The 576,716-nt window shown below is 45.9% G+C and overlaps 1 protein-coding gene across 1 annotated transcript; it reads right to left on the bottom strand.

Annotated features, from left to right (window-relative positions):
• Positions 1-136,667: 136,667 nt before the first annotated feature.
• Positions 136,668-562,961, bottom strand: TBPL2 (TATA-box binding protein like 2). Its single transcript, XM_078662091.1, has 7 exons — positions 562,878-562,961; positions 470,607-471,049; positions 434,122-434,209; positions 408,370-408,461; positions 294,190-294,357; positions 215,369-215,463; positions 136,668-136,998 (listed from the first exon to the last, which is right to left on the bottom strand). Exons 1-7 carry the CDS (start codon positions 562,926-562,928, stop codon positions 136,919-136,921), a joined length of 1,017 nt encoding a protein of 338 aa, XP_078518217.1. The 5' UTR covers positions 562,929-562,961; the 3' UTR covers positions 136,668-136,918.
• Positions 562,962-576,716: the final 13,755 nt, after the last annotated feature.

The following is a 576,716-nucleotide window of genomic DNA, read 5'->3' as shown; positions in this document are numbered from 1 at the left end:
AAATGCGACCTGTCTTGCAGCCAGCGACCTCTGAAAACCCTGCTGCCTTCCAGAAAGACTCCAATCTCCCGTGGACAGCAGACCTGTCCAGAAGAAACCGTCTTCAAGGGCTCAGGATCCAGCAGGAACCGCAATCCCTGCCCACTCTGCAACCGACGCCCACGGCCTAAGTCTGAGTGGCTCACCTGTGCAGTAAAGTCTCCCCAGTGATCCTGACCTCATGTCCAGCTTTAGCTGATCTCCCCTGATCTTCTTGGCGGTGCCTGCAGAGTGAATCCAGAGGCCCCTCCCGACCGCAACCGGCTCCTGTAAAAAGACTCTGAAATCGAAAGGCACTCCTGCACCTGACGCCCCAGGCCTTGGTAATCTGAACTGACGGTGCCCCTATGATCCCCTACATCTCTACTTACCTCTGCTGTAGGTGTCCCTCCTGCAACCTCCGGTGCCACACCTGCAGCTTGTTTGCCAAAAGAAGAATCCCTATTGAAAAGCAAAGGGCACCCAACGTCAAAATTGCACCCTGCACCTGGCCGCCCCCGGTGCCAAAGGTGGTGTATGTTTGGTGCTGCATTTTGTCCCCGTGCTTAACCTAACCCCCAAACCCCTGCAACTGATCTACTTACCTTCAAGCAGTTTGGCACCAGGCACCCCCAGTCTCTATTGGAAAGCATTGGGCCAAACTAAGATTTTGACCTCTCCAGCCAGCCGCCCCTGTGTCGTTGGTGGTGCAGTTTTGGTACTCACCTGAACCTTGCCCCATGCTGACTTTTGGTCCCAAAACTGGAAATGTAAGTGCATTACTTACCTATTTAACCTCAATATTGTTTTTCCCATAGGATAATATTGAATTGTGCTGAAAAACGTCTGTGTTGATCATTCGAAGTGAAAAGTATTTTTATTTCAAAGCGTCCATACCTTATTGTGAAGATCTTGGGCTTCAAATAAAATACAAAGTATATATTTCAAAAATTGGTCTGAATTTCGTTCTTGAGTCATGTGTCAATTATTAATCACTGTTGTGCAATAAATATCTTACACTCCTCTGGCTACTCCCCCACCCTACCACTAACATAGCACTTTGGGTTTTAAATTGACCCCTGTACACTTTTGGAGAACCCATGGACTCTGTGCACAGTACAACAACCTAGCGATAATACCATATACAGAGCAATCTTCCTACAAGCGTCTTGTGAATGTGGTGATTAGTTGTTGTTGAAGTTGTTATCAGGTCTGTTGTGGCCTTAGATCCTGGCATATATAGTAATGTGCAGAAGACACTGTGTTGTATTTGTCTGCTGGGTTTGTGGAATTTGTTGTGAGACATCATCGAGGGCCCAATTGAGACAGGGAACTTTGTGTGAATGGGGCAGTTGTGAATAGTGTGGTGGACGTTTTTGCGCAGAATGGAAACTATACTGATTCAGGTGATTTCCGACTGGTCGAGGTTCCATTTGAGAATGTGTGTGCTCTTCGATGAATTGAATTCTATCAATCCTTTAGTGAATCATACAAGTCTTGTTTAAGAAAAAGTGTGTGAAGAATTTGTGAAGGATGGTGAGCTGCTGGGTGGAGCAAGAGTGATGTCAGATCGTACCGCACTGGGAAAGGTGTAACACGGCACTGAGATTAGTTGGATTTATTATTTGGCATTGGATTGTTGTTGGTGGTAATACTGCTGTGGAACTCGAGAAATCTTGAATTAGAAGGTGCATTATACCTTTTCAAGGAAAAGGAAAAATGAGAGGGTTTAGAGCGATCAGCGATATTGTCATGTCCTTTAGGTTAGTCCCAGCATGTACATACCGATTACATACATTTTGTCCCATCCACAAGACATAACGGTCTTACACAGGTGACCTTTTACCTAGTAACTTACTTCTGTCTCTCTGACATCAGGCTCTTGGTACCATATCTTAATCCCCGTACCTGACGTACATAAACATGTCCCCAGGCACGGTAGATGTATTCTGTACAAGGCTAACCACTTGTTTTCATCCATGGCCAACAGCTAGCTGTGCATGATCATGTTTGTTTAGAAAAGGATTAGCAGGGGATTAGTGGATGGTTTCAAAACATATAAATTCTAGAAAAACCCCGGAGTGCCCACTTTAGAATAAAAGACCCTCACTCCCCCTTAGACAGGCAGAGGCGAATTTCTTCCGAACTGGACCGAGACTTTGCATGCTGATCCTTCAACAGGCAGAGACCTGACTTCCCTCACACGGTGCCATCCTCAACGCAGAGACGGGGTCCTTCATTCAGAACCATCAGGTGAGGTGTTAGCACTTCCCCAGGGAATTCTTGGCTCCATTAGGACATATCCTAGCACTTACACACACATGCTTCACCTCCACCTCTATGCTAGGCACAGTTAGGTTGGCTACGCATCGTAGGAGTACGCCAATGCTATTGTTTTATATAATATGCTTTTATTATTCTTATTAGCACTATTGTAGAAATGTATCTAATTTTACGATATTGGTACTAGCGATTACATTTGTCTGCTCCTGTCTTTTGATTGTCGCAGCTGACATGTTTCATACTAGACGGACGCTTGACCAATAAATAATTTTTGAAACTGTTCCAATCGTCATTCTTTGTATTCTGAGAAAAGCAAGCAGGAGTGACTGAGCGAAAGATACAGTATTGTTTCCACGATACCTGAGGAATCAGGGTTGTCATGTTCAGTGGTTGCCAGAAACTACACACACCACTGTAGAATACAGGGGGATGGTAGTAGCACTGTAGAGCTAGCTGGTCCAATGGCTGACTCATCCAGTGGGGGTGTCCAGAGTCTGTCTGCACACCAAACCCCCAGTTTAGGTCATCCAAAATACCCAGGTCCTAGGAACTACATGACAATATGATTCAAGGAGATGCAGGTGTTCCTACTAGGATGGGCAAAGAGGCGCCACCTAATATATGGTAACAAATGTAGGGCTCCATAGTATTGTTTGGTTTAAAAATTGGCACAAGATCACTGTGAAAGAACGTTCATTGACATGTCCATGCTGTGGTACATTCAAATTGAGAATAATTGATCATTTGAGGGGTATGTTGTTTGCGATGAAGCCGTTGACTAGACCTACACAGTTTGAACCACTTAATGCTTGGGAATGGGCAGCACATGTAAAAATGAGAGACCAATACAAATGGAGAATGACAAAGCAATTTGTACATTTGCAAATGCGAGATGGGATGAACAACAAATGAGATGGAGAGTAGATATGATTGAGGGAGCGAGATTGTACCCAGCATTGGTGACTGATGGAGGTGATATGGAGAAAGAGAGAAAGAGAAGCAGAAAAGACAGAAAGGGAAAAGGGCATGAAGACAGCGATAGTGATACTAGTGATAGCTTGTTGGATGTATTGTTGACAGAACGTCCACATCCATGTAACCAGTCATTCCCCTGAAGTGGGAGAAGTCCAGATGCTACCAGTAATATTGGAAATTCTTCGGCACCAATGGCTCCTGGTCCTGGTGTCGTGAGGGTTATATCGACAGGCGATGTCCAAACTAGAGTGAGGGAGCATATGAGAACGTGTGCCCCAAAGCCTCAGGGCATTGCAATACTAGTTCTGTCTCAAAGATTCCGGATGCTCTTACGGTACAGGTCACCATTGGTCCCATTGTTCCAATCATTGATCCAAATTTAGCTGGGAATGAAACTCAAAGAACATCCGTTGCTATAGAGTGAGGGACATCACAGGAAAGAACAGAGTGTCCAAAGACGAGATTTGTTCCATTAACCCAGATGAATGCAATTACCCCTTCACTGCGACTACAGATCTTTCTGCAGTCCAGACTGGGTTAGGACACATAAGGTCTTTTCCTGGATTGGCAGGTATGGATTCACCTGTAAGGGAAACACTTACTGGAGTGCGTATCAGTATGACATTGAGAAACTTTTTTTATGCAGAAGACACCTGAGAGTCACCATATATTTGAAGTTTTAGATTTAGAGATGTGGTTGAAAGAATGTGGCAATGCTAATGAGAGTCAGATCACTGAACCGAGTCAGGGAACTATAAAGTCAGCTGTAAAGGTAGACTTGATTGACATGGTCAAATTGAAAACAGAATTGAATAAAATGATAAGTGGGAGTCTTGATTTTAAATCAAATCGATTCCTATCAATCAAGAGAACTGGTGTTCATGGCCAAAGATGTTACCTGGAGATGAGACAAGCTCATGAGAAATTACACGAACTAGCTAAAAAATATGATGTTGATGTAAGACGAACAAAGTCTTTGCAGAAGAGCCATAGGTTCCATTTCAGTGACCGGGATGTTGATGATTTGAGAACACCCGGACCGAAAAATCAAATTACGGAATTAATTGCAGGCATTCGAACTTAGAGTTCATTAGATAAGTGGGAGAAGACAAATGGTCTAGGAGAAAGGGTTCTAAGAGAGCAGCAGGAGAACCATCTCCTTTCGGGGAAAGAGTTACAGGAGTTGGAGCTTATCCGCTACGAGAAGTGTCTAGTGGGGTTATGTACATGTACCTCGGAGTAGAGGTGATCTTGCCGCATGGTGTCGTGTTCCTCAAGGGTATACAGAGAGCCTGTCTATCTTTAACCAGATTCTGAAGATGAATCTCAAGTCCTTGATTATGCCCTGTAATTCAGTCCTGGTGCAGTATATTGATGACCTTCTGGTTGCTTGCAAAACTGATACCATTACCCTGTTGAACCATTTGGCTGAGAATGGACATAAAGTGTACCCAAACAGGTTGTGGTACTGTATGACAGAGGTCCTATATTTGGGACATCTCATTGAGAAAGGTGTGAGAAAGGTGTCACAAGAAAGAATCTCGGCGATCATGCAAATGATTCTGCCTCGCACGTAGAAGTAAGTCTGGATGTTTCTGGGAATAGTTGACTACTGTCGCCAGTGAATACCCAGCTTTTCCCTAGTGGCCAAACCTCTGCCGAGATTGACATACAAAGATGTATCTGATCTGGTGCCCTGGGACAATGACTGAATACATTCCGAGAGTTGAGAGAGAGTGCTCCTGCGCTGGGAATGCCAGAATACAACAAAGCGTTTTTGCTCTTTTACCATGAAAGTGAGGGTTGTGCTCTCTCAGTGTCAACTCTCTCAGTGTTAACTCAGAGCCATAGAAATGCCCGTACATCAGTAGCTTATTTTTCAGCTACTTTAGATCTAGTAGCATCTGTGGTACCCAGATGTCTCAAATCCGTTGCAGCAACAGGTGTCTGCATAGAGAGATGCAAAGGCATCGTTATGGGTCACCCTTTAACTGTCTATGTTCTGCATACTGTGGAATTGCTATTAACAAGGACACATACTCAAGGCTTGACTAACAGTAGGCTTACAAGTAGGGCTCCTGGTTTTCTGTTTAAACGGATTTTTACATATAAATACAGTCGTAAAACTATTTTTCCTTTGTATTTATATTTAAAAATGGCAAAATACTAGTAAAACTGCATGGATGAGGTCGCCTTCTGGCATGTGCCAATCAGTGAGGAAGCATACCTCGGGTGCATGTTCAAGATATTTCCTTCTCTATTACATTCTAGTCTCGGTTTGTTAGCTGATCTAAAAATAAAGCTCCTCCTGCAGGGGAATCGCATCACAGAGTTGGCCTGAAAGTGTTTCAAAAACTTTAAGGACAAAGAAATAAAGATCAGACTTTGGAGGGCATCTGAGCCGCGGATCAGAAGCCGCCGTCGCTGCTCGCAGTCTGAGTTAAATTGTTTAAGGGAGTAGACGGGAGAGCATTGTTAGTGCATACTAATGCACCTCCATTGACTTATTTTCAGCAGCATCATTCCTTTTACGGACGCCTTTTGTCCGTAATTCTGGGCTGTTCCCCTGCGATTAGCCCCAGGAGTTAAAAAGTTCTTGGGACCAGCTCGCACTTCGCACTCCTCTTTGTAACTCCACGGGATGCAACACCCCCTCCCCGACCTCGCACAGGCTGTGGACAGCCCATTGTCATTCTGACTTCAGATGATTATCACATTTAGAATAATAATGGGCCGTCTACCTTTAACATAACATGTGCACCGCAAGTGAGTGTCTGAGGTGAGTGTAATTTGCCAATGATGTTCACTGATAGCCCAACATAAGTCAAGTACATCAATCCCCCATTACCTTCCCTGTTGCCAGGGGCTGTTTTTCGGCATCCAGCAATTAAAAATCAGTGGGGGTTCGATGTTGAGAGCACATCCAGTTTAGGAGCTCTGTAGATTTTAGTACTTGCTCAGGGCTGTTTGATTTTATTTTTAATCCAATGACAAGCAGTTTAAAAGAGAACAGGGGCCCTGAATGAACTATGGCTACCAAAGCACCGGTAAGGAAACATAAAAAAAAAAAATGACTATGAAAATGCAGACGTGTTTACTGTGGGAATTGCAGCTCATGTATGTAGCATGGCACTCGAAAGTTGGACCAATTAATACTGTGATACTAACAAATGCAATGCATTTCTTGTATATGATAGAAATAGTGCAGCACTAAGGTTACTCAATGCCTTCAACTTCAAGTGTAGAAAGGCATTTTATTTTCGCTGTGTTTTCAATTTAAATAAATGTGCAAAAATACTAGCTGTAGCATCATATTTTGCTTGTGGCAAAAATAAATGTGGGTAAATACAGAAAAAATGCCCAAAAAATAAATATGGATAAATACAGACGGAAATGACAAAAAAGATAAATACCATAAAACCGGGAGCCCTACTTACAAGGTAAGAGCAGGTGATTTTGGCTGCTAAAAACATAACCTTGAAACAATGTTCTGTGGTAAATCCTGCAACCTTTTTAACTTTGCCTGATTGTGGTGGGGATGGAAATAAAAGAGAACATGACTACTCGATGTCACTGAACAATGCACCAAACCTTGTCCTGACATTACTGACGAGCCATAAGCTGAGCCTGGCCAAATACTGTTTGTGGATGTCTCTTGTTTAAAGGATCATGAGGGAATCTTGAGGTCTACCTATGCTGTCTGTACTGTTTCGAGGATAGCGGAAGGTACTTGGTTTCAAGGAGTATTCTCCGCATGAGTGACTGAATTATTTGCCCCTACACATGCATGCTGTGTTTCAGACCAGCTCAGAGTTGCCATATTAACTGACAGTCAATATGGGTTCAGTGTGGTGCATGATTTCAGGTAGTTATGGTCTCAGAGGGGTGCAATGACCTCAACGGGGTCAACAATCCTCACTGGAGAAGCTGTGAGAAAACTATTGGATGCTTTACTGATGCCTCAAGAAATTGCTGTTGTTAAGTGTCCTGCCAACTATAATTGGGAACCGTTACTCTGATGAAGTTGCACATTACTGTACACTGAATGCTTGCTTTTTCAACAGAGAAAACATAAACAAAAGAACAGATGAGACCAATTTCAACGTTTTGATGACAGTTGCTGATACCTGGGTTGAGGTGAAGAGATTGCAAGAGGAAGTGTCTGAGGAAAAGCAATTGGGTTTGACCAAAGCAGGGTGTGTGAAAAGAGATGGCAGCATTTGGGTTTCAGGCCATGCAAGACCAGTGTTGCCTAACAGTATGTTGTACCTGACGGGCGAGACATATTCATGGGCCTACGCATGTAGGAAGGGATGCGATGGTGAGGTTGTTCAGGCAAACATGGTTTAAATCAAAGTTCCGAGTGATGGCTGAGGCATTGTGTCATAGGTGTGTTTACTGTCAGCAAATGAATGCGGTAAAGAGAAATGTCATATTGGGAGGCCAGGAGCACCTTTTAACAGGATGCAGTTGGACTTTGTCGAGATGCCTGTGTGTAATGGATTGAGATGCATTTTGGTGATGGTGTGCATATTCTCTTGTTGGGTGGAAGCTTATCCTACTAGAAGGAGTGACAGTCTCACTGTAGCTAAGTTACTGCTGAAGGAACTCATTCCGAGGTTCGGATTTCCAACTACCTGTCAGGATTTCCTTAGTCAGAGTCCAGAACAGGAAACCTCGACCTCAACGCAAGGGTTGCATCTCCTCAGGGTGGAAGAAAAGACATCGGATGACCATCCTGATGTGCAACCAGTGTTTGAGAGTTATACAGGACTCAGCAGGAAATCAAACATGGCGGAGCAGAACGGACGCAGCCACTACTGGTCAGCAGTCTAGTGTCTGCTCTGCGCGTGAGCATCAAAGCAAACAAGGTGCGCGTTCGTAATTCGAACTGCGCACTTCAACTGTGTTCCGGCAGACAAGCACGTTCTGCTTTGAGCTCCGTGCCGGAATAGAAAACCAAAGTTCGAGAATCTTGTCACAGACCTTCAGAGGAAGTCCACAGTGTTTTCCGAAGCAACCAAGTATCGCATGCGCAACGAGGGATGCCTTTGCAGCTGACTTGAGGAGAAGCAGTATCCAGTCAGGCTTGTTCGTTATTTTTTCCTTAAAGTGAAATTATCCTAGAGAACTTTAGTTAAAAGACATTTTTTCCTGGGATTAGCATTTCAAAGACAACGTAAACCGGAACATTCAGAGTTTGACATTCACTGCAGTTTGAGTCCTTATTCTAAATTGTCAGTCAAGAAAGCCGCTGAAGCACAGTTGAACTTATGAGCCCCTTCACGCTACAATCAGGTAATGAGTGGTAGCAATTTTCAGGAGAGTGTAGGAGTTGAGCGTAATATTTTCAGGTGGGTGTAATTTCATGTAAATCTGTTTTCTCCTTTCAGCATTGAAGTAGCCAGAGGGATTAAAACAGCCATTATAATACAAGAGAGAAGCAAAGACCTAAAACACTAGGGGTAATTGTGGTTTTCCAAAGATAATGTTTATAGTCTAAAGAGTATTCAGGAAAGTGTGTTCTATAAAATATTGTTTTCCTTCAGGTATAGTCAAGAAGACGCCCCGACCCACGACAGAAGAATTGTCAACCAATTCCATTGAGGTCGTCTCTCTTTTTGTCTCTCCACTTCCCCTTTCCCCCCCGTTTCGAGCATTACCTGGAATTATAAAACATTCGGGTGGTGTCTGAGGCGGAGGGGCGTTGGGTACATCGTCGGCTCCTGTGGATGTTCCAAGCACCTTGACAGATTGAAGTGCCACGTATATCCACCCGAGTCGAGATGGCAGAGGGGTTAGATTTAAAAGCCCTAGCAGGAATACTAGAGGGCTTACAGAGTCAGTTATCTCGGTCAGCTGAGGAGAACAGAAGCCTTAGAGAGGAAGTTAAAAGATCCCAACAAGAAACTCATCATATTAAAGTAAAAATGGATGAACTCCTGGCCGGTACTACTCCATTGCCGGGGTTGGATCCTAGTCGTAGAACGTCCGCAGAGGCAGCTACGCAGGTGATACATTCGGTGGCCCCAATTGTTCCATTGGCTAATCCTGAAAGGTTCACAGGGGACCCCCACAAGGCCCAGATATTTCTGACCCAGTGCTCCTTACATTTCTTATGTAGGTCTGTGGTCTTTAAAGAAGATCAGACCAAGGTAGCGTTCATGCTGTCTTACCTGAGCGGTGACGCAGCCGCATGGTCAATGCCACTAGTATCTCGAAACGACCCGGCCTTGTACGATTTCCAACTATTTAAGAAGGAGTTCTTGCGAATTTTTGACCGAAGGACGGCTAATCAAGCAACTGATAACGAGTTACTAGACCTCAAGCAAGGGAGCCGTGATCTGGTTGCTTATATTGCGCAATTTAACAAACTGATTGTGGAAACCGACTGGCCAGAGGCAAAACGGTCTGCTATCTTTTATCGAGGTCTAAAGGATGAGTTGAAGGATGCCCTAGCGCAGATACCAAAACGACCCCAGGAAATCTCCGAGCTAATCGATTTGGTTCTTCAAATTGAACATCGATTGTCTGAAAGACGTTCTGAAAAGAAAAAAGATTTCCGACTTTTTGTTCCCAGGTTAGACCGCATCAAATCCGAAAGTGTTAAGCCGGATCAAACCACAGGAGAAGAACCTATGCAGATTGGTTCCATCAGAGGCCCTCTTACCAAAGAGGAAAAAGAGAAGAGGAGGTCGCAGAATTTGTGCATGTATTGCGGAGGTTCAGGGCACTTTGTGAAAGAGTGTCCAAAAAGATTCAAAAGCAGTGTGGGGTTAAAAGACAGGTCCCACCAGTGAATGGGGTTGCCCTGGTGGGAGGTACTGAGGAACTTACGCGAGAGCCTCAGCAATTAGTCAACACCCTACAATCAGCCGCACCGCATCTAACAGTTTCATGTACCATACGATTTGGAGCTCGAGGAAATCAGGGAGCATCGGTCATGATAGATTCGGGCGCTACCGGAAATTTTTGTGACATAAAATACGCACAAGAAATTGGTATAAAGGCCATGAGGAAGAAACAGTGTGAGGCGGTCAAAGCGGTGGATGGTACTAACCTCACCTCTGGTCCAATAACTGAAGAAACAGAGACGCTTGAATTGATTGGGTTACAGGGCCATCGTGAGTACATACGATTTAACCTTATTGACGCTCCACAGTTTCAATTAATCCTGGGCCTTCCGTGGTTGTCCGAACACAATCCGACCATTGATTGGGAAAGAAGAACAGTTACTATGGATTCGGAATACTGTCAGAAATATTGTCTCCAGGCAACAAGTAAACAACCAGAGGGATCACCAGCTAAGGAACTCGCCCAAATCACGAACAACATTTGTGTATTGGAAACTCGAGAAATTCCCAAAGAATATGACGATTTAGCCAGCGTGTTTGACAAGAAAAATGCCGAGAGACTTCCTGAGCATCGTGAATACGATTGTAAAATCGAGTTAGAGCCCGGAGCTAAACTTCCATGTAGTCGCATATACGCCTTAACGGAGTCAGAGAATGTCCATCTAAAGGAGTATTTGGATGAATATCTGAAGAATGGGTTCATCAGGCCTTCCCAATCCCCGGTGTCATCGCCTCTGTTTTTTCGATCAAAAAAGGATGGCACCTTGCGTACCTGCATAGACTACAGAGCCTTGAATCAAGTGACCGTAAAGAACAGATATCCTTTGCCCCTTATATCACAGCTTCTAGATCAGGTCAAAGGAGCTAGGATTTATACTAAGCTCGACTTAAGAGGGGCATACCATTTGGTGAGGGTTGCCGAAGGCGACGAATGGAAAACTGCCTTCAGAACCAAATATGGCCTGTACGAATATCAAGTGATGCCATATGGTCTATGCAATGCACCAGCAGCGTTTCAACATCTAGTCAATGATGTGCTTAGCGAATTCCTTGATCGTGTTGCCGTTGTCTACATAGATGACATCCTAATCTTTTCCAACTGCATGGAAGATCATGTGAAACATGTCAGAGCCATTTTGAAAAAACTTTTGGACAATAACTTATTCGTCAAACTAGAAAAGTGTGTGTTCCATTCAGAGCAGGTGGAATTTTTAGGATTTGTGTTATCCCCAGAAGGAGTCGCTATGGATCCTACCAAAGTGCAAGCCATTCAGGATTGGCCGTCACCACGAAATGTAAAGGGAATACAAAGCTTCCTCGGGTTTGCCAATTTCTACCGGAGGTTCATACCAAATTTCTCCACCTTGGCCTCTCCTATCACTCAGTTGTTAAGGAAGGGCAAAAGATTTGAATGGTCACCAGAGGCAGAAGAGGCATTCCAGTGTTTAAAGAAAACCTTTGTGACGGCCCCTATTTTGGTGCACCCAGATCCTGAACAGGCTTTCTATGTTGAAACCGACGCTTCCGATTTCGCTACAGGAGGAATCTTATCACAGAGAAGCAAACTGACAGGGCAACTTCATCCAGTGGCATATCGATCCCGGAAATTGTCAGAATGCGAAATTAATTATTCCATAGCTGACAAAGAACTGCTGGCTGTAAAAGAAGCGTTCCAGGATTGGAGACACTATTTGTTGGGAGCCAGGCATTGTGTGACCGTCTATACAGATCATCGTAACTTACAGTTTTTAAAGTCAGCAAAGACACTTACTCCCAGACAGTTAAGATGGTCATTATACTTCTCGGAATTTGACTTTGTCATCACATACAAACCAGGAGTGAAAAATGGGAAAGCAGACGCCTTGTCTCGAATTGGGTCTACAGATACAGTGAAAGAGACTACAGAGGAACCCATAATTCCGCAAAATAAAATTATTGGAGCCATTCATTCTAGTGAATTCACCACCGAAATTTTGAAAACTCAGTCTGATGATCAGCTGAGTAATTGGGCAAGAGAAGATGACAGAAGAAAACTAGTGGATGGTCTTCCATACCATGAAGGGAAGTTGTACCTTCCAACCGAAGAAATGCAAGAGAAAGCTATGAAGAACTGTCACGACGATCGTCTGGCGGGTCATAAAGGACCCACGAAAACTTTGGATTTGGTCAAGAGATACTTTTGGTGGCCAAAAATGTCGGCTCAGGTGAGACAGTATGTAAGAACATGTGAGTTATGCATAAAAGGGAAACCCAATCGACAAGCCCCACAAGGGTTGTTGCAACCTTTGCCTAATGCACCCTACCCCTGGCATACCGTCTCATTAGATCTGATTGTAGATCTCCCTAGCAGTCAGGGTCACACCGCTATCTTAGTGTTGGTAGATTCCTTTTCCAAAATGAGTCACTTTGTTCCGCTAAAAGCTGTGCCCACTGCTTCTCAGCTGGTTCAAGTGTTTAATCAACATGTGGTCCGAGCTCATGGGATCCCGCAGATAGTTATCTCTGATAGGGGGACACAATTTGTATCGAAATTTTGGAAGAAATTCATGCAAAATTTGGGAATTGACTCTCGCTATTCTACCAGTTACCACCCAGAAACCGATGGTCAGACAGAGAGAGTCAATCAAGAACTGGAACAATATCTGAGGCTCTACTTGATGGAACAGGAGGGTAATTGGTCAGATCTGTTGTGGACTGCAGAGTTTGCTTACAACAATGCAGTACACAGTTCCACAGGTTACACCCCTTTTTTCTTAAACTCAGGAAAACATCCTAGTTTAGTGTTAGGATCAAAAGATGATTCAGTCCCTGCCATTTCCAATCTAATGCATGATTTAAAAAACACTTACAGGAAGGCTCTAGAGAATCTGTCGAAAGCTAAGGCATCCTACAAAAATCAAGCTGATAAAAAGAGAAGAGAGGGAACCAAATTTGAAGTGGGAAATCAAGTGTGGCTTTCCACTAAACATTTGAAATTGAAGGGGAACAGGAAATTCCAACCCAGATTTATTGGTCCTTTTAAAGTTCAAAAAATCATAAATCCAGTAGCGGTCAAGTTGCAGCTCCCTAGTTCACTAAAAATTCATTCCACCTTTCATGTATCACTGCTCAAGAAAAATCCACCCAATGTTAGACTTAAAAAAAAACCGCTAGCCATTACTATGGAGTCAGAGGAAGAGTTCGAAGTAAGTAGGATCTTAGATTCTAAAATCTCTAGAAATCAGCTACATTATTTAGTTGACTGGAAGGGTTATGGGCCTGAAGAAAGATCATGGGAGCCCTCTTCCAATGTGCACGCACCCAGACTGATAAAGCAATTCCATTTGGCAAATCCTACTAAACCCACATTGGGAGGGTCCCCTTTGGAGGGAGGTACTGTCAGGATTTCCTTAGTCAGAGTCCAGAACAGGAAACCTCGACCTCAACGCAAGGGTTGCATCTCCTCAGGGTGGAAGAAAAGACATCGGATGACCATCCTGATGTGCAACCAGTGTTTGAGAGTTATACAGGACTCAGCAGGAAATCAAACATGGCAGAGCAGAACGGACGCAGCCACTACTGGTCAGCAGTCTAGTGTCTGCTCTGCGCGTGAGCATCAAAGCAAACAAGGTGCGCGTTCGTAATTCGAACTGCGCACTTCAACTGTGTTCCGGCAGACAAGCACGTTCTGCTTTGAGCTCCGTGCCGGAATAGAAAACCAAAGTTCGAGAATCTTGTCACAGACCTTCAGAGGAAGTCCACAGTGTTTTCCGAAGCAACCAAGTATCGCATGCGCAACGAGGGATGCCTTTGCAGCTGACTTGAGGAGAAGCAGTATCCAGTCAGGCTTGTTCGTTATTTTTTCCTTAAAGTGAAATTATCCTAGAGAACTTTAGTTAAAAGACATTTTTTCCTGGGATTAGCATTTCAAAGACAACGTAAACCGGAACATTCAGAGTTTGACATTCACTGCAGTTTGAGTCCTTATTCTAAATTGTCAGTCAAGAAAGCCGCTGAAGCACAGTTGAACTTATGAGCCCCTTCACGCTACAATCAGGTAATGAGTGGTAGCAATTTTCAGGAGAGTGTAGCAGTTGAGCGTAATATTTTCAGGTGGGTGTAATTTCATGTAAATCTGTTTTCTCCTTTCAGCATTGAAGTAGCCAGAGGGATTAAAACAGCCATTATAATACAAGAGAGAAGCAAAGACCTAAAACACTAGGGGTAATTGTGGTTTTCCAAAGATAATGTTTATAGTCTAAAGAGTATTCAGGAAAGTGTGTTCTATAAAATATTGTTTTCCTTCAGGTATAGTCAAGAAGACGCCCCGACCCACGACAGAAGAATTGTCAACCAATTCCATTGAGGTCGTCTCTCTTTTTGTCTCTCCACTTCCCCTTTCCCCCCCGTTTCGAGCATTACCTGGAATTATAAAACATTCGGGTGGTGTCTGAGGCGGAGGGGCGTTGGGTACATCGTCGGCTCCTGTGGATGTTCCAAGCACCTTGACACTACCTTGGAGTTTGCTCTCATTTAAATAATGAGATTGTTATGTGCAGCATTACAGGTGGAGCAAAGATTGCATTGCAGTTATAGTCCAGAGGCTTCAGATTTTGTAGAACAGATAAATGGCACTTTGAAATCTAGGTTGGCTAAAGTATGTGCTTCAACATATTTGAAAGGACCCGATGCTTTGCCTCTTGTGCTGATAAGATGCCATATGAGATCGCTATGGGGAAAGCTAGGAGATCACCTGCTGTGCCTGCCAACATGCTTGTGAACATATCAGATTATTTGGTGCTCGATTACTGTAAGGGGTTAGCTGACATAGTTAATTTGGTGTTTCACCAGGTTGAAGCAGCAACAGCACCATCAGATCATGAGCAATTTCAGGACCTCACCGCCAGAGACTGGCTTATTAAATCAATTGGAAAGAACAGAGCGGCTGACCAAGGTTATGCACAAAATATTTCAATGTATGATATCTGAGTCCGTATGTTGTGCACGTCACGTCCAGAGTATGCCGCACCAATACTCTCCTGCATTGCAGATCCCAAAGTTCATGTATATAAGGACGGTGCACCAAAAAAGGAGTGCTCATGAGCTCCAATTCACATTCCCAAGTTCTTTTATTAAATTTCAGTAAAAACAAATTCCTCAGCCAACGCGTTTCGTTCACATTGAACTTCGTCAGGGCTCTCAAGAAGAGGGGAATTTCATGCGAATAAACCCATCATTGGTATGTAGTGAGGATTTGAAGCATCATCATTTCACAATGGGCCACACAGAGAATGGCGGCCACTAAATAGATAAAGTAGTAAGCGTCCGTTCTAGAGTAAATACCCAAATAGGTTCCCGCAGTATGATATCTTTGGGAGGGTCCGACCCAAATCTTGGCCGCCCGTGTAAGTAAAGAAAGTTCAGTCCACTCCTTTCACTACCCAAGGCAGAAGCAGCAACTGCAGGCCAACCCAGCAAAGCAACAACACAGTAAAGGGGCAGTGCTCCCCCTGGCATTTCTTCCAGCTCTTATTCTTGGCAGGTTTCTTGATCCAAAAGAGTTCTAAAATTTTGGGGTTTGGGCCCCACTATTTATACTCAGTTTCTCTTTGTTCTCTTGGGTAGAGAGTGTCTGCGCTCAGTCCAAATCAGTTTGGTCCTCTCTAGCCCAGTTTACCAGCAGGAGGTGGAGACAGCATTGTCCAAGGCAGACCAGGCCTATTCAGGTGCAAGGAAATCTCCTTCCACTACTCTAAATGCAACCCAGGTCAATTCAACCCAGCCCTGATTCATCCAGGAAAGGCAGGAAACACCCTAACCCCCAGTGGCTGTCTGAAGAGAATTCACATCCCCAGCCCCTGTCACTCCAAAGCCAGACAACCAACTCACAACCCAAGAGGCACACAGTATAGCTAAGCAAGAAAATACCCACTCCCTAGAATTTGTATTTTCAAACACTCAACTTAAAAATCATGTTTACTAAAAGATGCATTTTTGCATTCTGAGTTCAGGCATACTAAACTCCATTTCTCCATCTTGTCACAATGGAAAGGTATACTTTTACGATGTTACAACGTGTCTCCCATTCTATCCCATGGGACAGATAGCCTTTCAATAGAGTAAAACTAAATACACTGTATTTCACTCTCAGAACATGTCACACACACCAGTACATGTCATACTTTTCACTTGCACCTTGGCCTACCTTAGGGAGTACCTTTGGCCTAACTTAGGGGTGTCTTACATGTAAGAAAAGGGAAGCTAAGGGCCTGGCACGCAGGTACACTTGCCAGGTCGGCATGGCAGTCACAACTGCGCACAAACACTGCAGTGGCAGGTTTGAGAACCCTTTGAAGGGCAGCTTGTGTGGGTGGCATAATTAGTACTGCAGGCCCACTAGCAGCATTTGATTTACAGGCCCTGTACACACACAGTGCACTATACTAGGGACTTAGTAGTAAATCAAATAAGCCGAACATTGAAACACTAATCCATTTACATAATTTACCTGGAGAGCATATGCACTTTAGCACTGAATAGCACTGGTAAAGTGCCCAGAGTTCTAAAACCAACAAAACAGGGTCAAAAACAGGAGGCCAAAAAGCAAAATGTCTAGGGGTAAACCCGCTGAAAAAGCCAAGTCTAACACAACTCCCTCCCAGCCTAAAGCCAGGGTACAGTAATCAATCCCTTGATGGACTTCCCTGCTTAAGGAAAAAGAACATAGACCTGGCCCACAGGGCACATTCTAGTTCTACGCCTTGCTAAACCCAGTTGGATTCCTCTGACATACTCTCAGGGCCCACTAAGCTAACCCATGGGGAACCCTTCTGTGGACACCATCTGTGCAGCACCTAACCATAGCCTGCTCACAGGTGTGTCCCAGCAGGCAGACAGTACCCACATGGCCAACACAGTGGTGTGGCACAGTCCACCCATGGGGTGTGACTCCGGTCCCCTCCCCAGGGGCACCTCTGTCCACCAGAACAGCAAGCCACAGAGGCCACTGACATCTGTCAGTGCAGAGAGCCAGGCCTCATGTGTCTCAGGGCCCTCTAACCTCGGTGGCGTTAGAGAGAGGGGGTGGTAGCCCCAGGTGCGTGGCACCCTTTGTCCACTCTCCCTCCTGCCAGTTTAGGGATGGTATCCTGACACTGGCCCACTAGTCCAGGGTCTGTACCCTGCAACTGGACAGGACAATGGGGTGGACTCTCCTATTCCCTGTTCTCCCCGCTAGAATCCTGTACACTCTACTGTGGAGAGGTACCCTACCAGCCATATGCCCTTATACCTGTGTTCCTTTAATTTAACTCATCAAATTTCTTCATGGTTGAGCTAACCTCTAGACCAAGTCCTACCCCCACATGTAATTCATGGAATTTCTTCCCCTGTCAATGCACCAAACTGTCAGGTAGTGCCAAAAGGCAGGGCAGGCCTGGTGTCAGGTTCCTCTGTGTGTGCAGGAGGCAAAGTCATTTGAAATGTGATTTGGCCTGGGTACAGCCTCACCCTAGTCATCCTGCCAGGATGGCCCAGCCTGTCCACACCACTAGCCCCCTTTGTGTTACTGCCTGAAAGCAAGAATCAAACCCCAACATCAGAGCCATTTTCTGTCATGTTAGCCAGGACACTGGCAGATATCACAACTGTTTGGGACAAACAAGTGCCAACTTTCTAAGTGTAAAAAGAACAATTGATGGGCAGAATGCAGAACAATGTCAAACATTCACCCTAGTACAGAGATCTGGGCCTAAATCCATCGTTTGTTTGCTCACCATGCCATTCCAGTTTGGACCCAGCCATATGCAAATCAGTCTTGACCCTGCCCCCAATGGTAACAGTCCAGCCCGAACTACCAGGCCTGGTCCTCCCTGGACTGGAAACATTTTCAGAATTCTAACTTAAAATCCAACTTTACCATTAAGGAAGATTTTAAATTACAATTCATTTGAGTATAAACAGCATATCTCTATCTACTCCCTATCAAAATATAGCACATATTAAATAATGAGGTAACTGAGCATTAGTCAATGGGACTTTTGGAGTTTTTCACTACCAGGGCATGTAAAACTTACACACATCCTACTTTTTAAATACAATGCACCTTGCCCTATGAGCCTTTACGGCCTACCTTGGGGGTAACTCATATATATTAAAAAGGAAGGTTTAGGCCTGGAAAAAGTTTTATTTTGCCATGTTGAAATTACAGTTTAAAACTACACCTCAGGCTGCAGTAGCAAGCCTGAGACATGTTTTAAACTGCTACTATAGTGGGTGGCACAATGCGTGCTGCTGCCCTCTAGTAACATTTAATTTACATACCCTGGGTACATGTAATATTATCTACTGGGGACTTACAAGTAAATTAAATGGAGCAATCAGGTGTAGGCCAATTTTACCATGTTTCAGATAAAGAGCGCAAACACGTTAGTACTGGTTAGCAGTGGTAAGTGCACAGAGGCAAAAGGTTTGAAGGAATACCAGATGTCATGTTTAACATGTGTCTCCCCACCTGAGTGCAGGAAGAACTACTCAACCCCAGAAGAACCTGGAAACACTGTCAGCTTTGGCACGGTCAGTTCCAGAGAAAAAGTCCATTCCCTACGGAGAGATGGACCACCTCAGTAGCTTTGGATTCTCACCCTTCATCTTCAGTAGCCGTCCGAGAGGTTAGTGGTCTGTCTGAACCCAGAAGAGAGAGTCCCAAACACAAAACTTTGCCATTGCTCAGACTAATGCAAAGGCTTCCCTTGCGATTGAACTCCACCTCTGTTCCTGGGAAATAACCACTGGCTGGTGAAAGCTACAGGTTGCCTAGACACTCTTCGGTCTGCTGTGAGAGCACAGCCACTATGCCATGCTCTGATGCATCTGTCTGGACAACTAATTCCTAAGGGGCCTTGTGCACTAGAGCTGTTCACATGACCTCCTTTAAGCTGTCAAAAGCTTTCTGGCACACCTTCGTTCAGATCACCACATTGGGCTGCTTCTTAGAAGTCGGCTCTGTCAAGGGGCGACAATGGTGTTATACCCTTTGTCACATTTCCTGTAGTAACCGGTGAGGCCTAAGAGGTCTCTCACCAAGCCAGGATGGTCTGGATTTTGGCATAGAGAGGTGGTACCTTGCCCCTACCGACTTGGTGGCCCAAGTAAACCCCATATCCCTTCCCTATCTTGCACTTACTGCCCTTGATAGTCATGCCTGCCTTCTGCGGGGCATGAAGCAGTTCCTTGAGGTGGAACAGGTGGTCTTCCCAGCTGGAGTTGGATACCGCAATGTTGTAAGCAAACAACAGACATGGCAAGAGGAAGTCCCATTTCCACCTCAAGGGCTCTGACTGGCCCATGATATACGCAAAGGGGAACCACTTCAGTGTTGTCTCAAGAGGTCTTGGCTTCCTCCTTTACTCAGTAGGCTGGGCTGTGCCAACCCTGGTACAATGTGACAGCTAATTAACAGAGCTATGTGAAGCACTGGTAATTATTCTCTCTGTGTGGGGAGGCCTTTGTTCCATCTGCTGGGAAGCAGTTTAATTAACTTGGCCAGCAGGGTTATAAAAGACCTGGGGCCATATGTATCAAGCCTTTTTTCCGTTTGCAAACGGGCAGATTCTCAGAATCTGGCCGTTTGAGAATTAGAAAAAGCCTTTTGGGATGTATCATCCCAAAAGGCCATTGCAAAATAGAGAATTGCAAAATTTCTGACTCTCTATTATGAGAATGCAATTAAGGAATTGCAAATTGCGATTCCTTAAATGCAGTTCTGGAAGCACCAGAAATTTGCTTTTTGGCCTTAAGGAATTGCAAATTACCACCAACTTTAAGTTGGTGGTAAATTGCGATTTTCTTTAAGAAAACACTTTTTGATTTTTTAAAAGTGCCATATGTCGCACATATATGCCCTTAGGGCAGGTATGTGCGCAAAATGTGCACACATGCATATTTCAGGGGTGCAACATGGTGTCCTTTTGGCACCCTTGCAACCCAGACGATGCATTCTCATTTTGAGATTCTCTAATTGGTAATCGCAAATTGAGAATGTCTTCCCATTCATTCATATGGGCTGCCTAGCCCATAGTGAATGGGAATTTATTCCTTATTTGCAAATCTCAATGTGCGATTCTCAAATAAGGAATATGTAGGATTCTCAAACATTTTTGCAAATCGTACATACATTGCATTTTGCGATTCTCTGATTGCGATTAGCTATAAATTGCAATTTGAGAATCGCAAAATTATTTTTTGATACATATGGCCCCTGGACACTGATCCTGAGCACAGCCAGAGAAATATGAAAATTCTGGGCGACCTATAAAGTGTACATGTTATATCTTGGGACCTGTTCATTCAAACTGGGTGCACATGTTTCAACCCTGTTTCATACCTTACGGGACTTTGCACGCCTAAGGGAAGCAAAACTACACTCTAAGGCATATTTTCGCTGTGTGTATAATACAGTGTCACTGCAAATAAAACAGTAAACCCTGCCTACCTTACCTAGGAGTGCCCACTAATATTATGAGGCTCATCCCAGTTTAAAACCTGACCGTAAAGAGTCCGCTCTTTGCCAATTTATCTGTGTGCAGTTGCTGGGCTGCCACAACTGTAGTCTCACACGCACAGCCAGCACATGTGTAACCAGCCACTTGCTCTTTACCCTTGCTGCGTCACAGTGGCCTTATCTTAATAGGTGGACACAGGCGGTATACATGTGCAGTAAATTTACCATGTGATTACTGTGGGTGAGATGCAAGTAGTGAGACTCATAACAAAAAGTCTAAACCAGGTGATTAAAAAGCAAACCTATGGGTGTATTAAATGGATGGAACTCAATCGCACACCCCCCTTTGGCTTGTCACCAGGCCAGCTCAAGTAGGTCCCCAAGGGCACGAATGTCCTCTCCTGTAGGTTCCAGGGCGTTACCCTCAGGCTTTGCCTCTTGCACCATGGAAGTCTTTCGAGCAGGTTTCAAACAGCCCCTCCCTTCCTCTTTTTGGCAGGCACCATTTTTCAGGCTCCAGGTCCTCTTGATTTCCCTCTTGGGCTGTCGTGGACCATGTGGTCAGTACACCCACTCAGGCAACTCTAACATCTCCTAGTGGGATTGGAGCTCCATCTCCATCCAGATGCTGTGCTCTATGTGGGTACCAAGCAAACAATCCACAGGCATGACTGGACTCACAGCTACCCTTAAGGAACCTGAGACACCCCCATTCAAAGCAAACCTTAGACACAGGATAGTGACTCTCATTGTTGTCAGCTACTTCAACCTGGTGGAATCAGTTGGGAATTACCTGCTTTGAGGACCCCAGATGACACATGACAGTAGTCATGCTGGCTCATTTGTCTCTCAGAGCCTCCACCCAATGGACATTTATAGTGACCTACTGCATATACCTTTTAGTATTGCTAGGCATGTGAGCCTTTGGCACCATTTCTCAGTCACCCAGGTGCACCAGGGTAACCTCTGCACTTCACGCCACACTAACCTGGTACCTTCTCCCAAGCACTGCACTGGCCATTCCCTGTGGCTTCCACCAATGAGGGACTGATGTCTCTTAGGACAATTAGGGTCCTCCTTGACATGCCCGTACCTGTAGTACTCGTAGCATTTAGGGGGGAAAACTCCTGAGGACTACTTCTCAGGATAGCAACGTATCTTTTGGTCAGGTTGTGATTGGGAAACCTTCACCTGGGAAGGTGTTTGGGCTTTTTGAGAACTCTATTTTTCATTTTTGTCCCCTGCCTATTTCTTCTGATGGGGACCCTGTCCAGTCTTTTGGTGATCCCCCATGTCCTTTCTAGGACACTCTAATTCTGATCCAGATGTCTGCTTCCTTTGAAAGCTCTCTGGGTGTAGTGAGCTTACTAGCAATAAAGTGTTGGCGCTACTCTGTAAAGCAAGTATTAAGCATGTGCTCCCTCAAGATCAGGTTAAATCACCCATCAACATCCCTCACATTGTTGCCCTTCACCCAACCATTCAGTGCCTCACAGGAGTCCTCCACAAAACCCACCCAAGACTGGTTAAACAGTTTGTGACTTTATATCTCTGGGGTAAGAGCAAACCTGGTGAAAAGGGTGGCTGTCATATGTGCATTGACGCCTACTTCAGCTACCTCTAGGGTCAGTAAGGTATCCCTTCCAAACGAGGGCATGTGCTTCTATAGCCTAGCCCCCCAACCCTCCTAGGAGACCCTATGCAAATGGAGGGCTACGTCATAGGCTGCTAGCCTTTTATCAATATCACCCCTACCCCATAATTAAGGCACCAGGTATTTTGGGATATGGAGCTTTCTGTCTCCATTTAGACACTGTACTGTCTTTGCCACCATTGCTGGACCCTGGGAGCTATTTGGTTTTGAGGTCCAGATCCTTTTGACTCATTTCTTTAACCAGTAAAATTTTATTTTCCTCCAGGGTAAGTATCCTTTCCTCCAGGACCCTCTTTGCAACAGCTTCCTCTTTGGCTGCTTCCATTTTTAGTTTTCCCAGCTACAATTGAAACTACTTCTCAGCTCTTCTGTCCTCCAGTTTCTTTCAGGGACAGGTTTCGGGAGGAGATGCTGCCTGCCTGCTCTGTCTCAAGCAGGTGGCCTCACTCTTGTGGTCCCTCCTCTCTCTCCTCTGAGGACATGGTCAGGAGATTTTCATCTCCCTCCTCTTTTTCTTCCTCCTCCTCCTCCTGCTTCTCCACATCCTCATCCTCCTCTTGCTCATGAGCTGTAAACACCACCTGGTGGGCCTCCTCCTAGGCGCTGAAGGTATTCCGAAGGCTTTCTTTGAGCTCCTATTTACTGGTAGCCCCTGCTCCCTTCAAAATCTTTTCAGCTCGGCCACAGTGTAGATACAGGGACTATGTAAGTCCCATTGAAAGAGTTACCTTCCAAGTCTGGCACGGTGGGGTGGAGGAGGCTGTGAGGAGGAAGCTGATCTGTTGTTGCTGTAGTGGAAAGTGCAGGTCTCCCAATGCTGATCGTCGCTGGCGGTAGCTAGTGGCACAAAGAGCAGGTCTCAGTGGAACTTATTGTTACCAGCTGTCAATGGCCGCAGAGTCTTGGTGCGTATGGGCCTGTTTGCGGTTGTTACAAGCCCACATTTCAGGATTTTCACCTGAGACCTGCCAAGGGCTAAGGGCCTGGGGAGGCACCTCTTGGGGATCAGGAATCACTCCAGCACAGGCCAGCAGGGCTCAGGCAGGTCCAGTTGGATGTCAAGGCAGGTCCAGGTGCAGCAGGTCAGCTAGGCAGTTGCAGGGTGGCCTCCAAAGCCTGTTAGGTTCCTGTAGCTCACACAGGAGGTCTGCCAACTGACCCTTGGATTCACTCTGGTTAGCCTGTGATGAAGGTAAACAGGTCCAGTCTTCCTTCTCGGACAGCAAGACAGTCCTTTAAGCAGCATTGCCGTTATCTGGTAGTAGAACAGTTCTTCTCCTGTAACATCCATAGGTTCAGGAGTGTTCTGATGAGTGGTTCTGGAAATCCAATATTTATTCCAGGTGCCAACCTTGTTTGTGTGTAGACTCTTTATCCTACCCCCACATCTAGTTCAGGAAAGTTCTTCTCCTGTTAAGGCTCCAAACTGTCTGGCAGTGACAAAAGGCAGGGCAAGCCTAGTGTTGGGTTCCTTTGTGTGTGCAGGAGACTGAGGGCTCATCCTGTCTGCACCTAAGCCTCCTTTTATTACTGTCTGAAAGCAATTCACAAACTCCAACATTAGAGCCTCTCACCGTCATGTGACCCCGAACACTGGCAGAGGCTCAAGAAAGTGTCAACTTTCTTAAAAGTGGCATTTACAGTATTATAACTTAAAATCCGACCTTATCATTAAAGAGGATTTTAAATTTCAATTAATTTGCGTGTAAACAGCATATCTCTATCTGCTCCCAATCGTAAGTTAGCACTATTCTTTTTTTCCTATACAAGTACTGTACAAATCATTTCTCTTTTCCAGACACAGCAGGACATATAAAGTATAAAGTTATCACTTATTAATTGTAATAAGGTAACCCAGTGTTAGCCAACGGGAGAGAAAGGCCTTGCAACAGTAAAAAAACTTTTTCACTTCCAGGACATGTAATGTACACAGTCCTACTTTTTAAAAATAAAATGCACCCTGTCCTATAAGCCTAATGGGCCTTACTTAAGGGTGACTTATAAGTATTAAAAAGGAAGGTACATATTCCAATCATGGCTAGGCCTATTTTACCCTGTTTTAGGGAGATAGCGCAAGCCCTGTAGAACTGATGAACAGTGGTAAAGTGCACAGAGTCCTAAAGTCAAAAACACAAATTCAGCAAAACAGGAGAGGTGAAGGTGAAAAGTTTGGGGAATATCATACCAAGGTTGTTAGGTCTAATACTGACCCATGCCTGGGAGAGTACCGCTGACTTAATGAGTTTGTCATGCCCTGGCCTCGCACAAAATCCATGAGGCTTCCTAACAAACTTAGACGACATTACCCAATTATTCAAACCTGACTAAAGAGTCACAGGACACCAAAACAGGTAAGCAGCACACACACAGGACCCGTAGACACTGGTGAGTGTGGTCAAATTTGACCCAACTTCACTGCCCTGTGACCTGCCTGTAAAACAACCAATTAATGGGCCTAATGATCCCGGGAGTTCACTACCCGCCCAAAAACCCTGGAGAGAACATCAATTCAATTTACTCCCAATGGTCCCTTTAGGGAACTAGCTCTCTTTATAGTGCACTAAAAAGAAGTACACGGTGTAGAGGGTCCAGTGGGTCCCCATTGGCTTACAGAGGCTAAAGTAGATAATACTAATAGTCTCTTTTGTGGTAGTGTGGGAGAGCAGTTAGGCTTATCAGAGGGTATTGCTAAGCATTTGTTGTAATCACTGAGGCAATAAATGAAACACACTCAAAGAATAAATCCGATACCAAATTAGAAAAATTGCAGTTCTTTTTATGTATTTCGTAAAACCAAGAACTTCATTAAAAAACAAGTACTGTTTTTGTTAGAGATTTTCACAGGTAAGTAAAATGTTCAAACCTTTCTGCTTTTACGCACAATGCAATCCTATGGTAGGAAAAGTCAGAGATGCATAAAGGTAGGTAGAGTCGGTTTCAAGGGTTCACCTTCAGGGTTCAGAGTTGTAGTGGACCAAGGTCCAAAGTACTAAGAGCAATTCTTTGAGAACTGCTCGGATTTTACTGGGAGCTGGGTGTTGGTGAGGTTGTAGCTGTGCGCACAGGGGGACTTGGGGACAAGCCTGAGAGCTTCCAAACGGGGGACTCAGGGTGCAAGGGGTCTAGAAGTAAGGGAGCACAACTGTTTTTTCGGTACCCTGGTGTGGCAGCTCAGGTGCAGAGTGGTTATGGTGACTGGGTTGGTGCTCAAAGACGCCCCTTGCGGTTCAAAGCAAACAGCTGGCAGGGGCAAAATCAGGAACGCTGGGCCACTCACAAAGTGGGTCTCAGTGATGCCGACGTTCTTAGATGGCTGCTTGGTTGTGGTGCAGTGGGAATCTGGACTGGACTCTCACTGTTGGTGTTTGGTGCAGGGCGTCGGGTACACCAGGGGTTGATGCTGCACGGCTCTGGTTGGTCCTGGTGTATTCACACTCGTTTGGAAGACAGATCTGACCTTTCAGAGCACCGCTACCTTCTCCGGGTTATCTGCAGGGTCGGTCGTGCCAGGGAGCTGCTAGGTGATGGACCGGACCCTGCTTGTCGTGCCTACAGACTTCAGGGGAGTATCTCCTCTACTGTAAGGGACACTGTAGGCAATGTTCGAAGTGCTGGCAGCCTGCCAAGGCTTTGGTACTCCTTCAACTTGCAGGATGAGACATTGTGTCGTGATTGTCGAGAGAGTTGTGAGCAGGCAGAGTTTCAAGCCAAAAGTATCAGCTCTTCTGCTGTTTTTGCCAGGAAGTGACTCTTCTTTATCCTTCTTTTGTGGATCCATCTAATCTGAGTTCTTGAGTTCAAGGGTGCAACCTAAATAATCAATTTAAGAGGGTTATAGGGGAGTTACAGGTAGTATCCAATGGTCTACCTACCTTTAGGGTGTCTACACGCTCTATATGACTATTGCCTTTGAGAAGTGGGCATAACCCTGACCCCAGAATACTAATCCTGCTCGAATCAAGATGAGGTAATCTGAAGAGTGGGGTCCACTTCAGCTGGGGTGGTGCCTGCTGAAGGGGGGCACACCTCCTAATCTTACTCATTTTCTTGCCTGTCTTGCCACCAAAAAGTGGGGTCAGAACAGGAGTGTAGGCATCTCCACTATCTGGAGAGTCCTGGGTTGCATAAAAAGACAGCAGGCCCTTTGAAGCTGCCTGCCCTGGAAACGCTTATCAAGCAGGGAGGAGGGGTAAACACCTCTGCCAAGAGCAGGCATTCTTCCTGGCCTATGAGAATGCAGGCTCTCAACTCAGGAGGTCAGAAAGTATGTCTTGGGTGGCTGGCTGGTTCAGAACAGTCAGTCAGCACATTAGCAGTCGGTAGGTTTTGAGGGGGCATCTCTAAAGTGCTCTCAGGGTGCATTTCCTAATACATCCAACACAGGGCCGGACTGGGAACCAAAACCGGCCCTGGCAAAGTGCTCGGCCGCCCCCCCTACCCCCCTTCACGGGGTTGGGGGTGCTGTCGAGCTCTTTGCCAGGGCCGGTTTTCGGCCGATTATGTTACAGGGCAGATTTTTCAGCTATGCTGCAAAAACGGCCTTGTAACAAAATCGGCCCTCAGGGGCCCAAAACCGGCCCCACCCGTGCGGCGCACTGGGGGATTGCCCGGTGCCCGCTACGGCCAGTCCGGCCCTGATCCAACAGTGGCATCAGTGTTTGTTTATTAAGACGAGATGTTGGGTACAGTGAAGCCATCATGTAGCTGGGGAAGTCGTAATCATGGGTGGCCAGCCCATGGACTCGTTATGGCTTCCCTGTGCACTTGTGGTATTCGAGGGTGAGCTTAGACATCACAGGGACACATCCACTCATGCAGATATGCCCAAACATGGGTATAGTGTACCCTGCCTAAGGGCTGTTAGACCTGCTGTGGGGGTGATTTACATATAACAAATACAGTGCTGGGTAGGAATGACACACAGGGATGTGTGCCATGTTGGATCGTCATTTTTCTCTGCAACAAGATACGCAGGCTGCGATGACAGTTTGCATGAGCTTGGTGAGGGGTCCCTTTGAGTTACACAATTCGTGGTGCAGCCTTTAGGCACCCTCTTTAGTTTCAATGCCCTATGTACCAGGAGTACCACTTACCAGGGACTTACATGGAGCCTAAAGTGGTGCCAATTGTGGAACAATGGTATAGTTTTAAGGAAAGAACACTGGTGCTGGGAACCTACTTAGCAGGAACCCAGAATGCTTTCAGTCACAGTTGCATCAGATACCATTCAAAAAGTAAGGAGTAACCATGTCAAAAGGGGCACTTTCCTACACAACCCCCACCCAAACGAAAGAGGATGAAACTAACCTTTCCCAAGAGAGTCTTCATTGTCTAAGTAGAAGAACCTGGAAAGGCCAACTCCATTGGCATGGTCCGTCCTAGGTCTGTTTTCCACTGTAAAGTCCATTCCTTGTAGGGAGATGGACCACCTAAAAAGTTTTGGGGTTTCACCTTTTATCTGCATCTGGCAACTGACAGGTCAGTGGTCGGTTTGGGCAAGGAAGTGAGTACCAAACAGGTATGATCTCAGCTTCTTCAGGGACCAAAGCGCAGCAACGCCTCCCTCTCAATGGCACTCAAACACTGTTCTCTTGAGAGTAATCTCCTACTTGTAAAAGCAACAGGCTTGTCATGGCCATCATCATTGGTTTGGCATAGAACTGCTCCTATCCCTTGTTCAGAGGCATCAGTCTGCACAATGAACTGTCTAGACTAGTTATCTGAAGCTTTGAGAATGAGTGCGGAGCACATTGCCTTTTTCAGGGTGTCAAATGTCTTTTGACAACTAACTGTCTAGTTGACCTTTTTATGCATTTTCTTGGAGCTGAGTTCTACCACAATGGAACCATACCCCTTCACAAACCTTCTGTAATACACAGTCAAGCCAAGGAATGCCCTGACCTGGGTCCGAATGGTTGGAGCTTCTCAGTCCAGAATTGATTATATCTTGGGCTGTAAAGGCCTCCACCTGCCAAGTGTCCCAAGTATACAACTGTGCCCTGCCCTATCTGGCACTTGGATGCCTTGATAGGTAGGCCTGCAGTCTGCAGGGCCTGCAAAACCTTGCCATGGTAGATCAGGGAATTGTGCCAGATGGAACTATAGACAGCAATATCATCTAGATAAGCTGCCCTAAAAGCTTCTAACCGAGCAAGGACTTGGTTCACCGACCTTTGGAAGGTAGCAATGGCATTCTTTAATCCAAATGGCATAACAGTGAACTGATAATGGCGATCTAGTGTGGAGAATTCTAGTTTCTCTTTTGCTTCTGGGGTTAGGCCAATCTGCCAGTATGCTGAGATTAAGTGAAAGGTATTGAAAAATTTGGCTGCTCACAATTTGTCTATCAACTCATCAGGGTATGGGATGAGCATCTGTCTTAGTGACAGCATTGAGACCTCTGTAGTCCACACAAAACCTAATTTCTGGTATCCCATCCTTGGAGTGAGGTTTGGGGACTAAGACCACGGGGCTAGCCCAGGGGCTGTCAGAGGGTTCTATAAACCCTAGCTCCAACTTCTTGCTGACTTCAGCTTTGATGCTTTCTTTCACATGGTCAGACTGTTGATAGATCTTGTGTTTGACAGGCAAGCTGTCTCCGGTGTCTACGTCAAAGGTACACCAGTGTGTCTGCCCAAGAGTTAAGGGTAAGAGCCCAGCATACTGCTCCAGGAATTACCTGCAGTCTGCTTGCTGTGGGCAGAGAGGGTGTCCGGATAGGGGATAGGCCACTCCATCTACTGACCCATATTTGGGACTGCTGGAGAGGAGGTCAGGGAAAGGTTCACTCTCTGCTTCCTGATCCTCATCAGTGATCATCAGCATGGTCACTTCACCCCTGTCATGGAGAAGCTTTAGGAGATTCACATGTATGTCGTTCTTGGAGGTACTGGTAGTATCCGGGTCCACCAGGTAGGTGGTTTCACCTTTCCTCTCAAGGATATGGTAGGGACCACTCAATTTGTCCTGGAGGGCCGTATGTGCCACATGATCCAATACCCATACCTTCAGCCCTGGTTGGAACTCCACCAGGGCAGCCATTTGGTCATACCAGAGTTTTTGAAGCTCTTGGCTGGTCTCTAGGTTCTTGTTTGCTTTGCCCATGTATTCTACCATCCTGGAACGTAGGCCTATCACATAGTCCACAATATCTTCTTTAGGCTCTTTGAGAGGTCTCTCCCAGCCCTGCTTAACCAGACAAAGTGATCCCCTCCAATGTTCCCTCTAATTTTTTTCCTCTGTGTGCGGCACTGTAAGGTCTTTGTGCGCTGCAGCCAAGGATATGTGCCCGGAACCAGTCCGCTTGTGTGGGTGCAGCATCTAAAGAAAGGGGCGCGGCCAATCTTAAAGTGAAAATGCCTATGGGGTTCTTTTACACAAAGTGTAATAAAAATAAAGAAAGAAAGCTAGCTTTTGTAGTGCGCCCGCTGAAGTAAAAGTGGTTGTGCTGTGAATTAAATAAATAAATAAAGAAGTGCAGCAACTAAAAGTGATATTGGCCTGCGTTGTAAATTAAATAAATAAATAAGCACAGCTGCTACAGTGAAAGCGGACCACGCCGTAAATTAAATAAATAAGCGCAGCTGCTATAGTTAAAACGGGCTGCACTGGAAATGAAAAAATACATGAGTAAATGACATGATATAAAAGGTGGCGGCGTGCTGCGACATCGTGGGTGTAATAGGGGAGATCATTAAAGAAAACAGTGCTCACCCACTAGATAAAGCAGACCATGTAACAACACAAGTAAAAATTCCAGTCATTATGGGAGGATACAAATGCAGACAAGGCGGTACCAAGGAGGGACTACTAAGCCTATTTACGAATGAAAAGCGACGATTTTGAAATGTAACTTAGAACTTTGGGTACTTCAACTCCTTAATAAACTGTCTGTTACTTATCCTGGCTATTATTTGCTTTCCTCTTCTTGTGTTTGTACCTTTCTTGGTGTATAGCCTCTTTTTCATTATTTTGACTGGATGACTTATATCCTTCCACTGCTCAAAATAATGGGTCTTCTTTTTCATTAAGCACTCTATGAGGGTGCTTGTTTTTTCTTTCTTGCTTTGTCTCATGTGCTGATTCCCCCTTTCACATTCCTTCCCTTTTGTTGCTTCCCTTTAGAATGACCCCATCTGTTCCTCAATTGCTCTCCTACCGCTAATGGCACTTTAAATAAAATTGTTTAACTTTCATTGTTTTTTTTAGAGCTGTGCAGCTACTCTTTGCTGGAGGGCGACTTTGCGTTCCAAAAGTCGTTTTTACACACCTCTGTTATTCCTCGCCCACACATTGTTGCTTCTTCCCTGAGAACCTGCCCAACAATTTTCTCATTTTTCTTTTGGGGGGGGGGAGGTCGGGGGGGGGGCAGCAACTGCAATATACTGTTGTGCCACGCTGCATTCCAAAAAGCACTTTAACCCTAATTAAATGTATTATTTTAGTTACCAGTCCAAGTAGTGTTTACTATTTTAGGTTACTAAATAAAAATAATAAAATGGCGTTTCATTCTGTAGGAATGTCATGTGGGTGGATATGGAATGATATCGCTACATTATCGCATCTTTCATGTTTTTTTGTTTTTTTTAAGATGCTCCTCACCTTCGGCAAAAAGCTTTGGAAAAAGTCAGTTGACAAACAAGACAACAACTATTTTCTGTGCCAATGCTTGTTTGTTGTGAAAGGTATTTCATTTGCACACAGTCCCAGTGAGTCAGAGGGAGCGCTGGCACAGATTTGCTGATTTATATCCCCTCGAGGCTATCTATTTCTTGTGTCTACTGATGATCGCCTTCTGAGATTAGTGTCAGAAAGAACGTTGGCATCCTTGTCTTTAACCGTGCAAGCTGCGGGGCTGATTGTGAACCCTTTGAGGTAGAATCCTTGTTAATTGCAGCGCACAGGGGCGCCGAAATGATCATGAATACTAACACAAAGGGTCACAATCGGCCCCGTAGCTGTACAATTAAGAAACGAAAAGCAGAGTCTACAACACAGCGTGTGCTAAAGCACACGTTGTGTTGGAGACACTGTTTTTCCTTTCTTAACAGTGCAAGCTGCGGGGCTGATTGTGAACCCTTTGAGGTAGTATTCTTGTTGATTGCAGCGCAAACGGGCGCCGCACTTAACATGAATACGGTCTTGGAGATGCAGGGGCTAAGAAGGTGTGAAAAAACAGCAAACCTCATTAATGTGCAAGTACTTGGGTGCGACTGTTGGGTGCCGTGAAGCTGTCTCAGCCTGGGGGTCCACACATGAGGGGAGGGGAAGGGGGGAGAGGGGCGAGGGGGGGGGCCGAAGCAGAAGTTAGAAGCACTTTGAGCACAATGGGCTCCTCCTCTGCCTCCCGCCTGGATTTCGCGCCGCTCGCGTTTTAAAAGCGGCGGCGCGAACGGTCTGGAAGGGGTGTGCGCGCTAAATCCTGGACACTGCGCGCTCCAGGTGACCATCGTGGGCGCGCGCCCACGCGCGCAGCTTAGTGGGAACAGTGATCCCCTCACAGAATTGTCAAGCAGAAGTTCAAAGGGGGTAAGTGGGAATCCTACTACCTTCTGTGACATCACTCTGTAAGCGAAAGTAGACATGACAAAAGGACATCCCATCTCTTTCTGAGTTTTTCAGGGAGTTCCATTGATGGTCTTGTTAAATCTCTCAACAAGGCCATTGGTTTGTGGGTGATATGGGATAGTGAATTTATAGGTCACTCAACACTCAGCCCACATGTGCTTCAGGTAGCCAGGCATGAAGTTTGTACCTCTGTATCACAGAAAGAATGTCCATGGGTCTGAATACAGCGAACCTACTACCTTTGAAGATGCGATGTGAAAAACAACACAGGATAAAAATGTGTAACCAATCCTGGAATTCTCCTAAGAAATAAGGATACCCATCAGTCACCACACGGTACCACCCGTCATCATCTGGGACACCTTTTGGACCTTCCCATTGTGAGACATCAATGATGAATTAGGACTAGATGGAATGTCCTACATCAAATTATGACTCACCGTGCGGTCTTTCTGATGTTGACTAATAGTCTGGTGTGATGGGTAAAACAAAAAATTGCAGTGCATGTGAAAGTGAAAGAGTGAATTAATATTGGGTGAATGAGCAACACTCCATTTTATTATTTTTACTCAATTCCCCAAGTTTAAAAACAGAGCAAAAAAGAGCAGTTTTAAACAAATATCTGCCCAGATAGAGTATAGGTCGACATGTTTCAGCAATAAAAATGGACCCTATTGTCCTTGCCTTCCTCAGGACCTTTGATAATGATTACTACTGCAACGTACAGAGTGAACAAAATAGTGTTAAGAATTACCATACTTGGATAAACAAGGGCCTATTCTAGCTCTTAATGCCTCCCAAGGGTGTATACCATTCAAATTATTATTATTATTATTCGTTCTTATATAGCGCTCGATTACCTGCAGGCATCTAGGCGCTTGCCTTGGGAACCCGTCCTGGCTTTTTCCCTGTGAGATACCCGTAATGGGCATCACCAAGGTGAAAGCCAGGCATCCCGCCGCAGGGGGGGCCGTAGTGGAGATTAAGCAGGCTAATGCCCAGAGCTGCAGAGTGTGAACCCATGATTCGAGTAGGCACCGAAACGAGAATTATCGAGTCCGTGGATATTTGGGCTCAAGACCCTGCCGCGTCAGGAATTGAACCCTGGTCCCGGGTCTGACCTCTGCTTCAGGGTCTGCCTCCTCTAACCAGTGAGCCACACTTCTCCACAAATCCACAAATCCCCCAGATCTGACCAAGTAGATACTCCAGCTCTCCTAATAGGTACAGCCAACCCATCTTTAAGGCACGGGGGGTCCCTGGTGAGTCCCAAACAGGGGCATGGTCCGAGTAATAGCTTATCCCGCACCTAATCCTTACTTTAAGCCAGGTTTCAAGTGCATTCCTTAGGACCTTCAAACGAACTTTCTTAAAAAACGTTGGTGACCCAAATTTATAAAGAAACCCTTCTGTACTGTCACCCCCTCGTTCTTAACCAACTCTCCAAGCAATGATCCCCATGCAGAACCTGCCGGGTTAGCCAAAAGCATTCGGGTGGCTTTAAATTGAAATGCTACCAGATACCAGCTGATAACTGGAAGGGCAAGCCCGCCCTTAACCAGCCGCCGCCTTAGTTTCTTCCACGACAGTCTCACTCCTTTGTCCCCCCATACAAAACTCCCGATCTTACTCTGTATCTTCTTAATACCCTGCTTTGGGAATGTCAAGAGGATGGCATAAAAAATATAGGTCAGTTTAGGAAGGATGGTCATCTTGACCAAGTTTACCATACCAAGTATGCTTAAGGGGAGGTTCTTCCATCTTGCAAACAGACAATCTAATTCCATGGTAACTCTCCCCAGATTCTTGCAACTGAAATATTGGCTTGAGGCGGAGATCGGGGGATAAGGGGTGATTGGGATACAGAGCTTCTTTGTTTATCATCGCAATCCGCTGAAGAAAGAAGTCTCAACCTGGTATAGGAAACTGGTGGAAGCAGACGATCAGAATATCCCAACACAGGCCTCCGCATGGAATCAATCTCCCTTTGAGTCCACCATAGGGGATCTCCTAGAACCTTTCTTAATACTTCTTTATAAATACACAAAATCTGCCCGTTTAAAGAAGAATCACTTCTTTGTGACCAACAGAATATACTACACCCCAGCAAAAATTGCGAAGTTTGTGTCCACCCCTGTGCCGAAATGCTACAGATGTATGGCCCCTAAACCAGAAGACATCCATGTTTTTTTTAATTGTCCGGCATTGGACCCGTTCTGGGAAGGGATTGGGAATTGTCTTCATAAGATGTTTGATTTGAACGTAGTGGTAAATATGTCCCTGGTCGGGTTTTGCCGATGACTGCATTTCAACAAAGGGCTTGGCAGTGAAAGACAGAGGACTATTGCTATGTCTCATTTTGCTGGCCCGTAGGGAAATTTGTGAAAAGTGGAAAGATACCAGCCCCCCAAGAACGGAAGAGTGGCTCTAATCAGCATTGGCAATGGCCCGCCTTGACCGTGTTGGTTCCAGCAGCACCCAGATTAATTTTTGGCAACCCTTTGTGAGCATGGGCCAGGACTTAAGGCTGCTTAGGTAATTAACAGCGTTTGCACCCGTTCCTATGATTACACCTTTACTCCGGTAAAAGGAGTTGGTCGGGAGACCTAAGCAATTGCAGTTGGCCGGAGGGAGCCCAGAGATGTAACAATGGCTGTAACACTCTGCTATACGCTTATAGGTGAGATGAGGACAAAAACAAACAAACAATTATCATAGAATAGTTCCCAAAGTAGAGAGACCCAATACTTCTGGTTAAACCTCCTCACCCTACAGGCTCTCTCGAAAGTTATATTCCAATTTGGTGATATCATCACCCTCGGTATACTTTGGGACAATCCCTTTGGGGATTTTAGGATCAAAGGTTTCCTCTCTGTCCCTAGGTATTATGTTACTGCCACCATTCATGGGTGCTAAACCCATGTCTTCCCTTTCTGTTTTTTATGGCGAGTATCCTGTCCTCCAGGGCTATTCTCCAGGTCAATCTTTCAAGAAGAACCTCCTCATCTGAGAGTTCTTCATTGTACCGTGAGCAACCTGCGCCATCATCGCTAGAGGCAGGTGCCCATGACACATTGGGTCAGTTGCCGGGTACAGGTACCACAACGTCTTGAAGTGAGGGAAGATCTGTATTGTCCTCCTCACTCACTCCACCCTGATGTTCAGGGTCAGTGGCCTAATCCGCATGACGGGCCAGCTCATACTCTGCCAACAACTTCTGAAGCGTTGTAGTGGTAGGGTGTGAGCCAATGTTTATCTTGTATGCATTACATAGGGTCCTCAACTGTGGGTATTTAAGCTGCAGTTAAGGATTAAGGTCAAGCTACTTAGCCACATTCTCTAGGGTACTCATTATCACACTAAAATTGGGACCTTTTTGGAGCTACAAAAATCCTAACTCAAGTTTTTTAGTCCTAACTATAATACTTTTTACATTCTAAACAGTTTTAAACTTCAGGGATTTAACTAAGGCTATAACAGTTAATGTTCAGAATTTAGAAAAATCGACCGATCAAGAAAAATGCAATTTTAACTAAAGGCAATTTTTTTTATTTAGTCTTGTAGTCACTCATTGACCAAGTGGTATCAGCAAACACTAAGTCATAGACCCATCACTGAGCTGCAAATGTAGGAAGCTGGCTCTTTATATAGTGCCCTAAAAAGAAGTAAACTGTGTGGAGCGTCCAGTGGGTCCCCAATTGGCTTGAAGAGGCTAAAGTAGATAATATAAATGCTCTCTTTTGTGGTAGTGTGGGCGAGCAGTTAGGCTTATCAGAGGGTAGTGATAAGCATTTGTTGTACTCACAAAGCCAATAAATGAGACACACACTCAAAGAGTAAATCCAAGACCAAATTAGAAAAAGACGTTCTTTTTATATATTTTGTAAAATCAAGAACTTAGTTCAAAAGCAAGTCATGTTTTTGTTAGAAATTTTCACAAGTAAGTAAAACGTTCAAACCAGTGCTCCTTTATGCACAATGGAATCCTATGGGAAGAAAAATCAGAGATGCATAAAGGTAGGTAAAGTCAGTTTCAGGGGTTCACCTTCAAGGTTCGGAGTTGTATTTGCCAAGGTCCAAAGTACTACCAGCAGTTCTTTGGGAACTGCCCGGATTTTACCAGGAGCAGGGTGTTGGTGAGGTTGTAGCTGTGCATGCTACATTGAAGAGGGGGGACCTGGGAATAGGCTGCACAGGGCGACTTGGGGACAAGTCAGAGAGCTTCCTAATGGGGACTTAGGTCTTAAGGGTTCTCGGAGCAAAGCGGTGCAGCTGGTTCTTCAGTACCCAGGCCTGGTGACTCAGTGCATAGTGGGTAGGGCAGCTGGGCTGGTGCGCAGAGATGCTTTTTGCGGTTTGAGGCAAACAGCTGGCAGGGGCAAAATCAGGATAGTGGGCCACTCAAGAAGGGTGTCCCAGTGATCCTGACGTCCCTTGATGGCTGCTCGCTTGTGGTGCACTGGGAATCCGGACTGGACTCTCAATTTTGGTGTTTGGTGCAGAGCATCCAGTACCTTGGGAGTTGGTGCTGCATGGACCCGGTTGGTCCTGGTGTCTTCACACTCAGTGGGTGTCAAGAATGAACCATATTTAAGGCAATATCAATCAATCAATCAATCAAAGACATTTGTAGAGCGCACTACTTACCCGGAGGGTCTCAAGGCGCTTGGGGGGGGGGGGGGGCGCTGCTACTGCTCGAACAGCCAGGTCTTGAGCTTCTTCCTGAAGGAGAGGTGGTCTTGGGTCAGGCGCAGGTCGGTCGGGAGGGAGTTCCAGGTCTTGGCGGCCAGGTAGGAGAAGGACCTTCCTCCTGTTGTCGCTCTTCGGATGCGGGGGACGGCGGCGAGGGCGTGGTTGGTCGATCGGAGGTGGCGTTTGGGGGCGTAGAAGTTGAGGCGGTTGTTGAGGTAGCTCGGGCCTTGGTCATGTAGGGCTTTGTGTGCGTGGGTGAGGAGACGGAAGGTGATTCTCTTGTTGACGGGGAGCCAGTGCAGGTCTCTCAGATGTCCTGAGATGTGGCTGCGTCGGGGGATGTCGAGGATCAGTCTGGCTGAGGCATTCTGGATCCGCTGGAGTCTCTTCTGGAGCTTGGCGGTGGTTCCGGCGTAGAGGGCGTTGCCGTAGTCCAGTCGGCTGGTGACGAGGGCCTGGGTGACCGTCTTCCTGGTCTCGGTGGGGATCCACCGGAAGATCTTCCGTAGCATGCGCAGGATGTTAAAGCAGGATGCGGAGACGGCGTTGACTTGTCTGGTCATGGAGAGGGTGGAGTCCAGGATGAAGCCCTGGTTGCGTGCGTGGTCTGTCGGTTTGGGTGCGGTGCCCAGGGCGGGGGGCCACCAGGAGTCGTCCCAGGCGGAGGGCGAGGAGCCCAGGATGAGGCCTTCCGTCTTGTCTGAGTTCAGTTTCAGGCGGCTGGTCGTCATCCACTCGGCTACTTCTTTCATCCCTTCATGGAGGTCGGCTCTGGCGGCGGCGGGGTCGTTGGTCAGGGAGAGGATCAGCTGGGTGTCGTCGGCGTAGGAGATGATGTTGAGGTTGTGTTGGCGTGCGATGGCCGCGAGGGGGCTCATGTAGACGTTGTAGAGGGTGGGGCTCAGCGAGGATCCTTGAGGGACGCCGCAGATGACTTCGGTGGCCTCTGACTTGTACGGTGGTAGACGGACTCTCTGTGTTCTTCCGTCGAGGAAGGAGATGATCCATTCCAGTGCCTTCTCCTGGATTCCGACGTTGCTGAGGCGCTGCACTAGGGTGCGGTGGCAGACAGTGTCGAATGCCGCGGAGAGGTCTAGGAGGATGAGGGCCGCTGTTTCTCCGTTGTCGAGCAGGGTTCTGATGTCGTCGGTGGCTGCGATGAGGGCGGTCTCGGTGCTGTGGTTGGCATGGAAGCCAGACTGTGAGGGGTCGAGGGATCCATTAGTCTCGAGGAAGGCGGCCAGCTGTTTGTTGACGGTCTTCTCGATGACTTTGGCTGGAAACGGGAGGAGCGAGATGGGGCGGTAATTCTTGAGTTCGGTGGGGTCCGCTGTAGGTTTCTTGAGTAGGGCGCTGAGTTCGGCGTGCTTCCAGCTCTCCGGGAAGGTGGCGGTGTCGAAGGATGTGTTGATGATGTCCCGCAGGTGGGGTGCGATGACAGCGTCGGCCTTGTTGAAGACGTGGTGAGGGCAGGGGTCGGATGGGGATCCGGAGTGGATGGAGTTCATCATGCGCACGGTGTCTTCGGTGCAGATCGGAGTTCAGGCGCGGAGGGTGGTGGTGGGGGGCGGTGGTTCGGTCGTGGCGTGCGTCGGTTGAGTGCTGAAGCTGTTGTGTATGTCCGCAATCTTGTTGTGGAAGTAGGAGGCGAGGGAGTTGCAGAGGTCTTGCGACGGGGTGATGTCGTTGTTTCCGGCGTTGGGGCTGGAGAGCTCTTTCACGATGTTGAAGAGTTCCTTGCAGTTGTGTGCGTTGATGTCCAGCCGGTCCTTGAATGCAGTTTTCTTGGTGGCGCGGATCAGTTGGTGGTGCTTCCGGGTGGCAAGCTTGAGGGTGGTCATGTTGTCCGGTGTTGGTCCCCTTCTCCAGACTTTCTCGAGGGCTCTGCAGTTCTTCTTGGAGCTCTTGGCACCAATCTGTCTTTTACCATGTGCTGGTGCCCTTTTGGCAGCCCAGCTCAAACTCAGGCACACTTGCACCATGGTGCAAGGGTGCCTGTGTTGCATGCATAATTTGTTTATGCAGGAAAGTGCATCTTCCTGCACAAAACCAATCATGCAAGGCATTTTTCTCTTTGTATGTGTGCTGCATAGAAAGAGGAACAGACAAGTGGAGAAGCGTGGCTCAGTGGTTAGAGGCGGCAGACCCGGAAGCTGAGATCAGCCGTGGACCAGGGTTCGATTCCCCGTCTCGGCGGGTCTCGGGCACAAAAATTCCACGGACTCGACAATTCTCGCTCCGGTGCCTACTCGACTCACGGGGTCACACTCTGCGACTCTGGGCAATAGCTTGCTTAATCTCCACTACGGCCCCTCGCGGCGGGATGCCTGGCTTTCACCTTGTGGATACCCTGCCGGGGTATCTCACAGGGGAATACCAGGACGGGTTCCCTAAGCAAGCGCCTTGAGACCCCTGGGTGATTAGTGCGCTATATAAATCGAAACACATTTACAAGGAGAAATTGAGATATTTCTCCTTGTTATGCCTCCCCTGAGAAGGTGTAAGTTATTGCAGCATCCCAAGGTTTACAAGTTTTTGTAAATCTGGGAATGCGTCAAAATCCATGGGATTTGCATGGAAACAGCCATGCAACGCCCATGAAACGCCTACCCAGGGCAGAGTAACGCATCAATTTGTTCTGTGTTGCTTTACTACAGATTTATGAAACCACTCAGAGGCACGCAAAGGGGCTTAGTGGGTCTTCACAAATCTGACTTGGAGGTTTGCGTCAACATGTTACATATTGCGTGGTGCAAACGTGAAGCAACCCTCTGGTAAATAAGGCCCTCACTTCCTTTCCTCCAAAGCACACCTCCAAAACATTTTGCACATCTGAGTGGTATTTAGGTGTGCAATAGTATTATTTTTTTATCATAAATACCATATCACTATGCAGAGAATCAGGATTTGTGTACTTTTCTGAAAGGTGAATTGCAATCTCTGTAGTTGAAAATTCAGAAGGATGACAGATTTTCCAATGTCTTGAATTTAGGCTATGGTGAGGATTTGGGGAATTTGAGCGTGGGCTCCCTGTAGCTGTAGGTTAATACCCACAAATATGGGAGCCTGGCCAGGGCAGGGACCAGCAAAGATGCAAATGCACTAGGCTCCGGGTGTTGGGCTCCTGCTAAACCCCATGAAGGCAACTACCGTAGGCTATTCTCATTTGGCTTAAACTCAGATCGACCCTAGAAGTTGGTAGCAGTGTGCTGTGTTTACCAGGGAAAAAAGCACTGAGTTTGACACCTAGGATAAGGGGCAATCGAGAAACGAACACAACAGTTTCCAAGATTGTCGCCACAGGATTCGTAAGGCAGACTCAGCCACTGTGCACAGCCAGTGGCGTAACGAAACTTGAGGGGGCCCCCCTGCAAAGCTCATGGAGGGGGCTCCCCAGCAGCCTGGCCCACCTCCTACAGTATATCATCTCGACATCTCAGTCCATCAATTCCTCAGGTTAAACTCACAAGTGGTAGAAGTACCGCGTTTATCACAGATAGGTATATATACACATTGGTCCTCGTAGAATGCTCTAAGGCATTTGATAAAGGAAGCTCTAAGGTTTGGAGGGTGAATGGCCAAACTGCCGGAATGTCTTCCAAGAATAACTAATACATGACAGAGACATACATGAGAAATGAGAGCACAGCAAACATTATATCAGCCAAACTTAAAGCCACATTAAAGACTTTAGAATGTCACTAATGATGTAAATAGGATTTAGTACGACAATGGTTAACTAAAGTAGATAAACAAATTAAAGCGGTAAGTGAATTAAGGAAACATTGCCTATTACAGGGCTCATGATGTTCATCAATATATACTGACTCCGTTAGAGCCCCAATGTGAGATTAGACAATCACCAGTAGAAATACTAAAATCTAGAATAAAGCAGCCAAATTACCGGCAATTCACAACCAAAACCTGTACCCGCACCAATGGGACAGTGATAGCAGTTCAAATCCACAGCTACTTCACATTTAAAGGGACACCGCCTGCTTCACCCCTTCAAGCACTTTCATTGGCAATTAGCCGGGTCTGGTGGCTCAGTGCACTAACGCTTCCACTGCAGGGGCCTGTGTTCGACCTCATGGTCAGAGGTTCAAATCCCGGTGGGTCCTCTCAGCCTTTCATCCATCTGAGGTTGATAAAATGAGTACCATTGAGGTGGGTAATAAGAAACATCTGTTAATCAGCACAAGATACCTCCAGGTGAACGTGTGCTTTACAAATACACATGTTATGTTATAGTAGCAGCACTTAGCATCTACTACGGTGCATCACATTCAAAGGGACAGTGCGCACTTGACGCTTAGCACACTTTTAACTGAACACCCCGGGCACGTCTCTACATACCTGCAATGCTTTCCACAGACCTGCAGAAGCACTTTTCTGAAGAATTTGATTACATTTAGTGGGGAAGAGCAAGAGCCAGTAGTCTCAGCAGGCATCCGCCACTGCTGATGGGGCAGTACGAATTATGCCGATCTCTGCGAGTCTGCTGCACGTGCGGTGGAATAGTGAAAACACAAACAGATCTAAGAGCATCTTCTAGGACACGAAGCAGCACTTCTCAACGGAACTTTATGGGGCAGTATCAATACAACCAACTGACTCCACAGCATTTCGTGGGACAGCATAGACAGATCCCATAGCATTTCACGGGACAGTATACAAATGTATCCCAGAATATTCCATAGGCCCTACAAAGAGAACCTTGCACCACCAGACCTAAGATCATTCCACGGGGCAGTACAAACAGATCCCTGAGCATTCCACAGGGCAGTAGCACCAACAAAACTAACACCATTCCTGGGGCAGTAAAAGCAGATCCCTGAGCATTCCACGGGGCAGTTGCACCACCAGATCTAAGAGCATTCCACGGGGCAGTACAAACAGACCCCTGAGCATTCCACTGGGCAGTAGCACCAACAGTTCTAAAAGCATTCCACAGGACAGAACAAACATATCCCTGACCATTCCATTGGACAGTACAAACATATCCCTGAGCATCCCATGGGTCAGTACAAACATATCCCTGAGAATTCCAAGGGGGTACAAACATATCCCTGAGCATTTTATGGGGCAGTACAACCAGTTCCCAGAACAATTCTTTGGACAGTATCAACAGATTCCAAAGAATTTCGTGTGGCAGTACAAACAGATCCAAACAAATTAGAAAGTCCCAAACGTTTCATGGGATAATATAGGCACACCCAAACAGATCTCTAATAATTTCATAGGACAGAACCGCATTTCTAAAAAGACACACAGCATTCCAATGTGAAGTGCATACACAAATCAGACAGTACATACATAAATCCGTGCAGACTTCGTAACATTTCATAGGCAGTTCATACAGGTCCTAAAGCATTTCATGGACAGTGGCGACACTTCTGAACCCTACCCCATAGCGCCTAAAAGGAGAGTGCAGCATTTCTCAAGGGACACCAGAGCGTTAAATGGACCGTACCAGCACTTCTAGCCAGATCACCACAAGGGACAGTGCCAGCCACTCAGACGTTTTAAGACATGGGCAAAGTGGGCTCTGGCCCAGGGCACCAGCCTTTTTAGGGGGCTCCTTTTAGAGCCAGCTCTGCTATGTCTTACCCTGATGATCTCAAGTAATTCTTAAACACATTTTTTAAATCCCATTTTCCTTTAATTTATTTGGAATGTGGTTGATAGTTACGCCCCTGTCATGTTGAAAATGTCACTCATAATTACACTGAAATTATGAAAATGTCACACATCGCAATCTGAAACCTTGGCCGCTATGCTAAGTCTACCACACACAGCACATTTGAACATCATAAAATTCCATGCCACAGAACTCTACTATAAATAATTTAACCCTACAACATTCCATACCACATAATTGCAATCCTAAAAATTAAAAAAACACATATTTCCACTTCACACCATACCACATAATTCCAATCACATAATAACATTCCACACAACGTAATACCACTCCAAACCACATAATTATACTCCAAAGAACACAATTCAACAGCGCACACTTCCTAGTCACACAAATTGAACTCTACACATTTCCATTCCACACCACATAATTCAACAAACTACATAATTCAAACCAACAACACAACTACACAACACACCACATACATCTAATCTACACCACAAAATTCCACACCATGCTACAATATTTACCAGCACAGCACATAAGTAAACACCACTACACTCACAATACCATTGCAGATAATATCTCTCCAAGACACACAATCCCACTCCATGACACACAATCTCACTCCATGACACACAATCCCACTCCACATAATTCTAGTACACTCAATACCACACAATTACTATCCACATAATTACACTGCACACCATGCCACTTTATTTCACTACACAGATCCAATCTACACGACACAATTCCACAACTAACTATTCCAATCCAAACCATATATGACTTGCATATATGCAAATGCATATATTGCAAAACCATATATTGCAAATGCTTGTTTACCTTCCAATGCCTTCCAGCGGATCCTGTTCCTGGAGGAAGTTGCAATCCTTCTCCGGCCCCTGTCAACTCTCCTCTGTGCTGCCTCATCCAAAGCTTCTCAGAGGCTGTGCCCTGTGGAGAATTCTATCTCTGAGGGCCCACACCCCCATCCTTTCAGGGTCCGGAGCAGTGCCCTGCCCTGTGGTGAATGCTGTCTCTGGGGCCCCCACCCCCATCCTTGTCAGGGACCTGAGCAGTGCCCTGCCTGTGGTGAATGCTGTCTCTGGGGCCCCCACCCCCTTCCTTCTCAGGGTCTGACTCCTAAGCAGTGCCCTGCCCTGTGGCGAATACTGTCTCTAGCGCTCCCACCCTCACCCTTCTCAGGGTCCTGAGCAGTGCCCTGCCCTGTGGTGAATGCTGTCTCTGAGGCCCCCACCACCTTCCTTCTCAGGGTCCTGAGCAGTGCCCTGCTGTGAATGCTGTCTCTGGGGCCCCCACCACCTTCCTTCTCAGGGTCTGACACCTGAGCAGTGCCCTGCCCTGTCATGAATGCTGTCTCTGGGGCCCCCACCCTCTTCCTTCTCAGGGTCTGACTCCTGAGCAGTGCCCTTCCCTGTGATAAATGCTGTCTTTGGGCCCCCACCCTCTTCCTTCTCATGTTCTGACTCCTGAGCAGTGCCCTACCCTCTGGTGAATGCTGTCTCTGGGGCCCCCACCCTCATCCTTCTCAGGGTCTGACTCCTGAGCAGTGCCCTGCCCTGTGGTGAATTCTCTCTCCTCTGAAGACCCCCACCCCTATCCTAGTCAGGGTCCTGACCAGTACCCTGCCCTGTGGTGAATGCTGTCTCTGGGGCCCCCACCTCCACCCTTCTCAGGGTCTGACTCCTAAGCAGTGCCCTGCCCTGTGGTGAATGCTGTCTCTGGGGCCCCCACCCCCTTCCTTCTCAGGGTCCTGAGCAGTGCCCTGCCCTGTGGTGAATGCTGTCTCTGGGGACCCCACCCTTCTCAGGGTCCTGAGCAGTGATCTGCCCTGTGGTGAATGCTGTCTCCGGGGCCCCCACCCTTCTCAGGGTCCTGAGCAGTGCCCTGCCCTGTGGTGAATGCTGTCTCTGGGGCCCCCACCCCCACCCTTCTCAGGGTCCTGAGCAGTGCCCTGCCCTGTGGTGAATGCTGTCTCTGGGGCCCCCAACCCCATCCTTGTCAGGTTCCTGACCAGTGCCCTGCCCTGTGGTGAATGCTGTCTCTGGGGCCCCCACCTCCACCCTTCTCAGGGTTTGACTCCTGAGCAGTGCCCTGTCCTGTGGTGAATGCTGTCTCTGGGGCCCCCACTCCCTTCCTTCTCAGGGTCTGACTCCTGAGCAGTGCCCTGCCCTGTGGTGAATGCAGTCTCTGGGGCCCCCAACCCCACCCTTGTCAGGTTCCTGACCAGTGCCATGCCCTGTGGTGAATGCTGTCTCTGGGGCCCCCACCTCCACCCTTCTCAGGGTCTGACTCCTGAGCAGTGCCCTGTCCTGTGGTGAATGCTGTCTCTGGGGCCCCCACCCCCTTCCTTTTCAGGGTCTGACTCCTGAGCAGTGCCCTGCCCTGTGGCGAATGCTGTCTCTGGGGCCCCCACCCTTCTCAGGGTCCGGAGCAGTGCCCTGCCCTGTGGTGAATGCTGTCTCTGGGGCCCCCACCCCCTTCCTTCTCAGGGTCCTGAGCAGTGCCCTGCCCTGTGGTGAATGCTGTCTCTGGGGCCCCCACCCTTCTCAGGGTCCTGAGCAGTGCCCTGCCCTGTGGTGAATGCTGTCTCTGGGGCCCCACCCCCATCCTTCTCAGGGTCTGACTCCTGAACATCGCCCTGCCCTGCGGTGAATGCTGTCTCTGGGGCCCCCACCCCCTTCCTTCTCAGGGTCCTGAGCAGTGCCCTGTCCTGTGGGAAATGCTCTCTCTGGGGCCTCCACCCCCATCCTTTGGCCTGGCCTCTCTGACTGAAGAGAAACAATTTAACTTGTTACTTTGTTTCTCTTCAGTCCTGGGCCAGAGCTGTAGGCTGCTTGAGAGAGAGGAGCAAGCCAAAGAGCTGAGGGGGCCCCCTTCATTTACTGCAGAGTGCCCCCCCACCACAGGGGCTGGGGGGGTGTTTGTTACACCCCTGGCAAGGTGCAAGGCTAAAGGGTCCCAAGGCCTCCTGCACCAAGTCCCTCTGTGTGCCCCCCCCCCATTCACACAGAGTTCTATCATCTCTCTCTCTCCCCTCTGCATTGCTTCGTCCTTTGAACTGCCCTTTGACCTCTCCTGGTTGCCACTCTCTTGAATGTTTCTTTTTGCACTCCAGCCTCTCTAGCTGTCAAGAAACTAAAGCTATTAAACCTGCCCGGACAAAAGGCTGAAGCTAAACAGACCTGATGCGCAATGCTCAGGCCTGTGCTTCAGCACTCGCTTCAGTGTGGGCCCGAGGGGGCCCCTTCAAATGTAGGGAAGCCTGTCCCACCCCCACTGCGGGGGGGCTGCGGTGGGGCTTTGTTACGCCCCTGTGTACAGCATGTTGAATCGGAGCAGTTACGCTCACCCGAGGAAAAAACACTATTCACAGCACACACACAGGCCTGGGTGAGTTAAGTCCTGAATGACCCTTCCTGCTTTCAGTTCACGGCCTGGAGGGTGGCTAGGAGGAGAGGCCCAGAAATTCACAACGGATATAGCGGATGCTGATGATTCTGCTGAACTTTTGGGATCTGTCAGTCAGAGAAGCCAACGAGGGGAAACTTCTCGCTTCTGAGTTGATTTTGGCACCTTAATGAGTGAGCCTGGCATTCATAGGGCAAGATGTAACATTCTCAGCCGATAAAGGGCGTGAAAGTCAGCGCCCAAATCTTATTGGAATGATGACAAAGAATAATAGGCTAAGAATCCGAATCTGTTAGCCACATGGCGCCTAACATACAGCCAGGCGGAGGTATAATCAGGGGCGTAGCCTGGGAGGGAGGGGGGGGGGGGGGGGGGTTACACGCCATAATATTTGAGGGGCATATTATCAAGGAACGGCGTTAAAATTATCGCCGATTTAGTGGCAGGAAACTGCAGCTAAAATGGCGATAATGGGCTTGATAATATCCCGTAGAGAATTCCAATAGAAGCCCATGTTAACACCAGAACACGGGCTTCTATTGGAATTCTCAAGGGCATATTATCAAGCCCATTATCCCTGTTTTAGCTGCAGTTTCCTGCTGCTAAAGTGGCCATAATTGTAACGCTGTTCCTTGATAATATGCCCCTGTATTTTCTGAAAAATAGTAGGGTACAGGTGCTTTCAGTCGGGTATTGTGAGATGTCATGGCCATAGTCAATTTTATTGTACGAATATTTAAAACCTTTACAAGCAAGCAAAGCAATCAAGAGTATTCACGATACAGATTTAAAAAAACACATTATAAGAACAAACAGCGCTAAGTTCAGGACAGAAAAGATTCAGCTGAGCCGTACTTTATCAAGACAAAACAGGTAAAAAAGCAGGACAAACCTTTGACACAATTGAAGGAACAATTAGCAAAATGTGCAGAGCACCGTCCCATTGCTGCAATCAGCACTAAGAAGAGAAATGTCACAGAATGATCTTGCTCTCAGACTGACCTAATGCAGGACCAAGCAGTACAATTTAGAGAGTGCCAGTGCAAAGAGGGGTTGTGAACGATGGCATACTGTAAAAACACTAGACAACGTCCAGTGCCAAACAAATGGAGCAGCGGATTTGGTCGTCTAAGACAGTGTGCAAAAGTGCCTTTATGGCAATAACTGTGAATAAACTGTGAATAAATCTTTATTGTTTAAGTTATTTAAAACCATAACAATGTCATAATACAAATATGGTATCCCTGTAAAATTATTTAAAAGTTTTTAAAATAGAAAAAAAACCAAGAAAAAACATGTTAATTATTTATCCTAAAAACCGGAAGCAGTATCCTTATCATGAGGCCAATTTAAAGTTTGTTCATAATTTTGCAACATCATATTGTTGTCGAGTTGTGATTTTTGCACGTAGCGACATATAAAACTTTTAAACATTTTTATAAGATTGCAAATAAAGTTCTAAACATTATTGTTTTGGAAGTGCCACATAGTTTTTCTCATAAAATAAAATAATAGGAATGTCATCATTTTACAGGTCAGCTGAGGGTCTGTAGTGCCAAGTCCTCTAATTATTGCAGATCTACAAGTACGAGTTCCTCTGTCATTAAAAGCCTTTTTTAGTAGAGCAACGCGTTTCGTTTTTAGGCTGGGGCAGACACATATTGGATAATATCTTGGCATGTTACACCACATAAGCTACAAGATTTGACGCCGGTATACTTCCATGATGGTTGTTCAGCCAGGCTTGGTAATACCCCGACTCTAGTTGCCATTAGCTTGCGTTTCAAGTGGGGCGAGTATGTTGCGCCGAGATATTCCGCCGGTCGGAGTGATGTATAGGATTGCAGAACCATCAGCCATGGGATCTTTTTGCTAAGGTACCTTTATCTTCCAATAATGATTGTAGTTGTGCTGCCTTGTTTGTTAAGCTACGGAAGATTCGCCCATAGATCCATCGTCTCGGTGTCATTCAACCCCATTTTCAAGAATTTGCCGTAGCTTGAGTTTGGATCATCCTGGCCTTGCCACAGAGTGTCATTTAATATATTAGATCTATTCTGCCACAGTTTATACCAAGTTTTGATCACAGCATATTTTCTCCCAATTTCCTGCTTGATAAGGCTGAATTCCAGTCGGACCTGTGCCGGAGCTGCTGACTGTGGTAGACTGAAGACTTTTTTGTAGGCCTTTATTTGTAGAGAGTCTAGGATTTTTCCATTTTTACCATTTAACACTATGCTTGCATTGGTTATTGCAGGTAGTAGCTTCGCGGCCATCTCTGAAATTAGTGTCGTGAATGAAGGACCATATAGCTTCTTTGCGATAGCACAAAAAGCATAAATCATTCCATTTCCCTTTTTTTCAAGATATTGTTTCTGAAATTGAAAGTTTAGTCTTTTGTCTATGTATACCCCTGAGTACTTATAGGTACTTACTATTCCAAGGCACGTCTCTCCCATTTTGAATTGATACTGATAGCGTGTGCAGTTGATGAGTGACATAGTTTTTGTTTTAGTATTGTTAATTTTAAGTGCGCTGGTATTAGCAAACATCGGGAGTACATTAAGTGCTCTTTGTAGGCCTACTCGGGTCAGGCTGAACAACACTATATAGTCTGCATACGAGAGATGAGTTATGGGCAATGTTCCCAAACGCGGTGGATGTGTATTTGCTTGATCCAGTCGGGTGAGAGGTCTGCCATAAAGAGGTTAAATAAATGGGGGGCTAATACACAGCCTTGTTTTAATCCAATCTCAGTTTGTATCTTTTTGGATAATTTAGTACCATTCACCATTTTCACACGGACCCACGTGCACATGTACAGTTGTATAATGGGACGTAATATTGTTTCCGGGAGACCCAGATTCTGTAATATGGTCCATAGTAACCCACGATTCACGCGATCAAATGCGGATTTGAAGTCTATAAAACACAATTGTAGTGGTCTTCGCTGGCGTTTGCACTTATCAGCTATTGTGGCAAGAGCTAAAATATTTGTTGTAGTGCCATATCCTTTGCGGAATTCGATTTGGTTTCATGGAATCAGCCCATATGTATTTGACAATTCTACCATGTCCTCCAGGATTAGTGAGGCAAAATATTTCGCTTCCACGTCCATAAGTGCAATTAACCGATAATTTGCCGGATCTGCCCTGTCACCTCCCTTGAAGATCGGATTAATGATTGACCCCTTCCAGGTTGTGGGGAGGGTATTTGCTAAACTGATTTCATTGTAGAGACCTGATAGCGATTTTGCCCAATAGTTGGGATCAGCCCTGAATATGGCCTGGGCGATAACATTTGGGCCTGGGGCCCCATCATTGCGACCCTTTTTTATTATTCTGGCAATATCTTCTACTGTGTGGCATTGACTTTCCATGGTAAGTGATGGTACCGAGATCTTGTGATCCGGGGCGATTCTTCCCTGAGAGTTCTGGGATAGGAGTTTGGCTGTTAACATTGATTGCACATTTTGTGGATGATTGTTGGAACCGGAGGTCTCTGGTTGGCACAGGTAGGCACTTGTGACAAGCAGGGACCCTCACTTCCAGTCAGGGCAAGGGAACTACTCCTTCGAATAACCCCTGCTTACCCTCTAGGTAGTGTGGCGCGAGCAGACAAGGCTAATCCTCAGGGCGATAGTAAGTTAAGCATTTATGATCACACACAGTAAACCCACTGAATCACCACAAATGGACACCAGTCGTATGGTTGTATCAAAAATACGTATACTTTATATAAAAGATAGATTCAAGCAGGATTATCACAAGACCATATAACGTTTAGCGATTTGAGGCCACCAGATTGCAATAGACAAGTTAGTCTTTGAATGTTCGTTGTTCAGCGAGGTACGATGACAGGGAAATAAGAAGGTTGCGGACCCTGTATCCGATATGAACTCGAGACGGAGTTCAAGTGTACCCTGCTTGTGGAAGTCCGAGGCGTTTCAGGCGTGGCTACTGGTGAGGGCGGACCCAGGACGAGGCCAACGGTTCTCCAGAGGATCTCTCCGGCTCGGTCCCCCGGCTCGGTCCCCGGCGGGGGAGCAGGACTGTGGAGGGTTGCGGCGATCCGGGGTCGGTGCAGCTAACGGGGCGAGGCGCCGTTCAGGCCTGCGGGACGTACTACTTCTTAGCACGCCGGGTCGTACTCGTGGATCTGTGAGGGGCATCGCGTTCTCGGGCAGACGGGTGCAGCACCAGGCTTCCGGTACCACTGTACGGGGAGCCCTTTCTTGAGGTGTGGCACGAGCCTTGGTATGCAGGAGGGCAAAGCGAGACAGTCGGGTACGTTGCGACGTACTGACCATCCGAGGCTATGGAATGCGCTCCGTGCAGATTCCGGCTGGAGAAGATGAGAGACGCACAATGCGCTCCGTTAGCGGCGAGGTGACAGGAGAGCGGGCGGTTCGGCACTGGAGCGGAGAGCGACTCAGGGATGAGCGGGGCTCTCTGCGGCGGGGCGACCAGGCTCCGAGCGGTCACTACCTGGGAGGGGGCGAAGGCACCCGAGTCACAACTCTGGCGAGGGAATAAGAACTAAGGCCCAACAGCAGACTGGCACAAGCAGAATAGAACCCAATGGTCCTGGGGTTCCGTTCAGGGGGCACGCTCTCGATGAAGCCCTTGGAGATCGTTTCAGGCACAAGTCTACAAAGTCCTTTCTGGTCCTTTCCTCTCCGTTCTCAGCAAGGCACCACTGCAGGCCAGTCTTACAGGATACAGACTGGTTTCTGTCCTTCAGCTTCTCTGGATCTGATTTGTAAGGAGCGGAGCTCCTATATTTATACTGCGTTTCTTTTGTCTTTGCAGGCCAGGGGGCCTGAGCCTAGTTCAACCCGGTTTTTGAGCACTCTGTTGACAGGAAGCTGCCGTCTTCTTTCAGGGTGCAGGGCAGGGACATCAGACGCTCCGCAGGAGGGGGAGCCAGCATGGTGGTGGTGGAGCACAACCCTACTCAGAGTCAAGGACTACTCCGCCGACCCATCCTGGTGTAAGCACCCCATTCACCACCTGGAGCCCCCGACTGTCCCCGGGAATCTCCCAGCCCTGTCACTCACACAAACCCAGACAGCAGATACACATCCTGGCAGAGGCGGGCTGAACAGTTAGGCCAGCAAAGGCTAACTTTCTAAAAGTAGCATTTGCAAACACAGGATATTAAAATAAACCTTACTGAAGGAAGTATTTTATTATTCTGAGTTCAGGCATATTAAACTCAACGTGCTACCGTGTTCCCTGAGCCTTCCGGGACTATAGCGTGTAATAGTTCCGGCAGCTCATCTTGGCCTAAGAGAACAGGTAGCCCTTCAATAGTGAAGAACGAAGAGGGCGGTAATTCACTACTAGGACATACCATACTCTAGGCTTGTCCTACCTTACGCTTACAATGCACCCTGCCCGTAGGCCTACTATAGGGGTGACTCATATGAAGGTTAGGGAAGGTTCAGGGACTGGCAAGTGTGGGCACTTGCTCAGTCAGCGTAACAGTACGAGACCGTACTCGGGGTCTGCAATGGCGGACCCGAGACACATCTTACGAGGCCGCTTCGGTGGGTGGCGTAACCAGCGCTGCAGGCCCACTAGCAGCATTTGTATCCACAAGCCTCGGCACTCCTCGTGCACTTTACTGGGGACTGACAGTAAACCAAATAAGCCAATCGTGGAAATCAATTATATATACACTTTCACATTGGGAGCACTTGCACTGCGGCACGGATTGGCCGTGGCGCAGTGCCCTGAGCATCGAATACCAGCAAAACACCTGAGGCACATCAGCAAAAAGTGGAAGGGAGACTCACGCCAAGGTGCCAGGTCTAACAATGATGTATGATCTTCAAATATTTTATTTAGATGGACTGCCCATACATTCTCTGATACCGAGGCATTGTTGATCACTTTTTTTGATCTTATTGTGCCATTTACTAATTCCCAAAAGAGCCTGTTGTTTGCTTGTTTGGCACTAAAAAGTAGCTTCGTCCAGAGGGTCTCCTGTTGCGCTTTCTGATCCTTCCAGATTTGGATTTTATACAGCCTCTTTATAATCTTTATATCCCGCCATGTGTGATTTGGGACTTTTTGTGTATTATTTTTCCTCACCATCTTTCTCAGCTCTTTTCTTAGCGAGTAGGCCTTCCTGGACATGTTTACATCGGGCTTGAACATTCTAGTCTGTGCATAATTAATTTTAGGTGCCTGAATCAATAGTGCATTCGCGAAGATGGACCAGCTCTCTACTGGGTTTTTGCCCGATGATTTCTTAGATTCAAATATTTCTTTTGCTAATGCTGTCAATTCAGGTAGGGTTTCTGCTGACGATCCTATTCTTTTCAGATTTGTTGTAGTCAATTAACCCATCTCTATGGGGGCAGATGATGTTTTTGATGGTCTGTTTCCAGTTCGAATACCTGATATGAGTGATCACTTCGAGTAGAATATTTTGTCTTATATTTCTTCACGTGAGCGAGTAAAGGAAGCTTTAAGATTGTATAATCTAAGATTGACTGCGCGTGGGCACCCTGATAGGTCCACCGCGGAGGGGTGTCATCTTTAGTTCTACCATTTAAGACTCGCAAGCCTAGATGTTCTAGAGTCAGGACCAGCTTTTGCCCATTTAAGTCATGTCTCTTTATTAATGAGGATGATTGTGGAGGAACAGACCATTGCTCGTTGTCCGCTATCAGCTGGTCATCATCATCTGGTGTATGGATTAAATATGAATTGCAGTCGCCGGTTATTCTTATCTCCCACGCTGGGTTTTCAAATCTTATAGAAGTGACTAACAACAGCAGTTTTTCAGATTGTGCCTCTTTTTTCTAGCGTTTGGATGAAAGTAGAGATTTATTAATATTACTGTTGTTTGATTTTTAGGCCCCTGGACCATTTAAATTACTTGTAGGTCTGATGTCGTCCTCGGTAGTTGTTCTGTTTTTATATTTAGAACAGTTGATATATATGTTGCTAAGCCACCCTTCGGCCTTCCATATTTGTGTGTTCTGGTTGCCTTTACTTGGTGGAGTGTATAGTTAGCCACATCCTTACACTCCATCATCAGCGTCGGATTGGTAACGCGGGCATTCGGGCAATGCCCGAGGGGCCGGTGTCTGAGTGCTGCTGTGGGCCTCTTTTTTTAGCAGTCTGGAGGGCTATTTGGGCGCTGTCTCTATTGTTCGAATACAGCCAGCGGCCCAGTGGGTGTCTGAGTGGCCTTTCTAGAAGCAGATGGGCGCTCATTACCTCCGTTTAGCAGAGGTATCACTCCCATTGTCTCGCGGGCCGGCCCATTAATGTGTGCACATACTGAGCGGGGGCAGGGGGCCTGAGTAGAAGTGGCCTCACTTGTTTCACCTGTGTAAACTAACGCGTGCATTTTTTACCCCCTCCCTAAAGTTTTTTTATAAGATTACACCAATGTAGTGATATGAGGAGTGTTTATGCAAATGTAGGCCTTTTTTTTTTTTGACTGCCCGGGCCAATTTTCATTCTTAATCCAACCCTGTCCATCATCCATGTTTCTTGGAGGGCGATTATGTCATAATACTCCCAATATGCTGGGGCATTATCTTCCTCTAGTTCCTTTTTTGCACCAGCGATATTCTAAGATAGAAATTTTACGATACTATTATTGGTGCTTTTGCCCTTTGTGGCAAGTCATTCTGTTTTCCGAACATTTAAGGCTGTAGCCATCCAATTCCATTCGTTACCATCTTGCTGTGTGGTGGAACTCCCCGTAACATCTTTAGCGGGGTTTATTTTTCCTCTAGCATTTTGTAGTACTGAATATACTGGGACGTTCTGTCGTTCTTCTTTTGGATTCTTTGGTGCAGTTAGTAGAGGTGAGGGATATCGTCTCTATGTTGGTCTCGTCATTGTACTACTATTTCTTCGTTTTTCCAGGTCAATAGTGTTTTTTCCATGCTACTATTTTCTTCTTTATCGATGAATTCAATTGACAGCAGGTCTGAATTGGTCAAATGCTTTAAGGTAGAAATTTCAGCTATTAGTCTTAATAAGTTCCCTCTATTGAGGAGATCTTGTTGCCCCTGAGAGATATAGTGGGGGGTCAATATTATCTGTTTGTTCCAAATATTTTCTTGATTGTTTCCCAATGGTTTAACTATAGGTGCCGAGCATTGAAGTACCTCTCTTTGACTGAATCCACGTCTATCGCCTGGTCGCTTATTGATTTTGATTATACATTTTTATTTGGGTACGTCTTCTAACAGAGATTTTGTGTGCTCCCTCTCAGTGATGCCCTTTATTTGCACTGGGTTGTTCCTAACATCAGATGATTGCTTCACTGGAATAAGTTGTGATACCTCTCTTTGATTACTTCCATGTCTGTCACCTATTTGTGTATTGATTTTAATTATCAATTTTTCCTTCAACACCTCTTCTTTTGGGAAGTTTCTTAGCTCCATCTCAGTAATGCCCTTTCTTTCCACTGCGTTACTCCTAAAATCCGATGATCGCTTCTCTTGAGTCCGTTCTGATACCTCTCTTTGTTTCTTTCCTGAGATATCCCCTGTTGATTTATTGATTTTGATTGTGTAGTTTTCCTTCTTTTCCACCTCATGTGGGGCGTGTCTTTGCTCCATCTCTGGGGTGCCCATTGTTTGCACAGGATTATTCCTGATAGTGGGTGGTCGCTTCGCGCGAGTTCGTTCCGATGAACATAGGTTTTTAATTTGATTTGTTTGCATCATATTAAGGGCCATATGTAGGTAAATGGCATTTACCGATTTGTAAATACCGAATTTTACCGATTCGGTATTTAAAAATCGGTAAATGCTATGTAAGTATTTTTACCCAAATACTTACCGAATCGGTAACATTCGGTAATTACCGAATCGGTATTTACCGATTCGGTAATTGCCATTGATTCTTATGGGCCTTGAGGCCCATAGGAACCAATGGCAATTACCGAATTGGTAAATACCGATTCGGTAAAATTACCGATTTTACAAGGGGGGCAGGGTGTCACTTTGACACCCTGTTGCACCCCGAATTCAGGCTTGTGTGCCATGAGACACACATACATGCCCTTAGGGCGTGTATGTGTGCCACATGGCACAGGTGTAAATGCACAGATGTGCATGTACACAGGAATTCGTTATCTACCATCAAATAGAATTTGATGGTAAATAACGAATTATTAAGGGCCTGTGGCACTGTTTTCAGTGCCACCTACATCCCATATTACCGAATCTGTAAATTTACCGATTCTGTAATTTACAGAATCGGTAAATTTACCGATTCGGTAAATTTACAGATTCGGTAATATTTTGGCCCCCTACATCTGAAACTCCAAATACCGGTCGGTAACGGCCGAAATCGGCCGTTACCGACCGGTATTTGGTCACCTACATATGGCCCTAAGTGATTTGTCCGTTTGTGTATTATGACTTAATGAGGTCAACAGGGTGTAATCTCCTTGTTGACGCTCTTCCTCTACTGTAGACCTTTGTTCTATTTGTGTACATAGCATTTCAGGAACTGTATTCAGTTTTTTGGTTTCGAAAATATGGAACCATTTCCTACTGGTATTTATATCTTGTATTGTGTTAGGATTGTTCTTTCTGGATTTCCTTGCTCTTTTTCTCTGTCTCTTGGTTTGCCGGCATATCTCTGTTTTGCCTTGCCCATCTTGTAAGGCCTGCTCAGCATTTGCCTGGGCCACGTTTTTGTCTATGATTCTTATCCCATCGATGCTCATCTTAGGTTGATCCTTCCCGGAATTACTGTTATTATTATTGAGACTTTCGGCTTTAGTAGAGATCATTGATGTTTCAGCCATGATTGGTACATTTGTGTAACCAGTAATAGAACTTTGTAGGTTTAGTTTTGAAGTCTTACTTATACGATTTGTTTGTTTCCCCTCCATCGTTGATCTTTTTCCTTTCATTTAGAATGCTTGTTAAAATCGTTGGAACATTGCTTAGCTTATCGATTATTGGGCCACATACACAATCTTTGCCTACTACTGCGTTTATTTCTTGCTCCTTAATAGTCAGATCCGCTAGCATTTCCAATTTTGTATTAATTCCTACGATATATGAGGCGATTATATTCATCAGGTCAATCTGGGTATCGAACTTGTAAACTCCATCTTCCTACCTTGCCCTAACGTGAAGTTATATTTATAAGATGTTATAAATAAACTCCCATTCTATCCTATGGGACGGATAGCCTTCCTATAGCGCAAATCAAAATAAACTGTATTTCACTATCAGGACATGTCTCACACACCAGTACATGTCCACATGTCTCACACACCAGTACATGTCCTACCTTTCACATACACTGTACCCTGCCCACAGGGGTACCTTGGGCCTACCATAGGTGTGACTCACATGCAATAAAAGGGAAGGTTATGGCCTGGCAAGTGGGTGCACTTGCCAGGTCTTGGGTAAGTATCAGGGACCCCCTGTTAAGGATCGACTCCTGGGTCAGGGAAACAATAGTTTTTTGAGAAAGTATACACCCAGGCAGACTTTAGCTACAAGAAACTGGCTAATTCGCAACACATTTTGTGAACAACATATGATAAATAAACAAGGAATAAAACAACAATTAGTACAATAGACTGTTATGATATCAAAAACATATTTTTTAATCTCGATTTTTAAAAAAAAGGGTTAGTAAATATCACTGTGTGTATATGATGTATACAATAGAATATTTGATACATTAATTATGAATGACAATTCCATGATACATTATTAAAACCAAAGAGAGAAAAAATGATTAAAAATTAATCTTTTCGTTTAAAAATATTTCTCCAAATATTGATAGACTTGGGCTGTGTCAACGCGTTTCGACAAATCTTTTATCTTCATCAGGACTTTAGAATTTGCAGCCACTTTTTTCTAGACAGAATGAAACAGAATTTTAGATACATGTATGGCCACAGCTTTACAGGTTAAAATCAGCAACTTTTGTTTTGACTAACCAACGGTGACCAACAAATAACAACAACAGTCCATTGCCTATTTTTGTATTCAGTTAAGAGTATCATGCGTTAACTCTAAAAAACGTCAATTAGGATTCATTTTCTTAGCCAGACTTGTGTTTGCATGTGAATGATAGTACAGAATCGCAGAAACCACAGAGTGCATTCATTTTGGTAGTGGTAACATTCCTATATACATATTCCAGCAGAACCAGATAAGTGAACATTTTCTTAAGAGAGGGGAAGAAAAAGGTACATTTCCATCTACAAGAGTAACGTAACACTTGGAAGCTTATTATTATTGGACAAGATTAAGAATTCATTATGCTTGCTTGTCATTCCAATCTCTTATCTATCGTTTATATATTAGAGTGTCTGTTAAACAAAAAACCATTAGTTATCTATTTTTCGTCTATTAGCTGTATATGTGTTCATTTCTTCACTTTATTTCTCATTTCTAAAAGAGTGGGGACAGCATAACCGCTATAATCATTTACCGTTTTTGCTGCAGCTATTCAGCGCGATACCAACTCCCTATTTACTCTAGGTCCATTTTAACCATTCTCCTATTATCTCTAAAAATGTCTTACCCACAAGGAGATGTTAATAGCCACCTTCCACCATAACCTTTTTGATGACTGCGCAAAAGTGATGTTGGGAGTGAGGCACCTTCCTTCTATTAGGTGTGGACGGTATGTGATATCTGTTTTATAAAAAAGAGACACCTTGCACTTGCCAGGTCAACATGCCAGTAAAAACTTCACACAGACACGACAGTGGCTGGTCTGAGTACCCTTTAAAAGGCTGCTTGTGTGGGTGACACAATAGGTGCTGCAGGCCCACTAGCAGCATTTGATATACCGGCCCTGGGGTGACACAGTGCACTGTACTAGGGGACTTAGTAGCAAATCAAATAAGCCAATCATGACAACGCTGATCCATAAACTCAATTTACAGGGAAATTATGTGCACTTTAGCCCTGATCAGTGATGGTAAAGTGCCCAGAATCATAAAACCAACAAAAACAGGTCATAAACAAGAGGCCAAAAAGTAAAACGACTGGGGATAAACCTGCTGAAAAGCCAGGTCTAACACGTCTTTTTTTCCTTTCCCTTACCACTGCTCATCCCCCCCCCACCCCCCTCTGCCGGCGCTTTTTTCCAGCTTTATGCCTTTTTTGCTCCTCGGCGCTATCTTTTTCACCTTCCTTTTTTCTATTTCTGTTTTCTTGTCACTTTCTCTCTTTTCTCCTTATTTGTGCCTTTTTACCCTCAAGACCCGGACCCGACCACCTCAGATGCATCCTCCCAAACAACTGCTCCCTCAAAAGACACGCCATGCAGATCTGGGACCTGCTTGACTCCATCTCCCCTATGTCACCTTCCTTACAGAAACCTGGATGAACTCCAGCTCAGTCCTGGGCATCGCAACCCAGACGAACACAAAATCATCCACAAGGACCGTGTCAACTATCCGGGCGAAGGCATAACCATCGTACACAAAGACACCGTCCTCCTCATAAACAAGTCTGACGACCACTTACCCGACATGGAGCACCCCCACTTCTAGATCCAGACCAATTTGAACACCATCCTCCATGGCACCCTTGTCTACAGATCTCCCGGACCCCGCCCACCCTTTAGCCTAGCCATAATCGACTTCACAGCTCACTAAGCTCTCGCCTCAGTGGACTACATCCTCCTCAGCAACTTCAATTCCCACCTGGACAACCTCGAAGACCACAATACCTCATCCCTACTGCAGAACCTCACCACCATCAGACTCAAATAACTGCTCACAACGCCAACACACTTACCAGGACACATGCTGGACCCCATCTTCTCCGCAAGCAACATCTCAGTTAGCCACATCTCCGAGCCACACTGGACCGACCACCACTGCGTCCAATTCTCCTTCACCAAACCCACCATACACCACCATGCCACAGCAGTCCTCCCAGAAGCTCGGTTCACCACCTCCCTCAGTAAGACCCCACCACAGACATGTACGGACACCAACACCTCAGTACGCAACCTCCACCACTGGATCTCAGACTGCGCCAACACACTCACCCGGACACATGCTCGACCCCATCTTCTCCGCAAGCAACACCTCAGTTAGCCACATCTCCGAGCCACACTGGACCGACCACCACTGCGTCCACTACTTCACCAAACCCACCATACACCACCATGCCCACAGCAGTCCTCCCAGAAGCTCGGTTCACCACCTCCCTCAGTAAGACCCCACCACAGACCTGTACGGACACCAACACCTCAGTACGCAAACTCCACCACTGGATCTCAGACTGCACCAACACACTAGCTCCCCTCAGGAAAGCCTCAGTCAAGCAGCTCTCCAAGAAAGCCAGCTGGTTGTCCCCTGCCCTCCAAAAGTCCTGGTGCACATGCAGACTACTCGAGAAAAGATGGAGGAGCAGCAAGATCATGGTAGACCATGCAGCTTTTAAAACCACAGACACCACACACCACACACCACAACCTCATCAGAACAATAAAGAAAGCAGCCATAAAGGAATGTGCCAACACACTCAACAGCAAAGACCCTCACACCGCCAAAACCAACCTCCACGAAGGAATGAAGGCCGTCGCTGAATGGATGAGGAACAGCCGACTGAAGCTGAACTCGGACAAGACGGAGGTCCTCATCCTCGACTCCACCCCTTCAGCCTGGGACGACTCCTGGTGGCCGACATCACTGGGAACAGCCCCGACACCCACTGACCACGCCGCATCCTGGGGGTCATCCTCGACTCCACCCTCTCTATGACTAATCAGGTCAACGCCATCGCCTCATCCTGCTTCAACACCTTACGAATGCTCTGCAGGATCTTCAAGTGGATCCCCACCGAAACAAGAAGAACAGTCACCCAGGCCCTCGTCTCCAGTAGGCTGGACTATGGAAACGCCCTCTACGCAGGAACATCAACAAGCTCCTGAGACAGCTACAACGCATCCAGAATGCCTCAGCACGACTGAGCCTTGACATCCCCCGCCGCAGCCACATTACACCCCACCTCAGAGACCTACACTGGCTCCCCGTCAACAAGAGGATAACCTTCAAGCTCCTCATCCACGCACACAAGGACCTCCTCAACGCTGGCCCAGCGTACCTTCAACAGATGACTCCGCTTCTACGCCCCTACCCGCAAGCTCCGCTCCGCCGGCCTTGCCCTCGCCACAGTCCCGCGCATCTGAAGAACAACCACCGGCGACAGATCCTTCTCCACCTCGCAGCCAAGAACTGGAACACCCTCCCCACCAACTTATGCCAGACCCAAGATCTCCTGGCCTTCAGCAGCCTTCTCAAGACCTGGCTCTTTTCGATCAGTAGCAGCACTGTTGGAAACGGAGGTCTCTGGTTGGCACAGGTATGCACTAGTGACAAGCAGGTGTCAAAAGCCAAAACTACGTCGTTCCTTACCTTGAGCTGAGACTGAAGATCTTGAACGACGTAGAAGTTTTCGCAGAGACGCAAGGGACCAACTTCCCAGAAATCTAACTATAAACTAACTGTTTTCAAATTACACAGCTAAGAATAAACCTAGACTTAAGGGAGGAGGGCCGGTACTGGACGTGATGAGATGAAGGAGGGGTTCTGCTGTCGACCTGTAGAACAATGAGTAAGCGTTATTTTACCATGGGTTCTTGATTAGGTATCTTGGCCCCTAGTTCCCTCCCTTTGCCCTAAAGCGCTTAGTCCCTTTCCACCCTCACGTTCTAGTATCCTACCTGCGATCAGTGCAAACTGTCCTTCGTCCAGTATTTCTTGTTGTAGATTGAGTGGAAGTCGTGGAGTCGTGAAGTGAAGTAGAAGAAGTTCCTTGAAGATGCGTTGACGTCACGCTCCCAGGAACTAAATAGAACAAAAGGGGATATTACTAGTGATCTATAACTCGTTTTATCTAAATTCCCCTTCTAGACTCGAACTTACTTGACTTTTTGAAAGATTGTTGTAGAAGAAGCGAATCTTTAATCTCTTGTGTTCAAAACCTGTTGCAACACATAAAAGATGCTCCTACACTCTTCCAATAAACTCCCCAAAATCTAGAGCATATTAATATACATTGATTTCTCAATACCAAATTAGGGCATCACATTACAATATTCACTTCTTGTAATGTTTACAAACTAGAACCACAATCAGAATGAAATAGCAGGTTAATTCTCAAGGGTAACATAAAATGAAAGTTGTCTTGCTTCCTGAAATGTCTGCATTAAGTTTGAAATAGTCTCTGAGAACAAGTTTCTAAAATCGAGTTCGCTAGTCCTTGCTCGGTCTTTCTTGCGTTGGGCGCCAAAAAAATAGAAGAAGCAGAAAGTACTTAACTAGTGTCTGTTTCCTCTTTCAGGCGTTGCTCCTCGGATAGCCTACTGATGTCCGATGACTCAGGGAGTGGCTGGCGTCGAAATCCCTGAAGACGCGATGAGACAGGAAGCGCGATCCTTCAGGTATGCGGGCAGGAGGCAAAGCGCTTCGAGAAACTTGGGTGCGGTTTAAATAGGAAACCGCACCCAAAATTACGTGCGCACGCACGCATCTGCAACTCTGAAAGCCGAACGCGGCTTTCAGAAACCGAGCGTCTTTCCCTTGTGCGCACACAAGCGGCAGCGGCTGCAACTCCGAGAGCTGAACGTGGCTCTTGGAAGTTAAAGCTCCCCTCTTGTGAGCCTAAAGCGACTCAGGGTCTAAGGAAGGAAAGGTTAAATAAGCATTCACAATAAGCAAATCTCTAATGTAACATACTGAATGTTCAATGTTAAAACATTACCTTAATGAAACTAACATCAAACAATCATTACTATTGAGGTGCAGGTGCACGGGACAGGGGTGGGTTTTAAGAAAACAATTAACCCCTGACATCCCTACTCCGGGGGTCGAGGTGAACCATGACAGTACTCCCTCCTCAAGATCCCCCCCAAAACGGGTAGGATGGGTTTTGGTTTATCGGGATGACGAGCATGGAATGATTTTACTAATCTAGGAGCATTTTTCAGATTCTCCAAAGGTTCCCATGATCTTTCCTCAGGACCGTATCCCTTCCAATCAACCAGATAAAACAATTTCCCTCGAATTCTCTTGGAATCTAAGATTGATTTTACCTCGAATTCGGAGTCTCCATCTATAGTTAAAGAAGATGGGGGCTGGATAATTCGAGTCTTTGGATGAAAGGGTTTGACCAAAGACACATGAAACACAGGATGGATTCTGTATTTTGAGGGAAGAGTTAATCTGACACATACGGGATTTATAACCTTTTCAATTACAAAAGGGCCGATAAATCTTGGGTTAAATTTGCGATTTCCCTTAATTCTCAGATGTTTGGTGCTTAACCAAACCTTATCTCCAGAAGAATAAGATGGTTGTACGGTTCTGTGTTTGTCTGCAGATCTTTTCTGAGTTTCTTTAGCTTGTGCAAGCTTGAACGCTGCTTGTTCTTGGATAGATGATAGTTTAGAAACATAACTTGTAATAGCTGGTACAGTATCTAGTGTCTTTATCTCCTCAGGGAAATTTTTGGGATGGTAACCATAATTACAAAAGAATGGGGACATTCCTAGAGAAGTATGATTTACGTTATTGTAAGCAAATTCCAATTGACTGATTAATTCTGACCATTCTTCCTCTGCACTTGTTAACATACAGCGAATAAACTGTTCAATGGTTTGATTGGTGCATTCAGTTAAACCATCCGTTTGAGGATGGTAACTTGAAGACAGGCGGACTTCCATGTTTAAAAGAGTACTCAAATTCTGCCAAACTCGGGAAATAAACTGAGACCCTCTATCGGAAATAACTACCGAAGGAATACCATGTAATCGAATTACATTTGTCATTACCAGATGAGCTAATTCCAAAGCTGTAGGTAATTTCTTTAAGGGAACAAAATGAGCCATACGTGAAAACTGGTCAACTATAGTCAGGATAGTAGAATAACCTTTTCTGGTAATAGGAAGTTCCACAATAAAATCCAAAGAAATTGTGTGCCAAGGTTGGGGTGGAATTGGGAGTGGAGTTAACAGACCACTTGGAGCTTGATGTAAGGGTTTGTTTTGAATACAAACACTACAAGTTTCAACAAAAGCTTGTACATCCTTAAACATGGAAGGCCACCAGAAAGTTCTTTTGATTAATTCGTATGTCTTCATCGCACTAGGATGAGCAGTCAAAGAAGTGTCATGGTGGAAATGAAATATCTCTTCCCTGATCTTTACAGTGGGTACAAAAACGAGATCTTGCATAAAAATCAAATCATCTCTTTGCTGAAGAAGAGGGTACTTCTTTTTCCACTCGTCAAGTCCTTTAGAGGTTAGTTCTCTTTTGATATCAGAAATCACAGGATAACAGGATAAACCAGCTTGAAAGCGAGAGATTGGAATAACTGGTTGACTTTCGTGGGAAGATTCAGTTTGTTCAGATAAATTGTACCCAATTCTAGATAAGGCATCAGCTTTCAAATTTTCTTTTCCAGGACGGTACGTGATCACGAAATTATAATCATTAAAGAACATAGACCACCTCAACTGTCTAGCGGATAAAGCCTTTACAGATCTTAATGCTTGAAGATTCCTATGATCTGTGTATATTGTGACTGGGTGTCGAGCACCGAGCAGGTAATGACGCCATTCTTCAAAAACTGCTTTTATTGCTAAAAGTTCTTTATCGGCTATGGCATAGTTCAATTCAGCTTCGGAGAGCTTCCTAGAGTAGAAGGCTATGGGATGCATTTGGCCTGTGTCAGTATTTCTTTGAGATAGGATTCCCCCAAGCGCCAACTGCGAGGCATCAGCTTCAACGATAAAAGGCTGACTGGGGTCTGGGTGGCTCAAGATGGGGGCTGTGGTAAATCTTTTCTTCAATTCTAAGAAGGCCAATTCTGCCTGGTCTGTCCAGACGAATCTTGCTCCTTTACGCAACAATTTGGTAATGGGAGTAATGATCTGGGAGAAATCTTGGATGAAACGGCGGTAGAAATTTGCAAACCCCAAAAAACTCTGAACCTGTTTCACAGAAGAAGGGCTAGGCCAAGAATTTACAGCTTCCACCTTCTTGGGGTCCATTTCAATACCGTTAGGGCTGATGATATATCCTAGAAAATCCACTCTTGAAACGTGAAATAGACTTTTCTCCAGTTTTACGAATAAAGAGTTGGAAAGCAATTTTTGAAGAATAGCCCGAACCTGCTGTACATGTTCTCTTTCAGAGTTGGAAAAAATCAAGATGTCATCTATGTAGACAACGCAACATACATCTAAGAACTCGTGTAAAACTTCATTTATAAAAAATTGGAAGGCAGCAGGGGCATTACAAAGTCCGAAAGGCATTACTTGATATTCGAAAAGGCCGAATTTGGTTCTGAATGCAGTCTTCCATTCGTCGCCTTTTCTGACTCTAACAAGATGATAAGCCCCGCGTAAGTCCAATTTAGTATAAATAGTGGCCTTTTTAACTTGATCTAATAACGTTGGAATCAGAGGTAAAGGGTACCTGTTCTTTATGGTCACGTTATTCAGAGCCCTGTAATCGATGCACGAGCGCAATTCCCCCCCTTTTTTAGGAATAAAAAAGAGAGCAGAAGACACCGGCGACTTGGAATGCCGGATGAACCCGTTAGCCAAGAATTCATCTAGGTACTCCCTAAGGTGTAGATTTTCTTTCTCTGTTAATGCGTAAATTCTGCTACAGGGCAAGGTTGCTCCGGGAACTAGGTCTATCCTGCAATCAAAATCCCTGTGAGGAGGAAGTGTGTTAGCTTTCTTTTTATCAAAGACGTCGGAGAGGTCTGAATAAACAGAAGGAACTCCTTCAAACATTAAAACACTAGTAGATTCTGTACAAAAGTCATGTCCTTGAATTACATCCTCATTCTTTTTTAAAAGAAAACATTGATCTTGGCAAAGAGAGGACTTAAAAGTCAAAGTCTTGGATTCCCAGTCTATCTGAGGATTGTGTGAAACCAACCAAGGAATTCCCAATATTAGTCTGAATTGAGGTGCATCGATTAAGTCAAAAGTTATTCTTTCTCTATGGATCGGTGAACAATCCATTTCTAAAACCTCGGATTGTCTACTGATGGGCCCGGACGTTAACTCTTTCCCATCTACTGCTCTCACTATCTCTGGATGATCCTTTAGGACGGATTTGAAACCTAACTGGGAGAAGAAATGAGAGTCTATAAAATTTCCTGTTGCTCCTGAATCTATGACTGCTTCAACTCTTTTTCCAGGAGATGGGGAAAATAAACTCTTTAATTCTACAAGGATACAGAAGTGCTTACAACTGGATGGTGGAGCAATAGAGGCCAAATTAGAAACAGTACTCGACAAACTGACCTCTTCATTAGCCGAGCTTTCTAGTTTTCCGAAGGCTGTTGAACTGCCGCTATATCAGAGGTTTTAGTCTTACTTTTAATGGGACGAGTAGGGCAATCTTTAACAAAATGACCTGTTTTCCCACAATATAGGCATTGATTCATCTTTCGCCTCTTTTCTTTTTCTTCCTTAGATAGGGGACCCCTAACTGTTCCTATTTGCATAGGTTCCGCCGCCTCAACTCTAGAAGAGACCTCACGAGGCGTAGAACCTCTTTCCTTGACGAATAACAATTTGTTGTCGCTCTTTCCTTTTTCTCCCTTTCTTTCGATTAAACGGTTATTCAGTTTAACCACTAAATCTATGAAATCAGTTATATCATCAGGAGGTTCCAGAATTTGTGTCACCATATCTTTTAGCTCGTCCCTCAAGCCTCTGTAAAAGATAGAAACCCTTTTATCATAAGGCCATTTGGCCTCAAGAACTAAGCGATTAAACTGAGAAATATAATGGAGTAAATCTGAAGATCCTTGTTTCAAACCTAACAACTCGTTATCAGCGGATTGAACAAAAACGTGTTTTGCGAATATCTTTTTTAAGGCTCGCTCAAAATTAGCCAAATTGTAGAGAATCGGGTCATCGCTCTCTACAAAGGGAATAGACCAAAGGGCAGCATCTCCTCCAAAATAAGATAACATGAAAGCTATCTTGGAAGAATCATCTGGAAAGGCCGTTTTCTTTGCCATAAAATGTAGATGACACTGTTGCAAAAATATCGAAAATTTATTACAATCTCCTGAAAACCTTTCTGGAGGTGCTAAAGGAGTGGGCACCGGGGTGACTACCTGAATTTGAGTGGAGGTTCCGGACTCGGAAGTAGAGCTCTGAAAGGTTGCAGGTGACAAAATGGGCTTCCGTTGAATAGAATCCTGTAAAGCTGACATATCCCTACGTAAAGATGTGTTCTCATCTCGAAGATCCTTCAAAATGGCTGCTATATCCTGCAAGGTTACTTGGTCCATTGCGTCTGGGCGAAAATATGTTCGTGGGCTTTGCCTTCTGTCAAAAGCCAAAACTACGTCGTTCCTTACCTTGAGCTGAGACTGAAGATCTTGAACGACGTAGAAGTTTTCGCAGAGACGCAAGGGACCAACTTCCCAGAAATCTAACTATAAACTAACTGTTTTCAAATTACACAGCTAAGAATAAACCTAGACTTAAGGGAGGAGGGCCGGTACTGGACGTGATGAGATGAAGGAGGGGTTCTGCTGTCGACCTGTAGAACAATGAGTAAGCGTTATTTTACCATGGGTTCTTGATTAGGTATCTTGGCCCCTAGTTCCCTCCCTTTGCCCTAAAGCGCTTAGTCCCTTTCCACCCTCACGTTCTAGTATCCTACCTGCGATCAGTGCAAACTGTCCTTCGTCCAGTATTTCTTGTTGTAGATTGAGTGGAAGTCGTGGAGTCGTGAAGTGAAGTAGAAGAAGTTCCTTGAAGATGCGTTGACGTCACGCTCCCAGGAACTAAATAGAACAAAAAGGGATATTACTAGTGATCTATAACTCGTTTTATCTAAATTCCCCTTCTAGACTCGAACTTACTTGACTTTTTGAAAGATTGTTGTAGAAGAAGCGAATCTTTAATCTCTTGTGTTCAAAACCTGTTGCAGCACATAAAAGATGCTCCTACACTCTTCCAATAAACTCCCCAAAATCTAGAGCATATTAATATACATTGATTTCTCAATACCAAATTAGGGCATCACATTACAATATTCACTTCTTGTAATGTTTACAAACTAGAACCACAATCAGAATGAAATAGCAGGTTAATTCTCAAGGGTAACATAAAATGAAAGTTGTCTTGCTTCCTGAAATGTCTGCATTAAGTTTGAAATAGTCTCTGAGAACAAGTTTCTAAAATCGAGTTCGCTAGTCCTTGCTCGGTCTTTCTTGCGTTGGGCGCCAAAAAAATAGAAGAAGCAGAAAGTACTTAACTAGTGTCTGTTTCCTCTTTCAGGCGTTGCTCCTCGGATAGCCTACTGATGTCCGATGACTCAGGGAGTGGCTGGCGTCGAAATCCCTGAAGACGCGATGAGACAGGAAGCGCGATCCTTCAGGTATGCGGGCAGGAGGCAAAGCGCTTCGAGAAACTTGGGTGCGGTTTAAATAGGAAACCGCACCCAAAATTACGTGCGCACGCACGCATCTGCAACTCTGAAAGCCGAACGCGGCTTTCAGAAACCGAGCGTCTTTCCCTTGTGCGCACACAAGCGGCAGCGGCTGCAACTCCGAGAGCTGAACGTGGCTCTTGGAAGTTAAAGCTCCCCTCTTGTGAGCCTAAAGCGACTCAGGGTCTAAGGAAGGAAAGGTTAAATAAGCATTCACAATAAGCAAATCTCTAATGTAACATACTGAATGTTCAATGTTAAAACATTACCTTAATGAAACTAACATCAAACAATCATTACTATTGAGGTGCAGGTGCACGGGACAGGGGTGGGTTTTAAGAAAACAATTAACCCCTGACATCCCTACTCCGGGGGTCGAGGTGAACCATGACAGCAGGGACCCTCAGCTCCACGTCAGGGCGAGGGAACTACTCCTTCGAATAACCCCTGCTCACCCTCTAGGTAGTGTGGCGCGAGCAGACAAGGCTAATCCTCAGGGCGATAGTAAGTTAAGCATTTATGATCACACACAGTAAACCCACTGACCCACCACAAATGGACACCAGTCATGTAGTTGTATCAAAAATACGTATACTTTATATAAAAGATAGATTCAAGCAGGATTATCACAAGACCATGTAACGTTTAGCGATTTGAGGCCACCAGATTACAATAGGCAAGCTTAGTCTTTAAATGTTCGTTGTTCAGCAAGGTACGATGACAGGGAAATAAGAACATTGCGGACCCTGGATCCGATATGAACTCGGGACGGAGTTGACGTGTACCTTGTTTGTAGAGCAGCCGCAGGGGGCGCGGACAGCCGGCTCCTGAAGGTCCCACGGCCCAGGAGGAAGCAGACCTCGAGGGGGATGCCCTGGAGCCTACCGGGGAACAGATCGCCGAACTGGGAGACCTACCTGAGCTGACCCATTGGCAGCAGGAAGGGGGTCTCTCCATGGAGGAATTCTGCAAGGAGCAGAGAGAGTGCCCTTCTCTCGTGGGGATGCGGCAGCAGGCTGCAGACCAGGCCAATGGTGTTCAGTCCGGAAAACACTTGATCTACTGGGAGAACGATCTCCTGTATTCAGAGCCTAAGGCTGCTGAACCTCGGTCAGCCCGTGTGCTGGTGGTACCTCAGAAGTTCAGAGCCTTCCTACTGGGTTTGGCTCACGATGTGCCGTTAGCAGGACATCTGGGGATGGACAAGACCTATGACAGGCTTGTCGCCCACTTTTACTGGCCCCAGATGCACAGGAGCTCAGATGCTCACTGTAGGACCTGCCCAACTTGCCAAGCCGGTGGTAAGTGTGGAGGGAAGAACAAGGCTCCCCTCCAACCATTCCCCGTCGTCAGTACCCCATTCCAACGAGTGGGAATTGACATTGTGGGGCCTCTGGACCCCAAGACAGCCATGGGCAACAGGTTCATCTTGGTCTTGGTGGACCATGCCACCCGGTACCCTGAAGCCATCCCTCTGAGGACAGTGACGGCCCCCATGGTGGGACGAGCGCTGATGGGAATTTTCTCTCGAGTAGGATTCCCTCTAGAGGTGGTGTCTGACAGAGATACCAATTTCATATCGAAATATATGAAGTCCCTTTGGCAAGAGTGTGGTGTAACGTACAAGTTCACCACCCCTTACCATCCCCAAGGAAACGGGTTGGTTGAAAGATTCAACCGAACCTTGAAAGGCATGATCATGGGCCTAGAAGGACCAATGAGGCGTAAGTGGGACGTCCTCTTGCCATGCCTACTGTTTGCGTACCGAGAGGTGCCGCAGAAGTCGCTCGGGTTCAGTCCCTTCGAGCTTCTGTACGGTCACCCGGTCCGAGGACCTCGGAGTCTGGTTCGGGAAGGCTGGGAGCAATCTCCCAGGAAACCTCCCCAGAATGTATATAGCTACATGCTGGCCTTCCGAAACCAGACCAGGCGATTCAGGAAACTTGCTGAGGCAAACCTGGAAGCCAGCCAGGAAGAGATGAAGCTGTGGTACGACCAGAATGCCACTCTGGTGGAGCTTCAGCCTGGACAAAAGGTGTGGGTCTTGGCCCCAGTGGAGCCCTGTGCACTTCAGGATAAGTGGACGGGTCCATTTGAGGTTGTGGAGCGCAAGAGTCCTGTCACCTACCTGGTGAACTTGCAAGCTCCCAGGAACCCTTTGAGGGTCCTACATGTTAACCGCCTTAAGCCCCACTTGGAGAGGTCCGAAGTGGGCATGCTGTTGGCAACTGATGATGGAATGGAGGAGGAGACCGAGCCTCTTCCGGACCTCTTGGTGGACTCCGAGCGAGACGGGTCAGCGGATGGAGTTAACCTCTCACCCTCCTTGACCCCTGAGCAGCAGAGTGATTGCCGCCAGCTGCTGGGGCAATTCTCTGACTTGTTCTCCCTGGTTCCGGGTGTCACAGATTGGTGCGTCCATGATGTGGACACGGGAGACAGCTTGCCGGTGAAGCACAAGGCTTACCGTGTGAGTGACAGGGTATGAGCCTGCATCAAAGAGGAAGTCTCAAAGATGTTTGCTCTTGGGGTGATTGAGTCCTCCAGCAGTCCTTGGGCCAGCCCAGTGGTCTTGGTCCCGAAGGCTACGACGCAGGGAGTCACACCCGAACTACGGTTCTGTGTGGACTATCGAGGACTCAATTCGGTCACGAAGACTGACGCGCACCCCATCCCCAGAGCTGATGAGCTCATCGATCGGTTGGGTGCTGCCCGGTACCTCAGTACGTTTGACTTAACGTCTGGGTACTGGCAGATCGCCTTAACTGACGGGGCCCTAGAGAGGTCAGCGTTTTCAACCCCAGATGGGCACTACCAATTCTGGGTTATGCCCTTCGGGATGAAAAACACCCCTGCCACCTTCCAGAGGTTGGTCAACCGGGTGTTGGTTGGACTCGACGCGTTCAGTGCCGCCAACCTGGACGATATCGCAGTGTTCAGCAGTACGTGGGAAGAACACTTGCACCACCTGTGGGAAGTGTTGGCGGCTCTGCGCAAGGCAGGCCTCACGATCAAGGCAAGCAAGTGTCAGATCGGGCAGGGTTCGGTGGTGTATTTGGGACACCAAGTTGGGGGCGGCCAGGTGGCGCCCCTTCAACCCAAAATTCAGACCATCCTGGCTTGGGAAGCCCCCAAGACCCAAACGGAGGTGAGGGCCTTCCTCGGACTCACCGGGTATTACAGGAGGTTCGTCAAGGGATACAGCACCATCGTTACCCCCTTGACCGAGCTGACTTCGAAGAAGCAGCCCCGGAAAGTGATCTGGACTGACGCCTGTCAGGTAGCATTCGACACCCTGAAGACGGCCATGTGCACGGCGCCCGTGCTCCTGGCTCCTGATTTCTCCAAAGAGTTCTTAGTGCAGACAGACGCTTCAGAGCATGGGATTGGGGCTGTCCTCTCACAGATGACTGAGGCCTTCATCAGTCGGAGGTTACTTCCACGGGAACAGAAGTGGAGTGCGATTGAGCGAGAAGCTTTTGCTGTGGTCTGGGCCCTGAAGAAGCTAAGACCCTACTTGTTTGGGTCTCACTTCCGAGTTCAGACATACCACAGGCCCCTCAGATGGTTGATGCAAATGAGGGGTGAGAACCCGAAACTGTTGAGGTGGTCCATTTCTCTACAGAGTATGGACTTTACGGTGGAACACCGCCCTGGCATAGACCACGCCAATGCTGACGGTCTGTCAAGGTTTTTCCGCCTTAGTGATGAGGAACTCCCTGGGCAAGGGTAGTTCTCCCCACATTTCAGCTGGAGGGGGCACATGTTAGACCTGGCACCTTGGCGTGAGTCTCCCTTCCACTTTTTGCTGATGTGCCTCAGATGTTTTGCTGGTGTTCGATCCGTGCCGCAGTGCAAGTGCTCCCAATGTAAAGTGTATGTGTAATTGATTTCCACGATTGGCTTATTTGGGTTACTGTCAGTCCCTAGTAAAGTGCACGAGGAGTGCCGGGGCTTGTAGATACAAATGCTAGCTAGTGGCGCTGGTTGCGCCACCCACAGAAGCGGCCTCGTAAGATATGACTCGGGTCCGCCATTGCAGACCCCGCGTACAGTCTCGTACTGTCACGCTGACTGCACAAGTGCCCACACTTGCCAGTCCCTGAACCTTCCCTAACCTCCATATCAGTCACCCCTATGGTAGGCCTACGGGCAGGGTGCATTGAAGCGTAAGGTAGGACAAGCCTGGAGTGTAGCATGTCCTCATAGTGAATTACCGCCCTTTTCGTTCTTCACTATGGAAGGGCTACCGGTTCTCTTAGGCCAAGATGAGCTGTCGGAACTATTACACGCTATAGTCCCGGCAGGCTCAGGGAACACGGTAGCATGTCGAGTTTAGTATGCCTGAACTCAGAATAATAAAATACTTCCTTTAGTAAGGTTTTATTTAATATCCTGTGTTTGCAAATGCTACTTTTAGAAAGATAGCCTTTGCGCGCCTAACTATTTAGCCCGCCTCTGCCAGGATGTGTATCTGTTGTCTGGGTTTGTGTGAGTGACAGGGCTGGGAGATTCCCGGGGACAGTTGGGACCCCCAGGTGGTGAATAGGGTGCTTACACCAGGATGGGTGGGCGGAGTAGTCCTTGACTCTGAGTAGGGTTGTGCTCCACCACCACAATGCTGGCTCCACCTCCTGCGGAGTGTCTGATGTCTCTGCCCTGCACTCTGAAAGAAGACGGCAGCTTCCTATAAACAGAGTACTCCAAAACCGGGTTGAACTAGGCTCAGGCCCCCTGGCCTGCAAAGACAAAAGAATCGCAGTATAAATATAGGAGCTCCGCTCCTTACAAATCAGATCCAGTTTTGACCACGACAAACCTCTGCCTGACTAGAAGGACCAAGAGAAGCTTAAGGACGGAAACCGGTCTGAATCCTGTAAGACTGGCCTGCAGTGGTGCCTTGCTGAGAACGGAGAGGAAAGGACCAGAAAGGACTTTGTAGACTTGTGCCTGAAACTATCTCCAATGGCTTGATCGAGAGCTTGCCCCCTGAACGGAACCCCAGGACCATTGGGTTCTATCTGCTTGTGCCCGTCTGCTGTTAGGCCTTAGTTCTTATTCCCTCGCCGGAGTTGTGACTCGGGTGCCTTCGCCCCCTCCCAAGTCGTAACAGCTCGGAGCCTGGTCGCCCCGCCTAGAGAGCCCCGCTCATCCCTGAGTCACTCTCCGCTTCAGTGCCGGGCCGCCCGCTCTCCTGTCACCTCGCCGCTAATGGAGCGCGTTGTGCACCTCTCATCTTCTCCCACCGGAATCTGCACGGAGCGCATTCCATAGCCTCGGACGGTCCGTACGTCGTAACGTACCCGACTGTCTCGCTTTGCCCTCCTGCATACCAAGACTCGTGCCGCACCTCAAGACAGGCTTCCCCGTACAGTGGTACCGGAAGCCTGGTGTTGCACCCATCTGCCGTAGAACGCGACGAGATCCACGAGTATGACCAGGCGTGCTAAGAAGTAGTACGTCCCGCAGGCCTGAACGGCGCCACGCCCCGTGAGCTGCATCGACCCCGGATCACCGCAACCCTCCACAGTCCTGCTCCTCCACCTCGCACCTCGAGGGGGACCTGAGCCGGAGAGATCCTCTGGAGAACCGTTGGCCTCGTCCGGAGTCCGCTCTCACCAGCGGCGCCTGAAACGCCTTGGACTTCTACAAGCAAGGTACACGTGAACTCCGTCCCGAGTTCATATCGGATCCAGGGTCCGCAACGTTCTTATTTCCCTAGTCATCGTACCTTGCTGAACAACGAACATTTAAAGACTAAGCTTGCCTATTGTAATCTGGTGGCCTTAAATCGCTAAACGTTACATGGTCTTGTGATAATCCTGCTTGAATCTATCTTTTATATAAAGTATACGTATTTTTGATACAACTACACGACTGGTGTCCATTTGTGGTGGGTCAGTGGGTTTACTGTGTGTGATCATAAATGCTTAACTTACTATCGCCCTGAGGATTAGCCTTGTCTGCTCGTGCCACACTACCTAGAGGTTGAGCAGGGGTTATTCGAAGGAGTAGTTCCCTCGCCCTGACGTGGAGCTGAGGGTCCCTGCTTGTCACAAGTGCATACCTGTGCCAACCAGAGACCTCCGGTTCCAACAAGCACGTTTCCCTCCCCCGCGCCTTGACACCCTCACAGGTATGTAGCGCACTTAACAAATGTCCTGATTGATTGAACTCTTCACCGTGGTCAAAGAATTTGCCAAACCCAGCTCAGAGACAGCAGACATTCTCCCCTCTCAAGACCTCTGTGACAACCTCACCACCTTCTTCCACCGCAAGATCAAAGAGATCTACGACAGCTTTGCAACCCAAGACTCACCCACCCCACCCGCAACCACTACGCCCAATGGATCCAGCCCCCAGCAGGTCTTGACCAACTGGACTACACTCACCTCTGACGACACCCTCAGGATTATGAAGAGCATCCACTCCAGAGCCCCCTCGGATGCCTGCCCTTACTACATCTTCAACATAGCCGGCACCCGCACTCTGCCACACCATCAATGTTCCATCGAGTCTGCAAACTTCCCGGAAGACTGGAAGAACGCAGAGATTTAACCCCTGCTGAAGAAACCCTCAGCCGACTGGAAGGACCTCAAGAATTACAGACCCATCTCTCTGCTCCACTTCCCAACCAAACTCATTGAAAAAGTCATCAACACCCAACTCTCTGAGTTCATCGAAACAAACAACATGATATACCTCTCCCAATTGGGCTTCAGAAGTAACCACAGCATCAAGACTGCTCTACTTGCCGCTACAGACGACCTCCGCACCCTCCTTGACTGAGGCGAGACTGCAGCCCAATTCTCCTGGACCGCTCAGCTGCCTTCAACATCATCTCCCACCTCTGAGATATTTGCGCAAGACTCCATGACTCCGGCATCCATGACAAGGCCCTGAATGGATGCCCTCCTTCCTCGCTGGCCGAACGCAGAGAGTGGGTCTTCCCACTGTTCCACTCACAACCCACAGGGATCAGCTGTGGAGTGCCTCAGGGATCCTCCCTGAGCCCCACCTTCTTCATCTACATGGCCCCGCTTTCAGCCATCGTCAGAAGCCCAGACTCAACATTGTCTCCTACGCCAATGGCACCCAGCTGATTCTCCCCCCTCACTGACAAACCCACAGCCGCCAAGAGCAACTTCCACAACAGGATGAAGGCAGTTGCCACCTGAATGAAGGACAGCTGCCTCAAGCTTAATTCAAAGAACATCGAAGTCCTCATCCTGGGCTCCTCCCCCTCCGCCTAGGACAACTCTTGGTGGCCCGCAGCTCTCAGAATCCCCCCCACACCCATGGACCACGCAAGAGTCCTCATTCTCAATGAACCACCAAATAAATGCAGTCTCCTCCTCCTGCTTCCACACACTCTGCCTTCTTTATAAGATCTTCAAGTGGATCTCCACTGAGTCCAGGAAAGTGGTCACCCATGCGCCTGTCAGCAGCAGACTAGACTACAGCAAGACACTCTATGTTGGCACCACCCAGAAACTCTGGATGGCGGCGAAACTGCAGACCGTCCAGAACACCTCCGCCAAACTCATCCTGAACATCCCACATTGTAATTACATCACCGGCCATCTGAGAGACCTTCACTGGCTACCTGTCAACAAAAGAATCACCTTCAAGCTTCTTACGCACACCTACAAAGCCCCCCACAATGCCGGACCGGCATACCTCCACCCCCGCAGCTCCTTCAACACTCCCACCAAACATCTCCACTCCGCCCAATAGACCCTGGCCATCATCATCATCCTTCTCCTACCTTGTGGCGCCGCGGCCAGGGCGACTGACACTGGAAGCTGGGGATCACGGTTCGATCCCCGGCTCCGGCGGCAGGTTAGCCCAGCACCATGTGACTCTGGGCAATAGCTCGCTTAATCTTCCCGACGGCCCCCAGCGCCTAGAGACCCTTACGGGTGATTGTGCGCTTTACAAATGTGGACTTTACTTTACTTTACCTTGCTGCAAAGACCTGGAACTCCCTGCCTCTGCACCTCAGGCAATGACTATCACGGCCGCAATTCAGGAATATTCTCAAGACCCGGCTCTTCGACTGAACCGCAGACCCCCCCATCACACTAAGCACCTTAAGACCTTCACGGGTGAGTAGTCATCATTAATGAGATCACTGATTGATTGATTGGTTGAACCATCCGGAGAAACTTGACAGTTTTGATATGTAGTAATGAGTTAAAAGGATTCAGGCTAGCAATAACTGCCTGCAAGCAGGTGCGAACTTCAAGTCGGATGAAGTTGGGACGGAGTAAAGGATTCGCCTTTGCTGCAGCAATGAAGGGCAGATACATAGGATGTGGATTAGAGTTTCTTTTCCTTGGCCACAAAGATGCCATCTTGTGTCGTGGGGTACTGAGTGACGCCATGCAAGAGATGAGCACACAGGAGATTCCGCTCACCCAGTCTTAATGCCAAAAGTCTAGCCTTAATCCACAAAGGGTAAATACAGGTGATATAATTCTGCTGCTTGCTGGAGAAATAGGAATTGATAACTGACCATGCCTTAGAGCACTTACTTAGTGACAGTTTTTTTTACCGTAGATGTTAGTTTCTTGAAAACCTGATGAGAAAGATGTTTGCTCCAAGCCACAGTCAATGAGAATTCAGACAGTTTGTTATCAAGATGTTGCCTGAATGACGATGTTGGACCGGTGCCCTCAAATTCGCACCAGATTTGGCCATGCATGGAATCTACTGGTGTAAAACTGAGCCTGTGGCAGAAGTTAAGGAAACAGCAGCCCCTGGCCCAGTGCTGTTTTGTAATGCTGTACTTGAGTCTCACTTGCGCTGGTGATTCTCCCTTTGGAAGGTGGAGAACAGCTTTGTAAAGTCAGGTAATCAGTTTGTCTACTGTCCTAGCCTCCCAGCTCAGGGTAATTTCACTCCTATGGGTTAGTGCGGGGATGACCTTTGCTTTCATCACCTGGAGAAGGGGGTCAAGGCTTGGTCCTCGTAGTTTCAAGGCGACAACTTAAAGAGCATACATTAAGCTAGAACCTCTGATGTTTATCGAACCCAGGTGAGATGTGAAGGATCCTTTACTGTCTAGGAGGATGCCCAGATATAATCTTTCTGGGGTGGAGCCATACACCATTAAGCTACCACCTGCTATGACAGGTTAATTTTGGCCTGAATGTGACTGTCCTATTTTTTGTTTGATTGATTTCCAGCCTGCTCCTGACAGTATAGGCATGCAGGGTGAAAAGCTTCTACTGAAGGCAGATCTTTGTCTGGCTGAGGAGCACAAGACCATCTGCATATAGCAAATGGGTCATACATTGGCCACCCATTTTGGGCGGGTGGCAATTTGCTTCACCAAGGCGTTTCAACAAGCATGCAGACTTGCTTCAGCACAGAATTTGTAGGGATCTTCCTTGAGATACAAGAGCCATCTCCTTGTTAGACCTGCACCCTGGAGTTAGTATACAGCTGTGTAGGTGGCCAGAGGGTCAGACACAAAAAGGTCGGGTTCAAAGAAAAAACTTTTATTAGCAGGACTCCTGCTGTTCAACAAATGCTTCTAAGGAATAGGTTCTAAGTTCAATAAAACAAATGGAGTAGTCCAGGTTGGGTTTTTGGATATTCAGACCGCTTCTTGTCCAGGGCGTCTTAGGTCTTGTCTTCCAGCCCCCTGGGTTTGTTCCAGCCGGCCTCCAAAGAAGGGAAAAGAAAAGAAAAGAAAGGGCCGGGATTAGCTTGGGTCGGCCCTTCTCTACTTTTACTTGTGCCACATTTACCCAGCGTTTGTGTGGGGATGGGAAAGGGTCAGGGGTGTGTATATTGTGTGGGGAATTGCCAACAAGAACCAGTGCATCAATTATTCATGCCCCCCCCACCGACCCCACCAAAACGATCCCCTTAGGGCCACTTGCCTTGGGCCACGACCCGGAAGCAGGGCCGTGGCGTTGGGACCCGGGGCGTCCTCTCCCTTCCTTGGGCCGCCAGGTATGAAAGTGTTGTACAGTAACGCTGGGCCTTCCGGGTCTCCAATGGGCCGCTCCTCGCACTTCTTGTCCTCCGCTCCTCTCTGCTCCTTGTACGTGCCGTCTGCTTCTCCTTGCCTCCTCGGTTCCGCTCCGCTGCTCTCTGTTTTCGAACTGCGCCGCCATCCAGTGTTTGTTTCCTCGTTCTTATGGTCCTCCTCTAGTGTTGATGCTCTGACGTCACCAAGCACAACTAGACCGCGGGCTGTTTCCAGTCTTTTTCTAACGTCCCAGCCCATTTCTTCATACTTCCGGTCCGCCGGTTCCTCGTCTTCCGTCTCACAAGCTGTTAAATTGTTCTCGACAAGGCACCTGGCTGACACCAGCCCCGCAGTTTGTGACAAAAGGGGACCTCTTGTTATGCTGTCAAAAGCGGCTTTGAAGTCCACAAAGCAGGACTAAAGCACCCTTTTATTTCTGATTGATGTGTCGCACATGAGGGCCAATGCTATCAGAGTTGAGGTAGTACCTAATTTATCGCTAAAGCTGCATTGATTTCTTGGAATGATCTGGCATTTCGCTGCCCAGGCTCTAAGATCATAGAGTAACAAGCTGGCGTAAAGTTTGGCATCATTGTCGGTTAGGGCAATGAGATATCAGTTGGATTTCACCAAAATTTTGTACATACACACAGACAAAAACACACTCACACACATACATACACTCTTCCCTCTTGGTTTAGAAGGTCCTCAAATTATTGGGTATTTTACAAAATATTGTGTTTTTTCTCTTAGTACACCTACCAATCCAGTTTCCTTTCCCTTTCCACTGCCCCTTAGGCTCCTCTCATGCACCCTGCTTTGTATTTAAACATTTTATGCCAGCCTGATTGTCCGAAAATCTGAAGTTCACCCCCCAATCTTATTGACAAAGCTACGCCGCTGGGTATAATTGTAGTGGCTGGCAACCACAGGCACAATAACTTTAAACGTAAGACTTGGCTTCTGGCATGGCTAGTCTGGCACTTTAGCTATTGGCCATGGTGACAAATCAATCAAAAAAATCCATCCAAAAGTGGCCTCAATTAAGGACGTACTACAGGCCCAGAAATCTGTTTTGCCAAATGTGTAAAAGGGAGAGGAAGTCATTAAATCTTCTGAAGCTATTGAGACCCCTGACTTTCTGGCACCTATTAAAAAAGGTGACATACCGACGCTGTATCTGGATTTCAAAAAGACTTTAAACAGGCACTTGGCTCATTCTCTTCAAATAACTGAAGTGTGACTAGATCATGTATAGAACTCCTTGGCTGACTATGACCATGAAGAGGACTGTTAGACGTGGCCTCCTTGGTGTAGTTTTCTTTGACTTTTTGCCTCTACCTCCTATGTTTTTGATGCTGTGCTGGATTTAGTTTTTGCTGGCTTAGTTGCTTTGGGTACTTTGCCACTGCTGATCAGTGTCAACGTGCAAGTGCTCCCTGTATATATTGATACTGTGGCTGGTTCTCCCTGATTGGCAGATTTGTTTACCAGTAGGTCCCTAGTAAGGTGCACTACTCGTGCCAGGGCTGCTAAGTCAAATGCTATTAGTGGGCCTGCAGCACTGATTGTGCAACCCACATGAGTAGCCCTAAAAAGGTGTCACAGGCCTGCCACCGCAGTGCCTGCGCGCATTTTGCTAACTGCCATGTTGACTTGGCAAGTGCAACCACATCCCTTTCCTTACACATAGGACACCCCTATGAAAGGCCCAAAGTACCCCCCTGGGCAGGGTGCAGTGTATGTGAAAGGTAGGACATGTACTGGTGTGTGTACCATGTCCTGATAGTGAAATACTGCCAATTTAGTTTTTCACTATTGAAAGGCTAATGTGCCCATAGGACAGAATGGGAAATGCTGTGTGACATTTTACAAGCATATCTTCCCGTATGAGTGAAATGGAAATTGGAGTCTGGTACCCTGAACTCAGAATTCAATAACACATCTTTTAGTAAGGATGGTTTTTTAATTCTGTGTTTGAAAATAGCACTTTTAGAAGGTGGCTATTTTCTTGTTCAACCTTTCTGTGTGCCTCTGCCTGGGTGTTGATTGACTGTCTGGCTTTGAAGTGATAGGGGCTGGAGTGGCTCCAGGAGTCTGGGTGAGTCAGCCTTGGCCGAATAGGCCAATCTGCATTTGGAGTAGTGGGAGGAGTAGTACCTGTCCCTGACTACGGCTGTGCCTGTCTTCCACAAAAGACTGTCTCCACCTCCTGCGGTGCATCTGAAGACCCTGGCCCACATTGACAAAGAACTTGTGCACTGGCAGAGTGCACCCAGAACTGGTTCGGACTGGGTTCAGGACCCCTTACACCTAGAGAACAAAGACATATATATTTGAGCTGAAACCCCTGATACTTTAGATCATCCTGGAATCAAGAAGAACCTTTGATGAGGAGAAGAGCGGAAGACACTGAGAAGAAGGACTGCCCTTTCTGTTTGTTCTGGGGCTGACCTGCAGTTGCTATTCTGCCAAAGGAAGGAAGAGGACTTTGCTGTGTGCTGTGTCCCCTACTTGAAAGGAAATCTCCAAGGGCCTGAGGAGAGCTGGCCTACTGTTGTGGAAACTCAGCAACACCAAAGTTTCCAAGATCTCTGTAACACTGTGTGCGTGTGTCTGGACACAGTGCATAACCTTCGTGAAGCCCGTCATTACTAAGAAAAGCTTCACTTGTGAGATCGCCTCTATGCCACTGAGTGTGTGTGCCAACACCCAGCTTGTGACTGCGAGCAGTTTTGCAGAAGTGAATCTGATCAAATTGCAGCGTGTCCCGTCACCGCCGCTGGCCCAAGTCATCAGCGAAGTGAAAGCCATGCTGTGCTCCTCGGCAGCGAGGCGTTGCCTGGCAACTGGGAATCGCCCAAGACGTGCCCACCGAAGAGGGAGCCGCCCAACAGGACCTCAGTGCCGAGCCAGAGAGGGAAGCCGCGCTTGAGTGCGGGAAGGCTGTCCCTCTTCCCCCGTGAAGCGTCCTCGGGAAGAGGACTCACGTCCAGGAACCAACTAAGGTGCAGACAGCAGCGAGATACCGGCTCCCCAGGTAACGTGCAGATCAACACTGCCACTTGCGTGTTGCCTTGGGTGGGTTTGGAATCGGCGAGAACTGTTTTGGGCATTGGTCTGGTTGGTGGACCTGCCCAGGAAATGTGCGAGTGTGATCGAAGCCTAATATCTGAGCGGCCGCATATTGTGTGGCCGTGGGCCTATTACGTGATAGCAGGGCTGTTGTGGTCTGGTTAGTGGGCCTGCCGGGGACTGTGCAAGCCTTTACCTAAGTGGTGGGGTCTCCCTTCTTAAAGCAATACGTACGGCCCGTACAGGCACATCAGAAGAGTTGTGGCACCAAGGCCTGTTCCTCGGAATCTGTTTGTTTCAGCATTTGGGGGCATACTTTTGCAATCACTGACCATGGAGCCAGCAGGCTTGTGGGCGAAAGTCCCCCAGCCACAAGAGCCCCGCGTGCAGATACTTAGGAGAACTGATTGGTGATATTTTATTTGATTAATACAAGGAATACAGAAACTATAAGTTTGTTTTTAGTATTAAATCTTTTTATTGAAAAAGCAGCTCGCACATGAACAATAATACTCTGCGGACCATGAATATGCAATACAACGGAAGAGGCATTGAAATGCTATGACAGCTACGGTTAAACAGCCCCAGAGACCCGCCAGGCCCTCCCCCTCCCGGGAGAACTATAGAGTCGAGTCTGCAACAAGAAGAAAAAACAATACCCTAATCCAACCCCCAGCCCCCACCCCCGTCTGCCCCCCAATCTAACCAACCCACCTCCCCCGTTCCAGGTCCAGAATCCACACACATGCAAACATCCATCCACACCAGAGCATCTCAAGGATCAACCTGTGACAGGCGTAGCAAACGCAGATACCGGGGACATGTCACCTCTCTGAATTCTGTAGCCAACAGGGAAAGGAACGGCTGCCACAGTTCTGCGTACTTGGACCCTTCCCCAGCTTTAATTTTGGATAATTTTTCCATGCCTAGCACTGACCAAAGGCGAACAAAACACCCCTGGAATGTGGGAATGTGTGTGGTGTGCCAGAAAGATAAAACGTTCTGAACTGCAGAGCCCAGGGCTATAGCAATAAGTCTACCCCTACGCGATTTCAACGGGTAAGTTAGAGCATTCGGCAGACCCAGTAGGACTGAAGCAGGGAACCTTGGGATTTCTGTATCAAAGTGTGCATTTACCTCGTCCAGAACCAGTTTCCAATATCCCTGGATCTGGGCACATTCCCATAACAGGTGAACTAACGTACCCTTTTCACCACAGCCCCGCCAACAGGTGGCATCCTTCGTGGGGTCCATTTCGTGCAGCCTCTCCGGAGTGTAATACTAATATGTCACTAGTTTGGTAAAGGTGTCTGTCAGTCCCATGTGGTAAGCTGAGTGTCTTGCTTGGTAGTAGATGCCCTCCCATTCCTTGCCACTGAGCATCCGACCTAGTTCCCTCTCCCAGCGGGCCCTGCTTGGATTATTCACATGAGCGAACCGCTCCAGCAACATGCGGTATAGGTCTGAGATGAGCCGTTTGTCCGTCGTCCACGTGATCAGCCAATATTCATAAGGGCTAAGCTTTCGATCCGCCTCTGCCCGTACCTGAGCATTGAGTGCCCAGTGCCGCACTTGCAGATAACGGAGCCACTCCGTCTCCGGCAGACCATACTCCCGCCGTAGACACTCGAAGGGGGCTATCCCCTCCCTCGTGTACAAATGGAACAAGTATCTGCACCCTGCCAGACGCCACCTGGCAAAGGCCTGAGTGTCTCGTCCCGGCCCGAAATCTTGGTTTTCTATCAGCGGTGTAAGTGGGGACGGAAATGTGGTCAACTCGTGCTTCGTATTAGTCTGGTCCCAGACTTCCATGGGCACTCGCGTGACAAACGAAGCATATAGATTAGCAGGATGCTGCGCCTTGTAAAGGAAGGGGACTTCCAGTAGTGGTCGGCCCGCCACTGCCTGGTCTTGGAAGAGCCAATGTTTTTCTGACTCCCACCTGCTCCATTCCACCAAGGTCCGGAGTTGGGCCGCCTGGTAGTAGAGCCGCAGATCCGGGAGACCCAGGCCCCCTTTCTCCAGCGGCAGCATGGCCAGTCTGAGCTTAATTCGCGGGCGTTTGCCATTCCAAATGAATTGGGCGAGTTCTGACTGTGTCTGTCTGATCCATCCCTCCGGGGGACAGAGCGGGATAGCATGAAAGATATATAGAATTTGCGGCAAGATGTTCATTTTTACGGCAGCTACCCTACCCAGCCAGGACAGAGGAAGATGCCTCCATCTGCCGAGCTCCGTGCGAAGCGTCTGACGCAACCTGGCATAGTTGATACGCACCGTTCCTTGCAGAGTGTTCGCCAACTGGATTCTCAAGGATGGGAGAAACTCCGACGCCCACCAGAAGGGGAAATGTGCCTGCAAGTAGGCTCGCGACTGCCCATCGAGCGAGAGATCTAGAGCCACCTTTTTCGACATGTTAACCTTGAAGCCTGCCGCTCCAGCAAAACCCTCCAGGATCTCCGCACATGCCGACAGTGAGGCCTTGGGGGAGCCTAGTGAGAGAAGGACATCGTCCGCATATAAGCTTATCGTGTGTACATACGCACCAAACTTAATCCCCTGCACCCGCGGGTCTGTTCTCAATGCCTGTGCCAATGGCTCCATAAAAAGCGCGAACAACAGCGGCGACAGTGGACACCCTGCCGCATCCCCCGTTCAATGGGAAAATGCGGCAAGGAGCACCAGTTGACCCTCACCGCCGCTGTGGGGAAGGTATAACAGTTCAGCACCCAAGTTCTGAACTTCACTCCTATCCCTGCTTTTATCAGGACTCGCTCCAAATATGGCCAGTGGACCCGGTCAAATGCTTTTTCTGCGTCAATCCCGAGCATCATGTATTCCCCGTCGGTGCATGTGGCCTTCTCTATCAGATGCAGGGCCCTTTTGGTGTTGTCAACCGTTTGGCGCTCTGGGATAAATCCCGCTTGATCTGGCTCTATCAGCCCCTGCATAAACGGTGCCAACCGTGCAGCCAGAATGCCAGTGTAAATTTTAAGATCGACATTAAGGAGAGATATGGGGCGATACGCCCCACATTGTATGCGGTCTTTTCCCGGTTTGGGGATGACCGAAATGGTGGCATCTAGTAGGTCCCGCGAATTGCTCCGGGTTCCTCAAATGAATTCAATAAAGCTGTCAATAGTGGTGCTACCTGGGGGCAGAAAGTTTTGTAGAAAATTGCTGTGAACCCATCCGGGCCCAGGGCCTTAGCCAACTTAAGGCGTGAGATCGCCGAAATGACCTCTGAAGGTCGAATTTTACCGTCCAGAAGTTCAGCTTGGTCCTTTGACAGGGCCGGGAGGGAGACCGACTCTAGAAAGGCCTCACTGTTTGCGGGATCGAGCTGTGCCCCCGCATAGAGGGAAGTATAAAAGTCCCCGAAAACCTTTGCTGTAGCACCATCGTCAGTGTTGCGCACCCCATCCCGTGTGGCGATCTCTTGTACCATGTGCCGCTGTTGAATTTCCCAGAGCGCTCGTCCCAACAGGCGCCCGCACCTGTCCTCCCGGTGTAGTACCTGTGCCATGTCCTTAGCGCCGCAAATTCTGCCCTGTCCTGGTCCAAGGCCGCCAACTGTTGTCGTATTTGGCAGAGTTGTTTCCACACCGTAGGCGCTCATGTCCTCTGGTGCATCTGCTCTAGCTCCCTCGTCCTTAACGTCAATTCCTCGCGTTTGTGCGCCCTCTCTGAATTTCCCGTTGCTGAGACCGCTATAAATCCCCCGCGTAGAACAGCCTTGAGCGCCGCCCAGTGTGTAGCCAGAGATGTGTCTGCGGTGCGATGATGTGATAAATAGTTTTTTATAGTCCCTTTGATTCTCTCTACAGTGTCCTTGCGGTGTAGCAATGTATCGCGCAGTCTACAGCAACGCGCAGCTCTAGTCACTGGTGGGAAGGAGAACACCACCGCTAACGGTGCGTGGTCTGAGAGCACCGCAGCACCAAACTCTACCTCTGTCGCCAGTGCTCTGAGTGATGTGGAGGATAGAAAATATTCTAATCTCGCGTAGGTTTTCTGGGCATTAGAGTAATAGGAATAGTCCCGGGTGAAAGCTGCGACAGAGGTCAACTAACCCCATCTCCTCCAATCTGGCCAGCCCCTCTCGGGATAAGGTACCTGCCTGCATGGTGCACTGCCCTGACCTGTCCAATAGATTGTCAAACACTAGGTTCAGGTCCCCGATCAAAACATGCCTGTCTGGTGCAGCCGCTGCCTCAGTAAGTGCCTGATGGAAGAATTTCTCCTGTCCCTCATTGGGTGCGTAGACTGAGCTAACAGTGAAGGAGATATCCCCCAGTGAAAAGCTATAGGAGAGTAATCTGCCTCGTGTTTCCGCCACCTTCCTCCCAACCCTCCCCCTAAAGTGCTGGGCCACCAAAATCGTCACCCCTGCAGTCTTATTGGGCCCCGAGGAGAAGAACTGAAGCGGGAAGCAGCGCGACTTCATCCTGAAGCAGTCTTTGGCTAGGAGGTGCGTTTCCTGAAATAGACAAATATCGGCCTTTGAATTCTCCAGGAAAGAGAGGACTGCCCGCCGCTTCACGGGGTTGTTTAGGCCCCAGACATTCAGGGTAAGAAGACGCAATTCAGTCGCTGGCATAATCAATCATCAACCCCGGATTCTCTGTGTCCCTGTGTAGGGATGCATCTACACTCCAGCAATCGTTCGCCACTTGCCTCAGCCCGTCCCACACACATACACTCATTCGTGGACCTGGAACCCCCCTCCCCCAATTAACCTACCCCCAAGTACTCGCAGTTTAGCAATAAGAAGATCCCCCCCCAACAAAAAGGATATAGTCAACAACATTGTCCATCCTCCGGAGATGGGTGGTAGAAGGTAACACCGGGGTAGTCTGTCAGATCGAAGAGTACCCTCCCCCCCGCCGACAGCATACTACTGGAAGCATAGAAGACCCTGCCAGAATGAGCTATCCCCAAAGTCAACTGGGATGAGACGCCTCGGCACCCGATGACATTGCCTCCACCGCTGCCCTCTGGCCATCTTTGATCTCTGCTGCCGGCGGCTTCCGGACCCGACGTCTTCTGTACTGTTGTCGCCAACGCGGTCTTCCATTATCTGCCTCTGTTGTAGGCCCCTCCACCTCTTCCGTTTCAACTGGCAGCTCGAGACCCAGTAATCAACATGCTTCCGTCAGAGACCGGTTGATGCAGTTTATTATCATTTTTGAAAATCAGACAGAAGGGATGACCCCAGCTGTAGGAAATGTTCTGTTGCTGAAGGTAGGTCGTGACGGGCTTGAAGCAGCGTTGTTTCTGCAGGGTAAGGGCGGACAAATCTTGAAATAGGACAGGGGACTGCCCCTGAAAGGACAGAGGGTGCTTCTGTTGCACTTTCAACAATATCTCTTCTTTGGTGCGAAAGTCCTGCATGCAAGCGAGAATGTCCATTGGTTGGGCAGAGGTGGTGCGCGGGGAACCCACCCTATGTACGTGGTCAATCCTTATTTCTGTTTCTGCTGGGCATCCCAGGATGTGGGGAAACAGCGCTCCGGTGAAGCCAAAGAGGTCCCTGGTGTCCTCAGTCATCGTTACACCCCGGATACGGACATTATAGCGACGGGAGCGATTCTCCAAATCTTCCACATGTGACTGGAGATCCACTTGCTGGTCGTGAATCCGGACTATCTCCTGACGGAACGCCTCCATTTCGGTATCCCTGGAATCACTCTTCGTCTCCAGGTCCGCCACCCGTTCTCCTATGCCATCCACATCTTTGGGGACGTCCTTGATTTCCTACGCAAACTCCTTCTGAAGGGCATGTATGTCCCCCCGCAGAGTGGTGAAGAGCGACTCCAGGAACTCTTTAGTGATCGGTTCCGCGCCCTCCGCCTGTTCCGACATTGTCGGGCTGCGTTGGTTGCCATGCCCATGGCCTGTTGAGCTGTCTGGGCCTTAGCGAAAAGGTCTTTGACTGTTTTCTCCTTCCTCACCCTCGTGGTGGACATCCCTGGGCTCCAGTGACACCGGATTCCGCTAGGGCCTTGCTCGCTGCCTAGGCCCACCAGGTGCTGCGGCCCTCCTCCTGCACCCTCACAACCGCCGTCTCACCGAGAGATCCACAGCCGCTCACTCATAAGGGGATTTCTTCAAGTTGCGCCACCGGCTTCAGAGGGGGCCAGGCCTGCTTCGCTGTAGTGGCACTAGGCCCAGGCTTGGGCTCGCGTGGTGCCCTTTCTAGGCCGCCCCAGAGAATCTTCCCCGTACCCCAGCTCCTCTGCTCCTCTGGGCTTCCGCACGCGCCCTTGTAGCTCCAGGCGTCTGCTCTCAAATCTGCCCTTGCCGTTCACCGGTGGCCCTGATCCCACTCGGCCAAGTCCAGACGTCTGTTCCTCCCCACGAGGGTCGGGGGACTAACATCTGCTCCCCGCTTTACCGCCGGGACATCTCCTGCAGGGCCGCGTTGCTGATGACCCCCCCGCGGGTGAAACCAGGTGCCTCAGGCTCCACGGCCGCCGAATTGCAAATAGCTCCTTCCCGTGACCCTCAGGGCTCCCCTCGCTCCTGCCACCTGCTATCCACTCTCCGCTACCAAGGGACCGGGGAGATTGGTAGTCCGGGTCACCTCCGCCCTACCCCGTCACAAAATGGCGGCTCACCTCTGTTTTGCCGCTGGAGTGCCCGCGCTGCCTCTGGTGTCTCCCAACGCGCTGGGCAGCCGCCGCGATCCGCTTCCCAGCAGGCAGGCCGCTGGATAGAGCTGCCGCCGCTGCCCCAGAGCGTTCCCCAGGTCTTCTCGCTCAGCGGCCTCCCGCACTCATAAGATGGCGGGCAGCCGGATTGCCATCTCCTCCGCGGCCAAAGTCTGGCGGCTGGCCGCAAGCCGCACCGTCGATCGCCCCCTCGTGGGCCACTGCTCCCGTTACTGCCTCCGGACCGTCACCCGTGCAGGCACCTGGTCAGGCGGGCACCACAGCGCTGTGTCTTCCGTGGCTCACGCCAGCCTCCACGTCCGTCTCGCCAGCCGCCGGCCGCGTCGATCCTCCCCAGCTCACCAAGCACCTGTTTCCTGCTGCTCCCCGTGTTCTCGGGGGTGAACCCACTAAAACCGGGCGCCGATGATCGCTATTTGGGGCCCAGGGCCTGTGCTAAATCTGGCTGTCGGCGGGAGCTCCGGGAAGGCGCATCCGATCAAGTCACCATCTTGGCCACGCCCCTCTATAAGTTTGTTTTTTTATGAATACCTTCCAAAGAACATTTCAAAGAATAACTTCCATTGTGTATGTTGGATTTTTGTTGTTTTGGTCTTGTGAAACTTTGATAAAAGTACTGTATTTTTCTAAACCTGTGTGGTGTACATTTGTGGTGTTATCACTGTGTTACTCAGCGTGTTGGTACAAAAACTTTACACATTGCCTTGAAGATAAACCTGTCTGCTCGTGCAAAGCTACCATGGGGGTGAGCATGGGTTATCTTGAGTGTGTTTCCCCCTTACTCTGACTAGAGCCAACTAGAGACCCCCATTTCTAACAAGGACCAACAGGCCATTTGGATTAATGCCCCAAAACAACAGCACCAAATGCTGCTAGATAAGATTGATGACTCTGAGAATCGCTCACAGCATAATAAGATCCGCAACTGTGGCCTTTCCTAAGATGTAGCTTGTCGTGTATTGGTGCCTTAGCTCGGCAATGAATACACAGGAGCCAGGTACCGGTTTATATCTCTTTATTACTAAGGGTGCTCAGGGTGCCTCTTGCGTCCGTCCTCTTCGTCGTCCTGATGTTAAGTGTCCTCTTCCTGTCTGCCCACAGGAAGTCGTGTCCAGTGACCTGGACGCTGCCCCGTGGCCCACAGGGTCCTAGTGCCCTGGGATGGTGGTCAAGTCACCACATCTCCCCCTTTGTTGCAAACAGAATGTTTTTGTCCCATGTGCAAGTCCTTGGCCCAGGGAGAGAGAGAGAGAGAGAGAGAGAGAGAGAGAGAGAGAGAGAGAGAGAGAGAGAGAGAGAGAGAGAGAGAGAGAGAGAGAGAGAGAGAGAGAGAGAGAGAGAGAGAGAGAGAGAGAGAGAGAGAGAGAGAGAGAGAGAGAGAGAGAGAGAGAGAGAGAGAGAGAGAGAAGTCTCTACATTTCTTCCAGTAGTCTTCTTGTCTTCTTGCACTCCCTTTTTGGTCTTTGTTCTCTGCTCTGTTCTTGTCCTCCGTTTTCCTCTTTTGTTAGTACTGTCTCCCTTTTTGGTCTTTGTTCTTGTTCCCTGTCTTCAGTTGTTATTGCACGTTCTTCTTCCTCCACTTTCATTTCCTTGAAGTGGGAGCTGTTCCTTGTTATTTTCCTGTTGTCTGAAGCTGCAGTCACCATTGACCCCTTCACATTAGTCACAACCAGCGGGTCTCTTGAGAATGGACTGTCCGACTTCCTTTGTTGTTTCTGTCGCACTACCACCAGATCCCCTTCAGCCAGCTGGTGTTCTGTTGCATTTCTCCTTTTGTCGGCATATTCTTTCATTTTTTGTTTTGCTTTGTGATCTCTGGCCGCAATGTCACTTCTGGTCGTGTTTTCCGTTACCTCTATCTGAGGTAACCTTGTTCTGCTCGATCTCCCCAGCACCAGCTCTGCTGGGCACTTGCCGGTGGAGCTGTGAGGGGTGTTCCTGTAGTCTCTGAGTACTTGACAGAGCGCTTGTCCGATAGATATTTGCGTCAACTTCGCTCGCATGATGGCTTTCTTTATTGTCCCCATGAATCGTTCTGCCATTCCATTGGCCTGTGGCCACAGGGGAGTTATTTTCCGATGTTTTATCCCCAGGTATTCCAGGAATCTGCGGAATTCCTCTCCCGAGAATGGAGGACCGTCGTCCGTTTTCAGTGTTTGTGGGGAGCCCCAGGCGGCAAATATGTCATCTAGCACTGGTAGCGTAGCACTTGCCGACGTCGACGATACTTCTCTTACTATTGGAAACCTCGAGAATTCGTCAATGACCACTAGTAGGTATTTTCCATTCTCCAGTGGCCCATAGAAGTCTGTTGCCAGCTCTGTCCATACTGCAGGTGGCAGTTCCGACATCTTTAGTGGTGTCTGTTTGGCGGGAGGTCCTGTTACTTGACAGGTGTGGCAGTGCGATATCTCTTCCTCTACCATGTTGTCCAAACCCGGGAACCAGACTTTTTCTCTCAGCATCTTCTTTGTCGCCACAATGCCTCGATGCGACTCATGTGCTAGTTCAACTGTTCTCTTTCTGAGCCGACGTGGTATTACAATTCTTGAGCCCCTCATTAATATTCCTTTCTCTGTTTCCGACAGCTCTTCGCTTATCTTTTTGAAAGCCAGCAGTTCCTCTTTATTGACTCCTTCCTCTGTGATGGTGTTGCTGTTGATGTGTCTCCACCTCTGCTGCCGTACCACCACTCCAACGGCTTTCAGTGTCGGGTCTCCTTTTGTTTCTCGCTCTAGTTCTTCATTTGTTATGGATGCCGGAGTGCTCTGTCTCACGATGAAGTTCAGATATTCCTCTGCCATCGTGGTGCCCCCTTTTTGATAGGGAAGCGGATGCCGTGACATGTAGTCCGCTGGATTTTGATCCTTCCCTGGTTTATGGACAATCGTGAAGTTGTAGTCCATCAACCTTATTCCCCATCGTTCAATTCTTGGTGGTATCTTTGCCTTTGGGTTTCCATAGATTGTCACTAGCGCTTGATGATCTGTTACGATCGTGAACGGCTTTCCGTATATGAACATGTGATAGTGCTCACATGCCCATACAACCGCCAGGCTCTCCTTTTCTGGTTGAGAGTATGCCCTTTCAATGTCTGACAAGCTCTTGCTTCCATACGCCACTATCTGTCGCGGCGAGTCTTTTCCTGGCTTGTGTTGGGCTAGTATCGCACCAAGGCCTACCGGGCTGGCATCCACTGTCAGTTCGGTGCAAAGTCTCGGGTCAAAGTAGGCTAGGTGGTCCACTGCCGTTACTGATGCCCTTATTTCTTCGAACGCCCTTTGACACTCTGTTGTCCAGTCAAATGCTTGGCCCTGCTTCGTCAGTTCTCTCAACGGCGTACTCACTGTCGCAAAGTCCTTTATGTATCTCGCGCAGTAGCTGGCAAGACCGAGGAATGAGCGCACGTCAGCGACATCTTTTGGTTCTTTTGCCTTTTCAAGGGTGTCTATTTTGCCCCGATCTGGTCTCATTCCTTTCTTTGAAAAGACGTGTCCGAAGAATACTAGTTCTTCCCTGCCTAGCTCGCATTTTTTTTGCGTTTACGGTCAGGCCCACCTCTACTAGCTGTGAGCACACCTCTCTCAACGCCTTATCATGTTCGTCATCACATCTGCCAAACACCAGGATATCATCACTATAGTTCAGACTGTTTTTGATCGGTCTTATTATTTGCCTTATTGTTTCCTGGAAGATCTCTGCTGCTGACGATATTCCGAAGCTTAGCCTCTTGTAGCGAAATAATCCGAGGTGCGTGGAGAAGGTCGTGATGTATCTGGACTGTTGGTCCAGCTCCAGCTGGTGGTACCCTTTGCATAGGTCGAGCTTGGAGAATTTCCTCATTCCGGTCAGGCGACTTATCATGTCATCTAGGTGCGGCCCTGGGTGTCGTTCTAGTTCTATGGCTGTGTTGGGTATTCTCATGTCCACACATATTCTTATCTGCGCAGCGTCCTTTTTAGGCACCGCCACTATTGGGGATACCCATGGCGTTGGCCCCTCTGCTGGCTCGATGATGTCCTGTTCTAGTAGTGCCTTTATTTCTTCCTCTACCTGAGGTTGTAGATGAATGGGCACCCTTCTATGATGCTGGGCCATAGGCCTGACCGATTCATTTATGTGTAGAGTTATTTGTCTTCCCTTTAGCTTTCCAAGTCCTTTCGTTAGTGACGGGTACTCTTGTAGGATGTTTTCTCTGTCTGACATGTGGTACATCATTTTTAGTAGGCCCATTATCTTGGCCGTTACGTTGCTCAGTAGGCATGGTGCAGGAATGTCTCCTCGTAGCACGTGTATGTCTTCCGTGACAGTCTTGCCCTTGTGCGTCATGGTGTCCGTGAATTTTCCCATGTTTGTTACTGGGTTCTGTGCGCCCCATGTGAATACTTTGACGTTTGACGGTCTAAGTGGAGGTTTCTTCTTCATCTTATCATATTCTGTGGCACACATGATGTTACATGTGGCCCCACTATCTAGCACAAATTCTGTTTGATGGGGCCCTACGTCGATGGTCACCCAATCCGTCTTTTTTATAGACTTCCTATCCACTAATCGGATGTGCTCCTCCTCCTGCCCTTCCTCTGTGGACATGAGGTAAAGGCGTTCTTCCTTTCCCGCCGTTCTTTGGTCCTCATCTTCGTCTTCCGACCCTGCCGACGAGCTCCTTTCGGTCGCTTCCATGTGATGTACATGTTTGTTTGTTGTCACTCTTTGTTTTCCTCTTTCATTTCTGAAATGTGCCCCTTGACACATGGTGGCAAAATGGCCAGTTTTGTTGCATTTTCTGCATGTCTGACCAAATGCCGGGCATGCTCCTCGGTGTGGAAAGTCCAAACCGCACCTGTAGCATTGAGAGCCTTCTTTCGAGCCCTCTTTCCTTGCTCCTTGTTCCTTTGATCCTTTCTTCCAGTTGCCCGTCTTGCGGGTGTCTGTCATCCGGTGTAGATGTTCTCCCTTTCGAGCCATCTGCCTGGCTTGCACCATTGCCCTAGCTTCCGCTCTTGCCAAATCTAGAATCTTTTCTACACTCGTCGGTTCTTTAAGTAGTCTTGTGCGAAATTCTGTGTCGCGACAGCCTTCCATCAATCTTAGGCGAAGGGCCTGTTCATTGTCAAAGTTCTCAAATTCGCAATGAGCCACTAGTTTTCTCAGCCTTGTTGCGAAATCATCCATTGACTCGTCCTGCTGTTGAAACGCCATGTTGAAATTGTATCTCTCAAAATCGGCGTTCCTTTGGGGATCGAACTTTGTCGTCAAGCATTTGATCAGCTTGTCATAAGTTTTTATTTCGCTCGGGGGCAGTGTTATGAGGAGGTCCTCCACTTCATCCCCCGCAAGGTTCAGGAATAGTCCTAGTTTCTTTCCGTCTACCACATCAGTCGCCTCCACATAGAGCTCGAACTTCACAATCCACTTCTCCCATCGAATTCCCACTTGTGGTTCTGACACGCTGAACGGTAGTGGTGTGCGATACTGCGCACTGTGCTTTGTTTCTGGCATTTTCTCTTTCTTTGGCCTTTTGTTGCCTTTGTACTGTTATTCCTTTTTTTTTTCTTTTTGCCTTTCACCTGGCAGCCTTTGACTTCCTCTTGTAATTTCTCTTTGTCTATTGTATTTTATTGTTTTTTCTTTTTCTGTAGTCCTTACGTTTCTTTTCCTTTCTTCTTTGACTACTTTGTCACTCAATTCGGAGCTTTTTCTACTCCTTTTCCTCTTTTCCGGCGTTTTGCCTGTTTCCAAAATGGCCGCCCGTTATTCTGACCTTCTTATTGGCCCGGGCGCCTGACTTCAAGATGGCCGCCAAGTCTCGCGATCTTTCGCGCTCACTGCAACGTTGCCTGGCTTCAAAATGGCCGCGCAGCTGTGCAGCTTTTCTATTGGCCCAGACCGCCTGACCCCAAGATGGCCGCCTATTTTCTTTCCTTCGCGCTCTTTCCTGCAGCGCTTACCCGATCAGGCGGGGGTCTCAGCCGGCAATCTTTCCCGCCGTCCTTTTTCAGTCGGGGTGGGCTCCCGCTTCAACGATGAGTTCCTCTTCCCCAGACAGCGATGCAGGGTGGGCTCCTGTATTCCAGTTCTCCTTTGTCGTGCGAGGGACGCACACGTGTGGATCTTCAAACCGCCTCGTCGCCAGTTGTCGTGTATTGGTGCCTTAGCTCGGCAATGAATACACAGGAGCCAGGTACCGGTTTATATCTCTTCATTACTAAGGGTGCTCAGGGTGCCTCTTGCGTCCGTCCTCTTCGTCGTCCTGATGTTAAGTGTCCTCTTCCTGTCTGCCCACAGGAAGTCGTGTCCAGTGACCTGGACGCTGCCCCGTGGCCCACAGGGTCCTAGTGCCCTGGGATGGTGGTCAAGTCACCACATAGCTCCACCTGACTTGGAATCCTATGTGCATGTCCTGTTCAGACTCTTGCGGAAAATACCGGAAGATAACCTTAATTATCTAGATCGAATGCATAGAGTACACTCGACGTTCCAACAACAGGGAAATCTTCTACCATATGACACTTGTGCATTAATACCAAGAGAAAGAAAGAATTCTCTCCGAGGACCCGAGAACAACTGCTTTTTAGGGGCGACATGATCACATTCTTTCACGTTGGCCAAGTGAAGGGAATACAAAGAAATCACCTCCCTCCTCCAAAAGGACAAAAATCCCAAATAGAAGGGGCTCCCATTTGCCTTTTCTTAAAAAAAAAAGCTCCATGTAGTACCAGAGGTAAGAAGTGTGAGAGGCTTTGGGTCTTCCAACTACAGCTCCCGCACTACAAAAAAACTAACGGAACAATCCAGATGACATCGGGGAGGATGGTTCTTTCAAACGTCAAAATCAACTCGCAAAAAAAGCCAACAGCTCTGCCGCCAATTTGAAAGAGGAAGTCGCCCTTAAACCTCCGAAGATTATAAGCTTGCCTGCCATTTCTGTGCATACAGATGGCAACCTCCAGCTCCTTCAAATGATCACCAACAACACAGATCTAATCTTTGTAGAATTTAAAAAGAAAGTGGGGGCCGACGCTACATTCTCCGAGCTAGCCCCTCATTCCCACCTTAGAATTTTGCCGCTCCATGATGATTTTAATATTGCACTGATACGACAATCAAATGAGCTACTTGTTTGCTCACTGTATGTTTATTACCACTAGTTACTGTTTTTGGTCTAGTTGTACTTTTTTCCTATTTTAATGCAAGCATGTTGATACCTCATAGATGGAACATGCAATTGCAGCTTTAACGTTCCGGCATAGGGCAAAACACTCAAGAGGGAGAGCTGGGAACTCGTTCGCATACTTCCTCAAACATGTCATTTTCTTTTATTTAATACTAGCAGCCCGTCCCGACGGGATGTACGTCGTTACAACGCATGCTTTTACAACGCATGCCTTTACGACGCAAAATTTACAACGCAAGTCGTTACAACGACTTGCGTTGGGGGGGGCGCTGGATAGTGAATAGTTTAATTTACTATTCCAACTCCAATCCCCGTGGATAGTAGGGAAGGTGTTGGATAGTAAATTAAAACTATTCCCTATCCTAGAGCGCCCCCCAGCGCAAGTCGTTGTAAAAGTTGCGTTGTAATAATTGCGTCGTAAAGGTACTTCCTTGTAAAAGTTGCGTTGTAAACGCTGTTCCCCGTCCCGACGTTGTCCGGGTATGAATTGCTGCCCGCCAGTAGTATATTGTTTTGTAGGATTTCGTTTAGATAGCATTTCTTATCTGTGACAGGCCTGTGAAACGCTCCGATTCACAGTGCACCGCTGATGCACTTAAGAGTGCGCGTCCAGTAGTGTGTGAACTGAGTTTCCCTACTTTATTTTTCCTTGCAATATTATATAGCGCGAACTCGACAACAAGGCATGAGCACAATTTACATTGCAGAAGAACACATTCATTTGTGGTAGGCACGGGGAGACAAAGCGATTTGCCTGGAATCACATGATGTTGAGCTGATGCCGAGATTCGAACGTAGCTCCCCAGCTCCCCAGCTCTAAAGTTCACAATTTTAGAACTTGTGGCGGGAGGTGTGTCTAAAAGTGTATGTCGGTGCTGGCCATCAATGAGAGAGACCTGTGCATTTTTCAAATTGGTGGTGAAAAAATATGAGTATGTTGCTGGAGATGTGGGCCGCCGTGCCACCAATGTACTTACCGGGGGAGGGTAAACACCCATTATTCCGCAACTTTCTTTCCGCATACCATCACTCCGCATACTTTCATTACGAAAGTACCATGACTCCGCAATGCCATTATAACGCATGGTATTACATTTTATATGCTTTTACCACGCATACATTTACAACGAAAATTCGTTGTAATGGCATGAATGGTAAAAGCATGTTTTTTTAAATGTTTGGATAAGGTAAGTATGGGTATAGGGGTATATGTTTTGGGGTGGTTGGGTATTTTAAGGGTTCAGATATAGTGTTTGGTTATGGGGTACAGGGGTAGTTTTAGGTTTTAGGGATAGGTATGGGTTTTTGGGTACAGGGGTATTTTTAGGGTTCAGGGCTAGGTTTGAGTTTTGGGGTATAGGGGTATTTTTAGGGTTCAGGGGTAGGTTTGGGTTTTGATGTACAGGGGTATTTTAAGGGTTCAGGGCTAGGTTTGGGTTACAGGGGTATTTTTAGGGTTCCGGGCTAGGTTTGGGTTTTGGGGTACAGGGGTATTTTAGGGTTCAGGGGTAGGTTTGGGTTTTGGGGTACAGGGTTATTTTTAGGGTTCAGGGCTAGGTTTGGGTTTTGGGGTACAGGGGTATTTTTAGGGTTCAGGGGTAGGTTTGGGCTTTGGGGTACAGGGGTATTTTAAGGGTTCAAGGCTAGGTTTGGGTTTTGGGGTACAGGGGTATTTTAGGGTTCAGGGGTAGGTTTGGGTTTTGGGGTACAGTGGTATTTTTAGGGTTCAGGGCTAGGTTTGGGTTTTGTGGTCAGGGGTATTTTTAGGGTTCAGGGGTAGGTTTGGGTTTTGAGGTACAGGGGTATTTATAGGGTTCAGGGCTAGGTTTGGGTTTTCGGGTACAGGGGTATTTTTAGGGTTTAGGGATAGGTTTGGGTTTTGGGGTACAGGGTATATTTATAGGGTTAAGATGGGTTAGTGTTTAAGGGTGTTGGGGTATTTTAAGGAGTACGGGTGGGTTATGATTATGGGGTGCAGGGGTATTTAAAGGGAGCAGGGTGGGATTAGCACACGATATGAGACATGGCATGAAGGGCGGAACGTACCACACGCCCCCAGCGTTTGTCACGCCCCCAGCACACGCCCACAGCACAACGCAGACACACCCACAAGGGACTACTTTACATGCCACTTAACTAAAACGAGAGGGGTAAACAAAAGGTTGGAGCTTTCTATAAACACTAAATACATAGATAAGAAAGGAAGATCAGTTGAAATGAATTTCACAATTGGAAAGGATAAGGGGCGATTTTTCGCTAGTCTCTTTTTACAGCTGGCACAATACACCTCTGGGGATTTTATAATTGTGGATGATTTTAAAACAGTCATGCACCTTACTAAGGACTGATATCACATGGGGAAGATTGTTGTCCTTCACCCCAGGAATTGAATACCTAAACCGTATGGATATTTGGGGTCTTCAATATGACAATGATTGAAATTACACATTCTATTCCAATTTCCACAAATCCTTCTCAAGGATTGACAATTTTTTAATTTCGAGGGATTTGAAACAAAGATTCTTGGACTCTTCTATCGGGGTTTTAAACACTGTCAGATCATGCACCCACATGTACAGCTGTAAACTCCCCCCCCCCCCCCTCTGAAACTTCATCAACGCCAAATAAAATAGATTTACGGGGCCCCACCCTTAGGAAATACATTAAAGAATCAATAGAAAGATAGCTTATAGGGAACGTCAATAGCAAGGTTGAATATTTTACACTTATGGAGGCGGCTAATGCAGTGATGTGGGGAGAGCTGATCTCACACCCAGCGGCATTTGAAAGGCTCGTCAAACAGAAGAACGCAGATTTAAAACTGCAACTCTACGTAGATGAGGCTCACCACAAGCAATGTCACTCTCTGAAATCACTCAGGGAACTACACAAATTCAGAGGATATTTAGAGCAGCTGCTTCTGAGAAATGCAGCGAAACAACTCCTATATATTTAGCATATTACAAAAAGGGACCAAAGCATACAGATTATTGAATATAAACTAAGGCAGACTCACACAAAATCATATCAGAGAGATAGAGTATGACAAGGGCAACAAGTACTCAGCCCCCCTCCCCCCCCCCCCCCGAAATCCTTACGATGTTTCAGACCTATTACTCTATCAGCTTTCAACACCAAAGTCTTTACCCAGTTAAGCAAGAAAAGTATCTTTGGAGCTTTAATACTACGGACCTCCGAGATGAATTTTAAGCACTGGAAGAGGATATTTCAGTTGATGAGGTCAGGGTGGCTGTCAAAGGACTACCTAGCTGAAAGGCCCATCATCAAATAGCTTCCCAACTTCATTTTATGAAGCATATGGCTCTCTTCTGGCTGACAATCTCTCAGAAGTATTTAATTACTTTCAGACATCCTAGATTGTGATCGAAGTTGATAACCACTACTTTACCCACCGCAGCCCATAACCTCCACATAACAACCTGCTGTGTGCTCCCTGATTTTCCATATGCTCAAAGCAAGTGGTAAATGGAACATTACGTCCGCCAGAATTGGAGAGAAGCTGTGTAAAATGAGCCAGTGAATCCGGATTATGTAGACTATTTCCCACTTTCCCAGGAGTTAAACTTGTGATTCACAGTTAACTCATGGGAAGATACAGGTGATAATCATTCATTCAGGCCCCGGTATTTCCCCCATGGAGTTACCAGGTAACTCATAATGAGGCCCTGGGAAAGGGAGTGGGTGGCTTTACATATACTAAAACCACAGCAGCTGTTCCAATAGTAAGAATTTTTTTAAAAAGATTGTGGAACGACATAGGATTACCAGGTATCAAGACTTATAATTGATCATGATGACCCACAGAGTGTTTGGAAATTAAGGGCAAAATAGGACAGAACACGTTTCTATACTGAAAATTAACTTGTAGAACACAACTAAATACCAAGTTTAGTTCGTAGATCAAACAGCTGACACAAAACGGATCTTGAAGAGCCCTTTCACTACTCACAGGTATTGACTCCACACTTTAAAAATCTACACTCGAATGCCCACCAAACGAGGGAAATTGGTTAAAAGCCAAAACAAACTGTGAAAAGCAGAATACTGCATAACCATAACATTGTCTAACGTGATCTTTTCCCAGAAATGAAAAAGTGATAGCTGTCCTCAACCCTTACGGGCTTCACCTGACCTTGCTTTTAGCCAAAATGATAAACAGGCACCAGAGTGGGTTGAGAAAAAAGACTCATCTAGGCGGTTCCGAATTAAGAAATTAGACCCCTGGGCCACAGCACAGTAGAAAATGATTTTTAAAAAACACATCCAAAAAGGTGGACGCAAATTCTTCAATAAACTTGTTTTAAATGTTGAACCCTGTACAAAAATCCCACTCTGTACTGTCATGAGATTTTGACCAAAGCAACCATCTGATTGTGGGAGCTCTCATGCTGTAGAAGCACATCCTCATTCTATTCATGTATAACTAGCATGTGCAATGCAATCGGTCTCGCCTTTGAGACCTTATATGTATTTAACTATGCAGCACATTAGCCTGGGTGCTGAAACATCTACTGTTCTTTAACATGGGGGAGAGTAAGCACCAAACTGCTTGACACGCCAGGTATGGGAACACAGAGAGAAATATTGCCTTTCAGCTGAAATGTTATAGTCCAAAGCTCTGTTTTTAATCTAAAATCAGGGCCTTCGGTGGTCATATCACTGAAGATTTTTAAAAAAATATTGTCTAGGGGTGCTCGTGGAAGACAATTTCTATGAACTGTAATCTAGAGAATGCTAAAGTGATTCCGGGATTTTGCAGGCCACGGCTGGTTGTTTTCTAACAAGTAAGTTAAATAGAGGCAGTTGCAAGGAAAAAAAAACCTGAAAGTCCCCAAGCAGAAAGCAATTGTGTTTTTTTCCTGACCTTTACTTGTTGTTTTCTATCAAGACAATAAATAGAGGCAGTTGAACAAGCTGAAAGCAATTCTGGTATTTTACTGACCTCTACTGGTCATTTTCAATCAAAACAGTTAAATAGAGGCAGTTGAACAGAAAAAAGTCTCTATGCTGAAGCAGACAAGTCCTAGGGCTGATCTCCAAAGCCCACAAAGTACATACACATATAAGTATAAACTAAAGTATATACAAGGTCTCGAATGCTCGACCTAAAAAACGGATCTGCCATTTGTTAAGAAAAATGGATCTAGTGTGGAACAATGTGACCATATTGCGCTGCATGGATGTGTATAACATAAAGTAGGGCATTACAAGTAGCTGCCCACGATTTTGGAGGTCGCAAAAGCACAGCAGTTAGTAAATTTGTTTTACAGTATTTGTACTGCACACTGCACACTGAATTGCGTCTGGGAGGGTAGAGAGAAAAGCTGGTAGAGCACCAAGGGCTGACCAATTAGAACAAGTTGGCTTTCAGTTTGCTGAAGGATAGGAAGTTGTTGGAGTATCACGGGTGAAGAGAGCAGCTGTTCACAGGTATGAAACACCACAAGAAGTGTCCCTCCTCTGGATTTGCAATTGGATTTCAGAATATGAGGAGGTTAACGTTTGTGGAGTTAAAGGGCCTGACTGGTGCATATGTTTTTTTTGTATTTTGTCTTGTAGGTATACAGAGGCTCAGCCAATTATGCATTCGAAGGTGAGGTGATCTGATCGTTTATTTTGACTGTAAGTCAGCAGAGAGCTCGGCGGTGGTTAATGGTGTGTTGACTTTTTATCAGCCAGTGTATGGAAGTATATTATGTAGGCTGGCAGGCCGTAGCATAGACAGTTGCAATAGTCCAGGCAAGAGTTAACCAGAAAGTCTACCATAGTAATGTGGTGTGCTTTAGGAATGAAAGAGTCTTGTTGAACAGTTTAAGTTGGTAAAAGGCTGGCTTTACAACGCCTCCAATTTGAGAGTCATGGCTGTGCCCCAGAGGGTGCCGAAGTTTCTTACATTGTTATGGAGTGGCACATGATCATAGAAGAGGATGGCTGCACGTCAGAGGGATTCATTATGTTTCAGGAGGTATGGGAGACATAGAATCAAAATTTTAATTTTGGAGCCTGTGGGAAAATGACTTTTTCGGTATGGTCACCACCTAAATAATGTAGAACAGATATATAGTAAGTTCTCCGCTGACTGTTGAGCCTACATGGCCCCTCTGGCAGCTGCACGTTACGCAACAAAATGGTTGTGTCATGTTGCTGTGTATGTTTGGTCGAACAATGTTCTCCAGTTGGACATTGTATTTTGATTTCTTGGGGGTTCACAGCGGGTGCCACACACACACATTGCTTTGAGATTATAGACCTGAATTGGGCCAACGCACGGAAATTAAAACACATTAGAGGCGCACATGTCAGTGACCCATCACTATAACTTCACCACTTGGAATGTTCGTGGGATGGGATCAATTCATACACAACATGGAATACGTGCACAATTGGCCAGGCGTAAGGCACACATAGTCTTTTTACAGGAGACCCATCTGTCTGCCTCGGAGGTGGCTAAACTTGAAAAGAAATGGAGGGGACAACTATTTTGCACAACATACTCAGGGTTTGCATGGGGAGCTGCGATCTGGATCAGGGTGGGGGTCCCTTTTGTCGCACAAGATACGCATATAGACCTCAATGGTAGATACACCCTGGTTGGGGCATGCTGCATGGCATACAAGTGGTGCCTGGGAGTCTCTACGCCCCGAAAACTGAGCAAGACACTTTTCTTACCAAGGTGCAGGCAGCACTTGCGAATTGGATCACATACCCCTGGATAGTGGGTGGAGACTTTAATGCAGTCTTGGACACCAACTTGGATTGGTCCCATCCCCCACTGCGAGGTGTGACCTCAATACGACAGGCTAGAGCCCCTCAGATGTGGTCTCAGGGATGGTCACTGAGGGATGCATGGCATAGTCGTAACATAGGTATGAGAGAATATTCATACTATTCCCATGTATGCATGAATTGCATACATGGATAAACCACATATTTTGCAAACCGTCATTACTCCAGCGAATCACCCACACAACCTACATTGGTTAAACACTTTCAAAATATAATTTACTGGAAGTAACTTTTTCTTGGGGTGAGTTCCCACTTCTGTCCCCACTTGGAGACCTGATCCCCGCTTTCTAGAAGACAGCGTTTTTCGTAACACTATGTCTTCGACCATCGATAACTATTTTACAAATAATACTGATAGAGCCTCCTCTACAATGATAGAATGGGAAGCATTTAAAGTGATCATACGAGAGACAGTTATTGGCTCTGTAGTGGGAGCATGCCAAACTGTTACCCGGGATCTAAGCGGGTGGAGGGGAGCCTGGGTGCACTGGAGTGTGAGGCAGCTCAGAGTGCAGACGGGGCAAAAGAACTCCAGGATTCCTGCAAAGACTGTGCAGAACCTCTTGAGCAGCTGTGGGTCATATATTTTCGTGCATATACACAGGCAGTACACAGCGAGGCGGACAGACCGGGCACTCTGTTAGCGCATTTGATTTGGAATGCTCCCCCATCTACAGCAATACTTGAGATTGTCACCACGACGTAAAACTGTGTAACCAACCAGAATTAAATTAGTAAGGCCTTCTATGATTATTATAAGTCTCTTTACTAGATCACACACCAGGTGGACCAGCAGGCGATTGAAAGCTTCCTGGACACAGTGCGCTTGCCCCAAGCAATGGCGGATGACAGAGTTTTTTGCACGCAGCATCTATAACAGTTGTCAAAATTCACATTGCCATTAGGAATCTCCCTACTAACAAGACCCCAAGCCAGGATGGCCTCCCGCTAGAGCAGGGTCACTACTTCCCACCACAGTGCAGGCTCTGGTGACCTCGCTACCAAACCCTGGCAGAGACCACACTGACATTTTCGCATATACACTACTCTCATTGCTTAATACGGATTACAAAATACTCAGCAAAATACTTGGCAGTCACCTCCTCCCACTATTACCGAGATTAATACACTTCGATCAATATGGTTTCGTTCCCGCGCACAGTACCTCTCTAAATATACACAAACTCTACCACGTCACATCCGCCTGCCCGGAGACTCTCCCTGGTGCGGGATGTTTATCGCTTGACCTTTGCCACGCCTTCGACACACTGGGCTGGGATTACATGTTGGCCACTCATTAGAGATTTGGGATCCCCACCAAGTTCATTCAGTGGATTAAAGTGTTGTACACTTCCCCTACTGCTCCAGTGCGTACGGGAGCCCATATATCACAGACCTATAATATACAAAGGGGCACGAGACAGGGATGTTCCCTCTCACCTATGTTGTCTGTGCTTGAACACCTTGCATGTCGTATACGCACTGACTCGGTAGACTGGGGTATCTCTATTGACCATGCAGTCCATGCATTGTCACTGTATGCGGATGACATGATCTACTCTAAAGATCTACGGGAAAAACTGTATATGGTTGCTCGCACCTTTGCCCAGTTTGAATCCCTCACAGGCTTGCCCTAAATTTCGTGAAATCACATGCATTCCCCTTTAGGGATGATTTCCATCTTCAAGCCATCCCCTTTGGTGAACATGAGATAGCTGTGGCCCACCACTAATTTCTGGTATCTTGGGATACAGATATATAGAGACCCACATGAACTACTGGATGGAAACCTACAGAAGGCAATTGTCTTGCTGCATTCTCAGGTTGTTTTCTGAGCATCGCTCCCTCTTACGGTTGCAGGACGACTGGCAATTTCCAAGACGGTGATGTTGGTGGAGCGCAAAGTGATTTGCATACTGCACCGTAGCGAGCGAGCGCAGCAAGAGAGGCCAAAACCCCATAGGGGGGGTTTGAAGGGGTGCAGTTTGCATGCAGCTCTTACATGACAGTAAATAGCTTGCTGTTGTATGTTAGAATTTTAACTTGGAAACTGCAAGTAACAAAAGGATCTCTCTGACAAAATCAGTGACTCACTGACCTATTTACATCATATGCATTTTGTGATCTGCATCATGTATATGTTCATCATGTGGTCATGCTGAAAGTAAAAAAATAATTACACCACTTTTAAAAAACATAGGATCGACGTGTCTTTGTAAAGTACATATTCAGTCTCCTGCAGTGGGTTACATGTTTCACACAAAAACCACTATGCTTGATGAAAACATTCACCACACCATCGTCAGCCAGAAGTAAATATTTAGTAGCTGCCCAGTGCATGGACCGCTCCCGCCCTGCCCCTGTGAAGACGCTGGACGTCTCTCACGGATGTATGACGTTATAACGCATACTTTTACTCCGCAGATCATTACAACGCGACTTTTACTCCGCATACCGTTACAACGCATAGCGCCTTGGGGCGCTGGATAGTGGTAAGTATAATTTACTATTCTAACTCCAGTCCCCGTGGACCCTAGGGAAGGTGTTGGATAGTAAATTATACTTATTCCCTATCCTAGAGCGCCCCCCAGCGCAATGCGTTGTAATGGTATGCGGAGTAATGGTCGCGTTGTAATGGGTCTGCGGAGTAAAAGATCCGTTGTAACGGGTGTATACCGTCTCTCACCCATTGAAGCTTCCTGAGATCTTACCACTGGGAGTGAGACCTACCCCTCTCACCTCCCTCGTTTGACTCATCCATACAGGCATGGGCATTGCCTCCTATAGACCCCAGTAGGTTCACCAGCTTGAAATACCCCGATCGCCCTTCAAAAAAAGGTTTATTTGTTGTTAAAGGCACCAGCATTCCCAACCACTGCTCCACCCTTCTTAGAGAGTTAAGACAGGTGAGAGTTAGGGGTGAGAGGGGTGCTGAGCGTCTTCACCCATTCATATGGCCCTATAAATTAACATAACTAGCGCAGACGGATAAGAAAGTGCGCTGCATTCACATAATACGACCGACATGCCACGTACTGACAAGTGGCCATAAACCTATATGTGTCACTTACTGTATTTGTGCCTCGCTTAAATTACACATACCGCGCCTAACATTCAGCATGTGACGCAGTTCTATACATCATAAAATACTATGCACAAACAAATGGGAAACATCCTTTACAATGCAACTTTTACCACGCAGTGCCTTTACGACGAGACTTTTACAACGCAAACCATTACAACGCATTGCGCCGGGGGGCGCTGTAGGATAGGGAATAGGTTTAATTTACTATCCAACATCTTCCCTACTATCCACGGGGACTGGAGTTGGAATAGTAAATTAAACTATTCACTATCCAGCGCCCCAAAGCACTATGCGTTGTAAAGGCATGCGTTGTAAAAACAGCGTTGTAAAGGCATGCGATGTAAAAGCATGCGTTGTAATGTCATACATCCCAAACAAATACATCATGCAGAGCAGAGGCAGTTTGGGAATCAAATATGGCGAATGAAGGCTCATTGGAATGTGGTTGTGACATCCAGCTCTTCCTGTGACGGAAGAAGAATAGAAACAAGAGCTATGGACCCTGTGCTAAAATCAAATTAATGACGCCATTAAAATACACGTACTTACTGCTTGCAAAGTGCCCCTTTTGGTTGCAGAGACATCAGAATTAAATCAGGGCCGATTTGAGTGGCGGGGCATTTGTTCAGCAAACTGAGAGGCCGTCTCTTGTCCAAAAAGGAAATATGTTCTGTATTTACATATTAACATATAATACTGCAGTTTTTAGGGCTCGGACTCCTCCCCCTGGGGGAGGAGTTTCGAGATCCTAATGTTATAAGAAAAAAAAGAAGAAGAAGAAGAAGGGCCTTGGTGAGAGGAATTCCAGACATTCCTTAGCGTTTTCTGTCATCTGGCCAGTGATTCGTCTTCCTTGTGTTTTTGTTTTAATAGGCTTGAAGTGATAGGGTAAATGTAGTTTTGTTCCGCCATTTTGGGCATATTTCGTGCGTGCTTGCGCAAAGAAGTACATAAATTATAATTAGGAGCTGTCAGGGTGCCTCCATTAGTGAATCCAGATGGCCGGGCGCGTTCACAATTCAGCAGCGCTCTGCGCGCAGCTGCTGCATGCCAGGCCGGGAAAGGGCTTCATTAGTTCAAGAACAAGACATGGGCTGTTCTTTTAATCTCAGTTTCATCCACAGATTTATTGGCGTGTGTTTTAAAGAGGCTGAAGGGAAATCCGCCCAGCAGACCGGGGATTCGGCTCCAGTGTTTTACTTCTGTGCAGTGGCTGCTGCAGCCCCTCTGCCTGGTTTATAGCACTGCATTCCGAATATGCAAATGCGCTATTCAGCAGACAGTTTTTATGGCTGAATTTCTGTAGCAACACAGGGGATGCGCGTTTACTGGGGCAGGTTAGCAGTGCATTCCGCAGATAAAATCCGGGTTTCCAACAGCCTGAAGGATCTGCCTGGAAAGCAGTTAATGCTTAACAGTGCTTAATTTGTAAAATAAGAAGTGCCGGTGCTAAAGATTTCTCAGAAGCCTGCGGTCAGTGCTATTAAAGGTCGAGGTGGGGAATACTATGAAAGGAGTGGCGGTGGCTTAAATTCACAAAGTGACAATAACATATTTTTCATCCCTACTTATGTTTCTGTACTTATTTTAATTGTAAACCAGGAAGCCTTAGTTTTAATCTGATCTATGTCCATTTTTCGGGAAGGCAGGGTTTCGGGTTGTAAACTATGTTTTTCGTATCACACTGCCCCTAATGTGATGACGTCGGCGGCGGTTCTCTTTTTGTGTATTTCAAGTTCCTTGTCCACACATTAAAGGTATTTTTTGTCTTTAAGAGTGGATTGGATTTGGGAAATAAGTGTGGAGGAGTCAGAGATTGAAGTTTGGGTGTTGGGACAGTTACAATCACACTAAAGATAATTTAAATGCGAAGAGGTCAGCAGGGGGCAAGAACTGACGTGGCCATGACATTAATAATCAAAGGAAAAGAGTTTGGCTGGGGAAGCCCCCTGCAGTATCTTAGGGGGTGCAAGTGGTGAAAATAGATGGCGAGATGCCTGGCGCCTGAAACATCTGCATCGAAAGTGAAATCACAGCCACCGAGTAAACTCGCACGCCATCGACATGTCAAGGCATGATAAACCCGGAGAAAGGAGGCGGCAGGATCTGAGAGTCCACCGGCCACCCCACCACACCTCGGCTCGTGTGATGACTCCGCAAACAGCTGCTACGAACGTCCGCTGCACTTGAGGCCCCTTGATGTGGTCGACTCTTCTCACGTACATTAGATAATAAAATCAGTGACCATTTACACCCGACTGAACGGTCTCTTGCCACGTCTAAGCAGTTCTTAGTAACACATTTCAATAGCATTCGACCCATGAAGGATAAAAGACTGAGTTGGCCTTCAAGCTATCCAACACTGTCAGTTGCCAGTAGATCTCTGTATCAGGCGCCAAACCGCCCCCCCCCCCCCAGATATCTAACCAGCTAAGTAATGCACGTGTTTTGGGTCCCTATGTTTCGTAGTGTTTTTTTTATTGTTTCCTGGGTGTAGTCTCTTTATTCGCACTTCTGACTGGCCACAAGGAAGCTGATTAAAGTTAAAGTTTGCTAATAAAAACAATGTGTGGCCGTGCTGTTACGTGGGAGAGTGTTCCATCACAGTGCAGCTTTAAAAAAATCCTATAAAAGTCGAAATTTTCATATTGGCTTTGGATATACGCAATTACCTTCTGCCTGCACCCTGCGATGTTACATATACACAGTGTAGCGTGCTACCCATGCAGGCACACACTTCAGCGCCAGACATGGGGATACTAAGCGCTAAATAAATGTCGAAATGCAATGCAATACAATACGATGTATATGTGTGGGCCAGACAGAAGTGGCAATCTGGTTTGCAGGGTGTTTTTTTTTTACTGAATGTTGCGGAGACATGTTTGCCCTAACGCCGCCTCTGGTAGTTCTTGCTAACATTTGGAACATTCTATGGGCTTTGCATTTTCCCTTCGCTCTGCTAAGGTGCTTGTTTCCCTTTATAATTCCAATACTTTTTTTGTTCGAGTCTTTATTCATCCATATGTTACTTTCCAGTGCGAGCCCTTGCCCAGGTGTTTTTGTGGTGTGTCTAAGGCCCGGTTTCTCTTTGCCAGCCTTGACAAGTGTCGAAGGTGTTTCTGGATATTTGCTGGGCCCCATTACCTTGGAGGAGTGTGGCAGGACCGGATGTTAGCTGGGAACACTGGCTGGACCGGTGGCGACTGCAGCCGCGTCTTGAGGACGCGGATTTTATTTACAAACAAGGGGAATATTTTGAACTGCCTTCCTTCCTCAGATTTCCAGTCTGCTCTTGAATGGTTATTAGCATTTTACAATGTTTACCCTACTTATTTTATTGCTATGAGTTTGGAGCACGGCTGAGGTTAAGTTAAACTAAAGGCCCTGCACTGGCCCCTGACGTTTTACAGCCTTCTCCGGGTCGGGCAGTGGCATTTTACTTGCACACGGTACCCACGGGGCACCTGATCATGTGAAAGTTAAATTCCACTTCCCGGGCCAGGGCAGGAAAAAACTGGAAGAACGGCAGGGGCCAGTTCAGGGGCATTAACTTAACCCAGCCGGACATTAGGTGGAGCCGAAGCTACCACGCCGGTAACTGTCACGTCGCGCCACCCACGAGCCTCCACGCCAAAGGGGAAAAAAATTAGCAGAGTTGTTAGTGGGTTATGGCTGCTACTTACATTTACTCGTAGTGGTGGGTGGCCGCCTTGCCTGCATGCCTCTATTCGATAGGCGGCGTAGGCCTGCTGCTTCTGCCTAAACTCGATCTCGGGGCTGGGCTAACCACTGCAACTGCTAGCGACTCGAGGCGTGGTGCGTGCAAGGAGTGGCATCTTGAAAAAAAAATCGACATACGCTGCCTTCCGCACAGCTTCCGCTGCAGACCCCAATCAAAACCCCCCTGTCCAATCAGTGTCCCGCCCACCGGCAGGAGCTGCTGCCTAAACAAAAGCAAGTTCAAAATGCGCATCGTGACCGTCATGACTGAATCACTGTGTGTGTGGATCTGAATATATATATTGGATTCATTCATTGACTTCACCCGCACCGAATACATTATGAGTCTGAATGTCTGGCCAGTGTCTGATGCGCCGAGTCACTGAGGTAAATTAATTTTTTAAAACTGTCTAGTTTACAGCAACGCCACATTCACACTGCCATATGACGTGCTGTCATTTGCAGACAGGTGGTGTTATGTAGACCCGGCCCTGATAAATTAGTGCCGGTGCTAAGCACCGGCACAAATTAAGCACTGATGCTTAACCAGAAAAGGAAGTTTCCTGCATAAGGCGAATTGCTTTGCACCAATCTGCCCGTCTGTCTTTCCGTAGGACTGTTTGTCCGTCCAGACAAGTGTCTGTCTGGTGGAGGGGTAGGTGGTTAGCAAGACCTGCTGTTTTTCAAGGTGCGGGCTGATGAGGGCAATTGAAGCAAGATTGAAGCAGCAAGCACGCACACATGTAACCAAAATATTGTTTTTTTTGTATTGCTGGTCAACATCCCCCTCCGCGGGGCCTGCCCACGGCGGGCTGGCCGAGCATGCTACGCTCAAGTGTAAGTTGATGTCCAACAAAGCAAGACGGAAGTTCAACGCCATATAACAATAGAAATCTGGATATGGCACGAACCACACTTAACCTCCAGGCAAATTAAGTTACCACGCATCAGAAATGTACGTCAGAGGGGTATAGCAAGTAACCCCAGGCAGAACAAGCCGCTCTGAAGTGTCGAAAGACAAGGGCCTTCAATGTTGTGCAACAATAAAATAAGACGTCAACAGTTGTCCCCGTTTTTCACTGTTTCCAAATGTAATAACCGGATAATGGGATGTGCTTAAAACAAGTTTGTTTGGCAGTAAAAACAAAACATATTCTCTGAAAAAATATCTCTGTATTAATTATAATGCATATATATATTGCAACTACAGTAGCTTTTCTTCTCACAGTGGAGGCGTTACTAAACGCAAGTTACTGAAAACAGCGCCTGCAGGTATGTGCAATGAAAGCTGGCACCAGCAGCCGGCTGAGGAATGCAAAATATTGTTTATAATTTTGAAAATGCTCCAGAGAGGGTATATAAAAGCCAGCATGTCACTAATGGATTTTGGTGCACTCTGCGCTCACTGTGAGGAGAAAGACTACACCCGTGTCAATGAGCCCTTAATGCAACATAATTTGGACTAATGAGGGCTTGAAAACCAGGCAAGCCTGTGTGGCATGCTAACATAGAAAACATCCTTCATTCCGCGAGTAATGTTTACAACAGTAATTCAGTTTGTATACAGCGCCTTCTTCTAAAGGCCCGCAGCTTCGCTGTGCTATAGATATAGTAAAAAGACTGCTGATTACCATTACGTGACCAGCTCAGATTCTATCGACTTTATAAGGATAAACCGCAGTGCGAACTTACTGACATTCAACTTGTGACTTGCAGACTGCTCACAATATGAAATACAGTGGATGTGGTGGCGTACAAAATACATTTCACGGAGACTGGTGTAATATGGGAAATATTTCACAGATCCATGTTAAGGTTTCATCGGCATAATTACAGACCCGTACCACTTACTTAGCTTTACCATTGGCAATTGGTTCTTCAACGTTCTATTCATGGAAGGTAAACAAACGGGTGCATTCTCCTTCCAGCCAATGCCACTGTCAGCTGTACTTTGCAGAAAGCGGCTTTAACAAACTCCCTGCTTTTTCTAATATTCTACATACATATCTGCGTAATTATTTTTCTCTCCTTTTATTGCTGCCAGCCAGTAATTAACGTTGTCTTTATAAACCTGTCCTGGCACAATTTAAATGTCTCAAAAATAAATATGTGTAACACGTTCGTATAATATATATATATATATATATATATATATATATATATATATATATATATATATATATATATCCATGAATTTATTTTAAAAAGCAAAAATCGGTGCAGGTCAAAGTTGTGATTCATAAAAATGTCCTGGTGTAATAACAGAACTTTACTTTTCTTGTAACATATATTTCTTTTCAATAAAGTGTTCGAACAAATGACACATAAAGCATTGTAGAAGTTCCAAGCTAAAGGTCTTACAATAGCTTGTATATTCCTTTATTTTCTTGTGCGCTCTTGTATTGTAGACATGCTTGGCAATGCTTTGGGGCAAAGAATATCATATATACAAATACGTGTACATCTCATAAACGTGTAAAACTCGCTACAACTGAGGATAAGCTGTTTTTTGCCCAAAAGAAATGGGAGCCTGCATTTTTCCACAACATCCTTTTTCACCATAAACAATGCAAACCCCAAAGCTAGTGTTCACACGCATGATTGTTGCATAGCACCCCCCCCCAACTCCAACCCCACAAAACAGTTATAAAAAAATAGCATTTAAACAAAATAGGTCAAACATTTTATTTACACGTTTTGCAAAACATCTGTTCGCCTGTGAAATATACATTCAAAGAACTGGTTCTGCAAATAACCGTGCTGAAAGGCGGAGCAGCAGAAGTAGATTTCCGTTCTTGACTTAAATTCTATTCTTCCGAGCTCTGGGAGAAACCCCGAATGGAATCTAGGTATCCTGCTAGTTGCAGCGTTTGCGCGATGGCAAAAGAGGAAGTGTGCTAAGTTTTATTGTTTTTATTTTTTATAAAGTAAAGAACATTGGTAGGAAAGTTTGTAGAACTCCCCAAGTCTAGCAACTCGGAACACATACTTTGATTATGTCGTTTTTAGAACAGTCTGCCAAAGAAATCATTTCACAACTTGTAAATGCAGTTTGAGAGTTGAGACTGCAGTTTGAGACTGCAGTTTGAGAGTTGAGAGTGCAGTTTGAGAGTGCAGAGTGCAGTTTGAGAGTGCAGAATCAGAGTGCAGTTTGAGAGTGCAGTTTGAGAGTGCAGTTTGAGAGTGCAGTTTGAGAGTGCAGTTTGAGAGTGCAGTTTGAGAGTGCAGTTTGAGAGTTCAGTTTGAGTGCAGTTTGAGAGTGCAGTTTGAGAGTGCAGTTTGAGTGCAGTTTGAGAGTGCAGTTTGAGAGTGCAGATTGCAGATTGAGAGTTGAGAGTGCACGTTGAAAGTGCAGTTTGAGATTTGAGAGTGCAGTTTGAGAGTTGAGAGTGCAGTTTGAGAGTTGAGAGTGCAGTTTGAGAGTTGAGAGTGCAGTTTGAGAGTTGAGAGTGCAGTTTCAGATTTGAGAGTGCAGTTTCAGAGTTGAGAGTGCAGACTGAGTGCATAGTGACAGTGAGTGCAGACTGAGTGCAGAGTGACAGTGAGTGCAGAGTGACAGTGAGTGTAGAGTGACAGTGAGTGCAGAGTGACAGTGAGTGCAGAGTGACAGTGAGTGCAGAGTGACAGTGAGTGCAGAGTGAGTGCAGAGTGAGTGCAGAGTGACAGTGAGTGCAGAGTGACAGTGAGTGCAGAGTGACAGTGAGTGCAGAGTGAGTGCAGAGTGAGTGCAGAGTGAGTGCAGAGTGAGTGCAGAGTGAGTGCAGAGTGGCAGTGAGTGCAGAGTGACAGTGAGTGCAGAGTGACAGTGAGTGCAGAGTGACAGTAGAGTGCAGAGTGACTGTAGAGTGCAGAGTGACTGTAGAGTGCAGAGTGACTGTAGAGTGCAGAGTGACTGTAGAGTGCAGAGTGACTGTAGAGTGCAGAGTGGCAGTGAGTGCAGAGTGACAGTGAGTGCAGAGTGACAGTGAGTGCAGAGTGACAGTGAGTGCAGAGTGGCAGTGAGTGCAGAGTGACAGTGAGTGCAGAGTGACAGTGAGTGCAGAGTGACAGTGAGTGCAGAGTGACAGTGAGTGCAGAGTGACAGTGAGTGCAGAGTGACAGTGAGTGCAGAGTGGCAGTGAGTGCAGAGTGGCAGTGAGTGCAGAGTGGCAGTGAGTGCAGAGTGGCAGTGAGTGCAGAGTGACAGTGAGTGCAGAGTGGCAGTGAGGGCAGAGTGGCAGTGAGGGCAGAGTGGCAGTGAGTGCAGAGTGACAGTGAGCGCAGAGTGACAGTAAGCGCAGAGTGACAGTAAGTGCAGAGTGACAGCAGAGTGACAGTGAGTGCAGAGTGGCAGTGAGTGCAGAGTGGCAGTGAGTGCAGAGTGACAGCAGAGTGACAGTGAGTGCAGAGTGACAGCAGAGTGACAGTGAGTGCAGAGTGACAGTGAGTGCAGAGTGGCAGTGAGTGCAGAGTTGCAGTGAGTGCAGAGTGGCAGTGAGTGCAGAGTGACAGTGAGTGCAGAGTGACAGTGAGTGCAGAGTGACAGTGAGTGCAGAGTGACAGTGAGTGCAGAGTGGCAGTGAGTGCAGAGTGACAGTGAGTGCAGAGTGACAGTGAGTGCAGAGTGACTGTAGAGTGCAGAGTGACTGTAGAGTGCAGAGTGACTGTAGAGTGCAGAGTGACAGTGAGTGCAGAGTGACAGTGAGTGCAGAGTGACAGTGAGTGCAGAGTGACAGTGAGTGCAGAGTGACAGTGAGTGCGAGTGCAGAGTGACAGTGAGTGCAGAGTGACAGTGAGTGCAGAGTGACAGTGAGTGCAGAGTGACAGTGAGTGCAGAGTGACAGTGAGTGCAGAGTGACAGTGAGTGCAGAGTGACAGTGAGTGCAGAGTGACAGTGAGTGCAGAGTGAGTGCAGAGTGAGTGCAGAGTGAGTGACAGTGAGTGCAGAGTGACAGTGAGTGCAGAGTGACAGTGAGTGCAGAGTGACAGTGAGTGCAGAGTGACAGTGAGTGCAGAGTGACAGTGAGTGCAGAGTGACAGTGAGTGCAGAGTGACAGTGAGTGACAGTGAGTGCAGAGTGACAGTGAGTGCAGAGTGACAGTGAGTGCAGAGTGACAGTGAGTGCAGAGTGACAGTGAGTGCAGAGTGACAGTGAGTGCAGTGACAGTGAGTGCAGAGTGACTGCAGAGACAGTGTGTCAGGGTGCACATTGTGTGAGTGTGCAGAATGAGTGTGCAGGGTAAACAGTGTGTGACTATGCAGGGTGACATTGGGAGTGTGCGGGTGAGCAGTGTGTGAATGTGTAGGGGCAGTGTGTGAGTGTGCAGAAAACACCACACACACACACATACACCACACACACATAACGCACACACAAACCACACACCTCAGTCTCTCAACACCACACACTTGTCACCACTCAACACAACACACTCACCACCACACTCACTCCCCAGGCTCACCCCCACAGACTCACCACCACACACTCACCAGCACACAGAAAACAACACACACAACAACACACCCCCAGCCGTCAATGAATGCTTTCACCATGCACAAACACCAACAACCATCATCCATCTGTGCACGCTTTTACCAAGCACACACCCACCAGCCGTCAGTGCACCCTTCCACCAGGCACACACACCTCCAGCCGGCAGTGCACTTTTCCACCAAGCAATCGCAGTATGGTACACTTTACTTTTAAACATATTCATATAAAGCACAGCATGCCACCATTGGTAAAATTACAATTCAACCAAGATACTTCCACTACACACCACATGCACACACTCCATAACACATGGCAAAAAGACATTGGCATTTACAATGCCATTAGCTCAAACTCAAATAAATCCGAGCCCGATTGCATTTCTAATGCTTGTTATATTTTAATATTCAGCACACAGGACAGTGCTGCGCTGATGCAAGCCTACGATCAGTGACCCTGGCACCGATGGGGCATCAGGACAGGTGGGCAGAGGTGGCAATGCAGACACCGGGGGCACAGAGGGCAGTGCAATTTATGTAACAACAGTAAGTAAGAAGAACTAACTGAGATACTCACTAAAAAGAGACTAGTACTACTGTCTGCTTTGACTACCTTGTTGGGATGCGTGCTGCCGTGCTGTAGTTCACTCCCGGGCTCCGACTAGCACAAAGACACACTGTTTAGCTGCTCTTCTAGGCTGGAGAACAATCCCCCTCGCCAGCGTGCCTTTTAATAGCCCATACCTGCAGGGAAGGGTAAACAGACATAATATCGACTACAAAATATCGAATGGACATAATGTCGAGTCCAAAATATAGGCTGGACAAAATATCGAATGGACAGAATATAGACATCAAAAATATCGTTTTGAAGGTAAGTAATGTAATATCGAATGTTAAAAATATAGAAAGTTAAAATATCGAAGTATATAATATAGGTTATTAAAATGATCGAATTTTTAATAATATCGAATTTTTTATAGTGTTTGTTATGTTATTATATGTGTGAAAAGTGTGTATTTATGTTATAATTAATTTTAATTAATGAATTTTGCTTTTTTAATTTTTGTGTAATTTAATTCTGTAGCAGGTTGTGGGTTTATAGGGGAATAGGGTGGGAAGTAATTTAATTATAATTAATTAAATATGTAAATTTATATATTGGTATTCATTTTTAATTAATTGTTAATTAATTTATATTTGGTAATTAATTAAATTTTAATTGGCAATTAATGTTAATTAATTGATTAATTGTTAATTATATTAATTTTACTAATTTATTTTCTGTAGCGGGTTGTGGGTTTATAGGGGAATTGGGTGGGAAGTAATTTATTTATAATTAATTAAATATGTAAAAATATTTATTGGTATTTTTTTAGAATTAATTGTTAGTTAATTTTTTATGGGTAATTAATGAAATTTTAATTGCCAATTAATTTTATTTAATTGATTAATTGCTAATTCTGTTAATTTTACAAATGTATTTTCTGTAGCGGGTTATGAGTTTATAGGGGAATAGGGTGGGAAGTAATTTATTCATAATTAATTAAATAATTGAATTTATTTAATTGTATTTAATTTGAATTAATTGTTAATTAATTTTTAATTGTTAATTAATTGTTAATTTGTAATTAATTTGAATAGGTAACTAATAGTAACAATTAATTGTAACTTCTAATTTTAATTGATTAATTATTATATTATATTAAATTGGTAATTACTTATAATTAATTTTTGATAGATATTAATTTATATGTTTTTTACATAATATAAGAAGTATTTACTTTCTCTACTGTTGCACCCACTGGAGTGGGAATTGTAATTGTTACCTCTGCGCTATCAAACGCTTTCTCTACTGTTGCACTCACTGGAGTGGGAATAGTAATTTTTACCCCTACGCTATCCAACGCTTTCCCTACTGTTGCACCCAATGGAGTGGGAATAGTAATTTTTACCTCTACGCTATCCAACGCTTTCCCTACTGTTGCACTCTTTGGAGTGGGAATAGTAATTTTTACCCCTATGCTATCCAACAATTTCCCTACTGTTGCACCCACTGGAGTGGGAATAGTAATTTTTACCCCTACGCTATCCAACGCTTTCCCTACTGTTGCACTCACTGGAGTGGGAATAGTAATTTTTACCCCTACGCTATCCAACGTTTTCCCTACTGTTGCACCCTTTGGAGTGGGAATAGTAATTTTTACCTCTACGCTATCCAACGCTTTCCCTACTGTTGCACTCTTTGGAGTGGGAATAGTAATTTTAACCCCTACGCTATCCAAAGCTTTCCCTACTGTTGCACTCTTTGGAGTGGGAATAGTAATTTTTACCCCTACGCTATCCAACGCTTTCCCTACTGTTGCACTCTTTGGAGTTGGAATAGTAATTTTTACCCCTACGCTATCCAACGCTTTCCCTAATGTTGCACCCACTGGAGTGGGAATAGTAATTTTTACCCCTACGCTATCCAACGCTTTCCCTAATGTTGCACTCTTTGGAGTGGGAATAGTAATTTTTACCCCTACGCTATCCAACGCTTTCCCTACTGTTGCACTCTCTGGAGTGGGAATAGTAATTTTTACGCTTCCGCTATCCTACGGTAATAATATTGGATATTATTTAATTATATTATGTTACTACATATATATGTTTTAACAAATATGATTGTAATTTTTTTTATTATAACTTTCATTAATTATTTAATTATTATAAGGTAATTTAAGTATTTTTAAGTATATTTTAGTAATTAATTTTTAATATTAATTTAATTTAACATTGTTTTTAATAAAGTCAATATTTTTATAAACTATATTTTTGTAAACGATATTTTTTACTCGATATTTTTGTACTTACCTGTTTGTAGATACAAAGTCGATATTCTGTCTGTGGATATTTTGTCACCGATATTTTTGATAGTCGATATTATGTCCCTTGATATTATGTCAGTGATCCGCTGGGAAGAGCCGAGAAGCGTGGCAGTAGGGAGCCGAGGAGGTAGGTGATGCAGCTCGGTGCCGGGGCGACTACTGGGTGTTGGTATGCCTATGACCGGTGATTTAACGGATGTGAGCAGATTTTGGATGGGGTCCCTGGAGTGCTGGCTGTGGAGTGTTTGGGGGTGTTGGACGGGGATGGAAGGCCCAGGAGTGGTTGCCGCACAGAAGAGAGGTGTGTAATGGGCAGGCTGGTTGTCCCATTAGGGTGTTTGCAGAAAGCTGAGTGGATTTTGAATTGGAGTCTTTGAAGGGGTGCTGAATGGGGCTTGGAAGGTAATTGGCGATGAGGGGAAGGGGCTGCATGGTGCAGAGTGTGTATCTGATGCAGGTGGGATTGGCTTATTGGAGGGTGCTCAGCTGGGTATTTCACTCGTGCAGGCTTCTCTGTGTTTGGGTATGATGAAGTGAAGATGGATGCCGCTCGGTTGTCTCTTCCACGCCTCCAGTGCAAATATAGCCCCTGTCTGGCAACTGCCACCACTAGGCACTTGAACCCGTGCTCTGGTTCTCTGGTGCTCTGGTCCAGGGCTCCCTGACTACTGAGTCAGTAGTCAGAGAGCCCTGGACCAGAGCCACGTGGAGGAGTGGTGTAGAGGGAGAGTGAAGTGGAGGCCCTGATTACAAATTGCGCTGGAAAGGGAGGGGGCTTTAGGAATAAATAAAATGGATGAAGAGAGAGCCAAGAAGCAATGGGATGGTTGCGAGGGTGGGAAAAGCAACACTGGGAGTGGGAGAGGTTTTCAGGGGAGAAGCTGTCCTCCTGATGTCATGCAATATTCTACAGCTTGAGTGGCTCTTCATGCTTCTGAGAGGTGAGCAATGAAAGCACTTAAGGCTTTCACCAATAGTGGGGGAGTCACAATCGCCCCGTCTGTCTCTGATCGCTCTCTCTCCTTCCCTTCTCACTCTGATTGTGTCTTGGCATGACGGCATCGCCGTCCTCGTTCTGAGCTCCTCCACTTCACTCTCCCTCTACACCACTCCTCCACGTGCCTCTGGTCCAGGGCTCCCTGACTACTGACTCAGTAGTCAGGGAGCCCTGGACCAGAGGCACGTACTGACACTCAAACTGGTTGCCTGGAAACCTACCCGCAGGCTGGCATCAGACATGGGTGTTTACACGGGTTCAAGTGCCTAGTGGTGCCAGTTGCCAGAGAGGGGCTATATTCGCACCGGAGGCGAGGAAGAGACAACCGAGCGGCATCCATCTTCACTTCATCATACCCAAACACAGAGAAGCCTGCACGAGTGAAATACCCGGCTGAGCACCCTCCAATAAGCCAATCCCACCTGCATCAGATACACACTCTGCACCATGTAGCCCCTTCCCCTCACCGCCCATTACCTTCCAAGCCCCATTCAGCACCCCTTCAAAGACTCCAATCCAAAATCCACTCAGCTTTCTGCAAACACCCTAATGGGACAACCAGCCTGCCCATTACACACCTCTCTTCTGTGCAGCAACCACTCCTGGGCCTTCCATCCCCGTCCAACACCCCCAAACACTCCACAGCCAGCACTCCAGGGACTCCATCCAAAATCCGCTCACATCCGTTAAATCACCGGTCATAGGCATACCAACACCCAGTAGTCGCCCCGGCACCTAGCTGCATCACCTACCTCCTCGGCTCCCTACTACCACGCTTCTCGGCTCTTCCCTGCAGGTATGGGCTATTAAAAGGCGCGCTGGCGAGGGGAATTGTACTCCAGCCTAGAAGAGCAGCTAAACAGTGTGTCTTTGTGCTAGTCCAAGCCCGGGAGTGAACTAGTAGAGAAGTGTGGCTCAATGGTTAGAGCGGCAGACCCTGATGCAGTAGTCTGGCCGGGACCAGGGTTCAATTCATGCCTCGGCGGGTCTCGGGCTCAATTTCCTCGGACCTGATAATTCTCGCCTCGGTGCCTATTCTAATCATGAGTCCCACTCTGCACCTCTGGGCAATAGCTTGCTTAATCTCTACAACGGCCCCAACAACGCTGAGGATGCCTGATTTCACCTTGGGGGTGCCCAGGAGTGGGCTCCTCACAGGGAAAGGCCAGGAAGGGTTCCTCGGCGGTATTCGTACAAGCGCCGAGATGCCTACGGGTAGTCGTGCGCTATACAAGTGCATAATCATTTCATTTCATTTCAACTACAGCACGGCAGCACGCATCCCAACAAGGTAGTCAAAGCAGACAGTAGTACTAGTCTCTTTTTAGTGAGTATCTCAGTTAGTTCTTCTTACTTACTGTTGTTACATAAATTGCACTGCCCTCTGTGCCCCCGGTGTCTGCATTGCCACCTCTGCCCACCTGTCCTGATGCCCCCTCGGTGCCAGGGTCACTGATCGTAGGCTTGCATCAGCGCAGCAGTGTCCTCTGTGCTGAATATTAAAATATAAAAACTGCAGTATTATATGTTAATATGTAAATACAGAACATATTTCCTTTTTGGACAAGAGACGGCCTCTCAGTTTGCTGGACAAATGCCCCGCCACTCAAATCGGCCCTGATTTAATACTGATGTCTCTGCAACCAAAGGGGCACTTTGCAAGCAGTAAGTACGTGTTTTATAATGGCTTCATTAATTTGATTTTAGCACAGGGTCCATAGCTCTTGTTTCTATTCTTCTTCCGTCACAGGAAGAGCTGGATGTCACAACCACATTCCAATGAGCCTTCATTCGCCATATTTGATTCCCAAACTGACTCTGCTCTTCATGATGTATTTGTTTGTGCATAGTATTTTATGATGTATAGAACTGCGTCACATGCTGAATGTTAGGCGCGGTATGTGTAATTTAAGCGAGGCACAAATACAGTAAGTGACACATATAGGTTTATGGCCACTTGTCAGTACGTGGCATGTCGGTCGTATTATGTGAATGCAGCGCACTTTCTTATCCGTCTGCGCTAGTTATGTTAATTTATAGGGCCAATGATGATTTGCGTCAGAAGTGAACTCAGCACACAAACAAAACACATTATTACTACAAGTGCAGCGAGATTGGTAATAGAAGGCACAGTGGTGCACAACTCAGTCTGACACCAGCACCATGCAGACTCCCAGACAGCTACCGTCACGTGTTCCCAAATGGAAAAAAAAGCATAAGAGGAAAAGCGGGCAATAGGGTGTTGTGTCCGTTTGCATTCTTCTGCTCCAGTCAGTATTAAAGAACAATTAGTTAGGCGAGTTCTAGAGCCTGTTTACGAGGGGCCAATAAAGGGTAGGGCATAGCCTCCCCTGTCGGATACTTATGAATGGGTGAAGACGCTCAGCACCCCTAACTCTCACCCGTCTTAACTCTCTAAGAAGGGTGGAGCAGAGGTTGGGGATGCTGGTGCCTTTAACAACACATAAACCTTTTTTGAAGGGCGATCGGGGTATTTCAAGCTGGTGAACCTACTGGGGTCTATAGGAGGCAATGCCATGCCTGTATGGATGAGTCAAACGAGGGAGGTGAGAGGGGTAGGTCTCACTCCCAGTGGTAAGATCTCAGGAAGCTTCAATGGGTGAGAGACGTCCAGCGTCTTCACAGGGGCAGGGCGGGAGCGGTCCATGCACAGGGCAGCTACTAAATATTTACTTCTGGCTGACGATGGTGTGGTGAATGTTTTCATCAAGCATAGTGGTTTTTGTGTGAAACATCTAACCCACTGCAGGAGACTGAATATGTACTTTACAAAGACACGTCGATCCTATGTTTTTTAAAAGTGGTGTAATTATTTTTTTACTTTCAGCATGACCACATGATGCACTTGCACTTCGCTATATAAAACAAAAAATAGAAACATCAGTTGTTGGCCTATATATGTAGGAGCATTGGCAGTCTGCCAGACTATGTTTGTGGTCCCAGTAGTGAAATAGCAGCAGGCGGCAGCGCAGAAGGTTAATGTGCCTGCTGCAAAGAACATTTACCTGATGAGATCACAAAATGCATATGATGTAAATAGGTCAGTGAGTCACTGCTTTTGTCAGAGAGATCCTTTTGTTACTTGCAGTTTCTAAGTTAAAATCCTAACATACAACGGCGAGCTATTAACTGTCATGTAAGAACTGCATGCAAACTGCAAGGAAAAAATTGGAGCTTTATGTTTTTTCCCCACAGTCTCTGTTTGATTACCCTAGTGTTTCAAAAATAAATTGTTATTGTTGTAAGGTGTGGTTCCCAATGCTTTGTGAAGGCTGTTTCCCAACTGCTGTGCAACTTCTTCTACTCTTAGAGCTGAGATTTTCATGAAAGTCTTATAGTCTGAATTCAGCACCTGAGCGTAATAGGACGGAATGTATGAAGCTCTGTGGTTATACTAAATAAGCAGCTACCTAAGTTATGCCATCTATTAATGTTATAACTGCACTTTCACAATTGCTTTATTAACCTTCCTGCTTTCTCAAATTTGCTTGAAAATGCACGATTTTTCTTCTTTTTTTCAAAATTTTCTTGAAGGGGGGGGGTAACCCCCCCAAAACCCCCTATGGGATTCGGCCTCGCTCGCTGCGCTCGCTCGCTGCGGTGCAGTATGCAAATCACTTTGCGGCTCACCACTTTCAAATGTCACCAGCCGCCCCTGGAACCTTCTACTTCTTTATCAGTCTACAAGTAATGAGTCCTAGCTCAACTTTCCGTGTACTGAACACACTTCTGGTTGAATTTAATATGGGACGCAGGTCGTCGTCATATTAGCTTAGCGAAGCTGTAGCTCCCATCTGATGCTGGAGGGATGGGGCACCAAACTTTCGTACATACATTTTGGTGGGGCCATTACAATGGCTCTCATATTGGTTGGCGGGACAAAACCTGCAACAAATAGCTTACACACCCCGGATGATAGACCAGGGGAAGCTTCATAGACTGTTGTGTCCAGGGCTACCAGTCCCAACGTCGGCCCCTGTGTTACTCAAGACTGCACTCACTTACTGGAACCAAGCCCTGAAATACACTGCACACACCACCACCTACGCTTCAAAAGTACCATTCATCGGCCTTCCCACCCCCATGTGCACGCTAACGTGATATGGACTTTCTCCATGGGCATTGTTGGACATCTCAGAAGTGGGAGAATTGTTCAGTGATGGAATAACACAGACTTTATACACGAACAAGGGGTCACAGGTGCGCTCTTCATGGTATATGCCAGTCTGGTGCAATACATCAAGCAACATTGGGCACTGGAAGGGACTGAACTGGACACAAATGAACTAGTTAATTCACTATACTTGATGGGGACTGGCAGAAATTTGATTCCATGGCTTTATCGTATTATCTACTCACACCAACCCTCACCTCTTTCACCAGTACGGCACAAATGGGAGAGAGATATCAATAGAACACTCCTAGACAAAGAGTGGAAGACAATATTAGAATACCCCAAGTAGGTATCCCGCAACTCATGACTCAAATTCATACAATACATGATAACACAGCGTGCATACCTCACACCGCATAGGTTACACTCCATTTTCCCCAACACTACAGCGGCATGTCCCAGGTGCCCCGAACAAGATGCAGATTTGCTTCACATGCTCGGGACAGCCCCAATATTGGTGCCAGGTCACGTCGGCCCTGGGGGGCTAGTAGGAGGCACATCGTGGCACACAGTTGAAAGTTACCCTCTCTGTCTCTACCCACGGGACAAGGGTAATGGAGTCCAGGCGAAGTTTGCAGACCTAGCACTTATTTTGGCCAAACGTAGCATCACCATGCGGTGGAAATCTGCTGCCGCACCCAGGGTATTGGCATGGAAAGAAGAAGATAATGCACTGAGGACTAGCAGAGAGTCGTGCTCTTTGCCGGGAAGAGCGCCGGGGCCTACGTATTAAGTCCTATAGCAATGAGCTGGGACCTTGTACTATATTGTTTCAAGGCTTCAGAAACCTTAAACACCTAGTGACATGCCATTATAACACTCGCACAGCTCTGGACCATGTTGGTTATGAATTGGCTAATTGTTGTTGGCCTGCCCACCTTTCCCCTTTGCCCTCCCCATTTCTACACACAAACTTAGCAACACAGTGGGTGTCATAATTTTTTCCCGATGTCTTCCACCCCACGAAGTCAAACAGATGGGTACCCAAGCCACCTTCCCCCCACTACTAAACATGATCACCTAAGCAGGTCTCTTATGGAATCAGAGTCTACTGGATGCGCCCGTCGCTAGTGGAAGGGGGAGCGTCATGTAGTGTTAGTCTCAGTTAATTGTTATATTCCTAAAACCGGGCTGAATTATTACAGGCAACCACAACTGTTCCAACATGGTACCTGTCATTATGTTCTCTCTGCTGTATTAGACGCTGACTCTCACTAATTCCACAGTACGTTGTTACCAAATGTGACACAGTGTACTCACTGATATTGTATATGTATGTTATTACATTGAATGATGCACTTTGAAAAACCCAATAAAATGTGTTAAAAAAAAATATATATATATTAAGTTCGAATCCCCTAAGGACAAGATGGAAGAGGAAATCTGGCAGGCTGCACCAGACCTAGAACAGACGGCACAAATGGCATAGACTGTCTTCTCAGAATTTTCCCAACTCACATCCAATCAAGTTTTATACCTATTCCAAGCTGCTAAGTGTGGCTCCCCACTGGATCCGTGTTCCCTTTATGTGCTCAAACTGGTACATGAGATTTTGGTCAAAAACCTAAGCACTATATTCAGCCTGATGTTCAAAACAGACCAGTTTCCCAAAGCATGAAAGGTGGCTTCCATACTGCTTCCTATAAAAAAAAAAAACTAGTTTAAGCCCTATGGATCCTAATAACTTTCACCCTATCCCACATCTTCCGCTGTCTACCAAGCTAGTAGAAAAAGCCATGAATAATCAGCTATCTGACTTTATTCAAGCCAATCAGTTGTTAGATCCCACGCAGTAGGGCTTCAGAAGTGGCCACAGTACTGAATATGATCTGATTAGAGTTTCTGAAGAGATCAGTGAGGCCCTGGATGCTGGAGGCAAAGCTGCCCATGTTCTGTTGGACCTTCCGTCAGCGTTTGATACAGTCAGTGTCAGGGACTGTACAGGACTATGTCAGGAACACAGGCAGGGACTTAAGCAGGGACTGGGTAGAAAAAGTACCGTGCCAGAAAGAGTAGTACAGTGCTGCCCAGGATCACACAGGGAGTCAGAGGAGAAATCCAAAGAGGAAGCCTGTACAGTGAACAAGATGGCTAAGACTCAGAGAGGAAGGGCACTCACAAGGTAATTTAGCATTCAGACTAACTACACCCAGGATGGACGTGCAAGACAAATACATAATACAACATTAACAATAAAGGGAATATGGGGTAAAGCACTCAGGAGCTCCACACTGTAAGACTGAAGCTCCGTAAGTTCCTCACCCACAATTGCTGTTACAGATACTGACTGAAAATACCCACATAAAGGATATGCATGCAAAGGCAGGGTCTGTGGAGCTTATACCTGTGGTGATGTTATAACTGTAACTCAAAGACAATACTCACAGTGAACAAGAAAAAACACCTAGGTAGTCAGCTGTGCCCTCGGATCCTGGCGATGAAACAGGAACACGCAAGGCAGTAACAGCAAAGGGGTAGAACTAAATATAAGCAGAATAGACAAGGAGCTAGCAAGGAGGAGTGCTTAACAGGAAAGAAAGGAATTCACAGTGTAGACTTGGCAGAAAGCAGGTAACAAACATACAAGGAAACCGAAGCAAGACAGCAGATTAGAAAGCGAGCAAACTAGAACTGGAACCAAGGAAATGGGAAGAAAGGCAGGCACTGGAAAGGAATATACAGAAAGGGAGGCTACAAGGGTATACTAGAATAGTGCAGGTTAAGCATTCAGGAAAACAAATTAGCATAGAAGGCAGTGCAGGGGCAGGAACAGGAATTATTCTAAGGCTCAGGAGTCAAGGTCGCATTGCAGGCAGTGGTGGTTTAGGAACTGGGAATTACTAAAGCTTCAGGAGTCAAGGTAGCACTGCAGGCAGTGTGTGGCGCAGTGGCGAAGCAGACCAGGACAAGTATGGGTGGTTTATGCTTGGTAAGGTTTATTTAAAAGGCAAAACAAAGGATTATGGGACTTGTAGTCAGTCTCTATGGCTTTCCTATTCTTCTGCAGACACTTCCTCAGTTGAATGGCCCTCTTGGTTGGTGTTCTCAGTCAGTGTAGAAGAGGCCTGAACAGATGTCAGGAAACAGAAAACAAAACAAAGAAAGGGACATAAGGAAATTGGCCTGGGAAGCCAGGGGATGTAGAGTGGAGGGTACAAACACCACTACCTTCCCCAGTTGTGCTCGTGCAGACGGACGATAGTACGCAGCGTTTTTATGCCCCAAAGAGACGGTTGCCGTTACCCCATTACACCCCCTCCCTTGCCTTCCTCAAGTGCGCGGCCCCAGGAAAGGCGGAAACGCCCACGTACCTTGTGCAGCCACGTCCCTCCTGGGTTGTGGCTGGAGTCCTCGCGTTGCCAGCTAGGGTCTGGCTGCCTGTCTGTTCCTCCGACAGCTTCTTCTGCGTGGCCGGGTTCCTCCTGGATCCTCGAGTCCGAATCCTCTTGCCCAGTTCCTACGTCGTCTCGTGGCGGTACCAGGAAAGTCCTCACCAGCGTCTCCTCCCGACTGACGGTGCGGCTTGGTCCAAACAAACGACTTCCTTCTCCGGCGTCTCCAGTCTTAAAGCTCTGGTAGTCACATGACTCCGTCACATGACACGGAAATCCCGGTGGGTTAAAGGCACAGTACTCTCTTGGGATAGTCTGGAAACAGAGAAGAGGAGATGGAGAAAGGTAAGGGGGAAAATGCTCTGTTGCATTGTCCAAGGCATCCAGATTAGGTACATCCGAGGGGTCCATGGTATGCGCGTCCTCACACACCCGTACCCCAGTTTGTTCATGATTGGGGAACAAGGGAAGACGGGAAAGGAAGTCAGCGTTGCCATTGTCGGTTCCTTTGCGATGTATCACTTCAAAAGAGAAGGGTTAGAGAGAAAGGAACCACCTTAGAATCCTTGGATTGTTCCCCTTATTGCGGCTCATCCAGAGCAATGGGGCATGGTCTGTATACAGGAGAAAGTGGGTACCTTCTAGGTAGTACCTGAGTTTGTCCACGGCCCACTTAATGGCCAGCCACTCCTTTTCAATTATGGGATATCGCTGCTCCCGGGGGAAAAGTTTGCGACTGATAAAAAGTATGGGGTGTTCTGTGCCTTCAGCAGACGTTTGTGAAAATACGGCGCCTAACCCGTGTTCGGAAGCATCCGTGTGTAACAGAAATTGTTTGGAAAAATAAGGAGAGCGTAGTACGGGGGCAGTGGTTATGGCCATTTTCAAATCTAGGAAGGCCTTCCTTGCAACTGGACTGGGATGTAAGAGATTCTTGGCCTTCACATTCTTCTGAAACAAGTCAGTAAGTGGGGTGGCTAACTCAGAATTTTGAGGTATAAATCTTCTATAGTAACCCAGATGTCCCAGGAAGGCCCTCACCTCTTTCTTTGTGGACGGAAAAGGAGCTTCTACTATAGCTTTGACTTTCTCTGACTGAGGCTAAATGATTCCGTTGCTTAAGAGGTATCCTAGATATTTCACTTTTGGGAATCCTGCTCTAGATTTTTTTGCATTTACATGTAACCCTGCTGTTTGGAGGGATTAGAGAACCTGAGAGCAATGACGGAGATGGGTTTCCCAATCTGGGCTAAAGATGACAATATCGTCAAGGTAGGCTGACGAATAGTCCTGGTGGTGTCTCAGTACCCGGTTCATGAGACGTTGGAACGTAGCAGGTGCCCAGTGTAATCCAAAGGGTAGTACTGTAAATTCATATAAGCCTGTGGGTGTGGCAAAGGCAGTTTTTTCCTGGTCTTTTGGCTTAAGGGGTACCTGCCAATAACCTTTGGTCAGGTCGAGAGCGGTTATATACTGAGCCTCACCTAGTTTTTCTATTAGCTCATCAACTCTTGGGATGAGATATGAGTCGTACTTTGAGATTGCATTGACAGCGCAAAAGTCAATACAAAAAAGTACTGATCCGTCTGGTTTTGGCACCAATACTATAGGGGAGGGCCAGTCGCTCTTTGATGGTTTTATTACCCCTAATTCTAGCATACATTTTACTTCCTGTTCTATGGCTTGTCTCCTTGCTGCTAGAATACGGTAGGGTTTCAGTTTGACAGTTTTCCCTGGTTGTGTATCAATAGCATGTTCAGCTAATGTGGTTCTTCCTGGTAAGTCGGAAAAGGGCTGTTGGAAAGGAACCAACGCCTCATGAAGGGTTCTGTTCTGTTCTTGGGTTAAGTCTGGATTGACAACCAAATGTCCCAGGGTGGTCTCGCATTGGGATAGTGTTTCCACTTGGTCCACATCTCGGGAAGGGGGCCCTAGCCATTTTTTAAGGAGGTTCATATGGTAAAGCTGGTTTTTCCTAGGTTTGATTTGGACCCTGTAGGAGGTTAGTCCAACCTTCTCTACAATTTTGTAAGGTCCTTGCCAACCTGCTCGAGTTTTTGTTATAGGAGAAGGCAGAAGGACTAATACCCAGTCTCCCACCTGCAAGTGTCGCCACTTTTTCCCCCTATTATATAGTAGCTGTTGTTTGACTTGGGCCCTATCAAGATTAGAGTCCGCAAACTCCCTTAATTTGTGTAGTCTAGATCGAAGACCCTGTGTATAGTCAAGAAAAGATTTCGTCTCTTCCTCTTTTTCCTGTCCCCGTACCTCCTTTGTGATTTCTAGGAGACTTCGTGGTTCTCTTCCGTATAGGAGTTGGAAGGGGGAACATCCTAAACTAGCTTGAACCTGGCTTCTCACCACATATAAGGCTAAGGGAAGCAACAAGTCCCACTCTTTGCCTTCCACAGTGAGGAGTTTTTTCAGTGTTCGTTTTAAGGTGGCATTGTATCGCTCACAGAGGCCGTCTGTCTGAGGGTGGTAGACAGACGTTTTGATATGTGAGATATCTAAGGACTTACAGATTTGTGCCATAAGCTTGGAAACAAAGGGAGTCTCCTGGTCAGTGAGAAATTCCCGGGGGAAACCAACCCGGGAGAACATTTCCAGCAGCTTCTCAGATATGTTTCGGGTTGTGGGGGTCCTTAGAGGGAAGGCTTTGGGATATCTTGTGGCATAATCGACCACGACCAAGGCATAGATGTGACCCTTCTTGGTACGCGGAAGAGGCCCAATAAGGTCCATTCCAACTCTTTCAAATGGCTTGCCCTCATCCGGGAGAGGCTGTAATGGGACTGCAGGTGGTTTATATGGGTTCTTTCTTTGGCAGACCTCACACTCCTGACAGACCGGGTGACATGGGAAAAGATCCCCGGCCAGTAAAAATGTTGTAGTAACATTAGGGTAGTCTTCTGGGCCCCCCTATGTCCGGCCAATAGATGTGAGTGAGCAAAAAAAAGGACCTGCTCTCTGAAAGCTTGAGGGACTAGTAGTTGAGGAGCATCCCCTAGTTTCCTGATCCTATATAGTAATCCGTTAAGTATTTGGAAGGATGGATAGGTAACCTGGTTTGTCTGGCCTGTGCGTTGGGCCTGATCCATTGATACTCTAAGGGTCGGGTCATTTGCTTGTGCGTATCCAAAGCTTTTATCTCCTAACCAGGGGGCTTGTGTCAGGAGACTAGGGTGCGTGGCTACTGATGAGGGACAACCAGCCCCCTGAAGCTTGCCTCTTAGCATAAAGAGAAAGGAAGGATTATCCAGCAGCCCTATTATCATCTGTTCAGGTAGAGTAGGAACAACCCCAAGTCTGATGTCTATGGTTTGTCCAGATGGGAGGGTCACAGGAATATGAATTAGGGGATACACTTTGACGTCCCCATGTACGCACCTTATAGGTACTGTCTCTGGGGTTTTATCCTGAAGAGGGGCTATAATCGACTGAAGGATTACTGATTGCTTTCAACCTGAGTCAAGCAGTGCTCTCACCCACACCCAGTTTACCTGTGCACTTACATGGAAACTTGGCCCCATTTCTGCGGAGTATAGGATGGAACGTGGAATGCACCCAATATCCATGGGTTCTTCTTGTGGTTTCTTTCTTGGACAGTTCCTTGGGATATGTCCCCACTCTCCACACTCAAAGCATTGTGCGTTATGAAATGGAGGTGGTTCTAAGTGGAAAGGCCGGGATTTTACTGTCTCTACTGCGGGTTTCACAGGTTTATTCTCTTGTTTCCCTGTAACACATGTCTGCTTTGTGGTTTTATCTGCATCCCAAGGTAAGGCCCTAGGTTGTGCCCTATAAAATGTTGTTGCCATCTCTACCGCTTGTTCTGGACTTAGGTGGTGATGTTGTTTGAGCCACCTTTGGATAGGATATGGCAGGGCCTCAAGGAACTGTTCTAGATAGATCATTGCCATTATGTCGTCTTTTGAGTTTATCTGTGGTTTCAGTCACTTGTCTGCTGCGGCTTTTAGTTTAAAATACAGGGTTTTTGGATTGTCGGAGGCAGTACCCCTTTATTTTCTAAACTTCACCCTATAAGCTTCTGCGTCCATTCCCATATGGTCTAAAATCAGCTCCTTTATTTCTGCATAGGCTGTGTTACCATTAGGGTTGGCCACTTGGTAAGCGGCTTGAGCTTCTTCCGTAAGGAGAGGGGCTAGAAAAAACGGCCATTTTGCTTCGGGCCACCGAAAGGCCCTTGCTGCTCTTTCGAAATTAAGGAGAAACGCGTTGGGGTCTTCTCCTGCAACATAGTTTTGTAGAGACACATTAGGGCCAGTTCCCACCCGTATCTATAACTGAGTTGTCAGTTCTCTGCGGTCGTCTGCTACTTTGAGCATTTGGTCGGCATGATTTGCAAAATTGTCTTTCATGAGTTCCCGGTCGGCCTGGGCAGAGGTCATTTGCTTTTCTACTGCCCATTCTAGCTTCTCCTGGCCTCTTATTAGTTGCTGTATAAGATTTTCCATGGTGAGGCAACCGTGATGCCACTTCTGACACCACGTGTGGCGCAGTGGAACAGCAGACCAGGAAAAGTATGGGTGGTTTATGATTGGTAAGGTTTATTTAAAAGGCAACACAAAGGATTATGGGACTTGTAGTCAGTCTCTATGTCTTTCCTATTCTTCTGCAGACACTTCCTCAGTTAAATGGCCCTCGTAGTTTGTGTTCTCAGTCAGTGTAGAAGAGGCCGGAACAGATGTCTGGAAACAGAAAACAAAACAAAGAAAGGGACCTAAGGAAATTGGCCTGGTTTTGCAATAAGCGTCGCGGGAAGCCAGGGGGTGTAGAGTGGAGGGTACAAACACCACTACCTTCACCAGTTGTGCTCGTATGCTTGTGCAGACGGACGGTAGTACGCGGCGTTTTTATGCCCCAAAGAGACGGTTGCCGTTACCCCTTTACACCCCCTTCCTTGCCTTCCTCAAGTGCGCGGCCCCAGGAAAGGCGGAAACGCCCACGTACCTTGTGCAGCCACGTCCCTCCTGGGCCGTGGCTGGAGTCCTCGCGTTGCCAGCTAGGGTCTGGCTGCCCGTCTGTTCCTCGGACGGCTTTTTCTGCATGGCCGGGTTTCTCCTGGATCCTTGAGTCCGAATCCTCTTGCCCAGTTCCTACGTCTTCTCGTGGCGGTACCAGGAAAGTCCTCACCAGCGTCTCCTCCCGACTCGCGGTGCGGCTTGGGCCAAACGAACGACTTCCTTCTCCGGCGTCTCCAGTCTTAAAGCTCTGGTAGTCACATGACTCCGTCACATGACTCTGAAATCCCGGCGGGTTAAAGGCACACTACTCTCTTGGGATAGTCTGGAAACAGAGAAGAGGAGACGGAGAAAGGTAAGGGGGAAAATGCTCTGTTGGATTGTCCAAGGCATCCGGATTAGGTACATCCGAGGGGTCCATGGTATGCGCGTCCTCACACAGTGCTAGTTCCGGAACAGGGAATTACTAAAGCTTCAAGAGTCAAGGTAGCACTGCACGCAGTGCTAGTTCAGGAACAGGAAAATTACTAAAGCTTCAGGAGTCAAGGAAGTACTGCAGGTAGTACTGGTTCAAGGAAACAGGAAATAGCTACAGCTTGGAAACAAGGAGTCAAACGAGCACTGCAAGCAGTGCAAATCAGGAACAAGAAATAGATAAAGCCCAGCAACAGCAACAAAGAATGACTATAGCTCAGGAACTCAGGAAACATGGTAGCACTGCAGGCAGTGCTAATTCCGGTGCAAGGAATAGTCATAGCACAGGAACTCAGGAAACGAGGTAGCACTGCAGGCAGTGCTAATTCAGGCACAAGGAATAGATATAGCTCAGGAATCAAGGAATATCAAAAGGTCAGGAAACAAGGATCGGTCTCCCTGGAAAAAATGCTACAATGACCAACACTGGGCTGAAGGAAGCTGGGGCTTAAAAGAGCTCACAGTATTCATGCGCATCAGGTGTGAGCAGGCTAGCAGCAGCCAGCCACAGGTCAGCTGAATTCCTACACCCATCCTTGGCCTGCAGGGGTGGAGACAAAACAGTGAGAAGGGGATTATAGTTAATGGAGTTTCCAGCATGAGCAGACTGTCAGGCTTGAGCTACGTTGCGCCTGCCTAATATGAATAAGACTACATATCCCAAGAGCCTCATGGTTAGGAAGTGTATAATGCTGCCTCGCGCCATTGGCCAATGCACGTAATTCTGCTTCCTGGTTTGCTTCACTCGTTGAATCCTGCCGAGTGAGTACTGTCGGCCGTTTCCTGGAACTCTGATCTGGATATCTTTTACTGTACCAAGGCGGAGGTGAGAGGAACGACGAGAGCGTCAGAAGTGTAAGACTGGAAGCCTTTCTTTCTCTTTGATTTCTTTCTGGCATGTAGCGGAGAGCGGAGTTCCTCAACTCTCGCTCCTGCCAGTGACTCTTTGTTTACTAGGCGGAAATTAGAGGTGGCCACCTCAAGTTACCATGCTAGTATATGCGCTATAGCAATTGTGTACTGTTGCGGAGCGTCGTGGTAATCCACTACACGCTGCCGTAAGGATACGTTTTGGAATAGCTCTGAGGATGCCCGGAACGGGGTGGTGGCCGCAACTACCCATTTTCCGGTCAGAGCTGGATGTGGTCTTCACTTTGGATTTAGTTCAGAGCGGAACACAGTGGTGGATGTAACTACGTGTTACCGTTTCATTTATTGCACAAAAGAACAGATTGTTGGGAGCCTGGGCGGAACGGTGTGGTGGTCGCAACTACCCGTTTCCGTGCAGACTATTTTTCTTTGTTTCGTTTTGTGCCTAACTCATCTCAGAAGAGATTTCTAGGAAGCTGGCCTTATGGGAACAGATCTTTCATATAATTTGCCTGTTACATTTTTCTTCGTTTTCAAAGGGAAAAAGACATTTCAAGGATGCTGTCAGCAGGGTAAAGAGGGATATATTCTTCTTACATGACCCCTTAAGCAACTGTTAGTAATATTGAACATGTCATAGCATGCCATGTATAATTCCTGCTTTTCTTGATGTGCTTTGTTCTTAGGAGCCCCTCCCCGAGTACTTATAGAAGCCTCATGTTTTACAGATTGGATGTTCACGAGTATTTAACAGGTATTCAGGGTTTTTATCGAGATCACATGAGAGTAGTTGTGTTATGCTTGCTTGATTTATACATTGTGTTGTTTTGTCATTTCAGATCCTTTCTCCCTGCTGACCCTTCCCCTTTCCTTTTGTCCCTCGCTTGACAGTGCGAACACCCTGTGTTTTTACCATTAGGGTGTTGGTAAAGTCAGGAGGTGGACTATTATCTCAACATCCGGATCCCGCGGAGCGTATTCTGACACAGACTGGCTTCCACAAAACCCGACAAGGGTTGGGAATGGATGTCAATTCCCAAATGATGTACAAATGCCTCAAAGTCGGGATTTGCATACAGGGGAGTGTCTGGAAGCATATTAGAATACTGGAAAGCCCCACAATTCGGCCCACTGGTGGTGGGAATGAGAGCATAGGGAGTGAATTGTGACAGTCAGTCATGACCTGCTGATTGACCGTCTCAACAAGATCAGAGTTAAAGTTACAGCTATGACTTTGTTGCTTTCCTTTATTTAGGTATGTGAACAATCTGAGCGCTTGACTTGTTTATCTTGGATCGCTTTTCATTGCCTTGTGGGGTCCCACAGGGGTCCAGCTCAGCCCCACATTGTTTTGTGGTAAATCTGTTTATTGACATTTCATAGTAACACAGCAAGAGCAAAATAACAGTAGCATCCATGTTATAATCACAAAAGCGTCCCCCCAATCATGGAATAGCTCTAATTCTATTGAGCATATGGTGTGCCAGGAAAGGAGAATCAAAGTAAATACATTGGGGGTTATTTCTCCATATCAAATGTGATGCAAGTACCAGAGGGTACATGAAAGGGCATGAAATCCAAGAGTGTTATGTCACATGTCTGAACAGTGGGAGTAGGATACAACAGAATGAGGACTAAGTAAGCTGAAGGACGGGAGAATTAACTGTTAGTGACATGCTGCTGCTTGCTCTCCATCGAGTACCAATCCACGTGTATTGCATGTGCAAGAGATTACTCGTAGGTATGTGCTAGCTCATTAACTGACCCAGGTAGGCGTCTTCCCCAAATACATCTCCGAGGGTGTAGTGGCAGAAGAGCATTGCCAAATGTACCGTTACAGCAGTCTGATCCCCTTCCCCTGCAGAGAAATCCACAGAGACTGCATCTAACTTCTGCAGATCTGCTAGAATGTTTTCCCATTTGTCAGCCAAGGGGAATTTGCGGAGGCCAAGCAGGTCCTCCCTGTGTAGGGCGACACTATCGCTCAGCCCCACATTGGTTACGTATGTGTGTCATCTCTGGCCTTTACTAATAAGAGCCTATGGTTGTTCGCTTACTTGCTATGCGGATGACAGGCACATTGTCATGTCATTAGCTAATCATGATAATCAGAATCTAGATTCCATGATTGCATGTTGCTCGTCAGTAAATGGATGGGCACCTCTGCTTAAAACTAATTTCAAGGAAGACAGAAGGAATCCTTTTTTGAACCCAGACTTCCTTCTGGTCACCATTCTGATGACCAGGGTAATTAGGCACTACCCTACACCTGTGCAACAAGTGAAAAACCTATGCATCCAAATGGTCTGTAAACTCACCTTCGCTTACCACGTTAATTCAGTCACCGCATCCACTTTTGTCACCCTGAGGATGATTAAAAACATTCTCCACTACATCCCCTCCAACTCTCAAAAAACTGTTGTCACATCACTGGTATAATCCAAACTTGATTATTGTAACATGCTCTATCTAACCATGCAGCAACAGCACCTGAACAAGTTGCAAATGTTACAAAATGCTGCTGCCAGGTTGCTATCTGAGATTTCCAAATTGAAATCAGTAACCATGGGCATTCAGAATCTCCACTGGCTTCCGGTTAGACACCACATTAAGTTTAAGGCCCTCTGTACCGCCTGTAAGACACTCTGTAAAACAGGTCCTTACTACCTGAAGCACAACTTTAAATGGTACGAGCCAAAGAGAACGCGTCATTCATTGGTTGCCTAAATCCTGGTTGTTGCTACATTTAAGCAAGCCAACTGGGTGGTAGAAGCTTTCTCTCTGGCACTTCCAAGGCTTGGAATCGGTTGCCCTTTTACATCAGATCCTCTTCTAATCTGCTTGCCTTCAGGAAAGAGCTGAACACCTGGCTTTTCAGAAACTAGGCCCTTCCTTCATTCTGTGTTTAAACCAGAGCTAGTGCCAGGACACCTTAGGTAATTGAGCACTCTACAAATATTTTTAACATACCATAACGTTTTGCCTGATATTTGACGTGATTTCAACTAGAAGTGCTCTGGGTTCCTGCTATCCAGGCCCCCAGTGCCAGAACTCTTTCCCAAAACTGTGCAATTGCTTACCCAATTGCCAATACCTTTAGTTCCCTCTGACAGTCCCTAGTAAATGGTATAACTGGTACCTAGGGCCTGATGTACTAAAGAGGGTTCCCCAGGGCTGCAGCACGAATTGTGCCGCCCTAAGGGACCCCTCACCAAGCTCATGCAAATTTGCCACTGCAGGCTGCGTGTCTTGGTGCAGACAAACATGAAAATACGACAAGTCACACATCCTGTGTGCCATGCCTGCCGACACTGCATGCAGTATAAGTAAATCACCCCTACCGTGGGCCTTACTGCCCTAGGTCAGGGTGCACAATACTACATGTGAGTGCATACCTGCATGCACGGATATGCCCCTGTGCTGGTCAGTACTATTACTGCTAGTACAAGTGATCAGGGAAGCCATTTTGAAAGAATGTACTGGACACTGGTGAGAACGAAATCCCAAGCTACAAGAGGACTTAACTGAAAATATGGATGTTTGGTATCAAACATCTCATATTAAAAAAACATGCTGATGCCAGTGTCACAATTAGCTATACATGCACACAGAGGGCACCTTAGAGGTGTCTCCTGAAAACCTACCAGCCACTGTTTTGCTGACTGGCTGATTTTCGCCAGCCTGCCACCAGAGACAAGTTTCTGACCCCCGAGGGGGAGGGCCTTTGCTCTCAGGGAACCATAAACCGATCCTGCGTGGGTCGGGGGTGATTTGACCTCCTCCCACAGGATGGCCTGCAAATTAGCATTCCAAGGCAAAAGAGCTTCAGGGGCCTAACGCCATCGATATGCAAATCTGGTTTCTCTCAGAGGAGAGGAAGTCGTCCCCCTTTCTCCAGAGCCATTTGGCATCTGGACCGGTAGGAAAATGAGCTAGTTCAATAGACGTGTCCACCCTCAGGCTAGTGCCATCCCTAAGGTGGGATACCTAAAGGTGAGGTGAATTTTCAAAGTTAGCCATCGTGGTGATGGCAACATCATGAAATCTAGGACAGGGTATAACCACCTCCCAAAGTAAGTGGTAATCTATGGGGCATAGTGATCCCAAGGGAAGGTAGCCCATTGGCTCCTATTCTAAACTCGCCTAACATCCCTAAATTCAGTATCCTGACAAGAAGAAGAAGACTCGAACAGCCACAAAAGCAAGAAAGGCAGAAGAAGCTACTGACTTGGCACCAGCACTGTTGGCCTGGTCGCCTATTCTCAACAACTGCACCAAAGTCATCTCGCCATGCAAGCTGCTGATCCTCCAAAGCCTGGTAGAACTGCCTGCACTTCTTCAATTACACAGGAACTCCTGTGGAACAGCGGAGCGGTTTCCCTGCTTCTTACCAAAGGCTGAGTTGTGAGGCTCCAAGACCGGGAAGTACCTACTGCACCCGAGCCACCGAGCCTGAGCTGAAGTGACTCCAGACTCTAAGGCCACCTTGGATCTCCCCACTGTGGACTTTCCGACGCCGCTTGCACTATCTGGTTGCAGGCCCTACCTCCCACAACCACTCCGGGTGACAAAAATCCCACTCATAAAGACACCTCTGCATCCTTCGCACCAGGCCCACGGATAAGAGGACCAAAGGTGCCTCCCTCGTCCCTGAGCATCATGAGGTCTGAGCCTTCCTCCAGTTGATTCAGCCCGGTTGGACTCCCAGTAGCATCTGTTCACAAAGGCCAATTCCCATCGACTTGAATTGGGCCTCCAAAGCGGTTTTGCACCACTGCACCAGGCTGCCCTCGTGTTGCTGGAGGGGATTTGCTGGTGCGGCCTCGGACCTAACACCATACACACCTCAAGTCCCTGAGGGTGGTCTTGGTTTTCCTTTTATAGGATAACATTGCAGCCTCTGACAAATGCACTAAGTTCAGACTATATAAATGCAATCTTATTTCTCTTGAAAAATGTACTTACCTGATCAAATTGATTCTGGTGCTGAAACATATATAAAGATATGTTATTTTTATACATTGGTGTGGATCTCCTTATTGAGTTGTGTGCATCATTTATTGATTGTTGTGCGTATTTGCAGATCTCTAACACTCCTCTCTGATAAACTTAAGGCTGCTCGACCACAATACCCCCTAAAAGAGCACCTTGGGGTTGCTAAAGCAAGTCTCTTTTCCACTCCTAAGAGAATACCCAGACTCTTTGCCCAGTTTATCTCGTTTTAATATACTACATAAAGAGCCAGCTTCCTATATAGCCATTGGTTGAAGGCAATTTGGTCCCATCAAGGTTTAAAATCTTTGCGGTCCTTTTGAATTATTTTGTGGAGCCTGTAATTCTAAGGTACAACAGAGTGTCATCAATGTAGGAGTGGAATTGGAATGCATATGATCCACGAGAGGTTTCAAAGAAATGTTAAAGAGGAAGGGAAAGAGTGGAGAATTCTGTGAGAACCTACAATTCACTGGGAGTACAGAGCTGAACTCTAGGCTGACTGCTTTGGAAGAATTTGAACCAGAGACGGGCTAGGTTGAAGATGGTAAAATAAAATGTCATGGTCCACCGTGCCAAAGGCGGCAGAAAGATCGATAATGATAAGTATGCAGAGTGATCCCCTGTTGACAGATGGAGGATGTCACCCAGACATTCAGGAGGGCTGTTCCATATTTATGTTAACGGTGCTTAAGACCTAATTTGTAAAGTGCTAAGGACATTTTTGGTGCCAATATTTTTTGTAGTGGCAGGTGAAGTGTAGCATTCCAAAAGTGGTTTGCTTTATAGCCTCATGAAAAGTGCACATTTTTTCGATGCCCCATTAACTGACAGAAGTATATTAACTGGAGAGTAAATAATGACATCAAAACATCAATATAGAAAAATATTTATAAGCTTCATATTTTCTATTAACAAAATTAGTCTGCTTTCATTTATTTTTAAGTGCATAAATATCTTTGCAAGTACTATGCATACTTGGCAGGCACAAAATGTGAAAAGTAATAAAGAATTCTTTACAAAGGACTGTACAATAAAAGGAATACTCATGCGAGATTGAAGAACGTTTTAAACAGTATTTTAGGAAGTTAAACAACAATATTCGCCGTTCAACTTGATAGAGATAACCGGTCGCTGTTCCTTCGTAACAGTTATTTTAAGCAGCTTTCTTAAAACCTTTCAGAATAGGGTAGATGTTTTCAAATGCTTCATATATTTCAGAGCGCTCCTTTGCACCTAAAACAGTTGATAAAAAATTGGTATTATTATGACGACCTAGTAATTAAAACGCATTTATTTAGTAGAAACATTGATAGATTATAAATAATAGACAGAAAGCCATTGTTTCTAATGGAACTGTTTTGTCATTCCAAAAGTGTGCTTGTGGTTAACATTTATCACATGACAAAAACGTTTCCACGTGCCCACTTCAGATTGTAAACATGTACAATTATTTGCTAAATAAAAATCAATATAGATGTTTACCTTACAGCAATTTCTTATATAAAGTTAGGACATAAATCTAATAATTGACTTTTATGGCTGAATATGTTAATTATGATTTTTTATTAAAAAAATAGAAATGCAGAGACAAACACTGAGAAAGACAATAGACTTTTATTTGAATTTGCGTATAGAGTATTGTATTTAAAACCAATGATGGAGGAGGAAACGTATGATAACGTTCCACTACCAGAAGTTACAGCGTTTGTTTTCTGTAATGCAGCAGTAAATAACAGGCCTACACATACACATAAAACGTAGGTTGTACAGTTTGTCCTTTTTTGACCAGCACTCTTTTGCACTGCATTCATGCTTCCTGTACCTGCACCGTTTAGCCGTGCATCATTCTCAAAATATTGCCAGAATTAAATACGATGATGGAAGTGCAATGCAGCTTCGAATGGCTGACCTTAAGCCATTTCTCGTGAAAATATCACAGTTTTAACCCCTTAGCTGCTGAGGCTTCCGCCCTCCCCTCCCCCAGTGCTGAGCCGTTTTTTTGGGCTGGTAGTACTTTGCACTCAAGCCCTCAGAACTTATTTCACCAAATGCACCCAGGCCAAATCTGAGTCTTGTTTTCCGGGGATTCTAAAGACATCAACGGTTTGTAGATTTTCCAAGTGGAAACCGGTAAAATGGCAAAAAACAGCATTCATTTTTGGGGGTCAAATGGAAAAAAGGAGATGTGCAAGAAAGTGTAGTTTTTAAATATGGGGCCAGCAAAAGGTGTCCTTTAAAAAGACCACAATTCTGCCAGGTTCCAGGAATAAGCAGAGTTGCAAAAACACATTTCTACCACATTTTTTCTAAGTGGTAGTCTATTGTTCCTATTTTTTGTGTTTTTTACTTGCAGATTGTTGTGGAAACCTGTGAAACCTAATTATGAAGTAGACAAACTTTTTAGTTCAACTTTGAATTAGATTGTATTTTTGTCCCCTTTTATAAAACATTACCATTTGTGTAGCTCGCTCATGTTTTTCCCCCAAAAACTATTTGTTGAAATTAAAAAATAATGAAAATAAAAACAGAAAAAAGACATTGCTGATTATGTTTTTATCTGTCATGTTTGACCCAAAAGTAATATGAAGTGACCCTTCGGCCACAGGGATAGATAGTATTTGTTGGTTGTCCAAAAAACATGCTATAATGGATTGATGTTTAATGGTTAATAATTTTTTGTCTGTCTATGTTTTTTTTTTAATGAATATCCTTGTCTGCTCCCATTTGTCTCGAGTGTTGGACATTAATAATTCTAATGTGCAGTGGGTAAAGGGAGAAATTGAGTACACTGGAGCCTTGTGAGGCTTGCAGACTTTCATGAGACTGCCTTTGGGAGAGGATATTGGCGCCTGTGCCAATACCATCTACTGTGGCAGATTTGGACGTTAGAAAAACCACAGAGTGGACAATCAGTGGTAATGGAGAGAGGTAAAACCACACTGTCTCTGTGCCTCAGAATTAAAAGTGGCACACGTTTAACATCTAAAGGAGTGTGGTGCCAATGAACAAAATGAAGAACTAACCATTAAGCCATACATGTTGGACCGGAGGCGTCTATACCAAGCTACTGTATACAAGTGAGGCTAACTCCTTAATGGTGGTTACTAAACGCTAATGCTTTAGAGAAACAAATCCTGGTGGCAATCAGAGAAATATTAAGGCAAGTGCAAAGAGACGTTTTAAGGCATGGGCAAAGTGAGCTCTGGCCCAGGGCACTAGTCATTCAGGGGTCCCCCAGATAGAGCCAGCTCTGTTCTGCAGTCTTTCCCCGATGACCTTGAATAATTCTTCAACAGATTTTTTAAATCCTGTTTTCCTTTAATTTACTTTTATTGTGGGTGATGTGTGGGAGTCTATTACAGACATTTTACAGAGAACAGTTGTGTTTATATTTTATTGTAGCATCCATAAAAACGTTTCTTTTGGATCAAAACAGGACCTCACATATGAGAAATGGGAGGATGTCACAGAGATTAATTGTAGTAATATTAGTGAGCTGCTGCTGTGTTACAATATTGAAAACACGTAAGAACTTTGAGGAGTGTGCCTGAGCACTGTCAGTTACCTGGACAAAGAGGTCATAACTGAGCTGAAACTGGATCATAAAATCAAAGCTGTTCCGAACAGGGGTCCCTGTGGAAACAAGTCTATTTATCTACGGTAATGGAACATTTCAGGGATAAGAGGCAAGTAAAATTATCCTGAATGGGATTCATTCATTGAGTGACATCACATTCTCCTTTTGCAAGAAACCAGGTGTGGTGACTCGGGACGAAGCACAGAGACGGTACTTGTACTCAACAAGTGCTTTATTGGTCTAAACACCCTTTTCCGATATGGTACAGGTCTATATTATGGTAGAGGGGGCTCCGATGTCTTCTTGGGCGATTCCCTGCCCCTTGGTGAGATCCGTTCTCTCCTTCTGCACTCCCGTGCAAGGTCGTCAGGTCGAGGATCAGTCTTGGGGAAGGCGTGTAAGAAAACAAAAAAAACAAAGGACTCTGTTTGAGTGGGTTGCTCAACAACTCAAATGCTAGTGAGGGAGGGTAGGTGAGGAAACACTCAGTGCGCGGTCCGTATTTACAAGTGAGGTGTGCTCGGGGTGGGGGTACTGGGATAGACGGAACGGGGTGTCTATCGTGGCGGTCTTCCCCTTTTGCCCACCCAACCCTTGAAACGATTGCATACCAGCGCTAGCCACGCTCCTCCTGGAACGTGGCTGGGCGACCCACGGGGACGTTGGCCTACTCGCTCCGATGCATCTTCAGGCTCCTCTCCTCCTCCTTCGTATTCCGTCTGCTTCGGACCTCTCTCCACGCTCGCGTTCACTCAGACTCCTCCTCCGGTGTACACACACACCGCTCTCTCTCGGCTTCCTGGTTTTGACGGTCCAGCCCCTACCACGTCATCGGTCAAGGCGGGGTTCTGAGTGAACTCTCCCCAGTTAAAGAAACAGTGTTTTTTTCTATCGTCTTCGGGAGAGTGTAAGAAACTCGGGTCAGTCCAATCATCCTGTGGTTGAGAAAGAAAAGGAGAGACTTTGTAGTTGTCCTGACTTCCGGCCTCACTGTTTGATGTCCCGCGCGTAGCCAGTCCGCCCCTGTCACACACCACCCCCCTTGGATTCTCCCGATTGGGGAGAGGAAACCTAGGGCCAGATGTAGGAGCCCAAATACCGGTCGGTAACGGCCGATTTCGGCCGTTACCGACCGGTATTTGGGTTTTAAGATGTAGGGGCATGTAATTTTAAGAATCGGTAATTTTACCGATTCTGTAAATATACCGATTCTGTAATATACCGAATCGGTAAATTTACCGAATCGGTAAATCCATATGTAGCTCTCACTCCTGACAGTGCCACAGGCCCTTAAGAGTCGGATTTTACCACACAATCCTATTGTGTGGTAAAATACCGAATTCAGGTGTGCATGCACATCTGTGCATGCACACCTGTGCAATGTGACACACAGACATGCCCTTAGGGCATGTATGTGTGCCACATGTCACACAAGCCTGTACTTGGGGTGCTAGAGGGTGTCACAGTGACACCCCCTGCACCCTTGCAGGATTTGGTATTTACCGATTCGGTAAATACCAAATCGGTATTGCCCATTGATTCCTATGGGCTTCAAGGCCCATAGGAATCAATGGGCAATACCGATTCGGTATTTACCGAATCGGTATATACCGAATCTTACAGATTCGGTATTCCTGAATTTGGAATTACCTAAATCTGCCCCCTTCCCATTTACAGACTCTTAAATACCGAATCGGTAAAATTCGGTATTTAAGAGTCTGTAAATGGGAATTACCTACATCTAGCCCCTAGAGAGGTAGTCTGCACTGCCATTTTCTGTCCCTTTTCGGTGTTTCACTGTGAATGAGAATGGTTGAAGGGAAAGGAACCAGCGAAGGACTCTTGGATTTAGAGAGATGTTTCTACTCATCCACTGGAGGGGTGCATGATCAGTGAATAGGGTGAATGGGTTTCCCTCGAGATGATATCCCAGCTTGTCTACAGCCCATTTTATTGCCAGGTATTCCTTCTCTACCGTTGGATATTTCAATTCCCGGGGGAAAAGCTTCCTGCTTATGTATAGGATGGGATGTTCTATACCCTCAGGTGAAAGCTGTGACATGACAGCCCCTCTCCCATAGTCCGAGGCGTCTGTGTGGAGTATGAAGGGCCGGTTGAAGTCAGGGGAGGACAACACAGGACTGGTGGTTATGACCTTTTTTAGTGCATTAAATTCTTTCCACATTTGCTGCATGGGATGTAAGAGGACCTGGGCTTTCACATTTTGTTTAAGAGTGTCTGTCAGAGGGGCTGCTACTTCAGAAAATTGGGGGATGAAATGGCGATAGTACCCGATCAAACCCAAGAAGGCTCTCATTTCTCTCCTATTACCAGGGAAGGGAGTTTCAGCGATGGCTATGATTTTCTCAATCTGGGGCTCTATCATACCATGTCCTAACACGTAGCCTATGTATTTAACTTTTTGGTATGCAACTCTCGATTTCTTTGAGTTCATATGTAACCCGGCTTGTTCTAGTATACCTAGGATGGTTTGGAGGTGGCGTAAATGAGTCTCCCAGTCTGGGCTGAACACGACGAAGTCGTCTAGGTAGGCTGATGTGAATGACTGATGTTCCCGGAGGATGGTGTTCATGAGCCGTGTGAGGAGGAACCCGCTGCTGACCCCAGTTTGAGTCCTTACCTCGACATTGCCGATGACGAGACTCCCGCAGCCACCCAGGGGTTAACTAACCCGGACTCCTCTCCTACACAGGAAGAGGAACGCCCCAGGACGGAAAAGGACCAATCGGAACTGGCCCAGGGGGTTGGGCTGGCTCCTCAAAGGAGGAAGCAGGAACAGGACGGAGCGCGCGAGGAGCAGGAAGGAGAAAGCCGGGAGCAGACCGAGGACGCGGAAGAAAAACCCCGACCCGAAGACCGAACGTCCAGCAGCACAGACTTCAGCAGCATTGAAGAAGAAGACGCATGACTCGATACCTGGACTGAAGACTGGTGGACGCCCCCGGAGGAGGCCTACACGCCGCTGTAACTCTTGAGAGTTACAGCACTCACGGTACGTGCACCGGGAGAGGGGTGGGAAGGAGGCGAGGGAGAGAAGGTGTTGTTTTTGATACGTTAAATATTCCCAAGGAGCGGCAATTGTATTTTTGTTGTATTTAGGGTGGGGGGGTTTGGCTTTGTGGCTTACGGAACCCCGAGCAGGAAACCACAGAGAAAGTAACCCATTTTGTTTTCATTGTTTTGTAGAGTGCAAGGGACCTGCGAACCAGTTCCGGTCCAGAGTTAACATGCATGTGGGATTTAAATCCTCATTTACTTTAAAGTGACCCTTGACGTTAAAAGAGACAAAAAATTCAAGGATATTTTCTTTATGGCATTAGAGGAATCTCTGACTTTGTTATAATCCACTGCCCCACACTGCCCCTTAGCACGTTCACTTGGGTGTGTTCTTACCCCTTTTTCTTTCCTGGTGACGGACCTATCATTTCATCAGCCTCTTATTGTAGAACCTAAATTCTTACGTCACCCATCTCTTCTTTCTCTTGGGTACCCCGGGGACGTTACACCATTCACCTGGAGGGAGATCATCTTGAAGAACGGGAGAAAGAAGACCACCAACCACCACCTGTTTATTATTTTATTTACCTTTTGTTGATCTTCAATAAACCAAGCCATCATTGATCCACGTATAAGACCTCCTCGATTCTTTTTCCGCACGTCCCTCTCACACTTGGTGTCAGAAGTGGGATCTGGGAAAATGGAGGCAGCATTTCAGAAGATGGCGAAAGGACAAGAAAAGCTGGGACGCATGATGGAGAAATTTTTAGCCGTCGCAGAAGAAGATAGAGAAAAGCTCCACAAAACTCTTTCCACGCAAAGTCAGGCTCAAGAAACCGTTATTGGGAAGTTGGCAGAAACCCTCAGTCAATCCAGAGGGCATACCGGACTACCCTCAGTAGTTCTCCAGAAGTATGTAGAAGGAGAAGACCCTGATTTTTTTTTCTCAAACTTTGAGAGGATGGCCCGAGCCTCCAAGTGGAGCCTGGATAAATGGGGACAATATCTGGGTCCACTCCTTTCAGGAGACTTGCAATCTGCGTATCAAGCCGTTAACCCACAGGGCCTCACTCCTAATGATGAGGTAAAGAAGAATATACTAGAGAGATTAGGGATCGAGGAAGATACCTACAGGATTAAGTTAAGACAAATCAGGTAAAGGCCTCAAGAAACCCCCAGAGCTCTCGCGTATCGTATTCGAGACATGGCTGATAGATGGTTAAAGCCTCAAACAGCAACTAAGGATGAGATCATGGAAAAGATCTATCTAGAGCAATATCTAACATCATAATACCCACATGTACAAAAGTGGGTTCGTCAACACACAGGACTGACTCTAGAAAGGGCCATCGACATAGCTAGTGCCTTCAATAGGGCACAAGAATTGCAAGATGGAAAAGAAGAGCACCATTGGAAACATTCGAGTAGCACCCCTGTCCGTCTCACAAGACAACCAACCCCTTCCAAGTCAGAGCTTATCACCATCATGCCCAGTCCTTTACCGATACCGGTTAAAACACCGCCCCAACATGGTCCCCAATGCAACAACTGTGGGGGTTTTGGGCATATAGCGAGGATATGTCCCCAGAAGGAAGAGCCCATGTAGGTCGGTCTTATTCGTAACTATTATTGCACTCCTTCTGGTTCCAGCCCTCCCTATCATAAAGACGTGCTAGTCAATGGTGAAAGACGGCAGGCTTTAGTAGACACTGGCTGTTTTCATAGTGTAATGCGGCCCCAAGAATTCCCATGAGGAGTCACACAGACCAAGGGGGTTGTTAATAGTCAATGCGTACATGGGGATGAACGACAATACCCCACTACAGACGTTCAGGTACAACATGATCCCTTTGCCGATGCTCTTCCGGTACGAGTAGGCCTTATCCCAAGACTACCAGAGGCTTTGGTGTTAGGAAATGATTACACTCATATGCCCAGTTTGGTGAGGGAAACAAGGATTGAGGGTGAGGAATGGACTGGCCCTTTCGCACATGAATCGGATTCTGGATACCCCAAAAGCAAACCCAAAAAGACAGGAAAACAAAAAAAAAGGGAGAAAAAGAATTGGAATAGAATGGTTCTGGCTAAAAACCCCTAGGGAAATATTTGCCAACATGTTAAGAAGTTTCTGCCTGCTCAGAGAGGATCCTACTTTACGGGAAGCATGGAACAGAGCAGACGAAAAGGAAGACACGAAAAAAGTAGGTCCCTGGTTTCTCCAATAAAGGGGGTTACTATACAGGAGGGGTGGGAAGGACATGCCTCTCCTGCTTCTAGTTCCCCAACAGTATGAAGAAAAAGTTTTGTTTCTGGCCCATAGTCATCTATTGGGTGGACATTTCGGAGAAGAAAGAAAACAAAAAAACTATACTAGAAAACTTCTATTGGCCAGGCATTTACCAACAGATTCGCCGATGCTGCAAAGAGTGCGCGATATGCAAAAAAAAATAGCAGAGTCCTACCCCAGAGAGTCCCTTTACAACCCTTACCTCTCATCCAAGAGCCCTTTTCTAGAGTAGGGATGGACATTATAGGGCCCTTGCTTCCCTCCCGTAGTGGATGCCGGTTTGTTTTGGTTATAGTAGACTATGCTACTCGCTTCCCAGAAGCTGTGGCCTTACGTCAGCCAAATGCAGGGCAGATAGCTAAAGCAATGATCAATATATTCTCCCGGGTGGGATTTCCCCGAGAAATCATTACTGATCAGGGAACTCCCTTCACTTCTCGCCTGATGAAACAAGTCTGTACAATATTAAACATCAAACAGATTCGTACAGCAGCATATCATCCCCAAACTGATGGGTTGGTAGAACGATACAACGCCACCCTAAAAACAACCCTTAAGAAATTACAAAATCTTGAAACCCGTAAGTGGGAAGATATTATTGCTTCTAGCTCTTTTTGCTATCCGCAGTAAGAAACAACGTAGTACAGGGTATTCCCCCTTTGATTTGCTTTATGGTAGGCAACCCCGCACTCTTCTGGATATCTTAAAAGAAGAGTGGGAAGAAGAGCCAGAAGGGGCAAAACCCCTACCTCAATACGTACTCAATCTAAAAACTCAGTTGGGACAGATTCACAGTATAGTCACCTCTCATATGGAACAAGCTCAAGCTGCACAAAAAGTTCAATTCGATAGAAAGGCTAAAGAACGCAGTCTTGACATAGGGGATTATGTTCTCCTAATGATGCCCTCATCGGATCACAAACTGTTGGGACAGTGGCAGGGACCGTTTCAAGTTGTGGAAAAGGTTACACCAGTAACCTACCGCCTGGAATTAGACCCCAAAAAGAAAGCAAACACCCAAATCTATCATATAAATTTATTGAAAAAATAGGAGGGGCCGTTCCAGCTTTCCGAGGAATCCCTCAACAAACAACGCCCTCATCCCAACAAAGCATTGACAGTCATCTACCCCTGAACCAGAGACAAGAATTAAAGGCTCGGTTACTTTCTTTACAAAACGTCTTTTCCACAGACCCAGGGAAAACCAGTCTGATAGAGCATGTCATCTCCACTCCCCCAGACAAACAAGTAAAGTTATGACCCTATCGTATCCCTGAATCCAGAAGACAAGCAATAGAACAGGAAGTACAGAAAATGCTGAGTATGGGTATCATCGAACCATCTACTAGTGAATGGAACTCACCCATAGTACTGGTGCCCAAACCCGATGGGTCCATCAGAGTTTGCATCGACTTTCGGGAGGTCAACAAGATCTCCCAATTCGACTCCTACCCCCTTCCGAGAGTCGATGAGATGGTAGAACGGTTGGGCACTGCTCGTTACATTAGCACTTTAGATCTCTGTAAGGGCTACTGGCAGGTGCCCTTAAGACTAGAAGACCGCATGAAAACCGCTTTTTCTACTCCCAGTGGCTTATACCACTTTACTGTTCTTCCCTTCGGTCTTCATGGGGCTTCTGCCACGTTCCAACGCTTGATGAATGAAGTCTTGAGACCTCGTGCCTCATTTGCAGCAGCTTATATCGATGATATTGTCATACACAGCTCATCATGGGAAGAGCACCTGGTCCATCTGACCAAAGTTGTACAAGCCCTACGAGACAGTGGTCTTACTATAAACCCTGCCAAGAGCAAGTTAGCAGCACGATCCGTGAAATATCTGGGTTACCTCCTGGGTGAAGGTTATATCAAACCACAAGAGGAAAAGATAGCGACCATAAAACCATCACCTTTCCCCGGACAAAGAAAGATCTGAGAGCCTTCCTTGGGGTTCTGGGATACCACAGACAGTTTATTCCTAATTTTTCCCAACAGGTTGCCCCCTTGATAGATCTCCTTCAAAAAAAATTAAAGACAGAACAAGAGTTAAGACACCCCACTCCATTCCTTAAACAAGCTTTTTTCCAACTGAAACAAGCCCTTATGTCCAAACCGGTCCTTATGAGCCCCAACTATTCTAGACCGTTTATATTACAGACGGATGCATCTGCTACCAGTCTTGGGGCCGTACTGTCGCAGATCGACCTCCAAGGAAACGAAAGACCCATTCTTTTTATCAGCAGGAAGCTATTTGCCAGGGAGAAAAGATACGCAGTCATTGAAAAAGAGGCCCTTGCTATTAAGTCGGCAATAGAGTCACTTAGATCCTACCTAGAAGGAAGGGAGTTTACATTGTACACTGATAAAGCCCCGCTGGAATGGCTATCGAGGAATAAAGGACACAATGACAGAATATTAAGATGGTTCCTTGCACTACAACCGTATAGATTCCATACTTATCATAGGAAGGGAAAAGATCAGGCACATGCTGACTACTTGTCCAGATACCCTCTTGATCCTTTTCTTGCTAGCAAGAAAGTTAGGGTAGAGGGATGTGAGGAGGAACCCGCTGCTGACCCTAGTTTGAGCCCTTACCTCGACATTGCCTATGACGAGACTCCCACAGCCACCCAGAGGTTAACTAACCCGGACTCCTCTCCTACACAGGAAGAGGAACGCCCGAGGACAGAAAAGGACTAATCGGAACTGGCCCAGGGGGCGGGGCTGGCTCCTCAAAGGAGGAAGCAGGGACAGGACAGAGCGCGCAAGGAGAAGGAAGGAAAAAGCCGGGAGCAAACCGAGGATGCTGAAGAAAAACCCGAAGACCCGAAGACCAAACATCCAGCAGCACAGACTTCAGCAGCATTGAAGAAGAAGACGCGGGACCCAATACCTGGACTGAAGACTGGTGGGAGCCCCGGGAGGACGCCTACACGCCGCCGTAACTCTGGAGAGTTACGGCACTCGCGGTACATGCACCGGGAGAGGGGTGGGAAGGGGGTGAGGGAGGGGTTGTTTTTGGTACGTTAAATATTCCCAAGGAGCGGGAATTGTATTTCTGTTATATTTAGGGTGGGGGGGGTTGGCTTGTGGCGTACAGAACCCCGAGCAGGAAACCACAGAGAAAGTAACCCATTTTGTTTTGCATTGTTTCGTAAAGTGCAAGGGACCCGCAAACCAACCGACACAGGGCAGTTCCCGTCCAGAGTTAACATGCATGTGGGATTTAAATCCTCATTTACTTTAAAATGACCCTTGATGTTAAAAGAGACAAACAATTCATGGATATTTTCTTTATGGCATTAGAGGAATCTCTGCCTTTGTTATAATCCACTGCTCCACACTGCCCCTTAGTACGTTCACTTGGGTGTGTTCTTACCCCTTTTTCTTTCCTGGTGACGGCCCTATCATTTCATCAGCATCTTATTGTGGAACCCAAATACTTACGTCAACCATCTCTTCTTTCTCTTCGGTACTCCGGGGACGTTACACCATTCACGTGGAGAGACATCATCTCGAAGAACGGGAGAAAGAAGACCACCAACCACCACCTTTTTATTATTTTATTTACCTTGTGTTGATCTTCAATAAACCAAGCCACATTGATCCACGTATAAGACCTCCTCGATTCTTTTTCCGCCCATCCCTCTCACAAGCCGTTGAAACGTTACCGGAGCCCCATGAAGTCCAAAGGGGAGCACGTTAAATTCAAATAGCCCGTCTGGGGTAGCAAAAGCGGTCTTCATCCGGTCCTCTTCTCTAAGGGGCACCTGCCAGTAACCTTTGGTCAGGTCTAAGGTGGTTATATATTTTGCTTCTCCTAGTTTTTCAATGAGTTTGTCTATCCTCAGGATAGGCTAGGCATCAAAGGAGGATATGTCATTAAGGGCGGGAAGTCCATACAGATGCGGGTGCTCCCATCTGGTTTTGGCACCATAACTATTGGGGAAGACAACTCGCTTCTCGATGGTTTTATGACTCCCAAACGTAACATCTCCTGTACCTCTTTCTTGATTGCTGCTCTTTTTGCCTCAGGTATGCGGAAGGGGCATTGTTTTATGAGCTTCCCCGGTGTTGTTTCAATTCGATGTTCGATCATTGTGGTTTTTCCCGGAATATTGGAGAACAATGAGGCGAAGGGTCTTATAGTGTTCTGGAGGTCTTTCATTTCTTGTTCTCTGAGGTCTTCATTGATCACTAATTCGTCTAGGGTAGATGAAGAGAGGGGGAGTGTCGTTAGGGTGAGGTGGGTTGCTTTTGGCAGGGGTCCAACCACTTTTTCAAGAGGTTTATGTGGTATGTCTGTATCCTCCGAGGCGCCACTTGTATCTTGTAACTGGTTTTCCCTTTAGTCCCGACGACTTTATAGGGACCCATCCACTCTGCTTGAAACTTCTCTGTACTTGATGATAACAATACCAGGACCCAATCATTAATTTCCATCTTTCTCCATTTCTTCCCTCGGTCGTAATACGCTTTCTGTTTACCTTGATTCTTCTCCAGGTTGGAACATGCTAAGTCCCTCAGTTTTCCTAATTTTGATTTTAGCACCTGGCTGTATTCCAACATACCACGTTCTTCCTCCTCCTCCTCTCTCTCCCAAGCATCTTTAGTCATCTCCAATAATTACTGTGGTTGGCGCCCATACAGCATTTCAAAGCATTTCAAAGGACGAAGACCCTAAACTGCTTTGTTTTTGACCCCTGATAACATAAAGTGCGAGAGGTAATAATTGGTCCCATTCTCTCCCGTTGACTTCAAGCATTTTCTTTAGGGTGGACTTGAGGGTACCATTATACCTTTCGACGAGTCCGTCGGTTTGTGGGTGGTAGACAGATGTTCTTATCTGCCTCAGATTTAACAACCCACAAACTTCCCTCATTAGTTTTGACACGAAAGGGGTGCCCTGCTCTGTTAGCATCTCTTTGGGGAACCCTAGTCGATGAACAGCTCCAGGAATTTTTCAGAAATCAGGTGCGTAGTTGGAGCTCTCAAAGGAAACGCTTCTGGAAATCTAGTGGCTTAATCTATAATTACTAGAGCATATTGGATCCCACGTCCGGTCTTAGGTCGAGGTCCTATCAGGTCCATTCCTACTCTCTCGCATAGAGTTCCTATTATGGGGAGAGGTTGTAGAGGTACAGCTGAGGGGTGATGCGTGTTTCGCTTCTGACATATGTCGCATGCTTGGCAATGGGTTTTTATATCCCTATATATCCCAGGCCCAAAAAAATGTCTTAAGATATTCGTAGTCGGCTTTTCACTCCCCAAGCGTTAAATAAGGAAGCATCATTCGCTTGGGTGAATCTGAAACTTTTGTCCAGGGTCCAGGGCTCAGGGGTTATCAGTGCTGGCAAGGGAGTGTTGGATTTCGGTCTCAGGGGAACCTGGGGATGTGATTTGGGCTGGCCCTGTAAGGTATGTAAGAATAGGTCTAAAAATCTAGGGTTGTCTGTCCCTATAATCAATCCTTCGGGCAAATTATCCATCACCCCCACCCGTATGACATAAATCCTCCCATCGGACAGATCTAGGGGTATGGTCGCAACGGGGTAGTGGTTGACTTCGCCATGAACACATCTAATGTGCACCATGGTATCAGGGATCACCTAGCTGGGTTTTATAAACACCCCCTGTATTACAGATTGTCGGCAACCTGAGTCTAGCAGGGCTTTTATCTCTTTCCCATTCACCCGTACACTCACGTGATATGCGCTCCCCAACTCACCGGTGTAAAGAACCGATTAAGGTATGTATCACTTCCATCGGCTCTTCTGCTGGTTTTCTCTGGGGCAGAGTCTGGCGATATGCCCCCATGCCCCACACTCAAAGCATTGGGGCCCTCTAAAGGAGGGGACTTCTGGTCTGTTTGTTCTGGGTTTGACGGTTTCCATCACCATGCGGGGTTTCTTCTCAAATTTGGGTTTGTTTGGTTTTTTACGTTCTCCTACATACAGTTTTGGCTGGGCTCTAGAAAAGGTAGTGGCCATGTCAATGGCTTGTTCCGGCGTAAGATGTGAGTGCTGCTGCAGCCATTTCTGCGTGTTAAAAGGAAGAGCGTCAAGGTACTGCTCGAGATAGATCTTATTCATGATTTCTTCCTTGCTGCTTGTATTTGGTGTTAGCCACTTATCCGCGGCCATTTTCAATCGGAAAAAGAGGGTTTTGAGGTTTACCCTGGGTAACCCTCGTTCCCTACGGAACCTCACCCAATATGCCTCTGAGTCTAATCCTAGGTGATCAAGTATCACCTGTTTTATTTCGTTGTATGGGGTGTTTTCGTCTGCATTGGCCACCTGGTAGGCGGCTTGGGCCTCCCCGGTTAATAAGGGGGCTAGAAAGAACGGCCACTTCTCCATTGGCCAGCTACAGGCCCGGGCAGCTCGTTCAAAATTTAACAAGAAAGCGTCAGGGTCTTCCCCTGACGTATACTTCTGTAGTGAAATCCCGAGGGTCCTGAGTGGGGGTTTCGTTCTTCCGGAGGTACAGGGTGGGAGGGATCTCTCATCATCTTATGTAAGCCCTCGATCTGGGCGGAGATGGTAGCTTTGAACGTGTCTCTGTCTGCCTGGGCAGGGGTGAGGTGTTGCTCTACTACCCATCCGAGCTGTTCTTGGCCCTTCACGAGGTTTTGGATTAGGGTGTCCATCTTAATATTGCAGATGGCGGTCAGACTGCCTGCATTCTCCACTAGTTGTGGTGACTCGGGACGAAGCACAGAGACGGTACTGGTACTCAACAAGTGCTTTATTGGTCTGAACACCCTTTTCCGATATGGTACAGGTCTATAATATGGTAGAGGGGGCTCCGATATCTTCTTGGGCGATTCCCTGCCCCTCGGTGAGATCCGTCCTCTCCAGTGCAGGGTCACCAGGTCGAGAACCCGTCTTGGGGAAGGCGTGTAAGAAAACAAAAAAAAAAGGACTGAGTGGGTTGCTCAACAACTCAAATGCTAGTGAGGGAGGGTAGATGAGGAAACACTCAGTGCGCGGTGCATATTTATAAGTGAGGTGTGCTCGGGGCGGGGGTACCGGGATAGAAGGAATGGGGTGTCTATCGTGGCGGTCTTCCCCTTTTGCCCACCCAACCCGTGAAACGATTGCGTACCTGCGCTAGCCACGCTCCTCCTGGAACGTGGTTTGTCGACCCACAGGGACGTTGGCCTCCTGGCTCCGACGCGCCTTCATGCTCCTCTCCTCCTTCTTCGTATTCCGTCTGCTTCGGACCTCTCTCCACGCTCGCGTTCACTCCTCCTCCTCCTCCGGTGTACACACACACCGCTCTCTCTCGGCTTCCTGGTTTTGACGGTCCAGCCCCTTCCACGTTATCGTTCAAGGCGGGGTTCTGAGTGAGCTCTCCCCAGTTAAAGAAACAGTGTTCTTTTCCATCGTCCTCGGGAGAGTGTAAGAAACTTGGGTCAGTCCAATCATCCTGTGGTTGAGAAAGAAAAGGAGAGACTTTGTAGTTTTCCTGACTTCCGGCCTCACTGTTTGATGTCCCGCTCATAGCCAGTCCGCCCCTGTCACACCAGGGTAACAGAAGTGATAGTTAGAACAGGACATTTATCGTTTTCATCAAATGCTACACCTTCAAAGGCAGGTAGAGCTTCTGGAGGTCTGCTAATTTGGCTAATGAATGGATGTGTTCAATAGTGCCAAGATTATTTCTACCTACTGTAAAGACATTCTGGCTATTGTAATTACTTGTGGCATTCCTTTTTAGACCAGACAAATTGCCATTATGAAGGTCTATATTTTTTACCTTCCGGATAACTCTCAAATAGGCCCTATAGACCAACTGTCCATAATGCTTGATCAACTACACCCTTCATGTCCCAAAAAAGTTGCTAGTGACTATAATACAGCAATCGTACTTGGGGAAACTCTGCCTACTTTAACTAGTGAAGAGGATGAGGCAAGTTGTGTGCCTCTCTTAACAGCTGACCCCCGGTTTAAGCAAACAAAGGTTGCTGAGCAAATCATTGATATACTGGTAACGCAAGGGCTCAGGGCATTAAATGGCCACACAGTATCTGATACCTCCTGCAAACCCACCTTTAGAAGTAGCCTGTATTCCTACAATATTGATTGTCTATTTTTTACATCAAGATTTGGTCCCACATGGTTGTTATGGACGTGGTGTAAAGAGTGGATAGTGACCATGAAGCCCTTTGTGCACATCTGTAACTCGTTCTTTTCATAAACACCCCAATAAAACAAGAAACACCATTAAATACTATTATTTTAACACATAACTGCCAGAAAGTAAACTGGGCTAGGATTTCCAATAATGACATAACCCGGATTTCCATTTACCAGAGCTTCCTAAAACTACTGAGAGCTCTCGAACTAATGGACTAAAACTTTACTGGCTTCATCAGCCTTCACTGCAAGTGGTCTGCTCAACTGAAACAACATTTCACCAAAGGATGGATGGATTACACCTCTGGCACTCATCCTAGCTGGTTTACCATGGAATGTTGAGCAGCTAAATAAGAACTGTTTAAAGCCTTATGGAATGGGGATCATGGAGAGATAAAGGGGGCAAAATCCTATAAGGCAACTTTACAAACTTGCAGAAAATCGTGGGTGAAAGCTCAGTGGGATGACCTTACTGATTCCCTTCATAACAAACACATGAGGATGTTCTGAAGGATCAAGTCAAACGGAGTTGCTTCTTAGATATCCAACCTGATACAATTGTTCAACCACAATTATGGGTGTCTCATTTCTCAGAGCTTTAAGGAGCACGTAATAGCTCTCCTGACTCCCGATAGTGAAATGAAAATTATTTAGGTCGACCCCTTAAATGACAAAGATAAAGAGGTCCCTATGGTTTTTGTGCTGGCTGAAACCGAACAGGCCTTGTCCCAGTCAAAAAGGGAAAAAGCTCCAGGACTAGATGGCATCCCAGGGGATTTGTACCTGTCTGAACCGGCCGTTTGGGTCCTGTACAGAAACATTCTTAGCAACACAATTCTGAGAGATGGAGATATCCTCTCTCTTGGTGGGGACCGATTATTGTCCCTATCTTCAAAAAGGGGAGTCGGGATCTTCCAACTAACTCCAGGACAATCAGTTTTATCAACACTAGCAAAACATCTTCTGCAGGCAAGTCCTCTCAAGACCCTTGGACTAGACCTCAGACTATCATATTCCCTCAGACTTCCAAAAAGATTTCAGGGGCAGGGTTAGCATAATGGATCAGGTGTTCCTCTTCGAGAAAATTTGTTGGAAATATGTCGACTTGAAGCAGGGTCACCTATACTTGGCCTTCATGGATTTGAGGGCCGCTTTTGAACTTGTCCCTAGGGAAAAATCTATGGAGGGTCCAAAGGAATTATAGCAGTCTGGCAGACTTATTCAGAATCTTAGTCTCCACTCAGAAACGTACGCACAGGTAAGGTGGCATAATGACCAAGATCTCACACCAAGAATCCCAATCAAAAGTGGAATATGGCATGTGTGCATTTTAGCCCCTACATGATTTCGTTTATATATTGACAGTGAACTGGACTGTCTTGACAGTTGCATTTATGATGCCCCAAAATCAGCAGGCTCCAGTACCCCTGTACTTATGTTCGCAGATGACCCGCTTCTACTTTGTAGAATTCCCATGTGCTTGCAGGTCCTTTGCGATAAGGTTGCGTCCTTCTGTGTAGCCAGAGGACTAGAGATAAATACCTCAACATCTAAATTTATGGCCATTAGGCCTCACCATTCCTTCAAGGGCAAGATATTTGTTGAGGGTGTCCTAATCGACACATCACAGGTTTCAATTATTTAGGTATCAGATTGGTGGAGAACAGCTCTTGGGGCCCACAGATTGAGAAAAGCAGATCCATACTGCAACATAGGGCACCCGCTATCCTAAGGAAGTCAAAGTTGTGCAATTTCATCCGTGCTTCAAGTATAGAGGGCTTTGGCTATTGCTGGAGCAAGCTATGGCACAGAGCTATGGGGTAATGCTGATACCACCCAATTGGTTCTTGTGGAAAATAAATTCTGTAGATCCATGCTTGATTTGCCCCAAGCACCCCCTTGGTACCCATTTGCTTCCATTTAGCATTGAATAAGGTTGACTCTGTAGTACCCGTAAAGATGCTGAAGTACTGGATACAAATCTGAACAACAGTTGAATTTGTCCTCTATCGCCTTATCAAACTTTTTCAGCTAGACAGGAGGGCTAGTACTCCATGTTTTAACAATATTAAAACCCTTTGCACTTTGATCAAAATGAAAGACATCTGGAACACTCCATTGGCAATACGTACAGGAATAGTGAATGGAGTGAAGAGAAGCTCCGGGAGTGTACCTTAAACTTTGCAATGACCTTAAGGAGAGGACTTTACTGCAAATGTTGTCCTGCATAAATGTACCCCTTGCTTTGACCCCTTCTTAGGTAGGATCCTCCCCGGTTATGTTAAAAACCTATATATTAGGTTTAGATATGGCAATCTTCCTCTCAAATTATAAACACCAAAATGGGGCACAGAATCCAATTCTTCCACTGGTTGTCCTTTTTGCCTGATGATTCTGGAGTTAGAGGATCATTTATTGTTCTCCTGCCCAAGATACCCGACCACAAGAAAAAGGTGGATTGCCCCCATTTGCAGGTTATTAGGCATAACTCATTAATGGGAGGCTGCCAGGTTCATGAGGTGTGACACTACGGAACAACTTGTTTTTTAAACCTCTTGAGATCTACTCTGGGCCTGGAGAATTAGCTCAGGGAAACTTGATAAAACCACCGATAACCCTCCCCCCAAAAACAAGCATTTGCAATGCAATAGGTCTCGCATTAGGAAAGTTTGAGCTATTGGTATTGTAAGTGACACGTTTTTCATTTATGTGTTGGTTTTGAAAAAAGCGAAATGATTAGCTTTGTCATTTACAATGCCAATAGTTTTAACTTTCGCAAATGTGACACCTATAGCATTTGTAATGCAATATGTGTTGTATTTACGTGACTTAGATGTATTGAAATTACAAATTACAATGGCTTTTACATTTTTTAATACTTAAATAAAAGTTATTGTAATTTATAATGGCAATAGCTTAAACTTTTGTAAATAATTTTTGTGAAGATTATGTTAATTGTATTTTATTGTGACGAAAATCCAAGCACAGAAGTGAAATATTAACATCTTTTTGTGACTTTTGTAATGAAGCTTGAAACATTGAGAGAACATATTTGAACCAGTTGTTGTTGAATGGTTGCACAGATTGATGCTGTGGTGGTGCTGAGTGATGTTGTGGTGGCGACGAGTGATGCGGTGGCGTTCAGTGATGCTGTGGTAGCGCCTAGTGATGTTGTATTTCCCCTGCGTGATGCTGTGGTGGTGCTGAATGATGCTGTGGTGAAGCAATAGATAGATAGAGTGAGTGCGATAGATAGAGTGAGGGTGATAGATAGATAGAGTGAGGGCAATAGATAGAGTGAGGGTAATAGACAGAGTGAGGGCGATAGACAGAGTGAGGGCGATAGACAGAGGGAGGGCGATAGATAGAGTGAGGGCGATAGATAGATAGAGTGAGGGCAATAGATAGAGTGAGGGCGATAGATAGAGATAGATAGATAGATAGATAGATAGATAGATAGATAGATAGAGTGAGGGCAAAAGATAGATAGCCAGATATATAGAGTGAGTGCGATAGATAGGCAGAGAGTGAGGGCGATAGATAGACAGATAGAGTGTATTTATGTTGCATTGAGTAGTGTAAGTATGAGGTGTGTAATTATATGGCACTGAGTGGTATTATGTGGAGTGTATTAACGTTGCATTGAGAAGAGTGTAATTATATGGCGTGTAATTATGTGGCACTGAGTGGTAATATGGAGAGTGTATGTTGTATTCAGTAGAGTGTAATTATGTGGTGTGTAATTATGTGGCACTGAGTGGTATTTGGAGTGTATGTTGCATTGAGTGCAGTGTAATTATGTAGCATATAATTATGTGGCACTGAGTGGTATTGTGTGGAGTGTGTGTTGCATTCAGTAGAGTAATTATGTGGCGTGTAATTATGTGGCACAGAGTGGTATTTGGAGTGTATGTTGCATTGAGTGCAGTGTAATTATGTAGCGTGTAATTAGGTGGCACTGGGTGGTTTTTGGAGTGTATGTTACGTTGAGCGCAGTGTAATTATGTAGCATATAATTATGTGGCACTGAGTGGTATTGTGTGGAGTGTATGTTGTATTCAGTAGAGTTTAATTGTGTGGCATGTAATTATGTGGCACTGAGTGGTATTGTGTGGAGTGTGTGTTGCATTCAGTAGAGTGTAATTATGTGGTGTGTAATTATGTGGCACTGAGCGGTATTTGTAGTGTATGTTGCATTGAATGCAGTGTAATTATGCTGCATGTAACTATGTGGCACTGAGTGGTATTTGGAGAGTATGTTGCATTGAGAGCTGTGTAATTATGTGGCGTGTAATTATGTGGCAGTGGGTGGGATTTGGAGTGTATGTTGCATTGAGTGCAGTGTAATTATGTGGCGTGTAATTATGTGGCACAGAGTGGTATTTGGAGTGTATGTTGCATTGACCGCAGTGTAATTATGTGGTGTGTAATTAGGTGGCACTGAGTGATATTTGGAGTGTATGGTGCGTTGAGCGCAGTGTAATTATGTAGCATATAATTATGTGGCACTGAGTGGTATTGTGTGGAGTGTATGTAGTATTCAGTAGAGTGTAAATGTGTGGCGTGTAATTATGTGGCACTGTGTGGTATTGTTTGGAGTGTATGTTGCATTGATTTCAGTGTAATTATGTAGCATATAATTATGTGGCGCTGAGTGGTATTGTGTGGAGTGTGTGTTGCATTCAGTAGAGTAATTATGTGGCATGTATTTATGTGGAACTGATTGGTCTTTGGAGTGCATGTTGCGTTGAGCGCAGTGTAATTATGTATCATATAATTATGTGGCACTGAGTGGTATTGTGTGGAGTGTATGTTGTATTTAGTAGAAAGTAATTGTGTGGCATGTAATTATGTGGCACTGAGTGATATTGTGTGGAGTGTGTGTTGCATTTAGTAGAGTGTAATTATGTGGTGTGTAATTATGTGGCACTGAGTGGTATTTGTAGTGTATGTTGCATTGAATGCAGTGTAATTATGCTGCATATAACTATGTGGCACAGAGTGGTATTTGGAGTGTATGTTGCATTGAGCGCAGTGTAATTATGTGGTGTGTAATTAGGTGGCACTGAGTGGTATTTGGAGTGTATGGTGCATTGAGCGCAGTGTAATTATGTAGCATATAATTATGTGGCACTGAGTGGTATTATATGGAGTGTATGTTGTATTCAGTAGAGTGTAATTGTGTGGCGTGTAATTATGTGGCACTGTGTGGTATTGTTTGGAGTGTATGTTGCATTGAGTGCAGTGTAATTATGTAGCATATAATTATGTGGCGCTGAGTGGTATTGTGTGGAGTGTGTGTTGCATTCAGTAGAGTGTAAGTATGTGGTGTGTAATTATGTGGCGCTGAGTGGTATTTGGAGTGTATGTTGCATTGAGTGCAGTGTAATTATGTGGCTTGTAATTATATGGCACTGAGTCGTATTTGGAGTGTATGTTGCATAGAGTGCAGTGTAATTATGTGGCGTGTAATTATTTGGCACTGAGTGGTATTTGGAGTGTATGTTGCGTTGAGTGCAGTGTAATTGTGTGGCGTGTAATTATGTGGCACTCGGTGGTATTGATTTGAATGTATGTTGCAGTGTAATTATTTAGAATATAATTATGTGGCACTGAGTGGTATTGTGTGGAGTGTATGTTGTATTCAGTAGAGCATAATTGTGTGTTGTGTAATTATGTGGCACTGAGTGGTATTGTTTAGAGTGTACGTTGCATTGAGTGTAGTGTAATTATGTAGCGTATAATTATGTGGCACTGAATGGTATTGTGTGAAGTGTGTGTTGCACTCAGTAGAGTGTAATTATGTGGTGTGTAATTATGTGGTTCTGAGTGGTATTTGGAGTGTATGTTGCAATGAGTGCAGTGTAATTATGTGGTGTGTAATTATGTGGCACTGAGTGGTATTGTTTGGAGTGTATGTTGCATTGAGTGCATTGTGATTATGTAGCATATAATTATGTGGCACTGAGTGGTATTGTGTGGAGTGTGTGGTGCATTCAGTAGAGTGTAATTATGTGGTCTGTATTTATGTGGCACTGAGCGGTATTTGTAGTGTATGTTGCATTGAGTGCGGTGTAATTATGTTGCATATAACTATGTGGCACTGAGTGGTATTTGGAGTGTATGTTGCATTGAGAGAGAGCTGTGTAATTATGTGGCATGTAATTATGTGGCAGTGGGTGGGATTTGGAGTGTATGTTGCATTGAGAGCAGTGTAATTATGTGGCGTGTAATTATGTGGCACAGAGTGGGATTTGGAGTGTATGCTGCATTGAGCGCAGTGTAATTATATGGTGTGTAATTAGGTGGCACTGAGTGGTATTTGGAATGTATGGTGCGTTGAGCGCAGTGTAATTATGTAGCATATAATTATGTGGCACTGAGTGGTATTGTGTGGAGTGTATGTTGTATTCAGTAGAGTGTAATTGTGTGGCGTGTAATTATGTGGCACTGTGTGGTATTGTTTGGAATGTATGTTGCATTGAGTGCAGTGTAGTTATGGAGCATATAATTATGTGGCGCTGAGTGGTATTGTGTGGAGTGTGTGTTGCATTCAGTAGAGTAATTATGTGGCATGTATTTATGTGGAACTGAGTGGTCTTTGGAGTGTATGTTCCATTGAGTGCAGTGTAATTATGTAGCATATAATTATGTGGCACTGAGTGGTCTTTGGAGTGTATGTTGCATTGAGTGCAGTGTAATTATGTAGCATATAATTATGTTGCTCTGAGTGGTATTGTGTGGAGTGTGTGTTGCATTCAGTAGAGTGTAATTATGTGGTGTGTAATGATGTGGTGCTGAGTGGTATTTGGAGTGTATGTTGCATTGAGTGCAGTGTAATTATATGGCGTGTAATTATATGGCACTGAGTGATATTTGTAGTGTATGTTGCATTGAGTGCAGTGTAATTATGTGGCGTGTAACTATGTGGCACTGAGTGGTATTTAGAGTGTATATTGCGTTGAGTGCAGTGTAATTATGTGGTGTGTACTTATGTGGCACTGAGTGGTATTTGGAGTGTATGTTGCATTGAGTGCATTGTAATTGTGTGGCGTGTAATTATGTGGCACTGAGTGGTATTGTTTAGAGTGTATGTTGCATTGAGTGCAGTGTAATTATCTAGCGTATATTTATGTGGCACTGAGTGGTATTGTGTGGAGTGTGTGTTGCATTCAGTAGAGTGTAATTATGTGGTGTGTAATTATGTGGCACTGAGTGGTATTTGGAGTGTGTTGCGTTGAGAGCAGTGTAATTATGTGGCGTGTAATTAGGTGGCACTGAGTGGTATTTGGAGTGTATGTTGCATTGAGCGCAGTGTAATTATGTAGCATATAATTATATGGCACTGAGTGGTATTGTGTGGAGTGTATGTTGTATTCAGTAGAGCATAATTGTGTGCTGTGTAATTATGTGGCACTGAGTGGTATTGTTTAGAGTGTATGTTGCATTGAGTGCAGTGTAATTATGTAGCGTATAATTATGTGGCACTGAATGGTATTGTGTGAAGTGTGTGTTGCATTCAGTATAGTGTAATTATGTGGTGTGTAATTATGTGGTTCTGAGTGGTATTTGGAGTGTATGTTGCAATGAGTGCAGTGTAATTATGTGGCGTGTAATTATGTGGCACTGAGTTGTATTTGGATTGTATGTTGCATTGAGCGCTGTGTAATTGTGTGGCATGTAATTATGTGGCACTGAGAGGTATTGTTTGGAGTGTGTGTTGCATTGAGTGTAGTGTAATTATATAGCATACAATTATGTGGCACTGAGTGGTATTGTGTGGAGTGTGGTGCATTCAGTAGAGTGTAATTATGTGGTGTGTAATTATGTGGCACTGAGCGTTATTTGTAGTGTATGTTGCATTGAGTGCAGTGTAATTATGTTGCATATAACTATGTGTCACTGAGTGGTATTTGGAGTGTATGTTGCATTGAGAGCTGTGTAATTATGTTGCGTGTAATTATGTGGAAGTGGGTGGGATTTGGAGTATATGTTGTATTGAGTGCAGTGTAATTATGTGGTGTGTAATTATGTGGCACTGAGTGGTATTGTTTGGAGTGTATGTTGCATTGAGTGCATTGTGATTATGTAGCATATAATTATGTGGCACTGAGTGGTATTGTGTGGAGTGTGTGGTGCATTCAGTAGAGTGTAATTATGTGGTCTGTAATTATGTGGCACTGAGCGGTATTTGTAGTGTATGTTGCATTGAGTGCGGTGTAATTATGTTGCATATAACTATGTGGCACTGAGTGGTATTTGGAGTGTATGTTGCATTGAGAGAGAGCTGTGTAATTATGTGGCATGTAATTATGTGGCAGTGGGTGGGATTTGGAGTGTATGTTGCATTGAGAGCAGTGTAATTATGTGGCGTGTAATTATGTGGCACAGAGTGGGATTTGGAGTGTATGCTGCATTGAGCGCAGTGTAATTATATGGTGTGTAATTAGGTGGCACTGAGTGGTATTTGGAATGTATGGTGCGTTGAGCGCAGTGTAATTATGTAGCATATAATTATGTGGCACTGAGTGGTATTGTGTGGAGTGTATGTTGTATTCAGTAGAGTGTAATTGTGTGGCGTGTAATTATGTGGCACTGTGTGGTATTGTTTGGAATGTATGTTGCATTGAGTGCAGTGTAGTTATGGAGCATATAATTATGTGGCGCTGAGTGGTATTGTGTGGAGTGTGTGTTGCATTCAGTAGAGTAATTATGTGGCATGTATTTATGTGGAACTGAGTGGTCTTTGGAGTGTATGTTCCATTGAGTGCAGTGTAATTATGTAGCATATAATTATGTGGCACTGAGTGGTCTTTGGAGTGTATGTTGCATTGAGTGCAGTGTAATTATGTAGCATATAATTATGTTGCTCTGAGTGGTATTGTGTGGAGTGTGTGTTGCATTCAGTAGAGTGTAATTATGTGGTGTGTAATGATGTGGTGCTGAGTGGTATTTGGAGTGTATGTTGCATTGAGTGCAGTGTAATTATATGGCGTGTAATTATATGGCACTGAGTGATATTTGTAGTGTATGTTGCATTGAGTGCAGTGTAATTATGTGGCGTGTAACTATGTGGCACTGAGTGGTATTTAGAGTGTATATTGCGTTGAGTGCAGTGTAATTATGTGGTGTGTACTTATGTGGCACTGAGTGGTATTTGGAGTGTATGTTGCATTGAGTGCATTGTAATTGTGTGGCGTGTAATTATGTGGCACTGAGTGGTATTGTTTAGAGTGTATGTTGCATTGAGTGCAGTGTAATTATCTAGCGTATATTTATGTGGCACTGAGTGGTATTGTGTGGAGTGTGTGTTGCATTCAGTAGAGTGTAATTATGTGGTGTGTAATTATGTGGCACTGAGTGGTATTTGGAGTGTGTTGCGTTGAGAGCAGTGTAATTATGTGGCGTGTAATTAGGTGGCACTGAGTGGTATTTGGAGTGTATGTTGCATTGAGCGCAGTGTAATTATGTAGCATATAATTATATGGCACTGAGTGGTATTGTGTGGAGTGTATGTTGTATTCAGTAGAGCATAATTGTGTGCTGTGTAATTATGTGGCACTGAGTGGTATTGTTTAGAGTGTATGTTGCATTGAGTGCAGTGTAATTATGTAGCGTATAATTATGTGGCACTGAATGGTATTGTGTGAAGTGTGTGTTGCATTCAGTATAGTGTAATTATGTGGTGTGTAATTATGTGGTTCTGAGTGGTATTTGGAGTGTATGTTGCAATGAGTGCAGTGTAATTATGTGGCGTGTAATTATGTGGCACTGAGTTGTATTTGGATTGTATGTTGCATTGAGCGCTGTGTAATTGTGTGGCATGTAATTATGTGGCACTGAGAGGTATTGTTTGGAGTGTGTGTTGCATTGAGTGTAGTGTAATTATATAGCATACAATTATGTGGCACTGAGTGGTATTGTGTGGAGTGTGGTGCATTCAGTAGAGTGTAATTATGTGGTGTGTAATTATGTGGCACTGAGCGTTATTTGTAGTGTATGTTGCATTGAGTGCAGTGTAATTATGTTGCATATAACTATGTGTCACTGAGTGGTATTTGGAGTGTATGTTGCATTGAGAGCTGTGTAATTATGTTGCGTGTAATTAGGTGGCACTGAGTGGTATTTGGAGTGTATGTTGCATTGAGCGCAGTGTAATTATGTGGCGTGTAATTAGGTGGCACTGAGTGGTATTTGGAGTGTCTGTTGCGTTGGGCGCAGTGTAATTATGTAGCATATAATTATGTGGCACTGAGTGGTATTGTGTGGAGTGTGTGATGCATTCAGTAGAGTGTCATTATGTGGTGTGTAATTATGTGGCGCTGAGTGGTATTTGGAGTGTATATTGCGTTGAGTGCAGTGTAATTATGTGGCGTGTAATTAGGTGGCACTGATTGGTATTTGGAGTGTATGTTGCGTTGAGCGCAGTGTAATTATGTGGCACTGAGTGGTATTGTGTGGAGTGTATGTTGTATTCAGTAGAGTGTATTTGTGTGGCGTGTAACTATGTGGCACTGTGTGGTATTGTTTGGAGTGTATGTTGCATTGAGTGCAGTGTAATTTTGTAGCATATAATTATGTGGTGCTGAGTAGTATTGTGTGGAGTGTGTGTTGCATTCAGTAGAGTAATTATGTGGCGTGTATTTATGTGGAACTGAGTGGTCTTTGGAGTGTATGTTGCATTGAGTGCAGTGTAATTATGTAGCATATAATTATGTGGCACTGAGTGGTATTGTGTGAAGTGTGCGGTGCATTCAGTAGAGTGTAATTATATGGTGTGTAATTATGTGGCACTGAGAGGTATTTGTAGTGTATGTTGCATTGAGTGCAGTGTAATTATGTTGCATATAACTATGTGGCACTGAGTGGTATTTGGAGTGTATGTTGCATTGAGAGCTGTGTAATTATGTGGCGTGTAATTATGTGGCAGTGGGTGGGATTTGGAGTATATGTTGTATTGAGTGCAGCATAATTATGTGGCGTGTAATTATGTGGCACTGAGTGGTATTATGTGGAGTGTATGTTGTATTCAGTAGAGTGTAATTGTGTGGCCTGTAACTAATTATGTGGCACTGTGTGGTATTGTTTGGAGTGTATGTTGCATTGAGTGCAGTGTAATGATGTAGCATATAATTATGTGGTGCTGAGTGGTATTGTGTGGAGTGTATGTTGCATTGAGTGCAGTGTAATTATGTGGCGTGTAATTATAGGGCACTGAGAGGTATTTGGAGTGTATGTTGCATTGAGTGCAGTGTAAATATGTGGCTTGTAACTATGTGGCACTGAGTGGTATTTGGAGTGTATGTTGCATTGAGAGCTGTGTAATTATGTGGCGTGTAATTATGTGGCAGTGGGTGGGATTTGGAGTATATGTTGTATTGAGTGCAGTATAATTATGTGGCGTGTAATTATGTGGCACTGAGTGGTATTATTTGGAGTGTATGTTGTATTCAGTAGAGTGTAATTGTGTGGCGTGTAATTATGTGGCACTGTGTGTTATTGTTTGGAGTGTTAGTTGCATTGAGTGCAGTGTAATTATGTAGCATATAATTATGTGGTGCTGAGTGGTATTGTGTGGAGTGTGTGTTGCATTCAGTAGAGTAATTATGTGGCGTGTATTTATGTGGAACTGAGTGGTCTTTGGAGTGTAAGTTGCATTGAGTGCACTGTAATTATGTAGCATATAATTATGTGGCACTGAGTGGTATTGTGTGGAGTGTGTGGTGCATTCAGTAGAGTGTAATTATATGGTGTGTAATTATTTGGCACTGAGCGGTATTTGTAGTGTATGTTGCATTGAGTGCAGTGTAATTATGTTGCATATAACTATGTGGCACTGAGTGGTATTTGGAGTGTATGTTGCATTGAGAGCTGTGTAATTTTGTGGCGTGTAATTATGTGGCAGTGGGTGGGATTTGGAGTATATGTTGTATTGACCCCTGTGCCCTCGCAGTTGACCCCTGTGCCTTTGCAGGCGGTCGCTCCCTCCACGCTGCTGCTGCTCGCCTGCCTGCCTGCCTACCTGCTGCTCTGCCGCTCGCTCGCCTGCCTGCGGTCTCAGCTGCTGCCTGGCCGCTCCCTTGATCGCCGAGACCTCCGCTCACCCCCCCCACGCCGCTACCCTCTGCTTCTTCCTCGGGCTCGCCTTCTGCCCGCAGCTTGCCGCCTCTGCCCCCGCTCCTCACCGGCCCCGGTCACCTCCGTGATTCCCGCCGCTGACCCGTAGCTCCGCCTCCCCTCCTCTCCCATTGGTCCTCCCGCCTCCCGCCTCCCGGCCGACCCTCCCTACTTATGAGGCCCGCTCAGCGACCGCGCAGCGGGAGCACCGAATGAGCGCCGAAGGTGCGCCAAAGGTAAGCCGGTCTGCGCCCGTCTGCGCCTGGACCGCGCCCAGTGCCAGGACCCCTGGCCCCCGCAGACCCCAGCCCACCCGCCGGACCTACGACGCCACCGAACTCTACGCACTCAACGCCGGAAGAACCCCGGGATGCTACCAAGCCACCCCGAGACGCACCCACGGACCCTTCTGCTGCAACTCCTGCAAGTTCACCTGCATCCAGACCTCCACTACACCAGCACCGACCAAGACCAAGACGAGCAACAGCCACAGCCACCTGAAATGCATCTTGCTCAACACCCGCTCCGTCCACAGACACGCCATCGAGATTTGGAACCTGCTCGACTCCACAACCCCAGACGTCGCCTTCTTCACGGAAACCTGGATGAACGCTTCTTCAGCGCCCGACATCACCATCGCCATCCCAGAGTATGTTGCGTTGAGCGCAGTGTAATTATGTAGCATATAATTATGTGGCACTGAGTGGTATTGTGTGGAGTGTATGTTGTATTCAGTAGATCATAACTGTGTGCTGTGTAATTATGTGGCACTGAGTGGTATTGTTTAGAGTGTATGTTGCATTGAGTGCAGTGTAATTATGTAGCGTATAATTATGTGGCACTGAGTGGTATTGTGTGAAGTGTGTGTTGCATTCAGTAGAGTTTCATTATGTGGCGTGTAATTATGTGGCACTGAGTGGTATTTGGATTGTATGTTGCATTAAGTGCAGTGTAATTATGTGGCATATAATTATGTGGCACTGAGTGGTATTGTGTGGAGTGTGTGTTGAATTCAGTAGAGTGTAATTATGCGGTGTGTAATTATGTGGCACTGAGTGGTATTTGGAGTGTATGTTGTATTGAGTGTGTGAGGGTGCAGAGTGTGTCAGGGTGCAGTGTGTGTGAGGGTGCAGTGTGTGTGAGGGTGCAGTGTGTGTGAGGGTGCAGAGTGTGTGAGGGTGCAGAGTGTGTGAGGGTGCAGAGTGTGTGAGGGTGCAGAGTGTGTGAGGGTGCAGAGTATGTGAGGGTGCAGAGTGTGTGAGGGTGCAGAGTGTGTGAGGGTGCAGAGTATGTGAGGGTGCAGAGTGTGTGAGGGTGCAGAGTGTGTGTGGGTGCAGAGTGTGTGTGGGTGCAGTGTGTGTGAGGGTGCAGAGTGTGTGAGGGTGCAGAGTGTGTGAGGATGCAGTGTGTGTGTGGGTGCAGAGTCTGTTTGGGCGCAGCAATGTTAGTTGTACAGAGTAGGAAACCTTTGAAATTGCATAGAAAAGGCTCTGTGTGAATGTAAAATGTTTTTTAACGTACTGCCTGCGAACCAGGAAGTCTGTGACTGAGATGCAACCACTTTGTGAGGCTGCTATGTTTTGTTATGCTATGCTATGTTTTGTTTTGCTATCCTATGCTTTGTTTTGTTATGCTATGCGTTGTTCTGTTTTGTTATGCTATGCTTTGTTATGCTATGCTATGTTTTGTTGTGTTTTGCTATGTTATGCTATGTTTTGTTGTGTTTTATTATGCTATGCTTTGTTTTGCTATGCTATGTTTTGTTATGCTATGTTTTGTTATGCTATGTTTTGTTATGCTATGCTATGTTTTGTTGTGTTTTGTTATGCTATGCTATGTTTTGCTATGCTATATGTATTGTTTTGTTATACTATGCTTTGCTATGCTATGTTTTGTAATGCTATGCTATGTTTTGTTGTGCTTTGTTATGCTTTGTTTTGTTGTGTTTTGCTATGTTTTGTTATGCTATGTTTTGTTATGCTATGCTTTGTTTTGTTATGTTATGCTATTGTAGTGTAGTTCCTATATTCCCAATAGGCTCTGCGCATTGGAATAATATATTCAGCAGTGTAGACGTAGGACTGAGGTTAACTAGGTCTCTACTGACTATATTAGACTTAAGGTTTGCCAGCTAGCTCAGAGGTCACTAGAAACTTTCTCGAATGTTCAAGAAGGAATTAACTTTCCTGATTAGACAAGAAGGGATTAGCTTCCGACAACCATATAACATGACAACTTTGCTCCCTCAGAATAAGAGTGTATCTCTAGAGTTGTGTGAAAACAATAGACAGCTATTTCACTCAGTCAAATGTGCGTACTTAGTTTCACCAGAATGCAGAGAAAAGAGAGACGGGCGTTTTCAATAAAAAGGTGTAATTTATTGAGCAGTCTTCTTCCTCATACAAGAGAAATGAATTGCCACAATTGCGATACTCATAGTAAAGTAAAGTGCGTACAGTAAAAGGAGGATTATAAAATAATACTGTAAAAGCATTGATATGGTTTCTTAGCATTATGATACTTTAAAATAGATAAAATATATATACATATATACATTGACTAACGTACTCAACGGGTGCTTCTAAATACGCCTACCCCTGTGTACCTGACCTAAGCCTAATACGTGGGAAGGAGTAAATAAGTAGCAGTTTAAGTTAAGTTGGGTTTTGCCAAGAATCTGACTCAAAAATTCTCTTTAAGGGTTTAGTCAGCTCCGTACCTGGGTAATTAGAAAGCAGGAGGTCTTGTATCTCTCTCTCAGGACTCGATATCCCAGTAACCCGCGAAGGTATTGTAGTGTAGTTCCTATTATCCCAATAGGCTCTGCGCATTGGAATAATACCTTCAATAGTATAGACCTAGGACGGAGGTTAACTAGGTCTTCTACTGACGATATTAGACTTAAAGTTTTGTGTTTGCCAGCTAGCTCAGAGTTCACTAGAAACTTTCTCGAATAGGCAAGGAGGATTTTAACCTCCCTGGATAGACAAGAAGGGATTTAGTTTCTGACAACCATAGAACATGACAACTTTGCTCTCCCCGAATCAAGAGTGTATCTCTAGAGTCGTGTGAAAACAAAAGACAACTTATTTTACTCAGTCAGTTCAGTGCATTCTTAGTTTCACCAGATTGTAGAGAAAAGGAAGAGACGGGCGTGTTCAATAAAAGATGTTATTATTGATCAGTCTCTTTTCTCGTACAAGAGAAATGAATCGATATTATTGCAATACTTATGGTTAAGTAAAGTGCATACAATAAAAGCAGAATTATAAAATAATACTGTAAAAACATTGATATGGTTTCTGAGCCATAAGATATTTAAAATGGATAAAATAGATACATACATATATACATTTGACTAATCGTACTCAACTGGTGCTTCTAACTACGCCTACCCCGGTGTACCTGACCTAAGCCTAATACGTGGGCGGGAGTAGATAAGTAGCAGTTTAAGTTAAGTTTGTTTTGCCAAGTGACTGACTCAAGAATTCTCTGCAAGGGGTTATTCAGTTCTGTACCTGAGATCTAGAATGGTTGAGGGCTGGTATCTCTCGTCTTTGGTCTTGATATTCCAGCTGCCTGCAAGGGCTGCTTGGAAGCGCCGGAGCTGGATTTCTCGGCAGGAGAAAGGCAGCCTGTCCTTCTCAGCGCGTCAGGAAGGCGGGGCAGCGCCAGTGGGCTTCGCTCTCTGCTGGGCTCCTCGGCAAGTCTCGCTGCTCCGATCTCGTCACCACCGCGTGTGTTTGCTTAAGGCAATGTCGGTAATATTTATACCTGTAAGGTGCCGAGATTGACGTAAGGATGGACATAGATACGTCAATAAGGATGTCATACGAACTGGTCGTTAGCACATTCTTTACTGAAGTTCTCAGTGAAATCAAAACAATGGCTGTAGGGATTTTCCCAGGTTGTCATAGGTTTGATTTGTTTTGAGAACTCCGTATGCCTTATCAGGGGCTGGAGGAATAGTGCTTGCCTAATTAGATGGCAAGCGTTATGACCTAATCAGATAACGCGTTCCTGTGCCGTGGTGTGGCTTAATCAGATAACGGTTTTTGCACCGTGGGATGGCTGCTAGTTAATTATTAACCAGACCAGGGTCAGGAATAGGGGGATCGATACAGAACCTATAGGAATACATCACACCCACTCCACGCAGACTATGTCCATATTTACAAATCTAGGCATAGTAAATATACTAGTAGAGCACGTGTATACCGTACCACCCCAAAATACATTCATATGCATTTTGAAACCACGAAATATACGAAAAAGATAATTATATGCACCATATGCAATCAAGCAGTATAGTAAAGCTAAATTAATTACGCATATTCATACATCATTATTAATAAGATATGAAAATAACACATGAAATGGCTCTTAATACAGAAGAAAAAGGTGCGAGTCCATTTCATCACAAAAATAAAAATATTTACGAACATGCCAGTGGGCAGCTAATGTCTCTAAAGTTCCTAAAATAGAATTTTAGTTCTCTAAGAATAGTTTCTACTTTAAGCAGAAGATAAGTGTCCCAAAAAATTGCAAAATATTTTGGGGCCGCTGAAAAAATTATGTTTCGCTGTCCGTAAACTGGAGAAAAAATTGTTCATGATATTTTATTATCAAAGTTGAAGGCCAAATTCAGGGTGTTGGGAACGCCGTGTGCTAGCTTGCTCAAAAGTCATTATTTCTGCTCTGGTGAGAACATCATATCATTCAGACTGTTGAAAAAGCTGTCAACAGCTTCCTGTGAAAGTTCCACTAACTCGGAAAAGGTGGTTACCATGCATTCATGAGCATGATTGCCTTCATTGTTGTTTTGATCAGCATAGCTGACAGAAGGTCGTACCTGATCGATGCTGCTTTCATCTTGAACTTCACTACCCCTCAATCGTAGTGGTGAAGTCTCCACGAATGCCGTCATCAAGATTGGTAGCCGCTGGGGACAGCACAATGCATGAGCCGTTACCGGACCCAACAAGGTTTCTGCGTCCATTGGCACATCCGATTGTAGTGTCAGACAGGTGTCCAACACGCATTCTTCTCCGCATAGCAAGCACCTTAATACAGGTAAACACATCGTTGCCACATCGGTCTAAATGAAAGAAACCAAGACATGTTTAGGTCTCTAAGCCGGGATAGTCCAAGGATTTTAGATATCCGGTCCCGGTATCCAATGGCTAGGATTGTTTCTTCCCTTGTCGCAGGTGTTTTGTCTGTGACACGGTTTGCCATAGCGAAATAACAGGATCAAAAATAGGATTCCTGCCACTAGTCCCAAACAGAGAGGAAGTCCGCCAAAGATGGAATGGACGAAGTCTGGAAAAATACCCAGAATGGCTTTGAATGGTGTTAAAGCCCCCGAAAACACTGTCTTAAATACATTTGAGACTCCACTGGTATCAGAAATATTTAAGATTTCGTTCAGGATTTCTGCGAAATGTATGGGGGAATTAGTTGATAACAATGAATGAATCTCTGCCGTTGTCCTTGCAACTTGGAGATCATACGTTTCTTTTGATGACGTAAGCCTGGTCGGCGTCTGAAGGAGCACTGTCTTCATTCTGCTTAAAGTATCAATTCGAATAGAAGTAATTTTCAATTTGGCCCATAACCTTGCCTCCCTGTCTGCTGAAGCGCTGGGGAACAATACTCGTTCACAGCACATGACCTTCGCAGTCGTAGTTATGAGATAAGGTATTCCGGGCAGCAAACTACTACATCTGCGGTCTACAATCATAATGTAACTCCCGTTCGATAGTCTCCTAAAGAATGGTTCTATTTGTGTTGCAGGTGTGCCTAGCTGGTGACATGAAAGGTTATTTGAGGACCCTTCACAGGCTCCGTGTAAACTAATACCATTACACAGAAGTGTACCGCTTAGTGACATCGCACAATTATTGCCACTAAGAAACACTTTCTGGCCTTTATTACTGACACATGCATGTGAATAGGGCAGGTTCCATGTTGAGTTAATGTACCCTTTTCCCAATTTTTCGTACATGCCAGCCTGTATATATTTTTGGCAGTATTGAAACCTGAAAGTAGATATTGGAATATTAATTATCCCATGTATTATCCATTCAATGACAGGTCGTTCTGACATTGTCAATGGCAATCTCTCGAGTTTCTCAATGCTCAGGATTGTATAATCAGCACCCTTCTGTGCCATACTGATTTGTTTATCAGTAAGGTTAAAGATATTGAATAGTGACGTCGTGTTGATTAAACGCCAAGGCACATAGCCTGAACGCAGATTTTGTAACGTCCAGCCAAGCTGTACAATAGAACGCAATTGGGACTGACCGTGTTGTAACAACAGTAAGTCTTGCGATATTATGTCGATTGCTGAAGACACAATGCTGTCCAAAGAGTATATTCTGGAGGACAGAGTCATTAACCCATTGTCCACTACAGAAAGTGATTTTTCCAAATTAATACGGTCAATTTCCCGTATTCTCTCTGCTGTCTCAATTTGAGTTATTTTCCAGGCTTCGTTATAAGCTGCATATACAGAGGCTGCTATGAAGCGTTTTTGACGCTGTTTGCGCGGTCCCATAATGAAATCACGCAAGTCAGCACCATCAGTAAGTAAAGTTAGGTGTTGCTTAATTTCTGCCAGTGTGGATGTTTGTAGCCATTGAAGGCAGAGCTTGCCCACACTGTACGTGGTAATTATCCCTGGGTGTTGTCTTTGGGAATATCTAGGGTCTGGCCTGGTCAATGTGAACCCCTGTATTTTGTTCAGGAATCTGTCTTGACAGTTATTAGTATCTGTGGGCCAGATCAACCATGGTTTCCAATCAGGATGTGTTCTGTTTTGGCTTAATATATGGTTTATGTCTATCTCCTCATCTATAGAGCTATTACTGTTCATTGTTGGCTTTGGAATAGACGGTTTGTTTAAATCTTTGATTTTCGCTAGCCCAAGACAGGTAGTTTGTTGAATAGTGTCATTAAAAAATATAATTTGTTCTGGGATCATGCAGGCTCTAAACAATGATTTCATACCTTGTACTTGCCATTCTTTTGTACCCCAAACACTTTTTACTTCAACATTTTTGTCCCAATAATCAAAATCAAATGTACTCATTTGCTCAAAAAATGAGTCTGAATATATCAATTTAGTGTTTGTAAGCATGGTCTTCGTACCTGTCTTGTTTGACAATTTGAAATAAAATGTTTCTGCATTACTCGTGTTGAACCCTGAAAAATATGAATATTTGTCATAAAAAGTTCTTGAGCTACCTTTTGGAGGGGTTGCACAGTGTTCCCATTGATTATAATTTAAAACATTTCTAGGTTGTGCAGATTTATGCAGATAATGGTTACCAAAGTGATTATAGCAGAACATCTTATCATAATTAGACGAACCCTGCAAATAATCATGTTTTGTAAATTTAGCAGACATCACTAGGTCAGACATCATATCATTAATACTTTCAAAGTCCCAATCATCAGCAAATGAGCTTGGTTTTACAAAGTCACTCAATGAGATCTTAATTTGATGTGGATACTTCAGGATTTCAACCGGACCATAGATTTCATAATCGGTTTTGTCCCATGCTACCCCACCGGGTATAGGATTGGCTGTGAAGTTGACTGAAGAAAGTTCTCTTTTCTCGACGTGTGAAGATGTGTGTGGTTTGAGGACCAAGTTGATTTTCTGGCTTGCTGTGTCCATTTTAACATATTTTCCCTCAATGAAATGTCCCAAACATAGTACCATGATGAGCCAAAGTATGAGGATAAATGCACCTAAGGCCACCCAAAGTTCAATCCATGGAGAAATTAGATGGGTTTCTTTCAGATGTTGAAAAAGTTCCTTAGCTTTATCTTTAAAAGTTTTTGTTGATGTCTGTTTCTTTGATTCACTCAGATCTTCAGATGAATCATTGAAGTTGATGAAGTAGCCGGATGCCGTTCTGTCTATTGTTCCAATTGCTTCTGGATTAGTTTTTGTTCTAGAAGTTTCCTTCGTTTCATCAGCATAGTCATATGGTACTTCATTGTAGGTTGGTGTGTCTCGACTAAATGTTTTTATTTGGGTTTTTAGAGGTTTAAGTTCAATTGCTTTGTTGCATAGTCCTTGTTGATGTTCTGTAGGCATTTCGAATGTGATTAGCCTCTTAGTTTGAACCTCTGTGTTTGTAGCAAACCTTGGTGTTCTACTACTTATCGGGAGTCCACTTGGCCTACTGTTTGTTATCGGCCACATGATTGTGGTTTTATCAGGTCAATGGATACAACTCTGTTCTCCTTTTTACCAGCAAGAGGCGGTAGTACTACTGATCTTGTCCCGTTGATAGACAAGACAGGAACTGCTTTTCTGTAAGAAGGCCCAAATTCCTTCTTTACCGCGATCTTTTCTCTGACTAGATCCCCGACTTTTGGAATCCAGACAGGTCTTGCTGGGACAGGTGGTTTTTCTTCAGTGGTTGTTGGCTGTTGTTTCAACTTTATGTTGCTCAGGTCTTTCCTTGTTTCGTTTAAGTCCTGCAAAATAGCCAAACGATCTTTGATATCAAAGCTTTTTTCTTTAACCACTGAAGTCTGACTGTCAAGATCTAAGATCATCATTCTAGTCCCAAACAATAATTCGTACGGACTGAATCCCCTCAGAGAATTTCTTGGCAGGTTGTTTAGACTACGTTGGACACTTATTAGATGTTTGACCCACCCAGCTCCCGAACCTAATACCTTCGCTGTTATAGATTGCTCTATGCCTTTGGTTTTTTCTTTACACCATCCCGTATCCCTCAGGTAGGAAGTGAGAAGAGTCCCGCTATGCTATGCTCATTTGGCCATGTTTTTCCACACGCTTTAGGGCAAGAGGAAAAAACATTAGCCAAACGTAGCATGCTTCTAGCGTATATGCCATTATAGACTCGCAAATCTTTTTATAACAGTCCAGACGTCAGCCGAGTGCTGGGGTCTACATTACAAGTGGAAACTAGTCTTTATATGTTAATTGGGCGCATTATTTTTTATTGTTGATCCATTCTGGAGTGAAACGCCTTGGTAATATACCGTTTCTCTCGCCACTGCGATCTCTATTGCAGTCTGGGTAGTTCTTTACAAAGATGTGATGATGCAGGCTCATGCCTGGCCACCAGTACACTGATTGTAATTCTTCCAGGGAATCTTTTAGTTTAAGGTGTCTGAGACCCTCACCCATATGTGCGTCTGCTATTAACAAGCCTCTCCTGTCCGTGTTTGGAATTACTCTATCCCCCACTCCAGGGATTCGAGCAAAAGGAACGGAGTTTGCATCTATTATGTATGTATAATTGAGAGGATAGTTGATCGGTAGCGCTGAGCAGTCGCCTTTTGATGACGTTTTCACCGCCAGCACTGTTTCACCGTCAATGTATTTTACTGCACGCTTTTTTCTAACTACGGAAGCCGATTCAGTTGCTACCGTTGTGGCTGTCTCAGCCAATGAATTCCCTGCAACGTGAACGCCATCACGTTGATGACTCAGTGAGTGTATCACGTGAGTCTTTGGTAGTTCTTTCTGCAAAAGAACTATTTGTTTCCAAAGCACTTTTTGCTTTATTGTTGCACCTGTGTCATCTTTGTAACCATTTTGAATCCATTTCTGCAAATCGTTGTTATATGATTTGACGCAGTAATATGAATTGGACACTATAAGTGTCGGGAATTCGCGATCTGCATTATCTAGCGCCATTTTCAATGCTATTATTTCAGTTTGTTCTTCTGAATTAGTTTCTACTGAGTGTGTTTTTATTAGCAGAGGTCTCAGTTTCCCTCCGTGCCACACTTCTTTTGTAATTTCACATGTGGGGTTGTACGCTTGTTCTCCCCACCCTGGTGGTTGAGCATGGCCGTCTGTATAGATTACACAGGCGTACTGTCGTAAGGGCCGAATGTCGATTGGCAGAGGGTATGTCATTTCATATTCTAGATATTTTAATTCCTTTAATTCTGGATCCAAGTAGTATTTTACCCTGTCCGTTGTAATTGAATTCACCCATTGTATCCATTCTGGATTCAACGCTGTTGTTGGTAAATTACATGGGGTTGTTAATGCCTCAAAGGCTGACTCTGCTGTTCTGACTGTGATACGTCTACCGTCAGCTTTGTCTTTTTCTTTTGCTATAGCCGTTTGAACGGCATGAACGATGTTTTCTTTAATACTGAACTTCTTTTCAGCTTCTGTGTACAAGTGTGATTTGTATGCAATTGGTACCTTTTCTCCCTCATTAGAGGTCAGGTATGTGAATCCGCATCTTCCTGGGATGACTCGAATCACAAGATTGCGTGTGTTGTCACGTGTTTCTAATCTTGTTTTAATTAACATGTCTGTTTGTAAAGATCTCAAAATTTCTGTGTGTTTTTGAGTCCAATTGATTCTTTTAAAATCTGGTTTTATTATATCATAAAGGGGTTTGACCCTTTCTGCGTAATTTGCAATGTATGTTCTTCCGAAATTTAGGAAGCCTAGAATTGATTGTAAGTTTTTTAATGTTTTAGGTGCTTGGATTACAGCACATTTCTCTAGGAAATTGTCAGCCAGGCTTTTGCCTTCACTTGATAATTCATATCCTAAAAACAGGACTGTCAGATGGGCAATTCTTGACTTTTTAAAGTTGAATTTGTAACCCTCTGCTGCGAACCCAAGTATTATGGTGTTCACTCTCTTCAAGTGAGTATCCAAGTCATCATCTGTTAGGTAAATGTCGTCGACATAGGATAATGCCTCGTCATCATATGTTTGTAGTAACTCTGTTACTCTCGCTGAGAATAATCCTGGGCTGTTCTTGTGCCCCTGTGGTAAACGGCAGAAACTTTTTTGCGAGCCATTTACCGAGAACGCAGTCAAATATCTGCTCTCTGGTGCTATATTTTGACAAAAGAATCCATTAGAGATGTCTAATGTTGTTTTGTATTTTTTGCGCACTATGTTATTCATTAGTGCAGCACTATGCGAGTTTTGCACTGCAAAAGTTTTGCAACATGAGTTAAGCTGTCTGTAATCCAAAACAAGACGATATGAATTGTCTGGTTTGGCGACAGGAAACAAAGGGTTGTTCATTTGTGAGGTGCAAGTTTCAATCACCCCCTGGTATTCAAGTTGATCTAGGATCTCTTTTACCTGTTTTTTAGCTTCTTGCTTAATTGGGTACTGCCTCTGTGCAGTAGGTTGTGATTTTAAGTGGATTTTATGAGGAGGAGAGTCCTTATCCCATCCTACATGATTTTTATATAAAGCAGGAGCTAGAGCTACTGCCCACTTTCTTGCAAGTGTATATTTTTTATGAATTGGAATATGATATGAGAAGGCAGGCATAATTATTTCTTCGCCATGAGGGCACTCCCTGACAAACTCGGGTGGCCAGTCTCGTTCAGCTAGAAGGATGTCATAGCCCTCGGAGAGATTATCCCAAAATAGACCCCTTATTTTTCTAGTCTTATCCCCCTCTATACGTAATGTTATTTCATATATTTTGTGAGGTTTGCTAACTCTGGTATCGGCAGTTTCCACCTGAATGTATTCATTCGTGTCCACTGTCTCCAGATGATTCATAAGGACTTTGCGAGCTATGCTCACTTCTGCTGCGCTGTCTAGCATTGTCTGAGCCCATTCTCCGTTTTTCAGCTGTGTCCTCAGTATTCTCGGCATTGTTGATTACTTTAATACTGGCTACCTTCTTTTTTGGAAATTGTAACTTTTTATTTGGATGAGCAGGTTACTTGTCTTTGGACTTGACGTGCTCTTCCCTGTGTTCTGATCGTCCTCTTCTTTCCGATTTCTGCGAGGAAGTCTGAAAAGATTGAGAGGGACGTGTATCATTATCTTGATATCTATCAGGTTTCTTTATATTATCCCTATTTCTAAGGTTGTATTTTTTCACAGAGGGCTCCCTTTGGGGAGACTTGCGTCCTTGGTCAGGAGATCTTTCTCTCCGCCGAGGAGACCTTCCTTTGGTCTGGAATCTTTTTTCTTTAGGATTGGATTGTTTGTTTCCATCCCAGTTCTTTTTTTGAGTGAATAGAGTATTTTTAATAAATATTTTTTCTGGACTTTCAATTAGTTGGGGTTTTACCGGTATTACACCCAAACTATCTCTACCTAGTTCTTTATAGGATTTTTCTATAATTCTGGCAATTTCAGCTGGTTGGTCTGCTATATTTGTCTCTTTTAACCTCTGGCGGATCGCCACATTTGCTGCTTCTCCTTTTATGTTGGCTAGTAATATTGCCGAGACCTTGCTTGAAGTCTTTCAGTAATTTCATACCAAGAGTTAAAGCAGGTTCTGGACCGTATTCATCTTGAATTTGTTTTAGCACATCTGGTATTACTGACATGGATGGTACACCATGTGTTTTTGTGTAAATGGAAGCAAAGACTGTTCCCCAAGTGTCACAGTCCTCCACGTGTGGTGTGATTCCCATTGGAAGACAGATAGTCAGAATCCTGTGTTTCTCAACAGGGGTGGTATCTGGAAACACCGCCTCTATTTGAGTGATTTTTTGTGCTAGCCAGAAAGGTATTTGTTCCCGTTTTGCGGGTACTTTACCTAGACAGGACTGTATGTTCTGTGGTGTAATTTTATTTGTGTTCCCCTGATGAGGGGTCAGCTGTGGAATTTTAATTGCTGGTTGGACTGTTGAAGTCCGCATTACATATTGGACTAATTGTCTATGTATTTTGATTAACTGTTTTAGTTGTATTAAAAGTTCTGGTGCAGGCATTTCTTCAATGTCTGGATGTGGTGTGTATCCGGCTAGGACCGGCCACGTTGCTCCTGGTCTACCTAGTGGACCGAGCCTGGTGATGTGATTATTATGTTTTAGGGCGCCATTAAACAAGAGCAGGTGCTCTTGGAATTTAAGTGGTACTTCCACCTCCTCGAAAGGAGTGTACTCATTAGGAGGTTCCTCTGTTTTGTAATAGTGGAAGTCCTTTGTTACAGCGTTTGCTGCTGGAAAGTGTATCCATGAATAGAATACCTCTGTCTGCCGATATTCGTGTGCCTCAATTACGAATATGACTGTACCACCTCTCGATGTCAGTCCATTTTCTATAAGTTTTAAAGTTAAAGATTTTCTTATGTTGACCGGGATGAGTATTATATCCGGGTCATTTTCCTGCAGAGTAGTATCAGCTGCTATTAGTTCAGCTGTTATTCTAGCTGTCTCTCTTTCTTCTTCACTGTCTACCATTTTACCGACAGGAAGGTTAATCCGTTTGTTTGCAGATCAGGTTTCTTATGGAAACAAAGATTAGATGCACAATATTTTGGAACAGTGTATCCTTCAACGTTGACTAAACCAAGAACCATACATAGGAGTCTCCTCCTGCGAGGTTTGGCGGATATGACCTTTCACCCACTCCAGACGTCTTTGGAGTATTATGGGAAAAAAGGGGTTCTGTGTGAAAAAGCACGACTGAGTTACTCTAATGTCTTGCGTTAGTTTTATCGCCTATCCAAACGTTTGGGCGCCATGTAGTGTAGTTCCTATTATCCCAATAGGCTCTGCGCATTGGAATAATACCTTCAATAGTATAGACCTAGGACGGAGGTTAACTAGGTCTTCTACTGACGATATTAGACTTAAAGTTTTGTGTTTGCCAGCTAGCTCAGAGTTCACTAGAAACTTTCTCGAATAGGCAAGGAGGATTTTAACCTCCCTGGATAGACAAGAAGGGATTTAGTTTCTGACAACCATAGAACATGACAACTTTGCTCTCCCCTAATCAAGAGTGTATCTCTAGAGTCGTGTGAAAACAAAAGACAACTTATTTTACTCAGTCAGTTCAGTGCATTCTTAGTTTCACCAGATTGTAGAGAAAAGGAAGAGACGGGCGTGTTCAATAAAAGATGTTATTTATTGATCAGTCTCTTTTCTCGTACAAGAGAAATGAATCGATATTATTGCAATACTTATGGTTAAGTAAAGTGCATACAATAAAAGCAGAATCATAAAATAATACTGTAAAAACATTGATATGGTTTCTAAGCCATAAGATATTTAAAATGGATAAAATAGATACATACATATATACATTTGACTAATCGTACTCAACTGGTGCTTCTAACTACGCCTACCCCGGTGTACCTGACCTAAGCCTAATACGTGGGCGGGAGTAGATAAGTAGCAGTTTAAGTTAAGTTTGTTTTGCCAAGTGACTGACTCAAGAATTCTCTGCAAGGGGTTATTCAGTTCTGTACCTGAGATCTAGAATGGTTGAGGGCTGGTATCTCTCGTCTTTGGTCTTGATATTCCAGCTGCCTGCAAGGGCTGCTTGGAAGCGCCGGAGCTGGATTTCTCGGCAGGAGAAAGGCAGCGTGTCCTTCTAAGCGCGTCAGGAAGGCGGGGCAGCGCCAGTGGGCTTCGCTCTCTGCTGGGCTCCTCGGCAAGTCTTGCTGCTCCGATCTCGTCACCACCGCGTGTGTTTGCTTAAGGCAATGTCAGTAATATTTATACCTGTAAGGTGCCGAGATTGACGTAAGGATGGACATAGATACGTCAATAAGGATGTCATACGAACTGGTCGTTAGCACATTCTTTACTGAAGTTCTCGGTGAAATCAAAACAATGGCTGTAGGGATTTTCCCAGGTTGTCATAGGTTTGATTTGTTTTGAGAACTCCGTATGCCTTATCAGGGGCTGGAGGAATAGTGCTTGCCTAATTAGATGGCAAGCGTTATGACCTAATCAGATAACGCGTTCCTGTGCCGTGGTGTGGCTTAATCAGATATTGGTTTTTGCACCGTGGGATGGCTGCTAGTTAATTATTAACCAGACCAGGGTCAGGAATAGGGGGATCGATACAGAACCTATAGGAATACATCACAGTATCTGGAAACACCGGAGCTGGATTTCTCGGCAGGAGAAAAGACAGCGTCTCTCTCAGTGCGTCAAAAGGGAAGGGCAGCGTCCGTGGGCTCTTGCTTCAGCTGGGCTCCCGGGCAAGTAGATAGCTGCTCTGCTCCAAAACCACCACCGTGTGTTTGCTTAAGGCAACGTTGGTATATTTATACCTGAAAGGTGCCGGGTTTGACGTAAGGCTGGACATAAGACGTCAATAAAGATGTCACTAAGAACTGGCCGTTCTTACAGTGCTTTACAGGAGTTCTAGGATGAAATCAAAACAAAAGCAAGGGGGATTTCCCAGGTTGCTGGAGGTTTGGTTTGTTTAGAGAACTCGTTCTGCTTTCTAGGAGGCAGGGGAAGTAGCCTTGCTTAATGTGACAGCATGTGCTACGACTGAATATGGATATGATTACTATGCCGTTGTAGGGATATTATTGATTATAACCGGACAAGGGCATAAAATAGAAATATTGATTTAGGTTCCTAGACAAAAACACAATACCCACTCCACGATCTAATGTCCATCATTACTAAAACTAAGCAACAGTAAACATTTAAAGGTGCATGTGTATTTCAACCCACCCCAAAATACATTTTTAGCATTTGAAATGGTGCAGAGATATACACGAAAAATGATTATAGGTACTGTACACTATTCAAGCAGTGTAATCATTCAGTAAAAAAGACGCATATATATATCAGCATGAATGATTTGCGAAACTTACACATGAAATGGCTCTTAATACAGAAAAGAAGGTCGAGACCATTCCATCACATATAAATACAGTTGCTGTAAATGTGCTAGAGGCTGAGGTAATATATTGTCTCTAGAGTTCCTAAAAATAGAAGCTCTGTTCTCTAAGAATAGTTCTACTTTAAGCAGAGTACATGTGCTAGAAAAAGGTAAATATTTTGAAATCGGGAAAAAAAAGAATTTCGCTTTCAGGGGAGAGAGAAAAAAATATATTGTTCCAAATATGTTCAGTAGCTTTTGTTTATCAAAGCCGAAGGCCGAATTCAGAGTTCAGGGAACGCTGTGTACTAGTTTGCTTAAAAGTTATTCTTTTTGTTCAGGGGAGAACATCATTTCAGACAGACTTTCAAAAAAGTGGTTTACCGCTTCAGGTGAAAGTTCGACCAAGTTGGAAAATGCCGCAACTGTGCAGTCGTGAGAATGATTGCTCTCATCGATGTCAGGATCACAGAAGGTCGTACCTGGGTGATGTTGCTCTCATCTCGTACTTCACTACCCTCTAATCGCAGTGGTGAAGTCTCAACTAATGCCGTCATCAGAATGGGTAGCCGCTGGGGACAACACGATGCATGAGCCGTTACAGGACTTAGCAAAGTATCTGTATCCAAAGGTACTGCTGATGGTAGTGTAAGACAGACGTCCAACACGCATTCTTCTCCGCATAGCATACATCGAAGCACAGGTAAGATGCAATTCTGCCAGATGGGTCTGAATGAAAGTAACCAGGTCATATTTACATCTCTTAGCCGGGCTAATCCAAGGACTTTAGGTATGCGGTCCCGATAGCGTATAGCTAGGATCGTTTCTTCCATCGTTGCTGGAGTCTTGTCTGCGATTTGGCTTGCCATATCGAAGCAGAAGTATTGTGGTATATAAATAAATAATACCGGATCTAGGTTTTACTGGACATAGCAATAACAGATAGCTCAATAAATAAGAGTCAAGATTCGAGGTAGTAGGAGTTTGCAGGTTTAATACAGCATAAAGGACAGGAACAGGACAACCTGCATAGGAATAGGATGGCAGGGCCCGGCAGCTGCCGGGGCTGGATATGGGATGAGCGCGCTAACATTTAATAACAGTACACAAGCATATATACTAAAACAGTTGCATTACAGTGAATACAGTAGGCGGAGCAGTGGGTGTGGTCAATAGCAGTCGCGAAAGATAAGGGTGAAAGTGGGTGTAACAAGAGGCGTGTACATAGACATGTGATGTAAACGTAACAGAATATGTCATAAATGGGGCGGAAACATGGAGGGGGCTACCTGAGGAGCCGGGACCTCTAACCTAATGGTGCGCGCAAACTGACAATGACGTGTTACTAGGAGAAGCTGGGGGCACTCTGTGCTAGGAGCAGAGACTGAAGTCTGGAGAGTCAGGGTGACATGTGCCTAAACAATATCTAGTATCTGATGTTTAGAGAACATGTTGATATAAACTAAAAGGTATCGGGGTAAAGGCTAACAGACTCTAAGACTGGTGCATGCATTATTCTACATGTAGTGCGTGATGAAGAATATTAAATGACCATTAATACAGTATTTCTCTTATGTGGAGACGTAAAGGCTAGACGATGACGGAAACTATTGATGCGATTCAGTAGTTTAGGAATGCAGAGAAGGAGGGCTGGACTGATAACTAGAATCATAACATATTCTTGGCAGACTCGTAGGCAGAGCCAGGCCGAGCCGGGCACTGTGAGGCAGGAAGTAAGTGAAGGGTCGAGGATACAGGTGGGGGCTGTATCGCTCCTCAGCGAGGGTTCAGGAGACAGGAGCTGAATCTGGTGTCCGGGCCCTTTTGAGGCCTAGAAACGGGGACTTTACAATGAAATAACGTGCACACTGGGAAACGTGGCAACGTAACTTTACATAGGCCTGATACTCGTAGCTTTCACGAGAACTGGGAATTGACATACTAGAGATGGACACAACTGTAATTGCGTCTTTAATCGAACATGGGGAATACATATGCATATTAATCATGCACACATAACATAAGATGGGGAACACGTAGGGACACAGAACATGGCAAAATTTACTTTTCCACATTCCCTCCTTGTCACTACGTTTCCCTCAGGAAACATCAATATTCATGATACCATCTATCATTTCATACAGTATCATTTGCTCGTCTCGAATTTTCTTGGAACGGGATTTAGAACGGGACTTGGGACTAGGAATACAAGAGGTAGCACAAATGCCACAAATCGCAGGGCCACATTGTATACAGAGGCAGCAACTGAATATGATCGCTACTGCAATACCTAGAAAGGACAATACTTTCCATCCCCAGGCGGAAATTATATTCCAGAACCAACCGGACCATGTCCAGGTGCCTGGATCTTGGTGTAACATATGGGCAATTTTATGGAGTCTGGTTATAGCTGAATAAACAGACGGCGCGTTATTAGGAATGAAAATGCAGCAACTAGATCCGATGACTCTACAAGCCCCGCCCCTATCGGCCAGTATGACGTCAAGAACGAGACGATTTTGGAGTACGACAAATCTCATAGCAGATTGTTCTTCGGTTAAGTTACCTAGAGCAGAGGTAGTCTCAATCACTACTGCTTCAAGGGTTCTGGTTAATCTACGTATCAGTTTACTATTCACGACAGTACCTAAATAGGGGAAGACACCTTTATTGATATCTATGTATTGTTCTAGAGCAGTTTCAGTATAATCGACAATCGGGAGGTCTCTCTTGTGTCTAGTATGTACTAGGTGGGAATTCCTATGATAGTCAGGTGGGGCTAGGAAAACTGGTGGCAGTAGGAAGGCAATGTAACAGGTTCCCTCCCAATCGAGGGGCAGACGAACATATGCGGTCTGACCACAAACAAAATAAGAATGACGTGAAGCTTTGAAAATAGATTTCCTACTGTCACTATACTTGACAATAGTAGTACAATCACTATGTCCTACATGTACGGAACCATTCTTTCGGACACATAATTCGCCTTTAACTGGTAGTACTGACATAGCAGGTAAGTCTGGAGTAGTATCAGACTGAACATTCAGGACCATGAAATTCGAAGAATAATTACCTAAATTATAAACTTCATTTTCTAGATCTAACCCTGTTCTGTGGGGAAGACCTTGCTTGTCTGGAAAACATGTACTGTTAAGAAAAGACATATCTGTTGAGGATAATGTTAACGTGGACCATGCTCCACACGAACCATTATGTGAAAATGGATAAGGAAAGAGTGGCAGAACTCCCTTCGGTGTCTGGAAAGGGGGGAGTCGACCACACACCCAACAATTAGTGGCATTGCTGGTCTGGTGTGAATAATGTAACATGCGGATAAAGGAATTATTACGCATAGCAAGACGATAAGATAGTTCATGAGGAGGCAGATCACTAAACGTGTGCTCTACTGTAACATTAGAAGACTTATTTACATGAGGAACTGGAAAATACAAATAAAAGGCATAGCTCGTGCAGGTAGTCATAAGGCTGAAAAACAATATGAAACTTAGAAAAACGATACATCGGATTGAGTTTTGACTAACTCTCTCACTATGGGGGTCTATTTTATACATGTCAGAAACCGGTCTAACCGTTTCACCTAGGGGAGGACTTAGACAATCAAACTGGCTGACTTATTTTACTAGACCTTAGTTTTTTCTTATACTCCTGTTGCGGAGTTTTCTCTAACAGGGAGGGTTCAGTATCATTGTCTTTGGCGGGACAGTCCTTAAAAATAGTACTTTGGCAATCCTTAAAATCCTCGGAAATGTTCTTAGAAACAGTCTTTAGTCCGTAAAATCTTTTCACATGAGACAGGTGGACCCAGCCCTTCCTGCCTTCCAGCTTGACGGCAGTACGGGTGGCCAGGAGGACCTGTCTGGGTTCCTTCCAGCGAGGCTCCAGCGGACTTGAACGATCAAAGTTCCTCACAAGAACCATGCATCCGGGAACGATTTCATGCGGTGCCACCTCGGTATTGTCTGGAAATGCGGCGGCAACCTGTGAACGACAAGAGTGTAGGGCAGACATCAAGGAAGCTAGGTAATCTGTCAGCATATTACTTGAAACATCTGTAATACTTCGGGGTCTAGGTGTACCCCACATATTAGGGGGGCGGCCGAATACGACCTCGTACGGGGACAGACCTGATCTGGAGTGTGCGACCATGCGCATATAAAATAAAGCGACTGGCAGAGCTACTATCCAGTCTACACCTTTCTCTTTACATACTTTGGCAAGGCGGATTTTCAGGGTCTGATTATGTCTCTCTACGAGACCGGCTGCTTCAGGATGGCGTACACAATGGAACTTCCACTGGTACACTAACAAAAGGGAAACATGTTTCATAAGCTCAGATGAGAATGGCTGGCCGTTATCAGAATATACGACTCTAGGGAGTCCATAACGGGGGAAGAACTCACGAACCAACTGTTTGGCAGTGGTCGTGGCTGTGTAATCTGGGACCGGATATGCTTCTGTCCACCTGGACAAAGCGCATACAACTACAAGGACATACTTGAAACCTCGACATCGCTCCATCTGAATATAATCCATTTGGAGGACTTCAAAAGGGTGGTCAGGGGGCTGGAATCCACCTTGTTCCACCGGGACACTTTTACCTGGATTAAACTGGCAACATATCATACAGGTACGGACTTTCTGCTTGGCTGCAGCTCGTAAATGCTTGTTAAACCAAATGTTCTGGATACTATCTAACATAGCTTTTTCTCCTAAATGTGCTGGACTATGTGCGGTATTGATAATGACTTGAACCATGGAGTCGGGGAGAAACCATGTGGCTCTACCCTTCGTTACCCATCCCTGATCTGTCTGGACCCCTCCTTGTTCGGACCATTTCTTGATTTCATCGGGAGTAGCATGTAACTGGATATCTATGACATCTTGAGTAGGGTCCTTAACTGTCATACATGTAGTCGAATCTGGAGTATGTGTCTGTGTCGGATTAACTGAAATGTCTGGAGTCTGTGCTGTAAGCTTGGCTGTGCGATCTGCTAGATCATTACCTTGGGAAATGGTGTCAGTAACTTTCGTATGTGCTTTGCACTTCATAATAGCAATAGATGTCGGTAAATGTATGGCATCTAACAGAGCTTGAATAAGGAGACCATGCTGAATCTTGGTTCCATGAGAAGTCATGAAACCTCTCTCCTGCCAGAGCACTCCGAAGTCGTGTACAACTCCAAATGCGTAACGCGAATCTGTGTAAACATTGACTTTCAGGTTCTTGGCGTGTATGCAGGCTTGGGTCAGAGCAACTAGCTCTGCTGCTTGAGCAGACAGGGTGTCAATACGGTGTGTTTCTATAACTTCAGTGTCAGTAGTCACTGCATAAGCGGCTACTAGTTCTCCTGTACTTGTTCTCATACATGAACCATCCACATAAAGTGTCAGGTCGGGATCTGGAAATGGAATATCTGTCAGATCTTGTCTTGGCTTAGTCATAATGTTAACTACTTCCACACAGTCATGTGTGGCAGGATTCGAATTAACTGACGGTAACAGTGTAGCAGGATTTAGAACGTTGCAGCGTCTGATTTCTATGTGTGGCTGGAACAATGTCAATTCATAACCTGTTAAACGTGCAATTGTCAAGTGTTGAGTCTGTGTTCGGTTTAAAAGAACTTCCACGGAGTGTGGAACTTGTACTGTCAAGGAATGTCCTAATACTATGGAATCACTTTGTCTGATAGCTAGTGCTGTGGCTGCAACTGACTTGAGGCACACAGGCAGGGCCTGGGCTACAGGATCTAATGTGCTTGAAAAATAAGCACAGGGCTTGTATTGTCCTGCTTGATCTTGTGTGAGAACAGATAATGCTGTACCTTCGCGTTCTGTGACAAAAAGTGTAAAAGGCTTACTGTAGTTCGGTGTAGCTAGAACAGGAGCTTGGCATAAAGCTTTCTTTAACTCATTGAAACTAAGTGTATGTTCAGATGTCCAAGGGAGGACAGTCGATACGGCTGCCTCCTGTGTCGTTAACTGTATCAGTGGCTTAGCTAGAAATGCATACTGAGGAATCCATTGTCTGCAATAAGAAGTAAGGCCGATAAAAGCACGTACCTCCTTCTGTGTCTTGGGCTGTGGAAGACTTGCTATTAACTGGATACGGTCTGGTGTCAACTGCCTACCCCACTTGGACAGTAAGTGGCCTAAGTAGATCACTTGCTGGACACAGAATTGAAGCTTCGAAGGGGACACCTTGTGCCCCATCTCGGCAAGGAAATACAGGACTGTAAGGGATGCTCGCTCACAAGCACGTTCAGAACGGGCTGTGATCAGTAGATCATCGACATACTGGAGCAGGCCAGTGTCAGTTGGCATGTGAATGTTGTCTAGTTGTCTCTTAAGTGCTTGACTGTAAATACTAGGACTTTCTGTGAAACCTTGAGGAGCTCGTGTGAACATATAGCTTCTTCCATTTAAACAAAATCCGAAAAGAAACTGGCTGTCTGGATGAATGGGGACACTGAAAAACGCGTTCTTGAGGTCTATGACTGTAAAAAATGAGGCTTCGGAATCAATGGCTGTCAATAGGGATGAAATATCTGGGACAACTGGGTACTGGGGAATTATACATTTATTGAGTTCTCGAAGGTCAATCACTAATCGATATACTGGGGGTGCATTTGGATCAGTACGTTTCATGACTGGAATGATCGGAGAATTACATACATTGGAGTCAGTTTCTACAACTACTCCTTGAGCCATGAGCTCGTCAATAATTTTGGATAAGGCTGCTACAGCCTCAGATGGCAATCTGTACTGTCTGATTCGTGGTAACACTACACCTGGTTTGAGAGTCACACGATGGGGTGTGATTTGCATATAACCTACATCAGTTGGACCTTGCGCCCATAGATGCTGCGGAACATTAGACAATCTCGGATCAAAATCTCGTAATACATAGTGACCCTTGAAGTCACGTAGGAACAAGCGTATTCCCTCTGGGGAACAGCAAATAACTGCACCTAATTCTTTCAGTGTTTTAATACCCAACAGATTTTCTGGACATGACTTCGTAAGTAACAGATCAGTAGTGCGGGACAATGGACCTACTTCTAGAGTAACTGGCTTAGATATCTCGTTTACAATAGGCTTTCCTGAAAATCCAAGGGAAACATTTCTAGAGCCTGAGAGCGGAGCCCCTGGAACTTCGGCGTGACTGATGGTGGTCCTACTTGCCCCTGTATCAATCAGAAACTTTCTGTCTTTCCCTAGTACTTGACTGTGAACATAGGGACCTTCTTGATCTACAGGAATCTCGATGAGAGGCAAGCCTACCTCCCTCTCTAGGCTGTTTCATGAATATGGCTGATACTCTGGATACTCTGTCTGAGCATACTGATACATCTGCTGTGTAACATGCTGTGTTGCAGCAATAGGCTGCGGTGCTGGAACTGTCTGTTGTGCATTCTGTGGCTGAGAAGTCTGTGAAACTTGTTCTTGTCTAGGCGGACGTGGTCTTTCTTTAGTCTTACCGGTAGCTATGTTGTGTTTCAGAACTGCACACTCGTTTATATAATGACCTGGCTGTTTACAATAATTGCAGGTCCCTTTAACGGGAACTGCAGGATGACTGGCTTGATTCGTACCCCTCTTCTGACTGTCTTGAGGAACAGATTGTGCAACTAGTACTTTCATTTTCGTGTCTTTCATACGTTTTCTCTCGTGTTCTTGCTCTTCTCTGATTCTATTCTGGTGGTACTGGAGCATCTGTAACATCTGGGACGGAGTACTAGCTTGCCACGTACTTTCGACTTTCAAAACTCGATTCTTAACTTGTGGACTTGAATTCTCGACTAGTTTAGTAACAAAAAGATGAGGGTATGACTCACTACTTGTCTTGAGGCCACTGTTTATGATAAAACATTTCTCAAATCTAGAATAAAAATCACTAGTGTCTTCGTCTTGTTTCTGTTTACAGGCTGAGATTGCATCCCAGTCTTCCTTTTTAGTGGTTAATAATCTGGGCAAAACTTGTATTAACAGTTCTGGTAATTCTTTACATTTATCTCCAAGACCGGTACCTGGTACTCGTATCTTATCTTCAGCTTCTAGAACTGCCCAATCGATCTTTTTCTCTCCCACCTCCCATTCTTTTTCCTTGAGTTTTTCATATACCCCTGCGGGCAACAGGACCTTTAACATTTTAATTATATCTGGATACGTGTATTCTCCCATACGGAGCATGTCTTTTAATTCTCGATGGAACCCTGCTGGATCTTTGTCATGGCAGGGAATTAATTTCTTCATCTCTAAGAGTTCCATCTTTGTAATCGGGGTGTAAACAAACACTCGTTGCATTTCACCACCTGCTGTCCTGACTGGGTGTACTTCTCGTAACGGATTCTGTCTGTCTATGTAAAAGGGTTTACTTTCTGGAGGTGAGACATGAACAAAATGCGGGTTCAGGAACGTTCTATATTTGTGACGCTGTTCTAGAATGACACTAATTAAATCGGTACCTAAACCTTTCCATCTATACTGGAGTAACTCGTTCAGGACATCGTGTAACGGACCTGGATCAGAGTGCTGACCCTCATACAATGTGATGAGGTGCTGGATCATATACATACCCACCAGTCGTTGCTCGGCTGGGGGCAGTTTCAGAAACATTTGTGCCACTATTTCGTCTGGAAAAGTGGTAGAATCAGTAATCCATCGGATTGCTGATCGGACTAGTTCTTGTTCATGCATAGTACTTAACTCACTATAACCGATTCGTGATTTCAGAATGTGATCGGTAGCTTGAAATACTTGTTCTAGAGAACTTTGTTCTGGTGCTGGGTAATGAAAAACTGACTTGTGTTCTAGGCGTAAATGGCGGTCTGGAAATCTAGATTTTCCTACATACGCTATTCTGGCGGTATTCTCGTCCTCTACCTCTTCAGTAGAAGAGTCATTCTCCTTCTCGCTTACTTGTGCTGCTTTACGTTGTTCGTGTAACCTTATTATTTCTTTACGAATTCTCTTGTACATACTCTCTATACTACTGATAGTTCTGTGTTTACCCTCGGCTATATTATCACTCCACCTTGTCAGGATTCTCATTTCGGCCGGATCTTTGGTCGGATAATCTTGTTCCCTTATTAAACAATTAATCAGAAACTTTAATATCATGAGCTGGATCTCAGCTTTCCTTTGAGACATGGCTTCGCCAATACTTTCTGGATCATCCCCTGTACGGATGAAACGATATATTCTGTCTAGATCTTCTTTCATATTCGGTAGGGTGTCCAAATACCCGGTCACCCGTCTTACACGTATGGAATATATAACTGTACTATCATCACCTGCAACTGGATCATAGCGGCATTCAGTAAGAGCTCGTCGGATATCTGCAACGGACTTATATTTGGGCGTATGCTGTAACGCACTTTCATGTAACTCGACTAACGTTAAACGTTGGTGTGGTGGCGGGGTACCAGGAGGACCTCCTCCTGCGGCCCCTAAACTGGTATCATCGACTGATACTCTTCGTACTGGCGCGGCGGGAAATTGTAATGTGGGCTGGACCGGGGGTACCGTAGCAGGTACTCCGGTGACTGGAGGAGCAGGATTTACATTATTTACAGGAGCTGGCGGAACAGGATTTGCATATTCTGGGACTGTGTCGTCCAAGTAGGACGAAATGAAAATATCAGCTGCGGTCGGTTTGTGACGTAGCTTGGTCGGAACTAATGGTGGCGGAAAATTACTGGATGCCTCCGGGGTCGCTTTTGGCAAGCCCTCGGCAAGAAGAGGGTACATACCCTTAATAAGGGCATTTCTCTGTCTATCTGACTGTTCGGTTTTGACTCGTTCACCTATCTCGATTAATTCCCTTTCTTGGGCTCGTTCTAAGGATTCTTTACTTAATTCTGACTTTCTGATTTCTTTTTCGGTTCGTTTATGAGATTCTTTGCGCCATAACTCGATGGCATCTTTCTGTGACTGTCTGGCTTTCTTTTTCCATAATGCTTCTTCTACTCGCATGATGCACTCGGCATCCCACGTACCTGATACGGGCCATCTATACTTTTCCTCTAACTGTTTGGTATACTCTACCCATAAATCTAGATATAATATGGCACTTATGCCATGCTTCTGATACATAAAGTGACCTGGACTGTCCCTAGGCGGGACAGGAACTGCTGCTTCTAGCAGACCTTTTCTGGTTTTTAACTGACGTAGTTTAGAAAATAAGGGCATGACTGAACTGTAACCTAGACACAATACGTAATTACAATACACAATAAACACGATAATTACTCCACATTCATACCACGACATTAAAATACATGAAAAACATTTAAAATAACAGTTCGAACAGAATACTACCTTGAATACGGAAAACAGATTACATGAATTTTTCTCGAGAACAGAACTGACTAGAACAGAAACTAGATGCACTGCTGAAACAGTACGAAACTCACCGGTCTCATAAAGAGACACGTCAGGACCCGCATCCACCGAAGTGGACACTTCGTTTTGGGATCTGTGTACCACCAAACCCCACGGACCAGAGACAATTAGATTGACCCTGTCTAGATACTACCCCAGCAACGGTACTCACCGGGCAGCAAGAACGGAAGGCCTCGGACTGGACTGGACTGCTTCGACGCCGGACGGACGAACTTCGGACTTCAGTTACGGGTGGGCCTCCGGATACCTCGGACCTTGGACTCTCGGCTTGGGCTCTGGTCGGGACTCGCCGCGTTCCTCCACCGCCTCGTCTGGATGCTGGACCGCAACCTCCGTCTCCTCCGTGGGCCTGAGGGATACTTGAAGCAGAAATATCTGCCGGTGCGCAGAAGAGTTCCGTCACGGCTGCAGAGGGTCAGGGGGCATACGTGGCTTCACCGGCGCGTGGGGAAAGGGCAAGTCCCTATTCGGGCGCCATTATGTGGTATATAAATAAATAATACCGGATCTAGGTTTTACTGGACATAGCAATAACAGATAGCTCAATAAATAAGAGTCAAGATTCGAGGTAGTAGGAGTTTGCAGGTTTAATACAGCATAAAGGACAGGAACAGGACAACCTGCATAGGAATAGGATGGCAGGGCCCGGCAGCTGCCGGGGCTGGATATGGGATGAGCGCGCTAACATTTAATAACAGTACACAAGCATATATACTAAAACAGTTGCATTACAGTGAATACAGTAGGCGGAGCAGTGGGTGTGGTCAATAGCAGTCGCGAAAGATAAGGGTGAAAGTGGGTGTAACAAGAGGCGTGTACATAGACATGTGATGTAAACGTAACAGAATATGTCATAAATGGGGCGGAAACATGGAGGGGGCTACCTGAGGAGCCGGGACCTCTAACCTAATGGTGCGCGCAAACTGACAATGACGTGTTACTAGGAGAAGCTGGGGGCACTCTGTGCTAGGAGCAGAGACTGAAGTCTGGAGAGTCAGGGTGACATGTGCCTAAACAATATCTAGTATCTGATGTTTAGAGAACATGTTGATATAAACTAAAAGGTATCGGGGTAAAGGCTAACAGACTCTAAGACTGGTGCATGCATTATTCTACATGTAGTGCGTGATGAAGAATATTAAATGACCATTAATACAGTATTTCTCTTATGTGGAGACGTAAAGGCTAGACGATGACGGAAACTATTGATGCGATTCAGTAGTTTAGGAATGCAGAGAAGGAGGGCTGGACTGATAACTAGAATCATAACATATTCTTGGCAGACTCGTAGGCAGAGCCAGGCCGAGCCGGGCACTGTGAGGCAGGAAGTAAGTGAAGGGTCGAGGATACAGGTGGGGGCTGTATCGCTCCTCAGCGAGGGTTCAGGAGACAGGAGCTGAATCTGGTGTCCGGGCCCTTTTGAGGCCTAGAAACGGGGACTTTACAATGAAATAACGTGCACACTGGGAAACGTGGCAACGTAACTTTACATAGGCCTGATACTCGTAGCTTTCACGAGAACTGGGAATTGACATACTAGAGATGGACACAACTGTAATTGCGTCTTTAATCGAACATGGGGAATACATATGCATATTAATCATGCACACATAACATAAGATGGGGAACACGTAGGGACACAGAACATGGCAAAATTTACTTTTCCACAGTATCAAAAATAAAATGCCTGCTACGAGTCCCAATAGAAGTGGTAGGCCGCCAAAGACAGAATGGACAAAATTAGGAAAAATGCCCAGAACTGTTTTGAAGGGTGTTAACAGTCCCGAAAAAATTGTCTTAAATATATGTGGGATACCGCTGGTATCAGACATATTTAGGATTCGGCTTAGCATTTCTGCGAAATGCACTGGGCAATTTGTTGATAAAAGGCTATGTATCTCTGCCATTGTCCTTGCAACTTGCAGATCATACGTTTCTATTGATGACGTCAAGGGCACAGTTGTCTGTAAAAGAACAGACTTCATTCTGCTTAAAGTATCAATTCGAATAGAAGAGATATTCAAAAAAGCCAAATTTTCGCCTCCCTGTCTGGAGTGCTGTTTGGATACAATACTTGCATACAGCAAGTGACCATGGAACTAACGCTCACGAGATAAGCTTTTCCTGGCACCATGCCACAACATCTGTGGTCCACTATTAGAATATAGCTCCCGTTAGAAAGCCGTCTAAAGAATGGCTCTATTCGAGTTGCAGGTGTGCCATGCTGGTGACATGAAAGGTTATTTGAAGTCCCCTCACAGGCCCCTTGCAAGTTAATACCTTGACAAAGAAGTATACCACTTAGTGATCGTTTACAATTGTTACCACTAAGAAATATATTCTGTTCCTTTTCACTATAACAAGTGTGTGTGTAAGGTAATTTCCATGATGACTTAATGTACCCTTTACCCAACCTTTCATACTGGCCTACTGGCATATACTTTTGACAGTATTTAAATTGGAAAGTTGTTATCGGAATTGTTATTATTCCGTGTATTATCCATTCAATGACAGGTCTTTCTGACATTGTCAATGGTAATCTCTCAAGTTTTTCAATGCTCAGAATCGTATAGTCTGCTCCTTATTGTGCCAAACTGATTTGTGTATCAGTAAGGTTAAAGATAGAGAATAATGACGTTGTGTTGATTAAACGCCAGGGCACGTAGCCTGAACGCAGATTTTGCAACGTCCAGCCAAGCTGTACAATAGAACGCAATTGGGACTGACCGTGTTGTAACATTAGTAAGTCCTGCTCTATTATATCAATAGCAGATGATACAATACTGTCCAGTGAATATATTCTGGAAGACAGAGTCATTAACCCATTGTCCACAACAGAAAGTGATTTTTCCAAATTAATACGGTCAATTTCCCGTATTTTCTCTGCTGTTTCAATTTGCATTACTTTCCAAGCTTCGTTGTATGCAGCGTATACACCGGCCGCTATGAAACGTTTTTGACGCTGTTTGCGTGGTCCCATTATGAAATCACGCAAGTCAGCACCGTCTTTAAGTAAAGTCAAGTGTTGCTTAATTTCTGCCAGTGTGGATGTCTGTAGCCATTCGAGGCAGAGTTTTCCTACACTGTATGTTGTAACTATCCCTGGATGTTTTCTCTAGGAGTATCTAGGGTCTGGCCTGGTCAATTTGAACCCCTGTAATTTGTTCAGGAATCTATCTTGACAGTTATTTGTATCTGTGGGCCAGATCAACCATTTTTTCCAATCAGGATGTGTTCTGTTTTGGTTAAAAATATGGGATACGTCTATCTCAACATTTGTAGTGCTATTACTGTCAGGTGTTGGCTTTGGAATAGACGGTTTGTTTAAGTCTTTAATTTCGGCTAGGCCAAGACAGGTTGTCTGTTGAATTGTGTCATTCAAGAATATAATTTGTTCTGGGATCATGCAGGCTCTAAATAATGCTTCTATACCTTGGACCTGCCAATCTTTGGTACCCCAGATGGTTTTTGTCTCAATGTTCTTTTTCCAAAAATCGAAACCAAATGTAGTCATTTTATCATAAAATGTTTCTGAATAAATCAATTTAGTATTTGTCAGCATTGTTTTGATTCCTGTCTTATTTAACATTTTGAAATAAAACGTGTCTGCATCACTTGTGTTAAACCCTGAGAAGTATGGGAATTTCTCGTAAAATGTTTTCGAACTACCTTTTGGAGGAGTTGCACAATGTTCCCATTGATTATAATTAAAAACATTTCTAGGTTGAGCAGATTTATGCAAATAATGATGTGCAAAGTGGTGGTAGCAGTACATTTCTTCATAATTGGATAAACCCTGTAAATAATCATGTTCTTTAAATCTTGCTGACATTACTAAATCTGACATCATATCATTAATACTTTCAAAGTCCCAATCATCAGAGAATGTACTCGGTTTTACAAAGTCACTTAATGAAACCTTAAACTGGTGTGGATATTTCAAGAGCTCTACCGGGCCATAGATTTTGTAATCAGTTTTGTCCCAAGCTACGCCTCCGGGTATTGGATTGGCTGTGACATTCACTGATGATAGTTCTCTTTTCTCGATGTGAGATGACTTGTGTGGCTTTAGGACCAAGTTGATGTTCTGACTTGCTGTGTCCATTGTACTGTTTTTTCCCTCAATGAATTTTCCCAAACAAAGAACCATGATGAGCCAAAGCAGGAGGAAAAGTACACCTAACACAATCCAAAATTCAATCCATGGAGAAATCAGATAGGTTTCTTTGAGTTGATGAAAGAGTTCTGTTGCTTTGTCTTTAAAAGTTTTAGTTGTTGGCAGTTCTTCAGGCTCGCTTGGATCCTCAGAAAAGTCATCGAAATTGATGAAGTAGCCAGATGCAGTTCTGTCAATTGTTGGAATCGCTTCCGCATTTTCTTTTGCTTTTGGAATTTTCTTTGTTTCATTAGCATAGGCTGAGGCTACATCGTTGTAGACTGGTGTTTCTTGACGAACTGTTGCAATTTGGGTTTCAAGAGGCACAAGTTCCATGGCATTGTTGCATAGTCCTTTTTTATTCACTGTAAGTTTATCAAATGTGATTAGTCTCTCAGTTTGAACCTCTTGTATTGTAGCAAGTTTTGGTGTTCTGCTACTTCTTGGGAGTCCACTGGGCCTACTACTTATTATTGGCCACATGATAGTGGTTTTACCAGGTCGATGGATACAACTCGGTTCTCCTTTTTACCAGCAAGGGGCGGTAGTACAACTGATCTTGTTCCACTGACAGCTAAGACAGGTACTGCTTTTCTGTAAGAAGGCCCAAATTCCTTCTTCACCGCGATTTTCTCTCTGACTAGATCCCCAATCTTTGGAATCCAGACAGGCCTTGCTGGGACAGGTGGTTTATCTTCAGTGGTTGTTGGCTGCTGTTTTAGCTTTATGTTGCTCAGGTCTTTTCTTGTTTCATTTAAGTCCTGTAAAATAGCCAAACGATCTTTGATATCAAAGCATTTTTCTTCTACCACTGAAGTCTGACTATCTAAGTCCTGAATATGCATTCTAGTACCGAACAATAGTTCGTACGGACTGAAAACTTTTAGAGAATTTCTTGGCAGATTGTTAAGACTACGTTGGACACTTGTTAAATGTTGGACCCACCCATCACCCGAACCTAATACCCTCGCCGTTATAGATTGCTTTATGTCTCGGTTTTTTCTTTCCACAATCCCATTTCCCTCAGGACGGAAGTGACAAGAGTACCGCAATGCAATGCCCAGGCTGGTCATGGCCTCCTTACAAGCTCGAGAGCTAAAAGCAGGACCCTGGTCAGAATGTAGCATGCCAATTGCGTATGTGCCGATATAGACTCGCAAATCTTTTTATAACAGTTTTGGCGTCAGCCGAGCGCTGGTGTCTGCATTTTTAAGTGAATTTAGTCTTAAATAATATACATTGGGACGCATTTTTCCTGTTTGGTTTTGCGTATAGATCGCCTTATGCTGTCTATTAGGGGTCCTGGCACTACTTCGGCCGGTTCGCCACTGCGATCTCTGTTGCAGTTTTGACAGTTTATTGCAAATTTGTGATTATGCAAGCTCAGCCCCGGCCACCAGTATTCTGATTGTAATTCTGTTAGAGATTCTTTGATCATCTGATGCCTCAGACCTAATCCCATATGTGCTTCTTGTATTAAGAAGATTCTCCTGTTCGTGTTTGGAATTACTCTATCCCCCACTCCAGGGATTCGAGCAAAAGGAACGGAGTTTGCATCAATTATGTATGTATAATTGAGTGGATAGTTCACGGGTAATGCTGCACAGTCGCCTTTTGAAGACGTTTTCACCGCCAGCATGGTTTCCCCGTCTATGTATTTTTCTGAACGCTTTTTTGTGGCTACGGAAGCCGGTTTCGTTGCTTCCGCTGTGGCTGTATCAGCCAATGAATTCCCTGCAGCGTGAACGCCATCACGCTGATGACTCAGTGCATGTATCACGTGAGTCTTTTGTAGTTCTTTTTGCAAAAGAACTACTTGTTCCCAAAGCTTTTTATGCTTTATTGTGGCACCTGTGTCATCTTTGTAACCGTTTGGAACCCAGTTCTGCAAATCATTATTGTAAGATTTGACGCAGTAATGCGAATCGCACACTATTAGTGTGGGGAATTCGCGATCGGCAATATCGAGCGCCATTTTTAAAGCTAATAAATCAGTTCGTTGACCTGAATTGTCTTTTACAGATTGAGACATAGTTACCAGTGGTCTCAATTTACCTCCGTGCCACCGGTTTTTAACAACCGAGCACGTAGCATTGTAAGCTTGCTTTCCCCAAACTGAGGGTTGAGCAGATCCGTCTGTATATATTACACAGGCGCAAAGTTGTATGGGCCGAATTTCGATTGGCAGAGGATATTCTTTTTCATATGTTAGATATTTTAATTTTTTCATTTCCGGGTCAAAATAGTATTTCACTTTTTCTGTAGCAAGTACATTTTCCCATTGTATCCATTTTGGATCTAATGCCACGGTAGTTAAATTACGTGGGCTTGTTAATGCCTCGAAGGCTGATTCTGCTGTTAAAACAGTTATCCTTTTGCCTTGGGCTTGGTCTCTTTCGTTTGCTACAGCTGTTTGAACCGCATTTACAAAATTTTCCGCAAGACTGAATGTTTTTTCAGTTTGTGTGTACAAGTGTGATTTGTATGCTATTGGTACCGTTTCTCCCTCATTAGAGGTCAGGTACGTGAATCCGCATCTCCCTGGGATGACTCAGATTTCAAGGTTGCGTGTTTTTTCGCGAGTTTGTAATTTTGTTTTAGCTAACATGTCTGTTTGCAATGATCTCAAAATTTCTGTGTGTTTTTGAGTCCAAGTGATTGGTTTAAAATCAGGTTTTATTAATTCATAGAGAGGTTTAACCCTCTCCGCATAATTTAAAATGTAAGTTCTTCCGAAATTCAGGAAACCTAGTATTGATTGTAAGTTCTTCAGCGTTTTAGGTGCTTGGAGTACAGCACACTTCTCTAAGAAATTGTCTGCTAGGCTTTTGCCTTCACTTGATAATTCATATCCTAAAAACAGGACAGTTAGATGGGCAATTCGTGACTTTTTAAAGTTGAATTTGTAACCCTCTGCTGCGAACCCAAGTATTATGGTGTTCACTCTTTTCAAGTGAGTATCCAAGTCATCATCTGTTAGATAGATGTCATCGACATAAGATAATGCCTCATCATCATACATTTGTAGTAACTCTGTTACCCTTGCTGAGAATAATCCTGGGCTATTCTTGAATCCCTTTGGGAGTCGACAGAAATTTACTGCGACCCCATTATTGAGAAAGCGGTCAAATACCTGCTTTCAGGTGCTATGTTTTGACAAAAGAATCCATTAGAGATGTCTAATGTTGTTTTGTATTTTTTGCGCACAATGTTATTCATTAGTGCTGCACTGTGTGAGTTTTGTACTGCAAATGTCTTGCAACATGAGTTAAGGTGTCTGTAGTCCAAAACTAGACGATATGAATCGTCTGGCTTGGAGACAGGAAACAAAGGATTGTTCATTTGTGAGGTGCATGTTTCAATCACCCCTTGGTATTCAAGTTGATCTAAGATCTCCCTGACTTGTTTTTTAGCTTCTTGCTTAATTGGGTACTGCCTTTGTGCAGTTGGTTGACATTTTAATTGGATTTTGTGAGGAGGAGAGTCCTCATCCCATCCTACATGATTTTTATATAATGCAGGAGCTTGGGCTACTGCCCATTTTCTTGCATATGTATATTTTTTATGAATTGGAATATGATTTGAGAAGGCAGGCATAATCATTTCTTCGCCATGAGGGCACTCCCTGACAAACTCTGGTGTCCAGTCTTTCTCAGCTAAAAGGATGTCATAGCCTTTGGAAAGGTTATCCCAAAATAGACCCCTTACTTTCCTAGTCTTATCTCCCTCTATACGTAATGTTATCTCGTATATTTTATGAGGTTCGCTAACTCTGGTATCTGCAGTTTCCACCTGAATGTATTCATTCGTGTCCACTGTCTCCAGATGATTCATCAGGATCCTGCGAACTATGGTCACTTCTGCTGCACTGTCTAGCATTGTCTCGGCCCACTCTCCGTTTTTCAGTTGTGTCCTCAGTATCCTCGGCATGTTTAACTATTTTAATGCTGGCTACCTTCTTTCTTGGAAATTGTAATTTTTTACTTTGATGAGCAGGTTCCTTGTCTTTGGACTTGACATGCTCTTCCCTGTGTTCTGACCGTCCTCTTCTTTCCGATTTCTGCGAGGAAGTCTGAAAAGATCGAGAGGGGCGTGTATCAATGTCTTGATATCTATCAGGTTTTTTCAGATTATCCCTATTTCTAAGGTTGTATCTTTTCTCAGAGGGCTCCCTCTGGGGAGACTTGTGTCCTTGGTCCGGAGATCTTTCTCTCCGCCGAGGAGACCTTCCTCTGGACTGGAATCTTTTTTCTTTGGGAGTGGATTGTTTATTTCCATCCCAGCTCTTTTTTGGAGTGTTTAGATTATTTTTAATAAATATCTTTTCAGGATTTTCAGTTAGTTGGGGTTTTACCGGTTTCCCACCCAAACTATCTCTTCCTAGTTCTTCATAGGATTTTTCTATGATTCTGGAAAGTTCAATTGGTTGGTCTGCTATATCTGTGTCTTTCAATTTCTGGTGTATCGCCACAGATGCTGCTTCTCCTTTTATGTTGGCTAATAATATAGCCGAGACCTGCTTGAAGTCTTTCAGTAATTTCATACCCAGAGTTAAAGCAGGTTCTGCACTGTATTCATTTTGAATCTGTCTTAGCACATCTGGTATTATCGCCATAGACGGAACACCATTTGTTTTTGTGTAAATGGAAGCAAAGACTGTGCCACAAGTGTCACAGTCCTCCACATGTGGTGCGATCCCCATTGGAAGACAGATAGTCAGAATTCTGTGTTTCTCTGTAGGGGTAGTATCCAGAAATACTGACTCTATTTGAGTGATTTTTTGTGCTAACCAGAATGGAATTTATTCCCGTTTTGCGGGTACTTTACCCAGACATGATTGTATGTTCTGTGGTGTAATTTTGTTTTTGTTCCCCTGATGAGGGGTCAGCTGTGGAATGTTAATAGCTGGTTGGACTGTTGAAGTCCGCATTACATATTGGACTAATTGTCTATGTATTTTAATTAGTATTTTTAGCTGGGCTAAAAGTTCTGGTACTGACATTTTTTCAATGTCTGGATGTGGTGTGTAGCTGGCTAGAACCGGCCACGTTGCTCCTGGTCTACCTAGTGGACCGAGCCTGGTGATGTGATTATTATATTTTAGGGCACCTTTAAACCAGAGCAGGTGCTCTTGGTATTTTAATGGGATTTCTACCTCCTCGAAAGGGGTGTACTCTTCCGGAGGTTCCTCTATTTTGTAATAGTGGAAGTCGTGTGTGACAGCGTTTGCTGCTGGAAAGTTTATCCATGTGTAGAATACCTCTGTCTGCCGATATTCATGGGCCTCAATTACGAATACGACTATTCCACCTCTCGGTGTTAGTCCATTTTCTATAAGTTTAAGAGTTATAGTTTCTCTTATGTTGACCGGAATGAGTATAACATTCGGGTCATTGTCTCGGAGACTTGTGTCATCCGCTAGGAGTTGAGCCGCTATTCTAGCTGCCTCCCTTTCGTCTTCACTTTCTGACATTTTTACTGACAGAAAGGTCTTTGTTGCAGATCAAGTTTCAAGGAAACAAAGATTAGGTGCACAATATTTTTGGAACACTGTATCCTTCAACGTTGACTAAACCAAAAACTATACATAGGAATCTCTTCCTACTAATTTCCGGCGGATTTTAACCTTTTACCCACTCCAGACGTCTTTTGGAGTATTTACGGGAAAAAAGGTCTGTGTGAAAAAGCACGACTGAGTTACTCTAACGTCTTGCGTTAGATTTATCGCCTAACCAAACGTTGGGCGCCATGTAGTGTAGTTCCTATATTCCCAATAGGCTCTGCGCATTGGAATAATATATTCAGCAGTGTAGACGTAGGACTGAGGTTAACTAGGTCTCTACTGACTATATTAGACTTAAGGTTTGCCAGCTAGCTCAGAGGTCACTAGAAACTTTCTCGAATGTTCAAGAAGGAATTAACTTTCCTGATTAGACAAGAAGGGATTAGCTTCCGACAACCATATAACATGACAACTTTGCTCCCTCAGAATAAGAGTGTATCTCTAGAGTTGTGTGAAAACAATAGACAGCTATTTCACTCAGTCAAATGTGCGTACTTAGTTTCACCAGAATGCAGAGAAAAGAGAGACGGGCGTTTTCAATAAAAAGGTGTAATTTATTGAGCAGTCTTCTTCCTCATACAAGAGAAATGAATTGCCACAATTGCAATACTCATAGTAAAGTAAAGTGCGTACAGTAAAAGGAGGATTATAAAATAATACTGTAAAAGCATTGATATGGTTTCTTAGCCATATGATACTTTAAAATAGATAAAATATATATACATATATACATTGACTAACGTGCTCAACTGGTGCTTCTAAATACGCCTACCCCTGTGTACCTGACCTAAGCCTAATACGTGGGAAGGAGTAAATAAGTAGCAGTTTAAGTTAAGTTGGGTTTTGCCAATAATCTGACTCAAAAATTCTCTTTAAGGGTTTAGTCAGCTCCGTACCTGGGTAATTAGAAAGCAGGAGGTCTTGTATCTCTCTCTCAGGACTCGATATCCCAGTAACCCGCGAAGGTATCTGGAAACACCAGAGCTGGATTTCTCGGCAGGAGAAAAGACAGCGTCTCTCTCAGTGCGTCAAAAGGGAGGGGCAGCGTCCGTGGGCTATCGCATCAGCTGGGCTCTCGGGCAAGTAGATAGCTGCTCTGCTCCAAAACCACCACCGTGTGTTTGCTTAAGGCAATGTTGGTATATTTATACCTGAAAGGTGCCGGGTTTGACGTAAGGCTGGACATAAGACGTCAATAAAGATGTCACTAAGAACTGACCGTTCTTACAGTGCTTTACAGGAGTTCTAGGATGAAATCAAAACAAAAGCAAGGAGGATTTCCCAGGTTGCTGGAGGTTTGGTTTGTTTAGAGAACTCGTTGTGCTTTCTAGGAGGCAGGGGAAGTAGCCTTGCTTAATGTGACAGCCTGTGCTACGACTGAATATGGATATGATTACTATGCAGTTGTAGGGATATTATTGATTATAACCGGACAAGGGCATCAAATAGAAATATTGATTTAGGTTCCTAGATAAAAACACAATACTATGTTTTGTTATGTTATGCTATGTTTTGTTCTGCTATGTTTTGTTGTGTTTGGTATTCTATGCTATGTTTTGTTATACTATGCTATGTTTTGTTTTGCTATGCTTTGTTATGTTATGCTATGCTATGTTTTGTTGTGTTTTGTATGCTATGCTATGTTTTGTTCAGCTATGTTTTGTTGTGTTATGTTATGCTATGCTATGTTTTGGTATGCTATGCTATTTTTTTGTGTTTTGTTATCCTATGCTTTGTTGTGTTTTGCTATGCTGTGTTTTGTTTTGTTATGCTATGCTATGTTTTGTTTTGCTATCCTTTGCTTTGTTTTGTTATACTATGCTATGTTTTGCTATCCTATGCTTTGTTTTGTTATGCTATGCTGTGTTTTGTTATGCTATGCTGTGTTTTGTTATGCTAATGTTTTGTTATGCAATGATATGTTTTCCTGTGTTTTGCTATGCTTTTTAGCTATGCTATGTTTTATTATGCTATGCTATGTTTTGTTGTGTTTTATTATGCTATGCTTTGTTTTGCTATGCTATGTTTTGTTATGCTATGCTTTCTTATGCTATGTTTTGTTATGCTTTGCTTTGTTATGCTATGCTATGTTTTATGATGCTATGCTATGTTGTGTTTTGCTATGCTATGCTATGTTTTGTCATAATATGCTATGTTTTGTTGTGCTATGCTATGTTTTGTTGTGCTATGCTATGTTTTGTTGTGTTTTGTTATGCTATGTTTTTTGTGTTTTGTTATGCTATACTATGCTTTGTTATGCTATGCTATGTTTAGTTTTGCTATGCTATGTTTGGCTATCCTGGGGTGTGTGTGTGTGGTTGTGTGTGTGTGGCGCTGTGTGGTTGTGTGGTTGTGTGTGTGTGGGGTTGTGTGTGGGGGTTGTGTGTGTGTGGGGTTGTGTGTGTGGGTTTGTGTGTTTGTGTGTGGGGGGTTGTGTGTGGGGGGGTTGTGTGTGTGGGGGCAGTGTGTGAGTGGGCAGTGTGAGTGGGCAGTGTGTGAGTGGGTAGTGTGTGAGTGGGCAGTGTGTGGTTGTGTGTGTGTGGTTGTGTGTGTGTGGGTGTGTGAGTGGGGGGTTGTGTGTGTGGGGGTGTGTGTGTGGGGTTGTGTGTGTGTGGGGTTGAGTGTGTGTGTGGGGTTGTGTGTGTGCGTGGGGTTGTGTGTGGGGGGTTTTGCGTGTGTGTGCGGTTTTGTTTGTGTGTGGTTTTGTGTATGTGTGTGAGGGGGCAGTGTGTGAGGGGGCCGTGTGTGTGTGTGTGTGTGTGTGTGTGTATGGGTGTGTGTGTGTGTGTGGTTGTGTGTGTGGGGTTGTGTGTGTGGGGGGGTTGTGTGTGTGGGGGGGGTTGTGTGTGTGGGGGGGTTGTGTGTGTGTGGGGGGTTGTGTGTGTGTGTGAGGGGTTGTGTGTGTGTGTGTGTGTGTGGGCTTTTGCGTGTGTGTGTGGTTGTGTGTGTGTCCTGTTGAGTGCCAAAAGGCTGGGAAGCACCAAATATACTGTTGATGTCACCTCTGACGCAGTTAGAGGTGTCTGATGAGATGCGAAGCTCTAGATGCAGTATCGCCATGCAATGTGACGCAATTGCAATAGGCCAACAGGGTAGCATGAACTGGATGTATATATTTATTTACGTAGCGCCTTACTATTCCTGTTGATGTGTTGACTTGTGCTGTAACGCACAGGCGGCTAAAAAAGCACCAAATATGCCTCTCGGGTGACTGAGATGCGAAGCGCTTGATGGAGTAGTGTCCCATGATGTGATTATGTTATACAATTGTAAGACTGTTACTTACCTTCGGTAACGATGTAGCTGGTAGAGACGATTCTAGCCGCAGATTCCTTAACGTAGAATTATCCCCAGGTGTGAGACAGGATCCGGAAAATGTTTGCCACAGCATCTCTGCGCGCCAGGGGCGGTACCATGTGACTCCGCCCTGATGTTGTCACCGGGCAGGACGTCAGCTAGGTCACATAAGCCCCACCTCGGCGCGCTGACGTCAGTTTTCTTTGAAGAACTTTTCCGCGCCACAACGCGGAGCCATCACAAACAAAACTGAGAGTATGGGAACAGTGTGCGAAAAAGCAGTGAAACAGAAAAGGGAGGAAACGAAAGGCGAGGAACAGCACCCATTAGAAAAGTGCCAGGCACTGTGGTACTGAAAGCCATAGTAGGGAAAGAGCAGAGCACCGCTTTGAGAAGCAACCTTGCAAAGCTAAGGTGACACCCTCCCTGGAGGCAGAAAAACATGTGAAAAAAGTCATAGCAGACGATAGGAAGCCTGCAACCATAATCCACAACAGTGAAGGGCAACAAGTCCGGAACAGATGAGTAACAGCAAATGACCCCAAGACAACACCATCAAGGAGGGCCGTATCCCCTGGAAGGGGCTAAAACCTGAGGTACAGCCAAGACACCCCAACTCAGAGGAGTCAGAAACCCCAAGCAATTAATAAAAAAGGGAGAAGAGGAAGAGTAGGCCACCACCCTGGAAAAAAACAGGGTGCAGGGATGCAGAAGTACACATGAACCAACTGTCCAACTACCAGCAAGGAAGGGGTGGAACAATTAAACAGAACAAAGCATCCCGCCAGGGAGGAAGTGAAGAAGACACTCGCAGAAGACAAGCTGCCCGGAGGGAGGCGAGTGCAGAAAACCAAGCTGAAGGTCCTTGCAAAACAGGGAGGAAGGGAGGGTCGTGAAGGAATCTGCGGCTAGAATCGTCTCTACCAGATACATCGTTACCGAAGGTAAGTAACTTGTACATCTGATAGAGACTAATAGCTGCAGATTCCTTAACATAGAACAGATAGCCTAGCCATACCCAGAGGGGAGGAGGGCCTGCGAGAGAACCTCCCCAGCTTGGAAGAAACACAGGGTCCCAACAGGGGATGTGTCATGGGGACAGGAAGGGCGGCCCAGACCCTACCAAGCGGAATTAAGCAAGAACAAGGTGAACGGAAGGCAAGGATACCCCAAACCTACCCAAGGTACAAGTGACATCTGCCAGAAACCCCCGGAGGGAGAGACAGTGCTAGGGGAGTACCAAGGAAGAAAAGAACCACCCCAAACTCCAAGGAGAAGCGGTGGAAACTGTGGCAGAATCCGCCACAGGAGAACACACACACAGCGAAGGGGACAGCTGAACAGGCATCAGCCCCTAGGCAGCGGACAAGGCAGAAATGGCCCCACCGCCAAGAAGCGCAGGCGTGAGACAAAAGACACAGTCACGCAAAGCTCCAGCAAAACAAGGGGCAGGGGCACAAGGGTGCAAGCCAAGGCCCACGGAGGCAGACCATAATGACCAGGCGTGTGCAGCCGGCAGCTGGCAATTACCATGAATCAGTGTGCCCAGAACAAACTAAGCTCAAGACGAAGGCAGAGGCCAGGGAACTCCAGAACAAACCCCAGAGAAGGACCGTTCCAGAGACACAATCCGACCCACGAAAGAAGTGGGACCAAACAGAAGAGAAAGAGGAGAAATACGTAAGACGTACCTAAGCCGTCAACCAGAACACAGGATAATACTAGGAGAATCCTAGCCCCCTTGGAACACAAGATAGAGGACCCAGCAGAAATGCCGGACAAGAAGGTGGAAACACCATGACACGACGCCGTAGATGGCATGCCAAAGCCGGTCTGGTGATGTAGCGGATACTGAGAGGACAGAACCTGGAGCAGCGCACGCTGCGCTAAGACAAAAAAGAGAGAGAGACTGCACCAAGCGGTATACGGTGACGTCGGGAAAGGCGAGGAACCCGAAAAGGTTTCCTCACCCTCCCAGCATAGGACAGAGCTACACAATAGCTACAAGTACCCCACTTAGGGTATGACACGTCCCAAACAAAACATGGGAACACCTCTTAGGGAAAAAAAACCCGCAGTAGAGGACAAGAACATAAAGGACCTGCTGGTAGTACCACAGACGGCTTACCAATCAGCCAAAAAATACACAGATGGCCCAACCTGAGGATCTATACGGTTTTACTAACAGACAAAAATCCACCACAAAAGCCAAAGGGATGTACCAGCAGCCAACAGTACAGAGGGGCCAACTTAAGGACCCCGAAGACATTTCAAGCCACACACAACACACACACGGGCCAACCGAAACACTAGGCCCAAAGAAAAGGTGGGATAAATGCCTCCCATAAAGCACCTGAGGACCGAAAAGCCAAAGCTTACGGAGGGGGAGGAGGACAGAGCCCAGCAAGGAGCTGTTGAATGGCGGAGTGCACGTGGGTGTTAAACAAAAGAACCCCATCAAAAGGCAGGTCAACTAGACGCTCCCTAATATTCTCTGGAAAAACACCATCCCGCAACCAAGCATGGCGGCGGAGAGCCACAGAACTTGCCATAGCGCGGCCGAGAGAATCAGAAACATCCAAGGGCGAACGGAGAATAAATGCGGCCAACTCAGGCCATCCAACACACAGTGCCGCAGATCAGCGCAGATACCTTCATGTGAGGAATGAGACAGAAGGGACTCCCCGGAATCCCATAGGCTGGAGGTAGCCCTGGCCAACACACAAAGTGTGTTGAGCGCTCGCAAAGCAGCACTAGTGGAAGTGAAGATGTTACGCCCCCAGGAATCCAACCACCGGGCCTCCTGTGACGGAAGGAACAACACTGAAGGCAAGGAAGGAAAAGCAGTCTGCAGCAGAGGGCCCTGGATAGAAGGGTGGAAAGAAAGGCAGACTGGGTCATGCGGAGCAGGACGGTGGCGGTGGGTGAGCGGCTGAGGCACCGGACCTCCCATGGCAGGACGCCCACAGGCCCCCAGAAGAGAAGTGTGTAGCGAAGCTTCAAATGGAAGAAGCAGCTCCCTTCCACCAGTGCCCTGGTGGAGAACTTCCAACAAATGGTCCGTAGTGAATGGGGTGACCGGGTTGCCCATTTGCAAAATGCCAGCAGCTGTGGAAATGGCCCGGACAAAGGCTACACTTGTCTCCTTAGGGCATCGTGGGGGAGAAAGCAAATACTCCGTGGGCGACGGCTGTAAACGAAGACGCCCATTCCAGAGTCCAGCTGGAGAGAGAAACGGCCAGCCCCTGTAGGGTGGAAGATCCATGGATGAGTGGGGGGCCTCCGGAGAAGGCGGAGAAAGCCTGCGGGGCAACCAATAGCGAGTTGCGGGAAAGAGGGTCCGGCGGTTGTGGCCGCAAAGACGGCGAAGAGCCCTCCCTGGAAGATGCTGGGGAAAAGGTAACGACACGGCGTACAGTCTCCGGTGAAGACAAGGAGATGACAAACCTCCGGAGAGGAAGGGACCTCCGGAGATGAGTCGACAACCAGACCCCGGGATGGCGCTGTGAGTCCGTCACAGGCACCTGTGCGACTTTGAAGTGGCCATCAGGGGCGCCGAGTTGATCTCCACCACCACTTGCGTCCTAGGAGAATGGGACGGGGTCTGAGCCGGAGCGGCTAATGAACAGCACCGAAAAGGCGCCGACTCGACCTCCGACGAGGCAGCCACCTGTGTAGAGGACCGAGAGGGATCCGGGGAGGTGCCCCCGGGTCCGGTACCACCTACGGCGCCGCCAGGGAGGAAAGCCGTCAGCGCTGGAACGGTGTCTGCTCGGCTTCCGGCAAGGCAGCCGCCTGCCCAGGGAATTAACCTTGAGTCCCAGCGACCTTCTGCGACACCACAGGGCCCCCCGCGGGGTTTGCACGAGGCATTGATGCCGTGGGTCGAAGAGGCGAACCCCGTAGGGCCGCACCTTGAGGACACCACATCACCAAAACCTGAAGCCGAATTCATTAACGCCGTGGTTGAAGCTGCCGGCGACTTCGCAGAAGGCCCCGCAGAAGGCAAGGGATCCGCGGACATCTCAGGAAGAGGAGGGGGGGGGCAAAGAAGCCTACAGAGCCGTGGCGTAGGCCTTCATTTGAGCCCTTGTCGCAAGACGCCAGGAAACGGCGGATAGGGTGGCGACGAGCGAGGCCACACGTCCTCAGGGAAACCCGTGCCCTCTGCAGAACGAGGACCAGGCCTCGGTGACAAGCAGTAGGACTTACCGGTGGGCGAGCGACGCCCATGGGGCCTCAGTGAAGGACGATGGTACAGTCGGAATCGGCTGTTTCTGGACCCTTCAAAGGCAGGGGACGGACGCTGTGACGAGACTGATCTGGACAAACGGACCAAAGGCAATTTCATCCGGCGCCCTCGCAGTCCGTAGAATCACCACATACAAATAGGTTGAGGGTGCGTCGCTGACATCGGACGCCTACAAGAACTACACATCTTGAAACCCGAAGGCATTTGCACACTGTTCCTGAACGCAAAAGCGTTAAAAGAAGGCCTGAAAACAGGTCAAGAGACAAAAACCGGATCCACGTTGCATACGGAAAAGAAGTGAAAAAAATAGAAACCTTCTCAGGGGTCTCACCGATACCTGGTCCCTTTGAACCAACAAAGAAGAAATTGGCACAGAAGCTGAAATATAAAAAGAATGCATTTATTAACCTCAGATGAGGGAGACTACGTCACAGAGTACCCTCAGAAACTGTATGAGGCAGTCTAAGGAGTACAGAAAACAGGGGCCTTATATATGCTTAGGGTTACATAGTCAGCATAAAACCAAGGGGAGGTCCTGGCTCATGTAAGCATGCAAAATGCCTAATATGGGCATGCAAGATTTGCTTGCTCAACAAAGTGGGAGGAGAGTTCCTTCTCCTTACATCAGTTAAAATAGCCTGACAGTTGTATGAGAGGAGCAGGTGCATTCTACTAGCTAGGCCCTTCTGAGCATGTGCAAGGCTCTGAAGAGGGAAACAGCACATGGCGAGCACATGGCTAACTAAAATGGCTGCCAAGTACAAAAATGGCTTTCAGCTCATGCTAACAAATCCCTGCAATCTTTAACAGAATGAAACTGACGTCAGGGCGCTGGGGTGGGGCTTATGTGACCTCGCTGACATCACGCCCGCGGACGACGTCAGGGCGGATTCACGTGGGACCGCCTCCGGCGTGCAGAGATGCTGTGGAAATTTTTTCTGGATCCAGTCTTACGCCTGGGGATAATTCTACGTTAAGGAATCTGCAGGTAGTAGTCTCTATCAGATATATTGTTTCTTCTTCCTTTTGCTTTTTTTCAGTTTTGTGATCTTTGGTCTAAAGATGCAGGGTTAAGAAGCGGGCTTTAGGTCTTGTTTAATTATTTTATAAACTGTAGAGAATCAGGAAATATCAAAATCATATTTGATATGTTGTCTATGTTTAATTGTTTCGGTGATAGGAAAAAAGGCTGGTTTCATAAGAATATTTCCCAATGTGTACCATCACATTTACCCACAGAAAATGGGTAAAACCTCTTAATACATCAGCCCCCTTTTCTAGTGAGTCAGTATTGATAATAGTGTGAAGGTGATTTCCAAACACCCCAGGCTTTAAACTTTCAGTGCAAGGTGTAGTGACATGTATGTTTGAAAAGGGTGCTGTCCCCAAGCATCTGGGATAGTGGTGAAAAAATGACACCAGACTTTTGGAAAAAATGGAATGCAGTGTCACTTGGATTGCTGCTGCAAAAGGTTTTTACCAAGTTCAACAAAGATTGGAGTGATATTGTTTGTATTTGCAGTGATTCAGCTACGTATATGAAAAAGTTGTGTGATGACCTGTCAAAATCGATACCTGAGCTGAAGTGCTTTCCGTGCAAGAGATCCTCAACTGTGTCACTTAGCTGGTGGTTCTCAATCCTAGAGGCCGTGGATGCTGTATTATCCATGTGGCAACCCTTTACAGAAGGTTTGCTGAGTGATGATGGCAAAGCCAAGAAATGTGAGGATCTTCGGTTGCATATTGATAGTGATGTGAAAAAGTACACTCTACTAATACATTCTTAGATTTTTACAGGAAAATAGGACTGCTGTAGTGGACATAAATAAACTAGAGTCTGAAAAAACCCTTGTCTAACAAGTGTTCAGCATAATTGGTGTAGATGTGAAACATATCTTTGAGAGTAGGATGGGTGATACTTTAGTGACTTTGACCCTGCAACATGTTCCATGTTAGAGTGCTTGCCACTTGGTAAGCAAATAAATGTTGAGGAGCAATTCAGGAACTTCTATTTTATAATGTATTAGAAATGGCTTGCAATGACGCATAGAAATGTCCCATCACCAACCATGACATTTGAAGTCAATAAAGCCTCACTGTGGTACTCTGAACAAGTACTAAATCCCTTCCGTAAATGGGAATTTTCTCCAGAATTTCAAAAGTGCTGCTTCATTTTTGACTACTTCAATAACTCTGAGGGTATATGTGCCCAGTTCAACTCACATGCTGCAGAACCTGTCCCAGAGAATCACAATATTCTGGTACACCAGTATTGGCATAGAAAGCTATGTCAGTGACCAGAGTTAGCAAATTGTGTACTGGCTGTTTTGGTGTTGCCCATCTCAAGTGCCAATGTTGAGAGTGCCTTTTCATAGATACAAGCTTACATGGGAAGGAAATAGCAGCGAGGATGACCAAAGACTCACTAAAGAAGTATTGCATGGTGTACTACAATACGTTTGATGTAAAGATTTAATTGGACCTCATACAATGTATGTACACTGTCTACATACTATGCGCTATCAGTGCTGAAAGCAAGCAATAATAAAAGTAAAATATTCCGTAAACTCCGGAAAAGCACTGTTTCTGTTGTTTTTAAAGGCAGAAAAATGTGGAACCACTGATAACCACAGTTTTGTTAAGGTATTGAATTTACTTGAAAACACTGAAAACACCCCATCAGAATTTAGCAAAAATAGAAACTGAAAACAGGAAAGCCTAAACATATTATAACATAACAAAACCCCAAACTGTGTGCCAGCCTGCTGTTGTTATTTGAGTTCTGTAATTTCTGTATCAGGGTGCGCCAGATTATTCTCTAGCAAAACTATAGAGACCTCAGAATTTTACTGAACAGAGTATCCAATAATTCATGTGTCTTGAGCTGATAGAGCCCTACAATGGCTGCCAATCAGGCAGATGTCCTTGTGGTGCTCTCCCTAATGAGCTGAGTTTTCTGTGGGTCGGAAGGCTTCTGCCTAAAGCAACATTTTAAAATCTATCATCCATCTTGTTCACTAGGTCTTATGTATTATATTTCCTCCAGGTACCACTGACTTGGGACCTAATATGTGGAATGACCTCTCAATTCATAGCAACGGGGAGTGCAGGATGCAGGAGTGAGCGGAGGTATATTTCCCTGGAGGCCAGCACAATGAAAATGGAACACATTGTACGTTCGTATGTGCAGACTTCTCCCAGGTGTTTCTTGTGGATCATGCACACAGATTACGTGTGCCCAGGCCTAGGCCAGGTCAGACCCAGTGGCCAACAATTAGACTCCTGCTAAACTACAGAGATGGGGATGCAGTTTTCCAATTGAAGAGGGCGAACTCTGACCCCAAATACAATGATGACAATTTAGCATTCTATCCAGACTTTACGCCGCAAGTCCAGTAGGCCAGAAGATCATTCTTAGAGGTTGCTACATAAAAGATGTGTCAGGTACTCCCTGTTATATCCTGGCAAACTCTGAGTGGAGCATTACAGCAAAGTGTTCTTTTGGAATCAAACAGAATCAGCGCTGGAGTATGTTGGCATCAACTTAAAGCATGGAAAGGGAGGGCGATCAGCGTCCAACATCTACCCGTGGCGACCAGAGAGCTGTAATAGCAGGCTCAACAAACTCTTTAAGCACCTCCAGGCACTCACCAGTGGGCTAGGTTAGGTCACTGACTGTGAAGCACATCTATTATAATTGCCTTTAAATGTATGTTCCTGAGTCCAGTATTCACAAGACACAGTTAATCAAAAATTTTAATGTACTACTATTGACATTATAAATGAATGCACAACCAATTTGATTTCATAAAGTTTAAGTAAATACTAAATGCCCATCAACGGACTCTTGCTATTGATTGTGATGATACAGCTTAAAAGACCCAATGAATGCATGCACTTACTCAAGGTAAAAATGTGATAAGGTTGTTGCGATAGCTGACCATATTGCCATAGACCTTATAATTTATGGATTAATCGACCTATTTTGATTGATTCTACATCTGTAGGGGCTTGCGCTGCTGTTATCCTGGGCACTATCATAATCTGCAGGAAGGTGCATTAAAGGACATTTCTACTGCATGAATGACGTTCATTACCTTGGGCTGAATGCATGCTCTTAGGCACCCCAAACATATTATCTGCAATTTCAAAGAAGGTCAAGGAGATGGCGATTTTTTTGTTTTCTTGTTTGGGACGAGAATTCTTACTGACAATTGGGGTTAGCGTTAGAGGTGGGTGGGTATAGAGATTTGAACACTGCTTTTGTGAACGCTTGAATGGGACCAAGAAGAAACAGTATGTGCGCTATATTGTGCTCACTCAGATTTCAGTGCTGAACAATAGTCATCACAATAGTGTAATAAACATGATCACTCTTTACTACCACATTTAAATTAGTTAGTTGGAATATATGGGGGAATAATGACCCCCTCTAAAGCCTGTCAAGTGCTCACCCATCTAGATTGCCATATATTGTACATGGCTTTACTTCAGGGAACACACATCGGCTTCGTCCAAGCCCTCATTCGCAGCAACCTTGAGCCACCATAGGTACTTCTAGTTTGACATACTCTAGGCGATTAGTGACACTCATCCGAAAGTCAGTAAATTTGACCATGCAGAAATGTTTTGGAGACACAAAGGTAGTAGTCCAGCTTGACTCATCACCCCTTGTGCTAGTAAGGGTATATGGCCCCAATATTGTACCCATGAATTCTGTAATGATTTTATGTAGCCGCCTGGAGAACCTTGCATCCAGTAGCTTCTGACTTTATGTACTATTAAATGGTATATGTTCTCTGGATTGATTTGTGGCTTGTCACACAATCCAATATATGAAAAGTGTTTCAGATGTTAAAATTCAACCCAGGATTCTTTCACACCACTCCCCTGTAATGATTGTTTTATCTACTCCTTCTCCCCACAGCGGTTTAAGTATTTATGTCTGAAAGGTGCTGAACTACTGGACTTGGTATTTTGGTCCAAGATCCAGTATTGTTTTAATATTTTAAACGTAACATGGGTTCAGTTTCCAGGCTGGAAATATTTGGGATTGGGAAGCATTCAAGTCATATCTGGGGCATATTCATATCCAAGGAGATGGGTATTCTCAGATCTCTGTACACACAATTAGGTCATGTGGAGCATCTCAAAGCAGACTATGCCCTGAGCAGGGACAAGCGTGCTCAATTTTGAAGGAGTTCGAAGAGTTTACAGATCAGAGGTACAATATTTGCTCAGGTACGCCTAAACCAGGATATGCAGAGAAGGTGACTTGTCAGGTAAAATGCTGGCATGGATCTGGTAGAAGGTCCAGAACATCTCTACGGCTGAGGGCTCTATTACAAGATTGTGATCTAACATTCTGCAAGCATTCAGTCAGCAATACGAGAGATCCAGTAGCGGCCGGCACGGCTTGGAGGTAGCGAGGTGGGTGAGGGGGTGTAAAAACAGAAAAAAGAAGAAATAAATAACTTCACTTATTCCCACACCTCTCCTCCAGGTCGGACTTGGCCGTAACAGGAAGCCCCCAGGCTGCCCTAAGCCAATCACAATGCTGCAATGCAGAGTTGTGATTGGTCTGAAGGCCCTGGTTCGGTGCGCAGACGATGACTAAATGCCTGGGCATGTTCTCCACCCAGGCTGCAATGCAGCTTGGGTGGAGAACTCCTCCTCCAGCTCCGGTGTGAGCAACCCAGCCTCGCCCCACCCACAAAGCTGCCGCAGCAGGAAAAGATAAAATTAGAATAACATCAAGTTATTTTATTTTTCCTTTATTTCTCTGCTGCAAAGCAGTGGGGTGACGCTCCTCCACCTTAGCGGAGGGGCTGCCACTGGAGAGATAAGTAGGAGTCCTGGTTGCAGCACTGTCCAAATGACATAGCTGGGTCATTGAAATGACCTCACACTTGCCTGGGTCAAGGCATAGATGCGCAAGCTGATCAACTCTCCTCTTAATCTTGAGGATGTTAAAGGCCCAGGAGCAGACCTCAACTGTGGTAAAGTGCCACGAGGAGATTGTCTCCTGGGGAATTTCTATAAGGGTTTCTGATACTTAGCTTTAAGACTTCTAGATTGCTAGCTGAAAGCTGTTTTTTTAACCTTTGGGTTATTCTTAGAGCACAAGTTCCCCAAGGTTTGCAAAGGCTTTACTACATGTTTAATTGAGGTCTCTCCCTTTGGCAATAAAATAAACATAAGGAATGGTCACTCATTGCCATGTGTGCACTTATTTGATGAGGTGTCCGCTTATTTTGTCCTTTTAATCAAGTACTTGGGAAAATATAGTAGCTAACCATTTTTACAAATGTAGCACCGTGATCAGTTAAGGGCGCACTCTAATGTTATGCCACACACAAAAAGTAAGGCCAGTGAATATGCCGCTTCACAACTTTAATGAAGAGCCAGTACAAAGAACAATGTACAAAGCATTTTTACAGTCACAAGCACTCCAGTTCAGAGTTTGTGAATGGCAAAATGCTGCATTAATTTTAAAAACAAGATTAGAAACCATTCTGATTCCTTGTGAATGTTGAAATTAAAGAAGTTTGTTGGGTATTCACAAACACTTAAAAAAGAAAGTCAACGTTTTTTTAAAGATGCATTGTTTGCTTTAAAGAAAATGGGCTGCATTCCAAAAGTACCTTATTTAAAAGTGAACACAGATATGTTGGTCTGTTGACCCCAATAGGCCACAGTCCCTGTGCTTGCCTCCAATCGAGTGAGTCGGATTTGCAACCCACTCCGAATCAGAATTTTAAAAACTGACCTATTAAAAGGTAGGTCAGTTTGTTAAATTCTTCCCTAGTCTCAAAAATATTTGCAAGAAGTAAATAGTACATCTGGCACATAATATAAAGGATAAATTCTGCTAATTTAAATTTCTGCATTGCTTAAAACAATTTGCTCGTTTTTTACTCTGGCAGAGAAATTGTACTTATTATAGGAAATGCACTTTATCATTGCATTTATGCGGCACATCGTTTAGGGTATTGTACTATGTATTTTTAGCTTTCTTCTAGATATTGGAATGCTTCTTTCATACTACATGTTATATCGTTCTTCTGAGTACTCCAATATAACTTTTTCTTAATGTATGGCTTTACTAACAAACCGTTTCATCGCTGCAATGTGCAGTAAATAGGCGTACAGAGAAATGTTCCACTTTATTTAATTGGCAATACATACCAGTTAGAACCACTTTTCCAGAAACGAAGATAAGTAACACAATTCGTGGTTTCACCATTCTATAAATCAGGCCTGGGAATAATTCTGGTTCATAACTGTTATTGAGAAGACAAAAACAAAAAGAATTAATGTGCATAGTCTTTAGAATAACGACAACCCCCGCCGCCCCCATTTTAGATTTAGCAGCGTGACAAGCAGCTAGAGTATTTATTTGTTTCCTATCTTTCAGCTTTGATGTATCCCAGCTGTTAGAGACGGGACCCCCGGCTGGCCAAGGCTCACGCCAAAGTCAGTCAGGGATCACCATTTCTAAGTCAGGGCAAGGGAGTTACACACCAAGATAACCCCTGCTCACCCTCTAGGTAACGTGACGTGAGCAGCAAGGCTAAACTTGGAGGCGATGTGAGTTAAGTGCTTGCGCACGCACCCCCAGCAACAACACCCAAGGCCCACCACAAAGGAAACTCCACACAAGGTTATATCAAAAATAGCCTTTGTATTATAATAAAAACACATTAGATAACACACACACTTTTACAATGTGCCAACAGGCACGGGCAGAATTTACAAGGGATTATGTACACGACAGGGCCACCTGGACCACTGTCAGGGGTATGCACTTTTAGAATTAGCACTTGTAGAAATAATAATTTTGTAGGAATAATACTCAGCACATAAATCATATAATGACTGTAGCATAAAAATAGTAAATGTAGCACATAACCAGTTACCACTGGTAAAGGGTAAATACCTCCTACGCAACCCTAACCACTTTAGGAAAATCACGCAGGGAACTAGGACCTTATTATCAGGACCTATAGAACATAAACAATCACCTAAGCAAGTCACATTTAGCAAAGGTAATGGGACATAAACAATCCTCTAAGCAGGTCACTTTTAGCAAAGGGGATAAAACATAAACAATCACCTAAGCAGGTCACTTTTAGCAAAGGTGATAAAACATAATCCTCTAAGCAGGTCACTTTTAGCAAAGGGGATAAAACATAAAACACATTGCACATGAGGCATTCAAACACATTCAGAGGTGCGGGTAGAACATTTCCGCAGGAATCATATTAGCAAGTAAACCATAAATGCGCAGGGTGCACATGGCACAACACTGGAAATGTCCCCCAGGCCAACTGGCCTCGCAAGGGCTGAAATGCCCCTAGTCCAAATTGTCAGGGCAGGCTGCGCAGGCAGCAAAGAACACAGACCTAAACGTGCCAACTGTCCACTAAGTGCTGGACAGTTGTAAAGCAATGATGGGCCAACGTTGGAGCCTCGTGGGCTCAGGAACAATGGTGGGCGAAACACAGCGTGGGAGCCACGGGGCTCTAACCAACTGACTGTTCCTCCAGAGCCTCGCTGGGCTCTAAACAAACAATGGTGCCTCGAGCCTCTCTGGGCTCGCAAAACAAATATAATGGCACTTAAGAGCTTCTGCGCTCTAAAACAAAGAATGCCCCCAGAGCCTCTTGTGGCTCTAAAAACAACTGGGGCTGGAGCCTCTCGGGGCTCAAGAACAAGAACTGGCACCCGAGCCTCGCCGGGTTCGTATAACTCAAGGTGCCCCCTCGAGCCTTCTCTGGGCTCGCAAAACCACTGTGGGCGTGGAGCCTCTCGGGGCTCAAAATACACCAATTGCCCCCAGGAGCCTCGGGGCTCCTAATCAAAAATGTGGGGTTGTTGGAGTCCCTCACGGGGGACTCAGAGACAAATGCAAATGCCCCAAGAGCCTCAACCGGTTCTACACTCTGGAGGGGAGGGGCGGGCCCCGGCAATGTGCCCCGAGGCCCTCCTCCCCGATTCTACACTTCGGGCCCCACTCACCGGCTGTCTCGCTGGCGGGACGGTTCTCTTTCCCCGGGGCTCTCCCTTCGCTCGGGAACCTCGGGACGGCCAATGCAGGCTGCTTCCTGCTTCTTCCTCCTCCCTTGATGACGCGGCGGGAGGCTCGGCCGGCTGGGCCAATCCCAGCGCGGCTCTCCCGGCAGCTTCTCTCGGCGGTTCTTTGTCCTGGGCTGCGGCTGTGAAAACACGGGGCAATGCCGGGTGGGCACCGGCTCTTCTTTATCCAAACAATAAATCGAGGTGGGCACTCGATAATTAAAAAGCGAGCACTGCAAAGTCAGCAAATGCCGGGTGGGCACCGGCTGGACAATCAGAGCGCTCCCAAGCGCTCTAAGGGCAAAGTCAAGCGCTCCCAGCGCTAGGGAGGAATATAAAGCGCTCCCAGCGCTAGCAGCAAAAATACAGCGCTCTTAAGCGCTAGGGACAAAAGCAAAGCTCCAGCAAGGTCTGGAGGCAGGCAGGGGGGAAGGCTGGGCCCAGAGCCAGCTCACTGGGTCTCCAGGCAGGGAGACAATCCAAGTGGCGGTCCTCCTGGCCCCAGCAACAGCAGCAGCCCCCTCTGGCAGGATCCTGGAAAAGAACAGAGAACAAATTGTAAGGGGACACAGCCCCTTCTTATACTCTAAAATCCTTTGTCTGTAGGTGCAGGTGGGGGAGAAACCAGTTGCAGCTGGTTTTGGAGCACCCTTGATGGCTCAACCACCCCTTTCATTTACTGGGGAGGCTAGGGTCGTTAGACGCACCACAGGGGGCAGGGCCAGCATTGTGTGGGGAAAGCCCAGCCCCATCAGGAACCAGGTGCAGCCCTCCCTCACATCACTCATGCTGATCTCTCCACTCACTCCTGGGCAGACCCATCCAGACTTCCTGGAGCCAGGCTTGCCAGCCAGCTCCAGCCAATCACACTCCAGCACCCTCACTGCACACACACAGCAATGTCTAGAAGTGGCACTTCCCCACTAGACACATACAAGCCGCACATACCATTGCGCAGCATTCACTCTCACGAGTTCGCACATACCAAACTCGAGCCTGCACTCCCCACACATCAGGAACTAACATGGACACACACATTCCCCATGCATTCCTATGGGAGGGCAGGCCAGCCTTACTACACGCACGCACTTTACACTGGGACACAGGGAAAAAGTGCGCAGAGACCCAAAAATCACTAACACAGATCACATACTAAAAGCAAAAAGATTAGGGGTGAACCTGCCAGAAGGGCCAAGTCCAACACAACCCCCTTCCAGCCAAAACGCAGGGAAGACCAATCACCACCGTGATGGACTTCCCTGCTTGGGGCGATAAAACACGGACGCGGGCCCGCAACTGCAGGGACACCCTCCTGTTTTACGCCACGGTGAACCCCTGGGGTTCCTTCTAAAACTACTGTAGGGACTAACTGGGCTATCCCACTGGTACTCTCCAGCTGGTCTCGGCCAGGACCAGGCCCTGGGCCACCCAGGTACCACTGGTTCCTGCCTACTCACAGAGTGGGGGGTAGTAACCCCTGGCACATAGTAGCCATTCTCCACCCTTCCTGTCTGCAAGACAGGGCTAGACTGCCCCTGGTTCTCCAGCCTAGGGTCTACAACCTCAGGTGGACCAGGAGTCTCAGGGAAGGCTCTCCTCTCCCTACCTCTTCTCCTAGGGTTCCTCCTCCTCCTGCGAGGGGTGCCCTCAAAACACCATTCTCCCAACCTAGGGTTTAACCCCTCAGGTTGCACCGGGGTCTGAGGTGGGCTCTCCCACCCTCTGCACCCCCTTCCAGAGTCCTGCTCCCTCCCAACCGGGGCGGTACCTCTGGAAGAAGAACCGGTCAGGACACTGATTACAGTAGTCCCACCCTTCAGGTCAGGCTGATCCTGAACCTGGCCTTCCAACCTCTGGTCTAAAACCTTCGGTGGAACAATTGCCTGGCACTCCAGGACTTCTGGGGACTCACATACTATTCCCCAATCACTCCTTTTGCTGGACTCCTGTACCCTCCCTACTGGAGCGGTACTGTCAGACTCTAGAACCATAGAAGCTCCGCTTACAGATGCTCCAGGTCCTCACACACTAGGAGATCTCCCTCAAGTGAACTAACAGGAAAGCTTAGGTTCCCATCCTGGGTTTCCCTAAAGAAACCATCCAGGCTCTGGGGCAGGGCTTCGGGCGCTTGGGGACTCTCGGTCACACACTCACTCCTGCTCCACTGAGACAGGTAGTAAGCCCCTACACCCTCCTCACTATACTGGGACCTAGCTGGGCTACTCTCACCCTCCTCCACCACGCTGGGCTGGAGGACATCTGACCCACTATTGTTGGAATCACTCACTAGTGACTCTAAAGAACCTCTCGCACTTTCTCATCGGTCGGCTTCCTCTGCCAGCTCATATGGTTCAGACAATCCACACCCTAACAGGTGTTGGCGCAATCATGGATAAACAACACTGAGCAACTGCTCTTTGGCAATCATATCAAACAATATGCCCCAATCACATTTCGTGGGAATCCGTACCCAATCACACAGTGCCCCACAACAGTCATCCTGAAAATCTTCCCAAGACTGGTGAGGTGGTTTCCTAAGGTTCCTGAATTTCAACCTCAACTCCTCTTCTGGGGAAACCGGTACCATACTCGGGGAACTGGGAGTGGGACTTTCTACACTAAAATTTAAATAGCTGCCACCACTGGACTCGACCCTCCCTGGGGAATCCAGAAAATTATAACGGGATCAGGGGATAACCTACCCTCTAGGGTTACCTTCTCCCTGAACAAGGCCCTTCCAGCCTCTAGCTTGGCGTGCTCCAACCTGACCTGTTCCATCGCTAGCTGATGCTCCCGCTCTTCCCTCCTATCCAACCACTCCTTTGGGGACAGGACAAGGGATGGGGCGCTGGTACTGACACTGGACCCATCAAGGGACTCCCTATCTATGGGGTCCTCACCATCTGCTGGTGCCCATTCAATGTCATCTTCATCACATTCTTCAGGGCTCCCCACTGACTCACCACCCTCATGGCGTGCGGCCCGGGCCCTCTCTCTCTCTCACTGTGCTCAAGATCCCACTGACCCTTCTGCCATTGGATCAGGCTGTCCCTAAGCTGGGACTGAGTATCCGACTCACTCACCTCCATGCCTCCCTCTTCACAGAATCTGACCAGCTCTGACCTATTGTACCTAAAAAGACCACAGAGATCAAAAACAGGCTCCATTTTGGCAGACGTTCTCAAGAAGAGTTTGACACAGGGAACCTGTCTGAGCTTAACAGGAGTACACAATTACAAAAATTCAGCAAGGTTCCTATCTCAGAGAACTTGCACTCCTCTGTCCAGTGTAACACACCACTCATTCACACACACCCCCCCTCAGTAAGGCAGTTTCTACCACCCCTGATTTTTCAACCTGACCATAAGCGACACAGGTACCAATCTGGGAGCAGGGCGGGGAACAAATGTGCTGGACACAATTATAAAATGACACCTTTCAGGAGAAGAAATACTGGAACTTCACCTAAAAAACAATAATCTCAAAAATGTGGTTATCTAAAAATGTAGAGTTTTGTAGTGCGGCCTGGGGCCACTGTGGTACAGCGCAAACGCAAGTCCAATCCGCACCGCTTGCCACCAATGTTAGAGACGGGACCCCCGGCTGGCCAAGGCTCACGCCAAAGTCAGTCAGGGATCACCATTTCTAAGTCAGTGCAAGGGAGTTACACACCAAGATAACCCCTGCTCACCCTCTAGGTAACGTGACGCGAGCAGCAAGGCTAAACTTGGAGGCGATGTGAGTTAAGTGTTTGCGCACGCACCCTCAGCAACAACACCCAAGGCCCAACACAAAGGAAACTCCACACAAGGTTATATCAAAAATAGCCTTTGTATTGTAATAAAAACACATTAGATAACACACACACTTTTAGAATGTGCCAACAGGCACGGGCAGAATTTACAAGGGATTATGTACAGGACAGGGCCACCTGGACCACTGTCAGGGGTATGCACTTTTAGAATTAGCACTTGTAGAAATAATAATTTTGTAAGAATAATACTCAGCACATAAATCATATAATGACTGTAGCATAAAAATAGTAAATGTAGCACATAACCAGTAATCACTGGTAAAGGGTAAATACCTCCTACGCAACCCTAACCACTTTAGGAAAATCACGCAGGAAACTAGGACCTTATTATCAGGACCTATAGAACATAAACAATCACCTAAGCAAGTCACATTTAGCAAAGGTAATGGGACATAAACAATCCTCTAAGCAGGACACTTTTAGCAAAGGGGATAAAACATAAACAATCACCTAAGCAGGTCACTTTTAGCAAAGGTAATAAAACATAAACAATCCTCTAAGCAGGTCACTTTTAGCAAAGGGTATAAAATATAAAACACATTGCACATGAGGCATTCAAACACATTCAGAGGTGCAGGTAGAACATTTGCGCAGGAATCATATTAGTAAGTAAAACATAAATGCGCTGGGTGCACATGGCACAACACTGGAAATGTCCCCCAGGCCAACTGGCCTCGCAAGGGCTGAAATGCCCTTAGTCCAAATTGTCAGGGCAGGCTGCGCAGGCAGCAAAGAACACAGACCTAAACGTGGCAACTGTCCACTAAGTGCTGGACAGTTGTAAAGCAATGATGGGCCAACGTTGGAGCCTCGTGGGCTCAGGAACAATGGTGGGGCGAAACACAGCGTGGGAGCCACGGGGCTCTAACCAACTGACTGTCCCTCCAGAGCCTCGCTGGGCTCTAAACAAACAATGGCGCCTCAAGCCTCTCTGGGCTCGCAAAACACATATAATGGCACTTAAGAGCTTCTGCACTCTAAAACAAAGAATGCCCCCAGTGCCTCTTGTGGCTCTAAAAACAACTGGGGCTGGAGCCTCTCGGGGCTCAAGAACAAGAACTGGCACCCGAGCCTCGCCGGGCTCGTAGAACTCAAGGTGCCCCCTCGAGCCTTCTCTGGGGTCGCAAAACCACTGTGGGCATGGAGCCTCTCGGGGCTCGAAATACACCAATTGCCCCCAGGAGCCTCCGGGCTCCTAATCAAAAATGTGGGGTTGTTGGAGTCCCTCACGGGGGACTCAGAGGCAAATGTAAATGCCCCAAGAGCCTCAACCGGCTCTACACTCTGGAGGGGAGGGGCGGGCACCGGCAATGTGCCCCGACGCCCTCTCCCCCGATTCTACATTTCGGGCCCCGCTCACCGGCTGTCTCGCTGGCGGGACGGTTCTCTTTCCCCGGGGCTCTCCCTTCGCTCGGGAACCTCGGGACGGCCAATGCAGGCTGCTTCCTGCTTCTACCTCCTCCCTCGATGACGCGGCGGGAGGCTCGGCCGGCTGGGCCAATCCCAGCGCGGCTCTCCCGGCAGCTTCTCTCGGCGTTTTTTTGTCCTGGGCTGCGGCGGTGAAAACACGGGGCAATGCCGGGTGGGCACCGGCTCTTCTTTATCCAAACGGTTAATCAAGGTGGGCACTCGATAATTAAATAGCGAGCACAGCAAAGTCAGCAAATGCCGGGTGGGCACCGGCTGGACAACCTGAGCACTCCCAAGTGCTCTAAGGGCAAAGTCAAGTGCTCCCAGCGCTAGGGAGGAAAATAAAGCGCTCCCAGCGCTAGCAGCAAAAATACAACGCTCTTAAGCGCTAGGGACAAAAGCAAAGCTCCAGCAAGGTCTGGAGGCAGGCAGGGGGCAAGGCTGGGCCCAGAGCCAGCTCACTGGGTCTCCAGGCAGGGAGACAATCCAAGTGGCGGTCCTCCTGGCCCCAGCAACAGCAGCAGCCCCCTCTGGCAGGATCCTGGAAAAGAACAGAGAACAAATTGTAAGGGGACACAGCCCCTTCTTATACTCTAAAATCCTTTGTCTGTAGGTGCAGGGTGGGGGAGAAACCAGTTGCAGCTGGTTTTGGAGCACCCTTGATGGTTCAACCACCCCTTTCATTCACTGGGGAGGCTAGGGTCGTTAGACGCACCACAGGGGGCGGAGCCAGCATTGTGTGGGGAAAGCCCAGCCCCATCAGGAACCAGGTGCAGCCCTCCCTCACATCACTCATGCTGATCTCTCCACTCACTCCTGGGCAGACCCATCCAGACTTCCTGGAGCCAGGCTTGCCAGCCAGCTCCAGCCAATCACACTCCAGCACCCTCACTGCACACACACAGCAATGTCTAGAAGTGGCACTTCCCCACTAGACACATACAAGCCGCACATACCACTGCGCAGCATTCACTCTCACGAGTTCGCACATACCAAACTCGAGCCTGCACTCCCCACACATCAGGAAATAACATGGACACACACATTCCCCATGCATTCCTATGGGAGGGCAGGCCAGCCTTACTACACGCACGCACTTTACCCTGGGACACAGGGAAAAAGTGCGCAGAGACCAAAAAATCACTAACACAGATCACATACTAAAAGCAAAAAGATTAGGGGTGAACCTGCCTGAAGGGCCAAGTCCAACACCAGCGTACCCTGAAATATCCCCTCTGTTGTGTTCTGGCGCGGCTGGCGCCAAATGTGGGCGGGGTAGGCCTCAGAATGCTGCACCCTGGCTGCGCGGTGCTGCCAATCAGACATGGAGCACTAGTCATGGCCTAGTGGCCACGTGACCGTAGGGCCACACCACTGCAACTGCGAGGCGGGGAGAGGGAAGGGAGGGGAGGGAAGGGAGGGGAGGGGGGGCGGGGGCTGGGGCAGCGAGGAACACCCCTCGGTCTGCGACACTACATTCCTCCTTTAATATAACTAACAAGAACAAGCATTTCGAGTGACTGTCTCTTAGCCCCTGGAGGCTGACACCATAGTTCCTTGGATTCTTGTGATTTTCCATGGGTTGTGCTCAAATGGGAGCTGGAACCTGCTCCCTGGATGTTGGATTCTTATCAGTACGCACGCCTCCATGGAGAGTCTTGGTGCCTTGGATCGCCCGTGTTGAGATGCTTGTCGGTTTTGCTCCTTCCTAAGAGATCCAGCATGGCTAGGTGGCACTGGGGTTTGTTGACAAGGATAATGTCCTCAACCCTTCAACTGAAACAAAGGATGCTGGGTGCTACTCCCATTGTAGTGTGTGGGGTTTGAAGGTAGTCTTTCAAGTAAGTATATAATGACCTTCTCCAGACTATGTCGCTCTGCCTGGGCTCTGCGGATAGCTTTTGTGATGGTTCTCATGCACTTTGACTGTGCCTTTGACTTGGGGTCAACAGGGGGTGATAAGGTGGCATTTGGTTCCTCCTGATGTAAGGTAGTTGACGAGGTCTTGGCTGTTGAAGGGTGGTTCTTTGTCTGTCTGAAGTTCCTGTATTAGGCTGTGTGTGGCTAAAATTTTCTCTAGCTTGGCAATTGTCTCTTCATGATCCCCACCTCTGGATATTAAAGAAGTCATCAATGACTACCAATAAGTGTCTGTCATCTGGGAAACTTCTGAAATCCATGCTGCTGCGGTGCCACTGAACCTTAGGGACTCGTTCGGTGATGACGGGGGGGCGATGGGGGGTGGGGGCTTGTTTGGAGAATCGCCAATCCCGGTGGCTTGGCAGGGTTCACACTGCTGAACAGTCTGTTCAACCTCCTCCTCAAGGCCAGGAAATCATACCTTGCTTGTTAGCCCGCTGTTCTTGATGACTCATTGGTGCGACCTATTGGTTAGGTCCACCATCTGATGAGTCAAAGTTTCTGGTAAGATGAGCCAGGGTCCCTGGAGTAGGCACCCATTTGCTGAGATGGTGTGTTAGTCTTTCACGATGTGCAGGGACCTTAGCATTCTCTGGGCTTCCACCATCTAATGCAGGTTCCCAAACTGTGCGCCGTGGCTCCCTGGGGAGCCGTTAAACCTAGCCATGGGTGCCACGCACCAAGCACTTTAATGCTTTTAATATTGAAGGGTCTGTTTGCTTCAGTTAAACTAATTAGACTTAAACCCATGATGTAGATGATTTGTAAGTGACATGCCTAAAGCTGTAAACGTAGTACTTAATTGATGGCATGTCGTGGGAGATGACCTCCATATTTCACTGGATCCCCACGTTCCAACACTCCCAAATTAAGCGAAAGATGCCCGATTTATTTTGTTAGACTTGTTAATAGTTTTGTTTTTTTCCAAATTCATTTGACACCAATGCAAGTTATCAGGAAAGTACAGTTGTCCTGTCTATTAAACACACAAAGTATTATTAAGTTTTGACATTTGTACTTGAATCGTAGGTACTTCCAGTATGCATTTCTTTCAGTACACACACATTTACAGACAGGCCTGCTCTCTCCTTGAGCACAGGGTATGGCATAATGCCATCATTTGGAATCAAGAAAGAGGGACGTTTAAAAAACACAATCAGATGAATTTATTATGCTTGCATTGATTTGGAGGCAATTTTAGTGAGGAGACAGAAAAAATAAAACTGTATGTCGTTTAAAAAATCATGAGTCACCCTGCTGAGACAGGTATGACGGGTAGAAATGGAAGTGCATGCAAATATTTTTCAAGCGCAGGAACACTCTGGCAATGGACCCTACATGTATAGGGGTGCTATCTAGCACTGTAAGTGGGATAAAAAAGGTTGAGAGGGTACTCTATAAAGGCATGGGCAAAGAAGTGTAACTAGGAATATTTTTATTAAAGGTCGCCGCCTTAGTAATACGAAACACACTGTGTATATGAATATATTACCTTCATCAGCTTCATCCCAATTATTTTCAGATAGTAAACTGCAAGTACTCCCAAAGCCAAGCTTACATCCCCCCACCCTCCAAAAAAAGTAATAGTGGGAAGCCACGGGCAATGGCCAATGGGTCAAGGAAGCCGCAGGTTGAAAAAGTTTGAGAACCACTGATCTAATGGGGTAGTGCCGCTGTTACTGTGATCCACCTCTCTACCTGGTTGCTGCAATGGCCTGTTGGAGGCAGTCATCTGCTCGGATGGCTTCTATGATATTGGCGATGGATATGTGGTGGGGGTGTGACCATTCCACGGCTACCCTCACGTATTCTTCTGCATCCTTTGCCTCTTGTTCCTCTTGTGGTGTGGTGGGCCGGCCATGTTTTTAGAGATATTCCACCGGGTTATAGACTCCCGGTCAATACTCCACCTTGAGACAGTATTCCAGTAGCCAGAGTATCCATTTTTCAATCTGCTGTGGGGGGTTTGACGCTGATCCTTGTAACAATGGGATAAAGGGCTTATGGTCGGTACTGACTGTGAATGGGTGTCCATATAGGTCGATGTGGAAATGTCTGCAACCTCAATGGATGGCTATGGCTTATTTTTTGATATTTGAGGGTCACTGCTCCATTGGGGTTAGAGTATGGCTGGCATAGGCGACAGGGCCCCACTGTCCGCTCGGTTGTCCCTGGGACAGTACAGTTTCCAGACCCGTGGGGCTGGCGTCCATGGCTAGCTCTGTGTGATTGTTGGGGTTGAAGTGGACCAGGGTAGTATCTGCAGACAGAGCCTGCTTGGTATCCTGGGACAAATTTCTCTTGTTTGGGACACTATTGCTAGGAGCTTGGCACCTTGGTGAGGTCTTGCTGCGGTACTGTAAGCTGGGTTAGGTTTAGCATGAAAAAGCCGCAGTAGGTGACCATTCCTAAGAAGCTTCTGACTCCAGTAACTCTGGAAGGCGCTGAGGCGGCTTAGATGTTATGGACTTTAGCCAGGTCATGGGTGATCCCTCTCATGGAGGGACGGTATCCAAAAAAACATTTCCTTATTTAGTAATTAGCATTTCTGTTTGTGCAAAGTGAGGCAGCTTTGTAGCCAGTTGAACACTGAGCTTAGTCGGTGAAAATGTTCACCCAGAGTACGTGCGTGGACCAGAAGGTCACCGCTGACATTCAGGAATCGCCGAGACTATCTAGCACTCGCCTGATTAGGTCTTGAAACATCTCAGTGGTGCTGGAGATGCCAAAATTGAGGCACTTATATCGCCTCAAACAAGGGGAATGGAGAAGGTGTTCACATGTCTTGACTTGGTCACCAAGAGGATATGGTGGTAGCCGGATCGGAGGACCATTTTGGAAAACCATTGGGAGCCAGAGATTTCTCCTATTATGACATCCAGAGTGGGTGTTATGTGGTGCTACCTTTTGATTGTGATGTTTGGTATCTTAATGACAACACATATGCACACTTCTCCTGGCTGTTTCGACTTGCGAGCTAAAACACTGGGTGTTACCCTAGGCATTGGCCCTTCCACTCTTTCAATGATATCTGCCATCTCCAACTTCAGCAGCTCTGCCCCCACTTTCAGTCAAAGGTGGAAGGCCACCCTGCAGTGGTGCAAATCGACTGGGTGAAGTGATTTGTCAATGTGCAGATGAATGACTCGGTCTTTAAGGCATCCGATACCTTTGTAGAGGCCTTCAAATTTGTCCAGGAGTGAGTCTATTGTGCTGACGTTGGACAGCAAGAGCAAATTGGAACAGCTGCAGATGTTTGCCATGTGGCAGCTGAAGAGCATGTCAGTCAGTCAGGCTTTTTCACTGGCGTTGTGGAGCAGCAGGTTTTTGCATTGTTGTTCATTTTACCACATGTGGAAGGTTTTTCCTTTGGCGGGAGGCTCCCAGAGTGTGGAGAAGTCATTGCGTCTGGTGGTTTCTGGCGTCTTAGACCGGTCTCTTAAGCTGTGAGGTGATATGGATGCTCCCACCTGGTTGACAGGCTTGGTCTTTATGGCACGCTGAAGGGTGAGTGACCCGTGATTTTAATAGTTCTTGTAAATGCCCATGGTGAGAATGTCTGCCATTGTCATGCAGTGCATTGGCAGGATGGGCTCACAAAGCTTAACAGGCAACCAGCCCCAGATGAACTGAGCTCAAATTTCTCTTGTTCATCTGGAAGAGTTCACATGCTTGCTAATTCTTGGAGCCTGGCGTGGAGCTCATCCACAGATTTGCTGGTGTCTGCTGGGCTTGTCCAAGTAGGAACCGCTCAGAATCCAGATTGACCAAAGGTTCGGAGTGAGCAGTCAATGCTGTCTTGAGCGTGGTGTAGGTGTATGGTGGCACAGCTTTCCATACTGTTTTGGCCAGCTTGTAGACGGTGGTGCTGCCAAGGTGGAGGAGCATGTGCAGACGCTTGTCTGCTTCTTGTATAACTGCAGCAAAATATGTTTCGAGGTGATTAGCCCGGTCGCCCCCTTGGTGGCCTGGGAGGACGGTGCTCCAGACAAAATTAAAGGTTCAATTGTGGGGATGGATGCCGTGCACCCAGTTCTTTCATGCGGGTGGATAAGCTGTGGGTGGGGTGGTGTTCCATGGCTTTGCTTGTGCTAGGAAGGGTATCATGCGGTGTAGTTCCTTACCAGCTTCTCTGCTGTCCTTTCATCTGCGTAAGACACTGAAGGACGTGTGGCAAACTCCTTTGTGCTGGCGGGTGGTCGCAGAACTGGGCGCGGAAGCTTGGGCGACACCTGGTTGGGACTTCTCAGCCTGAGGCATACTTGCTGTCTGACATTGGGCCCCGGTGGGGCCCAATGATGAAGCATGTCACCAACTAGGTTGGTGAGTGAGGGCTTTCTTAAAGAATCCAGCGAGATTCTTCATGCTCGCTCTTTTTGTTGAAAACTACACTCTTGTTGTTTATACGATTTTGACCGGGGGACCAAGAGTGTTTCGTTTGTTCCATCCCTCACTCTCTTGTTGATAAAAGAGAGGTGGTGTAGGGTGTACACAGGTGCCTCTCCTCAGGGCCTGCATGGTGGCTAAGGGCTGGGCTGTGTCCCCTGGCCCAAAAGTTTAAAAAATGGTCTCTTAGCTTGCAAGCGCACGTGAACCCTAGAGAGTAGGTGGTGCGGGCGACAGCCCGTGTGAGCGAGGGGCAGCCATCCATGTTGACTGCTGGAGATCAGTCATGGCCTGCAGGGTGTAGCCATGTGGAAGGTGCTCTTGGCCTCCACGCGCTGACTGCAATGTTGGCAGGGCACAGGCTGGGTACAGCAAAGTGTCATTGAGAGGGCAGAAATCAAAACCTCTCTCATCACCAGTTGCTGTGTTCTGGGGCCAAGTGTGGACGGGGCAAGCCTTAGAGCGCTGTGCTCTGGCTGCTTAGTGCTGCCAAATAATCAATCATTTGTAAAGCGCACTACATACCCGTGAGGGTCTCAAGGCGCTGGGGAGGGGGGGGCACTACTGATCGAACAGCCAGGTCTTGAGTATCCTCCTGAAGGTCAGCAGGTCTTGGGTCTGTCGTAGGTTCAGTGGGAGGGTGTTCCATGTCTTGGCGGCGAGGTGGGAGAAGGATCTCCCGCCGGTGTTTGTTCTTCAGATGCGCGGGATGGTGGCGAGTGAGAGGTCGGCGGAGCGTAGCTGGCAGTTGGGGATGTAGAAGGAGAGCCATCTGTTGGGGTAGGCTGGGATGGTCTTGTGGAGTGCTTTGTGTGCGTGGATGAGGAGCTTGAAGGATATCCTCTTGTTGGCAGGGAGCCAGTGCAGGTTTCTCCAGTGAGGGGTGATGTGGCTGTGTCGTGGTACGTCAAGGATCAGTCGTGCCGAGGCGTTTTGGATGCGTTGTAGTCATTTGATGGGCTTGGTCGGGGCTCCCGTGTAGAGGGCGTTTCGTAGTCGAGTCTGCTGCTGACGAGGGCCTGGGTGACTGTCTTTCTTGTATCTGTCGGGATCCATCTGTAGATCTTGCGGAGCATGCGGAGGGTGTTGAAGCAGAAGGAGGAGACGGCGTTGACTTGATTGGTCATTGAGAGCGTTGAGTCGAGGATTATTCCCAGGTTGCGTGCATGGTCGGTGGGTGTCAGGGCTGCCCCCAGTGCCGTCGACAACCAGGAGTTGTCCCAGGCTGAAGGCTTGGAGTCGAGGATGAGGACCTCCGTCTTCTCCGAGTTCAGCTTCAGACGGCTGATCTTCATCCAGTCAGCGACGGCAATAATTCCTTTGTGGAGGTTGGCTTGAGCGGTGATGGGGTCCATGGTGAGGGAGAGGATCAGTTGAGTGTCGTTGGCGTAGTAGATTATGTTGAGGTTGTGCTGTCAGGCAACGTGTGCGAGCTGCGCCATGTAAATGTTGAACAGTGTCGGGCTGAGGGAGAATCCCTGGGGTACACCGCAGATGATCTCGGAGGCTTTGGAACAGAATGGGGGGAGGCGGACGCTCTGGGTCCTGCCGGAGAGGAAGGAGGTGGTCCATTCCAGCGCCTTGTCTCGGATCCCTGCGGCGTGGAGGCGTGCCCGTAGAGTGTGGTGGCAGACGGTGTCGAAGGCGGCGGAGAGTTCTAGGAGGATGAGTGCTGCGGTCTCACCGTTGTCCAGCAGGGTCCTGATGTCGTCAGTGGCGGCCATGAGGGCAGTCTCGGTGCTGTGGTTGCTGCGGAACCCTGACTGGGAAGGGTCCAGGATTCTGTTTTCTTCGAGGTATCGGGTTAGCTGTGTTGACTATTTTCTGGATGACCTTGGACGGGAAGGGGAGCAGAGAGATGGCCCGGAAGTTCTTGAGGTCTCTTGGGGCTGCCTTAGGTTTTTTGAGTAGGGCGTTCATCTCGGTGTGTTTCCAGTTCTCTGTGAAGGTCGCTGTCTCAGACCCTAGTCATGGCCTGGCACAGAACTGCTTATGCACAGTTCTGCCTGTTTATTTAAACCAATGGTCACATGACCACCGGGCCATACCACTGCAACTGCGAGGCTGGGGGCACAGTATGGTATACCCCTTGGCCCACAAAATGAAACCCTTCATTCTGCAACCTTTCTGTTCATTATGAGCAGCGGGCAGAAATAACTCCTTCAGCATTTATGAGGTGGAATTCCACACAAAGTACATTTTGGGTGAGTTAAAGCAGCGTGAGGAAGGTGTTTTCTGTTAGTTAAATATTCAGCTTGATGTATAGAGCCTGACACATGATGCAGTTGTGCTTTTTCTTCCGGTTACCAAAATTGTCAGCTAGTCCTGCACATTGTGTGAAATGTTAGCCTGTTCTGGCAGACAGCATGGATGGATTGGCAGGCCAATATGAGAAAATGTAAGCTACAAGTACTATGAGTGCTGCTGACTGAAAAACCAACAATGTTTGAGTCGGTCACAAAATTATATATCGGTCTTTAGCTACAAGAGTCTGTCTCCTCAGTCTCTTTCCAGCTTTCCTTTCAAGTTGCAATAGGTCAACGCTCATTCTATCCCTGTTCTCCTAATGGAACACAAGATGGATGGTGGATTGAACGTGTAACAGAGCTGACGATCCATACTCCAATATTTATGAGCTAATTGGAAAAGAAGAAAAAAGTTTACATACCGGTAACAACATTTGTGCGCCACAGGTCTTCTATTATCAGTCGCATTGATGCCCCGACAAGTTCTTGTCTGACATGTAGAAAACTGGCATTGGGGAGTACCTGTACATTTCCCCTGCTCTAGCTAAATGTATAAATAGCTATGGATGTAATAGAACACATTTTACTTTTTTCAAGTGTGGAAAATCAAGGCTTCACAGTTTTTTTTATGAGCAGACCTAAGAATCCTGCTATTCCAATGCAATGAATGAATGAAAAATAAATGAAGATCCCTCCCATAATGAAGAAGAAAACACAACTTACCTGTCAAACCAGATCTTCATGAAGAGTATATTCATTTACTGATAAACACCACAGCCATCTTTCCTAATAGAGCCCTCCACATGTAGGGGTTTTGAACTGTTTCTACGTCCTTCACCAAAAATGAACTCCAATTATGAAGCATGCTGGGAGTTTGATGGCATTAATCTGCAGTGCTTTATTTGTAAAAGAGCAAATGCTAGGGACCAAAATTTTGTTCAGCAGCTCAAAGCTGATGTGGTCTAATGACGGGCGTTCTGCATACTAAGGCTGCATAGACAAGATTCCTCCTCATGCCTCCTTAGTCTACCACCAGATACTCTTTGCCTCTTTATCTTTCTCCTGCAGAAACCAGTGACAAAGTGAAAAAACCCTGTTTCCTCACTTTGTCACTGGTTTCCCAGGTTTCTTTCGCCTTGTTGTGTTTTCTTGCACTGGATTAAAGTTTGGTCAGGAAAAATAAGTTCCGCGTCCCACAAATGAGTGCCAGTGTGCCCCTCCTGCAACTACAGGATCCATTTAAACGTTGTTGTTGAGCTGCCTTAAATCCACAGTGCAATTCTGTTGCATGCGATGGCATGCATATGTGACCAGTTTACCTCTATTGTTTCTCTTTTAAAAGCGAGATAATAAGATTGGGCTTACAACATAGCTTCGTTTGTATACGACTCCACGTTTTGCTCCTTTTTTTAAGGTTAAAAAAACAAATAGAATGTTACCTCCGTGCAGACATTGTCTGTCTATGGTTGATGAGATCATTTCTCTTGCGTGAAAAATGTGGGTTGGAATCCAGCACTTGCACCAAGGTATTTCGTTTGTGCATTTAATGAGGATATGGATAATGAATATTTGATTATCGATGCACAAATCTTAAACCATTAAAATGGAGAAAGTTGGTGCTATTGTGTTAGGCAAAAGGTAGAAAGGCACAAATATCAATAAAAAATATCATGTTACTTAAATATTGCTTAAAACATATTGTCACTACGAAAATGTTGAGGAACAGAATAAAGAAGGTAAAAATATAGCTTTTCTTTATATAATACGGTTTTATTAAAAATATTGCATCTAATATGGTTTACTTGATTATTGGTGTATTTCATATGGTCTTAATTACTTTAAAATATACTAGTTATTCTATTAACATTAGATGTTAGCATGAATATATTTGCTTTAAAAATTTGTGAATGTAGTTTTTAATGTGTAATACATTTTCTTTTTACGTTTAGTTAGTCACTTATAATGGAGTAACAGATTGTTACAGTTGTAGGGAATGTGTTGGGAAGTGATTTAGATTCTAATTTAATTGGTTTTAAAAAAATACTTTTGTATTAAGTATTTCATGATTATGTTGATAGATATTTTAAATCTTTAAGTATATTTTGTGATTCTAATGTGTGCTTTATTTTTATATGGTTTAAATACTAATTTGTATTTTGGATGCAGGTTGCATTTGTGGGGCAATAGTGTGGAACATTGCTTAAAAGTATGCTATTGTTATTTTTTACATATTAAGTTGTATGTTAATTATTTAATTGTAATTATGTATATTTTTTAATTGATTCATTAGGTAATTCATTTGTTATGATAATGTATTTCTTTTAAATGTTAATTTATTGATAAATGTATTTATTAAACTGTGTAAAAGGTATTTTCTTTTTATTATTGTTGTAATTTGATTTAATTACAATTTTAATGGTTAACATCTACAAAGCCCGCTGCTGTTCTGTTGGTACTTATAGTGCAGGAATATAGGGGTACACAAACACGACACAACTGCAGATCAGTGAGAATGTGTTCTTGAGGAGATTATTATCTGTTCCCACTAGTGTATTTTCTTATGCCTGCCATGGTGAATTGGGCCCACCGTATTTAGAGGATCGTGTCAAGCTAGCACCACTCATGCTGTTGCACTTCATTTAGTCCAAGCAAGAACCTTTTCTCAACCAATACAATCATTGACTATCTGCGGCTTGATCATGCCTACAGCATACCATGGCTGAGGTATATTGAGGAACAATTTAACCTGTTTGGAGGCCTGAATGCTTTTATAGACCAGAGGATATTACCATTCTACCTAAAAAAAATTTAAATGCCGACAAAGAGTGTAGCCGACAGTAAAGACTGACCATAAGGAGCCCCATTTGTACTCATTACCGCACCACCATCAATTTCTTTTATTTGCTGACACTTAGACTTACTTTAGTGCACTTTTTATTCTGATATCCCATAAACTCATGTAATGACTCAGTCCTTGAGTTAAGTCCATGTGGTTCAAAATCTAATCAATCCATGCTACATTTCATTTTCTTCTGTCAACTATATGCCCTGCCTAGGAAACTATATTATTCCTCATATTAGAAAGTGTAGACCAGCTCTGTAATCCTTGCAATCATTACAATCTGAATACATTTGCATGATGATACATACATTTACATGGGCTGCTGTTATATTGAGGAACATGGGGGCCGATTAAGATAGCGGATAATCCGCATCCTCCGGGTCGGCGGACGCCACCGCCGGCCCGGAGGATGCGGATTATCTGCTGCAGACTGGAAAAAGATCCCCTGCCAGATTAGGATGGCTGGGGAATATCTTTTCCGTCTGCAGCTTTTCTGCCGCGGTCGCCTTCCGACCGCGGCGGAAAAGCTGTAACATGGCTGGCGGTGTCTGTCAGACACCGCCAGGCATATTAGGATGTCGGCGGTCCTATGCCTTTCCACGGCGGCATTTCCGCCGTGGAAAGGCATACGGTCTTTTCGTTGGGGGCCCGTTGCGGGCCCCCAGGGGTGAAGGGGGGGTGGGGGTGCACATGGGGGGTACCTATGGTAACCCCCTGCCTTTGCGCGCACGAAGCGGCAGGCACCGCGCGGTGCCTGCCGCTTTGTGCATGCAAATGCACTGCTTTCATTTTTAACATTGCAGCGGGTGCTGCTTCAAGCAGCACCCGCCGTAATGTTAAAAATACAGGATGTGACCGCCAGGGTGGCGGTCACATCCTAATTTGCACGGAGGGACCGCCGCTGCCCCTGCGGACGGTCCCTCCACCTCTGGGGTCCGCCATCCTAATAGGGCCCATGGTCGGGAAATGATACTATAATGCACGTGTCACTTTATGTCAAAACTCTTGTCTAGAATATCAAGCACAACTATTTTATATATTTCATTGCTTTAATGGCTCTGCTATTTTTATTTCTTATTGTTGAATCTTGTGTCATTTATTTGTTATTGTTTTATAAGCCAAATAAAGATTTTACAACAACAACTACTAGTTATTGCTTTATTTATCATTTATTTACATTTTTGGGGGTTAGTGGATTTTAGGGTAGTTGGGAAGAACAATATTTATTTTATATTTACTTAATTTGTTTTTTTAAATTGTTTTTGTGTTTTTCATTTACATTTAACTTTACTTATATATATTGTATATATTTTTTGCTTTTAATAGGTTTAAATAATTATATGATGCTAGCTATTTAAATGTTTGTTTAATAATGAGAAGCAGTTGGAATGGTGTAGATAACTATTTCTAAATGTAACTCTTTTCACGTTTTCCCTTATGTTGGAATGGGAGTAGAAAATGCAACCCCACCAAAGTCCAACACATTCCCTGCTTTAGCTTATGTTTGACTACAAATATGGAATCTAACCCCTCCAAAATCCAACACATTACTTCTTATTGCTTATATTGCATTGGAACAGTAAATCTAATCCCACCAAAACCCAACAGTTTCACTGATTTTGCTTACACTGTCATAGGCCACTTATCTAAAAGTCATGTGGTCCTGATAGGGTCATGACTGGACCCCCTTCTGAGAACTAACGTTGGTAGCAATGGCACTGAAAACACACTACCCCAAGAGAGTGCTCAAAAGGAAGTGAGAAATTGGATGAGAAAGACAACCCCCACATAACATGTCTTCTTGCTGGGACGGACATCAAGACAACTAGATTGACTGTTTGCCTGGAGATTCCTAGGGCGAAGTACAAGGTACTCTGGGTCAGCGAGAGAAATACACAGTTAGCTTGGTGTGGTACATGATACACAAATGTACCAACAAGTAATTACAGTGCAAGACACTTCATCTCACAAACCAAAACATTATACTGCATGGATTTTTAAAACAAGGTGTTACATTGTACACCACTCTAGAATCATCTTACAATGTTCAGAATAGATTGTTCTTATAGTCCTTGCTACAATTAGCAAATGTCCAGCAAACTCGTTGAAAGTATCAAATGTTCAACAGTATTCAATAGTCAAATCAGGTGCTCAATAATATAATATATATTCAAAAACACTGGAACAGTTATCAATCAGATAATTCTCAAATTGTCCTTTGCACAGTTTAGACTTTCTGCATCAAGTTTTTGTGTAGTTCTAAAAAGTTCTAGACTGTGAATCGCAACGGTCACTGATCAAAACAATCAACCAACCTGAAAGCGATTTCCAAATGTGAAGTTGTCCTTTCAATAGTTCCGAGTTAGGGTTTTTAAAAATCCGAATTTGAAAGCGCTTAAATTGTAGTGTAGTTCCTATACTCCCAATAGGCTCTGCGCATTGGAATAACATAAACGATAGTTTAGACGTAGGACTTAGGTTGACTAGGTCTCTATTGAATATGTTAGACTTAATTATGAATGCCAGCTAGCTCAGAGGTCACTAGAAACTTTCTCGAGTAAACAAGAAGGTGTTAACTTTCCTGAATAGACAAGAAGGGATTAGTTTCTGACAACCGCATAAACATGACAACTTTGCTCCCTCCAGAAAGAGGAGTATACCTCCAGAGGCGCGGAAACAATAGATAACTATTTTACTCAGTCAATCGTGCATGCTTAGTTTCACCAGAAAAGCAGAGAAATAGAGAGATGGGCGTTTTCAATAAAAGAGGTTATTTATTGAACAGTCTTCTTTCTCATGCAAGAGAAGTGAGTTGCCACAATTGCAATACTTGTCATAAAGTAAAGTGCGTACAGTAAACGGAAATATTACTGCAAAAGCATGGTATGGTTTCTAAGCCATACGGTGTTTAAAATGGATAAAATATATACATAGATAAACCCATGACTAAACGTTCTCAACTGGTGCTTCTAAGATATGCCTACCCCGGTGTACCTAACCTAAGCCTAGTACATGGGAAGGAGTAAGTGAGCTGCAGTTTAAGTTAAGATAGTTTTTGCCAAGAATCTGAATCAAGAATTCTCTAAGGGTCTAATCAACTCCGTACCTTGTTTATAGAATGAAGGAGGTCTTGTATCTCTCTCTCAGGACTCGATCTCCCAGCAACCCGCAAGGGTGACCGGGAAACACTGGAGCTGGATTTCTCAGCAGGAGAAAAGACAGCGTCTCTCTCAGTGCGTCAATGGGAGGGTCGGCTTCCTTCGGCACTCGCTTCAGCAGGGCGTCGGGCAAGTAGATAGCCGATCTGCTCCAAACCACCGTGTGTCTTGCTAGGGCAGATGCTGGTATATTTATACCTGGAAGGTGCCGAGTTTGACGTAAGGTTCGACATAAGACGTCAGAACTCGCAGTTCTTTCAGGACTCCAGGAGTTCTAGGACACATCAATACAGAAGCAGGGGGAATTCCCGGGCTGCTGGAGGCTTGGTTTATTTAAGAACACGTTGTGCTTTCTAGGAGTATATGGGAGTAGCCTTGCCGTACTTGGACTGCATTGGCTATGACTTAATATGGATATGATACTTATGCCTTTATAAGGATATGATTTGTTATAACCACATAAGGGCATAAATCGGTAATATTTAAAGAGGGTCCTAGATACGTTTACAACACCCACTCCACGTATAATGTCCATCATTACTCAATACTAAGCAATTTTAAACATATAACTATGCATGTGTTTTCCATCCCACCCCAAAATACATAAAATGCATTTGAAATGGTATATACACGAAAAATGAGTATTATACTGTACGTTTTCAAGCAGTGGTATCATTCAGATAATGCATATATAGTATGTTGAAATATTGGCTGAATGAATCACGAAAATTACATTTAGGAAATGGCTGTTAATACAGAAGAGAAGGTTGAGACCATTTCATCACATATTTATACAAGATTATACATGTGCTAGAGGCTAAATCAAAATATTGTCTCTAGAGTTTCAAAATAGAAATCTTGTTCTTGGGGGGCGGAGCCAGGCCGGCGGCCAAGATGGTCGCCCGGGCCCCCGGCTCCGTCGACCCTCTCCCCTTGCTGTTGTATCTGGCTGTCGGGGCAGTGCTGCGGTCACTTTTCTGGATGCTTGAACAGGACCTGTCCCGCTCAGAGTTACTCCGGAGGCTCTACGAGCTTCGGGGACGGAGATATGCTTACCGGTCGGTGTGGCCTACACGGGTCCTGGAGCTGGGATCTCAGATCTCACGTGATACTGTAGCCTGCCATGAGTGGAACAACAACGGACGTGAAGACCCGGAAATGACCGGCTACCCACCGAAGTGCTCGAACCCGCCCTGGACTGCAACCTAACATCCGTCGCTGAATGCCGACCCCTCATATCGTACGGCGGCCCCCCCCCCACCCGAATGCCGCCTTCCTGGATGTGGACGTGTGACGCAGCACTTTATCTCTCTGCCGGGGATTGATACGTCCCGTTTGCTACTGACGGTGTCCCGCGCATCGGTTGACCGGGCCGATTGCTTCATGGCGATTTGGAGCCACTCGTATGCATTGGGTGGCACGGATGAGACTTTCGGTGTGGCGGCTGAGAGGGCTGTTGCACCGTGAGCGACTGGGGGGTCGCTCGGCTGGTGCGAATAATGGCGGCTCTGATGTGAACTCTGGTGGTCTTTATGCTGTGCGCCCCGTTTGGTGGTGATAATCTCTTGGACCCCTGCCCATCAGAGACGATGGCGATGCGCATTTCAACAGGGTCACGGAGTTTCGGCGACACGGCGTGTGGGCCGGGTTCGTGTGGTGTACAGACCCTGCCGTGCCTGGAGGTACGAGAGAGCCTGACGTCGATGTTTTCATTGTGTGCCCTCGTCCGGTGCCTCCCTCTACAATCTGTGGTAAGGCCCAGATGGGTGTCTCTACGGGACCCTACACGTTGCTGATGAGTGGACGCTGTGGTGTGGGGTATCCTCGATCCTTACAAGGGGCATCGTTGGCATGGGACTTGGTTCATGGACTCATGGAGTGTTCGGGGATTCCATCGGATATGCGACGTGTGGTGACTTCTTTGTTGCCCGTTCCCTTGTGGCGGACATCGTCGTGTCACCCAGATAAATTGAACTGCCTACTCATCCTGAACCGGACTTTGTCTTGCTGCATGGGATACGGTCGTGGGCTGTGAACGGCTGTGCAATGTGTCGTGTCCCGGTGTATGGCAAGATTTCCTGCCTTTCTTCGGATATCCTTCTTTATTGTACTTTTGATGTTTTGTTGACTACACGTTGTGGGAACTGGGACACGTCTCTGATTGGGGCCGGATGGGGCTGGGTTACGAAGTAGTGCTCAATCCTTTAGATGCGGACTGGGGGGCCCTTATTGAGATTTTGTGATTGGGCGAACTGGCGGGGCGATTATTGTTCTGACTCGATAAGTGCCTTGAGATTTTGCGCAGCGCTGAGGTACATGTAGACTATGCGGGGGGGAGGGGGAGCCGGGGGCCTGTACTGGGGAACCCCCAATACCCTCTTTTTTTTTTTCTTTCCCTTCTATTTCCTTTTTTCTATTTCTTCTTTCTTCTATATTTCGGGTTCCGTACACCGGGCGACAGGCACGCTGTTAAGGGGGGGGCCGTAGCTATTAGCAGTGGTGCAGGGTGGGGGGTTAGGGGAGGGGTACTATTGTTAAATCCTTTTTATGTTTCTAGGGCCTCTTTCTTCTCCTTTGTCTCTCTTGGCTTTCTTTCACTTTTCCTCCTTTTTCTTTCTTTTGGGAACAGTGTGATGGGCTGTTCTCCGTGCATCCTAGTGGTACAGATTACAGGGGTGGATGTTTTATAACGTTTCTCTGTTGCAGGGGGCTTATACTGTATTGGTAGGCGAATTGTGTTACTTATTGTTTATCCTGTTAAAGGTGCGTCGACGCCAACGTCCTGCCTGCAGTGGTCCTGACTGTAAATATCCTGAGTTGTGATGCCCCATGCTTTTGTGTTACTGGATTGTGCGGCATCTGATCCTGTTCCTTTCTAAAAATTTTAAAAATGAGACCTCTTTTATCCTGGTGCTAAGATGGCACATAGACTATCCTGAGTTCCAACGGGACGTTCGGGAGGCGGGTTGATACACTTTTATGGCTTGATTGATTTGTTCTGCCCGACTCTGTATTATTGGTTTTTGGCCTGATTTGTAACTGCTTTCTCTATCAATAAAGGTTTTGGAAATAAAAAAAAAGAAAAAAAAAAGAAATCTTGTTCTTTAAGAATAGTTCTACTTTAAGCAGAGTATCATGTGCCAAAAAAAGGTAACTATTTTGGGAACGGGGAAAATAAATTCGCTTTCAGGGCAAAAAATAGTTCCACAGTTCTTTAGAAGTTCTGTTTTTCAAAATTGAAGGTCCAATTCAGAGTTCAGGGAACGCTATGTGCTCAAAAGTTATTCTCGTTGTTAGGAGAGAACATTAACTCAGATAGGCTCGCAAAGAATTTGTCTACAACAGTAGGTGAAAGTTGGACCATGTCCGAAAAAGTAGAAATAGTGCATATATGAGAAGCATTGCCATCATCGGTGTTTAGAACAGCAATGGTCACAGAAGGTTGTACCTGTGTGCCGCTTTCATCTCATACCTCACCGTCACCTAATCGTAATGGTGAGGTCTCAACAAATGCCGTCATCAGAATAGGTAGCCGCTGGGGACAACACGTTGCATCAGCCATTACCGAAACAAGCAAAGTATCGATATTCATAGGTACTGCTGATGGTAGTGTGAGACAGACGTCCAACACGCATTCTTCTCCGCAGAGCAGGCATCGTAGAACAGGTAGGAAACCAGGTAGTATTCAGATCTCTTAGCTGAGCCAAGCAGAGTACTTTAGTGTTTCTTCCATGGTAGCCTGAGTTTTGTTTGTGGCTGGATTTGCCATATCGGAGCAGAAGGAACAAAAATAAAATTCCTGCTACGAATTCCAAGATGAGAGGCAGGCCGCCAAACACAGAGTGCAAGAAATTCAGGAAGATGCTCAGGACTGCTTCAAAGGGTGCTAATAGTCCCGAAAAAAATTGTCTTAAATACATGTGCGAGGCCACTGGTATCAGACATGTTTAAGATTTGACTTAACATTTCTACGAAATGCACGGGGCAATTTGTTGATAATTTGTTGATAATAATGCATGTATCTCTGCTGCTGTCCTTGCAACTTGCAGATCATACGATTCTCTAGACGAGGTTAAAGGCACGGTTGTTTGTAAAAGAATGGATTTCATTCTGCTTAAAGTATCAATTCGAATAGAAGAGATATTCAGAGAAGGCCATATTGTTGCCTCCTTGTCTGGTTTGCTGTTTGGATACAATACTTGCATACAGCAAGTGACCATGGAAGTTACACTGACGAGATAGGCCCTTCCTGGCACCATACCACAACAGCTGCGGTCACTTATTATAACGTAACTGCCGTTGGAAAGTTGTCTGAAAAAAAGGCTCTATTTGTGTAGCTGGGGTGCCGTGCAGGTGGCATGAAAGATTATTTGAAGAACCTTTGCAGGCTCCATGCAAGTTAATTCCTTGACACAGAAGTGTACCCCTTAGTGAATTTTTACATTTGTTACCACTAAGAAATACCTCTTTTTTACCGCCACTGTAACATCTATGTGTATAAGGTAGATTCCAGGTTGACTTGATGTAACCTTTACCCAACCTTTCATACAGGCCTGCTGGTATATGCTTTTGGCAATATTGATACTGAAAAGTCGTTATCGGAATTGTAATTGTGCCATGTATTATCCATTCAATGACGGGTCTTTAGGAGACTGTCAATGGCAATCTTTCTTTCTAGTTTTTCAATGCTCAGCACCGTATAGTCTGCTTCTTTTTGTGCCAAAGAGATTTGTTTATCAGTAAGGTTAAAGATAGAAAATAATGACGTTGTGTTGATTAGACGCCATGGCACGTAGCCTGAACGGAGGTTTTGTAACGTCCAGCCTAACTGTACAATAGAACGTAATTAGGACTGGCCATGTTGTAACATTAGCATATCCTGTTCTATTATGTCAATAGCAGATGATACAATGCTGTCCAGTGAATAAATTCTGGAGGACAGAGTCGTTAACCCATTGTCCACTACAGACAGTGATTGTTCCAAATAAATACGATCAATTTCTTGTATTTTTTCAGCAGTTTCAATTTGCGTTACTTTCCAAGCTTCGTTGTAAGCAGCGTATATACCGGCGTACATGAAACGTTTTTGACGCTGTTTGCGAGGTCCCAATATGAAATCTAGCAAGTCAGCACCTTCTTTAAGTAAAGTCAAGTGTTGCTTAATTTCAGGCGGTGTGGATTTCTGTAGCCATTCGAGGCATAGTTTTCCTACCCTGTATGTTGTAATTATCCCTGGATGTTGTCTCTGGGAATATCCTGGGTCTGGCCTGTTCTGTTTGAACCCCTGTGTTTTATTCAGCCATCTATCTTGACAGTTATTAGTGTAATGATTTCCAGGCTTGTTCCGCAGGAGCGTCAGGAATCTGGAGAGCAGTCCTCAGCCCTCCCCTACGGCCTTCCGACTCTATCAGACATTAGAGTATCGAATGGCACGCCAGGGGAAAACAGGGAAACAAAACAAGGAAAGGCGGGGAAAATAAAAGGTCTTGACTGTGGAACTTCAGTGTGGACACTTGATGAGGAGGCAGGCTGTAAGGGAAGGAAAATGTTACTACCTATACTGTGTTACAAAACAGTGCACAAAACAATGCTGACATATATATATACTGCACCTACCACGTCTAATAATCTGGACCTTAAGATACCACTGGTGGGTAGATTTGGTGTCCGCTCTCTCTGTGTGTAATAAAAGGACCAAGAGTATAAGCACTCTACCCCACTCTTTTCTAGTATAATAAGAAAGTGATATGTGAATCTCACCACGCTATCTTTATCAAGAATACTTGAAGAGCGTCCAAACTCTATTCCAAGGTGAATTGTGCGTGTGCGAGCCTTTATTCTGAAGAATGTACAAGGTAGAATCTGCCAGAGAATAACACACTTGTCAGATACGACCTTAACCACAAACAAGATAATAATAGAGGCAGCGCGATGCGCTGTTACCGTGATTCTAGTAGCTGAGCCTCGAAACACACTGGTCCACGCAAGTGCCCCAAACAAGAAAGTTCCAAAATGCCAAAGGGAAGGTTGGTTGGGTGGTTCACCCAACGGGAGACAGCTCCGGCCAGTGAACCAAAATATGCGGCAGGCAGTGCCCGGCAGGGCAACGGGGAAAGACCCGGCCGCCGGGCGGAGCACCAGGAGCGGGGATGTCAGGGATAAGCAGTACCTGGCCGGACGGCGGGGTAAGACCCGGCCACCGGGCGGAGCACCAGGAGCGGGGAGAAAGAATGGAGAAAGGAAATAGTAAAACAAACACGAGTTGCCTCACACAAGTTTGTGGAAAAAACAATAAAGGAAACAGAAATGACCCCAAAATGATCGAAGAGAGTAAACGCGGTATAGGAACTGCCAAGGAGGGCCGACAGGAACAACAGAACAGAACTCCAGTTCGGAGGATGAGTAGAAACAGAACAGGAAACCTCGCGAACAACACCGGAAGTCAGGCAAATCCTAAAGGGACAGAACACACGGAAGTGGGAGCTAGACGCTGGAACGCAAAGCGGCGTTCTGTTGACTTGGTGCGTCTTTTATAGTGACCTCGGGGCATGACAATTAGTGTCTGTGGGCCAGATCAACCATTTTCTCCAATCAGGATTAGTTCTGTTTTGGTGTAAAATATGGGATACGTCTATTTCCGCATCTGTAGAGCTATTACTATCAGGTATGGGCTTTGGTATAGACGGTTTGTTTAAGTCCTTTATCTTGGTAGGCCAAGGCAGGTTGTTTGTTGAGTGGTGTCATTCAGGAACATTATTTGTTTTGGGATCATGCAGGCTCTGAATAATGATTCTAGACCTTGTACCTGCCATTCTTTTGTACCCCAGATGGTTTTTGTCTCAATGTTGTTTTTCCAAAATTCAAAACCAAATGTAGACATTTTTTCATAACATTTTGTGGAATATATCAATTTAGTGTTTGTCAACATGTCCTTTGTCCTTAAGGAAGAATGTCAATTTCTTAGCCTTCAGGAAAGACCTCAAATTGTGGCTTTTTGTACAGTAAATTTCTCAATCTCTCCTGCTCTGCACCTCCTTGGGTTTTTAGCGCCGGGACACTCTTCGGAGTAGCTGAGCGCTATACAAAACTTATATTAACATAACATAACATAATATGTTTTTCATTCCATTCTTATTTAAAACCTTAAAATAAAACGTTCTGGATCAGTGATGTTAAACCCTGAGAAGTATTGGAATTTCTCATAAAATGTTTTCGAGCTGCCTTTTGGCGGTGTTGGACAATGTTCCCATTGATTATAAGCAAAAACATTTCTAGGATTAGCAGATTTATGCAAATAGTGATGCCCATAACGATTAAAGCAATACATTTCTTCATAGTTTGATGAACCTTCTAAATAATCATGTTCTGTAAATTTTGCTGACATTTCTAAATCTGACATCATATTATTAATATTTTCATAGTCCCAATCATCAGAGAAAGTACTAGGTGATACAAAGTCACTTAATGAAACCTTGAACTGATGTGGATATCTCAACAGTTCGACCGGGCCATAGATGTCGTAATCAGTAGCGTCCCATGCTACACCTCCGGGTATAGGAAAGGCTGTGATGTTTACTGATGATAGTTCTCTTTTTTCAATGTGAGAGGATCTGTGAGGCTTTAGGACCAAGTTAATGTTCTGACTTGCTGTGTCCATTGTACTGTATTTTCCATCAATCATTCTTCCCAAGCTTAAAACCATAATGAGCCAGAGTAGGAGGAAAAGTACACCTAACACAATCCACAATTCAATCCATGGTGAAATCAGATATGTTTCTTTAAATTGATGAAAGTGTTCAGTTATTTTTCTTTTGAAAGTTTTATTTGCTGGTTTTTCTTCATGTTCACTTGGATCTTCAGAAAAGTCCTCGAAATTGATGAAGTAGCCAGATGCAGTTCTGTCACTTGTTGGGATTGCTTCCCCATTTTCATTAATCTTTGCATTTGTATAGTCAGAGGCTACATCATTGTATACAGGTGTTTGTAGACAAACTGTTGCAATTTGGGTTTCAAGAGGCACAAGTTCCATGGCTTTGTTGCATAGTCCTTTTTTATTCACTGCAGGTTTATCAAATGTGATTAGTCTCTCAGTTTGAACCTCTTGAATTGTAGCAAGGTTTGGTCTTCTGCTACTTCTTGGGAGTCCACTGGGCCTACTACTTATTATTGGCCACATGATTGTGGTTTTACCAGGTCAATTGGTACAACTCTGTTCTCCTTTTTACCAGCAAGGGGCAGTAGTACTACTGATCTTGTTACGCTGATAGCTAAGACAGGTACTGCTTTTCTATAAGAAGGCCCAAATTCCTTCTTCACCTCAATCTTTTCTCTGACCAGATCCCCAATATTTGGAATCCAGAAAGGTCTTACTGGGACAGGTGGTTTTTCTTCAGTGGCCGTTGGCTTTAGCTTTGTGTTACTTAGACTTCTTCTTCTTTCATTTAAGTCCTGTAAAACAGCCAAACGATCTTTGATATCAAAGGTTTTTTGTTCCACCACTGAAGTCTGACTATCGAGGTCTTCGATTATCATTCTAGTACCAAACAAAAGTTCATACGGAGTGATTCCACCCAGAGAATGTCTTGGCAGATTATTAAGACTACGTTGGACACTTATTAGATGTTTGACCCACACATCACCCGAACCTAATACCTTCGCTGTTATAGATTGCTTTATGTCACGGTTTTTTCTTTCCACTACCGCATTTCCCTCGGGATGGAATGGACTAGAGTACCGCAATGCAATGCCCAAGCTGGCCATGGCCTCCTTGTAAGCTCGAGAGCTAAATGCAGGACCTTGGTCAGAATGTAGCATGCCAATTGCGTATGTGCCGATAAAGACTCGCAAATCTTTTATAACAGTTCTGGCGTCAGCCGAGCGCTGGGGCCACATCTAAATGAATCTCGTCTTAATATTTATGGGATCGCAGTTTTCCGTGTGGATGTCTGTGTGTAGATAGCCTAATGCTGTCTAATAGAGGTGTCTGGGCTGGTATCTGGTCCGGTTCACAACTGCGATCTCTGTTGCAGTCCGGACAATCCATTGCAAAGTTATAAATTTGCACGCTCATACCCGGCCACCAGTATTGTGATTGCAATTCTATTAGAGATTTCAAGATCTCTTGGTGCCTCAGACCCATTCCCATGTGTGCTTCTTGAATCAAGTAAGCCCTCCGATTCGTGTTTGGAATTACTCTGTCCCCCACTCTAGGGATTTGAGCAAAAGGAACGGAGTTTGCATCAATTATGTATGTATTGGTGAGTGGATAGTTGAGAGGTAATGCTGCATAGTCGCCTTTTAATGAGGCTTTTACTGCCAGCATGGTTTCTCCATCCATTTGTTTTTTAGAACGCTTTTTTGTAGCTACGGAAGCCGGTTGGACAGCTGCCGTTGTGGCTCTGTTAGCCAATGAATTCCCTGCAACGTGAACGCCATCACGTCGAAGACTCTGCGTATGTATCACGTGAGTCTTTCGTAGTTCTTTCTGTAAAAGAACTACCTGCTCCCATAGTTTTCAATGCTTTATTGTGACACCTGTCTCATCTTTGTAACCGTTTTCAAACCAGGTCTGCATGAAATTATTGTAAGAGTGGACGCCATAATACGAATCGCACACTATTAGTGTGGGGAATTCGTGATCGGCATTCTCAAACGCCATCTTTAAAGCTCTTAGTTCAGCTCGCTGAGCTGTACAGTTTCTGAGTGATTCAGTTTTAGGGACCATCGGTCTGAATTTACCTATGCGCCAGCGACCTTTAACAATCGCGCATGCTGCATTGTAAACTTGTTTATCCACAATGTAGTGTTTTGCAAATCTGTCCGTGTAGATTACACAGGTGTACTGTTCGAGAGGCAGAATTTCGATTGACAGAGGACATTCATGTTAGTTTTCTAGATGTTCTAGTGTTTTCATTTTGGGATCAAATGCGTGTATCACGTCTGTTGCAGCAAGAGAATTTTCCCATTGTATCCATTTTGGATCTAAAGCTTTAGCATTCGGAATGCTCGGTCTTGTTACTGCCTCAAGGGCTGATACTGCTGTTAAAACAGATATGCTCTTCCCTTGGGCTAGGGCTCTTTCTTTTGCTACAGCAGTTTGGACCGCAGTCGGAATTTTTTCATTAGAACTGAATTTCATTTCAGCTTGTGAGTACAAGTGTGATTTATAAGCTATTGGTACAGTTTCTCCCTCATTAGAGGTCAGGTACGAAAATCCGCATCTTCCTGGGATGACTCGGATTACAAGGTTGCGTTCGTTTGCGCATGTTTGCAGTTTTGTTTTAGTTAACATGTCTGTTTGTATTGATCGTAAAATTTTTGTTTGTTTCTGTGTCCAATTAATTGGTTTGAAATCAGGTTTTATTATTTCGTAGAGGGGTTTAACCCTCTCTGCATAGTTTAGAATGTAAGTTCTTCCGAAATTCAGGAAACCTAGAATTGATTGTCAGTTTTTTAGGGTTTTTGGAACTTGGAGTACTGAACACGTCTCTAAGAAGTTGTCTGCAAGGCTTTTGCCTTCACTTGATAACTCATACCCCAAAAATAGGACAGTGAGGTGGGCAATTAGTGACTTTTTAAAGTTGAATTTGTACCCTTCAGAGGCGAACCCAAGTATTATGGTGTTCACTCTTTTCAAGTGTGTCTCCAGGTCATCGTCTGTAAGATAGATATCATCGACATAAGATAATGCCTCACAATCATACATTTGTAGTAATTCTGTTACCCTGGCTGAAAATAATCCTGGGCTGTTCTTGAATCCCTGGGGGAGACGACAGAATTGCCTTTGGGCCCCCATACTTGAGAAAGCGGTCAAATATCTGCTTTCTGGTGCTATGTTTTGACAGAAGAAACCATTTGAAATATCTAATGTTGTTTTATATTTTTTGCGCACAATGTTATTCATTAGTGCTGCACTGTGTGAGTTTTGTACTGCAAATGTTTTGCAACAAGAGTTTAGGTGTCTGTAGTCCAAAACTAGACGATATGAATCGTCTGGCTTGGAGACAGGAAACAAAGGGTTGTTCATTTGTGAGGTGCATGTTTCAATCACCCCCTGGTATTCAAGTTGATCTAAGATCTCCCGGGCTTGTTTTTTAGCTTCTTGCTTAACAGGATACTGCCTCTGTGCAGTAGGTTGATTTTTTAACTGAATTTTATGGTGAGGAGAATCTTCATACCAGCCTACATGATTTTTATATAATGCAGGGGCTTGGGCCACTGCCCATTTTCTAGCATATGCATATTTTTTATGAATTGGAATGTGATTTGAGAAGGCAGGCATAATCATTTCTTCGCCATGTGGGCACTCCATGACAAACTCTGGTGGCCAGTCTTTCTCTGCTAGAAGGATATCATAGCCTTTAGATAGGTTCTCCCAAAAGAGACCTCTTATTTTTCTAGTTTTGTCCCCCTCTATACGTAATGTTATTTCATATAACTTATGGGGCACACTAACTCTGGTGTCTGCAGTTTCCAGTTGAACGTATTCATTCGTGTCCACTGTCTCCAGAAGATTCATCAGGATCTTGCGAGCTATGGTCACTTCTGCTGCGCTGTCTAGCATTGTCTGGGCCCATTCTCCGTTCTTGAGTTGTGTCCTCAGAATTCTCGGCATGTTTTATATTAATACTGGCTACCTTCTTTTTGGGAAATTGTAAGTTTTTTACTTTGATGAGCAGGTTCCTTGTCTTTGAACTTTTTTTTTTTTTTTTTTCAAATATATTTTTATTGCAGAATTAGAAACCACAGGAAACAATCAATCAACCAGTGCACTCGTGACATCCCCTCGTCCACTAAGAAGTCCAAACTGTACACAGCCATTCAGCCCGCATCCCGGGGGCCGGGCGGCATGTTATTACATTCAATAGGAAAAGCACGGTGCACGTCCCACGGGGACCATGGTCGAAAAGTCGTTGTACGTATCTGCTTTTATCCCCCCCACCCACAACAACATCTCCGTCAGCCATCCCAGAGGTAAAGCAGTGACACATCGGGGCCTACCCTAGGTGCTATCGTTCTATCTCACCTGGCTGCTCCCTCCAGCCCCTTGTCTTTGAACTTGACGCGCTCTTCTTTATGTTCTGACTGTCCTCTTCTTTCCGATTTCTGTGAGGAAGTCTGAAAAGATCGAGAGGGACGTGTATCATTATCTTGATATCTGTTAGGTTTTCTTAAATTGTCCCTATTTCTAAGGTTGTATCTTTTTTCAGAGGGCTCCCGTTCTGGGGACCTGCCCCCCGTTCTGGAGATCTATTTCTCCGTTGGGGGAGACCTTCCTCTGGACTCTAACTGTTTTTCTCTGGGAGTGGTTTGTTTATTCCCCTGCCACTTCTTTTTTGGAGTAATGAGATTATTTTTAATAAAGCTCTTTTCAGGATTTTCAGTTAGTTGTGGTTTTAGTGGTTTCCCACTCAAACTATCTCTACCTAATTCTTCATAGGATTTTTCAATTATTCTGGCAAGTTCCAAAGGTTTTTCTGCTATATCTGTTTCTTTCAATTTTTGGCGGATCGCCACAGATGCTGCTTCTCCTCTTATGTTGGCTAATAGTATAGCCGAGACTTGCTTAAAGTCTTTCAGTAATTTCATACCTAGATTTAAAGCAAGCTCTGGACCGTATTCATTTTTAATCTGTCTTATTACGTCTGGTATAACCGCCATAGATGGAACACCATGTGTTTTTGTGTACATTGAAGCAAAGACTGTGCCCCAAGTGTCACAGTCCTCCACATGTGGTGCAATCCCCATTGGTAGACACATTGTCAGAATTCTGTGCTTTTCATGAGGTGTAGTATCAGCAAATACTGCCTCTTTTTGAGTAATTTTTTGAGCTAACCAGAACGGAATTTGTTCCCGTTTTGCTGGTAATTTGCCAATGACTGATTGTATAGTCTGTGGTGTAATTTTATTTGTGTTCCCCTGGTGAGGGGTGTGCTGTGGAATCCTTATTGCTGGTTGGACTGTTAAAGTCCGCATGACATATTGGACCAATTGTCTATGTATTTTAATTAGTTGTTTTAGGTGAACTAAAAGTTCTCCGCTTGACATTCCTTCAATGTCAGGATGTGGTGTATAGCCGGCTAGAACCGGTCATGTGGTGTAAGGATCCACAAGCTGTTTCCGAAGGAGTGCCAGGAACCGAAGATATGCCCAACCCCTCCCTCTCACACCACCGCGTCTATCAGACCATAGCACGCAATGGTGATAAAGAGGGAAAGGAGGGAACAAAACAAGGGAAGGAAGGGAATAGACACCGTGGACAGGAAGCTCCAGCAGGTTGGACACAGGCACTGTAAGAAAGGGGACAGTTAACAGTGTACAGGTATAAACAAAAAACACCCCTTCTCCCCCGTTCACTCTATCCTGTTTGCATTTACCTAAGGATGATCTTGAATTCTTCTATGGTTCTGATCCACCACACGTACCCCCAGGTGACTGCAATAACTGAATCTCATCACTAGCTATCGTGGAGGATCTAGAGGGGAAGAAGTAATAATGAGGCAAAGAGGCGTGATCCTACTCTGAGTGAAAGGCACCTAATATTAGAGGACTCACCCTAGTGTGAGGTGGAGGGGCAGGGAAGGAGTTCGATATCTTAAGGAGGCATTGGTTTGCTGGTACAGTGTGCAAGAAGAAAACCCACTCACAACATGTGGATGTAGAGACACAATAGAATATAATGAGAAGTAGCGCCAGGCGCCTGTACCAGCTCTTCAATGACTCCGAGGCTGTGACCCCTGCCAGTTCTGAAACACCTACTGGAAGTCCGATGGTGCTGCAAAAACAAGAGTGGATAATAATGGCAAGGAGGGAGAAAAGAAAAGGGAATCACAGGCGGACCACTATTCCCACAATGCCCCTTGAGAGTCTCCTCGACCGTCCTGCCCTAGTCCGGCCGGCCGACGGAAACTAAGTCCGGCCGATGGGCGGAACCGGGAGTGACAAGCTGGACACCCCCCCAGGTAGCAAAGGAGAGGTTTAGCCGGCGCTGTGGGGGAAAGAAGAGACAAGGAGATGCTTTGTCCACTTGGCAGGATAGTAGGCGGGAGCGTCGGCCAGGAGTATTCAGGGTCCGAGGGTGGCGCGTGGATACTAGCAAAAAAGCTTAGAAATTACCAAGGAGCTCAGTTCTGGAGAATCCGGTATCTTCTATGGAGAGAAAAGAACCGGCAAGGAGAGTTTACAAACTGGACCGATCGGGTGACGGGCTTGGGCGGAAGTGATGCGACGCAAGGGGCACAAACACTAGAGCGCGAAGCGTCGCTCCCTGGGGTAGTCAGGCTTTTGACGATGGCCTGGCTTCCTCGCTCATGCGCAGAGCGGAGCGGCCATCTTTAGTGGTGCACGCAAACTGGCAGGCGTGACATGTGGCGGCTGGTCTACCTAGTGGACCGAGCCTGGTAAATTGATTTTGATGTTTTAGGGCGCCATTAAACCAGAGCTGGTGCTCTTGGTACGTTAGTGGAATTTCAATGTCCTCGAAAGGAACGTATTCCATTGGAGATTCCTCTATTTTGTAGTAGTGGAACTCGTGTGTCACAGCATTTGCTGCTGGAATATGTATCCAGGAATAGAACACCTCTGTCTGCCGATATTCATGGGCCTCTACCACAAATATGACTGTACCACCTCTTGGTGATACTCCATTTTCTATAAGTTTTACAGTTATGATTTTCCTTACATTTACCGGGATGATTATCGCATCCGGTTCATTTTGTTGGAGAGTTGTCATCCGCTAAAAATTGAGCTGCTAAAGCATCTCTTTCGTCGTCAATTCCCGTCATATTTTACTGACTGAAAGTTTTTCGCAGAGCAAGTTTCATGGAAACAAAGATTAGGTGCACAATATTTTGGAACACTGTATCCTCCAACGTTGACTAAATCAAAACACTAATACATAGGAATCTCTTCCTACTAAGTTTTGGCGGATATTAACCTTTCACCCACTCCAGACGTCTATTGGAGTATTTACGGGAAAAAGGGGTCTGTGTGAAAAGCACGACTGAGTTACTCTAGTATCTAGCGTTGAATTATCGCCTTACCAAACGTTGGGCGCCATGTAGTGTAGTTCCTATATTCCCAATAGGTTCTGCGCATTGGAATAACATAAACGATAGTTTAGACGTAGGACTTAGTAGGTCGACTAGATCTCTATTGAATATGTTAGACTTAATTATGAATGCCAGCTAGCTCAGAGGTCACTAGAAACGTTCTCGAGTAAACAAGAAGGTGTTAACTTTCCTGAATAGACAAGAAGGGATTAATTTCTGACAACCGCATAAACATGACAACTTTGCTCCCTCCAGAATGAGTAGTATACCTCCAGAGTCGCGGAAACAATAGATAACTATTTTACTCAGTCAATCGTGCATGCTTAGTTTCACCAGAAGCGCAGAGAAATAGAGACGGGCATTTTCAATAAAAGAGGTTATTTATTGAACAGTCTTCTTTCTCATGCAAGAGAAGTGAGTTGCCACAATTGCAATACTTGTCATAAAGTAAAGTGCGTACAGTAAAAGGAAATAATACTGTAAAAGCATGGTATGGTTTCTAAGCCACACAGTGTTTAAAATCGATAAAATATATATATAGATAAAACCATGACTAAACGTACTCAACTGGTGCTTCTAAGATACGCCTACCCCGGTGTACCTAACATAAGCCTAGAACGTGGGACGGAGTAAGTGAGCTGCAGTTTAAGTTAAGATAGTTTCTGCCAAGAATCTGAATCAAGAATTCTCTAAGGGTCTAATCAGCTCCGTACCTTGTTTATAGAATGAAGGAGGTCTTGTATCTCTCTCTCTCAGGACTCGATCTCCCAGCAACCCGCAAGGGTGACTGGGAAACACTGGAGCTGGATTTCTCGGCAGGAGGAAAGACAGCGTCTCTCTCAGTGCGTCAATGGGAGGGTCGGCTTCCTTCGGCACTCGCTTCAGCAGGGCGTCGGGCAAGTAGATAGCCGATCTGCTCCAAACCACCGTGTGTCTTGCTAGGGCAGATGCTGGTATATTTATACCTGGAAGGTGCCGAGTTTGACGTAAGGTTGGACATAAGACGTCACTAAGAACTCGCAGTTCTTTCAGGACTCCAGGAGTTCTAGGACAAATCAATACAGAAGCAGGGGGAATTCCCTGGCTGCTGGAGGCTTGGTTTGTTTAAGAACACGTTGTGCTTTCTAGGAGTCTATGGGAGTAGCCATGCCTTATTTTGGACTGCATTGGCTATGACTTAATATGGATATGATTCTTATGCCTTTATAAGGATATGATTTGTTATAACCACACAAGGGCATAAATCGGGAATATGTAAATAGGGTCCTAGATAAGTTTACAACAAAATAGTTGTAAAGTTAAACGTTACTTTTGTTCGATAGGAATTGGGGTCATCAAGCGTGAGGCATCGAAATACCTCAATTAGCTTCTGTTGTTCTTTTGTTCCTTCAAGAGCCTGTAGCAACATGAAGAAGCTGTGTCAAGGAGACATCCTGGAGAAGGGCCGTCCATAAGAAGACATGCCACCGAAGGCACAACAGGGGTCTGCAAAGGAAGAAGGGCTGGAGATACAGGTGAGCGGCCGAATGACGAGGTCAAGCGTTGTATGTTGAGACAGGGCCGATTAAATAGCCATCCCTCACTGATGTGCATTGGAGGGGTGTGGCGGTTTACTCAGGTGCTGCATGTGCTAGCATTCTATTGCACAAGGGATACTGAAAGGCAAGTGGTAACAGTTTTTCCCTGCAATAACTGAACTGTCACAAAAATCATTGCTCACATGGCTAAGTGGCAAACAGTAACTGTTTACATATACAGGGCTAATCAAGGGAGTTCCTACAGTAATAATCTGCTAGCAGAGTTCACAATACTAGCATTAAGGAACACAGAAGTTTTGTACACACAACAATGTTCACAACAGTGGACATGAATGTGGTATCACGGTAACAATAAACCAGTGTGCATAATATAACACGCAGGACTTTTACCAATGTGAACTTAAGCGTGCAGTAGAGTGTGCAGACAGAGGCATGACACACTGGGAGTGGGAAAAGTAAATCTAATTACTCCAAAGTCCAACACTTTACCTACTTTTACTTAATTATTAAATTATTTATTTTGCCTCCTTTGAATTCCAACACTTTTGCTTGTGGTATTTATTTTGCTTGCATTGGATTAGCTTAGAAGAGTAAATCTGAACTATTTGAAGTAAAACACTTTTGCTAGTTATTTTTTTATGGCTCTTTTCTATTTTTTTATTCAATGTTTATATCACTTTAAAAAAGATTTAAATTTCCTTTTTTATAGTGATTTTATTTTTCATTAATTGTGATATATGCTGTTAATATATGCTACTTGTTAAGGTTATTTTTAGGATGAAGGGAATTGCTTTTAAAATTGTTTTAGCTTTTTTATATTAACTTTAATATTTAAATTAGGTTACGTATATGCTTTGTGTATGTTTGTTAATCTTTGCTTTCAAGTGGCTATACTATTTGTAATTTAAGGTATTTAAAAATGTTTAAATATTGTTTTTATATTTTTGAAGAACAGATTTTTTTATTACATTATGTATTAAAACTTTATATTATTTTTTGTAATATATTATTTTAAATAAATTACTGTGATATATATATATTAAACTATGAATATACTAACCGTTTTTGACAATATTCTCTTCCATAATATTTCTTTGTTATTTCGGAGTGTACATTCAAAGTATGTAAACTCAATATTTTTTAGGGTTACATTTTTGACAGGATATTCTGTCAAGTCGATATTGTTGATGTCGATATTCTGTCATACTACCACAATACCATCAATTGTGAGTAAGAGAAAGTAAAAGTGTAGTTTAAAAAAAATTCTTACAGATTTCAAATTGACATTTTTACATAAACATTCAAGAGAAAGGCAGGTTGTGATTGATCAGGGTAATAGTTGCTTATGTGGCAACCATGGATGGAAAATGCAATGAGAGAAAGAATATTGGCAGGACAAAGTAAGAGCATCACGTTAAAGCGGACGCAGCAGCTCTCAGTGTTGCCGCCGGTTGAGGACAAGCCTCAGCGGTCCTCTGCTACACCCATTGCAAGCTTTTAATTTGCAGATTATTGCACAAATGAGATAAGGAGGCATGGGTGGGCTGTGGTAGCTCTCCAGCAACTGAAGATGAAAAGGAGATTGCTTTGAGATGGGAGCATTGGGGCAGGAACATACAGGTCACAGCGCTTTAAAATAGCCAGAGAAGCGAGGGACACTGTTTTATGCTTACCTATTTGCATTTCCTCAATGTAAAAACATTAATGTTAATATATTAAGTTTCACAGTCATATTTTGTTACTAAAATACATCTAGCGTGTGTTCTAGTAAGGAGATTTAATTATTTTTCTTGTCCCATTAAATTAAAACTGTACAAAAACATTTATAAGTATTGTAGTTCCGCATTCTGTCTGTATTAAAGGTATCCTTTGTTGCTGCACAAGGCAGTTTAACCTCTAGACAGGGTGTAATTTAAATGACAACACTAGGGAGGAGGGTCTGGCAAACTGTTAAAAGTTTTGAATTTGGGTTCAAATGGCTTGATAGTATGTCAGATAGAGTGGCTCTTTACACAAATTATGTGCGGCTTTTCTTGACTGACCCGAGGATGACGGCTTTGGATGCTCCAAATATTTTGCATTTTTGCAGGGGTTACAGGCCTGTATATCAACATGGCCAAATCCTCTGTCTTTCCTGCTAAACACACCTTCAAGACTTGGGGTGGTGTAGTGCTAGAGGCACTTTTATGGTTTGACACCACTTGATAACCTTTGAATACCACCATTTTAATTGACTTTGGTGTGTTATTTTATCTTAGCCTAAATGTGCGACATCCTGCTTATGCCTTTTTTTCCCTTGAAGAACTAATCTTGCAGTCTTAAAATGAGAGCTATCACAGAGTAGATCAGCCTTGCCAAGAATAGAACATGTGGGATGTGCCATTGAAGGTAGGAGAGAGAGAGAGAAGTGTGGAATTTATTTTTTGGTCTCGAAGTGCAGTGTTATGAGCTGTGGTGCACAAATGCACATTGTGTTGTACATTGAGAGATGTAGTATGTGATGCTATAGGCAGTGGTGCAATAATGTGCATTGTGCTGTACATTGGGAAGTATTATGAAGTTCTTGCTATTGGCTTTGAAATGACCTCATGTCATCCTGAATTCTGACTCCGCCATGCTTGAGCTTTTCTGCATGCACAGACAGGCCCCCAGAGTGTTTGCAAGTTGTTTAGGTTAATCATGTTCAAGGTTACTTGGTTTTGAAGAGTTTGTTGAATGGACCCTCAGAGACTTTCGTAAGCTTCGTTAAGATAAAGGCTGGAACATGTGAGAATGTAGAGGGAACATCAAACTCCTTTTGCCCTCGAATGCTTGCATGGAAGCTATTTAATTCCATTAAGTTTCCTCTCAAACCTTCTAGTGTGTTTTGAGACTATAAAGCCCAAGAATCTTGGCAGCCAGCTTGGAAGCTCACTTGTGGAGTAGACGTACTGTCACAAGAAGAATCTGGATTTGAGTCCTGATCGCGAGTCCATGCCTAGCTGTCAACGGGCTCCTCCAGCTTGAGTTAGCAGGGACGTTGAGTGCACGATCGGGTGAGGTGATTTATTTCTGACTATTGCCATTGTGATGTGTGGCCAGTGGCTGGGGTCATTTGAGGTTTTTTTTTTTGTGATGTGTGAGTGAGTCAGAGTGCACATCCAAAGTAATCATTTGACATATTTAGTGTATATATCTTTCTGATGTATTGCAGGACGTCCAGTATCATTTGCTGCTTGTTTATTCATTATTATTATTCATGCATTTAACTGTTGCATTTGCCAAGTGTGTTATTATTGCTTGCATATAAATATATATATATATATCTCCATATATATTTGAATATTGCTCGTTTGACATCTGGGAAAGCCTTTCCATTAGAGAACATTGCATAAATAAAACCCGAAGCCTCCTTCTAAAAAGAGAGTCTTTGATGCGTTTCATTTTGTAAAGTGAAACCCCTTTCAAGGTGCTGTTGTGATTTACGTCTCCTGCTTCATTGTGTTTGGGCCATTGTGTGGGAGTGGTATTTTAGAATCAATAATTTTTATTGAGCAGTACAACAACTCGGAACACAGCTCAGCTGCCTACATCCGCTGGCCGGCAGAGCGAAGTCCAGAAGCAATAGACACAGCGTTCGGCCTTCACCCCAGAGGGCGACCCCGGGAGGGAAAATGTTATGCCGTGATAAGCAGCCAGTGCAGGTACAAAGCTACCGCTTTTGAGTACAAGAAAAAGTTCAAACAAAGACAAAGGAAACCCCCCTTCCCCCACCCCCCAAATCTCCCCCCTGCCACCCACCTCCCACCTCTGCATCAGTCTCTCCTTCCTCCTCATACTCTCTACTGCCCCTAGGCCCCCCTCAATGCCGCTCAAACCACCTTAGCAGGTCCCCAAGGCTCCAGAGGAATAAATTGAAGAATCTGTAAGTACTTCGGGCAAGTGACCTCCCTCAAGTCCCTGGATAGAAGATGCAGGAATGGGCCCCACAGTTCCGCATATTCCGCCCCCTTTCCATCCATACTCAGTGAAAGCCGCTCCGTAGCTAAAAGATGCCACAGTCTTCGAATCCAGTCCCTCGGGTCAGGTGAGTCTGGGGAACCCCACCGCGCAAGGATGACTATGCGCGCTACAAGCAACGCTAGGGCAATTTGTCTACCCCTCAGCGAGCGCAAAGGAAACGATTTGACATGTGGAAGCCCTAATAGCGCATGCTCAGGTGCTCAGGGGAATGTGATCTGAAAGGCATCGTCCAAGTCATCAAGGATCACCTTCCAATACCGCTCTAGCTTCGGACAGTGCCACAGAAGATGCGTCAAAGTGCCAGGGGAACCACACCCCCTCCAACAGAGGCCCAAATTCGTCCCATCCCAAGCTTTGATACGATCTGGGGTATAATACCAATAAGCAACCACCTTGCAGGCGGACTCAGTGCCTGCTTGCCCCTTGGCTGTGGTGCGCACAATAGAAAACCTGCTCCCATTCCTTACGCGACAGCGGGTGCCCCAGCTCCGTCTCCCAGAGAACCTGTGCTTTCATACGTAGATCTTTGGGATGCGTCATAATCATTGCATACAAGTCAGATATAAGCTTGCAATCATCCTTTTCAAAAGCCGTCATAGGATGGGACATAGACGCAATGTTAGAAGGCTGAGTAACCCAATGTGCCACGTGCGAGTAAGGAAAAGCATCGGACTCCGAAAGAGAAAAGTAGTCCCTACAAAGCTGGGGAAACGGTATTAGGCCATCAAGGTCAAAGAGGGAGCCCACTCTCTTTCAACCCTCTTCCCTCCAGAGCTGGAAGATCGAGGACGCACATCCCGAAGGGAAATCCGGGTTATCCACAATGGGCGTCATAAGGGACGGGAAAGTAGTCCAACCCTTGCTCTGTGCCAATTGATCCCAAGCCTTCAGTGCCGGTGACGTCACCGGGGAGGAGTAAAGACCCCAAGCCCTGTGCTTACTGGGAAGCCACAACTCGCGCCAAATATTGCACCCCGCTACCGTCTGATCCATGAAATTCCAATGATTACTGGACCAAGGCCTATTCCACTCAAGGACAAACTCCAGGCATGCCACCTGAAAATATGCCTTCAGCAAGGGGAAACCCATCCCACCACTGGACTTAGGAGCCGTGACAAGTGATAAGGCAAGCCGTGGCCTATTATTGCTCCATAAAAAAGCCCCTGTAGCTTCCGGAGGGCACCCGGTGGAGGGCTAAATGGGAGCATTTGAAAAAGATACAGGATGCGGGGGAGCACTGTCATTTTGATTGCCGCCAGCCTACCGTACAAGGACAAGTTAAGACAGGACCAATCTGACAGTGATTTGGCCGCCTGGTCCACCAACAGCTTGTAATTAAGAGAAGCTGTTTTTGCTATAGATGGGGTGAGACTGATTCCCAGGTACGTAATATCGGAATGTATCCACTGATAGGCAAAGTCCTGTTGCAGATCCTGCACCTCAGCAGCAGGAACGGATACATTGAGTATCTGCGATTTGGAGAAGTTAACTTTAAACCCCGCTACTTTGCCAAATTCAAGAAGCTCTGCGGACAGGTGCTGCAATGAAGAGTGGGGCTGTGTGAGCGAGAGGATCACATCATCAGCATACAAGCTAATTGTGTGTGTGTCTGTGCCGAACCGTATCCCCGCTATACCCCCGTTAGACCTAACCCGCTGGGCAAAAGGCTCCATATGGAGCGCAAAAAGCAACAGGTATAAGGGGCACCCCTACCGTGTTCCTCTGGAAATAGGGAAGAGGGCAGATCGGCACCCATTCATCCGCACCACCGCCTTCAGAGCCGCATACAGGCAGCCGACCCATCGCACAAAGTTATCCCCCAGACCGAAGGCCTTCAATATCGCAAACAGATATTTCCAGTCTACGCGGTCAAAGGCCTTCTCCGCGTCTATAGATAAGAAGAAGGCCTGCGCGCGGGAACGGTGAACCAGATCCGTGAGGTGCAGAAGTCTTTTAGTGTTATCCCCACCTTGCCACATTGGGATAAAGCCCGTCTGGTCAGGATCTATTACGCCGTCCATCAATGGGCTAAGTCGTGCTGCCAGGATACTAGCAAAGAGCTTAGTGTCAATGTTAAGGAGCGAGATCGGGCGATACGATCCACATTTGGCAGGATCCTTCCCGGGCTTGGGGATAACTGTGATGGCGGCCTCCGACATGGAAGGGGTCACCTCCCCCACCTCAAAAAGGAGTTGAAAAGGCGCGTTAAAAGGGAGCCAGCTCCACCAAATAAGTTTTATAAAAGATGGCCGAGAAGCCATCCGGCCCCGGGGATTTGGCCAGTTTCAGGCGTGCAATCGCGGATATGACTTCCTCAATACGTATCGTGGCATCCAGAGCATCCACCGAAGCCCTAATAAGAGGTGTAACGACGCAGGATGCCAAGTAAGCTGCCGCCCGCTCGGAGTCCGATGCCTCCCCCTGATATAAGGTCTGATAGAACTGCTGGAAGGATTCTACGATGAGGGAATCAGTGGTATGCTCCACTGCTTGAGAGTCCCTAAAGGATTGAATGGCCGATTGCTGCGCTCGCGCTCTCAACCTGTGCGCCAACATCCGGCCCCCCCTTGTCCCCACTAAGGTAGAATTTGTGCCGCAAGAGCAGAAGGGCGTGCTCCGCTCTATCTGCGCCGCTGAGAAGGTGACCCGGCTGATTCGGCCTGAGCAGCAGACCTCTCCAATCCTAGCGCCTTGTAAGCTGCCTCCAGCGAGTGGATCTGTAGAGGTTTGCCCTTGAACTTAAAGATGATGCGAAACGGGTGCCCCCACGAGTAGGGGATGCCCTGTTCCCGCAAATGGGCCGTAATAGGCCAGAAGCTCCGGCATTTGACAAGAGTGGAGGCCGCCAGGTCTTGAAAGAGAGCGGGTTGATGCCCACGAAACTGCACCGGATTGAGGTCTCGCGCTCTACGGCGAATCCGTTCCTTGATCTGAAAGTCATGTACACACACCAGGATGTCCAGTGGGGGAGCTATGGCACCTCTCAGCAGGCTTACACGATGTACATGATCCAGTTGAATGTCCAGCTTATCCCCCTCATCAAGGATTTGTCGAAACAACACCCCCACATACTGCCGCAAACTGTCCCCTTCCCCTTTCCACTGGACCACACGAATTCTGATATTGTTTCTCCGCGAGCTGTTTTCCAAGTCCTTGGTGTGTGCCTGCAGATCTAGGTTTTGGTCCGTAAGGCGGAGAACGTCCTGCTGGAGCTGATGAACCTCATCGGCAGTGCCCAAGTCATGTTCCTCCAGGGTCGCCACTCGCTCCCCAATGGCGTTTACATCTCGCCGCATCTCCCGCACGTCTGAGGAGAGTTGGGAACGGAGTTCTAAGATGTCCTCCTAAATTGCTGCAAAGAGCTCCCGCATATAGGCCTTAGTCGCCGGCGCGTCAACATCCTCAGGCTGCGAGGACTGGGCATCTGACTGCGAGGCAGTCCGACCCGCCGCTTTCTGTAGCATGTCTTTCAGGGGCTTATCCTTCTTACCCCTGGGAGCCGACATCTTGGCGCCGCAGAGGGCCCAGCAGGGCGCAAACAGGTTTCAGCAGTACCCACTCCCCGCCGGGCAGCCCAGGCCCAGGCCACAGCTGGAGTATGCCGCCCTCCGACACACAGGCCGATGGCGCGCCCTCCTCCGTCTAACGATCTCGTCGGCTCAGCAGCGCCGCTGCAGAACAGCACGTGGATGCCCCAGCACCACTAATCGTATCAGTCCGCCCTGGTGCAGGGGCCAGTGCAGGCCGCAGTGTGTGCGTTTCTCCTTTGCCCAGGTGGCAGTGTCAACCCCTAACCCAGGGCACTAACGGGCAGCACCCCACAGCGGGCAGGCAAGCAGGGCAGCGTGGCTCATCACACAAGGTCTCAGGCAGGTCCTAGGCCCCACGAGCCCCTCAGAGGCTGCAACTCAGTCAGGTGTCCGCCAGGCCCCGACTACTCCTCCTCCCCGTCCACGAACCTCCTTACGGGCACCTCTGGAGGTTGTCCTTCACTGTCCCCTCTCCACCATGTCGAAAGCCCCAGCGGTGCACTGCTGTAAACCCTGAGCTCCATGGGCTCCCAAGCAGGTGGGGGAAGGGGAAAGCAGAAAGCATCGCCTGCCGATATACGGGCCGATATGAGGTCCCGCACCAGCCCCGAGAACACCGTGCCCAGAGCAGGTATCACGAGTGCACTCCCTGGCCCCAGGGAGCACCCCAGCCAGCGGGAGAGAAGGGGCCTGCTGATGCACGGGCCGATACCAGGCGCTGCGGGGCTCCTTGACCATCGGGCCCCAGCCAGCCAGCAAAGTCCACTGCAAACCAGCCCAGAGAACAGCCTGAATCGGGGGGAGGGGCACACACGTCACCAGAGTCGGGGCCCAACGCTAGCACCACCCGCGTGGGCCCCACATCAACCGCCGGCCTGCGGACCGAGTTCCGGGCCTCGAGGCAGCTGCCCCTCCACTCCTCACCTTTCACCGACGTGATCCGCCGGGATCACGCAACCTCTGTCCGGGCCGCCGCCGTGCAGGAGCACACGCCCACCCAGCGGGGATCTCGACCACCGCCGCCTCAGCAGGCGCCCGAGTGGCCTCCGAGCACACCAGCTTCTCCCAGACAGGCCTCAGCGCCGCACGATGACCGGCGCAGCTAGTAGCACTGACCAGTTTTCTTTATCAATTACAGAATTGACAGTTTGAGTTACCATGTTCCTTTACCAATTTAGATTTCATTCTGCAGAACTTCATATGGAATCAGGGAATTCCATTGATAGCTCTGAAAAAGTGTTTTAAAATTACTTACGAGAGTGGGTTGCGGCTGTAGATCTTCAGTCATGGTATAGTTCTTCTCATTTATGGATTGCAAATGAATTGTGGAATGACATCTAGGGAGGCCCCTCTGAACAATGGGCGCTGGGCGAAGTGTTTATGCAACACATATGAGGTAGAGTAGATCGTTCGCTCCAGAACAAGCCCCCCCCCCCGCCCATCAACCAAATTGGTATTCATGATTTTGAAGGGCACGTTGAAAAACATGAGTTGGGATATGTGACTAACTAAACAAACACCGCACTGGGAAGGAATGGCACTACAGCATGTCTCTACAATGGGGGGGGGAATTCCAGAAATGGGACATCATAGAGATTTCCATCCTTGGGGATGTGATGAGAGGTATGCAACTCAAATCCTTTTAACACCTCCAGGTTGGATACAATCTACATCATAGTCAATTTTCTTTGTTACCTACAATTCAGAAATGCAATAATGCTGTACGTCTCAAGGCTGGAGGTCCTCCTATAGATCAACCCCTTGGAGGTGAAATTAATTATGGGAGAATGAGTTTCCTCTTAATAAATATTACTGCTGACTCCTTTGACAGACTGCACCTCGCACTGGAGAGAGACCTGAGCCCTCTCACAGATTCGAAGTGGGGAGAAGCTCTGCATTCCCAAGAGAATCAGCAAAAGCGGCCAAATTCCGCCTAATTAAACTAAAGTACCTCCATAGGGTATACCTCACAAGACAGACTGTGGAAGATGGGCGTTGTGACCTCCCACTCTTGTCTCCGATGCTCCTCAACGGATGGGGATTTCTTGCATACTACAAAGGTTCTGGGCACAAACTGGGAAAATACTCTCCTGTTTGAGTTCTGTGCTCGGTTAGACGCTGCAGCCTGACTCTAGAATGGTTCATATAAACATAGATCTTGGCGCTAACCGATTCTAAACTGGATTTGCTATGGGTGGAGCTTTGGTTGCTAAGAGGAATGAAGCTCATTGGAAAGATAAGAACTCTACCCTCTGTGGTAGTGTGGCGAAAGTGGCTTGACGAACGAGTGGGAGTATGGAAAGCCAATCCAGATTGCCAGAGGTTGCCCTCTAAAACACCAAATTGGGGGATGCTTCGGGTGGCTTCCAGGGAATCGTTTGTGACCTGATGGAGTAAACTCCCAACCAGCTAGATGTTTAAATGCGTGGGTAGAAGGGCAGAGAGTACGATGCTTTTTATGGTGTGTGGCGCTGTTTACAGGTACAAAATAGGAAGTATTCCTTGTGGATCGTTAATGGAGGGTCCGTACACTTTTGTTTATTTTCACTTTGCCTCCTTTATCTTTATGATCACATATAGAAGGGTGTTTGAATACATTACTTCAGGGTGTGCAGTGTGAAAAACTTTCTCCTGTTTAATATTTTTGTGTATAATGGGAACACAGCCCATAAGAGTGCACTTAACCAACTTATATTTTAGTTCTCTACTGAGTTTGTTGTGAGGGAAGAATGGAATTAAAATCATGTATGAAACTACCGCTTAAAAAAAAATAAAAAATCTCAAGGCCCTGATGGGTGATGCACTAAGGTGAAATGGTTCTGTATGTTACTGAAATACACTTTTTAAATTCGGGGGAGATTTTATCATATTTTTACGTTTTTGCTGCAAGATGTCTTTAAAAAGGTGTTTCTAAAGTTACAGTGCAGGATAACCTAGTTGCATCTTTCTTTAACTTCAGTTTACCTTTACATAAAGGCTTGCCTGTTTATTTAACTTGTGCATGGTAAGTATAAGCCCACACACTTTTATCTCTGCTTCTTATAATTTTCCAGCCATGCCTGATAACTATCAGAACTAACTGCTTTTAATGAAGGCACCCATTTGCTATGTGAGGCTAGCCTTCAACTGTTCTAATTGCCTCCTCTAACCGTCAGAGGCAATTGGAACAATTAAAGGACAGTCACACAAAGCAAATTTGCGCCTTCATCAAAAGCAGTTCTGAATTATCTTCGGGTCGCGTTCCCACTCTAAACACTAACACTATTCAAAGAGTGTTAGTGTTTATAGAGTGATAACGCAGACTGGTGCAGAAAATGTTTCTCACTCTGAAGCTACAGGCCATGTCACGCGTGATGCACCTCTGAGAAGCATACAAACTGAGTGCCAGCACTGGGCCTAGCTTCAAAAACATAACAGTAGAAATGTTTCTGACGCTAGGCCCTTCTGGCACACAGCGTGTATATTGCTCAGAGGTGCATGGCACTGGCAGGGCCTAGCTTCAGAAACATTTCTATCTACATGTTCCTATATGAGATCCCTTTATTAATGTAATAACTGCACATTCACAATTGCTTTATTAACCTTCTTGCTGCTCAAATTTGATTGAAAATGCACCATTTACCCACTCTTTTTTCTAAATGTTCTCAGGGCAGAACCCCCCCGACCCACCTTAAGATGTTTGGGCTCACTCGCTGCATTCGCTCGCCACAGTGCACTCCGACTGGAAGTTTTCGCCACACCACTTTCGAATGTCACCAGCCGCCACTTCTATTTCGCCATTTCAGTCGGGCTCAAATGAACACCAGTTCATTTTAACTTCTGGGTAAACAAAGACGCAATGATATTCTTGTGAATCCTAAGGTGAGGCGGTGGCGCTAGATATATGAAGAGACTGTTGTAATTTTAATGACCATAAAATAATTTCAGGTTTTCAGATAGTCGTTGGAGAAACCCATTTTGCGTTATACGTTCTGCACGCATCATTATTAGTGTACGTCGTGGCTATTTAGTTGTTTTTTCTTAGTTGCTTGGGGAAAGTCAGGTAGCAGGTCGCTACTTATTCACTCTTTTTGGATAAGGGCAGTATCTATTATGAGCACCAGACAGCATGGGACTTTACAATAAGATCTTTCAGTGTTTGGTCATGATGTCAAAAGGAAATCATATTTGTGGAGTTTACAGATTCATTTCCTTCTTGTATGTCTAATTGAAGTATTTGTGTTTTATTTTTAGTTCCCCTGACGAAGGGATAGGATTATCCCGAAATAAATTGGGAAAACATCATCAAAGATTACTGTTATTTTTCATATTTAGCATAGGATGTTTTGTAATGATTTCACAGTTTTGTCATATATAAACTTTCAATAACAGGATGACAAAAAAAAACGGAAAAAAAAGAGAAATGTATTCAGAGAATATGTGAAAAGTATGTTTAGAACCTTGCAATATTATTGTGTTAGAAAAATTGGTAATTTGAGCAAATAATACATTTGCACCCTAGTCTGTGCGGGAACAGGCAAGTGAATAGTTACACTTGCACTCTTTCCTACCCAGCACGCCATATTGTTATATATAGAGAACATAAGAGAGTATTGAGTTGACACACAGATAGGTGTGCGCGGTCCTACCCACAAGAATATTTCATATCAAGCAGCCCTTTGGGCCAGAGCAGCCACCAACGATGATGTTGTTTGATTCAATCTCCAATATCACTGACAACAGGGCAGATATTAAGACATTCACTTCTTCTCAAGCAAATTATATATATATGCCTTCATACAAGAGTCTCAAACTTTCACTACACAAGGAGGATCCATTACACAGCAATTACGTCAGCTAGAATTTTTATCAAGAAGAGTTCTGAATCAAAGACTCCACGAGTCCACCTTAATTCAGTACCACAAAGTACAAAGAATACGAAGGGGTCCACAGTTACCAATCAAGCCCATTTTTTTTCATTTTCAATTTAACAAACATTTCATGGAAACATGGTATTCCATTTTAAACTAGTGTTCGCTTGATCTGATCTTGTCATTAGTGGAGGAATTATCCAAAACTATCAAAGAATTGGAAGAAACAATTGACATCATTAAAACAGAAGTACAGGATATGAAGCGGACTTTTGGCAAACAACCTTGAAGAATTTGAATGAAAAACTAGATCTCTATGGAAAGGAGAGACTAGATCGAAAATTGCGTGAATACAAACAAGACACAATTGATTACAAAGTAAATGAGGTGTATACCTGGGCAGAGGTGTACGCCCAAAGAAGGCCACTGCCTAGGACTGTCACTTCATCACAGGAAAGCGTGGTCTCTGACAAGGATCTGTCAACATCTAGACAACCAATCAACTTAGACTTGGCTCAAACATCTCAATCTACAAATGAAGAGAGTGCAGCGCCAGCTGACACAGCCTATCAACAACAACCGAGTTTTTTAGGCAAGGGTCCATCGACAAGCAGACCACCAGACACAAGCGGGATAAAAAAACACTTTGAGGTCAGAGAAACCATCAGCCAGAATTTAAGGAGCAAAACGAGACCTTAGTCATCATCATCTCATCTAAAACGTTAAATACACAGCAACTACGGGTTCTCAATAAAGGCACCTCATTTGTACCTGACATATGTGTGCTCAAATTCATGCGCAATCTCAGACTATGTCATTTCTTCAGCAACATAGTTCCTAATTTGCAGGATAGTAAATATCAAACGGAGAGCATGGATGTACAGGAATACCAAGAATTCAAACCTCGGAGTACATTTACGGCTCCTATTTCCCACAAGATATTGGATGTCTTAGAAATACTAGTCAAGCAAGATTTGAACAAATTGAACTTCAGTTCTAAAGCAAGAATTAATCTCAACAAACACGAACACTGCATTATTATGGATCTGGCATATGACTCATCATTATCTTTTCAAACAGCAGACAAAGACGGCGCACGGGTCGTTATGGATAATATTTTTTACATGACGAAAGTTCAGGAACACATGAATGATGAAAAGACCTACATGAAACTGACACAGGATCCAGTAAACGAAATCAAGAAAACTTTTGATGACATTTTAAAGAACACTTTGGAAATGCAATGGATCAATAACAATACCCTAAAATATTTGTCAACGGATTATCCTAGATGCCCCAAACTTTACATGTTTCCAAAAATTCACAAGCATTTAACTACCCCACCATTCAGACCAATTGTTAGTGGATGCAGGTCCATTTTTGAATCATTAGGAAGGTACATTGACCAGTTTCTGCAACCCTTCGTGCAAGATTGGTAAACATAAATTTGTGATACCACACATTTCTTGCAACTACTGCAACAAACAGATAACAGAGATACTGCTAATGTGATCTTGTGCACAATTGATGTTGTGATGTATTCCTATAGGTTCTGTATCGATCCCCCTATTCCTGACCCTGTTCTGGTTAATAATTAACTAGCAGCCATCCCACGGTGCAAAAACCGTTATCTGATTAAGCCACACAACGGCACAGGAACGCGTTATCTGATTAGGTCATAACGCTTGCCATCTAATTAGGCAAGCACTATTCCTCCAGCCCCTGATAAGGCATACGGAGTTCTCAAAACAAATCAAACCTATGACAACCTGGGAAAATCCCTACAGCCATTGTTTTGATTTCACCGAGAACTTCAGTAAAGAATGTGCTAACGACCAGTTCGTATGACATCCTTATTGACGTATCTATGTCCATCCTTACGTCAATCTCGGCACCTTACAGGTATAAATATTACCAACATTGCCTTAAGCAAACACACGCGGTGGTGACGAGATCGGAGCAGCTAGACTTGCCGAGGAGCCCAGCACAGAGCGAAGCCCACTGGCGCTGCCCCGCCTTCCTGACGCGCTGAGAAGGAAACGCTGCCTTTCTCCTGCCGAGAAATCCAGCTCCGGCGCTTCCAAGCAGCCCTTGCAGGCAGCTGGAATATCAAGACCAAAGACGAGAGATACCAGCCCTCAACCATTCTAGATCTCAGGTACAGAACTGAATAACCCCTTGCAGAGAATTCTTGAGTCAGTCACTTGGCAAAACAAACTTAACTTAAACTGCTACTTATCTACTCCCGCCCACGTATTAGGCTTAGGTCAGGTACACCGGGGTAGGCGTAGTTAGAAGCACCAGTTGAGTACGATTAGTCAAATGTATATATGTATGTATCTATTTTATCCATTTTAAATATCTTATGGCTCAGAAACCATATCAATGTTTTTACAGTATTATTTTATAATTCTGCTTTTATTGTATGCACTTTACTTAACCATAAGTATTGCAATAATATCGATTCATTTCTCTTGTACGAGAAAAGAGACTGATCAATAAATAACATCTTTTATTGAACACGCCCGTCTCTTCCTTTTCTCTACAATCTGGTGAAACTAAGAATGCACTGAACTGACTGAGTAAAATAAGTTGTCTTTTGTTTTCACACGACTCTAGAGATACACTCTTGATTAGGGGAGAGCAAAGTTGTCATGTTCTATGGTTGTCAGAAACTAAATCCCTTCTTGTCTATCCAGGGAGGTTAAAATCCTCCTTGCCTATTCGAGAAAGTTTCTAGTGAACTCTGAGCTAGCTGGCAAACACAAAACTTTAAGTCTAATATCGTCAGTAGAAGACCTAGTTAACCTCCGTCCTAGGTCTATACTATTGAAGGTATTATTCCAATGCGCAGAGCCTATTGGGATAATAGGAACTACACTACATGGCGCCCAAACGTTTGGTAGGCGATAAAACTAACGCAAGACATTAGAGTAACTCAGTCGTGCTTTTTCACACAGAACCCCTTTTTTCCCATAATACTCCAAAGACGTCTGGAGTGGGTGAAAGGTCATATCCGCCAAACCTCGCAGGAGGAGACTCCTATGTATGGTTCTTGGTTTAGTCAACGTTGAAGGATACACTGTTCCAAAATATTGTGCATCTAATCTTTGTTTCCATAAGAAACCTGATCTGCAAACAAACGGAATAACCTTCCTGTCGGTAAAATGGTAGACAGTGAAGAAGAAAGAGAGACAGCTAGAATAACAGCTGAACTAATAGCAGCTGATACTACTCTGCAGGAAAATGACCCGGATATAATACTCATCCCGGTCAACATAAGAAAATCTATAACTTTAAAACTTATAGAAAATGGACTGACATCGAGAGGTGGTACAGTCATATTCGTAATTGAGGCACACGAATATCGGCAGACAGAGGTATTCTATTCATGGATACACTTTCCAGCAGCAAACGCTGTAACAAAGGACTTTCACTATTACAAAACAGAGGAACCTCCTAATGAGTACACTCCTTTCGAGGAGGTGGAAGTACCACTTAAATTCCAAGAGCACCTGCTCTTGTTTAATGGCGCCCTAAAACATAATAATCACATCACCAGGCTCGGTCCACTAGGTAGACCAGGAGCAACGTGGCCGGTCCTAGCCGGATACACACCACATCCAGACATTGAAGAAATGCCTGCACCAGAACTTTTAATATAACAAAACCAGTTAATCAAAATACATAGACAATTAGTCCAATATGTAATGCGGACTTCAACAGTCCAACCAGCAATTAAAATTCCACAGCTGACCCCTCATCAGGGGAACACAAATAAAATTACACCACAAAACATACAGTCCTGTCTAGGTAAAGTACCCGCAAAACGGGAACAAATACCTTTCTGGCTAGCATAAAAAATCACTCAAATAGAGGCGGTGTTTCCAGATACCACCCCTGTTGAGAAACACAGGATTCTGACTATCTGTCTTCCAATGGGAATCGCACCACACGTGGAGGACTGTGACACTTGGGGAACAGTCTTTGCTTCCATTTACACAAAAACACATGGTGTACCATCCATGTCAGTAATACCAGATGTGCTAAAACAAATTCAAGATGAATACGGTCCAGAACCCGCTTTAACTCTTGGTATGAAATTACTGAAAGACTTCAAGCAGGTCTCGGCAATATTACTAGCCAACATAAAAGGAGAAGCAGCAAATGTGGCGATCCGCCAGAGGTTAAAAGAGACAAATATAGCAGACCAACCAGCTGAAATTGCCAGAATTATAGAAAAATCCTATGAAGAACTAGGTAGAGATAGTTTGGGTGGAATACCGGTAAAACCCCAACTAATTGAAAGTCCAGAAAAAATATTTATTAAAAATACTCTATTCACTCAAAAAAAGAACTGGGATGGAAACAAACAATCCAATCCTAAAGAAAAAAGATTCCAGACCAGAGGAAGGTCCCCTCGGCGGAGAGAAAGATCTCCTGACCAAGGACGCAAGTCTCCCCAAAGGGAGACCTCTGTGAAAAAATACAACCTTAGAAATAGGGATAATATAAAGAAACCTGATAGATATCAAGATAATGATACACGTCCCTCTCAATCTTTTCAGACTTCCTCGCAGAAATCGGAAAGAAGAGGACGATCAGAACACAGGGAAGAGCACGTCAAGTCCAAAGACAAGGAACCTGCTCATCCAAATAAAAAGTTACAATTTCCAAAAAAGAAGGTAGCCAGTATTAAAGTAATCAACAATGCCGAGAATACTGAGGACACAGCTGAAAAACGGAGAATGGGCTCAGACAATACTAGACAGCGCAGCAGAAGTGAGCATAGCTCGCAAAGTCCTTATGAATCATCTGGAGACAGTGGACACGAATGAATACATTCAGGTGGAAACTGCCGATACCAGAGTTAGCAAACCTCACAAAATATATGAAATAACATTACGTATAGAGGGGGATAAGACTAGAAAAATAAGGGGTCTATTTTGGGATAATCTCTCCGAGGGCTATGACATCCTTCTAGCTGAACGAGACTGGCCACCCGAGTTTGTCAGGGAGTGCCCTCATGGCGAAGAAATAATTATGCCTGCCTTCTCAAATCATATTCCAATTCATAAAAAATATACACTTGCAAGAAAGTGGGCAGTAAGCTCCTGCTTTATATAAAAATCATGTAGGATGGGATAAGGACTCTCCTCCTCATAAAATCCAGTTAAAATCACAACCTACTGCACAGAGGCAGTACCCAATTAAGCAAGAAGCTAAAAAACAGGTAAAAGAGATCCTAGATCAACTTGAATACCAGGGGGTGATTGAAACTTGCACCTCACAAATGAACAACCCTTTGTTTCCTGTCGCCAAACCAGACAATTCATATCGTCTTGTTTTGGATTACAGACAGCTTAACTCATGTTGCAAAACTTTTGCAGTGCAAAACTCGCATAGTGCTGCACTAATGAATAACATAGTGTGCAAAAAATACAAAACAACATTAGACATCTCTAATGGATTCTTTTGTCAAAATATAGCACCAGAGAGCAGATATTTGACTGCGTTCTCGGTAAATGGCTCGCAAAAAAGTTTCTGCCGTTTACCACAGGGGCACAAGAACAGCCCAGGATTATTCTCAGCGAGAGTATCAGAGTTACTACAAACATATGATGACGAGGCATTATCCTATGTCGACGACATTTACCTAACAGATGATGACTTGGATACTCACTTGAAGAGAGTGAACACCATAATACTTGGGTTCGCAGCAGAGGGTTACAAATTCAACTTTAAAAAGTCAAGAATTGCCCATCTGACAAGCCTGTTTTTAGGATATGAATTATCAAGTGAAGGCAAAAGCCTGTCTGACAATTTCCTAGAGAAATGTGCTGTAATCCAAGCACCTAAAACATTAAAAAACTTACAATCAATTCTAGGCTTCCTAAATTTCGGAAGAACATACATTGCACATTACGCAGAAAGGGTCAAACCCCTTTATGATCTAATAAAACCAGATTTTAAAAGAATCAATTGGACTCAAAAATACACAGAAATTTTGAGATCTTTACAAACAGACATGTTAATTAAAACAAAATTAGAAACACGTGACAACACACGCAATCTTGTGATTCGAGTCATCCCAGGAAGATGCGGATTCACATACCTGACCTCTAATGAGGGAGAAAAGGTACCAATTGCATACAAATCACACTTGTACACAGAAGCTGAAAAGAAGTTCAGTATTAAAGAAAACATCGTTCATGCCGTTCAAACGGCTATAGCAAAAGAAAAAGACAAAGCTGACGGTAGACGTATCACAGTCAGAACAGCAGAGTCAGCCTTTGAGGCATTAACAACCCCATGTAATTTACCAACAACAGCGTTGAATCCAGAATGGATACAATGGGTGAATTCAATTACAACGGACAGGGTAAAATACTACTTTGATCCAGAATTAAAGGAATTAAAATATCTAGAAAATGAAATGACATACCCTCTGCCAATCGACATTCGGCCCTTACGACAGTACGCCTGTGTAATCTATACAGACGGCCATGCTCAACCACCAGGGTGGGGAGAACAAGCGTACAACCCCACATGTGAAATTACAAAAGAAGTGTGGCACGGAGGGAAACTGAGACCTCTGCTAATAAAAACACACTCAGTAGAAACTAATTCAGAAGAACAAACTGAAATAATAGCATTGAAAATGGCGCTAGATAATGCAGATCGCGAATTCCCGACACTTATAGTGTCCGATTCATATTACTGCGTCAAATCATATAACAACGATTTGCAGAAATGGATTCAAAACGGTTACAAAGATGACACAGGTGCAACAATAAAGCAAAAAGTGCTTTGGAAACAAATAGTTCTTTTGCAGAAAGAACTACCAAAGACTCACGTGATACACTCACTGAGTCATCAACGTGATGGCGTTCACGTTGCAGGGAATTCATTGGCTGAGACAGCCACAACGGTAGCAACTGAATCGGCTTCCGTAGTTAGAAAAAAGCGTGCAGTAAAATACATTGACGGTGAAACAATGCTGGCGGTGAAAACGTCATCAAAAGGCGACTGCTCAGCGCTACCGATCAACTATCCACTCAATTATACATACATAATAGATGCAAACTCCGTTCCTTTTGCTCGAATCCCTGGAGTGGGGGATAGAGTAATTCCAAACACGGACAGGAAAGGCTTGTTAATAGCAGACGCACATATGGGTGAGGGTCTCAGACACCTCAAACTAAAAGATTCCCTGGAAGAATTACAATCAGTGTTCTGGTGGCCAGGCATGAGCCTGCATCATCACATCTTTGTAAAGAACTGCCCAGACTGCAATAGAGATCGCAGTGGCGAGAGAAACGGTATATTACCATGGCGTTTCACTCCAGAATGGATCAACAATAAAAAATAATGCGTCCAATTAACATATAAAGACTAGTTTCCACTTGTAATGTAGACCCCAGCACTCGGCTGACGTCTGGACTGTTATAAAAAGATTTGCGAGTCTATAATGGCATATACGCTAGAAGCATGCTACGTTTGGCTAATGTTTTTTCCTCTTGCCCTAAAGCGTGTGGAAAAACATGGCCAAATGAGCATAGCATAGCGGGACTCTTCTCACTTCCTACCTGAGGGATACGGGATGGTGTAAAGAAAAAACCAAAGGCATAGAGCAATCTATAACAGCGAAGGTATTAGGTTCGGGAGCTGGGTGGGTCAAACATCTAATAAGTGTCCAACGTAGTCTAAACAACCTGCCAAGAAATTCTCTGAGGGGATTCAGTCCGTACGAATTATTGTTTGGGACTAGAATGATGATCTTAGATCTTGACAGTCAGACTTCAGTGGTTAAAGAAAAAAGCTTTGATATCAATGATCGTTTGGCTATTTTGCAGGACTTAAACGAAACAAGGAAAGACCTGAGCAACATAAAGTTGAAACAACAGCCAACAACCACTGAAGAAAAACCACCCGTCCCAGCAAGACCTGTCTGGATTCCAAAAGTCGGGGATCTAGTCAGAGAAAAGATCGCGGTAAAGAAGGAATTTGGGCCTTCTTACAGAAAAGCAGTTCCTGTCTTGTCTATCAACGGGACAAGATCAGTAGTACTACCGCCTCTTGCTGGTAAAAAGGAGAACAGAGTTGTATCCATCGACCTGATAAAACCACAATCATGTGGCCGATAACAAACAGTAGGCCAAGTGGACTCCCGATAAGTAGTAGAACACCAAGGTTTGCTACAAACACAGAGGTTCAAACTAAGAGGCTAATCACATTCGAAATGCCTACAGAACATCAACAAGGACTATGCAACAAAGCAATTGAACTTAAACCTCTAAAAACCCAAATAAAAACATTTAGTCGAGACACACCAACCTACAATGAAGTACCATATGACTGTGCTGATGAAACGAAGGAAACTTCTAGAACAAAAACTAAACCAGAAGCAATTGGAACAATAGACAGAACGGCATCCGGCTACTTCATCAACTTCAATGATTCATCTGAAGATCTGAGTGAATCAAAGAAACAGACATCAACAAAAACTTTTAAAGATAAAGCTAAGGAACTTTTTCAACATCTGAAAGAAACCTATCTAATTTCTCCATGGATTGAATTTTGGGTGGCCTTAGGTGCATTTATCCTCATACTTTGGCTCATCATGGTACTATGTTTGGGACATTTCATTGAGGGAAAATATGTTAAAATGGACACAGCAAGCCAGAAAATCAACTTGGTCCTCAAACCACACACAACTTCACACGTCGAGAAAAGAGAACTTTCTTCAGTCAACTTCACAGCCAATCCTATACCCGGTGGGGTAGCATGGGACAAAACCGATTATGAAATCTATGGTCCGGTTGAAATCCTGAAGTATCCACATCAAATTAAGATCTCATTGAGTGACTTTGTAAAACCAAGCTCATTTGCTGATGATTGGGACTTTGAAAGTATTAATGATATGATGTCTGACCTAGTGATGTCTGCTAAATTTACAAAACATGATTATTTGCAGGGTTCGTCTAATTATGATAAGATGTTCTGCTATAATCACTTTGGTAACCATTATCTGCATAAATCTGCACAACCTAGAAATGTTTTAAATTATAATCAATGGGAACACTGTGCAACCCCTCCAAAAGGTAGCTCAAGAACTTTTTATGACAAATATTCATATTTTTCAGGGTTCAACACGAGTAATGCAGAAACATTTTATTTCAAATTGTCAAACAAGACAGGTACGAAGACCATGCTTACAAACACTAAATTGATATATTCAGACTCATTTTTTGAGCAAATGAGTACATTTGGTTTTGATTATTGGGACAAAAATGTTGAAGTAAAAAGTGTTTGGGGTACAAAAGAATGGCAAGTACAAGGTATGGAATCATTCTTTAGAGCCTGCATGATCCCAGAACAAATTATATTTTTAAATGACACTATTCAACAAACTACCTGTCTTGGGCTAGCGAAAATCAAAGATTTAAACAAACCGTCTATTCCAAAGCCAACAATGAACAGTAATAGCTCTATAGATGAGGAGATAGACATAAACCATATATTAAGCCAAAACAGAACACATCCTGATTGGAAACAATGGTTGATCTGGCCCACAGATACTAATAACTGTCAAGACAGATTCCTGAACAAAATACAGGGGTTCACATTGACCAGGCCAGACCCTAGATATTCCCAAAGACAACACCCAGGGATAATTACCACGTACAGTGTGGGCAAGCTCTGCCTTCAATGGCTACAAACATCCACACTGGCAGAAATTAAGCAACACCTAACTTTACTTACTGATGGTGCTGACTTGCGTGACTTCATTATGGGACCGCGCAAACAGCGTCAAAAACGCTTCATAGCAGCCTCTGTATATGCAGCTTATAACGAAGCCTGGAAAATAACTCAAATTGAGACAGCAGAGAGAATACGGGAAATTGACCGTATTAATTTGGAAAAATCACTTTCTGTAGTGGACAATGGGTTAATGACTCTGTCCTCCAGAATATACTCTTTGGACAGCATTGTGTCTTCAGCAATCGACATAATATCGCAAGACTTACTGTTGTTACAACACGGTCAGTCCCAATTGCGTTCTATTGTACAGCTTGGCTGGACGTTACAAAATCTGCGTTCAGGCTATGTGCCTTGGCGTTTAATCAACACGACGTCACTATTCAATATCTTTAACCTTACTGATAAACAAATCAGTATGGCACAGAAGGGTGCTGATTATACAATCCTGAGCATTGAGAACCTCGAGAGATTACCATTGACAATGTCAGAACGACCTGTCATTGAATGGATAATACATGGGATAATTAATATTCCAATATCTACTTTCTGGTTTCAATACTGCCAAAAATATATACAGGCTGGCATGTACGAAAAATTGGGAAAAGGGTACATTAAGTCAACATGGAACCTGCCCTATTCACATGCATGTGTCAGTAATAAAGGCCAGAAAGTGTTTCTTAGTGGCAATAATTGTGCGATGTCACTAAGCGGTACACTTCTGTGTAATGGTATTAGTTTACACGGAGCCTGTGAAGGGTCCTCAAATAACCTTTCATGTCACCAGCTAGGCACACCTGCAACACAAATAGAACCATTCTTTAGGAGACTATCGAACGGGAGTTACATTATGATTGTAGACCGCAGATGTTGTAGTTTGCTGCCCGGAATACCTTATCTCATAACTACGACTGCGAAGGTCATGTGCTGTGAACGGGTATTGTTCCCCAGCGCTTCACCAGACAGGGAGGCAAGGTTATGGCCCAAATTGAAAATTACTTCTATTCGAATTGATAATTTAAGCAGAATGAAGACAGTGCTCCTTCAGACGCCGACCAGGCTTACGTCATCAAAAGAAACGTATGATCTCCAAGTTGCAAGGACAACGGCAGAGATTCATTCATTGTTATCAACTAATTCCCCCATACATTTCGCAGAAATCCTGAACGAAATCTTAAATATTTCTGATACCAGTGGAGTCTCAAATGTATTTAAGAAAGTGTTTTCGGGGGCTTTAACACCATTCAAAGCCATTCTGGGTATTTTTCCAGACTTCGTCCATTCCATCTTTGGCGGACTTCCTCTCCTTTTGGGACTAGTGGCAGGAATCCTATTTTTGATCCTGTTATTTCGCTATGGCAAACCGTGTCACAGACAAAACACCTGCGACAAAGGAAGAAACAATCCTAGCCATTGGATACCGGGACCGGATATCTAAAATCCTTGGACTATCCCGGCTTAGAGACCTAAACATGTCTTGGTTTCTTTCATTTAGACCGATGTGGCAACAATGTGTTTTACCTGTATTAAGGTGCTTGCTATGCGGAGAAGAATGCGTGTTGGACACCTGTCTGACACTACAATCGGATGTGCCAATGGACGCAGAAACCTTGTTGGGTCCGGTAACGGCTCATGCATTGTGCTGTCCCCAGCGGCTACCAATCCTGATGACGGCATTCGTGGAGACTTCACCACTACGATTGAGGGGTAGTGAAGTTCAAGATGAAAGCAGCATTGATCAGGTACGACCTTCTGTCAGCTATGCTGATCAAAACAACAATGAAGGCAATCATGCTCATGAATGCATGGTAACCACCTTTTCCGAGTTAGTGGAACTTTCACAGGAAGCTGTTGACAGCTTTTTCGACAGTCTGAATGATATGATGTTCTCACCAGAGCAGAAATAATGACTTTTGAGCAAGCTAGCACACGGCATTCCCAACACCCTGAATTTGGCCTTCAACTTTGATAATAAAATATCATGAACAATTTTTTCTCCAGTTTACGGACAGCGAAACATAATTTTTTCAGCGGCCCCAAAATATTTTGCAATTTTTCGGGACACTTATCTTCTGCTTAAAGTAGAAACTATTCTTAGAGAACTAAAATTCTATTTTAGGAACTTTAGAGACATTAGCTGCCCACTGGCATGTTCGTAAATATTTTATTTTTGTGATGAAATGGACTCGCACCTTTTCTTCTGTATTAAGAGCCATTTCATGTGTTATTTTCATATCTTATTAATAATGATGTATGAATATGCGTAACTAATTTAGCTTTACTATACTGCTTGATTGCATATGGTGCATATAATTATCTTTTTCATATATTTCATGGTTTCAAAATGCATATGAATGTATTTTGGGGTGGTACGGTATACACGTGCTCTACTAGTATATTTACTATGCCTAGATTTGTAATTATGGACATAGTCTGCGTGGAGTGGGTGTGATGTATTCCTATAGGTTCTGTATCGATCCCCCTATTCCTGACCCTGTTCTGGTTAATAATTAACTAGCAGCCATCCCACGGTGCAAAAACCGTTATCTGATTAAGCCACACCACGGCACAGGAACGCGTTATCTGATTAGGTCATAACGCTTGCCATCTAATTAGGCAAGCACTATTCCTCCAGCCCCTGATAAGGCATACGGAGTTCTCAAAACAAATCAAACCTATGACAACTTGGGAAAATCCCTACAGCCATTGTTTTGATTTCACCGAGAACTTCAGTAAAGAATGTGCTAACGACCAGTTCGTATGACATCCTTATTGACGTATCTATGTCCATCCTTACGTCAATCTCGGCACCTTACAGGTATAAATATTACCGACATTGCCTTAAGCAAACACACGCGGTGGTGACGAGATCGGAGCAGCTAGACTTGCCGAGGAGCCCAGCACAGAGCGAAGCCCACTGGCGCTGCCCCGCCTTCCTGACGCGCTGAGAAGGAAACGCTGCCTTTCTCCTGCCGAGAAATCCAGCTCCGGCGCTTCCAAGCAGCCCTTGCAGGCAGCTGGAATATCAAGACCAAAGACGAGAGATACCAGCCCTCAACCATTCTAGATCTCAGGTACAGAACTGAATAACCCCTTGCAGAGAATTCTTGAGTCAGTCACTTGGCAAAACAAACTTAACTTAAACTGCTACTTATCTACTCCCGCCCACGTATTAGGCTTAGGTCAGGTACACCGGGGTAGGCGTAGTTAGAAGCACCAGTTGAGTACGATTAGTCAAATGTATATATGTATGTATCTATTTTATCCATTTTAAATATCTTATGGCTCAGAAACCATATCAATGTTTTTACAGTATTATTTTATAATTCTGCTTTTATTGTATGCACTTTACTTAACCATAAGTATTGCAATAATATCGATTCATTTCTCTTGTACGAGAAAAGAGACTGATCAATAAATAACATCTTTTATTGAACACGCCCGTCTCTTCCTTTTCTCTACAATCTGGTGAAACTAAGAATGCACTGAACTGACTGAGTAAAATAAGTTGTCTTTTGTTTTCACACGACTCTAGAGATACACTCTTGATTAGGGGAGAGCAAAGTTGTCATGTTCTATGGTTGTCAGAAACTAAATCCCTTCTTGTCTATCCAGGGAGGTTAAAATCCTCCTTGCCTATTCGAGAAAGTTTCTAGTGAACTCTGAGCTAGCTGGCAAACACAAAACTTTAAGTCTAATATCGTCAGTAGAAGACCTAGTTAACCTCCGTCCTAGGTCTATACTATTGAAGGTATTATTCCAATGCGCAGAGCCTATTGGGATAATAGGAACTACACTACAATGTGACCGCATTGTACACATCGATACCACTTTCTGAAGGTATAGAGGCCTGTGAATGGGCATTATTGCAACAAAACGCAGTACCAGCTAATAAAGTGTTCATTTTGGAGTTATTACAATTTTGTCTACAACGTTCATACTTTCAAAGGAATGATTAATTTTTTCTACAAATTAGTGGGACCTCCATGAGGTTTTCTGGAGCCCCTGCGTATGCCAATTCATACATGGCAAAATTCGAAAATGATGATATTTTCACTGATACACAGTGGCAGAAAAATGTTTTATTGTTTAATTGATGATATTTTTCTAATTTGGTCGGGCAACAGAGATTAACTCAATGACAGAATCATTGAGTTGAACACCATAAACCCACAGATTCAATTTACACATCAGATTGATAATTATCAAATTTGATTTTTGGATGTGTTGATCACCAATTCATAAGGCAAACTAGGAACCTCAGTGTATCACAAACCCACTGACTGAAACAACTCCTTGTTATACACTAGTTTCCACCCTAAGCCTTTAACGCAGAACTTTCCGTATTCCCAAATGCTGAGATTGAAACGTATATCATCCACAGAACAAGCATTTTTTGAGCAAATGGATCAACAAAAGAAACATTTCTGGCACACAGATATCCATTAAAAGTAATTGATGCAGCTGAGTCAAGAGTTCACAACATAACCGGACATGAACTATTACAAACCAAACCGAAAACTGATAAGGACTGGCTAGTCTTTGTGTCCAAATTTTCTACTCAATCGGTGCAATAAAAAAAATCTAAATCATCAATGGGAACTGCTTCAATGTGAAGCAGATTTTCAAGGCGTGTTCAAGACCAAACCTTTATTTGCATATACCCGAAGTAGGAACTTGAAGGAACTCATAACTCGAAGATCACCAAACAGCATGACAGCAACAGCTGGTGCTGGTATGAAAAAATGCCACAATTGCATGCATTGTAATAACATTATCACGGGGTCTACCATTTCACATTCTCACACTGGAAAAATTATCACATTGCGTGATTCAGCTGATTGCAATTCCACGTTGTAATTTATTGTACGATATGTCCATGCGGGAGATCGTATGTGGGAAAAACAGAAAGAAAAATCAAAGTCAGGATTACAAAGCATAAAAGCTGTATACGCACCAAGAACCCCAATTCAAGTTTGGCACTACGCTGGGCTGAATTTAACTATACCATACCTCAACTGAGATTCTTGGTACTGGAGAAGATAAAATGAAACCCGGAACGCGACAACTCCAAATGGTTGTCACAGAGGGAAATCTGGTGGATACAATTTTTTTTTTTTTTGAAACTTTTTATTGAATTTAAACACAAGGAAACAAAGAAACAAAACAAGACAAGGCATTACAATAGAAATGTGTCACCATTCGGCCCGAGGGGGGGGTGTACAGAATTAAATCAGATATCATCGCAAACAATAAATCGGGGGGAGGGGGGGAAAGGAAACCAGAAGTACACAAAACATCTATATTCCTGCGGAGGAAACATCAGGTTGGGAGGAAGATAAATCAGTATTACATTCCGATATGGGGGGAGCACATATATCTCCACGGTACGTGTTCCACTGAGTCCAAACTTTCCCCCATTTGCCAGGCCTGCCAAGGGATACATAAACTGTTTTTTCTAGAAACATGCACCAATCCATGTTTTGTTTCCACACCAGGACTGTCGGAGGCCTCTGAGCGCCCCATAGCTGGGCAATGTCACGCTTGGCAACCATGTTACCCAAGGTCGCCCATCGAAGCTGCGCCAGGTTGTAGTCATTCGGCTCCCAGACATTCAACAAACACCTCCGCGCTTCAGGCATTAGCCGCACACCTGTGACCTCACTCATTACATCATGCACTCGATTCCAATAGCGCAGCACAGCAGGACATTCCCAAATAATATGGAGAAATGTGGCCACCATACCGCAGCCACGCCTGCACAATCCATCCGCCGAGAACCCCATGCGCACAAGACGCGGACCAGTTACATACACCCTATGCAGAATTTTGAGTTGGACAAACCGAAGGCGTGCCGGGATAGCCACCTCTTTCGGGGAAGAGATCGCGGCCTGCCAGTCTTCATCATCGAGTTCCAGACCATCATTGGTCCACAACCCTCGAAGGCCATCCAATAGATCAATCCTGGTATTAATCAATTTTTTATAGATGAGCGAGATCGTGCTATCAGGGACATGCCCATCCAGTATCCGATCTTCAAGCGGGGATGCTTCCGGCACGTCCGAGCCTAGGGGAAAAACAGACAAGATTGCGTGCCGGACTTGCGCATATCTAAAGGATTCTTTGTCATTCAGCCCATACTCAACTTTCAATTCCTCAAACGTCTTGACCCTACCCTTGATCCACACATCATCGACCCTGCTGATCCCAATCATGTCCCACCGATCGAATCCCTTCGACTGTCAAAGGGAGCCAAGCTTGTCCGAAGCATAGAGTGGAGTAGCACGGGTCAGCCTGTCAGCCCATCCCGTGGCCGCCGTAGCCTGATACCACACCTGCACCGCTGCATTAGTGGGACCCGTAAGAGATCCGCCGGCTGACTTCGCGTATAAAGCCCTGTTGTAATCGCCACCGGGTAGTAACCATTTATCCATCGCAAAGGCCGGGTTCAGTGAATGAGCATATGTGCAGTGGTTGATGGCCCCTAACTGAGAGGCCCAATAATAGCGACGGATGTCCGGGAGTGCGATGCCGCCATCATACCAAGGGAGCGTGAGCTTCGAAAGGGCAATACGAGAACGGCCCCCCATATCAATTGTCGCTGTAAACTTTCAATCTCCCGGAAATAACCGGCTGGTACGACGTCAAGCGTGTTTTGAAGCGCATAAAGAAATCGGGGGAGCGACATCATCTTAAACAACGCCGCTCTTCCCAAAGGAGAGAGAGGGAGTTTCCTCCACGTCTCTATATCAGCCCGAAGGCGTCGGAGAGGGGGCAACAAATGCGCTCATAACGAAGCGTGGGGTCTAGGGTAATAAAGATTCCCAGATACTTGAATCCCTCAAGCACCACCGAAATAGGACATCCACGTGGCAGGAGGGGAGCATCGCCAGAGAGAACATAAACACAAGACTTTGACCAATTGATGACCAAACCGGAATTCTTACGGAAAGAAGTCAAAACGTCGAAAAGGACGATCAACGACTTCCGGGGCGACGCAAGGTACAAGAGTATATCATCTGCATACAGAGATATACGGTCTTCAAATTCCGGAGACCATCTAATACCTTTCAAGAATGGTTCCCATCTCAACCAAGCCGCCAGTGGCTCCAAAGCAAGGGCAAACAAAAGTGGGGATAGAGGACAGCCCTGACGCGTACCCCTACCAAGCGCAAAGGAGGTCGAAACACGCCCATTCACCACTACCTGGGCTAAAGGGTCAGCATAAAGCAACTGTACCCAACGGATAAAAGTGGGCCCAAAACCGAATTTAGAGAGGACCGCCCAAAGATAGGGCCATTCAAGCGTATCAAACGCCATGGTGGCGTCTAGAGACGCCAAGATGGCCGACTCCCGCAGAGTCCCCGCTCGCGCAAGGACGCCATGCAGGCGCCGAAGATTAAGTGCCGTATTGCGATGTGGTATAAATCCGGACTGGTTCGGGTGAACAAGATCACCTATAACAGACACCAAACGAGTAGCAAGAACTTTGGCCAGGATTTTGGGTTCAGCATTAATCAGAGAAATGGGTCTGAAAGATTCGCAGCGGTCACGCGGCTTTCCCTCCTTATGGATAACCACTATGGAGGCCAATCTCTGATCGGGAGGAAGAGACCCTTTCTCCAGTGATTCCAAGAACATCGATCGCAGATACGGCGCCAGTACATCCGGACGGAGCTTGTAAAGCTCGATGGGGAGTCCATTAGGGCCCGAGGCCTTCCCGGAGCGAATCGAGCGGATAGCGGTCGCAATTTCATCAACCGTGGGCGGGGCTTCCAGCAGATCCCGCTCCGGGTCAGACAAGCATGGCAGCGAGATATCGCGTAGAAGCAAGTGGGAGTCCTGTTCAGGTCTATCGGACACAGGGGAGTACACCACCCGAAAATACTCGACAAACCGCGTAACGATTCCAGCGGGGTCAGTGATACTGTCACCATTCAAATCAACTATGACAGGAACAACTCGACTCGCGCATTCTCTCCTATCCAACCAAGCAAGCAATTTCCCAGCCTTATCTCCCACATCATACAGACGCCCCTGCTGTTCACGACCCATCTCCTTCGCTGCGTCAGTCACTAGTGCTCTATATTCATGCTGTTTCAGATCCAACAAGTGCAGCCTCTCAGGGGAAACCCCAGATTCCAATTCTCCCTCAAGAATGGTAAGTTCAGTCTCAAGACGGACAACCTCCTCACGCTTACATCTCTTAACATTGCCAATCGATGAGAGGGCCTGTCCCCGAATGACAGCTTTATACGCCTCCCACAAGGAGACAGAAGAGGATACTGAACCCACATTTTCCGCAAAATAATGATCGATCGCTTGAAGTAGTTCCAGTCTAATCTTAGGATCACGGAGGTACCATGGGTTGATCGGGGCAACCCGACCTTCCGATCCCAGACGTGCATTCACAACCAACCATAGTGGGGAGTGATCCGAAATACCCCTAGCAAGATGTTTCACCTCACCTATGAGGGAGGCCTGGGAGGAGGGCATCAAAACATAATCCAACCTCGAAAGACTGCCATGGGCCCCAGAGTGAAAAGTAAACTGCTGTTGCCCAGGATGATGTAAGCGCCAGCAATCGGTCAGCCCCAGCGCCTCCAGGAAGTCCCCCAGCCAGGATTGAGACTTAGCGAGTACACGGGGAGGGTAACGATCATACACCCCAGACACCACTGAGTTGAAATCCCCCCTACTACAAGCAAACCCTCGGGGACTCCCAGGATCACTTTTCCCAGATCAGCATAGGTCGTAGTTTGAAGGCCTGGGGGTATGTAGACCGAGAGCAAAGTAATCACCCTCCCCTCCCAGCGCCCTACAATGGCGGCATATCGCCCCCTATCATCAAGTATGATGTCGTCAACGGCAAGAGGGAGGGAGGTCCGAACCAGAATGCCCACCCCTCTGGAGCCAGAAGTGAAACCTGAGTGTGCCGTGAGACGGTAGCCACGCCTATTCATGGCGTGGCACGTATTACCAAGCAAGTGCGTTTCTTGAAGCAAAACAACATCCGCAGACAAGCGTCGTAGCAACTGTAAAACCACCCCTCGTTTAACTCTGTCACCCAACCCATTTACGTTCCAACACAGTACACGTAGTCCCCTATCCCCCATCCCAGAATCCATCCCAGGTCCCCCCCCACACCAGCCGCGACACAGCAACACAGAAGATCAACAGCACCATGCCTTGAATAAAACAGAGAAACACAAACCAAAACCCTCCAACCCCCCAAAACAACATCATACCCCCCACCCCGCACCCCTGCGTAAGACTCAAGAGCCACCCCAACTTGCAGTGTGCCTGTCGCCCTAACATACAACTAATCTACGAAAAGAACCCCAGAGGAGGAAGACTCACCCGACTCCCACCCACACCCCATTAAGACAACACAGTAGCGAACAATAGTAGCATAGCGTCAAACCACTGCCGAAAGTCAATACGTTGGTCCAGGAGCCGCTGCGCTCCCTATACCTGCTCCATCGGGCCGCCCTCCGCTCCACCGGAGTGTTCCGAATGATCAAATTGCCCTCGTCCCGGGGGCAACGAGTCCAACCAGTCACCAGCTGCTCCAGGATGGTCAAAGAAAAATGTTCTATCATTGTAGACCACACGCAACCGAGCCGGGAAAAGCATGGCATATTTCATGTCTCTGTCCCTCAGTCTCTTCTTCACCCCCTGAAATCCCAATCGCTGCTTCTGAACCTGTTGGGTGAAGTTCGGGTAGAAGCTGACCGCGGCGTTTTCATATTCCGTAGGGCCCGATGTGCGGGAAGCCTGCAGGATCGCATCTCTGTCGCGAAAGTTAAAGATCCGCGCAATGATGGGGCGCGGAGAAGCTCCCAGCTTGGGCGGGCCACCCGGATTCGGTGGGCCCGTTCCACTGCAAAAAACTTGCTCAGTCCCTTGGGCGCTAGATGATTCAGGACAAGGTCCTCCACCAGTAGGTCTACTGCTGACGATTCCGTCTTCTCCGGGACACCGACCAACCGGACGTTGTTCCGTCGTGCGCGGCCTTCAAAATCGTCCAAGCGTCGAGAGAGGTGGTCACGGGCGGATCTCAGATTACCGACCTCCGTCTGTAATTCAGAGACGTCGGCGACAAGACTAGATGTCTTCAGGTCAAGGGATTTGACCTTCTCGTTAGTCTTTGCGAGGTCCGCCCTAATCAGGGTAACATCTATAGCAACGTGTCCAGCTTGTGGGTCAGGGCCTCATACTGTTGTCCCAGCGCGGCCTTCATCCCAGCAATGGCGCCCATGACGTCTTTCAACGACGGATCTTCACCCAGCAGGGATTCATCCCCAAAGTTGGCCGGGGGTTTGGTTATGCCACTCGGAGAGCCCTTTGTGAGGGTATATCGATCCATAACGTTGGACTGCACAGGACCTCCCCGAGTTGCCGGTCTGGTCTTGCGTCTCTCCACCTCGGGCTTGGTGGCCATTTTAGGTCGTGCGCCCCGGAGGGTATTCTGAGACCTGGTAAAAATGGCTACACTCGATGCGCCCGCAACAAAGCGGAGAATAGGTCGAGGGCCAGCCACTAGTCAAGAGCAGTGAAAGTCCGGATCGCCAAACGATAACTTGGTAGTAGAAAGAAGCAGGAGACCAATGCGACCAAGGCAAAGTCAATGAGGGCAAACCACCAGAATCGAAACTGAAAGTAGAAGACCGGGCAAGGGAGACTCGCATTGGCCGATGTTATTCAATTACCACCCGGCTGGCAGAAGAAGCAAGCCCGGGGCAGTACCACGGAGCAGGCCAAAAATGATCAAAAGTCCATATCTGCGGTTTCCGGGGGCCAAATCGTAATTCGGAAACGGATAAATGATCAGCAAGGTCCCGTCCACAAAAGCCCGTCGTCTAAATCAGGATAAGGTTCCGGATGATCGGTGGAGGTGGCGAAGGTCCGGGAGCTCTGAGCTCACGCGACCATCTTGGGTGCGCGCTAAGCTCCTCCTCCCTTGGATACAATTTTTAAACACCATGTTGCCCATTGGCTTAAATGACAAGTTGGATATGGCTTGTTACCTCTAATACAGTCTTTTGATAAGAGCGTTAACTACATTTTAATACACGTAAGGGTTCCCTCACTCTTGAGTCCCGTGCATTTGTTCATTTAGATGCACTTAGGTAATAGGGAGTTGCCACAATAATACATACCCATGGGAACATGCCAAAATAAAAAAAAATGTTGCAAAAACAGGGGTTTATGATTGAAGATATCTGACAACTCAATGGGTGATGTAATGTTTTTTCTTAATGATGATAGATAATGCACAGTCACGTTTTTCCACAGTGGTCATTATTGCATCTTTTTATTTCAGTCACACTTTTTTTGACACGTATTCACAACATTGGATTTGCACTTTCAGGCAGTAGCTGAGGGATAGCGGGCCAGCTATTCCTTTAGATTCGGTGAAAAGAGTGACACCTCTTCTTGTTGGTCACTTCTCAGTCATGTGACAGTCATATTATCATGAGATCCTAGCTTTGTTCTTTACGATCCTGATCGTCAGTCGATCTCAGGGTGTGAAACGGGTTTTCCTATCGAGAGCACTCAGAGTTAAGTATCATTTGTGAACATCTCATTTGCTTGATTTCATTGTCAATATAATCAGTGTTTAGATTTAGTGGATTGGTTTATTACATCGTAAGATGGCCGCCACGTGATTTGTAAATACCGTTGAGCATGTGTACGGATGCTGTCGTCTATTTCGCCATTTCAGTCAGACTCAAATGAACACCATTTCACGGGAAACTTTGACTTCCGGTTACACAAAGACAAGAAGGTATTCTTGTGAATCCTCAGGTGAGGCGAATGGAGCAAGATATATGAAGAGAGTCCGTTTCAACTGCGGTGACGGTTAGTTAATCATGCTTTGCATTTGGTTACAGAGCATCGGGCTCGGTGGACTCGCAGGAAACTTCAGGACGGCTCTACGTGTGCACCTTGATAATAGAAGGTATTTGTCATCAAGCACCAGTATAGAGGCATTCTCATAGCATGCATGGCCTTGAACTTTAGACTGGAAGAATGTATTTTATGTATTCAGGCAGTGGCTTCTGGTAACAGCTTACGGATCGAGGAGTGAGTCACTTTGGCGTAAAGCTTCAGAGCATCGAGTTTTTGAGCAAGATTTGTGAAGATGGTACCTTGGGTACACTGATTTAGTAAAAGGTATTCGTCCATTTTTATGACAATACAGGTGTCAATTTCTATTTAGCACAGTTGTGATTTTGATTACCATGAAATTATTTCATGTTTTCAGATAGTCTTTGGAGAAACACATTTTGCGTGATACGTTCTGCATGCATCTTTGGTGGTGTACAAGCAAGTCGTAACTATTTAGTTGTTTTTTCTTAGTTGCTTTGGGAAAGGCAGGTAGCAGGTAGCTACTTATTCACTCTTTTGGGAGAAGGGCATTTTCTATTATTAGCACCAGACAGTGATGGAGCGAGATAGAAAACAAAATTTTGTTTAAACTCGCAAAGTCACATTTCCATAACATGAATAAAATTATTAATGATTTGTGATATGTCGTGCTAATACAACTTAGATTAAACTTTACACGTGGGGGGACTAACATGTGTGCTCATAAACGTGCATAAATGTTGCATCTTTTTGTTCGTACAAAATAATAAAATAATTTATTGTTTTCGTTTTTGTCATTACTAATTGCTGCAAACTTAAAAGAAGCATGTGCTTGTTTTGCTTTTCCTTGTCTGTGTGATGTCATTTCTACTATTCTAGGTGCATATGGGTCTCATGAAGAAACGGAGACTGGTAAATATAAACGCTGCTTTATTTGTTTGCAATGGCTAGGTAACATTTTGATTAATCGGGTTGGTTAATTAATTAGTAAACCATGGGGTGGATACAGAATCTACTTTATTTCTTACATTAATACTTTTCTTGTGTTTGTTTTATACTAGAAAACATAAGTTGCCTGCTTTTGGGCCTAGTCATTTGAACCGCAGAAAAAGAGCTGACATATAATTCTGCAGAAAGTCACGAGACGCCCATTCTGAATTAAAACGTTTATTGAAGCTGCATTCACAAAGCAAAAACTGATGAGCTGACATCATTCTGTCGGACATGGCCAAGGTCGAAAGTGAACATTTTGTCAGTCCTTAACTTGGCATCCGCGGAAGTGTAATGAAAGTCTATGGAAGCTGCGAGGATGACTTAATACAAGAGGATGAGAAATTAAATGGCAAAATGCTTGAAAATATTGCAATTCACATAGACAAACCAGTTAGTGGAAAGCTTTGCATTAGAAGAGATAATACACTTTTTGATAATTATTTTGTAGGTGCAAGTAACTGTGAAGATACTTATCAAATTATGGGAGGTTGGGGATTTAAAGGTGGAAAAGATCCTATTTTTCCTGGGATTTATTTTGTTTGTGGTGACAAAGCCTACTACAACCTTCCAGACCATTGGTATGGAACTTGTTATGTGGGAATTGTTTTTCCTAAAGTGTTTCATGTTGACAGAGATTCAGAAGGATTGTTTAAAATTCATAATTATGTAAATAGAGCTAAAAGAGAAACTTTTACCGAAGTTCTGGGAGATATTTTTCAAGCTGTAATACCTTTTGTTGGTATAACCCTAAATGCAGGGAGAATCAGAAAATTGTCCACTATAGTTGATAGATTATCAACTGACACTGCTGATGGGTTTCAATTAGTGAAGGTTGAAGTTATTGCAATTAGATCCATGGTAATTCAAGATCGTCTTGCTTTAGACATACTCCTAGCAAAAGAGGGAGGAGTCTGTGGCATTTTACATGTCCAACATTGCTGTACATATATACCTGATGAAAGTAAAAATATTGAAATGTATATTAAGAATATTACACAAATGCATTCAGAGATAATTCCTTTAGAAGAAGAAGATTTTACAGGGAAACTTTCAAAAAGGTTTCAAGCAATTAAAAACTGGTTTCATAATATCGGAAGTTCAATTCTTGGCAAGATTCTGGCACCTTTGATTATAATAGTATTCATTTTTATTTTGACCAAATTAGGTTGTTTGTTACATAAAAGAAAGAAACAGTTGAAAGAAAAGAAAAGAATCTATAAACTCAGAAAAGAAGAAGAAAGGGAGATTGAATTACAGGAGTTACATAGAGAGCGTCATGTTAATTGCAAAGATTATGCAGAAACAGACTTTTAGGTTTACTGATACAAATGAATTTGAATCGATTTCTTAAAAATTTAATTTACCAAAATTTTGAGTGCTGGTGTGGTGATTTGTTAATCACCAGATGAGGGAGTTGATGGAGCGAGATAGAAAACAAAATTTTGTTTAAACTCGCAAAGTCACATTTCCATAACATGAATAAAATTATTAATGATTTGTGATATGTCGTGCTAATACAACTTAGATTAAACTTTACACGTGGGGGGACTAACATGTGTGCTCATAAACGTGCATAAATGTTGCATCTTTTTGTTCGTACAAAATAATAAAATAATTTATTGTTTTCGTTTTTGTCATTACTAATTGCTGCAAACTTAAAAGAAGCATGTGCTTGTTTTGCTTTTCCTTGTCTGTGTGATGTCATTTCTACTATTCTAGGTGCATATGGGTCTCATGAAGAAACGGAGACTGGTAAATATAAACGCTGCTTTATTTGTTTGCAATGGCTAGGTAACATTTTGATGAATCGGGTTGGTTAATTAATTAGTAAACCATGGGGTGGATACAGAATCTACTTTATTTCTTACATTAATACTTTTCTTGTGTTTGTTTTATACTAGAAAACATAAGTTGCCTGCTTTTGGGCCTAGTCATTTGAACCGCAGAAAAAGAGCTGACATATAATTCTGCAGAAAGTCACGAGACGCCCATTCTGAATTAAAACGTTTATTGAAGCTGCATTCACAAAGCAAAAACTGATGAGCTGACATCATTCTGTCGGACATGGCCAAGGTCGAAAGTGAACATTTTGTCAGTCCTTAACTTGGCATCCGCGGAAGTGTAATGAAAGTCTATGGAAGCTGCGAGGATGACTTAATACATAGTTGCAAACGCAGGAAGCTTCTGGCTTCACGTAGAAGAGACAATGGTCTTTATGAGACATGATTTTATGGAACTTTTTGAGAAACGGGTGACATGTCACTTGTCACTCTCAGCCAATGGGACGTCGAGGATTTCTGAAAACTTTCCTTTGCTAGTTTAGTTAGCGTAGAAAGGTATAAAAAGTCATGCCCTTAGGGTTGGGCTGGCTGCTGCTTTCTGACTTTCCGATGAGGGTGATGTGCTGCTGGACTTTGCGTGGAGCACGTAAGAATCCTCATAGAACTTTACTTTAATTTCTATCTATTTAGCTTAGTTAGGGAATTAGGTTTTAGAAATGCTAAACTTTATATATTTTCTTTAAATTTGATTTACTTGCTTAAATTGTATTTTTCTCATATTTCATTACAATCATGCTTGCTTTAATGATAATAAAATTCATTTATAAAACTTTCAACTTATATACCATAATTTAGTAAATAAAATCTTACTTTTGACAAACAAGCTGGTCTTGGTTATTTAGAAGTGTAGGTTACTATTAGCTAGATCACGTCGCCTATGGTGGTCATTTAAATGGTTGAGTTTTATTCTAATGACAATATTATTTCTGCAAATGTATAAAAATGTATATAGTTTGTAGATAATATGTATATAGATTTATTCTGACCACCTGATTCAGTAGGCCCAAAATATATCAGGTTTATAAATGGGTCCATATTTAGTTTAGAATTTTGTTTATAGGTTATGAAGTTGGGTAGCGTAGTTTATGATATATTTTCTATAGCCCGCTGGATCAACAGCATGGGACTTTACAATAAGATCTTTCAGTGGTTGGTCATGATATCAAAAGGAAATCATATTTGTTGAGTTTACATATTCATTTCCTACTTGTATGTCTAATTAAATCATTTGTGTTTTATTTTTAGTTTCCCTGACAAAGGGATAGGATTATCCCGAAATGCATTAGGAAAACATCATCAAAGATTACTGTTATTTTGAATATTTAGCATAGGATGTTTTATTATGATTTCAGTTTTGTTATATATAAACTTTCAATACCAGGATGATGACAAAAAAAACACCTGTAATAAAAAAGAGAAATGTATTCAGAGAATGTGTGAAAAGCATCTTTAGAACCTTGCAATACTATTGTGTTAAAAAAATTGTGAATTTGTGCAAATAATACATTTGCACCCTAGGCTGTGCGGGGACGGACAAGGGAACAGTTACACTTGCACTCTTTATTTAATTCACACAGAGGCTGGCAACCTCTTTCCTACCCAGCACGCCATATTGTTATATATAGAGAACGTAAGAGATTACTGAGTTTACACACAGATATGTGAGCTCGGTCTTACCCACAGGAATAAGTAAAAGCTGGACGACATGAACAAAACCCTGAATTTTTCTGCTGCACACAACCCCGCTACCTCACTCTCCTTGGTACATCACTGAATCCTGACAAATCACCTTGACATAATCCACACAAATTACCCCTTGCTTTCATGCAAGGCTGCATTTCACAATGAGTTGTCAGGCTGGACCTAACATTAAGGGAACTGGCTTGACCTCCTGAGACATTTTTAGCCTCGGTCCAGCAAGAACCCCCCCGAGAGATCTGCAATCCAAAGTATATGCCTAAAGCAATTTTCTGTGCCTTTTACATTTGACATTTTTCTTGACCTTTTGGAAAACCAAAACAATTTTCATTGATAAAACATAAGATCCTGTCTTAGTCTTCAAAGCATGTCAGTATTTGGCTCTATGAGGACATCTGCCTGGAGCCACAGACACCGCAATTTATCAAGGCTGATACTCACGCCAGAATTCTCACACCACAAAAACCAATGACTACCTACAGCATGCAAATAACCGTTAAACTTCATCAACAAGACTGTTTACAAAAGCTTATGAACTGCACTGAAGAGGTATAGTGATCTGGGTTAGACTCTTCAACTCAGACTGGACTGAAAGGGACTCGAAGACTAAATTCGGAGGGTGCACTCTCTTCTGTTACCTCACGGTCAGGTTCCAGCACTCTTGTGAGAAGTGAGGGATAATGTTGATAAACATAAGGCAGCAAGTTACTTGGCAAGAGGTTTGTTGCATATGCTATGAAGGCATGTTTGTTTGTTCTGGAAGCACTTTCCAGTGCACCCGAATATCAAAACCGGATTAGCATTATTAGATAGCACTTATCTAAACATCAAAGTCTGAGCAGGACATTTTCAGAAACAATACAAAAAATTGATACAGAGGTCCAGATGGTCATTAGTGGATGTACACTATTAGAGCATCATTCAGTGTCTATGATGGTCCAATTAGCTGACCAATTCATATCACAGGGGACAATCTGGTACAATAGGCAGGCTTAGGCTTGAGGGAACCTCACACACATGGCAAATATTAGGTTATGCTTGAGGGTTGGAGTAAGTTCTGATGGAAGGCTTTCAGGGTAGTTGGAATGGTTTGAAAAGCTGTGTTCACTTTATGCGTTCAATTTGGAGAGAGGGTGTTGCCTTACGGCTAGAGCGATCGACCTCGAAACTGGGGAACCGAGTTCGAGTCTCAACATCCTATGATTCGGGACAAATCATTCCATCTCTCTGCGCCTAACAAAAATGAATGTGTCAGTCTGTAACGAAACTGGTACTCATGTAAATCGCTCTGCTACCCGGTACCTTCGGGTCAACTTCGCTCTAAAAAAATAAAATAAAACAAAAAAAAAAAGTAACAGACTCCAGAGCAGTGTGAACCCTGTAGAGCGAACCCACCTTGTGCAAGCTATGTCCTGGAATCTGGTTTTGCTAAGGTGGACTGGTACCGGTTTTTATCAACATGGACGACTGGACTTGGCCTTGGCACGCACATTTCCACCTATTTAAATACAAATCTGGGGGAACCATCCCTACTTTTATTTCACCCACATCCTTCCTGACTGGGGTACTCTGTGAAACCACATGCACCATTCGCTCCCCACCTTCAACAGCAAGCTTTCTGCCACTGATACGACTGTCTGAAGGTAACCCAGACCAACAATAGGTAACACCCTCACCTTCTCAAAATGCAAATCAGTTCTGTTTTGCAACTTCCCCCTCTGTCACTGACATAAACCTCATTCTGCTACATGTTGCCACTATTGGCAAAAATCTGCAACTTCTTAATCTTTTAAATTTTACCTCAGGCGTAATTAAAAACCATTAAAAGTCATGCTATTGATTTGAACATGAGCCATGCATTAGTAGCATGTAATTCCAGTGGGACTAATTCACCTATGCCTAGCATCCACGGGTCAAGCATACTGTGGTATACATATTTGGCATTTCTTAACAGTCAATATCAAGAAGTCAACGGTGAAGATACGGAAAATTGTCCCAATTTTGAAATTTTGCATACCTGCTGAACTGCTGATGAGTCAGAACTAAGCCCTCCAGCCGTATGGGAAACTTCACATCACAGCTTCCAACCATGTTTTGTATTTTAAAATCAAGGAACTTTGCAGGGAATCCCAGTTTCTGAACAACTCGGGCATATTTCCTTGCAGCAAGTCGGGATTGTTCTTCACTATAACATAAAAAGATATAGTTAGGCAGAAATCAAAGTATTAATCTGCGCTGGAGGTTGTGAAAGAATGCACTGTGTGGTCCAAGCAGGGCTATTACAAAATAGGCCAGATTCACAACGGCTTTGTTACAAGTAGGCGTGACTTTCTCCTGACTTTGAAGGAGTGAGTAACATTTACTCAGTGAAAAGTTTTAGAAAGGCAGCCAATAGGAGAATGAAGCGTACAAACAAACCGTGCCAAAAATCATATTCCATTACAATAAAACTGAGTTTAAATAAGAATTTTTACTACTTACCTTATCTTGTTTATAGAATCTGCTCTGTAGAGTCAGGATGTACTGTTTAGCAATTAAGAAGTGCACTTATATTCATTATCAGCAAGGTATTAATTTAACCACCTTTTCTGCGTCTGAGTCAAGTTGAAATTAATTTTGAGTTAAACAGTCTAATACTCACAGTGTTGCCAGGAATTCGGTCACAAATCAACCGTTAGATGAAATAAATAAGGAATGGATACACCAGAGGAATACAGCAACAGTATGGATTAACCGCTTCCGTGCGGCGCGTTAGCCGCGCCCTGTGCTGGACATTCCAGAACAGGGCGCGGTCGTGACGGAACCGTTCCGTCATCAGCACAGCTCAGCCGTAACTGATGACGGAACGGTTCCGTCACCAGCATCGAAGGGGTTAAATAGACCTCCGTCATATATACTGCTGCTCCTGTTATTAAACCGGTGTCAACGATGGATATTTTATACTTATTTTATTTATTTATTTAATAAGGAGTTTTATATAGCACTAGCCTGACCCGAGGGTATCGGAGTGCTTCACAACAGTTTTTGAGCAAGATATATACAACAAAGCAGTATTCTACATATAGGTACGGAACGACCAAGTGTGCTGAGCAGCATTGAGGTAGTGTGTGAGTCCTGAGATAACCTCATAGAGTGCACATGTTCTTGGGGCTGATCCAACAAAGCAGTATTCTACAGAGGTTCGGGGGGGCCAAGTGTGCTGAGCAGCATTGAGGTAGTCCTTGAGTCCTGAGATAACCTCATAGAGAGCATGTTGTCTTGGGGTAAAACCACTAGGGGGGAGGGGGTGGAGCAGATAGAAATCAAAATAGCAGGGAGTAGGAAAGTGTTAGGGCTACAATGACTGGGAGATACGACGAGCAGATAGTTGCATTTAGATGGCGGCTATCCATTCGGAAGGGAGCGGTTGAGGAAAATAACTTTTAGATGTTTTTTGAATTTTGTGAAGGACTAGATAGTCCTGATGTCGACTGGGATGGCGGCCCAGGTTTTGGGCGCGTTTCCGGCGAAGGACGGTGCAGCAGTTTTTTGTTTGCGTGTTTTCATAGGGTTGAGAAGTAGGGTGCTAGAGCTCCTAAGGTTCCTTATCTGACCAGTCCTCTTGAGTTTAGCAGCCAAATACTCAGTTTTTCCTGTGTGCAGGGTTTTGTGTGTGAAGCAGGCAGTTCTGAAATTGCCACGCAGTTCGATTGGGAGCCATTTTAGTTCTCTGGGTGCTGGTGAGATGTGGTCGTATTTCCTGATTCCAGTGACCATTTTAGCTGCTGCATTGAGAGTAGTTTTGAGGGAAGCAAGGTGATATTTTGCTGTACCCGTGAGGGTGGCATTCCCTTAGTCAAGTCAGGATAGCACAAGTGATTGGGTGGCTTGTTTGAGGTCACTGATTGGGATGAATGGTTATATTTTGTTAAGTAGCTTCAGGTTGAGGAAGGCTCTCTTTGCGGAGTTCTTGATGTGTTTGGCCATGTCAAGTTTTGAGTCTAGGGTGATTCCTAATGGTGGGACAGAGTGTGATTGCCGTTAAGAGCGTCCAAAGATTTTAGCCATTCTGCAATATGAGGGTTCTCGTCTTTGTTGGAGATGAGGAGTATCTCAGTTTTGTCTTGGTTGAGTTTTAAGTGGTTAAGCCACAGCCAATGTTGGATTTCTTTAAGCGTGACATTCAGTCTGTGAATGTCATCAAAGGAGGAGGTTTCTAGATAGATCTGGGTGTTAAATGCATAGAGGTGGAAATGTATATTGGCATTTTTGAGTAGGGTGGTGAGGGGCTCCATGTATATGTTGAAGAGTTGAGGTGAAAGCACTTAACCTTGAGGGACACCACTGTTGAGGGGGTGTAGGTCGGAGGTAAAGTTATTTATATTTATCCTTTGTGAACGGCTGTGTAAGAAGGAGAAAAACCATTGCAGGACCACCTCATGAGCTCCTACCCATTCTTGTATAGCCTTGATGAGAAGTTGGTGATCAACTGTGTCAAAGGCTGCCAACAGGTCTAGGAGAATGAGGAGGCAACATTGGTCGGTATCAAGGGACTTGTGGATGTCGTCTGTGATGTTTAGGATCGCGGTCTTGGTGCTATAGCTTTTTCTGAAACCCGATTGGTGGGGGTCAAGAAAGTTGGTGCTATCCATGTGTTGAGTCAGTTGTTGGAGGACGCATTGTTCAAGGATTTTGGACAGGAGGGGGAGATTGGAGATGGATCTGAAGTTATTCAGTTCCTTGGAATCAAGGCCTGGCTTTTTTAGTAGTGGCGTGACTTGGCCAACTTTGAGGCTTTCCGGTACGATGCCGGATCTCAGGGAGCTGTTTATTATATTGCACCAGAACGGGGCTAAGGAGAGTTTCAGTTTTTTGGTTAGTTTGGTGGGTATCGGGTCAGGAACGTGAGAGACTGGTTTGGAGGTGGAGATCAGTTTGAGGATCTCAGTTTCCAGGATGGGGTTGAAGGACTTCCAGGTTTTTGGGGGAGCTTGGGCATGCTATATACTGTCACCTGGGGGGAAGCTTTTGCAGACAGGGGTGATGCTGATGTCCAGTGAGAGCTCAATCTTGGTGATTTTTTCATCGAAGTTGGCCAAGTTTTCACACAAGTCCTTGGAGGCCTGTAGGGAGGATTCTGGGGGTTTGGAGGTTTGTTGCCTGATTTTGAACAGTTCCTTGGGCCTGTTTTTTGCATTGTCCAGGGCAGCGCAGAAGAAGCTGGATTTTTCGCTGCTGTGTTTTTTGTAATTCCTTCGGACTGCTTTGAGTTGCTCGAGTAGGCTTGATGAGGGATTGCTCCTCGATAGTCTTTCTGTAGCTTTTAGTGGTTGTTTTCTTTCATTGTGTATGTCCATGTTGAACCAAGATCTCGAAGGGATGTTCCTGTTTTTTTTTAGTTTCAAGGGGGCTACTTGATCTAGAATGGATGACATGTTTGAGTTGTAGTGGGGGGTGAGTTCTGTTGTGGAAAGATCATCCATGGAGGCCGTGAAGAGAGATTTAATCCTTCCCTCTAGGTCAGTCATGTTAATTTGAGTGAAGTTTCTACTCCATTTCGGGGGGTCTTGGGTGGGGGGTTTAAGTGTGATTGGTTGAGTGAGGTGGAGAAGGATTAAGTGGTGGTTGGACCAGTCCACAGGCAGGGTGCGGTCTATTGTGACAGTATCATGCTGGGCGATGATGGCGTCTAGGATCGCACCTTTGTTGTGGGTTTCCTCTAAGCAGTGTTGGGTAAGGTTGTTGCTGTGAAGCAGCTCCTTCAGGTTCTGGATTAGCAGGTTGTTTGCTTCATTCCAATGTAGATTGAGGTCGCCCAGAATAAGGTTGTTCGTGTCCCGGAGAGAGCTGTGGGCAATCAGGTCGGACAGGTGTTCAGTGAAGGTGGTGGTGTTGCCTGGAGGGGTAATAAATAAGGTGACAGATAAGTGTTTTGTTGTTGCTGGTGTTGATGTTGGCGGCTAGCCACTCAAAGGTGTTGTAGTTGAAGGAGTCTATTTCCATCACAGAGATATTGTTTTTGTGGATGATAGCTATGCCTCAACCTCTTTGATCTTTTCTATCTTTGTTGGTGATTACAAAGTCCGGGGGGACAAGAGTATCAATGAGTGGGAATGAGGGGTCATTAAGCCATGTCTCAGTGATGAATGCTATGTCTATGTCGTGGGTGAAGATGGATTCCGCTAGCTCTGAAGCATGTTTGGTGGCTGATCTGCAGTTTATGAGCATGCAGTTTATGGGAGATGTCGCTGTTGTGGGTTTTTTCGTTTGGGGGACTGTGGGGATGATAGTGCGTGTGGTCTGGGATTTCGGAGGGGCCTGTTCTCATCCCAGTCCGGTGATCACCTGTATTTTCAATTGGAGGGTGGCATTAATAGGTAAGGTAATGCTTTATTGTATATGGTTATTTAAAACCTTTACAATGCAGAAAAATATTCAATTCATAAAACCAAGTTCATACATATTAAGACAATAAATCCATCAGTAAAAAAGCATACTGAAATAGCAGCCTCAAAGTTAAAATAAGGTATCAGTACAGATAAACAGCCTATTTTACCGAATAAGATGTACAGTAAGTTGGTCCTTGTTACCGGCTAAGTGGTATGGTGGTAAAGTGCCAGTGCATTAAGAGCATTTGAGAAAGTGCCCCTTTGGTTAAAGCATATTTGCGTTAGAAAGATGATTAGTCCGATTGACAGTTCGGGGTATCCCCGTGGTGTGGTCAGTATTATTTGTGTGACGGGGTGGGGCGTTCTCGTGAGGAACTGGACCAGATAAGGGAATGGTGGTCAGTAGTCCCCCTCTCACCGGCTTCTGTCCCCTCTCAACAGCAGCCCGATCAGTATTGCACTGAGGAATGGAAACCGGAGAAACAGCCTCTATGGAGCCAAGAGGAAGGAAACGACACGGCTCCTTTAACTGGGACGACACGCTTTCCCTGACGAACGTCATCGCGCCGAGCACGTTAAAAGAAGGAGGAACCAGGAAGAGGACGGACAGCGTTTCCCAGGAGGAAGAAGGAGGCGAAAGCGAGTGGAGGAGAAGAGAGAACCCGAAGACCCAGGACGAAGAAGACGAGACGTGCCAGGCATGGAACCCCACCGGCGTCCCCTACAAGCCAGGAGGCCAACGATCCCACGAGCCGCACTGCCACGTTCCCACGGGAGGAGCGTGGCTTGAACAGGTACGGGGCAGGGTAGCGGGTTGGGTCGGACGTCGCAACCAGCCTGCCACGTAAAACCCGCATGTACATAGTTGTAGATATCCTGTGAAGTCTAAAAAACCCTACCCTCTTCACGAGCACCTGAGCACTCCTGCCGCCCTTGTGTGAGCACTCAAGCACTCGGTTTCCTTCACTCCCGGCCCTCGGATACACTGACTCTGGACAACCATCCTAATCCCTGTGTTTCTTCTTTTCTTTTTTTGGTTCCGGTTTGGCACCTCATTACGGAGGGAGCTCCTTGAACCACGGAGGGCCCCTTATCCCTTCTGTACCGCCTACTGCCTGGATCCCCCACGAAACACCAAGGTGGACCCGGCGGCCTTCGCCCGAGAGAGGCTCACCAGTAGGAGGAGAAAAGTGTTTATGAAAATAAAGCCTTCACTAAAATACCTCACTAAGGTGTCTGACTCCGTTACTCTTGCCCCGCAACAATTCTGTATAGTTCAAAATGGTTAGTTGCTTTCCGCATTGTCCTCCACCATTAATGGGCATAATAGGATTGTTCTATGAGGAAGCGAGGGCTGCAGCTTCATTCACAGACGTTTCATCTCTAGTTATTTAGGTATCTGTGTCTGATTTGCGAGGGGGGTGGAGATCCCTTTCAGGAGGGGAGCATTGGAAAGACCTTGTTGAGCGAAAGAGGGGAAGGGAGGGAAACAGAGTGGCTTTGGGGGTGCAGCGAGGTTGGTGAAGATTTCACTAAGACCCTGGATTATGGTCATTATCTGGCTTTCAAGCAGGGTGAGTTGTCTAGTTGTCTATGTCGGTGTGAGTGTTCTGGGTGGGAGAGTTGAACCTGGGGGGGGGGGGGAGCCTAACGTTGTTGAGTTGCCTTTTCAATGTATCATACATATCTAGTCATTACTTGCAATGCAAAACGTTCACTGGTAATAAATAAAATGTTGGGTGGGAGAAAGGAGGTGGGATCATGAGGGGCAGACTGAATGACAGTTGCAATTCTCCTATTACCATGACCAGAGAATCTGGATTTCATTAAAGACAGGGAGGTTAACATTATGCATTATTCTTTTAATGCAACTTCAAGTACAGCCACTTAAAAGTTACATCTTAAAGCAACGCTCTAGAATAAACAAGTGTAACTTGGCAACAGCAGCACAGAAATCTGCCTCTTTTAAATGCAGTGGGAGCAAAAGAAAAAGTTCTTCCAAGGCAATGAAGTCCAGAAGCTGGAATCATGCAGGTAAGGCCTCTCCTTGGAACAGAGAAAAGTGAGGAGTCGAGTGTTGCTTGCAACCGATCGTGATGGTGAGCCAATTAAGACAAATTATCTGAAAAAGGGCAAAATATTAGGAAATTGTACTTAATACCCTATGTAAAGGGGGAAAAAGAGAGATAGTGGTAATTGATACTACACATGGTAGCTGTCAGGGACCGTCCGGGACTATATGGGGAACACAGTCAGGGACTTGGGCAAGGACTGGGAACTGGGTAGAAAACTTACACAGGAAGAGGGGTACAGCGCTGCCCAGGATCATACAGGGAGTCAGAGGAGAAAAAGGGATCCAAAGGGGAAGCCTGGACAAGTGAACAAGATTGGTAAGACTCAGAAAGGAAGGGCACTCACAAGGCAATTTAGCATTCAGACTAACTACACCCAGGACGGACGTGCAAGACATATATATAATACAACATTAACAATAAAGGGGAGTGTGTGGTAAAGCACTCAGGAGCTCAACACTGTAAGACTGGAGCTCAGTAAGTTTCTCAGCCACAGTTGCTGTTACAGATACTGACTGTAAATACCCACATGTAGGATATGCATGCAAAGGCAGGGTCTGTGGAGCTTATACCTATGGTGATGTTATAGATGTAACTCAAAGACAATACTCGCAGTGAACAAGAACACCACTTAAGTAGTCAGCTGTGCCCACGGATCCTGGTGATCAAACAGGAGTACGCAAGACAGTAACAGCAAGAGGGTAGAATTAAACACAAGGACAATAGACAAGGAGCTAGCAAGGAGGAGTGCTTAACAGGAAAGGATGGAAATCACAGGGCACACTTGGCAGAAGGCAGGTAACAAACAAACAAGGCAACAGAAGCAAGACAGCAGAATAGAAAGACAGCAAACTAGGAACTGGAACCAAGGAATTGGGAAGAAAGGCAGGGACTGGAAAGGGATATACAGAAGGGGAGGCTACACGGGTCTACTAGAATAGTGCAGGGTAAGGAATCAAGAAAACAAAGTAGCATAGAAGGCAGTGCTGGGGCAGGAACAAGAATTGAGCTAAAGCTCAGGAGTCTAGGTAGCACTGCAGGCAGTGGCAGTACAGGAATAGGGAATTACTAAGGCTTTAGGAGTCAAGGTAGCACTGCAGGCAGTGCTAGTTCAGGAACAGGGAATTAGCTACAGCTCAGGAAACAAGGAGAAGAGAGCACTGCAAGCAATGCAAATCAGGAAAAAGAAATAGCTGAAGCCCAGTAACAGGAACAAAGAATAACTGTAGCTCAGGAACCAAGAGCACTGCAGGCAGTGCTAATTCAGGTACAAGGAATAGCTATAGCTCGGAAACTCAGGAAACAATTAGCAATGCTAATTCAGGAGAAGGGAAACTGCTGCAGTTCAGGAACAAGTAATACTACGGCTCAGGGGTCAAGGTAGCACTGCAGGTAGTGCAAATTCAGGAACAAGGAAAACAGCAGCAGGTCAGGAACAAGGCATAACTAAAGCTCAGGAAACACTGGAAACAAGAATAGCAAAAGCTCAGGGAGCACTGGAAACGAGGATCGGTCTCACCGGTAAACAGTTACAATGACCAACCTTGGCCTGAAGGTAGCTGGGGCTTAAAAGAGCTCACAGTAATCATATGCTTCCGGTGTGAGCAGGCTAGCAGCAGCCAGCCACAGGTGAGCAGAATTCCTCCACCCATCCTTGGCCTGCAGGGGTGGAGACAAAGCAATGAGCAGGGAATTCTGGGTAATGGAGTTTCAGGCATGAGTAGGCTGGCTTCAAGTATAAGCAGGCTGGCTTTCACAAAACCGGGCATGGATTGCGAATGGATGTCAGTTCCCAATAAGTGTCCAAATCACTGTTCCCAACAAGCTGCGCGCGTGAGCACGCGCGCACAGAAGTCGCCCTAGGCACGCAGTGTGCTGAATTTGCGCGCACTCCCGCGACACCGTTCGCGCCGCCGCCCTCGTTGCGGGAGATGGTTACAGTGCACAGTTGGTGGCTGATTGTGGTCCTTTCAATTTAGTATTCGTGTTAATTGCAGTGCACCCGGGCGCTACAATTAACATGAATACTAAAGGTTCACAATGAGCCCGCAGCTGTGCACTGTAAGAAAAGAAATGCAGTGTCAAACACAGCGTGTGCTAAAGCACACGTCATGTTTAAGACTTTCTTTTTTTTCTTAATTGTGTTGAGATGTCTGTCACAAGCCAGGATCACCTCTAAAGTGCCAGGTGGGCTGAGACAGAATCAGTCATATAGCAGCTTTGCACCAGGGTTGTAGGCAGGGATGGACAAGTCACTGGAGGCTCGAGTCGAATGGAACCTTGAGCCTAATACAAGCTCACCTTTAAATAGCTTCTGTTTGCCCTACCGCCCACGCTCTCACCTCATTGCACATACCTACCCTCCCAACACCCCTTCGCCTGCCGTCTTGTCTCCACGCATCCCGGTGGGATGGAGGGGAGGGTAATTTAAAATGCAGAATGCTTTCACAGTGCAAGTGCTAATATGGTTAAAGTCTAATGGCTGAATTGTGGGATGTGACGCCAGGAAATCTGTGATCAATCCCGGCTTCCTCACTGCATTTCAAGAAACTCTGTGATCCTTGGCAAATATTTTATTTTACTGTGCCTCCCTTTCCTACATCAACGCATTTGACAGCACCTTGAACTCCATCAGTTCAGGATATGCGCTGTACAAAATCTTTGTACCTTTGCAGCATATAGGAGACACCTCACTTGCCAGTGCCACTTAGTTCGCTAAGGACATCACCGTTATTGCCCAGCACTACTGCACAACATCCGAAAATTACATGTGTACATTTAAAAATGTTTACTTAAATATATATGTTCCTTCTGCATGGAGGAAACAAGCCAGAGCGTAGGTCTTCTGGGACTAGTCCGACATTACTCCACCTGTGGAGCATGTGACGATAGTCTGTTGAATTTTCAAGCCCTGTGATAGAAACGGCGGTGACAGGCTCCCTGCGTTCAGACTGAAGCCATTATTATCCTCTGCCTGTTAAGAGACATTTCAGCCGTTTCTCTTTGATAATGCGACCCTGTGAACAAGAAAAGGCAGGAGGAACAGAATTGCAATGACGGAGAGACCTTCACATTGCTGCGGAGTCTCAGGATTTGCCTGGCCCTTCACTTATGTGGTGAGACGTCTAAGGGGGCCCGGGAGGGGTCTTTGTGCTAGGAGGACACTTGTCATTTTAATCTGCACCTACACTCGTCATGTCACTGATCGCCAGTACTCACCATGAGTTACAAGGAGTCAACAGCCAAAACACTTACCTGCAAGCCCAGATGGTGCATGCTGGGAGTTGGAGTGGGACTGCAAAGAGGTGTTCACACTATTGGTTGATTATGCTGGGCCCCCACCAACGGGAGCAAGATGGATCGTTTGAATGCCGGCAGGTGTCAGTTTCCGGTGTTTGGCATTTGAGAAAGTCAATGAAGACGAAATGCGTCATGCCTGCCATGCTGCAATAAAGATGCTCTCGTTGGCTCCCTATTGTGTCCCTCTGGTTTCTTTCTCCGCAGAGTGAGGAATCATGTTGTGGATATATATATATATATATATATATGTATATTACCTACTGGCGATAGCCAGCAGGTATAAATAGTTAGGATTGTTTTCCATAGGGGAATCGCAACATTCTATTGGAAATAACTTTGGTGCCGGTTGAGGAATCTTCCTGAAATTTTCCTTAACTTTGCCTCGCGGCGCTCCGGTCCTTCCCTGAAAGTTTGAGGGGGATTCGTCAAGTGGGGGCCGAGATAAAAGGGGGGTCCCAAAACGTGTATTCCCCATGTTAATTTCCATAGGGCGGTTGGACTCACTTTTAGCCCGAACGGCTGAATGGTTTTCCACCAAACTTGGCAAAATTGTAGGGACTGGTAGCCCGATGTGCCTTTGCTATGTCTCAAGATATGTGCTCCAGTGGTTTTTACGAAAATTAACTTTGAAAAAATATATATTGGGCTACATTAGGCTATATTTATGTTAGAGCCCAAATGTAGCCCAATGTAGCCCAATGTAGCCCAAAGATGGCCACCAGAGACACAAAAAAACAAATGTAGCCCAAATATCAGCCAGATGTAGCCCAACTATAGCCCAATGACAGAATGTCCCAGAGTGTTCTAAAGAACAACTAGAGCGCTAACAGTCTTACTTATGACAAAAGTATGGCACACCTGAAGTCATCTTGATTGGAATAAAGTGTTAACACTTAAAAATTTAATTTGCAAAGGAACAAAATGAGGGGGTTCATTTTGCCATAGAAATTATGATTAGTGCTGAAGAAAGAAAAATTAGGGCACATTTTGAGTGACTTCTCAAATCCTCTTATATTTCAATAAAGAAATTCTGATATGCAGTCTCCCAAGATGGCTACCAGAGACAAAAGAGCCTGTGCTTAAAAACTCTGTTAGCAAAGCAGGCATTTGAGATTTAAAAAAGTTTTAATATATAAAAACGTTATCCGCTAATAGAATTAGCATTTAAAAAACCTTGCGAATTCAATGAAAAAACCATAGGTTTCAGGCCTTATATAGTTAGGAATTAGCATTTAAAAAACCTTGCAAATTCACTGAAAAAACCATAGGTTTCAGGCCTTATATAGTTAGGAATTAGCATTTAAAAAACCTTTGAAATTCACTGAAAAAACCATAGGTTTCAGGCCTTATATAGTTAGGAATTAGCATTTAAAAAAACCTTGCAAATTCACTCAAAAAACTATAAGTTTTAGTGGTGTTATAGTTAGCTGGACATTTTACTCATACAAAACCATTGAAATTGCTCCTATTTTGTTAGTTGTATTAACTATATTTCGCGCACCCGCAATCCACTGCTGATGATGTCACATATTAGATCATTCATGACATGGTCAGTGACATCACTGATGACATCTCAAATGACATCACTGATGACATCACTGATGACATCATCCACGTGACAATCACATACACCTTTTCATACACTATTACAATTTTTCATCACTCTTTGTAAAATACAGAGTATCATATTTAAATCCATTGTCACAGCAATACAAGTATCTAAAAATCCACTCAGTGATTCATAGATGTATACACACATCTAATCACTTACCTATGGATTCACTCATACATGCTGTCAATGAACAATAGAACACTATCAAAAATACTTATACATCTATATCGACATTAAACAACAGCACGCATCCTATTCACATATGAAGTCATCCTACTCACTTATGCAAACAATGGATCATACTTACATATTTACTTAGCAAAACACTTATACAAACACCACTTCTTCTATTCATTTAGATAGTAAGTCATACTTAGTGAATTATAAAATCATTATTACAAGTATACAGTTATCCATACAGTCACTCACACAATCATTGTGTCTTATGTATACTTATTTATATACAACAACTGACACATACACTGACTTTTATTTTTCTAGTTTGTTGGACCTGTACCATTGAGAAATATATTTGCTCATCACCACACCCATAAAGATATTCACTCACCCAAACAACTGTTAGAACATGTAGTTTTAACTTCATATATCTACTGAATCAACTATTCACACATCTTTGGACAGTCACACACCCCCCACCGAACCACACACACTTTCACACTCCCATACAAATACTCAGTTAACTAATCAATAACTAATATAGACTTTCACATAGCTAGTAACCAACTGTAGAATCAGTTTACACAACAACTGACAAAGTGATACAGATATTCACACAGTTTAGTCACTATCCACTATATTTAGTGAGACATTATAAATTGGTCAAGTAAACAGTCAATTACACTGCTACTAAATCCTCAATCCAAATATTTATTTATATATATCCACTTATTCTTCAATGTAAATTGCTATATATATAATGCATATTTAAATAACGAAGCCAACCACATTCACTGGATGATGTCATCAGTGATGTCATCAGTGATGTCATTTGAGATGTCATCAGTGATGTCACTGACCATGTCATGAATGATCTAATATGTGACATCATCAGCAGTGGATTGCGGGTGCGCGAAATATAGTTAGTACAACTAACTATATATGAGCAATTTCAATGGTTTTGTATGAGTAAAATGTCCAGCTAACTATAACACCACTAAAACTTATAGTTTTTTGAGTGAATTTCAAAGGTTTTTTAAAAGCTAATTCCTAACTATATAACTCCTGAAACCTATGGTTTTTTCAGTGAATATATATATATATATGTATATATGTATATATATATATATATATATATATATATATATATATATTACGGCTTCCTGGTTACGCCAAGCCGGGCACTCCCGCACGGGTGCTTCCTTGCGAGGGGCGTACCTCGCTGTAATCCAAGCTGCTTCCTTCTCGTATATCCAAAAAAGAGTCAGCACTCACGGGAGGAGGATCAACGATTTTATTCTCGTCCTCAGAGCACCATGCGTGAGTGCTGACTCTTTTTTGGATATACGAGAAGGAAGCAGCTTGGATATATATATATATATATATATATATATATATATATATATATATATATATATATATATATATATATATATATATATATTACGCCACAAGGTTGCCCTTTAGGATGTCGCACACCTCCAGGTATCCGCACACTGCACCACAGGCGGCAACATGAACAGAATGCCACATGCATTCACGAAGCCATACACGTTTCGAGCTATCTAAGCTCTTGATCACTGGCAGGAAATGAGGCAAGAAGCGCACTAAGAAGACCATGCTTTTAATTGAAATTCAAAGTCCCGCCCCTGTGGGCGTCACAAATGGCCTTGTGGTTAATGTAGTCCAAATATTGCCATCAAAGACTTTAATCGTTCACTCACCAAGTGGCTGGCACGCTTCTGCCTCAATAATAAATTAAAGTTCCATCAGGGTGAAAAGCATGTCGGCACCCCCGTAAATGCTGCCAAAGTCTTCCTGAAATGCAAGGCCCCTTCGGTCCCAAACCGGCGCTTGAATTATACATACATACATATGGGAAAAGATACATGCGAAAAAGGTTTTGTGTTGCATGTTTCTTAATATGGAAAGAGTATATCTATCCTAAATATTCCCCTATGTAAGCAGGAGGGATAGCTCTCCTTCCAGACCTTCTAAAAGACAACTCTGGGGCACCAGATTCCACTGAACCTTTGCGGAATCCATCATTACTGCACCCTGAGGACCATTACATATTTTTCCTCAACAAACTTTCATCCAGGGCCACAGACAGAAAACAATGCACATCTTCTGAGCTAAGCTTTGAACCCCGGCACTTATTGTTTTACAAATTAAGCACTGTATCCCGCAGTATTTGGCAATAGTTGAAATTGCCAAATGATGATGAACGCTGCAGGCTACAGCAAAAAGATTCCATTCCACAACTTATTGTGTTTATGTCATCTTGTGTAGGCTATCAACATTTACCCACGTAATGAACAGTGCTCCAGTTAAGAATCTTTAGCAAAATCTTATGATGGCACCACCGTTGGAGTCTTGTGCTTTTGTAAACCTGAAATGTACTTGCCTGTGTAATCAATTCATGTAATGGCGGGTGAATCCTAATTGCAAATTTGCCTTAAGAACCTTAACGTGGCACTGTATTTGTGGAAATGCACCATCATTTCTGAGTTTTAAGCAAAAGTTTGGAGTGATATTTGGCGCTACACACATGCAAGGTCTGGTTCCTGGCGCACATAGCCATGGCTGCAGCGCACAGAGACCATCCACTGCCGCACACAGCGGAAAAAAATTAGAGGGAACATTGGTCCAAATGGCTGGAAGTCAGGATATGCATGCAGGGGAGGGTCTGGAAGCTTATTAGAAGACTGGAAAGACCCACTATGCGGCCCCCTCGTGGTGGGTACAACAGCACAGGAAGCGAATCGTGACATTAGCATTGTATTTTAAATTAATCAAAACATTACACTTAAAAATTTTCTTAGAACAAGACGAGTGCAATAAACAAAGAGATGTTAAAATCCACTCCCAGGAGGGAGGGTTAGAATAATGTTAGCCTCCGTGTCTTTAATGAAATCCTGATTCTCTGGTCATGGTAATAGGAGAATCGCAATTTCATTACAAGTCCAGAGGCTACCATTATGCATGTTGGTAGTCAAGTAGAACTACATCAGACATGTGTTCGACAGGTTTGCAGTAATGTTTTGCAAAGGGGGACATTCGCCACAAGGCCAGGGGGCCATACTGACCTGCCACGCTGCTGCTACAACCATTGCTGGGGCCCTGACGCTGTGTGTTCTTCCCTGCCGCCGTTGCCTGTAAGATCGCACGGCCGCAGTGGGGGAAGACTACAGCTCCCAGCGTGCACAGGGGCTTGAACCGCCCACTTCCTGCGGAGCGCGCCCGGAGGCGCTTAAAGATCGGCTGCTCCCTCCGCGTCGCGGATGCGCGCGGGCGGCGCCCGGGCAGAGGGCGGGCCGTCTGTGGCCGTCCGGGGACGACGAGGGACGGGACGGGCCATTCCCTTAACATCGCCAAACCGCTAACATGGGTAAGCGTAAATTGCCTTCACCTACTAATGGAGGAGGATTAACCCCTACCGCGCTACCGTGTTTTCCCGCTGTGCGCTGAAAAAAAAAATGTCTCGTTTATGACAAAGCCAGCTCGTCATCCGCGTAGCGCAGGTAACGCCCATGACGAGCTGGCTTTGTCATCAGCACTGAAGGGGTTAAAGGCTAAAGTACCCCGAAAAGCTTCTAGTATCATCTCCTATTTGACTACAGCAGTAGGGGCTTTGAACACTGAAATAGCGAACACTGAACGTGAACTGGGACTGGAAATTAACAATCCTTACATAGAGGAGGGGGGTAACTCTTCAAAACCCCAGGTACCCTTGGAGCCAAGGATTATAATTGACCGCCCAAGCTCCACTGTCACCTCTGATGCAATTTCTTTGTTAGACCCCCTCCCTGGAAATTGTGTTATTGAACCTAGAAATAGCCCACCAGAAGAGGCTACAAATTCGACAAGGACTCAGTGCAAAAGCCATCATAAAAAGGGGAAGAAAAAGGATTTGGTGGCTGAAAAATCGGTTATCCTGAGCCCCCTCGAATCTTCAATCAAGGACATGGTGGAAACTATACTCACTGAAAGAGTGGAATCTGTACTGACAACTATTACGATTGACATTATTGAGACTTTAAAAGATTGTGTTGCGGGGATCCTAAAAAAATGTGAACGTCTAAATGCTTTTATGTTAGCTAAAGACCCTTTACCTACTGTAGCCTCGGGTGTCACTCTGATTCCTTCGGGGGTTCAATCTTCCAATGAGTTCAGTAATCCGGTTGAGAGCCCAGTCCCTCCGATTACTGTGGAAATGACTCTTGCTGAGCCCCCCCGGTAATATACCACCCCCTCATCTTATTCAAGCTAACAAGGGTCCTGAGTCACGGGGTAGATCCTTATTGTCTAGGGAAAATAGACACGAGGAAAGGCCCCATCACAAGTAAACCCCTGATCACCCAACCGACCATTAATCTGCCCCCGGAGGTTACCTCGTATGTCGCTATTATGGTTAACATCCCTCCCCTCGCTGATGATGAGAGGGAATCACCTGAGTCCCTGCTTGAAAACATCAAGACTTGGTGTGATGAAAACTGCTCAGGGGAAAAGAATATATCTCGTAGTATACTAACTGGGAGACGGGTGAGATGGTTGGGCCGAACGAAAAAAACTACAAAAGAAGATTGTCTCATAGTTAATTTTGATAAACCGAACGAGGCACTTCATCTCTTTTGGGATGCCTCACAATTAGACACCCAGGACCAAGGGATTCGAGCACTACCATTGGGCTTTTTCTACCCAGATCCTGGACTAGGTACTATGGGAGGGAGACCTTTCCAGGCCAGGAATACAGTTAACCCGAAGCACCCAATGCACATCTCGCCTCCCTATCCAGGTAGAACGCAAACGTATAGCTGGGCCACCATAAAAACAGGTCTACGCCCAAAGACACCTAGCGACCTTAGTCGTAAGAATCCGGAGGCCCTGGCCCTTCAGAACCGTTTCTCCCCTTTGTCCCAGGTGGGAGAAATAGACTGGTTGGCCCCCAGAGTAGGTCCCAAATAAATGATAATAAAGAAACACCTGTCAGGGGGGGGGTAAAGGTAAAATTACTGAGCTGGAATATTGCGGGGCTACGTTCCAAAAGAGAAGATGACAATTGGCTCAATTTTTTAAAGCAATATGATATTATAGCTTTACAGGAGACCTGGGATAGGGGGTGTAATTTTTGGATGGCTGGATATTCCTCATATTTCGTCCCTGCATGTAGCTCGCCAGCAGGGAGAGATAAAGGGGGTCTTATATTCTTATTATCAGTTAATATAGCTGGGACCGTCAAAAAGCTAGACACCGCTTCTGATAACCATTTAATAGTGGAATTAACTAGAAAAGATAATGCTAAACTTCTGTTAATTAATTTTTATAATTCTATCCTAGATGGGCAACCAAATGAGCATCTTTATTCACTAGGAACTTTTTTAAATGGATACAAAGAAATTCAAACCACTTTCGTCCATTACATATTAATGGGGGATTTTAATATTCATTTGTGTAATTTGAAATGCCATTAACAAGACCTGGAGGGCCCTGCCTACTCAGTAGCTCAACACTTTGAACATAGTTCTAAAGGGGAGGCGTTGAAGGAACTTATTTCAAAGGTTGACCTCTATGAACCAGGATTTCACGATAATAAAGAACGTGTTGTAACGTATTCTGCGAGGGAATCTGAATCAATTATAGACTATATATTTATTTCCCCGGGATTATTAAGTCACGTGATCTTTTATAATGCTGTTGTATCAGTTTTCAGCGATCACAACCCGGTAATCCTAGAATTAGACAACAGTAAAAACTTCCTTAATAAACCTATTAACATAGGAGCAGTATCCGCCCTTAAAACCAAAGATCAAGGTAGGAGACTAAAGTGGAGCAAAGTCATTCCTGAAGACTTTGCGAATATTATCAATCAAAAGGCTAGAAATGAATTAAGTATCTGCCAGGACCCATCCAGCCAGGGGGGCGGAAGTAATCTCCTAATTCGAAGCCATCTGTCGCCTAGTGGACAAGGAACTTACGGTAAAAACCCATCAAAATAAGACCCTTGTCAAGGGGTGGTTTGACAGTAACTGCTCAAGAGCACATAGAATGCTTTTGGAGGCCCTTAAAAAAACACCTAGGGATAAGCAGCAAGTTGTACGGTTAAGGAAAGAATATAAAGCTATAGTGCAAGCGCGCAAAAATGAACTAAAAAGGGAGGCATGGGAAGCCCTAATGGACAAGGCGACAATGAGGGATAGCTCTAGGTTCTGGGCCATTGTTAATACCCCTCTGTTCTCTGGCGTAGAAAACTGTATGCTCGAAGCCAACATCGCAGAGGAGGATTGGTTAGGCCATTTTAAATCTGTATACGGAAGCTACCAGGTTCTGGAACCTTTTGAGGCTGCCCCAATTATCCAAGCAGGGCCACAAATTTGTTTTTTCGGTGGAGGAGGTCGAGAAGGCCATCATGACCACATCCGGAGGCAAGGCCCCTGGGCCCGATGGTGTCCCCGCGGACATGTATAAAGAAAAACCTAGATATTGGGCCCAACTTCTAACAAATGTTTTCAAATCCGCAGTAAGCTCTGGGTTCCCTGCAACATGGTCATGCTCAACAATTATCCCTGTATTTAAAAAGGGGCAAAGAGGCCCATATCTCTTTTAGACTCGTCCTTCAAAATTCTAGGGAAAGTCATTTTGGCAAAACTAGATGGCTGGGTTTTAAAGAAAGACCTCCTTTCTAATGCCCAATATGGGTTTAGGGCGGGTAGAGGGACCGAAGACCAGTGCCTTAACTTGCACCTAATAATAAATAAGTACACAGTTGCCTCTAGAGGCTCGGTCTATTTGGGGTTCAGGGATTTGTCCACAGCCTTTGACCTAGTTAATAGGTCAAGGTTGTGGACAATACTATTGGATCTGGGCCTCGACAAGGAGCTTGTGTATTTCCTGGCAGAATTACACAAAGATCTATATGCCTCAATTAGAATGACCCAGGAGGGTAAATGCTCTGCAAAATTTAAGTCAAGGAGAGGGGTATGCCAAGGGTGTATACTTGCCCCAATTTTATTCACATTGTATATTAACTCTCTGGAAGAATCGCTGGGGAAGGCCACGCTTGATATACCGCGTATGGGAGGGACGCCGACACCTGTACTCCTGTACGCGGACGATACCGTTCTCTTAGCTCGGACACCTCTGGGTCTACAAAGGCTACTAAACTTCTTTGGTGAGTTTATGAAGTCTTTGGATCTAGTGGTCAATGTGAAAAAATCACATGTGATGACAGTTGGAGCTAGAAAGTATAGTACAAACAACTTCCACTGTAATGGTAATGTGATCTCCAGAGTTAAGGTTTTTACATATCTGGGTGTAGTATTTGATGACAGAGGTGCTTGGGTCCCCCAAATTAAGTCTAAAGTGAACTCTGTTAGAAGATCTTCTGCTGCAATTTTAGGCTTTGCTAAGCGGTTGGGAGGGAAACCTTGCGAAGCAATCCTGGTCATCTATAGAGCAAAAACAATCGCCATTGCCAGATATAGGGCTGCAATATGGGGTTATAAAAACTCTGAGCTAATCCAAAATGAAGAAAACAAATTTTTGCGTGCCCTACTCGGCCTACCCCAATCTTCAGCCACCTTTTCGATCCACCAGGAGTTAGGTATGGGTTACATTGTTGATATGATTAATTTGGCACCCATCCTATTATGGATAAAATCTGGTTGAACCCCAACCTCACATTGAACCACCAATACTGCGGGATTGCATGAGCCTAGAGAAGGCCAGGGACATCCAGTGGCTATCTTACATTAAAATAATCACTAAGGACATGGGACGTCCAGAAATTTTTACAAATCCTGAGGCCCTGGTAAAAGCAGACTTAAAATGGATTAAAGTAAATGTTTATTAAAGTTAGAGAGCAGGAGCGAGAGATGGAACAAGTAAGAAAACCTATGGTTAGGGGGCACTACTTATTAATCTCGACTTTGTCTATCCAACCATATCTTACGATAGTAACGATTCCGTTCCATTGTTGGGTATTGACAAAGTTTAGATTTAATCAGTTGCATAGATTATTTACTGATTATAAAACATGGTGTAACCCAGTGGATGCCCCCCCCCCGTAGGTATAATGGCTTCTCACTGCAGGATACTAATCATTTCATGTTTTTTTGCCCTTTGTATAGATTAGCCAGAAGAAAGTTTATTTTTCCATTGTTAAAGGAAAAGGGATTCCTGCAAGTTAAACCAGCGCTACTTTATTTGCAGTTAATGGAATCTCAAGTAATTATGTATGGAGTGGCAAATTTTATAGTGGCTTCCATTCGTTGTAAAAAACTGAACATGAGAGATTAACTGATGAGGGGCGTGGCTTGAACTCGGCCGAGCATGGACACCTGAGCCCTGAGCTCGGGGGCCGGCCTCGGTGTTTATCCTGACTTTGACCCCCCCCGGCGGCGCCGACGACCCAGCGTGGTGCCTAGAGATAGCGGAGCACCTTGGTGGCACTTGTATGCGGGGAGAGGTTCGCGGAAGCTGCGAGCCCGGAGGTCGGAGGGGCCGCGCTGGTGTCGATCGGCCATCTTGCCTGTGGCCTACTGCTGTTGCCTGATCCCCGGCCTCAATTAGCGAGGAGCGGCTGGGAGGCCGGAGCTGCCGCGGACGAACGGAGGCCGGCGCCTGCCTGAAAACGGCTCCCTGACGGCTGTGGACACTGGCGCCCTGCACTGACGCCCGCGAACAACTGTGGTGGCATACTAGCGCCTGGTGACGCTGAGCGGTGGGGCTCGGTGAGCTGTGCCACGGCCCCATCGCACCTGAGCCGCAGAGCGGTGCGACCGCCGGAGGGGGGCGGCACCTGGAGCGGTTCTGCCTTGCGCTGCACAGTGCGGGGAGAGCGGCGATACCTGGAGGCCTGGCTCGCTGTGCTGCTGGAGGTGCGGCGCGGCCTGGGAGCAAGGCACGGAGCCCGGCTCAGGAGAGGTAGCTGAGGAGCCCGAGGCGGTGTGTGGTGCCCGGCCTGTTGGGGGGCCTTGCCGGCGGGCCGCTGGTCGGGCGGCTGGTGCGCTCACGGGCTGGGCGAGACTTGGACGGGGGTGCCCGGTTCACTACCCAGTGGTGGCGACGACGGTGGTGCCTTAGTTTCTGCGCCGCTTGGCTCTGGCCATTAGGTGGCTCCTGGAGGTCCCTTGGTGGCAAGGCTGGCCCGAGGACTCGGGGTTGCCCCCACGGCTGGCTACCTACTGGGGCGAGAGACTTGGGGTCGCACCGAGCCCCCCCAGATACGGACATACCCGGCTGGCTTACCCCATAATTGACGAGGCGCTGTGGCTGTTGTGCGCCCATGGTGGATCGAATCGGAGGGCGCTGAGGCTGGCGAGCGGTGTCTCTACTGGAGCGGCAGACACCAGTAGGCCCACAGCATCATTTGGAGTGGGGGTTGGTGCCTGGACCTTCATGCACGGGCGGCCTCCCGGGCCACGGTCCTGGTGAACTGACTAGACGGAGCTGCTGGGTACACGGTTCCTAGCGCATCGGGGAGTTGGCATCTGGCACCTGGCGCTATTAGCGAGACCCGGAGCTGCGCCATGGGGAAAACACGAAAGGGCACAGGAGCGGCACCGGCCGACCAGACTGAAGACCCACCGGAGGTGCAAGGACAGTGCTCAACAGAGGGCCAGAATGCGGGGCTACAACAACAACAGATGGACCAGATCCTCAAGGCCATAGGGGACACTAGAGACGCGCTGCGGCAGGACATTGCACAGGTGTCGACGGGCCTAGGCCTCCTGAAGGCGGACCACGACAAGCTCGCTGATCGGGTCAAGTCTGCGGAGCTAGTGCTGGAGACACTGGAGCCGGCCCAGAAAGCAACGGACACTGCGATGGATGACTTGTTGCGCAGAATGCGCCAACTGGAAAGGAGAGCGGAGGATGCGGAAGGGCGCAATAGGCGCAACAACGTCCGAGTGGTGGGTTTGCCGGAGAATATTGAGGGGAGCGACATGGTCTCTTTCCTGGAGAAATGACTGCGGGATGTGGTGGTCCCTGAGGGCCTGACGCACTTCTATACACTAGAGAGGGCTCACAGGGTCCCGGCCAGGCCCCCAGGCCCGGGCCGCCCGTCCCGGCCGGTGGTAGCGCGCCTGCTGCATTTCAGAGAGCATGGTCGGCTGGCCCATATAAGGTGGACAACGCATCGGTGTCTCTCTTCCCCGATTACTCCCAGGAGGTCCAACGTAGGTGTTACTCCTTCCTGGCGGTCAAGAGGGCCCTTCGCGAGGAAGGCGTACAGTACTCCTTGCTGTTCCCGGCGCGCCCGAAAGTGATGGTGGATGGAGTGGCGACATTCTGTGATACGCCGGATGACGCTTGGCAGTGGCTGGAACGGTACCGAGTGGGCAAAGACGGCGCTGGCCACTGGGCGGAGGCAGCGACCAAAACCACGCAGGAGTAGGCGCAACCGGAAACATGTACGGAACAGAAGGTCCCCCTCCGCATCACAGACGGAGATGGAGAGGCAGGCTGCCCTGCAGGCGGTGTCGGTTATCTCTGGAGTGGTGACGAGGCTCCATTGGTAGACTCGGGCTCCCGGGTGGGCTCCGATGAAGCGGATTTTGGAGGCTCTGATGGGGGTTCGGAGAAAGATCCTGGGGAGCTGCCTCAGGTTACCCCACAGACGGCCGATGGACTGCTGGACGAATGATCTTTCCAGATGCTGAGCGAAGTACAGTAAGGGGGCATGCTCGGCCTGTGGTGTTGACACTGTAGGGGACGCTGGGGGACCATTTCCTGGCACTGGGAAGAACGCTTTCTTCTGTATTGAGGGGGTGTTGCTGGGGAATGAGGGGTCCTGGAAAACTGGGAACACAAGTGGGTCGAGGCGCTGCTGGGGTGGGGAGGCTACCATTTACGAGATCGGCCTTTCACGGTGTGGTGGGTCTCTTGCTGTCCGGCATGGCGGGTGTGGGGTCACCCCTCTACCTCACATAGTTTGTGAGTCTCTGGTGGTTACCAGAGTTCCCCTCGTTGACGGGGGGGTTGGGTTTGGATGGGTAACAACTGTTTGGCGCCTGTTCTGGGGGAGGGTGGGCTGGGGGTTGGTTGGTTTTGTTACACATTGAAGGGGGTTGTCAGTGTGCCGGCAGGGTTGTGTGGGGTTGGACTTAGATATAGACCTACTGATGGCGGCTAGACTGGAATTGAAATGTATTACTTGGAATGTGCGGGGGCTCAACTCGATGAGGAAGCGATATAAGGTGCATGCGTATTTGGTCCGTAGGGGGGTCCAGCTGGCCTTTTTACAGGAGACACATTTAACTCAGGCGGAAGGGCAGGCGCTGCAGCGGCGATGGAGGGGGCAACTCTTCTATACCACCTATTCTGCGTATGCTAGGGGGACTCTGATCTGGGTGCGCGCAGGTGTCCCCTTTCAACCCATGACGACGATGGTGGATTCAGGCGGGAGGTTTGTGGCTGTGTTAGGGCGTCTCGATGGCCGGGACGTTACGCTTTGCAGTGTCTATGTCCCAAATACCGATCAGGCTGCGTTCTTCTCGCTGCTTTCGGGGAGGCTTGTGTCCCTATTGGTGGGCACAGTGTTTCTGGGGGGGGATTTTAATTCGGTGGTGGACGTGGAGCTGGATCGTTCCCATCCTCCACTGGCACAATCGGTAGTAGTGCGCAGGGTGGCCAAAACGCGGAAGAATTGGCAGGAACAATGGGACCTCGTAGATGCCTGGCGGACACACCACCCTGTGGATAGGGATTATTCATTTTACTCTGCACGCCATGACCTCCACGTGCGCCTTGACTCTGTCCTTTGTACGCCTGGAGCCCAGGAACTCACACGCAGCAGCGAATACCTAGCGAAGACTATCTCGGATCATAATCCTTGCTTGATCACGGTCCTCTGGTCGAGACAGCGGCAATCGGTTCCCACATGGAGACTGAACCCGCTGGCGCTGGAAGACCCGGTGTTTAACGCGGAGATACGGGAGGGCATAGAGCATTATTTTCAGGAGAACGCGGGGTCCGCAACTACAGGGCGCATGAATTGGACGCCATCAAAGTGGTGATACGAGGTGTGTGCCTCTCATCCACAGCGGGGGCGCGTCGGACACTGTTAGGCGATATAGATCGGGAGGAGGCCTCACTGCGACAGGCGGAGAAGTCCAGTCATACAGCGGGGGGCAGTAGGGAGGAAGTGCTAGCGGCTCGGGAGCGGGTGGCCACCCATGTTGAGAGGTTTCGCTGCCTTGATTATAGAGAGTACATGGTCCGGGCGCACGCTGAGAGAGATCGGGTAGGTACGTTGTTAGCGTGGCTGGCCAACCCGCATGCTAGGGGCACGCCGATACTGTGACTGGCTACGCCCGCGGGGGACCTGGTTCATTCGCAGAAAGAGATCAACGACCAGTTTCTGGACTATTACACAGAGCTCTACCGGAGCAGGCTGAAGGCACCTCCGGCTGGGTTGGATACCTTCTTGGAGGAGGCGCAGTTATTGCAGTTAGACTCAGAACAGGGGAACGCGCTGGGCGCTGCTATCTCCTTGGGAGAGATTAGAGCACCGGTTAAACACATGGCCAGGAAAAAGACGCCGGGGGCTGACGGTTTGCTGGTGGAATTTTACGCCTCGTACATTGACCTCCTGGCGCCTCAATTACATCAGGTGTATGGCGAGGCCTGGGAACTGGGCAAGTTGCCGCCATCGGCCAGAGAGGCGATCATAGTACCGTTGCTGAAGAAGGGCGGTTTACCTACCGCGCGGACGGCTTATCGTCCGCTCTCGATGCTTACTGTGGACTATAAGGTACTGAGTAGGATCTTGGCCACGCGGCTGTCCGTGCACATGCGTACGCTGGTACACCCGGATCAGTCGGGCTTCATCCCCACGCGGAACACTTCGCCGTGCATACGACGACTGATACGGGTCATGGAAGTTGAGGGGGAGGGTCCACCAGGCGCGGCAGTGCTGTCGGTGGATATTGAAAAGGCATTCGACGGCGTGGAGTGGTCGTATTTGTTTTAAGTGCTTCGTCGGTTAGGGGATGACTTCGTTCGTTGGACGCGGCTGCTGTATAACTCCGCTACCGCAAGGGTTCGTACGGACCGTTCAGTGTCTGCGGCATGCTCGGTGGAAAGAGGCACCCGTCAGGGTTCCTCCTTGGTCCCCGCTCCTCTTCGCTTTGGCAATCGAGCCTCTGGCAGCGCGAGCCCGGTAGGGTCGATATTATGGGGGGGGTTACTACGCGGTGATCCGCATTACATCTCCCTGTATGCCGATGACCTCTTACTATATCTGGCCGACGTGGAGACCTCGGTATGGGGAGCACGGGCCCTCCTCCGGGAGTTTGGCAAATTGTCGGGGCTACATGTTAATTGGTCCAAGAATTGTTTATTCCCACTGACGCCACGTTGCGCCCAGCCCACAGTGCTGGAAGGATTGCGTTGGGAGTCGGAGTGCTTACCGTACCTCGGTGTCTATATTTACCACACCCACTCGCTCCTATATGAGGGGAATGTGGGCAGAGGGTTGAGGGGCATTAGAAGCAGTATGGGGTTTTGGCGTACCCTTCCGCTGTCAGTAGCCGGACGAATAGCGTTGTTAAAGATGGTGGCCCTCCCGCGGCTGCTTTATTTTTTTCGCACGCTACCAGTGTGGATTCCGATTTTCTTCTTCAGGATGCTGCGGTCGATGGTGATAGGGTTCATCTGGGGCTCCGGCAGGAGACGTGTAGCATTGAACACCTTGCTCAGATCGCGAGAGGAAGGAGGTCTGGCAGTGCCAGATTTTGAGTGGTACTACCTGGCAGCACAGCTGCAATGGCTCACGTAGGCAGTGGCGCGGGAGTTTAGAGGCCCGGACGGTCCACAGGACAGAATTATTCAGCGCCATGTCCTGTCCTTTATAGTGCTCCGACAGAGGCTTCGGCTGGACCAGCTCACTCTCGAGGAACGTACCCTTCGCCAATGTGGGCTACGTAGCCAGAGACGGGCGGGATTTACCACCCCGTATGCCCCGGAGATCCCTCTGGGCATGTGCACCGCCCTCCCGGGATTGGTCAGCGCTGGCCGACTGGGAGGAGCTTGGGGTCCACATGATAGGGGACCTATATAGAGATGGTACCTTGTTGCCATTCCACGAACTGCAGAGCGCCTTTGATTTGCCAAGGGGCGACTTTTTGTTACATGCGGCTTTGGTGTCGGGAATCCAGAAACACTGGAAGATGGGATTGGCGGAACCCCTGACGTCATTGGGCTGCCAATACATCACGATGGCCGCTGGCACTTTCAAGGCTATTACCTGCCTGTACAGGAGATTGGCATTGGAGGATCCGCCGCCCCTAGATAGGTTGAGGGAACGTTGGTAGGGAGACCTCGGCCGACAGATACCGGAGGCGACCTGGCCACAGCTCGTACGGCGGGCCTGGAAGGGCACACGCAATGTTCAGTTTCAGTTGGTCCAATATTTTACGCTCCACAGGGCTTATTTGATGCCGGTTAAAATCCAGCAGGTCTTTGGGGGAGCTCACTCAGTGTGCCCCCGATGCAGCGAGGAGGGCGCTCACTTTGGTCATATGTTTTGGTCCTGCGCAGGGCTAGGTACATACTGGACCGATGTTATGGCGTGCTTGAATGAGATCACAGGCGTCAGGTTGAAGTAAGCGTGGGGGCTTGTCTTACTATGGTTCCCGCACACACCAGCCACAAAAATTACAAGTAAATTCTTTGACCTGGGGTTGATAATGGCCAAGAGGGAGCTCACTTTGCACTGGAAGTCCAGGGGGGGGCCCAGCTTTCTGAGGTGGCGGGGGAGTTTCCAACAATGGGCAACTAGTGAAGGGACTCTTAGCCAGATGCACTTCTAACGACAAAGCGCTGGATGCGGCAGGGCATGGGGTGCGCTGGTGGCGGACCTACAATCAACGATGGAAGCTAGTGGGGGCGATGGGATGGGTGCAACGGCAAGTCAGGTGCAGGAAACTGGGGCAGGGAATGCGGGGGTACACATGGGAGGCGAGACCAGCTAGGTCCAAACAACCTTGTGCATATGATGGTTTCCGCACTTTTGTTGGAAGGGAACGAAGGACCGCTAGGATCGCATGCTATATTTTGCACATGTTCCAAGTCGTTGCACTGCTAAGGACCACTACTGTGACTGTCCCGGGAGGAGTTGGGCGCAGCGTCACGAAGGTTTATATCATTCTCTAGCAGAGACAGTAGGAGGCACACTGGCAAGGGGGGCTGGGGGTAGAGGGGGAGGAGGGAGGGGGATTCGAATAGGGATAGAGGTTGCGGGCCAATGCTGATTTTTGTCCTGAAAAGGGCCAAGTTGATGAGAATCCGCTTATGATGCATGATTGTATGATGTTTGACAAAAAAATTATAAAAATCTGTTTACAAAAAAAATTAGAGGTTAACTGATATTGTTCCTGTACATTTATTACATCAAATGAAATATGTCTTTTAAAAGAAAGCCGAAAATTGCACATGTATATATATATTTTTTTTAACTCTTTTATGCGTATTAATGTAATACCTCCTTTTCTGTATTGTGACTTTTATGATTTTTTATTAATCGAATAAAGTGGTATTGAATTGAATTGAAATATAGCTCAGGAACCAAGAGCACTGCAGGCAGTGCTAATTCAGGTACAAGGAATAGCTATAGCTCAGAAACTCAGGAAACAATTAGCAATGCTAATTCAGGAGAAGGGAAACTGCTGCAGTTCAGGAACAAGTAATACTATGGCTCAGGGGTCAAGGTAGCACTGCAGGTAGTGCAAATTCAGGAACAAGGAAAACAGCAGCAGGTCAGGAACAAGGCATAACTAAAGCTCAGGAAACACTGGAAACAAGAATAGCAAAAGCTCAGGGAGCACTGGAAACTAGGATCGGTCTCACCGGTAAACAGCTACAATGACCAACCTTGGCCTGAAGGTAGCTGGGGCTTAAAAGAGCTCACAGTAATCATATGCATCGGGTGTGAGCAGGCTAGCAGCCAGCCACAGATGAGCAGAATTCCTCCACCCATCCTTGGCCTGCAGGGGTGGAGACAAAGCAGTGAGCAGGGAATTCTGGGTAATGGAGTTTCAGGCATGAGTAGGCTTTAAGTCTAAGCGGGCTGGCTTTCACAAAACCCGGCATGGATTGGGAATGGATGTCAATTCCCAATAAGTGTCCAAATGGCTGGAAGTCAGGATATGCATGCAGGGGAGGGTCTGGAAGCTTATTAGAAGACTGGAAAGTCCCACTATGCGGCCCCCTCGTGGTGGGTACAATAGCACAGGAAGCGAATCGTGACATTAGCATTGTATTTTAAATTAATCAAAACATTACACTTTAAAATTTTCTTAGAACAAGACGAGTGCCATAAACAAAGAGATGTTAAAATCCACTCCCAGGAGGGAGGGTTAGGATAATGTTAGCCTCCGTGTCTTTAATGAAATCCTGATTCTCTGGTCATGGTAATAGGAGAATCGCAATTTCATTACAAGTCCAGAGGCTACCATTATGCATGTTGGTAGTCAAGTAGAACTACATCAGACATGTGTTCGACAGGTTTGCAGTAATGTTTTGCAAAGGTATAGGAACTTGACCAGTCTGCTGCTTTGAGGATATCATCCACCTTACCTCCTTTCCAAAATGACTGGCTAGCCATAGCCCCTCATAAGGAATGTGCCTGAAATCTAAGGAGCTCAATGCCTGCCAATTGCACAGCCAGTTTAATCCATTTAGCTATGGAAGAATAAGAGACAGGTTTGAAGGGCTTAACAAAGGATATAAGGAGTTGGTTTACCTCAGCGGTGCCACGAGGGTCCATCCTTGAATCATATTCCTTCATGCAATCCACAACGCATAATTTTTTACAAGCGTCAAACCTAGGGTAAAAACCCATATCAGACATCGTTTTAGTTCTCTTGATAATTTCAAATCTGATGCCAAAGGCATCATAGGATCTGTTGGATATTTCCAACGCTTTAATGTCCGAAACTCTATGGCAGGATATTAGACAAAGAAGCAAAGCTAGTTTGATGGAGAGTTTCTTATTATCTAACAAGTTATTATTCGGCCAGTTACAAAACAGATCAAGTAGCAATTTATCGTCCGAAAGGGTGTCATACTTAGGTTTTGGAGGTCTTTTAAGCCCGATACTCTTCATAATTCTGCAAATAATAGGGTATTTCCCAATAGATCTACCATTTAAAAGGGAGTGCCCCGCAGAAATGGCAGATCTATAACAGTTAATTGACCTATAGGAAAGACCTCTTTCAAATTGTTCGACAAGAAAATTGGTTACATGCACAATAGAAGCCTCCACGGAATCCAGGTATCTTTCTAGGCAGCAACAACACGATCTTTTCCAGATTCCGTTGTATCTATAGTGTGTACAGTGGGCCCAAGATTCTTGGACGAGAGAAGAAGCCTGCGCCGAAAGCCCAGAGATTTCATTGGCTCGCCTGACACTTTCCAGGCAAGAAGGCTCAAAGATCCATTCAAAAGAAGCGGGTGATCCAAACAGTCTATGTCTCTCAGGAGGCCTGGTGAAGCTGGAAGTAGAAAGGGTATTTCGTAAGCTAATTCCAAAGTAATTGGGAACCAGGCTTTGGACGGCCAAAATGGAGTTACTAGGACTATTGAGGATCGTTCTATCCTCAACTTCTGAAGGACGCGTTGGATCATCGCAAAGGGGGAAAGGAGTATCCCCGAATGTCTTTCCAATGCTGGAGAAAGGCATTCACTGCCAGAGCACCGGGGTCTGGCATCCAGAGCTACAATCTATCATGGTATAGGAGGTAAAGTCAATGTTGATGAAGGGCGCAATCGTAGAAGTCCCTTGGGAACACAAGAATTTCCTGTGCAATATTTCTCTAGTGGAAAAAAAGGACAAGGGGTGGAGACCAGTTATAAATCTAAGAGAATTGAACAATTATCTCACCTACAATCTCTTCAAGATGGAAGGTATCCATCTCCTCAGGGACATGCTCTTAGAAAAAGACTGGCTAGTGAAACTAGATTTAAAAGGCACCTATTTCACGATTCCTATGGCAGAGGGATCACAATCCTTCCTTCAATTTGCGTGGAACAACCACCTAGATCAGTTCCAAGCTCTTCCCTTCGGTCTATCTTTGGCCCCCTGGTGTTTCACCAAAGTAATGAAGGCCATTACCACGGTTCTGAGAGAAAGGGGTGTCCGCCTTATAATCTATTTAGACGACATACTCTTCATGTCTCAAGACCATTCTCAAATTCTGAAAGACTTGAACATTACTGTGGATCCAATAGAGATTACAGGTTTTATTATAAACAGGGAGAAATCCATCATGACTCCCTCGAGGTCTCTAGAGTTCCTGGGCTTTACGGAAGACACCGTGCAGTCTATGCTCTTACTTCCCGCGAAGAAGATATCCAAGATTCGGAAAGTGATGCGTCATGTTCTGAAGTTAGATCTCCTTACTTTAAGGGAACTAGCCAGACTTTTAGACCTTGCTGTCAACCGTTATAGGGATCAGCTGTTAGTGAAGCATGTTGCTAGGCAACTTTGAAAAGCCTAGTTATGCTTTGTGCGTAGATCACAGTAGTTGCTAAGGGTCTCTCCTCTAAGTATGAGAGCCCTTAGTTCACTTCCTCCTTTAAAAGATTTTTTTTGATGCATTCACTTGGGCCAACGCGCGGTTATAAATGAAGGAGATTGTATGAAGGGGGCGCTGTTGGAGTTGTGACCGATGTGGTGTGAAGCGGAGATACAGAGTTAGGAGAAGGAGAGAGGCGTCAGGAATGACGGATCGGGTCGTGAGCAGCGAGATTAGGTGATGGGAGCTTGGGAAGTGCTTAGCATATGGAGGAAGGCACGGTATACATGCCGAGAAGAGTTTTTGGGGGGGGTCGATGTAATGGGGGGGCAGTAGAGGCTAGAATGGGACAAAATAATTTAAATGGAAGGGCAATAAAAAGTAAAACGGTAAAGGTTGATTACCAATAAAATAGAAAGGACATGTCAGACAGAGGCAAGGTAGTAAAGCCAAGTGGCAGTCACAAAAGAGACATTTAAGTGAGTATGAGCAATAGACAACAGTACACAGTACAGAGCATAGGCAAAACCCAACGTATCTGTCTTGAAGCCGCATTTAAAAGAGGCAGATCTCTGTGCTGCTGTTGCCAAGTTACACTTGTTTATTCTAGAGCTTTGCCTTATGATGCAACTTTTAAGTGGCTGTATTCGAAGTTGCATTAAAAGAATAATGCATAATGGTAGCCTCCGGTCTTGTAATGAACTCAGCCTATGACTATTTTGACAAACTCTGCCCCGAAGAAATTGGCAACAAGGTACTATTCTTTGTAGCAAATATATTCTGTAATACTGAATCAGTCACAAACGAACCATCTTTTAAGATATCTGAGGAGGTTTAAGCAGAGCTTTAAGTGGGCTGATAACATGGGGCATCTTTTCCTGGCCTTGGTCTAAGAAGCATACTTTTGAGGAGGCACGACACATTTAGGATGATTAAAGAGAGTTTATTGAGATAACAGGAACCACCCCTGAAAGCACCAGCCACTCTCCACAGCAACTGCTTCTCTCTCTGGCCTTATATTCTAGAACAGCTTCAGAGAGGACAGGTTGTCAGGGAGCAGAAGGCATTCCAAAGGTATGACATAAAAATACAAGATGACATAGAAATGCATGAGAAGAATATAACACATCTCCCCTCTTAAGGAAATTTTCAAACAGAAATAGGAAACATTATGAACATATGAAATCATCATATTTTTTGGCATCACTCTGACGTGTCCAGGACCATCTCTGACTCTAGGTGAGGGCACATCCCCTGAGTAAGAATCAGCCTCATGTGCATCAGCATCCCACTGGACATTCAATGACACCACCACTTCAGTACCAGTGCATGGCGTCACTTTTCTGGTATTCCACCATTTGCCATCTGACACTTCCACACAATTACCCTTCACAAGAACAACTCGTTTGGGGCACGACCATTTCGAACAACCCTTTCTTGCCTTGTCACCCAAAAACACTCTAACAAACATGCCCCCAGTAAAAAGATGCTTGGGTTACACAACCTTCTTATTGTGCCTTTGGCAATAAGCTTTCTTGTACTTATCCACTCTACAATGTACACCCTTTGAATCAATGTCACATTTTCCTGCTCTGTTCATCCAAGCTGGTACGGCTACAGAGCATGGTATTCTGCCCTTGAGGAAAGAAAAAGGTGTCTCCTTAGTCACAGAATGAGGTGCGGTGCAATAGGACCATAACATATCTTTGACCTGTCGCTTCCAGCACTCACCACTCAAGCACACTAGTTGGACACACTCCACCAGAACCCTAATAAAGCGCTCAACTAGGCCATTTCCCCTGGGATGATAACAGGTGTTCTTGTATGTTTGATACCCCATCTGACTAAAAACCTTTCAAATTCCTCTGAAACAAATTGGGGGCCAATATCCGTGACAATCTCAGCAGGGCAACCTTCTCTCCTGAAAATGTGTTCACAAAAAGAAATGATTCCACTGGATTTGACCTCCCTCACAAAGGCTACCTCCGACCACTTAGACAAATAGTCGACCATGACTACAGCAAACCTTTCACTTACATTCAATGTATCAACCGGTTCACAAATATCAATAGCAAGTTTATCCCAAGGACCCTTGGGTAAAGGTGAAGAAACAATGGTAGTTTCCTGGGAAGAATGAGTCTTGTTACTACATGCACAAGCTATGCAGTCACAAACATCTCTCTCAATTTGGATATCCATCCCAGGTCACCAGAATTCCTCCCTAATTCTCCCTTTCTTAGCAGACATACCACCATGTCCTTCATGTATGATATTTAATACTCTTTGCCTCAACTCCTCAGAACCACTAACCTACATCCTCTCCTAAGCCGACCATCCACAACAACTCAGACCAAATTAGCTTAAAAGACTCCAATTCCTTGTGCAACCTCCAACCTGGTTCACATCCTAAAACTCCTTCGATTTTGGTAAAAACTGCATCTTCAGTAACCACTTTTCTCCAATCCTCTTCACTGATGGCACTACATACATCTTTCACCTCCGCCACCATCCATTCGTCATCATCCTCATCTTGTACGTTATCCGAAGGTAATCTGGATACACAATCAGCATTAACATTTTTGGCACCGGAAAATATTTTACCTCAAAGACGTACTCTTGAAGGCGGTACAACCACTTGGCAATCCCAGGTGTTGCTTTGGCTGCGCCTCTTGTGGAGAAGAGATCCACTAAGGGCTTATGGTCAGTACGCAACTGGAACCTAGTTCCCCACACAAAAGTACGGAAATATTGCACACCTCACCAGCATGCCAAGGCCTCCTTCTCAATGGTAGAATAAGTATTCTCTGCACCCTTTAATGTGCGGGAAGCAAAGGCTACCACACTTTCATTGCCCTTGTGTACTTGCATGAGCACCGCACCAAGACCATGGTTCCTTGCGTCAGTAGAAATGATGGTTTCATCTTCAGGATCAAATGACTTCAGAGTGACTGCGCTAGCAATGTTTTTCTTAATCGCCTCAAAATTAAGTTGACAATTTTTAGACCACTCAAATTTGACCGCCTTTTTCATTAAATTTCTTAAATCATGTACCTTCTCAAACAAATGGTGCACACATTTTGAATAGTACTCTGCAAGACTGAGGAATGACCTGAGTTGATCTTTATCAATGGGAGCAGGTGCTTTTTCTATGGCTTCCACCAAACTCTGCTTGGGCTTAACCCCGTCACAGATCAAAATGTGACCTAAGTATTCAACTTCCTTCAAACCAAACTTACACTTTTCCAAAGCTATAGTGAGACCAGTGTCTAATAGTTTCTTCAACACCACTTCCAAAATCTCATCATGTATGACCTTGTTACACCCCCACACCAAAACGTCATCCTGAAACACCAAAACGTTTTTCAAACCAGACAAAACAGCTTGCATAACTCTTTGAAAGATGACAGAAGCCGAGGCCAAACCAAATAGCATTCGAATAAACTGAAATGCGCCTTCAGGAGTGATGAAAGACTTAACATGTCTTGAATCCTCATGCAACAACACTTGGTGATAAGCATTGGGTAAATCCAACGTGGTGAAATACGCACCACCTTTTACACTTGCAAACATCTCACTAATACGGGGAAGAGGATGTCGGTCAATCCAGATGTTGTCATTCAAATCTCACAAGTGTATGCACATCCTGATATTACCATTGGGTTTCTTGACTAAAATAATTGGACTCAACCATTCAGATGCCTCCATGGGCTTGATCACCCCCTCATTGCATAGCCTCTGCAAATTCATCCCCAAGTTTGTCTCTTAACATCAACAGGACATTTCTAACTTTGTGTACCTTGGGTCCTACATTCTCCTTCAATATAATATGGTGTTTGAATTTTTATAAACAGCCCAATTGTTTCCTACACAGATCAGGAAATTTGGTAACGCAATCTGTGGTGTCCACAGATGATGTCAAAAGAACCTGTTGCAGGGTGATTAGGGTCCAACAAAATGTCAAGAATCCACTGTTCCTTTCAGCCCAAAAGAGATTTCCCTTTGTTTACAATATACAGTTTGGCTGTTGTTTTTCTGTCCAAGAAACACATTTCTGTTTCAACATACCCAGAACAGGTAATTCGTCTCAGCAACACCCTTCAGGAATGACGTCAGTAGGATGTAAATCATCTAGCTTGCCACCCAAACCTTCCCAAATGGATTTGTCGATGATGGTGAATGGAGAACAAGAATCCGCCCAGACCTGTACATCCTTGCCCTTAATTTTAATTGCACATTTGGGAGGACAATAACTATCATACTTTTCCCCTTCACACTTCAGAACTTGGTTGGTCTCTGTCACCATCACCTCCACATTGTTGTCATCACTCTCACATGAAACATCTTCCCTTTCAGATTATTCTATCTCCTTTACCAGATTGACTGACTTAGAAGGAGCTGGAGATTCCGAGCTTTTACACAATCTCGCGAAAAGCATCAGGTATCATACATTACAACAGTCACATGCCCCTTTCGAACTCCCAGCATCCAAGTACCTTACCCCCCACCAGAAATGGAAGGTGATCAGGCCTGTAAGATGTAAAAAAGTAATGTGTCCATGAGAGCACGTTGGGGGCAAGCATCAATGGTCTGCGTACCCGACCGCCCCGTGTATTAACAACAACTCCCAACTCCCCCCCTCGTCCCCCCTCCCTCCCCAACCGGTGTGTCGCATCTTCGCCTTATGAAGGCGCCAAGTCAGAGTACCAACGCATTTCCAGTCATTTGGGGTAACCTCATTGGAAGATGTGTCTGTGAGCCGCAGAAATCGTAGGTATTTTGGACACGTTATCTCATTGAATTCCTTGGCCAACAGTGAGAGGAAGGGCTGCCAGATGGTAGCGAATGACGTCGTGGATTGGGTAAGAGCTGCTTGAATGCCAGCCTGTGTGTGTAGGACACCTAGAAGTGCCCCAGAGCGAAAGAATATGCTGAACAGCAGCCCCCTTTGCTAACCCCATTTGCTTCCCTCTGATCGACTTTAGTGGGAATGTGAGTGCATTTGGGAGCCCTAGTAGTGTATAGGCTGGGAAGACGGGAATCTCTGTATCAAAGTGTGCGTCTATATTATCTAAAACTGCCTTCCAGTCGTCCGTCACCTCTACACAGTCCCACAACAGGTGAGTCAGAGTCCCTATCTCCTCACAGCCCCTCCAGCAGGTGGGGCTGCGGTTTGGGTTACCTTTGTTGAGTCGGGCTGGTGTCAGATACCAATAACTTGTGATCCTAACTGCCTTTTCCCTGCTGGCAGTGCTCCTGGCTGTGTGATGGGCCCTGTAGTACATAGCTTGCCAATCTTTGCCCGTGAAGCTCCTCCTTAGTTCGATTTCCCATCGTCTCTGGCCAGCGGAGCGAGACGTAGGAGGAGATGGGCTGATTAAATTTTGTAAAGGTCTGTGATCGCTTGCCTGTCAGTTGTTTTTGTAAAGAGCCATTTCTCGTAGGCCGTGAGTCACCTACCAGCTAGCGGCCGCGTTTCCGGCTGCGTCAGCCAATGCCTAATCTGAAAATACTGGTAACGCCGCAGTGCTATTAGGTTATACATCTCCGTTAGGGCAGTGAGCTGAATAAAGCTGTCCAGTTCGAATAGGTGTCCCGCAGACCTGCATTCAGAAATTCTCCACACCTCAAACGCATGTGCCTCCACCCCTGGAGCAAAAGCAGGGTTGTCAAAGGTTCGGTGTGACAGGGGAAGGGAAAGTAGTGAGACCCCTCCCGACTGCCACCGTGTCCCACCCTCTGAGTATTGTGCGAGTGATGGGTGATTTATTAAGATATGCCAGCCTATCAGAGCGTTTCAAAAAGGGGATCTTCCATAGCGGCATCTGCGCCATCGCTCTGTCTTCGAAGAGCCACCTCTTCTCCGATTCGGGTTGGTTCCATTCTAAAAGATAACGCAACTGTGTTGCCTGGAAATACCTCAGCAAATTGGGGATCTCCAGTCTCCCCTCAAGCGCAGCGCGGTGAGCAATGTCTCTGCGCATCCGCAGGTGCTTCCCGGCTCATATTAAGTGTTTTATTGCGTTCTGTAATTTCTATTGCATTCCTAGCGGCGGAGTCACTGGAAAGGTCTGGAATATATATAGGACCTTGGGTACAAGGGACAATTTAACTGCTGCTACTTGACCTAAAAGTGATAGTGGTTGTTGCTGCCATCTCCTCAGGTCTCCCTGCATTGGGGAGAAGAGATCTGAGTAGTTCCAATCGACGGTCTGCGTAGTGCTTGGTGTCAGGGTGATTCCCAGATAGGGGATCGAAGTGCGAGATGACAGTCCCCCATATGTCATAGACCCACCGACGGATTTATGCACATTACGGCCTAGCAGGAGGAGCATGGGCTTCCCTGTTTTCCTTTTGAAACCTGATACTTTCCCAAAGGTCTCTATTTCCTTCAGGTAAGCGGGCACGGACTGTTTGGGATTATACAGTTCAGCCAAAATATCATTGGGAAAGATGCTGATGGTTTTTGGTCGACCCCGAAGTTGATGCCCGCTATATCCAGATTGTCTCTAATTCTCTGCGCAAGAGGTTCTATGTAAAGTTCAAAGAGGAGCGGCGAAAGTGGGCACCCCTGTCTGGTGCCTCTTCTGATATCAAAGGGTTGCAAGCCAATGCCGTTGTCGTGGATCGCTGCCCGGGGTGTATCATAGCAGCTGGCTACCCTAGCCCTGAAGCGGTCCCCCATTCCGAATCACACCAGAGTCTCATCCAGAAAACCGCAATCCACCCCATCAAAAGCTTCCTCAGCGTCGACAGAGAGTAGCGCAGCGTCAGAGCTGTTGAAGTGGGCTTTGTCTATTAAATGTAAGAGGCGCCTGGTATTATCTCTGCACTGCCTGTTGGGAATAAATTCCGATTGATCAGGCTCTATGATGCCCGGTAAACACCGGCCCAGTCTTGCAGCCAGAATCCCTGTAAAAAGCTTGAGGTCGAGGTTGAACAAGGATATGGGCCAGTAGGCAGCACATTGAGTAGCGTCCTTACCCGGCTTAGGCAATACTATGATGTTGCCCACGAGCATGTCGGTGGGAATGGAACCTGGCCCTTGGAAGGAATTAAATAGCTTTGTCAGGATCGGTGCCAACAGAGGGCATACCTTATAAAATCCAGCGCAAAAGCCATCTGGCCCTGGTGCTTTAAGAGGCTTTAGGCACGCTATCGCGCTAATCTCTTCGTCTGTCCGGATAGGTGCATCTAAGGAAGCGGCACCCGCCGCATTAAGTGCAGTGACCGCCGCCGCATTGAGGTAGTCTTCCCCCTTGTTGTCCAACGAAGGATCAGCACTGTAAAGCGAGGCATAGAAGGCCTGAAAGGCTCCCGCTATTTTGTCATCCTCCTGAAGCGCCTGACCCTGAGCATCCTGGAGAGTGATGATTTTGGACCTTTAGACTCGTGCCCTGAGCTTGCTTGCTAACAGTCAGCACGTCTTATCGCCTCCCACATAATAAGTGTGTTGCAGCCGAAAGGTCCAAGTCCAGCCCAGCGAGTTGCGCCCTGGCCGCCTTTAGCTGTCGTCATATCCTGGGGGCCCCGGTGCGGCTATGCACTCTCGCAGAAAGTGTCTCCCTTCTTTCTCTTCGGTCCTTAGCCTCAGCTGATGATATCGCTATGAGGTCTCCTCGTAACACCACTTTAAGTGCTCCCCATACCGCTGTCAATGGTACGTCCGGTTTGTATTTAAAAATAAGGTATTCAGTGATGCGTTTGTGCAATTGTTGAGTGACACCTTTCCGTTGCAGAAGGGTCTCTCGCAGGCGCCAACGGCCTCTGTGTTTTTGTGCGGGGGAGGTCATCGTGAGTGTGACCGCATCATGATCTGAGAGTATGGCGGGGGCAATGTCCACATCTGTTACTGTTGCGGCAAGATCAGAGGACCCCACAATATGATCTAGCCTAGCATATGTGTGGTGCACGTGAGAGTAAAAAGTGTAATGAGTAACATGGGGATGTGCCTCCCACCAAATGTCCGAAAGGCCTCTACTAGTCAACCACTTCCTTCCCTCCAAGGAGATCGCCCCCGTGGAACCGTACCGGCGACCCGATCTGTCTCTCTCCTGGTCCATCACCAGGTTAAGGTCACCCCCCACTAGTGTGAATCGTGTTGGGTGAGCAATGATATCAGAGAGGGACCCCTTAAGAAAGGATTCTTGTCCGTAATTTGGGGCATATATTGACCCAATGACCAAGGACATGCCCCCCCACCCGCACATTATAAGCCAAGAGCCTGCCCTTAATTTCAGCGACCCTGTCCCCCACCTGGCCTCTAAAGTGTCTAGCGAAAAGAATAGCTACTCCCGCTTTTTTCTCAGCAGTGGATGAGTAGAATTGGTGAGGAAAGCTCTGGAGCGCATTCTGGGTCAGCCCTTGGAGAGAAGGTGTGTTTCCTGCAACAAGCAAACCGAAGCGCCAGAATTCTCCAGGTATGATATCACGGCCCGACGCTTGATAGGGTTATTAAACCCTTTTACATTCAGGGTAATAACCCCCAGGGTCATGTCCGACATGTTTCCCCCTACCTTGGGAAGTGTGGAATCTTGGGGAGGCTGCCCCCTTTTGACGTCTCAAATGGCTCCCCCCCTTGTGCGACACACCGGTTCCCTCCCTACTCCCTCGTCCCTCCCGCCCCCGAATCCACCCTCCCCACCCCCCTCCCCAACAAAACGAACTCCCCATTCCCCTCCCTAACCCCAACTGAGTACCCCCGTCGCTCAATTAAAGTCCCATGTCTGCCTTCCCACCTCACAGGCATGTGGTGAGGTTACCTGTGGGAGCGTGCAGCCTCAACGTCGAGCTTCCCCCCACTCCCCACCCGCCAGCTATGAGTCGCAGCTAATGTGCCCCCCTCTGAGAATTGAATCAGGCAATAGGAGAGGTATCTCTGGACACCGCCGTCACTGCTGCTTCTCTTTCTTGTGACAAGGTTGCTTGGTCTGGTTTCAGGCTCGCCGCTTGCGAGGTTTTCCGTCGGCGCACCTTTTGCCTCCTGCCATTACGTGATTGCTGGGACCGGGATGGCGAGACTTCCGGGTCTGTGTGGGTGAGGCCCAAAAGGTCGCAGGTTTCTCGAAGAGACCTCATTTGATGCAGCACTCCGTTCGACTTAAATATCAGTCTGAAGGGGTGGACCCAAGAGTATGTAACCCCTTTGTCTCTGAGGAAGGATGTGACTTCTTTAAACGCCTTTCTTTTCTGGAGCGTAATGGTGGAGAGGTCCTGGAAGAGTGCCACCGTGTGACCTTGATATTGTATTGGTTGTTTCAGTCTAGCTTCCTTGAGGATCTTCTCCTTTAGGGGGAACTCCGGCAGAAAGGCGAGGAAGTCTGACATGGGGGGCAGAGGCCCGTCTTGGTGGGCCCACTCTATGCGCCCTATCAATCCGAATGTCCATATTGTGCTACATCTGCTCCCTCTGCAGGCGGCGGAACTCCCCGGATTCGTATGTTTTTTCTACGTGATCTATTTTTGAGATCCTCAGCATGTGCTTGGAGGTCCTCCTGTTGCTCTTTGAGACAGATCAGTTCTTGTTGAAGTTGTTCCACCTCCTCACTCCTGGTATGGTCATTGTCCCCAAGAGCGGCCACGCACTCCCCCAGGTCATCCACGTCGCGCTGTATCTCCTTCACCTCTCCTTCCACCTCCCATTTGAGTGTGTGGAAGTCCTCCCTGAGAGAGTTAATGAGCGATGCAAGGAATGTAAGGGTGATCGGTGCCTCTCCTTCCACGTTGTCTGACTGTAGCCTGGATTGGGATGGAGACGGAGGACCTTTGTCCCCTCTGTTGGGTCCCTTGATAAGCATGTCCGTGAGGGTGCTCTCACCTTTTTTGCACGTTGAGGCCAGGATTGTCCTTCCACCCCCTAGAGCCCGCGCCCAGGGCCTCTGTGCTGGGGTATGAGTACCCCTGGGACGCTGTTGAGTCCCAGCCACCGGCCTGCGTCTTATGGTAGTACCACTTGCTGTGTCCCCAGTGCTTAGTGAGAACTCCAAATAATGCCGCCGACTCCACGTGCATCACTAAAGATAGGGGAGTAGTGCAGCAGCTAGGATGTATAGGAGTAGAATGGGTCCCTCCCTCGCCGCCCTGGCTGAAGGCAAACTATTCCCACGGAGAAGAGTTCACGTTGGGCTCCAGTAAGGGGGGCTGCCAGTCTCGGTGAGTCCCCTCGGGTTGTCAACTATTATGATGGCTTATTGCCGAGGCCCGTGTCTCGGTGGCACCCCCGTGCGCCACTCCAGGCCTGCGGCCTCTGCCTTCGCAGAACACCACTGCTGTCTGGGTCCTTATGCGTATTGTACTCCCCGGGTGTAGGAGCCCCCTCGCGCTGGTAGGGGACCGGCGCTTGCTTCAAGCTGCGTGGTAGCGGGCCCCTGATGGCACTCCCGTTCACATATACTGGGGCCTGGTCGCAAGCCCGTCTCCACACTCCAGGTTCCCCCCCACCATCTGGGTTCTTGGTTTGATTGGCAGTGCTCCGGGTGGTGAGCACGCTTGAGGGGGCCCCTCCCTCGCCGCTCACCTTCTGATGTGTGCTGGACAGTGCCCGCTTTTCAGGAGACAGTAGTGGGTGGAGTCCCAGCTTGGAGCCGCCTCTCCTCCTCGTGGTACTCCTTGTGGTACTAGGCCCGCATCCCGGCCTCGATTTTCGCGGCACCATCCCAGGTGATGAGACCGCAGTGATGGGAAGCACCTCGGTTTTCAGGAAGTTCCCCTAGGTGAGTGGTGGACCGATGGGGCCCGTCAAGTTGGGGAGGGGTCGGCTGGCTCTCCCGCTGGTGTAGCGGAGGTCGTGTTCAGGCCTCAAAGCAATTTCCCGCATTCTGCGCCATTTCACTGCCTCGGGCACCCGTTCTTGGAGTCGCCGTCCTCTGCAAAGTCTCCCGGCAGAAGACCCTTTCTCCCGCGTCGCATCCTCTGTGCTGCCCTGCGGAAGCCCTCCGGACTGGAATTGGCTCTCGTCTTTTCCTCCACCGGGTGGCCCCCTCCACGTTGGGTTAGGACCTGCAGCCCTGGCCTCAATTTCTAGCGGAGCCGCCCTAGGACCTCGGGCGGCTCCTCCTGGCCTCCCGCCGCATCAATGGGGGGTGGTCACCTCAGTCCCGGCAGCGATTGTCCCGGCCCGCCCCAATCCAGCGAAGTGTGGGATCGAGTCAAAGCAGAGCGGAAAGTCAGATCTCGAGTGCTGTGGTCCACGGTTCGTTGTTAGCTGCTGGGTTCTCTACTGCCGCCAACCAGACGTCATACAGGACTCCAGGGACGGGAGCAGCTGTGGTTATTCTGGCGGGCAACTCCTCCTAAAGTCTTTCCAGGGAAGCTCCCCGTCTCCTCTCCTGCAACGGCACGAAAAGTGCGGTGCTGGGGGACACTTTAAGCCCAGTTAGGTAGGAGAAAAGAGCCCGTAATGTGGAGCCTCCTACAGACACAAGTAATAAACAAAGGGGGGGAGGGAGAGGGAGAAGTGGATTCTGTCTCCCCTAACAATACTCATAAACAAAAGGAATCCACTAAGTGGGGTTCGGTTGTCACTGCAATGGTGAGGAGCAACCAGTGTTGTTTAAATACCCCTCACACACCAACAGGCCCATTGGTGTCATGCTTCATCATCGGGGTCTTCGCAAACCTCTACGGGATGCGGCGTGCTACGACTCATGACTACGTGGGAGCACTATCTGTGAACTATGTGCTGGTGTGTGTGGGTAAGTGATGTGAGTAGTGGGGTGAAAGTGAAAAATGAAAAGATACCTGGCACGTAAGTACTGAAATTTTTTTTTAATTAGTCTTCGGCTGGTATCATTAAAAAGTGCTAGAGAGGTTGTTTTTTACTGATTAGGGTAAAGCAACCATATTAGTGCGTCGACATGTTTCGGAGTAGAAAACTCCTTCTTCAGGACGAGGATGTGCACTACTTATCCCCACCTTACTCACATGTATGTAGATATAAAAGTGTGCTCTACAAAAATAATCTTAGGTGAAAATTTACCTATCTGTTTTAAAGGTCATAAAGTCCGATGCGCCCAATTGGCGAAGAACTGAACCTGTGAATAGAGAAAGGTCAGATAAACCATGATGTGATATACATATTCAGGAAACACTGTGTAAATACACAGGAGGGTAACAAGGAGCAAAAATGGAGGTCCAGGAACCCTAAAACGAAAAAGAAAATAACGAACAACACATAGACTGGGACACACATTAATGGTCTCTGGAGATGCCATGAGATGAAAAAATAAGACATAGATGTATATAGCTTACTTATAGTAATGGGCCAGATTGCCTCATGAGCCAGAAAACGTGGTATGGGGGTCCGTTCTGCCCGGTGTGGCAACCTGTGAGGTATTCACGGGACCGAGTTAAAGCATTATGAGCCCTCGATCCTAGTAAAGGTTTCAGGCCAGTGAAAAACTCCCATACACATAAACACACTCACGGTTACTCCCAGGGCTGTTTGGCTCTCTTCCCCTCCACGCGGGTCCGACGAATGGTCGGCTTGGTCAGAGGTGAGCCCTTTTATAGTGTTTCCCCGTCCCTAATTGACCACCTATTGAAAACGGAAAAGGCCCATACAAGGGCCTAACCCTCCGATTCTAATCCGCTTCTGCGCTGAATGGGTAGGGCGTTCCCATGGTGGTGCGCATGTGCGAAGGGGTAATGACACTCGCCGACGCCTGCGCATGGCGGTAGTGTCTCTGTTAACCTCCGCAGACAGATTGTTGGTCATAAGCGCATGCGCGGGGAAAGCTGACTAGTCACTCGCGCATGCCTATGGACCATGTCTTACATCGCAGAGTGCCATATGGAAAACCTCTGCTTTGGGCATATTTCTAAGTAGAAAATAGGTGCAGGCGGGGGGATAAGGCATGAATTGACAGCGTTTTTGGCAGGAATAGATGATGGCTATATCATAATACCCATAGTGAGAAATTACAGAATTGGACTACCATACAGCATTAGGGGCACCTTAACTGCATGGTGTCTGAGGGCTCCATTTTAACGTAATTGGCTCCATGGGATGGAGTCATTCAGCCCCGTGACATCTGAGCCCAAACGAAACACCCATCTCTGTTCTTTTTCAAACAGGCCTCTTTCTGAAGGCAGTTGTTCAATTACTGTCCAATGTATATCATTTACACAGTGCTGCGCCTCAAGAAAATGTGATGCCATTTTTGTTGTCTGTTTCTTACATCTCACATTGCTCTTGTGTTCATTGATTCTGGTTTTTACAGCATGTGTCGTCATTCCCACGTACTCTTTTCCACAAGGGCATGTGATGAGATACACCACATTGCGGCTGTTACAATTCGTGACAGCACGTTGTTCCCACTTGGTGCCATTTTTGAATTCGAGACTCAGGCTTTTCTCAGTGAGGTGGCAATTGTTACAATTACCACACGGGTAATGCCCATGCAGACCTTGCAGCCTAGTCTGTTGTATTACATTGGTTTGGGGTCTTGTATGCACCAAGATATCTTTCAGGTTTCTTCCTCTCCTGTGGGCGAAGATGGGTTTTTCTAAGACTAGATTCCCACTTGTCAGGATGCGCCAATGTTTATTAACCAGCTTGGAGATCTGGTTTGAGACAGGGCTGTATGTCGTGACACAGACTGTTCTGTTTTCTGTTTCTTCTTTTGGGGGATTATCTTCCAAGAGAGCTTCCCGGTTGTTATTGCGGGCTCTTTTCATAGCCTGGTTTATGATTTTGTTTGGATATTTCCTTTGTTGTAATTTCTTACTCAGATCAAGTGCTTGGGTTTTGTACTTCCCCACATCGCTGCAATTGCGGCGCAGGCGTAGGAACTGCCCATATGGTAAGTTCTCTCTTAGGTGACGTGGGTGAAAACTGTCGAACCTAAGGAGGCAGTTCCTAGCTGTAGGTTTAAAGTGTGTCTCGGTTTTTAATTGACCTGCTTCATGGTAAATATTTAGGTCTAGAAAAACCATTGATCTATTGGACATTTGGTGGGTAAATTTCAGGAAGTCATTCTGATTGTTGATCCATTGCATGAATTCCATGACAGATTGGCTATTTCCTTCCCATATGACCAAGACGTCATCGATATAGCGCCTCCAGGAGAGGATCTTACTCCTGAACGGATTGTTTTGGTGAAGGATTTTGGTGGTCTCCAAATGGTGTACATAGAGACCTGCCAGGCTCGGCGCAAATGTGCTGCCCATGCTGGTCCCATGGCGTTGCAAGTAAAGGGTTCCTTCATACTCAAAGAAGTTCTTGGTGAGGGCCATCGAGATGCATTCCATCACTACTCCCCGAGGGGTATGGTAGTTCCATTGTTTGCTGTGTAATACTTCCTCAATAATGAGGAGAGTTTCGTCGTGTGGGAGACTGGTATAAAGGCTCTCCACATCGAGGCTCAGTAATATTTGAGAGTCAGGGTTAAAAGGGTGGTCTTTTAACATTTGGAGCACGGCTTTTGTGTCCTTGAGATACGTATCAGTGGCCTGTACCAGCGGTCTCAAGAAGGCATCCGCAAACTTGGAAAGCGGTTCCAGTATAGATGCGATGCCAGACACGATGGGGCGGCCCGGAGGGTTCTCTATATTTTTGTGAACCTTGGGTATTGTGTAGAAATAAGGTTTTCGCAGGTTTTTTTGTGTCAAGAAAAGTGCCTCCTTCTTTGAAAGCCAATCATGGCTAAGAGCTTCTTCAGTCATTGCTCCTACTTGGATGCGTATGGACTCTGTGGGGTCCTCATCCAGAACCTGATAATTCCTTCTATCCGAGAGGAGTCTCCTGCATTCTTGGTCGTATGCCGTCGTCGTTTGAATCACGACAGCTCCGCCCTTATCCGCGGGTTTTATGACGATCAGTTTGTTTTGAGACAGTTCCCTTACCGCTTCATTCTCTAGTCTGCTCATATTTTGGAAAACTCTAGAGTCAATATCCATTTTGCCTAATTCCAACATGACTGCTTTTTCGAAAGCTAGAACTTCAACTGAAAGCTGATTGTCCTGTGGTGTAAAGGACGACTTTGGTTTTAAGCCTGTGTCGGATGTCTCAACTCTAGGTGCTTGGTTGTAAAAGAAAGCCTTTAGCTTAATAGTTCTGACAAAATCCTGAACCTCTTTGTGTAGGAGGAATATATCTGGCTTGTTCGTGGGGACGTAGCCTAGGCCTTTATTTAGTACTTGTTTTTGCATGTCGGTTAGTGGCCAAGGTGATATATTTATAACTAGGTCCCTCTCTTGCTGGTTGACGCTTGACCCGCTCTCATGCTCCTGGTGTGCATCCTGGGGTCTGTCTCGGTCACCGGCTGCCAGGTGACGTTGTTCCCTCTCCTGTTCCTGCCCCTGTTGGATCCTGGGCCCCATGATAAAAAAGGCTGTTGATTTGGCTGTGGTGCAGTGGACGGGTCTTCTCCCCACTGTGGGTACATTGGTCCCATTTGTGGTGGGCCGTACTGGTATTGGGGAAACTGAAAAGGACCCTGGAAGGGGTTGAAAATAGGTGGTCCCTGAAAACCTCGCCCTCTCTGGCGTGGATACTGGTTTCTTTGTTGGCGGTAACCACCCCTCTGTTGCCTTTTGTTCCTGAATCCCCCTGAGTTTGTACTAGAGGAGCTTCCATCTGAGTTGACGCTGTCAGCATCGCTCACGTTCCCACTAGCCACATAATCTGCTTTCGTGTATGGGTAAGCCCACTCGGCTGTGAAACGATCTTTATCTTTTTTTAATTTATTGAATTTACTTTGTTTTAAAGTGGCCTCAAAGTCCGACATCTGTTTATTGAGTTCTTCTAACCCTTTCTTATGATCAGCGGGTTGGATGTAAGTTTTCAGTTGGACTTCTAGTCTTTGTATCTCGATTTTCAATTCCTGGGATTTTTTGCTCGCAGTCTGTACTATTAGTACTAACCAATCCCTGGTGCAGTGCCAGGAAATTAGAGACCAGGCTTTTTTGAAAGTAAGGTCATCTTGGAAGATAAAAGGTTCGTTTTTTACCAATAAACCCTGAGGGGCTAGTTTGTTCCTTAAATACTCCCTCATTAACAGACCATGCAGAGCAGCTCTGATCTGTACTTTCCGTACATTTGTCAATTCGTCCCAATCCCCTACTGTAGGAGCTGGGTTGTTAGTACTCAATCCTTCGAATGGATTATCTTGCGCCAAAATCCTGTCAATATCATCCTCGGTAAATGTTAGCCCATGCTCATCCTCCATGATGGTTGGGGTGGATGATCAATACGGTGTGGAGTGTAATGTGTGTCGCCAAAAAAGTGTTGTTCAGGAAGGGAGGGGCTCCCACAGCTGTGCGCTGTCTAGAACTAGTAATAAACAAAGGGGGGGAGGGAGAGGGAGAAGTGGATTCTGTCTCCCCTAACAATACTCATAAACAAAAGGAATCCACTAAGTGGGGTTCGGTTGTCACTGCAATGGTGAGGAGCAACCAGTGTTGTTTAAATACCCCTCACACACCAACAGGCCCCTTGGTGTCATGCTTCATCATCGGGGTCTTCGCAAACCTCTACGGGATGCGGCGTGCTACGACTCACGACTACGTAGGAGCACTATCTGTGAACTATGTGCTGGTGTGTGTGGGTAAGTGATGTGAGTAGTGGGGTGAAAGTGAAAAATTAAAAGATACCTGGCACGTAAGTACTGAAATTTTTTTTTAATTAGTTTTCGGCTGGTATCATTAAAAAGTGCTAGAGAGGTTGTTTTTTACTGATTAGGGTAAAGCAACCATATTAGTGCGTCGACATGTTTCGGAGTAGAAAACTCCTTCTTCAGGACGAGGATGTGCACTACTTATCCCCACCTTACTCACATGTATGTAGATATAAAAGTGTGCTCTACAAAAATAATCTTAGGTGAAAATGTACCTATCTGTTTTAAAGGTCAAAGTCCGATGCGCCCAATTGGCGAAGAACTGAACCTGTGAATAGAGAAAGGTCAGATAAACCATGATGTAATATACATATTCAGGAAACACTGTGTAAATACACAGGAGGGTAACAAGGAGCAAAAATGGAGGTCCAGGAACCCTAAAAAGAAAAAGAAAATAACGAACAACACATAGACTGGGACACACATTAATGGTCTCTGGAGATGCCATGAGATGAAAAAATAAGACATAGATGTATATAGCTTACTTATAGTAATGGGCCAGATTGCCTCATGAGCCAGAAAACGTGGTATGGGGGTCCGTTCTGCCCGGTGTGGCAACCTGTGAGGTATTCAAGGGACCGAGTTAAAGCATTATGAGCCCTCGATCCTAGTAAAGGTTTCAGGCCAGTGAAAAACTCCCATACACATAAACACACTCACGGTTACTCCCAGGGCTGTTTGGCTCTCTTCCCCTCCACGCGGCTCCGACGAATGGTCGGCTTGGTCAGAGGTGAGCCCTTTTATAGTGTTCCCCCGTCCCTAATTGACCACTTATTGAAAACGGAAAAGGCCCATACAAGGGCCTAACCTTCCGATTCTAATCCGCTTCTGCGCTGAATGGGTAGGGCGTTCCCATGGTGGTGCGCATGTGCGAAGGGGTAATGACACTCGCCGACGCCTGCGCATGGCGGTAGTGTCTCTGTTAACCTCCGCAGACAGATTGTTGGTCATAAGCGCATGCGCGGGGAAAGCTGACTAGTCACTCGCGCATGCCTATGTACCAGCCGAAGACTAATTACAATTTTTTTCCAGTACTTACGTGCCAGGTATCTTTTAATTTTTCACTTTCACCCCACTACTCACATCACTTACCCACACACACCAGCACACAGTTCACAGATAGTGCTCCTACGTAGTCGTGAGTCGTAGCACGCCGCATCCCGTAGAGGTTTGCGAAGACTCCGATGATGAAGCATGACACCAAGGGGCCTGTTGGTGTGTGAGGGGTATTTAAACAACACTGGTTGCTCCTCACCATTGCAGTGACAACCGAACCCCACTTAGTGGATTCCTTTTGTTTATGAGTATTGTTAGGGGAGACAGAATCCACTTCTCCCTCTCCCTCCCCCCCTTTGTTTATTACTAGTTCTAGACAGCGCACAGCTGTGGGAGCCCCTCCCTTCCTGAACAACACTTTTTTGGCGACACACATTACACTCCACACCGTATTGATCATCCACCCCAACCATCATGGAGGATGAGCATGGGCTAACATTTACCGAGGATAATATTGACAGGATTTTGGCGCAAGATAATCCATTCGAAGGCTTGAGTACTAACAACCCAGCTCCTACAGTAGGGGATTGGGACGAATTGACAAATGTACGGAAAGTACAGATCAGAGCTGCTCTGCATGGTCTGTTAATGAGGGAGTATTTAAGGAACAAACTAGCCCCTCAGGGTTTATTGGTAAAAAACGAACCTTTTATCTTCCAAGATGACCTTACTTTCAAAAAAGCCTGGTCTCTAATTTCCTGGCACTGCACCAGGGATTGGTTAGTACTAATAGTACAGACTGCGAGCAAAAAATCCCAGGAATTGAAAATCGAGATACAAAGACTAGAAGTCCAACTGAAAACTTACATCCAACCCGCTGATCTTAAGAAAGGGTTAGAAGAACTCAATAAACAGATGTCGGACTTTGAGGCCACTTTAAAACAAAGTAAATTCAATACATTTAAAAAAGATAAAGATCGTTTCACAGCCGAGTGGGCTTACCCATACACGAAAGCAGATTATGTGGCTAGTGGGAACGTGAGCGATGCTGACAGCGTCAACTCAGATGGAAGCTCCTCTAGTACAAACTCAGGGGGATTCAGGAACAAAAGGCAACAGAGGGGTGGTTACCGCCAACAAAGAAACCAGTATCCACGCCAGAGAGGGTGGCGAGGTTTTCAGGGACCACCTATTTTCAACCCCTTCCAGGGTCCTTTTCAGTTTCCCCAATACCAGTACGGCCCACCACAAATGGGACCAATGTACCCACAGTGGGGAGAAGACCCGTCCACTGCACCACATCCAAATCAACAGCCTTTTTTATCATGGGGCCCAGGATCCAACAGGGGCAGGAACAGGAGAGGGAACAACGTCACCTGGCAGCCGGTGACCGAGACAGACCCCAGGATGCACACCAGGAGCATGACAGCGGGTCAAGCGTCAACAAGCAAGAGAGGGACCTAGTTATAAATATATCACCTTGGCCACTAACCGACATGCAAAAACAAGTACTAAATAAAGGCCTAGGCTACGTCCCCACGAACAAGCCAGATATATTCCTCCTACACAAAGAGGTTCAGGATTTTGTCAGAACTATTAAGCTAAAGGCTTTCTTTTACAACCAAGCACCTAGAGTTCAGACATCCGACACAGGCTTAAAACCAAAGTCGTCCTTTACACCACAGGACAATCAGCTTCCAGTTGAAGTTCTAGCTTTCGAAAAAGCAGTCATGTTGGAATTAGGCAAAATGGATATTGACTCTAGAGTTTTCCAAAATATGAGCAGACTAGAGAATGAAGCGGTAAGGGAACTGTCTCAAAACAAACTGATCGTCATAAAACCCGCGGATAAGGGCGGAGCTGTCGTGATTCAAACGACGACGGCATACGACCAAGAATGCAGGAGACTCCTCTCGGATAGAAGGAATTATCAGGTTCTGGATGAGGACCCCACAGAGTCCATACGCATCCAAGTAGGAGCAATGACTGAAGAAGCTCTTAGCCATGATTGGCTTTCAAAGAAGGAGGCACTTTTCTTGACACAAAAAAAACCCGCGAAAACCTTATTTCTACACAATACCCAAGGTTCACAAGAATCTAGAGAACCCTCCGGGCCGCCCCATCGTGTCTGGCATCGCATCTATACTGGAACCGCTTTCCAAGTTTGCGGATGCCTTCTTGAGACCGCTGGTACAGGCCACTGATACGTATCTCAAGGACACAAAAGCCGTGCTTCAAATGTTAAAAGACCACCCTTTTAACCCTGACTCTCAAATATTACTGAGCCTCGATGTGGAGAGCCTTTATACCAGTCTCCCACACGACGAAACTCTCCTCATTATTGAGGAAGTATTACACAGCAAACAATGGAACTACCATACCCCTCGGGGAGTAGTGATGGAATGCATCTCGATGGCCCTCACCAAGAACTTCTTTGAGTATGAAGGAACCCTTTACTTGCAACGCCATGGGACCAGCATGGGCAGCACATTTGCGCCGAGCCTGGCAGGTCTCTATGTACACCATTTGGAGACCACCAAAATCCTTCACCAAACAATCCGTTCAGGAGTAAGATCCTCTCCTGGAGGCGCTATATCGATGACGTCTTGGTCATATGGGAAGGAAATAGCCAATCTGTCATGGAATTCATGCAATGGATCAACAATCAGAATGACTTCCTGAAATTTACCCACCAAATGTCCAATAAATCAATGGTTTTTCTAGACCTAAATATTTACCATGAAGCAGGTCAATTAAAAACCGAGACACACTTTAAACCTACAGCTAGGAACTGCCTCCTTAGGTTCGACAGTTTTCACCCACATCACCAAAGAGAGAACTTACCATATGGGCAGTTCCTACGCCTGCGCCGCAATTGCAGCGATGTGGGGAAGTACAAAACCCAAGCACTTGATCTGAGTAAGAAATTACAACAAAGGAAATATCCAAACAAAATCATAAACCAGGCTATGAAAAGAGCCCGCAATAACAACCGGGAAGCTCTCTTGGAAGATAATCCCCCAAAAGAAGAAACAGAAAACAGAACAGTCTGTGTCACGACATACAGCCCTGTCTCAAACCAGATCTCCAAGCTGGTTAATAAACATTGGCGCATCCTGACAAGTGGGAATCTAGTCTTAGAAAAACCCATCTTCGCCCACAGGAGAGGAAGAAACCTGAAAGATATCTTGGTGCATACAAGACCCCAAACCAATGTAATACAACAGACTAGGCTGCAAGGTCTGCATGGGCATTACCCGTGTGGTAATTGTAACAATTGCCACCTCACTGAGAAAAGCCTGAGTCTCGAATTCAAAAATGGCACCAAGTGGGAACAACGTGCTGTCACGAATTGTAACAGCCGCAATGTGGTGTATCTCATCACATGCCCTTGTGGAAAAGAGTACGTGGGAATGACGACACGTGCTGTAAAAACCAGAATCAATGAACACAAGAGCAATTTGAGATGTAAGAAACAGACAACAAAAATGGCATCACATTTTCTTGAGGCGCAGCACTGTGTAAATGATATACATTGGACAGTAATTGAACAACTGCCTTCAGAAAGAGGCCTGTTTGAAAAAGAACAGAGATGGGTGTTTCGTTTGGGCTCAGATGTCACGGGGCTGAATGACTCCATCCCATGGAGCCAATTACGTTAAAATGGAGCCCTCAGACACCATGCAGTTAAGGTGCCCCTAATGCTGTATGGTAGTCCAATTCTGTAATTTCTAACTATGGGTATTATGATATAGCCATCATCTATTCCTGCCAAAAACGCTGTCAATTCATGCCTTATCCCCCCGCCCGCACCTATTTTCTACTTAGAAATATGCCCAAAGCAGAGGTTTTCCATATGGCACTCTGCGATGTAAGACATGGTCCATAGGCATGCGCGAGTGACTAGTCAGCTTTCCCCGCGCATGCGCTTATGACCAACAATCTGTCTGCGGAGGTTAACAGAGACACTACCGCCATGCGCAGGCGTCGGCGAGTGTCATTACCCCTTCGCACATGCGCACCACCATGGGAACGCCCTACCCATTCAGCGCAGAAGCGGATTAGAATCGGAGGGTTAGGCCCTTGTATGGGCCTTTTCCGTTTTCAATAAGTGGTCAATTAGGGACGGGGGAACACTATAAAAGGGCTCACCTCTGACCAAGCCGACCATTCGTCGGAGCCGCGTGGAGGGGAAGAGAGCCAAACAGCCCTGGGAGTAACCGTGAGTGTGTTTATGTGTATGGGAGTTTTTCACTGGCCTGAAACCTTTACTAGGATCGAGGGCTCATAATGCTTTAACTCGGTCCCTTGAATACCTCACAGGTTGCCACACCGGGCAGAACGGACCCCCATACCACGTTTTCTGGCTCATGAGGCAATCTGGCCCATTACTATAAGTAAGCTATATACATCTATGTCTTATTTTTTCATCTCATGGCATCTCCAGAGACCATTAATGTGTGTCCCAGTCTATGTGTTGTTCGTTATTTTCTTTTTCTTTTTAGGGTTCCTAGACCTCCATTTTTGCTCCTTGTTACCCTCCTGTGTATTTACACAGTGTTTCCTGAATATGTATATTACATCATGGTTTATCTGACCTTTCTCTATTCACAGGTTCAGTTCTTCGCCAATTGGGCGCATCGGACTTTATGACCTTTAAAACAGATAGGTACATTTTCACCTAAGATTATTTTTGTAGAGCACACTTTTATATCTACATACATGTGAGTAAGGTGGGGATAAGTAGTGCACATCCTCGTCCTGAAGAAGGAGTTTTCTACTCCGAAACATGTCGACGCACTAATATGGTTGCTTTACCCTAATCAGTAAAAAACAACCTCTCCAGCACTTTTTAATGATACCAGCCGAAGACTAATTAAAAAAAAATTTCAGTACTTATGTGCCAGGTATCTTTTAATTTTTCACTTTCACCCCACTACTCACATCACTTACCCACACACACCAGCACATAGTTCACAGATAGTGCTCCTACGTAGTCGTGAGTCGTAGCACGCCGCATCCCGTAGAGGTTTGCGAAGACCCCGATGATGAAGCATGACACCAAGGGGCCTGTTGGTGTGTGAGGGGTATTTAAACAACACTGGTTGCTCCTCACCATTGCAGTGACAACCGAACCCCACTTAGTGGATTCCTTTTGTTTATGAGCCTCCTACAGACACGTCCGTCTAGGTCACCATTTTGCCCAGGCCCGTAACATCTACTTTTAACAGCCGGACAGTGATTGGCATCTGCGGTGTGTCTTGAACTACCCCACCTGAAACATGACTTGGACTTTAATTTTACTACTTCAGGTTTCTTTTCAGATGTTGTACTTTCTCATCAATTATCTTAACACCTTTCTTGATGTTATGAACTGTTTATTCTTGACTAACTTTTTTAGAAACATTACTCAACTCCTTCACATATCTGGAGGTATTCTCCATTCTCTTATCCACTAACAAAGTTTTTTCTAGAGAGGGATCTTTCATGCCAAGTAATTTTTCTTTCATTTTAACATTAGACATTCTGTTGATTAGTTGATCCCTAATTATTTTATCTCTCATGTCCCTAAAGTTACAAGTGACAGCCAACATCCTTAAATTAGCCACATATTGCTCAATAGACTCTCCTGGTGACTGTGTGTGTGAAAAGAGAATTTGTTTTTCTACCACTACACAGACTTTTTTTCCCAAAATTGTCTTCTAAGGCCTTCACAGCAATTTCATACACATCAATGTTGCTTTCACCTGCTCCGCCAGTTTGTTCAAGAATCGCTAATTTCCTCTTTGACACATATACATCTCCACCTATGGCATCTAAATAAGTTTCGAATGTCTCCTTCCAGTCTTCCCAAGCCATACAAGGTTGGCCTGGACTTCGTAGAAAAAAAGGTGGCGTGGGAATGACTTGTGTTGTCATCATTAAGAGATATTAGTTCCTCAGCGTACAGCTGATGTTTTAAAATAACCACAAGTTCACAAATAAATTGGTGTCACTGTCCACAGCACTGTATGAAATTGACTCTAGAAAATTTCACTGTCTGAACGCTCAATGTAAAAAGTTCAGGATACAGTACCCACTTGACATCCCAGAGTATTCTTCAACACAATAGTTTTCAACTGCTGGAAACCATGTAGAATAGCGAAAGGTGTGCGTGTCACTGATGCAAAGCGTGAAGACAACGCCACAGACACGCTTCAAATATCCACAAGGCGAGGAAAGCCAAAAGGTGCATGGCGCTTCTGAAGGTTGCTTCCACAGGTAAACTTTAAAGCTTATTATTTTAAAAAATAATATCGGAAAGTCGTACCTGTCTCCAGAGGCTAGATGGACACTAGCGATCTTCTAGCACCGAGCAATGCCTTACAAAAAGACTTATCAGGGGTCGCTTATGGACCCCCTTCTTCCAGCGGTGATGACACGAACGTCCTCCACAGCTAGTAGCTGTTCACCTCCTCATCCTAGTGGTTCTTATTCTGATCCTTCTCATTCTCCTCTAACTATTCCTTCTCCTGCTTTAGAACACGTTCTCCCTTATCCAACTCCTCCTCCTCCTGGTCTTGCACCTAATTCACATCCTGGTTTGTGACCTGTTGGGGCCCATCTCCCTTTCTGGTCGCCTTTGTCCTGTCTTGTGCTTCCTTGTCCTCCACCTGTTCCTGCTCTTGTCCTCCTATTCTCTTGGTAACGTTCATCCTCATCCTATTCCTGATGTCTCTGTTCTTGGAACCTCTGCCCAAGTCCCCTGGTCCTTCTTGTTCTCATTTCCATATTTCCTCTGGTCCTGGCAATCTCTTTCATCCTGGCTCTCCTGGTCTTGGTCTTCCTACGTGTCCTAGTACTGTTCCTAGTCAAGGTCTTTCTAATCCTGATCCACTGGTTCTAGTCCTCCTGGCACTGGTCTTGTTGATCCTTCTTGTCTAAGACCCCCATACAGCTCCTCTTGGTTCTCCTGTTCTTCTTGATCCAGGTCTTCCTGGTGTTTGTCCTCAGTGTCCAGGTTCTGTCCTCCTGGTCCTCGTCTGGTCATTCATCTTCTTGGCTTGGTCTCCCTGGTCCTTTTTGTTGTGGTCCTCCTCAAGTTCCAGGTCCTGTTCGTGATCCTCCTGGCCCTGTTACTGTGCTCCAGGTCCTGGTCCTCCTGTTCCTCTTGGTCATAATCCTCATGAAGCTTGACCTCCTGATCCTGGTTCCTTTGCTCTTGGTCTTCCTTGCCATGGTCTCCCAGGTAATGGTACCCTGGTCCTCATCCACTTGGTCCTCTTGATTAGCCTGGCCCTCCTGGTTCAGCTGCCCTACTGGTGGTCCTGGGCTTGCTGGTTAACTGAATATAGCTGCTTACAACACATGCGATTATATCGCATGCCATTACAACGCGGTCGTTACAACAACTGCGTTGTTAGTATGCAATATCATTACATTGCAAGTCATTACAACGACTTGCTGTAGGGGGCGCGTTAAACGTAGGAATAGTATTATTTACTATTCCTACTTCAGTTTGCGCAACAGCAGGAAAGGTGTTGGATTTTAAATCCAATACCAGCGTGCCCCCTACTGCAAGTCATTGTAATGACATGCGATGTAATGGTATTGTGTACTAACTACACAGTCATTGTCACGACCGTGTTGTATCGGTATGTGTTGTGGAAACAGCATTGTAAATGATGTTTCCCTAGTTAACCTCGTACTTTTACTGGTCTTCATTTTCCTCCTCCTCGTGGTCCTCCCTTTGGTCATCCTCTTCCAGCTCCAACAGGACAGCAAGGTATGGCATTAAAGCTCATCAGTCAGATTTTTCTTTTTTGTAGCAGCCTCTAGATTTTCTTGCTGAGGGAGCCTGTGGAGTATAGGAAAGGGGAGTCTGCCAGGGACCGGTGCCAACACACTTTTGTCTGTCAGTATTTAGCAGTGGTCAGACCCATCCCACTTTAATCACTGGCGTTAACACCCCTGCTTCTAAAATGTATTTATATCCAGCCAGGTTTAGGGTACAATAGTGGTAAGCTATCTTAACGCTCTTGCTGGAGAGGTATGCACACAAACTTGGCAAACAGGTTTGAAGATTTATAAGATAGCAGAGAGGATGAATGTGCCTACTGCAGAACAAAAGAATGTAATGTGAGGGCCACAGGCCTATATTTTATGTAGGATAGCTTAGTAGGTTATGGATTATGTTGCAGAGATCCGAGTTGTCTGCAAGTGAAAAGTTACAATCCTGGTACCATAAATGAATGAGAACTGTACCTGCTTCTAACATCTCTATCTAGCTTTCTAAGCACGCGTTTTAAACCTTGCAGGTTTTAAATCTATCTTCCCTTACTCTAAGATTGCTAAAATGGGCTCAGTTGGATTGCACAAAACACGTATTACCTTTTTATGATTGCATTTACCCATGGAAAGATACGCCAGAGCTTTCCTGCACCCAAAATAGATACTAAACTTGACAAAGCCTTCCCCAAAAATCTTTTGGCAACTTGTGAAATGGCATATTTCGTGTAGCTTAGTTTTCCTTGCTGCGCAAAGTGTTAGACGCCATCTGTAATGGGTTTCATTTCTAACTGCTTTGCAGAAGCCGACTCTGTGGAAATGGTCAATTCTCATTCTATCTAGTCACCTTGTTTTCTCTCTCTTGGTCTCTTTTCAATCTCTCTCTTTCCTCTCCCACGATGCTTGCTTTGAAGCGATGGTCTGATAGCTTAAAGAGGTATGGACATAAGCAACATACTACATTTTGATCACAATTTTTTTTACTTTGAAGCACAATTGAGGTTTTTTCATCATCTCTCTCTGGGGCTCATTTTCTTGGTTATGTAATACCTATTTACTTCTCTTTAGCTTTCGTCGAAGGTCTCTCTCATTTGTCCCACATTGGCATGATCCCAACTGTGGGATGGAAAGTAAAAGTGAAACTAGGCAGGAAAATGCATTGTCCTTCTCCCCATTCTTCTGCAGGGCCAGACTGGGACAGAAAATAGGCCCAGGTACCAACAAAAAAGTTACCCTTCCATTAGTGAATTTGTAAGCTAAACAAAAGTGGCCCTTATTTGCATATTGGGACAGTTTTAAACTTGTAAACACACACTGTGTAACTTATAGGTATACAGTATAAGTGTTTTGTAAGGTATGGAAGGGTGCATGGATTTGAATTTGCTGCAGACAATATTGCCTTAATATTAGGGAAATTAACCGTAAAAACCGGACCAGCAGATCGTAAAAGAGGCCAATGAACAGTAAAAAAAAAAAAACTGCCCCACACACTTGCCTGCCAGACCAGCCCATAGGGAACTGTCCAATCCTGTTCTTCTCCACTAAACGGGTTTCCACTGCCATTACACAAGCCTTCCTCGCTTCCTCTTCACCACATACTATAAACCAGTGTGCCCCCTTGCCTTTATCCTATGCCACTCAGACCTTCCCTTCCACTTCATCCTTTTTAGTCCTGCATCTGCCCCTCATTCTATAAATGCATAGCTAGCTGTTCCTCATCCATTATCCCATGTCCCTTTCGAACCTCGAATCCACATTCTTCTTCCTTTAACTCTTCTACTCCTTTCTTCTCTTAGCACTTTCTCCCTAGTCACCCCTCACTACTCAGCCGAATCCCCACCTCACCTCACTCTCCTTCAGCATTTCCACCACAGCCATTCCATTCTCTTCTCTCCTGTCATTCCTCTTCTATCACCCTGCCCTTCACAGCCATTTGACTATCTCAAATCCATCTCCCATAAACAATTCTTCCCCTCTTCTTATTCGACTCAGCCATGTCCAAATCTGCCAATAGACTGCCCTGTCCGGCCTCCACAAATTACTATCCCGCTGGCCTACATTCCTCCTGCACAAAGCACCAGGGGATCACTTGCAATTTATTTCTTTAGGAAAAAAATCTTTGGAGTAAGGTAGCTTAGGTGAACCACACGCCCTTTTTGTATCAACGTTTGTCCTACAGAGTAAACAACTGGAGTGTGTGCAGTATGAGCATATTAATGTTTACTTTTTCACAGAAAGATCCTTTCGAGGTGTTTTCCACCAGCTCACACACACACACAACTTAATTACATAAGGATGGGTTCATGCAGTCTGTCTTTTGATGTAATTGAGCTTGCATGGTACCCCTCGGGCCGTATTATTCATAGGATGCAGTGTCCCAGTCTGTACCACGACAAGCCTTTAACTAGTTGCGCCAGACACAGACTGGAACAGCATGTCACATGTCAACAAATGTGTTCCCAGTTTAGAAGCAAACCCATGCCTGCACTGGATCAGTGTATTAGTGAAAGGCAGACCGGCTTTTTGAAGCCACCAGCCTGTTTTTCACTGCTAGTAGCGGACCCAGCTCACCTTTTGAGGGGAGGACAGAAATGCCGCTGCAGATTTGTGAAATGTGAAACTATGCTCACCTGTGGGTGGACGGCCCTGGAGGTCCCTGGGCTCCCTCTTATCCCCGCCCTAGAGGAACCCTGTCAATATGCCTCCCAAATGGTTTCTTGCTTCTGTGATTGCATCTGTAATATGGTGTGGGGCACAAAGACAAAGGACCACAACCCCATGGAAATGAGGAAACGTCCCTTTGTTATTGCGCTGACTCACCTTTTGCACAATCACGATCCATATTACAGTAGAGGTCGCTCAAACACATGCAGCATCTTCTGTAATACCAAAGTACCCAGAGGGCATAAATGCCCATTGCACTCCCAGGTCACTTTCTGTAATATGACTCCAGATGTTCTTTTGTAAATGGATATGGGATAGGATGTGATAGCTGCAGCTTTCAAATCTAAACCCCGATACTTGACCAACATCATTGCTTGTTTGCAGGTCGGTAAAACAATTAAAAAACAAGCGGGCACAAAGGCAAAAGGAAGCATTACATAAAGAAAATGGAAGGTTTAACAAGTATAAATGGGATGAGTGATAGGCCAGCGATAGAGTTTAGATGGGATGGGGCAGCCTAACTTGCAGCCCTAGCCCAGCCAATATAGGTGTGCTGAAGACGTCTCAGCTCAATTGGCATAATACCCTGGATAAACCACTGTGTAGAGTCTTCTTACTGACTGATGATAAAACATTCTCAGAGTACAGGTTTTTCAATGAGGAAAACTCTGTGAAATGAAACCAAATAAGCAAATGATTGATGCTCAAAACGGTATGCCAGATATATGGCATGTTTCAGTGTTATTAAATAAAAGGAGACGTGTTCATTATCGTAATGCCCATCTGGGTCAGAACTCAAGGTCTCTGTTCCGATACCTCTGCTAAGATATACTCCAATAAAGAAAGAAGTTATGGGAGCCATCCCTTGTTCTCTGATCAATTCTTTCTTTGGAACAGTTTCTCAAAGTTAGATCAAACCACATCAACTGAGAGCCAACGCTCAAGACAACATCCCTATGAAAAAAGCCTACATTTAAAACTGACAGCTGTTTTTAGGTCTCGCCTGAGCCAATGCGCTAGCTCATTGCTCCGGCGAGATTATAGTAAGCGGAAAAGAAAAGTCTATCAAAACGGCTGCGGATCGCTTACAGTTCATGTGATCTGTGTGCGTGCACACCATCACCAGCCACATAACACACCACCATTTGTCTGTGCCTCGCGATCAGACTTCAAAGGCTGCCGCTCCGCCCGCCCCGCCGCGTGCACATCGCGCACCACCATTCGTCTGTGCCTCGACATCAGACTTCAAAGGCTGCCGCTCCCCAGCCCCCCCCCCCACTCACGCCACAGCAATGCCGAGAGCTTGTTTCTGGACGAAAGTGAAAGCCTACCGTGCTTGTTTACAGTAGCCTTGCTCCTCAAACGCTGTAGCTGTGTTGCCATCCCTCTAGGGACACTCAGCTTGAAAACACTCGACTTGCTAGCTGCAATGCTACATCTGCTATGCTTTGCCTCTAGACACGTTGATCCCTCGCAGACTGTGCTGACTCTGCCCCTCCTGATTCTGAAACTGACCAGCGCAGTCACCACGCAGTCTCTTCTCTCTGTCTTATGATGACTGCCCTGCCACCATTTACTTTGGACCCTCATCCTCACACCTCCTCAAACTCACACCCCCTCACCCTGACACACCCTCACCCTCACCCCCATCACCCTCACCGCCGTCTCCCTCACCCTCCCTCACCTTCACATTCCCTCACATTCCCTCACCCTCACACACCCTCACACACCATCACTCACCCTCACAACCTCACACCCCTCACCCTCACAACCCTCTCACCCTCACCCTCACACACCACATCACTCAGGAAGAAATGCGTTACTTACCTGTAACAGCAGTTATCCAGTATTGGTGTCTTTCATAGATTCACATGCCTGAATCATTCCCCGTCGTCGAGATGGGAGCCCCAGTATATAGAAAAGTAATGTCCTATAGACATACATAGAGAAAAGTAGGCCTAAAGGCCTTGCCTTAGTAGCCTATCTATGTCCTTTTGTAAAAAGGACCAAAATCCTGAAGGTAGCCAATCAGCTACCACCTCCCTCTAGAACCTTCCTGCGAGGAGCCTCAGTCTCTCAGATTTTCGTACGCACCAAGCTAGGTAGACGTAACATATGTTATGGAGTGAGAGATGAGTCCTTCCTGGGGAGGCGGGAGGGTTGCATGTGAATCTATTCGAGCTCGGCGGTCACGGGTAGGTGAAGGAACAGGAACACGGGCTGATAGAGCTACACCTTATGGCTCTCCCCTGATGTTCGATTACCGCCGAAGACTCATGTGGTGTTTTACCCCAGACCATTAGGCAGAGGATATTACCACAGAGGTAAACTACACTGATAGTGCTTGCATTTATACACATGACACCTGCATGTTGTTGTAAGACTGCATAGTACACATTTTTATAGGTCCTGAAGAATCGCGGAAAATTTCTAGTGCGAGAAACATGTTGACCATGTAAATAATTTACAACACCAAGTCCCACCATACTTTACTCAGTGGTACTTAGTTAGTTGTTCTCACGTTTTTAACCGTAGAGGGAGACCCCCAGAATAAAGTAGTACTTTTTGGTACTACCTACTACTTTTTAATCACCTTCTACTTTCCTTATTCCATTGCCCACATACCCGCACTTCACCATAAGGCTGTTGGAAGAAAAGATCTCCGTCAAAGAGCCCCTCTTTGAGGTGAGCCCGTCGGGGATTGCACCGCCTCCCCGACGAGGAGCAACGCCGATGATGAAGCATGACACTCATCCGGGTGTGTGAGGCAAATAATTCCAACATAATGGATGCCCAAGGGTGCCACATCCACACCCATGGTCACGCCTGATACACAGCTTTCTCTTTACCAGGAACGGTTCAGCTACCCTTTTTGTTCACAAAAATCTATGAAAGACACCAATACTGGATAACTGCTGTTACAGGTAAGTAACACATTTCTTATCCAGTATTATGGGTGTCTTTCATAGATTCACATGCCTGAATCAGAATAGCAAGCAATACATTATGCACATTTTCGATGGAACATAACAATTAGTCTGAGATAAAACATATCATGCGACTAGTAACCATCAGCAATACAAATAATAAAGTAAATAAATGTGCATACCATTGCAGGACGGTGGGAAGGAGGAAGGCTCATCTTACTGGAATAGATGGCGAAGTACAGCCTGGCCCACAGCTGCAGCCTGCATCAGTTCCGTATCCAGGCAGTAGTGCCTGGTAAATGTATGCGGCGATTTCCAGGTCGCTGCTCTGCAGATGTCCAGAATCGGTACTCCAGCGAATAGTGCCTCCGATGTGGACACAGCCCTTGTGCTCGGACTTTGGAATGTAATGGACGTCCGGCTTTGTCATGGCAAAAAGCAATTGCCGCTGATATCCATCGGGAAATGCTTTGTTTGGAGAGTGGCATGCCTTTTCTAGGTCTGCTGAAGGCGATGAAAGGCTAATTTGTTTTTCTGAAATGTTTTGTTTTGTCCAGGTAAAATTTTAGACATCTCTTTAGGTCCAAAGAGTGAAGAGATCTTTCAGCCACAGTACTGGGGTTCGGGAAGAATGAGCGAAGTACAAGTGGTTCATTTAGATGGAAGTCCGAGGGGACTTTAGGAATGAAGCGAGGATTGGTTCTTAAAATCACTCTGTCCTCCCTGAACTGCATGAAAGGATCTTGTATTGAAAGAGCTTGTAACTCACTGACCCTTCTCGCTGATGTTAAAGCCAAAAGAAGTGCAGTTTTCCATGAGATGTATTTGATATCAGCCCTATGGATGGGCTCAAATGGATGCTTCATCAATTGGTTGAGTACCACATTAAGGTGCCACGTTGGTGGAACTCGTCTTGGCCTTGGAAATGATCTATAGAGCCCTTTAAGGAATTGCTTTATCAATCTGTTGGACCATAGGGAAGGTCCTTTTGAAGTTCTCGTAAAGCGGGAGATTGCTGCCAGATGTACTCTAATAGAGGCATGTGCAAGTCCTGTTTGAGCCAGATGTAGTAAATAAGGCAGTAGCTGCTCTGGAGTGATCTTGAAAGGATGGATATTGTTGTCTTTACACCAAACACAAAAGCGTTTCCATTTCAAGGAATAAGTTTTGTTTGTGCTAACTGCTCTTGCCTTAGCTAGGACTTCCCTGCACTCCTGCGGGATGTTTAGGTGACAGAACTCTCGGTACTCAGGAGCCATGCCGATAATCTGAGAGATTTCAGATTCAGGTGGAGTACTTGGCCTTTGGACATCGAGAGTAGAGAGGGATGTTGATGCAGTTGGATTGATGGTTGGACTGAGAGGCGACGGAGGTCCGTGAACCAATGCTGTCTCGGCCAGTATGGGGCAATGAGAATCAAGGTGCAGTGTTCCATTTTCATTTTCCGAATGACTCTGGTTATCAGGGGAAATGCGTACGCAAACACGTTGCGCCATGCGATGGAAAATGCATTTCCTAGTGACCTCGGTTGGGGATGCCAGCTTGCGAAGCTGTGGCATTTGGCGTTCTCCCTGGTGGCAAAGAGGTCTATTTGCGGTTTCCCCCATTCCGAGAAGATGTCGTTTATAACTTGTTGGTCCAGTTCCCATTCGTGGGACAGTGACCTCTGTCTGCTGAGAGCGTCCGCTATGATGTTGTCTTTTCCTGGGACATACTCTGCTGTTAATTTGATGTTGTTGTGTAGTAGCCAGTTCCAAATTTTTTGCGATTCGCGAGACGGTGTCAGTGAACGTGTCCCTCCCTGCTTGTTCAAGTAGTGCATTGTGGTTGTGTTGTCCGTCCTCACAAGCACTGCTGAGTTTTTGATGCGAGGGAGGAATGCTTGTAGAGAGTGTAGAACTGCTCTTAGTTCTAGGAGGTTAACATGTAGAGTCCTCTCTTGTTCCGTCCACTTGCCACTGATTTGCAATTCCTGAAGGACTGCACCCCATCCTTCTAGAGAAGCGTCCGTCGTTATGACGTGTGGAGTTGCTGGTATCAAGAACGTTAGACCTTTCGATAAGTTCTTGTTCGTTGTCCACCAAAGTAAAGCCTTGGTTATTTGTCGAGTGATAACTATGTGACCCTCGAAAGAACCTGTACATTGGGTCCACTGTTTGGTCAGGGCCTCCTGAAGGGGGTGCATTCTGAGCCGATAGTGAGGGATGATTAGTATGCAAGAAGACATCATCCCTAGAAGGGACTTGAAAGTTCGGACTTTGATGGTGTGTTTTGAAGACACTGCGGTAGCCAGAGCCATCAGTTTGTGTTTTCTTTCTTGAGATGGGAATATGTAGTATCCTGGGTTGCTATTATTATGCTATGCCAGTGGAACCCTGCTTGAGTGATGTAAGATGGAATGTTGGGAGTGGGAACTCACAGTTGGAGAAGGGCTGAGTGCCTAGCTGGGTGCTCCTGATGGGGCTAATATCTACTGTACTACTATGCTGTAACCAACCTGAATAAATCCTCCTGAAATACTACTACTAGCGTGGACTTGGTTACTACAGAAGGCTTTGGAAGAAATGGTGTTTAGAGTTACCCCCAGGAATGTTATAATTCTGGTGGGTTGTAAGGTTGATTTCTCGTAGTTGAGAGTCAGACCTAGGTGCCGTAAAATAGGGAGACAGGCGTTGGAAGACATTTGCGCGTCTGTGATAGATGTTGCTTTCACCAGCCAGTAGTCCATGTAGGGGAAGACCTGGTGATTCTGCTGTCTCAGGAAAGCTGCCACAGGAGCCAGGCACTTTGTAAAAATGCGTGGCGCTGATTTGAGGCCGAATTGGAGGACACAGAATTGGTAGTGTTGACCTGCTACTTCGAATCGTAGAAATTTTTTGTGGCGTTTGTGTATTGGGACATGGTAATATGCGTCTTGCAGGTCCAAAGACGTCATAAAGTCTCCTTCCTCTAGGGATCCTAGGATTTCCTGGATAGTCACCATTCGAAACGATTGGCTCTTCAGGAAGGCATTGAGTGCCCTGAGATCTAGAATGGGCCTCCATTTCTTCTTTTTCTGTTGAATTAAAAAGAAGCGGGAATAAAATCCCTTCCCTTTTTGAGCTGATGGGACTCGCTCTATTGCTCCCTTCTTCAGCATTGAAGAGATTTCTTGCAGGAGCAAACGAAGATGCCTGTGTGGAAGTTTGCGAGGAGGAGTTAACGGTGGGATTGAGTCGAATTCCAATGTGTGACCGTGCTGGATTAATTGGAGTACCCACCGATCTGTCGTTATCGATCTCCAGTTGTGGAGGAAGTGTGTCAATTTTCCTCCAATTTTGAGTGGACAAGACGGTGGGGGGACTGGCTGCGGGAAATGGTCATTGTCTTCCGCCGGCCGTTTTCTTCTGGGATTTACCCCTGAAGTTCGATCTCCCGTAGGAGGTCTGACGACCTTGTTGCTGCTGTCGCTGCTGATATTGTGAGCGATTTTGATTGTAGGAATAAGAGGATTTTCCTTGATATGATCCTCTGTATGAGGGCTGACCCCTTCCTCTGTGCCCTCGAAAGGACTGGTTCTTGAATTGTAAAGTCCCGAGAGCTCTTGCAGTGTCAGTGTCTTTCTTGATCGTCTGCAAGGCCTCATCTATTTTTTCCCCAAATAGATGTTGTCCGTCATAGGGCATATCCAAAACTTTGGTTTGGACCTCTTGTCGGAAGGATGTCGCTTTGAGCCATCCTTGTCTGCGCAAAACTGCTGCGCCTGCCAGCTGTCTGAAGCCCGTCATGGCGACATCTACAGCGGAATCAATGATCTCCGACGCTGACATTTGTCCTTCTTTAAGGAGTGACTGAACCTCATCCTTCAAGTCTTCGGGTACATCCGCTAGATATGGAACGATATCTTCCCATAATTGTCTATTGTATCTGCCTAGCAGAGCAATGGCGTTGGCCACTTTTACCGTCATAGCTGACGTTGTGGAGAAACGTTTGCCGATGCCATCCAATTTCCTGCCCTCCTTGTCTGGTGGTGCTGACAGTGGCGAGGATGGATTTCTGGAATTCTTTTGAGCGGCTTGGGTGACTACCGAATCCGGCTTGGGATGTGCATTAAGGCATGTAGGTGCAGCTGATGGTGCCCTATACTTTTTATCCAGTCTAGGCACCACTATTGAAACCGATGCAGGTGTTTGCATGAGTTGCTGACCTTGTTCCCAGATGTGATCTATTATGGGAATTGATCTAGCCGCCTTTTTTATAGGATCTTTGTAAAGAAGGAGTGAGGCAGATGACTCTGTAGGTTCTTTATTCAAGTAAGCGATAAGAAGAACAGGTGGTGCCAGGAAACACAGCTGTACAGCGAAGTGGTCAGGCTCCAACTGACCCTTCCTGTACAGAACCACAGTGATGTCACAAGCACGTCCAAGGTTCGCTCAGCACGAGCCATAAAGAAACATGCAACATAACACATCCCCCCCCTTACACAGAAACAAAAGAACTAGCTAAAAAAAACAGCAGAAAGGAAATAAAGAAATAGAACAAAAGAAAACAACAAAACCAAGCAAGACTCCTACCTAACATAATCCTTAAGCCAGCCAGGCAAGACTCTTTTCCTTTTAGAGCCCTCTGTACTAATGCTGCCAGCCTCTGAATTTCCGTCTATGTCAGTGGAACAAGAACTCCAGTTCCCCTCCTTACTCCCTACATCACCTTGATCTGGAAAGGACCCTTCGACTTGGCAGTCCCCAACAGGATCACTAGCCAAACCTTCTCCCTCCCTTGATTGAGGAGATAAACCACCAGGAGCTAACTGGGATTGTAACTCACTGCTATCAAAGTAGTCTTCAACCCAATCAAAATCACCAGACTTCTTACTCACCACTTGCTCTTCGTCATGACTTTGACAAACGTCAAGGGCAACATTTTTAAGGTTCCAAACTTTGCCATCACTTAGTCTAACCGAATTCCTTAAAACCTCAACCACCCTTTTCGGTGAATCAAACTTATTATCACCTTTCATAACTTTGTATGGCTTCCTGATCCTAACCCAATCACCTGCTTTCACCACAAAGTCCTTGGCACCATGCCGTTTATCATAGTACTCCTTGCTTTTGAAATGAACCGACTCCAAATTCTTGTTCACCTCCTCTGGTGACCAATTCTGTACACTCTCCTTAAATAGCCAACCTGGATTAAACTTACACCTGGGTAATCTACCTCTCATCATTACAAAAGGGGACACACCAGTACAATTGTTTAAGGTTACTTTATAGGACCAAATCGCTTTCTGTATCTCTACCTTCCAATCCAAATTCTTGTTGTTAGCCGCCTGCAAAACACCTTTAATCACCCTATTAAAGCGTTCTACCGTTCCATTTCCGCTAGGATTGTACAAGGAGGTTGTTTTATGTCTGATACCACACTTCTCAAAATACTCCTTAGCAGCCTTAGATAAAAACTGAACTCCATTATCTGTCAAGATATTTACAGGTAATCCTTCCATAAGAAAAACCTTGTCCAAGAACTTCAAAACTGCTTGAGTGTCCGCTTTCTCCACAAACTTGACCACAGGCCACTTGGTAAAAAGATCAATAGCAACCAAACCATACTCTTTTGTGTCACCAATTGGACCCAAAAATGTCCACCGCAATGGTCTCCCAAGGAAGACCCGGAATGAGTCCTTCACTCATTGTGGGTCTCAGAGTTTTCAAGGACTTATTAGCCGAATTACAAACTGGACAACTTTTCACAAAAGTCTCTATCTCCTTATCCACTTTCGGCCACCAAAACAAACCCTTGACAGCCAACTTAGTTCTCACTATTCCAAAATGTCCCTCATGACACATCTCTAAAATCCTTTTCCTCAATCCTGCCGGTGGGACAATCCTGTCACCCCTCATTAAAACCTCCTTTTCAAAAGATAATTCAGAACGTACCTCCCAGAATGGTTTTAATTTATCTGCCCTGAATTTTTCTTTGGGCCATCCTTTGCAAATAAACTTCGAAACTTCACCTAACTCTTTGTCTAAATCGTGCTCCTTAGCCAAACCTCTCTACTGATGGCAGGAACCCCAGAATCCTGAACAAAAGGTACGGCAAAATTACCCCAGGGGTCATCAACACACTCCTCTAGCGGTGCAGGCAGTCTAGATAAACAATCCGCTACCACATTATCCTTCCCTGGTACATAACTAATACAATATATGTACTCCTTCATACGCATAGAAATCCTTGCCAACCTAGCAGAAGCTGTTGCAGTACCATCTGTAGATAAAATGTGGACTAATGGTCTATGATCCGTCCTGATGTTTACCATTTTGCCCCATACAAATGCACGAAAGTGCTCCAGCGCCCATGCGCAAGCTAGGGCTTCCCTTTCTATTATAGGGTACCTGCTTTCCGCTGGTGACAAAGCTCTAGAAGCAAACAAAATAATCTTCTCATACCCATTGTCCCCCATCTGTGACAATACAGCGCCTAAACCTTTATCGCTTGCATCAGTTGTCAAAAAACAATCTAAATTGGGGTCAAAGCTAGATAATGCATTTACTTTTTGTAGTTCCCTTTTTACTTCTGTAAATTCTTTCTCACATTCATTTGTCCATTCAAACTACACATTTTTTTTTAATAACGATCTGATGTTATACACTTTTGATGCAAAATTCTTTATGAATTTAGTGCAGTACTCTGCCATTCCTAAGAAGGATTTAATCTCTTCTTTAGACACAGGTGCAGGCGATGAAACTATGCTTTCTACCAGTGATGCCTTTGGCCTGACTCCTTCCTCACTGATGATATGTCCTAAATATGATACACTTCTCTCGCCAAACTTACACTTGGCTAACTCTACCGTTAACCCTGCCGAATTTAGCGTATCAAACACTTTCCACAGTTTAGCATCATGATCTTCTTTGTTGGTACCTGCAATTAAAACATCATCCTGGAAGAAACTAATACCTTCCATATCACCAAATAATTTGTGCATCAACCGTTGGAAAACTGCAGCGGCTGATGCAAGCCCAAAAGGCATTCTTCTAAATTGGAAACAGCCAAACGGCGTGATGAAGGCCGTTAAATGCCTTGATTCAGGCTCCAGAACTACCTGGTGATAGGCAGCCGAAAGGTCTATCGTGGAGAACCAAGTTGCTCCTCTTAAGGAAGAGACCATCTCATTAATTTTTGGTAGCGGGAACCTCTCAATCACAATATTTTTGTTAAGATGGCGTAAATCAATACACAAACGAATTTTACCATTGGATTTCCTCGCTACTACTACTGGACTAATCCATTCTGATGTGTCTACTTCTTCGATTACACCTTTAGCTAAAAGACCTTGAATCTCTTTCTTTACTTCATCTCTTATTAACAAGGGAATAGGTCTGACCTTATGCACCTTAGGTTGTGCATTATTTTTGAGCATAATCTTATGCTCAAAGCCTCTCAATTTGCCCAACTCCCCTTCCACAACATTAGTGAATCTACTCTTCAAAACATCTCCTATCTTACTGCATTCATCCAGGACCAACACCTTTTCTTCGCTGTTAGGGTCCAAAATGATGTGAAGGTTTTTTTGGTCGTGCCACCCTAAGACAGATTGTCCCGTCTTGGCTATGTATAACTTCCCTCTTGTTAACCTACCTTTGAAAAGGAAAGTGAGCCATCTGAAACCTAACAGACCTATCTTTTCCCCTGTGAAACTCACAGGATTGACATCAGAGACATTCAATTTATCTCCTATTTTGTCTGTGAATTTCTTTTTCCATATCTCTTCATTAATGATAGTGTATGGAGATCCAGAATCCGCATACACTTTTACCTTAATACCACCTAAGGGCACTTCACAAACAGGTTTGCCCTCCATAGCTTCATCGGTGATGTTAAGCATATAGTTCCCTCTTATATTTTTTACACAACCGCCCTCATCTTCACCACTTTCATCAGTACTTAACTCTTGGTCCCAGATACATTTAACATTACTACGTCTGCGACACATTTTGCTAAAGTGACCCGTCAATCCACACACACCACACTTCTTCCTTAAAGCAGGACATGACTTGCTATAAGCCATGTGTTCTTTGCTACCGCAACGGTAACACCTTCTCTCATCAGTATTCCTTTCTTTTCCTTGACTCCTGAATGGTTGATTAAAGTTTTTCTTCTGAAATTGATTGGTCTGGCTCTTTGCCGCTCCTTGTATTTTAAAAACAGCAGGTGACACTTTGTCTGAGTCTTTTACTGTGTCCTTGACAATAACAGCACACCTTCCTGACATTTCTGACTTCCTCATAATAGCAAGTACATCGTCCAAAGGCGCATCACCATTTACCCAAAGACGGTCCTGAATCGGTGAGTTGTCATTATGCATGACTAGTTGGTCCCGAATGAGGTCGTCATGCAAATTTCCAAACTTACAGTCAATTGCCAGTTTTTTTAAGTCATCCAACCATTCATCGACCAATTCTTCTTTCTTTTGCTTCCTCTGAAAGAATTTGTGTCTCACTACACCTATGCACACCTTAGGAGCAAAATATCTATCCATATCAGCCATGGCATTTTCAAATTCACTTAAATCAGCATTAACTGCTTTTTGCATTCGTGAAAAAGTTTTTAGCCCTTTCGGTCCTAAGGAATGTAAAAGTAACCTTTTTTTTTGTTCTGGTTTCATTTTTGCATTCTCATCAATAGCACAAATATAGTTTGTGAAATACTCTTTCCATTCTACCCATTTCATATCGGGTTGGGAACCTGTAGCCCAGAAAGGTTGTGGAGGGCTGATCACAAAACTTTGTTGAGCCATTTCCTGTTTCGGTGTACTCTGAGACTGATCTCCAGATTGATCTCCAGTATCCATAAATTTCCAGCAATTATAATGACAATAGTATGTTAGAAAAACAAAATATGTTCTAATAATGCAATAGAACGAAGTAACAGTGCCCCGACTATCTCACCTGGTCTTCCTGTAGATTGTAAATAAATCGCTTATCAATCGCTAATGAAATAGCTTCGAACCGGTTATTTTCCTTCTTGCCGTGAGAATCTGCGTGTGGAAGTATTTCCGACGATAATGAAGAAACCCAAAATGGCCGCTACGCAGGGTCACGCTGCGTGACCTTGCGTGCCTTCGTCATGCCGTGAGCAATCCCTCGTCAGGAGAAGAAGAAAGCGTTCTGAATTGGATCGTGGGGGACGCGCAGCCTGAGAACGCGCATGGAACTCAGCCTAAGATTGAATGATGCAGGCGAGCGCCGCCAACGGCCACAGTGAGTCAAGGTAATGGACGATACTCCGCCTACCTTAATAACTTGGTAGAAATTAGTCCGCTCATGTGGGGATAATCAGCACAGCAGGCGTTACTCTGGGTTCCTTAGTCGTCGGTTCTCTTCTGTTATTTTTTTTTTCCGGAAGACAAAAAAAACAATATTCAAAATTCCACAGCAAGTCCAAAATGAGCCGTATCCCTCATCGTCGCCAATTGTAAAGAAGGAGTGAGGCAGATGACTCTGTAGGTTCTTTATTCAAGTAAGCGATAAGAAGAACAGGTGGTGCCAGGAAACACAGCTGTACAGCGAAGTGGTCAGGCTCCAACTGACCCTTCCTGTACAGAACCACAGTGATGTCACAAGCACGTCCAAGGCTCGCTCAGCACGAGCCATAAAGAAACATGCAACATAACATCTTTAAAGTCATATAAGAAACAATCTGTTTCCTTTAATTCCATGGTCATGTGGAATCTAGTGGCAGCTCTGTCTATTAAATAGTGGAATCCGCCGATATACACTGGTGGAGAGTCTGAAGTGTTGGGTTCTGGAGTGGCTGGAGAATGAGCGACATAATCCTCATCGTCTCTGTTATTGACAGGTTGTCTCGAACCTCTCCTTCCTCAGGTACATCGTCTTCCTCATCAGAAGATTGGATGCTATGAACTGTTTCCCTGTCTTGAGAAATGTCCAAAGGTGGTGGTCGTGACTTTGGAGATTGTTGCGGTCTGGTTGACGCTTGAGATTTCTCCGTGGAAGGGGCCGCTGACGATTCTGGGAATCGTTTCTTGTAGTCGTCGATCAAAAATTGAAGATCAGTGACTATCGCAGCCGGAAGGCATATCATTGGAGTAACTTGAGTATGCACTTGAGCCTTAACAGTTTCTTCTGTAAAAATGACCTCATCTCCATCATCGTCTGTACTCTGGCATTTTACATTGAGATCCGACGGACTAGTAGCCTGATCGAATTGGTCGTCTTCTGATTCATCATCTTGTAACATCTTGTAACAGCTACAGAAGCTCTCCCTAGCGAGGGGGACTGGGGCTGCGAGCGTCTGGCGAGGCAGGACAAAAACACGATCTTATGCGCACTGTTAGCCATTGTTTTTAGCATTTGTGAAATACAATTTGGAGCGTTTTTTAATGTTTGTAATTCCGCCTTATTTTTAACTTGGGGGCTGCTACTATAAGGGGAATTAAGGAATCAGGCACACTGACACCCTACACACCTTCATTTTCCTCTTCCTTCAGCCCAACCGCTCTGTATTTGCCATCACTCGGCGGTGGGCGCCATCTTTAGTGAGGAAGGCGAGGTCAGCGCTCAAGTCGGGCCGGCCTCCCGCCCTCCCACTGTATTTAGTCGCGCCCCTCACAGCGCTTCCTGCCTACAGAAGCTCTCCCTAGCGAGGGGGACTGGGGCTGCGAGCGTCTGGCGAGGCAGGACAAAAACACGATCTTATGCGCACTGTTAGCCATTGTTTTTAGCATTTGTGAAATACAATTTGGAGCGTTTTTTAATGTTTGTAATTCCGCCTTATTTTTAACTTGGGGGCTGCTACTATAAGGGGAATTAAGGAATCAGGCACACTGACACCCTACACACCTTAATTTTCCTCTTCCTTCAGCCCAACCGCTCTGTATTTGCCATCACTCGGCGGTGGGCGCCATCTTTAGTGAGGAAGGCGAGGTCAGCGCTCAAGTCGGGCCGGCCTCCCACCCTCCTCCTCCTCCTACATTATGTGCAACCCCCCCAGACGGCGCAGCGGGCTGGCGCAGCGGGCGCGCCGGATGCGCGCCGAAGCCGCGCCAAAGCCAAGCCCGTCTGCGCCCGTCCGCGGCAGTCCGGGACTCGGGGCCACAACCCCTGGTCAAATACAGATTTACTCTTCACCTGAGTTACTATCACTTAGACCCCCTACTAGCATGGCACCCGTCCTCCCTGCATATGTTTTAAAACGCGCTGCCACCTATGGTATCTTGAGACCAGAGTTTACCATCGCTAAAACCCCACTGCCTAGCCTCCCCGATAGTTTTCCACCTCCTCCTAACTCTAAAACTATCCTCAAATGCTCATACCTTAACACCAGGTCCATGGTTAAGCACCATTTGGACATATTTCTTTTTCTTCAAACTGAGCGGCCTGATATTTTATTCCTTACTGAGACTTGGCTGAATGCTGACTCCCTACCCGATATTTTGGCAGCGGTCCCTTCAGATTATTACATTCTGCATGTGGACAGACCCGCTGACAAAAGGGGCGGGGGGGTCGCTGTGATCATACGCAAGTCTCATAATGTCTCCCTTCTACCATCTATAAACCTTATAAGCTCAGATAACTTGATTATCAAACTGGATAACAATTGCGGCACTCTACTTATGATCCTCATTTACCGCCCCCCTCAAAATATGCCCAGTTTCGCGACTGCTTTAGCAGAACAGCTTGCCCCCTTAATAATTTCACATAAAAAAATAGTGCTGCTAGGTGACCTTAATCTTTGGTTGGACTCGGCGGAGTTAGGTACCCAGGCAGCTGCACTGAAAGATGTCCTTCTAGATATGAACCTCACTCAGCAGATTCACCTCCCTACTCACATAAAAGGTCACAGCCTTGACCAAATTTGGTCTCAGAACATCCCTCTGGCCATTAGCTCCATCCTGCCTTGCATCTGGTCGGATCACTTCATGATCAATTTCACCCTGACCTTTGAAAATAATAGGAAACCTCCTTTTCAGACAGGAGGCAAAACTAGAATCTGGAAGAATGTTGATACCTCGGCTTTTATTGGCACTCTAAGATCTTCATGTCCTCTCTTAGATCAGGACACTGAAGAAATGGAAGCAGCATTCTCAAGGTGGCTACTTCATGCAGCCGATGTCTATGCTCCTTGCACCAACTTTCCCCGCTCTCGCCCCAATGACGCTCATAGGTGGTTTACGCCTCTTTTGAAAAGTCTTAAACTTGGAGTTCGTCAGATGGAGCGCAAGTGGCGAACTGACTATTTAGAAGTAGACAGAGTTAACTACTGCAAGACACGAAAGGATTACCAAAAACTGCTTCAGGAACATAAAACTGACTACTTCTCAAAAAAGATCCTTAATGCTCACAACAAGTCCAAAGAGTTGTTTAACATCGTTGAGAACTTGAGTGCTAGCGATAGGACGTCTCTCCCGCTAACTCCTACTCAGGAGATGTGTAACTCGCTAAACTCTTTTTTTTCGGATAAAATTAGTGCCATCAAACAAAGCATCCCTATTACTCAGTCCCCGCTTTTATTGACTGACAATTCTCACAACACTGCGACCTTGAGTTCGCTTCCCCCTGTTGACAGCACTACGCTGCTCAAACTCCTCGCCAAAGTTACATCAGGTTCTCCTGATGATATCTGCCCCCCTTTTATCCTGAAAGAAGTGGGAGCCAGTATTCAGGAGGGTATACTCTCCTTACTGAATGGCACGCTCTCTCAGGGTAAAGTCCCGGAAAATTTTAAAAAAGCCCTTCTCATTCCACTGTTAAAAAAAGTAGGCGCTAATCCGCAGGACCTGCAAAATTACAGGCCCATATCCCTGCTACCTTACTGTGCCAAACTTTTGGAGGCTCATGTCTGTAACAGCATCTCCAAGTTTTTGGAAGAATCAGAGTATTTTGCGCCGAATCAGGCTGGATTCCGCCCATGTCATTCCACCGAGGTGGTCATCCTCTCGGTGCAGAATACTCTGAGACGGAATACGGATGAGGGAATACATCAGGCTCTGGTGCTGCTGGACCTCTCAGCCGCTTTCGACACGGTCGACTATAACATCTTGGTCGACCGTGTCGAGCAGGCAGGTCTCAGGGGCCTGGCATTGAGCTGGATCCGCTCATTTATTACTGGGCGCACTCAGGCTGTCAGACTAGGACCTTTCACTGCCCCCACTATATCCTCTACTTGTGGAGTCCCGCAGGGTTCCTCGTTATCACCCCTGCTTTTTAATGTATATCTACGCCCCCTATTGTACTCCCTTAGGAGGGCCAAAGTTACGATATTCAACTATGCAGACGATTTGCAGTTGATTTTCCCGTTAAACACCAAGGATGCTGTGGTTGAATTTCAAAACACTATGTCCCACATTTTAAAATGGATGAACTGCAGTCATCTGAAGCTTAACCCTGGCAAGACCGAATTGGTCTTGCCGGGACTGAGCGCCCACAGCTGGAACCCCAGCTTCTGGCCTTCCTGTATGGGAACTCCTCCATCTAAGTCATGTTCGGTCAAGAGTCTGGGAATACACATTAGCGAAGACCTCTCCCTTAAAAAACAAGTCGGAGCAGTTGTCTCAGCTACTTTCTTCCAGCTGAAGAAAATCAAGAAAATTGCCAGCTTCTTTTCCCCGGCCGCTCTCACTCAGATAGTCATCTCCCTGGTTCTGTCCAGACTTGACTTCTCCAACAGTCTTTACCTTGGCATTCAAGCTGGAGAGCTCAAACACCTTCAGCTGGTTCAGAATCAGGCTGCCAGACTCCTCCTGAACCTCTCAAAGAGGCAGTCTGTAAGATCTGGCCTGAAACAGCTACACTGGCTGCCTGTGGAGCAGCGTGTGGCGTTTAAAACAGGGTGCATTGTATTCAAATCTCTGCACGACTCTGGCCCCCTCTTCATCAGAGACATGTTTAAGAGATATACTCCCTCACGTAATCTCCGTTCTATTCATAAATTGCTTCTGACTATTCCATCCTACAAGAGGAAGCGTCTTGGAGGCAGCTGCTTTGACCTTCTGGCAGCTGGTTTTTGGAACTCCCTTCCCCTCCATTTGAAACTGAATGACAACATCCTCAGTTTTAGACATTCCTTGAAAACCTGGCTCTTCACTCAGGCGCACGGTTGAGCTGCTCCCCCTCCCCTGTGACCCTGCGCTTGCTCCTTCCTACAGCGCCATGAAGCCCCCGGGCGTACGAGCGCTTACAAATACCTATTAACATTAACATTAACATTAACAGACAAGATGGGGGCAGTTTTTGAACCCTACTGGGCGATGTCAAATCTGGCGTAATAGGGAGTTTGGTAACCTTTTTTGTTGGAATTAACTCCGCTTTTTTCCATGGCGTCGACGATGTTGTCGTCGACGATGAGGTCGTCGACGGTGTCGTCGACGGCGTCGACGTCGATCGTTTCTCAAGCGTCGACGATGCGGTCATCGACGGTTCCTTCGTCGACGATGCGGTTGTCGGCGATGTTGTCGTCGGCGGTGCGGTCGTCGACGGTGTCCTCGCCGTCGACGATGTGGTTGTCAACGGTGCTTTCGTCGTCGTTCTCGTCGACGACGGTGTTTTAGCCGTCGACGGTGCTTTCGTCGTCGACGGTGACTTTGGCGTCGACGGTACCCCTACCGTCGTCAATGACTTCGTCGACGGTGTGCCGGACGTCGATGGTATCTTCGTCGACGGTGTAGGCGTCGCCGTTTTTTGTTTCGGCGTCGTCGTCGACGACGACGACGGTGACGTCGACGGAGCCTTGATGAACGTCGACTGCTTTTTAATCAGTATAATCGATGACAGTGGCTTACCCATCGTCGACGATTGGGTGGTCGTCGTCGTTGATGAGAAGGCCGACGACGCCATCGTCGTCGATACTGTCGTCGTCGACGTGGTGACATAGGTGGTTTTTCTTGAAGAAAACGTCGACGAACTCGTCGACGATGACTGCGTTGGCTTTCTGAAGGTGGAGGCATCCTTCACAGACGTGTCAGATCTTACCTCAGAAGACTTTGTGGTAGTCTTTTTATGAGGAACGTCTGAATGGCTAGGGGAAGCATCCCTTGGCCTCTTCAAGGACAGTTTCGAAGAAACTGAAGCCATTTCACTGCCCTCCGAGGACAGTACATCATCATCTCTGGTTTTGAGTCTGTTCAACCAGAGGAGCAGTCTTCCTTCTCTGTCTTTAAGAGTCTTAGTAGAGAATGTTCTACAAATCCTACATTCTTTTGGAGAATGATCAGGGTAAAGACAGTAGAGGCAAGTTTCATGCTTGTCATCGACGTGCAGTCTCTTCTTACCACAAGATGAACAGGCTCTAAACAGTCCTTTCTTCTGTTGTTCAGCCATTGTTGAAGCAAATAATCCAGGTTTTTTTGTAGAAAAGAGATAAATCCAAGAAACCTGAGGAGAGCTCAGGTGGGGACTCCCTAGCACAACGTTCGGTAGAAAATCTGAGAGACTGAGGCTCCTGGCAGGAAGGTTCTAGAGGGAGGTGGTAGCTGATTGGCTACCTTCAGGATTTTGGTCCTTTTTACAAAAGGACATAGATAGGCTACTAAGGCAAGGCCTTTAGGCCTACTTTTCTCTATGTATGTCTATAGACATTACTTTTCTATGTACCGGGGCTCCCATCTCGACGACGGGGAATGATTCAGGCATGTGAATCTATGAAAGACTCCCATAATACTGGATAACACCACCACATCACTCAGGGACACCACCACATCACTCGGGTACACCACCACATCACTCGGGGAAACCACCAAATCACTCGGGGAAACCACCAAATCACTCAGGGAAACCACCACATCACTCAGGGACACCACCACATCACTCAGGGACACCACCACATCACTCAGGGGCACCACTCAGGGACACCACCACATCACTCAGGAACACCACCACATCACTCTGGGACACCACCACATCACTCGGGGACACCGCCACGTCACTCTGGGACACCACCACATCACTCTGGGACACCACCACATCACCCAGGGACACCACCACATCACTCTGGGACACCACTACATCACTCAGGGGCACCACCACATCACTCGAGAACACCACCACATCACTCGGGGACACCCCCACATCACTCAGGGACACCACCACATCACTCAGGGACACCACCACATCACTCAGGGACACCACCACATCACTCGGGGACACCACCACATCACTCAGGGACACCACCACATCACTCGGGGACACCACCACATCACAAGGGGACACCACCACATCGCTCTGGAACACCACCACATCACTCAGGAACACCACCACATCACTCAGGGACACCACCATATCACTCAGGGACACCACCACATCACTCAGGGACACCACCACATCACTCAGGAGCAACATCACATCACTCAGAGGCAACACCACATCACTCTGGGACACCACCACATCACTCAAGGACACCCCCACATCACTTGGGGACACCACCACATCACTCGGGGACACCCCCACATCACTCGGGACACCACCACATCACTCGGGGAAACCACCACATCACTCAGAGGCACCACCACATCACTCAGGGGCACCACCATATCACTCAGGGACACCACCACATCACTCTGGGACACCACCACATCACTCTGGGACACCACTACATCACTCTGGGACACCGCTACATCACTCGGGGACACCACTACATAACTCGGGGACACCACCACATCACTCGGGGACACCACCACATCACTCGGGGACACCCCCACATCACTCTCGGACACCACCACATCACTCAGGGACACCACCACATCACTCAGAGGCACCACCACATCACTAATACACCACCACATCACTCAGCCCAACCACATCATCACTCAGCACCACAACAGCACTGTCCTTGCTTGCTACCAACAAGCATTGCCATAGCCAATAGGACTCGCATTAGGAAAGTGTAAGCTATTGGCTTTTGTGAATAACAATGCTATTAATTTATATATTTTCAAAGCCAACACATATTTAAAAAATTGCCATTTACAATACCAATAGCTCACACTTTTCTAATGAGAGACCTATTGCATTGCAAATGCTTGTTTTTCTGGAATTCATTTTCTTTTTATTTCTGGTCCAATCAATAGATGAACCCTTGTGTTCTTATCATGTACAGTCCATTCTTGATACATACATCAGCCCTGCATAGAGAAATACATTGTTACTATTGTAAGTGGCTATTTATCTAGCCGACAGACAAATAGTATATAATCTCTGTTATTTAGTAAGTAGGCTGCTAAATGTCTGAAACTTCACTGTTTATACAACCGCAGGCTAAATAGTAAATATCATGTACTATTTGATGCGTGGCTGGATACATTCTTTATTTAGCCAGACATGAAGAATAAAGGGACTCCAGGCAATAGTAGTTTGGTGGCCATCTTGTGAGGAGGATGTAGCATGTGTGAAGCATGTGAAAGTAAGTGTATATATAAACATTCAACAGTAAGTACATAGGTCAGTGCATTCATTACGGTGAGTTGCTTACAGATGAAAACAGTAAAATCAATTTTGAATAAAGGACATTCATGTGAATATAATATTAAAATAAGAAATGTTGAATTCAAACTTCTGTTTCATGAGCTTGAGGATATCAGGCATACCAACATTTTAGAACAGGGTAATGGGAGCTAATGGGGGAGGGTGGGAAATCAGAGGTATGTATTGTTCCCACTGAGAGGCAATTTCAGGCAGGAGACTGCCAGAATAAAGTCATTTTTGGTTTCAAAGAAATCATGAGTTTCCCGCCTGAATTGGGTCTATTGGCATGTACGGGATATGGCACACAGATATTTTGTGTTGCAGTCTGAGTATTTGTCTTTTGGAAAGAATAAGGAGTATGGTTTTAAAACAGGTTACATAAATGTTTCCTTTACTTATGAAAATATATATATTTTTTTTAATGTTCATGAGCTTAATTTTGATGATTTTTTATGGTTGACCTAATTCTGGACTTCCCTTGGAAGGCTGTGTGCTAGTTTTGGGCATCTTTTTTATGGAGGATTGTGCTTGCGTAGTATTTCAGACTTGGCAACACAGCAGCAGCAAACAAGGAATGCAGAGAGAAAGATTGCATCTTGACCACAGTGGCAGAGACCATTACAGTAGGCAGTTGGGGCACAGTATTTTGGAACTCTTACAGGAAGAAAATGGAATGAGACACAATAATAAGGCTTTAGTTGAACAGGGAAACAAAACCAGGATATGGGTAAGCACTGCATCTGGGAAATTCTAGGCCTGGGGAATGAACTTTGCTCCATTTGTGGAGTTTGCGGAGTTTTTTGCACCCCGTAAAGTTTGCGGAGTGCAGAAAATTCCTCTTTGCGATGTGCAGCGGAGTTTTCTCCCCGCTCGCGAACACTACGCTCGGGTAGAATTTCTACCCGAGCTACAGGAGTGCCAGCACACTTGCATAACTTCACAGAGGTCTTTTGTAACTTCGGTGTTCCGTGTAGTAAAACTCCGTGAACTATGCCCAGGCCTAGGTAATTCACAGAAGGCTGTCAATTCACTCAGCTGAAAAAACACTTTTTTATACTACCCACAGGAGGAGTGGATTTCAGTCATAAATTTAAACATTTGAATAGCAGGCTTGGAGGTTGTACCCGACTAAAGTAATTGTGGAGGTGACCTGGGGAAGGATGAAGTAGAACTGGTAGGAGGAAGATGATGAGCAGCAAGAGGATACAGACTAGGAGGAGGACCACCAGGAGGGCTACAAAGATCAAAGCCAAAAGGACCAGGCCAAGAAGAACCAGGTCCAGGGATACTTAATCCACAAAAACCAGGGATATCAAGACCAGAAGGGGACCAGGAACAAGCAAACAAGGCAGAACAGGACAAGGAAAAACAGGACTGGGGCTCCAGGACCAGGATGAGAAGCTTAAGTAGGATGAATAACAGGGGTATCAAGACCCAGTGGGAGAAGGCCTGAAAGAACAGAAAGACCAGGCAAAAAAGGAACAGAGGGCCCTGGACCCGCATGATGAGGCAGACCAGCAGGACCCGGGCACACAGACCAGGACCAGAAGTTACGAGGATGACCATGGCCAAGAGTAGCAGACAAGTGGATAGACCAAAGAATATCCAAGCCAAGAGAATAATGGAAAGAGGGTCCAAAAACAGGAGGACAACGGGTATCAGTTCAAGCAGGACCAAGGGGCCAGAAGCAAGGGACCAGGACCAGGCAGACCACGACCAGAAATTACTAGGGCTAGCACGGCTAGGAGACCCTAAATCAGCAGAACCACAAGGAATATAAAGTACCAGGAAGTCCAGGGTCAGTGGGATCAGGATCAAATCAGAAGGATGAGAGGTCCTTTAGGGAAGTCTCTGGGGTCCCTAAAACAGGGTGACAAGGACTACATCAAAAGGGACCCACAACATGGGAGTTAGAAGGCGCAGTGCCACAAGGATAAGACCACCAGACCCAGGAAAACGATTTCTAGGAGAACCACAACAGAGGGGGCTGAGGCCAGACAGATAAGAACGAGGTGGAACAGGCAAACCAGGAGGACTATGATGGGGCAGGAGGACTAGGGGCTAGGAGGGCTAGGGAACCCAAGGCCAATGGGACCAGCATCAGAAGATCAGACATAGGAGGATAGATAAAGGAGTGCCAGAACCAAGACCAGGAACACAAGAACCAGGGGAACCTGGAGCCAAAGAATTAAGGACTGGCAAACCCAGGGAGACTAGATAATTCACCGAGAGGACCAAGGTCGAGATTTAGGCTGAGAAGGATGAAATGGTCAAGGACCTGGAGTCTGTGGAATGGAAAACCACAGATCCACAGGACAAAGGGCAGGAATCCATGAGAATGATGACCGGGCAGACCATGATGTACAGGGCCAGGAAGTTATAAGGCTAGTATGAACCGGAGGTCCTAGACCATGAAAACTAGGAAAAGCTAGGATGATTTACAGTAGGCCAGGACAAGTTATTGTAGAACCATAAGGGCAAGGAGCAGGAGGGCAAGGAGCAGGAGGACTAGGACCAGGAGGATCAAGGCCAATTTAAGAAGTCCATTGAAGATCCGGCCTAGGAAGGCAATGTACAGGAGACCAGAAAAAGCATGTCTGGGAGTAGGAAGACTAGGGGGGAGCACGTCCATGGGCACCAAGAAGACCAGAGGGAACAGTAAGACCAGGAACTGTGGTACTAGGCCTAGATTTTTGAGGGTACGGAGAACCAGGACTAGGTGACCAGGGCCAAGATAACCAGAAAAGAACAGAGCTAGGATAGGCCTAGAATGGGGGAACCAAGAAGGGCCAGGATGTCCAAAAGACAAGGTTTATGATGACCTGCACAAAAGGAAAAGAAGGACCAGGACGCCAATGACTACAGAGACGATGAATAGGATTTCAGGTGGACCAGGTCAAGGAGAACTAGGCCAAGGCAAACTACATGGACCAGAACCAATAAGATCAGGGTTAATGGCCATAGAATCACGAGAAGGACAAGGACTATGAAAATCAATAGGTGATTATGGCCAGAAGTACCAGGGAGGTGACTCAGGTAACCACAGCCAGAAGGATAAGCTCTAACACTAGGAAACAAGGGCCAAGGAAACCAGAAAGATGAGTGCGAAGAGTACCAGGACCATGTGGATCAGGTTGAGGAGGAAAATGAGACCAGTTACACAAGGATGACCATAGCCAAGAGGACTGGACTGCAGGACTAAAGACAGGATGGTCAGAAAAATGAGGAACAAGATGTCCCGGCCCATGTGGACCAGAGTGAAGAGGAACATGGCCAGTTAGCGGAGAGCCCTGGGGCCAAGAAGCAGGAGGGCCAGGACCAGATCCAGGAAGTCTAGGAACACTATGAGGATAATGGATAGTAGGACCAAAATAAGCAAGGATGGCAAGGGTACAGTACCAAGGATTCCACTAGGACCAGAGACAAGAAGTCCCGACCAGAGCAGGTAGGATTAGATGGGGCAGACAAAGAGGACTGAAACAAGCCTAGGAGTACCAGAGGGACCATGACCTGTGGACTAGGGCCCAGATACGTGGAGCAGAAAGACCAGGATGTGGGGGTAGCAGGACCAGGGTGAAAAAGATCAGGAGGACTAGAACTGCAGAGACAGGAAGACCAATGGGGCTGTACTTGGAAGACTCAGGACCAGGACCAAAATGACTAGGCTCAGAAGGACTCAAAAAAGGCAACCAGGACGAGAGAGCACAGACAAGTGGGCATGGGTGCAGTGTATAATGAGGCAAGGTACAGGACCAGGAGGAGCAAGACAATCCAAAACAGGAGGGACAAGGTCCAAGAAGAAGAGGCCTAAGAGGACCAGGACACAAGAGGCTAGGTGGACTGAGGGGACCAGAAGTACCAGGAGCTGGTGTACCAGGAATCAAGGGCCAGATGTACGACCTACAAAATAGCGCATCGCAAAATTACGAGTCATTTGCGACTTGCAGTTTGCAATGAGCTATTTTGCATGTACAACAGTGTGTTTAACAATGTTTGCGATTCCCAATGGGGTCGCAAATTGCGAGGCTCATGAATATTAATGAGCCTCTCGCAATTTGCGAGCCCATTGGGAATGAGAGGCCTTCCCAGGGATGGTGGCCTGCTGGGCTCAGCAGACCTCCGTGTCTGGGACTACTTTTTTTAATGAAGTAGTTTTTTTAAAGTTTTTTTATACAGCCCGTTTAAAGGAAAATTGTATATTTTTACATAAGAAAAATGAAACTTTTCAGTTTCATTTTTAAGGGCAGGCAGTGGTCTCTGGGACCACTGCCTGCTGTTAAAAAATATTTTCCTACATACTCACAAAGGGGAAGGGGTCCTCTGGTGCCCCCTTTCCCTTTGCAAGTGGTTTACCACTTACTTGAAGTAGGTGGTGAACTGCGAGTGTTTTGCGGCCACAACTGTGAAAGCAAAACACTAGTACATGGCATGTTGACTCGCTGTTAAGCAGGGACACCCCTTCCTAATAGCGAGAGTCGCAAATGCTATTTTGCATGTCAGTGACCGGCACATTAGCATTTTTACATGCTATTACCCTTTTATGCGGCCGCAAACAGGAGGTTCTCCCGTTTCCGGTAGCAAAAAAGGGTCGTACATCTGGCCCCAAATGAACAGGGTGAAGAAGATCGGAAGGAGCACATCAAGGGGATAAGGGTCAAGAGGACCAGAAAGGAACTGGAAGAGCTAGGAGAAAGGAACCTGGACAGACCAGGAAGGCAATGAAGACTAGGACCAGGAGGATTAGGCATACAAAGACCCAAACAAGATGTATCAGAAGCAAGATTAAGTCTAGTGTGCGCAAAAACAGGAAGAAAACACGGACTGTGAAGAATAGGACGTCAACTGCTAGGCAAACCAGACCAATAAAGTCTGCGTGTGTGGTGAAAGTCTGAATGCTGGGACCAGTAGGATGCATTTTGAATGGTCCCTGGTTTAGCATGGCACCATGATGAAGAGTAGATACAGCTTTCCCAGACAGTGGAAGTCCTATTGACTGGATCCCTGGGGCTGGAGAGTAGAGGTCCGAGCACTGAAGTAAGGGACAATGGAGAAAAGGCTACCCACAGAAATGCATGGTCACCAAAGAGCTATTCTTACATGACAGACATAGGTTTCTCTTTCTAAAGGCAACAAAGTTTCTAAACTCGCCTGTTCTTTTGTCTGTGCAGGATGAATGCTTCAGGTAGGTTGACGACAGCCAGGTGGCAAGATCTTGTGTTTCATTGTGTCTTTTTTTCTTTTTCTTTTACTGCTGCTTGGAGTCAGCACATTTCCTACTGCTGGGAGAGCCATTAGAAGTACAAAGGCTGTGTCTGAGCTACAGCCAGAAAAGGCCAATTGAAAGAGAATCAACCGAAACTAATCCTGAAACCTTAGGCAGTGGATAAACATCCTGTGTCTAGAAAATTAGTATAAAAGTGGAACTGTGACTTTATCGATCTGTAGGTCGCAAGAATGGATGTACCAAAAGTCTGTTTATTCACAGTGTTTTATTTCCTACAATATTTGTAATAAAGTCAATTAATAAAATGTGTGTTTCTTTTGATCTGTCTCTTTGAAGCCTACAGGTCTTCTTCTGATGCACTAGGAATATTATATCAAATTCCAGTGACATTCAATTAATTATATCCCCATTTCTTCACTAGTAAAGTAGACATTTTTCTTGAGTTCATCATACAGTGAAGATTAGCTAACTCCTCCAGATACTGCCTTTCCTCAGATACGTCTTCCCTGTCCTGAGAGGAAGAAGAGACAATGGCCATCTCTGGTGTGCAGCCTGACTGCTCATTCTCCCCCGTCGAGAGGGCCTTTTATTCCCTTGGCGATTCCTACTTGAGAGAAAAAGAGGCAGTGATCCTCTCTGGTCTGCAGCTTGAATGTTACCCAATCTGCAGCCTCCCTCTCCTTTTGAAGGGGTGGAGTTCAAAGAGGATCAGGGAGACCCAAGGATTCAGATTTCCTACTGAGGGATGTCTAGCTAGTGGGGGAATGACCCTATAATCTCCAGGATTCTGATTGAGCAAACACCTGTAAGAGCTGTTTCTACCCCGGCTTCTTAAAAGTCTAGCTGGCGAAGGCCTCCAAGGCAGGATAATTACTTTCGGAGTACTGCTGTCCACTAGGTCATCCCTTGTGAATTGTTTATTGGAGTCAGGGTTCACTTCCTCTCAAACCTTCAGACACTGCTGGCCTGCCCAAGGAGGATGAGTGGATGCCCAGGTTGGGATGTATGATTAAACAACTACTGCCTTAACCACAAATTCCTTAACCGCGAAGGCTAAACAACGAGCAATGCTAAACCACTACTTTTTTTACAACGAGTTCCTAAGCCATCAGGTGATGTCCCCTCACATCTGGGAGCCTGGCTGTCATGCAGATACTAGCCCTGGTCACACAGCAGCTTTTCAAGCACTCCACAGAGATCTTTTCTTTGATCACTGATGAACTCTTTAAAGTGAACTCCGTTCAGAGTTGAACTGGTCAGTCTGGTGCTCTAGATAATAAGTGCAAGTGTAACCATGTCCTTGCCCGTTCCCGCACAGCTGAGGGTGTAAATACACTATTTGCTCAAATTTACAATTCTTTAAATCAACACTGCTTCAATATTCAAAACATACTTGTTAGAATTGGGGGTCTCTAGTTGGCACAGGTAGGTACTTGTGACAAGCAGGGACCCTCTTCTCTAGTCAGGGCAAGGGAATTACCCTCTTAAAATAACCCCTGCTCACCCTCTAGGCGGCGTGGCGTGAGCAGTCAAGGCTAGTTCAGAGGCGATGTAAGTTAAGCATTTGTGACCACATACAGTAACCCAGTGACAACAATACAAATGGACACCACACAAGGTTTTATATAAAAAAAAGAAGTATACTTTATATAGAATTATCACAAGACCAATAAACGCCAAAAAGAATCCACAGTACTAAAAAATTTCAAGAGTTCTGGTTAAAAAGGTTAAAATCAAAGTTCTGTACGAGTCGGTAGCCTTGTCCGGCTATGGCGTGCTGAAAGAACACAGAGTCTAACAAATCCAGCGGACCACGACGGTCCGGGCCCACTCAAATGTCGACAGACTGAAACACAGTACCTTTTCCTTGAGGCGGCCGGCACGGATGTGCAAGCCGGTTCCGGGGATCGTCGCGGTGTACAAAAAGAAAGCGTTGCAGGTCACGGTGTCCCTTTCCGTTGCGGTGCAGGCTACGGCTCATTGACAGCGTCGGTGAGCTCAGAGCTGGCGTTGTTCGGGGCGGACGTTGCTCGCTGCGGTGCTTCCAGCTTTACGGTGCGGCGTTTGAGCCGGAGTTCGGGAGCTGGCGTCAGTCAGTCCGAACAGCGGTGCATCACGAAGTGTGCGAGGCGGTGCCCAACTCCGGTGCGGTCATAGGACTCGAAGTTAGCAGCAGTGACGCGTCGGTCAGACCAGTTCGAGTTGGTGTAGCGAGGCGTTGCAGTGTCCTTCCAGTCGCTGTGCAGGCTACGGCTCGTTGATGGCGTCGTGACGGAGTCGGTGAGCGCAGACCTTGCTTTGTTCGAGGCGGACGTTGCTCAGTGCGGTGCCAACAGGACACCGGGCTGGTCGTGAGAGTCCGTCACAGCTCCCTGCCTCTGTAGCCACTGGAACAGCAGCAATTCACAAAGGCTGGTGTAGTCCACTGGTCCTGGGACTTCGGTCAGGGGGCAAGCTCTCTTCCAAGCCCTTGGAGATCTTTTTAGCACAAGTTGAAAGCAAAGGTAAAATCCACAAAGTCCTTTCTCCTCTCTAGACAGCCAGGTAACCACTGCAGGCCAATCCCCCAAGCAGCACTTCAGCTTGGGAATAGTCTATCCTCAGTTTCTTCAGGTTCCTTCTCCTCAGCAGAGGTTTCTTCTTGTCAGTTCCAGGAGTGAACTAAATTCATGGGATCAGGGTCCCAATACTTATACCCCAAAATCCTTTATTCTCTGAGGGGAGAGGGGCCTGTGCCCAGTTCAAGCCAGTTCTGAAGCACTCTGTTTACCAGACTTCTCCTTCCCTTTCACAGCACAGGGCAGGCACATCAGACAACCCACAGGAGGTGGAGCCAGCATTGTGGAAGGCAAGTACAGTCAGGGAGCATTTTGTTGACAGTCTTCCTTCTCTTCTTTCAGTGTGCAGGGCAGAGACATCAGATGCACCACAGGGGGTGGAGTCAGCACTGTGGGGGGCGGGCACAGTCCTATTCAGGTCCCAGGTGCAACTCCTCCCTCCCATCTGGTTGCAGATCTCCCTGTTCACCACCGGGCTGCCTCAGCCTGTCTCCTGGAATTCCCCAGTCCAGTCACACACAAACCCAGACAAGGAATACACAACCTAGCAGAGGTGGGCTCAAATGGTTAGGCAAGCAAATACCTGCTTTCTAAAAGTGGTATTTGCAAACACAGAATATTAAAATAAACTTTACTAAAATATGTATTTTATTATTCTGAGTCCAGGCATACTAAACTCGAATTTCTACCATGTTCTCTGAGTCTACTAGGATTATAAACATGTAACAATCCAGCAGCCCATTCTAGCCTATGGAGAACAGGTAGCCTTGCAATAGTGAAAAACGAAAAAGGCTGTAATTCACTATTAGGACATGCCACACACATCAGGGCTTGTCCTACCTTATACTTACAATGCACCCTGCCCTTGGGCCTACCATAGGGATGACTAATATGAAGAAAAGGGAAGGTTTGGGGACTGGCAAGTGGGTGCACTTGCCCAGTCAGCATGACAGTACCAGACTGCACGCAGGCTCTGCAATAGCGGACCTTAGACACATTTTACAAGGCTGCTTCTGTGGGTGGCACAACCAGTGCTGCAAGCCCACTAGCAGCATTTGGATTTACACACCCTGGGCACACTCAGTGCACTGTACTAGGGACTGACAAGTAAACCAAATATCCAATCATGAAACCACTAATCAAAACATCAATTTACAGTAGGGAGCACTCGCACTGTGGCACTGGACAGCAGTGGCACAGTGCCCAAAGCACCTAACACCAGAAAAACACATGAGGCAACAGCAAAAATGGAAGGGAGACCCACGCCAATGGTGCCCGGTCTAACAATACTATTCACACATTGTCTCAAAACAATAATTTTTTTATTACGGATACTTTTCCGTAATCATCTTATTGTTAACATGTATTAAACAAAAAAATATAGTCATTACAGATATCATATACATAATGCTCACAAAAAACAGTAACCTTTGTTGTTGTTTTCCCAATGCATTTCGGGATAATCATATCCCTTCTTTAGGGGAATGTCACAACGAAATCTGCGTACTGTCCAATGCCCACAATGTGTGCATGTCAAACTGCTACTTTATATTGTAATGGTGCATCTGGCGTGCCGTCCTTAGATATCATGCGCATCAGCAGTACTCGACCCATTGTAACTTCACATAACATAGTAACGACCACGTCTCCGCATGAACCGCTTCCGGAAGTATATAGTGTATTTGCACCCTCAGCTGTGCGGGAACAAGCAAGTGAATGGTTACACTTGCACTTATAATCTTGTCAACCCCAGAGGCTGGCTACCTCTTCCCTACCCAGCATGCTAAATTGTTACACAAGTAGAGTGCAAGAGACAAGTCAGTTTACACGCAGATAGGTGTGCGTGGTCCCACCCACCAGAACCTTTCACAGTCTGGCGCTCTGGAATTTACTTGAAAGCTGCAGGTCAGCGGGCTACTTTCATAGCAGGACTCCCTCCCTCCCTCCCCCAACTTTGTCTGGCACCACCCACTCACAGCTTGAGGCGGCCACTAGCTACTTCCAATTTCGCATAAACGGTCAGAGTGTATGATGCAGGGACCACAGTCCATGTAAGTAGATCATAGTGGAGATTGGGGACAGGGATTAGGTAAGAAGACCGTTATTAATTTCGAGCTACTGGCACAGGCGGTGGGGCCAGGGCCTTGAACGCCTCCAGATTACTGTCCCAATCAAAGAGATACATTTTTTGCGCAAACACGGGCTTCCTCCCGGCGGATAGCTGCACTCTCTGCCCCGCCCCATCGCACTACTTCCCCATGCCAGCCATGAAGCCGTGGGGGCCGACTGCAGGAGTGCCCGGAACGGGGACACCAACCGCAGCTGCAATCAAGGATAAAACCTCTGACCATTAAGGCGTAAGCCCGGGGCACTGCCATAACATATGTATCAAGTCAGCGTCTTCCAATTTACATCTAGGACAGCAGTGCTGTGTGGTCGGAAAAAACGTTGCAGTCGGTGCGGGGTGAGATATGCCCTGTATAAAACCATGTATTGAATGAATTTGAATTTGGCATTCCGTGGGATTCTCTTACTGTATGCCAAGGCCCTGCTCCAGTCCCCATCCGTCAGGTCTGTCCCCAAATCTACAGCCCATTTGTTGCGTAAATCCGTTTGCGGAATTCTAGTGTGCGTAGTGATGCCTCTGTAAAGCCACTTGGTGAGATGTTGGCCATTCCCCATCAGGTAGGTCATGAAGACCATTTCATGGCAGGGGGTTCCTCCCTATGGGGGGCCCAATGTTTCTTTACATATTGCAGGAGTGCTGCATGTAGTAAATATAATTCCTCCGTGACTCCCTTTACCGTGGTCCATAAGTGTGCCGTCGTCAAATAGGTCATCCAGTGTAGCTACACTTATCAGTGTCCAACAGCAGCTTGGTCAATCCTACTCTGCGGGGACCACTTTCCCAAATCAAAGCGGAAAGAGTAGTGTTCAGAGAGTTGAGCAACGGGGTCGGGAACACAACCGGCAGGTTGGTGAAAAAATTGAGTAGCCGGGGGAGGACTACCATTTTCGAAATCGCCACTCAGCCCATTACGGATAGCGGTAGGGAGGACCAGAAGGTGACCTGCGAGCGTATAGCCTTACCTAGTTTACCCTCAATGAGGTCTGGTGCTGATTGGTAAACCTGTATACCAAGATATTTAAAAGTATGCGCAGCGACATTTAAAGAATCAGAACCAAACTGAACCGTCTCTGGGCGGTCCCCCTGTTGGAAAAAGAAGGCATAAGACTTACTGTCATTATTTCTAAGGCCCGAAAGCGGCGCAAAAGCATCAAAAATGCCCGGGATGAGTGATAGAGAGGTAAGGTCGTCGGCATACAGAATAATGTCATCCGCGTATGCGGAGATGACATGTGTCGTTTGCCCGAGGCGTATGCCCTGTCGCGCCGCCGATAACCGTACCCTAAGGGCTAAGGGGACCAGGGTCAGCCCAAATAACAGAGGAGGTTGAGGGCATCCCTGCCAGGTGCCTTTACCAACCGGGTACTCCTCCAAGATATGTCGTCCTCTCCGGGCCCTTGCCAGGGGGTCCGTGTACAGGAGCCTGACCCACTTTAGATAGCCCGGCGAGATACCAAAACATTTGAGTGCTCGGAACATGTAGTCCCAACTGAGAATATCGAATGCCTGTCTCAGAACTAAAGTGACACCACAGGCTGCGTTAGGTCTCTCCTGGGGGGTGGCAGCCATGACATGGTATAACCTCCTGATGTTAAGTGAGGTGCTCCGAGCTGGTACAAAACCGCATTGGTCTGGGTGAATTAGGTTGTGTAAGTATGGAAGCAGGCAGCCAGCCAGGACCTTACTCAATATCTTGTAGTCAGTGGTTATTGGGATAGTGGTCTGTACCCTGACAAATCTGTCGCCGGTCGTCCTGGTTTGGGGAGAGACACTACCAGTGCCTGTCTAGTGGAAGGGGGCAGTGACCCCCTAGGACAACGCGGAGTTATAAAATTTCTCTAGTTGTGGCACCAGAGTATCTGAAATCATGGCAAAACTGTCCAGACCTGGGGCCTTGTTTCGGGGGAGGCTCCTAATGGCTGCCTTAATTTCGGTCCTCGTGATAGGGCCAGAGAGAGCGTCCTGCGACGGTTTGTCTAGTTGTGGGAACTGCACGTCTATTAAAAAGGTATCAAGGGCCTCTCCCACCAATGGGGGGGCACCCGTATAAGTCCCGATAGTATTCACAAAAGGCTACATTTATGTCCTGTTGCATATTAACTGTATCCCCAGTGCTAGTGATTATCTCATGGATCGGGGTGTGTGGGGGGTCATCTCTGAGTATGCGTGCTAATAGCAGGCCAACCTTATCAGCATCAACGTGTTTTGCATGCGTGTCGAAGTGTTTCTAGCAGCTCGGTGTGTTTCATTCAGGCGTCTTGTAAAAGTGGTCCCTTTGTGGGGTCATTCGCTGCATCTTGTTCGAGACTATTCAGGGAGTTTTTGACCTCTTTTAGGTTATTATGTATTTCCTGATGCGCCCCTGCCGTAGTGCTGATGGCTATCACACTGATCACTGTCTTGAAAGCATCGCACTCCAGCTGAGGTGTGGATGCAGTTCCCATGTTTACAGAAAAGTAATAATCTATACCCGTCGTCAGTGCATCCCGAAAGAATGAGTCCTCAAGCATTAGGGGCCATAGTTTACATGTAGGGACTGGGGTGGGGATTCTGCTGTAGTTCTGAAAATTCTGGACTCGTGAATAAAACTTCGTCGTAGCATGACGATTTTTATATCAAAAGACCGAGAATGGCTATTACACTATGTACAAGCATTTTCGTCATATTCGAGTGACGATTTCACCTCGAAACCGCCATTTTCGTCCTGAACCCTTGGCTTCCATTTTGTGTACGGCAGCCATTTTGTGAGTTGCCCCCACATAGGCAGACGAATTAAGCCAAATTCGATTCCAAAGGACACGTACACCTTAATTGACTTTCATGTGACCTGGGCAAGCTGGAACCATTGCCCCAGGCCAAACCTGTTTGGTCAGTTCCTCTCCCAGTGGCCGAACACAATAGCATCAAGGCACAACAGGCCATAAACCCTTTTCATCGCACACACACCCTGCCGAATCTTGCTCACACCTGTCCCTGCTCTTTTCTCTCTCACTTGCTTTATGATGGGGAGGTGCCCGTTTTTATTGGGGGTCCACCGGTATCTGATGGAAATGCTGGGCCTTGCCGGGTAATTTGTTGTGGGCTGGACAAACTTAAATGTGGGCTTGTCATCATGACTCTGCTTTTCCTTTGTAGTGGAAACATGTGAATGGTATAGTAAAATGTGGAGAATGTTTGCCTGAAGCACAATATTTTGTATAAAAAGAGAAGCCTGGCTTTGTAAGATTGAGCAGTCTCCTGAGAATATACATCCTGTTTTGTTGTACTTCTAGGACGCCTGTTACTTGGTTGCAGCCAATAAAATCGATCCTTGACTTCACCTAGAAGACTCTGAGTTTCTGTGGTCTGAATCAGGAAAGTACTCGAGGTCTTTGGGTGTGTTCCCTGACACCACTGGGTTACCGGTTCGGTACCGGTTCTGAAAAACCCAGTACCTCAGTTGGCGCCCAACGAGGGGCGATACCAGCGGTACCGGTCCAGCCAGAGGTTCGTGAGGAGCTTCGTGTGAAAATTCTGGAGGAAGGCCAACCACTTCATCGACCCCTGCATGTCGACGTGGTCCGAAAGTCTTTGCTGCGAGGTTCCCCGCTTCCCGGCGGCTACGAAGGACTGCTGCCCTGGCTATCGCCCTGATTTGGACCCTTGAAGTTTGGTAGAGCGAAACGATAAGACGAGTCTTCTGGTGACGTCATCGATATCTCAGTTAAGTATAAGTGGAGCGTCTCCCAGTCCTTAGTTGGTTTTTGGTATCCCCTTGGGATCACTTTGTTTGGAACTTGCAAGTGCCAAAACCGAAGGACTTGTGTATTCACGAGAAATATCGTAATCGATAATCCTTTGAAGTTTGAAGCTAGACTAGAGAGCGAAGATGCCTGGTCTTAGCAGACTTGGAAATTTGTTTTGTCTTGGTTGTAATAATAGGGACTCCCGATTGGAGGACTCGTGTCCGGTTCCTCCGATTGGAACTCCAACATATGAATTGTATGTGAAACATGGAGTAGGCCCTATCACATATAATGAAGTGTGGATCAAATACACCAGAAAAGATGGTGTTTTAAAATGGCCCCAATATGGTAGCTTTGTCACGGAAATCTTAGATAATCTTGAAGTTAAACTTTTTAAGAAGAAAGCCCGGCCGGCAATGTTTGACTCTTTCCGCCTATGGCGTAAGGAAGCCAAACAGAAGGAAATTAAATTAGCGAAGAAAAATAAGAGAGAAAGGGGTATTTCGATAATGCAAGCTGCTATGCAGTTTAAAGATAATGAAGAAGAACAGATGAGTGAGCAGTTGCACAGGCAACGTAAAATGGTAATAGATAAATGTTATCCAGTTTTGCCGCCTCTTCAGCAAGAGACAGCAAAAGAGCTTGAAAAAGATCCGTTAATGACGCATTTGTTAAGTTCGCCACCCCCCTATGCGCAGAATGCTACGGCATCTCCGCAACCTTTAGCTGCGCAACCCGTGGTTGCATTGCCTCCTGCTCCCCCACAGCCCCCCCAAATACTCTTCAGCTGGCTCCTGCTCCTCCGGTGCAGCCTCCTCAAGGGCCACCGGCTTTTACATCTGCTCTGCCTTTACTTCCTACAACTTTGACGACTATATCGACTACCACTCCTGGTACTTCTCCTGACACTGCCTCTACATCTGGCTCGTCTCACCCTACTTTCCCTCTTGTCTTTTCATCGACTTCTCCTTCTGTTCCTCAGAGAGTGGCTAGTACTGTCGCTAGTTTTTTGCATCCTCTCTTTGGTGCAACGAGTGTAACTCCTGACACAGAGCGCAAACAGTTGCGTAGTCGACAGCCTGATTCTAGGGAGAAGGAAACGTTGAATTATTTGGCACATAAATGGGTTGCTGACCCGGAAAAATATGATTTAGAATGTGTTATGGATGTCTTCACCCAGTGGGAAACATCGAAGCAGAGATACGTTTTTGAGAAAATGTGTGTTTTTCTATGTGAAGATTTAGAGGAAAATGATTTGGACTCTAATCCCCCTGAGTTGAGCCATGTACGGTTCGAATTCTCAAAAGGCGCAATTGTGGGTTCAGATGTTAGGAAAGCAGTTGCGACGTTGTTGTCACTTAGGACTGAAGGTGTTTCCAAGTCGTTGTTTGAGTCTGATTCCTCTGTTAAAAAGAAGGGAAGACAATACCCCATGAGAGAAGTTCCCCCACAATAGAGAGAGGGTGACGCAAATGCTAATCCGGTTATTCTGCCACACTTTCAGCGTGTGTGGGTACATGTTCCTTGGAAGCGAGCTGAAGTTTTGGCCCTTAAACAGACATTGCCTGATCCCCGTAAAAATCCTGCAGGGTATTACAAGGAATTATCGCAGACTGCAGGTTCATGTATCATGAATTTAGCGGATATAGACATGTTGTTTGGGAACGTTGTTCCACAGCCTTTATGGGGAAAGATTCGTCATACAGATCATGATCAGGAATTAGGTGACTCATGGGCTAATATTGCTGCTGCAGATGCCCTACAAATTGGTGGTGCTAAACCTGAACCTTTAGTAGCAGATCTCCCTGGTAGGATCATTGATTATATGAAAACTATAATGCCTGCGATGCGTGTAAATTGGGATAAATTGTCTGCGTGTAAGCAGAAGAAAGATGAAACGGTGTCAGATTTCTTCACCAGGTTTGAAGAAACGTTTGTCGACCACAGTGGTCAAGATATGAGCACAGAAGGTGGTCAGCGATTGTTCGTCGATAAATTTGTGCACAATCTGCTTCCCGAGTTGTGTAAAAAGTTGAAAGATTCAGAGAGTTCTTGGGCAGTTTCCTCTTCAGCACAGATATTGGCTACTGCACAATACTACGAAAATCGAGACAAAGATGAGAAAGATAGAGCAGAAAAGAAAACTAAAGAGTTGAAAACGAAGGTTCTGTTACAGCAAGCATATCCGCCACGTGGTGGTGGTGGCCAGAATAATGGTGGTCAGAATAATTATCAGAATAATTATCAGCATCCTCAACAGTATCAGAGGAACTCGCAAAGAGTCGAGTATACTCAACCACGTGTCCCTGTAGGCCCCAATCAGTGTTCATATTGTAAGAAAGAGGGTCATTTCAAGTATAGTTGTCCTATTTTATTACAGCGTGCAAATGGTGCTTCTGGTGTAAGAGGTCGAGGTGTTCAACAAGCGTCTAGAGGTAGAGGACGTGGAAATTTCCCCCAGAACACACAGTCTCTTCCACCTCAAAATTCGATGAATAGGTTTGATCAGCAGAATAACGCATCTGGTAAGACGGCTCAGTACTATGCTGATGATTACTATGCAGAAGATGAATATATGGAAGGTAATGATTGCTAGGACAGCCATAGACAAAGAGAGGGAGTCGTTTCAGTTCCAGTAGATCAGAGTGGACCATATGTTGAGGTGATTACATCAGGTGTGTCAGAACCTTTTCTGTTGGATACTGGTGCTACAAAGAGTTCTATTATGCACTCCAAACTCACTGGCACACCTTTGTCTGGCGAAACGAATGTATCAGTAGGTTTTTCTGGCGCCCCGGTTAGAAATCCGATTTCTGACCCTTTGTCTCTTTCTGTTGGTCCTTGTGAATTCGAAGCACCCCTTATTCTGACAACAGGTTGTGGTGAAAACTTGTTAGGATTAGATCTGTTAAAAAGATTGTATGCGACTTTGTACTGTTCTCCTTCAGGAGTACAACTTACTTTAGGTAAGAAAGTGGTTTCTCCAATGTATTTGTCAAGGGATAAACTTCCAACAGAATTGTCGTTTCTTCCTGATATTCTTTGGGCTACTGGTCCTAATGATGTGGGTCTTTTGGAAATACAGCCATATGTTGTAACATTGAAAGCCAATGTTAAAATGCCACGAATTCCCCAATATAAAAATTCTAGTGAAGGTGAAAAAGCTTTACTAGCGATCATTTACGATTTGATTGAAAAAGATGTGATTGAAGAAACAAGAGGCAACGTTTGCAATAGTCCTGTTCTGCCCGTTTTTAAACGAACTGATCCCTCTCAGCCACCTGTGTACAGATTTGTGATTGATCTTAGAGAGGTGAATAAAATAGTTGTGCCACAATTTCCAGTTGTCCCCGACATTACTGCCCTATTAACTATGATTCCAGCTTCTGCAACCTGGTTTTCGGTGATTGACTTGAAGAATGCTTTCTTCAGCATCCCGATTGCTGAGGAGAGCAGGGATATTTTTGGCTTCAGTTTAGGAGGACGAAGCTTCCGCTTTAAATGCGCTCCCCAGGGCTACTGTGAAAGTCCATCAATATATAGTCAAGCTCTAAAAACACAGCTTGATACGATTGTTTTACCTGAAGGTGCTACTCTTGTACAGTAGGTTGATGATTTGCTGGTCGCTGCAGATACTGAGGAGATATGTAGAAAAGCCACGTTGTCTTTATTGCGTCATCTGTGTGATTTGCATCACAAGGTGTCACTTTCCAAACTGCAATATTGTCGACAAGAAGTGACCTACTTAGGCCATCTCTTATCGAAGGAGGGAAGGAAACTGACCCCAGAAAGAATTCAGGCAATAGCGAAATTGAGTGTGCCAAGAACACAGAGAGAAGTGCGTGCTTTCTTGGGCATTACATCATATTGCAGGCAATGGATACCAAATTTTTCGTTATTAGCCAAACCTTTGGTGGCATTAACGTGTAAACATACACCCAATCCCGTTCCTTGGTCTGAAGAGTGTCAGAACAGTTTTTCTGAATTGCGCACAGCATTATGTTCGGCTCCTGTGTTGGGTACACCCAACTACAGTATGCCCTTTACATTGTATGTCCATGAGAAAGAGGGTTGTGCATTATCAGTGTTGACACAGTTGTTTGGAGACAAGCAGCGTCCATGTGCATATTTTTCGGCGACTTTGGATCCGGTAGCTAAAGCATTGCCGAGTTGTTTAAGAGCAACAGTGGCAGCAGCTGTTTCTATTCGACAGTCTGCTGGTCTAGTGATGAATAACATGTTAGTCGTGATGGTTCCACATGCAGTAGACACGTTGTTAAACAGAACCAAGACACAGCACTTAACTAGTGCTCGATTGTCAGGTTACGAATTAACCTTGTTAGCAAGTCATGTGCACATAAAAAGATGTAACACGTTAAACCCAGCTACGTTGTTGCCAATTGTAGAGGAATTAGATGCTTCAGAACAGCATGATTGTTTTCTTAGAACAGAAGAAGAAACGAAAGGGAGAGTAGATCTCCAAGATACTCCTCTTGCTGAATGTGATGGTACATTATGGGTGGATGGTTCATGCTTCAAGCTTCCGAATGGTGATACGACTGCAGCATATGCTGTCACGACTTTGCATACGATTGTCGAAGCTGCACGTATTCCACATAATTCAGCTCAAGCAGCGGAATTGATTGCACTTACAAGAGCATGTGTGTTGTCGAAAGGAATGAAAGTGACCATCTACACCGACAGTCAGTATGCGTTTGGAGTTGCTCATAGTTTTTGACGATTGTGGAAAGAACGTGGGTTCCTGACTTCGCATGGAGCTAAGATTCAGCATGGTCAGTTGGTGAATGAGCTTCTTGAATCACTGACCTTGCCTCTGCAAGTGGCGATTGTGAAATGTAGTGCTCACAAGAAGGTGACTGATGATGTTGGTCGTGGAAATGCATTTGCTGACGAAATCGCGAAAGAAACTGCAAGGAATGTGATGAGCCGAATGTATGTTGCAGGCCCTGCAAGATGGGTTGGTGATGTTGGAATGTGTGAAGACACGATAGAGAGTGTGAAGTCTATTCAAGCCGAAGCTACAGAGAAAGAGTTGAACATGTGGAGAGAAAGTACGGGTAGAATGGATGCAAATGGTTGTTGGGTTGAATTGTCAGAGCATCAGAGATGGTTGCTACCCGATGCGCATGTGCTTGCAGTGGTTACAATGGCTCATGGAATGGCTCATATCAGCGTGAAAGGGATTTGCAAGTTGTTGGCTCCAGTATGGCAAAATTCAGGAATTCCCAAGTGTGCAGAGAATGTCGTCAAGAATTGCATGGTGTGTCTGCAACACAATCCTGGTAGGGGAACCCCAACTCCAGCTGGTCATTTTGCACCTCCTCCGTATCCGTTCGAGGTTTTGCAGCTAGATTTCATCCACATGGAGAGGTGCAACAACTTAAAATACGTACTAGTTGTTGTTTGTGCCTTCTCAAGATGGGTAGAAGCATATCCCCTAAAGGACAATACTGCCTTGTTCACAGCGAAAGCCCTTGTGAAAGAATTCTTCCCTAGATTTGGAATGCCTAGAATGGTCTGGAGTGACAATGGGAGTGAATTTGTGGGTCGTGTGATGAAGAAAGTATGTGAAGGGCTAGGCATTCATCAGAAGTTTCACGCTGCAAATCACCCCCAATCAGCTGGACTAGTAGAATGTTACAATGGCACGCTTAAGTTAAAATTGGCCAAAATTCAAGCGAGCACTGGTCTTAAATGGCCTGATGCTCTACCCTTAGCACTCCTATCCACCAGAATGACTGTGCATTCGCGAGTGAAACTTAGTCCCTATGAAATAGTTTTCGGCCGCCCGGCCACCATATGGGGAGTGCCAAGGCCCACAAAGTTCAGTGAAATCGAACACCCTGTTTTGCTTGACTATCTGTATGAATTGACGGCTAAATTGCGTGTTTTACATCAACAGGTCCATGACACCCTGCCTCCGGTCTCTGAAACTCCAGGTCATACCATCGACCCTGGATCCTGGGTTCTCGTGAAAAATTTCCAGCGAACCAAGAACGACCAGCCCAGGTGGACCGGACCGCACCTCGTCCTTCTTTCCACAAGATCAGTTGTTCGAGTGGAAGGGAAGAAGCACTGGATCCACGGGGTCCATTGTAAAAGGGTACCTTTACCTCTGCCGTACGACCAGTGGGTCCAGAAGGGTGTCGGCGACTCAGAGACTGAAACCGTGCCACGTTTTCTGCCTTTCAGTGATGCACGTGTAAAAGGAACACTTACTGAAAAAGAGAGTAACAATATTTTGCAACCAGCTGTATCACCGTCAGTTCGATTGGACACTACAGAACCTGAACTCCTTTTCCAAGACCAAACAGTACCTGGGAGAAAACGTTATAATTTGAGGCCGAGACCTTTGGACAAATAAATACAAATTTTCCTTTTTGCTATTTTTGAAAGTGCAGCTCTCCCATCTGAGAAACTTGCTTATTTTTGTTTTTCGAACCGCCATCCGGGTTCCGCTGCTAGGGCCGGGATTGCCCAAAGTCTTTGGGGTACAGCTGACGACGTTAGGTCGACAGTTCTGGTTGGTCTAAGGGAGTTGCCCTAGACTGACAGAAGCATTCCTTAGCAGAAACAACCTCCCATCGCGGGCAGCACTTTAGAGAGGATGGAGTTTTTCGAGATGGAGAGACCTGCCAAAACCATGAACTTTAAAACCAAGATATGTAAAATGATGACAAAGAAAAGTTTTTTGATATTGTGCATTTTCATGTTATTCAGTATGATAATGTTTTTAATAGGATATGTTTTATTCTCTTTTCGAGTAACATTTGCACCCACTACATCGCCCATACCTCCTCCTACTGTTTCCTCACACTCTTTTCAACCTCTTCCCGAACACGAATCAGCTAGGAGATTAGAGTTCATTAATAACTCCTTTGTTCAGCTTTTACACCAACACCAACTAGTAATGAACACGACTAACTGTTGGGTGTGTGGTCTTATGCCTCACACAACGGACAAAGGTATCCCTTATCTGGTCCTGCCTTTCAGCCATAATGGTTCTGTGTGGGCATACAGAACAATGTTCATATATGCACGTGAAGTCCACCCCCTACGTTCTGTAAAAGACAATCCTAAGAATAGTTCTCTGGTTAAGGGTATAGTCGACATGATTAAGGAAGATATTTCTTATGAAACTACCCCCGAAGATGAGACACTTGCATATATAGGATGGAACGTGACCGGATATGGAGCTACTCTGAGTGAGAAACAGCAAGCTAAGAGATCCTCCCCGATTTGAATTGTACCCCATCAGGGTCACCTGTGTCTGCAAGGTACTGGCAAGAATCCCAGAGCTCAGTTAGGGAAAAGTGTCTGTACGGAAACATATGTTTTTGGGTCTCAGACTTCCCCTGCGTTTTTAGCAGCTAAGGGTACCTATTTCATCTGTCATGATAGAGCCTATACATGGTTGCCCCCTGACTTTTCGGGCTCATGTTTTGTTTCATTCCTGTTGCCTCCCACCTACACAGCAGCGGCAGATTACCACAAGACAAGGATAGTTAGAGGTGTCTTGAGTAAAGAAGACACTGCAGGACAAGAATTTGGGGACTTCGTAAAGGGTTTTCTGCCGTTCTGGGGACCCATGGTTAACAGCAGGAACATAAGGCAATTGACAAGGGTAGTTGAATCCCCCGTAATTGAAACTGCTGGTGCTCTTAGTAACTTGACTGCTGAGCTCCAGTCGGATCGTTTTATGACCCTTCAGAACAGGGTCGCATTAGATGTCATACTTGCAGACCGAGGTGGGGTATGTAAATTGATCCAATCGAGTTGCTGTGTTTTCATTCCAGATAACGCTCCAACAGTGTACCAGGCCATCTCCAAACTACATAAGATTTCCGAATCTATTCATGTGGATAAAGGAGATTGGTCGTTAATGGGATGGTTATGGGAACTGATATCCGGCTGGGGATGGAAAATTCTGATGGTCATTGGGATGGTCTTAGCCATTCTTTTCCTGTTCTGTCTGTGCGTGCAGTGTGCTCCTGTAATATGTGGCCTCTGTGCTACATCATGTGTAAGGAAACCTGTATCAAGAGACAAACTAAGTACTAGAATGATGTTACAGCAACATCTCAATGACTTTAGGAATATAGACCTGGACTCAGATTAGCAAGAGATTAGGTTAAATTGCCTATGTAAGGGCAAAAGGAGGGTTTGTAGTTCTGAAAATTCTGGACTCGTGAATAAAACTTCGTCGTAGCATGATGATTTTTATATCAAAAGACCGAGAATGGCTATTACACTATGTACAAGCATTTTCGTCATATTCGAGTGACGATTCCACCTCGAAACCGCCATTTTCGTCCTGAACCCTTGGCTTCCATTTTGTGTACGGCAGCCATTTTGTGAGTTGCCCTCACATAGGCAGACGAATTAAGCCAAATTCGATTCCAAAGGACACGTACACCTTAATTGACTTTCCTGTGACCTGGGCAAGCTGGAACCATTGCCCCAGGCCAAACCTGTTTGGTCAGTTCCTCTCCCAGTGGCCGAACAGGATAGCATCAAGGCACAACAGGCCATAAACCCTTTTCATCGCACACACACCCTGCCGAATCTTGCTCACACCTGTCCCTGCTCTTTTCTCTCTCACTTGCTTTATGATGGGGAGGTGCCCGTTTTTATTGGGGGTCCACCGGTATCTGATGGAAATGCTGGGCCTTGCCGGGTAATTTGTTGTGGGCTGGACAAACTTAAATGTGGGCTTGTCATCATGACTCTGCTTTTTCTTTGTAGTGGAAACATGTGAATGGTATAGTAAAATGTGGAGAATGTTTGCCTGAAGCACAATATTTTGTATATAAAGAGAAGCCTGGCTTTGTAAGATTGAGCAGTCTCCTGAGAATATACATCCCGTGTTGTTGTACTTCTAGGACGCCTGTTACTTGGTTGCAGCCAATAAAATCGATCCTTGACTTCACCTAGAAGACTCTGAGTTTCTGTGGTCTGAATCAGGAAAGTACTCGAGGTCTTTGGGTGTGTTCCCTGACACCACTGGGTTACCGGTTCGGTACCGGTTCTGAAAAACCCAGTACCTCACTGCCCCAGCTGAGGGAGATCTCCAGTGGGTTATGGTCAGAAAGCGTCTTGCCCAAAGACGTTGCGTGCATCACCTGAGTCGTAATGTGGTTGGAACAAAATAATCCTGTCTATGCGGGTGTGGAGTTGGTGTGGATGTGAGAAGAATGAATATTCTCTGCTGGTGGGGTATTTTAAGCGTAAAAACATCTCCCAGACCCAATCCCTCAGCCCAGCTGCACAACGCCTCCGCCTGGCGGACAGTAGTGGCGTCTCCAAGGGGGGTGCGACCTGTTAATGGAGGGGTCCAGTACAGCATTGTAGTTCCCCCCCCCCCCAGTATCCATGGACATGCAGCCCAAGGCGCCAGCACCAGACAGAGGTTTTAATAGGTACTGATCGTGCTCGAAGTTGGGCGAATATATACTACCAAGGACAATTTGCCATCTAGGGTGCCCCTCACCAGGATATATCAGCCCAAAGGATCCACTTGTTGTTCCAGAGATTCAACGGGGACCCTATTCCGGACCCATATGGACGCGCCCCTAGCAAATGCAGAATATGATGTGGAAAAAACCTGACCTCTCCATTTTTTGCGGAGTTTGGCCGCTTCGGCTGCAGTCAAGTGGAATTCTTGCAAAAATACTATGTGTGCACGTTGCCTATTCAACTGTGCGTGCACTCTGTCATTTGTGGACTGACCAAAATCCTCTTACATTCGAAGTAATCACGTTGTAGCTATCCCGCATCGATATCTAAGGTATACTACTTTGGAGCGCCATCAAAATAGTGGGGAAGCAGTAGTTCTCCAGAGAGTGTTGGTGGTGGGCCAGAACCTAAAAAGATCAAAACTCCTTTCTACAATACTCAGGCCAGCTATCCAAACATTGCTGGACCAAAGCATATGCACAACGGTGCAAACCAATAACAATGTGTGTGTTGCTTTCGCTATAGGGGGGTGCATGCCTACCGCAGCGCAACTAGGTTAGAATGTTACGAGCTCCGCGCGGGCCGGAACGCCTTTGTTACTATCACAATTTGCAGTTTCGGAACTAGAGACCTGGTCCTGATCTGCTAAGTACAAGACATCCATGAGCAAAAAGGATAAAGTCACCATGCATCGTGCCCCTTCATAGACCATGGCCAACCATTATCCAAAATAACTATCAGCAGTTTGGGGCGTAATATTGCTATTGCCGGAGGCGTTTTGATTTGTGAACTCGCCGCAGCCTCTGAGAGGGAGGGCCCGCCTGCTAAAAGGGTCCAGATCCACCGGGGGAACATAATTTCAAGGCAGTCTGCCACCTCGTCCGGGGATTCAAAGAGCTGTGTTTTGTGGTCATGGATCACCTTCAACTCATCGGTGGCGTGTCTCTACATGGCAGATTTTGAAAACAAACACATCGACCTCCCTACCAATCCCTACCACAACAACATCAAATTGTGGAGGAGATTCATTGATGACATCCTGATCTTCTGGGCTGGCACCAGGGACTCCCTCGATGAATTCTTTGACTGGGTAAACACACTGAACACATACCTACATTTCACAATGACGGCCTCTGCTACGCAGATTTCCTTCCTTGACCTGACAATCAAACTAACGGAAGGCCAATTAAGTACAAGCATGTTCAGAAAACCAACAGATCGCAAAAGCCTACTCCATTACAATAGCCACCATCCAAAAGTGTTGCGAGCCAACCTACCCTTCGGGCAATTTTTGAGAGTACGGCGCAATTGCAGCAGCCTATCTGAGTACAAAACCCAGTCTAATATTCTATCCAGGAATCTGACTGATAGGGGTTACCCATGTAGAGAGATAGCAAGAGCGCAGAAAAGAGAGCAAAATAATCACAGAGGAGCACTCCTAGAACACAGGGCCCGGACCCCTAAAATCAATGAACCGATGACATGCGTCACCACCTTCACGCCAGCCTCAAACGAGGTCAGGAAGATCATTATGCGCCACTGGCAAATCCTAAGTACAGGCGAACTTTCCCTTGAACCTCCAAGGTTTGCCTTCAAGAGATCTAAAAAAGTGAAGGACATACTGATCAACACCAGACCCAAAAAACAAAATTCATCGGTCCAGACTACCCTGTGGCAATTACCACCTGTGAAAGGACATTATCCTTGTGGATCGTGCAGTGCATGCTCATTCACTACAATACAGAAGACTGTCCAGCTCACAGATTTTTTTACGTGGGAGCTAAGAGGACACACAAATTGCAACACACCGAACTGTGTGTACTTACTACTATGCCCCTGTGGGCTCCAATATGTGGGGATGAACACTCGACCTATCAAACAACGCATCTCAGAGCATCGGAGTAACTTCCGCTGCAAAAATAATAATACAAAGATGTGTAGGCACTATTTAGAGACTAACCACACAGCCGAGTCCCTGAAATGGCTAATAATTGAAGCAAACCCAAGCATATCGAAACAGAATCTCTTTTTTAGGGAGCAAAGATGGATCCATCGTCTGGCCTCAGACAGGAAGGGGCTAAACGAGGACATCCCATGGAGTTCCCTCTAATCATCATCATCATCATGGAGTTCCCTCTAATCATCACCTACTCATCCATACACTATATGTGACGCTCCATTGATGACTGATCGTCTACTCCCCTATGATTAGGACCTCTGTGACTTAACAACTGGCATGAGGTAAAATGGGCCTGACACTGAACCCAGTAATCGTTAGCTTTGCTTACTAAACGTCGGCCTAATATAACATTTTGTCCACTATACCTTCTCGACTTCTGCGCCTGACTCTAATAGGACATTACGACTCGAGCACCACCACATAATGACTGCTAGTACTTATGTGATTCATATCTGACCCGACATATTGTACTTGAACTTATCACTACCCGGACGGCTATTGAGTCCTCAGTCATACACACACCTTAATTAATGATCCTTCAACATCTATACCTAACAGAAGGCGCATGAGATTTTTCATCTTAAATAGTTTAAGCAATAGGTAATGGACCTTCCTTACACCACTCGAAAATGGCCGCGCCATTAACTGAGTTAATCACATGACCCGCAATGATCCGGGAAACCCTCCTGACCTGTCCCGCCCTCAACTAAAATAAATAATGCAACAGCCGGACCACTCGGTTCTATCCGGTCCTGGCGGTGAGGGGTAGGCGACCATACGAGGACACGGGAGCCTCAAGTAAGTGAATGCACACACAGTTAGTGGCGACAATATGAACGGAGCGTCCTCGACATATTTGTATTCGCGGAACTCTATAGCATTCGCTCACAATCAATTCGGAATTATGGCACGGGGGTCAAATCAATGCTTACCGATAATGGACGCCCTGGCAGTCTTTGTTTGTCCGTTTATCTACCGAGGGCCGCGATTGATGCGCCCACACGTTTTACATCTTCTTGTGAGCAGCAGCATGACCGCGTACACATACACACTGGGGGAGAGTGTTCCACCCGATTTACTGTTTAACCCGATACTCCGAACCACTCCAAGCTAAGTAGTGGAAGGTAAAGCAATTGAATACTGAACTGCCTCTTTAACTGCATTGCATCATATGTATAAGCTTACTATGGGGTGACTGGGTCGACAAATGAGAACCATAACTATATTAGACGAATAATCCAAAACATAAAGGGAAACAAGCATACGCATCAGACCCTGACTGACAACCCTTGTATTATATACCTCCATGACCAGGTACATTGAGAATAGATTATTTATCAAGTGAGGCACACTGTGGTTTGAGATAAATATGTATGTTGTCCCCATTCCTCCCTTGTTTCCATTCCATTCTAGCCTTAGCTACAGAGGCTTGACTCACCGATGTCCATCCCGCCAGGCACTGCTGTTACATTTAAAAATTGACCTCTAGGTGAGTGGGGTCATTATGGCCCATTTAGATCAACACTGCTGCTCCTTTTGCTTTTAAACGCTGCTGCTCCTCTTGTTTTTAATGTCACTAGTAATGTCTTCATTCAATTTTATCCATTTGAGCATGCCACTCACTACTGCTCCATTTGGAGATGTTTCATTAGTGTGATTTTACCTTTCACTACGTGCTAGTAGTCACCAACACTAGCATGCCACTGAGTGCACCAGGTCAAAATGAATGCGGATCACTGTACTGTACCTGCTAGAGAGATGTAATCCCCTGTCTTCTCCTTTTTTTGTTTCCAAAACCAGGCATGGAACAATGTATATGCAGGTACTCCATTTCCAAACTGTTAATGTAAGCACTGATACTTAGATAGATCAGCGATACTGTAGACAGCGAGTACTTTTTTTCTAGGTCCTGATGAATCGCGGGTGAATACACCCTGAGCGAGAAACATGTCGACCACTACCTTCACTTGTTAGTATAGTCTTGAGTGCGGAAAACATCACTTTCCAGACCTCCCAGACTAACTATTGTTTTTAGTTAACGCACGGGACCACCCGAATAAAGTTCCTTCTGGTACCCCTGCTTTATTTTATATTTCACATTCCGTCTACTACTACTCTGGCCCCTCACCCACACTTCACCCATGGGCAGTTGGATAAAAAGATCTCCGCCAAAGAGCCCCTCTTTGAGGTGTAGCCCGTTGGGTATTGCACCGCCCACCCAACGAGGAGCATTGCCCATGATGAAGCATGACACCTGCAAGTATGTGTGAGGCCAATATATCCAACAAAATGGATACCACTGGTTGGTTACCATTTAACCACCTTTACATATCCACACCCCAGTGACCTGCACCTATATCCCAGGAACAGCCCAGTCCTCTCTTTGGTATCAGATATCTGAGGGCCAACACTGCGGCTTGGACCTTCCACTTGTCCCGAGTGGTAATTTTGCCCTCTAGATCTATAACAGATTTCCTCTCCCTCTTTTTGTATACAATCACCTTCAACTTAGCCTGGAATAGTAGCGCATATTTGATGTTCAGTGCCCTGAGTTTTTTCTTCATGTCTTGGTAGTGGGAAAGTTGACGGTGGACCAGAGCGGTGTAGTCCGGGTATAGGGATATCCGCTGATTCTCTGTTTTTAGAGCTGCGCAATCTGTACGCCATGCTCCTTGTGTTGTGGCACCAACTCCAGTAGTGTGAGTTTGGTTTCTTTGACAACCGTAGCTAGCTTGTCGTGATCAGATTTGAGGAGGGTAAACTCCGTTGTCAAGGTCCCAAGTTGTCTCTCATTGGCCTGCCGTGAGTCACGTACCTCCTGTAGGATAAGGTCCAGCTTATCCGCAGGGGTCCCCAAATCAGTGGGCGGGACGCTGGTGAGCGGCTGCGTGGGGGGAGTAGAGTAATCAGTCTGCTGGCCATCCGCAGCTCCAGAGTCCGTTCCCTTGGCCCTGGGGTGGCCCATTGTGGCTCGATACTGTAGTGCCAGCTGCGAGCCCAGGGGAGACGTCAGGCAGGGACTCCCTCAGCTGCTACAGGCATTCTCTCCACCCACTCGGAGGTCCACCAGCCAATGATCGTATGGAGGCCCACCACTATCTCGCCCCCTCCTACAGTGCCAGTTCTGACGGTGCCACCTTCCTAGCAGCAGCCAAATAGAGCGGATCAGGCAGGGGGGCCACAACGCCGACCCAGTTGGGCCACCCACAGGTTCCTTCCCAGGAAGGTCAAGCACACTCAAAGCCATCCTCACACCCAGCCCCACAGTGGATCCCGGCAGCACACGCCGTGTCGTGGGGGGGGGGCAGGGGTGGACAGGCAATGCGTGCGGCCGGGATGCGCGCAGCGGGCCTCAGTAAATCGAGAGCGGGACCTCCAGCCCCGGGTATGGCGTCTTTCACTTCACCGGGGTAGCCCGGTAGATCCAGGTCTGCATGTGCCCATCCCCCCGAGCCGGGTAAGGCGTACGGCAACCCTCCACCAGCAGCAGCGCCCAATGCCGATCTCAGTGTTCCTCAAAATATTGTGATGGGGGGGCACCCACGATCGCCGGCAAGCCCAGCCCGCAATAGCCAGTCGGTCGGAGCAGGAGAACCAAAGGGCCACAGTCAGCACGCCCCGGGGCGATCTCCCCAGTGCAGCCGCTGTGCTTCTGTAGAGGCTGGCGGTGAAACACGCCAAGGACAGGCTCCGCCCGCACACATGGCAACCAGACCACCGATGTACACAGAGCCGCCCGAGGGGAGGCGGGGAAGCGGGCCCTAATCGTGGCAAGGATCCGCAGGTATCGCCACTCTTACCTGGGATTACAGGGCATTACAGGGTCTCCGGCATACGTCAGCGGCTACAGTTGCAGCGCAGCTCCTCTCGTTCCAGCGCCAGGGTCCATGGAATGGCCACCAGCGGCAGTGCACACCACAGGGCAGGTCTTCAGATGTTCTCCAGGCAGCCGGGGGGTCTTCCGAGAGGCCGCTTGGCAGGGTCGCTTGGTAAGCAGGCCTCAGCAGACTGCAGCGTGGTCTCCGCGTCGCTTACTTCTCCTTGATCACCCCCCCCCCACCCTTCCCCAGTCCCGGGGGGGCCTCACAGCGACAGCGGGAGCACAGAATGGCACTCCTGCTCCAATCCCGGCCTCTGATACTCTAACTCGATCCTGGGGACAGGCCTCCAGCTCCACAGCCCGCGCCCAGCAGCCAGGCCCACCTCGGTGTCCAGGAGGGACCGGCAGCACACAGTGGCGATTTCACCAGGTAATTGCCAGCCCATTCCACAGAGGCTCGCTTGTGTTGAGATTTGGAGTCAGTTAGAAGCAGATACCGCCAGGATTCAGCAGATCCGGGTACGGAGCTCGCTTACTGTGCGGCTGCCATGCTCGACAGTCAGCCACGCCGCCCTCCAGGGGAGCCATGGTTGCTTAGGAAATTAAATCGCTTTAACAGATTAAATAATGTGTATGTAAGTAAAGAAGCAAAATTTAAAATTGACCATTTGAAAACGGTTTATAAATGGGAAGGACTTTGAAGTTGGAGATTACAATTTAGGTTGGTATCTTCACATTGATTCGTGTGAGAAATGCAAGTGCATCAAACAGAATCTAAAATGGCCGATGGATGCCCTCAATTGAATTTATAAAAGCTCCAAACTTTCCATCATTTGTGTCTTTGTTTGATGCAGGTTTGTTCCTGTATTTCTGTGTAATGTTTTGCAGTGCGAAACATCAACATTGCTTAGAATTGGGTCCCAATTACAATAGCGGCTCAGTGGGGATTCCGGAATCCAATGATGATTCTTTTGGGGTCTCCAGATTCCAGTAATGATTAAGTGGGGATCCAAACAAGTCAAAAGTGTAATGATGTCGATACAGCAGTGCCCAGTGATCAAACTGGTCAGGCACTAGGACTGGCCCGAGTGAAGGACGAGGGCGGACGGAAAGGGAGGAGCCGGGATCAAGGGGTTAGTTAGCCGTTAACCCTGTATGAAGAAGGAGCTAAATAAAGGAGCTGGCACCCTCAACTGTGTCTGCGTGCAGTTTGTATAAGGAGCGACACTACAACTGGCGACGAAGGTATCCTGTCCCCACGCGTGCGTGAAGAAGGCTAACTCGGCACCCAGCGTCGCCTGGAGCTCGCCCCACGACCGGAGGTTCGAGCGCGTTGCCCAAAAAAATGCCCACTGAGTGCCCACCTCAGCGGCGGAAAGACCGGAGCTCGCCTCGTGCGTGGAGGCTTGAGCGCATTACCCGCAGCTCAGCGCCCACCGAGTGCCCACCTCGGCGGCAGAAACAGCGGAGCCCGCCTTGTGCAAAGAGGCCGAAGCACAGTGCCCAAAGTCCACACCGGGAGCCCACCCCGGTGGTAGAAGTGAAAGAAAACTGCCCTACCCGTTCGTGACTCAAGCGGTGGATCCTGGCCGCATGCGGTGAGTGAAAGCGCCGATTAACTGGGTCCCCGGTGAAGAAAACAAGAAAAACGGCCGAAATCTCGCCAGAAACGAGATTCTCGCGCGGCCATCTTAGAGTCAGGCAGCATTGGCCAATTCCCTGCGAGGGATCACCGGCGGCCATTTTGAAGTCAGGCAAAGAGCCTGAAACAGCAAACAAGCATTGGCGAGTGACAAACAAGCATTGGCGAGTGACAAACAAGCATTGGCAAAGGTAACAGGACTAACAAACAAACACTGGTGAGTGCAACGGAAGCAACAAACAAGCACTGGCGAGTGCAGTAAAGACAGCAAACAAGCACTGGCAAGTGCAGCAAGGTAACAAGGACTGGTAAGTGCAACGGAAGCAACAAACAAGCACTGGCGAGTGCAATAAAGACAGCAAACTAGCACTGTCCAGTGCAATAAAGACAGCAAACAAGCACTGGTGAGTGCAACGGAAGTAACAATCAAGCACTGGCGAGTGCAACGGGAGTAACAAACAAGCACTGGCGAGTGCAACAGAACAGAACAGTGAGTGAATTAGGACTGTAAAAGTAGTCAGGAACCACAGGTGTACAATGCCCGACCCAGCCCCCACAAGCATGATGAGAGCCTCATTTCTGCGCAGCCCCGAGCCCCTCGTTCTTGAATCTGGCGGGGGCATGGGTCCGCGATGGCAAGAATGGATAGAAGATTTTGAGGACTTCATGAAAGCATCCAAGGTGACAGACCTCGAAGAGCAACTGTTTGCTCTCAAGAACCTGATTGGCAGGGAAGGTGGACCAATCATAAAAGAACTACCAGAAGAGTCCTCTGATTCCTACGCTAAAGTACGCGAAGCACTAGACCGCAAGTTCCTACACAAAGGAACATTGATTTTGAGCGGTACACTTTCAACCTGGCCGCACAAGAGAAAGGTGAACAAATGGGGGCGTTCGTAACACGTCTGAGACGATTGGCGAAGTACTGTGATTTTGACAAGTTTTCAACTGACGACGCCCTGCGACTAAGAGTCATAGAAGGTTGTCTCTCCGAACCACTGAGACGAAAATTACTCAAGAGAAGCTACGGGTTGGAAGAAATCGTAGAAATGACAAGAGTAGATGAACAAGCTGATGAACATGCGAAGAAAATGGAAGCCGGGAAAGGTGAGAGACGGGAACAAGTATTCAGGATGCAGTCTCGACGAGTGCATGGACGATCCCCACCACAGGTGCGTTCCTCCAGGTCCAAGAGACATCACCACCAGTCAAGCAAAGGACACAAAGATACGAGTCATACGAGGGGACGATCAGACAGACAACCCAAATGCTACAGATGCGGATACGACTTCCCGCATGCAGATGCATGCCCAGCACTAGGACAACAATGCCGGAAGTGTGGTAGAGACAACCATTTTGAAAGCATGTGCGGGGTTGTACCAAAGAGTGACCACAAGGGAAGGCACCGGCAACACCAGTCTTCAAACAGTCATCATCATGTCAGAGCAGTCCAGGATAGACGAGACTCATCCACTGGGTCGTCACAATCCAGCTGCCGTTCCTGCAGGACATGTCAATCTCGGCGGTCGTCATCAAGAGAATCCCGGTCCCCATCGCCCATCCCTCAAGATCGAAAGGAATATCTCTATTGTGTAGCGGACCTTGATCAGCTGAAAGAATACCAACGTCTAGACATCAGGGTTGGCTCCCACCCCACCAAGTTCGTGCTAGATAGTGGGGCAATGCTAAACTACCTACCAGTAACAGAATACCAACGCATGAAACCACCGCCAAAGCTGGTTGATGCCCATGTACAAGTGTATACGTGGATGTCCAAGAAGCCACTAACGTGTCTTGGGAAGTTCGAGACCGAACTGTCATATCAAGATCTCACAATATCAGCCTACATCCATGTCATCGAGGGGTCTGAAGCCGACTGCCTCCTGAGCCTAGCCACTGCAGAACGATTAAAATTGGTGAACATCCTATTCAGAGTCACTGACAAACCAGCACTCATCCAGAAGTTCCCCAAGCTCTTTCAAGGCCTGGGAAAAATGAAGAACTGCCAAATAAAACTGCATATAGACGAACAAATCACACCGGTGGCGCAACACCACCGAAAAATCCAGATTCACCTGCAAGAAGCCGTGGAGAAAGAACTCCAGGACCTGTTAGAAGCCGACATCATCGAGAGAACAGATGGACCAACCCCATGGGTCTCCCCAGTCGTGGTAGTCCCAAAGAAAGGAGAAACCAGCCGAGTCCGTCTGTGTGTGGATATGAGGGCGCCCAACACAGCAATAGAGAGAGAGAGACATCCAGGCCCTCACATCAGTGACATGATCACTTCACTCAATGGAGCCAAGATCTTTTCAAAACTAGACCTCAACAAAGGATACCACCTACTAGAACTGCACGAAAGGTCAAGATACATCACAACATTCTCGACACACCTCGGATTATTCAGATATAAAAGACTAAGCTTCGGAGTGTCATCAGCAGCGGAAATATTCCAAGAGGCCATCAGGAGAACAATACATCACATTCCACAGGTCCTAAACTATAGCGACGACATCCTCGTTTATGGAGCAACGACTCAAGAACACAACAAAGCACTAGATCAGGTCTGTCAGGCGCTGATGGAAGTCAACCTCACACTCAACCAAAATAAGTGTGAATTTCACAAACCAACGCTAACATTTTTCGGACACATATTCTCTGAAAGTGGCATGAAACCAGACCCAGAAAAGGTAGCAGCGCTAAACGACACACCAAGCCCGGAGGACGTAGGCGATGTACGATCATTCCTAGGCATGGCCAGCTATTGCTCCAGATATATACCTGACTACGCCACGCTAAGCTACCCGCTAAGGATGCTCACTAAACAAGGAAACCATTCCAGTGGTCCACTCAATGTGAAGGGGCATTTCGAGAGATCAAGAGAACTGTAGAATCAGCAAAAAACCTGGCTTACTTCAATCCAAAAAAGAAGACGGAGATAACAGTGGATGCCAGTCCCGTAGGATTAGGAGCCATCCTCGCGCAATACGATAGAGAAGAAGACCAACTGCACATAGTAGCATACGCCAGCAGAAGTCTAACGGACACGGAGAGAGCATATTCACAGCCAGAAAAAGAAAGCCTGGCTGTTGTCTGGGCATGTGAAAACTTCCACATTTTCATCTTTGGAAAACATTTTACACTAGTGACTGACCTCCAAGCTTTGACCACAATCTTTGGAAACCCGCGAGCAAAAATGCCACAGAGAATAGAGCGATGGGGCCTACGGCTCCAAGAATACACCTACACCATAATTCACAAGCCAGGAAAAGATGCAAACCCCGCATACTACATGTCCCGACACCCCACCAGATCCAGTAAATCAGAACAATCAATCACGGACGAATACATTCACTTCGTAATAGACCAAGCGAGACCTCCGGCTGTTCCACTGGAGGCCATTTGTGAAGCGACGCAAACTGATGCCACCCTGCAAGAGGTGAAACGTCTGATCCAAAGTTCCAAACTAACAGCTGGAGACACACGCAAAGCAGGGCGCAAAACAACCGAGAGATGGCGGCATTCAAACTTGTCCGCGAGGAACTGTCAATAGCAGCAAATGGTCTCATCTTACGAGACACCAGAATAGTGATCCCACGACAACTCAGACAAGGGATCATCAACCTAGCACAAGAGGGACACCGGGGCATAGTAGCCACAAAAAGAGCACTCCGTGAAAGAGTCTGGTTCCCAACACTAGACCTGACGGTGGAGACGACCCTGAAGGACTGCCCGCAATGTCAACTGGTGAGCCGTCCGGATCCCCCTGCACCACTACAAATGTCTCCACTACCGGAGGCTGTCTGGTAACACATTGCCATTGACTTCTTTGGGCCAATCAAATCGGGCCAATACGTCCTGGTCATCATGGACGAATACTCCAGATTCCCCATCGCACAACTGTGCACATCCACGAAAGCATCGAGTGCCATACCAATCCTAGAGGAGGTCTTTGCCGCATGGGGCATTCCCCTAGTGGTGAAGTCAGATAATGGACCTCCATTCAACAGCCATGACTTTGTTCAACTTCACACACCGCAAGATCACACCATTATGGCCGCAGGCCAACGGAATGATCGAACGCTTCATGGCCACGATCAAGAAGGCCATGCAGCAAGCCGAACTCACCGGAAAGAGCCTTCAGGCAGCACTCGACGAGGTATTGCGAGCATATCGAAATATGCCTCATTCCACTACAGGCAAATGTCCGGCCACTCTCATGCTGGGGCGCCCAGTGCGCACTAGAATACCAATGATGACTCCGGCAGCGAACAAACAGTATCCCGACTCTGACCATGAGGAGATCGCGGCCAGAGACAAAATAAAGAAGGAAAAGATGAAGGACTATTCCGATGAGGGACGTCATGCTACTCCCCCTCAAATCCAAGAGGGAGACTAGGTGCTGGCCCGACAAGAGCAGCACCGGAAGACTGACTGCAGATACCATGAGGTTCCGCTCAAAGTGATACAACAAAAAGGAACTATGATCACTGCAGAGACCGATGGAAGAAGACTTACCAGGAACGTGACATACTTCAAAAAGTGCGGACCCAATGTTAAAGAGCTACTGACCGAACCGAGGTTGGAGCAGAGAGAACCAGAGACATTGCCAAATCACAGTCAGTCATTGATGGAGATTGCCGATGAGAATAAGCGTGACAGTCCCGACCTCCAGTCACGCCCCAGACGTGTGATCACAAAACCGTCTCGCCTTATCGAAGAACCTTAAAGAAAGACTGTTTGCTGTTTTGCTGTGGTTTATATATTTTGTTTCTTTTATTACAGAGGGGGGAGATGTAATGATGTCGATACAGCAGTGCCCAGTGACCAAACTGGTCAGGCACTAGGACCGGCCCGAGTGAGGGATGAGGGCGGGCGGAAAGGGAGGAGCCGGGGATCAAGGGGTTAGTTAGCCGTTAACCCTGTATGAAGAAGGAGCTAACTAAAGGAGCTGGCACCCTCAACTGTGTCTGCATGCAGTTTGTGTAAGGATCGACACTACAAAAAGGTTAAAGACTTCTGTTCTACAAAATAACAAAGGAGAAAGAACAGCCTCAATATCACAAGAAGAAAAAAAATCATGCTTTTTAGAAAATGTTGTTTTTATTATATATGGACTTGTTTCTTAAAGTAGGGCAGCTCCTCCACACTATTTCGTTGTTAATAAACTTAAACTAAAACAAGTGTTACCTTTTTGCTCCAGTGCAGACCATTTTTCCAGAGCTAAAAATGAGTGCTGTTGTTCTGGGCTCTCTGATTCTCATTATCACGGCAGCAAACCTCTAGGATTAAACAATGTAGAAGAGAGTTACTCGGACAGAATACACAACGGAGGATGAGCTTCAACAAAAAGAAAAAGTCGCACATAGTGTCGGGCTTTTTCCCCAGTGCTGCGCTGCAAATAAATAAAAGCACAATGACCTTAACAATGCTGGCAGTCGCAGCATTCATTTTCATGATGCATGCACACCTGAAAAAGCATGCATGCTGCAGCAAAATCAGGCCAGCGCCACTTGCTTTCATTTTTTATTTACAAAGCCAAAACGGTGGATGCCATTTGGATCAGTAAATAAAAATAAATCATTTTTTTCATTGCAAAAGAGCATTTTCAAAAATAAAAGATAAATGGATCAAAGGAGTGGTTGAAAAAGGAGAAGAAAATGGAATGAGTGGTGTGGCAAGGAGGGGAAATCACTGCATTTGGGAGAGAGGAGTACAGGCTGTGGAGAGAGAAGCACCTATGAGAGAAGAACACAAAGAGCGGAGGGAAAATAAGAGCATAGACTTGGGAGCGAGAGCAAAGCAAACTAGAGTGAGAAGCTGATAAAATTGACAGGAACACAGAGAGCAGGGGAAAAGCACACAAAGGTGATAACACAGGGAGGGGATAAGTACACAATGGAAGTACACAAGCGAGGGGGTGGGAATTTGTGGGGTCACATGGGAGAGAGAAGGAGAGAGCTGGAAAACACTTGCACTCTCATGGAGTGCTTAACCAAAAAGAAAAAAGTAGTTCCCTAAAAGTGATTAGTGGTAGGATAAAAGCCAGTTAGTCAGGGGGACGGTAAAGAGGCCATGCTCCAGAGGAGTAACAAACAAGTGAGACAAGCTGAACAAGTTAGTACCAGCAAACTTGAATACGAAGGAAGCAAATGAAGGACAAAAAAAGCTAACGAATTATAAACAATGGCTACGGTGTAAGCCCCTGTAAATTCTTGGTAAACCCAAGTTACTAATGTTGTTCATTGCATGCATATATGCCAATTTTTGGAACCCAGAACGAGGGCGATTAAAAAAATTAAATAATTGGGCGTATTTATTTTCCTCATTGACTTTTTTACTAATGTAGGGACAATTTCAGGCGAGAACACACCAAATTAAAGCCCTTTTTAGCTTTGCAAAATCATGAGTCTCCCACCTGATTCGCGCCTGTTGGCCTGTAAGTCACTGAATTGCGATGAATGCATTTTAAACAAGCATTTGCAATGCAATAGGTCTCGCATTAGGAATGTTTGAGCTATAGGTATCGTAAATGACATTTTTTATTTATGTTTTGTTTTTGAAAATAGCGAAATTAATAGCTTTGTCATTTACAATGCCAATAGTTATAACTTTCGCAAATGTGACACCTATAGCATTTGTAATGCAATATGTGTTGTATTTACGTGACTTACATGTATTGATATTACAAATAACAATGGGTTTTAATTTTTTTAAATAAATAACACTTAAATAAAAGTTATTGTAATTTATAATGGCAATAGCTTAAACTTTTGTAAATAACTTTTGTGAAGATTATGTTCAGTGTATTTTATTGTGACGAAAATCCAAGAACAGAAGTGAAATATTAACTTTTTTTGTTACATTTGTAATAAAGCTTGAAACATTGAGAGAACATATTTGAACCAGTTGTTGTTGAATGGTTGCACAGATTGATGCTGTGGTGGCACTGAGTGATGTTGTGGTGGCGAACAAGTGATGCTGTGGCGTTCAGTGATGCTGTGGTAGCGCATAGTGATGTTGTGGCCCCTGAGTGATGTTGTGGTGGTGCTGTAAGCTATGCTAGGTTTTGTTTTGCTATCCTATGTTTTGTTTTGCTATGCTATGTTTTGCTATCCTATGCTTTGATTTGTTATGCTATGCTGTGTTTTGTTATGCTATGCTATGTTTTGTTATGCTATGCTTTGTTATGCTATGCTATGTTTTGTTGTGTTTTGCTATGCTATGATTTGTTATGCTATGCTATGTTTGTTATACTATGCTATGTTTTGTTGTGTTTTATTATGCTATACTTTGTTTTGCTATGCTATGTTTTGTTATGCTATGATTTGTTATGCTATGCTATGTTTGTTATACTATGCTATGTTTTGTTGTGTTTTATTATGCTATACTTTGTTTTGCTATGCTATGTTTTGTTATGCTATGTTTTGTTATGCTATGCTATGCTTTGCCATGAGGGGGTGAGAGGGTGAGTGAGGGTGTGTGTGGGCGAGAGGTTGTGAGAGTGTGTGAGGGGGTGTGAAGGTGAGGGTGTGAGAGGGGGTGTGAGGGTGTGAAGGTGAGGGGGTGTGAAGGTGAGGGGGTGTGAAGGTGAGGCGGTGTGAAGGTGAGGGGGTGTGAAGGTGAGTGAGGGTGTGTGAGGGTGAGGGGGTGAAGGTGAGGGGGTGTGGGGGTAAGGGGGTGTGAGGGTGAGGGGGTGTGAGGGGGAGTGAGGGGGTGTGAGGGGGAGTGAGGGGGTGTGAGGGGGTGTGAGGGTAAGGGGGTGTGAGGGTGATGGGGTGAAGTTGAGGGTGTGTGAGGGTGAGGGTGTGTGAGGGTGAGCGGGTGTGAGGGTGGGGGTAAGTGAGGGGGTGTGTGAGGGTGAGGGGGTGTGAAGGTGAAGGGGTGTGAGGGTGAGGGGGTGTGAGGGTGAGGGGGTGTGAAGGTGAGGGGGTGTGTGAGGGTGAGGGGGTGAGGGTGAGGGGGCGTGAGGGGGTGGAGGTGAGGGGGAGTGAGGGTGAAGGGGTGTGGGGGTGAGAGGGTGTGGGAGTGAGAGGGTGTGGGAGTGAGGGGATATGGGAGTGAGGGGATGTGGGAGGGTGAGGGGGTGTGAGGGTGAGCGGGTGTGAGGGTGAGCGGGTGTGAGGGTGAGGTGCATGCTTGTGCTGGTTTTCTTCTGGGATTAAGCCTCTCTGCATTCAGATACTGCCTGTAAGCCTGCTTTCAGCTTTGCCTAACGGGAGGGGCCTTGCCGTGACTGAAGGTGACAGTGGTCGTTCTTGAACCCCCAGGAACCCTGTGGGTTCCGACGTCAACATAATTCAGCACTCGGACCTTTCACCTCACAGACCTCACGGCAGAACAGCGGTAAATCTACAGCTACAACGGTTGTAGAGAGCATACTAGCTCCTTCACTTTTCACGGCACTGAACGCTCTTTCCTACTAGTCCTTTTCCCAAGCCCTTCTTTTACTCCCCTCCCTGCTATACATCATACCCCCTCCCCCTGCCCCATTGCCTGGTGTGACTAAAACCCATAAAATGTCAGGTTAATCCTGCCGTTTGGCACCACAGCCCTCGGGCAGTAACTCAACGATGAACTGTCGCAGTGGGTCACCGCACAAACATTAATGAGGCGCAGCACTAAGCTGACCGCCCATTAGTTCATTTTATTGATTTTCGGAGGCAGCCAACCCGGTAGTGGCGTAGTTGTTCTTTTCAGCCCCCCGTGAGTTCTCGGGCCCAAGATATAAATCGCCCACTAAGCAAAAAGCGCCCTGTCAGCGCTACCATGAAAATAAAATATGTTCCCCTCTTAGACAATGTTTGTGGTCCTTTTGAGTAAATGGTTTGTCGGTTTGGCGCGCAACTATGTTTTTTGATGTGAGAAAATCCTGAAAACTCACAGGCCAGCTTGGCACGTTATAATACATCCATGGAGATAGCAAGGTCGCTTGAAGGGTGGCTTGGTTTGAAGCACTGCACAGGTCGAAACAACATTTAAATATCAACAAGAAGGCGTGCATATGTAAGAGCGAGGCCTGGAACGCAGGCGAGAGAGGCGGGCTCTGCTTCGATAGGCAGGAAAGTTCCTTGGAGCCTGCGAGGGTCCGGGACATGCCCTGCCTCTTTGCTAGGCTCGCGGTGACGTAGCTTGTCCGGAGCCCGGCACCTTGGAGGCAGAGGGGTGTGGGTAGTGGAGAGCCCAGAAGAAAGCAGGGATTCCGGGAGTGCTGGGGTTCCCGGGAGAGAGCAGGCAAGGCATAACGGTGCAAGCGAGGAAGGTCCTCCAACCCCCAGAACATCCCGTGGACAGGGTGGCGACGTTCCAGGAAAACGGAAGGAGCATTCCAAATAAGGAGGAGAGGAGAGAAATCCGAAGATGCGACGGAGTGATGGAGCCAGAGAGAAAAGAGCCCGGTGAGTGGGAGGGAGTGGGGGGTGTGGGCGCGTGTGTGGGTGTAGCTGTGTGTGTGTGGCTGTGTGTGTGTGTGCGCCTGCGTGTGTGTGCATGCATGTGTGTGTGTGCATGCGTGATTGAGAGAGGCGAGAGGCTGACTTTCTGGGAATGTGGGACAGGAGATGTGCACGGCGCAGGGCTGGACGTGCACGTCCACGAGGTGAAATCACCGAGGGCTTGCGCGTACCCACCCCCTGTCCAACATTCCCAGCAAGTGAACAACATAAGGTCTTTCGCAGGATGCAGCTCTTCGCGCTGCCAACACCAGCAAGACCTAAAAAGGGCTTCTGCTTTCTCAACAGTATGTAACAATCTTTTGTGGTTTATTTCGCTGTTCGCCACTTATAGCCGCATATACTGGCTTCCACTGATAAAACATGCGTATAGCCAGATGTTAAAATATTGGCTTGTATACATCATGCATGACAGGTTGGGTGTACCAAGTCAAAATATGTATTATTAGACATCAGTTGTAAAAGGGCTAAGAATACCTTAAAATGGGGGTCATTATACGCTAGCCATGGCAGGGTCGAGAGTATGCTATTAAATTAACAGTGTTGACAATGCAGCCATCGCAGGGCTGTTGAGTACCTGGTTAAAATACTAATTACGGAAAGAATAATCTTGCTTTGATCCAGATAATTGGCTACCCATAGCTCCCGTAAATTTGTCTACTGTTTACATTCATCAGGAAGCTTTATCTAGCACAAGAGTTGGTTCAAGCAGAAGCGTTTTACAACCGTGGACAGGTGTGTGGGAATGGTACGCATTATAACTTAATCGGCAGAAGAGATGGTGAAAAGGGGGATCTTGTAATGAGAAGCATTGTTACAATACAGATTTTCACCAGGGAAGCCCTCCTCGCTTAGAACCTGTAAAGCCAATAGTTTGCATGCAATGCATTGTATACAGTAAAAAAGCTACCCGCCTTCGCCCTCCCCAGTTATAATATAAATTCCATGAGAACAACGAAATGTTGAGCGCTCCGTTGATGACAAAAAAGTAGCTCAGGGCAAATAATGGCTGCTACAGACATTCTGCTTCAACATTCCAAAGTTTGTCATATTGATTCCCTCAATTTAATGTAGAATATGAGTGTAGAACATTTGACCCTTGATGTGTGGAATGTTCTAATAGCTCTATAGCCCTTTTCCCTCTGGCTTTTCCAGTCATTAAATGTCCTCTACGTGATTATCAGCCACCATCTCTGGTAAATACCTAAATTCTGGGTAAAGTGCTTTTAACGGTCAATGTAGTCTTCAGCCGGGAGACGATCCTAAAATAGTCCAACAAGGCAGGGCCGGGAGTACTTGCTTAAAATATCAGTTCGAAACACTTGAAGGCTGGAACGATCACATCACAACACAGATTACTATAAGGGAGCCAGGAAAGGACTGGGTGTTTCATTTAATGGAGCAGCATGTCAGTCAATGGCCCACAGGCGCGCATGCCGACTCGTCAAATGCAGCCATTTTTAATCTACTATTTACTGAAAATATGGCAAAGTTCACAAAAATATTTTCCCCTCTACTCAAAGATTGGAGCTAGAATAGTAAATGGCCCCTCCGAATATTTGAGGGTAGGTCGGGTCCTGTGCTCGGGTAGAGTAGCCAGGCTGTCATGGCTCCTACTCACTGCAGGGCAACAAAATGAGCCCCTTGGCTGAAGTTTGAATGATAAAATACAGTAGTAATCAGGGTTTAGTGGGCCCCGGTGCCACTGCACCTGCTGCACCAATGGCAGCTATGCCTTTGCCACTACTCCGAGTTGCAGGGGAGGAATAAAAACATAGGCTCTTTCAGGAGGAATCCACAGACAGAGCATCGGTAGTTAGAACTAGGGAAACCCTCATTTAAATATTGATTGTAATGCAGGCCTCGAGTACCCAGTTGCACTACGGATTTATATACAGAGCTAGGGCACCGCTTTCGAGCCCTTTGTGAAAAATATACATTTTCCATGTACAGATGCCTGGCAGCGCCCGGATGCGCAGTTAAAACGTAATATTTGCATTATCCTTATAACATGCTCTCCGTATTTAATGAAAACAGAGCTTCTAAGGCACCTGAGCCATGCCTGCATCCAACCCATCCTTGAACATTCCGGTCCCAGTGCGCGCGCCACGCCCTGAGCACTGGTGCGTGACCTGTGACGTAGAGGCCCTTCCGCCCGCACCCGCTCTAGTGCTGCCTGGCGTCTGTACATCACCAGCCAGCCCTCCGGGGGCTCCGTCTGCTCTTCTCTGGGATTTGTGAATGAACACAAGCCACGCATTCAGGACGGCAGAAGACGCTATAGAACTGGGCGGCAAGACACCTTAAATCAAATATCAGGTAGGCTACACAGGCGTGGGGATTGTTCACGAGCATCATTTTGCAGTTGATAATATAATAGCAATAAAATAATACAGTTGTTATTATCATTGTGTTCTGGCAACAAGAGACGATGAAAACATAATAAAAATAGCCTTCACTATAACCCTTTCTTTACCTCGCACACGCAGCAAGATTCGCATATAACGAAAGGGGGAGCCCGCTCTCTTTGGCTCTGAACCGTCGATCACCTGAAAGTTACTACGTATGCCACAGGCTCCCAACCCACTAAGCTGACTTATGCACGTGAAGGGTGATTGGGTGGGTGGGTTATGTCACGTCGTCCCCACAATGACGAGGCAGACGACATGCTTTATTTAACGAGCTTTATTTTTCATGCTCTTTCCTCCTCTATCCCTACTCTACTCTGCCCACTTCCTTTCGCCCCCGCTCCTCCCTTTCCTGTCCCTCCTACGTTTCCTCCCACCAACTGCTAGAGTGCTACATCACGTTCTTACATCTCCCCTCTTCTTGAACAAATGAAACAGTCAATCATGCTGATAATAGCTTGCTACCTCGGTGAGGGTGTGGACATATTTACAGTTCTTCAATCAGCCGTGCATATTTTCGAATGGTTCGTTGCGATTTCTGATAAGCTTCTGAGTTCTTGCCTTTAGACTCAACGAGACTATCGGGTCTCGGCCGAACATTACCAGCTATGTCACTCTCACCAACCAGTGTCCTCGACGGATTGGCAATGGCGTCTTTGACTGCGGATGGGCAGTTTTAGAAACGTGACACGTTTCTCGCGATCCACTCATTTTCAGACTCTGATGCGATTTTAGTTCCCTCTTGTTGGGTGACTATTAATGGCCCAGCTCGATAGCGGCAGTCTGTCTTCCTTTGTGGCTCTTGTTTGACTGACACTCGATCTCCTTCATGAGTGGATGGGGTTCTGGCTCACTTCCGAGCATCCGCATGTAATTTCACTTCTTTTTGTCTTTTCCGGTCAGGGGCAGCAATGTCCTCATGTTCAAAGTCATGCATATCAGACGGTAAGGTATTATCTGAAATGGGTGTCCGGGTTTCGGTTCTGGGACTCATTTGCTGGCTCAGTTTGTCTCACCCACTCCCACTCGTGTTTGGGAATGTTGAACTCTTTTACCATCCAGGCATGTGCATGTTCCTCTCTCATCCCCCTTTTTTTTTTTTTAGAATGATCTATCTCTGCCAACACATTTTGCCTTCCTTGCAGAGTGATGAGACAGTCCTTTCCTAACATGGTGGGTAATGTCCCATATATTCGTTTTCCTTCTGCAAGCCCTTTGAGTCAGCCTCGCTGACCCCATCAGGGGTGACGGTATATTATTCATGTCTTGATATAACTGTGACTGACATGACATGTTGCGTGGTGGGGTGATCGAATATTCTGAGTCATCGGCTTGAGATATGTTGCTCTGGACGGGGAGAACGTTCTCTGATTCCATTGTGCATTCGAGTGATTGATGCCATGGGCATTTTCGTGACCTTGATTCTGTTGATCCGAGTGATTGTACAGACATGCCTTCTGAATCGGAGGAGTCTTTTACTGATTTCCTTTGATAACGTTCTTTTGGGTGTGTCTTGACTGGTAAATTTCTTGAGCTGGTAGGCTGTGACGAACTGCTCTTGGAATCAGAGCTATCTTTGGGACATTTCTTTGGGTACATCTCTCGAAGGGTCTTCTGTGTTATTGCAATGGAGAGATTGTTTTCATAGCCACTCGTTTGTCTCTGCCTCTCTCGTATGATGTTAATTGTCTCCTCTCAGTTTCCTTGTTGTCACAGGTGTCTTGAGTGCATTTGCCTACCCCTTTCCGGTGTCTGAGTGAATCACCCCGTCTTATGTGGTTTGTTTCTTCTTCTCGCTTGTTGGCGGCACTGACGTCTGTGCCATGGGTGTGATGTATCCCACTGCTTGATGCTTCTTCGGACTCGTCTATGAAGTTTGATGAACAGTGGGTTGCTCGGGTGTGTTTGTGTACCGGCTTCAAGGGTTGGCATGACTGGTCCAGTCTTCTGTAGTTTGTCTTTCCTTCACACTTGATGAGCAGGCTGTCATCTGTTCCATTTGTGTGGTCTGTCCCACTTGATGCTTCTTCAGAATAGTTTGTACCGTTTGTTGAATGACTCCTTGCGGTTGAATGACTCCTTGAGGTTATATCAGTTAGGCTGTCATAATCCTGGATCGTCCCGGTCTTTCGTTTGCCATCCTCCACTGTCTTTTGTATTGTTGAATCAGAGTATTTCATGTCACTTTGTCTCTCCTTCTGTCTTATCTCTAGTCTGCCTTTGCCCTCCCTCTTTCTGTTTTTTTTGTTTCTTGGGCTTTATTCACAGACTTGAGAGATGTCTCCTTTCTTTCATCTTAGTTTCTTGCATTAAGGTGCAATTCTCTTGATAATTCTCTTGCTTTGGCCCGCTCTCCAGCTTCCGCCCTCCTGATGATTTCATTTAGCGAGAACTGCCTTTGAAGGATCTTGCGCTTTGTGTCTGGTATTGAACAGCCCTCAATTACCCGGAGTCGAATTGCTTCCTCGTTTGTGAATGTATTGAAATGGCAGTATTACACCAGACTTTGTAACCTTGTTATGAAGTTTGGTAATGATTCCCCTGGTTCCTGCCGTGCTGCGTTGAAGACAATGCGTTAATGATCTACGTCTTCCTTTGTGTTGCAATGACCGCGTAGCGTCTCTTTAAGTTTTCCATATGTCTCTGTGTCCTTTGCTTAAAATGTTTTGATTAGGCGTCGGCCTTCGTGACCCACCAGCTGAAGTAGTAGTAGCAGACGTTTCCCATCTCTTCGCTCACCGGTTGTTGCAAGAAATTCATCCAGTGACTCCAGCCACCGGTTCCATTTGGGACCCAAATCCTGGATGCCAGTTTGTGTCACTGGGGGTGGCACTTCAATGCAGGGAATGGATTTTTGTGTTTCTTTTCCCACCGACATGATGGAGGAAAGTTCTGGTATGGTGGTGTCACAGGACTGCTCACTATGCTTCCTGTGCTATTTGACGACCCTCTTTGGTCGAGGTCTTGTGTATAGTTGTTTCCTTTGATTTTTGAGAAAGCTTATTTAAAGGTGACCACTGTATTTTGTCTGCCAGTTTCACCTTTTCCTTATAGAGATGTTCCAGATTTTATGTCTGTCTCAGTAGGCTTCAGTGAGTTAGGCTTGGATTGCCTGAGTTCAAAATGGTCGCCACTCAGCTGCAGGTGATTTATGCTTCCTCAGCACTGGTACTTGGCGATGTCGACATCTCGCTCCTTTTCTCAAAACTTACGCGGGTTACCAGCCACTTTGATGAGAGAAAGCTTCCCTGACACTTGTTTACTCGTGTTTCTAGATCATTTATTTTCTTTCTTCCTTTAATTTCAGTTACTTATCTTCACTTGGTGCTGAAAATTGACTTCGGGACTTGCACTTGCTCGTGCTTGTTACACTCTGGATTTGCATTTGCTTGTGCTTGTTGCATTCCGGACTTGTATTTACTCGTGCTTGTTGCATTCAGGACTTGCATTTGCTTGTGCTTGTTGCATTTGAGACTTGCATTTGCTTGGGCTTGTTGCCTTCAGGTCTTGTCTCTACTCGGGCTTATTGCTTTCGCGATTTGTATTTGCTCGTGCTTGTTGCGTTCAGGATTTGCATTTGCTAGTGCTTGTTGTATTTGGGACTTGTATTTACTCATGCTTGTTGCATTCAGGCCTTGCATTTGTTTGTGCTTGTTGCCTTCAGGTCTTGTCTCTACTCGTGCCTATTGCTTCCACGATTTGTATTTGCTCCTGCTTGTTGTATTTAAACTTTGCATTTGCTTGTGACTATTGCCAAACTCTGGTCGCCTGACCTTAAAATGGCCGCTCTGAATCCCTGACAGGGGATTGGAGGAGTCGCCTGACTCCAAAATGGCCACCACTTTTGAAATCTCGTTTTGGACGAGATTTGGCTTCTATCTTCATTCCCAGGGCCTTGGGATCCCCAAACAGTCCGGACAGAGACTCACCGGGCAGACAGTGTTGGCAAACAGTGCAGGAGCGTGTGGGGCAGGCTCGCCGTGTTCTCCACAACGCTGGGCAGCAGGTAAGATCGGGGTGAGCTCCCAGCAGTGGGCAGCAGCTTTCCTTTCCACATACGAGGCAGGGGTGGCACCCGGACCTCGGCTCGAGCTCGAACTCACTCTTCTCCCTCGACCCGCGGACACTTCGGGGAGGTTGCGCAGCAAGACTTCAGAGCGCCCTGGCAATCTCTTCTTCCGCGGCGATCGGCGATGTTACCGCACACGCGGCGGTACAGGGACGGAGGCACTAGTGGGGATGGCGCGTTTAGACCATGCGCTTTCATCCCACCCTCGTCGCCAGTTGTCACGTCGTCCCCACAATGACGAGGCAGACAACATGCTTTATTTTTTATGCTCCTTCCTCCTTTATCCCTACTCTACTCTGCCCACTTCCTTTTGCCCCCGCTCCTCCCTTTCCTGTCCCTCCTACGTTTCCTCCCACCAACTGCTAGAGTGCTACATCACGTTCTTACAGGTGGGTGGGTGGGTGTGTGTGTGTGTGTGTGTCTGTGTGCGTGCAGGGGGGGCTGGCTGTGTATGTATGTGTGTGCGCGTGCCGTTACTGCATGCGAGCCAAGCGAAAGCAAGGGCTGTGTGCGCGTCGTCTGTGCAAGCGCGTCTGAGAAGCACGTCCACAGACCCAAATCGGCGCGTGCCCCGATCTGTACCACTTGGGAGGCAACACAGCAACAATAAGTCTTGCTGGCGACAGCGCTTTACGCTGCAACGCCAGGGGAGACCTAAAAAGTAGTAGCAATTGAGGGGGGGGTTTGGAAGGGAGGGGGAACTCCCTCTTTGTGTACATGTTATGAATGGCGTCCCATAAATAGTTTTAAGCAACAGTTTCTTTACTGTTAAAACTGCAGGTAAAAAAATTTCATCTTGCAATTTTTACAACACAGACTCCTCGAATGAAATTTAACACATCTAAAACCTGAGAGATATATATTTTTTCACAACTCCTCTGGGCCCTTTGTGAAAAATGCAAATCCATTGCAGAGTTAAGTGCAAATTGGTTACATCTTGGTCACATGATCATAAATAACATGGAACCAAAGTTTTACAAAGTTAAGGATACTTTGCAAGTGAAAACAGACTCGAAGAGCGGCAGTGAAGGCAATTTGAAGAGTTACTCACATTAAATAGATTATGTAATGTGCTCAATTCAAAGTGATCGATTCTATGCCCTCGTTTCTACTTGTATTTCGCAACTAAAGAGTCGGTCAGTGTGCAGATAAGAGGTTGAAAGCACCTCCTATTGGCGGCAGATTAACTAGATTCTATTTGTTGAAAACTTTTCAACAGTTTCTCTATTTTTACTAATATCTGGCCTTTCTCCCATGGCATAAACTACACGTGGAAGTAACATCCGACAATTCAAAAACATAATATTACACATCTTATGGCAAGTGAGAAGATAGCTAAGACATATGGTACTTCCTGCGTAATATCTGTTTTGAACATCATAAAAGCGAATTCAGTAAGCTTAAATAACCTTTTCAATTGAAGGGATTACATCTGATGTTAGTATAAGAATTCTCAAGCACGTCCTTTGCAGACTGACATTTTAAGTGTACATGACAACATCCATTTAGTACAGTGAACAAGCATTGGCATAGCCAAATAGGTCTCGCCTTTGGGACCTTATAAGTGTTTAGTTATCCAGCACAATATCCTTGGTGCAACAACATCAACTGTTGCATGGCTAAACACTTATAAGGCCCCTTATATATGCCAATGCTTGTTTTGTCTGCTTTTGTTGTGAGTATTTGGTGAACTGGATAGAATGCTGCTCTCTCTGATATGCGCAGACGCCAACATAGAGTTAGGCTGAAGATGCTGAATTGGACATATGAATGAGGTGATGCACATAATGAAGTTCCTTTATTTTTCTTCTCAGCTGCAGCACCTTCCTGGTTGGCTCGGTGACTTCCCTGATAGTAAAATGCTTTGTTGGTGGGATGTCACTGCAATGTGCCACTAAAATATTAGATTTTTGGCTCCAGTGATGTTGCAACTTGCTGTGCCACACCTGCGCTTTTATGTCTAGAATCTTGGAATGGGTGACCAAATCGGCATTGAAAGCGCGGACACTCATGACAGAAGCACCACTTTTGGGATGGAAGAGTTTTTCGCAAGTTATACTTAAATGCGGAGTGTCTGGCTGGGAAGCTGGAGTAAGCCTGTTGATGTGTAATCTGTATGCTTAGCAGAATTTTCTGACTTGCGATGAGAGGGTGGTACAATTCTTAGACAAATCTAGGTGGGATAAAGCATCCCAGGACATCTGGGTGGAATTTACAGTCCGCGCCGGTGGTTGAAATATCCAGGGAGATGGATTAATTGCAGTGAAGGGACACACATTGACCTCTCTTTATCCAGTAATTACAGAGGGGCATCCTTGTACTAACATACAATCAAGATGACATGTCAGGGAAGTGTGAATCACAGCGATCAGATGTTGACTGTAAAAAGGCCATCATGTATGCCCTCGTGTATGCCACGACATCGACAAGTAACACCCAATTTCGACTGACCCAACTCAACATCAGAAATGCTTCACTCCTTTGATAATACGTTGTATCTACCCTACAGAGAGTGATGGCTGAAATCAATATGGGGCAGATAATGCAGATTTTTTCCGTTTACTCTGGTCATGTAGGTTAGTGAAAGAGTATTAAGAGTGGTAGGAAACCTGGCTACCTTATTCATAATATACTGTATATTAGATCTACATCCAGAGCCCAACAGAGTAAGATCAGGTTCAAATATGTGACATTAGGGTGACAACTAGCAAAGAGGCATGAGGCAATACACTAGCTCAGGGATACTCGATGCTCCCCAATCCCCCCCCAGTTAACAGAAGCACTATGCAGTTGCATACTTGACTGAGCACTATCAGAAATATGTTGAACTAACATGCAAGTATTTATTTACACGTTAACTGAAGTAAAGGAAAAGTAGCACAGAAGGTGTCCTGTAACTTGGATCTTTAGGAACAACTTCATGCTTAATGACATCATGCAACAAACATGTAAACATATGAAGAAGTCTCTTAGAAAATGAAAAAACTATATTTCTTTAACATGCATTGTGAGAAGTTAGCCTGGCATATGATGTCCACTAGTTCTAGTGGGCACATTGCACCAGTCTAATCGACCCTTATTGATGGGTGTTGTAAAGTCAACCTTTTAGAAAGCTATCCTAGTGGTAGCATGAACCAGCAGTCATCAGGCTAAGACTTCAGTAGGCGAGTTAAGCAAGTTGTTTTACCAATTATAATCCCTTGAGTACCAAATGAAAGGACGCCACACAAGGTATATATATCAAATACATATGTATTTAATCTAAACACAACCCCTGTGCACTCTTTATGAGGTCAGAGGTAAAAATACAATACAAGTCACACAGTTAAAATACGATAAGTTGCACAGTATACGTTATGCCCTAGGGGCCTCACAAACTATATACTAAGAGAATTAGAAACCAGGCCTGGGGCATCGCTGGGGCTACACTAATCGACCAAAGGTTAGGAAGTAGGAGGCCCACGGGAGACAAGTGCAGTGTCTAAACACAGCCGTAGGTTACCATTGGTTTTCTATGGAGATTGTAAAAGTTCCAAATATACAATTTAAGGACACTTCCGGATGGACTAGGATGGAACCCTTTTAAACTAGGACACGTTGAGAGTCAAGACCCACGGGAGCACCGGAGTACTCTTGTTACCTCACCCAGGGAAGCCGGGTGCATAGGTGTCTTTTCGTGTCGGGTTTTGTCGTCGTTTTCTATGGAGAGCTGCAAAGAAGTGCTGCAGGCGACCAGAGGAAAAGTGTCCGGGTGGATCGAAGATCTGAAGAACCTGAAAGCAGAAGGGACAGAGCCAGTGACCAGGAAGAAACCAGGAAGGAACCAGGCTAAGTCGGTGATTTCAGGTGAAGTAGTCGAACTTGTCTCTTCAGCCATGAGGTCCAGGAGGCATCGACGATGACCAGGCGCTGGATTCGAGCTGTCCCACAACAGATCTAGTTGACTGCGGTGTTGGTATCCGGATTGGACCCAACAAGCCTTGGCAACCCACGCAGGATGTCGAGATTGGCTCTGTTGCAGACAAGCAAGGTCTGTGGCGCTTCTCCTTTTCAGGGAAGCTGAGCAGGCCTGGAGCAACCAGGAAAGCAACTTAAGTTCAAAGAAAGGTCTTCAGGGGGCTCACTAGCCAACGGACTAGGAACCTGGAAGACGCGTCGAGCTCAAATGCAAAAGCGGGGCCCACGGAACTTTCGCGGAGTGTGGGGGCCTGGGCTTTGGTGCAAATGGTGCTCGGGCTGGGACTTCAAGGACCCCAAAGCACAACTTTGAGATACCTCGTTGAAGGAGTGCAGCTTGCAAAATGCAGGATGTCCAGGAGTTCCGGTCCCACGTCTCTCGTGTCCGCCACGTGTCTCAGCTTTGCTGTGGATGTGGGTCGGGGTCAGAGAAGTCTGGAAGTCCAGTTCCTGTGTCGCAGATTCTTCAGAATCCAGCGGGAGCCTCGAAAATGCATACCGGCAAAGTTGCTGTTGGTGCCTGTTTGAACAGGGTGGTCACTCCTTGACCACAAGGGAGATATCTTCCATCTTCCAGTCAGAATGGAACGTCGAAGGTCCAGGATATGTCTTTTAAAGATTCGTCCAGGGTAATCTAAAGTCCTAGGGACACAGTTCCTATACTTATACTAAGGATGGGGGCTGGACTACCTGGCTAGGTCCCTCCTATGGGTGGACCGGAGAAGTGGGTGGTTACACCCCTTTCCCTTTGTCCAGTTTCGCCCCAGCAACCGGTTTGAACTGGGCTATGCATGCAGCAGTGTCTGTAAAGCATTCACTGAAGGCAGCCCTCCCTGCCCCAATACACAAAACCCTGTCTGGGAAGTTGCCAGCACCTCCCTGGACAGGAAACCTATTGTCCAGGCCTCCCCTGCCGGAGTTTCGTCCTGCAACAGGAGGTCAGACTCGTGTCTGTGGCAGCAGCATCCATTTTGCAATGCTGAGGCTCTGTTCAATTTTTAACCGGGTAAAGCAGTAACTACATGTCTTCTCCCTCTAGAAGGGTGGAATGCTACCCCCGCCGCCAGGACTCGCAGGGGGTGGGGGGTAGTATTGTAAAGTATTTGACATCTTACACAACATGTTTTTATAAAGCCAAACCAAAGTTGGCATTAACCACGAGGATTATAATGCACTTACATATGGTATGGCTATATCATAGAACAGCTATAAGGAGATGGTTCCGAAAGCTGCAGAGGGGCTCAGCTCATGCTAGGGCACCCTCTCACATAAAACCAAGCACTCTGCCTCCAGGATTGTCGAGGCCTACCATAGGAGTGGCTTATGGGTGTATATGTGTCTATATGTATAGGTAGATATAGGTATACTATATCTAAGTAAGGGGTGATTACACCACCTTACCCAGGCTGTGTGAACAGACCTGTGGTGTCAGTTGGAAGGCAAACCAGGGGTGGCACAATACATGCTGCAGTCCTTGGTAGGCCTAAGGTGCACCTATGCCCTGGGTACCTTTGGTACACTATACAGGGGCTCACAAGGGTGACCCAGTAACCAATCTGGTATGTACCTAAATTACATGGTATCAATTTAGAGAGAGAACAGCTGGGCTGTGGTCTGATTAGCAGGGCCACAGCCACACTAAAGGCGATAAACCAGAGAATCACAGCAAAAAGTGGGTGTGACCATAGGAAGCAGACCCTACTCTCCTACACGCCTAAGTGTTTCACCTTAGTGCATCAAATGATACCGCTGCATTAAAACCCATTTTTTAAGAGAACATTTTCAAACATGAACTTGGAACATTTTTAATTCCCTTTGTCCTGCCAACAATGCCATTAGCAAACCAAGAAGCAAGTCAGTTGTCAAGCGCACCCAGTGTGTGGCCTAGAGTCTTCCTATACACAGACAACATTATAATCTATTACCTCAAACACAAGAAAAGGATGTACGCAGGGCGCACCTTAACCTCATATACTTCAAGGTGCTTTAATAGCATTGGTGACAGGCTTCTGAGCAGAGCTTTTGCGCCAGCACTCATTCTCTACAATGTGAGCACTGAGTTGTGGAATCTGCCCAGACACAGAGTTCACAAACAGCATATTTTGGCAAACTGATTCGTCAACGTCAAGTCACCATAGTGTCCTGGCTAAAATCTATCATAGCATTTAATGGAAGCCAATAGAGGACTATTGCATCTTTTAACCCACCTTTCATGGTTTAAAACGAACTGACTATTTGGCAAGGAGTTTTGGATATCCTAGCCTTACCCCAAGTGCCAGAGGATTTCCTGACAGTTCTGTTACTCTGGGAAATGGAAAGCACATGAAAGCTCCACTTTCGCCCTTCCGGAGAGGAGCATCACTACTATTGCTGTGTTTGGAAAAGAGCGGTGGAACCATATCAACTGAATAGCTATTTTGACAGGCCCGGTTTTCTGGGCAGATGTAGCTTTAGCTGCAGACCACATGGTCATGTAAAGGTGGCCATCGCTGATTGGCTACAACATCTCCCTTCTATGTTCCCAATAACCGGAGGGAGTCTCCGTGATATGTAGCCAATGCACCAACAAGGCTTGGATGTGCCCCAATAATAACACATACCTGAGGGATGCAGCAGACACACTAAAATGTTCCACCTCAAGAAATTCTATCACATAAAAGTCCATCATTCTTGCCATGAGGTTGACAGCATCTAGCTGTGGGGTCTTCCTGGAATGTATGCGTGAAGGTACCTCAGGCACATCTGTGATGGTCAATACCTCAGAGCAGGGGCCAGAGAGGCGGCCGATGCCGAAGCACATCTGTGACGGTTTGTACTGGCAGACAGTGCCTAGACAGCAGGCTCCTGTCCGAGGCACATCTGTGAAAAGCGGCATTGCCCAGAAGATGCCGTGGGAGGAAAGGACAACCAGCCTACTCCAAAATGGAAGTAATGTTCCTTGTCAAGTAGGTGTTAAGAGCATGAAACCGCTTCGGACTTGGGCAACAAAGGGCCAAGACAGCCAGACTAGCGCCAATAGGATGACCGGAGCTGGCACTGTGCTGCAGCGAGGTAGAAGCTTGCGTCGGTCCGCGCTAGTACTGGGCCCAGTTCTGAAGTTATGGCTCTAGGGTGCATCAAGGGCACCCTGCACTCACTTCGGGCTGAGAATAACAATTGGCGCAGAGTGAGGTCAAGCAAGGACACATCAGAAATCAGCGCAATATCTTGTACTGATTTCTGATTTGTACTAATCCCAAGAGAGTCCTCTTTATCCTTACCAGTGGTACCCTGTCTCTTGGTGAGTGGGGTCACTCCCTCTTTTCACATACAAGCAAGGACACAGTCTGTCCTGTCAGGCAGATTAACAAGCCAGCACCAGGAAAAACCGACCTCGTAAGGAGCTCTGAGGTCAATGTCGGTCACAAACTCTGCTGGGCTAGGATTGCGTGAGTGTGGGCTCAGAGGATTATGTAAGCATGTGTCTATGTACGATGACACAGTGTGTGTTTATGTCACGGAGTTTGTTGTGTTCTCTCCAAGCATGATAAGTGCTGTGTGAAATACGATAATCTAGTGAGTCCGCTGCCACGATACAGTGTTCGTTTTACTTTGCAAACTAGTTGATAGTAGACTGCACGTGTGTGCTGTGGCGTGGATAAACGTGTGCATTCACTTGTCTGCATGGTCTGTTTGGTCACGTGGCCCACACCGCTCCACAATGTCAAATGGCCCACTTTCACAAACCTCTCTCTAGCAGGCATGATCCCACGAGGGAGTAAGGAGCGCTTCAGAAGGAGCTCTGAAGGCGAGGCGAGTGCAGAGATGGAGAAAGCATGTTCATGACAGGAGGAGGGAGTATGGCTGAAATGGAGGCGAGATTCTAACATCATGAGACCTCAGTGGATAAGAGTTAGGAACTTGTGTGAACAGGCGTGGCACGAACGAAAGTGAAAGCGTCAGGATGTCGAGCCGACAAGGTGACTGCGAGCGGGCAAATGTAAACAAGCACGCGTGTCCCTAATTATAAACAGATGGCCCCTGCGCGCCACTGCTTGATCATCCCGCAAGGTGGATGCCGCCACATGCACGAGTGTGTGGAAAAAGGCACACCAATTTCTAAAGGTCATCTCCTAGGGTAGCACATGTGCGCTGCCTAGGCGAGACCTAAAAATGTAACAAGAAAATGCAGAATGACAGTTATGTTCTGAAGTCAGCAGATGGCACTAGAGATCTAAACATTGAATTTCAAACTAGACAACAATTTATTTGATGTTTTGACTATATCATTGCAGCACATCTATGGTCGGCATGTTTAACTGATGCTATCTGTATAAAATGTTTTATGGCCTACACACAAAACACCTGATACCTGAATAGGTATTGAAACTCATTAAGTACTGATTTCAGGCCTTACAATATTAATTACTTGTACTTCCAAGGCAATAATTTATTAACATTTTTAGAAGCAGGTGTGTGTCTATGGTGATGAAGAATAGGGGTGAGCCAGATGATGCCTCCCCCTGAGATTTATATCCTACCAGAAGATGTAATGGTAATCGAAATATCAGAGGAAACGGCAGCATAGACTCCCTGCGATGGTATCCAGGGAAAATGTGCATCACACAAACGTACAGAAAGCTACAGTCTTCTAAAAGGGCCGTAGAAAGGAGTCAAGCTAAATCTTGCTTGGACTTCGCAGTCAGCACTGGAAGACAGACATTTGGATGTCGACGATCTAAGGGGATTACTACCATCTGTGGATAATTTGGAGGGAAAAAAAGTAACAGGTCTCTCCTCAGGAGGCCACTGCAGCTTCCAACACCCACTGCCCCAGCCAGCATTACCAATGACAACACAACTATTAAACATCACACACCTACAAGTGTGACAATTCAGACTATTTCAGGTCGGAAAGCTTTAAGAATGCCTTTGGTGGCAAGTGTTAGTAAGTTTTAAAACACCGAATAAAAAAAAAAACCTGTTGTGGCGCTCATGTCAAAATTAGACAGGCAGCGCCACCATGTGGCAGATTGTCATAAGTGTCGGTGTTGATAATTAATTTACCCAAAGGCTCAAACTAAGCGCAGACTACCTACCACAAAACAAATGAAATGGTTCCTAGAGAAGCCGACTCAAAGGTTTGATGTTTAGCTGAAAAGGAATCGAAGGATAGGTAATGATGTGATAGAGACGGAGAACCAAAAGTTTGAAATGCCAAGAATTCATAACATTGAAATAAGGGTAGCTGAGCAGTTATACGTTAAAGAAAAGGTCTTCAATTCATGGATAGGTTGGAACAGTTATGAAGGTAAATCCAGTCGGCCTTATACAGAAAGCATTATCTACAAGGGTCCAATAACAAGAAACTGTCTCACACACACACATATAAATATATATTGTATTTATCTAGCTGTGCAGAGTGTAACTCTACTTATTACCATGGCCCAGTGCCGGCATTATAGGAGGTGGTGTACAGCCCCTTTTCTTGAAAAAAAGGCTATATAAGGGAGTAGGGTGAGTGTTTTCTGACCCCCGGCCATTGTGGGAGGACCCTCAAAGGATCCCCAACCCCAGTGGTTTAAATAAAAAATTAAAATGTTAAGAGTGACAAGTCCGTGATCCTTTCTTTGGGATTCACAGAACCTCAACACCTAAAACATGATTCAGGGCAAGCTTTCGGGATACATCAAACCCAGGGCAAACTTCTCTGACCCATAAATCTACTTTCACATATTTGCGGACATGGATTCAGAAACACAAACTCTTGAGGAAACTTAACTTGGTTTGTGGTGCCCAGGCATGAAGCTTGCTCTAGCTTGCTGTACCAAATCAGGATCTGCCGAAAAAGCAGCCCAAAAAAGCCAAGCTTAGTCGTCCAACACTGATGCATAGGCGGTTTGGCAGCCCACAGCAGTGGGGTTGCAAGGCCTGGCCAAGGACCGGATGGGTAGTAGCGGGCAGCGGGCAGCAGGTAGCAGGCATTTTCACAGTGGGCCGGAAGGGTGGGAGCTGGTTTTGGACCGGTGAGGGCCGTTTTTGTTACTGGGGGGCGGTTTTGCTACAGTGCTGCAAAATCGGCCCCCGGGAATAATGCGTATCAGCAGTGTTTTCTACCAAACTCCACTGACCAGGACCAAAGGCTGTCTGCAATGTAGTTTGGCCATCACTATCAGGTTGGGTGTAGGGCATCAAAGTTAGAATATGCATAGGTTGATCGTAATTTATGTGGCGTGCGTTCCTAAACATAAATGCCAAATTTCTGTGGTATTACACATTTGAGCTTCCAACATAACTCATTGTAACTGTTTCAGAGAATGTTTTTGGTTTTTCTATGATTTCAGACTGCGGCCAATCAACCTAGGCCTTCCAACCCACACTGTGCACAGCTTTTTGAAAAGGTTTGTGAATGAGGCTCCAAAAATCTTGCACCTAAAATGGCCACCCTACTAGTCAACTCTGTCTTGCGAGTTACGTGACAAAAACAGCAATTTTTGTTTAGGGGGATTGCCGGGGATTTTCAATACCTCGACCACTGATCTGGGGTCAGCCACCTTTAGGGTTGACCACTCATGATTGTGTATTTTTTTTCCACACCCTGAAACTTTCAAGTATGAGACGGCACCTTTTTGAAACACTAGTATTGCAAAAACTACTGAACAGGTTTACATCAAACCAAACCATTATGCTTTCTGAGTAAAGTTCTACTTTCATGCCAAATTTTGTGTAAATCTGTTTAGAAGTTCGGCCTGAATAGGAGAGGAAATTGTTGTTTGAGAGCTAAAATGGGAACACCACTCCTCTCCCACCACCCTCAAGATCCATCCATTGGAGAAAAACGTAATGAAACTTGGCATGCCAAAAGTTTGCTCACTTAGGAGAGGGTTTTCCCCCCCAAGGTTCCCTCTACCTCATCAGACCCCTTCTCTGTACCCTCTCTGTCCCCACAAGTTTCTGTCAATTCATCTCCAACCAATGCTTTTGGCCTAGCTGTTCTGCGCAGGTGCTGCCGAAGCTTTGACTTCACCAACAATGAATCCTCTATGTGCCCCCAAACTTTGTCCATCTGCGCAAAAGATGCTTCCTATATAGTTCCTCCACCTGTCCCCAAGCTACCCCTCACTGTGCCCCACAGCTACCCCGTATGCAATGATGCCTTTGCCCCAGTCTCAAACGAACCTAGCGCCTCAATCTGAGATTCCCAGCTACAACCATCGCGCCCTTTGTTAGTACACCAGATGATTCCTCTCCACACCCACACAAGACTAATTATCCCTTTAAGTGTTCAAGTATTATGTATATACAGATGCCCCCGTTATGCCCACGCTCCTTGTTACCATTTAAATGGCTCTCTTGTGCTCTCTCTTTCCTCACTTCATCAAGCCACCTCTCGATGTCTCCTGTTCATTTTTCTCCTGCCACTCCCTGTATTCTGTGACACATGGACCCCCTCTTCAATCGTCTATAGGTTTCCCTGGAGTTACCAATGCATTTCTCCTCCAGATGCAAAGGTCATAAATGATATTCTCACACTACCAATTGCCCTCGGCACCCTCTCCCTGTGTTCCCTAGATGCTCCTGTTCGGTCTCCAATCACATAACACCCCCCATCCCCCACCTCGAGTGACCTAAGGCGCTCTCTCTAGATGTGCCTCAAATACCTCTTCTACTATAGACAGATGCAGCCTCTCTTTGCTCGCCCGCTTTGCCCCTAGCCCTTCTTGCCTGTCTCATGATCTACTTGATGCCATTAAACCGTTCCTGCCCCAATTGCCCGGAGACAAAATCCATCTCAGTTCCCCCGATATCCCTTCTGCCTTCCAGCAGCCAAAAACTCTCTAAGCACCCCAGACACACTGCGGCGACTCCTGGGTTTCCATCCACTATGCGTCGCAGGTGCCTCCTAGCTGTGGCCAATCACTCCACTGGCTCCATTCACCACCTCATCTGTTCAGCATAAGCGTCACATGTCCTATTCGTCTCAGTGACTCCACTCACACTTTTCAATCCGTTAGGTAACTGCTCTGCGACCAGTCTCGAAGCTTGCATCATCAAGTGCCTTCTCTAAGTGTCCCAGATATTTTCTGTGCGTCTTAGATGGTCCTATCAGAACCAGCGCCCGGGCATTGCCTCCGTCTGCGCCACAAATGTGCTACCTCCGGTCCCTCAGTCTCGCATAACACCTCTCATTATGACAGGCTGTTCTGCTATGTCCCTCAAGTGACGACACATTGCTCCTCGGTCCCAATTGCCCTAACTGTGTCCTTGCGTGCTGTGTATACCTGGCTAATTATGACAAGCATTTACAATGCAATGGTCTCTGCAATATTATAGGTAGAGCTATTGGTATTGCTCATTATTTTTTTATCTTTTTTGTATCCCTAAATAAATGGCATTAGCTTTTTTTTGCATATGTGATGCCTATTGCATTAGCAGAGAGAGAGTGAGGTAGTGAGATAGAGAGAGAGAGTGAGGTATTGAAATAGAGAGAGAGTGAGGTAGTGAGAGAGTGGGGTAGATAGAGAGTGAGGTAGTGAGATAGAGAGTGAGGTAGTGAAAGAGTGAGGTAGTGAGGGAGAGGGATGTTGTGAGGTAGTGAGATATAAGCATAGAGTGATGTTGTGATGTAGTGAGACAGAGAGAGAGGTAGTGAAAGAGTGAAAGTGAGTTAGTGAGAGAGAGAGTGATTGAGGTAGTGAGTTAGAGAGAGAGTGAAGTTGTGAGCTAGAGAGTGAAGTAGGTAAAGTTCGCGCTATATAAAAACGCATAAAATAAATAAAAATAAAATACACCAACCTTTCACATCGTCACACCTCTCACTGCCCTCTCTGCGGTTTCTTTTTTCGTCCTTTCGCCACCCGTCTCTCCCCCCACACATTCTTATATGTTCTGTCTCTCGTGCAAAGCCCACTCTGAAGTCTCTCTTCTCCAATGTCTTGGCTCTCGCTCCTCCTATCTGCAGCTTTTCACCTCTCTAACGGTACCCCTCGTCTGTCTCTTGTTCTGTGCTTACTCTCACGTCTCTTCTCTGAACTCGGTGTCTCACGCTCCCTCTCCATGACCTTTCACCTCTCCTCCTGTATTTCAAGTCGGCCAGTCTCTCGTTCACCTGCTCGACTTCAGTGCAACTTCTGGCATGCATTTTTAGGCCGACTCTTTCTTTCTGTCAGAATTAGCCCCCCCCCCCCCCCCCCCCCCCGCCCCGGCCTCGCGGTGGCCTCGCTCTCTTCTGTCTCTCTGCAACGCCCCCACCCCCTATCTGCTACAGTCTCGGGTTCCCTGCAGTTTCTCTCCCAACCTGTTTTTCTCCTCCTCATACACGTCCGGTGACTATCCTGCTCTCCTATCTGGCTTTTCTTCGATCTTCTTGCTCCAGCCGACCCCCACTGTGGTCGGTCTGCTCTCCCTGGCCACTACCCCCTCTTGCTACCCTCACTGTTGTTTCCCGACCTCACTTCTCCCGTGCGTGGGGGAGGGGCGCGCCCGCGGCCCTCCCCAGCTGTGTCGGAAAATGTCTCCTGCACAAGTAAAGCATGTTCCCAAAGGGACAAACTTCTTGGCAGTGGAGACGGCGTCCACACTGTTAATATAGTAGGTATCAGATCTGTTCCTTTTGTGAAGCGCTCTGAAACCTTCGGGTAAAGTCCGCGCTATATAAAAAAACGCATAAAATACACCGATCTTTCACATGCGGCCCTCCCCAGCTGTATGTAAACAGTGATCTCTGCCGTGCAGAACGTTCTCTGAGATCACACCAGGTGTCAAGGCCCGAGCCCGCAGCTTATGCAAAAACACAGGAAACAAACTAATATGGGCGCCGAGGAGCGGCGGAATTTTTCACTTTTTAATGAGCAGTATTAAGTTATTTTTGCCTGAACACGATTAGGAAAGCTAACATTCTGCGGGACGAAGGAGAGCTGAGGGAGGGGGGAGCGGGACGAAGGAGAGCGGAGGGAAGGGGGGACGAGCAGAGCAGCTCTGGAAACCACCACTGTCTTTCTCCGAGGCAAAACAGAAATGCCTCCGAGAAAGCATGGTAATTTTCGCATTCGGGGGCGTGTTTTGCTGTTCTGAGTGACGGATGACGTCACTGTCTAAAGAACAGCAAAACTTATGCCCCCGAATCCGAAAAAGACGGGGCTAAATCGGAGTGAGGCTCTCTCCACCAATGGCTGGCCTCCGTTTAGGAAGCCAGGCTTCCTCTCGGTACAAAATGGCCCCTTGCTGCCAACTGGGCTGATTCCTTATTCTGGTAGCCTAGAAGATGCCAGGTAATGACTCTGCAACATTTTGACTAAGTTCCTTTGGAGTAGGACTAGTCTGCTTTGTTGACTCTGCCACTGATAGGAGCTGTGAATATAGGTGCTGGGCAGGCCCCCCTGTACTCTGCTTGTGGGGAGCAAACCGAAGGGCTGGTTGCCAGTCTTAATTTCGTACTTGAATTGGTACGCAGGTATGGCAGTGGACCAAATCTCAGATTGCTATGCAATGGTTATGAGTAACTATGCTAATAAACTTGACTTAAGCTAGCAGCCAACTGTCCCCTTTACAAGCCACACCTTCCTTTCCAATACTACCTCTCAGGCGGCTCAGGCTGCATATCCAAACTCCTAAAGGCCTCCTAATATGCTGCTGTCTTACAGCCTCACCCCAATTCACCCAAGTGTCTTAATCCCAGACTGCTGCCAATCGTTCTGTCATTTTATCCCACTCCAAGTAGCTCAAGACGTGGTCCCAGCCAGCTTCGAATGTAAGGTCCCCTTATATCCCTCTCTTTCTACCCCAGAAGCGTCCTCTCAATGCCTCTTATTAGCACCGCTGTGTCCCCCTCATTCCTCATTTGTACAAGAGTAACAATTCAATCCTCCGCTACACGCCTCAAAGAATCGACGTGCATAAAACAGAATTAGGTTTCTAACAGAGAGCTAAAAATAGTTTTTTTCTCGAAATTAAAGCTTTATTACTGACAGCTTTTGTGTGTGGCCTTACCCTTTACAAGCATATTGTTCCACCATCATTTTTTTTACATACACAACGCAATTTTTTTCGCAGAATAAATGTAATACGAACCCCTTACCTTAGGATTATACTCAGCATTTCTGGCATGCAGGGCAATTTTCTTCAGATCCAGTCTGCAAGCCAAATTTACAGTAGACACTATATTTCTAGACAAAATGAAAGATAAAGTCTGCATGAAATATGCACAACAACTCTCAAGCACTTTTTACATAAATTTACTAATTAACTTCATCTAAGATCACGATTGTTATATTATGAAAGAATAAGTCGTAATGCCACTTGCTAGTCGTGCACACTTCTATATTGATGCATATCTCTATATGCACGGAAAGTCTGGCCTTTAAAACATTAGGTCTTAGAACGTGTTCATAACCAAATGCAGGAAGTTGTTAGAGGAGTTATAACAAGCCCGTGCAGGTCTAGTGGCTTTGTTACCCCTTTGATACTAGTGTTTTGGTCACCAACACTATAAGACCTCAACAGGGATGTTTATAACTTTTTCTTAAATGGATGTACTTATTAGCACCCAAAAGCACACAGCAATTATCATTAATGTAATCTTCTTTCAAATGGATTGAGTAAGGAGAGTTCCAGGTATGTTTTAAACAAGCTTTGACAAAGCCAATAGTTTGTGCTTAAGCGAATTTTGGAACATGGTCCAGAAATAATGCTAAATCGCAAAAAGTAAACCAGCCATCAAAGTCTTTCAGATAAGTCATGTAATAATCACGCGAGCGCCGTCGACCACATACATACAGGGCTAATTAAAGTCACTAGTAAGACCGGTACTCTTTGTGAGCGACGTAAGAGAAGTCAGCACGTCATTTTGTACTAGGTGTAGTGTCCTGCTAGGACACAGTCTAGTTGTTTTGGTATTGCCCTACACTGTACACCCACCCACCAGGGACGTCACCGGTCAGGTGACGCTGCCTCAATAAAAGTGGCCGAGCGCACGTGCTCGCGGCTAGATTCACGATCCCCTAACTGGTGTCTGTGTCACTCATTATTATAGCATGTGGGCCTAGGGCCCCGACACCACATTGGCGACGAGGCGGAGCCGGTGCCCATGCGTGCACCAACCTAAACGTTGGGGGGAAAAAGAAGGAGAATGCGGCTCGTGCCATGAGCAATCCCGCCGACAGCAAGTGACCTTCAGCGGAGGCCAGCGGGGCGTGAGCGAAGCCCCGGGCCGACACGACCAAGGAGGAGCAACCGGGAGCCCACCCCGCACCTCCGTGCCCAGCGTGAGCCTCCGTGCGCGAGAGGAAAGTGCAGCGGACCGACCAGAGCCCACCTGTGCCGGCCGCAACTGAGCGCCACGTGGAGGCGCGACCCGAAGTGCCCGGGAGTAAGCAGGCCGACTGGAGCCCACCCGCGTCGGCCGCAAGTGAGGCCCCACCGCGTGGTGACCGAAGCGGAGCCCACCCGCGAAGTGAAAAGGCCCGTCGGCCGAAGGTGAGCCCGTGACCAGCACCGAAAGCGGAGCCCACCCGCAACGGTCAGGACTGTTTAATGGCGGCCGTCTGGTAGCGCCGCCCGGGACATGCAAAGCGAAGCCCACCCGCTATAAACCCTAAAAGCTGCCCTGACAGTGCGAGTGGCGTGGACTACTGTCCTTAATGAATCAAGGCCAGTGGAGCCCACCCGTGGCCTGCCAGGAGTGTCCCATGTCCCCCGCCGCGCAGCGTGTAGGATATGAGGCTGCGGCGGCGGAGGGAATGAACGTGGACGCGAAACGCCCGCAGCGTGTGGAAGAGCTGCCGGGCGGAGACACATTGCAAGCGGAGCCCACCCGCGATCAACTCAAGTGCCCCAAAGCCTAAGCACACACACAAACCCCCCCCCCGCGCAGCAGGTGAAGGGCAGAGCTGCGGCGGGCGGGGAAGAGACTGCTCGCAGTCCGTGGCCGGTCAGAAGCCACCACACACACACACGATCCCCGGCGGCACCTCCCGCACCTCCCCGCGCCTCGTGTGAACTGTAAAGCTGCCGGCGGGAGAGGGGCGAGAGAGTCAGAAAGAATCAGGAGCCCCGGTGTCTGTGTTTCCCCCTCCCTTTTGCCAGAGATCCGAAAGAGGAGGAGAAGGTGAAGACAGCGTCTGGCCTGCGGGTGACGGGAATGGCACCGGTACCCTCCTGCACAGCCCGCAAAGTTGACACACTGCAGAGCCCCCCTCGCATTCGCTGCACAGCCCGAGAGAATAGCCAGGCGCGGTGCGTCCATTGGGGCGTAGGGGCGTAGCCCCACTAAGCCCCATGGACCCACCGCGTCGTCACGAAAATACAAATACAACAAATACTGAAATAATCTTGGTCGCTACCTGCCGCTCGGGAATCCGGGAGACGCCCGACTTTTCCGTGCGGGGGGCGGATGGGCCTGCTGCATCTGCGCAAGTTGATTTATGGGCAGAATCATGTTCGCGCATGCGCAGATTGATTCCCTGTGCATTTCCCCTTAGAGAGAGGACCTGGGGGCGGGCCGCAGCCCCCGGGGTTAACCAGGGGGACTGGGCGAGGAGTCATGGTGCCCCCCCAGCCAATCCTGACGGTTAGCGCGGCCGACTTTGGTGCTGGGAAACCAGGTTCGAGCCTCTTATTGTAAATAATCGTGAAATGGGAGGAGAATGTATAGATTTGTGTCAGAAGAATTGGCACATATTTAAACTCGAAGTCTTATTGTTTCATCGTGAAAAGTAGCATTCAATGGGATTAAAAATGTGGTAGGCAGTGAACTGCTTCAGAGAGCAGACGCTTCAGAGAGCAAAGCAAGAAAAGAAGTTCAGGTGGAAATCAGACGAATGAATTGAGGCCGGTTATCACTGTCACGCTGTAGTCGGAAGGATGTTCACACTCTTGTCAAAGCCATTTTATTCATTCACCTTGTTACTCTTATTGGACTTTATAAGCAGGAGTCTGCCCGATTTACCAAGACAAATAGGGCTCAGTTTGAGCAAAGATTTACGCTTCAATAAATCACGGAACTTAAAATAAAACAGAAAAAGAATGTGGGTTTCTGAGGAAATAGTAGCATTTACGTCACCCATCTGTATGCGTGTAACTACACGCATACAGATGGGTGGATGCATGAATGAATGATGGATGCAGGATGGATGGATGGATGAATGGATGGGTGAATGGATGCAGGAAAGGATGCAGGAAAGGATGCAGGATGGATGGGTGGATGGATGGATGATGGATGCAGGATGGGTGGATGGGTGGATGCATGAATGAATGGTGGATGATGGATGGGTGGATGGATGGGTGGATGCATGAATGAATGATGGATGCAGGATGGATGGATGAATGGATGGGTGAATGGATGCAGGAAAGGATGCAGGAAAGGATGCAGGATGGATGGGTGGATGGATGGATGCAGGATGGGTGGATGCATGAATGAATGGTGGATGATGGATGGGTGGGTGGATGCATGAATGAATGATGGATGCAGGATGGATGATGGATGGGTGAATGGATGAATGGATGCAGGATGGATGATGGATGGGTGGATGGATGGATGGATGGATGGGTGGATGAATGAATGATGGATGCAGGATGGATGGGTGGATGGATGGGTGGATGCATGAATGAATGATGGATGCAGGATGGATGAATGGATGCAGGAATGGATGCAGGATGGATGGTGGATGGGTGGATGCATGAATGAATGATGGATGCTGGATGGATGGATGAATGGATGGGTGAATGGATGCAGGATGGATAGATGGATGGGTGGATGCATGAATGAATGATGGATGCAGGATGGATGGGTGGATGCATGAATGAATGATGGATGCAGAATTGATGGATGGATGGATGCATGAATGAATGATGTATGGATGCAGGATGGGTGGGTGGATGGGTGGATGCATGAATGATGTATGGATGGATGCAAGGTGGTTCGGGCTCGCTCGCTGCGCTCGCTGTGCTCGCTGCGGTGCAATATGCAAATTAGTTTACGCCTCACCACTTTCAAATGTCACCAGCCGCCCCTGGAATAGGCCCCCCTCCCAAACAAACACTAATGCACATTAAACCCCCGCACGGCCTGGGGTAACGTGGTGAATTCAAAAGACTCACCGCAGTTTGGGGTAAATATTGCAGAGAGGTGGCCATCGGGCGTCGAGCCCGCCCAGGGGCAGTGAATATCAGACCCCCAGGAGCCCAGGGACAAGCCTAGTTAGGCCCGGTACATGGCAGGCTCAAACGTGAAAAGCACACAGAGCTTAGTGTGCGAGGAACTAGCCAGGATCACGTCGGAACGTGCAACACTGCCACCTAGTGGCAACTTCACGGCAACACACCCGCTAACAAAAGACAGCAGCACGGAGGAAAGTCATGCTCCATCGTCGCCCCAAAATTAAGAGAAAGGAAGATGAAGCTTACCTGGGAAGGGGCAGAGTCCTGCTCCTGAAGTCGGGGGTCAGCAGTAGTTCCAGCCCCCGCACGCCCCTCCCCCTCCTGCTTAGTCCAAGGGGAGCAGGTCCTGCAAGAACAAAAGAAACCTGGCAGGAAGAAAGTCAAGTGTCAAAGGAGGCTACTACTGGAGTACAGCCTAACCCTATACTGCCATCTTGTGGCCACCAGGCAGTCCTGCGCCTGACGTACCAAACAAGCCTGCGACAAGGCAAAGCAAAGCAGACTCCCAGCAGAGGACAGGCTGCGAAGCGCCTTTTGATCGTGGCAAGTGCACAGCAGCACAGAGACTGTACAGCCTGCAACATCCGGCAAGAACACCGCCACGCCCGAGTGGCAACAAGTAACCACGCAGCCCTTAAGGATGAAAGAGGACGACGCAAGAACGTGCCAGAAGCGCAGAAACACACAGACAAGTGAGTGCGCAGGAACGCGCCAGGAGGGAAGGTACTCTACACACCAAAGACGCAGCACAGCACACCACTGTGAAAGGACAGCGCAGCACTGCACCGGAACGTGCCAGGAGCAGCAGAAATCCACGCACACGGACAGTCAGTAATAGAGGGACGCGAGGTCACTAAACAGCCAGCGTGACGCTGCACAGTGACAAGCAAAAGCCACCGGACAGTGCACAAAGGTCCCAGAGTGAGGCAGCGACGTCTCACAGCAACCAGAGCATCGTCATCAGCCAGCCTGAGAGGATGCCCAAGCGAAGGTGCAAGGAGTGGTGACGCGAACCTCCACAGCGCAGGCGAAGCGCGCCAACGCAAAAACACCTCAACGGTGAGTAGCGATCACACAGAAGCCGACCCGCCAAATGGTCGCACTCAAGCAAAGAAGCCGACCCACCAAACGGTCGCTCCCAAGCAAGGAAGCTGACCCGCCAAATGGTCGCACCCAAGCAACGGAACCAACCCACCAAATGGTCGCACCCAAGCAAAGAGCCGACCACCCAGTCTGGTCGCCAAGAAAAGAAAGAAAAAGCAACAGAGAAGATCGCGACAACCGGTCCAGTCACAAGAAGAGAAGATCACAGTGTCTGAGAGCCATGACCAGACCAGAGAGAAACAGGTGGAGTGCACGCTGCCTGGAGAAGACTGGTCGGGAAGACAAAGACAGCAAGATGACCAGACCGCGTCGCGAGAAGGAACATGGAGAAGAAGGGCGCGACGCCACAAAGAAAGGGAAGAAGACAAGAAGCCAATTCGCCAGAGAATTGCACAAGTGCAACTGAAGAAGGAACCGTAGAGCCAAAGAAACCCGAGAAGGAGAGTCATGATGGGAATGACGAAGGAAGGTTTCCTGTTTAAAAGCAAAAGAAGTGATCAAGTAAAAGGAAGATACGACAACAGGCCTAGTCACCAAGCCAAGTGAAGACAGTGTCCCACCGCATGGACAAGACCAAGGGGAAAACATGTAGAGGGCCCGCTACATGGAGAAGCCTGGTTAGAATGAGCAAGTAAGAGAAGACTGGACCGCGTCGAGAAAGAGCACGAAGAGGAAGCAGGAGTAACACAACATCACTCCACAAAGGAAGCCAAAGAACCACATTCAGCACACAAGAACATCGATGATGTCTAAGGAGCATCGCACCATCCATGTGGATCCCAGCAATCCAGACAACCTGCATTTGATGAGACTGACCATCGAAGAACCGTATGTGTGCCCCGTGAACCTGGAGCCTGCCGAAGCAGAGCATATACGAGCACTAGACAATCTACCCTTGGGGACTACACAAGACTCGATTGTGGCCCTGTCCGAAGTTCCACAGCGACCCGCACAGCCCACACAGTCACGTGGCAGTCCAGGGGACAAGGGCCTCGGCGGAATTACTGTGCTAAAGGAGTCCGTATGGGAGAGGTGCAGCAGTGGCAGCTCCACGACAGGCAACAGGAAGCACGAAGGCCCCAGGTGAACACCTGGCACCGAGAAACGGTCTGAAGAAGGCACGGAACCCATGTCCTAACGGCAAGACCATCCTGGCGGATGACATCAACACCCCGAGGCAACATGAGCGACTTGGCAGTGAGTCCGTTGGCAGTTCCTCAGCGATGCCTTTGCGCGGCTCATGCGAAGCCCGCACGGTCCACCCGGTCCCCATTGTGTCCAGCAAGAGGGTCCTCCCAGGGACTCTAGTGAGAGAAGAGTCCAAGCAGGAGAGGCCAGTCTTCGAGGCTCCAGTGAGAGAGGAGTCAGGCAAGAAAGGCAAGTCAGAAGGTACTCGGCTGGCAGGAGGTGTAAAAGCATCAAGATCAGCGAATCCAAAGAAAGACCTCTCGTGCCGCAGTCGTCTCTAACAACCAACTGCTAACATAAGCAGGCATATGATTAAAAATAATACGAGCAGCATTGTTACAATTCCATAAAACACAAAGGGAGAAATCATATTATAATGATAGTAGAAACAGGTCCCATAGTGCCTTGTATGCCACCCTCCCCAGCTAGGAACTACGTTTTATAATAATAGAAGGTCTCTTAGGCTTGAATGGGGACCCCATACCTCCAAGATCAGCAGAAGTTAATCACATCAGGATCTGCACAAGCTCTCTCTCTCTGGAAACAGATTTTCTCCAAGTGCTCTCATCATGCATGCAGTGCAATATTAAAGGCGCTAGAATTTCAGTTAGCTGCAACTGTGTGTATGTTGTGTCTAGAGCATGGGCCGATGAGCCCGAATAACAGCTAACATTGTTATGATAACCTTGGAGGCTTCTGCACACACTGTACAGACTGAGGTCGCGATGTAAGTCTACGGTTGTTGAAAATAAGCCTTTCTCATGTGAAGATTTTTAAGCAGTCTAACTTACAACAGTTACATGCAGTGTCGTGTGCAAAAGCTGCAAAATAGCAAATTGGCGTTTAAACGTCTAATAAGCTTATGCTAACATAGCAATGTGTGCACGTAGGGCCCTGCCTTCACTACAGGGTTTGATTCTGTGAGTAGACTGAAAGCCATGCTGTTTCAGCAAAATGTGGCCTTAACTTCAGCCCAAGAGATCTTTGATCTCCAAGTGGCAAGGTCCGCGGCAGAGATACAAACTCTGGTTTGTTCGAACCTCCTGCTAAATTTCAGAGAAACGGTCCATCGTATCTTTAACATGTCTGATACGCGGGGATAGTACACTTATTTAAGTGCATTGGATCAAGTTTGTTAACCACGGATCAAACCACTTTTGGAGTGATTCCGTCTTTCAAACACTCCGTACTTGGAAGTGTTTTTGGAGGGCTTCCTTTGGTCCTGCTTTCAGTAGCGGGCATCCTCGTTTTAATTATGTAGCTTCGCCATGGATGTCAGCATAACTCGAGGCATGGAGAGAACACTGCTGGAGCGACGTTGTCGTGAGCGATTGGCGTTCTTCTGGGTATTCTAGTGAGCATTGGTTCCTGTCTTTTTGACCGACCTTGCTTGACTGCATTCTGCCAGTATTCCACTGTCTCTTTTGCGGATACGGACGCGTGTTGGACCGCTGCCTGACACTTCCATCCTTTGTGCCACCAGACATACACATACTCCTGGCACCTTTACGGGCCCATGGGCGCAGTTGTCCGCAGCTTATTCCGATGTTGATTATAGCGTTCCTAGAGTCTCCATAGGATGCTTCAGCTCCTGTTGGAACGGAAATCGGCTCTGCTACGGATATGCAGGCATCAGTCTCAGGCACACAGGCATCTAATTCTTCCCCTACAGCTGCCGTGGGAACCAATGATGACCACCTCTACTTACTTGATATCATACTGGAGTTGCTGGAAGGACTGCCTCTTGTGGATGACATGTTCAGTGATGTTGAGTCTTTAGCACAGGATCCTCAAACAATGTTGCCTCTCCTGTGCAGGGAACTATTTGGCAAGTTTTTTAACATTTACCAAATTGAGGGTTGAACTGACTTTGTTTTTTCTTCTCTGCTCTATTTGAAAGTAGCAGCTTTCAAGGTGCTCAGGAAACAATGACGATTTATTCAAACATATAAAGGACCTTTTATGAATGCTTTTTTAGAGAAGAAAGCTTTTTCAATAGACCCTGCTTTTAGGGACATTTTTTAATGAAACTTTTTAGTGATTTTTACTATATCTTCATATACATGATTAGTATGCCTTTTTATAGCATTTACTTTAGCATTACCTAGCTGACCTTGTTGACCTTTTGATGAGGAGTGGGTGTCATGTCCATTAGGATAGTTCCATCATGTACATACTCATTACATACATTTTGGCCCATCCACACGACATAACGGTTATACAAAGGTGACCTTTTACCTAGTAGCTTATTTCTGTCTCTTCGACACCAAGCTCTCGGTCCCCTATCTTAATCCCTGTACCTGAAGTACATAAACATGTCCTTAGGCACAGCAGATTTATTTTGTATAAGGGTCACCACTTTAATTCATCCATGGCCGAAAGCCAGCTGTACGTGAGTGTTTTTGTTTAGAAAAGGATTAGCAAATGATTAGTGAATGTTTTAAAAACATATCAATTCTAGAAGAAACTCTGGAGAAACCACTTTAGTATAAAAGACCCTCACTCCCCCTTACAAAACAAGGAGAATTTCTTCTAGGTTAGACCGAGACTCTGCAGGCTGATCTTTCGACAGGCAGAGACCTGATTTGCCTTGCGGGGTGTCATCCTCGACACAGAGACAGGATCCTTAATTCTAAACCACCAGGTGAGGGGTTAGCACTTCCCTGGGGGATTCTTGGTCCATTAGGATATATCCAAGCACTTACATACACATGCTCCAACTACATATCTAGGCTAGGTACATTTATGTAGGATAAGCATTGTAGGAGTACGCTAATGGTATTGTTTTATATAATCTGCTTTTATTCAGCTTACTCGCAATATGGTAGAAATGCATCTGCTGTGTCTGCTCTTGTCTATTGATTGTCGCAGCTAACATGTTTTTGTCGTGTTTGAATCCAAAACCCAAATGGATCCAACCCTGACTCCACAGGAGCGAAGATGCTAGTCCCAACACTATTCAACCGCAACTCTCGGAGGAGAGCGAGAACTCACTCACAAGAAATAGTAGTCAAAAAGTGAGGGGAATAAACCATAGAGTGACCACCACTCTTTCCCCTGATGATACGGCAGGGAACACTGGTATGTGGAACTGGAGGGAAGTCGTGCTAAAAGATAAAATACAAGCAGGGTATAACTACACAAGAACTACAGACACTCTCAGAGCTGTAAGGCATGTCAGAGTTAATTTCACAGTTCACTTACCAGTCAGCATGTCCCATTACCGTCTGGAAGATCGCAGTCTCAGGAAGTATCACAGGAAATGTTGAAAGACTCCCCACGTTGAGTATGGGGAGTAAGGATACCTCAGGGACGTAGCTTTCCTCCACACACTCTAAAAGTGCTCAGGATTAGAAGAGCATAAGGTGGCTTTCTCAAAATTAAGATATAAAAAAGGGCGAAAGTAATCAGGGCCAGATACACTGCCTTATAGATAATACAGGGTTAAAGGAAGCAGTGCGTTGTACCCATTCAGGTAAAGATTAGCGCTGGCTGGTGCTCTCATAGTATGGGTTCTGTGCAGCTGAGTAATACTGCCTATAATCACAGGCAGGGGAGGGAAGACTCAATCCTCGTGGTGTACAGGCCGGCTCTCTAACAAGACCAAGAGCGGAGCTGCTACACACACGGAGGAACAAGGTGGGCGGAATCGTGACGCTCGCTGGCCGGCTCCAGGGAAGCGGAAAGGAGCGGAGCAGTGTCGTCCTCACAGGTAAGCCACTTAGGAGAGGAGTAGCAAGACGCGCTGGCCGGCTCCAGGGAAGGGGAGCGGAGCTGCGTCGTCTTCGCTCGGAAAGCCAATTAGGGGAGGAGTAGCGAGACGCGCTGGCCGGCTCCGGGGAAGAGGAGCGGGAGCGGAGCAGCGACGTCCTCGCCCGAAAGGAGAAGGGGAGAAGCAGCGAGACACACTGGCCGGCTCCGGAGAGAGGAGTTGGAGCGGAGCAGCGTCGCCTTTGCAAAACGGGAAGATAGGGGTAAACCAGAATCTGGAACAAGGCTCCAGGTACTATAATAGTACCTTGAAGAACGGAGCTCCACACGGAGTCGAAGTTCAGCAACCAAGGAATGCGAACACACAGGAACAAGGAAGGGGGCGTGGTCACGGTCAGGAACAGTAAGCCAAGCATCGGCTTACAGGGGGGAACGGCCTTTTAAAGGAGTAAGGGACGTCTAAAAAGTATCATCACAGTAAACTAGTGAAGTCTGCACATACATTAAAGCTCTGATCTTCCAGTAAGATCGAACAGAGAGACTAATCGCCACACTCGCTTCTACTCGCATTTATCTGCTGCTATTCTCGCTGCTATTTTCTGTAATCTGTATTAATTTTAACGCGCCGCTTTTTAACTTGGTTCTCAATTAAATGTGATCTGTATTATTTGCTAATTTGCACTGTTAAAGAAAATCCTTAAATCCAGCTTACCCGCACTTTAAAATACTTTGTATTTCACTCGCTATTTAAGCGAGGCTTGGACTCCCCTCCTTCACTTAGTTACGGACGCCATCTTGGGTGGGGGTGATCTCTGGCCATTCTAGGGCGCCATATTGGGAGGTGCTCTAGTGTTGTCCTGCACTTGCTTGCCTACTTAAACTGGGCAATGCAAGCGCATAGCGGGCACGCCGTTGGTGCGCCAGAGGGAAGCCCGTCTGCGCCCTTCCGCGCACCGGCCGCACACAGCGCCAGTAACGCTGCCTGTCTAAATAGCAAACAGGGGGGTAAGTTGTATTCCAGAGAAACGCTGCTAAGTTTCGGTAAGAGGGACAATGGGGGACATGAGCTTCTGCCAACCCACGAGACAAACGAGGGAAAGCTCCTTCTATGCGGACTAATCAATAGTCGTTCCCTAGTTAAACATCATACGGAGATTTCAATGGTGATTGAAGATCTGAAATTGGACACCCTGTTTCGAACGGAAACATGGACAAAGGCAGAGTCTATGATGGAATTGGCTCTGGCTTGTCCAGCCGGTTATAAAATTCTACATAAACCAAGAGTAGTGGGCAGAGGGGGTGGGGTAGGGATGATATTCCAGGAAGAGATGAATTTTGTGGAACTAGAGGTAGAAATGATCGAAGGCATCGAACTTATGGGGTTTAAACTGCAAGAAATAAGTGGAAGCTCACTGACAGGACTGATATGCTACAGACCCCCAAGAGATAGTATCAAATAGAGCCTGAAATTGTGTACTATCACGAACCTTACGCTCTCTCATTCAAAGATGATAATTTTGGGTGATTTTAATCTGAGAGACGACGGGAGACTGTGTAACCATTTTAGAGATCTTAAAAATATGTGTGCGAATCTTAACCCACAGCAAATGATAAATCATCCCACCCATCAGGGAGGTCATATGCTTGATCTATTATTTGCTAATCAAGATGAGGTTGAAGTCCTCAATATAACCCCTCAAAGTTGGACCGATCACTTTTTAATTCTCTTTAAGATTACACAATTCTGCTGTGGAGACAAAGCCAACTGTCCAGCTACCTACCGGAGAGGGATAGAATGGTCCAAACTTGAGGAAATTAAGAATGTTGAAGCTCCCCTGGGTGTAAACTACTTTAATCCCATTGATACAGTTGAGGAAAACTATGATACCTACTGTACCTATATAACTAATATTTTGGACCAGGCAGTTCCTGTAAAGAAATTAAAGATTAGGAAGAGAGTTTCAGCTCCATGTTACAATGAAGGTTTGAAACAGCTACGCCTGTCCTGTAAACAGGCGGAGAGGAAATGGAGGAAGAAGCATCTGCCATCAGACAAAAATGAGTTGAAAATAATACAACTGAAATATAAGGAACTTATTACTAAGGCTAAAGCAGACTTCTATGCCAATTCTATTATCCAGGCGTCAAATGGGACGAAAGCCCTATTTAAGATCGTGAAGGAGCTTTCCTCACCAACTTGCCTTGGTAATAATGTGGTGGCCACACAAAGATTGTACGACGAGATCGCCGTCTATTTTGACGAAAAAATAGTCAAGATTGTCGGCACTCTTTGTCCCACGGGCAATAATGATGTAGACAATAGACCCCATGAGATGGAGGCCAAGAACCAGGGGCAAATATTGACCCTGGATAATTTTCAAATCTTAACTGACATTTTCTTTACCAATCTGGCCTACAGCGTGTCTTCAGGATCCCCCATGGACCCCTTGCCCCACAAAATCTGGAAAACCTTCGGACAAGGATCTTTCCCCTGGCTGCGACAAATCTGCAACCAATCCATGGAGACTGGAATAGTCCCGGAGAAGTGGAAACAGGCGGTGGTAACTCCCCTGATTAAGAAACCATCCCTAGATCCAACGAACCCAGCTAGTTTTAGACCCATGTCTCTTCTACCCTATCCAATTAAAATCATGGAGAAAGCAGTAAGTAAGGCACTCTCCGATTTTCTGGAGGGTGGTCAAATCCTGGACAGGGACCAATTTGGGTTTCGCCCAGGGCATGGGACCGAAACGGCCTTAACCACTATGCTGGACACCCTGCGCATGCGGGCCGACAATGGGAATGCATCTGTTCTAGTGCTTCTCGATATGTCGGCAGCATTCGACACGGTAAGCCACCCTATCCTAGTAAAGAGATTGGAAAGGATAGGGGTGAAAGGGCAGGCCTTCCAGTGGTTGCGGTTCTATATAACTGGGAGACATCAGAAGGTGTCCATGGTACCGTTCACTTCCAATAAAACCCGGTAGTGTATGGGGTACCACAAGGTTCAGCAATCAGCCCCATACTATTCAATGTATACCTTCAGCCGCTGTTTCCTATCATCAAATCCTGGAGTTGATTTAATAAACTACGCCGACGATACTCAGTTGGCCTTCTCTTTGGAGGGCAAACACGCAGTATCTATGGACACTTTCCAACAATGTATGCGTAGTTCGGCTAGTTGGCTCCGAGAAAACTCTTTACAGTTTAACAGTAGTAAAAATGAGGTAGTATACTGCTCCTCTGCTATGTCGTCCAACCGTATCCATTTCGAGTTGTACTAACTGATACCAGTTAGTACAGTACGCAACCTGGGGGTACTAATTGATGGTGACCTCCAAATGGAATCACAGGCCAACCATACTGCCAGGGTGTGTTTTTCGGTGCTGCTTGGGCTGCGTCAGTTGCTTCCACTACTACCAGAGGAACTGCGTCCAGTGGTGGTGAGAAGCACGGTGCCTAGCAGACTGGAATACTGCAACTCCCTATATTTCGGAGCCCCACAATATATCTTTCAGGGGTTGCAGAGAGTCCATTCTGCAGCAGCAAAAATAGCACCGAATAGGCAGCGCAGCGCCTCATCTACCCAAGCCTTGAGAGAACTACACTGGCTCCCTATCAAGGAAAGGGTCCAGTTTAAGGCGCTATGCCTGGTTCACAGAGCGGTACATGACACGGGCCCCATCCCCTTGCAAGAAAAATTCTCTTGGTACCAGCCCAAAAGACAACTCCGCTCCAGGATGGGAGGAAGGTCATTTAGTGTGACCGCCGCTCTCCACTGGAATAAGCTTCCTCAGAATATCAGACAAATGGACTCTTTACCTGAGTTTAGGAAGAACATTAAAAAATGGCTCTTCCCTAGGGTTTGATTCTTCTTCTTCTGTTTAAATGCCGGAAGTTAGCTGTCGATTGGTTGACATCTTGATCGAAGCGCCAGGATACCCGCAGGGTGACAGTTTGCACTATACAAGTATATATTCCATTGTCTTTTTGATACTGTGAAACAACACTCGAGGCAATGTAATTATGAGATGTGCTGTGTAGGATTATCATTGTGTACATAGAATCTTTTTAAAAATAATTTTTCTTAAATTTCAGAAATCACTTGGAAGACATTATATGTATTCCTGATGAAGGTGGCTTTATTAGAAGGTCCGCCGAAACGCGTCGCATAAGAGAAAGGAGGATTGTGTCCTAAATTAACTGGAGAATAATTCTGACGTTCTGCTGAATTAATTTTTCTGTTTGTACCTCCTTTTTACTAATGGGAATCTATTGTTTCCTTATTGTTAATGTCTGTCCCCCCTCTTTTTTAAATTATTTTAACATTGTATTGTATGATGAATAAACTGTTCAGTATTTTCTCATAATTTTGTTTGTGTTTACATATTGCCTCGCGAGTACAGTATATTGTATACAGTATATTGTTATATATATATTGTCCAGCCGATTACCAGTGATTAACCTATCTACAAAAGATCTGAGTGAGGTAGAACTGGGTATTCTTAGTAGAGGCTTTAGTTTTGTCCCGTCCACTAATCTAGATAAATTTCAACTGGAGAAAGATCTCCGCTCTTTCTTCAGGAAAGTAAGACTTCGTAGATTTTTTGAAAATAGAGAGAGTAGGGACCGTGAGAATATTTCAGGATTGAGGCCATGGTCTACGTTCACACCAACCCTTGGGATGGTGGGTAAGAATGTGGAAGCATTTGAAGTAGCGATGGAGAGTGGGATTCATAAACTCTTAGACAACAATAAGAAATCCTATAATTTTAACATCAGTAAGGATGAAAGAGCAGCTCTTAACAAACTTAGTAACAATACCACCCTGACAATTAAGCCTGCAGATAAAGGTGGTGGTGTTGTTGTTTTTGACACTACAGACTATGAGGATAGAATGCTTAAATTACTAAACGTTGAAGAACACTACTTGCGGGTGAATGCAACCTGCATAACAGAAATAGCAAGTGAATGTCTAGATCTCCTAACTGATGCCAGAGAGGCAGGCTATATCTGTGAGGAAGAGTTTAGATTCCTTAATAATTTAGAACCCAAGACCCCGGCTATTTATGGCCTACCTAAAGTGCACAAACAGAGATTAAATCCCCCCATGAGGCCAATTTTTAGTAGCATAGACTCCTTATTGGAGCCGGTCAGCAAATACGTGGACCATTTTCTTAGACCCCTAGTTTGTAATTTAAAATCGTATGTGAGAGATTCTGCACACATAATCTCGCTGGTAGAGGGTCTACCGTTTCATGAAGAGACTCAGTGTCTAGTTACCCTTGACATTGAGTCTCTTTACACGAATATAGTCTGACACAGTAGAGGTCATTGATGCTCTCTTGACCAACCAGGACTTGGGTGGTGCTAATAAAGATTTTATTGTTGATTGTGTTAGATTAATTCTTACCAACAACGTTTTTCTATTCAAAACTGAGTACTTTAGGCAGCTAAAGGGGACCAGCATGGGGGCCACATGTGCCCCCAGTCTGGCCTGCCTTTATGTTGGGCAATTTGAAGCCAAACATATACACAATGAAATGGCTCCTTTTTTCGAAAATGTAGCGGGCTGAAGGACTGGACTATTTCTAAGGTCCAGCGGTGCCAGGGAACAACACCTGAAACCTTCGTGGGATACCTGTTCAGCGCACAAATGACAGAGACACGGGACACTTCCTTCGGCGTCAAAGATCAGTGTTTATTACTGCAGGGAGGCAAAAGTCACAAGAAGTACAACAGAGTGTAGGTTCTGAGAGTCTGCTTCCAATTGCAAATGTGGATCGCTCCTTTTATACACATTTTAGTCATTGGACAACATACGAACAAAAGGTTACAACTCAGTTCCCACAATAAACTTCAAAAGGGCTTCTTGAAACCCGGAACATAATTACAGTAACATTGCCGGTTCCCAACTGTAAAAGCACATCTTCTCACCGTTAGGCACATTCCACTCTAGTTGTAAACGAGCAAAAGAAAGAGACAAGAACAGCTGCAAGGAAGACCGACAACAGTAGAGAAAAGAGTGTGAGGGTAATATCGGAAGCATGATCACAGGATCAAAGGATTCGATCCTAGCACATGCACGGCTGAAACAATAGACCGGCACAGCAAGATTACCCTCGAGCGGAGCCATCTGCCTTTGCAATGTCATTCCCCTGGTCATAAAAGACGCATGAAAGGAATATGCGTCTTCCGTAAGGCTTGGGAACTAAGGGTCATGACGCGGACAATTGCCTGCTTGCTAACTACGTGAGGGCAAGAAACAAAATGGATGCCGTATCTAAAATGGAACCCGAGGGTTCAGATGAAGAAACGCGTAAATAAGGCGAACCCTGCCAAGTAGTGTAGCGAAAACGCGTACACTTACTAAACTCGTCATTTACGGTTCACAGATACCAAACTTGCCCATATTCGATCATGTCCACAACATCATAACGATTCTCACGGAACCTCAGACGCTCCTTTTGCCCTCATGTAGGCAAGTACTAGTCGAAATCAGAATCGATTTCAATATTCATCAGATCATTCAGGTGTTGCTGGAACATTATCCTATCCATCAATGCCTCTTTGGTAACAGATGGCCTTCTTATACACGTAGTAGCACAAAGGCCACATAAGACAGGACCACACTGCACGCAAAGACAACACGTGAACAGAAACGTCACAACAATCCCTATAATCATCAGAATCTTCCAACCCCGAGTCGACATCATGCCCCAAAACCATCCTAGAAGCGTCCAATCTCCCTCGTCCACGTGTATGGACTCTGAGATTTTATGCAACTTTGAGATGGCTTGATAGACAGTTGGAGCATTATCAGGTATAAAAATGCAACAACTCGAATGGATGACCTTACACACACCACCTCTATCTGCTAGTACAACGTCTAGAACCATACGGTTCTGTAGCGTCATAAGTCTATCCGCTTGAAGCTCTGCTGTCAGGTTACCAAGGGCGCTTGCAGTGATATTAGCAGTCGATTCAACCACACGAGTCAGCTGTCTCAAGTTCCTACTATTAACCATAGGACCCCAAAACGGTAGGAAACCCTTAAAGAAGTCTCCTGCCTCTTGACCAGCAGTATCCTCTCTACTAATAACGCCTCTCACAACTCTAGTCTTGTGATAGTCTGAGGCAACGGTAAAAGTCGGTGGTAGAAGATTCGCGATATAACAGGTGCCTGAGAAATCACGAGGCAACCATGTATAAGCACGATCGTAACACACAAAATAAGTACCCTTGGCAGTCAGAAAGACAGGGGATAGAGCATCGGTAAGACATACGTCTCAGTACAAGCACTCTTCCCAAACTGAGCTCTCGGATTTTTACCAAGACCTTGCAGACAGAAGTGACCAAGGTGAGGTACGATCTAAATCGGAGACGAGCTCTTAAGCTGTCTATCACCCACTGATATACTATACTCAATCTCACTCAGATCCTTATATGCTCGCACCTCCTCCTCTGGGATGAGCGATGCATCAAAAATGTCTCTATCTAAATCAGCAATAGCTATCGCCAAAGACTTGTGGTACGGACCAGGACCAAGGTTTACTGAGCGTGGTTCTCGATGGGGGTAGGAATCTAGTGCACTACGGAACATAGTTTGGAATGCCCGAGCCGACCCTTGGGAGCTATAAGGAAGAACCAAATACGGAATACCCTTATCCATGGTATGTGGCATTAACCCACACACCCAACAGTTAGTAGTATTCATCACCAACTGATGCTGATGCAGGAGTTGAACAAAGGAATTATTCATAAATTCCGCACGTCTGACTTGTTCATGTTGAGGCAGAAGATGAAAGGAATGTGGAGAAATAGTGGAGGCAAAATTCAAATCATGTGAAGGAGGAGTAGGCGAAATAGAAGACAATAATAATTGAATCCCAAAATATACTCCACCCACTAATAGCATAGAAACAGTTAGAAATAGTATAAAAATCTGAAACAAAAAACATTTTGTACGAAACACCTTATGCAATTTAGATCTTTGCGCCGACATTTCCTCTCTTTTCGACAGCATAGTAAATTCCATCCTCTAAAAACCGTCCGTGGCGTTCTTGACCCACTTCGTTCTGAGTAGCGATTATAAATTCCCAGGAGTTCCCAGAAATCGACAAAAGAAATCGACCTAGTGTCAATAACCTGCTAAACAGAAGGAAGTACCCGCACGGCCCTACGGCCAACACAGATGATAGGTTTTAAATGAATTGAGCATTCAATTTAACATAAGTCTCTTAGCTGCCCGAAAAGAAAAGGGTACACACAATATAAAATGTCCACAATCTTCAAGGCAAATGTGAGGGGGTAATGTAAAATCAAAAATAATAAAAGGAATTTATTTGTCTTTATTGCGTGGTCGAAGAAAATATCGACATCTCCCGGGTCGAGTCTGTTCTTCAAACAACGGTTCAGATGGCAAAGCAGTGTTCGATTGCTCAGGTAATAATCCAGGACTTGAACTCTCCACTAGTGATGATGTAGGTAAAGTTTCGGTTGATTCAACAGGGATGTCTGATTGCACTAAATTGGTCTCTACAAGCTGAGCATCATTGAATGGTATAAAACCCGGGACCGTACTGGTCTCTGTCGAGGCGACTCCTTTCTTGATCCATGCATCTGCTGGCAAAGGAAACTGAACTTTCTTGGTGTGGGTGGCATGTACCCAATGCTTTCTGCCTTCCAGTCGAACCGCCGTCCTTGTTGCCAGTAACACCTGGTGGGGACCCACGAACCTTGGCTCAAGATTTCGTTTTCGTCCAAAATTTCGGGTAAGCACCCAGTCACCTGGTTGGAGCCGATGACCAGGTCCCTCAGTTTGTGCCGGTAAAGCTTCAAAGACCTGTTGATGAATCAAACTCAATTTAGCAGTCAGATCATAAAGATAGTCAATCAACATTGGATATTCAATTCTGTTAAACTCCTTAGGCCTCGGAACTCCCCAAATATTCGCAGGACGGCCGAACACAATCTCATATGGGCTAAGCCCTACTCGAGAGTGCACGGTTGCCCTGGTCGATAAGAGAGCTAAAGGCAAAGCATCCGGCCACGATAAACCAGTCGTTGCCTGGATTTTGGCAAGTTTCAGTTTCAGGGTGCCATTATATCCTTCCACCACACCTGCCGACTGAGGATGATTAGCGCTATGAAATTTTTGGACTATGCCTAGGCCACGACACACACTCTTCATCACACTTCCCACAAACTCACTTCCGTTATCTGACCATACAATCCGTGGCATTCCATACCTAGGGAAATATTCCTTGAGCAGGATTTTTGCTGTTGACAGGGCAGTATTATCCTTAAGAGGGTAGGCCTCAATCCATCTGGAGAATGCACAAACCACAACCAAGACATACTTCAGATTATTGCATCTCTCCATATGGATGAAATCTAATTGGATAACTTCAAAGGGACATGTAGGGGGAGCAAAGTGACCAGGTGGAGTGGGGGTGCCCTTACCAGGATTATACATCAAACATACCATACAGTTCTTAACCACTCTCTCCGCACACTTAGTAATCCCATCATTCTTCCATACAGGAGACAACAACTTGCATATGCCTTTCGTGCTAATATGTGCTGTGCCGTGGGCCATTGTAACAACAGCAAGCACATATGCATCCAGTAACATCCATCTCTGTTTTTCTGACAAGTCAACCCAACATCCATTCCCGTCTAACTTCCCCGTGCTTTCTTTCCACTTAGTCTTTTCCATCTCAGTGGCCTCGTTCTGTATTTCCTTCACACTTTCAATTGTGTCTTCACACATGCTAGTCTCCGCTGGCCATCTCACTGAGCTCGTAACATACATTCGATTTGTCAGATCTCTGGCTGTTTCTTTAGCAGTCTCATCCGCAAACGCATTACCACGGCCCACATCATCTGTCACTTTCCGATGCGCACTACATTTAATTATTGCCACCTGTTTAGGCAATATGAGTGCATCTAAAAGGTCATTCACAAGCTGTCCATGCTGAATCTTCGTGCCATGCGACGTAAGGAATCCTCTTTCTCTCCACAATCGACCAAAACTATGCGCTACGCCAAATGCATACTGACTATCGGTAAGCACATTCACCCGCTTTCCTCTAGATAACACACACGCTCTTGTCAACGCAATCAAATCAGCAGCCTGAGCTGAATTCTGACTCAATCTCGCAGTTTCCACAACCGTACTCAATGTCACTACAGCATACGCAGTCGTTACATCACCATTCGGCAACTTAAAGCATGAACCATCAACATACAAAGTACCATCGGGATCTATCAATGGAGTGTTTTTCAGGTCAATACGACCTTTCGTCTCTTCTTCAGTTCTTAAGTAGCAATCATGTGGTGCTACATCACCTGATTCCATGCTGATCGGCAACAATGTTGCTGGGTACAACACATTGCAACGTTTTATCCTAATATGACTTGCCAAAAGTGTCAACTCATAGCCAGACAACCTTGCACTCGTCAGGTGCTGGGTTTTTGTCCGGTTCAAAAGAGTGTCAACTGCATGCGGGACCATCACCGTGAGCATATTATCCATGACCAGACCTGCGGACTGTCGAATAGACACCGCAGCTGCCGCTGTTGCTCTTAAACAACTTGGCAATGCTCTAGCCACTGGATCTAAGGTCGAAGAGAAATATGCACATGGACGTTGTTTGTCGCCAAATTGTTGCGTCAAGACACTCAACGCACAGCCATCCCTCTCGTGAACGTATAGTGTAAACGGCTTACTGTAGTCAGGGGTACCTAACACAGGAGCCGAACACAACGCATCACATAATTCAGAAAAACCTTTCTGACACTCTTCAGTCCAAGGCAAAGGAGTCGGAACATCCTTGCACGTAAGAGCTAACAATGGTTTCGCCAATAATGAAAAATTTGGAATCCATTGTCTGCAGTATGATGTAATACCTAGAAAGGCACGTACATCTCTCTGAGTTTTTGGCACAGTCATTCGGGCAATCGCTGCTATTCTTTCTGGGGTCAACCTTCTCCCTTCTTTTGACAATAAGTGACCTAAGTAGGTTACTTCTTGACAACAATATTGCAGCTTGGAAGGTGACACTTTGTGATGTAAGTCACATAGATGTTGCAACAACGATACTGTAGCAGTTCTGCAAATAATCTCAGTATCAGCAGCTACCAACAGGTCGTCAACATACTGAATCAAAGCCGCACCCGTCGGTAACACGAATGCGTCAAGTTGACTTTTAAGGGCTTGACTGTAGATCGATGGACTCTCACAATAGCCCTGTGGTGCGCGTTTAAATCTAAAACTGCGACCTCCTAATGAGAATCCGAATAGGTCTCTGCTTTCCTCAGCAATCGGAATACTAAAGAAAGCATTCTTTAGGTCGATCACCGTGAACCAGGAGGCAGAAGCTGGAATCAGGGTCAGCAAGGCCGTGATATCAAGCACCACAGGAAACTGTGGGATCACGATTTTATTCACTTCTCTCAAATCGATTATAAAACGGTACACAGGAGGCTTAGATGGATCAGTTCGTTTCAAAATGGGTAACACACGACTATTACACACATTTCCCCGAGTTTCTTCAATGACATCCTTTTTAATTAGGTCATAAACGATCGCTAATAGCGCTCGCTCACCATCAAGAGAGATACGATACTGAGGTACACGCGGTAATCGAACATTCGTTTTCAACTGGACCACATAGGGTGGAATGTTTAACAGGCCCACATCATTGGGACCTGTTGCCCATAAAGACGCAGGAAGAGAACTCAGTTCCGGTGGGAACTTATCCATCGATAGGTACATAGGAGAGATAACCCTCTGACCTAACGTAAGCTCCACTCCTTCAGGAGAGCAATACAAAGTCGCATATAACCGTTTTAACAAATCCAGACCCAAAAGATTCTCACCACACCCAGTGGATAGAATCAATGGAGCCACGAGGACCAATCGCAAGGGACAAAGGGCTAGAGACAGGATTGCTAACAGGGGCGCCAGAGAATCCAATGGAAACATTCGTTAAGCCAGACAAAGGTGCGCCAGGGAGCTTGGAATGCATGATGGAACTTTTTGCCGCACCAGTGTCCAACAGAAAAGGCTCAACTACGCCAGATGTGGCAACCGCGACGTAAGGCCCTCTCTGATCAATCGGAACTGACACTACTCCCTCTCTTTGTCGATGGCTGTCCTAGTAACGGTCGTCTGCAACAATCTCATGCTCAACATAATAATCGTCCACATGGTACTGTGCAGATTTATCGGACCCTGCATTTCGCTGGTCGAAACAATTATTTGCGTCCGATGAAACAGAGCGCTCATGATTTTGAACGAAACCTCGACCTCTACCTCGAGAGGCCTGTTGAGGACCACCACGACCTCCCCGAGCCGAAACATTATTATAACGATCACGTAAAGCGGGACAATCGAATTTTATATGGCCCTCTCTCCTACAATATGCACACTGATTATACCCAAGCGTAGATCTAAAGTCAGAGGAGTCAGAGCGCGACTGCATCCTAGTGGACTGGGCTCGTGGTCGATACTGCGGTTGTAAATCATTTTGATTTGAACGTGGAGGATATGCCTGCTGCAACAAAACCTTTGTTTTGAGCTCCTTCGTTTTCTTGTCTGAACGATCACTTTCTTCCTTTTCCCTATTCTCATAATATTGAGCCGTCGCTAATATCTTTGCAGTGGTTGAAACAGCCCATGCACTTTCCGAATTCTTCAATTTGTTGCATAGCTCAGGCAACAAATTTAACACAAACTTGTCAACAAATAACCGTTGGCCTCCTTCGGTGCTCATGTCCTGACCACTATGATCGACAAATGCTTCCTCGAATCTAGTAAAGAAATCGGAGACACTCTCGTCTTTCTTTTGCTTGCAAGCCGATAATTTATCCCAATTCACCTTCATCGCTGGCATGAGTGTTTTCATAAGTGTAATGATTTTCTGGGGTAGATCCAAAATTAATTGCTCGGGCTTAGCCTCACCAATTTGTCGTCCATCAGCCGCTACTAGTGTAGCCCAGTCACCACCTAACTCAACTAAATGATTCTCTTGGCGAATTTTTGCCCAAATCGGTTGTGGTACGATATTTCCAAACAGCATGTCGATGTCAGCAAGGTTCATAATAGAAGCATCCACCAGTTGGAATAACTCCTTATAATAACCTGCCGGATTCTTGCGTGGATCAGGCAAGGATTGTTTCACCAGCAAAACTTCTGATCGCTTCCATGGGAGGTGTATCCAAACTCTTTGGAAGTATGGAAGAATCACAGGATTAGCATTAGCATCACCTGGCATCCATACTGGCGGAACCTCTCTCATAGGATACTGACCAGAGTTTGTTTTCGCATTATCGGTGTCATCATCAAATGACACACGAGAAGGCACTGTGGATCTAAAGGCTAACAATCGCTCTAATGCACGTCGTACATCTCCACCCACAATCATACCGTTCGAAAATTGACTCTGAAGTTCAGTCATATTGGGCGGTACATTATCTAAATCATCATTATACCATTCTTCTCTCAAAAAGTTACACATTTCTTCAAATACGAATCTCTGAGTGGGCTCATTAAACTGAGAGAATGTATCACAAACCATGCGCGGAGGGTAGTTAGCAGGGTGTCTTATCCATCTACGCGCCATAGTTACCAACGTGGCACTCTCCCTTCCACCAGGGATTTGACTTCGCCTCTGAGGAGTTTCAGAGACATCGGATCGAAATAACGATCCAGAAAGTCGGGAGTAAAGAGTAGCGACAGTATTAGGGATACGATTACGAACAGAAGGAGAAAGAAGAACAGGAGCAACAACATTAGAAGTGAACGTAGGGACAGCAGAGGCAGCCGGGACAGTAGAGGTAACAGAAACAATGGACTGAGGAGGTACAGGCAAAGGAGCAGTAGGAATAGGAGCAGGTGGTGGGACAAACGCAGGACCAACAACAGGCTGACCAGCAGCCGCTGGAACGACAGGAGGAACTACAGGAGGAACTACAGGGGGAACTACAGGGGCTGCAGCACCCTGTGCATAAGGAGGTGGCGATTTCATCAAATACGCTAACAGAGGATCCTCCTTCGAGTCCTCTTCTTTCTTATCAAGACTGGTTGATAAAACCGGGTAACATTTGTCTATCCTCAAGTGATGCAGTCTAGTAGAAACTTCTATTTATTTTTCTGCTTTATCTCGCTGGTACTGTTCTGCACCTTGCATCATCGTAATGATACCTTCTTTTTTATTTTTCTTAAGCTGTTTGATTTCTTTCTGCTTGGCCTCTTTACGCCATAACCGAAAGGAATCAAACATAGCGGGCCTAGCTTTCTTTTTAAACAATTTAGCTTCAAGATTATCTAAAATCGTAATTTCAAAACTTCCATGTGGTGGCCAACTAAGGTCACCATCGTTTTTCGTATAACGAACCCAATATTCATTATATATAATAGGGCCTACACCATGTCGACTATAGAGCTCATAAATTGGAGTTCCAACTGGAGGTATCGGACACGAGTCCTCCAACCGGGAATCAGTGTTATAACATTTAAAGAAACCAAAGAAACCACTACGGCTAGGCATCTTGCTCACTAACCAAGTATCAAACTTCAAGGGTTATCGAAGCGCTAAATCTTCGTGAAAGACAAAACCCTCGGTTGTTGGCAATTGCAACTGTCAAATAACAACTAAGAACCAACAACTAAGAACCACAAATGCAATGGAACCATGCAAACAACTAAGCTTCAACAACAACCAAGGATACTGGGAGCGACCCACGAATACTTAACTGAGAGTACAATGGCGTCACCAGGAAGGCCCGTCTATCGTCTCGCCGTACGAAAGGACTACGCCAGGCGCCGAAAACAGGTCGACAGTCAGGGCATCGGTCCGTCGCAGCCGTCAGGAGGCGGGAAGCTTCGCGGGAAAAAATCTTCGGACCACTTATTTCGACAACAGGATCGATGAAGCGGGGTGCACCTTCCCTCGGAAATTTCACACGAAGTTCCTCACAATCGTCAGGCTTTGGACCGGTACCGCTGATGTCGCCCCACGTGGGGCGCCAACTGAAGAACTGGACTATTTCTAAGGTCCAGCGGTGCCAGGGAACAACACCTGAAACCTTCGTGGGATACCTGTTCAGCGCACAAATGACAGAGACACGGGACACTTCCTTCGGCGTCAAAGATCAGCGTTTATTACTGCAGGGAGGCAAAAGTCACAAGAAGTACAACAGAGTGTAGGTTCTGAGAGTCTGCTTCCAATTGCAAATGTGGATCGCTCCTTTTATACACATTTTAGTCATTGGACAACATACGAACAAAAGGTTACAACTCAGTTCCCACAATAAACTTCAAAAGGGCTTCTTGAAACCCGGAACATAATTACAGTAACATTGCCGGTTCCCAACTGTAAAAGCACATCTTCTCACCGTTAGGCACATTCCACTCTAGTTGTAAACGAGCAAAAGAAAGAGACAAGAACAGCTGCAAGGAAGACAGACAACAGTAGAGAAAAGAGTGTGAGGGTAATATCGGAAGCATGATCACAGGATCAAAGGATTCGATCCTAGCACATGCACGGCTGAAACAATAGACCGGCACGGCAAGATTACCCTCGAGCTGAGCCATCTGCCTTTGCAATGTCATTCCCCTGGTCATAAAAGACGCATGAAAGGAATATGCGTCTTCCGTAAGGCTTGGGAACTAAGGGTCATGACGCGGACAATTGCCTGCTTGCTAACTACGTGAGGGCAAGAAACAAAATGGATGCTGTATCTAAAATGGAACCCGAGGGTTCAGATGAAGAAACGCGTAAATAAGGCGAACCCTGCCAAGTAGTGTAGCGAAAACGCGTACACTTACTAAACTCGTCATTTACGGTTCACAGATACCAAACTTGCCCATATTCGATCATGTCCACAACATCATAACGATTCTCACGGAACCTCAGGGCTGGTACCGCTACATAGACGATATCTTTTTTATTTGGGAAGGCACCACCGAGCTTCTTGAGGAATTTCTGAGTTGGATTAATCTAGGGGATCCAAACCTGAGGTTTACATCTTCTTACAGCACTAATAAAGTTGACTTTTTGGATATCTCAATTGGAAATTCGAATGGTGCTTTAACAGTGGAGCTATTTACCAAACCTATGGCCAAGAATACTCTCCTTCACTATTCGAGCTTTCATCCAAAATCTCAGAAGGAGAGTATTCCTTTCAGCCAATTTGTTCGGCTTCAAAGAAATTGTTCTGATATTAATGATTTTTATAAACACGCAGAAGTGCTAAATAATAAGTTTAAAGACCGTGGATACCCGAGAAAACTGCTATCACACTCACTTAAAAGGGCGAGGTTTTATGACCGTGAAGCATTGATTCAGACAAACCAAAAAGGACAGAGGCCAAATGAATAAAATTGTATTTGTGAGTAAATTCTCTGGCCTGAGTAATCAGATAAAAAATGTGGTCAATAAGAACTGGCACGTCCTGAATCATGATGAGGAGGTTATCCTGGAGAGACCTCTCTATGCGTTCAAGAAAAACAAAAACCTACGTGACCTATTGGTCCATACTTATAGGGACAACGCGGTGGACCCACAAAGAACGCTAGATAATACTAGAATGGTAGGTAACTCTAGATGTGGTTCTTGCAAGTATGCCCCCAGTGTATAGTTGCCTCTGAGTTTACTAACAATGGAATGACCATGAAATGCAGAACACATAATAATTGCAGGAGTAAGAATATCATTTATCTCATTATGTGTCCCTGTGGGCTTTGTTATATTGGAGAGACAGGGAGAGAAGCTCGTATTCGTTTCCAAGAACATAGATCTGCAATAAAAACTAAAAAGATCACAGCCCCCATTGTTACACATTTCTTGGAGAAGAATCATGGAGAGAGTGAGTTTAAATGGTTCATCCTGGAGAAGGTTAAAATTGCAAAAGGGGTGGCAACATTACCACCGTGCGTAAACAGAGAGAACAATGGTATATCTCCTTTTTGAACACTGTGAGAAAGGGATTGAACTCTAGGGAGGAATGGGACAGGATCATTGGAGCTGTCTAGCTGTATTGTGTAGATAGGGCTAGCTGTTTTTTCTCTCTCTGTTATATCGGTTGAATGCATCCGGCAGAATGCATCTGGTTTCCTTAGTACTTATTAGAGGCGGATGTTTCATTAGCCTTTGGTACATCTTAGGGAATCTCTTTTGATTATGGGATGCTTATTTTGATTATTTGGTGCTGCATTATCCGGGTTGTGATTGATTAGGTAATGGCTGTTATTATATCTATACCTACACCTATGTTTATGGCTGTCTGTTTCCTTAGACATTTTAACAGTCGGTACTAACTCTAGGGCTATAGTGATGGCCATGCACGCGTTAATTTAGGATAACACGATTGCGTAATATTGGGGTGCATATGATTTATCTATGTGCACTTGGCTAATATATATTTTTTTTATATTGATATGTTGATACAATCATCTACTGTATGTCGGAAGCATTAGGCACCTACATCTGTATTTCATCTAATAGATGATGCGTTTGCCGATGGATAAGCACAATTTACTGTAAGAAATGCTTCTATTTTATTTACACTTTTGCGCCATCTGCATTGTATGGCGGCATGGTGTAATTATTAATTAGGAATTTTCAATCGATCTCCGTGCTTAATATAATTTTTGTAACTGAATAAAATTGCCAATTTAGAGCGGTTTTATTCCCTAGGTGAAATAGTGAGTTTGTTGTTTATTTGTTTTCTGGCCGTAATTTCTATTAAATAAACTTCGGCCATATTGGAATATATTAGAAACTTGCTGGAATACATGGCATTGAACGGAGATTAGTCCTATCTCTACTCCGATGGTATTTCGCTTGATACAGGAAGTTTGAGTCCTAGATAGACTCGGATATCCGTCGGCTTAGCGGGCTCCCGCGTTTCCAATGAGTATTTGAACAACGCCTGGTCTGTCTTCCGGGTTTCAAGCCGGTAGGCTAGAGGTGGCTGACACACGGGACGATGGCATCTTGACAACTCTGGTAAATATAGGTGTGGGTGTTTATTTGGGCTGGATATAGTGTAAGCCGTATCTTGTTGCTAAAGGGTGTCCGTTTTTTGGCGTTTTTTAGGTGGTATCCAAGTAAAATACATGAAGGAACCACTTTGTTGTTGCAATACACCACCGCTTACGAGTGTGGCTGGTGAGAAAGAAGCCCTGCGGAGATCTATTACGCTTTTTCGTCCTTACGTCACCGTGTGTCAATGGAGGATCTATAACAATTTATAGATGTGAGTATATGGCTGTACTTATTAAGTAATGATTGTTTCTTATGAGGCATTTGTGCACCCTTGATTTATTGGCTTATCTGTTTATATTTTTAGTTTAACTTTGTACCCGTATCAGCCCATTGCTGTAGTACCTGAGAGATTGTTCCTGTATATTAACTACACTGCTGATATAAGCACCGAGTAAGGTGGGTTTGCTTTGCCATCTGGTGGGTGTAGTGTTTGGTCAACTTTAATATGTTTAAGTGGCGAACGTAAACCTCATGCCTCTATGTATCTATCCCTGAAAATGTAGATTGCCGGTGATAAGGAGTTTTCTTCTCGCTGGACGAGAGACGTTTTTAAGACAAAGGAGGAATTTACCCCAAGACGTTATGTCTAGGAATTAGTCCTTGAGGTATGTGAGCATTAACATTATGATGCTAGATATTTATGTACATGGTGTTTCTGTTGCTCCCCTCAGCGGACTCTCTACCAGGATGAACTCATTTTTTGATTTGCTGCGAAGGAGGTAGCTTGGGTCATGGGCCCCCGAACATGTTAATGTTAAATCTAGGATGGGCAAAGCATCCCTAAGTGTATTTTGTTTTGCTGCTAAATTAGGAAGCCGCCGCATACCAGACATGTTGAATGTTTACCGTCACAGGTATGCATCTATTGCCCTCTATGGCTCAGGGGTTTGGGGCCATTCGCCTCACAAAGATTTGCAAACTCAGGAAAATGTATTTCTTAAGAGACTTTTATGCCTTCCATCCTCGGCTTCCACGGAATTGACTCATAAAGAACTAGGGCTAGACCATATAACCGACCTGACTGAACTGAGACCCCTGTTGGTCTGGCGATCCATCTGGCTCAAAGATGAGACCGCCTTTACCAGGCGTATAATACAAGACTGTCTACGCCTGGATTATGCCCTCCGGATCCCGTGGCTAAAATACATTATCTCAACTTTTAAAGAACTATTTGATATGGATGTTGCTAAAGTCCCTAAATGTGTTGTGGATATCCCAAAGTCGGAGGTCAAAGGTGTCTTCCTGAGTCACAAACGATATATCCGTAGAATTCAAGCTATTGATTACTCTACACATGCCTTTTATTTCTCCAACTTGGATGAAGGGGCTGGGTTCCCTATGTATTTGAGAGTAATTACTAGACAATCCCATCAATATGTTTTAACTAGACTGAGATTAGGCATTGTGCACAACTTGGTTGCATACCCAAGTGTAAACATCCACTCTGTTACCCCCTGCCCGTGTGACGGAATCACAAAGCAAAGCACGCTGCACTTTATGCTGATATGCCCTTTGTACAAATCTTTACGAGTTTTATATCTTAAACCGTTGTTTAAAAAAAATTCTTTACAAATGATCCCAAATTTTTTTTTACAAATGATCCCAACCTAAAAGTCATATCGGTTCTTCCAGTATCATGGTCGGATCACTCTGCAATTTTATTCACCATATCCCTCATCTCCCCTATAAAACTCCCCAACACAAAAAACGCCCCGAGACAGGTCAGAAAATGGAAGAACATCAAAGGGGACAAGCTGGAAAATACGCTAGCAAACTCCCGGACCCTGCCCCCTGACGATGTAGAGGAAGCAGCCAGATGCTATACAGCATGGCTGGACCATGCCTGCTCACTCCTGGCACCCCCTAAAACTACCTATTCCACCCGGGCCTCTCCAGCTGCTCCCTGTTTTACAGAACAAATCAGGGAACACAAAATACGGTGTAAAAAATTGGAGAGAATCTGGCGAACAAACTACAGCGAGGCAGACAAACAAAATCTTAATTTGGAACAAAGAAGCTACAGAGAAAGAATTTTGCAAGAAAAAAGGCTTTCCTAACGAAACAGATAAAGGAAGCCAGCAACACCCCCAAAAAATGTTTTCAAACGGTTTCACTTCTAGCCAATCCTAAAGCCACAGAAACCCCCCCCAGTCTTCCGCTCTGTGAAAACCTAGCTAGCTTCTTTCGAGAAAAGGTAGAAAACATTTTCTTTTCACTAGACAGTCAAGTCATGACATCCCCCTCGAGGGAGGGCCTGAAGACCTTAGGCCCTTCAGCCAGACTCCAACAATTCCAGCCCATCACTGAAAAGGAAGTGGCTACGCGCCTTTTAAAAATAAAATCAGGATCGCCGCATGACCCCTGTCCCACTGGCATAGCCAAACTAGCCCCAGATGCCATCGCAAGGGGACTTTCACCACTTTTCAATCAGATGCTGGAGAAAGGAGAATATCCCTCCATATGGAAGCGAGCATCCATCCTGCCATTACTAAAAAAAAACAACCAAGACATCACTAATTTGAACAATTATCGGCCGATAGCACGACTTCCTCTCCCCGCAAAAATTTTCGAAGGCAGCCTTAATTCACAACTTAGCGCCTTTTTAAACACAGGGGACCACCTTGACCCTTCACAACACGGTTTTCGGGCAGAGCACAGCACGGAATCCGCCCTGATTAAATCAGTGGAGGACATCAGGCAGGTGATGGACGCAGGAGGCAGAGCGGCCCTGATCCTGCTGGATCTTTCTGCGGCCTTCGATACGGTCCACCACAAAAGGTTGGTGGACCGGCTGAGGGCCTGTGGAATCCAGGGAAAGGCACTCAACATCCTACAGGCCTTTCTGACCGACAGAACCCAGGTAGTGGCCTTAGGAGACTACAAATCCCACCCGTTAGTGCTGCCTTGTGGAGTCCCTCAGGGGTCTTCGCTTAGCCCTACCCTTTTTAATGTCTATGTTGCATCCCTAGCCCCGGTGATACGTTCATTTGGCTTTCATCTCACAGCATATGCAGACGACACTCAGATAGTGGTGTCACTCTTACCAGGAAATGTTGATGATACAGCAGACAGATTTAAAAGCTGCATGCGTGAGGTGGATTGCTGGATGGCACAAAACTGCCTTAAACTTAATTCCTCGAAAACAGAAGTACTGCTCTTCGGAGCCACGGATAACTTCTGGTCCCCGAGCTGGTGGCCAGATGAAATGGGTCCTCTCCCCTCCCCGGTGGACAAAGTAAAAAATCTGGGCATTCTAGTGGACAATTCCTTGTCCTTTAAACCCCAGGTTAACGCACTCTCCTCCTCCTTGCATTATGTTCTTAAAACTATCAGAAAAATCCTTCCTTATGTGGAGAGGGAACATAGGAAAACCATTGTTACTGGTCTAGCTCTCTCCCGCTTAGACTACTGTAACAGCCTGATGCTAAACGCCCAGCAGAGCGTCCTTAATAAACTACAACTACTACAGAACGCAGCTGCCCGCCTGATCACTGACACCCCCAAATTCGCATCTATCAGTCAGGACTTGGTGACTCTACATTGGCTACCGGTCCGCAAGCGAATTGTTTTTAAGGCACTATGCATAGTTTTTAAAGCCCTACATGAAATGGGCCCCAGATATATGAAACTGCTCTTTCGATGGCATATACCGGCAAGAACACTGAGATCAGGGGAACAGGCCCTGGTCACGGTCCCCAGAACTAAAAGAGCTCGCTGGGGAGGCAGAAGCTTCTCCCTTGGGGCTGCCGAGGCCTGGAATAAACTCCCGCTTAGGCTTAGACAATCCCAGGACCTGATGGTGTTCAGGAGAGAGCTCAAAACCTGGCTTTTCACCCACTAAGCTCTGCCACTCATTCCAGCACCAGCAGTCAGCGCCAGGACACCTCCGGGTAACAGAGCACTCTACAAATGTGAAAATAAATAAATAAATTAACTACTGCTGATGCCGTGAGATTTTTATTCACACTTGCTACCCCGGACATCTGTTTTTTTATTGCAACTTATATTCTTAAATCAGTCGGGGCCAGAAAAAGTATGTTTTTTTAACGTTGGTTCACATCTGTGCTGCTAGTCCTAATGTTCCCCTTTCTCTATTTTTAATGTGAATTTTTATGAACTTGTATACTTTTGTGATGTTTTTATGAATCATTGAATAAAGTTTATAAACTGAAACAGCTCTTACGTTCAGCCATTATCTTCAGGCCCTTATGACAATCTCTAGGTGTATGTTTTCAATTGAAATGGTGTATAACGTAAATAGGCCTAAGAGTGTAAAAGTGTATCAAAATATGTGTCTAAAACAATGAATATCAGTGAATTCCTTGTCGTTAGTTATTCTTTGTCCTATTGTCAATATTTTGATAATTTATTTAAGTCTGTTAAATGTTACAAACTATGTATTTTGTTATGTATATTTATGTCTTTTTGATACTGTGAAACAACACTCGAGGCAATGTAATTATGAGATGTGCTGTGTAGGATTATCATTGTGTACATAGAATCTTTATTAAAAGAATTTTTCTTAAATTTCAGAAATCACTGGGAAGACATTATATGTATTCCTGATGAAGGTGGCTTTATTAGAAGGTCCGCCGAAACGCGTCGCATAAGAGAAAGGAGGATTGTGTCCTAAATTAACTGGAGAATAATTCTGACGTTCTGCTGAATTAATTTTTCTGTTTGTACCTCCTTTTTACTAATAGGAATCTATTGTTTCCTTATTTTTAATGTCTGTCCCCCCTCTTTTTTAAATTATTTTAACATTGTATTGTATGATGAATAAACTGTTCAGTATTTTCTCATAATTTTGTTTGTGTTTACATATTGCCTCGCGAGTACAGTATATTGTTAGTGCTTTTTCTGCCTATGTGTCTTTGAGAATATTTGTTCTAATAGTAAAGTGTCCCAAAGGGAATATTTGCTTGACAAAAAGTATATTCCATTCCATTCCATTCCAATGCCTGCCACCTGTACCGTAACAGTTTTACACTAGACTGATGCTTGACCAATAAATACTTATTGAAACCGTTCCAATCGTCATTCTATGTGTACTCAGAGAGAAAGCAAGCACGAGTGACTGAGCGAAAAGATACTGTATTGTTTTCTACAATACTGGAGGAATCAGGATTGTCATGTTCAGTGGTTGCCAGAAACTACATACACCACTGTAGAATACAAGGGGGTGGTAGTGGCACTGAAGAGCTAGCTGGTCTAACAGCTGACTCATCCTATTGGGGTATCCAGAGTGTCTGCACACCAAGCCCTTACACGACAGTGTATTTGAAATGATAAAATGTAAAGCTGTATTACGAGTGACTTTAATTGTCTAATAAAATGTTAAAACACTGAAAAAGAACTTGTGTTAAGGCATTCACAACAAAAGCGCACATACCCCGAACGTTTAGATTTCAGGAGCGCATGCATGTGCTTTGACTTTATCTGTTGCCAAGATTGAATTCAAGCTCTCCAGACCGAGAAGCAAAGGGGTTCAGAGGAAAGTACTAGGGCGCTTAGTGGGAGTTGCATGCAGTAGAGCTTAAGTACCAGCTGACAGCTGCTGAAGTGGTTTTATATGGAGCACAACAATCGCTTTCAAAATGTCCTCTTGTTGCCAAAACTGGATCCCCCAAAGTTCCACAAATCTGGGAAGCGTAGGAGTGCAGGGGGGGGAGAGGCAACAGAGATGGAGGCAGAGCATGTGTTGGTTGGTGAAAAACTGACCATGGAAGGGGATAGGGGAACAAAAGCACTATGACACAGCCAGCACTGGCTACAACACAGTGCATTTTGTTTATTACAGATGGCAGGCGAGTTGGTAGGCAACAAGGAGGAAGAGTGAGCGGGGGCAACATGAACATTTGAGTGTGGGTGTGTGGGGTTGGGGTTAACATGAACAAAGGAGGGTGAGTGAGGTTGCTGGAAGCAAGCACAAGGGCAATATTCGCAGGGTGGGGCTATGGGTAAGCAACAACTTGGACATCAACAGAATGAGGGTGGGGTCATGGAGATGGGAGAAGTACGCAAGGGGCCAGCTGAAAAAGCTGCACTTTGTGATATTGCTTCAACCACAAAAAAACATAGTCCCTACAAATATGAGCAGTGGAAGGAGACAACTAATGTGATAATCAAGCATATGAGGGCAACAATGAACCCAACCAAAGGTAAGTAATGGGCGGCCTTCAAGCCCAGTGAATTAACAAAATATCTCAAAGAGACAGCACATGAGCTCTCTAGCTGAGAGCTCAAAATAGGCATGGAAGCAACTTGAGTAAGTATTGTAGTTGACTTGTACAGTTTGCTATGTCACACAGGGTATAGCATAGATATTGTCAACTTTAACAGGAGGCCCTTTACAGAGTTCTTGAGCATTATGTTCTGAAAGATACAGCCACTGATCCACGAGGAAGCCCCCCTAAGTAGCAGATGTTGAGACAAGAGAAACCTATGGTGTATGTCTCCTTTGGATCTATTAACTTGTGACTTCGTATATGCAGCCGCGGCCGCTGCAGGTAAGAGCGGTGGGGCGGGATGTGCCCGAGGGGGGTAATTTCCAGATGACCATGAGGGTAATTAATGATTTATGTAATTTTCCCTTGTGGTCGTCTCTCGAAATACCCCCCAGCTGGCCCCACCGCCCCCCCTGCTCTTACCTGCAGCAGCTGCAGCTGCATATATGTAACAGAACATTGCACCCCACACCCCCAAGACTAGTGGGGTTTATTTTGTGGGAGAAGGGACGCGTAGCTCTGAGTGCACTAATTAGTACCCTAAGATTGTGAGCAAGGAGGAGATCTTTTTGTGCTCTTGCCCTACTACATCCCTTCATGATGAGGTAATACATTTTCATGTAATTTGGCAACTTCTAAGAGTCTTTGCAAAGGTTTGGAATAACCACTAAACAACACAGTCATATAACAAACACCACCCTGAGGGAGCGTTGGAGGGCATGTCATGAACTCTCAAGAAAAAAAAAGTGATTATGTGGCAGATTGCAGTTGCCCCGAATATGGTTTAGTTTATGAAGCATACAGACTCCACCAAACATCAGATTAAGGACATAATGTAGACTGTAACAAAATGGTAGTCTACAGACGGGACGTGAACTCACAAACTACACCCCTCGCAGTATTTTTGACGTGCCTCCTCTCCACCGTGTAAAACGGCAGCACACATTGGAGCAGAACATCTGCTTGAAGGTGTGTGGACACAACAAAGTGGACTAATAGTCGCAAGAGGCACACCATCTGTACGTGCCAGGTTCCTAAGGTAAATATTAGACGAAAGGTTAGGATTCCTGACCTCACAAAACATTCAACACCAGTATGACTTACTGCAAATACAGGGACCATTACATTCAAAATATAATTGTAAATGCTATAAAAGGGTTACACTCAAAGGCAGGAATTCATAAACACCCAAAAATCCTCCTCCTAGAGAAATTCTCCTACAACTGTGTGCAAATTCCGGGACGAAAATTTGGCAGTCCCTCACATAGGTCAGTATGTGTATTTAAATTTTTTTTAGTAATTAGTTTTTTTCCTCGAAGGTCACCAGCGTCCCCTCAAGAATATTTACAGAGCATATTGGATATTCACATTTGGGCAGAAATACCTGTGTAGTACTTTATTTACTAGACCAAGTAAAGTTTCAAGTTTGGATTACAAGTTAAACATAGTCCCAAATAACATTTTTTAAAGTTAAAATATAAAGAACACAAAGTTTGTAATGCGGTTTCCAAATAGGTTTAGTATCTAGACATGGTATCTATGTATCTGAACATAATGGGAAGCACGCAGAGTCGGTATTGATTGTAAATACATCATTTATACAATGTCATACGCATGGAACCAATGTAGGACTCTATATCAATATCATTGGCACCTCCCACTGACAGACTACTGTGAATATATAAGCAAGGCTCTATGAGAATCTCAACCCAATAACCAAGAAATCCATCGTCCTAAAACAATTGCAAACAACACAACCACAGATTTTTGTGGTGAGGATGAGAGAAAAAACTGATCAGGCATGACATACAGATATATGATGGGGGGGTGGATGTGGGGCTCATTCACAGGACTGTATGGGGCAATGGCGAGGAAGAGAATGCTAATGATTTCCTGATAACGAGATCAGGTAATGAGTTTTTAGTAATCTGTTTCTTTGTTTCCACATAAACCCGTCCTAAATAACCCCCATCTAATCAGTATGAGGGTTTTTACCTTTACTCTTATAGTCTATAGGCTAACCATGTGACCAATCCGGCGCACAGGATTCCAAATAAACTATTTTTTAAAAGCGATTGAGAATAACCCACATCTGATGCAAATGCCCCAGTACTTACTGCAGTTGTGGTACAATTCCAGAACTTTCTGTAACTGGAGTCATTGGTGCCATAGGAGTCATAGGTAATGGACAGAAATTGGAAGCATCCTGAGACTGTTGCGATGCACCGGCTTCATCATCGGCACCATAGCACTGAGAATCTCCTAGACCATCGATTCCATCTAAACAAAGTCCACTGTCCTGCTCTGAGGTTTGTAGTTTGTATTGCTCCCCCATGTGCATCCGGTTGTTGTATTCATTCTGCGAAGGTGTTTGCGCTTGATCCTGGTTAAGTTCATCAGGAAGAAAGCTGAGGTCTACGGAAGAAAAGTCTGTGGAAAGATCTTTGGACTGATCAAGTTGAGAAGTAAAGGACATCTCGGGGAGGGAATGAATAGATAAATCAGAATCATATGGAGTCATTGGTGCATACATCTCCGGGGTAGCCGACGCAGGGCCATCCTGAAAGACAGAAAAACATGTAGAGAATAGTAAGCAAAAGCAAACGGAGTCGAATACAACTACAAATCAATGGCTGAAATAACACATCAGGGGAACTGGACTACCAAAGAGGCTTTAGCAGCAGCCTTTTCAGACCAGGGGTGGTGGACTAAAACATAGGGTGGTAACCAAATGTAACCAGCAGCTGTGCAAACTCACGAGAGCATTTAGCATGGTTTCGGGTACACAGAAAACAACCTGAAAAACAACATCTGCCTTGCAGCATAAGTCCTACGAAGCCATGTAAATAAACTTGAAACTAAAGATAACAGAAAATCCTGATAAAAATAACCGACAAATCAATATGTTGATCGAGGATCTGATTTTTCTTGATTTGTATATAGTACATTGGACATATAAGCTATGAGTAGAAACAAAAAGCAAAATCATAAAACTACTATATTGTAATGGACTGAAAATGGACTACTATTACAAATCAAAAAATAGTAACAGAGCAGCTATGGGTTGACAAGAAAAAATTAAAACATGGCATTCAGACGCATTATTGATTAATGTATGTTTTACTTCACTCTTCTGAAAAACAGGATTGTGGATTTTCAAAACCTTTGCACTGAAATAGAGGATTTTGGAGCGCTCACCGTATGCATACATAAATTAGGCATGGAAGGAGTCTCTCTGTGGGGAACTCTGCAAAGGTACCCAAAAACTCCGCTGCTCAACAAGGAGTTCCGCAAGCAGCGGAGTGCCATACGTTGTGCTGCTTTTTAGTGCTGGGTGTTTGTCCAGCATTGTAAAAATCAGCGTGAGCGGCACTATGTGCAGTGCAAGAGGGAGCTGCTTCTTTCTGCCGCTTGAGTAGATGTTCTACTTGGGTGACAGCTTCCTGTGAACAGAAGGTTTCTTGACGCAAGCTGCAGCAACCAGCCGCGACCACCCGCATATCGAAATCTCACCAGGAGGTGGTCTGGATTAAGATTTTCCGCACTCGCGCTAACATTGGAGAGCCAGGGCAGAGGAAAAACTCTGCTCTGCGCCGCTACAAGGAGTTTTTCGGAACAACAATCTATGCAGAGCTCAGAGTGGGAACAACCCTGCAACAATCGCGAGCAGAGTGGAATTTCACGCCCAGGCAAAACCTAAATCTATTTCTTCATGCAGCCTCACCAATGGGTATTTAATACACAACTCATAGTCCTACAGAAAGTAGGAAGCTTGCTAAACGAAGGGGTAAAGGAGTGATCATAGATGGCTGCTATAACTTCTCAATGGCCTGGTGTCATACTCATCCTTGAAGAAGGTCCTGTAGTGACTTTATCTGGTACCGAACAACCGGTGATCTAAGCAGCAGCATGCAGTGAGTGAGGTGGTGGTGGTTGGATTAAGAATCTTGGCTCCGCTGTTTCATTCTCTAGTACTGTAAGCAACCGTTAGGGACCACTCACTATCAACACAGGCCCAGCAAGCATTCACTATTGAGTTGCATTTGCAAAGTTTATATCGCTGAGTGGTGAGATGTGACGGCAGTCTCCCAACTAAGAAAGTTTTAAGAACTGATTGTCAAGTGTTAGTATTACACCCATTTCACAGAGCTGAACTTTCAACAATGGAAGCATTATTTTCTTGGAATTGCAGGTTTAGTTTTCTTCGATTGAACCAAAAAGCAATGTTTTGGGAAAGGAAGACCATAACTGGAGTCATTAGATTTCTAAAATAACAGATAACAAAGAAAGTAAGAAGAAAGCACCGCATGGGGGGGGGGTGAAAACGGGGGTGTTATTGGTTTGGCAATGCAGGAGCCCGTTAATGGAGTTATGTTTTCAGTTATGTCCAATACTTGAAGTAGTTGCTTCACTTATTGAGAGTGGTCAGTGTAATGTTGGGAGAGGGTATGCCACATTCCACCAGCACTCAGAGGGGTGCACTACCTCTTTCCCCTTTGATTAGATGACCCATGGTAGACTCGAGCGTCGCTTGACACAGAGTGAATAAAGGGAACCCGAGCGCCCAGCTTATGGCTCAGCTAACCAGCTCCAGGAATCTGAGTCATTATTGTCCCGCAAGTCCGCAACCACAGGCCACCGTGCCACGCCTTGGGGCTCTACACTCTTACGCCCACCATACCGGTCATCAGATCATTCCTTCCTCAAGCGGTATTGGTCATGTATTCCAGAGGGCTCGACAATGTGCAGACAGCTCGCAGCCTCTGAATTTCTGTTTAAAGACCCTAGGAGTGATAGGAGAATGACAGCTGCTAGTAAACATGTGGGATTTGTGACAGAAAGAAGGAAAAGTTGTGCAGATCTTTGGAATCAATTTTGCAAGTATAGTGGGATTCACAATAAACAATCATAAACTCGACTCTTGAATCCCTGTTGTTGGGCTGGATTAATTGTTTTTTATTGGCAAGACTTGTACTGTTTGTTTGCCAAACGATCTGCTTAGCTTTGTCAAGTGCTGGTACCAGGAACAGCTTTGTAAGTGAATGCGTGCGTTTTTGTTTTTTAAGTCAAAATTCTGTGTGTATTCAGGGTGTGGATAGTCCAAGCTATTAGGAGGGGTAGACAAGAGCCTTTTGGGCAAAATGGTGCATTTCAAGACACATTGGATGTAAGAGCGTATGATCTCATACATCAAATTTTTGTAAGAGGTGAAAAATATTTAGCAGGAAGGTTTGCGTTCTTTCTGCCCATCCACTGATCAATCATGTGCATTAAATCAACATATTTTTCACTACAAGCATATTTGTACACTAATATTGGGCCCACTTTACTGGGAGGTTGTATCAAATGATGTATCTTAAGCACATTAGACCTGCAGCTTTGATGAAAGCATTCCAGATTTGAAAGACCACTTTCCAAGACATAGGTTGTTGGTGCACAATCAAATGTTTCTATAAAGCCAGTTAGCACCTCATGCGTAGTTTTATCATATTTGAGATTTTCATCAATGCCACAGTAGTTTGCATGCAGGATGCCCCAGCTTCCCGGTCTAGTCGTGATTTTCAACTAAGAGGTGAACTCTGAAACGTCCTAGTGAACTGGTGGCCATCCAGGCCCCTTTTGCTGCGCGATTTCTGCTCCAGTATCAGTGCTCACTGGCAGTACTACCTTTTTAGGTTTTATTTAACTAAAATTAGATATATAAATCAGGGCCACAGGGATTATGCATTTGTGTTGACGTGGCATTTTTCACATAATTTTAGATTTACCACATTTGACACTTAATACATCTTCTGCGGCTTAATCTGCAGATTTTAACAATAAAAATATATAGTTTCTGGCTCAAATGCTTCAAAAGTTACTAGAAATGGAGCAACACATGTTGCTGGTTAGTGCAAGGCCTTTTGGAAAGATTGAATGGTCAACATTCTGTTGTTTATTGGGTGTTAAACTGGTACGAATGAAGTGCAAACCATGCACAGACAGTGTTAACAGGCATACCTTTGTGAACTGTTCCTTTCCATCCAACAAATTTCAAACATATGTAATTGGCCAAAAGTATCATGAGTAACTAGAGCTACGCAAACAAAATATGGACATAGTTATCCTTCTCTAGAGCTGCTTTCTTTTTCCCCTCTTGCGCAGGTGTACACTTCTCCCAAAATTCTTATCAGTTGGGGCGTGGCTTGGACAGCAGTGCTAATGGCTGCCTGATTCTGTCCCTCCGTTTGACTCGGAGTCAACATGCGACCTTCACCGAGCATCAGCAAATTCAAGGGAATCCAAGGCCAGATCCTGAGTCCCCATGCCAGGGGACGTCTCTGAAACCCATCAAACACCAACAAGATGCATCAATGCCCGTGTAATTGAACGATTAATTTTCCGGCGCAAATATATGCGATGAGTTTTTAGCCCAATATGGCGGAATCCCAGTCCTACCCGACTACAGCATAACGGAGACCTGCAGGGGGAACGCTTTCTAAACGCTGCTTGACTCTAAAATGGTGACCGCGCTTGTAGCGAACGCTTCATGACATCACAAGTTGCACTTCGGAACCACACAAGCCCAGAGAATCATCGCTGTGCCTCACTTGTGCCAGAGATATTGTCCAGGGTTTTGTTCTCTGCCTAAGGTGCAGACCAAATTCAATAAGGTCTTCAGTAGCAGGGATCTGACGCCCAGGTATATATAAGCTGGCGCCTGCTTATGGAATGCGAAATCCTAGTGCAAAAGCTAGCGGCCAGATCTGCCATCGATCAATTAACCCAGTGAGCTTGGTGAACCATCTCTGCTCACACACCTAACTATATTTCTGCTGCATCCAAGTTCAAGTCTACCTCTTCTGCCAGTCTCTGTGCCTGACTTCAAAATGGCGCCAACTGTTATACCATGCGATATATACAGTGTTTTGTCATTGTGTTGGGAACAGAACAAAATTAATGCAGCAATGAGGGATTTTTTCGAAAAACTCAGTTAAAGTGAGGCGCTCTGCCTAGTGTATACGTCAGGTATCTAAATACTAAGTAGCGGTGTGGTGCATTCAGAGCGAGCGGAAAAGCCCTTAACCGCTCAAGAATGAAAATCACAGACTTTCACAAAACTGAAAAACAGCAAAGCTCTCGCACACAATAATACAGGGTTCGCAACTGGTAGACAATAATAGTCAACACAACACATATATAGCACGAAAAGGACAGATGCAGACATACACACTTGTTCTCTGGTTCCGTGATTTTTTGGCTTACCTTCCGCGCTATCAATTAGCTTTCTACAGATACTGATTCACGTCCACATTGAGTATTACTCTTCAAGACCTGTGTATTTACAGGCCTGCCACAAGCCCTGAAGAGTCGTTGTGGATAACTTCCACACGACGAAATACGTGTCGGCTGGTTGTGGATCAATAAGGCCGTTTGTGGACCTATTAAACAACCTATCTTGAGACACACAACCAAGAATCTGCATCTGTCCTTTTCGTGCTATATATGTGTTGTGTTGACTATTATTGTCTACCAGTTGCAAACCCTATATTATTGTGTGCAAGAGCTTTGCTGTTTTTCAGAACAAAATTAAGGCAACACAACTGTGTCACTTTATCAGAAGCGCACCTCAAGGATCACACAGGTAAAGCCAGACGAGTCCACAACAGGAAGAGCCGCTTTACTAAAGCCTCATTTTGCATCACTTTGCCTAAAGCCTCATTTGCGCCTCGTATTCACATATACCTCCACCAAAAACACGTAAAGTGCGCAAAGTGTGCAAACAAGTGAGCGTAAACGATCTGCTGCTTTTCCTAAAGCACGACATCTCCACAAATTTAGATAGCTTCTTATTGAACTTAGGAGAGACAGAAAAGCTCTTCCTAAATAGGGGGTATCTGGAGGCTACACTGAGTAAAGCACACAGAAAGTGATGAAAGTTCCTAGGGTATTGACCTTAACAGCAAATTCCAGCAACAGGACCAAAAAAGCCCCAAACACACAATATAATGAACGCAGTAGCAGGGTATATAATGTTCTTAGAAAACATTGGCACCTATTGGTGGATATACCAAGTCTGCAAGATACCTTGGCCACAAAACCGAAGGTGACATACAGGAGGGGACAAAACTTACGTAATATGCTGTGTCCCAGTTATGTCACTACTCGCAAACCTCAAACCTGGATCACATCCACAATGACAGGGTTTTACACATTTAGTGAGTGTAAGGTCTGTCGGTTGAAATTCTGCTTCAACACCAAACGCAGATATACCATAGACCACCTAAATAACTGTAATTCCAAATATGTAAAGTATATATTGGGCTGTCCATGTGATAAGATCTACGTGGGTAGCACCAAAAGGGCTCTAAAGATAAGAGTGCAGGAGAATGTGCGAGCGCGTTGCAATGGAGACCTTAGATATCCCCTTACTTTTCACATGCAGGCAAATCATACAGATTGTGAGGACTTGTGGTTTATGGGCATAGATCATGTCCCTGCCCACCCAAGGGGAGGGAATAGGGAATTGGCTTTAAGAAAGAATGAAGCAGGGTGGATTTGCAGATTCCAACGTGTTGAATTAGGTCACAATAGTGATGATGAAATGCACTATTTCTTGTAAGAATACTATCCTGCATCATACCCTTAACTGTATTTGTACATCGAAGCGGTCTTCTCCCCTTTCTCATTTGCATGACACATTTGGGAGCTCTGAGAATTAATAGTGAAAAATTCGAATCGGGCCAATTGTTCTTTAATTGTACTGGTCATGAGTGATGCAATGGTCAATTGAATCATGTCTGCCCTGGCCCTAAACAAATATTGATCCATATTTGTATAAGCTTGTGTTTGTCTTCTCTGTTCTCTCTCTCTCTCTTCTTTCCACCTGATATTTGTACGTCTTTACTCATCACTGGGTTATTCTATGCTCTCAGGAATTGAATTCGGCAATTTAAGATCTTTACATTATACCCCCTATGGTATGATTCTACCATCTACTCATACACTCAAGTTATTCATGGTTTACAAATTTTTGCCTCATAATCTTGGTGGTTTTTCATATTTATATATGAAGGTTCTTAGACCTTGAGTATACTAAAGCAACTCAATACAGTTCCGTTTATCTAGTTTTCAAGTCTTGAATACATTGAGCCCCCTTTTAATGGTATTAACCCATTTCAAGATGGCCGCTGCACCGGTAACGATACCGGGATACTGCCTCTGAGCATGTGAAATTGTATCCCTTAATAGTTTGAATACAAATTAAGGATAATCGCTCTCCTTCCACGATGGATTGCGGAAATAGTAATGCACCAGGGGATCTGATGAGATTTGCTTACGCCACGCGCTGATTATTATGTGCGTTTATTGCTCAGATATGCGGTTCAATTTGTCAGTGCAGCGACCATTATTGGGATATTGTTTGTCTCATGACGCTTCTGATATGTAGGAGTATAATACTTCTGTTAGCTTTATGTCTCTCCATAGACTTCTATGCTGGTTGGGTTTGGTTTCGATATTTACCATTATAATATGGCCGCCACACTAGGAACGTATCACATGACCTGTGTTTGGACATGCCTTGTTCACCGGATGTAGGTGTTCCGGCTTTCTTAGGATGCCCGTGCTATTTCAACCCTACATAGATACTATAGCGGGTTGCTGCCAGGCTTGCCTTTGCTTCCACGTTTTCGAGCGCTTCCGTTGACTGCAACTATTACATTGCGGTAAGTCTGATGTCGGCATGTGGATTTTGGGGACAACTAATTACCGATGTTGTTCCGTTGTTCCTATGACTGCATGGGGATAGTCTTGAACTTGCTTATAATCCGGCTGAAGGTTGGGAGCTTTCCTAGTACTCTCTTGAACGCAAAGAAGCATCGCGGTAACCTAGATGGTGGCGGCGTTTTCATCTGGGTTTAACTATTAATTACATTTAACTTCACACTTGTACCCACTATGAATGGTTGTCTCATTGCCTTTTGGGGGTTCTCAATGGCTTGACGATTTGAATTATGTGGACGGGCTGCACAGCTCTTCCCTTTTGCTATTGCAGTAGCGCATAAACCACGCTTCTAAGGTTCGCGTTCTGCTCCTATCATTTGTGATCTTTTTAGATACCGGTACTATATTTTCTTTTATGTACCGGTGAATAGGGGGCCGCATATGAGATTCTTACATACCTCAGGGGCATGTCTCAAGTGGGCTGTGGTTTCTTAGACTTGTGCATGCAAGGTGCTGTTACTAGTTTTCAATATAATATGAGTACAACTCTTTATGGTCCACGTCGGGGGTCATTAACAATGGTTTGTCTGCCTGATTTGGCCATTTATTTCCTTTATAGGCTTCTGTTTACCCGCTTCTTTGGTCTACTATTTAAAGAATTGTTTGGCGATGGGACGTCCCCTGTTCCTTGTAGCTTTATGAGTAAGTTATACACTCCTATCGGGTGTTCGGGGTTGTAGGGATTAGGGAGACAGTGTATATTCCTTTCTACCCAGTCTATATAATGTGTTTAGTCAATATGCTTAACTGTTTTTGTATTCTGGGATATGGAAGGGATGTTACTGATTGGAGATAATTACTTCCCCATAGGTCTAGCTTTGGGTGCTTTCCATCGCATAAGCCTATCCGTCATCAAGTGGGTTCATCCGTCTTATTTCTAGACCTTCGTGTGACATTCGGAAGGTATGTGTTTACGTATTAGGCTCATCATCCGAGTAGGATAATATGTAAATGCTACTGAGTTCCCATTGGTTTTAAGTAGCGCTGGTGTCAATAATATTGGTCATGCCTTTATGGGGTTCGTATGATGGACTTGTAATTCTCAATTTTTTGCTTTAGATAAATTGTTACAGGATTTACTTTGAACTTTATCGTTATATATTCTGGCGGCGTTGGAACCTATCAGGGTGGGACGTGCACCGAGTTTACTTTTCGTTGTGGCCTCCACTTAGATGGCACCAAACTTTTGATATAATGTAAGTTCAGAAGAAATGGAATGTTTGCTACTAATAAAGTTTTATTCATGTTATTGACAGTTCACATTACAACTTATATTGTTTTTTGTTATTTACAGTATAGAATTTACTGTATGGGAAACAGCTTACGGGCAGAGATTTATAGGACCTCTCAGTTCTTGGAAGTATTTGACTCCACCATCATCTAGTGGTGGGTATTCACTTATTTCACAGTTATGATCATCTCACAGCGCTATTGATTTTCTGGTGTCTTGCTACACCTTCTCTCGATTCGTGAATTGGGGGGGATTGACCATATAGATCAAGCTGTGACTCTCCAAGCCCCTTAGATCGGACTTCCTTATGGTTTTGGATTATGAGTAGATGGGGTTCTCTCCATGACAGTACTGTTTTAGGAGTTTTGATTGCTTTGCTCTTTTCTCTTCTTAAGCCCTGATGGGTAACGTCACACCTACCTCCATCTGCCCTCTTCGTTTTCTCTTTTTTCTCTTTCTTTTTCTTGTTCTGTCTTAATTTGAGTTGCAACTACCATTAATTAATTACAGTGTCCCTTTTCATGTTGTGTAGTGTGATTTATATGATGGCATTTAAGATAGATAATAAATGAGGATATCTCTGACAATCGTGTCCCGGCTGGGACTTTTGGCCTTTAGTATGTGTCAATTATTATTAAGGATTACATAATGTAAATATAAAAAATTAATAACTGTTTAATAGTTTGTTGGTCTGTCATTGCTGTGTAAAATGTGCAAATTATGCATAACTAATGTGATGTGAGCATGGGATAAATTTTAGCCCATGTGTTTTATGCATAGGATGTCTTATATTTGTTGTAAGTGTTGTTTTTATATATATGTATATTTGTTGTAGATGTTGTTCTTATATAGGTATATTTATGTGTTTGTGTTTAACAGCCCTGAAGAAGTCCTGTACTGTGTGTTGAGTCATTAGAACTGGACTCTGTTTTTATCTACGCAAAATGAAACTGGAATAAAAAGAAAACTGCAGCACTTTTCTTTCTGGATAGGGACTTTATAATTGTCCCTATTGCTCAAATGTTGTTGTGTGGTGCACCTGTGCTGTTGTTCTAAAACACCACAACAGGTAGTGCTGCTTTACCTAAAGCCTCATTTGCCACATATGCCTCCACCAATAAAACACGCAAAGAGTGGAAAAAAAGTGAGCTTAATGATCTGCAATCTACACCTAAGACACCTTCTTCCGTTTTTTGCAAATAAGTGGATTAAAAACATGCAGAAGAGTGCAACGAGAGCAAAGAGCGAACACACAACTAAAGTATCCACTCTTAAATCACTTACTTCAATATCCAGTTACACATCACCGAATACCATGGCTGAGAAAGACTCTAAAGATCACTACAAACGCTCCAAAGCTGAGCCGTCAACTCTGACTCTCCTATCAAACCCAAGGCCGATCTGAGCAGCACGATAGAAATAATCCTCAAAAAACTAAGTTTATGTGCATGACCTGGCAAAGTCCACTAAACAAAATACAGACGATATGCAATTGGAATCGACCGCCATTTGTGCTGACATGAATACTATCAATTGTAAAATTGACGCTGCGGAAAAGAGGACTCCGCTATTCGCTCCAACAAAGACATAAACTCCCTGCTTGCCACCACAAACAGCCTAAAGAGACATTGGACAAGCGTCGGAACAGAAGAGGCAACATCCGAATTTTTGGAATACCGGAAGGGTCAGAGGATTCCGCAGAGTTCTGTATTTCCTTCCTCGAAAACTGGATTCCATAAATCACTGGCATAAAATTCCATAAAAACCTGGAAATGGACTGCGCACACAGAATAGCAATTTACAACGCAACGATAAGGAAAACGACATGTCCGATCATCTGCAAACCTCTGAGATATTACCATACAGAGGCCATCCTCAACTTTGCACGCCAAAATTGTCAGATTACTTGAAACAGACACAAAATAACTTTCACACAGAACTATTTTAAAACCACCGTCGATACAAGAAAGGGCTTCCTCTTGCTCAGACAACTACGAGAAAGAAACACCCAATTCTCATTTGCAGGCACAGCAACATTTTAAATCACCGAGAATGGAAAAGCCCACTTCTTCACTGATCCAAAAATGAACTGAGGATCTTCCTGTACAGCCCGAACTCACAAGACATAGAGCATGCTAACTCCTTCTCTAACAAAAGGAAATCATGATGTTGCTTATCCAGTCGATCAGCTCAAATCTGCCTCCCATGTGGAGTAATACCTCCATATAACAGGATTACACGGTTTGACTTACTGTTCTTGTTTAAATCTACTGTTTAAGATTATAATATACTGTTAACTGGGTTTCAAGTATGTAAACGCTCGCCTTTTATGGTCTTCCTTGTAAGAGTTTTGTTGTCACCCTATCGCAGGGTTGTTCAATCGAATTATTAACCAAGTTCAGGGTTATTCAGAAGTATTAATTACATGAACACTATGCGTTTTCATAACCACTTATAAATAGGTGAAACCCAAGCGTGCCAGTCACAATAGTTACACTTGGAGGAGCTATTTGATGCCATTTGTCGCTACTTAATGGTATTTGTTGTGATTTTACGCTATTTGATGCTATGTGTTACTATTTGATGCCATTTGGTGCTTCTATTGCCAATTGTGGCGAATTAGGATCAATGTACATTACATAATTCCTATACTTTAGTAGGTAATTTAATATATAACCATAGCCCTCTCTGAGGCAGCGGATGGACGCTCCTGCCGTCGCACCTCCTACGTTCGATGCTTTCAGGGCTAGGCTGGAGCGTGTGGGTTTGGGGGTTTTGTGGTTTTTGTTTTTGTTTTCAACTTCATCATTTTAAGTTTACTACTGCTAATCTTGGTCTGTTCTCTGTTACACCTTTCCTTATTATTACTTGCTACTCTGCACCACAGCCAGCCATCAGATCAGCACATGAGTGTATGTGGAGCTGTTTGCACCTTCGTACTTCCTTTTAACACACACCATGTGCTTCCCAGTGTTTCAGAACCTTTACTCAAAGCATGCATTTATAATCAGCGCAAAGTCAAACCCAGCCACCATTACACACACATACAATGATACACAGTATCACAGACAACCTTAACATAGTTTCCCTAAACGTGAAGGAGCTCAATCATTCGATTAAGCACCGGAAAATGATGGACTATTTAGTAAAAACAAAAGGAGATATCATACTCCTTCAGGAGACAAAACTGTCCAACAAAGACTCTGAATTCATTAAAAATACCTGGATATTGCAAGTGTCCTGCTCACCAGCGGAACAAAAAGAAAGGCGTAATTACCTTAATAGCTAGAAAATCCATTATCAGTCTAGTATCAAGCTCACATGATGAGGAGGGAAGGCTCCTAATCACAAGTTTATGCAGAGAGGATGACACCTTTCATGTTGTAAACATATATGGACCGAACGCAGATGAGCCAAACTTCTGGGGTAAAGTCTCTAACAAAATAGAGTAGTTACCACAAGATGAATTAATCATAGTAGGAGGTGACTTTAACCTGCCACTCGACCCTATACTAGACTGTCAATCTACCTGCAAATACCACCCCACCATATCTCACGCCGTAGTACAGAATTTATGCTCAAAATACATTCTCAAGGACTCTTGGTGCCTTCAGCACCCTAACTCCAGAGACTAGACTTTTTATTCAGCCCCACATAACTCGTACACTAGGATAGATTATCTATTAATATCGGGATCATTCACTCACCTAATCAACCAGACCAACATCTCACCGAAACTTGTATCTGATCACTCATGCATTAACACCTTATTAACAGGCAGCCATTCTAAGCCCCCACTGAAAAGATGGCTTTTTAATAACGATGTCAAATTAGATCCTAATGACAAAAGCAAAATCGAAGACATAATCACAAACTATCTCAAAAACAACAACCTCCCAGGTACAAGCCTAAACACTCTATGGGATGCGCTAAAGGCAACTCTGAGGGGGGTTCTTATAGAAATTAAAACGAAAATCAACAAAAGATAAAATGCAGAACTACTAAAACTAGAACAAGAAATAATACAAATAGAAATTCCGCATGCCAACTCTCTAAACAACAACACTCTTAACTATCTCACACAAAAAAAATACGAATTCAACAACATTTTGAGCAAAAGAGCAGGAGTGTGGATAAATAAATTTAAGGGACTCAAACTAGGCGAAGGTAACAAAGCGGGGAAGATGCTCGCTATTTAATCTCAAACACAAACAAAATCAACACAGAATCTCATCGTGCAAGGATATGAACAACCTTCCACACACTAATACAAAAGAAATATTAAATTGCTTTAAAAAATGTTATGAATAGGAGGAGCCACGCGCCGGTCCAAGATGGCCGCATGAGTGCTTAGCTCCGTCGACCCCTTTCCCCAGGTCTAACATCCTGGTCCAAATCCTGAGCTTTCACCCCACAGCCTGGCAGAGGCTAGAAATTGACGCATGTTGCGGTGTGCCCGGGTCCTCGGCGGCGTCCGGGGCCCGAGTTACACGTCTGAAGATCTGCGGACTTCTGCTCGCCCGGACCAGGGGCTAGAGTGTTTGCTGTGCCCGCGGTGTGAGCGATAAACACAGGGACCGAAAAAACAGAAGTTGCCAGTCCGGCCCCAGAACTGATTGGCGGGCGGGCGGGGGCTGCAAAAGACACACAGGCAACCAGCGGGGGCCCGTGATCCTCCCGTGGAACCCTCCCTGTAAGTAACTGGAGGCCCGGCTTGCCTGGGTCCGGCGGAGAGCCAGTATGGGAGGTGCACCTCGTCTGGGGCGCAACATGAGAGCCGCATCAGAGTGATCTCGGCCGGGTGCTGGAGACATAGCAAACCCCCTGTGGAGCGGAGAGGAGACGTTCCCGCTGCGGCCACGGTGCTCTGCGGGCCTGCGGGATTGTGGAGAAAGGACGGTGCTGCATCGCCCTCGGGGGGAGCCTATATCAGAAACATACCGGACCACGAAGGTGAGGAGAGCGGGGTCCGGAGCGCTTTAGGGCATCCCTGAGCAGCAAATAGTGGCGGTCGCTACCCCTGGACATCCGGGGAGCGCAGCTGTTGAATCAACATGGCGTGACCAGGTGGCAGGGCTTTTTGGTGATGCCGGTCCCTGGAGGGACGGTGTGACTTTGTGGTTGCGTTTGTGAGACAGCGTTACCGGACCCATGGACATTGTGCGTACGCCCTCCCCATATAGCATTTCAGTCATCGCTGGTGAGGGACTGTGGGTGTCTTTCGGTGTCTGTGCGACTATTGTGGAGCCCCTGAGGGGTGTGGACCTGCGAGTTCGGCCGGCCCGACTCTACACAATGGTACCAGTGGAACGTGAGCCCTGGTGAGCTGGGAGATACAGAGTTGCCGACCAGGTGTTTGGAGAGCTTACCACCACCCCGTGAGTGAATATTGTGGGGGTGCTGGGTCGCGTCCTGCATTCCCAGCAGAAGGCGGTAGTGTATGGACGCTTGCTGGCTTCCACCTGGGCATTGTTGGGGCTCCCCCTGGGGTTGAGCCTGTGAATCTGCGCTTTCCGGTACCCGGGTGGGCTCCGTGTCTTGTGGTGGAGAGTGGCGGACGTCAGAATGGCGACCAAGCCAGAGACCGAGAAGCCCCTGTCCAGGTCCTCCAAGAGGTCGAAACAAATACAAGCCAACAAGCTAGATCGCTACACAATGCCCCGGAATTCCCCTGCGAGTCGAAGCGTTCTCAGTCGGTGGGGAGTGACTCTTTGGGTTCTTCCATGGAGCCTACGCTCACTGACGTTACGGAGACCTTCGGCGGAGTCCAATCCTCCCTGGGTCAGAAGATGGAGGTATTAGACAATAAACTTGACACCTTCACCATAGAGGTTAATTTGATACGGGCCGACCTCACGAAGAAGAGCGAAAAGGTGAAATCGCTTGATATAAGGACCGCTAGTTTAATTGATGATGTGTCACTGCTGCAGCAGGAGGTACGTGATCTTAAGACTTCTCGGGATCTAACAAACCGGAAACTCAACGAATATGAAGGGAGAGCCAGGCCTAATAACGTACGCATCCTTGGGGTACCTGAGAAGCCAGAGGGACCGGCCCCAGACTTGTTTATCAAAGATCTTATCCTCAACCATCTGAAGCCCAAGGGGCTGGGCAACTTTTTTACAATTGAGCGCGCCAGACTTGTTTATCAAAGATCTTATCCTCAACCATCTGAAGCCCAAGGGGCTGGGCAACTTTTTTACAATTGAGCGCGCCCACGGGATGCCAGGGGGAAACCCAAGCCTAGCCCCCCCCCCCTCGCCCGATGATCGCGAGGGTGCTAAATTTTCGAGACAGGGATGCGATCCAGCAGGCAGCACGCGCAGGGGCCCCCTTGCGGTATGAGAATGTCACGCTTTCCTTTTTCCCTGACTTTACTCAGATGGTTCAGAAACAACGGCAGAGTTTTATCCCGGTAAAGAAGAAACTCAGGGTGCCAAAGGACTAAAGTATGCTATGATGTTTCCAGCTCGCCTGCGCGTAGAGATTGAGGGGAGGGCCTGGTTTTTTGACAACCCGGAGGTTGCTTCGGGATAGTTGGACAGCAGACATGCGGAAGGTCCGGAAGGGAGAGATGGTGGACGAAGTGGCGGACAGCAGGAGCAGGAATGAGAGCAGCCATCAGAACTTTCACATTGGTTTGATATGTCAGGTAGCGGGGCGGATCCAGGGCTAGATTCATGCCAGAACACTTGGCTATAAGACAGCTTTGGGGGACCCCGGGCCTGGGGTATGCTTCTTGGGCTGGGAGGGGCGGGGCAATGGCCTCCTCCTCATTACTAACTTTAGTTACTTCATAGCTGGGGTGCTGGGCAACAGGCACACTGCTAGTTGGGGATGGGTGTCGGCCATATGCAGGAGTGCGGGGGGGGGGAGGTGGGGGTTGGGTTCGATGGGGTTTTTTGGTCTTGAGATTTTCTTGTTTGAAGGATTGTTTGAAAAGTGTTCTTCTCTTTTTTTTCCTTTTTCCTTTTTGACATCAGGGGCAAATGCTGTGGCTGTATTGACAATATGGATTCCATTCCAGTATAATGTCAAAGGTTAGACGGCGATCAGGGAAACATGTCTTTAGCTGGAATGTGAATGGCCTCGTGATAAAATTAAGAGGAGAATGGTTAGCCAATTGATTAGACGTAATTCCCCAGACGTAGTGCTGCTACAGGAGACTCATCTTATTGGCAATCGTTGCATGGCCCTGCACAAAGGGGGTTATAAATTGGCTGCACATGCTGGATTCACTACGGGGTTTAGGGGGTTGGTGAAAAATTATTTTCCCCTGCATATTCGAGCTACTTGGGCTGACCAGCGAGGACGGTATATTGGGGTGTTGGGGCAGTGGGAAGAGAGAACGGTTACCTTTGTCTCTGTATATGTCCCGCCTGGCCTTCAATCCGACACCTTCAGGGACCTGGGTGCAATTTTCCTAACTTTGCCGTTGGGTCTCCTTGTAATAGGGGGAGACTTTAATGCAGTGGTAGACGGAAAGGTGGACAGATACCCTGTCGAGCCCTTTGGCCAGCGTAGAGGTGGCTTCCCGGATCTTTAGAAACAACGGGGTTGGTGGATGGGTGGAGGTTACGTAATCCATTTGGGGTGCACTACACACATGTATCCGCGTCTCACCACAGCCTCTCTAGAATAGATTATGTACTGGTACCAGCGGCACAGGCCGCTACGATTTGGGAGGTGCGGCACCTGGGAAGAGGAATCTCTGATCACTCTCCAATTCAGCTTCAGTTGGAAATCGGACAGATGGATGTATTCAGAGTAGCCCCTATCAGCGCATGGCACTTGAAAGACCCCGCCACCAAGAAAGAGATTGTTAAAATCCCTGAGAGGTACTTCCAAGAAAATAGAGACACAGTGGACTCGGGGCAGACTCTGTGGGAGGCATATAAAACCATTATTCGGGGGGAGGTTTTGTCCCTGGTTGCGCGGAAGAACAGGCAGACATAGAAAGGGCAGAGGGAGAAGTGACGAGGTTGGAGGAGGAGGTGTCCAGAGCAACAACCCCTGAGGGTGTACATCGGTTAAAATTGAGGCAGGATGAATATAGAAGCCTAGCTAGGGACAAGGCTAGGGTGCGGAACAAGGAGATTCAAAGCAGGGTGTAAGAGCATGGGGATAAGGCCGGTAAACTGATAGCGTGGCTAGAAAAGGGAGAATGGGCCTCGAGGCTGGTGCCAGAATTTCAGGGAGAAAACTCCAATATCATCATAGACCCGCAAGCTGTAGTGGACGAATTCTCAAAATATTATGGTGGGGTGTATACCTCGGCTGGGGTGTACACGGAGGAGGAAAACAGGGCAATGATTAAAGGCACCCAGATGCCCACGCTGTCGGATGACAACCGGGAATACTTAGGCTCTCCGTTTACAAATGACGAGGTGGCACTGGTTATTAGAGGTGTGCATTCTGGGAAGGCCACGGGCCCGAACGGAATTCCCATTGAGCTGTACAAACTGAGTGCCAATAAACTAGCTCCGTTTGTTCAATCCATGTTTGAAGAGAGTAGGGAGAAGGGTCAGCTCCCCTACGATCAGCGCGTGGCCAACGTAGTGGTCATCCACAAAGCGGAGAAACCCAAGACGCTCTGGTCATCATATAGGCCTATCTCGTTGCTGAATGTTGAGCCTAAAGTATTGGGGAAGCTGCTAGTGACGAGGTTAGTCAAAGTCATCACCACGTTGATACACCCGGACCAGTCCGGCTTCATGCCACGTCGGAATACGGCCCTTAATCTACGCAGGTTACAGGGATATTGGGTAAGGCACCAACGATACAGGAGCCAGCAGTACTGGTGTCACTGGACGCCACCATGGCTTTCGATAGGATCGAGTGGCCCTCCCTGTTTGCAGTTTTGGGGAAGATGGGTTTTGGACCAGAGTTTATTAATTGGGTATGCCTTCTATACGCAGGTCCCCTGGCTAGAGTGGTGGTGAATAATTGAAAGTCGGCCGATTTTCCCCTTGGTAGGGGCACGAGGCAGGGAAGTCCCCTTTACCCGCTCCTATTCGCTCTGGCCCTGGACCCTTGGCGGCGTGTGTTCGGTGGGATAGATCAATTCGAGGCTTGCGGTGGACGTTGGAATGGGAGGACAAAATTTCATTATACGCTGATGATATCCTGCTTTACCTCACCAACCCAAGAGGATCCCTGATATGTTTTCTGGATATGCTTGCCATATTCGGGAGGTACTCCGGTTTTGCTATAAACTGGTTGAAATCAGTGCTTTTCGTTCTCAGAGGTTGCCCACCGGTCATCCCGGAGACTTGATACAAATCGAGCCAACAGGATTTAGGTACCTCGGTATTTATTTATTTATTTTTTTTTTTTTTTTTTCTTTATCCTCATACGCCACTTCCCACCTCTTCATATCTTGTAACGCCCTTGGGTGGTTTTCAAACTCAACTATGAGAGGTTTTTTCCTACTGCTTACACTGCAGACCTGTAGGCTTGAGAGAAGTGGGAGGTGTCACAGCCATACCTGATGCAGGAAAGCATATAGGTTGCATTGACCTCCAAGAGCATCCGAAGTGACTTAATCATCGGACCTTGTTCTTCTCCCATCATTAAAGTCAACAATTATTTAACTCCCATTTCCCTCACCCATAGTGATTTAAGAATAAATTCCAAAACTGGTGCTTCCTATTATTTTGCCCAACTTAGCTATTGCTCTCATAGCTCTAATCCACATTAATTCTGTCGGAAGGCTCTGACGAAATCCAAAGTTTACATATTTCTCTTCGAGCAATCAAAATGGCATAGAAAAACAGCTTAGAATTATCATCAAGGCCCTTACCTTGTATGTCCAGTCTGCCCGAGATGATCTGTTCAGGGCTTACCGTGATATTTAGCTCCAACATTTTCGATAACATTTCACTTACAGCTGCCCAAAAATCTTGAATCTCTGAGCATGTCACAAACATATGAATATCATCTTCATTTGGACTTTTGCACTTTGGGCATAACACCATGCCCCCATATTTGAATTTTGCAAGCCTCTTTGGGGTCCAGTATGCCCTGTGGAGAGTGAACAAGTGATTCCTCCTTAAATTTGCAGGTTTTACCACTTTGTAAAGAATCAACATATCTACTTGCCATTGTTCTTCTGTTGCGATCCTCGGCAAGCGCTCTCCCCACAGGAACTCTGGAAGTAGGAAAGGGCCATCCTCCATTTCGACTATTTCCCAATACCACGTTGCCACTTCTTTTTTCATCCGAATGTTTGAAACCAGCTTCTCTTCGAACTCATTGTGTCGTCCGATTAACTTTCCCTTACCTACTACCCAGCTTTGTATCTGCAAGTACTTAAATTTTGCAAAGTTCCGACCCCAGAGTTGCTCGCAAACCGCCCACGGTAGCAAGGCTCCTTCACAAAACAGCTCACCCCATACCTGTGGGCCCTCTGTTTTCAAAGCCCTAGCTAAAGCATCTTCCGTCCAACTTGGAGCCCCCGGGGCCTCCCAAATTGGTGCTGCCACGCTGAAATATGGATTTTTTGTCACACGCCTAATGCGGTACCACACCGTGGCTAGGTCTTTTAAAACCTTCAGTCTAACTTTTTTGAAGTATTTTGGATCTGCAAATCTATATAAGAAGCCGCGCTTGTGGCATTTTTCTACTTTTAACATGGCAGCAAAAAGGTCCCCTATTGATGAATTATTGGGAGTTCCAAGAAGCATTCTACAGTTCTTAAGCAAAAATGCCCAAGAATAGAATTGAAAGTCTGTGGCTGCTAAACCTCCCTTAGCATACTTTCTCCGAATTTTTTTCCAAGAAAGCCTTGACCCCTTGCAGCCCCAAATAAATGAACCAATTTCGCTCTGTAGCTTAGCTAGGCCTTCTTTCTCAAACATAAGGGGAACAGAGTCAAATAAAAAGGTCAACTTAGGAAGCACCATCATTTTAACCAGATTTACCCGGCCTATCATTGTCAGTGGTATTGAACTCCAATTTCTCAGTAGTGCTGTAATGTCTTTCCTTGCTTTGGCCAGATTTACTAATGTTAGCTGTTTTATATCTTGGGTAATTTGTAACCCCAAGTATCTGATCTGTTTTTTTGAGGTCCCAGGCTCCATCGCCATATTCCAAGCCATAATTTCAGTTTTGTCCGAATTTAATCGATATCCTGAAACTTCTCCAAACTTCTTTGTAATGCTTTCAATTTCAACCAGTGATTTTGTCAGATTCGATGTTAAAATTACAATGTCATCCGGATATAGCCCTATCTTTTTTGACCACCCTTGGAATCTGAAAGCAGGAATATTCTCTGACCCTCTTATTTTGCAGGCCAGTGGTTCAATATAAAGGTCAAATAGGAGTGGGGACAGGGGGCATCCCTGCCTAGTTCCTCGCGCAATTCTGATAGATTTTGTGAGAACTCCATTAACCAAGACCTTAGAGTTTGGCGTATGATATAATTGTGACATCGCTTGAAGAAAATTTTCCCCTAGCTGAAGATGTTCAAGTAAGATTTTCAAGAACTCCCAATTTACACGGTCGAAAGCTTTGGCAGCATCCAAAGCCACCACTGCCAGGGGAAGCTTTTGTTCAACAGCAACATCTATACTGCCTATCAGAGAAAAAGTTAGTTCATTTAAGTGTCTACCTTTCACAAATCCTTTTTGATCTTCCTGAATAAAATACGGGATCACTTTGCCCAGCCTATCTGCCAAAATCTTGGTAAATAATTTGTAATCACAATTCAAGAGTGAAATGGGTCTATATGAATCCATGTGTATCGGAGATTTACCAGGTTTGGGTATGATGATTATATTTGCCTGGTCCCATGATGCCGGAATCTTCATATTTCCCGAAAACACCTCATTTACCACCTTTGTTAATAATGGTGCCAGCCCTTGCATCAAACTCTTGTATACTTCTACAGGAAGGCCATCAGGGCCAGGTGCTTTGCCTTTTTTTGCCTTTCTAATACCTTCCTCTACCTCTTCCTGCCTGATCTCTCTATTCAAAACTCTTCGGTGTTCTTCTGTAGCGGACTTTAGAACTCTGACCCACTCCTTCATCTGCTGCTTGTCTGGATGTAACTCTTCACTATACACTTCCACAACATAATTATAAAATGCTTCCACAATCTCCTTTGTGTTTGAGGCTACTTTTTCTTCTGTACCAACCTTAACCTTAACCTCTTTTATCATGTTTTTAACCCGATCCTTCCTAACCTTCCATGCTAGAAGTTTACCTGCATTTCCCCGTATTCGAAGTGATCTTGCCTGGAAGCCTCCCTTCTTTCTTTCACCCTTTTGTTAATTACAGCAGTCAGTTGTTCCTTTAACCCTTCCAGCTCTTGAAGAGTCTTCTCCATAGGAGCTCCCCCTGAATTTATAATCATGATTTCATATTTTCGGATATTCTGTTCCAAACTCCGTACTTCCTGATAATATGCCCTCCTTCTCTTAGCCCCCAGGGTTCCCAGTCGGCCTCGGAGGAAGGCCTTAGTGGCCTCCCAAACAATATCTAGTTTGGTTGATCCTATGTTGTGTTCGATAAATACCTCAAGCTCCTGTTGAAGGGACTGCATTGCTTCCTGATCATACAAAACTGTACGGTCTAGCCTCCAGACTGAATCCACAACACAGGACCCAATTTCCAGTTCTAGGGAGACTGCTGAGTGGTCAGACAAATGAACCCCTACGTGTACCACCTCTTTCACATTGTCGATTAGTCTTGCATCTAGCAGAAAAAAGTCTATTCTAGATCTATGACTATATTTTTTGTTATAGTATGTGTATCCAAGCCCAGACCCGGCCAGCCTCCTCCAAATATCGCAAAGCACAAACTGCTCTATTACGTTTTTAACACTGGCCGCCATTTTACAATTTCCCTGGGCTCTGCTGTTGACGGATCTATCAAGCTTGGCATCAAGTACAGTGTTAAAATCCCCTGCAAGAACTATATAACCTGAAAGCCCAGTCATCTCTTGTGTTAGTTCTAGCAGCGGGGTAACATCGTCCTGATTAGGGCCGTAATAACCAATAATATTGTATAATAAACCCACTATCTTTAAAGTCACAATCAACCACCGACCTTTCTCATCTGCTATACTACTCTCTACCTGACAATCCAGCCCGTTTCTAATTATCACCAGTATTCCTCTAGTAACCCTTGTTTGTGGTGAACTGTAAAAATACCTTATCCACCAAATTCGACCCAGGAATTGTTTACACTCCTCCCCAGTTAAATGAGTCTCTTGAAGGATCATTATATTAGCTGGAGTATCTCTTAAGTTCTTCCGGATCCTGTCTCTTCTTGCTTTTACCCTTAAACCATTGACATTCCATGACACCCATTTCACTATTTGTGTTTTTACCCCCGCACTCTTACCCTCCGCCATCATATACTAATCTCCGAATTCTTACCCTCAAGGTGGTCCTTAGCATATGAGAACATTTTTGTTTTTCACCCCCCCTTCTTCCTATCCCACCCCCCACCTCTATGCCCTAACCGTCTCCCCCCTCCCCATTCCCCCCCTCCCTGGGAAAATCCTTCCAACTTCCTAAGGCCCAAACCTAGGCCCTTTGAGTGCCGGTCACCAACGGACGTGCTACCCTAGCTTCTCTACATAACCCATTTTTTTTATTTATTTTTTTTGATTTTGTTAATTTGTTGTTTTATTCTATTTACAGATTTACAAATTATGCAAGCCGTAAGTTCGAACTGCATCAGTTAACTATGCACCACCGCCTTGGCAGTACTCCAGAAAATTGTCTACATCATCAACAAATCTAAAGGAGTACATTTTGTTATTCCACATAACTTTTAAGAAAGCTGGGAATTTTAACTGCACTGTCGCCCCCAATTTCCTTAGGGGTTCAATTCGCTTCCCTAGCTCCCACTGCCTGTTTGCAGTAACTACCGAGAGGTCGGATCTGATCTCAATTTTTACTTCCCCCGCCATAAGAGAGCCCTTTTTCAATGCCATGGCAAGGATCTTTTCTTTTAGACTGTAAGTAAGAAAGTTAATCAAGACCCTTCTAGGCTTGGACCGATTTGGCTTCAGTCTGAAGGGATCGCGATGAATCCTCTGTATGTCAGCAGCAATCTCCTCTTCAGACTCCTCCAACTGCAGCTCAGATTTTAATAAATGGACTACAAAACCTTTTAAATCCTCCCCCTCTTTTCCCTCTGGAAGCTTCAAAACTTTCAGGTTATTTCTTCGCTGCATGTTTTCCAACCTCTCTAACCGATCCTCGTAAGCTCTTTCTCTGCTTTTAACCTCTTCGAGCTCCTTACAATTATCTTCCACTGCCTCCTGCATCTCCTTAACCTCTTGTTCAAGCTTTCCTGTCCGTGTATTTAACTCATCAAACTTAGCCTCCAGTAGACCCACTGCCTCCCTGATTCCATCCTGCTTGCTCTTAGATTCCTCAAACCCCCGATGTACATCTAAATCTAATTTTCTCAGGAGGGCGATAACCATACTATCTGAGTGTAGCACCCCGTCTCCTGCAGCAGCATCCTCGTCTTCAACCCCATCAATCTCTCCCCCATTCTGATTAACTCTTCCTTCCTTATGATTTCCTGATTCTATCGGGCTTTTCAATGGGCCCCCTTCTATTAGAGTTTCTGACAAACTGTCGACCTCGGGCTCCATCTCTCCTGCTTCTGTGTCCGCAGCCTCCTCCACCTCCAAAATTTTGTAGCGATTTGGGCTCAAGTGTTCTGCCCAGTCCTCAGTTTTTGACTCTTCTTGCTTGCAACCTCTTGCAAGAACCAATGTCTTAGGAACAGGTTTGAAATAAGAGTTTAGAGATGGATTAATGGAGATATTTTTCCCAAGAATTCCTGACCTTCTTGTTTGCGTTTTAAAAAAATTTAAATTCAGCTTGAAGGAAGTTTTTATCTTCTGTTGTGTATTATGAGGGGCCAAACCCCCCGCTATAGGCTTCCCTGTGCTCCTCAAAGCGTAACCTGAACTGAATTTTTGTGGGCTCTTTCCTTTCTCCTTTGGCCGTGTATCCTGCACCCTGTAATTTTTTGATCCCCCAGCTGAATCCTGTGGTAGATTTACAGTAGTTTGTAAACGACTCCCCTCTTGTGCTGTCCCTCTCCCCACAGCCCCACCAGCGGAGAACTGAAGCCTCGCAGCCGCCCGCCTACCTCTGCCTCTCTCTAGAGCTGCACAGCTCCAGCGCTCAAAACCCTTCGGCGATGGTACCACCGACGTTCCTGTTGCTCCTTTCTCAGTCCCCTCCTCAGCCGTTTCCACTGCCACTAGTGCAGTGCAGCTTGTACTGCCCTCTTCCGCGTTCTCCATAGACCGCCGCCGTAGACTCCACTCACCGGCCGTTTACTCCTCCTCCTCTCAGCGCTCTAGCCCCACAGCGTCACTATCTTGCTATTATCGCCCAAACCTTCGCACCCTCACACGCATTGATATTACGCGAGTTAGTGTATTTGATAACCGTTGCAGTCCATCGTCCTTACTTGCTATACCGCTGTTGCTCCCGTCTTTCACCCGCCGTAGCACTCCGCCTAAGACCGGCACTCCCGACCAGCCTCGCTAGCTAGCCGCCATGTTCTCCCTAGCCCCCGGTACCTCGTTATTTATGTCACGCTTGACCCAAAGTTGAGATATGCTAACAATCTGGGCTCTTCCCTGACTCGGTTTAAAGGAGGTGTGGCGCATTCGAAGGCGCTTCCACTTTTGCTCCCGGGAAGAGCGGTACAGTTTAAGATGATGGCCCTTCCCCGATTTCTCTACGCACTCCAGAATGCAATGGACCCGGTGCCGGCCTCCTATTTCAGGGAAATAGAAGCTCTCCAGAGAGAGCTTCTCTGGGACGGTGCACTCCATATAGCATTTTCTAAACTCACTCTCCCCTGGTATGATGGGGGATAGGATTGCCGGATCTGCGGAAATACTACAGGGCCTCCAAAATAGCAGCAGTGAACCATGCTATATACGGCCCCCCTGGGGATCCCGGGTATGCCATGGACCGTTGGCAGGTGCCAAGGGGTGATTCCACCAGGGCACTCTATGCCAGACACCACCGGTTCCCCCTTGCGGGACCAACGGCGCACACTATAAAAGGTGTGGCACGCGGCAAATAGGCATCTCAAGTGGGAGGGGAAACTTACCCTAGCCACCCCATTGTGGAAATCGGAGAAGCTGGGGAGTTTATGGAAGTCCAAGGGATTTGACAAATGGGACCTTATTGGCATCACGCAGATCAAAGATATTTGGGGGAAGGCCACAGTACACGCTTTTAGCTCTCTTCAGGAACGGTATCGCCTTCATGACAATGATCAATATCGCTACCTTCAGGTTAGGCACGCACTACTCACGCATATTCCTAGAGACACAACGCTTCCTGAGGCTTCCCCACTTGAAGACCGAGTGCTGGACGGCCACCTCCCAGAGAAGACTATCTCATTAATATATAAAAAGCTTATAAATTGCATGGAGGACCCACTAGTACTTGTCAGGACTCACTGGAATGCAAATGGGGTTGAGATGGATGATGAAGATTGGCAGGAGGTGGTTACCTCCCCACGGGTGGTGGCGGTCCAGATGAGGCTTAGATTCGTACAACTAAAGATTCTCCACAAGACATATGTCACCGGGCCTCGCCTGGTTCATATGGGTCGAGCGGAGAGTGGAGAGTGTCGGAGGGGGTGCGGGGAGATAGGAACTTTCATGCATATACTGTGGCATTGCACTGTGGTGCAGGAGTACTGGGTGAGAATCCATGACATGCTATTAGATGTCCTGGGGGTGGGGTTGCGGCCGGAAGCCCGCAGATGTCTTTTAAACATTTGGGAGCCCACGGATTTGAACACGCATAGGAGGCAATGGGTAACGTTGGCATGTATTTTAGCTAAGCGTAATATTGCTCAACTGTGGGGAGCCAGCCAGCCGCCCTGGGTCGAGAAATGGGTTGTAGATTTAGACTGGTGTATGTTTAGGGAGAGGTCGGTGTACGTGGCAATTGGTTGTCCCGAGAAGTGGGGAAAGGCTTGGGGGGACTGGAATCAATACCGGGGAGATATCTGTACGCCCCCGATATGTGTGGGAGAAGTGGAGGTGCATGAGTGCCCTTGATCCACTATCTATATATTGTACTTACTATTTTGAATGATATGGAATTGTAACTATGGCAATTATGACAGCATCTAATGTCACCTGATGTTTTTCTTTGTTGGTTGTTAATCAAAAGATTTTTTTTTTAAATGTTATGAATCTTTATATCATAATGATCAGGTTTTCAACCTACATAAATGCACACAAAACCTGGAAAGGATTAAAATTCCACAACTAGCAGAAATAGACAGACTAGCCTTCGGCAAGCCAATAAACACCTCGGAAGTCACTAAATCCATTAAAACCCTGAAAGACAACAAAGCTCCGGGACCAGACGGCTACACTGACATATTTTATAAAACATTTACAGACCTATTACAACCAACCATGCTGAAGGTATTCAACAATTCCGCTAGTTCAGGCGGTATAGCAGACTGAATGGCAGAAGCCAATATTATAGTTATCCCCAAAGAAGGGAAAGATCCCTTACAACCGATAGGCCGATATCGCTCATAAACGTAGACTGCAAAATCTATGCAAAAATATTGGCCACTAGACTTAACAAATTCCTCCCAAAATTAATAAGCAACTCCCAAGTAGGCTTCCTCAAACATTGCATGTCTAACGACAATAACCGCCTTCTCTGTCACATCCTAGAAATCGCGACCTATACGAACATATCATCCGCAGCCATAACTTTAGATGCAGAGAAGGCATTTGACAGGGTTTCCTGGTCGTTTTTAAATCAATGCATGCAATCCTTTGACCTTTGTGAACCATTTATAAATAGGGTCATGGCCCTATACGCGAAACCCTCCGCAAGAATCAACAGTTCTCTTTCTGATCCGCTCACCCTTCAACAAGGCACGAGACAAAGCTGTCCACTTTCCCCTTTCCTATTTCTTTTAGCCATAGAACCACTCAAACTGGACATAAAACAAAATACCCAAATCACTGGGATAAAATTCAAGGATGTACAGGTTAAACTAGCCTCTTATGCAGACGACATTCTGAGTGTCACAGAGAATCCGGGACCCTCAATTAAGGCCCTTATGCACACTATAGAAACATATTCAGAACACTCGGGCTATAAACGAAACAAAGACAAATCAGAAGTAAAAACACTAAATATTCACTGCACAAAAGAGGCCCTAGGCGCATAATCCACATTTGTAAAGCGCACAATCACCCGTAAGGGTCTCTAGAGGTCTGGCATGGCAATTTGGACACATAAAATACCTGGGAATTGAGTTTGGGAGCATCATAATAGATATGATTCCACCACAATGAACACACAACACTAAATAAGATTAAAAGGCTATTGGAGAAATGGTCCCCTAAATTTATCACTTGGTGGGACTGGATCGAAACAATAAAAATGATGATCACCCCATTGGTCAATTACCTCATCAATATGTTACCACTCCTACTAACCGAAGACTTTCACCACAAGCTAAACAATTTTCTTTCGAAATTCATTTGGCAGGGGAAGAAAGCTAGAATAGCCCTCAAAAAGCTCAGACTAGACAGATCATTAGGGGGTGTTAATCTGGCTGACGATAAATCCTATCAAACTGTCTTCTTAGCAAAACTGGCTACTATTGGCTCTACCCTCCTGACAATTACACCCCAGTGTGGCTAGAAGTAGAAAATGCCTCCCGAAATATTCTAAACCCACTCACATTATTAACTATCAATACGGTCAAAATAGATAGATCAAAATCTATTTTTAAAAATAAAAAAACCTCTCTCTTAAAACTAGACAAGAAACTCCACACAAGCATAAAAAACTCAAACCTTGTTTCCTTATGGTGCAACCGCAACATCAAATACAATGGTAAACTCCTATACTTTGAGTCATGGAAAAATAATGGCATTTTCTTTCCACTTCAACTAGAAGGTTCATCATATCCCTTGACATTCTCAGAAATCCAAAATTCATACAAACTCGCTAAAATGGAATTCTATAACTTCCTTAAGCTCAAAGCTGCCATCTCCAAATCCAAACAGCACAGAACAACACGATCTCTCCCCGCTTTTATAACAAAAATTAACAGATTGGACACCAAGTCTCCCACATATATAAACTCCTACGTCCTAAATCTTCGCACTTTGATGAAAAATTAACGTTGTTCTGGGAATAACACTCCTCAAACCCTATTGCTGAAGCTCAGTGGGCCCAGATATGGAAATCAGTGAGCTATCAAAAAATGTCTCCAGTTTTATCACAAACGAAACTATGGCTCATCCTCAAGACTTATTGGACACCAGCACGTTTACATGCACAACACCTCCTCTCAGAGCCCACTTGTTGGAACTGTAAAGAAGAAGTAGGTGATTTAGCCCACCTCATCCTTCACTGTAAAGCTCTATCCTCTTTTTGGGACAAAGTGTTCTCTTTTTTATCCACATTATTTAATTGCCATCTAAAGAAAGATTTGGCCTCACTAATTGCTGGCTTTCTTAAAGCAGGGTTAGGAAACCAAGCAGACATGGCTCTTATGGACCTCCTACTCACATCAGCAGTTAAAATCGTCGTAAACAATTGGAAAGACACAAATAAGGCCTCATTTAAATGTTGGATTAAATGGATCACACACATTAGGGGCGCAGACAACATCTCCCAGCAACACTCCCCACGGATATCCCCAGCTAATCACATATGGGCCAGATTAGACAACGTTTTCGCCACAAACAAACCACCTTAGGCAGATCTATGGGTAGACACTATCTCATTGAAGACCTAATGGATTAATCTCATGGATTATCAGCATCCGCCGGTGCCTCTTTCTCCAACATATACCCACAACCACACTTTGCACCCCTGTTCACTGAAGATTGTTGCGCATATCTCAAAACTCATAGTAAGTAATGGTTCCCTTTTCCTTCTTCTCTCTCCCTCCTTCCTCTTGCATATATGACAGACTAGCTCATTAAATATAATCTCAAGCTAATTATTGATCTCAACAATTATTATTGTTTTGTATTGTTTTATTATATGTTTTGTATCTTGCTTTATATCATTTATGGCCTATTACTTTGTATTGATACCCAGCATATTACCTATGTATTAATTGTATTATTTGGTCTCATAAATTCAATAAAACACTTTGAAAAAAAAATCAAATGGTTATCAGTCTCTTTACATGATATACACCCTGTGGAAAAAAGAAAATGGACCGTGCACCAAGCCATTTCAGGCCTCTGTTTCCTTCAAAGTCCTTCCCGATGTCCATACATGGCAATGGTGGAAAAGAGGATCATTACCAGACATGGTCCCACCAGGATTGGCCAATGCAGAGAGGGCCTCATTCTAAAGCCATAGATTCTAACTTACAGTTGCTCAAGTGAAGAAGTTGGATGGGCTTAGGTGGCTGGTACTCACCACAACTGAGTGTCCCTCACCTTTGGGTTCTTGCCCACTCACTCTGGTATCCCCAAGCTTAAAGTAAAGAGATGGACTCTGCCCACCTGGTCCTACGCATTGTCTGCAATGTACCATCCTAACACAAGAGATGCTGGGACTAAGTGGTATTGGCTTTGCAAATGTAGGAAATCCGCCTTTTCTGCATGGTCACCACAGATTTGTTTGCCTTTTACTGGATGCTATTCTTTTGCTGGCTCTAGAACGGTGTCCATTTTCCCCTTTTACTAGCAGTAAAGTGCCTGTACTCCCCCTTTAAACATGGTCAAATTGGTATACTTCTATTTGGCATATTTAGCTTACCTACATGCCCTTAGTATATGGTACAGAGAGTAGCCAGGCCTGCAAGTCACTAGTGGTCTGCAGCACCTATGATAACATCCACTACAGTGACAGTGTAAATTTGGCTTCAAAAGGCAACTCGACCTGTCAGAATAAGCCATTTGACAGGTCAAAATTTCCATTTCAAGTATAGAACAGCCACCGCTATGTAGGCCGCTATGTAGGCCTTGTAACCCATAAGGCAAGTCGCATGGTATTTAAAACTAGAACATATAGAAAATTAAAGTTAACATTCTTACAGCGACTAGAACCCAAATGTGATTTTCAATGTACGAAGGCTAGCTAGCCCATTAAGAAAATCAGAGTGCAGATTGAAATACTAATACTGTATCATGGGAATGGGACTAGCTAGAAAAATAAACAACCACTTTTAAAATTTATTAAATATCAATTTCAATTATGAAGTTGGGTTTTTAATACATGGTAAGGAAAAGACACTTCTATTGCCACTGGATTCAAGCAAGCCTGGCTGAAGACGGCTGAAATGCCAGAAACCGGTCCTAGGAAGCTTGTTTCCGGTCCAGGGAAGGCATGGCTTGGCAGTTCGGGCTGGACTGTTCCCACGAGGCACAGGGTCTGAGTGATTTGCACATGGCCATGTCTGAACTGGGTGGCAGAGTGGGCTAAAGAACGGTGATGGATTAAACCCAGATCTGTTGACTGGGTGTGAGTGTTTTTGATGGTTCAGATGCTCCGTCCATCACTACCCCCTTTTGTACCGCTTTGTTCGCCATAAGTTGGCAGGGTATGCTCAAACGTAAGTCCCTTGCCCACTTTTCCACTGGATTCAAGCAAGCCTGGCTGAAGACGGCTGAAATGCCAGAAACCGGTCCTAGGAAGCTTGTTTCCGGTCGAGGGAAGGCATGGCTTGGCAGTTCGGGCTGGACTGTTCCCATGAGGCACAGGGTCAGACTGATTTGCATATGGCCATGTCTGAAATGGGGTGGCAGAGTGGGCTAAAGAACGGTGATGGATTAAACCCAGATCTGTTGACTGGGTGTGAGTGTTTGATTGGTTCAGATGCTCCGTCCTCACCACCACCTTTTTGTACCGCTTTGTTCGCCATAAGTTGGCAGGGTATGCTCAGACGTGAGTCCCTTGCTCACTTTGCCACTGGATTCAAGCAAGCCTGGCTGAAGACCGCTGAAATGCCAGAAACCGATCCTAGGAAGCTTGTTTCCGGTCCAGGAAAGGCATGGATTGGCAGTTCCGGCTGGACTGTTCCCTTGAGGCACAGGGTCAGACTGATTTGCATATGGCCATGTCTGAACTGGGGTGGCAGAGTGGGCTAAGAACGGTGATGGATTAAACCCAGATCTGTTGACTGGGTGGGAGTGTTTGATTGGTTCAGATGCTCCGTCCATCACCACTTCTTTTGTACCGCTGTGTTCACCATAAGTTGGCAGGGTATGCTCAGACGTGAGTCCCTTGCTCACTTTGCCACTGGATTCAAGCAAGCCTGGCTGAAGACAGATGAAATGCCAGAAACCGGTTCTAGGAAGCTTGTTTCCGGTCCAGGGAAGGCATGGCTTGGCAGTTCGGTCTAGACTGTTCCCACGAGGCACAGGGTCAGACTGATTTGCATATGGCCATGTCTGAACTGGGGTGGCAGAGTGGGCTAAAGAACGGTGATGGATTTAACCCAGATCTGTTGACTGGGTGTGAGTGTTTGATTGGTTCAAATGCTCCGTCCATCACCACCCCCTTTTTTGCTGACAGGTCTTTTGAGCAAAATGTAATCCTTGAAAGGGAGACAAAAGATGTTAAGGCAATTCTGGTCTATCCACTGTCTGTTTATTGAAAGACCATGCTTTGTAATACCAGTCTTCTGTCTTTGGGTTTTTACATATAACACTTGGGGCATACTTGAAAGGCAGGGACCAGGATGTTAAAGATTCTTGTGCACACTGTCTGGTTGCTAAAGAACCCTGCCTTTGTCCTACCAGAGGTCGTTTTCTGGATTTATTTTGAAATGGTGGCTGATTCAAACTGGATTTCATTCTGAGGACACTAGGATTACCACAGCACACTACCCACATGCCCAGTCCTCGGAGCCCATGCTTAGTGTGGCTGAAGACTTTTGCCAGCTTAAAGATGGTTGCAGTGGGAAGGGTGAGCTCCGGGAACTTTTACCCCGTTGCCCAGGCCTCATTTCCACACACTAGCTCATCCACTGCAGAACACTGCTGTACCGGAGGAGGAATAGAAGAGAACTGGATTGGCTGTCCGTGACCTGAGAGGAGCCCCGAAGGACTGGACCTGTTGGATCCCCACCGAAACTAGGAAAACGGTCACCCACGCTCTGGTCACGAGCCGACTGGACTATGGAAACACCCTCTACGCCGGGACTACCGCTAAACTCCAGAAAAAACTCCAACGAATCCAAAACGCCTCAGCCAGGCTCATATTAGACATCCTGCGTAAAGAACATATCTCTGGTCACCTGAAAAACCTCCACTGGCTTCCCGTCAATAAGAGGATCACTTTCCGGCTCCTAACCCACGCACACAAAGCACTCTACGAAATCGGACCAGAATGCCTCAACACACGACTGTCCTTCTACACCCCCTCCCGCCAGCTTCGATCTTCCAACCAAGCCCTTGCCACTGTACCTCGCATCAACAAAACCACCATGGGAGGTAGATCCTTCTCCTACCTGGCAGCTAAAACCTGGAACTCACTTCCCACTTACCTTCGCCTTACCCAGAACCACCTAGCATTCAGAAAGCAACTTAAAACGTGGATATTTGACAAGTAATTCCCCACCCCTCCTTAAGCGCCTTGAGACCCTCTGGGTATGTAGTGCGCTATATAAATTATCTGACTTGACTTGACTTGACCTGTTCTCTTTTGTACCCAAGACAAACAAATACACTCCAAGTGTCATAAGACAGACCTGCTGCTTAACCTACAGGGTACAACAAGCTCAAGAGACCTTTTCTGCAACTGCCCAACTGGCCAGTTACAAGTGGACCTTGAATGGTTTCTATGTTCCACCTCTGGGTCCTGGGGGCTTTAGAAGTGTACTCCTGTGGTGGATATGGACTTTAAGGACTGACAGACAGATTTATATCTTGGTGGTGTGAATACTCCTTCGCAACAGTAATGGATTAGCCTTACCATCAAGATGATGGTCCATGTATCGGTCTGATTTAAATGCAAGCGGACCATAGTTTGGCCATGGTGGAGACAACTCCATCTCCACCATGGCCAAACATCTCCAAGGGCCCGAAAGAGTAAGGGCTGTCAGAGAATTGGCTGCATGTCAGTTCACCTAACTTAGATGGACTGATATATAGCAGGTTTTTACTGCCCTTAGCCGTAAGAAGCAGTAAAAATAATAAAAATGCCCTTGTTAGACCGGTCAGTCATAGGATGTTTTTCTCCAAAACGTTTGCTTTCCCCTACTATTTTTCCAAATTAGTTTTGCTGGCTTTAGGACTCTGCACCTTACCACTGCTAACCTGCGCTAAAGTGCTTGTACGCACTCCCTTAAACATGGTAAAATTAGCTTACACCTAATTGGCATAGTTAATTTTCTTATAAGTCGTCCCTAGTAAAGTGGTATCCTGTATACCCACGGCCTGTAAATTAAATGCTCCTAGTAGGCCTGCAGCACTTATGTTTTAAGGGGTTACTTAAGTGGGGGAACACAATGTCCCGGGTCTGCCAGTGCAATCCGAATGCAGTATTAAACTGCCATTTCGACTTGGCTTAGTAACCCCCTAGCCAAGCCTTTAACTCCCCTTTTATTACATACATGTTACCCCTAAGGTAAGTACTAGACAGCCCACAGGCAACGGTGCCTTGAAATTTAAAGGTTAGACATGTACTTTTAAATTTTACATATTCTGGTAGTGAAGAATTCCTGTACACGTTTTTCCTACTGTGCGTCCTATCTCTCACATAGGATAACATTGTATTTAATAAGTGCTAACGTTTGATTAGGAGCAGGTAGGAAGTTTATGTTTGGTGTCTAAAAACATTGTGATTTAAAATCCTCTTTAATGGTAAAGTAGGGTTTTTAGTTACAATTTTGAAAATGTCTGTAGTGTGGCCTAGGCCTGGTTTGCACACGTTATGTTAGCATGGCTTATTCGAATTTTAAACACCATTTTACCTTTTTGCCGCTTTTGCACGCAACACTGCATATAGCTGTTAGGCTTCGTGAATGTCTGCACATGGGAAAAGGCTTGTTTTCGACATCCCTAGACGTACATCGTGCCCCTAGTCTGCACAGTGAGTGCTGAAGCCATCAAGGTTATCATAACATGGTAGCTGTTGTTCGAAATGATCGGCTAACGATTTTTAGACACAACAAATGGCAGCTGTGAGCCAACTGAGATTCTGGTGCCTTTATTATTGCACAGTTGCCATGATTTCACACACTTGGAAGATTTTCCGTTTCCAGGGATGCAGAGAGCTTTTGCTGATCCTGATGTGATTTACTCTTGCTGAGAGTAGAGGTAATGGGGTCCCTCGTAGAAGCCTAGGAGATCTTCTTCAGTTATACCTGTCATGTTATAACTAGGCACTAGAAGACCTGTTTTCACCATCATTGTAATACGATTTCTCCCTTTGTATTTTATGGAATTGTAACAATGCTGATCATATAATTTTTAATCATATGTCTGCTTATGTTAGCAAAGATACTGCACCTGAGAGCACGTCGTTAAAATAAATATTTTAACCTAACCCGTGTCTCTTATTTTACTCCTGTTGTGGACTGGTATGAGAGTATAACGAAAGAGTGTTCTCCCTTCCCACCATTCCTGGGTTTATTCTAAGTCGCATGTTCTAGGTTGTCTAATCATTGGTTACTTTTCTATAGGACGAAGAGCTAAAGTGACACTGATGCTAGCTGGTTGGGGTTTTCTAGGTACTGAGGTGAGTTTCTGGTACACCACAATTCACTGATGTCCTGGGTTTCTGTACACAGTTCCGTATATGAGCAGGATCCTTGCACCATGGTGCACCTATCGTACTGGTCTTATTGTGAGACTCTCGAGTAGTGCTTATATCAGTCCACGACCCCCTCACTATTGTTTCCGGTTGACAGTGGTGACGGATAAACCTACCTATAGTTACATAGGTCTTTTCAAGCTTGATATTTTAAAATGGTTTTTCTATTGAATTACTACCCAGTTGTGCTTCATTCTATGGCATTGTACTTATCTTTCTATGTGTCGATATGGCTGCGGTTGATATCCCAGTACACAGTCGCTTGGCTGTGTGCAATCATTTGCAGGATTTCAACGTCTCTTTGGAAGGCATGGCAGTAGATTTTGTTGTATCTGCTGACGCAGCTTACCCGTTTGAGCTGTTTTACTCCTGGGTCATGTTTCCTGAGGTTGATGCTAATACTAATGTGTTTCATACTTACACTCCGACTGCCGTGCCTGTAGAATACGCTCCATATAGAACACAGGAAGTTCAGATTTCTGATTGGCAGCATAGCGTTTGGTCTAATTGCGCTGTCCTCCACACTTTGACGGCGGTCAGAATGGGACCGTTGTTAATTGCAGGCGCTTCTTGGCCTGTTTTAGCTGGTTATACCCCGCATCCTAATGCAGCGCGTTGTACAGCTGTTGAATTAAGTCCCCTTTATGCCTCTGCCGTATCAGTGATAAGGGATCTGGTTCATTATATTTCCCGCAACCTCCCGGGTGGGGCCCGTGGTGGTGCGGCGCATCCAGTTGGACTGAATGGGCTAAAGCTTAGTCCCGTTATGGTTAAGGCGGTTATGGGCAAGCGTCCCCAGGATAAGGATGAGATGCCTTCCTGGCTTGCCGAGAAATTTGACCAACTGGAGGCAGTATTTCCTAATACCACTCCTCTGGAAAAACACAGGATCCTTACAATAAGTTTGCAGAAAGACTTAGTACCGGACGTAAATGACTGTACCACATGGGGTGTGATTTTTGCTGTAGTCTATACTAGGTGCTTTGGCACGCCGTCAATGGCTGTCCTTCTCTCCGTCATTAAACGCATTCAAGATGAACACGGGCTGGAGGGGGCTGTTGAGTTGGGAATGCGACTCGTGGGAGTGTTTGACATGGTTCGCGTTCGAGTCCTTGCTAATGTTAAGGGAAATGCGGTACATTTCCAGGTGTCTAATGCTTTGCGCGATGCTCCTGAGGCCGAGAAACCCCGTCAGTTACCGAAAATTATTGCGGAGGCTTAGAAGACCATTGGCTGTAATAGTATGGGTGTTAAGCCTTTTGCTAAGAAACAAACACAGCAGCAAACTCAGTCGGCGTCTTCTGATTAAGATGATCGCCAGAAATTCCCGAAACAACAGAAATGGGGGTCCCGTCCTGCCTCACCTTCACCTGCCTCTACTGAGCGTACATATGAGTTGCGCACAATCTGTCCCCTCTTAGTAGTTAATGGACAGCATTTACTAGTGGTGGCCAATTACATTATTTGGCAATGGGCTACAAGAATAGTCCAGGTGTCTTTGCCGCCCGCATAGTCTCTCTTTTGGAGGGACTTGACGCAGATGCCTGTTAGTATGTGGATGACCTCTATCTCACAGACGATGAATTATGGCCGCATCTGTGCCTTGTTGACCGCATAATCTGCCGTTTTGCGGATTTTGGCTATAAATTTCACTTTGCGAAAAGTCACATTGCAGAGTACACAGTGTTGTTCCTGGGCTCCGAGCTCAACAATGAAGGTCGGGTTTTAGCTCCCCTCTTCCTGGAGAAATGCACACTTTTGCACGCTCCCACAACACTGAAAAAACTACAATCTTTACTGGGCATTTTCAATTTCGGGCGTACCTACATTCCCGAATATGCCCAGTGTATCAAGCCTCTTTATGCCTTGATACAACCCACTTTCTCCAAATCGTGCTGGCTGCCTGAACATTCAGCCATCTTGCAATCTTTGCAGGTTGATCTTCTAGAATCTAAATTCTTGTTGATCCGTGATAACCACACCAACCTGGTGATAAGAATCATACCAGGGGCAGTGGGTTTCTCGTAATTCACTTTTAATGAGGGTGACACAGACTATCGTTTACAAGTCACACTTGTACACTTCAGCTGAGTTGCGGTTTTCCACGGTGGGAAAAGTTGACAGAGGTGCAAATGGCGATTCTTAAGGAACGTGCACTGTCGCAAGGAAAACGCATTTTGGTTGTTACTCTGTATCCTGCCTAGGAGGCAGTGACGAAAGCCAGTGTACCAAATTCAAAAGCTTTGTACCCACGGTGGATACGATGGGCCACGTCCTTGACATCTCCGGATGTCACGTTTATTTTTTATTCCTCTCTGCAGACGCAGGAGTTCTTGCAGTATGAATTCGTTCATCCTGCTCCTCTGACCATGCACCCACTTGAGGATTTCCATTGTATCATTTACACTGATGGAAGCGGGCAAGCGGCTACGGTTTCAAAGCATGCTTATTCTTCGGCCTGTGCAATAGTGGTTGGTACTATGGTGGATGGTGAATTTAAGTCTGATGTCGTGCATACACAGACATTAGGGGACTGTACCGCCCAATTGGCAGAGCTTCGTGCTCTGATGCTTGCATTGGAGTACGCTGACCCCAGTGTGACTACACTTATCGTAAGTTACTACTGTGTTCAATCATCCAAGGACAATTTACCCTTTTGAACTCAAAATGATTATCGTGACTCCAAAGGTCGCACAATAAAACATAAAATGATCTGGGTTCGAGTGGCTGAGCTTAAAGAACGGCTACCACTTGTCTTTGTAATTAATACTCTGGGTCACCAGCGTGTCGGAGTTCATGCTGTTGGCAATTGTCTTGCCGATGAAGCCGCTAACACAGCAGTTGCAACATACTCAGTAGCAGCAGTTACGCGTTCCAAAAATAAGATTGATGATGACATCTTGGCAGCTATTGCCGCAACAGAGAAGGGAAGTAATTACCCGAGAGGTTTCCCTTCTACATACTCTTATCATTCAAGTCCTGATAAAGTTCCTTATGTGAGAACTAATGACGTTGGTGACAGGTTAATCCCCAACGCGGACCGCAGGCAGGTTTTGATTACAGCAGCCCATGCTGGGATGGCCTCATCGCATGCCAACGTGTCAGCTACTGTATCTCTTCTATAACAACGTTACTGGTGGCGGGGTTGGTACAAACAGACGCGTGGTTATGTCCTTCAATGTGACATTTGTCAGTAGATTAAACCTTCTACTGCTGCACACCCACCCCAAACACAGTTGTCCATATCTAATAAACCACGGGGTGGCGCTCGCAGTCGTTACCTGCGTGTACTTTTGAATCTGGGACATACAAAGAGAGCAAAACGGAACATTGACCTGTGGCGAATTATACCCTGCAGAGGGGAAAGGGTAAAGCGGATTCCACCAACACTTCGCCTGTGAGCTGACGGGCGGGACTGCGAGGCCCAGAGGTCTATGCGCCAGAACAACATCCCGCAGCTGGCGCTTCTTCCCGCCCCTCCTCCCTGCTAACCTGGTCCTCATAAACGACTCGCGGCCCCCGCTACCCGGGAGCCGCTCGCAGTCGTTACCTGCGTGTACTTTTGAATCTGGGACATACAAAGAGAGCAAAACGGAACATTGACCTGTGGCGAATTATACCCTGCAGAGGGGAAAGGGTAAAGCGGATTCCACCAACACTTCGCCTGTGAGCTGACGGGTGGGACTGCGAGGCCCAGAGGTCTATGCGCAAGAACAACATTGCGCACCTGGCGCTTCTTCCCGCCACTCCTCCCTCACTAGCTACTTAAGGAATGACCTTTATGCAACCGCGGGATGCGCGCGGGCGTGCACCGGGCTAAGCCCGGGCAAAGGGCGGGCCGTTTGAGGCCGTTCGAGAACGGTCGAGACCGGGACCAGACTACCCCCCTTGCTTCTGACTTACATTCCAAAGTTCTTTCTCTTTTGCCTAAATCTTTGAACTATGGCTACTAGAGAGACAAGGAGCAAGAGCACGTTGGCCGCCGGACCGGCAAAAGGTACTTTGGACACTTATTTTGCTAAAGCAGGGTCTCTTCTGATTGATGAAATCACGATACTTGAAAGGCATATATCCCAAGAAATAGATTGGGTAAAAAGATCCTCCATGGGTCCCATAGCGCACGCAAGGAATCCGGAAAATAGATTGGAACGTATAGTCTCAGACAATGGGGAAAATGGGGCCAGTGGGACGCTAGTCTTGTCTGACTTAACCACTTCTACTTTTTATAACAATGACAACGATACTAGTGCCCCTGAAGAGTTCAGCCTATTACCCTACCCCAGACTCTAGCACAGCCCACTCTCCCCCTACCTATTGTCACTATGGTTAACATGGATGACACCAACGATAGAGCTAGCCACCCAACGCAGGGGGAAAGGGAAGGAGCCATACCAAAAAGGAAAAGAGGGGCACAAATTCCTGGGGGGCGAAAGGCTAAAGTTGCAAAGCACAACCCTATAATGGAGGGTAACAGACAAGGATTAAACAAAAAGGGACCCACACCACCGGATAAAATCACGATATTACCTACTGTGAATCTACCTCTACAGACATCAGATTTGATAATTTCTTCTCCCAGTGTAACCACAGGTGTTGACGATATCATTCTTTCCAACATTGGCGCCCTTCTGAGGACATTATTAAGCCCTCTAGAGGCACGCCTATTAAAGATCGAAGCCAGGCTAGTGACTATAGAAAAAGCAACGGTGCAACTAGCTGACACCTTTAAAATAAACAACAATGTAGTTAGAGGTGGGGTGGAGCTCAGGAATAAGAAGGCAATACCAGCGCCCTTAGTGAAGGATGCTGGTTCAGCCCCCAAAAGATCACAAACACAACCGCCTACACCACATACTGCAACTCCTCAGTCGACTGATTGCGCTGCACTTCCTAGATGCCCCGAGAAGAAAGCTATAGTCACACAGGGAGCATATGTCACTACTAAAAAACCTAGACCAGTGAATTTGCCGCCGGATGCGAGCCCATATACAGTTATTCTAGCTGGCGTACCAGAGCTGAAATTTGTTTCTACAGAACCTGTTGCTGCTCTGAAAAATAAGGTGGTTAACTGGCTTACCATAAATAGACCTCTTCCTCATGGAATATCGAGTGAGGTTCTTATGGTGAGGAGAGTCCCATGGTTAGGCAACACGAGGAAATCAATCAACGGAGATTGTGTCCTAATTAACTTCAGGGATCCTAGGACCGTCTCCCACATATGTAGATGGTCGCACCCTGAGCAGGGGACATCTATCCAGTCCCTACCCCTATCCTTCTATCCACCACCAATCCATGCACGCGAGGAGGAGGGATGGGAAACAATTCCTAGGAGGGGGGAAGGCTGGGTTGACAGAGACAGAGGAGATTTCCACCGTCCCAGATTCCAGCAGCCTGCCTACTTCCCAACATTCAATAGGTATAGCTGTCTGGATATGGTGGATTGACAGAGCTGGATTAGGAGGGGGGAGGCTGGTGGTCTATTTAGGGGCCCCATGGAAGGAAAAATTACTCCCCCTCCCCAATGCCTTGCCAATACCCTGGGGAACGTCCATTGCGAGGAGCAAAATAATTTTAAGGTGGCTCACTCGACCACTACAGGGCCCCTATCCAGTCAGAGGGAACCCACAGCCGAAATAGGGGAACGACATCACATTGTTAAACCATTGACGAGTCTATCTGATACGGGCACTCCTCCTGGAATGTGGCTGGCCTGGGGAATAAATTGAATTGCCCGGAATAGAGCTCATTAATTGTGGGCAAAGACACATGCCTGTTCCAAGAAACCTGGGCGAGAGAGGTTGTCTCCCGTTCAGGTTTCGCGGCATTCTCCATTCCTGCGAAGTGGGGTGGTAAGGGGCGCCCTTCAGGAGGTCTCGCAACCTGGGTGGCTGTCGACCTGGGTTGTGAGGCCACATCACTCCCCACAGCTTCAGAGGATATTCTCGGTGTTCTGTTGGAGTGGCCGAACTCAAGTAGACTAGTCGTGGTAAATGTTTACTCTAGGCCGATAAACATTACACAAGAGTCACGCACCATCGAGGAACTCTCAGTTTTCCTCAGTGACATCCCCCAGGGTACACCCTTTTTGGTAGGAGGTGACCTCAACTGCCACTTTGAGCCCCTCTTTGGTTTATTGGATGGATTATCCCAGGAGGACGCAGCGTGATCTGTACCCCCTACGGTAGCCCCCTCCCCTAGAGCTTGGACTCCTTTAGCTGTCCAAATTACTGCTTTAACCCTGAAACATGGTGTGCGGGCCTGTAATGGACGTATAAATTCCGACATCCCCCCCAAATGTACATACAATAGAGCGCGCAGGGAGTCACGACTGGATTATATTCTGGTCCAACTCTCTCTGTGGTCGCATATCATTGACTTCCGGGTGATATCTAGGGAAGACAGTGACCACAACGCGCTCAAACTGGAATACGCCCTTCCCGGCCTAGACGATAGAGGGGCGGTGGCAGATGCCCCTTCCCATGGGCTGGCGCTGACGAATAATAGACGGAGAGTAAGGTGGGACAAGTTAGCCTCGAACCCAGAGAAGGTTTCAGGGCTCTATGCCCGGATCATCCCCACACTTGAAAAGGAGTGTGCAATAATGGAGCATCCCACCTCCCAGGGCACACATGAGCAACTGTGGTCGGCGCATGAGGACCTCATCAAGTCTGTGGCTGAAGTCCTTTTTTCGACAGGAAAGAGTGGGGGTGGCTGTCACAACCGCCCCACTTGGTATAACGCTGCATACCGCAAGGCCAAACTAGACCTCCTGACTTCGATTAAGGAAGGCACAGACAGATCTGTGATACAGGCCAGGAGTAGGGACCATAAGCGCCTGATTACCCATGCCAAGAGCGAATGGGAACAGGAGAAATGGGAAAACCTCACTATTTCACTAGCCAGTAGGGACTCTCGTAAATTCTGGCGTATTGTCAACACGGGGTCAGAGGAGCTAGCCCCGGCCATCGAACCTAATATCTCAGCCAAGGCCTGGCAAGATCATTTCCAGTCCCTTTACAGGGTTGATGACGGGGCTCCTAACAAATCTCCACCTACCATTAGTGTAATACTAGAAGGGGACCCCTTCACAGAGATGGATGTACGCAGGGCTGACATCAGGCAAAGCGCCTGGATTGGACGGCTTACCGGGCGACTTATTTAAACATGAGCCTGATGTATGGGCCCCTTACTTGGTGATGATATTCAACGCTGTCTTGAGGGGTATGGAGGTTCCCTGTACTTGGCTGAGCGCAGAGATCGTTCCCATATTCAAGAAAGGATCGCCTCTGCTCCCAGCCAACTACAGGCCCATCAGCCTCATAGACGTACCCCAGAAAATATTTGGCAGGCTGATACTTGATCGCCTCCAAAATTGGATAGAGGAATTCGCCATCCTAAGTCCCTTCCAGGCAGGATTCAGAAGGGGGGTCTCAACTACGGATCAGATCTTCCGTCTGAATCTTCTGTTCTGGAAGACCGCGGTAATCGAGGGCGGCAGTTTGTACACGGTATTTGTGGACTTGCGAGCCGCCTTGGATTTAGTGCCAAGAGACAGATTATGGACCGTTTTGGTGGAGTTGGGTATCCCGGCTGACATCTTGACCATTCTGATGAGATTACACCAGGGAAATTTCGCACGCGTCAGGTGCGGTAGAAATGGGGCTCTTTCTGGAAGGTTCCCCATTGACAGGGGGGTGAGACAGGGTTGTGTGCTTGCACCGATCCTGTTCTGCCTCTTTGTCAACGGGATAATCGCCTATTTGACTAGGATGGGTGACATTGATGCTCCCAAGCTCAATGGCAGCAGGGTGCCCGCCATCATGTTTGCGGACGACACCCTGTTGCTGGCCAAGTCCCCTATGGGAATACAACGGGTCTTGGACGGGTTTTCAACTTTTGGTGTGGAGCGGGGGCTTGAGATCAATGCCTTGAAAACTAAATACATAATTCTCAACCCCCCCCCCCTCAACACGCCCCAACCCTACCATAGGTGCACTGAGACTAGAAAGGGTTCTCACTTTCGAATACTTGGGTGTAACTATCAACCAAAACATGACCTGGGACACGCATTGGACCAAGGCCAATATGAAATTGGTCCAGCTAACGGGTGGCATTTGTAGGATGGCAAGTAGGTCGACCTACAAACCTTTTGGTCCCGTGCTCCAAATTTATAAAATGCAGGCAAGAGGGGCAGTCACTTATGGAGGGGAACTGTGGGGTCACACACCGGCCCAAAACCTGTTGACCACTGAAAACAAATTCATTAGGCAGTTGGCAGCTTTACCCCCAAGCACCCCGCTTCTCCCGATGAGACTAGACCTGGGTCTCAGACCAATTACAGAAGAGCTGGGACTAAACCCAATAACCTTTTGGCGCCGAATCTGGAGCATGCCTGAACTTATGAATTACAGGACTGAGCTCCAAGAGATCCTACGCCTACCAAATGCAACACATATCCCATGGCTGAGATATACAAAACAAACATGCGAGAGCCTAGGAAGACCAGAATTATGGCTAGATCTGGGAAACGCATGTTGTAGGATCCCACGCAAACTCCTCTCGAGGGATTTTTATGAGCTAAAGTTACGGGCCTCAATAGGGAGTACACGGGAGGGGTCTCTTACAAATCTGTTTATTAAATCCAAAGATTCATACTATCTAGAGCACGTCCTCGATGGCATTGCTCCCGTTCTGACTAGAAAAATATTTATGCAGTGGCGATATGGTACACTCCCTCTCAGGGTATTTACTAACCGCTGGGCCCAGTCTTCGTCTACAGAACAGTGCCCGGTATGCCCATACCACCAGGAAAATGATTTGCATATCATATGCTTCTGTAATGCTTACCAAAGATCTAGGAAGTATTGGTTTGTTCCACTTCTTAAAAATCTAGGTTTCAGGCACTACCTCCCAGCTTACAGAATATTAAAGACGGAACTATCACCCCTGATTGTGTTTGCGGTGGCAACATTTTTAACAGCGATGTGGCAAACCCGTACCCGCTATATGAAGTCAGATATAGATTCACGATAAATGAAATCTATTGATGATTTTTAAATGTAATGCACCGCAATTGATTTTAACAGGCTTACTGTAATGCTTCTTAATTTTTGTTTCATTTTAAATTGATTTTAAATTGTCTGTATTTCTTTTATGATCTAAATAGATCGAAATAAAGATTGAAATGATTAATAAACCATTTCCGTGTGTTTATCTGGATCACTGCGGTCCTTTCTTCTCTGATACTGTGTATAAGCACATCTTAGTTGCAGTTGATTCATGCACACGCTTTGAGTTGCTGTGGCCCCAAAGGAGTACTGATTCCAGAACTGTCATAAGGGATTTGCGTGTCTTTGTGGGAATTTATGCATGCGGTACCTTCCATTCAGACCAGGGTCCAGCGTTTGCCTCTAAGGCATACAAGGATGCCATGTGTTCACTGGGGGTCCAAGTCAAATTTTCGTCTCTGTATCGGCCTGAGGGCAATAGTGTTGTGGAGTGGATGAACAGTTACTTAAAGCAATCCTTGTCAGCTAAGGTTTAGGTATAGGCTGAGACTGGCTTACCCACCTCAATAGCGTACAGCGTGCACTAAATAATCTCCCTAGAAGGTCTCTGGGTGGGCAGACCCCATACGAAATGCTCTTTGGCATCAAAATGTTTGTTCCGGACCATGAGGGTCTTGACATGGCGGCATCGGCCGCATCCTTTGACGTAGATGAACATTTTAATGTTTTACAGAACCTACAAAATACCAGAGACAGTCTTGCAAAGGAACATTTGCCCTCCACATCTGATGCTGCATTGCAGATTCCGGTAGTCGGCTGGTTACCCCAAGTTGGAGAACTGGTCCGAGAGAAGGTTGAGAACAAGAAGGAATTCGGCCCCTCCTATCGAGTTTTCAGTTCCTGTGCTTGGCGTGCAGGGTATAAGAACAGTCATTTTACCTCCTCTTCCTGGATGAAAGAGGAACAGGTACATCTCCATTGACAATGTCAAACTACACAGAGTGGCTGATTCTTCTTAGTATGACACCTGCAGTTTCTTGTTCAGCAATGATGCGAAACTCTGTTTCTCACCCCAGACCCTACCATCAGGCCTGATGTTGCCATTAAGATGACTACAGTTACGAATCCTTTATTGAATCCACCGGCTGGTGATCCTCTTAATGATACTGAATATACTTACCCCACTGACTTGTCTATTCCTGATTTGGAGACCCGTGTGCCTAATCAATCACGTTTTTCATTTGACACTGGCTCTACCACTTTAAAATTCCCTTCAAAATTTTTGATTTTTGCTACTTAGTTTAAAAAACATTTTTTGATTCCCCCTTGGTCTTTTTTCAATTTTTTTATTCATGTCCAGTGGATTTGTGGTGTAAATTTTTTTGTTTTGTGAATGGTCACTACGTTCAAGAAAGAACTACAATTAGATTCATTGATGGAACTTTGGCTCCTCACTCCTCTTCTCACATAATGAAGAGGGACCAGACATTTGTAAACATAACTGCTTGGCCCGTTTTAGATGGGATTGTATGGGATGCAGTAAAGGTCCAGATTCATGGTCCCACAGAGGTTATTAATGTCCCCAATGTACTTCATGTTTCAATGGGGGATGTGGTTAAACAAAATATTCGCTCTGATGATTGGGACGTCCAGGCTGTAGAGGCTCTATTTTCTGATTTGAAACACTATGCTGAAGATTTGTATCTAGATTCTGCTAATTGTGGCAAATTATTCTGTTACCAGCACTATGGAAGTCACTTTCTGCACAAAGCAAACTCATTTAGAAATGTGGTAAATTACACCCAGTGGGAACATTGTCCCGCGCCTGTTGAAGGTAGCTCTAAAACTCTTTTTAAAAAGTTTTCTTATTTTACTGATTTTGATCAATCAAACCCTGATGCATTTTTTTTAGGATGACTGGGTAAGTCTAACCTTGGAAGAGGACTTCTCACACAAAATTACTGTACTCTAAATCCTTTATTGACCAGTTGGCTGTTGGGGGCTATGAGCTGTGGAAAGATACTGTTGATCTTAAATCTGGTTGGGGTTCTAAAAGTTGGCAAGTGCAAGGCACCGAGGCTTTGCATCGTGCATGCCTCATCCCGAACCATATGTTGTTTCTGAATGCTTCTATTTCTCAAACCACCTGCTTTGGATTGCCTACTTCTAAAAAATTAAATGCTCCTTTATTTCCCGATTTGGGTGAATATCCGCATTGGAATAATTACACCAGTACTTCCCTTATTAACTTACAAGCCCTGTTGAGGAATTTGTATTTTAATATTTTCAGCATGAATCCCGAAGGATGGTTGCTGTGGCAAAAAAGGGCTGATTCCTGCCAGCACCGATATCTGGGTCTGACCCCTGGCTATACAGAGGTTAGAGTAGATCCCCGAATTCAAAGTCAAGATTCAGTCACCACCTATTCTGTAGGCAAATTGTGTCAGAGTTGTCTCAAACATTCTACCTTGGCATCAGTGAAATTTTATTTACCTAAACTGACTGACACCGTTGATTTGAATGATTTTGTAAAAGGTCCTGCAGCAGGCAGATTGAAAAGATGGATATGTGCTGTTTACAACAAGGTTTGGAAACTGTCCCAAATTTAAGCTGCTCCTAGGCTCAGGGCTATTGATCAGGCCAATTTAGAAAAAGTGTTTTCCGTTTTGATAATAGCATTTACACCCTTTCTTCCCGTATTTACACGTTAGATAATATTGTTTCATCTGTCGTTGATATTGTACAGGAAGATGTTGCAGTTCTGTACCATGGACAAAATCAATTGCATTCTAATATGCAGTTTGCATGGTCTCTTCAAACGTTAAAATCAGGGAGGGTGCCTTGGGATTACATGAACACAACATCTTTATTTTTGCCTTTTTATTCGACTGTTAAACAACAATTTATGTCGATGAAAAATGCCACGTTTTCACTGTTGCATATTAAAAAATTAGAGCAGTTACCATTCTCAGTGGCCGAGTCGAATTCGGACGTTTGGCTCATCCATGGGTTAATAACGCTACCTTTCCCTCTGTTCAAATTTGAATCCTGCATGAAACACTATGCCATAGGCAGATTTGAGCCTTTAGGTAACGCTTTTCTCCATGAAGTGTGAAATCTCCAATTTACATATAGGTGCTTGAGGGAAGGAAAAGAAGTTTATTTAAAAGGTGAAGACTGCACTTCCACACCAGATCACTAATTAGTCTGTAGAAATTTGCAATTGCACGGTTCGTGTAATGTAAAGGCACCGAATCTTGTGTGTGTTTTGAAATGCACCCCCACCCCGGCTATTACACCAACTGTCACGTTGCTTGCAAACGGTAGTACTAGTTATTTGTTATTAAATAATGAAGATTGCTGTGGTATGCTTGCGGGAATTCCGTACATTGTTACTGTTTACCAACGTGTAGTTTGCTGTAAAAAATGTCTGTTTCCTCCTCCAGATGGGAGGCTCCTGGTTTCCATCTGGCCTTCTATTCCAACCTTGAATGCAGAGTTCAACAAGATGAGTCAAATAAGGGCTCTTTTGTCTCAGAAAGAAGTCGCCCTTACATCTGCGTGTGAAAGATTCGTCCTTCACGTTGCTAACACTCGTACTGAGGTACATGCCTTTTTAAATACAGATCTGCCCCTGCATTTCGGTGCTTTGATTCACACAATCTTTAATGCCTCTTCCACCACGGGCCTGGCACACTTTTTTAAAGTAGTAAGTTCTGGCCTTGTGACCTCATTCCAAGCTATATTTGGTGTGTTACCAGCATTTTTTCATTCGATTTTTTCGAGTGTCTTTGGCGGTTTCCCATTAATTCTAGCTTTGGGAGCGGGCGTACTGCTGTTAATTTGCTTACTCCAAAATGGAAGCACATTCTGTGCCCCATGACGGTCTGCCCCGACTGCTCCTGCTCTGTAAACGGATGCTTGAATAGTATGGATCGCTATCTCTGGCGACTCGGAGTGTGGCGTATGGTTTATCTTTCCGGTTCAGTTATTTTACTTGCATGCAGCCTGTTTTCCATTGCCTGGATTGTGGATTTGAATGGGCCCTGGATTTGTGTCTCTGCAACACGGTGTTTCCTGACCCGGATTTTAATCTACTGATGAGTCCCTTAGTTGTTCATGAACTAGATTGTTCTGGTTTCGGGATTATGGCCTGCGCAGCGGCTCATTGGGTTCTGGGCAATTGGAACATATGGACTGCGGCCCATGACTTTCTGGCACGCAGGTATCTCAAAGAAAGCCAGAGTTGTCCTCTGATGGTGCTAGAGGCTCCGGCTATCGAAGAACATGTATGTTCATTTCCATTACTGAATTGGATGGCTGAAATGTTCACGGATGATAACAAGGACTTCCTGTTGGAGGCGGTTGCGACATAAAGTGCCTATACGCTGTTGGATTGAAGTGAGACTTTCTTTTGCTCCATAGACATGTACTGGACTCGTGATTTTTTTTAAAGATGTATTACTTTTCTCTACATTTTTTCTTGAGGCCTTATTTGAACAATGGCCACCCATGAATGTTTTAATAAATTGGATACTTTTCAATTCGGATTTTTACTCCCAATTATCAAGTTTGGCAAAAGTTCTGGACTTGGTTCTGTCTCATTTGAACTTAAACACTGCGTTCTATACATATTGCCCCCTTTATTGTGCCTTCTCCGATCAAGGGAGGGTGTACTGTGGCCTAGGTCTGGTTTGCACACGTTATGTTAGCATGGCTTATTAGAAGTTTAAACGCTATTTTACCTTTTTGCCGCTTTTGCACACAACACTGCATACAACTGTTTTTGTAAGTTAGGCTTTGTGAATGTCTGCACATGGGAAAAGGCTTGTTTTTGACATCCCTAGACTTACATCGTGCCCCTAGGCTGCACAGTGAGTGCTGAAGCCGTCAAGGTTATCATAACATGGTAGCTGTTGTTCGAAATGATTGGCTAACTTTTTTTAGACACAACAAATGGCAGCTTTGAGCCAACTGAGATTCTGGCGCCTTTAATATTGCACAGTTGCCATGATTTCACACACTTGGAAGATTATCCGTTTTCAGGGATGCAGAGAGCTTTTGCTGATCCTGATGTGATTTACTCTTGCTGAAAGGAGAGGTAATGGGGTCCCCGTACAAGCCTAAGAGACCTTCTTTAGTTTATAATACATAGTTCCTATATAGGGAGGATTTTATAACTAGGCACTATAAGACCTGTTTTCGCCTTCATTGTAATATGATTTTTTATGGAATTGTAACAATGCTGATCATATTATTTTTAATCATATGTATGCTTATGTTGGCAAAGATACTGCACTTGAGAGCACGTCATTAAAATAAATATTTTAACCTAACCCATGTATCTTATTTTACTCCTGTTGTGGACTGGTATGAGAGTATAACAAAAGAGTGTTCTCCCTCCCTACCATTCCAGAGTTTGTCCTAAGTCGCATGTTCTAGGTTGTCTAATCATTGGTTACTTTGCTATAAGACGAAGAACTAAAGTGACACTGATGCTAGCTGGTTGGTGTTTTCTAGGTACTGAGGTGAGTTTCTGGTACACCACAATTCACTGATGTCCTGGGTCTGTGTGCACAGTTCTGTGTATGAGCAGGGTCCTTGCAACATGTCACTTTTAGAAACTTGGCATTTTCCTGCACTAGCTTTTTTTGTGCCTGCAGCCTGTTCCTGGGTAACATGACTCGGTGTAGTTGGCTTTTGCTTATTCGTCCCGGACAGCCACATAATAGAGGGATTAGGTGTTCCTAGATGGGCCATCACTGGCAGGATCGTGGAGCAGAGCAGGGCACAGCCCCACTTGCAAATCAATAAGCTATGCCCAGCCTTCACACAAAGGACTTCATACCACTTCATTGTTCAGGCAGCCAGGACAGGGAAGGCAGGAAACTCCAAAGGAAATTCTCTAGAAACTTCTCCTACTTTACAGAAGGCACCAGGTATAAAAAAAGGACCCTCAGACCCACTCTCCAGTACACTTTCTGGACCTATATAAGGACTCAGAGGACTGCCCGTTGCTGTGGTCTACTGTGTACTTCAAAAGATTGCTCTGATGTACCTGGAAGTACTGCTTAGCTGTCTGAAGCATTCCTTGAAGCCTCAGAGGCCTGCCCTGCTGTTTGAGCCCTGTTTAACTTCTTGAACCCAGGACCACCAGAGTGACTCCAAGGGCTAGTTGGTTGGCCTCCTTATCAGAGCCTCAGGGACAGAAAAGGCCCCAACCATGAAACCACACCTGAACCTAGCCTCAGCGAGTCACAACCCTCCAAGTTGTGCCTCCCTAGTCATGGATCCTTGGAAGTGGTGCTAAAGGTGTCCATATAGCCAAAATCCTAAACTTGGGACTAAGTCAATTTTTGGCTAAAAACAACTCTGAGAACAGAGAGGAGACTATGATCAACCTGCTCATCTATCCCCTGAAGGTGTATCGTCAGTTAGCCTGACTTCATGGCAGCTCCTGCTACGGTCTTCTCCGCAGCAGCAAATGCTGCTCCACGGTCCTTCGCAGAAATGGTATCCGTCCTCATGGAGCCCTCAATGGGTACAGCCTGTATCTTTGTCCCACTAGAGATTTTCGACATCTGTAAAAGAGACTAAATCTGAATGTGGAAATCTTAACCCACAACTACGTCCAGCGTCTCCCCAACGACGCCCCCTCCTCAGACACCGCCTGCATCTTTGCCCCACATGGAACCTTACCTTCTCAGAAGATCTTTGTTGGAATTTCTTCTAAGCCCGAAGGACCCAATCCACTTCTTATAACTGACCAGTGACCCATCGCGGTCGGCCATATTTTTTGTCTTTAATCTGTTCTCTGGAGACTAGATGTCTGTGGTTGGCGCTTTTATCTTCTAGGAGCTAGTTTTTACCATAAGCATTAAAACTTTATAACTCCAGTTTTACTGATTGGATTTTTGTTGTTTTGGTGTCAAATAATCCAATCAAATTTGCACTACATTTCTAAATTGGTGTGGGATTTGTGTTGTGTTTTCACTTTAACACTGTTTTTGTGCTATATAAATACTTTACACATTGCCTCCAAATTAAGCCTAACCGCTTTAGCGCTGAGCTATCAGAGGGTTAAGCACAGGAGGACTTGATGACTTTTTGTGGTTCACCCAGACCGGGATTGTGGCTGCTGCGTGAGCAGGGTTAACACCTCACTCAACCAACAACAACCCAATTTCTCACAGTCCCCCTCGCCATGGGAGATAATTTCAATGACAAGGGGGTATTTTTTTCCTCAAAAGGAAAGTCCTGCTTCAGGATTAATATTTTTTTAATTAAAAACAAAATGTTCGACGGATGGCTCCATCACGTTGATGGAGCAGTGCTTTAAACTTTAAATAGCATGGATATGAACTGCCATAAAGGTGGTTAGTGCCAATGCTTTAGAAATGACTGCTGGCTTAACCGTCATTTCTAAATTTGGTTGGTGGAGTTTCTGTTAGGGCAAGAACGCAAAATACTTTGTTGCCCTGCTAGAATTTACCCTGTCCACCAAGTAATAAATGAGGCCACAAATCAGAAGGAAAAATCTATGACGTGGATGAACCTGGTTGGTGTAACCAACCTGTGCTCCATCACTGCCAACCTCAAATTGCACCTAGGTCCCCATCTACTGCGACTATTGACTATCATTGCCACTTTCTTTTTCTTGGATTTATTCATGTTAACCTGTCTGACCTGTGCCATAGCTAACAGGAGTTTGTGCTTATATTAATGTAGTCACTTTAAGGGTTCACCCTGGCAAGGGTTGTGATTATTCCTTGGAGTGGGTATCACCCACTATAATAGTTGGCTTTGTATATACTATACCAAAGTAAAGTATAGTGTGCACAGAGTCCAGTGGAAGCCCAAAGGTAGGCAGTGGTAAAGGTAGATAACACCCTACTCTCCATTTGTGGTAGTGTGGGCAAGCAGTAAGACTTTATCAGAGGGTAGTGCTAAGCATTTATTGTACACACTCAGGCAAGAAATGGTGTCGCACACTCATAAGACTGAACTCTGACCAATTGATTTGTATAAAAATATAATTTAGTGTTATTTTATTACTAGAACTAAATCATAGTCGAAATTGAACTCTCAAAGACACAGTATTACGAATATGCATTTGACATTGACTTAGCTTTTGTTACACTTTGGTAATAAACAGTCAAAATTACTTTATACTTACTTCTCTTACTCAGCGAGGTATCTCTGGATACCACACTGGTGCATTTCCTAAGGAAAAGAAAAGAAGATATTGTGTTTTGTAATACAGTGTACAGTTTTGCAAGAATACTCACAAGACCCTCTTAGTCCTGCAAGAACAAACGTGAGTGTAGGGTCAGCGAGTAGGTTTCGGTGAAGTAAGCACTGAGTTCGCACCGCCAGAGGCAGCAGAGTGCAGGGACTACACATTAACCAAGGGGCTAAACACGGTCATTGGTTTGGGGACTGCTGAAGGGCAGGCGACCTGGCTGATTGAACAAAAAAAAACTCCTGGTGTTGAGGTTAGCACTGAAGGCCCAATGGCCAGCACAAGCACTACACCGGCAGTGGCAGCGGGGCGGCCAGATGTAGGATGCAGTCGTCGGGAGTCCCAGGGCTTCTCAGTGTAGACCGTCGGTCTTGGACCAAGCAGCAGAGTCAGTCGGAGATTTCGGAGAGGCTGTCAGCAACTGGGACGACAAATTAAGTATTGGCAACCTTGTGACAGCAAGGGCTCACAGACAAAGTTGTCGGGGGTCGCGGTTGGACTCTTTGGACCGCTTCGTCAGAGAGTCCGTTGGGGTGTTGCCTTCGGTCGCGGTAGGAGGGGCCTCCCAGGTAAGGGCTGCAGGCTCGGGTTAGAAGTTGGAGGGTGTTCAGGAGTCACTGCAACCCAGGCTAGGATCGCCGGGGGGGACCTCCTTAGGGTGATGAGCCACTCTGATTCGGGCTCAAAGCACCGGGTTCTGAGTGGTGGGGGACTCACGGAGTCGTCGGTAATTAGAGTTGGTTGCTCTTGAGCAAGTCCGATGCTCACTGGAGATACACTCTTTGGTTTGGCGAAGGCAGGGCAGGTCCTCTAAATACTACATTTATGGGTGTTACAGGTGTGTACAGGTCAGGACCAAAGGGTCCCTTCCTGGGGGTGGGTACACCCCCTAATATGCCACCTTCCAGTGGGAGGGGGCATAAGCCTCACTCTGGTTGGTTGGATCCCCCCATCTTTAAGAGGGTGGGGACCGAGAGTTGGGCTTCACCTCGTTTTTGAGTGGTTGGGTTGGCAAAGGTGGGCACTCCTCTCCTCCTAGCTTGGCTTTCCCACCCATTCTTCCATCCAAAGTGGGGGTCAGAACCGGTGGGGGCCAGTTGCTGGGAGCAGCAAATGGCTGGGGTAGCTCAGAAAGGCGGCAAGCCTTTGAAGCTTCCCCTTCATAGACCCGGCCCATCCTGGAGCAGGAACCTTGGCACCTCATCCCAGGATATGCTTGGTTTCAGGAGCCCGAGAGCGGCAGCCTCTCGAGCCAGGGGTCCAGAACATGAATGCTGGTAGCAGCTGGTGAGCAGCCTCTCAGCCAGGACACTAGAGTTAGGTCGTTTTTCAGGGGGCATCTTTAAGATGCCTTCCGAGTGTATTTTCCATTAAATTCCACACTGGCATCAGTGTGGGTTTAATGTGCTGAGAAATTTGATACCAAACTACCCAGTGTCAGTAAAGCATTATGGTGCTGTGAAGTTGGTAATGACAAACTCCCAGACCATATACTCTTTATGGCAGTTCTGCAATTACAATATCTAAGAATGGACTTAGACACTGTAGGGGTACAGGACTCATGTGCCTGTACCCTCACCACTGGTATATTGCACCCAGCTAGAGGGGTGGCTTACCTATGCCAGGGCAGTGGATTGTAGGCATGGCACGTTCAAGCAGGCGCAAGCAGGCGCCAGGACGGGCAGGTATCGTGAGCCGGTACCCGACTTAATTCCCAACAAGGTGTGGGCCCCTGCGCCACTAGCTTATGGAGCACCAGTTGGGCTCCCGTTAGGTTTTGATCTTTTGGGTGAGTTTTCTAGCCACAACTTAAAGTTCTTAGAACGCAGTGACTACTCCCCTTAGATCATTTAGAGGGCTAACGTTACTCCTCTTTCACTAATCATTATCGTGCACCACATTATCACTTATTTTGGTCCTGAAGAAACGCCAGAGAGCCTTTGGCCCAACGAAGGTGTGAAACATGTCGACCTGATCAGTTACCAGGGCACATTACGCCTACTGTGGTAACACCGAACCTACGGGTTCTTTTATTCTATCAAGGGTACCTTCTCAATAAAGACTTCTCAGGTATACCCTTAGGTATTTTTAAACTCACAGCACGCACGATCACACCACATTCCCAGGACTCCACCCACACACCCGCATGCACCATATGGCAGTTGTCTCAAAAGATCTCCGCTAAAGCGACTCTTCGGGGGACCCGTAGGGCATTGCACCGCCGGCCCGACGAGGAGCAACCGCCCAATGATGAAGCATGACATCCTTCGGGGTGTGTGAGGGCAACAAGAGACAAGATCTGTCGTGTCCAACATTTCCCCTCACTTTCTACACCAAGACCACGACCTAAAACGCTTTCTCATCCTTTTCTCTTCAAATCTACTCCCATTGGAACTTTGCCCCTTTTGTATTTCTTGACTTTGTTCTGCACCAACACACGCAGCCTGTGATGGCAGTGTGTTTGTAAAGGTACGGTGGCACAATAAGCGCTGCAGCCCATAGGGCCTTCCCTGGTCACAGTGCCCTTGGTACCAGTGGTACCTTTTACAAGAGACTTACATGTGGTCGGAGAGTTGCCAATTGGGTTTTGCAACAGCACAGTTTGGGGGGAAAAATAGCCCTGGGTACCTGGTTGGCAGGAACCCCGGGCACACTCAAAGTACCTTAACATTGGGCAAAAGAGGGGACAACCATGCAAAAAGGGGTCACTTTTCTACACCCACCCCAAATAATAACCCAATTTCTTACAGCAACAACCACGGTCTAAACCTCCAGTTTCTCGTGTTGTGAGACAGAGTTCAAAGCAAGACTACTTGCTGCTAAAAAGGGAGACCACCTGGGTGCACTCTTACGTTATTGCACCTTCAGAATGTTTGTATTTGATGATCACAGTCTTCCTATGGTCTGTCCACAGAGAATTTCTTCGTTCAAATCAGTTAACCTGCTAAAAAGATCACAATGGGGTGCAACATAGAACCTATGTTGGGGGTCAAGGACACTAACCATTCCAAAATCCAAGGAAGACTGTGGCTTCTGTCTAGTCCTGATAATGGTAAAGAAAGCAATAGATATGCAGTTTCCCCTGCAGAACAAGATTGTAGACAATTACTGTGAGGAGTAGATGGATATACCAGAAACCAGACAAAAAGAGAGCCAGATGTTAGCCCCAAGTGTTTAGGGTGCCCCAGAAGATCACTTAAATCAGCATATTGTTTGAACTTCTTGGCTTGTGTGAGGATCTGGGGCGCTCCCTGCAACACTGAATGGAGTTCGATGCTCCTGCACCATTGGAAATTTGGGGTATTTCAAATGGTAATGCAAAAGATGGTTTTCATGTAAGTAGAAGAAAGGAGAAACTCAAGTGAACTGAGTTCAGAGTTCTTGCGTGTTACTTCAGCCAACCACAAAACATTACTTTAGTACTCCCTTTGCATTGCAAAATACCATAAGAGGTGTTCTGTGGCCTGGTTCAGAGGCGCTATTTATGGATGGTAACTCCAAGCAATAACTGGCAACCTGGTTATGATGAAATCTCTGAAAAGGCCATGGAATAGTACCATGTCTTGGTACTTGGCTGTTGTAAGCTAAGGTCTGCACTGTGTGTAGTATCCTCAATGGAATAATTTTGGGTGGAGGTCTGCAACCAGTAAGGTAACTATGTTCCCTTTACATTTGGCATTTCAACCATAACAATTAGTGGGCATCTTATTCCGAGGTGGAGGTGTAACAGATATGGATTGTGGCATTCCTGTCGGCGAAGCACAGAACTCTTACCTTACAGATGGGTCATGATGCCGCAATCTACCAACATTCACAGACAATGATGGTCACCAAGATTACCTTTGTACCCAGGCTTTGGCTTTACATACGCCTTGGTATTGGTTCTCTAGGGATCATGCAAACATTACAGTGTCAATAGTTGAAACAGTTTGTTGGGAGATACAGGAACTGGCCAACATACTTTAGCCCATCTTGTTGGTACCCGTTCTTCTGTGGTACAAGCCATTTTGGAATGCCCAAGGTTTGTGTGTCTATGCACCTGCACCGAAAAGGCTTGGGACTCTACTACGGTTACCATCTTTAGGCCTTTTTTAAATTTAGAACAAGTGGTGGGTTATGGTGGTCTGTCGGTTCAGCTTCAGTTCAGTTCAGTTCTGTTGTTCACTCTCAGTCACAGTCTACGAAATATGAGCCCACTGTATTTGGCATAGAGCTAGTGTTCTGGCTAATGCAGAAAACTGTACATTTGTGTGCCCTGTAAATATATGTAACTGAGTGGCTGGATCCATCAGGTAGGTATACCATACCTCAAAGGACTGCTTGATGGCAAATGATTCCTTAACTGTGATGGAGTAGTTGAATTCTGCAAGATAGAATCTCTAAAATAAGAGTTATATGGTGTGTATTTATCTATATCAGGTTGCCGAGGAGTAAAGAAGCACCTAGATCCTAATGATATGGGTCTGCTTCACCTTTATTGAGTTAGAGTGTTTTAACAGCAGCAATGTTGTGAACGTTTCCTTTAGTGTGACGGTATCCCATTTCACCTCAGCATGCAATCAATCAAGGATTTATAAAGTGGAACAGATTACCTGTGAGGGTCTCAAGGCGCTGGGAATCCTAGCTGCTTCATGGTGCTCTTGTTCATTGGAACAGCCAGGTCTAGAGTACTTTCATGAATTCTTGGTGCAATGAGGTTCAGAGGAAGGTCATTCCAAGCTTTGGCCACCTGGCGTGAGAAGGAGCATCCTCTGCTGTTGCAAGGACAGGTATTGTCTGCAAGGAAGAGGAAGGCGGATCGTAGGTGTTTGGTTTGTTGGTGGATGGTCATGCGTTGGTTGATGTATGCTGGTACTTCGTTGTGCAGGGCTTTGTATTCATGAGTCAATACCTTGAACTGTATCTCTTCTGGATTGGGAGCCTTCTTGAGGTGTGGTGTGATGTGGGTCCGTCCAGGGAGGTCAAGGATGAGAGTTGAAGCAGAGTTTTGTATTGTCTATAGTCTCTTCAGGAGGCGTGCGGTGATTCCCACATAGAGTGTGTTACCGTAGTCCAGTCTGCTGATGATGAGGGCTTGCGTGACTGTCCTTCTTGCGTTGACTGGAAGCCATCTGAAGATCTTGTGGAGCATGCAAAGGGTGTCGAAGCAGGTGGATGAGACTGTTTGCCTGTTTCTTTATAGATAGAGAGAATGCGGAGAGTGTAAGCGTGATCCGCTGAGGCGGGGGATGGTCCGAGTTCCACAGGAAACCATGTGTCATTCCATGGCGAAGTGTTGTTCCAAAAGATGAGGACTTCTGTCTTGTCCGTGTTGAGATTGGGACAGTGGTCTGTCATACAGTCGGCGACGTTTATCATACATCTGTGAAAGTTGGCTCTGGTGGTGGTGGGGTCTTCTGACAGTGAGAGGATGAGCTGGGTGTCATCAGCATAGGAGATGATGTGGAGTCCATGCAATCTGACGGTGTTGGCCAGGGAGGTCATGCACAAGTTGAAGAGGGTAGGGCTGAAGACTGAAGAGGGTGAGGCTGAGGGACGATCCTGGGGGAAGCTGCAGATCTTCTTGGGATACGAGGTGAACGATGGGAGACAGATTCTCTGAGTTCTTCCAGAGAGGTATTAGTGGATCCATTTGAGTGAGTCTCCTGTGATTCCAATGTGGTGGAGTCTGTTGATCAAGATGTGATGGAAGACTGTCAATGGCGGCTGACAGGTCCAGGAAGATGAGGGCTGCTGTTTCGCCCTGGCCGGAGGGCCCCAATGTAGTTGGAGGCTGCTATCAGGGTTGTCTCTGTGCTCTGGATAGCTCGGATACTGGAATGAGAGGGTTCCAGCACGTTGTTGTGTTCCAGGTGTTTGGCGAGTAGCTGGTTGATGGCCTTCAAGACCTGGAAAGGGGAGCAGAGAGCTGGGCCGGCAGTTCTTCAGTTCTGTTGGGTCAGCGGATGGTTTCTTTAGGAGGGGCCTCACTTCAGCAATTTCCCAGTCCTCAGAGTAGGAGGCTGAGCTGATGGAGGTCTTCAAGACTTTCTTGAGCTAGTCGCCAATCGTCTTGCTCCTGAGGTTGAAGATGTGGGGAGGACAGGTCCATAGGTGCTCCAGAATGCACGGAGTTCATCATCAAGATTGTGGCTTGAGTTGTGAGAGCGTCCCAATGGGTGAGCAGGTGTTTGGGGCTTGTATTCGTGGGTGTGAGGGGGCTGATGCTGTTGGCGGCGGAGAGTTGAGGTTTAATGTTTTCACAGATGATGGATATTTCGTCATGGAAAAAGTCCCCCAGGGTGTCACACAGTTCTTGGGAGGGGGTGATGTCGTTCTCAGCTGCTGAGGGGTAAGAGAACTCCTTGATGGTGGTGAAAAGTTCCTTGCTGAGGTTTGTGCTGGCTTCTTTCTGGGGTGCTAGGTAGTTCTTTGTTTCTTTCCGGAGGTGGTGGTAATGGTTGAGTGCTATCTTGAAGGTGATATGGTCTCCTGTCTTTTTGCTGGTGCACCACTTCCTTACTAGTTGCCAAAAGTTGCATTTAGTGGATTTTTACCTCAGTGGTGAACCAGCTGGTGCTTTTGGCAGGTCTTTTGTTTTTGGCTGGCTCAGCTGGGTCAGTGGTATTGGCACATTCTGTGATCCACTGGGAGAAGTTCTCTGCAGCCTGTTCTGGGTTGGACATACAAATGAGGTGGTTTTATGTCAAAGCTTAGTGTTGGGTGCATAACTGTTGGGAAATGAAATATGAACCCCTGTAAAATTTAGTGTCGACCATTGAAAAATTACAGACTATACCCATTTCCATACCTGCAGGTGTGATTATATACGTTCGAGAATAAGTGCAGAATGTGCCCTTTTCCAGCTTCACACATAAAATTAAGGCGCGTAAGCATTACAACCCAACGAAAGTGTGCTGAAAGGGTTCCTGGTTTGACTCAGAAGAGTAAGATAGCATCCATATAGACTACACCTGGATGCTCCGTGTCTATAAGGAATAGGCAGACTGTCCAGGAAGCTGCGGAGTACAAAGAGCATGACCTATTTTACAAACATTTTTCATTCAGAATGCCATCATTAATTGATCCCTCTCTCCAGCTTACACTAGATGGTAGGCAGCAGAGCGGTCCAATAGTTTGAAAACAGTGGCCTTTAAATCTGACCCATCAGCGCTTTTCTAAATGGTAGTGGAGAGTGATTTTCGGACGATTAGTCAGCTCGGTAGTCAATAAAAAAAGTACAATTTGCTCCCTTTCTTCAGGATGAAGAAAAGAGGCAAACAGAACGAAAACGAGAATGACGTAATAAACATGTGTCTACGTTTTCTTTTAATTACTGAAGAGGTGCTTAGTTATAAGTTCGTAAGGCCATAAACACTGCTTCAGATGATGATTAAACCTTGCTGTAAATCAAGTCAGATGTGGTAATCCATATGAGGGATAGGAGGCAGGATACTAGCTCTAAGTTTGTCAGTACAGATCTGTGCATTGTTTATAAGGCTCCCTGTTTTCCGTTTAGTACGATTTTACAGATAAATACAGACCGAAAATCATTTATTTTCTTGTCTGTATTTATTTTTAAATGTAGATCAAAATGGAAAATGGGTTGCTTTTTGAGTGATTCTAAATACTCTCTGCCATGACTGCCAGGCCAATTGCGGTGTGGATTGATAGGTAAGGGGGGTTACAAAAGAAAATAAGCTTTGTAAAAAGGCTTAAACAGAAGTAGATATGCGCACGGTTGATTTTGAAATGTACATATATTTTCACATAAGTGCCTTGATTTATCTTCTGCAGGTGTTTATATCACTGAAACCTGGCAGACGCTCAAGCATGAGTGCATTTTTATTGGTTACATAAATGAGAAAATATATATCAGTTCCAGCATCATTTTTTCACAAAACCCAAAATAAATATGGGTACATTTTTGACGGAAATATATTTTTTGAAAAATATATTTTTAACCGAGAGCCCTAATTGTTCATAATAGAATAAAGGAAGGTAACGAACAGCTCAGACTGTTCCAGTGGGTCTTGTGGTTATCCTTCGCTTCTGTTCAAAGGTGCCCGAAGAAGTTGACATCAATGTTATGAACAGTACCCAGAGTTCAACTACACAGCCTTAGCTTCCCAATCCATCAAGGGGTTGTGTAAGGTGAGCCATGGCATCCCCTCCATTACTAGGAGGTGTGTATCGGGTCATGATATTATCTTTATATTTCCCTAAACCAATGAGCTGAATTAGACACGTACAACTGGACAGGACTGGAAGACAAAACCATACCTTCAACTGTTCACGCGACTTTGTCTTCTTAATCAAGAGCATGGATAAAGCAAGATTACTAATATCCATGACATTTTAACAGAAGGCTTGTAGACTGATTGTCAAGCCTGCAACAAGACCTTCCGGACAGCATCATGGCAGATGCAGTACAGAACAGTCCGCTTTCTCCCACTGTTAACAGCATTAGCTGGTCAGTTATGAGGAGTCCATTCAAAATATCTCCTAATCCAGATATGTTATTTGGCCATGTGATTAACTGTTGCCCCTTAATCCAATAACGTTTACCACCTTTTTCTCATTAGCATAGGGAAGATTCAATGCAATGGTAATTGGGATATAGACCAACTCAAGTCCAAACTCATGGCAACAAATCCAGGCACTAGTTGGTTGTGCTAGGGCTGCGCTGAACAGGATAGCATTGATTACTGAATACTGCTTCAGTTTTCCTTGGCTGCATTGGCACAGCCATAACCGCTACTTGAGTTTTAGGTGTAAAAGTGAACCTATTCCCTTAGCCGTCAAAGTATGTTTATTTCAGTTAATTAAAACCATAACATTTTTCTTTAAGGTGCAAAAACGGAAATGTTAAAAACAAAATAATAACATATTAAAAATAATTATCGAACTGATGAGTGCATCGTTCAGGGCTTTTACAGACTAAAATGTTTAGCTTTGAATTAATTTACACAATGGCCTACTTTACCATACAACATAAGCTAAATAGGTCTTCCCCTTTTCTCTCTGTTCTCTTTTCTAAAAGACCACTTGAGATACTCTAATTGCATAAGCTCTCATCTTCTGTTTCACTTGACCGCCTCAGATGTATTAGAAGTCCATACAACTACTACCTTTATTTTGTTTCTATGCTTGTCTGTCACCTTTCTCTGAGCCAGTGGTCTCAATCAACCACATGATCCAGTTCTACACGAGTGGCTGGAGAGTTCACCACACATTCCAAGACCCTTGATAAAATAAAGAGATCCTTTTTTCCTCCAGCCAAATTGTTTCTGTTACCAACTGGTTAAATATGGTTAAGTAAGACACAACGTCCTCAGTATTTTGTTTCAGTGTCAGTAGCTGATGGACCAAAGTCATAGTGTTTGTCTTCCTGTCTAAGAGTTTCCACATTTAATTCAAGAACAGCTCCAAGTTGTACAGGTTTGGGTCCTCAATGATCACCGGCAGCATGTACTCTAGTGCGTTTCCTGTAGCAGTACTGACAACACATGCTGCCTCTGTACTGCCTACACTCAATCTCCTGAAGCGATCATGGAAGGCCGGACCTCCTAATATAATTAGAAGGAATTTAAGACAAAGACAACACACTTTGGGGCTCCAATGGCTGTGCAGTTATTCTTTCCTTGCAAATTCTCCTTATGCTCCTGGTCTGAATAAAACATGCTTAAATGAGCTTCAAATACATTTCATGTTTAGGGCATTGCAAAAGGTAGAGTGTTTAATTGACTTAGACAACTAATATTATTAGATATTGATCAACTCACAGCTGAGCATATGGGGGAGTCATTTCATCAGAATTGGTGAAAAAAAGGGATGAAGCTTTTGTTTTTGATGAACTAAATGTGGAATTATTGGGCTGGGAGGGGGAACTAATCATGATGGGGGATTTTAATTGCATTATTGATTACAAGCAGGATACTACTAGACCGGGGACTTTTCAACGTATGCATAAAGTTAGGGCTGCCATTTTAGATCTAAGCAGGGTACACAATGTTAAGGATGTATGGCGCTCTCTTTATCCTGATATCCCTGGTCATTTGTTTTACTCAGCTCCCCATAAACTCTGCACGCGGATTGATATGGCTTGGGCAACGGATCAAATTATTCAGAACAGTTTTATGGAAATCTGCCCCCGGGTGTCCTCGGATCACAACCCCATTTTACTAACCTATAGCTATGATGAGGGTCAAAATAATACCAGATTGTTTTCTTTCCCCCGTTATCTACTGACTGACACAGTTTATATTTCTCAACTTAAGCTCCATCTGTCTGAGTTCATCAAAATAAATCTTCATACCGCCTCCCATATCTGTGTTTGGGACACATGTAAGGCCAGTATCAGAGGCCATGAGCAACAATATATTCTTAAACAGAATTCTGAACGTCGGAAAGATAATAACAAGTTAATAGCAGATATTAGGGAATATGAAATTTTATTGGTTAAGGCGCTCTGTTTACGATCTACTAATATTCTAGAAGTAGAACTAAAACTGGGATCATTAAAATCTAATCTAAAAACTACTTTAATGGAAAAAAACTGTGCCAAAATGCTCAAGACCAAAATTCAGTGCTATGAAGGAGAGGATAAGATCGGCAAGTTATTGGCTTATAAAGTGGCAGATGATAGAGCCCAGACTCGTATTAAATGTATTAAAGGTGCAAATCAAATTATGTATAATCAACCTGTTCAGATTTTGACTCAATTCAGAGATTATTATAGTACCCTTTATACTCCGGAGAATCAACCACTTACATCTGATATACTAAAATACTTAGAAAGTAATATTAAGGGAAAATCTAATTTACCAGGCTTAGAAGATCTCTCGGATGATATTACCGAGCTGGAACTGAGACATGGTATTATATCTCTGCCAACAGGGAAAGCTTCAGGGGAGGACTCAATTCCTCTGGAAGTATATAAAATTTGTATTGAGGAAATAATTTCTCTTTTTCTTCTTGTAACACAGCACATTGGGTCAACTGGGAAAGCCCCGAACTCCTGGAATATAACGAAAATAATTTTCTTTTAAAAAAAAGATAAGCCGGCGGAGGAATGTGGGTCGTACAGGCCAATTTCTCTGATACCAATACATATATCACAATTGGTAATATACTTTTGATTATGATCCTTAAGACTCTTTTAGTGTCTATATTCGGTATCCAATCTAATACAGGGAAAGTTGTTATTTTGTGAAAAAATGTAGATATTCTCTCTAGTCACAAATTTGAATTATTCAATAGTCCTCTGTATGTTTATCTGCTGACGCGTTTCTCTTCCTGGGCGTTGAATACCAGGAATCTCATCAGGGCAATTGTATTTTAACAGCAATGGCGATTTCTGTAAGGGTGTGTGACATAAAACAATTATTACAAGGGGCTCCTTTCTATGTAACCTTTTATTCACTAATCTCATTGGTTTCGTTTGGGTTGTTTACCTTAGTGATGTTATTGGTTTTTCTGTTTGTCGCATACATTTCACCAACAGGTGCCTTTTCTCGTTAGACTGCGCTTCTGTTCAAAACAGAAAACACCGTCATTATTGCGCATTGTTACAGCTGTATTAGGGTATTTAAACTGTTAGCAGTTGTCTCCTACCATTGTATTTATCTTTTGGACCATTTACAATAAATGGGAGATTGCAGGTGGCGCCCTGTAAACAATGGACAGACTTGGTCATTCGTTTAAAATTGGAGTAAAGTTTTTATCGCACTTCGTTAGGCTCTCTTTGAGTTAATTAATCTTTATACCTTTTTTGCCAGGCGTTTGCGGTCTGCTGCACACTCGGCATTTCAAATGTCAGCTGGAGCATCCCCTCGCGGTTGCAGCGCTCGCTTGTTTAACTTGACGCGCGTACTCTGCAAAGGTATTACAGAACGCGGTTATTTGTTATCGGTCTGTATGCCTTTGGCAATTAGTTATTCGTATATCTTTTTTAAAAGATATGAGAATAACTAAGTACGATAAACACTCTACTCCAATTTTAAACAAATAACCAAGTTTGTCCATTGTTTACAGCGCGCCACCTGCAATCTCCCATTTGTTGTATCCATCAAACGAGAATAGGCACCTGTTGGTGAAATGTATGCCACGACCTGAAAAACCAATAACCCTAAGGTAAACAACCCAAACGAAACCAATGAGATTAGTGAATAAAAGCTTACATAGAAAGGAGCCCCTTGTAATAATTGTTTTATGTCACACACCCTTACAGAAATCGCCATTCCTGTTAAAATACAATTGCCCTGATGAGATTCCTGGTATTCAACGCCCAGGAACAGAAACGCGTCGGCAGATAAACATACAGAGGACTATTGAATAATTCAAATTTGTGACTAGAGAGAATATCTACATTTTTTCACACAATAACAACTTTCCCTGTATTAGATTGGATACCGATTATAGACACTAAAAGAGTCTTAAGGATCATAATCAAAAATGTATTACCAATTGTGATATGTGTATTGGATGTCTTTTTGAAAGTTCTATATTACTTTCATGTAAAATGTGATTGTGATATATGTTGTATGGCACATTTATGTTTTATTTATTTTTATCAACAATTTTTAAAGCACAATGTTGAATAGAGTTTTGATACAACCTAACATTTTTCTTTTTCATATTGAAAGAAATAACGAAGAATATAAATTTAGTGAAAATAAAAAAGTGAAAACAATGGGGTTTGGGGGGGGGGGGCGACCAGCGGGAGGCATGCCACCCCCGGGGGTCTTTGGGGCCCGGAGGGAGGGGGGGGGGGTTAGGAGTCCACAGGCTCATTAAAATCTGAGGTCTGGGGATACTGGTGGTGCGTGGTTGGATCGCGGCTTACCGGCGTTTGAAGGGCCTCGTGGTAGACCTAGCTGGTGCGGTGGAATGGCGCATGGAGATGACCCCCGAGTCATGGAGGCCTTGTGCTTGTTGCGGGAGGCGGGGCGGCTTGATCTGGTCCATCCGTAAGTGCAGGTGAGGCCGACGCGGCGCGCTGCCAAAGGCGCCGCGGCAGCTGTGGTGGCGTGCGAGCCCCTGCGGTCTCGGCCGCGGAGGGCTCGCGGTGCTGGGGGGAGCAACGGGAGCGGCCTCGAGGGCGGCAGGCGCGGGCGGGCGGGCCAGGCGACGAGTGTGAAGAGGAAGGGGGCGGGGGGAAAGAAGGCGGCGCAGGCTAAGGCCGCGCTCGCGTTTGTGGTGGTCACAGGGGACCGGGAGGCTGGCGCGGAGGTGCTGCAGGGGGGGTAGGGGGGAGAAGCTGCGCAACAACAGGTGGAGGGGCGGGAAGGTGACAGGCCGAGGGAGAGCCTGGGAGCTGGGGTGTCAACAGGGGGAGGGCAGGGCGAGCTCGGGGGGTGGGGTGTCCCCTGTCTTATTTGAGGAGTCTGACCTGGAGGGGGCGGGGAAGGGGAGGGGACATAGTTGGATTGGGGTCCATCATCGGGGGAGGAGGGGGACATGGTGGGCCCTAGCAGGTCGCCGTCCCCAGCAAGGAGGCGAGGAAAGAAGGGGAGGGGGAGTGGGGGAGAAGGACTTTTGGGGGTGGCCAGTAGAGGGGAGGGGGCTCACGTAGGGGAGGGACTGGGTGAGAGTGGGGGAGTGGGGGTGTAGGAGAGTGGAGTCTGCAATCCTATGGTCACCCCAGATTTTTGCTTTTTGCTTCACTGGTTTACGACTTTCCCTGGCTGTGGGCCTGCTAATCAGACCCACAGCCTAGCTGTTCTCTCTCTAAATTGACAACCATGTACCTTAGGTGCATTTACCAATTGGTACTGGGCCACCTTATCCGTCCCTGTACAGTATACCTTAGGTATCCTGGGCATAGGTGTACCCAGGGCCTACCAGGGGCTGAAGCATGTATTATGCCACCCCTGGCTGGCCATCTAAACAGACACAACTGGCTGCACGACAGCTGGGGCAAGGTGGTGTAATCACCCTTTGCTATAGATATAGTATACCTATATTTAACCCTAAAATGGACACATATATTCCTATCAGTCACTCCTATGGAAGGCCTTATCAATCCTGAAGGCAGAGTGCTTGGAATTATGTGAGATGGTGCTCTGGCATGAGCTGAGCCCGTTTGCAGCTTGCGGAACCAAGTCCTTATAGCTGTTCCATGATAACGCTATACCATATACTCTTAAGTGCATTATAATCCTCGCGGTTAATTGCTAACTCTGGTATAACATTATCAAAACATGTCGAGTAAGGTGTCATACGAATTGGAATACTACCCCCTCGCCAATTCTGGCAACGGGGGTAGCATTCCACCCTTCTAGAGGGACACGACATGTATGTAACTGAGAACCCCGGTTAACGTTAACTCGAGCCTTGGCATCACAAAACGGATGCCACCACCACAGACACAAGTCTGACCTCCTGCTGCTGGGAGTCCTTCCAGCGCGGGAGGCTTGGACAAAGGGTTTCCTGCCTTGGGAGGTGCTAGCACCACCCCAGACAGGATTTTGTGTATTGGGTAGGATAGGCCTGAAAGGAATGAGACATGCCTGGGGCACACAAGGTGCCCTGTGCATACACTGGTTCAAACCAGTTGCTGGGGCATCCCTGCCCCAGCTCTGGCGCGAAATCCAGACAAAGGATAGGGGGTGTAACCCCCCCTTCCTGGTCCCACCCAGGGGAGGGACCTAGACAGCAGTACAGCCCCCTTTAGCAGGATAAAGGTAGGAGCTGGTCCCATTCCAAATTAGATTAATCCTGAACTACTCTACAAGAAGAAACTCTGGACTTCAACGTTCTGCTCCACAGAAGACTGAAGAAATCTCCCTTGTGGGCAAGGAGTGTCCACCCTGCACAAGCAGGCACCATCAAGCGTCCAGCGGCTTCCCTTTGTCGTCTTCCCTCGAGGATCCAGACTTCAGAGCCCGACGAGACCCAGATTCCCAGACCTCTCCGACCTCAACTCACATCTGCAGCAAAGCTGAGACCCGTGGGTGCGACGAGACACGTGGGACTGGCCATCTTGAAAGAAACTGCACTTCGCTTCCAGCACGACTCCCGGGATAAACTCGACCAAGTGCTTTGGGGACTGAAAAGCCCCAGCCACGAGCAGCCCCTGCACCGAAGATCAGCCCTCCAGCATCCACGAGATCTGCGTGGGGCCCTCCTGCTTGTTTGCTGCTTGACGCGTTGTCTGGTCACTTGCGGGCTGGCTAGTGGCCTCCTAGACGATGAACTTTGAAATCTTCGCTGCTGGTCTGGTTGCTCCAGACTGGCCCTTGCTCCCTTCCAAAAGAGGGGCACCCCGGACTCTCCTAGTCCGCACCAGACGCTTTCTTCACTCACCGCGTGGGTTGCCTTTGCCAAGGCCTGTTGACGCCGATTCCGGATCCAATACCGCCGACAGCAAGAGCCTGCGTGTGACAGCTCATGCCTCCATCCTGGTTGTCGAAGACACCTCCTGGTCCACGTGGCTGCAGAGTCAAGCGTCCACTCTTCACCTGATCGCGACAACGACATCTGGTTCCTTCCTGGTTCCACACCGGTCACTGGCTAGTGACTTTGAACATTGTCCCCTCTGCTTTCAGGTCTCCTTCTTCACCGATCCCCCCTTGGATCGCACCGGACATCTTCCTCCTGGTCGCCTGCAGCATCTTTTCTTTCAGGCTCCATTGACTTCAACGCGAGAACCCGACACGACTTCGCACCTATGCACCCGCAGCCCGTGGGTGAGGTAACGAGAGCATTTCGGTGCTCAAGGGTAGTTTAACTGTCCTAGTGTCCAGTTCCACAGTCGTTTTAGTCCTACCTAGTCAGGATTGTCCGTACTCACCTTTAACTTGAACTGTCCTGTCCATAGACGTTATTACGCATCTCGCGTGTGAGTTCACACTCTGCACACGCGTTCCGTGGGCCTCCTATTACTTACCTAGAGTTAGTGTAGCGTGGTCCCATCGATCCTACAGCCTCTGGACAGCTCCATTCTTCCTATCGACTCTCACATTCCACTTACTTAGTATATGGTTTGTCGTGCCCCTAGGGCACCATTGTAATTTTGTGCAACTTGTCGTATTTTTTCTAAGAGATTGTCATGTGCTTAGCCCTCTGACCTCATAAAGAGTTCAGAGGTGTTTGTTATTAATAAATATACTGTTTATTTTCATAACAACCTGTGTGGTGTCCTTTCATCTGGTATTCAAGGGGTTATATTGTGGTAAAACAGCTGGCTTCACTTGCCAAAAGAGTTTAGCCTAAGACTGCTTTGTCCACGCTACCATTAGGATAGCTGGTCTATAAGGTTGACTTACAACCAAACACCATAAGGGTTGTTTGGACTGATACAAGGTGATCACTAGAACTAGTGAACATCATATATCAGGCCAACTTCTCACATTGGTGTGCAGCGGTTGGGATTTGAGCTTGCTGTTGTTTTTACCACGTATAATCTTGAAATATCATTTGAAAGATCATATAAGGTACTATAGGTACATATAACAAGCTTAGAAATACTCGGAGTTCTACTGAACCAGCTGTTGTAGTAGAAGGGCCTAGCACACCCTGACTACAACTCTTAGCAAGGGATCAGTAGGAAAACCCATAGTGTAGGTAGGTGCATCACTTACACCTCACTAGAAAGCATGTCTACCCATGGAGAGACTTCAGAGACTCCCCTAGTGGTTAGTGACCCTCCACAGGTCCTTTCCAGATATGCAGCTCTCAGTTTCCAGGAGATGAGACAATTGTGTACCTCCAGGAAATTGAAACAGGGTTCTAACCCTACCACTCCTTTTCTGTTAGGTTTCTTAGAGACATATGATGCTAGAAAGGCTTCTAACACAGATGGGAGTATGCCCCCCTTAGAAGGTACTCGTGGTGATCCAGACTCCAACCTCCCTGAAACAGAGAATGTAGATGAGGAGGAGGAAGAAGAGGAACCCTCGGAGGATGAGGCAGAAAATGGGCAACCTTTAGTCAGCAGACTTACAAGGGCCAACTTAGACCTACATAGGGAAGGATCTGGGGGACCCCCAGTACTGACCCTGAGCAGGCCTAACTTTGGGGTTAGAAGAGATAGATCTCCTTCTAGGGACTCCAATAGATCTGTGCACTCTCAAGCATCTGCTCAGAGGAGAATGACTTCCCCTCAGAGGAGAGAGCATGAAGCAAAGATGAAGGAAGCTAATCTGAGGATTCAGAGGGAAGAACTTGCCCTTGCCAAAGAGAAGCTTGCCTTTGCTAGAGAGCAACAGTTGAGTGGGATAGTCCCCACTGGTGGCAGCAATATCCCTAGGGATAGAGAAAGGGGGTTTGATACTAGAAACCTGAGTAAACTAGTGCCCTCCTATAAGACAGGAGATGATATCCACAAGTGGATAACTGATTTGGAGAGAGCCTGCAAAGTACAGCAGGTACCCCAGTGTCAGTGGGCAGCTATATTGTGGCTCTCCTTTGAAGGTAAAGGAAGAGACAAGCTCCTCACTGTTAGAGATGAGGATGCTAATGATTACCAAGTCTTGAAAAATGCTCTGATTGATGGGTTTGGTTTAACCACTGAACAGTACAGGTTAATGTTCAGAGACACCCAGAAAACTCAGGCTCAAGATTGGACTGACTTTGTTGATTGTGCCACTAAGGCTTTGGAGGGCTGGTTACTGGGAAGTAAAGTTACTGATTACACAGGATTGTATAATCTAATTATGAGAGAGCAAATCTTAAATAATTGTCAGAACCAGTTGTTGCATCAGCACTTGATTGACTCAGATCTGACCTCTCCCCAAGAATTGGGAAAGAAGGCAGACGGATGGGTCAGGACAAGGGTCAAGCAGCAGAACCAGAACCAGGGTGGTGGCCAGAAGAAAGCAGACCGGAAGGGTAATGAGAATAAGCAAAATGACCAGAAGTCTTCAACAGGGCCCCAACAACCTAAGGAGGGTGGGTCCCAAAATTCCCAAAAGAAGAAGAATGATGGTCCTAAGAAACCATGGTGCCAATACTGTTAAAGTAAAACTCACTGGTTTAGTGAGTGCACCAAGAAAGGCGAAACTCCTACCACTCCTGTCCCTAAGACACCTGCACCCCCTAGTACAGTTAGTAGTGGTAGTGTACCTCCCAAGGCTATAGTTGGGTTAACCCTGGGAACTGAGGTGGGTTCTGACTTAGTTAAAATACCTACTCAGGCAGTTCTTGTTTGTACTGGGGACATGGATATGACCCCTACTGTAAGTCCTAGTACTCTGGGCAAATACAGGCAAACGCCTTTAATCAATGGAAAGATGGCTCAGGCCTACAGGGACCCATGTGCCAGTGTCACTATGGTGACACCAACATTTGTGGACCCTGACCAGATCATGGTAGGTTCAGATTACCTAGTGACCAATGCTAGCAATGTCACTACCAATCACAGTATGGCAGTTGTTAATGTCTCCTGGGGAGGGGTAACTGGCCTCAAAAGGGTTGTAGTTAGTTCAGACCTCCCAGTAGATTGTCTTTTGGGCAATGATTTGGAATCCTCACTGTGGTCAGATGTGGAGTACAGGACTCATGTAGAAATGCTAGGTCTCTCCTCACATGTCCTTGCTGTGACTAGGTCACAGGCCAAGAAATGCCCAGCTGAACAAGTGCTGGATCCTGGAAGAATGGACCATACACTAACCAAGAGAAAGAGCAGTGGGGGTAAGGCTGAGCCTTCCCCCCTGCCTCAGGTTGAGGGTCAGTCCTCTCAGGAGGCTGACCCCAATACCCCAGAAGGAACTGTCCTAGAAGAGCTTGAACATGAACAGGTTGAGTTTCTTGGGACAGGGGGACCTTCCAGGGCAGACTTGAGAGAGGCCCAATTAGACTGTTCCTCTCTTGAACCCCTCAGATAGCAGGCTGCTGCTGAGGCTGCAGGGAATGCTACAGGTGCCCATAAGGTATATTGGGATGATGGACTCCTATACTCTGAAGCAAGAGACCCCAAGCCTGGTGCTACCAGGAGGCTGGTCATCCCCTTGTCTCTTAGAGGTTCCCTTCTCACCTTAGCCCATGAGATTCCCCTTGCAGGTCACTTGGGCCAGAACAAGACTTGGGACAGGCTTGCCCCACACTTTCACTGGCCTCATATGTCTGAGGGCACTAAAGAGTTTTGTCGCTCATGTGTCACCTGCCAAGCCAGTGGCAAATCAGGTGGCACAACAAAGGCCCCCCTTATACCACTACCTGTGGTGGGGGTTCCCTTTGAAAGAGTGGGGATTGACATTGTTGGACCAATGGACCCCCCAACAGCATCTGGGCACAGATTTATACTGGTGGTAGTGGATCATGCCACCAGGTATCCAGAAGCTATTCCCCTTAGGACCACTACAGCTCCTGTTGTGGCCAGGGCCCTGCTTGGAGGTTTCTCCGGAGTGGGGTTTCCTAAGGAGGTTGTCTCTGACAGAGGTGAAAACTTCATGTCAGGATACTTGACTGCAATGTGAAAGGAGTGTGGTGTGAACTACAAGTTCACCACACCCTATCACCCACAGCGCAATGGGCTTGTTGAGAGATTCAACAAGACCCTCAAAGGGATGATAAAAGGGTTACCTGAAAAGCTTAGGCGAAGATGGGACATCCTTTTACCCTGCCTCCTGTTTGCTTACAGAGAGGTCCCACAGAAGGGGGTTGGCTACAGCCCTTTTGAGCTTCTGTTTGGGCATCCTGTAAGAGGACCCCTATGTCTGGTGAAGGAAGGATGGGAGTTACCTCTCAAAAAGCCTAAACTTGACATAGTGGACTATGTACTTGGTCTCCGCTCCAGGATGGCAGAGTACATGGAGAAGGCATCTTAAAACCTTGAGGCCAGCCAAGAACTTCAAAAAGTTTGGCATGACCAAAAGGCTGTCCTAACTGTGTATCATGCAGGACAGAAGGTATGGGTGTTGGAGCCAGTGGCCCTAGCAGCTCTCCAAGACAAATGGTCTGGACCCCATACCATCATTGAGCAAAAGGGAGAGGTCACCTACTTGGTGGACATGGGAACTCCCAGGAGCCCCCACAGGGTGCTTCATGTAAACAGGCTCAAAGCATTTGTCAACAGGGAGGGCATGGGCTTGCTCATGGCCACAGATGAGGGGCAGGAGGAAGAGAGTGACCCTCTCCCAGACCTGCTCACTCAGAACCCTGATAATGGGTCAGTAGATGGTGTAGTCTTTTCTGACAGCCTCTCTGCTCATCAACAAGAGGATTGTAAACAGGTTCTTCAATCCTTCAGGCAAATGTTTTCACTGACCCCCAGTCAGACAAACTGGTGCACCCATGAGGTGGACACTGGTGACAGTCTGCCCGTCAAGAGTAAAATCTACAGGCAACCTGACCACGTCAGGGACTGCATTAAGAAAGAAGTCCAAAAGATGTTGGAATTGGGAGTCATTGAACCCTCAGAGAGCCCTTGGGCTAGTCCTGTAGTTCTAGTGCCTAAACCTCACACCCAAGATGGTAAGAGAGAGATGAAGTTTTGTGTAGACTACAGGGGTCACAATGCTGTCACTAAGACAGATGCCCATCCAATGCCTAGGGCAGATGAACTGATAGACAAGTTGGCTTCTGCAACTTTCTTATGTACATTTGACCTAACAGCTGGTTATTGGCAGATCAGGTTAGCTGAGGATGCCAAGGCCAAAACAGCATTTTCTACCCCAGGAGGTCATTACCAATTTGTGGTGATGCCCTTTGGTTTGAAGAATGCACCTGCCACTTTTCAAAGGTTGGTGAACCAAGTTCTCACTGGGTTGGATGACTTTTGTGCAGCATATCTAGATGATATTGCTGTCTTTAGCTCCACCTGGGAGGATCACCTGATCCACCTGAGGAAAGTTTTAGAGGCCCTGCAAAAGGCAGGCCTCACTATCAAGGCTACTAAGTGCCAGATAGGGCAGAGTCAGGTTGTGTACCCGGGCCGCCTTGTGGGTGGAGGCCAGGTTCAACCATTGGAGAGCAAGATACAGGCCATAAAGGACTGGGCTCCTCCAACCACCCAGACACAGATCAGAGCTTTCTTGGGCCTGTCTGGTTACTATAGGAAGTTTGTCAAAAATTATGGGTCCATTGTGACACCACTTAATGACTTGACAAGCAAGAAAATGCCAAAGAAAGTTCAGTGGACAGTTAGCTGTCAGAAGGCATTCGATGACCTAAAGCAGGCCATGTGTACTGCACCTATTCTCAAAAGTCCTGACTACTCCAAAACCTTCATTGTCCAAACAGATGCATCTGAGTTGGGTGTGGGAGCTGTTCTATCTCAACTGAATATTGATGGTCATGACCAGCCCATTGCTTTTATAAGCAGAAGGCTGACCCCTAGAGAGAAACGTTGGTCAGCTATTGAGAGGGAGGCCTTTGCTGTGGTTTGGGCCCTGAAGAAGTTGAGGCCATACTTGTTTGGAACTCACTTCAAGATTCAGACCGACCATAAGCCCCTCTTATGGCTAAATCAGATGAAGGGTGAAAACCCCAAACTTCTTAGGTGGTCCATTTCCCTACAGGGGATGGACTTTACAGTGGAGCACAGACCAGGGACTGACCATGGCAGTGCATATGGTCTCTCCAGGTATTTCCACTTATAACAGGAAGACTCACCTGGTCAAGGTTAGTTTAATGTCCCTAAGTTTGGGGGGGGGGTTATGTAGGAGAGTGGGGTCTGCAATCCTATGGTCACCCCAGATTTTTGCTTTTTGCTTCACTGGTTTACGACTTTCCCTGGCTGTGGGCCTGCTAATCAGACCCACAGCCTAGCTGTTCTCTCTCTAAATTGACAACCATGTACCTTAGGTGCATTTACCAATTGGTACTGGGCCACCTTATCAGTCCCTGTACAGTATACCTTAGGTATACAGGGCATAGGTGTACCCAGGGCCTACCAGGGGCTGAAGCATGTATTATGCCACCCCTGGCTGGCCATCTAAACAGACACAACTGGCTGCACGACAGCTGGGGCAAGGTGGTGTAATCACCCTTTGCTATAGATATAGTATACCTATATCTAACCCTAAAATGGACACATATATTCCTATCAGTCACTCCTATGGAAGGCCTTATCAATCCTGAAGGCAGAGTGCCTGGAATTATGTGAGCTGGTGCTCTGGCATGAGCTGAGCCCGTTTGCAGCTTGCGGAACCAAGTCCTTATAGCTGTTCCATGATAACGCTATACCATATACTCTTAAGTGCATTATAATCCTCGCGGTTAAATGCTAACTCTGGTATAACATTATCAAAACATGTCGAGTAAGGTGTCATATGAATTGGAATACTACCCCCTCGCCAATTATGGCGACGGGGGTAGCATTCCACCCTTCTAGAGGGACACGACATGTATGTAACTGAGAACCCCGGTTAACGTTAACTCTAGCCTTGGCATCACAAAATGGATTAAACAACAAACTACTTAGGGGGTCAAAGAGCTAGTTTACCGACTCATACTAGATACAAGCCCCAGTCGAGAACCAATAATCTCCGGAGTGGGTTCGATTTTGGAACCCCTATCTACATTTGTAGATCATTTTTTGAATCCCATTGTAAGAGAAATGCCGACATATCTAAAGGACACCAAGGATATGCTGCGTCTTCTTCCTGACATTGACTTCGACATCACAAGAGACCTGCTCGTCTCTTTTGATGTTGAGTCACTTTACACATCCATCCCCCAGACAGAGACCCTAGAGGTCATTGCTACCATCCTACAGGGGAGGGATTTACAATCCCGAACACCTGTCCCGTTCATCATGGACTTGGCTGAACTAGCTATGAAAGAGAATTATTTTAAATTCGAGGACACCACCTATCTCCAAACATCGGGCACGAGCATGGGGAGTGTCTTTGCGCCTAGTTTAGCGAATCTGTACGTTCATGTGTTTGAACAGACGAAGGTGCTCAACCATGACAATCCTTACTATGTATCGCTCCGAGTCTGGAAGCGATACATAGATGACATCTTCGTTGTCTGGAGAGGCTCTGAAACGGATTTGATGGACTTTCACCGCTGGTTGAACTCCTGCAATGTGTATTTGAATTTCACAATCGAATACAGTAGATCTCAGCTACCGTTTTTGGACCTATTGATTCTGGCCACAACTAATGGCCTCTGTTCAGAACTATACAGAAAACCTATGGCTAGGAATGCACTCCTAAACTATGAGAGCTGTCATCCTAGAGCACTAAGGAACAACTTACCCTTTGGACAGTTTCTGAGGTTGAAGAGGAACTGTTCCAGCAAAGAGGCGTTTGAAGTACACTCGGCCAAATTGTCAGAACAACTGCGTGAAAAGAACTATCCAGCTGCAATTATACGCCAATCGAAGAAAAGGGCCTCGAACAACAACCGCAAGGCACTCCTAGAATTGGCGGTTCCAAAGGAGAAGTCAGACAGGATGACTTTCATGAACACTTTTCACGCCAGATCCAATCAGGTCCAAAAGATCATAAAAAAACATTTTGAACACCGGCGGTGACACACTACCCTTACCACTCTTTGCGTTTAAGAGAGGTCAGAACATCAAAGACCAGTTGGTACACACACGACCAAGAAACAGGATGACTCGACAGGTGGGAACCCTCTGGGACCTCCCCCCTGTTCAAGGACATCATCCGTGTGGAAATTGTTCCGTCTGTCCTCAGACAACAAAATCGACTACAGTCGATATTGGGACAAGCCGCCCATGGCAACAGATTAAATTCACTAATTGTAATAGTGAGAATACCATCTATCTCATCACATGCCCGTGCTCAAAAAGATATGTGGGAATGACCACTAGAAAGACCAGAACCTGCATTTGTGAGCACAAAAGCACAATTCGGTGCCGGAAACAAGCGACGCGCTTAACAGCCCCTTTCCTGGAAGTAGGCCACGGTCCTAATGAATTCACGTGGACCATATTAGAACAACCTACCATCCCTGATCACTGTCCTGATATAGCCAAATTTCTCTTCAAAAAAGAACAAAAATGGGTATACAAGATAAACAGCAACAAAGAGGGATTAAACGAACCTATTCCATGGATGTCGCTTTGAATTGAGAATAAGGTTGACATTGGGTCTATGACATCAACTACTGTCCCAGGCCAGTGCAGCAAATCCAATGGGTAGATACTCTACATATGAGTGATTTATCGAGATGATCTACATCTACTACCTCCAATATAAGCCGTGCATTCCTAACTAAGCATACATATAGGTTGGTTAGTAGCAGTCGCCAGTACATACATATATACCATCTTAGCACTGGTCACAATTTGCCTAAGTATTCACCCAGGCTGATTACCAGTAATGGCCAGTGCATATATATATATACCATCTTAGCACTGGTGACAATTTGCCTAATTACTCACTTTTTCCATCGAAGGGGTGTGTATTCCTTACTATACTAACTATAAACCTCCTCATTAATACGTGCAAGTTCTGTCATTTTGAGGCTTTAATAATTTAGAATAATGTGGGCTTAAGTTGAATGTGTCCTCATTGATGATTGTTCTAGTGTGTAAGGTGGCGTTGTATGGTTCGTATTGAATATGCACTATTGTGCGCATTTCATTTCCAACTACGTCCGTTAATAATAACATGAAGTCTATGATATTGCACTACATTAACCACAATCCTTTGCGCTAACACGTGAGCGCGTAAAGGATGTGAGTCATTAAATAGATAGCGCCGCCTCCGTTCGGTGCCTCCCCAAGTCCAGCGCAGAGGAACGCTGGGAGACACCGACGGATAGGTAAGCGCCTTCGTGTATATATTTTTCTCGAGCAGCAGCCTTTCTCTAATGCGCTGTTGCGTGTCAGGATTCAAGTAATACACTTTTAGATCACGCGCTGCTGAGACACAAGCGCGTTCGAGTATTATGTGAAGGAATACGGGGACTATTTCAGTAAACGGGTGTCTGCGCATAAATAGCCCGCCGAGGCGTTCCAACACCCAGTCACACGCACCGCGAGGCTCAAGATCTATTAATGAGATCGCGCTGAGCATTTGTTTATGTCAAGCGCTCCCGGGACATAATGATTTCAAACTCCCTGGACAAATCAAAATAGATCGCGCTTTACATCATCTTCAGCAATAGGGAGAAATACTTTTTCCCTGCTGTTATAATTATTTGACATAGCTGACCAACATCGTCAGTTACAGTGAATGCAACACAGAGTATTTCCTCTTGGAGACTAAGACCAAATAACGGGATATTTCGAGGTCTGTTTACCACCATACAACTAGATATTGCTTTTGGCAATCCCAGATCAATGCCTGAGTTCTAATCAGGTTTTTAATCATTTGATACCTGCTTGGGTTTACTAGTGAAAGCTTTTGTGTACGTGTGTTTTCTCTAAACAGAGCGGTGCTCCTCATTGACCGGAGCTGCAGCCAGGTGAGGTGAGGCGCGAGCCCCACATCAATTGTGTGAGTGTGTATATGTCATATAAATTGTATTGACAAGTCACTACAATAACACTAGAGCAGAGTGTATTGTTACATAAGATTGACAATGTCATGTGTGTCTTTTCACTTCTCTTTCTGTTGTCGTGATTTTATTTGTAGATTGTGGTGGAGCATTCCAACCTGAAAACCAGGTGACATTTTCCTTTTATTTTTCTCACTATTATTACAGCAGTAGCACCAACTAGGTCCTGACGAATGCATGGGTACTTCCTCATATGCAGAAACATGTTGACCACTCGCTGAGCAGATATTCTGTCAAATCTGCTTCTTACACTTATGTTTTTAGAGTTAGGAAGCTGAGAGAAACTATTAAAAACATTATTCTTCTACTCAGTCTTACCTAATTTTATACTTCACTTGTCACTTTACTTGCACTGCTTTTTGCTACTGTGTCCGCCTAACAGATTAGTACTGTAGGGTCTCTTTATTTTCATAGTCCTTTTCACGTTCCGTGTGACTGTGATGGTACCAACTCCTGGGTAAGGAGAACCCAAATGATGTCATAGTGGCGGCACAGTTAGACAACTGATGGGAACATTTTCACCCATAATAGGTGCCTCACGTGAATGTGTTGCTATGTCGTCACGTGATGCGATGGATGAATGTAGATTCCACCTTTCTCTTATTATTTCATGCCAATGGTAGTTTGTGATTTGACTGAAAGACTCCTAGATATTTTTTGGTGTATACTCATGTTCTCGACTGGGGCTTGTATCTAGTATGAGTCGGTAAACAAGCCCTTTGACCCCCCTTAAGTAGTTTGTTGTTTAGTTTTGTGTGCAGTTTTGACTGCGGGTCATGATATTTCTGTAAGCCATTACAATTGTGATTTTTTGGCTGCTTTTCCTCAGTTTAGATTTAAATATTCATATGTTGAACGTTTGCTTTCCTGTATTCTCCTTGCGGGTATCTTCACCTACTGGTCTCTTTTGCGGTGAACCTTCACCGGCTCACAAGTTTCCAGTTCATTTTTTCCAACTGCTTTCGAACTCTTTTACAATAAGATGGCAACGAATTGTGGGTTAGCTTTTGAAGATGCTGACATCCAAAACATTTGGGAAGAAAATCCCAGTATATTAGAATGCATTCCTGTTGCCGTGAGCAACACAGATGATGGGTGGAATAAGGTTTTAGTCCTAAAAAAAATCACACTCTAGGACCTCAGTACATGGCATAATTATGGCAGAATACTTACGCGGTAACTGTGCACCGTCAGGCCTAATTGTGACTAATGCACCAAGACTTTTCTTGGATGATAAAGGGTTCATCAAAGATTGGTCCATGATTGCCTGGCGGTGCACAAGGGACTGGCTAGTCCTTATTATTAAAACCGCTAAACGTGTCGCCGACCAAATACTAGTGGAAATTCAACTCCTTGAAGGAAAAATCAAAGCCACTATTAAATCAACCTTATTTAAGACTGGACAGGATGACAACAACGAAAAGAATAATGAGTTTAAGGAGTCAATTCTCTTTACAAAACTAGAGAAATTTAAAAAAGATTTAGCGAAATTTTCAACCGAAAAGGTTTATCCCTACACTAGCGACACTTATGTAGCCCCGTCATTCAATCAGAATGGCCACCGTGGTGGTTCCACATATGCCACTTCCAGTTCCGATGGGAATTCTAGCGATTCCGATACATCCCAAAATTACAATGGCCCGAATCCGTCTAGGGGTCGGGGGAACAGAAGGGGACGAAGAGGTAACTACTCGAACCACAACCAGAATCAGTTCCAACCTTTCTGGCAGCCAGGTCCGTGGATGTATGGCCCGCGTTTCCCTCCTCAAATGTGTCCTCCTTTCTTCCCTAATCAGATGCAACAAGCGCCAGGAGTCCCGTCTTTTTTAGGGTTTGGCCCCAGGACGAATCGAGGCAGGAGAAGACAAGGACAAGGCCCACAGGTCCGCTGGTCAACACCAGTGCAGACACAACAAACACAACAAACAACCCTGGATCTGAGGAACGGCAAGAGCATACCGAGGGAGAATGCGGGAACGAGCAATCCAACAAACCAGCCAGTCTCGTGATAAATCTAAGCTCCTACTCTTTATCAGATGACGAAGAGAGCCTCCTCAATCGAGGTTTAGCTTTTGTGGCTACTAATGAAGGAGATCATTTCACAGCACAGGTTGAACTAGCCAAGCTGTTTAGAAAAGTCAGGCTACATTACTTTTTCGCTAAACACGAGTCAAGCAATCCCCCACCATCAGACACTAACACTGGTCTAAAAAAACCATTGAGCTGAAAGAAACTATTAAAAACTTTATTCTTCTACTCAGTCTTACCTAATTTTATACTTCACTTGTCACTTTACTTGCACTGCTTTTTGCTACTGTGTCCGCCTAACAGAATAGTACTGTAGGGTCTCTTTATTTTCATAGTCCTTTTCACGTTCCGTGTGACTGTGATGGTACCAACTCCTGGGTAAGGAGAACCCAAATGATGTCATAGTGGCGGCACAGTTAGACAACTGATGGGAAAATTTTCACCCATAATAGGTGCCTCACGTGAATGTGTTGCTATGTCGTCACGTGATGCGATGGATGAATGTAGATTCCACCTTTCTCCTATTATTTCATGCCAATGGTAGTTTGTGATTTGACTGAAAGACTCCTAGATATTTTTTGGTGTATAATCACAAAATGGATGCCACCACCACAGACACAAGTCTGACCTCCTGCTGCTCGGAGTCCTTCCAGCGCGGGAGGCTTGGACAAAGGGTTTCCTGCCTTGGGAGGTGCTAGCACCACCCCAGACAGGATTTTGTGTATTGGGTAGGATAGGCCTGAAAGGAATGAGACATGCCTGGGGCACACAAGGTGCCCTGTGCATACACCGGTTCAAACCAGTTGCTGGGGCATCCCTGCCCCAGCTCTGGCGCGAAATCCGGACAAAGGATAGGGGGTGTAACCACCCTCCTTCCTGGTCCCACCCAGGGGAGGGACCTAGACAGCAGTACAGCCCCCTTTAGCAGGATAAAGGTAGGAGCTGGTCCCATTCCAAATTAGATTAATCCTGAACTACTCTACAAGAAGAAACTCTGGACTTCGACGTTCTGCTCCACAGAAGACTGAAGAAATCTCCCTTGTGGGCAAGGAGTGTCCACCCTGCACAAGCAAGCACCATCAAGCGTCCAGCGGCTTCCCTTTGTCGTCTTCCCTCAAGGATCCAGACTTCAGAGCCCGACGAGACCTGGATTTCCAGACCTCTCCAACCTCAACTCACATCTGCAGCAAAGCTGAGACCCGTGGGTGCGACGAGACACGTGGGACCGGCCATCTTGAAAGAAACTGCACTTCGCTTCCAGCACGACTCCCGGGGTAAACTCGACCAAGTGCTTTGGGGACTGAGAAGCCCCAGCCCCGAGAAGCCCCTGCACCGAAGATCAGCCCTCCAGCATCCACGAGATCTGCGTGGGGCCCTTCTGCTTGTTTGCTGCTCCACGCGTTGTCTGGTCACTTGACGGCTGGCTAGTGGCCTCCTAGACGACGAACTTTGAAATCTTCGCTGCTGGTCTGGTTGCTCCAGACTGGCCCTTGCTCCCTTCCAAAAGAGCGGCACCCCGGACTCTCATAGTCCGCACCAGACGCTTTCTTCACTCACCGCGTGGGTTGCCTTTGCCAAGGCCTGTGGACGCCGATTCCGGATCCAACACCGCCGACAGCGAAAGCCTGCGTGGGACAGCTCGTGCCTCTATCCTGGTCGTCGAAGACACCTCCTGGTCCACGTGGCTGCAGAGTCAAGCGTCCACTCTTCACCTGATCACGACGACGACATCTGGTTCCTTCCTGGTTCCACACCAGTCACTGGCTAGTGACTTTGAACATTGTCCCCTCTGCTTTCAGGTCTCCTTCTTCACCGATCCACCCTTGGATCGCACCGGACATCTTCCTCCTGGTCGCCTGCAGCATCTTTTCTTTTAGGCTCCATAGACTTCAACGTGAGAACCCGACACGACTTCGCACCTATGCACCCGCAGCCCGTGGGTGAGGTAATGAGAGCATTTAGGTGCTCAAGGGTAGTTTAACTGTCCTAGTGTCCAGTTCCACAGTCGTTTTAGTCCTACCTAGTCAGGATTGTCCGTACTCACCTTTAACTTGAACTGTACTGTCCATAGACGTTGTTACGCATCTCGCGTGTGAGTTCACACTCTGCACATGCGTTCCGTGGGCCTCCTATTACTTACCTAGAGTTAGTGTAGCGTGGTCCCATCGATCCTAGAGCCTCTGGACAGCTCCATTCTTCCTATCGACTCTCACATTCCACTTACTTAGTATATGGTTGGTCGTGCCCCTAGGGCACCATTGTAATTTTGTGCAACTTGTCGTATTTTTCCTAAGAGATTGTCATGTGCTTAGCCCTCTGACCTCATAAAGAGTTCAGAGGTGTTTGTTATTAATAAATATACTGTTTATTTTCATAACAACCTGTGTGGTGTCCTTTCATCTGATATTCAAGGGGTTATATTGTGGTAAAACAGCTGGCTTCACATGGCAAAAGAGTTTAGCCTAAACTGCTTTGTCCACGCTACCATTAGGATAGCTGGTCTATAAGGTTGACTTACAACCAATCACCATAAGGGTTGTTTGGACTGATATATGATGTTCACTAGTTCTAGTGATCACCTTGTATCAGGCCAACTTCTCACAGGGGGGGCCGGGTGCGATGGGGTGGGGATAGGGGGCGTGGGGTGGGGGGCCGAGTTGGGGGGGCCCAGCCAGGGAGGGGATGGGGGTTTCGCTGCAGGCGCCCAAGGGGGTTGGGGTTGCAGGAGAGGCCAGCAAAGAGGGGGGCACTCCGCGGGGTGGGGGATGGGGGTCGCTGAGGGGGGGGGGGAGGCAGGGGTTTTTGGGGGGGACAAGGGGGCGGTTTTTCCCCGGCTTGCTGGACTCCACATTTTTCTCTTGGCAGGAGCGGTGGGAGAGGCGCTCGGGTGAGCAGCTTGCGGCTCCAGTCCACCGAGAGGAAGGGCCGGCTCTGCCTGGTACGGGCGGTCGCGCTCCAGCGAGGGACCCGGCAGGAGAGAGCGGCATATGGCGGGGCGACAGGTCCCCGCCCGCACCCCCCCGAAGGGTAGAGACGGCCGCCGGGAGTGGAGGAGCGCGCGGCAAGGTGGACGACAGCACATGATTCATGCTTGGTGGATGACAGGAAAGTGAGTGTGGATTTGGGTGCGTTGATGCGGGTGTGTAGGGAGAAGGCAGGTTTGAGTCAAGTGGAGGTCATGGAGAGCAACCAGGAATGGCACAGGGATGGGGATGGAGAGTCTGAGGTGGAGGGGAGATTAGGGATGGAGGGGTCAGTAATGCTGTTGGCAGTGTATTACAGGTTCGACCGCGGCTGGACGTGCCCAGAGTGACGGCCCCCTCAGCTCCACTGGTTAGGCGGCGGGATCCAGTTAGGACGCCGGCCTTGATGCCAGGTAAGGTGGGACACGGAGCGGGGAGTGGTTTGGGCAGAAAGCGCAGCGCGCAGGCCTCGGTGGGGACGGAGGCAAGTGGGGAGGACTTTGTGCGGCTGGTAAAAGGGCGCTATGTGACTGATGCGGGGGTGGGCACTGACGGGGCGGCTCCGTCGGGGACGGTAGAGGCGACGGGTGCCGGGGCGACCGGTGACCGGCGACCGGCGAAAGAGGCGCAGCCGCAGGGAGTGCGACGACGGACGGGGCAGTTGCCGGGGGCAAGGAGAGTTGCGTCGTGCCGGTGCGTAAGCTCCCTTACATGGGGGTGACCAAGCCGCCGGGGGCCCATCTCTCCTTAGCAACGAAAGAGAAGATCTGGAAGGGGGAGCAGTGGTGTCACTAGGGTTGGTGTCACCCAGTGCGGGTAACTCATGGTGTCACCCCCTCATGACTTACATCATGAGTCCATGATGCCCCCCAGATACCCTTACACAGCTTTACAAAGGGACTAAAATGCACATGGCACCCGCGTGTCATGTGCAGCTACACACATGTCCTGGACAGTACAGGACACACACACTACGCATGGCACCAGTCTACCCATGCCCAGTTAGACACAGGTTTACTGGCAGCACAAGAACCCTACATGCCCGTTCAGGGCTACACTGTTTCCGGGCATAGCATGTTATGTCTGCACGGACTCAGAAAGATGCGCACAGTAACTTATGGAAACATGACACCCATGTGCAACTCATAGCCAGTGGGCAGTACGTTACACTTGCACACAATAGCGCAACTACAGACCAAAGCAGTTTACTGGGTATATCGCACGCTCAGACACAAGGAGCACAGGTTGTAATCCTCAAAGGGCATACTTTCAAACACAGCGAAGGGAAGAATGGGGGTGCCACTTACCAGCTGCAGAGGAAGACAAGCGTGCACCTGGCGCTGCAAAACCCTGGTTCACTTCCCTGGGTCGGTTAGCCAGAGTTCAACCTGCAGGGACTTCTTTTTCCTTTGGTTTTCCTGAAATGATTCCTCTTGCCCGCATCGCTAGAATCTCAGGGGCGGAATCCATCCTCCCCTTTCTTGGTGTTGGGTCGGGTAAGATTTTTGAGGCCTTGGAGTGTTTAGCACGCCACTTTTCTCTTGTAGCACACTGTTTGCTACCTTTCACATTTTGTTTGCTTTAGATACTTGCCCAAGTGCCACCATTGCCTACGTAACGTTTGTTCTTGTGCTTGAGTGTCTGCCAGATTATGCAGTATTATACCTCTAATTGTACTGTTTTCTCTTGTAACCTGTACACATTACACTTTTTCCTCCTGTATTGCACCGTTTGCTACCAACCTCATGTATTTAGTTTGCTCACAATTGTCACTTTTGCCACATGTAACTTAACGTTTGCTTTTGTAATTTGTTCACTTGTTATTTTCTAATCATCATGTAACAGAGTTCCTATTGTGAAGCGCTCTGACGCCTTCGGGTAAAGTCCGCGCTATATAAAAAATAATAAATAAACTTTTTGGGGCTCGAGGATCGCTACTGCAGGAAGGGTTGGGGGAGGGGCCCTCTGAATGTCTCACCCTGGAGCGTTAGGAGAGGCAGGCAGGACTCGGAGAAAGCCATCCGTCACTGTGGAGAAAGGCATGAGCAGCGCTGCCTCTCCTTCAGCATTCCGCCTCCCAGAATAATATGCTGCTCGGTGCTCCGACTGCCAAGGGCAGGAAACAGGAGCCCTCGTTGCCTGGCACGATGAGCAAGGAGGCCGGGGTTCTGGAGAGCATTAGCAGCCCGCGCTGTTACTTGTAGCATTTAGATTTTTAAAACGTCAGGTCCGGGATACACAATTCACAACGTGAGTGACGTTTCGAACGTCATTGATGTCCGGATGCTAATTGGGACAATAATTTTGGTCGGCGGCTGGGTAAGGTTCAACAGACAGAAATTTTATTTGCATTTTGGTGTCACGGACTCCGTGAAACCAAAATGCAAAATAATATTACTGTCTGTCAAACCTTACCCGGCCGCCGGCCAAGATTATTGTTGGCACGGACCATGGTGTCACCCCTTTGGATGGTGTCACCCCTTTGGATGGTGTCACCCGGTGTTGTCCGCACCCACCGCACCCCCCTAGTGACGCCACTGAGGGGGAGTACGTGGAGATGTTGAAGCTCCTGCATTGGGAGCTCACGGCCAAGGAGGGGTCTAAAGAGGAGGAACAGGAATTGGCCAGGCGCCCCAAGGTACCGCTGACGATTGACAATTGGTCGGCGGCATTCCTTATATACGCTAGCGTATACTGCGAGAAGTATCCGGACAGGTCCGTAGCGTTGTTCAAATATATGGATGTGGTCCGGAGGGCGCAGGTGATGTATGGCAGCTATGCTTGGTCCCATTATGACGAGGAGTTCCGGGCTCGGATGGCGGAGGACCCGGATGCCAAGTGGGGTGAACTGGACTCCGATTTGTATCAGCAGACGATGGGCGGGGCGACGTTCGGTTGCACAGTGTATACGGCGAGCGGTTTCCCTTTTCGGCCCGCCCCACCCGCGGGGGTGGGGCAGGGTGAGAGTTCCGGGCAGAACACAGTTGGTGCTTGTTGGGATTCAACTAGGGGTCATGTGGCCGGCAGGTGTGCCGCTTTCGGCACGAATGCTTCAAATGTGGCAGGCGGCACCCAGTGGTGTGCTGCTGGGGAGTCGGCGGTCCGCCGGGGCAACAACACGCGGCGACGGGACTGCAGCACCCTGCTTCGGGCAACCAGGCCGGGGGACGGGGGGAAGCAGGGGGGGGGCAGGGGCTATGGGAAAAGGCTTGTACGCCGGTTAGGCTGGACAGGCAGGAGTCATTGCTGGTGGCATACCCGTGGGCGGACGATGCGGCCGTGTTGCGTCGGGGTTTCAGAGAGGGGTTTTGGTTGGGGTACGAGGGGCCGCGGATTGCGCGTTGGGCGGACAACTTGAAGTCGGTGCATGAGCGAAAAGGTGTGGTGTGGGAGAAGTTGTTTAAGGAAGTGAAGGAGGGCCGGATGGGCGGCCCCTTCGCGGAGCCGCCATTGTCGAACCTGATCATATCCCCGATTGGGGTGGTCCCCAAGAAGAAGCCAGGACAGTTCCGGCTGATACAGCACCTGTCGTGGCCTGAGGGGTCATCGGTGAACGATTTCATCTCGGCGGACCTCGCGTCGGTCTCGTATTCGTCGGTGGATGTGGCGCGGAAGATTGTGGCGGCGGTGGGGCCGGGGGCGCTGATGGCAAAGTGTGACATCAAGTCGGCATTCAGGTTGCTCCCGGTGCACCCAGAGGATCACCAGTTGTTGGGTATCCAATTTGACGGTAGCATATTTGTGGACAAGGCGCTGCCGATGGGGTGCTAGATTTCATGCGCATTGTTCGAGCGTTTCAGCTCCTTCCTGCAGTGGGCTTTTTCCTGGCGGACAGGCTCTGAGACGGTGACGCAATATTTGGATGATTTCTTTTTGGTGGGATGGCCCAGTTTGACGGATTGTCAGCGGCTCCATCCAGGCGGCATTTCTTTGTTAGAGCCGCAAAGGCTCCCCGGGGACATTTGTGATTAAGAGCCCAGCGAGGCTCCGACCTGGGGCATTGCTGATTTTGGGCCCCGAGGCTCCAGGGCCCCACAGTTGTTGTAGATGGGCTCGAGGGGGCATATTTGTTTTACGAGCCCTGGGAGGCTCTTGAGGGCCATTTTGTTTTGGAGCCCAGAGAGGCTCAGGGGCGACCAGCTGTTCAGTGCCTGCATGGCTCCCACGTGGCCCCATCATTATTGATTCCCAGCTGCCCAGCAATTAGTGGGCACCTGCACCGTTTAGGACCCTGACATTGGGACACAGGGCGTCCTAGCCCCATCAAGGCCAGTTGCCCTAGGGACTGCCACAGGTGGTGGCTTATGTAAGTTTTTGCGCAATTGTGTGGTCTTTCCTTGCACCTCTGAATGTTTTTAGGCATCATGTGTTTCTGCGCTAATGAGTTGTGTTCTGGCACCTCTGAATGTTTTTATGCATCATGTGTCTTCCTTGTTCTTGCACCTCTGAATGTTTTAGGCATCATGTATCTTCCTTGTTCCCACACCTCTGAATGTTTTTATGCATCATGTGTTTTCTTTCCTTACACCTCTGAATGTGTTGTTTATACATAATGTGTGTTGTTCTTGCCTACACCCCTAAATGTATTTTATTCTTAGGTGGTTCTTCTTTCCAGTACAGGTGGTCCTAGTGAGGTCCTGGTTCCCTGCGTGACATTCTCCTAAGGTGGTTAGGGTTGCGTAGGTGGTACTTACCTGTTACCAGTAGTTACTGGTTGTGTGCTATACTTGCTAATTTGTGCTACAGTGATTTTATATCCTATATTCTATGTTCTAGAAGTGCTATTTCTGCTAAGTGTTGATTCCTGACTGGTCCTGGTGGCCCTGTCCTGTAATTAATCCCTTGTGAATATTGCCCGTGCCAGTTGGCACAATGTACATGTGTGATTTCTATCTGATGTGTTTTGACAATACAGAAGTTATTTTTATATAACCTTGTGTGGAGTTCCCTTTGTGGTGTGCCTAGGATGTTGTTGCTGTTGTGTGCTTGCGCAAATGCTTTACACATTGCCTCCGGGATAAGCCTGTCTGCTCGTGCCAAGCTACCAAGTGGGTGAGCAGGGGTTATCTTGACGTGCGACTCCCTTGCCCTGACTAGAATGGTGGTTTCTGCCTGGCTTTGGCGTCAGCCTTAGCCTACCAGAAATCCCAGTTCTAACAGATACCCTGGAAAGCAGACTGTTGTTTTCTACCTCACGACCTGCCTATTATGATTGTATGTACAACTGAACCACTGTAACGTATGTTTGTTGAAAACTGAAAATAAAGTCTAAAAAAAAATCTAGGGCTTACATGTATTAGAGGTCGTATTCTAACACACATCCGGTGCCCTTTTTAGGTCGAGGACCGTAGGCTGCGCTTGTGCAGTCTCGGTCAGAGATTTAATGAGTCTTAGTACGGGGGGCTTGAACCCGCCCCTCTTCTCCATTGGCTGGCCTCGTAAATGCTGGCCAGCCATTTGAGGAGAGGGGCGTCACTCCCTTTAAGACCCGTCTTTTTCGGATTCGGGGGCGTGTTTTTTGCATTCTTTCTCACCGTGACGTCATTCGTCACTCACAAAAAACACGCCCCCAATTCCGAAAATGTCGGAGCTTTGCGGCAGCCATTTCTGCCCGACCGCGTCCGGCCCTTGCATCCATCCGCTTGTTTTTTTTGTAAGCCCCAGTCTGAAAAGGACGAGGCTTACATCAAAATCCTGGTGCGGATACAATAAGTATCCATTGTCTTTTGACCCCGGCCGGATTCGTGTCATTTGCCGTTTACGGGTTTTAAGTACTGCGCGAGCTCAGCAAGTAAGCTATCGAGTATCTATTCCCGCTGCCCTATAACAGCACTGGGACAGGAACAGACTAATTTGCATACAGCCAGGTTCTGAAACTGGGATGGTGCAGTGAGCTAAAAAACGGTGTTGGATCTAGCACTGATCTCTTGACTGGGTGAGAGTATTCTGCTTAATTCAGAGACTCTGTCCCTCACCACCCCTTGTTGTAAATATTTTTGTCCACCCTAAGCGTGGAAGGGTATACTCAGACATGAGTCCCTTGCTCATTGCACCATCAGGATTCAAGCAAGCCGGGCCGAAGACGGCTGTAATGCCAGAAACCGGTCCCCGGAAGCTTGTTTCCTTCCCAGTGTAAGAATTGGCTTTTGTAGTTTGGTTTGCCCTGTTCCCATCATGCACTGGGACAGGAACAGACTAATTTGCATACAGCCAGGTTCTGAAACTGGGATGGTGCAGTGAGCTAAAAAACGGTGTTGGATCTAGCCCTGATCTCTTGACTGGGTGAGAGTATTCTGCTTAATTCAGAGACTCTGTCCCTCACCACCCCTTGTTGTAAATACTATAACAAAGACCTGCAGAAGGCAGGCCCAAGCTGTCTGCCGCTGTCCCAGATTGTCCCTGACTGCAGAGGACAGCGTTTCCTCGTCCGTAAAATCAGCGCCGTAAGCACCGCTTGACTCGCGAATTCCTGTTGTTTGGCAACACCCCATGTGACAGGATATTTTCTTATCACCAAGAGGCCACATCTTCCCAAAGATTCCCATAAACCTTCAAAAGCGAGGCAAGGCGGGTGGCTGCAGAGGTGGTTTAGCCGGGACTTGTCTTGAAGCCGGTCTTGTGAACATACATTTCTGTATTTATGGGAACTAATTTATGAAACAGCTATAAAGAAGGCCTTCCTTTTGGCGCTCTTCATGTGCTTCCTGCAGTCTGCACTTCAGCTGGGTAGGTGCCCCCGACTTTTCCGAATGTCGTACGCACTAGGAAAAGGTGCTATTCCAAATTTACAGCCTCGCCAAAAATGCGACCTTAATGTTAGTCTCCATCAGGTGAATGATACAGTATGTCTCTACACCCGAGCAGACGTCATCATACAAAAGAACCTTCCAGAGTGACTCTTGTATGGTGATGGTTAGTAAAGGAGGACCGGAAAGAGGCCCTTTACTTGCCTCAGAAAGTGAGCATTAGTGTTTATTTTGTCCCTTCCCTTATGTTTGTTTACCCGTGGAATGTACTTTAATAGTAACACAGCACTAATTGTATCATTATTTTGGTGGTACTAGATCGCTGTTTTCAGGTACTATGCACCAGTTGCTTTTTTTGAGTTACATCACGCCTTTCCAAAGATATGCATTAACTGTAGCCAAAAGGTCGCTGTTAACATGGGTGGAGGATTGTCTTCTTGTGACAGGGAAGTGTATCTGCTGAAGACCCCCGCGCCAATAAAAGATAATCAATATTCATTCAGAATGCTTGCCCAGCCAGAATTGTTGGGAAGTTTCCAAGTATAGCAGGTTCCAAGAATAACAGATTCCTCTTGTTTACCAGGAGATGGCGCTGTAGATTATGATATGCATAACAAATATCGACAAAAAGGGAAAGAGAACAAAGGGGTGTGCAAAGGGGGGGGGCAGAAAGGGAGGGGGGTGACTGGTTGGAGAGAGAAAAAAAATAACTTGTGAAAGTCAAGGATAGATGGGTAAAGAGGACGAAAGAGATAGAGCAAAAAAGGAACGAGTGTGCCAGATAGGCTGTGCCCACTGCCTTTGTCTTACTCCTTCCATGAAGCTCTCTAGTCTGCTTCTTACTCCTGTTCCCTGCTTGTCATCCCGGTTTTTCTCTGCCTCTGTTCCCCCGGTTTTTCTGCGCCTCTGTTCCCCCAGTTTTTCTGTGCCTCTGTTCCCTGCAGGTCATCCCGGTTTTTCTGTGCCTGTGCGTGAGTGGCTCTGTCGGTGTGTGTGCGTGGCTCTGTCTGTGTGTGTGCATGGCAATCTCTGTGTGTGTGCGTGGCTCTGTCTGTGTGTGTGCGTGGCTCTGTCTGTGTGTGTGCATGCGTGCGTGGCTCTGTCTGTGTGTGTGCGTGGCTCTGTCTGTGTGTGTGTGTGTGTGCGGCTCTGTGTGTGTGTGCGCGGCTCTGTGTGTGTGTGTGTGTGTGTGTGTGTGTGTGTGGCTGTGGGTGTCTGTGGCTCTGTGTCCGCGAATACTCTCTAATGCTCACCTATTGCCATTGTAAATGACAATACCATTTTTTATTTTTTTTTAAATGTCATGAGCAATGCCAATAGCTCTACCTTTAATAATGCCGAGACCATTGCATTGTAAATGCTTGTTGTTGAAGTGCTAGTATGTATGGTTTCTGGCAAATCTCGTTATGCATACGACATCTTAGAAATTAAACTAGATTTTATTTTTCCCGCAAATTATTTATTTTTCCAAATTAGGTCCTTAAACTATCAGAGGATGTGGTTCTGTAAATGTGTTACAGATCTCCCCGTGCAGCCGTGGTTCCTGCCTGTGCTTGGTTTCCACTGCGTGTATAACTACAGCAGGAATAGGATATTTGCATACCCACAATCCCTAGCTTGCAAAAGAACTCACGTGTTAACTCACTGTTATTGGCTGGTGCGCATGAACAACTGCTGCTGCCCGGGGGTATTTGCCTACATTAAAAACTTTATTGCAATAAGAACATATTTGTTAAGTCACCATAACATTGTCGGGGACTGCAAACTGGTCTTCAGTTGCATGCTCCGCCCTCCGAAGACTTTCACAGCAGAGCTAGAAACAATATCCATTAAGAGCTAGGTTTTAGTGATTAATACTATTGGTAGAAAAGTGACCGAGGCCCCTGCAGCTCACAGAGTCTACAATATTTCAGGGATTCCATACCGCCGAACGCCGATGAATCCACTGCGAAAACTTAGAAAACTTAGCAGCCCTTTTTCGCGTTTAGCAGGGATTCCAATAAGCGTTTAGCAGGGATTCCAATAATTTTACAACATGCAACTGACTTCTAGAAGCGCGCGCGTTCATCCACAGGTGAGGAGAATCATAGTCGAAAAAATGTAAGTAAAAGTGCTCGAATCTTTGGAATCCCGTGACCGACTTTTCCAGTTTACTTTTTCTGCTTTTCCTCTGAGACCTAACTCTTTCTAAAGCCACATCTAGATTGGAGGCATCTAAATTAGCCTATAGAGGTGGGGTGAAAGGCTGTAGAAAATCTATGCAAGTTTTTTTTTTATTTGTAAATTGAGTTTCCTTTTTGTAGACATGGAATCAGGCGTGCACCAGGTGCTTAATTGTATGCATCTACAAACATCTGACCCCTGCTTGGACAACTTATCTTACAAATATGCCCACACAGGAAAACGTTAATTAACGAGGTACTTCAAGCAGGGAGGCTTTTTCACTTCATAACATGTGCATCAGAAGATATGATTTTATCGGTGAAGAAATGTAAAATAACAGTTGTTGAAACATTTGGCAACAGATGTAGGAAAACACTTGTATTAAGAGACCGTTTTCTTCCAAAAACGATCTAGGCCATGACTCTGTTCTATTTGCTGCCTCTATGTTGCACTACAGGCCGGGATTTCCGAACCGATATGTATACCGTTGACTATTTGAGGTTCTGTACTTGACTATTTGACATTCCTGTACTATAACTGCTGTAAAGCGCTCGGATACCCTCGGGTCTGGCTAGCGCTATATAAAACTACCCCAAAAAATAAAAAATGCTTCCTTAAAATCTGCTGCCCAAATTGTGGACTTGTACCTACCTTCTCAAAACTACTATTTTTAGTTCAGGCATCTATGGCTCCAGGGCCCCAGTAAAACACTCGATACAACACCTTTATTGTAACAGCGACATCTGAGCTCTAGGAGTGTTGCGTATTAAAGGCACATTTTTCTGAATACCATGGGTTTGATTTCGGGGGGGGGGGGGTGTGCAGGGGGCTGTTCATAGCTCAGAGGGTATTTAGAATGCTCTAATTTATAGTTGAGACACAGGGAGGGCCAAGTGGCAAACGCGGAATTAGAACCCAGGAGTGAAGGGCACCTGTCCATGTCATATGTGTCGAAATATATTGCAGCGATGTACCAAAGATATGAGCGGTGCCCCCGCAGCCTCTTCGCTGCACAAGGGTCGGGTTACCTGGTTGGTACTCGTTCACACTAGTTTCGGGTTACCTGGGAGCCGCACTGGTCCAAGTACCTCTCCAAGGAGTGTTCCCCCTCCATGGCAGCGCGCTCTGTCTTCAGCCCAAGCGAAGCGACGACCGTTCAGAGCGGAGGCAGTCCCCCCGCTGCTTTTGACGAAGCAGCACGAGACACCTGTGCATTTTCAGCCGCCTTGATTGCACCGCCAACTGTTTAGTCCTGAAGATGCACCTTACTTTGTTTCCTGCTAATATTTCCAAACGTGCGCAGCACCGCAAAGACTGTTTGTTTTTGCAGTGTGGCCACCAGCTGAGCGGAATGAATCCCACCTTTTAAATTGCTCGTGCAGCCCGCTGATGAGATTGCCTCGCGCTCCCGCACACCTGCTGCTCGTGTAACTGGGACTAATTTATCCCAGGGGGTGGGAGCCCAGATGAGTTAGTAGTGCGCTCGCTCCAGTGTCACTCGGCAGCAACTGGCCGACTATTCGAAGTGTTAAGCGATACAATTTGTTGCTGGCATTGCGTTCGTTGCCTAAACAGGGACGTAGCTGTCATCAATAGTGCAGCAGGTGCACTGGCACCGGGGGCCTGGACTACGAGAGTCCATCTGCAACCAGATATTGCTAGTATACCTAAACATAAACAGGGAGTTTTGTGTACGGCATGCGTTGGGACCCAATGCATTCTTTATTGGCCCTTGAACGAGAACCTTCTCCTCGCTAGACAGTGCACAGTTTCAGATGTACACGCGTAATTTGGGAGGCAATTCGCATGCATACAGATGGCTTGCTACTTGACATGCTGCAACTTAAGGGCCTTTTTTTGTTTATCGTTCTCAAGAAGAGTGAGGCTCATTGTTTTGTTGGAGTTCCTTCAATTGAAGTTCGGTGGAGGAGGGCAGCTGAAAGGTGAGGCAGGATTTCAAAACGGGGGTTCACAGAGGACATGGGGAAGCATTTGCCATGTTGGCTGGGTGAACTTGATTCCAAGGGTGGGGGATTCCGACCAAATGAGGGTGAGTTGTTAAGTGCTTCACTTTATACTTCAAACCTACTAACATGAATGTATTGTAAGTATAACACCTGGCTATCGTGCCCAATAGATAACCAAGAACAAATGTCTGGCGCGAGTAACTCGGACAGACTTGGTTTTATTTCTTGTCACGTTGGCCCTGGATTCATATGTGAAGATGAACAGTACTGACACCGGATGGTACAAAAACAGACGGATAACTTGAGATATTCTGGAAAACCGTGCAGAATAAACTTCTCCCCCTTGGCTAGTCAATCACCTCCAATCTGTTTATCATACGCTTTACCCTAAGACTGGGCTTTAAGTGGGATGAAAAAACTGGGGTTAGGGGCGTCTCAAAAGAGCGCGGCCGATGTAATTAAGAGCGTGGCTTAACCATACACAAGCTAAAAATCTGCGTTTAGCATGGTGTGCCACCCGACTGGTATCTTGCTGTTTCTATCATTGCATCCAGATAGCTAATACAACAAGTAAAATTACACCTACAACAAGCCAGGGCTATTGATTTTCAATGGTTGTTAGTTGCTTAAGATAAATAAGCATCAACTATGACTTCATTGTGTACAATATTGAAATTGATCCACTTCTGAGATGAGGGGACTGTAAAGTTACATCACAGGCAGTGAGTGAAGGGTGGGACTGCTGCACAATTAGATTCTTTTTTTCACCCTGAGGGTGAGAGCAAACACGGAGAGCCCGATAGGGAACCCTCTCAGCACCTGCTTTTTAGAACAGGGTGCTGAGCACCAGCAGGACCCGGTGCACTTTAAGCCCTGCCCTTAACCACAAGCCTTCCAGGCTTCTCAACCATTCCTGGATCTACTTTGCTTTCTCTTGCTTGCACTCTTTCGCTCGTGATCTATCGAGTGGGGAGGGATGAAGAGGAGAACTAAAAGTGCCAGAATTTAAAGAGGACGAGGTACGACTGAGTGTCTCTCAAACTAACAACACAACTGGTACCTTTTTGGTCATCTGATTCGTAGTACACAGCAGGAAGTGACATGGGTCCACAATGAATCGTTCACAATATAGGTTTTGTTTGCCTGCTGACATCTGCGCTGTTTGTTAAAAGGTGACAGAGTCCGACAGATGATAAAGGACATCAGGCATTTTCAGGTCTGTGCCCCCAGGGGCGGCCTTAGGCATGTGCAAGCTGTGCACCTGCACAGTGCCCCCAACCCCCAGGGGCCACCACGCCAGTATATATCCTTAATATAATAATCCTCTGAGCAGGGCCGGACTGGCTACCGGGCGTTTTGGCATGCTGCCGAGCTGGGGGCTGATGTCACTGCGGTGGGGGCTAATTTCGTTGCTGGAGACATGCGTGTGCTTCGAAATAAACAAAGCAAAACGAATTTCGTTCAGCACAAGCAGGTCCCCATCAACGAAATCAGCCCCCAGCTCGGCAGCATGCCAAAACGCCCTGTAGCCAGTCCAGCCCTGCCTCTGAGGATGGATACATATTTGCGTGGCGGCCCCTGGCTGGGATTTGGTGGCCTCTGGCTCTGTTCCACTTCCAAACACCCCGACCCTCCCCCCCCCTCTTCACTGGCCTCCGCGCTCCGCCCCGCCCGGACCCCCTCTTCCGGGGCCCCCTACCTACGCTCCCTGCCCACGGCCGCCATGAGCCTAGAGCCGCCCCTGGTGTCCCTTCACGCCATTTTCTTCCCAAAGTTAAACATATACCTCCCAGTAAACGAAGGATTTGTGTTGGTCATATTCACAATAAATTCGAACTTTTTTTTGGGGGGGGGCTGTTCAATGGGTGCAACTTTTTGTTACTAACTAAAAAGCGCGAGAGGTCGTGGATGATCGGATTCCACAGTGTGGTGCGTATTTAAAACACGCTCTGGGAGAAAAGCATTCCAGAGTTTTACAAAGTACCCTCTCACGTGAAGCAGCCACGCTCTACAAATCCCGATTGGTTTTAGGCTGGTCGGGGAACATTGCTGCTGCCCCCTGCAATGACTCTAGCACCTAAGGTGGTACTTTGCAGCTCTAGCTGCGAGTCCATTTCCAGTGTGGCATCACTGGGGTATGTTGGGTAGTAACTAGTGCCATGATGTCAACTCCTAAAAATCTTTTCTGATCTTTATTGAGGTGTGCCCAGAGGAACTGAGAGAGCCGCAACAGCGACAAATACTGCACACAAATTTGCATTCTTTGGGATCTTATTAATTACAGCACACTCCTCAGGGAGTAGCAATCTACAGGAAGATTAATCCGAAGCATCATTACTGAAGGTAAGTAACTTTTTTTTTCTTTAAATGGATACAACTTCCTGTAGATTCCTCAACTTGTGAGCTAGTCTCAATGCAGTACCTTCCCAGGAGGTGGGATACAAAAGTGATAGTTAACTAGGAAATCATTTAACCCAGCTCATGAAAAGTACTCATCACTGCATACCCGAGATGTACAGCAGTAATGCTTTGGCAAAGCATGCAAGGACAAGCACATAGCCACCAAGCAGGTGGCAGGAACTGGGATGCCTGTCGAAGGAGCTGAGGAAGTAGACAAATGGCCCTGATGGAATGAGCACAAATACCTTCCGGTGGGCCTTTCTTAGCGAGTGCATAGCAGATTTTGATAGCAGATGAGCCAATATGAAGTGGTGCATTTGGTCACTCCCTTCTTAGTTTCTGCAAAGCCCAAAAAAGGCTGATTGTCCACTCGGTCCTGTCGTCTGCAGTAAATGTTGTAGGATACAATATGCCTGGGGTCCAGTTTAGGTAGTCATTCCTTATTTTTTGATGAGTAGGAGGGACAAAAGTTGGAAGAGTGATAGGCTGGGACATACAAAAGGACGAACCCACCTTGAATAAGAAGCATGGGCAGGTGCAAGGAACCTACTTATATAGATAGCACACAGTAAAGGTTTGGGTAACTGAAAGCCCAAATGTTTTCTTATGTAAGCAGAAACAAATGCAGCCAACAGACATGTTCCCAAATTAGAAGCTGAATTGTGAAACACTGCATCGGGCTCAAATGGAGATGTGATCAAGAAAGTCAGAACAAGGTTCAATTCCAAATGAAGCACAAAACAGAGTTGGAGGCAACCACATTAGCAAACGTTTCAGAAACCTCACTAGTAGTGATGAATTAAACCGGCAAATGTGATCAGGAAGGCACACAAACACAGACAGAGCTTCTAAGTAGCCTTAACTGTAGCCACCACCAGACCTTGCTGTGCAATGGACAATGCAAATCTCAAGACATCAGCAGGTGAAATTTAAAAAAAATCAATGCCTTTGGACTCCTCCACAAGACACAAAATTGATGGACGGAATGCAGAACAAATCAAAACATTCACCCCCAGTCAAGAGATCTGGGTTAAATCAATCGTTCTTTTGCTCACCATGCCGCCCCAGTTCAGACCTGGCCAAATGCAAATCAGTCTTGACCCTGTGCCTCATGGGAACAGTCCAACCCAAACTGCCAAGCCAGGTCCTCCCTGGACCGGAAACAAGCTTCCTAGGACCGGTTTCTGGCTATCAGCCGTCATCAGCCAGGATAGCTTGACTCGTGTGCCCAGGACCCAGCTTTGGGCATACCTGTCCACACTCAGGGTGACAAATGCAAAAAGAACATTTGATGGACGGAATGCTGAACACTGTTAAACATTCCCCCACAGCACAGAGATCTGGACCTAAATCCATAGTTTGTTTTGCTGGTCCCGCTCTTTCAGCCACACAAGCCTCGCTCCACACCTGCTGCCTCCTCTAGTCTCCGGTCCCCACCTGCCACCGTCATAAGGGGACCACATCATCCAGCCTGCCTGTTTGCCGCGGCGCTCAGCCGCCTACGTCATCTTCAAGCATCCGGAGGTGCTTCAAAGGCGGCATGCAGGCTCCCCCAGTGCGGGTCCTGCTCTTTCAGCTGCACAAGCCGCGCTCCTCACCTGCTGCCTCCACTAGTCTACGGTCACAACCTGCCACCGTCATAAGGGGACCACATCATCCAGCCTGCCGGTTTGCTGCGGCGCTCGGCCGCCTACGTCATCTTCAAGAGCCAGGAGGCGCTTCAAAGGCGGCCGCGGGGTGCCGCAGCGGGTGATGCGTGTGCGCGGGCCCGTCCTTGCCCATCAGTGACCGGAGAAGGCTGGGCTGGGCCACCCCTCTGTCATCCGCCACAAAGACACAGAATTGGACTCTGACTATCTTGCCAAATCCCCTGCTGTAGAGGTGCTGTGCTTCTCAGCAAAACCAAAGGGAACGATGGACGGAGTGTTAAACATTGCAAACACTCACTCCCAGTCAACTGATCTAGGTTTAATCCATCATCATTCTTTAGCTTACTCCGCCACCCCAGTTCAGAGATGGCCATATGACAATCAGGCTGACCCTGTGCCTCATGGGAACAGTCCAGCCTGTGCATCTTATTCTATTGTCTCCTATCCTGGGTACCTCCATGAAGGACTAAACTGGATCCTGATCTCCATACATAATTGCTAAACCCACGGTTCGCCAAATATGGAACTTTGAGTACAAGTCCAATTTGACCAAGTACTGGCTATTCCACGAAATAGACGTTGCTCTAGTTTTACTACTAGTTCCTCCTGACATCTGACCCATGGGAAACAGAAAGACCATGGAGGGCAGTGGGGGCGGGGGCGAAGTGAGCCAAAGTGATAGAGTTCATAAGGCGAAAAAAAGCTAGAAAGGTTTCCAAACATGCAGGTAGTAACTGCGCAATGGATAAGATAGACACGCTTATTGAGGAGTGCGAGGACATATTAGCAGTTGAGTCAAACGTGCGGCCAGCTAGAAAGAGGTCCCCACCCAGATCTACACATGCCAATAGCGAAGGCCTAAATCGACCTGTTGCTATCCCGGACATGTTCCTTAAGGCAAATACAAAAGGGCCTGTCCCCAAATGTGGTGAGCTAAAGCTGAACCAAGGGTAGACGGGTGATCCATCTCACTGTAATCCCTCCCATAGTCATTCCATCATAGCAGAAGACAATAACCGGTCCTACACCATATCGAACATGCAACCATATGTACAAATAGGGTATGCAGTAATGTCTAATGCCACAGAGGATGGGACGCCCCAGGTATCTGAGCCACCCCTAGCAAGTACTACAGCAACACACACCTTAGACCCCCAGGAGTTAACTGAGCTGGTGCTAATGCTCAGGGCTGAAATCGGAGCCATGAAAGTGCAGATCGAGGATCTAGTCTAAATGGTTAAACTCTTATCAAAAAATAATTCTTCCTGCACCATTTGCACTTGCACCATCACCCGTCCCACTGTTCTATTGTCACCTAGCCAGACATCTGATATAAAGAGAGGAAACGCTATCCCCCAAAATGGTGGCAAACACGAAGGTAGTACACTGTTTTCTGAGGTGGCGAAGTCCATAAAGTCGGTACCCCCACCACCAACCTCCAAGCGGGTTCAGAATACTATTTTAAACACCTCTGTTCATCAAGCTACAAAATTGAATCCCGCAGGAAACTCAAGAAACTATCTCCAGGGTGATAGAAGATTCTACCCTAGTCAGTCCCAGAGCTTGCAGAATAGAACTCTCACGGGGCGGGAGGAACTGAACCTAGACAAAGCACAAATCACACACAGAATCTACATGGTAAACGTTCCCAAGCTCAATACAAGTAAAGGTAGAGAACACGCTGACTCGCTAACAAACCAAGCCATCCATTAGATTTGGCACGTTTGGGGGTTGCTGTTCACTGATTAGGGAGGATATTATCAAGGCGCGCAGACTTTCTTCTTGTACCCAACAGTTAGACTGCATTGAACTCACCCTCATTAGGAAGGAATTAGTCCATAACCTTTTTGCCTTAGAGTTTCGCACCTGCTCCCCCAATTCATCATCCATCCAGTTTAGGCAAGCTCTGCTGAGTAGTCACTCTGGACACTCTACTGGACACATGCCGACAATGTCGATGGGCTGTTCCACATTAGAGAGCGTTGATTGACTAGATGGCACACATCACACAGGTGTAGACGAAATGGGAGATTTACCAAAGACAAGGGATAGTCTGCCCACCACATATCTAGTTGGCACGGATGACGATAGACCAGCAGGGCTCCTGGAAAGGAGCATCATACTGCAACACAAAAAGATCATGGATGGAATGTTGACCATTGTCAAACCTTCACCCCCAGTCACAGATCTGGATTTAATCCATCGTTATTTTGCTCACCACGCAAGGAGCATCATACCACCACTTCCTATGGAGAGCTGTGGGGATACTAGTTGTACATATCCTGCAAATTTAGCAGGCTCATTGCCATTGTCACCTCGCAACAATCCTAAGTGGGGCACATTTTTGTCGTGGAACATAGTAGGGCTGGGTTCAAAATTATCTACCCCAGAGTGGCATGCCTTTATTGAAGGGTATGACATTTCTTTATTTCAAGAAAGTTGGCTTGTTACTCCACAATTTTGTGCAGGCTATCTGAATTACTACATCCCAGCGGTGAGAGGGGGAAAAGGTCGCCCTCTAGGGGGACTGACGATATGGGTGCGCCAAGAACTGGGCATTACTATTGAGGAGCTTCCGACCAATTATATATTCTGGCCATCCGCCTGATCCTTCACCCGGACCTCGTACGCTGACGGAACGCACGGATTAGGTGCACTCCCCATTAATCTGATATCCACATATAGATCGAGACACACACGTCTTCGACTTTGAGCTCGTAAACGGATGAGTGGGGTTCTGATGATTTCCACTTTACCCAAAAGTGCCGTATGCACGTGGCAGGCATAATTCCAGTCCTGCTACTACGTCCCCCATACCCACACTGTAGCCTTTCAGCCCTAATGAGTCACATCTCCTTCACGGTGTGACGAAACACGTGTCGGCTGGCTACTTTTTCTGTACTGACCAACTTTTGATTTATAAACATTTCTCAACCACCAGAACCTTTGTACTTGACCTTTTTGAAAACTTTCACGAAAACCCCTCTTCTTTCAACATACTCGCAGGTCCTGACCTCAGGACCACATACTACTCGTGCGTGTGCACAGGATCTGTTCTTCATCCGCCTGAAACTTGACCAACTGGAGAATGTAGACCTCTATAATGTATATGCGAGGAACTAGAGGGAGGCAGTCGGAAGTTATAGCGGCTCTCAACAATCTCCTCGATATCCACTCAGCAGACACTAATATTATCATCGTGGGTGATTTTAATATCACTTTTGAGCCCCTTGATGACGAGGAAGGTAACCTCCTAGAGGCAGAAGATGCGCAATGGGGCATACAGAAACTGGAGCTCACCCCCATAAAAAACATGGTCTTACGTGACCATACAGATTAATTCTATCTGTTTAGGAAAGGGCTTTCGGGCGGAAAATGGCAGGACCCCATTAGACAAACTAGGGGCAAATACCTATAGCAATTGATCCGTGGCTAGTCGCATAGACTATATATCAATTTGTCTGAAATTATGGCATACTCTTGGTGACCTGGTAGTCATGGATAGATTGGAGAGCGACCACAACCCCTTATGAGCACCCTGGGTTTGTGGTGACAGCAGACAGCCTCACAGACTAGGTGTGACTTGTATTCTTGTGATGTAGTCCTCACCAACGACATGAGGCATCTAAAATGGTCAAGTATAATGATAACGCCCAAATCCATAGCTAACCTTTCCAAGGAAATGGACAATGCTTTGATAGAGCCTGAGTCTATTATGGCCAAGAACGAAGCACCAGAGCATACTACCCAGTTCCATTATAAATTCTTCCTCCATTTGTGCACACATTTCTACAAGCGATGTACGCCTAATAAAATAGCAAAGAAGAAAGCTAGTTTCTAGTTCAACAAGAACAGTCGTCAGGCAAGACAATCACTTGGGGAAGCAATCATAAAGGGGGAGGCCTTCAAAGTGCGAGCAGCCAGGCAAGCCTATAAGATCACTCAGAAAAAGGCCAAACAATCATTGGATGAGAAAAGATGGCAGGACCTAAAGGAGGCGTGCTCCCGAAGCGATAGTAAAACCTTCTGGAATGTAGTGAAGTGGAATAGGGGTGGTCAGCCGCAAGATCCTCAAAACCATGTAGCACAGGACAATTGGGTACAATTTTTAACCCACAGTATGCCCGTAGTCACAGTGAGCCAAACATGGAGAATCCTATCTATGTGCTATACCAAGAAGAGGCATTTAATATCACCAATGCCAATGCAGCACTGGGATCCGTAGTAGGAGGGAGGGCACCTGGCCCTGATGACGTCCCTGCAGACATTTTCTTACATGATAATAATAAGTGGAGTAGATACATCCTGTTGCTGGCCAACCTGGTTGCGAAAGGAGAACCCATTCCAGACTTGTGGAAAGTGGTAGTAATAATCCCCATCTACAACAAGGGAGATCAATCGCAGCCTGGTAACTATAAGCCTATTAGCCTGATTGACTCGCTACAAAAGATAATGGGCTGGTTAATCCTCAACCAGGTCCAGGAGTGGGTTGATGAGAATATCATCCTATCCCCTCTACAGGCAGGCTTTCGGGCATATACCAGCACTATTGACCAGGTGTTTTGCTTTATCTTGTTGCACTGGAAGACGGCTGCCCTGGGCAAAGGCAGCTTGTATGCCGCCTTTGTCGACTTAGTCAGTATTCGATCTTGTTCCTAGATCTAAATTATGGGCTATCTTGCACGAACTGGGGATCCCACCCAAATTACTCACACTAGTTGTGAAACTGCATGAAGATAACTATGCCAAAATACGTTGGGGAACCCAGGGTATGGTTACCAGCTCCTTCCCAGTAGAGAGAGGTGTACGACAGGGTTGCGTGTTGGCCCCCACCCTGTTCTCCGTATTTATCAATGGTATAGTAAACTATATGGAAGCAGATAACACTGATGCCTTGTCATTAGCTGGCAAAAAAATATAGATTTTAATGTTGGTGAACAATACATTGATTATTTCAAAGACCCCAAGTGGTCTTCGACGGGCACTGAAAATCTTTGAAGAATTGGGTACCACTCATGGTCTGGAAATCATTGTGTTGAAAACAAAATTTATGTCTTAACACACTTAGAGCTTTTAAAAATAAAATACTAATTACCTATCGCCTATTGAACCAGGTAAACACATTCACCTACCTGTGGGTCAATATCCAAAACAACTTAAAATGGAAACCGCAAATAGACCTGGCCACACTCAAGCACCGGCAACTGTCAGGAGTGCTACACCGGGAGAACAACACCTCACTGACTAAACCAATCAGGCCAGTGCTCCAGGTATACAACATGAAGGTGGTCAACTCTGCACTCTATGGAGCTGAGCTTTGGGGGTATGAAAATGTGTACAGCCTTACCATTGCAGAAAATAGGTTTCTGTGTAACATTATAAACCTCCCCCAAAGCACGCCTGTGTGTCGCCTAAATTTGTGATTTAGGTAAAAAGCCTCTGGCTGAGGTTGCTAAACTACGCCCCTTACTATACTGGCGCAGGCTCTGGATAACTCCCGAATTGAACCAATATGCTGCAGGCTTTATGGACATAATCAAAGCAGATACATTTCACAAAATAAGATGGTTAAGAGAAATTCGAAATGCCATATAAGTATAGGAATGAAGACACTTTGGGATGAACCAGACACAGCTTGCTTCCCGTAGAAAAAGATCCTGGAAGAAAAGTACTGGGAGATGGTCATGTATAAAATGGTAAACACTTATTCGTCATCCCTCACAGGAATCTTTTTGGAAGCTAAGCTGATCCTGAGTTTAGAATGTTACTGGGACACAATAACCAAACCACACAACATAAAACTATATTTCCAGTTTAGGGTGGGTTCACTGCCCACTAGGGCTTTTACTGCTAGATGGACTAAAACAAGTGACAATAAGTGTCCTCTATGCCAAACCCATGAAGAGTCGCAGGCCCACATGCTGTTTGTCTGTCCAGCCTATGCCGCTCATCGCCGGGCATGGCTGGTGCCAATCCGTAAATCACTCAGCACCAGTAGCAGCAAGGAAGCGGGAAGAATTTTACCACAAATACCTCCATCCTAATCATTACAGCTGTAGCACAATTTCTAGGTTAGTCATGGGCCATAAGGTTGCGCACTCTGTCAATCTGAAATCTGCTTCTTTGCACCAGTGCTAGGTGGCTTACAGCCAAAACTAGCCAAAAATGTACATAATTAGTAATGCTGGCCCGACTTCCCAGGACCAAAGATTAGCATCCAGCAGTAGAGCTTTAATAGTGATTGTTTTTAACAGCTGTTTTTTAGCGATAGATACCAATCATTTTAACATTATTTTAGGGATTCTTTTGATATGTCATGATGATTTGATCATATTTTCTAAACAAGCTTTTTAACCATGTTTTGCACAATGTCAATGATATGAAATATTTTTATAATACTATGTATTTTTATTTTGCTTTTATGACTAATTGTCGCATAAAGCTTGCTTGACTGACTGGTTGGCCATGCCATTCCAGTTTGAACTCCGGCTCCTGCATATCAGCCTGGGCCCAAACTGGGGTTGACTAGTGAACAAAAGAACAATGGATTCAACCCAGATTTCTTGACTGGGGGTATTGTGTAGTTCCTACTAATTCTTAGAATATGCACATTGTTTGGACAACATAAACTAGGGGCCTGGTGCCAAGACTAAGCATGGGCGTAAAATCCGCTCCACTCGCGGATTTTTCGGATTTTCTGCAAATTCGCAATCCGCGAACTCTCGCGAATTTGTCGCAAATCCGTGAATTCGCTCGCGGCGGATTTTTTGCTTGGTGATACAATATTGCTGCGCGCGGCGTGGTGCACGGCGTTCACTTTCCGTCATTCAGCGTTTGCCGAGTTGTTTTTCTCGATCATATTTTGCGAGTGCTGCGCCATTTTGGATCTTGCTGCGGGATCCCGCGGGAGTTTGGCGCCCGCGAATACGTAATCGCGGCTTGCCACCTTGCACAGCACGCCTCGCGAGAGTTCGCAATTGCGAACACGTAGTTGCGGGGGAAAGGAACAATCTCGCACTCGCGAAATAGAGATTTAGCAATTCTGCACAAGAAATCCACCAGCAAACAGGATAAACCTTCAGAAAATGATGATTTTTATCAGAATCACTCCTCAGGTTGACATTTGCATGGCCTTTTTTTTTTTTGCAAGGAGTCCATTTTTGGGGGGGGGGGGGGAGGAAGGAAGTGCCCCACAGTCTCCAACTTTCTGTTCCTGTCCAGCAGGCTCCTCCCAGTGCTTTCTTCATGTGCTGGTCACTTTCATTTGGACCTTGACCTGGAAGGATTACTTTTTGTGGGTGCTGCTGGATATTTGGATTTGAGGCCTTTTTGACTTTCTTTGGATCACTTTTGGATTAGAAATCAACTTTCACAAGTAAGTTTGTTTGGGGCATTACAGTTGCTGCAACTACAATTTTGGAACTTTTTCAGAACATTAAATAAAATATATTGTGGGTAGCCTAGCCACAGTATCCAGTAGGACCAGTGTTGGTTATGGGTGCATGATACAACTGTTTTGTTGAATTTAAACACCATTGAGGCCATGGATGGGCTGGGATTGTGCTGTTTTTTGTGTTTTTTGTCGTTTTTTTGGGGCTGCTGGTGTGGCCTTTTGCCCAGGGGTAGTGGTGCATGGACTGAGTGTGCCTGTGGGGTCTCACTCTCTTTAATTTAAACATCCTGGATGGCATTTAATTGTGGTGATTTTTGGGTGTTTTTCTGTTTTTTTGGGGTGTACTGTTGTTGTGGACTGGCCATGTGGGTGGTGGCCATCTTGAGTGCTGGCTGGTACAGGCAACATGTGCTTGGGGTGCAAGGGGCCATTTTGAAGAGAGGCAGTGTCTGAGGCCTGCACTTATTTTGCCTACTTTTCATCCATTATCCCCAGGGGTAGTGACTCAGTCTTGCATGGGCCTAGTCTTTCTGTGTGGTGTCTTGAATGTAAACATCATGGATGGCATGGGATTGTGCTTATTTTTCTGTGTTTTTCCATTTTTTGGGGTGTATAACTGAACTGATGTTCCTCTGTCTTCCATTGCTTTTAGGTGCACAAGACTCTAGAGAACCACCAGTGCCAGGAAGAAGTCCTGCAGCGGTGTGTGTGTGCAGCATAACGTCACGCGACGTCACGTCTGGACACAGACAACTCTGCAACTCGTGCAACTGCTGCCTGCTGTTCTGAAGATGGCCCCAAAAAAAGTTACCCGTAGCTCCTCTAGCAAGAAAGTTGCCAGTAAGGAGCAGAAGAAGCAAGTTACCAAGGAGACTGGTGTGCCGGCCGCCCCTTTTTTTGGGAGTAAAAAAAAAAGTATGCCTGCAGCAGCAGCTGGATCTGCTGGGGACCAAGCTGGGAGCAGCACCCCCGCTCCATTGGGCTCAGTGCCACCACCACCACCACACCAACTTAAGTCCAAGCCCTTCAGTGCTGCAGAGGCACTTAGTCTAGTTGTTCAATCACCATCGACCAGTGATGTTGGCTCATCGCAAGAAAGTAGCAGCAATGTCTCTCAATCAACACAGGTTGTTGTAACTCATCTGACGAGTGTTGAACAACCACAGCCGCAACAAAAACCACATGTGCAAGTACAAGCCCAAGTACATGTGGAAGGAGAGGCAGCGCAAGGAGATGCGCAAGCAGAGGTGCATGGAGGGTCACAAGTGCCCACAATAGTTGTCCCTCCCGAAGTAGGGGCACATCAGGAAATTGACAATCAAGGCGAGGTATCATTTGAGGAAGACACTCCTCCTGATGATCATTCATTGTCTTCCACACCCCTAGCAAGGAAGAGATCAAGGGTGGTGTCTACATCTTCTTCAAGCACACCTCCTTCTGATGATACGGATCAAAATTGGGAACCAGCACCACTGCGTCTGAGAGTGAGGCAC

The sequence above is a fragment of the Lissotriton helveticus genome, chromosome 9 (genome assembly GCF_964261635.1).
Source record: "Lissotriton helveticus chromosome 9, aLisHel1.1, whole genome shotgun sequence".
In the NCBI taxonomy this organism is placed as follows: Eukaryota; Metazoa; Chordata; class Amphibia; order Caudata; family Salamandridae; genus Lissotriton; species Lissotriton helveticus.
The sequence above is the reverse complement of the archived record's forward strand: the minus strand, read 5'-3'. Positions and strand labels throughout refer to the sequence as shown.

What these genes read in the sequence shown, in the direction of transcription:
- TBPL2 (XM_078662091.1), bottom strand. Translation starts at nt 562,928, where the DNA reads ATGGAGGGGGAACACTCCTTGGAGAGGTACTTGGACCAGTGCGGCTCC. An exon ending in ACTCATCAGCAGTTCAGCAG is followed by an intron (nt 215,464 to 294,189) that starts GTATGCAAAATT and finishes TCTCAATAACAG; the next exon opens with TTATGAACCAGAATTATTCC. An exon ending in TGGAAAAGTGGTTCTAACTG is followed by an intron (nt 136,999 to 215,368) that starts GTATGTATTGCC and finishes CAACTGTTTTAG; the next exon opens with GTGCAAAGGAGCGCTCTGAA.